The following is a 532,699-nucleotide window of genomic DNA, read 5'->3' on the forward strand; positions in this document are numbered from 1 at the left end:
AGTGAAAGAGGAGGTGGGTGAGGAACTAGTTGGGCTAATTTTGATAAAGAGAAAAGCTATGTTTACTTAACAGATGATAAATCACTAGGACCACATCAGATGCACCAGAAGATGCAGAGGGAAACAAGGTCAGAAATTACAGAGGCACTTGCCATAATTTTCCAATCCTCCTTAGATACAGGGTTGGTGCCCAAGAACTGGAGAATTGCAGATGTTACACTCATTTTTCAAAAAAGGCGGTAAAGATAAATGTAGCAGCTACAGGCTAGTCAGATTAACATTAGTGATGGGAAAGCTTGTAGAAACAATAATTTGGGACAAAATCAACAGTCTCTTGGGCAAGAGTGGATTAAATAAGGAAAGCCAGCATTGATTTGTTAAAGGCAAGTATAACTCACTTGACTGAATTTTTTGATGAGGTAACAGAGGGTTAATGAATTTGATGTGTTGTACATAAACTTCCAAAAGATGTTTTATAAAATGTCACATAAGCAGCTTATCCACAAAGATGAGGCCCATGGAATAAAAGGGACAGTGGCATCATGGATATGAAATTGGCTGACTGAAAGCAAACAGAGAGTAGTAGTAAATGGTTGTTTTACAGGCTTAAGGAAGATATGGTGTTCCCCAGAGCTGAGTACCAGGATCACTGCTTTTCTTGATATATATTAATGACCTAGACTTGGGACAATAATTTCAAAATTTATAGATTACAAAAAACTTGGAAATATTGTGAACTGTGAGGATAGTGATAGACGACAAGAGGGCATAGGCATGTTCGTGAAATAGTTGGATGCATGGCAGATGAAATTTAACGCAGAGAAGTACAACGTGATACATTTTGGTATGAATAACAAGGAGAAAAGATTTACAAGAATAGTTCCAGGGATGATGGACTTCAGTTATGAGGGTTGATTGGAGAAGCTGGGGTTGCTCTCCTTAGATAAGGTAGAGGGGAGATTTAATAGAGGCGTTCAAAATCATGAGGTATCTGGATGGGGTAGATAGAGAGAAACTGTTCCCTTTAGCAGAGGGGTCAACAACCCGAGTACACATATTTTAAGGTGATTGCAAAAAAAGTCAATGGTGACATGAGAAAACATTTTTTAAATGCAGTGAGCATTTAAGTTCTGGAATGCATCAGAGGCAGATTCAATTGTGGCTTTCATAGGGAAATGGATAATCCCCTGGAGAAGGCGAAAAGACAGAGGAGTGGGGTTAGCTGTGCTGCTGTAGCAGAGACTGGCACAAACGCAAAGGTTGAATGGCCTCTTCCTGTGCTATAACCATCCTATGATTCTCCCATTGAGCCAAGGTCTTGGGATTGTGTGAGAACAGAGTATAGGAGTGATGTGATGCTCTGGAAGCCCATCTCAACACTAACTTTAAGATGGCAGCGGCATGATCTGCCATGGAAGCTGCCAGACCTGTCAGCAGAGGCTCCATCATGCTGGGCGCCACTGTCATGCTCTGTGAGCTGACTACATGCTACACGTGAAGCCCCGACATGAGCTAGAACTAGACTCCTTGTGTGCAATCATGCTACTCAGTACACCTAGCATTATGTGGTGTATGCTCACCAGACTACTTCAATAGATTGCAACTTTAAAATCAGCATCCAAATCCTCTGTAGAAGAACTGGTACATGATCTCCCCCTCCACAGCATGCAAGCACCTGTAGCATCTAATCTACCTCCTGCCCCTAGTGCTGGTGGCTGGTGATTTACCTAGCATTCTCACCAACCCTCTAAAGTGTGCCTGGTACCAGCCTCAGAGTTGGTGTTCAGTAGGGTCAGGTTGAGTGATGCTGCATCTTCAGAAAGCCTGGCCTCCTATTTCAGAAATGGACATGGGCCTTGACATTTTCTCTATCCAAAATAAAAGGGGCAAAGATTACTTTTTATCCTGAATGTAGTGCAGAGAGAAAAAAACGAGTGGCTGCTGAGGGCAGCTGTAATTTGTCACGCTAAGTGTTTAGGCTGATGAGGAAGAGAGAAAAGAGGAAGAAGAGGATAAAGTCTGAAGGAAGGCTGCATGTTGTTATCTCCTCTGGCACTGCCATGACTCTCCCCCTGCTTGTGACAACTGTCATATCTTCCGCCTGAGAAGAATAAGTGTGCAGGTAAACTCTACCTCCTGCCACATTTTGTGTAACTTTTCCTGAAAGAAAGAAGGATCTGTCTTTGTAACAATTTCTAACTATTTAGAGCATGTGCTAGCCATGGCTGAACAGGGATGTTTTGTGCAAAATGTGAAGTGTGTGACTGTGAGGGTTACAACAATGGTGGGAGTAGGAAGTGCAGAGTGTGAGAGTGGAAGAATATTGAGTGAAGTGTGGTACAATGATTGTAGGAAAGTAAAGGGAAGCAGGAAAGGGATGCATTGACTAATGAAGTAGAAGTGGTGCAAATATGATGACAGAGTAATTGTGAGTGGAGGCAGGATTCTTATCTTGGCAATTTTATAAAGGTCATGAAATATATTTTTGGCATTGGAGCCATGTCCTGGAAGTTAAGCTGCTGGCATTGGCATCATTTACAACCTCTTCCCATTGGTGGTAGTGCTGGCTTGTGGCTTGATCCCATCCTGTCACCCCCAAGGAGAACAGGATCTCCGACCTCCTTGTCACGATCTCAGTGGAAACCAGTAACTTTTAAAACAAAATTCAAACTCCCAGTTATTAGCTATAAGAATTATGTTACAAGGTTTCACATTTTAAACAAAAACCTTTACCGTATAAGAGTTAAACAAAGCAAGTGCTACTAACTTAACGCTATGGGTGGACTTTTCCGAGCCCGCTGGCGATGATCGTTATAGGTGGCATGCATGGAAAACATGGCAGAATCCAATTCACGACAGCGTGAAGGCAGGTCGTGATCACCAGCTCAGCCCGCCAATGGCAGGCTGCGTTTCCTGCCATTGGTCGGCAGGGAGCTAATTGTAATATATTAGCATATAATTAAAAGGCCATCCTGCCAGGCTCTTGGAAACCCGCCGTATCGTCCGTCCACATCAGCGGGAAAGCACGCCGACGTGTTTCACAACAGCACACAGGCAACGTGCACTTGGCAGCCTTCACTTTGGGGGAACTGAGGTGAGGGAGCAGCAGCGTTCTCCACAGCTCACCTGTTATTTACAGGCCTCAGGGCACTGCAGGCGGCGAGGGGGTGGGGGAAACTGATGCCTGGCCCCACAGGTTACTGCTGAGGGGTGGGGGGTGTCTGGGGGCAAGTGCTGGCCAGCCTCGGAGGTGACTGCTGCGGGTGGCGGTGGGAGGGGTCAAGTGTTGCCCTGACACTGCATCCCGTGCACAGACAATCGAGGTGGGGGCAGGGTAAGCGAGGGAAGTGGCCACTCATTACTCTGTCACTACACTCAGTGGACTTCATCAACTTCAAAGGCTTCCACTCACTGAATGTGCAGCTGATGTGCGACCTGTATAAGCTGACCATGCCTCTGCAACTGAGACAGATCAGACGCATCCATGGTGATATGATTGGGGTCAGGCTCCTAGCCTGCCCGACCATGTAAACAATGTGGAGGCACCAAAGGGCCACCATGCGCTCCATACCTTACACCCCCCCTGCACTCCACCCCATCCCCCACCCTGGCACATACTTCGAGTCTGCCACCACTTTATTGGACCACAGAGCAGTTGGACTGCACACATTGTACAATCTTCTCACCAACCCTGGCCATGTAGCAGTCACTGCTGGAGGCGCTCACAGCCCCTTGCAATCTCAGCATCCCAGTTTGGACCAGTGTCCCCCATGTCGCAGATTGACAGGGCAGCCATGCAGCACACTCATCTCACAGATGCCATCTTCTCCATGGCACACAACTTTGTGCACTTTGCCCGGGACCAGGACAACCAGGATACAAGGACCATTGGATTCACCCTGATCTCGGGATTCCCACAGGTGCAGGGTGCGAGTGACTGCACTCATGTGGCACTCAGGTCTCTGTCACTACACTCAGTGGACTTCATCAGCTTCAAAGGCTTCCACTCACTGAATGTGCAGCTGGTAAGCGACCACCAGAAACGCATCCTGCAGGTTTGCGCACGGTTTCCAGGGAGTGTGCACAATGCCCACATCCTCAGTCGGTCACAGATCCCTCCAGACTTCCAGGGTCCACAGAGGCTGCAGGGTTGGCTCCTCAGGGGCAAGGGCCACCTGCAGAGGCCGTGGCTGATGACACCCATGTGGCAGCCTCAGACTGCAGCAGAGCGACGCTATAATGAGGCTCATGCTGCAGCTCACAACTTGTTGGAGTAGACCATTGGGATGCTGAAGATGCGGTTCCGGTGCCTGGACCAGTCTGGTCCTGCAGTTCAGTCCGCAGAGGGTGTCACGCATCATTGTCGTCTGCTGCGCCCTTTACAACCTGACGCTGCAACGGGGTGAGGAACTGGCTGAGGAGGAGATGAAGGAGCTGCATGTCTCCTCCGATGAGGAGGATGCCGACAGAGATGAGGGTGAGGGGGTCCTCAGTGGTGACGACGATGGGGATGAGGCTCTCGCACTGGCTAGACAAGGCAGACGCATTCAGGAGGCCATCATAGCTGCCAGATTTGTGGGGGATGATGAAGAAATGCAGTGAGGTGACCCCATAGATCCTTACATTGCAGTTGTGAACGTTTGACTCCAGTCTGGCTTATCGCAGCACCAATACCCTCTGTGAGAATGCTCCTGTCATGGCGAAGCAGTGGAGGCCCTAATAGTCGCTCGATCACAGGAGGATGATGTCAACATACAATGAGGACACTCCATAGATCTTCACATAGCCTCTGAGAGTGTCTAAATCCTGTCTGGACGAGGGCAGCTTACTTGTGCTCTATATCTCAAACTTTATAAACCTAAAAATCTCAACAGAAGACTTCCCATTCTACTTTCATTTCCAGCCAATAATTCCCTTAAACTTTACAGGATCTTGAGCATTCTTTCACCTCTCCTGGGACCAAACCAAGGTGTCATCTGTTCTGAAGATCGCAGCTATAGGGTTGGGTTCTTTTTAAAATTTGTCAGCGACACATGGAGAGTTAAAAAAAAAACAGCGGACTGAGTTCAGAACTTGCAAGCTGGAGAGATGGACACACACACATACACACTTTGCTTCTTCAGCGTCTCAGTTGCTTGTCCTCGTTTGCAGAGAAAACAGGTGCTTAAACACACAAAGGGTTAGCTGGTTTGTCACATGATTTCCTCTCTCCAAATGCTCAGTTACCCCTAACATGGTTATAGTGTACAGAATTCCAGATGCATGTTTTATATGATTATATGATGCCTGGACAAATTCCTTTCACCGCCAGAGTCCCATTGTCCAAGTGATTATGTCTAATGTTTTGACTCAGTTGAGTGCTCAGGTGATTGTCTGGATGCTTTGCCCATCAGGATGAAGATGGCCCCTATTCATACTTCAAGGCAATTGTTCATGGTGAGGATTTGAAGACAGGTTGTCTCCCATACAATGGCTTTGGAATGGAGAAGGTAGAATGATGCAAACGTACAGCCATCTAACTGTGATTTCAAGTCATTGCATTTTTTACAAGACCAAAGCCGCTTTCCAATTAGTCGTTGTCAGCCAATAAATTAATGAAGTATTTTTTTAATGAAGCATGGCACTAGCATCCAGCTAAGTGAACAATCCAACTCTCTTTCAACACCTCATGATTGTGGACTCCCCAGCTCAAGCATGGGCCTCACTGCATTCTTGCTTAGTAATTCTAAATCAGAAAACACCCTTTGTTTCTGATAACCCTCTGTTCCTGGTTCCAGCTGCTTTACAGCTCCTGGCAAATTCTCTCTCTGCCTGTCTCAAAGCTGCTCCCAGGCTGACTGCCCAGATTTCAATGTCTTGTTTCTCAGTGAGAAATCATACAGAAAAATTTCAAAAGCAAAAAGATAAAACTCTCCCTACAATCGATCCCTGCAACAATGTGGCAAAGCTGGGATGTCCCAGATAGATATTTAAACTAACTATCACCAATTCCCAAACCTCTTTGATCTGGGAAAGATATGAATAACATAAATCCCTTATTGAGATATCGCAAGGCATCCAGTCACAACAAGAAGCCGAGAGGGAGCCCTTTGTTTTGTTTCTAATACTCCCCACTATGACTTTACAAAAATAAACACAAGCCGCCCTTTGATTTCCAACTACTTTAGCTCTGTTTAGCAGCTTCTCAAACCAGGTGTTTTCATTTATCTTGCAGTTAAAAATTTCCATTCCTAAACTAAAAGTTATAGTCCGAAAACATATTAATTGTAAAATGAGATATTTGTAACATTATGCCTGCCACCTGGTAGTAGACTGCCAGCACTGCAACAGAGAACCTATGGGTTCACTTTGTACATCTTGCAGCCATATCTTCACTTGCAAAGTTTCTCTGCTCTCTGCAGCCAGCGTGTGCCTCATCTTTTAAGATGTGCTTTTAAGGTGTCTTTAAGCGACAGTGGACACAAACAGGTATGCAGCCAATAAGCAGCATGGTAACACTGGCAGTACACCTGATCTATTATAAGGAGCTGCCTATATTTCGCGTGATCCTTTCAGCCTCTTGGACAGGCACATGTAATGCACGTTCCAACTCCTGCACACCTATTTTCAGGTGTGGTTGTGTCCTTGCACATGAAACAAAGTTAACATGGAGTTGCAGCAAGGAATTATGAAAACTTATGGTAAATTGGCATTACATCAAGGAGTTTGGAGTAAGGAAGAGCAAAGAGGTCTTGCTGCATTTGTGAGACCACACCTGGAGTAATGTGTGCAGTTTTGGTCTCTGAATCTAAGGAAGGATATACTTTCCAGAGAAGGTGTAAAGAATGTTCACTAGATTGATTCCTGGGATGACAGGGTTGTCCTCTGAGAAGAGATTGAGTAAAATGAAGCAAAACTCTGTGGAGTTTAGAAGAAAAGAAGATGATCTTATTGAAATACAAGATTCTGAGAGGGCTTGACTGGCTAAATGCTGTTTTCCCTGCTCAAGAGATTACAACCAAAGGGATTGGCCATGTGGGGCTGAAGTAAAGAGAAATTCCGTCACTAAGAGGATTGTGAATCTTTTGAATTCTCTGCCCCCGAGTGCTTTGGATACTCAATTGAGAATATTCAAGAATGAAAATTGATAGATGTTGGGCACCAAGGATAGCAAGAGATTATGGTGATCAGTGGGAAAGTGAGTGAAGTTGAAGATCAGGCATGAAGAGTCATATGGCCTACTCCTGCTCGTATTTCTTATGCAATGTTCTAAATTTTTATGTTGAAATAGCAGATCACTTAAGATATCAATTCCAGCAAAAATCTATCTGTACAAGTAGCAAATTGTTATAATATCAAAAGATATAAACAAATGGATTCCTGCACCTGCCTAACAAGCACAAGAGCTATTAACACAGCCTCACACAACTAGAGAAAATGTGTTATGGAGAAATCTCAGTTGAGTGCAAGATGGTTGACTCTTTGCTGATTTTTAGAAATTACCATTGAACTTATAAGAGTTGCTTCTGGTGCAAGAGGTCCAATTTCTACCCCATAAAGTAGAAACGTTTTGGGTGGAATTTTAGCAAAAATAAACCAACTCACAGAAGAGTTCAGGGCAGCAGTCGGTCAGAGACCTGTTTTTCAATGAAGCAGGCTTTTCCATGACTCTAACTCAGCCATGGCATTAGGATCCTACTTACAGGTTTCCTGATCCATCACACCATACAGGCAGGATGACAAATGGACTCTGTCAAAGGAAAGATTTCTAATTAGTTAAAAGGATTCCAGCAGGGGTCATCGTGGCCTGCAGGGGTCATTGCTTCCTGGGGCTTTTTCAGCTGGAAAGGAGAACTTTGAAGGCTGCTCGCCAGGTCTCTGATTCTTCGCTGGAGGACCTGCTGTGGAATCAGAGAGATTCAATTGAAATGCTGTTTCCTATATAAGGGAGTGGAAGGTCAGTCAGTCTCACAAAACAAGTGGGAATGGATGGAAATGGCCAAGGAAGTGAATAGCAAAAGTGTGGTCCCTGGAACCTGGATATAGTGCTTTAACAGGTTCAATGACCTCATCCAGACAGGAAAGTTGAGCGACATCCCCATTTTCAGGTACCAACCCCCACCCTGACTGTCCCAGAATTCTCTTGCACAGCACTCATTAGATCAATATATTTGCAGCTTCTCTCAGTCCAGGCATCTCATCACATCCCCACCTGCACCTCTCACAACTCATCTGAGCAATCAACACTCACCCTCGCATTGTTGCCATTTCACACCCATGCCTCACAGTCATCTTTCACAAATGTTACCATTCTCTTCTCTCCATACAATCCATTTCTCACACTCATAACTCTCTGCTTTCTCTTCTAGCAGGAGAAGGGAGAGACAAAGAACCAGGGAGGATGGGGTGGCCCTCTAGTCGTCCTTGACAGCCACTGGCAATGTATGCCCACTGGGTCCACTGAGAAGGAGGCCTTACTCCAAGAGGTTGCAGATATCAATAATGATCTGCCAGGAAAGCCTGAGCTTCTTAAGGTGCTGTGTAAAAAGATGTCAAGAAAGATGATGCTCTGCTTGTAGGCCGTGCGTTGGGGGATATCACTTCCTTAGAACTGGATCACCTTATCCATCCTCACTGCCCTGCGGTGTAGCATGTAGCTGAGAAGGCAGTTAACACAGCTCCACTTGTCCCTCAGAGGTCCAAGGTAGAGCTGCATTTAACTGCTCATATGTTGCAGTGAAGATTGACTGCAGGGAAGTGCAGCTTAGGGGGAGTAAAGTGCAAAGTGGGTGAAATGACTTCCAAAAAGTTGAAAATCACCATTAAAGCAATGAAACCTGACTCTCTGAACAAGGTGCTGTGAGCACAAGCCTTTCACATAGGCAACCCAGCAGCTCTGCAGTTTCACTGTTTAAAGGATTTGAAATCTGTCAGTTTCATTATCAATGGATCCACAGTATCTTCACAATGACACAGTATCTTTACAGTGCAGAAGGAGGCCGTTCAACCCATCGAGCCTGCACTGGCTCTCTGAAAGAGCATTCCACCTAATCCCACTCCCCTGCCTTATCTCCATAACCTTGCACATTCTCTTTTCAGGTAGAAATCCAATTCCCTTTTGAATACATTGATCGAACCTGCTTCCACCATCCTTTCAGGAAGTTTGTTCCAGCCTCCAACCACCCTCTGAGTGAAAAAATTTTCCCTCACATCACATTTACTCCTTTTGCCTATTATTTTGAATCTGAGCTCTCTAGCTCTCGATGTTCTCTAGAGTGGGAACAGTTTCTCACTATTTACCCTGTCCATACCTCTCAGAGTCTTGAATACCTCTATCAAATCTCCCTTCAGCCTTCTTTTCTCCAAGGAAAACAGTCTCAACCTCTCCAACTATCCTCGTAGCTACAGTTCTTTATGCCTGGAATCATTCTTGTGAATCTCCTCTGTACTATCTTCAATGCCTTCACATCTTTCCTCAGGTATGGTGTCCAGAACTGGACACAGTACTCCAGGTGAGGCCTAACTAGTGTCTTATACAAGTTAAACATTACCTCCTTACTCTTGTACTCAATGCCCCTAATAATAAAGCCTAACATAATACATGCTTTATTAACTGCTCTCTCAACATGCCCTGCCATCTTCAATGGCCTATGCATGTATATGCCGAGGACCCTCTGTTCCTGCTCCTTCTTTAGAGGCTCTCCCTTTATTTTATACTGTCTCACCGTTTCTTTCCTGCCACAAGGAATCACCTCACACTTCTCTCCATTAAACTTCATCTGCCACTTGTCTGCCCAATCCACCAACATGTCTATGTCCTTTTGAAGTTCAAGATTATCCCCATCACAGTTGACAACATTTCCAATCTTCATATCATCTGCAAATTTTGAAATCATGCCCTGCACACCACAGTCTAGGTCATTACTTTATATCAGGATGAGTAAGCGCCCCAACACTGACCCCTGAGGAACTCCACCACAAACTTTCCTCCAATCTGAACAACCATTTATCACTACTCTGTTTCCTGTCACTCAGCCAATTATCTAATTGCCTACTTTCCCATTTATTCCATAACCTAGAATTTTGCTCACAAGTCTGTTGTGTGGCAATGTATCAAATTACTTTTGAAAATTCATATACACTACATCAACAGCATTTCCCTTATCAACCTTCTCTGTTACCTCCTCAAAAAATTCCACCAAGTTGGTTAAACATGATTTTCCTTTGATGAATTCATGCTGGCTCTCCTTAATTATCCTACACTTGTTTAGTGACTATTGATTTTATCCCATACTATAGTTTCCAGAATTTTCCCTACCACTGAGGTCAAACTGACTGTTTGTTGTTGCCAGCTTTATCCTTGCATACCTTTATGAACAAGGGTGTAACATTCACAATTCTCCAGTCCTCTGGCACCTCCCCTGTGTCTGAGGAGGACTGAAAGATTATCACTAATGCCTCTGCAATTTCCACCCTCCCTTCGCTTAGTGCCCTTGAATGCATCTCATCTGGTCCTGGTATCTTACCTATGTTATGGCCCACCCCCAGGTGAGTCTCCCTAAAGTAGTTGATCGAGGTGAGACCCTTCAATTTGTCACCATCAGGCTGGGACACCCTCAAATTATTATTTCCCAGGTGAGGAGGGATGAAGTGGCTCCCTGTCTTTATTCAGCCCTCTCTCCCTTCTGTTGGTCCTTTTGATCTAAAAAGGATCCCTTTCATCGATACCTTTTTCCCAGACCCAATCATTCTGGTTTTGAAGGAACCAATTTGATCAGACTTTCTTGAGTTAAAGCTAAGAGTAAGTTCATTAACTACTAAAGGCAAGAAAGGATAAAACACATGCATATACAGTCCAACAGGTTAAAAGTAAGAATTTAGCTTGAAGCAAGTGAAAATATATTAAAAAAAAATTATATGGAACAGTTCTTGACTCATGGGGAGTAGGTGATTGAGCTTTGCAGCTGTTGCGATTCGAGGTTCCAGTAGAGTTGACACCGATTGATAAATAGTCGGTTTCGGGATTCCAGTAGAGTTGAATTTGGTAGAGACGATGAGAGATCGGGATACCTGCAAAATGGATGATTTGCAGGGGTACTGTGTGTAGCTGTTACTCCTGAGTCAAACTTCCAGCACTCTCTCTCAGAATTCCCACCAACAGACAGACACTGGCAGCTTTTCCTCTCATTTTTAACCCCTTTTTTGTATATTCCAAGTGGGAAGTAAATTCACAAACCTGTCTGAGCATAGCTCACAGGATTTCTTGATGAGGTGATACTCATCTCCCGTTATGTCCCATTGTCTCTACTAAATGGAGCAATTAGTTTCTGGATGTCTTAAGCAGTGCCTTATCTGGCAACAGGGTGGGATTCCAGTACCTCTTAGGGAATCAGCATGCAGCATTCCAGCCAGTGGCTTCTGAGCATTTTTAAAAACTCAGGTCTTATTTTTAAAGTTCAACATTTCCGGATGCAATTCGGAGTTTTTTTTTCATTATCATGACACTATTTTATGTAAAGGTTGCCTTTACAACACCTTCTTCCTCTCAATTGTAAGTTCTTCTCGTGTACCAGTTACCTCCTCTCTCACCTCAGCCTGGGTAGGATCCTCTTCCTTTATAAAGACATATGCAAAATATTTATTCAACACCTGTGCTATTTCTCCAGCCTCCACATTCAAGTCTCCTTTTCTGTCCTTAATCTGCCCTACTCTTTCTTTTACCACCCTTTTATTATTTACGTGCTTATAGAAGACCTTGGGAATCCCCTTTATGTTTGCTGCCAGCCTCTTTTCATGCTCTCTCCTTGCTTTTCTTATTAGTTTCTTTCCTCCCCCACTGGTCCTTCTATATACAGCTTGATTCTCCATTGTATTTTCCATCTGACATCTGTCATACGCGCACTCCTTCCTTTTCATTTTTACCCCCTATCGCTTTCGTCATCCAGGGCGCTCTGGGTTTATTAGTCCAATCTTTTCCGTTCAAGGGAATATACCTTGACCTTTGCCTGCAATACTTTTCCTTTGAAGGTGGCTCATTGTTTAGCCACCATCTTTTCTGCCCTGCTGTACTCTCACCTTGTTAGCTCTGGGGAGTTTCACACAGCTGGGGAAACCTGATCATTGACTGTTAAAGCCAGAACCCTGGGTTAAATCCATAATAATTGACTTTTTAAAAATTATTGGCTTGATAAATGAGGGGTCCCACAAATGCAGTCCAGTTAAACCTGGAAGTGAGCAGGATCATGTCAGGTTTCCAACCCACCTACATTTCTTTTAAACCCCTGTCCACCTCATAGGCAATTATAATTCTGCCCTTACAAGGGTGACTTTGGAACTGTAGCAGTACAGAATTCCTAAGCCCCTTCAAATTTTGGTGGATTCCAGGGAGATGGTAAAAGTTTTTCATATGAGCTGATCAAACAATACATCTCTAACATTCATCATGTAACTGTGCACTTCTGGTTGAGAGATTTCACAGATATTTCTTGCTGCTTCTTTGAAGGACCACAAACTTAAAATATGCAAAGCAGTGCTTATGGTGGCAGCACTGGCTGGGTTGTCCATACCCTGAAAGTGGGTTCAAGGTATTAATGCCAGGCACTGCAAATGTTCAGGGCTTGCTTGGCTGGTTTCGTGAAGGCCAATCCACCAATATGGCTTAGTGGCAGCAAAAGGATAGTTCAATGTACAAACTCACCTGGTCCTCTTCCTCAGGGGAGCTGGATGATCAAAGGGATTCCCAAGGCTTTTATGCATTAACAGCTTGCATTTATATAGTACCCAGTATTTTTATTTCAATTGTGCTTCATGTTCAGAACTGACAAATACAACTCTTTGCAGTATGCAATTTCAAAGTCAGCTGCAAACAAGAATAATGAACCTAAACCTCGTAAAGAGAAAGAGAATCCAAACATTGACAATTATCTGCAAAACCAGCTGATGCACAGAGCAAAATGAAAAAAGATGTAATTAAAACAGACATGAAGAAACCCAGGGGATAATACATTTAACAAAATTACCCCCAAGACAAAATATCTTTAAAAAATGAAATTAACGTGAGTTGACATCTTTCTGAATCTTGATTGAGCAAACTGGATCTGGAAACTTGTGTCCAGTTTTTATGGAAATCTGCAGGGTGTTGTCTCACCCATAGTCACAAGATTTTTGGTAGGTTTATTTAAATGAAGCTGCTTATGCCAGGAGAATTGGACTTGCAAAATCAGGGATTTCCTGTGGTAAACTAACCAATTGCTCACTCCTTATGGGGAGCCAATGTTCACATGGTAAAGGGATTGGGGAAGCCATTGTTCACATGGCAAAGGGATTGGGGAAGCCAATGTTCACATGGTAAAGGGATTGGGGGAGCCAATGTCCACATGGTAAAGGGATTGGGGGAGCCAATGTTCACATGGTAAAGGAATTGGAACTAGAACTACGACATTGTAGTCCCAAGACTCAAACCCAAACACGTTTTGAATATGGCTGAAAAATGAAGTGTTGCAGTCAACCCACTGCAAAAAGAAAAGGTGGACAAGTAAAAAATGGGGAGGAAGATCTTGTTTGGGCCTTGAAAAAGCTAGCAAAAAGGTGTTAAACGGGACAGGTTTTTTTTCAAGGGTTACTGTCATTCAACGGCAAACTCAAATAATGCACAGATTTGGTACCAATGTTGAAAAATTATTTTTTTAATTTGATAATATCCTCGAAGGCTTTAGCAACTCTGCAAAGGTGAAGCTTGATAGCAAAACTGCTTAAACAAAGGTCATCGAGCTGAAATGTTAACTGTTTCCCTCTCCATAGATGTTACCAGATCTGTGCAGCATTTTCTATTTTTATTTACTCAACTTGCTTAATTTTTATTCACTTAACTTAGTGACAGATGTCTTCTACTGCATTCTGGCTATGCGTTTAACAGGAAATAGGATGATTCCTGTGCTCATATACCTAAAAACAAATATTTCAAATAAAGGCATCCTCCAGAGGACTACAGGCAGGAAACATTAGGACATTGAAGCCAATCTCATTTTTTGAGGATGGATCTTTGCAGCCTTAAAATATATGATCTTGTCTATAAAAATTTTTTGATGATATTATTCGTTCCAGACATGTGGCATTATGAATATATGAAAACACAGTCTTAGTGAAGGTTGTGACAATGTTTAAACTGGATTTGTAACCTTTGCATTGGTAGAGGGAACTTACAGCATCAGGTTTATTGCCACTGAAGGTTTCATTTTTATATCACTTTCTAACTAATGATGAGTTGAAATGAAACAAAAAGAGAACCATTGACAAACACTTGGGATTCCACATTGTTAAATATAGGACCGTAACCAGAGTGGGCGGCTAGCTCCTTTTGTTATTGACTACACTGAATCTTCAGGAACGTCTCAGAAGAAACCCATGTACTCTACTTTGTGCTTAATATAGTTTACTTTAATACCTTCTGTAATAAGCTTGATGTACCGGACAGGTTTCTTACTTGAAACAGATAACTTTATTACAAAGCTTGCTTAGAAGCTACATGCTTGAACCAGATCCTTGTCTAAAAAGCTCTGCCCCTAAGATTGCCCATGTTTAGGGCTCATTCTTCAGTACTATCACGTACCCTAAAGGCAGTAGGAAAGATTTTACCTACAATCACTACATTTCCTCCCCTTTTAGATTTTTTTACATTTCTTATTTTCAAGGAATATCTTAATCCACAACATATACATATACACAGGTCATGCGATTAAAGATGAAGTCTCTGAGGTGGTTTTCTAATTCATTTAGATCGGTGTAGCTCTACCACTTGAGATTCTCCCACTGGATCAACATGATCAGGAATCACAGCATCAGGGACATCCTTATACAATGGCAGCTCAGGATTAGGTAATTCAACAGCACATCAGGTATGTCTATTCTAGGTCAATCTGTCACCTCAGGGTGACTAAAGATTTGACATCAATTACAAGCGGAGTAGCTAGATGTTGGAATGTCTGTTTGCTCCTTGGATGATCCACATGTTTTCGAACAATCCGGCTTGCCACTTGGAAAGACAAGGGTCCAGTTTCAAAGACAGTTATACCATGAAACCAATTAGGACCATTTGCAAAATTCTGCAAAAAACTATACCTCCTACACTAAATCTTCAAGCTTTACTATGAATACCGTGATTCATTTTCTGACCACTTTGGTTCTTCTCTACCTTCCCCTCTTAAGTTTGGAAATTCCAGAGTTAACTTTGTATGAAGGCAACATTTCATCAGTAATTCAGATGATGTTGAACCCATAGTTTATGCTGTGTGGCACGCAAGTACTCCTGTGTTATAGCTTCACCAGGTTGACACCTCATTTTTAGGTATGCCTGGTGCTTTTCCTGGCATGCTCTCCTGCACTCTTCATTGAACTAGGGTTGATCACCTGGCTTGGTGGTAATGGTAGAGTGGGGGATATGCCAGGTCATAAGGTTACAGATGGTGTTTGTTACAATTTTGCTGCTGCTGATGGCCACAGTGCCTCATGGATGCCCAGTCTTGAGTTGCTAGATCAGTTCAAAATCTATCCCATTTAGCACGGTGGTCGTGCCACACAACATGATGGAGGGTATCCTCAATGTGAAGGCGAGATTTCGGTGGTCACTCCTACCAATGTTGTCATGGACAGATGCATCTGCGGCAGGCAGGCTGGTGAGGATGAGGTCAAGTATGTTTTTCCCTCTTGTTGGTTCCCTCACCACCTGCCGCAGACCCAGTCTAGCAGCTATGTCATTTAGGACTCAGCCAGCTCGGTCAATAGTGGTGCTACTGAGCCACTCTTGGTGATGGACATTGAAGTCCCCCACCCAGAGTATATTCTGCACCATTGCAACCCTCTGTGCTTCCTCCAAGTGGTGTTCAACATGGAGGGGCACAGATTCATAAGCAGAGGGAGGGTGGTACATGAAAATCAGCAGGAGGTTTCCTTGCCCATGTTTGACCTGATGCCTTGAGACTTCATGGGGTCTAGAGTTGATGTTGAGGGCTCCCAGGGCAACTCCCTCCTGACTGTATATCATTGTGCTGCCACCTCTGCTGGGTCTGTCCTGCCAGTGGGACAGGACATACCCAGGGATAGTGATGGTGTCTGGGGCATTATCTGTAAGATGCGATTCCATAAGGATGATTATGTCAGGCTGTTGCTTGACTATTCTATGAGACAGCTCTCCCAATTTTGGCAATAGCTCCCAGATTTTAGTGAAGAGGACTTTGCAGGGTCGACAGGGCTAAGAGTGCTGTTGTTGTTTCCGGTGCCTAAGTCGGTGTCGAGTGGTCCATCCAGTTTCATTCCTTTTTTGAGGCTTTATTAGTGGTTTGATGCAACTGAGTAGCTTGCAAGGCCAGTTCAGAGGGCATTTAAGAGTCAACCACACTGCCATGGGTCTGGAGTCACATGTAGGTTAGACTAGGTGAGGGCAGCAGATTTCCTTCCCAATAGAATCTAACCTTCGCACCTTGACGTTCAATGCCATTACCATCACTGAATCCTCCACCATCAACATCCTAGGGGTTACCATTGACCAGAAACTGAACTGGTCTAACCATATAAATACTGTGGCTACAAGAGCATGTCAGAGGCCAGGAATCCTGCGATGAGTCTCACTAACTTGATCGAGTTTTTTGAGGAAGTGACAAAGATGATGGAGGGGCAGTGGATGTTATATACATGGATTTCAGTAAGGCCTTTGACAAGGTCCCTCATGGCAGACTGGTACAGAAGGTAAAGTCGCACGGGATCAGAGGTGAGCTGGCAGGATGGATACAGAATTGGCTTGGTCACAGAAGACAGAGGATAGCAGTGGAAGGGTACTTTTCTGAATGGAGAGCTGTGACTAGTGGCGTTCCACAGGGATCAGTGCTGGGACCTTGCTGTTTGTGGTATACATAAATGATTTGGAGGAAAATGTAACTGGGCTAATTAGTAAGTTTGCAGACGACACCAAGGTTGGAGGAGTTGCAGATAGTGAAGAGGATTGTCAAAGGATACAACGGGATATAGATTGGTTGGAGACTTGGGCGGAGAAATGGCAGATGCAGTTTAATCTGGACAAATGCAAGGTAATGCATTTTGGAAGATCTAATACAGGCAGGAATTACACAGTAAATGGCAGAACTCTTAAGTGCATTGATGGGCAGAGGGATCTGGGTGTACAGGTCCACAGGTCACTGAAAGTGGCAACGCAGGTGGATAAGGTAGTCAGGAAGGCATATGGCATGCTTGTCTTCATTGGCAGGGGTATTGAGTATAAAAGCTAGGAAGTCATGCTGCAGCTGTATAGAACCTTGGTTAGGCCACACTTGGAATATTGTGTGCAATTCTGGTCACCACATTACCAGAAGGATATGGAGGCATTGGAGAGGGGGCAGAGGAGGTTTACCAGGATGCTGCCTGGTGTGGAGTTTATTAGCTATGAGGAGAGGTTGGAGAAACTTGGATTTTTCTCACTAGAGCAACGGAGATTGAGGGGCGACTTGATAGAAGTTTACAAAATTATGAGTGTCATGGACAGAGTAGATAGTCAGAAGCTTTTTCCCAGGGTGGAAGAGTCAATTACTAGGGGACAAAGATTTAAGATGAGAGGAGAAAACTATAAAGGTGATGTGTGGGGCAAGGTTTTTACGCAGATGGTAGTGAGTGTCTGGAATTCACTGCCAGAGGAGGTGGTGGAAACAGGTATGATAGTGGTGTTTAAGAGGCAGCTTGACAAATACATGAATAGGACGGAAATAGAAGGATACGACCTCGGAAGTGCAAAATGTGTTAGTTAATGGGCAATATGATCGGTGCAGGCTTGGAGGGCCTGTTCCTGTGCTGTACTTTTCTTTGTTCTTTGTTCTTTGAGTAACTCACCTCCTGACTCCTCAAAGACTGTCCACCATCTACAAGGCACAAGTCAGGAATGTGATGGAGTACTCCCCACTTGCCTGGATGAGTGCAGCTCCCACAACACTTAAGAAGCTTGACACCATCCAGGCCAAAGCAGACTACTTGATTGGCACCACATCCACATACATTCACTCCTTCCACCATTGAGGCACAGTAGCAGCAGTGTGTACCATCTACAAGATGCACTGCAAGAATTCACCAAGGGTCCTTAGACAGCACCTTCCAAACCCACAACCACTGCCATCTAGAAGGACAAGCAGATAGTTGGGAACACCACCACCTGGAAGTTCCCTTTCAAGTCACTCACCATCCTGACTTGGAAATATATCGCTGTTCCTTCACTGTCACTGGGTCAAAAACCTGGAACTCCCTCCCTAACAGCACTGTGGGTGTACCTACACCACATGGACTGCAGAGGTTCAAGGCTGCAGCTCACCTCCACCTCGTCAAGGGCAATTAGTGATGGGCAATAAATGCTGGCCCAGCCAGCGAACCCCACATCCCATGAATAAATTTTTTAAAACCCATTGTTGCATGAGGAGTCGTACAATAGTTGAGAAAAAACTGTGAAATTCAAGTTTCTAATGTACCTTTGGATAACTTCTTCATTCCTGATTTGAAAGTTTGTACTGCTCTTTCTGCTAACCGAGTTGATGAGGAATGATATGGTGCTGTTTTAATATTTTTAATTCCATTTAAACTCATGAATCTCTGGAATTCCGTACTAGTAAAGGCAGTACCGTTATCTGAAACAACGACTTCTGGTAGGCCATGTATACTAAAACATTGGCGCAGCTTTTCAATAGTTGCACATGATACCGGTAATCTAATTTCATACACCTCCATTCAATTAGAATGCGCATTGATGATCATTAAAAACACGGTACCTAAAAATGGACCTCCATAGTCTATATAAAGTCTAATCCAGGGTCGATCAAGCCATTTGCACAAATGCAGTGGAGCTGCGGGCAACTTTTGCTGTTGCTGACAAAGGAGACAGCGCTTGACCATTCTTTCCATGTCACTGTCTATACCAGGCCACCAGGCACAGCTTCATGCAAGCATCTTCATCCTCGAAATGCCTGTATGCGCACTGTGAAGGTCTGTTAAGAGCAGTTCTCTTCCCTAACTCTTGATCCCCACAACACGATTCCATCTTGACAACTTAACTCAGTTTTATGGGCATGAAATGGTCTCATCTCTTCAGACACTGATGAATTCGACCATTCTTGCAATGCCTGGTCTCGGACTTTTGACAAAATTGGGTCCTGGTTAGTCCAATTACTTATTTGCTACACGCAGACCAGCAATGAGTCCAAGAAATTCAACACAAGTACAACTTTTTGCGGCACTTGGAGCATGAATAAGGTTATCTGGTAACAGAGGATGACTGAGTGCATCTGCATTTGTAATATGCACACCAGGACGGTGCATAAAACGTATACTCATACGTCGATAAAATCAAAGCCCAACGTTGAATTATGGCTGATGCTGTTGGCAGAATGACTTTATCTTCACTAAATAAACCCATTAATGGTTTATGATCCCGCACTATAGTGAAATTTTGACCATGCAGATACTGGTGGAATTTTTTCACTCCAAATATTACTGCTAAACATTCCTTTTCAAGTTGTGAATGATCCTTCTCGGCTGCAGACAGGGTTCTGGAGACATAGCTTATTGGCCTTTCAGAACCATCTTCCAGCCTGTGTGACAACACAGCTCCCACCCTGTAAGGGGATGCATCACAAGTTAATATTAATTCCTTTGATGGGTCATAATGTTCTAGTCGACATGATGAGTGTAATAGCTTCTTGACCTTTATGAAGGTTTCTTCTGTTGCGAATTCCATGGCCAACAATGATCCTTTTTCAAAAATAAGTGTAAAGGTGCTAACACTGTTGACAAGTTTGGCAAGAAGTGACCATAATAATTTATCATGCCTAAAAAAGACGAGTTCAGTGACACTGGTAGGAGAGGGTGCCTCCTTGATTGCCCTGACTTTGTCCTCTACTGTATGCAAACCCTGGGTATCCACTCGATGACCCAAGAAAGTGATTTCAGTCACTTGAAAAGTATACTTCTCTTTCTTCAATTGTACACCATCTTCCAAAAATCTCCTTAAAACACCTTCTAGGTTGGCCAAATGTTTGGCTTACATAGAATATGAGAGTAAACTTGCAAGGAACATAAAAACTGGCTGTTAAATCTCTTATAAATATGTGAAGAGAAAAAGATTAGCGAAGACAAATGTAGGCCCCTTACAGTCAGAAACAGGAAATTCTAATGGGGAACAAAGAAACGGCAGAAGAATTGAACACATATTTTGGTCTGTCCCAAGGGTCTGGTGAGAGGAAGGAATTGAATAAAATCAGTATTAGTAAATTAATGGTGCTAGAGGAGTTAAAGGAGTTAAAGGCTGAAAAATCCCCAGGGCCTGATAACCTACATCTCAGAGTACTAAAGGAAGTGACCCTGGAAATATTGGATGCATTGGTGGTCATCTTCCAACAATCTATAGACTCTGGAGCAGTTTCTACAAATTGGAGGGTGGCAAATGTAACCCCAATATTTAAAAAAGGAGGGAGAGAAAAAACAGAGAATTATAGACCAGTTAGCCTAACATCAGTACTGGGGGAAGTGCTGGAGTCTATATATAAAAGACATGGTAACACAACACTTGGAAAGCATTAACAGGATTAGACAAAGTCAGCATGGGTTTATGAAAGGGAAATCATGCTTAACTAATTTGCTGGAGTGTTTTGAGGCTGTAACTAGTAGAATAGATAAGGGAGAACCAGTGGATGTGGGGTAATTGGATTTCAAGAAGGCTTTTGATAAGGTCCCACATAAGAGGCTAGTGGGCAAAATTAAAGCACGTGGGATTGCAGGTAATATATTGGCTTGGATTGAGAATTGGTTGACAGATCGCAAACAGAATGGGAATAAATGGGTCTTTTTCCAGGTGGCAGGTGGTGACTAGTGTTATACCACAGGGATCAGTGCTTGGGCCCCAGCTATTCACAGTAAATATAAATAACTTGGATGAGGGAACCAAATGCATTATTTCCAAGTTTGCTGATGCCACAAAACTAGGTGAGGTTGTGAGTTCTGAGGAGGATTTAGGGAGGCTTCAGGGCGATTTAGACAAGTTGTGTGTGTGAGCAAACACATGGCAGATGCAGTATAATGTAGATAAATGTGAAGTTATACGCTTCGATGTGAAAAACATAAAGGCAGAATATTAGTTAAGTGGTGATATATTGGGAAATGTGGATGTACACAGGGTTCTGGATGTCTTTGTACACCAGTCAAAGAAAGTAAACAGGTAAGTGCAGCAAGCAATTAGGAGAGCAAATGCCATGTTGGCCTTCATTCCAAGAGGATTTGAGTTCAGAAGTAGGGATGTTTTCCTGCAGTTATACAGGGCCTTGGTGAGACCACACCTGGGAGTATTGAGCGCAGTTTTGGTCTCCCTACCTAAGAAAGGATATACTTGCCATAGAGGGAGTGCAGCAATGGTTCCACTAGGCTGATACCGGGGATGGCAGGACTGTCATATAAGGAGAGATTGGTTTGACTGGGCCTGTATTCACCAGAGTTTAGAAGAATGAGAGGGGATCTGATTGAAACGTATAAAATTATAACAGGTCTGGACAGACTGGATGCAGGGAAGATGTTTCCCCTGGTTGAGGAATCTAGTACCAGGGGCCACAATCTCAGGATACGGGGCAGGCCATTTAGGACTGAGATGAGGAAACATTTCTTCACTCAGAGGCTGGTCAACCTGTAGAGTTCTCTACTACAGAAGTCTGTGGAGGCCGGGTCCCTGAGTATATTCAAGAAAGAAATTGATACATTTTTGGATATTAGGCGCATCAAGGGACATGGAGAGAGAGTGTGAATATGGCGGTGAGATAGAGGATCAGCCATGATCATAATGAATGGTGGAGCAGGCTCGAAGGGCCGAATGGCCCACTCCTGCTTCTAGTTTCTATGTTTCTATCCTGTGTTCAGAATGTCATCCAGGTACACTACTAGGGAAGCCCTTGCAATAGGTTTTCCATAGTCCTTTGGAAGATTGCACAGGTGGATGATACAGCAAAGGGTAGGTGTGTATATTGGTACAGGCCCTTATGCGTGTTGATGGTTACATACCCTCTAGATGTGCTGTCAAGCTCCAGCTGTTAGTATGCATGGCTCACGTCCAGTTTGGTGTAGGATTTTCCTTCAGCAAGCTTAGCATACAAATCTTCAATCCTCGGGGTAGGATATTTATCTAGTTTAGCAGCCTTTCTCACAGTTAATTTATAGTCTCCGCAAATACGAATAGTTTGATCTGGTTTCATCACGGGGACTAGGGAGCAGCCCATCCTGAAAACTGAACTGGCTGGGTGATGCCTAACTTCTCTAAGTGGCACAATTCTGCATCTATCTTCTCCTTTAGGGCGTAAGGCACAGGTCTGGCCTTAAAGAACTGGGGTATCACCTCTGAATCTACATATATTTTTGTTTGTAAGCCTTTTATCTTTCCCAATGCTTCATGAAATATGCTGTTGCACTTCCTCACCAACTCAGGAATTCCTCGTGTTCTCACTTGAAATATTTCTGGCCAGTTGAGCTAAATCTTTTGTAAACAATCACAGCCCAGAAGACTAGGTCCTTCACCTGTCACTATGATCACTGGAAGCTGGGCTGTCTGTTGCCCATAGGACACAGATACTGTGGTGAAGCCCTTTACCTGTATTGACTCTCCAGTGTATGCCTGCAGCTGAGCCATGGTTTGCTCCAGATTCAGTGGCTGGGTACCTTCATTTAGGTATTTAAATGTCTGTTCTCCCACCGCTGTTGTCTATGCTCCTGTGTCAACCTCCAGGACTAGAGGCTTCCCATTCACTTGAAGGGTGACAGTGATTGGTTCAGTTTTTACTGCTTTGACATTGCATAGGGAATAGATATCAGTATCAGCAGCTTCTGGATCAGTTATATTGTGCCCTTCAATCATCTTAGTCTGCTGTCCAATTGGCTGTCTTGATTTCACCCTGCATTGCTTTATAACGTGTCCTTTTTTGTGTAAGTAGTGACATTCTGCCTCTTTAAATCTGCAGATTTCCATTACAAGGTTACACTCACATCGGTAACAGATCGCTGGTGAGATGCTTCCAATCTGCCTTTTCATTTTTCGAGCAGTAGAGATTGTCTCCCGCTTCGCGGTTGTCTCTCTGGTTTTTGCACTACGCCCGGCAGTGTGTTCCCGCTCCAACTGAAGAATGGTGCCATATTGCACACTCTGTAAAGCCTGTGAGTCCGTCTCAGCACTCGCCATTGCTAGCGCTATTTCCATGGTGCACTTCAGCTCAATATTAACTTCTGCAGGTAAATGGCACTGGGTGGTGTCATCATGTACGCCGCAAACCAAACGATCTCGCAACATGTCATTGAGAGTATCGCCAAAGTCGCAGTACTCAGTCAATTGTCTTAACATGGTGATATAAGTTGTGATGGACTCACAGGGCCATTACCCTGGAATTAAACTTAAATCTCTGCATAATCACTGAAAGCTTTGAATGAAAATGTGTCTTCACGAGGTCTAGCAGCTCATTAAAAGATTTGGAATTGGACACGTTCAGGGCCGTCAGACTATAGATGAAGTTATATGCCTTGCTACCACAGACACTTAAAAGAATTGCTTCCTACCTCTCCTCTGTTGTTATTTCATTTGCCACGAAATAAAAGCCTAGGCCCTCTACCAGCTCCAGTCTTTCATGGATGAGTCATAAGGCTCAATTCTGCTGAAGAGTGGCATGACTGGTGAGTACACTTTTCTATTTTTCCTTAAGAATTGTGTACTCACATTCACAAGGTGAGGTGCAGCATCGGAGCTCTTTATCCACATCACCAATTGTGATAAACTTGGTGTACCCCCAGATAGTTTTCTCACTTGAAAAAATAACTTTATTACAGAGCTCGTTTAGAAGCTTCATGCTTGGACCAGGTCCACGACTAGAAAACTCCACTCCTAGGAAACCCGCTCTTAGGGTTCATTTCTCAGTACAATCGCATGACTTCTAAAAGTAGTAGGAAAGGTTTTATCCACAATCACACCTTCCTTGTGTAATACAAATTTAATGAACTTGAGCTTTATGTGTCTATCAAAAGAGGACTTTTCAGCAAAGCTTCAGATTTATTCTTATGATGCAAAAAAGGTACATGCTTCAAATGTCATTCCTCATTAGGAAATATTACAGAGGCACATTTATCTTATCACCGGGACACCAAAAACCAATAGCTTATTGATTGCTAGTTTGTATCATGTAAGATTTAAGGTATTTGGCAAAAAAGTATAGATGACAGTTTTTTTTTCACGCAGTGTGTGGTTAGGATGTGGAATGCACTGCCTTGGAGTGTGAGGAGGAGTAAATCAAAATCTTCAAAAGAGAATTGAATATGATGCAAAATACATTGCAGGGTTACAGGGAAAAGGTGGGGCACTGGGACTTGATGAATTGCTTTTCCAGAAAGCCAGCACCAACATGATGTGCCGAATGGTCTCCTTCTATGCTGTAGGCATTCTATGATTCTATGTAAAATTAATAATGAAGATGAATTTGACATTTATTGCCAGTCAGGTGAAACATTTTGAATATAACCCTATTTAGATAAAGTCATATTTATATTTGAGAGCTGTGGCTTGTTCCTTCGAGCTATTTGGATTTGAAACAACCTGTAACATTCTTGTTCTGAATATCTTTCTAAATATTAATCAAAACTTACATGCATCGATCTTCAGAGTTCTATTCATTTTGGTAAGAACTAACTTCTTGGCCTTTTTTTTAACAGAACTTAAACGCCCATCCAAGGAGGCCAACTCAGGAGCTTTGTGTGGGTAATTTTTGTACCATATATCATGATGCAGACAATACAGATAACACTGTAAGCAAATGTGTGCACAATATCCCTACAGCAAATTGCGAGTTAACATAAGCATAATGTCAAATTATAGTTCTAAAGAGCCTAATGTGTTTGCTAGTCCACCCTGGAAACACCAGAGCAGATAATTAGATTTGATTAATTCCCCCGCCACACCAAGATTTATTTTATTAAAAACTAGTTTGTGCAATCTAAACATTCTCTCATGTTAACCAATTTAATTTCTGCTGCTATAAAAGCAAAGAACTGCGGATGCTGGAAATCCAAAACAAAAACAGAATGTTCTGTTGAAGGGTCATGAGGACTCGAAACGTCAACTGTGCTCTTCTCCGCCTATGCTGCCAGACCTGCTGAGTTTTTCCAGGTATTTATGTTTTTGTTTTAATTTCTGCTGCAATTTTTAAATTGCCTCATTTCTTGAACATGAAGTAAAATATTTCTTTACACTTTTGGCTTCAGATACTGCTAAGTTTTATTTAAAAAATGATAATCCAAATAGAATGCGTTCTTCGAAACTGCTTTTTGGGTCAGTTTTGTTATTCTTCAGCTGATATGGCCTGAGTTCATTCGTGTGTGTGAATTTATACAATCCTAGATTCCCAAGTGCTTAAACACAGGTTAATCAGAGCCAAACTTTGGGGATTCTTAAGTTTGGCCTAGGGGTGCTACTAGCATTTAATCATCAAAGATCGCAGACCATATCACCACAGTATATTATATGCTCAATACGCCATCCTGCCAGGAAACATCTATCATGGTTACCGGAAACGACATAGGAAAACCCCGGCTCCCAGTGACAACTCTATCACTTCACCAATGAGCTGTTCTGTATGGTTAGTGCCCCGAATTCGGGAAACAATTGTGACATAATGAAAAATCTTAAAACGCTTCATAGGCTCATTATTCAGCAGTGTTCAAACATAGCATTAACTGAAAAATCAGACATTTTTAAAAATCACCAAAGTTAAAGCTGGTGCATAAATTGAATTTGCTGTTTTTTTTAAAAAATGTTGAGTTTATTGGGATATTTTTGTTAATTACTCGAATGCCAAACGTAAGAGTTAAATTATGCAAAACGGCAGTTTGTGGGGCGGTGCAGAAAGGAATGTTCATTATCCAGGGTGCAAACGTTGCTTAAAACGCTGTCCATATTGCAAGGGAATGGAGAATCGCTAGTCTTTGCAATCGTCCTACAATTTTCTTTATTAGAGACTGTATCATAATTACAGCGATATTTCCGACAAAGAATTGTGATTATAAATGTCATCACACTGAAGTATCCTTTCATTCTCTGCAAAGAGATGCTAAAGTAACGGGAGAACAGAATACAGAAACCTCCGCAAAATAAGTTTTAAAATGCAGTGCCTCCAATTGCACCTTCGGTGTAACTTTGCATATACAAATTTGCCGTAGCAGCTCATGGGCTTTACGCCACACAAAATATTACAATAAAGCCACACACTTCCCATTCTCACTGTGATGAAAGAAATCCAAATCAACTGTGTTCAGTTTCATTTTAACAATTCTTGAGGATGAAAATATGATGCATAATCATACAGCGATTAAGCCACGGAGTAGTGGTGCTGATGTTACTCGAGAGCGGATCCACCTGCAGTGAACATTCTCCTCCAGAATGAATCGTATAAAACTTACACGAAAGCGGATTCATTCAGCAAGCCTTCGACATTAGGTCAATTAGATTACAAATGATCAAATTATACATTTTAAAAAACCAAGAACAACTTTGGAAAACCGCGACACAACGCAAATTGCTGCGAATTATCCACTTTAATAAACTAAGTGATCGGCTTTATTTGCCACTGTCGTTTGCTGAAATCACACCAGATTTTTCTCCACGCAAATGATTTCTCATGAAGCTTGCTTTAAGACAGAATATCACGATTCTGCACCAGTTCCCCAGTCCCGGCTGGTCTTCCTTATTCGAGTACACGGGATATGTAAGCTGCGCGCTTAAGCACAAGTCGCACGAGACACCCCCCGCCGCCGCCACCAAAACCAGAAAGTTTCCGATTTCAATTGCTGCTTTGCAGGGAGTTCGATCGATCAAACGGGACGGGACTACTATTGTCCTTACTACTCCCGGGCAAGGAGAGAAAAAGTTGGTTGGTTAAGTATACTTGTAATTAACATTCAAAATACCCTGATCCGACAGTCCCCAGCAGGACGGCTGATCTAGTTAACTGGAGTGGAGTTGTTAAAGAGATCTCACCATCCTTCAAAAATCCACCTCCAGGGTTTTTAAATAAACGTTTCTGTGTGGCTGCAAATTGCCTAGATCGCTTGTATATGAGGATTTACCACGGTGATGTTTTATTGTGATTAAAATATACCCACAAGACCTCACAGATAAAAACTGGACAGGTACAGATCGCTTTCTGCAAATTCCGTAACATATTTGCCAGAGAAGGCACAGCCTTTTAAAATACTGTTAACTGTGGAACAAACCAGTTCTAGTTAACAGTGTTGATTATATAAATAATCGTTTCTTTTCTTCAGAATTGTTTGAACCTCGGTTCTGTTTCCAATAGAGAGTAGTCTGCCCTGAATAAACTGCAGATCTATCTTTTCTCTTCACACCTTAATGGTAAGCAATCAAAAGCATCGTTACATCTCTACACCAAGCAATTCTTGGATTAAATTTGTGCAAAACATTGACTTTTTTTTAAAACCAGAAGCAGATGTAAAGCTGCTGAGCGAGAAAGCAAGCGTAACAACTGACCAGCAGGACGCAAATAGTAATTGTATAAAAACAGACACAAAAAAAAGGTCAGCAAAAGTCACATGAGGGGTAAAGTCCAGTGGATTCCAGCCTCCGGCGGTAGAGTCTGAAGCAGCTTCACTTCGGCGGAGAGCAGCAGTTGACTGCGGATACAGTTGGAGATCGACACCGGCAGCAACTTCTTCCCGCCCGGGACTCCAGTTCACCTGACCCCGCAACTCAGCTCGGCCTGGCGGCTGATGGCGGGCAGCTGGAGGAGATTTTCAGGCGCAGTTTGTGGGGTAAACTCCTTATCCAGGCCGGTTGGCTGCCGCCCCCTGGCACAGAGCCCGCTCCGTCCCCCGGCACAGAGCCCGCTCTGCTTCCCGGGCCCGGCTGCTCGTCTCCCTGAGTGTGGACAACGCCCCCCCGGGCAGCCGGAGAGACGGGCGGCGACGGCGGGCTGTCCGGGAGGCGCAGCGCCAGCAGGTGAGCCCGGAGCCGGCAGTTCTCCTCTAGCAGCTCCAGCAGCCGCCGCTCCAGCACCAACTCCCTGAAGCGTCGCTTCTGCCGCGACCTCCGCGCCGCCTCGTTGTTCCGGCGCCGCCGTTCCCAGTAAACGGAATCTTTCAGCTCCTCCGGGGTGAACTCGCGGCTCCGCCGGGGCGCAGGAACCTCCAGCAGCCGCTCGGAGCCTCGCACCAACAGGCAGGGGGAGCCGCTCAAAGCCGCGGCCACACCGTCCATCACCAGCGCCAGAGGCCCACCTTTCGCCGCACTTGTAGTGGCCGCGGCCACCCTCAGCTCCGCCTCTGCTCCGGATCCAACCACCTCCGGAGACATCTCATTGGCTTCAGGAGTGAGCCCAGCTAACCCAGCCCCAAACTTCAACCGAGTCTCCCCCCGCGGCCGTTAGACCGCCGCTGTTTACGGCGAATACCGTGTGCTCCCCTTTGCACAAACTCTGGATGCAAGAAGTGACTTCAAAACCATGAGGACACATCCTGGTGTGGTGAACAGCCACTGGTATTAGGCGGAGGTACCTGGCATGGTGCGGGGACCCCAGATACCCTGGGACATTGAGAGACACAGCTTCAGTTCTTGGAGAAACCATCTTTAATAAAGTAATACAAAAACAAAAATAAAAATACCTGGAAAAACTCAGCAGGTCTGACAGCACCTACGGAGATGAGCACAGTTAACGTTTTGAGTCCGTATGGCTCTTCAACGGAACTAAATAAAAATAGAAGAGAGGTGAAATATAAGCTGGTTTGGGGTTTGGGGTTTGGGGGGGGGGTGCGCTGGTGGGGTGAGGCGGTTGGAAAGGTAGAGGTGGATAGAGGGCCAGTGATAGGTGGAGATTGCCAAAAGATGTCATAGACAAAATGACAAAGGTATTGACTGTGGTGATATTAACTAAGAAATGTGCTAATAGGTGACATTAAGGGTAGAAAGGATGAGCAAGAGACAGATAGCCCTAGTTGGGGTTGGGGGCTAGGGATGGAAATAGGTTAAAAGGTAGAGATAAAACAATGGATGGAAATACCTTTAAAAATAATGAAAATAGGTGGGAAAAGAAAAATCTATATAAATTATTAAAAAAGGGAATCGGAAAGGGGGTGGGGATGGAGGAGGGAGTTCATGATCTAAAATTTGTTGAACTCAATATTCAGTCCAAAAGGCTGTAAAGTGCCTATTCGGAAGATGAGGTGCTATTCCTCCAGTTTGAGCTTCACTGGAACATTGCAGCAGGCTAAGGATAGACATGTGGGCATGAGAGCAGGGGGGTGGGGGGTAGGAGGGTTTGCGGAGGAGGAGAGGAAAAGTGTTTTCCTGCTCAGGAACCCATTTCCACTTGAGCCCCATGATATAATTGGTAGAGTTCCACAGGGCAATGTCATAGGCCAAACCATCTTCAGCTGCTTCACCAATGATTTTCCCTCTGAAAAAAGGTCAGAAGTAAGAATGCTTGCAGTGTTCATTCAATTTGCAATTCCTCAAATAATGAAGCAGGCCATGCCTGCATGCAGTAAGACCTGGACAACATTCAGACTTTGAGTGACTATTAGCAAGTAACATTTGCACCATACAAGTGCCAGATAATGACCACTTCCTATTGACGAATGGCACTCACATTTTCAAATCCATCACGGTCAACATCCTAGGGGGTTACCATTGATTAGAAACTTAACTAGAACAGCCACATAAATACTGTGACTACAAGAGCAAGTCAGAGGCTGGGAATTCTTTGACCAGTGTTTCGCCGTGTATGAGGTACAAACAAGTGTGTTGTGGAATACTCTCCACTGGCCTGGATGATGTCTGTCCAAGAGCATTAAAAAAGTTCGACATCATCCAGGACAAATCAGTTTGCTTGATTGGTGCCCCATCCAACACCTTAAACATTAAATCCCTCCATCAATAGCACAATGTATACCATAGACAAGATGCACTGCAGCAACTTGCCAAGGCTTCTTCGACAGCACCTTCCAAATTCATGACCTCTACCATTTAGAAGGATAACGGCAGCAGGTGCATGGGAGCATAACCACCTCCAAGGCACACACCACCCTGACTTGGAAATATAGCAATAGCCAGTCCTTCTTCATTGCTAAGTCAAAATCCTCGAACTCACTACCTAACAGCACCAGGGGCTACTTTCATTGTAGTAGTTCAAGAAGGCAGCTCACTGCCACCTCAAAGGCAATTATGATTGAAAAATAAATGCTTGAGTTGCCAATGACATCCACATCCTAAGAATCAATTAAAAAATCAGTCTCAAAAAGTTTCCCCAATGCCAATCTTAGGCTGACTGGCCTGTAGTTGCCAAGTTTATCCCCTCTCACTTTTTCTTTTAATAGGGGTTGTAGCATTTGTTATCTACCAGATCTCTTGCACCATTTCCATATCTATGGAGAATTGGAAGATTTTGGCCAGAATCCCTTTTGCAATTTCTACACTTGCTTCCCTCAGCAACCTCGGATGCATCCAGACCAGGTGACTTCCTACTTTTGAGCACTGTCAACCTTTTAAGTATCTTGTCCTTTTCCATTTTATCTTATTCAATTTCTCTACCACCCCTTCCTTTATTGCGGCATTGACAGCATCCTCTTCTTAACTGAAGACAGATGAAAAGTACTCATTTAGAACCTCAGCCATGCCCTCTACCTCCATAAGAACTTCTTTTTGGTCCAAATTTCCTTTCACTAACCTTTTACTATTTTTATGTTTATAAAAGACTTTTGAATTCCTAGTTATGTTACCTAGTAATCTATTTCAATACACTCTGCCACTTACTTCCTCTTCCGTTCTGCCTTGTACGCTTTGTATTCTGCTTGGATTCTCTACTGAATTATAAACCTACTGTTTATAATTAACTTCCGTTTACTGTTCCATTTCAACCTCTATACATTTAGCTTTGAATGCCCTTCCTTTCCTGCTTGTGTGAATGTTTCGAGTCTCTACCCACATTATCTCCTCTTTGAAGACTCTACATTGCTCATTTACTGTTATACCTGACAATGTTTGATTCGAATCCAGCTGGGACAGATTCCTTTTCAATTCACTGAAATTAGCCCTTCTGCAGTTGAATATTTCCATATTTGATTGTCACTTGTTCTTTTCCATTACTACACTAATCCAAATGATATTGTGAACACTGTTTCCCAAATGCTGTCCCACGGAAACATGTTCCATTTTTCCCACTTTCTTTTCCGAACTAAATGCTTCCTATTGGTTTGGAAATATATCGGTCAAGAAAATTCTCGTGCATTTTTTAAGGAATTCCTCTCCTTCTTTGCTCTTTACTTTGTTACTATTCCTGTCTATGTTGGGATAATTTAAGTCCTCCATTATCACTGAAGTTTTATGCATCATTCAGCAATTTTCCTAAAATGTTTCTTTTTTTAATCTCCATCCCACTATTTACTTGTCTTTGGTATAGATACAGCAGTGTAATAGCTTCTCTATTGTCCTTAATTCTAGCTAAATAGATTTTATCCTTGAACCCTCAAATATGTTATCCATTTCTAATGTTGCTGCCCCTTTTTTTCCTTTACTATATTTCCCGAATACACTGTAGTCAGGAATATTAAGTACCTATTCTTCCCCTTGTTTGAACCTGTTGTACATCATTATCATAGTCTCATGTAACGACTTGTGTCTGTAGCTCATCAACCTTATTTACTACACTCCAGGAATTTATCTGCATGCACTCCGAACCCATGTTAGTTGCCTCCCCTGTCTGATCTCTCCTATTTCTGAACTACCCTTTATTGTAATTTTTTTGACTCTCTCAGTCCTCTGTGCAGCTTATATGGAGAGATGATAGAGATGGCTCTCACTTTTTTCCATCTCTTGACTGACTGAAGACTGTTTCAAAAAAGCATTTTAACCACTGCTGCAATTCACAGGAACAGACAAATGACAGATTTTCTTGTAAGTTTTAAAAGAAAAATAAATGTTTATTATTCAACACGCGAATATATACGCAAACATACCCACTCGCACATTCGTACAGATGTACATACATTCGGAAAGATGGTGATTACAGAAGTAGCATGCATTTAGGTTTTAAGGTTCAGTAGTTCTTTGTCACATTTACTTTTCCCCAGGGTGAAGTCTTGAAATGATGCGGGCCTGTAATCCTTTACAGAAGAAAAGGATCTGCAGGTTTTAGGAAGATGCTTTGGCTGTTTATTGTTTGTGGTAGCAGATTTCTCTTGTTTCATTCCAGTCAACGTGCAGTATTGAAGCTCTGTAGCGAAACCCTGGTCCGGCTCCTCAGGTAGAGAGGTCAAGGCCAACCTGAATCTCTGCCTACTGGTGTTTCTTAGGCAGGGTCTTGTTCCTTTAGTGGTCTGGATGTTTCTCCACCTTGGCTCCAAAAACATGCCTCATTAAATCTTCTTGTCAGTAACCTAGTTTCTGTCATGTGACCACCGCATCTCTTTTCATTGTCCTCAAAAATAGTTTCTGATGGCTAGGCCATTAGCAAATATAAAGTCCGAGTATCACCCATTCATATAGCATCCTGATAAAATAGGGCTTTGCACACCCATTCTCTGGAATTCAACTTTGGAGTTGAAGAGTCTGCAAACAGTATTGTGAAACCAGATTTTTTAAGTGAGCTGGAAAAGTGCAGCCAAAAACTACAGGAAGGGTCATTTGCAGTTTAATGACTTTGTCAAGACTTGTCCAGACATGAGGGTTAGTTTATGGGATCTTGCAGTTCCAGGTGTATTGGCAGGAAATTGAACGCTCGACTCCATCTTTCTTTAAAGGAAAGAGTCAATTTTGGTTTTATACTTCAAAAGTCCAAATGCTTCGGTGCTTCTCCTCCTGCCAGATGCATTTAAAATCTCCCCCCCAGGACTGGTTAACCACCTCAAAAGGAGGTGGGTTCCAGTCCTGTTAAGGTGTAATTTATCTACATTGTATATGTTTCTCCTGCCTCTGGGAAATCTATGTAATATGGGAATGAAGTGGCAATATTTGAACCTTTTTTTAGGCCACTATTCCCAGCCACGATATGCCCATATTTTTGTTCATCTCCATTCAAAAAACATGCTGCAAAGTCCAAGGTGAGTTAGCATAGCACGTTTCTCAGTGGGTGAGGGTCCCAGGGAGGGAATTAGAGGATGTATTGTGTATCCATGATTAAGCTCTCGGCAAAACTTGGTCCGAGCGTGGTTAAGTCAGCCTAAGCTTTTACTGAGTGTTCCAGCTGTTCAACTTACTGCCAGTGGTGATGTGCTGTCCTTTATCAGTGTTAGGCAAGGCTTGGATCAGGGAAGGCATATATTTTCCTTCCACAGCTTCCAACCTCATAGTCTCCCAACCTTGGATGGCCCGCTTCTACCTCCTACCCACAAATCAAATCCACAAACAGGACTGTCCCGGCAGACCGATCATGTCAGCCTGTTCCTGCCCCACAGAACTCATTTCTTGCTATCTTGACTCCATTCTCTCTCCCCTCGTCCAGTCTCTTCAAACCTACATCCATGATTCCTCTGACACCCTACATCATATCAACAATTTCCAGTTCCCTGGCCCCAACCGCCTCCTCTTCACCATGGACATCCAATAATCCCTCTATACCTCCATTCCCCCACCGGGATGGTCTGATAGCTCTCCGTTTCTTCCTCGAACAGAGGCCCGAACAAACCCCATCCACCACTACGCTCCTCCGTCTGGCTGAACTTGTTCCCACACTGAACAATTTCTCCCTAAACTCCTCTCACTTCCTCCAAATAAAAGGTGTGGCTATGGGAACCCGCATGGGCCCCAGTTATGCCTGTCTCTTTATGAGGTATGTGGAACATTCCTTGTTCCAGTCCTACTCCGGCTCCCTCCCACAACACTTTCTCCAGTACATCGATGATTGCTTCAGTGCTGCTTCATGCTCTCATTTAGACCTGGAAAAATTTATTAATTTTGCTTCCAATTTCCACCCCTCCTTCATTTTCACATGGTCCATCTCTGACACTTCCCTTCCCTTCCTTGATCTCTCTGTCTCAATTTCAGGTGATAGACTGTCCATCAATATTCACTACAAGCCTACCAACTCCCACAGCTACCTCGGCTACAGCTCCTCACACCCTACTTTCTGTAAGGAGTCCATCCTTTTCTCTCTCAGTTTCTTCATCTCCGTCGCATCTGTTCTGATGATGCCACTTTCAAAAACAGTTTCTCTGGCATGTCTTCCTTCTTCCTTAACCGAGGTTTTCCGCCCACGGTGGTTGACAGGGCCCTCAACCGTGTCCAGCCCATCTCCCGCGCATCCGCCCTCACACCTTCCTCTCCCTCCCAGAACCATGATAGGGTCCCCCTTCTCCTCACTTATCACCCCACCAGCCTTCACATTCAAAGGATCATCCTCCCCATTTCTGCCAACTCCAGCATGATGCCACCATTGGAAACTGGAAGCAAAACACTTCTTCCCTTCAGCCCCCCGGTGGCATTCCATAGGGATCGTTCCCTCCGGGACACCCTGCTCCACTCCTCCATCACCCCCTACACCTCAACCCAATTTTGAGAATATCGTCAAGTTTGATATCCATCAGGTCATATTGTAGATCAAAGGATATATCTTCTGTTTTAGATTGGTTAAGCAAACTGCTAAGTGTATCCAATGTGACTATCAAGGTACCTGCTTGTGTCTAATCTCACAGTTGTAATCTTGAATCTTTATCAAGAGACATTGCAATCTTAGCAGAGCACTGGTCAGTGGTTTCTGCCAAATCAACTACAGTGGTTTCTGGTCAGTGTCTACCACAAATCATTTCCCAAATAGATAGGTATGAAAATACATGATTCCAAACACCAAAGCTAATATTTCCCACTCAATGTTGGAGTGGTTGAATTATATTACAGACAGATTTTGAAGCAAATGCAATCAATTTGCCTTTTTGTAGTATGCACGCTTTCAGGTCTTCCTGTGAGACATCTATCTCCAGGGTAGTTGTCTCCCTAGGATCATAAAATTGCAATGTTGATGCTTCTGATATTGATTGTTTCAATGCTTTGAAGAGGTATTGGTGGTCTTTATGCCATAGGAAAGGCACATCCTTTCGCAACAATTTCCTTAGCGAGGATGATCTTTGAGCAAAATTGGGAATTTATGGAGACAAGAAATTAAACAGACCCAGTAATCTTTAAAAATCACCCTTACCTTGAGGAATTGGCATGACCTTTATATCCTCAATTTTACTTGGATTGGAACATATGCCAGGACTAGAATAAATAGTACTGAAGAAATTGATCTTCTGCATCTTGATGGCACATACAGACCATTTAACACCAATCCCTCATTATGTGCTGCATGCATCAATAAGTGCAAATTATGGTCATGTTCTTGCTTTGTTCTTCCCACAACAGCAATGTCATTAATGATACAGATGCATCCTGGCAGTGCATGTAATGTGGCCCACTTAAGCTTGAAAAAGATCCTGGCTAACTGATAGCCTGAAAGGAAGACATTGAAAACAGTATAATCCAAATGGGGTACAGAGTGTAGTAAACTCTTGGGACTTCTCCGCCAGGGATACTGAGTAGTCATCATGCTTTTGCATCAAGCTTCAAGAGAATTTTGCATATGAAAATCTAAGATTTAACTCTTCTAATGTGGATAATTTGCAAGGACAATGTTTCAAAGCTGCATTTAAATGTCATGGATTGAGGCATACTCTCAATGACCTGTCCATCTTGTAATTGAGCTGCACCAATCTGTGTACGCTTGTGCTCTTCTGATAATTCAATTTTTCTCCATTTTGTCTAGTTTGACCTTCAATTTATCTTGTATGTGGATGCTGCAGTTACATGGTGGATCAATTGATGGACTTGCATTCTCCTGCAAGTGTATTGTTGCAGCTCCCTTGAAACTGCTATTTTGTCAAAACATTCTGAATATTTTGATGTTAGGTCGTGAACTGAGGTGATAGTAGTTTCTGAGTTTGATCTGCCATTTAAGGTCTGACTAATTCCATGGATTGTCACTGGTGCGAGGTCATGGCATGCCGGTAGACCTGCGATCACTGGGTCTTTAGTCTCCATGATGTAGAACATCTATGGCACTGAGGAGGATTGATTGTACTTGCACTCCAGGACTATGGGTCCTGTGCATGGAATTAGTGAACCTTTGTATGCTAGAACTTGCATAGTAGTGATCTCACCATGGCCTTCCATATCTATGGATACATGTCTTTTAGAATTTGCAGGGGTAGAATGTTGGCACTTTCCCGTGTTAATCTTGGCCAATAATGAATCATGACCAACTTTCTTAGGACAGATAATTTGAATCTTGGCAAACACTTTGGATGGCGTGATGGTATGTTTTCCATGAGATTGATGATGTGAAACCTGTATTCACTACTCTTTATCTTGTTGTGCACATCATCATTTTCTGGTTTGGCAATCACTTCACGTGTTTTTTATAGGATTCAGATGGTCTTTCTTATTGCTTGAGGATACCCATTGTGCGTGGTCTATTTGGATCAGTGCATGGCTCTTTGTAGCTGCATCAGCCTTTGATGTATAGTGCACTGCTGCTACCAATGGCCCTTTCTGCCACATGATTTTGCAGAAATGATGTAAAGCTGGGCATTTTCTTGGGGCGTGCAGAAGGACACAACTTCCACATGTCTTGCTAGGTTTAAGTGTTCTAGTGAGTCAGTCAACAATTGGAGTTTACTTAGGACCTGTAAGCTTCATTGACCTGCAAGGATCACTTCGTACTTAAGTCCATCCTTAAGTAATTGGTCAATGCTATACATTTTGGGCTGTCTAGCAGATATTTCTAGAATGGCTCCATGGGAGTGGATGCGATCACCAACTCAACAATTCTGTCTGCTAGCTCTGCATTTGAAAAATCTGCTGATTGAAGTAGTTTATGGATTCTGTAGGCTGTTGTCGAAATGACATGAGCTCTAGTTGTTGAGTTTAACCTGACACAGAACTGGTCTTCCAATATAGTCCATATCTTTTGGGGATCTTTTATCTCTTCTTCTGTTAATCGTGAAGTGTTTAGCCTGTGTAGACCTTCATTCCCTGTTACTAGGTGAATCTTCATGGCTTGCTTGTCTGGTTTGGACTCACCTGGATCAAGAAACCAAAGCTCTGTACAGTGTTTAAAGATTTTAAATTTGTATAGGTGGTCAGATGCATCTCAATTCAAACTGGGGAATTTTGTGGACATTTTGACCATATTCCTTTGATCTTCCTCCTTGTTTTATTCAATTTATTTTTTCAGCAACTCCCTTAGCCCCCTATTATAATTGCAACCTTTTCTGGCCTGATTTTTATGATGGCTGTGTTTGTTTTCTTTGTTTGACTCTTCCTAGCAGACTATCAATCCAGCCCATGCCCTGATCACTCGCCTTTTCCAACTGCACTAACCCAGTGCTGGTCTGCTCGATGCACTGTCCCACTCAATGAACTGACAGGCTATGCACTGCAATATCATTACGAGAGATCAGTCTGCTTACCAGCTCTTTATTTGAGCACTACCTCTGCACCATGTCTTCAAAGCTTTTCTGTGCAATAACCACGCTACGATTTCAACACTTCTGGTGCTGCGGCTTTATTGCAGTCTGATTAAAACGTTGAAAGTCATCTCAAGTCATGTAGCATGATCTAAGGCTGTTCACCATGATGTACCTGTACTTCATCTTGCTGCCAGGCTGTTTGACCACTGCTGAACACTTTGTTGTGCTTTTATCATGTTATAATGGCACCAATCACTCATAAGAAATTAGGTAAACGTGTTGTGGGTTCATTTATTTAGACTGGACACACAAGAACATTTATACAAAAGGTAGAATGCTTGAAGACATCAACAGTAGAGCTGTGTGTGCTGTGTTCTGCTCACAGTCCAAAGTTAAACTGAGACTGGGTCACATTTCACACTTCTGATAGCATGCCGCATCCCTTAAAGGCACATTACAACACTTCTAAGAAAATAAGTTGGTGGGCAAAAATGGCTAATTGGCATTTCTACCTGAATGCAAGGTTGAGTTCATGTCATGGGCAAGTGGGCAGAGGAAACCATTTTTGACATCATGCTATAGACTTCTCTACAAGTCAGTGAATATCAAAGACAGTAGTCCTGTGTGGTCAGCAGACAGAAGAGGCTGTTCGGCTTTGCGAGCTACCACAACTGGATACAGAAGGGAGATGTTCCCTGGTCGACAATACACATCCCGCAGCCTTCTGCAGATTCTGAAAGATGAAGAAGAATCAGCAGAACACGTTTTACTGCTGGTGGTGAATTTCAGGAACTCTCCGAAAACTGAGGAAGGTCCCTGGAGGCGGTCTCTCAGAGTTATTATATGGCGAAGTGGGAATACAGGAACCCATTGGAGGTGTGTGGGGGAGGGGGGCAGAGTGGGAAATCAGTGGGCTCTTTGCTGTAAGGACTGTAATTCCACGGAGAGTGTGATGTGTGATAAGTATAAAAGAGAAAGATTCCTCTCTGTAACTTAAAGTTTAAGTTGCTTACAAAAAGTATTTAGTCAATAGTGCTTTTAGTCATTTGTTACAGTCAAAGTTTTAAAACACGAAATCTTGCTGTGTCATTCTTTCAGCTAATAACTGGAAGTTTGAACCTCTTTTTAAAAATTATCAGTCTAGCCAGAGATCGTAACACCATAAACAGTCCCTAGGCTTTGAATCTGGTTTAACGATGTATGGTTCCTTGTAATACTGTAGAAAATAAGTATATGCAGAGGGTAAGAGAAGAAAAGTTGTGCAAGCTCCATCAAGTCTGCATAGCCATCCAAACTGCTAGGAGTGTGTATTTTTTCAATAACTGCCACTTGGTGTAGAAGGTTGAGGTGTAATATCAGTAGCAGTGTTTTATGTGTACCTTTTATTTTAAACAGTAAACAAGTTACTGTTTCTTGCGAATCCTGCAGTTTAGTCACAACAAAACAAGGAAAATCTGTAGTTTAAATTCACTGGGACAGTTGGTCATGGTTCTCACATAATAAAGGTGGAATGAGCTCTGTTTAGTTACTGTAGTTTGGGACGCTTATTGATCTTTGTTATCAGTTCTTAAGAATAAAGCACAACAGACTAGAAACATAAAATAAAGCTGAATTTTGGAGACTTCTAAAATCAGGAAAAAAGCCTATGTAAAATTGGATTATTGAAGGAAGTCAGAATTGCATGAAAACAAATCAGTAAAAACATTTTGCTTAAACTTATGTCATAAGATGTTCATTTGAAGGTGTAGAAGTCACCTGTGCCACATGTAGTGTAGCTTATTACCAAAAACAATCTTTAGCAAGAAACTGCATATGTCTGATGTTTAATCACTTTATTTGAAATGCTATGTGGTTTGGTTTACAAAATATATAAACAGTGCGCTCATTACAGTAATGCAAATCTTCTGGTGTGTTTAGCAATAACCTCCATATAAACTAAACAGGAAATTTAAAGGTCATTCAATAAAGAGGAAATCAAACTAAGTGGAATAAGTATTTACTTAGTAAGTTTCCAGTTAAATTATAAAATCAAACTTTTGTTTCATTGCAGGTATATGTCAAAAAACGTCATGAAACATAAATTACAATTAAAGCCTTGAGGTTATTAAAATGCAAAGGTCTTTTTCTGTACAGCATATTTCTTTTAAAAAGGTAACAAAAGGAAAGAATGGACCCAATATGCAAAATAGTTTTAATAGAATGTCAGTTTAAGAAATAATAGGATTTTTGTTAAAAAGTGAGTATTCATGTTTTTTGTATTTACAAAGAATATTTCACTTAATGTGGAAAAGTGGAAACTTTTAATCAATTAATTGACATTTTACATGTAAAATATAGAACAAGGCAGTTAAACAGTCATTTGGTGGTTAATATGAAACAATAATAATGTAGTTTGGTTTATCATATCTGCTCCTTCTCAGTGTTGCTGTTGGATGCCACACAGTAGCTACCTGTACACCAGTTCTCTTTCGTAAAATGGTAGGATATTTTGGAATCCTCATTCATTCTCCTTTTTTTCCATGTACATTTCTTCAGGTTATTTACAGCCCAGCCTGCATCACTTCAGTTATGAATTGATTGACTGCTGGGAGCCAGAAGACTGCTGGTATGGGTTGACAATACTGTTGGAGTTATCAGAATGTCCTTTCTTTGCATTCTACTAAAATGTTTATAAAATGACTATGAATAACACCATTCAAGTGTACAAATATGTACAATGAAAGTACCTCCATTGAAAATTGGAGGATAGTTGTTGCTAGTTTTCCCCATGCATCAGCTTTTACTTCATAAAGTGTGTTTAATACAGTTCAATGTGTCAGCATATAGGTTATTGTGTTATATAAATATGAGGTATTGCTCGACAATGTAAAGTTGCACAGCAACAGTAGAAAATCGAAACTGCTTATTCAGTCGAGTCACGCACCTCCAGAACACTCTTCGGTTCAAATCTGCCTTTGCGGATGCATGCATTCCACTGAACAGTGAATATAAATTGCAATGATCAGGGCTTTCTTACTGTGCCAGCTGCAAATGACAAATTTGAGGGCAGCCTAATACAAAAAGACAGGGCACAGATAGATTGAACCTGTGTCATTAATGAACCGAGATGTTCTTTTTAAAGAAAAATAATAGGTTTAATACTTTTGCTATTTCACATTCTTTTTTATTATCACTAATGTGTTAGTAATGATTGTGGCCTCATCGTTTTCTGGAAAAAATAGTTCATGCTTCTGTATCCACTTCCGCATCAGCTGTTTGTGGTATGTCAGCATCACCGAGTAATTCAGTTTCTGGTACCAACATTTCATCATCTTGGAGATTCTCAGACGCAGGTACTTCATCTACAACAGTGGGTTCATTTGGCTCATCTTCTGTGCCATTTGACTGGTCGGGGATCAAAGCAATGCGATCTGTACCGGATGCATTTGAGGGCGCTGTTGTTACATAACCCGTGCTTGTGGAGCCACTTCCACTGTTATGGGAACCCGTCTTTGGTACTATTTGTGGGGGTAACTGCTGAGGCATCTGCATCTGGATTTGCATTGGGTAATAATTTGGCAAATAGGCACCATAGGTTGGCATTGGCTGGTAGCCATTTACTGGAATGTACAATTGAGGTGGTGGAACCATCGGCCGTATCTGTCCTTTTACAGGTATGAATTGAGGTGGTGGAAAATGTGTTTTTTGCTTTGGTCCCACATATCTTGCATTACTAACATTACTGACTGGACTAGTGCTGAGGGAGCTAGTCTGTGTGGCATTGCTGCCCCCAGAAGGAGGAGCTGAGCTGTTATAGTTGGACAGATTTTCCCACGTTCGGAGTCTTGTGTGGATGTCTTTAAACCGTGGCCTTCTTGATGGAAATTCATTCCAACACTCCAGCATCAGACTGTATACCCAGGCTGGGCAGTCATCTGGACAGGGCAACACATGACGATTTCTTATCATTTCTATGACGTCTTGATTGGAATACCCACAATATGGTTGCAGGCCGTAGCCAAATATTTCCCATGCCACTACCCCAAAAGACCATACGTCAGAATCAACAGAAAATTTGCCATATACGATAGCTTCAGGTGGCATCCAGCGAATCGGTAGAAGTGAATTTCCCATCAACTTGTAGTAATCTGCGGAGTAAACCTCTCTGAAAATGCCCAAATCGGATATTTTTACATGGAGCTTATCACAGACCAAGACATTCCTAGTGGCCAAATCCTTGTGCACGACATGGTGGCCGGATAGGTATTCCATGCCTGCTGCTATCTGAGTCACAATGTGCAGAAAGTCAGCTGGCTCCAGGGCAGACTTCACTGTCCTATCATCATCGCTACTTCCAACATCTGAATGTGGTGACCGCATTACTAGGAATTCATGGAGGTCACTCTGGGAAGGGTAACTAAAGATCATGCTCATGGGTTGCTCTTTGGTTACTATGCCAAGCAGACAAACAATATTTGGATGCTGCAGCCGAGATCGCATCAAAGCTTCATGTTTGAATTCTTCTCTGAGTGACACTTCGGTTTTGTCCTTCATGGTTTTAATAGCTATAACTTGTGCTTGTTCACCAGGGCCTGTGCTGTACAGATGTCCCTTGTACACTTTCCCAAATCGATCCTCTCCAAGTTCTTCCATGAATCGCACTGCAGATAGACAGATATCTTTCAATTTCCCCTAGAAGGACAATCCAAAAGAAATTGGTTAACAAAAATATCAGGGGTAGAGTTTCCCCATTGCACAATGCGCTTGAAATTGGGCTGGTCAGATCACAATAAAAGTTTCCAATTAAATTAATTTGCGCAGTTACAAACTTAAAATCTTCAATAAGCCAGTGGAATTGGACAGTGTGATGAAACGTAATAATTTATTTTTGTTTCTTTCTTGCTGTTTTTAAGAGCGCTAACTGGTCCGTTTTTGTTAATACATCTAGAATAGGTTTATCAGGGAAAAATAAGCATTTTTAACAAGTGTGTAGTCCACTAGCTGTGGGTAACCCAACTTAAAATAATTAAAAATGGTTTTAAACTATGCTGACTCATTTAACAGTTTCATTGTACACTAGTCAGTTTCTTGGGAAACTAAATACTTTTGATATTAAAAAAAACATCTAAAATGTAGCTATTAAGACTCATGCACTGAAGCAAATGAACGCAGATTGAATTTCCCAAACCAAGCATTATGGGTGGAATCTTGCAATGTCAACCTGGAATATGTTTTTTGAGCGGGGCCTGATTTGGTCAAATTGAATCTTAAGCCAGGGGGAAAGATTGTAGAAAAAACAAACGTATAACTGTGTAACTCACTCTCGTTTAAAATTTCCTGATTTGTTGTGCTGATTCAGTCGATATTGCCTGGATTACACTGATATCACTAGTTTTAACAAGTGGAAACCTGATCCTCAATATTTCATGCAACTTAAAAACAAAATCATTTTCCTGTTTTTTGACAACATATTAATCTTTTAAAATTACTGCCTATTTTTCCCAAAATAAACCTTAGACTAATCCCATAAGCAAAAACCACTTTTATCTAATGGACAGGTGGACAACATATTTAACATTTATCTTTATATACTGAAAGCTGAACAAATACACAGCACACTAAATTATGTAATTGAAGAATAAGTTAATTTGAATTTATTAAAAGGATGAACTATGAGTTTTTCCCCCCAAATTATTGATCTTGACTGAGTTGTGAGGATGGTGAGGATGAAATAGTGGATGAAATGCACCAGGTCTTTCTTACATTTAAACTGTTGTTGTCATGCTTGAGGCATTCTGTGACCAGTGGGCATGAAGAGGTTAGAGTACATAGCTGACACATTGATTTGGTTTTCTATAATTAACTATAATTCTCAGTTTGTTGATGGTGCCAGTTTAAAAAGGGACACATTTTAACAATACTCAGCCTAATTGGAAATATCCATAAAAAGAGTTTTCCATGTATTTAATGAGAATTGAGTTTTAGAGGAGGTCAACTGACAAGTTTTTCAGCAAAGGTGTTGTGGCAGATAACTCCTGAGAAAAGGATGAAAATAAACAAATCAAACAGTATATATGATTTTTAAATTCCCATAACATAATTACGCATAACAATTTGGTTGAAATCATAGAGTAGTACAGCACAGAGGGATGACATTTGGCCCACCAAGTCTGTGCCACTCCCTGGCTTTCTCCATATCACTGCAAGTGTTTATCTAATTCGCTTATGAAAGTTATTATTGAATCTGCTCTAACCACCCAAAAGGCAATGCATTCCAAATCCTAGTCATTCCTTACGTAAACAATTTTTTAAACTGATGTTGCCTTTGTATTTTTTTGCCAATCACTTAAATCTGTGCACTCTTGTTTTTTACTCTTTAGCCTTCAGAAAAACAATCTCTTTATTTATTCCATCTAAACCCTTAATAATTTTAAACACCTTTATTAAATCACCTATTTGCTTTCTCTGCTCCAAGGAGAACAACTCCAACTGCTGCAGTCTATTCACATAAACTTAATTTGTTATCCCTGGAATCATTATAGTAAATCTCTTCTGCACCTTCTTCAAAGCTTCAAATTCTTCCTAAAGTGTGATGATCAGAAGTGGACACGCTACTCCTGCTGGGATAATAACAATAAATAATAAACACTTAATTAACCAAAACTTCCTAGGTTTTGTACTCTTTGCCTCAATTTCTGAAACCCAGGATTCCATATGCATTATTAACCGTGTTGCTAATCAGTCCAGCCACCTTCAAAGATTTGCGCACAAGCTCCCAGTTGCCTGTTCTTGCAGCCCTGTTAAAATTGGACTTTTCTTTAATGTTTGGTCTCTCTTCTTTCTTCCTAATAAAATGTATCATCTCACACTTCTCTGCATTGAATTTCATCTGCCACATGTTTGCCCATGCCAACAGCCTACCTATGTCTTCTTGAAGTTTATTATCTCCTTCACTGTATACTTACGCTTCCAAGTTTCATGTCATCTTCAGTTATAGAAATTGTATCCAATACCCTCAAGTCCAAGCCATTAATGACATCAAAGACAGTAGTTGTCCTAGTACTGATCCTTGGGAAAAACTTCATTTTATGCCTCCCTCCAGTCAAAAAACCAGCCACTCGGCACAACTCTGTTTTCTATCCCCATTTCATTTTGTATGCATGTTGTACAATCCCTTTTATCCCGAGGGTTTCAATTTTCCAAACAACCCTAGTATGTGGTATATCATAACTTTTGAAAGTTCACAGAAACATCAACTGCACTGCCCTTATCTACCCTTTCTGCACTCCTTTATTAGTCCATGCTTGTCCAAGTGGTTTTACTACTATGACAAGAACCTCGCATCAGATTGTTATTATACAATATTAAAGCAAAGCAGTTCTCTCCACAGCTCGTTGAGTAAATGCAGTGTATGTCAATTACTGCCCACAAACACTTGGAAGATCCATCTCAGCCTTAATCTGTACTGAATTAGATGAACTTGGTTCGAGCAGCAGCAGATGTACTATTGGTTTGAGAGGCGCTTCCACTTTTGTTTACTGTCACATGTCACCTGCTAAAAAATGAGGTGTGGATATGGGGGCAGTGTGTAAGGATTGAGTTCAGTTGTGATGTACCATAGCTTGCCAATAAGCATTATAAAGTTTCATAAATTAAAAAAGCTTCATTGGGTGATATATGGATGAATAGAGCGCAGGTGGGAGGAAAAAGGACACGGAAGTACCTATACTTTTTGAATTAGAATCCAGCGTAAGACAAAAGGGCGAAAAAATGATTGTTCTGGACAAAACTGTATTTGGGCTTTGACTGCTATATAAACTGGAAAGCTTTAATACATATTTTGTTGTGCATTTGTGGGATATGGGCATCATTGGCAAGGACAGCATATAATTACCCTCGAAGGTGGTGGTGAGTCACCTTCTTGAACTGCTGTAGTCTGTGTGGTGCACATATCTCCACAGCGCTTTTAGAGAGGGGTTCCAGCTCTGGCTACATTCAGGCAAGGACTGCTTCAGTAACTGAGGAGCGTGAGTGGTACTGAACACTGCAATCATCAGCAAACATCCTCACTTTTGATGTGATGATAGAGGGAAAGTCATTGATGAAGCCTCTGAAGATGGTGGTGCTGAGGACACTGGACTGAGGAACAACCACAGGATTATTCTCGGGCTGAGATGAGTGCCTTCCAATAAATACAATCATCTCCCTTTTGCTAGGTATGACTCCAGCCAGTGGAGAGTTTCCCTCCCTGATTCCCATTGACTTCAATTTTACAATCGATCCTTAATGCTATACTTTGTCAAATGTCAAGGGCAGTCACTCCTAGTCACTCACATCTGGAATTCAGATCTTTTGTTCATGTTTGGACCAAGGCTGCAATAAGTGATGGAGCCAAATGATCTGGTGGAACCCAAACCAGGTATCAGTTAGCAGGTTGTTGTTGTATAAATGCTGCTTGATAGCACTGGTGACAAAACCTTCCATACTTTGCTGACGATTGGGAGTATTGGCTGGATTGGATTTGTCCTATGTGTGGAAAGGTCATACCCGGGCAACTTTCCACTTTGTCAGGTAGATGGCAGTATTGTAGCTGTCCTGGAACAGCTTGGTCAGTTTTGGAGCACAAGATTTCAGCACTGCAGCCAAGATGTTGTCAGGACCTATAGCCTCTGCTGTATACAGTATACTCAGCCATTTCTTGATATCACATGGAGTGAAGTGAATTGGCTGAAGTCTGGATAATCCACTCGGCACTTTTGGCTGAAGGTGGTTGCAAATGATTCAGCCTGGTCTTTTGTCCTCACATGCTGGTCTCTGCCATCATAGAGGCTGGGGGGGGCGGTACAGGGAGCTTCCTCCTCCACTTTATTTGCCATTTATGGCTTGATGTCATAGGAATGGTGGTGGTGTGTGTGTGGAGCTGGAGGACGTGGGTGGGGTTCTGGGTGGGAGCTTTGTGTCGGTGTTCACGGGTGAAGGGGACAGCGTGGGTATGGAAATCAGGCAGAGGGACTGTGATATAATGAAAGAAATTAGCATAGAAAGGGAAGAGATTCTAAGTGGCCTGGCAGGCTTAAAAGTAGATAAATCTCCAGGCCCGGATGAAATGTATCCCAGGCTGTGTAGTGAGGCAAGGGAGGAGATAGCAGGGGTGCTGGTAATAATTTTCAAAACCCCTCTGGCCACAGGAGAGGTGCCAGAGGACTGGAGGACAGCCAATGTGGTATCGTTATTCAAGAAGGGAGGAAAGGATAAACCAGGGAACTACAGGCCAGTCAGTCTAACCTCAGTGGTGGGGAAACTATTGGAAGCATTTCTGGGGGACAGAATTAATCTACACTTGAAAAGACAAGGATTAATCAAGGACAGTCAGCATGGTTTTGTTAAGGAGAGGTCATGTCTGACTAATTTGACTGAATTTTTCGAAGAGGTGACCAGGTGTGTAGATGAGGGCAATGTATTAGATGTAGTCTACTTAGACTTCAGCAAGGCTTTTGATAGGGTCCCACATGGGACACTGATAACGGAGATAAGAGCCCATGGGATCCAAGGCATTTTGGCAATTTGGACCCAGAATAGGCTGAGTGCCAGGAAGCAGAGGGCGATGGTGAAGGGGTGTTTTTGTGTCTGGATGCCGGTGTCCAGTGGGGTTCCACAGGGATCCTTGTTGGGTCCCTTGCTGTTTGTGGTATATATAAACAATTTAGACTTGAATGTAGAAGGGTTGATCAGTAAGTTCGTGGATTACACGAAAATTGGTGGGATGGTAAATAGTGAAGAGGATAGCCTTAGATTACAGGAGGATATAGATGGGCTGGTCAGGTGGGCTGATCAGTGGCAAATGGAATTTAATCCAGATAAGTGTAAGGTGATGCACTTGGGCAGGACAAACAAGGCATGGGAATATATAATGAATGGTAGGATCCTGGGAAGTACCGAGGATCAGAGGGACCTTGGTGTGCATGTCCACCGGTCCCTTATGGTAGCGTGACAGGTAAATTAGATGGTTAAGAAGGCATATGGGATATTTGCCTTTATTAGCCGAGGCGTAGAATATAAGAGCAAAGAGGTTATGCTGGAACTCTACAAAACGCTGGTTAGGCCACAGCTAGAGTATTGCGTGCAGTTCTGGAATCCGCATTATAGGAAGGATATTATTGCACTAGAGAGAGTTCAAAGGAGATTTACCAGGATGTAAACTTGGGCTGGAGAGTTTTAGTTATGAGGAGAGATTGGATAGACTGAGGTTATTTTCTTTGGAGCAGAGGAGATTGAGGGGGGATGTGATTGAGGTGTGTAAAATTATGAGGGGCATAGGTACACTAGACAGGAAGGAACTTTTCCCCTTGCTGGAGGGATCAATAACCAGGGGGCATAGATTTAAGGTAAGGGGCAGGAGGTTTAGAGGGGATGTGAGGAATAATTTTTTCCCCCAGAGGGTGGTGGGAATCTGGAACTCCCTGCCTGAAAGGGTGGCAGAGGCAGAACCCTTCATAACATTTAAGAAGTATTTGGATGTGCACTTGCAATGGCATGGCATACAGGGCTATGGGCCTAGTACTGAAAAATGGGATCAGAATAATTAGGTACTTGTTTGACAGGCGCAGACTTGATGGGCCAAAGGGCCTTTTTCTGTGCTGTAGACCTCCGCGATTATGAATGCAGAGCTTTGATCTGATCTGTTGTTTATGGGATTGCTTAGCTCCATCTATAGGGATGCTGCTTCCACTCTTTAGCATGCATGCAAGTGTTATAGCTTCAACAGGTTGTGATTTCATTTTCAAGTATGCCTAATTCTGCTGCTGGTATTTCATCTACACTCCTCATTTATCCAGGGTTAGTTGCCTGATTTGATTATAATGGTAGCATAAGGGACATGCTTGGCCACAAGGTCACAGATTGTCGTTGAATTGTTGTGATCCTGTTGTGGACGATTCATGTTTAAAGAAGTAGTCCGAACACCCAACAATTAACCAACAGAACCACGCCACAGGATTTCACATTGTTTAACAAAAACAAACATTGTATATATAGAGAAATTAAACAAAGCAAGCATCACTAACTTAACAATACAGCTCATAAAGACTTATGCTATTAACCCAGTCCTTCTTTTTGCATGCCCCCAATGGTTCCCTGATCTTATGACGTCTTGACGGTTCATTCACTTTTCCTGGGACCAACCCAAAGGTATGCCACAGCCCACTGAAATTCACTTTAATTCTCCCCAGTGTTCCAGCTACCCTTTGAGGTAAGATTCTATGGGGATCCTTCCATTAGCATTTGGCTAAGTGATCCACCAATTTTCTTTAATGACTTCACGACCGTGGACTCCTCAGCTCCTTGTCCTGGCTTTGGACTTTAACCCGCAGGTTCTGTACAGCTCTTTCTAAGCTAACTATTCAAGCTGACTGCTTTCTGTCACAAGTCTCTGTGAGGACCACTGTAGATTTCTTCCTCTAGCTTCAAACAAGGCAAATCTTCCAGCTGCTCTACTCCTCACGAAATCCAAACTGAGCTGGAACCCCCACCCGCATTCCATGTGGTGAACAATAAAGTTAGTTTTTTCTCTTGGGCCTGACTAACAGTTATTCCTTTGGCTTTCCCAGGGATGACTAGTTACTATTGGTTTGGCAAATTTCAAACTCTTTTTTTGGTGTAGTGCAATGGGATCTTGAATGCTCTTTAATGGCAGGACCTCAGTCTAACAGCCCTCCACATAGACAGCATCTTCAATAATGGAAGACCCTTTCATCACTGCACTGAAGGGTTGGTCTAGATGATGCACTCAAACACATCGCCTTGAGCTCAGAGATGACAATGCTGCCAATACGTTAAGTTGACATGTGAACTGACAATCATGAAACAAGTTAAATTATGACACTAGCATAAAATTACCTGTTTGTGAGGGCTGATGAGTGGCATCTCCATGTCCTGACTGGGCGATGCCATCAGCTGGCGCCGCTGTGGAGAAGGTGTAGATGCTTTGTGTTTGTTTCGACACATACATATTAGGAAAAATAACAAAGCAATGACCAGTGGAATGGCAATGCTGGGGACAAGTATGTAGAGGATCTCCATTTTGCTATTTTCACGTGGATCTGTAGAAATAAATAGATACTGTTGGTATTGCTCAAACTTGTTCAGTGTCTTAGTCAAGCAATCCTTATATATATTATATATATATATATATATATCTATATCTATCTCGAAAGAACCATAAATATTGTTTCAGTTATTTATAAGCTTTTGTTGTTTTAATAATATATTTGAAAGGACAGTTGAAGAAGTGATTTTTAAGTTAAGAACTCTTGAGGAAGCTAATTCAGTTTCACTGCAGAGGAACAACCATTATAATGTTTACTCATCTTTATAATATCTACTTCAGCATCTGATCTAACCCAATTTTTTCATTCAGGTTATCGGACTCTACTTACATAACATTTTGTCTTTCAATAAAGGTGAAAAGAAATAAAAGGAAGTTAACTTCATAACTTAATTTTCAGAGAACCTCAATGATGGTAGTGTAACAGTGTGCAAATCACAAGTTACAGTAGCTGTCAACAACAATTTAGTGCATGTATGAAGTTTCTAGTCAGATGGTAAAATAATATTTTTACAAAAAAGCAAGTTGAGGAGCAAAAATGCAAGAGAGCAAGAAATGCTGCTCATCGAATCATAGAATGGTTACTGCACAAAAGGAGGCCATTGGCTCATCTTGTCTGTGCTGAATCTTTGAAGGAGCAATTCACCTAATGGAACTCTCCCATCATTTTCCCATATCCCTTTAAATTCTTCCATTTCAGATAATAATTGAATTCCCTCAAGTAGCTCAATTGAATCTGCCTCCTCCACACCCTAGGGCGGTGCATTCCAGGTCCTAACCACTTGCTGTATCAAAACGTTCTTGCCATTGCTTCTTTTCCGAATTACATTAAATTTGTGCTCTCTGGTTGTTGATCCTTCCATCAATGGGAACAGTTTCTCCCTATCTGCTCTGTCCAGACCCCTCATGATTTTGAATACCTCTATCAAATCTCCTCTCAACCTTCTCCCTTCCAAGAAAAAACAGCCTCAACTTCTCTAATCTACGTAACTGAAGTTCTTCATCCTTGGAACCATTCTCATTAATCATTTCTGCACTCTCTCTAATGCATTCACATCCTTCCTAAGGTATAGTGCCCAGAACTGGATGCAATACTCCCTGGATGCAGTACTCCAGTTGAGGTCAAACCAGTGTTTCACACAGGTTTAACATAACTTCCTTGCTTTTGTACTCTATGCCCTTATTAAAAAAGCCTAGGCTGCTGTATGATTTATTAACTGCTCTCTCAATCTGTCCTGCCACCTTCAATGACTTATGCATATATACACACACAGGTCCATTTGCTCTTCATCCCCTTTAGAATCTCACCCTTTATTTTATATTTTCTCTCCATGTTCTTCCTCCCAAAATGAATTACTTCACAAATCTTTGCATTAAATTTCATCTGCCACTTGTCTGTCTATTTCACCAACCTATCTATGTCCTTTTGAAGTTCTACACTATTTCCTCACAATACTTCCAAATTTTTAAATTGTGCCCTGTATACCAAGGTCTTGGTCACTGATACATACCAGGAAGAGCAAAGGTCTTAACATCCTGGGGAATTCTACTATAAACCTTCCTCCAGTCCAGAAAACAACCATTAACCATTGCTCTCTGTTTCCTGCCACTCAGCCAATTTCGTATCTATATTGCTATTGTCCCTTTTATTCCATGAGCTCTAACTTTTAAAAATTCATTCACAGGATGTGGGCTTCACTGGCTGGGCCAGCATTTATTGCCATCCCTAGTTTCCCGTGAGAAGGTGATGGCGAGCTGCACTCTTGAACCAACACAGTCCATATGGTGTAGGTACACCCACAGTGTTGTAAGGAAAGGAGTTCCAGGATTTTGACCCAGCTACAGTGAAGGAACAGTGATATATTTCCAAGTCAGGATGGTGAGAGACTTACAGAGGGAAATCTTCCAGATGGTGGTTTCCCATCTATCTGCTGCCTTTGTCCTTCTAGAATGTAGTGGGTTGGTCGTGGGTTTGGAAGGCGCTATCTAAGGAGCCTTGGTGAATTTTCTCACAAGTCCGACATGTGGCACTGTATCAAATACCTTTCAGATGTCCATGTGCACCACATCAACAACAATACCCTCATCTTCCCTCTCTTTTACCTCATCAAAAAACTTAAGCAAAGGAGTTAAACACGATTTGCTTTTAACAAATCTGTGCTGCCTTTCCTTAATTAACCCACGTTTGTCCAAGTGACTATTAATTTTATCCTGAATTATTGTTTCTAGAAGCTTGCCCACCACCGAGGTTAAACAGACTGACCTATAGTTGATGGGCTTATCTTAACGCCCTTTTGAGAACAAGGCAATTCTCCATTCATTTGACACCACCCAAGTCTAAGGAAGCTTAGAAAATTATGGCCAGTGCCTCTAAAATTTCCACTCTCACATCCTTGGATGAATCTCATCCAGTCTTGGTGCCTTATCAACTTTAAATAGACAGCTTTTCCCATACCATCTCCTTATCAATTTTAAACCTTTCAAGTGTCTGAACCAATTCCTCTTTTATCATGAACATGCTATTGAAGTGACTGCTATTAAAATAACAGTTTAATTTCAGCCATTTCTATTCACCAATCATATATCAGCATTACAAGGCCCGAAACTTACTTTTTTGGGAACTTAACTAAATTCTTTACATACGAATTAGGATCAAGGGTAGGCCACTCGGCCCCTTGAGCCTACACCACCATTCAATAAGATCATGGCTGATCAAAATGTAACCTCAATCCCATACTCCTGCCTACCCCTGATAACCTTTCACCCCCTTGTTAATCAAGGAGCTACCTGGCTCTGCCTTATAAATGTTCAAAGAGTGCTTTTACTGCTTTTTGAGGAAGTGAGTTCCAAAGACTCTCAACCCTCGGGAGAGAAAAATTTCTCCTCATTTGTCTTAAATGAGCAACCCCTTATTTTTAAACAGTGACCCCCTAGTTCTAGATTGTCCCACAAGAGGAAACATCCTCTCCAATTCCGCCCTGTCAAGACCCCTCAGGATCTTAAAGGTTTCAATTAAGTCACCTCTTACTCTTCTAAATTCCAGCAGATACAAGCCTAACCTGTCCAGCCTTTCCTCATAAGACAACCACCCATTCCTGATATTAGTCTAGTAAATCTTCTCTAAACTGCTTCTAATGCATTTACATCATTCTTTATATAAGGAGACCAGTACTGTACACAATACGTGGCACTTGCCTTCAAATGCCTTTTGGAAATCTAGGTACACCAATGCCCTGTACAACTGAAACATAACCTCCCTACTTTTGTAATCAATTCCCCTCACAATAAATGATAACATTCCATTAGCTTTCTTAATTACTTGCTGTACCTGCATACTAACCTTTTGTGATTCATGCATTAGGATACCCAAATCCCTTTGAATCTCAGAGCTCCTCAATCTCTCCCCATTTAGATCATATGCTTCTTTTTTATTCTTCCTGCCAAAATGAATGATTTCATATTTGTCCACGTTATACTTGATTTGCCAGGTCTTTACCTACTCACTTAACCTATGTCACTTTGTAGCCTCCTTACATCCTCTTCACAATTTACTTTCCTACCTATCTTTGTGTCATCAGCAAATTTAGCAACCATTCTATCAGTCCCTTAATCTAAGTCATTTATATAAATTGTAAGAAGTTGAGGCCCTAGCACTGATCCCTCTAGCACACCACTCATCACATCCTGCCGACTAGAAAAAGACCTATTTATGCCAACTCTTTACTCCCTGTTAGCTAGCCAATCTTCTCTCCATGCCAATATTTTACTCCCTACACTATGAGCTTTTACTTCCTGCAATAACCTTGAACTTTATCAAATGCCTTCTGGAAATCTAGGTACAGTACATCTACTGGTTCCCCTTATCCACAGCATATGTGATTCCTACAAAGAACCCCAATAAATTGGTTAAACATAATTTCCCTTTTACAAAACCATGTTGACTCTGCCTGATTGCCTTGATTTTTTCTAAGTGCCCTGCTATAAAATCTTTAACAATAACTTTCAACATTTTCCCTATGACAGATGTTAGGCTAACTGGCCTATAATTTCCTGCTTTCTATCTCCCTCACTTTTTGAATTAAGGAGTTATATTTGCTATTTTCCAATCTATTGGAACCGTCCCCAAATCTAGAAAATTTTGGAAGATTAAAACCAGTGCATCAACTCTCTCACTAACCACTTCTTTCAAGACCTTAGGGTGAAGTCCATCTGGACCTGGGCATTTGTCAGCCTGCAGCCCCAACGATTTGCTCGATACCGCTTTCCTAGTGACTGTAATTTTCCCAAGTCCCTCCCTCCCTTCCATTTCCTGATTTACAGCTATTTCCGGGATGTTACTTGTGTCGTCTATAGTGAAGATCGAAGCAAAATACCTGTTTAATTCATCTGCCATCTCCCTACTTTCCATTATCAATTCCCCAGATGCACTCTCTATAGGACCAATGCTCATTTTGTTAACTCTTTCCTTATTTAAATATCTATAGAAACTCTTACTATCCGTCTTTAATTACTAGCTAGCTTTCTCTCACACTCTGATTTCCCCCCCTTATTAATCTTTTTGTCATCCTTTGTTGTTCTTTATATCCTTTCCAATCTTCTGACCTGCCACCTATCTTCGTATAATTATATGCTTTTTCTTTAAGTCTGATACTGTCTTTAACTTTTTTAGTTAACCATGGATGGTGGGCCCTCCCCTTGGAATTTTTGTTTCTCATTGGAGTGTATATACTCTGTGTATTCTGAAATATCCCTTTAAATGTCTGCCACCGAACTTCTATTGCCCTACCCCTTAACCTCATTTGCCAGTTCACTTTAGCTAACTCTGCTTTCATGCCCTCATAATTGCTCTTATTTAAGTTTAAAATGCTAGTTTCTCCCTCAAAATGAATGTGAAATTAAATCATATGATTATTGCTACTACCTAGGGGTGTCTTCATCAGGAGGTTATCAATTAATCCTATCGTGTTGCTCAATACCAGGTCTAGTATAGCCTGCTCTCTGGTTGGCTCTAAGAAACTATCCTGAAAATATTCTATGAACTCCTCCACCTACCTTTGTCCATCTGATTTTTCCAGTCTATACGTAGATTAAAATCCCCCATGATTATTGCTGTACCTTTCTGCCAAGCTCCCATTATCTCTTCTTTTATACTCTGTCCTACTATGTAGTTACAATTTGCGGGCCTGTACACCATTCCCACCGGTGACTTCTTGCCTTTATCATTCCTAATCTCAACCAAACTGCTTATACATCCTAGTTTCCTGAGCTTAGGTCATCCCTTGCTAATGTGCTAATACCATCATTAATTAACAGAGCCACCCCTCTACCTTTTCCTAACTTCCTGTCCTTCCTAAATGTCACATACCCTTTGATATTTAAGCCCCACTCTGTCATCCTGTAGCCATATCTCTGTAATGGATATCAGATCGTACTTATCCATTACAGAGACATGACTACAAATATCAGATTGTACTTAATTATTTGCACTATCAGTTAATCTATTTTGTTTCAGTAACAGTTACTGATTCTGTTAGATATCATACTGTTAGCTTCCATGCCTTTTTTAAAATATTAAATAAAGGTTTGCATCTTACATATAGTTTCACAGATATATTAGCTTGGTCATATGAACAATTTGAGAAAATGTAAGCATTTAAAACATTACTTCAAGAAATGCTTTCAAATCACATTTAAATCTTACTTTCTCTGTTTATTAGTACACTTTATCTGACATCAAGCCATGCGTGAACCAAATCTTTTTTCCAGCGGGCCATTGAGAAAACTGAAGTCATCTCATTTGGTGCTTGACAAAAACTCCATCCCCTTATCCTTATCAGCATCTCTGTCCCCTTCCTAAGCAGATGATGCAAACTCTTGGTGTCCTGATAGGCCCAGAGTTCCAAACTCATCATTTGGACCACATACTTTGAAACATTGCCTGTTTCTACCCCCATTTTACTCCCATCATTACTGAAACTCAAACCCACACTTTCATTACCTTGATTCACCTCCCTGGCTCCTCCCTAAACAAACTCCATATTATCTAACATTCTATCATCTGCCTCCCCTCCTACCTTAACACACGCTTGCTAATCACCTCTATCCTTTCAATCTCCACCTGTTTCCCCTCTTCCAATACACAAAATTCAAAATCTTTATCCCGAATTTACAAATCCATCCCATCCCATCTCTGTATCATAGCCTGCACCCTCTAATTGTCAGTTTCTCATTTGGTGACTGTAGTAATTAGAGTTCTGATAAATGTAGGACAGCAGCTTTAAGAATAATCTCATATTGTAAGATCACATGATCTGTGTAAACCAATCAGCAGCATGGGGAACCTCTAGGAGAGGGTTCTTCTTTAGTTATAGAGTTAGATGCACACATGTACCTGCTGCTACTGTCTTGTAAATAAAGTTCAATGTTTCCACCAAGAAAAGTTACCTGGAAAATCAACTCTATAACAAACTGGTGATGAGGATGGCATAGCCTTTTCCTTGCTAAATGAGACCCAAAAGTGGTTTGTGGTCTGATACTGTTGTGAAGTGTCACCCATGCTCGCATTGGTTGAATTTTTTTTTACACCAATAATAATCAACAGACCTTCCCTTTCGATCTGAGAATATCTTTTCTCAGCTGTGTAAGTGTCCTGGATACATAGCCTATTGGCCTCTCTGTGAGTCGTCCATCTTGTGAGATAGTACTGCTCCCATTCTACAGGAGGACACATCGCAAGTTAGCACCAATTCCTTTGTCGGCTTGTGGTGCACCAACAAATTTGAAGAGTGCAAGAGCTGTTTTACTTTCACAAAGACTTCTTCTTGGGTGACTTCCAAACCCAAGGTTTTTCTTTAGCAGTGAATGTAGAGGGGCTAAAATCATTGATAAAATTGGTAGAAATTGGCCATAATAATTTACCATCCTTAAAAATGATTTAAGTTCAGAGACATTCTTGGGTGCAGATGCCTCTGATTGCTTTAACCTTCTCTTCAACAGGGTGTAACCCTTGGAACATCTACCCTGCTGCCTGAAAAGTACATTTTTCCTTCTTTAGACATACTCCTTCTAAAGATCGTTTCAGGACTTTCTCTAGATTAGCCAAGTGTTCGTTTCTGTGAATCCAGTTATTAGTACATCGTCCAGGTAGACCACAACTTGAGGTAATCCTTGTAGCAAGCTCTCCATCGTCCTCTGAAAAATGGCACAGGCCCAAGAAACACCGAAGGGCAGGCGTGTGTATTGATATAACCTTTTGAGTGTTTACGGTCTCAAATTCTCGGGAGGCATCATCCAGTTCCAGCTGCTGATATGCGTGACTCATGTCAAGCTTTGTATATGTTGTTCCTCCTGCTAGTTTGGCACAGAGGTCTTCAATCTTGGAAATAGGATACTTGCCCACTTTGGCTGCCTTTGTTGACTATTAGTGCATCATCCACAGATCTGGACAGTCTGATCCGGTTTTAGGACAGGACTGCCCACTCATGAGAGCTGAACCACTTTGATGACACCCAGCCTTTCTAGCTGGTTCAACTCAGCGTCAACCTTCTCTCTCAGGATGTATGGCACTGACCTTGCTTTCAAGAAGTGAGGAGTTACTTCTGGGTCCAAGTAAATCTTGGCCTGTAGGCCTTTGATTTTTCCCAGTTTAGCCTTGAAGACTGTTTCATTTTTTTTAAGCAGCTCTGGCAGCCCTCCTGCTTGCAACTGGAAGATTTCAGACCAGTTTAATTTAATCTCTTTTAACCAATCATGCCCGAGAAGGCTTGATCCTTCACCTTCTACCACCATCGCTGGTTGTTGTGCTGTTTGGTGTCTATAATAAACAGGTATACTGGTGATACCTTTTACCTGGATTTGTTCGCCTACATACATTTTCAAAAGTTTGTTCCAAATTTAATTGTTGAGCACCTTTACTTAAATATCTGAAAGTGTGGTCCTCCTACTACAGTGGTAGAAGCACCAGTGTCTACTTCCATTTTTAAGGGTTTACCTTTCACCTGTAAAGTGACAGTGATTGGTTCTGTCTTCTCAACTTTCATGTTGAATAAGGGATAAATGTCAGAATGGGTTGTTTCTGGCTCTTTCATGCTTTATACTTCATTGGACTTCGTTTGTTATCTAGAAGCCTGTTTTAGTCTTGCTTTGCAATGTTTCAATATGGGCCTACTTTTGTGACAAAAATAACGCTCCACCATTTTAAGTTGCCAATTGTTAGGAGTATGATTGTTTCCATGTTGATAAAAGTTAAGTTTTTGAATTTACTGCTGAGCCATCTCCTCTAAATTTGCAGATAGCGGGAGCTTAGTAGAGTTAATTCTAGTAACTCTTAGTAAAGTCACACAGTGCCTATCTGGGAATATCAAGAATGAAGATGATTGTGCAAAGTTATCTTTGGTGGCCGGGAATGGATGGTGTTAGACAGACCTGTTACACACCATCGGGAACTGCCTTCTTCTGTGTCGTACTCCAATCTTTAAAGAGCTTTCTGACCTGGTTTGTGGTCAGTTCTAAATATCCTACTCCCGCTCTCATTCTCAAAGCACTTTGGCTCATTTTATTAAAAGTAAAGGCGACATACAAATAAAGGAAGTCTTTGCTTAACGTCACCCTCACAACATAATTTCACATTGTCACTCTCTAATTAGAACCCTGTATTCGCATTGCATTGCTACTGTTTCACGTTAATGTCGTGGTACACTTGGACATTCCCATATAAGTTCCATGTTCAGCTTGCGAGAGCTGGGTCTCGGGTAAGGTTAGGAACAGGCAATCGAGGGAGGGGATTATGAGCCTCAGCAGACGTTTTTGCAGAACGTCGTGTTTTCCAGGAACCAATTAACAATGTTAAGCGAAGACTTCCTTCCAAAGACATGGAGAACAATGGGATTTACAAATCAATGAAGGAAAATATATTTGGCTTGGCCTAAATAGCCAAGTGGTTATGGTACTGGGTTTGTAACCCCAAGATCAAGAGTTCAAATCTCACAATGGCACACTATGAAACAATATAACTTCATCTGAAACAGATGGAAACGGGTTTGTACTCGAAAGAGTTACAGTTGTAATGTCTTACTTACTTTCCTTAGCTCTGCTGGTGCCCCCCAGTGGTCAATTCAGTATTGTGGCAGGCCGCATTTGCTGCAAACACAGTGCATGTACAGTTGTACTGTTTAGTCCGTGATGTCTTTGGGAGCAATGGAGTATAAACTAGTCTATGGAACCCATTTATATTCTGATTTCTTATCTGTATGACTGCAGTCCTCCACTCATTTCATTGATCATGCCACATCAATTTACAATGGTATTTTATAATTTAAAAATAGCCCCTGACAAAACCCAAGTTCTGAAGGACAAAATCTATCAATGCTTTTCTGCACATGTACAGACAAGTGTGCATGCACAGGTGTGCATTGGCAGCCATCTTTGTGGCCATCTTGCATTGGCAGGAGATACAGTGATTGTAGCACAAATCAAGATTACATAAGCCATGCTCTGCTACATTGTCAATATTTTACAATTAAGCAACATTCTTTTTTCAGTGATCCAATTGTAGTCATTTTCTTACACATTAATATCATGGGATGATACTAAAGGAGGCCATTTGGTCCATTGTGATTGTTCTTTGGTAGGGGTATTCAATTAGCCCCACTTTCCTGCTCATTCCCCATAGCCCTCTAATTTTCTTCCTCTCTCAAGTTTTTGCCCAATTCCTGATTGAAAGTCATTACTGAATCTGCTTTTACCATCCCTTCAGGCAATGTATTCCATAACAATTCACTGTGTTAAATTTCTTTTCCCCTTTCATGGTCTCTGGTTCTTTTGATAATCACTTTAAATCTGGGTCCCCTGATATCCACCCTTCTAGCACCAGAAACAGTTTCCTTTTATTTGCTCCAGAGTTTGAACAGCTATCAAATCTCCCCTTAAAATTCTCTGTTTTAAGGATAACAATGCAAGTTTCTCAGGGCTCTCTGTGTGATTGGAGTCTTTCATCGCTGCCACCATTCCAATAAATCTTCTCTGCACCTTCCAAGGTCTTCATATCCTTCCTGAAGTCTGGTGCCCATTGAACATAATATTCTATCTGAAAGCCAGCATGGATTTGTTAAAGGAAAATTGTGCTTGACTGGTTTGATTGAGTTGTTTGATGAACGAATGTGGATTGTTGATGAGGGGGAGTGAAGTTGATGTTGTTCAGGTAGAATTTCACAAGATGTTTGATAAAATTCCACATAAGGGACGTGTTAGCAGATTTAAAGCTGGCCTAACCAATGTTTTATATCAGTTTAGCATAACTTCCTTACTTTTGTATTTTATGGCTTTATTAATAAAGTCAAGGATCCGATGTGCCTTTTTAACAGCCTTCTCAACTTGTCCTGCCACCTTTAAAGATTTGTGTAAGTACAACCCTAAATCTGTGTCTTCACTTGCTTTAAAACTTTACCACTTTGTTTACAATGCTTCTCATCGTTCTACTAAAATGTATTGCTTCATGTTTCTCTGCCTTAAATTTCATCTGCCATATATCTGCCCACTTTACCTGTCTATTGATGTTTGCCTGAAATCCATTATTTTCCTCCTCACTGTTTACCACATTTCTGAATTTCACATCATCTGCAAGCTTTGAAATTAGGTCCTGTCTATTCAGGTCAAGGTTATTAATATATAAAAAGAGCAAAATACCTCAAACTTAAAAAAAAACACCACCTTCTGCTCCTTAGCCAATTTTATATCCATGCAGCCTTTAATCCTATTAGCTTTAAGGCTGCTAACAAGTCCATTATGTGGAACTTCTATACAATATCAACTTCATTTCCCGATCAACCCTCTCTACTTCATCAAAGAACTCAATCACGTTAGTCAAACACAATTTGCCTTTAGCAAATCCATCCAATGAATTCTGTCCCAGATTATTATTACTAAAAAATTGGGGCCAGAGCCTCTACAATTTCTACCATTACTTTCCTGAGTAACCTAGAATGCAACCATCTGGACTAGATGACCTTTCTACTTTTGAGTACTGTCATTCTTTAAAGTAACCCTCTTCATCTATTTTTATTCCATACAACATAATTTCTACCTTCTCCTGTACCACTGATCCATTGACAGCATCCTCTTCTCACCTGAAGATAGATGCAAAGTACTCAGCCATGCCTTCTGTCACCATAAAATTATCTTTTTGGTCCCTAACTGGCTCCACGTTTCATTTGACTATCCCTTTAACATTTGTGTGTTGTATTCTTTTCTATGTTATGTTTTCTCTTTGTCCCTTTCTTAATATCTCTTCTATATTTCTATATTCGGCTTGTTTATCTATTGCATTATGAACATTATATTTGTCACAAGCTATCTTTTTCTTTCTCATTTTAATTTTGACATTGAATCATCTAGGAAGCTTTAGCTTTGGATGCACTTCCTTTTTCACTCATGAGAATCTGTCTAATCTGTACTTCAAGCAGCTCATCTTTGAAGGTCTGTTATTGTTCAATTACTGTATTGCCGACCAATTTTTGATTTCAGTCCACCTGGGCCAGATCTCTTTTCAACACACAGAAACAGGTTTACCTGCAGTTAAACATTTTCATGATTGATTGCACCTTGTTCTTTCCCATAGCATCATCAGGTTTAGAATAGTTATGATTATTATTTCCCAAATGCTCTCCAAAGTAACATGCTTCCCCTCTTCCCCGGAACCAGATCCAGCACTGCTTCCTTCTTCATTGGGCTGAAAACACAGTGATTGAGATAGTTCTCTTGTACGCATTTCAGGAATCTACTCCCTACCCCTGCCCCCAACACATTCTTTGCCCTTTAAACTGTTACCATCCCAGTCTATATTAAAAGATAATTGTAGTCCCCCATTATCACTATGCTATAGTTCTTGCACCTTTCTGCAATTTGTCTGCAAATTTTCTCCTTTATTTCATTTGCAGTATTTAGTGGCCTACAGTCTACACCCAGTAAAGTAACATAACTGCTCTTTTTTGTTGTTGCTTAATTCTAACTAAACAGATTCTATCTTTCACCATTTAATTACATTGTCACCCAATCAGAAGGTTCTTGGTTCAAGTTCCAAGCTTGAGATTTCAGCACAAAAATTTAGGTTGACACTACAGTGCAGTGCTGAGGGAGTGTTTCACTGTTGATGGTGCCATCTGTGATTGAGATGTTGGACCTGTCTGCTTTCTCAAATGGACATAAAAGCTACCATGGCACCATTTTGAAGAGGAGCAAATGAGTTATTCTTAGTGTCCTGGCCAATATTTATCAACATCATTGAACCAGAATAATCTGGTCATTATTACATTATTGTTTTGGGAACTTGCTGCGTACAAATCAGCTGCTGCATTTCCTACAACAGTGACAACACTTCAAAAGTAATTCATTTGCTGTAAAGAGCTTTAGGACATTGAATTTGTGAAAGGTGCTATATAAACTTCAGTCATTTTTTCAGTTCTATAATAGTTACTTTGATCAATACTACAACAGCCCTGGTATTATTCCTTCCCCATCTTTTCTGAATACTTTATAGCCAGGGATAAAGCTCCCAAACCTCCCATACCTTAAGCCAGTTCACTATTATTGCTACTAATTTCCAATCTCACATGGTGATCTTCATCTGAAGTTCACCAACCTTATGTGCCATTCTATGCACACTTATGCACATGTGCTCCAAATCTATCTTAAACTGCCTCAACTTTCGCTCCCCATCTCACCCCTCCTAATCCTGAAGTATTCTTTTACACTATTGCTAACTATTTCTTCCAGTCCTCTTATGCACCTTGCTTCTCTTTAATATTTCGCCCTTACGCTCAGCCCTTTGCCAAATTTGTTTATATCCTCTCCAAAGAACTAGTTAATCTCCTCATGAATTGGTTCAAATGTCTCAGGAATCTGCAGCCCTCCTTCCTGCATCAATTCTCCAACCATATGTTGGTCATATCCTACTAATCCTATACTCACTAGCCCATGACACTGGGAGTAATCTAACCTTTGAGGCCCCACTTTTTAAACTTTCTCCTGAGCTCCTTAAACTCTGTTTGCAGAACCTCAACCCTTTCCCTGGTTCCTGGTGTCAGGCTAACTGGCCTGTAGTTACCTGTTTTGCCTCTTCCTTCTTTCTTGAATAGTGGTGTCACATTTGCTAACTTCCAATTAACTGGCACTGTTCCAGATTCTCGGGAATTTTAAAAAACTATAGCCAGAGCATCCATTATCTCTGCAGCTATCTCTTTTAGAACCCTAGGGTGTAGCTCATTGGGGAATTGTCAAATTTGAGTCCCTTATGTTTCTCAGTACTTTTTCTCCGCTGATATCAATTTCCTAATTTTCTTACTCAATTTAGCACCTATTTCTCTATTTCTGCTATGTAACTTCCGAATTCCACTGTGAAGACAGACACAAAATATTTGTTCAATGTCTCTGTTATTTCCTCATTCCCCATAATTTGTCCTGTCTCTGCTTCTAAGAGATCAACATTTACTTTAGCTATTCCTTCCTTTTTATATACTTGGAGGATGACTGTAGCACATCTTCTGTTTAAGTTTTGTTATGATTGGTACAGAATTATGTACAGATTCCATACTGAAGAAACTAAACGTTAAGCAACCTACAAGTGCTGCCCCCAACTAGTCGTCAGGATATGTACAAAGCAGCTCAGGGTGATTTTTTCCCTTGCACTTCCTTATTTCTGTGGGGGTAAAAACGACAAAACTCTTCACCCAAGAGCATGTTGAACTCAGCAGAGGCATATTAGCACTAAGAAATAGAAAGCTTTTTCAATTTCAGGTGCCCAGAGTTTTGCATCAAGCAATGATAGATGAAGAATAGCATGATCTAGATGCAGAATAAGACTCCCTCCACTCAGTCCAGGACTCAGAATAGTACTTCCTACTACACTATTCATTCCCCTTCACTAATCTTTCATGTGACTTCCTGAATGAGATTGTCAATTATAGCCAGCTGTGTGTTCCATGCTTACTTCAATCCATCACCCAGGTTGGGATCAAAGCAAGTGCAAGCGTTGAGAGGGGTAGTATGATAGACCAGTCCACCAGCTTGTCACTGATGAATGGATAGTTTGTCTTTCATTTATATTGTTTATGTTCAAATTACACGCAATTAATTTAAGATGAATTCACTATTACAATGCAAAATGTTTAACGTACAGTACCACATAATCAAAACACCAACATACAGCTTTATGGCACAGGTAATGTTATTATGAAATAAGCTGCTAAAGCTTACGGCAGGCAGGAATATCACAGAGTTCAAGGCGAGCATCGCTCTGTGTGTAGCACCACGGTCCGTCCATTTGTCCACCTGGATTGCGACAGTAAGCGTGGCCACCTCCAAGTTCTGGATATTCCAAGCTGCTGAACTGATGAGTGTGAGGATATTGGGAATTCCACGACTGGCACTTATATCCTGATTTTGTCACGCTGACAATTCCTCTGTAATCTGCTCCACTGCCATTGTAGCATTTATGATCTGTATGGCCAACTTAAACAAAGATACACTTAGCATATAGGGCACACTAGACTGAATAAAGTATGTTTCATTCAAAGCACAGAACCTCAATCCTGTTTATTCCTGTAATTTATGCTGGTTCTTCTGCTATACATTCTTCAATCACACCTACAATCACATCTAATCTTTACTTTTGCTTTGCTTTCAGTGCCAACTTAATTAATTATCTCTGATGGTTAGCCCAATAATAAAATCTACACGATTGTAGTGCTCAAAGTGGCTACAATGTCTTGATGTTAAGTTTTGAAATATTTCTGGTTCCTCAATGTGTTTCATTATAACAAGTTATCCAATAATCTATTTTTAAATGCAACTAACCCAAAAATGAATATCTAGGCTGATGAGTTTTGCTACATATGCAAACTATGTAGATAAAGTTTGACTCAGCTCTCGTATTGCTCGTCTTTGTCCATTTCCTTCTATTTATTGAAATCAGTTATGAATGTCATGATTGATAGAAAAGGTAAACAACAAAAGCAATTTTAATGAAAAATATTAATGTCACAGGAACATTGCAATTTACAAATACATCGGCAAATTAGCCTTAGGAGAGTCATCTTTAATCTGATGGCTAGTTATAAAAGCAGATATATGGAACCAGAAGGATTATTTCCACAAAAAAAGTGTTAAATGTCATACATATGTTGTCTAATTTGGGTGGCGCTGGTTTCATCCAGAGCATTGGTAGTGCTGTATAATGGGTTTTTACCACTTGCTAACATTCTGGTTGCTGCACAATGACATGGGTTTGAAGAATGTACTAAGGAATGTTTTTACCCATCAGTTAAACAAAGCCATGTTGCACAGCCAATCAGGAAGATATAATCTTGTTAATTATACCAGACTTCTGTAAGGAGGTGGGCCTACCCACAGTAGAAATTTGAGATGCTCTAAAGTACTAAATTATTCTAGTCACAACACCATCTATGGAGTTATCTTGCTCTATGTAATATTCACTGCAAAGTTTAATGCCCAAGCCCCACTTTCACCAGGCTATTAAGACCTATGAATTGGGTCAGGAGAAGGTGACTTCTGCATGGACATTTACCACTCATTGGGTGGAATTTTACGCTGGCAGGATTTTATTGTTCCACCTAAGTCAATGGACTTTTGAACAGCTAGTCGCATTTTATGGCCAAGCCCCCACCCCCACCACGATGGGCCATAAAATTCTGCCCATTATTATCAGAGTTATGCAACTTTGATACCTTTTTTCTTAATTATAAAAAAAGTGGAATAAAATAGAAAACTCAATTAATTTTCTATTTGGAAGGAATATTTGGATCACTTTACAAATATATTCCCGATATGATGTTCATGATAGTAAATTCAACCTGCTTCAAGATGTCAGACTTTAATTTTTTAAAAACATTATTTCAGTTCTCATTATCTTCACTCTTTTTCATTTATGAATTGCAACTTCCCAAACCTTTGAGTGCATCAATCTATACCTTAAGTTTTTAAACTTTCAATAACACACCCAGGTAAATGAACAGCACACTCTGCTAACTCCTGTTAAATAATGCACCATCTTTTGCCAGATAATTAATTAATATCAAAACAAAATCCTTTCTAGACCTTATAAATATAAATTCTCAAAACTCAGTACTGCATTTTGTTTTATTCTCAACTTAAAAAATGTCTTTTCTCCAGTCATTCAGGCTTTTAAGTTTAATTTAAAGCAGAAAACCCAAATGTTTTTAAAATGCCTCCAGGATTAGCATGTAAAAAATATTTCATGATCATTTATACATCACATTGAGGAAGGAACAGAGAGTCACGTATCCAAGTAGGCTAATAACACCAAGTTAAATGGTGTAGTAAATACTTTGAATGGGAGCAGAAAGTTGCCAGGCAATTTTGATAGATAAGGCGAGTAGGCAAAACCGTGGCATGTGGAAACGCAAGGTCATCCATTTTGAACCTAAGAAAGTTAGATCAGAGTGCTTTTTAAATGGAGGGAGAGAGAGAGATTTAGGATTCCAAGTAAAGAAAGCAGCAAAAACTAGTGGACAGGTTCAAAAAATAATTTCAAAGGCTAATGGGATGCTGACCATTACCTCAAGAGAACTTAAATATAACCGGGTGAAAGTTATGTTACAGTTACATAAAACTCTGGTTTTATGGTATTTAGGGTAATTGTTCAATTTGGGGCACCACACCTTGAGGACAGGTTGTATGGACAATTACAGAAAATGCTGGAAAATTCAGAGGTCTAACAGCACATGTGGAGAGAAAAACTTGGTTAACGTTTCAAGTCCATTTGACTCTTCTTCAGAGCTGTTTCAGATTTTCAGCATCCGCAGTATTTTGCTTGTATGGACAATACTTGTATTAACTTCAGTATAGAAAATTGAGGGGTGATATAATTGAGGTGTTTTAAGATGATGGAGAGAAACCATTTCTTCTGGTGGGGGAGTCCAGAACATGGGCACATTTATTAAAATTTTAGCATGGTTGTTCATGGATGGTGCCAGAAAGCATTTCTTTACGTAATGCTGATTGAAATCTGGGACACTCTCACAAAAAGATGTCGAGGCTGGGTTAATTGAAAATTTATAGAAAGAGATTAATGGGTTTTTTGTTAGGCAACTGTATTAAGGGTTATGGTACGAAGGCTGTTAGATGGCGTTAAAGTAAAGATTAGCCAAGATCTAAATGAATGATGAAACAGACTCGAGTGGCTGAATGGTCTACAGCTGTCCTTATGTTCCTTTGTCCAGCAGCTTGCAGTCAAATTTATGCGTTATATTTCCAAAAACATATAACCACAGATATTTGACAAAGAGCCAGAATGTCTAAAAACTGAATGACTATCAAACGCACTCATAAAAAAATCAGTCTCCTGACATTGTGTATGAATTACAGTTAAATTCTGAATTAACTAATTTAGTTAATTCTATTGATTATTTAATAGCAGCTAAAAATTGTGCTCTTAAAGGAACAAAGAAGAAGAAAGAAAGAAATGCTACCTGGCTAGGCAGATTTGTGCATTGTTATTATATGGTATAATGTTTCTCTCTTCAGACTGTTGACATGGTCTAAATTAACCTTAGAGTAATTGACTAGTTATGTGCTTCAGCAGAAAATGAAAAGCATTAGTGTGGTTGGGGTGGAGGGCAGGTAGTGTGGTGGTTTGATGGTGGAGCTGTCAGGAATTTTTGCTCCTCTGAATTGCTAAAAAATTCTGTTTCCTGACATTTGAAAATGTCGCTTATTATATTCCATTAGTCTGTGGGCTGAACATGTGATTTTCACTTGAGATCCATACAAGTGCTCAAACAGTCTAAATATTTTAATTACTGAACAACAATATTTTCATCAGAGAACAACAGGAGAATGGAACACATCAATGATTGATAGGATTAGTTAAGACAAACCAAATCTTTTTCATACTTACATCTGTTAATCCTATCCACAGGAATTCCGATTCTCATGCAGCTTGCTGCCTCGGGGCTTTCCGGCAGTGGCAGATCCTCACAGTTTGGCAACTGAAGCTGCATAAGAATGAGTGGGTTTGACCTTGCAATGACGTATTCTGTTCTACACAGATCGTTTTCCAGAACTTCACACTCATCTCGGCATAATTCCCGTGGTTTGGGATTACGGGAATTATCATCACAGAGAGGGAACACAAAGTGACAGAAAGATGGAATGGCAAATTGCGAACATTGATCCGAGAGATGGGTGGAAGTACCAATCATAGTAAATGCAGCTGAAATGAGAAGCACAATATTTGATTTATAAAGTAGTGCTATATGTAACCTATAATTATCAAACACATCATTACAATAAATCACTTGGCCCAGTTTTATATATTATATGTTTTGTTTGATTAAAATCAACTTAAATTTAGACAGGTTTTAGCTAGAAGTAAGTTAAAATAATTCATGCACATAATGTTAATCTTCAGATTGGAGTTAGCATTTAGCACACACATGCATATACAGGATTTGATTTTTAAATGATTCAACAAAATTACTGTTTAGTATGGGCTCCACCCAATGGCATCCTTACTTCAAACAAAAATAATTGCTTTTAAATCAAACACAAAATTGGTTGAACATAACTATCTGTTTACCAAATTGTGATATTTTGTTAATGCTAGAAAATTTGATAACTTTAACACTGGTGACCTGAAACTGTAATTGGTCAGCTTTAAATAAACCATAGATTTTGTCTTGATCCTGGTATATAGTGTAAAAATAACATGTTACACATATAATTCTTATGCTTTCAAGTTTCAGAAAGTAGAGCAGTAGTTATTCTTGAAAGTTGAATACTCCTTTGTTTAAGTATAGGAATACTCAGTACCAGCCAGGATGCCCATTTTGGTTCCCATCTTCAAATCAGTATGAAACCTCAAGGGAACTATTTTAACCAATTCCCTACCAAGCCACAATAATTGATAGTACCAGTATTAGCAGTGGTATCTTCATTGCCAAGCTGCAAAGTAGCACTGAAGTTTTATTTATCCTTGTTGAAGAATGAGGCATTGCATGGTGGATGCCTACTACACCTGATACCAATTCTAAGAAATGTATTGCAGAAAAACACAACACTGACACCCAAGAAATTCAGTAGCTTCATGCTTAACAACTACATGGCTCTCTGAAATTGTGTAAGTAAATTCCTGTAATTCTTGGGTTGAGCATTATTTGATTGTCACAAGCAACTCAAATACCTGCAGGACAGGAATTGCTCCACTTTACCACATGGTGTCTCTATAATTCAGGAAGTAAATGTGCAACTCCACAGTCATATTTGGCACAGTTCTGGTTGCGAGTTTGAAAATCCTATATTTTTGTACGTTTCAAATACAGGAAATTGCATAGTTCAAGTAAACAACATCTTTGCAAAATTTATTTAAGCAAAATTAATCTGAAGACACTGAAAATACTCAGCAGGTCAGGAACCATCTGTGGAGAGAGTAACAGAGTTAACACTTAAGATTGATGGATGACCAGATTTCCAGCATTTGCATTATTTGGGTTTTGCAAAGTTAATCTAATAAGCAGGAGGAAGGTGGTGGATGAGCCAAATGACTCAGTAAAGAATTGGCTGGGAATCCCACCTTGTTGCACATATTCTAAACATATTTATTTGGTATTTTCTCAGTTAATGTGACAAATAAAGTTCTGAATCTTTGTTAAGTACAGCATCTACAATGAGAACAGTGTCAGCTGCAGTGATGACACAGTGTTATTAATAACATGCTCATGCAAGATCGGCAGACTGGTGAGAAGGGAACAAGGTGCAGGTAGGGAAGGGGAAGTACAGTAAAATAGAGAATGAAAGAAGGAAAAGAAAGTAGAGCAAGACAATTACATGTTGATTATTAATTTTATAAAGGGAGCTGTGGAATAACAGAAACAAATGAAAAGCTGAGTTGAAGCAAAAATGACATCTCCTCATAGGTCAGAATATCTGACTTGGGTAGGGATCCTGTAATGTTATTAACTTCAAAGCTAAAATCAGAACTCCTAGGACTCCTCCATTTCCAAATATGTATTGGCCGCAAATAGCAATCATATTTTTCCTGCATTTTGATGCTTAAAAGTGATGTGACAGCCATACATATAATGGTATCTTTTTTCTGTCAGTATGCCGCAGCAACCATTTCATTTGCAATAAAAAACAAAACAGGGTGACATCTGACTTTGGCGGTTGGGCAAAACACAGAGATTGGCAGTCCATTTACCATTGGCTTCAATGGAAAATAAAAATAAGCTGCCAATATGCTTTTGTCCAATTTATGCCTCCTGCATAGTTTCCTGTTGCAGCATACATAAACCTGTACATTACAAATACAGGCATCAATATTTTGGTCACTGAAAATGGAAGCTATGCATAGTCATTGCTGAAGAATAAAAAGATGGAGCTCTTGATCAAAATCCTGGCAGACAGAAAGTCAAATCCAGACACAGATAATATCACAAGGAGATAGCATATACGACAACAAGAGGCATACAAACAGGTAAACACAAATTCTGCTTGTGGTTTTGTATTAACTTCCAAAATGTGCAAAGGATCAAAATTTAAAGGAGCTTTTATTTTAAAAATTGGTACCAATGAAGGTAAATTACCTATTGTTTTAAACTAGATAACTCAAGACAACAACCCCACATCATTAAACAGCACTTAAAAATAGTAAGTACAGCAGCTACCAAAAGTACCAGCTGTTTAGTACTTGATTTGCGGAAGTGCCACTGAAAAAATGTTGACCCTTTGAACATTTGGAAAATCAGTTTGTACAGCACGCATAATGGTATAAATATACTTCTAAAATGTAAAAACAAACAATATGTCTAGACATATTTAAATGAGGCTTAATGAAGAGGTTGACGTGCAACCTCAGATAGGAAAATAAAATGGAAGATAATGCTTCCTCTTCAGTGGGCTGAAGCACAAAGGGCAATTGCTCTGCTGCTTACCAGTAATTCGATTTTCAATTTCTCCCTGCATCTGGAGGGAATCCACATAAATGCTTTGGTTTCCAATGAATCGAGCACATGCAATCCCCCTGTACGGTTGACAGAATCCATCTTCAGTGTCTTCATCACTGCAAAAGCATAAATACATTTTGTTGCAGTTAATAACTACTTTGTTAGGTTTATGAAGATGATAAAGTGTTTCTTGCTCTTGCTAATTCTTTTAGCCCTGTTGGGTACTGCATAACCACTGAGCTTTCAGGGTTGCAATGGACTTTCCACTTGAATTACAGCAAGTTGATAACATGAAATGTTGCACTTACTAAATTAATTATTTAATTTGCAGTTTCTTCCATGGTGATGTTAGTGGGCATTCACAGTTTCAAAAAAAAGATTGTTGGGAACTATTTGTTCACTCAGATTGTGCAATACTGTTGCCCTCAGAAATATACAGGAACGGTAGCATAGTGATAATGTTACTGAGCTAGTAATCCAGAAGCCTGGACTAATGGTCCAAAATGAGTTCAAATCCCACCACAACAGCAGGGGAATTCAGGTCTACAGGATGCACGGCAGCGACTCGCCAAGACTCCTTCTGCAGCATCTTCCAAACTCATGACCTCTACCAGTTCGAAGAACAGCAATAGCAGGCACATGGGAACACTATGATCTCCAAGTTCCCCTCCAAGTCACGCACCATCCTGTCTTGGAATATATATCACTGTTCCTTCGTTGCTGCTGGGTCAAAATCCTGGAACTCCCACCCTAACAGCATTGTGGGTGAACATATAAATCAGGAGCAGGAGCAGGGGTACGTGATTTGGCCCCTCAAACTGCTCCATCATTCAATAAGATCATGGCTGATTTTTTTTTTCATTCATGGGATGTGGGCTTCGCTGCCTGGGCCAGCATTTATTGCCCATTCCTAGTTGCCCTTGAGGACCTGGTGGTGATCTGCCTTCTTGAACCACTGCACTCCATGTGGTGTAGGTACACCCAGAGTGCTGTTAGGAAGTGAGTTCCAGGATTTTGACCCAGCAACAGTGAAGGAACGGCAATATATTTCCAAGTCAGGATGGAGAGTGACTTGGAGGGGAACTTACAGGTGCTGGTGCTCCCATTTATCTGCTGCCCTTGTCCTTCTAGATGGTTGTGGTCATGAGTTTGGAAGGTGCTGTCTAAGGAGCCTTGGTGAATTTTTGCAGTGTATCTTGTAGATGGTACACACTCCTGCTACTGTGCATCGGTGGTGAAGGGAGTGAATGTTTGTGGATGTGGTGCCAGTCAAGCGGGTTGCTTTGTCCTGGATGGTGTCAAGCTTCTTGAGTGTTGTGGGAGCTGCACTCATCCAGGCAAGTGGGGAGTATTCCATCACACTCTTAACTTGTGCCTTGTAGATGGTGGACAGGCTTTGGGGAGTCAGGACGTGAGTTACTCGTCGCAGGATTCCTAGCTTCTGACCTGCTCTTGGAGCCAAGTATTTATATGGCTAGTCTAGTTCAGTTTCTGGTCAATGGTAACCCCTAGAAGGTTGATTGTGGGGAGATTCAGTGATGGTAATGCCATTAAACATCAGGGGGCGATAATTGGGTTCTCTCTTGTTGGAGATGGTCATTGCCTGACACTTGTGTGGCATGAATGTTACTTGCCACTTGTCAGCCCAAGCCTGGATATTGTCCAGGTCTTGCTGCATTTGGACATGGACTGCTTCAGTATCTGAGGAGTCATGAATGGTGCTGAACATTCATCAGCGAACATCCCCACTTCTGACCTTATGATGGAAGGCGGGTCATTGATGAAGCAGCTGAAGATCATTGGGCTGAGGACACTACCCTGAGGAACACCTGCAGTGGTGTCCTGGAGCTGAGATGACTGACATCCAACAACCACAAACATCTTCCTTTGTGCTAGGTATGACTCCAACCAGTGGAGAGTTTTCCCCAATTCCCATTGAGTCCAGTTTTGTTAGGGCTCCTTGATGCCACACTCAATCAAATGCAGCTTGACTTCAAGGGCAGTCACTCTTACCTCACCTTAGGAAATCAACTCTTTTGTCCATGTTTGAACCAAGGCTGTAATGAGGTCAGGAGCTGAGTGCCCTGGTGGAAACCAAACTGGGCGTCAGTGAGCAGGTTATTGCTAAGCAAGTGATGCTTGATTCCACTGTTGATGACCCTTTCCATTGCTTTACTGATGATCAAGAGTAGACTGATGGGGTGGTTATTGGCTGGGTTGAATTTGTCCTGCTTTTTGTGTACAGGACATACCTGGGCAATTTTCCACATAGCTGGGTAGATGCGAGTGTTGTAGCTGTACTGGGACATGCTGGGACCAGTGTCCTGGCGAATCACATAACTAGGGTCGTAGATAGGGCTTTAAACTAAATAGTAAGGGGGAGGGTTCAGTTGCATGGAAATATAAAAAATCAAAGTTTAAGGAGAGGGTAAGAGTGCAGGTTAGTGATGAGGCTGATTGCTATCAAAAAGTGAAAGGAAAGGACAGAGTATGTGAATGCCATATTGCACCAAAGAATCATATAAGAGTAAGGAAAATTGACAATAGGGCAAACTTAAAGGTTTTGCATCTGAATGCACATAGCATTCGGAATAAAACTAATGAGTTAACAGCACAAATAGAGATAAATAGGTATGATTTGGTGGTGATTACTGAGATGTGGTTACAGGGAGAACAGGTTTAGGAGTTGAATATACAAGGGTACTCAGTGTTTCGGAAGGATAGGCAGGAAAGAAAAGGAGGTGGTGTAGCTTTGTTAGTAAAGGAAGAGATCAGTGCTGCAGTGAGGAATGATATAAGCACTGGAAAGCAAGACATAGAGTCAGTTTGAATAGAAATAAGAAATAGCAAAGGAAAGAAGTCCCCAATGGGAGTAATCTATAGGTCCCCAAACAGTAGTTTAGCAGTAGGGCACAGTATAAATCAGGAAATACTGGGAGAATGTAAGAAAGGCACGGCAATAATCGTGGGTAATTTTCATTTGCATATAGACTGGACTAATCGAATTGGCAAGGGTAGCCTCGAGAGAGAGTTCATAGAGTGTATTAGAGATTGTTTCTTGGAGCAATATGTTGTGGAACCAACCACGGAGCAGGCTATTCTGGATTTGGTTTTGTGAATTGAGATGGGATTAATTAATGCTCTCAAAGTAAAGAATCCTCTAAGGAAGAGTGATCATAGCATGATTGAATTTCAAGTTCAGTTTGAGAGCGAGAAACTTGAGTCCCACACTGGTATTCTGGAGTTAAACAAAGGTAACTATATAGGTATGAGGGCAGATTTGGCCCTAGTGGACTGGTCAGGAAGATTACCAGGTAGGACAGTTGATGAACAGTGGCAGATATTGAAGGAATATTCAATTCCTCCAAAGTAAAATATATCCCAATGAGGAAGAAAGATGGTAAGAGAGGAAAAAAGCATCCATGGCTAAACAAGGAAGTTAAAATTAACTTAAAGGCAAAAACTAGGGCATTCCAAATTGCAAAGTTCAGTGGCAGGCTGGAAGATTGGGAAACTTAAAGATCAACAAAGGGTTACTTAAAAAAAAATAAAAAGAGCAAAGGTAACTTATGAATGAAAATTAGCGCAAAGTGTAAAAACTGATAGCAAAAGCTTCTACAGGTATATAAAAGGAAAGAGACTAGCTAAAGTGAATGTTGGTCCCTTGGAGGACTGGACTGGGGAGTTAATAGTGGGGAACGCAGAAATGGCAGAGACGTTTAATCAATATTTTGCCTCAGTTTTCACAGTGGAGGACACTAGTACCGCCCCAATAGCAGCAGGTAGTGCAGAGGATATAGAGGAGGAACTTAGAACAATCACCATCACTAGAGAAAAAGTATTGAGCAAACAAACTATTGAGATTAAAGGGTGACAAGTCCCCAGGGCCTGATGGCCTACATCCCAGAGTCTTAAAGGAAGTGGCAGCGGAGATAGTGGATGCATTGGCTATAATATTCCAAAATTCCGGAAAGGTTCCTGTGGATTGGAAAAATGCTAATATTATGCTTATTCAAAAAGCGGGGGGAGGCAGAAGGTAGCAAACTATAGACCAGTTAGTTTAATGTCTGTCATTGAGAAATTGTTGGAATCCATTTTTAAGGAAGTAGTAATGGGACATTTGGAAAGTCAAAATGCTACCAAACAGCGTCAGCATGGTTTTATGAAGAGTAAATCATGTTTGACTAATTGCTAGCGCTCTTTGAAGATGTGACAAGCAAAGTAGATAATGGGGATCCTGTAGATGTAGTATATTTGGACTTCCAGAGGGCCTTTGATAAGGTGCCGCACAAAAGATTAATAAACAAGATAAGATCACAAGGAGTTAGGGGTAATATATTAGCTTGGATAGAAGATTGGCTAACCAACAGAAAGCAGAAAGTCGGGATAAATGGGTCTTTTTCTGGATAGCAAGTTGTAACCAATGGGGTGCCACAGAGTTAGGTCCTTGGGCCCCAACTATTTACAATCTATATTAATGACCTGGATTCAGGGATAGAAGGTACTATAGCTACATTTGCAGATGACACCAAAATAAGTGGGAAAGTAAGTTGCAAGGAAGAAATAAGACATTTACAAATGGATATGGACAGGTTAGGTGAATGGGCCAAAATTTGGCAGATGGAGTTTAACGTGGATAAGTGTGAGGTTATCCATTTTGGTCGGAGGAATAAAAAGGCGACTTATTATTTAAATGGAGAGAAACTTCAGAATGCTTCAGTGCAGAGGGATCTGGGTGTCCTCGTGCATGAAACGCTGAAAGCTAATATGCAGGTACAGCAGGTAATAACAAAGGCAAATGGAATTTTGGCATTTATTGCTAAAGGAATAGAGTATAAAAATAGGGAAATGTTGTTGCAACTGTACAAGGCATTGGTGAGACCACACCTGGAGCACTGTGCACAGTTTTGGTCCCCTTACTTGAGGAAGGATGTAGTTGCACTGGAGGCGGTTCAGAGGAGGTTCACCAGATTGACTCCAGAGATGCGGGGCTTGTCTTATGAGGAGAGATTGAGCAGTTTAGGCCTATATTCGCTAGAGTTTAGAAGGATGAGAGGAAATCTAGTTGAGGTATATAAGACACTAAAGAGGATAGAGAAAGTAGATGTGGAGATGTTTCCCCTTCTGGGGCATTCTCGAACTAGAGGCCATAATTTTAGGCTAAGGGGTGGTAGATTTAAATCAGAGATGAGGAGGAATTACTTTTCTCAAAGGGACGTGAATCTGTGGAATTCACTACCTCAGAGTGCAGTGGATGCCGGGACGCTGAATAAATGGAGGAGACAGATTTTTAATTAGTAACGGGTTGAAAGGTTATGGGGAGAGGTCAGGAAATTGGAGTTGAGACCAAAATGAGATCAGTCATGATGGTAATGAATGAAGGGGCAGGCTCGAGGGGCTGAATTGCCTACTCTTGCTCTTAGTTCTTATGTTGTTCTTGTGACAGCTTAGTTACGAGTGCTGCAAGTTCTGGAGCACAAGTTACTATTGCCGGAATATTGTCGGGGCCCATAGCCTTTGCAGCATCCAGTGCCTTCAGCTATTTCTTGATATCATGTGGAGTGAATCGAATTGGCTGAAGACCGGCATCTGTGATGCTGGGAACTTCTGGAGAAGGCAGAGATGGATCATCCGCTGGGCAATTTTGGCTGAAGCTTGTTTCAAATGCTTCAGCCTTATCTTTTGCACTGATGTGCTAGGTTCCTCCATCATTGAGGATGGGGATATTTGTGGAGCTGCCTCCTCCAGTGAGTTGTTTAATTGTCTCCCAACATTCACAACTAGATGTGGCAGGACTGCAGAGCTTAGATCTGATCCGTTGGTTGTGGGTCGCTTAGCTCAGTCTAGCTTATGCTGTTTGTCACGCAAGTAGTCCTGTGTTATGGCTTCACCAGGCTGACACCTCATTTTTAGGTATGCCTGCTGCTGCTCCTGGCATTCCCTCCTGCACTCTTCATTGAACCAGGGTTGGTCCCCTGGCTTGATGGGAATGGTAGAGTGGGGATATGCCAGGTCACGAGTTTACAGATTGTGTTTGAGTACAATTCTGCTGCTGCTGATGATGGCCCACGGTGTCCCATAGATGCCCAATCTTGATTTGCTAGATCTGTTCAAAATCTATCGCATTTAGCATGGTGGTTGTGCCACACAACACAATGGAGGGTATCCTCAATGTGAAGGCAGGACTTTGTCTCCATGACTGTGCGGTGGTCACTCCTCCCGATACTGTCATGAACAGATGGCATCTGCAGCAGGCAGGTTGGTGAGGATGAGGTCAAGTATGTTTTTCCCTCTTGTTGGTTCCCTCACCACCTGCCGCAGACCCAGTCCAGCAGCTATGTCATTTAGGACTCGGCCAGCTCGGTTAGTAGTGGTGCTACCGAGCCACTCTCAGTGATGGACATTGAAGTCCCCACCCAGAGTACATTCTGCACCCTTACCACTCTCAGTGCTTCCTTCAAGTGGTGTTCAACATGGAGGGGCACTGATTCATCAGCTGAGGGAGGACAGTAACTGGTATTCGGCAGGAGGATTCCTTGACCATATTTGATCTGATGTCACGAGACTTTACGGGGTCCGGAGTCAATGTTGAGGACTGCCAGGGTAACTCCTTCCCGAATGTATACCACTTGCTGCCACCTCTGCTGTGTCCGTCCTGCCGAGGGGACAAGACATACCCAGGGATGGTGATGGTGGTGTCTGGGACATTATCTGAAAGATATGATTCTGTGAGGATGAGTCAGGCTGTTGCTTGACTAGTCTGTGAGACAGCTCTCTCAGCTTTGCTCCTAGCCCCCAGATGTTAGTAAGGAGGACTTTACAGGGTCGACAGGGCTGAGATTGCTGTCGTCGTTTCCGGTGCTTAGGTAGATCCGTCTGTTTCATTCCTTTTTTGTAACTTTGTAGCAGTTTGATACAACTGAGCGGCTTGCTGGGCATTTGACAGAGGGCATTTAAGAGTCAACCACATTGCTGTGGGTCTGGAGTCACATGTAGGCCAGGCCAGGTAAGGACGACAGATTTCCTTCCCTAAAGGACATTCGTGAACCAGATATGTTTTTTTTTCCTAAAATCGATAATGGTTTCATGGTCATCATTTGACTTTAATTCCAGATTTTTACTGTATTCAAATTCCACCATCTGCCATGGCAGGATTTGAACCTGGGTCCCCAGAACATTACCCTGAGTCTTTTGATTACTAATCCAGCGACAATATCACTACGCCATCGTTTCCCCTATTGATTGTGGCCTCATCTCCACATTCTGCCCACCGCCGATAACCTTTGATTCCCTTGTTAGTCAAGAATCTATCTACGCATACCTTAGAAATATTCAATGACCCTGTCTCCACCGCTCTCTGGGGAAGATAGTTCTAAAGATTCATGATGCTCTGAGGAAAAGAACAATCTTCTCATCTTCTTCTTAATTGGGAGAACCTTTATTTTTAAACTCTGTCCCCTAGTTCTAGTTTCTCTCACAAGAGGAAACATCCTTTCAGCAGCCCCCCTGTCAGGTCCCCTCAGGATCTTATATGTTTCAATAAGATCAGCTCTCGTTCTTCTAAACTCCAGGCCCAACTTGTCCAACCACTCCTCAGAAGATAACCCCCCTCCCATCAGTCGAGTGAACCTTCTCTGTAGATTCTAACACATTTATATCCTTTAAATAAAGAGCCAAAAACTGTACATAGTACTGCAGATATGGTCTCACCACTGCCCTGTACAACTGCAGCAAAATATCCCATCCATTCTATTGCAATAAATGACAATATTCCATTTGCCTTCCTAATCACTTGCTATACCTACACACTAACTTTTTGTGAGTCATGTATCAGGACACCCAATCCCTCGAGACCTCAGAGTTCTGCAATCTCTCTCCATTTAAATAATAAACTGCTTTTCTATTCTTCCTGCCAAAGTGGACAATTTCACATTTTTCCACATTATACTCCACCTGCCAAATTTTTGCCTACTCACTTAACCTATCTCTCCCTTTGCAGGCTCCTTATATCCTCTTCACAGCTTACTTTCCTACCTAGCTTTGTGTCATCAGTGAAGTTAGCAACCATATTTTCAGTCCCTTCAGGTTATCACTATAAATTACAAATATTTGAGGCCCATTACTGGCACTCCACTTACCACATCTTGCCAACGTGAAAATGACCCACTTATGGCTACTCTGTTTCCTGTTATCTAACCAATTGTCTATCCATGCTAATATGTTACCACCTACACCGTGAGCTCTTATTTTGCGTTGTTTGATAGCACCTTGTCAAATACCTTCTGGAAATGTAAGTACAGCAAATCCACAGGTTCCCCTTTATCCATGTTGCTTGTTACTTCCTCAAAAAAACTGCAATAAATTAGTCAAACAAGACTTCCCTTTCATAAAACTATGTTGAATGTGCCTGATTGCATTGATATTTTCTAAGTGCCCCATTACAATCTCCTTAATAATATATTCCAACAATTTCCCTATGACAGATGCTAAGCTAATTGGTTTGTAGTTTCCAACTTTCTGTCTCTCTCCTCTCTTGAATAGAGGAGCCACATTCATTATTTTCCAATCTAATGGGACCTTTCCAGAAGCTGGGGAATTTTGGAAAATTAAAACCAATGCCTCAACTATCTCAGCAGGCACTTATTTTAAGACTCTAGGATGAAGTCCATCAGAACCTGGGGACTTGTCAGCTTTTAGTTCTAATAATTTTCTTTTCCTGGTGATTGTAATTGTTTGAAGTTCCTCCCTCCCTTTCACCTCGTTTCGCAAATATTTCTGGGATGTCATTTGTACCCTCTTCAGCCAAGACGGATGCAAAATATTTGTTCAATTCATCTGCCATTTCCTTAGTTTGCATTATTAATTCCCCAGACTCACTCTCTGGAGGAGTGAGGATTGGATCTAAGACTTGTATTTTAAATTTAAATAAGGGCATGAAGACAGAGCTGGCTAAAGTGAACAGGGAAATTAGGTTAAGGGATAGGTCAGTTGAAGTGGCAGACATTCTAGGTGAAAATTTACTTTTTTCCTTTTTAAATACTGAATACTCTTATTATCCGTTTTTATATTTCTAACTAGCTTTCATTCATACTCTAACTTTTCTTCCTCCTTATTAATCTTTTCGTCATTCTTTGCTGTTCTTTACATTCTGTCCAATCTTCTGACCTGCCACTCATCATTGCAGAATTATACAATGTTTCTTTCAATTTGATACTCTAACTTCCTTAGTTAGCCAGTGATGGTGCAACCTTCCCTTATAAGTTTTCATTTCTCACTGGAATGTATCTTTTCTGAGTGTTCTGAAATATCTCCTCAAATGTCTGCTACTGCATCTAATTTCCCAGTTCACTTCAGCCAGTTGTCTTCATGGCCTCATAATTGACCTTATTTAAGTTTAAAATACAAGTCTCAGATCCACTCCTCTCTACCTCAAATTGAATGTGAAATTCAATCATATTATGATCACTAATACCTAGGGGTGCCTTTACTATGAGGTCATTAATTCATCCTGTTTCATTGCACATTAACAAATCTTATATAGCTGGCTCTCTGTTTGGTGCTAGAACATGCTTCTCTAAGAAACTGTCAGAAAACACTCTATGAACTCATTATTCAGGCTACCTTTGCCAATCTGATTCATCCAATCTATATGTAGATAATCGCAGTACCTTTCTCACAAGCCCCTATTATTTCTTCCTGTATACCCCGTCCTACAGTGTGGTTATGGCTAAGGGGGCCTATAAACTACTCCCACAAGTGACTTCTTACCTTTACTCTTTCTCATCTCTACCCAAACTGATTCTATATCTTCATCTCCAAACTAAGGTCATCTTTCTCTATTGTATCTATGTCATCTCTATCTTTTCCTAGCTTCCTGTCCTTCCTAAATGTCATGTTCCCTTGAATATTCAGGTCCCAGTCTTTGGCATCATGCAGTGTCGAAAATGGGTTATAATATACATATCTATTTCACCTGCCCCTTCACTTCCTCTCTCCTCACCGTCCAAGGGCCCAAACACTCCTTTCAAGTGAAGCAACATTTCACTTGCATTTCCCCCAACTTAGTCTACTGCATTCGTTGCTCCCAATGCGGTCTCCTCTACATTGGAGAGACCAAACGTAAACTGGGCGACCGCTTTGCAGAACACCTGCGGTCTGTCTGCAAGAATGACCCAAACCTCCCTGTCGCTTGCCATTTCAACACTCCACCCTGCTGTCTTGCCCACATGTCTGGCCTTGGCTTGCTGCATTGTTCCAGTGAAGCCCAACGCAAACTGGAGGAACAACACCTCCTCTTCCAACTAGGCACTTTACAGCCTTCCGGACTGAATATTGAATTCAACAACTTTAGATCTTGACCTCCCTCCTCCATCCCCACCCCCTTTCTGTTTCTTTCCCCCTTCCTTTTGTTTTTTTTTTCAATAAATTATATAGATTTTTCTTTTTCCCACTTATTTCCATTATTTTTAAATATTTTAAAATCTTTTATGCTCCCCCACCCCCACTAGAGCTATACCTTGAGTGCCCTACCATCCATTCTTAATTAGCACATTCGTTTAGATATATATCACCAACTTCAACACCTATGTGTTCTTTTGTTCTGTTGTCTGTGACATCTTTTGATGATCTGCTTCTATCACTGCTTGCTTGTCCCTCCAACCACACCCCCCCCTCCACTTCTCTCCCCCTCCCCCCCCCATCCCTACCCCCACACACACACACCTTAAACCAGCTTATATTTCACCCCTTCCTTGGATTCACCTAGTTCTGTCGAAGGGTCATGAGGACTCGAAACGTCAACTCTTTTCTTCTCTGCCGATGCTGCCAGACCTGCTGAGTTTTTCCAGGTAATTCTGTTTTTGTTTTGGATTTCCAGCATCCGCAGTTTTTTGTTTTTATTTTTATTTTTGTTTTTATGTCTATTTCTATTTGTGCTGTTAATTAATCTGTTTTGTTATGAATGCTATGTGCATTCAGATAGAGCCTTTAGTTCTGTCTTTTTACTATTTTTGTGACATCTAGCCTTATCTGTTGGTGTACTCTTAGGTTTCTACACTCTGAGCCTTCCTGTCACGCTCTGATCATCATTTCCCTTATTTCTACCTTGCTCTTTAGCCTTGTCTTCTGCATTTTTCACACCTTCCCAATCTTGATCCTTTGCCCCCACTATTTAGTTTAAAGCTCTCTCTACCTCCCTAGTTAAACAACTCGCCAGAACACTGGTCCCAGCAGGGTTCAGGTAAAGACCGTCCCAATGGTACAGCTCCCACTCTCCCCTGTACTGGTGCCAGTGCCCCATGAATCAAAACCCATTTCTCCCACACCAATCTTTGAGCCATGAATTTAACTCTCTAATCTGATTTACCCTATTTGCTTATAGCCAATTTGCTCATGGATCAGGTAGCAATCCAGAAATTATTACCTTTGAGTTTCTGCTTTTAATTTAGCCCCTAGCTGCTCATACTCCCTTAGCTTAACCTATATCATTGGTAACTACCTGAGTCACAACCACTGGATCTTCCCTCTCCGACTGCAAGTTCCTCTGTAGCCCAGAGTGGATGTCCTGAACCCTGGCATTGGGCTGGTAACACGGCTTTCTGGGGTCTTGCTCTCAGCTGCAGAAAATTGTGTCTATACCGCTGACTATACTGTCCCCTATTACCACCATATTCCTATTAACTCCCGCTGCTTGAATACCTTCCTGTACCTTGGTGCCATGGTCAGTTTTCTCAGCCACCCAGCAGCCACCACTTTCATCCAAACAGATTGCAAGAACCTTGAACCTGTTGGACAATTGCAAAGACTGAGGGTCCTCCACTTTTACCTTCTGGGTCCCCATACCTACCTCACTTGCAATCACCCACTCCTGTTCCTGACTATTGACTAAATCAGAAGGTCCTATGCTGGTACAAAATGCCCAGGTAACTTTCCCCCTCCTTACATAGCATGGACTGCAGCAGTTCAAGGCGGTGGCATCTTCTCAATGGCAATTCGGAATGGGCAACAAATGCTGGCCTAGTTAGCAACACCCTCACCCCAAGACCAAATTTTAAGAAATCACTATTTCAAAACATTTTTTTTGTCTGTAAAGCAGGCTGACATTACCCGCTACCCAGCATAAGCAAATCTTTTATATATTCAACGATGATCTAAAGTATTGTAAGATTCACTATTTGTGTAAACATGTACAAACGGTTAGGATTTGGTTTAATCGCTTAAATAAAAAGAAAACCAAAACCTTAAATCAATTTGTGAATTTGTATCGTATCTAGAAATAATGAGATGATTAAATAGTTCATGCCCAGGATTCTATAGCATTTAATTTATCAGTATACAGCTGCAGGATGTGTTTTGTGCCTTTTTTTTGATGAAAAATTTTGTTAATGAATTTTGAAATAATGAGCTCTGGATGGTAAACAAGTCGGCATCTGGTGTTTTGACAGAAACTATTTTATGTCTGGGCATCTTGATTATTCTGTTATCAGGACGTATGAACTATCTAGGAGAATCTGTGTGTCTTGAGGCCTGTAAACATTTTGAGCTTTCATTCACAATTTGTACAGAAAGTCAGGATCTAAAGGATCACCCAAGGTATGTCTCCACCTAGAGAGGAACAGAGTAATATTGTTTATTCCTTTGTATGGCTATTGCTTAGAGACATCAGGCCCAATTTTAACTCTGTGTTAAGTGGATTAATTTTAAATGAGTTACAATCTTGCCCATAGGTCGAGCATAATATAAAGCCAGTTCCGAAGAAGATTCATACTGGACTCGAAACTTTAATTCTGTTTCTCTCTCTACAGATGCTGCCAGACCTGCTTGAGTTTTTCCAGCATTTTCTGTTTTTGTTTCAGATTTCCAGCATCGCCAGTATTTTGCTTTTGTTATATTATAAAGGTTTATGCAACAATCATATTTGGTGTCAAATGCAAATTCTGTCAGTGTATTTGAAAGTTCAATTTCACAGTTTATTCATGCATTAACAAAAGCCACTTTTATACTGCTGCTGTCTTTATTTAGAAGCTGCCATTAGCCAGCTTCTTTTATCACAGTTGTAGACTCAGGAAAAACGAATATGTTGCTGGAATAAGGAAGCTGAATTAAAGTTGTTTTTACATTATGCAAGACCAGTTCTGTGTTCTGGTTCTCAATGCAAGGGTCTTGTGAAGCCAGCTACAATCAGAGAGCAAATCCATTTTTTACCGAGGCTTACTAGGAGTCAGTACTTTTTAGCAAATATGGTAAGTTTACCTTCAGGCTGCACTGTCAGTGTAAGACCCCAGTGGTGCAGGCACAGGTCTTGCAGAGATTAAAAGCAACTAGTGAGTGCTAGAGTCCACCTAAAACACCACTACTTTAAAGTGACCTTTAAAGTGTCACACCTAACAGAGTACATAGCTTCTCCCCTTGAAGCTTTCTGAACCTCAGCCATTTATGAGGTCAGTGTAAATTTGTTTTGACAGATGGAGGAAAAATTAGAAGTGTCAAGTTAGTTGCAGATCTGGACATTTCCAAGAGCTAACTGCTCAACCATGGAAAGGGAAAGGGAAACATTAAAAAAATCAACTGTATAATCCTGTGGCCCATAGTACTATAAAACATCACAGAAAAATATTTCACACTTGGTAGAAGGAACCTTTGAAAAATTCAAGATCAATACTGAGGCACACAAACAGAAATAAAAAATGCGGAAAATTCCATAGCATGTCATCTGAAAACAGCCTTCATTTCTTTCCAAATACCGACAAACCTACCGTTCATTTCTAACATTTTCTGTTTTTGTATCAGATGTCTGGATTTTTGTGGAGTCAGAAGGACTCCAGAACCATTTAAAATGGCAGGCAGGGCCCAATTGGACGATTCCAATTATAAGGTTATAATTATTTTCCTGTGATCTCTTTTGTCAATGCCTCATGTTTATTTGCACAAGGTTAAGAGGTGTCAAGTGCTTAAAGCTTCTGTTATTGATACTTAATGGTCTTTTTGATTGACACTTTTATAGAGTTGTAGGAATGCCAGTTTATTTTCAAAAAATTAGAAATGGGTGTTTTTCTAAGCCATTTCACACATGCCATTGTTAATGTAGGGTTAATTGCTTCTGTAGCATATACTGGATGAATTGGTGTACAAGGGTCATGAGCGGATGTGGGCATGGGAGCTACAAGGGGCCATGAGACTGGGTGGGAGAGTCATAGAGGTGGCATGTAGATTGGGTGGGGTGATGCAGAGGTGAGGACTAGATGGCCTAAAATGTAACCAAACAACTGTCATGAAGTTTGAGAACTGAGGCATCAAGAAACTGCAGGATCAGTATCCTGAGGTTTTCTACCTAATACCATAGTAACAGCACCATCACCACAAGGATTGCAGATGGCTATCAGGGAATAGAGAATTAAGTGTGTCTTGATAGCTTCCTCATAACCTGTAAGAAAAAGAATGAGAAAAACAAACTTCAAATACTAGGGGTTGGATTTTCGCTGCTCAGGTGGATAATTTGACTACTCAGCTTCCTCTAATCTGCTTCTGGAGCTGGCAGGCTGACCATCTCATCACCATCTCCTTGGAGTGAAAATGGCACATAAAGGAAGACGTTATGCTGAAGAGGGACTGCTAAATTGGGAAATTGGATGGGAGTTGTACATAGGGGAGGTGGTGGTGTAGTGGAATTATCACTGGACTGGTAATCCAGAGACCCAGGGTAATGTTTCTGGAATCCGGGTTTGAATTCCACCACAGCAGATGGCACCGATCTAGGCACTGGAAACAACAATGGCAAACCCAGTCCTGTTGACTCCCTCCTTAATAACATCTGGGGGCTTGTGCCAAAATTAGGAGAGCTGTCTCACAAACTAGTCAAGCAACACCCTGACATAGTCATACCTTATAGGTAACGTCCCAGACGCCACCATCACTATCCCTGGGTATGTCCTGTCCCAACGGCAGGACAGACCCAGCAAAGGTGGCAGCACAGTGATATACAGTTGGGAGGGAGTTCCCCTGGGAGTCCTCAACATCTGGTCCTCATGATGTCTCATGGCATCAGGCTAAAAATTGGGTAAGGAAATCTGCTGATTACCACCAACCGCTACCCCCCACTTCAGCTGATGAATCAGTACTCCTACATTTTGAACATCACATGAGGAAGGACTGAGGGTGGCAAGAGTGCAGAATGTACTCCTGGTGGAAACTTTAATGTCCATCACCAAGAATGGCTTGGTAGCACCACCACAGACCAAGTTGGCAGAATCCTAAAGGACATAGCTGCTAGACTGGGTCTGTGGCAGGTGGTGAGGAAACCAACAAGAGGGAAAAAAAACTTGACCTCATCCTCACCAACCTATCTGCCACAGATGCATCTGTCCATGACAGTACCGATAGGAGTGACCACTGCACAGGCCTTGTGAAGACAAAGTCCTGTCTTCACACTGAGCATACCCTCTATCATGTTGTGTGGCACTACCACCGTGCTAAATGGGATAGATTTCAAACAGATCCAGCAACACAAGGCAGGGCATCCATGAGGCACTGTGGGCCATCAGCAGCAGGATTGTACTCAAATACAACCTATAACCTCATGGCCCAGCATATCCCGCACTCCACCATTACCACCAAGCCAGGTGATCAACCCTGGTTCAATGAAGAAGGAGGGGAGGGCATGCCAAGAGCAGCACCAGGCAAACCTAAAAATGAGGTGTCAATCCGGTGAAGCTACAACACAGGACTACTTGCATGCCAAACAGCATAAGCACCAAGTGATAGACAGAGCTAAGCGATTCCACAACCAATGGATCAGATCTAAGCTCTGTAGCTCTGCCACATCCAGTCGTAATAGTGGTGGATAACTAAACAATTCACTGGAGGAGGAGGCTCCACAGATATCCCCATCCTCAGTGATGGAGTAGCCCAGAACATCAGTGCAAAGCAGATGGCTGAAGCATTCGCAACAATCTACAGCCAGAATTGCCTAGTGGATGATCCATCTTGGCCTCTTCCAGAAGACCCCAGCATCACAGAGCCAATTCAATTCACTCCACATGATATCAAAAAATGGCTGAAGGCACTGGATAGTGCATAGGCTATGGGCCCTGACAATATTCCGGCAATAGTACTGAAGACTTGTTCTCCAGAACTTGCCGCACCTCTAACCAAGCCATTCCAGTACAGCTACAACACTGGCATCTATTCAGCTATGTTGAAAATTGCCCAGATATGTCCAGTACACACAAAGCAGGACAAATCCAACCCAGGCAATTACCGTCCCATCAGTCTACTCTTGATCATCAGTAAAGTGATGGAAGGGTTCACCAATAGGGCAATTTCACTTGCATAGCAGTAGCCTGCTCACTGATGCTCAGTTTGGATTCCACCAGAGTCACTCAGCTTCTGACCTCATTATAGCCCTGATTCAAACATGGAAAAAATAGCTAAACTCACAAGGTGAGGTAAGAGTGACTGCCCTTGACATCAAGGCAACATTTGACTGAGTGTGGCATCAAGGAGTCCTAGTAAAACTGGAGTCAGTGAGAATCGGGGAGAAACTTGAGGCTGGTTAGAGTTATTCCTAGCACAAAAGAAGATGGTTGTGGTTGTTGGAGGTCAGTCATCTCAGTTCCAGGACATCACTGTGGGAGTTCCTCATGGTAGTGTCCTAGGCCCAACCATCTTCAGCTGCTTCCTCAATGACCTTCCTTCAATCATAAGGTCAGAAGTGAGGATGTTCGCTGATGATTGCATAATGTTCAGCCCATTCATGACTCCTCAGATACTGAGACAGCCCATGTCCAAATGCAGCAAGACTTAGACAATATCCAGGCTTGGGCTGACAAGTGGCAAGTAGCATTCACGGCACACAAGTGTCATGCAATGACCATCTCCAACAAGTGAGCATCTAACTATCACCCCTTGACATTCAATGGCATTACAATTGCTGAATCCCTCACTAATAACATCCTGGGGATTACCATTGACCAGAAACTGAACTGGGCTAGCCACATAAATACTGTGACACAAGAACAGGACATAGGTTAGGAATCTTGTGGCAAGTAACTCACCTCCTGACTCCCCGAAGCCTATCCACCATCTGCAAGGCACAAGTCAGAAGTCTGATAGACTTGCCTGGATGAGTGCAGTTCCAACAACACTCAGAAAGCTTGACACCATTCAGAACAAAGCAGTCCACTTGATTTGCACCCCTTCCACCAACATTCACACCCTCCACTGCCAGTGGCAGCAGTGTGTACCATCTACAAGATGCACTGCAGAAACTCACAAAGGCTCCTTAGACTGCACCTTCCAAGCCCAGGACTGCTATCATCTAGAATGACAAGGGCAGCAGAAATATAGGAACACCACCACCTGCAAATTCGTCTCCAAGCCACTCACCATTCTGACTTGGAAACACATTGCTGTTCTTTCACTGTTGCTGGGTCAAAACCCTGGAATTCCCTCCCTAACAGCACAGTGGATGTACCTACACCACATGGACTGCAACAGTTCAAGAAGCCAGCTCCCTACCACCTGCTCAAGGGCAATTAGGGATGGGCAATAAATACTGGCCTAGCCAGCAAAGCCCAAATCACAAAAATCTTCAAATGCACATGCGGTTTTCCAAATTTTAGCTAACTACAATTAGACATAGGATTAATATTGGCTTTTCATGTAGATTATATCTGCAATTTAGTACTGTTCATATCAAATGTGAGGATAAAAACTATCACACAGAAAGAAAAGCTGATTATGCAGATTCCAATCTGCACAATCACTGAGGTCATTGAAACGACTCAGTCCTGATCTCATCCCTTCCTATGCCAGTAACACAAAAAGAATCTGATTCCTACAGTAAACCTCAATATCCCACAATACATGATGCTGTAGATACTGTGCTTTCTTCTTTTTTCCATATAAATCGCACAGTTAATGAAACAAAAGTATGTATGCTTAGCCCTACAGAAACAGACAAAAGCAGAGATTTAGCAGCCAATCTTCCTCTCATATTGCTCTTTGGCAGGAATTAGTGCAAAGGACACCTGAAATGTGCTCAGTGAAGAGCTTGCCTTGGGGAATCTCAGGTGACATAGTTAATGCTCTGCACAGTCATCAACAACAACTTGCATTTATATGGTGCCTTTAATGGAGTAAAACATTCCAGAAACAGGAACAAAACACTGAAGAACCACTAATGGTACCTTTGCAAAATCCTCCAAATCAGGTGGCAAGGCAGATAGACCAATAGCAGCATCCTCTTCCAAGCTAATATGCCCAGCATCGAGGCACTAATCACCCAAAAGCAGCTTCGCTGAGTGGGGCATATCATTTGTATGCCTGACATCCAGAAGAAACTGCTCTACTCAGAACTTAGTCGAGGCAGGAGACTCCCTGGAGGACAGTGAAAACATTTTAGGAATGTCCTCAAAGTATCCCTGAAGAGATAAAACATACCCAATTCATGGGAAATCATGGCTTGTCTCTGGCCAAAACAGAGAAGGGTCATTTGGGAAGGCACCAAACACATCAAAAGACTTGAGAATGTGCAGAGGTGAAGTCAAGGCATCAGAGTGCACAAGCCTCCAAACAACCCATCTATCCAACCCTTCGAGCACCACCTGCCCTGCTTGCAGCATAATCTGCAGATTGTTAACTGAACTTATCAGTCCTTTAAGAATCCATCGAATTGGACTGGTAGCAAGTCTCCTTGATCCTGAGCGACTGCCTAAGAAGTAGAAGAAAACGTTCCAAAGTGCTTTACAGGAACATGTGATCAAGGACGTTGTCGGAGGTACATTTTAAGGAGCATCTAAAAGGAGGCGAGGTGGAGAGATTTAGTGAAAGAATCCTGGAGCTTAGGGCCCAGGTAGCTGAAGGCATGCCTACTAATGGTGGAACAATTAAAATTGGAGATACAGAAATAGGGAGGAGCATTGCAGAACGTGGAAACAAGAATGAGAATTTTAAAACTGACAGGAGCCAATGTAGGTCAGTGAGCACAGCGGTAATGAGTAAATTGGTGCAAGTTGAGGCACAGGCAGTGTTTTGGAGGAGCTCAGGTTTCTGGAAGTTGGAAGATGGGAATCGCCTAGGATGCATTGGAATAGGCAAGCCTAGAAGTAACAAAGGCATGGATGAAGGGTTCAGCAACAGGTGAGCTGAGGCATGAGTGGTGACAGGCAATGTTACAGTGGTAGAAGTAAGTGGTCTTGGCGATGGTGCAGATATGCCCCTGAAAGGCCAACTGTGAGTAAAGAAGTTTTTCCTCATCTTGCCTTCAGTTCTTTTCAAATTCATCTTAAATTGGTGTCCACAAGCTCTCAACCTTTCCACCAATGGGAACAGTTTCTCTGCATCTACTTCGTTTAGACCCCTCATGAGTTTGAACACCTCTATCAAATCTCCTCTGATCCTTCTCTTCAGCTTCTCCAAACTATCCAAACAACTGGAGTCTGTCATCCCTGGAACCATTCATTGGAACCGTAAATCTTTTCTGCACCCTCTCTAATGCCTTCACAAGCTTCCTAAAGTGTGGTGCCCAGAATTGGACACAATACTCCAGTTGAGGCCGATCCTGTATTCTATAAGATTTCCTTGTTTTTATGCTATGCCTTTATTGATAAAGTCCAGAGTACCATACGCTTTTTTAAATGACTTTCTCAACCTGCCCTGCCACCATCAACAATGTGTGCACATACACCCTCTGAGTCCCTCTGCTCCTGCACTCCTTTTAGAATTGTACCCTTTATTTTATATTGCCTCTTTTTGTTCTTCTTATCAAGATGTTTCACTTCATACTTCTCTGCATTATCTTTGATCTGCCACATGTCCACCCATTCTACCAGCCGCCCATGTCCTCTTGAACATGGGAACATAAGAAATAGGAGGAGTAGGGCATTCCGCCCCCTGAGCCTGCTCCACCATTCAAAAATCATGGCTAATCAAATTGTGACCTAACTTCACTTTCCTGCCTATCCCCACCCCACCAAAACCCTCGACTCCCTTCTAGATCAAAATTCTGTCGAACTCAGCCTTGAATATATTCAATGACCCAGCCTCCACTGCTCTCTGGGATAGAGAATTCCAAAAACTAATGACCCTCAGAGAAGAAATTCCTCCTCAAATCTGTCTTAAATGGGAGACCACTTTATTATGAAACCATGCTCCCTCATTCTTGGGTCCCCGAGAGGAAATATGCCTTCTGCATCTACCCTGTCAAGCTCTCTTAAAGTTTTATATGTTTCAATAAGATCACCTCTCATTCTGCTAAACTCCAATAAATATGGGCCCAACCTGTTCAACCTTTCCTCATAAGACAACTCCTTCATCCCAGGGATCAACCTTGTCTTTGAATTGCTTCCAATGCAAATATATTCCTCCTTAAAATAAGGAGACCAAAAATGTACACAGTACTCTACATGTGATCTCATCAGTTCCCTGTACAGTTACAGCAAGGCTTCCCTACTCCACCTCACTTTCAGTAAAGGCCAACGTCCTAATTACATGCTTTACCTGCAAGCTAATACTTTGTGATTCATTTAAGAACACCCAAATCCCTCTATACCACAGCATTCTGCAGTCTCTCTCCATTTAAATAATATCTCATTTTTCTATTCTTCCCACCAAATTGGATCTCACATTTTCCCACATTATACTCCACCTGCCAATTTTTTGCTCACTCCCTTATCCTATCTATATCCCTTTGCAGTCTTCATGTTCTCCTAAAAACTACCTATCTTTGTAACGTCAGCAAATTTATCTACAATATCCTTCATCCAAATCATTTTTATAGATTGTAAATAATTGAGGCCCCAGCACTGATCAGTGACACTCAACCAGTTACCGTATGCCAATCTGAAAATTATTTATCCCCACTTTCTGTTAGTTAGCTAATCCTCTATCCATGTTAAGATATTACCCTCAACACCACGAACTCTTAACTTGTGTGGTAACCATATATGTGGCACCTTATTGAATGCCTTTTGGAAGTTCAAATACACTACATCTACTGGTTCCCCTTTATCCACGCTGCTTGTTACATCCTCAAAGGAGTCTAATAAATTTGTCAAACATGATTTCCCTTTCATAAAACTATGTTGACTCTCCTTGAATGTATTATGGTGTTCTAAATGCCCTGCAGACACTACTTCCTTAATGATGGATTCCAGCATTTTCTCCAATGATGGATGTTAGGCTAACTGGTCAATAGTTTCCTGCTTTCTGTTTCCCCCCTTTCTTGAATACTTTTGTTACATTTGTGTTTCCAGTCCGCGAGAACCTATCCAGAATCTAGGGAATTTTGGGAGATTACAACCAATGTATCCACTATCGCTTTGAAGTCCGTCTCTATACACAGCACAGTTCACTTCGACCAAGTTTTGTGTCATCTGAAAATTCTGAAATTGTGTCCTGAACATCCAAGTTTAGGTAGTTAATGTAGATTAAGAAAAGCAGTGATCCGAGTACCAACCCTCCCCAGAACCCCAGCTTTCTCCAATCCTAAAAACAGTTCACCAGTTTGCTGTCAGTCAACCAACTATATCCATATTGCCACTGTCCCTTTTATTCCATGGGCTTTAACTTTACTGACAAGGCACTTCAAACACCTTTTGGAAGTCCATATATGCCACATCAATGGCGTTATCCTCATCAGTGAACTCAATCAAGTTAGTTAAGCACGGCTTGCCTTTAGCAAATTTGTGCTGGCTTTCCTTAATTAATCCACATTTGCCCAAGTGGCTGTTAATTTTGTCCCAGATTATCATTTCTAAAAGCTTTCCCACCACTAAGGCAAAATGACTGGCCCGTATTTGCTGGGCTTATCCTTATATCCTTTTTTAAACAAGGGTGTAGCATTTGCAATTCTCCAGTCCTCTGGCACCACCCCTGTATCAAAAGGATTGGAAAGTTATGGCCAGTGCCTTTATAGTTTCCATCCTTACCTCAGTACTCTCAGATGCAACTCATCTAGTCCTGTTGACCTATCAGCTTTAAGCACAGCCAGGCTTTCTGATGCCTCCTCTTTACTATTTTTTTTTAGCTCATTCAGTATCTCAACTGCCTCCTCTTTCACTATGATTAAGCAGCATCCTTTTTCAGTAAATACAAATGCAATTTAGTACCTCAACCATACCCTCTGCCCTGTGTACAAAATTCCATTTTGGTTCTGAATAGGCTACACCTCTCCTTCTCTACCCTTTATGCTGATAGAAAACTTTTGGATTCCTTTTTAATGTTAGCTGCCAGTCTCTTCTTATACTCTCTCTTTGCTTTACTCATTAATTTTTTCACTTGCCTTATGAACTTAATGAACTATAAATGTAACCCAACTAACTGGTTGAATATATACATTGAAGCAAGAGAGTCAAAATGGTACAGGCATTTTATCAAATGCTTTCTGAAAATCTACAACTTCAACAGCCTTCCTTATATTTCTTTCAGCGATTTTCTTGCTATTACTTAAATAATTCAAAGAATTAGTCAAGCACACGATGCCTTTTAGAAATCCTCACCAACTACTCCTGCTTAGCTGATGCATTTAGAAGAGTTTGCTAATTTCATTTCATATCATGGACTCGAGAAATGTGTCTACAACTAAGGCAACACTAATTAGCAGAGAATTTTCTGCCTTTTTTTCCCAGAAAATAACAGGAGCAAAACATATACCAGTCTCCAGATTTTTTGCATAATTCCCACTCCCAAAGAATTTTGGAAAATGATGTCTCTACCATGGCTTCATTAACTTACTTAAACATTCTGGGATATGGGCTTACAAGGGTATTTTGAAGGATTAGACTTTGCAAGAAGTTAAATGGCCATAAGCTTGTTAGCACAGCTATTCTGCATCCTGTTCTGTGCTTGACCACAGAATTGCTGTGCCAGTGATTGGAGGTATTTTTTGCAGTGCCAGTTTTTGAGGTACAACTGAGGAGGTTTGGCTCATTCTCAGTGTAGAAGAGCCAGGAAGGATACCAATCAGAAATATATGTGTATGTGAATAGAAGGAATGGCAAATGGGCCATGTTTTCTACCCAAAAGACAGTAATGGGTAATATAATTCTCAATTGTTCTTTGTGAACTGCTGCTCGAACATTGTAATGTGATGCAAAAATAAAAACATAACTTATCAATCTGGAGTCTTCAAACTATTGAACACAAGGTACTTCAAATCTATTACAATACACAATATTTAGTTTTTGGCAGATTGGACAGCCCTATAGTTCAACATAATAAAGGTTACATTAGCCCAAGATACTCTTTGGTATTTATGCGAACAGCAAGACTACCAGAAATATTCTTCAGCTCAGAGGCTTTCTGCATGACACATTAGCTAGTGATTGTCATTCTATATATTTCTACCACATCTTTTCAAGTTCAGAAAGGATAAGGATGATGCAGTAGCTTCATTTTTTTTCAACTGAAACTCCTTACCTTTCAACGTTCAAATGTAATACACATGAAAAGGTGCGACAGCACAGGAAGGGATGAATTACCTAGGGAACAGAGAGCATCCCAGCAAGAAAAAACATGGGGTGTGGAAGAGGGGTATACAATAATGTTGCAGCGCTAGGTTAAATTGATTGTTCCATTATAATTATGGCAATATCATCGGGGAGCAGTTATTTTTATAATTGTTCACTAAAGCGTGTTTCTACCATCAAATCATGAAATGAATTATTTAGAAAAGCCAAATGTAAAATTTAATTTGTTGATTCTTTTGTACTGTAGATGAGTCAGGAGTTTAATGTATTTAAGTCTAAAAGATAAAAATAATTGAATTTGTCTCAGTTTTGTAGTGTTTGTGGCAACAATAACTGGAAAATTTGTTGAAGTTAATAACAAGCTACGCATGCATTGTAACTGGAAAGTAACACATTTTTGGTTGAAGTTATATTACTGATTAGATGTAGCCACATGCTATTTATATTAGCCGTAAACATGAGCCAACATATGGTTATTGATTAGAAGATTCTCCATATCAGTTTGACAATTGGTAAATGATGAGTCAGCCCACGTATATCAATATATATGGGCTACATAAACCATCTACGACATTACTATTGTCTACACAAGCATAAATCAGATTATTGCAATTACCACAAATAATTTGATCAATAATATCGATAAACATTACCAAAACTGCCACTACATCTGTAGTTACGAGAATTGATATTTTCTCAAATTTATTAAAAACTTGTAATGTTACAATGCAACATATAAGCCAGAGATCTCTTATGGGAATTTATACAATTTTCTAAAACATCACATTATTTAAATGAACAGAATAGCCCAACTCTGATACATGTGGCTGGAATCCTGCGCAGGAGATTGTGATCTCCCATATGTACGCCTGTGCCAGCAATTCATTATAATCTCTTGCTAGAAAATGAGAAAGAGCAAGATATTATTATGAAGGCAAAGCTATCCCACATAATGGCCTGAATTTTCCCATCGGCGGTTTGGGGGCGGGGCCCGCTCACCGACGGGAAAATGACACGGAATGATGTCGGAAGGAACCCCCGACGTCATCCTGGTCCCTTTGAAATTTTAGGAAGGTGGGCGGACAGCGAAATCAGCTGTCCTCCCGCCAACCTGTCAATGGCCAATTGAGGCCATTTACAGAGAAATTAAGATAATTAAAGACCTGCCCGTCCAACCTTAAGGCTGGCGGGCAGGCCAGGAGCTCCAGCAGGCTTCTGATAATACATGAAACCTCATCCACTGGCGGGATGAGATTTCATGTCTTTTTTTTTAAAACTTTAATACATTTTATGTGATATTTATTAACACGCCCCATCTCGTGTGACATTGTCACATGAGGGGGACATGTTAATAATTTTCTAATTTTTCTATTATTAAAGTTTTTTTAGACTTTTAGTAATCTCCCTGACACAGCACTTAGTCTCAGGGAGCTGTGCACACTTTGACAGTTGGGGATTCCCCACCGCCTCCACACCACACAGGAAGCACATAACGCTTCTCGTCGGGTGGCCCGCCCATTTAAAATGGCGGCAGGCCCCGTTTCGGTGGCTGGGATCGGCTGACCGCCCGCTGCCAAGCCAATGTGGCCTGCACACCCACCAAGGGCAAAATTCTGCCCAATGTTACAATCCCCCAACTTTTCCTTGTGAAAGATTTTCACTGCCTCAGCAAGTGCTTGAAGCTGTTTTCCAGAAATGGACTGGCAAAGGGGAAAAAAAGGAATGCTACGAGGAAGAGGAAAAATAGAAAAAAGTTTGGAAATGGAAAGGATACATTAAGCCACTTGGCCACCCATCATGACCCATGTGACAGATACAGCTTCCTCTGGTAATATTCTTTATGTATTTCTGACGCACAACAATACAATCAGTGTTTCATTACAGACTAATGCTGGGATTTTCCTGTCCCCTTCCCGCCCGGAGACAATGGACCTTTGGCTGGAACATTACATTTTCAGCCCCATCCATGATAATTCCTGCCACAGGATGTACCGCAAAATCCTGGTCTAAATCTCTCCAGGAGGTATGAATGAGATTACAATCAATTAAACTAAAACAGTTAAGTTAATAAAGGTGTACTGAAAGTGAAACCTGTATTAATTACTTACAGCTTAAAGTCTTTTCAGGAGGCTAGGCAGACCTTAACATATGAAAACATAGGCTTGTATTTTCAGTCCTGGGTTGGGAGCACAGAATCAGGACATTTCCCGCTCTGCAAACCAGACCCAGGAGAAAGTACCTGGAAGTTCCAGGGTGGTGGGGTTCTCTGGCAGTCATGACAGGCGACCCAGGAATGGGTGTGAAGGATACCAGAGTGAACCACCACTTGCAAGTTCCCTCCAGGTCGCACTCCACCAAGACTTTGACCTGTTGTTTCTTCATCATTGCTGGGTCACAATTCTGCAACTCCCTCCCTGAAAATTGACCTTTGGTTTACACCACTTCCAGTACTTTTCTACTCTGAGCAACACACATTGATCTCAGCACTTTGTTTCCAGTTTGTCAATCAACTTTCTATTCATGCTGCCACATTTCATACTGTATCAAATGCCTAAACTTCTAATAAGCCTAATTTGAGACACGATCCTGAGAATCATGTAAAAAAAAACCCACTGACACTGCGTCCACTGCACTCTATTTATTTAGCTAATTGGTCACTTATTCAAAACAAAAATCACTATTAAATTTGTCAAACATATCTTGCACTTAACAAATCAATGCTGATAATCCTTCATTAATCCATACATTTTAAATGCTCACTAATTTTGAAATATGGGACAGGATTTTACGTTTGGGGTTGGGACCCTGACGTTGGTATCATCCCCAGATCCCAGCCCCACTCAAAGGAGGAAGCACTCACTGGTTGCAATTTTCCCAGAGGTCAGCCCTGATTGGTTATAGAATGGCGTTGGTGGTCAATTAGAAGCTGCAGGTGCAGAGAGGAGTTGGGAGGCAGAAGGGCAGGCCGATTTAAAGGGCTGATAGCCATTATTGTGGCAGCCATCTTGCAACACAATGGCAAGCAGAAATGAAGAGGAGGAGAGGCAGAGGCCAGGCACCTGTGGCAGGGCTGCCCCAAGGTTTAGCGATGCTGCCCTTGTGGTGATGCTGAAGGTGGTGCAAAAAAGGCATGGTGTCTTGTTTCCACAGGGTAGCGGGAGAAGATCATCCAGCCAAATCAAGCAGGCCTGTCTGGAGATGGTAGAGCATGTGCGTAAGCAGTCATAGTGTCTTCAGTAGGACCTGGGTGCAGTGCCGTAAGAGGTTCAATGACCTTCATTCTGGCAAGGTGAGGGCAATGCGACACCAGATGACAGGCCTCCAGGACTGCAGTTAGCAGCAGACGCATCAGCTGAGCAAACTGAGGGTTGCATGGTGCTCCTGAACATAGAAGAAGTGTGTGCCCAGGATAATTACTGACACAGCAGCAAAACTCAAATCGCTAGCACTACCGAGGTGCTGGCAGCAGTGATGAATACAGCACCTTTTTTAAATGAGTTGCTGGAATAAGTGAGAGGCTCTAGTACTGCCTTATCTTTCTCTGTCTTTTGTTCTTGCTGGAGAAGAGAGCACAAAATGCTGAGAAGAGGGCTCACACAAGAGGAGTGTCCTAGCTCCTTATTAGATTGGAGAAGGCAGCACTTGACATCGTGAGGGTAGTGCCACATGAGGAAGTGGGCGATGGAGAGGCGGGAACACACATAGGAGATGTTGAAAAGATATTGAAACCTGTAGATGAAGGGGATGAAGTGCACTACTCCTCACATGATAGCATGCCAGAACACCAGTTGCACTCGGAAACCTCAACTCTGCAGAGACATTTGGGCCTGGATTTTCACTTCTGAGGCAGGTGTACAGTTAGAAAATCTCTCTGTTTGCTGCATCCACCTCAGGGAAAAGTGCCCCTTCGTTCTGAGGCTGGCAGGTGTGGAATAGAGTTGGATCCTCCAGCCCTGGACACAGGTGGGAGGCAGCCAGAGGGATTGCTGAGTGCTGAGATGGGCTGGTTAAAGGCCTAACTTAGTTCTCTGGGACTTTTGCCAGTTGTTTTGTTAAATATTAGGCCCTCTAGGGTTCACCCCTCAACCACCCCACCCACTCCCCATGCCCATACATGCCAGCGCCCACCCACCCTCATGGCCCCTTATAGCCCTATGCCAACTTAGTGCCAACTCATGCCACCTTATGAAGCCCCACCCAACCTCATGGTCTTTTACAGTCCCCATGCTAACTTGGTGCCAGCCTGTGCTAATTTGTGAATGCTCACTCAATTGCTTGGCCCCTTATAGATCACTGCCAACTCATGAACCCTCATTTGCCACCCTTTGCCCTCAAATCCTCCTTGCCAAATCATCCAGTATCCACCATGGGCAGGCTTCAGGAACCATGCTAAAATGAAATAAAATAAAGTTCTAAATATCTATTACACAATTCATTATATAAGCAAAACACTTTCATTCATGAAAACCCATTCAATATATTTAAATCCTCTCAAATAATTAATCCCTTATTAAAACGAACATTTGTATTCATAATCCCACATCAAAGACAGCTTAATCCTTTAATTACCTATTGGACCTGACAGTCAAATTGTGAATTTACAGCACCACCCACCTTCCCACTGAGATGATGGTAGGTTGTGGAAAGCAGTCAAGCAGTAATGATGCTATAATGATAGCACGGAGGGAACATCAACAAATCACTACTGAAACCGCAAACATGGATATTTTTCAAATCACAGACATAGGCAGGCTTTTTTTCAATTTTTGAAAGGCAGGCTATTTAAATAATTTGACAGCTTGGCAGTTCTAACAGACCCTTATCAGTCCTTTAGGAACTTTTATTTCTACTTTAAAAGTTTGTAATTCACAGTGCGGGGTAAGGCCTTCACACCATTGCAAATGGGGTCTGTTTGAACTCAGTGCCAAGTTCAAATGGCACTGATGAGTTCAGGTTTTATGAATCACGTTCCACCCCTGATCCCCTACCGGTGAAATTAGGATCTGTTGGAAGCGAGGGTGAGGTTTCTGGATTAGGATCCCTAGCACCATTTTGGATTAGCCGCAGAATGTCCACAACTCTGCAAAACATCTAGGCCCTGCTGTCAGAAATAAGTTCTCATAATTTCCTTCTTATGACCCCCACAGTACCAGTTGTGATGGGGGAGCATGCCAGTGCCACAGCAACATCACCAGAGTCCTCACACAGGTTAGAAGCCACAGAACCAGCACCATTACATCATTGAAGCCCACCCTCCATCAGCACAGATACACTCAAATCAGTGGGTCCTCATGCATGATTAGAAAGGCTTGCAATGGGTGAAGAACATGTCATGTCTGAGCAGGAGAAGGTGAGAGAGGAAGAGACAACTGTGCGCAGACTCCTCGGAGAATGGAGGACACACACAGCTACATTCAGCTATGCGCTGATATAGAACATTGGGAGTCACAAGCAAGGCACCTCTACTTTGACCAGCAGCGCGAAATGTGTTCCCACATTCCCTGAGGGGAGCTGTGCAGTCATGGGCTGAGAAAACAGAAGTCCATTCAACTTGCATACCACCATGGCTCAGAGTTTGAATACATGAGTTCCTCCATTGAGAGACTGGCCAACCTTTTGGAGAGCTTTATCGATGCAGGAAAAACACACTGACCTGTATAAAATGCATGCAACATTCTATAGCATTGACTGGTCAGTGGCAGTGATGGTGCAGAGATGCATCAAGTGGATTCCAGTTGCGCCCTAAGCTGATGGTCTGCTCTAGCAATCCAGAGCACATTCCAATGGGTGAGGCAGTCATTGATGATATGAGGGTGCACTCCTCAATGCCCCTATTATCTTCATCAGTCTCCCTGGCCCCACTATATATCAGGGTCTTAATATGGATGCTGCCTCTGCATTGATGCTGGTGCAATAGCCTCTGGAGGTGCTCCCATGTGAATACCTCCACCACGGCATCTCAGCCGTCAGCAAACGTACATGAGCACGTTGCCTCCGCTTCATCTGAGGCCTCGAGGGAAGCACTGTGTAGAAGTGGCTCAGAGCAAAGGCCAGCGTGTCATTCATTGCACAGAGTGATTCACTTGTGATTGCACAAATGGTTATTCAGCTATACTGGAGTCGTTGAACCAGAATCCCAGATGAGAGAGATTCCATTTTTTAAATGGCAAAACTGGAAAGGGGGGGGAAGAAGCAATGGTCTTTGAACTGGGGGCACTGACACCAATGGAGAGATGAGTGCCATGCATTGTCAGTAAGAATGAAACTATTCAAAGTTGACTGTTTAATGGACATATTCTCAGTCAGAGCAAAGCGAGTGCCAAAACCTGCAGATCTGCTGGAAGAGTAGTGCTCAGGTGTAACATGCCTGGATGAGATATGTCCTGATGTTCACCCTATGCTGATGAGTACTTGGACTTCTGAGACTGTCCATGCCAACTCTCTGCACAGCATGAGCACAGTTCTGGTCTGCATCTTCCTCCTCCTCCTCCTCTGATGAATTATTTCAATTTGAACTTCACCCTCTTCAAGGTCCAAACCTCTCTGGAGGACCATTTTATGATGTGCGCAGCAGATCACAATAACATGCGAGACCCTTGCAGGAGTGCACTGGTGCAGTCACCAGAACCACATTTTCAGAAGCCTAATGGCCTTTCCTGTGGTGGTCCTTTCGAGCAGATAGCTTCGGTTGTTGTGCCTCTCTGCTCCATCTGAAGGTCACATAAAAGGGTGAGCAGCCATCATTTCAAGGGATATCCCTTGTTCTCTAGAAGCTATCCATTCAGGGATGACATGAAGAGCTGCACCATCCTGCCACAGGATGAAGGTGTCATGGTAGCTACCAGGAGAGTGAGTGAACAAGTGCATAAAACACTTGTGGTGGTTGTATACCAATTGAATTTGTAGGGAGAAGAAGCATTTCCTATTGATGAATCTCATTGGCTGCTTACTCAGCACACTCATGGCCACATAAGTGTGATCGATGATGTCCTGCACCTGTGGGAATCCAGTGATGGAAGCAAATCCATTGCCCTTTGTATCTGAGGTCCCAGCTGTGTGAAATGAAATGTACTGCTCAGTTTTCACAAATAGGGTATCAGTGACCTGCCTTATGCAATGTTATGCTGCTGCTTGTAAAACACCAAAGTCTACTGCTGATCCTTGGGAGTTGCCAGAAGTGAAGAAGTTCAAGGCCACAGTGAGTTTAACAGCTACTGACAGGGCATGGTGAGCATTACCACAAGGTTTGAAGTCTTCTTCAACAAGGGTACAAACTTCAGATACCAGCAGCCAAGCTAGGTGCAGTCTCCTGACACTGAATCCCTGGCATTTCCAGGTAGCTTCCTCTTCAGTGGTGCACTTGATGTTGAGGGTGTGGCCTTCATTGCCTGCCTGCACCTCAATCCTCTCCTCTGTCCTCCTCCTTCCCAGGGCTCTGCATCTGCCCCTAAGGAAGCTGATCCTCAATGCTACTCATCCCCATCTCAGAGTACCTTAATCCCATATCCAGCTGTTGCCTTGCTTGATCTCAGTTGCACTTACAATGCTTACTGTTCTGCCCTCTTAAAGCTCCACAATCCCTGAGGGTCCTTCAACTGACCTTTAGCCTGCCTCCAGATGTGGCAGGCCCGACTTCATCCTGCCCCACTCCCCCAGAATGAAAACATGGTGGGCAGGGACCTCCTTAATGGAGATGGGTTTGCGGAGTCAGGAATTTTCTTGACTTATGATTCCCGCCGTCTTCATGAAAATCTGGCCCACTGTCTCAAAATAACATTTCTTCTCTTATTTTGTGCCTCCCTATCCTTCCTGAAATTTTATGCCAGGGACTTCCAGTCCAGTTGGTCGAATGTTGTTGTGCAAGGGCTCCAAAACCACCTTACAGTATAAACATGGAAAACTTAGGAAATATATGCAGCCAAACTCAAGGATTCCTCAACGCAAATGGAGCAATGAATTATGTTCCACGAGTCACAAGTCCACACCACAAGACTGATGCCATTCCACCTCCATCCAGTAAGTTTAAAGAACTAAACACTGAAAAATGTATTAATATAATAAAGTTAATTTTGGCAAGTACTATGAATACATTTTATTCCATCTTTCCTAGTGGAGCTGAATTACATGTGAATAAAATGAAGCCTTTGTTTCATCCTTAGCCCACTGCCGTTGCAATGTTCACTGATTTGAAAGCTGCCAAAACCAACAAATAACCATTTGGCAGTTTGAGGGCACCAGGTGCACTGGACAAGGTCTGTGTACTAAAAGAATTAACCCAACACTTTGAAGTAAAGAAAACTAAACAACATTCAAAGATTGAGGATTTGTTTCAGAATATTTTTGTTAAAAAGCAATGACTATTACATCAAATTGAAGCTCCTGTTTGAAAGGAGTCAGCCCAGTGGGATATTTCAAAACAAAATAAAACCAGTACAGCAATCTTATAATTAGAGTTGATACAAGTTAATAACTACAAGATAAAAACCATACCGTATTGTTACTTCCTCAAAATCATTTAGAAACTTTACCTTTAAAATACAATTTCTAGAATATTAAAGGTGAGTAATTTTGGTTGAAAGATATGTGAACTTATATTGTGTTGTTTATTGATACTAAACACTGCACTATAGGTGCAAATATTTTAATTTGGTTGGGGGTGGTGGCAGTGCGGAGGGAAAATAACGTGGAATAGAAGACAAGCAGCGCATTTTGTAGGAACAGCAGCCTACTGCATCTGTAATTCCTTGCCACGATGAATTCACAAACTGAATTTTACCACCTTGGAAATGTGTCACTGGATAGGAGAGATGATTCCCCACTTCTAAAAAATAATGCATTTTCATTCTATGTCTGCACATCCCCGTCCTATACATTACAGCAATTTTGGAATCATCGTGAAAGAAAATTTTGTTCTGAAAATAATGAATTCTACAAAATGTACTGACATAATCTGAAGGTATAAAAAAAGCTTTTTTTAAATATATATACACACACACACCAAGTTTGACTCATCAGCCTTACTTACTGTGAGCTGTAATGTGGACTGTGAGTTGGAGACTGACCTAGAAAAAAACAAACAGAACAAAATTAATGCCTGATGTGTTAAAATATTTGACAACTTAGTCTAAAAACATACTGTTAAAGGATGTTTGATCCATTCTACTTCTTAAACAATTTTATCTCAAGATATTTACCTTCCAGATAATTCCCTGAAGGTATTGCCCTGAAGATTTTGCAGTCAGCAGTGAACATTGCACTTACCCAGAGAATTTGTGTGTTCTTGGACAGCACCTCACAGTAATTAGAGTAGCACTTACCTTTGCTGCGACCCACTTGCTACCTCCCTCTTGCTTGCTGCCTCTCTCCTGCTCGCCATCGACCTTCCTGTTCACCACTGACTCTCCCACTCATTGGGGGGGAAGGTTGGTGATCAGGAGGGTCAGGAAGTGGGAGGGTCAGGGAGCTGAGAGGTGGTGAGCGGATGGGTGGCAAGCGGGACATAAATAGAAAGAATTAGTAATTTATTAAACACGTTAGTAACTGTACACTGGTGTACTGTGTACAGTTAATGTGTTTATCTTTTATAATTTTTTTTAGCTGTTTTATGTACCAAAATACCTTTTGAACAAATAAATTGCAATGAATCTATAAGTACTTTTAAAATTCTACTTGTGGCATGATTAAAATTTTCCAATATTCCCTCATTATTTTTCTAGTGAATACCTCTGAATTAGAGCCAAAACAGCAAGGTAAAAGGGTAAAGGACAAGGCCAGCAAACACAAGGGAACACCACCACCTGGAAGTTCCCCTCCAAGCCACTCACCACCCTGACTTGGAAATATATTGCTGTTCCTTCACTGCTGCTGGGTCAAAATTCAGGAACTCCCTCCCTAACAAATACACATGGACTGCAGGTTCAAGAAGGCAGCTCAACACCACCTTCTCAAGGGCAATTAGGGAGGGCAATAAATTTTGGCTTAGCTAGTGACGCCCACATCTCAAGAATGAATTTAAAAAAAGCAGTGTCCTTTACAGGAGATCTGGAAACTGAGAGAACGTGGAAAGCAATGATATGTCTCCTCAACAAATAAGATTGAAAAATCCTTACTGAGACATGCAGTTTAAACCAGGAAGTATAAATTAGAATAATTAATTCAATGCTAATTCACGTACAGAAAGTGCAAAACGGGATGATTGGATTGAGGAAAAATAAGATAAAAGAGACAAAGTAAAATAATTTTTTTTATTTTTTTTACTTTCTTTAAAATCTCCAACAATAATTAAGATCTGAAGCAACGAGACGTTACATTTTAAAATTAAATTATCAGTGTCAAGAGAGGTAGTTAAGTGGCAGTAATTAAGACCCACCACTATTAAAAATTCATTTACACTTGCATGGACAAGCACCAAAGAGGTGGTTTTGAGCTGCCTTTTACTAATGTGTTTAGTGAGTATCTTGTGGCTATGTACTACTACTCTCCATGCCCTTCATGTATGTGAATGGAGTTCCTTGCTGAGCTACCAGTGTTGTGAAGCTTCTGGAGGAGCAGGCCAACTCGGAAAACAATTGCCTAATATCTACATATACACAAGTGTGGACAACAGAAAAAAGTACGATTTGCACTTATAAAGTGCCTTTCACAACCCAAGAATGTTCCAAGGGCTTACAACCAATTAAGCATTTTTGAAGTGAAGGCAAAAATAGCAAGGGTTTGGATAAAGTGGAGGATTATAAGCCTGAGGATTTGAAGAGTTTCAGAAAACTGCAAAGGGCAACCAAGAAGTCCATAAAAAGGGGAGAAAATAGAATGATAGTATACTGGCCAGGAATATAAAAACAGAATGCAAGAGCTTTTATAATTGTATTAAAAAAAAGTAGCTGAAGTAAATATTCGTCCTTTAGAGGCAGAGAGAGGTGCAATTATCATGGAGAATGAGGAAATGGTCGAGATGTTGAATAAATAGGTTGTATCTTCTCAGTAGAAGACACAAATTACTTACCAGAAACAAAGCGTGATCAAGGGGTCTATAAGAGTGAGGAACTTATGGCAATTAATATCAGCAGGGAAAAAGTATTGGAAAAACTTAGGGATTAAAATCAAACTAATCAACAAGACTTTATGGTCTACATCCTAGGGTTCTAAAAGAGGCGGCTGCAGACAATGGATGGGACAGGGGTGGTGCACACGATGCAAAACACTGCGGCCAGTATTCCTATCTTCAAGTGGACATAAGGAAGGCACAATGAAGACAACACGTACGAGCCTGATAAAGAGACGGTATTGTGATGCATGGCCGCCCGAGTCTGCACAAGTTTGAGGTATGCCATTTCCAACTAGGCAGTGCGAGACGCCTGTTAACCTGTCAGCTCAGAGGAGGCGGGAAATGGTGGTGGTATGTTGGCAACAAGGACTACAGCAGAGAGGCTAGAGTCTGAGAGTATATCAATGAGGGAAAGCTGAGAAGAAAAGACCCGGCAAATTATTCTTCAGTCCAAAAGCGTTCCATTTGGGCTGCTTTCGTATTTAAATTTTAAATTTAATTTAATTTAGCATTATAATGCTATAACATTAGGATTGACATCTATCCCAGTGACCCGTTCTCCTGATTTTACGACATCTAGAGACTACCCAGAGTCAGATACATATTCCGACAGACACCCACAGCAATCAGGGTGCATCTTAGAAGGCCACCACATCAAAGGAAGCAGAAGAAGCAGCCCAACAACTCTTTCCGCTTATGGGGCCACCAACGACAAATGTATTTTTTTTATTAGCAGGTCCTTAACTGGATTGTATTCTTGTTTGGGTTGATGGATGGCAGTGGGGAATCCAGGCTAAAATATTTCAGAAATCCATGAGGTTGACTTACGTTGGTGCATGCTTCATGCCAAGTGTTCACCAGATCCCAGGTCGAGGTGAGGAAACTCCCAGTCTCAGTGTCCTCCCCCCTCCATGGCCATGCAAGCTTTGCACAGCACAGATTTCCACTGGCTTATCGTAATAAATGAACTCAAGGTACTTGGAAATCCAAACAATTGAAAGCAGTATCAAGCCATTTGACTGCTGAAATCCAGCTCAGACCAAACTCCCTGTACTCACTCAGCTTCCTTTATGGCTTTATTTTAATGAGTCCTGGCTTTTCCTTCAAGCCTGCAACCTTAAAGGCAACCAAAACAATGCCACAATATTTGTACTAAGTGAGGCTGAGGGATCTTCAATTATCTAATTTTTAACACTACATTATTGTAACTGAATTAAAGAATGATCACTGTAGAGTAAAGAGTTAATGTTATGTTAATAAGGCATTGACGGCAAGGATGATGTAGGCATGACATCAGAGTCAAATGACCAAGACGCAGAGCAGTTTGTGTCCAGGAACATGTGCTTACCATGAGGTCTTTGAAAATAGTTCTAAATAATTAGTTTCCAAAAAAACTATATACTATCTCAAGTCAGAATAATAGAATAAGCAAAACCTCGTCACGCCATGGTAAGACATTAAAAAATCTACAAAAATAAAACAAGTCAAAATAGTTAATTTTTCCTACCAATTCCCCTAGTAATTCAGAATATCTAATTGTACTTTGAAAAAACCCAATTCTTTAGCGTAAATTAATCTGTTTGCTAGACTTCCATTTGCCACTCTTAAAGATATGTGATCTTAACCTGTGTTTTCTTTAGATTTGCTTTTAGTTAATTTCTATTTTATGTCCTCTAATTCTTCTTTCTCAGCATGTACCTTAGTAACAATCTGGCTACACCTCATCTACAGTAATTAATATTTTACATACTTCAACGAGACATTCATTTGAATCTTTTCTTTCTAGACTGCAAAACAAACATTTTTGCTCTTTCCTCAATAGCTTATTCGCTCTGAGTTGGTCCATCAATGGGTGAGCATAGCCTTCATAAAGGGGTTGTGATGAGGGCAGTGGACTTGCTAAAGAATTCTCACTCTTTTGTCAGTTTTCCCTAGTCATCAATTTGCTCCAGCAAAGATTGTTAAGAGTGCGATTATGGTAAATAATGAAATACAAATATAATTTTTTTTTAAAAGTAAGCAATGTGATGGCAGGCAAGGGCTGGGGAGTTAGACAGTGGCAGGAGGCAGCGGGGGCAGAGAGGCGGGGTGTGAGGAGGGCCTCAAAGACTGCACCACCAGCTTTCATCACTAATAAACTTTCTGCTCGCCGATGATCCAGACCTAAAACCCACCCCAATTCCCAGCCTCTGCGCCTGTGGAGCATGGAGGCCAAGGCCCTGTGCCATCCACTGGCCTTAATGTGTTGGGAGTACCTGAACAAATTCAGAGAGGCCTCCCCCTTTAAAAATGAATGGAAAATTTATTTACATCCCTTTCTTTAAATAACATGAAAGGCAGCATTTAAGAGTTTGTCTGATCGCTGGGAGAAGGAAGGGCTTTTTCTGAGTATAAAGTGTTGGTGCAAAGTTGTGTGTGGAAAAATAAGTTATCTTATTTTTCTTACCATTATTATCTGAAGTGCATTTGACGCAGGTTTTACTAGAATTGGGGATGGTGAGGCGGAGGGGGGTGGGAGGTTAAGGTTTGGGTTGGGGGGGGGGGGGGGGGGGGGGGGGGGGCGTGGTATAAGGGGTCCAGAAATAGTAGAAGCACCAGGGCCCATGATTTCTCTCCCTGGTCCTGGCTGCAGAGATAATGGATGCACTAGTTATGATTTTCCAAATCTCCTTAGATTCTAGAATGGTCTCAGCAGATTGCAAGTTAGCAAATGTAACACTGCTATTCAAGAACTGAGGGAAAGAGGAAACAGGAAATTAAAGGCCAGTTGGACTTGCATCAGTGATTGGGAAAATCCTGGAATCTATAATTAAGAAAGGCTTAACATTGCACTTAGAAAATCCGAAAAGGAAATCAGATTTGACAAATTTATTAGAGTCTTTTTGAGGATATAATTAATAGGGCGATAGAGAAGCCAACAGATGTCGTATACTTGGATTTCCAAATGGCATTTGATATGGTCCCAAATGAAAGGTTAGCAAAGGCTCATAGGGCTAGAGGTAATCTATTAGCATGGATGGAGGATTGGTTAATGGACATGAAGCTGAGAGTAGGGAGAAATGGGGCATTTTAAAGTGGCAGCCTGTAACTTGTGGAGTGTCACAAGGATCAGTGCTGGGGCCTCAACTACTTGCAATCTATATCAATGACTTAAGAGTGGAATTTCACAGTCCCCCTGTGGTGGGTTTAATGGTGGGCAAGAGCGGGAAAATGCAGCAGAACCTGAAAATCGGGTTTCCTGTCGGCATAAAATGATGGTGGGAATGTGTGCTTCCTCCCATCATGGTGGGTCGCCATTCCCATCAGAGACTAGCGTGAAACTGTTTTGCATCCCTTTAATTGGATGCAGGTGAAGGCCTAACCTGAACTGTCTCCCCTTGTCCGATTATCTGCGCCGCCAATGGGATATCACGCCTGTCCAGAACACATCCAGACCAATGTGATGTACATACTTTGGATTTAGCTGCAAGAACGCCTGGGGCAGCCCGCGGAAGTCGGGATGGAGGCCTCCAGCAACGGACCCTGGACCACCATGTGAAACAGTGGGTGGGTGGAGCATCTATAATGTGGATTTTCTAACTCCAGGACCTTCCAGGAGGTGGATCTTCCAATTTCAACGGTGGGTAAGTTGATGTCTGGACACCCTTTAAATATGGCAGCCAGATATGAAGGCGCACCATCCAGCCCGCCTTGCTGCGCAAAATGTTGGGAAACCTCTGACTTCATAATTAATTAGGCCAGCATCGCACAATACAGCTTAAACTCCCACTAGCCTCCCGGCGGGAAACACTCCCTGTTCTGCCCAACACCACGGGACTTAGTCCCAGAATGGAAAATTCTGCCCTTAGATAGAGATCAAGAGTAATATGTCCAAATTTGCCAACAATTAAATTAACAAAACTCAAAATAAAACTGGAAACATTAATTACATGCAGATTTGCTCAGGCTCTGGTGATGCCAGGACCCTATGTCTGTCCAGGAGGCTGAGATGGGGTTGAGCTGTCACTGGCACTGAACATCTCCTAATGTGAGGATATTCACTTTAGTAATAAGAATAGAAAAGCAGAATAATTTTTAGAAGATGTGAAACTTCAAAATATTGATGTTGAGAGGGGCTTGGGTGCACTTGTACAAGAATCTCAGAAAGTTAGCATGCAGGTATGGCAATAAATTAGGAAGGCAAATGACATATTGGCTTCTATTGTAAAGGGACTGGAGTACAAAAATAAGTCTTGTCATATTTGTATAGGGCCTTTGGTGAGACAACACCTGGAATACTGAGTGCAGTCTTTTCTCCATATCTATTGAAGGATATACTTGCCTTGAAGGCTGTATAGCGAAGGTTCATTAGATTGGTCCCTGGGATGAGAGTTGTCCTATAATGAGAGGCTAAGTAAACTGAGCCAATATACTCTCTGGAGTTTAGAAGAATGAGATTTGATCTCTTTGAAGCATACACAATTCAGAAAGCCCTTCACAGGGTAGGCACAGACATTGTTAACCCTGACTGGGGAATCTAGAACACAGCAGCACAACCTCAGAATAAGGGGTCAATCATTTAAGATTGAGATAAAGATAATTTCTTCACTCAGTGGGTTGTGAATTGTTGGAATTCTCTGCCCCAAAGAGTATTGAATGCTTCATAACTGAATATATTTATGACTGGAATAGATAGATTTTTGATCTCTTAGGGAATCAAGAGATATGTGGAGCAGGCAGGAAAGTGGAGCTGAAGTAGATGATCAACCATGACTGTCCTGAATGGCAGATCAGGCTTGAGGACTATATGATCTATTCTTGGTCCTATTTCTTATGCTTTTCGTAAAGAAAGCAAATAAAGCATTAGAATAATCAAATCTGGAAGTGGAAAATACATTTATAAAGAAAACTGCCTCAGACAGGCTGCCGCAGGGCAATATTACAGAGGCAAAATTTGGTGGACTGTGCAGCGAATGTGGGGTTGGAAACTCAACTGAGTGTCGAACATGGTGGCAAGAACACAAACTGTCTAATTCAGCCAAAGATAGTGGTTGGGAAGGAGATGGAATCAGTGACAAAAGAACTAAGATTTTGGCGAGGATGATAGATGACGGTTTGATTTTAAAATGCTGAGCTATGGGGGGCTTGGGAGTCGAGACACATTCAAAGCTGGATGTCAAACAAGCAATCTGACAGTACAGAGGCAATAGAGGAAGTGAAAGAGTGGAAAGGTAGAACTGGGCATCACCAATGTGCACATTTGCAGATGATGTCACTGACAGTTAACAAATGGGTAAGATGAAGAGAGGGTCATGGATAATTTCTGCAGGACTCCAAAAGTGGTGGTGCGACAATAAGAAGGGAAACTAGTGGTGGACTGGATCTACCCATGTTCAAATAGCTAACACTACTTGATTACTCGAACCAAGTGATGGCAGTGACATAAAGTTGGACAATGGAGGAGAGAATGGCGCAGGATAGTGAGGGGATATTTTTTATTTGTTCTTGAGATCTGGGCATCACAGGGAAGGTCAGCATTTATTGTTTATCCCAAACTGCCCACTGCAGTCTGTGTCGTGTAAGTACACCCACAGTGCTGTTAGGGAGGGAATTTCAAGATTTTGTTCAGGTGAGAGTGAAGAAATGGCAATATATTTCCAAATCTAATAGTGTGTGACTTAGAAGGGAACTTGCAGGTGATAGTGTTTACTTGTGCCTGCTGCCCTTGTTCTTCTAGATGGTTAATGTCAGGAATTGGAAGGTGCTGTTGAAAGAGGTGAGAGAGTTGCTGCAGTGCAGTATATAATACTGCCACTATATGTCAGTGATGGAGGGGAGGAATAGTAAATGGTAGAAAGGGTATCGGCCAATCAAACTGCTTTGTCCTGAATGGTGTCAAGCTCATTGAGTGTTGTTGGAGCTGCACTCATCCAGGCAAGTGGAGAATATTCCATCATATTCCTGACTTGTGCCTTGTAGATGGTGGACAGGTTTTGGGGAGTCCAGAGGTGAATTACATGTCGCAGAATTCCCAGTCTCTGACCTGCTCTTGTAGCCACAGTATTTATATGGCTGGTCCCAGTTCAGTTTCTGGTTAATGGCAACCCCCCAGAATGTTGATGGTGGGGAATTCAGTGATGGCAATGCTGTTGATTGTCAAGAAGAGATAATTAGATTCTTTCTTGTTAGAAATGGTCATTTCCTGGCACTTGCATGATGTGAATGATACTTGCCACATATCAACCTAAGCCTGAACATTATCCAGATCTTGCTGCATGTTGGCTTGGACTGCTTCTTCATCTGCAACATCATCAATCTTCACGGAAGCGAGGAAAGGGAATTGAGTAGTCTGAGCCCAGTTCATGGACTGTATTGAACATCTGTTGCACATCCCTAGGCAAAGGGCTCTCAGGTGCAAATCATCTCAGATAAGAGCAGATGCAGACATGCTGGATCAGTGATATGCTGCACCCATGAACATGATGAAAAGACTAAGTGCCAAGGAGAGGCTAAATGTCAATACCTTTTACCTTTAGCTTTGTCCCTCCTAGTATCAGCTTTGGTGCAAACTGCTTTTGCAAATTAACTCAGACCCTGATATTATTTGCAAATTCATTGACTAACTGACTCAGACCAAGAATCCTAAAAAGAAACAAGAAACTGGGCCTTTTTTGGGGAATAGAACAAGTTAATATTCTAAAGCCTGTATAATATAACCTAGTTTTACAAATAGGTTTAAGACAGTATCCAAGTTTGACAAAGCAGGTTTGATGCAAAGGGCCTCAAAGATGACTATTTGGCGCCCTTCCTAACTGATAATGACATTTTTAGGTAGGGGTATAACATGCAGCTTGCTCACAAGCACTCAAACTGGGCTTTACTGTGTGGAAGTGTGTGGTACTGTGTTTAACAAAAAGGAATGTGGTACGTTCTCACTCCATCTAATAAAAGTGTATCTGCATCCAAAGCTAATACATGGGTACCCATAGCCCAAAGCTTCTGACAACAAAGGAACCAGAGATATATAATTGGCTTAAAAGAGGTGAAGTGAAGGGCTGACATCATTTATTTTTCCACTGTTCTATTCTATCAAGTATTGAACCACTAATTCATTACAGGCCAAGAGCACCAGTCATAATGTTCCTCTAACCTTGGCAATCCTAGCTAGAGAGCAGAGCACAAAAGGTAGCGTTTTAGGTCCTGGTTTTGGATTTTTGACTAGTTCAATCACTATTGTCATCAGCAGTAAAAAGAAGAGCTTTAAATCAGCAGTGGACTGATAAATCAGCTTTTCCTGAACCAGCTGATCATACTGGTAATAATAGAACAACAGAACAATGTATTGCTGCGGAGGACTAAGGCGCGTGGGAGGAATATAAAGCAATGACAGCAGCAATTAACAATGTAATCAGTGAAATTCTTATTCACTAATTTATATTATCCAAAAGTCAGGCAAGAAGAATGCAGACTGTCAATTAGTCAAGATTCTACTGTTTCTGTGTGTATATTTCATACAAATAATTTTTAATATGTATTACTTTAGAAGTACATACCAAGTTTCACATATAGCACCCCAGTAGCTGTAATGGTTTTATTGCCATTAGATGCGACACACTGGTAGTACCCCGTGTCTGTCGTATCCAGGTCTTGAATTCGAAGTCGAGAACCGTATTCTGTTTTTCTTATTGTGATCCGTCTTGCTTCTTGAAAAACCGGTGCATCATTTTTCAGCCATCTTATGTTTGGAAGTGGATTGCCTGCAACTTTGCAGTACAGAGTCGCTGTCTGTCCTTGTACTATAGTGATATTGTTCACAGGTGCCAGAAAGGTCAGAAAATAACCTGAAGGCAAAAGGTCAGAAATGGACAGTAATTAACATATAGGTTACGTTCCAAACACTCAAATACAAGTTGCATACAGAGAGTCAATTTTTTAAAATTTCACTGTATCCAATTCATTTTTGAAAAAACACAAATACATCAGGATGCATTGTTAATTGGCTTTAATTTTAGACTAAAACTATGCTTTCAAAGTCACATGACACAAGGAAAGAGTCACTAAAACTCGACAGCAACCTCAAAATACTGATTTAAATTAATTTAAAATTGGTAAGGAGATTTAACTGTACATTAGAATATGTCGGTCTAGTATTGATCAACACAGAAGAGTATAGACCCATGGAAATGACAATCCCTCTCTAACAGGCTGAATATAGTACCAAAGTTACTTGAAATAAAGACAAAGTGCTGGGAAAACGCAGCTGGTCTGGCAGGATCTGTGGAGATAGAAATAGAGTTAATGTTTCGAGTCCAATATGATTCTTCTTCAGAACGGAGGAGGGGTAGAAATGTGATGGGTTTTTGTGTTGTTGAAAAAGTGGAAGAGGATCAAGTGGAACAAAAGGGAAGGTCAGGGATGGGTTAGAGGGCAGGGGATCAAGTACAGACATTTGCTAAATAATCCCCAGTGTGCTAAGAATTAAGATGACAACCAGTTTAAGATGGTTAGTCGGGCTTGCATTTATGTGTACTGGAAGCTACATTTATTAATACACAGGGCCCTGTTCTTTGCAGACAGAAAGAACATGTACACACATTGTGCCTGTTTCAGCTAAACAAAATAAGTGACCGGCGTTTGCTGGTTCATCCCCCAGGGCAATGTCTTGACCAATCAATCAAGCTGCCTGATTTAAACTTCAAACAATGCTTGGCAATTAGTTGTCAGCCAAAATCAACTGGTTCATTCTCCATGGTGATGCCTCTACCAATCAGAGTCCATTTGCCAACTAATCAGCACTCTCTTCTCATATGGTATGAGTATGTTGTTTTCCCTGACTTTGGATTTTTTTTGCAAACTGTCCTGATGAGTCCTTGATGACAAAAAGCTTCAACAAAAAAACTTTTTTCAGCAATACCCAAGTTCTGTACTATCAAACTACTATTTAATAAAGTTCCTTGTTAACATTTACCAAGGGCTATTATTACAGCTGATGTCATTATGAATGCTTGGCTGAGTTTCAAAAGGTCCAAAGCCACTTATCTCACCAAAGGGGCTGGGTTAACACTTTATTTAACAGTTTTAACAGGCTATTAAAGGATTAACTGTCTTTGATGTGGCTACTGAATATAACTTTGTTTTTATAATAGATTGGACACTTGAGGGAATTTAAAATCTTTGAATGGGTTTCATGAATGGGAGATTTTTTTCCCAGTATGAAGTTTGCATGAGTGAGAGCTCTGTCAGATCATTAGAAGTTTAATTCTTTTTATCTCCACATGATTCCCGAGGCCTGTCCATGGTGGATACTGGGTGAGTGGCTATGGAGGTCTCATGCAGGTATGAGGTGACATGAAGGGGACATGTGGAGCGGGTGGGGGAAAAGCGATGTTAGGGTTTGGGCTACAGGCCTAACAGCTTCTAAAACAAGTGAACAAAGTCCCAGGGAACTGAGATAGGCCTTCGAACCAGCCCACCTCAGCAGTAGTCCATCTCCATGGCTGCCTATGTTCTGCTTCCAGGCTGACGGGCCCAACTCCATTCCACCATCCACTCCACCACCCTCCCACCATCCGAGTGAAAATTTGAGTGTATTAGGACCCTGTAAACCAAGGTGGGTCAGCCGAATTGGGAAATTTCTCAACTTGAGCTACCTACCTTGGTAGCAAAAATCCAGCCCTTGGAGTTATTTTCTTTTGGTGTCCAAAGGAGAAAAGGCAGGGGGGTGGGGGAAACAAAGGAGATATTTTGAAGTAATATGACACAGGGAAAATATCAAAAGAGTGAAATGAGATGTAGTTCTGTTGAATTGTTGGAAAAAGGAGAGAAACTCATAGGCTAAAAATGGAAAAAAAAACAAAACCCAAAACAATGATGTTGAAATGTATCTGTGTTAATGCTAAGAGTGTTACAAAGAAGGTTGACGAGTTACAGGTAAAAGTTGCCATATGGGGTTATGATAGTGGTTGTAATGGACTTAGTTTAAATATGGGTAGGAATAGGAACTACACACTCTTGAATGCAATATATTCAAAAGGAACAGAGAGAAAAAGGAGATGGGATAGAGGGTGGGGTTCGGAGGAATGATAGATGGTAGCTGGCAATACAGACAAAACATATTCCAATGAGGAGGAAAGATGAATCGTCCAGAGTAAGAGCTCTCTTGGCAACAAACAAAAATAAATGTTAAAATAAAACAGAAAAAGGAGGCTTATGACAAATGTCAGGTACAGAATACAATTGAAAACCAGCCAGAATACAGAGAACACAGGAAAATTAAAGAAGGGTACAAGGACAAGGAGAGGGTATGAGAAAAGATTAGTGGGTAACATAAAAGTGAACTCACATACCTTTATAAAAACTAAAATGATAGCTTAAAGAATGGTACGGTAGGGACAAACAAGGGAATCTTCTTTTCGAGGCAAACAGCATGACTGAGGTACCAAATCAACACTTGCCATTGTTTTCACTAGAGAAGAGGATAGCTGCCAATATAGCAGTTAAGGAGGATGCAAGAGGGATATTAGGTGGGATAATAATAGGTAAAAAGTGTGTACGTAAAAGATTGGCAGTACTCAAAAATAGAGATATCACCCAGTCTAGATGGGATTCATTTCAAGTTACTCAGCAAAGTAACTGTGGAAATTGCAAAGCTCTGGCTACAATCTTCCAATCCTCATTATATGTGGAAGTGGTAACAGAGGACTAGAGAATTTCAAATATTGTACCCTGTTCAAAACATGGGGAGGGGAATAAACCTGGTAACTACAGGCCAGCCACCAAACGTCAGTGGTGGGAAAATTATTAGAGGCCATTGCCAAGGTCCAAATTAAATCTCACTTGGAGAAGCTGGAGTTAATAAAGGGATAGGCAGCATGGATTTGTTAAAGGCAATGAACTACAGCCCAGAAACTGAAGTGTTGGTGATAATTTGGTTATAGAATTGGCTAAGGGATAGGTTTCAGTGTAGTGGTGAATGGATGTTTTACTGACTGGAGACCAGTGTGAAGTGGGGCTTGGGTATAGGGAACACAATTTCAAAGTTTGTAGCTGATACAACATGTGGCAAAATAGTAAGCAGTAGATCTGAAACACACTAACTGAAAGGGTGGTGGAATCAGATTCCATAGGAACAACGGGCTGGATTTTACACACCCCCACTGGCAGGTCTGAAGTTGGAGGGATGGGGGGCATGTGCAATCCAGCAGGTGGTCTTCCCACTGCCTAGCTACCCACCAGCTTGGCTGAAATTTTACAGGGTGAAGGGAAGGTGTCCTGCCTGTCCTTAGGCCATTAATAGCCACTTAAGAGCCACAACCCGCTGCCACCGGTATTTTATCCACGGGGGGGTGGGGTGCGGAGTCCACGCCATGCTGGAAGCCTGGCAGATTTAGCTGCATGGGCTGGTGTTGGGCAAGGGTGGCCCTTTGAGGGAACCTCCATCCCCAGGTCATCCCACCCCCTTTAACCTTCCCCTTGGCTTCTTGAACCCAGCCCTTCACCAACCCCCTTGCCACCACTGACTCCCATTACCAACACCCCGATCCCCATGCCTGTCAGTCCAGGCTCGTCAGCATTGGGAACTGCCTGCATTCCCAGCAGTGTCTCCCGGCGGAGCTCCGGACTACACAGTTGCCAGTCAATCTCATTGGCCAGCAGCTCTCTAAGGCAGGGCTTACTCCTGATAAAGGAATGGCAATCTCGCCTTAAAGCAACTAATGCTGCTTCTAGCATTAAATTAGGGCAGGGCTGCCACTAGGAACATGGGTGGTCACCCCAGCTTTTTAGCGAAGAGTGAGGGGGGCAGGGGGATGGTAGGGAAGGGAGGACCACGGCGCCCCATAAGATTCAACCCTATGAAAGGTCAATAGGACATGTACTCTAATATGTAGGGTCATGAAGCAAAATCTGAGGTGAGGGACTAAATTGAGGTGAGGGACTCAAATGCCAAATGAATTCTTTCTGTGCTGTAAGATTCTAAGATTCTAAAAGGTGCATGGGAGATAGAAGTTCAGAAATGTGTGGTTGAGAGAGAGATATGGACATGGTGATTGATAATAAGGCAAATTTTGGGACAGTGAAAGATAGACGTACAGGTAGTTACAAGAAATAGAGCAGTACAAAGGCTACAGGGCTGAGTGAAAAGATCACACAGGTGGGGATAAAAACAAATAACACTTTAAACACATACTGGGCAGAGTTAATCTGTCCTTCATAACACAATCCTAAACAAAATGGCCTGGATTTTGTGTTTAGAAAAATTGAGGCCAACAGCACTCACCATTATTCAGTGTAAATAAGAAAGCAACTCCAGTGGCTGCACATGCACAATTCAATGCAGAAATCAAGAGTTGCTGTTCTAAGTTTCCCTGCTCCTCCACAAGCTTTGTTTGAACAGTATTTCTCAGAAAGACTTGGCATTAAAATAGTGTGAAGTTTCTGGAGTTAACATGATACATACACACTGAGCTCACTAGAAAAACGGGCTTTTCATTTCAACGTAAGTAACATTTTAACAGCTTGATAGACCTTAATTACTGTTGAAAAGGCTCGCTGATACTGGAAATTTAGGTTTACAAGTGTGGAATCTTATTCCTTTAGATTTTAACTGTTGACGGAGATTAAAAAATGTATTTTCTTTCTCCCATCTCTCCTTATCTGTTAATTCCATCTTTCTTTCCCTCTCTTTATTTCACTTTCTGTACTTGCTTTAGTATTGAATTAACTATACTAATTGACACTTCCTGGTTCATAACCTATATTGACCATTTATGATTTTTTAAATCTGATTGGTTAAGAACATGTATGCTGTGCCCTGTTCAAACGGGTCCCAAATTCTCTTTAGAATTTTCAGTTGTGCTAAAATGATTTTCTGACCAAAGCAGGTTCCAGTGCAAAATCCCATTGAAAATCCATGGGCAAGTCTAAACGTAATGAACAGTTGGTGCCACTCATTCGCTGCTGAGAGCACAACCCAGCCAATTTTATCTATCGTAGTTTTGTTCCAACAATCCCCAGGGAATATTTGATCTTCCAGAGGCATAATGGCCCCGTCAGGCGACTACTAAGGAAACAGGGGAGCAGGAATAAAGATGATTTTAAACTTTTACTTAAAATTAACAGAGATGAATATTTTGCTGCTGCACACAATATATTCCTGACATGTCTTTTGTCTCACAATTTAGATTCAGGCTTTGATTAGCTCTCTGAGCTTAACAGCCAAATCAGAATTTGATAAGTGCACATAGCAAAAAAGATTTAATCCACTTCTACTTTAGATCCTAACTTCAACAAATTCCTAAATGATAAAACAAAACTCTATTTGGATAAGAAGTTGGGCTTGTCGAGAGTTTTGGATGCATTCAAAACCTTTTATCAGAAAGTGAATATCATATATGCATAAAAAGTTAAGGATCTAGCAATACAATTCAAGCAGCTGGCAGGCCAGTTTGAGATTCCAGGCTGTGAGGAAGAGCCAAAAAAAAATCACTTCACTTAAATAGGCTCAGTTTCTACGAGAGAAGGGATAAAAGAGGTAAAGTCCTAGCAAATTCAATGAAGAAGCAAAAAATCAAATCTTGAGCATGAAACTAGATATTTCAATGATACATTTCTTCCCTTCAGTCTAGGCAGTTAAAATGAGTAGTTTGCTTTCAAGTTGTTTACATATGAATGTAATGCAAATAGCTAGTAGTTTGAGATTTATCAAGGGGAGTATGTTGGCATTACAGATTGCAATTCACAGGAGGATAACAGAAGAAAGACAAGCTGAAATTATTCTCCCTGGCTTTCAGAGAACCACTGAAGAAGGGGAACAACACCTCATCTTCCGACTAAGCACTTTACAGCCTTCCGGACTGAATATTGAATTCAACAACTTTAGGTCGTGAGCTCCCTCCCTCATCCCCACCCCCTTTCTGTTTCCCCCTTCCTTTTTTTTCTCCAATAAATTATAAAGATTTTCCTTTTCCCACCTATTTCCATTACTTTTTTTTAAAAAAACACCCCCACTAGAGCTATACCTTGAGTGCCCTACCATCCATTCTTAATTAGCACATTCGTTTAGATAATATCACCAACTTTAACACCTATGTGTTCTTTTGTACTATTGTTGTTGACATCTTTTGATGATCTGCTTCTATCACTGCTTGTTTGTCCCTACAACCACACCCCCCCTCCACCTCTCTCTCTCTCTCTCTCTCCGCCCCCCACACACACACCTTAAACCAGCTTATATTTCAACTCTTTCTTGGACTCGAACTCAAGTTCTGTCGAAGGGTCATGAGGACTCAAAACGTCAACTCTTTTCTTCTCCGCCGATGCTGCCAGACCTGCTGAGTTTTTCCAGGTAATTCTGTTTTTGTTTTTGTTTTGGATTTCCAGCATCCGCAGTTTTTTTGTTTTTATCACTGAAGAAGGGTGCTATTTCGTACAATGTACTGCATACCCCGATTCCTAAAGCAGGTTGTGAAATCTTTGTTTGTGCCATCAGCCAACCTTCCTCATAAAAATAGATTGCAAAATCCTGGCCAAAATACTGATAATACTGGACAGAACACATGTTAAGCTGATATATGCAGATATGTTTTATTTAGTTCAAGAAGAACTTACAGCCATAATGCCAGAGACTTCTGTGATGTAATTTACAACCACTAAGCTTCCATTCCTTGTTGTAGTATTGCCTCTCAGAAACATTTTTGAAACAAGAGTGATTTGTTCCACACACTCGTGGTAGAATGAATATTCAACTGGTATTAGGGCTGGAATCATATCTCAGCTGCTCAGCTATTCAGACTCACTTAATTACAATGCCTATTCACCCATTATTGGAATATCTTTTTCAGAGAGTTGGCACAGATGTGACTGGCCAAATTCATTTCTGTGCTGTAAAATTTTATGATTCACCCTGGCATTTAAACTACAATCTGAAGTGATTTAGAGAACTAAAAATCAGGAAATATCATGCAATTATGGTAATTCACCATCTGTAGAAAGCTTAAATGACTAACTTCAGCTCTGCAGTGTTCATACTCATACAACTGACTGATTCCCTCTAGGCTTCATACAGAATCAGGACAGATGCCACTGAATCATCACTCCTTGGGGTTCATCTACTTAATTACCCTTTAGTCTGGAAAATAAGATCCTTACCAGAAATGTATAATGAAACAAACTGGCAGGCAATCACAACATGCTGAAAATCATGTCGTTGACAGGGCCCTCAACCGTATCTGGCCCATCTCCCGCGCTTCCGCCCTCACGCCTTCTCCTCCCTCCCAGAAACATGATAAGGTCCCCCTTGTCCTCACTTATCACCCTAACAGCCTCCGCATTCCAAAGATCATCCTCCGCCATTTCCGCCAACTCCCGCATGATGCCACCACCAAACACATCTTCCCTTCACCCCCCCTGTCGGCATTCCGTAGGGATTGTTCCCTCCAGGACACCCTGGTCCACTCCTCCATCACCCCCTACTCCTCAACCTCCACCTATGGCACCTACTCATGACCAGGCAAAAGATGCAACACCTACCCCTTTACTTCCTCTCTCCTCACCGTCCAAGGGCCCAAACACTCCTTTCAAGTGAAGCAGCGTTTCACTTGCATTTTTCCCAACTTAGTCTACTGCATTCATTGCTCCCAAGGCGATCTCCTCTACATTGGTGGGACCAAACGTAAACTGGACGACCGCTTTGCAGAACACCTGCGGTCTGTCCGCAAGAATGACCCAAACCTCCCTATCGCTTGCCATTTTAACACTCCACCTTGCTCTCTTGCCCACATGTCTGTCCTTGGCTTGCTGCATTGTTCCAGTGAAGCCCAAAGCAAACTGGAGGAACAGCATCTCATCTTCCGACTGGGCACTTTACAGCCTTCTGGACTGAATATTGAATTCAACAACTTTAGATCTTGAACTCCCTCCTCCATCCCCACCCCCTTTCTGTTTCTTCCCCCTTCCTTTTGTTTTTCCCAATAATTTATATAGATTTTTCTTTTCCCACCTATTTCCATTATTTTTAAATCTTTTATGCCCTGCTAGTCTTTCTACCCCACCCCCACTAGAGCTGTACCTTGAGTGCCCTACCATCCATTCTTAATTAGCACATTCATTTAGATAATATCACCACCTTCAACATCTCTGTGACATCTTTTGATTATCTGCTCCTATCACTGCTTGTTTGTCCCTACAACCACACCAGCCCCCCACTTTTCCACCCACCCCCCCAACCTTAAACCAGCTTATATTTCACTCCTCTCCTTATATTCACTCAGTTCTGTGGAAGGGTCATGAGGACTCAAAACGTCAACTCTTTTCTTCTCCGCAGATGCTGCCAGACCTGCTGAGTTTTTCCATATAATTCTGTTTTTGTTTTGAATTTCCAGCGTCCGCAGTTTTTTGTTTTTATGCTGAAAATCATGTTACGAATGTGATGCTTTAAAGGTGATTATGTTTTGGACTGTCTCTTTTATTCAAGATAAAATGATGTAATGGAAAGTATACATGTGATTTGCTGCTTGTTTTGCTCAGCAATAAGGCGATGTGACTTGATGACCATGGGGACAGGGGGAACCAGGTTAGACATTATTGAAATCCACATACCAGGTTTAACACTTGAAGACAAAGGACAAGGTATCTGGCTGTGCAATGGGTAAACTTACAGGTTTTACAGGAAGTTTGCTTTGTGTAGACTTACAGATTTCCAGGCAGCTTTTATTTTTAAAAATTCTGGACACAGAGGGTGAGGGGTTAACAGGAAAGCAGACACTGTTGTGAGCAACAAAGATAAAGCTGTTCTCTGCTAGCTACCAGGCAGAATGCTTGTGAAAGCTCTTCCTCTGGATAAAAGAGGAACCTGAAGAGATTTAGGAGTCAAACATTCACCCTGGTATGCACAGTTGCAGCAGTGTATACCATCTACAAAGTGCATTGCAGGAACTCACCAAGGGTCCTTATGTCAGCACCTTCCAAACCCACGACCACTACCATCTAGAAGGGCAAGGGCAGCAGATACATGGGAACACCACCATCTGGAAGTTCCCCTCCAAGCCACTCTCCATCCTGACTTGGAAATATATCACTGTTCCTTCACTGTCATTGGGTCAAAATCCTGGAACTCCCTCGCTAACAGCACTGTGCGTGTACCTACATCACAGGGATTGCAACAGTTCAAAAAGCCTGCCCAGCACCGTTTTCTCAAGGGCAATTAGGGATGGGTAATAAATGCTGACCTAGCCAGCGATGCCCACATCCCATAAATGAATTTTTAAAAATTGTTCACTGCAAAATGAATATATACTGCCCTGCATGAGCAAATGTTTAATTTAAAAGACAAATTCATTACTTGTGCCAAATTTTCCATTTCATGGCTGAAGTGAAATAATGTTGAATCATTCACACTTTCTGTTCCTCCAAAGTAACAGCTCATCTTTTCCAAAACCGTAGTCGCTTGCCTCCCAAGTTCCATACTAAAAACCCCAGCTCAACCAATCCTCTGCTGCCCATAAGTTACCAAACATTCAGTCCAACTCACCTCTCAGCAGAATCTTTCCAATCTCTATTGGTTTCCCATCCCTGAGTGCATCAATTTCATAAATTCTCATTCTGATTTTTACAGTTACTTAAATATTTCTCTAAAATTATTATTTTGGCGAACAGTGTTTAAATGATCAACACAAATAAAAACACAGCCAAAGCTGTACTTACAAGAATAGTCCTGTTCGTCATCCAGTGATTATAAAGCATGACATCCTCATTGGTAAATCAGTTCATAGTTTTGTCACGGAATTGAAATACCTGTCAGCTGATCATTGAATGCTTGAGCAAGGAGTTGAAAAGCCAGACAGAAAGCACTAGGCCATTGTTTTGAAATGGTAAAAGGTCAACTGGAGGAATTTTGTGGTGAGACAACTTTCTTTTGGAAATAATACTTTGATTCATCAAAGATTTTGAAAATTGATTTAGATAATAGCCCAACAAAAATGTTGCAGTATAATTGAAAGAAGCATTTCAGAAATTAATTAATTATGGGTGAAAAATTCAACTTTCTTCCAAAATATAAAACTAGAATGGTACCATTGACTAGACTGCCCTCTAATTTTGCTCGCCGCTTTGTAGCATCTTGAATCTTAGTGCATACTATTAGAAGATACCGCAATAATACAAAAGGTATTGCTACCGATACACCAATGACCTGCTTCAAAAGGTTGCCTTCTTGCAGTGATCAGCAATCAGAAAAACAGAAACATTGTGACTTGCCTATTATACGGATTTTCACATCACATCCCAGCAATTGCTCCAAACTTGATTGCTTCCAATACCAACTCAATAATAATGCTACATTATTTGATTCTAAGAACACACAGAGACTATGACCCTATGAAGCTATGACTACATTAATCACTACCGCATTTAGATTTAGGGTTTGGCAGGAGTCTGGTCCCTGAGATCAACAGATAATGCACAGGTAAATGCATTAATTTTGTACATTAGTGTTTCAGGTTCCTCTTAAACTTAAAGCATTGTAAACACATTCAGAAGCACACAGATGCATGATACAGCACATCTGTATCTCTGCATACATGATGCTACTGCAAATTTCAGGAGGGTTGAGGTTTGAGTGCACAATGTCAGTATAAACTGTGACACACTGATCAATATTGCCCATATAAATTGGGACCTGCATAAATTACACTAGCATTAAACATTTTTCATTGCATTTATTGGTCCCATTTGCACCAATCAATAAAAAACTTCGACAAATGGTGGTAGTGAGACCTGCAAATATGGTGAAGAAATGTCACATATGGTACTAATTTCTCACACAGCAGGACTACTGTTCAGCAAAAATATTTTCAGCAATCAAACGTTTCTTACCCTCAGTTCTAAAATCCATGCAATGATTCATTATGTAATTCAAACTAATACTCCCCCACTGGTTCATCTGTCTGTTCCTCTAGCATTACTACATGAAGCACTTAATAACCTTTAACCAAAAGCCTAACATGTTTATCTGTCTACTAAGCAAACTGTCACAATTATGTAAAATAAAATAGAGAAAAGGGTTATTTTAGAAGTAACTAAATGTTTTATGCAATCTCTTTAGTTTCCTGCATTGTTTTAATGAAGCTGAAACTACGAACAATTAAAGGTTTGTGGTTATGCCTGCGGACAACATTTTACAGCCCTACCAGTTAGTCAAAGGGGGTGTGGATATAATTGCGAACCATTCCTGGAATACTTTTTAACCAAAAAAGGACACAGAACTTTAGCAAACATTGATTCACATGTACCCAGAACACACAGCCATGCAAACATAATGAGCAGTGGAGCTCCTGCAAACTTTACAGCATTGTACATTCCCTAAGGTTACAAAATCAACAATTCATACAAATCAGGAGACACATTAATGAGTAATATTTCTGAATAAGGGAGGGAGAAGGAAGATGTCAAATATTCTGGGCGGAATTTTCCAAGCGCACTGGCGGCAGGCCTAATAGGTGGCGTGCACGTAAAATATGGCGGGACCCACTTCACGACTCTTGGAACCCCGCCATATTGTCCGTCCACGTCGGTGGGAAAGCACGCCAACGTGTTTCACAACAGCACGCAGGCAACGTGCACTTGACGGCCTTCACTTTGGGGGAACTGAGGTGAGGGAGCAGCAGTGTTCTCCACAGCTCGCCCGTTGTTTACAGGCCTCAGGGGTGCCGGGAGGTGGGGTAAACTGATGATGCCTGGACTCGCAGGCAATTGCTGAGGGGTGGGGGTTGTCTGGGGGCAAGTGCTGGCCAGCCTTGGAGGCGACTGCTGGGGAAGGGGTGGTGGTCATGCTGTCCTGGTGCTGCATCCCACCACACAGGCAATCGAGGTGGGGGTCAGGGTAAGCAAGGGAAGTGGCCGCACATTATGGACACCTGTATAAACTGACCATGCCTCTGCAACAAAGACAGACTAAGCGCAACCACAGTGATATAATTGAGGTCAGGGTCCTAGCCTGCCTGCCCATGCAAACATCACTAAGGCACTAAAGGGCCACCAAGCACTCCATACTTTAAACCCCATCCCCTGCCCCGTCCCCAGGCACAGGCTTTGAGTCCGCCACCACTTTATTGGACCACAGAGCTGTTGGATTGCACATGTTGTACAATCTCCTCGCCAGTGCTGGCTATGTAGCAGTCACTGCTGGATGCACTCAGCCCCTTGTAATCTCAGCATCCTGGTTTGGATCATTGGCCCCCATGACGCAGGTTAACAGGAAAACCATGCAGCGCACCCATCTCTGGCCATCCGAGGGGTGACCAGCACTCTCAGGGAAGCATTAAGGGGTGATCACACGGGGCCAGGAAAGGTGCTAAGTACAGCCATGATAACCATGTCTCTCTCTCTCTTACATGCTGGAGCAGCACATCAAAATCATGGATCCTGATGACCTGGTTGTATGCCTAATGGCCTACAGAGACTGTAGAAGATGGAGGAGAGGGCAACGGAGGCACCTGGCAGCACAAAGGCAGAAGCAGCCACCTCATGAAGAAGGGGCAGCAGGGGCTGCTGCACATGCTGCCCAGGAGTGACAGTGAGCCTTGGCTGGTCGGCACCTAGCAACACCCAGGGTATATAGATGCTGCCTGCCATTCCTGCAGATGACTGACAGCCAGTGTCACCGACGACTGCGCATGTCTAGCGACCTGGTGGCTCACATCTGCCACTTACTGCAGGGCTTGGCACCAAGGGGACATGGAGGGCATCCACTGTCAGTGGCTGTGAAAGTGACCGCAACGCTCAATTTCTATGCCAGTGGCTCCTTTCAGGGCTCCACAGGTGACCCCTGTGGGATTTCACAATCTGCCATCCAAAAATGCATCCATGAGGTCAAGGATGCCATCTCCTCTGTAGCACAAAACTTTGTGCATTTCGCCCGGGACCGGGACAGTCATTGGATTCACCATGATCTCAGGATTCCCACAGGTGTGGGGTGTGATTGACTGCACTCATGTGGTGCTCAGGTCTCCATCACTACACTCAGTGGACTTCATCAACCACAAGGGCTTTGACTCACTGAACATGCAGCTGGTGTGCGACCACCAGAAATTCACCCTGCAGGTGTGAGCACGGTTTCCAGGTGAGTTGCTCACAGATCCCTGCAGTCTTCCAAGGTCTACAGAGGCTGCAGGGCTGGCTCCTTGGGGACAAGGGCTACCTGTAGAGTCCGTGGCTGATGACACCCATGCAGTGGCCTCAAACTGCAGCACAGCAGTGCTAAAATGAGGCTCATGCAGCAACTCGCAACTTGGTGGGGCAGACCATCGGGATGCTGAAGATGTGGTTCCGGTGCCTGGACCGGTCTGGTGGAGCCCTGCAATACAGTCCACAGAGGGTGTTACACATCGTTGTCATCTGTTGCACCCTTTACAACCTGGCGCTGAAATGGGGTGAGGAGCTGGCTGAGGAAATGGAGGAGCTGCATGTCTCCTCCGATGAGGAGGACACCGAGGGGGATGAGGGTGAGGGGGTCCTTGGTGGTGACGAGAATGAGGATCTCGCACTGGATAGACGAGGCAGGCGCACTCGGGAGGCCGTCATAGCTGCCAGATTTGTGGAAGATGATGATGACATGCAGTGAGGTGTCCTCATAGATCCTCACATCGCAGTTGTGAACATTTGACTGAGAGACTGCTCCTATCATGGATATGCAGTGGAGGCCGTAATAGTGGCCCGAATGCAGGAGAATGATGACAACATGCAGTGAGGACATTCCATGGATCTTCACATGGCCTCTGAGAATGTCTGACTCCTGTCTGGCCGAGGGCAGACCGCTTGCGCTCTATGATCAGGGCCATCTCAGAGACGCAGCCATGAAACTTTAGACGCATCTGATGCTGTGTTTGCCTTCAGCACCTCGGCCCTTCAACAGCTGATGCACAGCATCACTGGTCACAAATGCTAGTGTGATGCCATCTTAAAGGTGCAGAGAGCACACAGAGAGTATGAGAGAACTCTGTGGCACCTGCCCACTACATTCTGGCAGCAATGAGCAGTACTGCTGAGGTGCAGGCATCAGTAATGTTTCCAGGGAGTGTGAGGCTGGACCATCACTGTGGTCTGAAGGCTGCACAGAGCATAGGGAAGAAGCCCTGGACTGAGACACCTTCCTTTCATTGTGTAGAAAGGTTTCACATCTGAGTGACAAGAACACTGCTCATCAGAACAAGGAGTCACAAGGCAGGATGACATTAAGAGTTTATTGACAATAGTGAGCAGTATGTACAAGTGATCAATACCCGTGGCCAGGCTGTGCAGCGACTTTTACCTAGCTTTCCTAAGTCTGTTGCTACGTCTTGGTGCTCCCTGTATATCAATGGCAGAGGTGGAGGCAGCCTGCTGATTGTGATGCCCTGGCTGTGATGACTTTGGCGGGCGTCCTCTGGAGGGCTGAGACTTGGAGGGCCCTGGCCTGCTTTCGGGGTCCTGCTGTGTGGCAGTGGCACCCTCCTCGACCTGTGAAGCTGGATCTGTGCAGGTCACAGGAAGAGGGGAGTCAGATAGGCTGGTCACTCCCAGAGTCACCTGGGTTAATGGCCCTGGAGCATGCACTTGCTGATCCTCCTCCCTATGGGTGCCCGAGGGCTGCTGGCTGACTGAGCGGAAGGGGTAGCTGGAGTGAGATCAAGCTGCCCAGCACGCTGCTTGCGTACACACTCTTGGAGACCAACCATGGCATCAACGATAGAGTTAAGCCCCCTGCGAAAGCAAGGGGAGAAAATTAGTGCATGGCAGTGGCCTGTGAAAGAGGACATATCACTCCCGGCATGGTTCTCTGATGGATGCTGCACTGCTGGCTCCTGACTTGGTAGAGCAGCGTTGACCTCACCGTCAGCACAGGGTGCCGGTCATCACCGGCCAGCTGGATGGCTGTTTTTGAATTCTGTCAGAACTTTGAATTCCTGCATCCCTCCACCTGTCTGCGACCTTTCCCTCCTGTTGTGAGCCAGTTTGTCCTGCATGGATAGAAATGGGGAGTGTATATCAGGATACCTGCCAGGCCAGATGATAAGTATGCCTGGCCTGTGTTGGTGGGGAGTGGTCCCAGGGATGGGATGAGGACAATGACGGTGTGTGTGAAAGAGTGGCTGGTGATGTCCCTTGCACTGGCAGTGAGTGAGGGCTCTGTGGATGTGTGATGGGTTTGTGAGTGAGAGATTTGGGAGTGATGAAAAGAGTGACTTACCCTGGCGGAATGGAGATCATTCATTATTTTGAGGCACTGGGTGGCTGTCCTCCTCTGCAGGGCGTTCGCGCTGACCACTGCCTTCCAAACTGGGTTGGTGACACTGCTACCCATCCTGTGGCCAGAGTGGGGGTAGGGCACATCCCGGCGGCCTCCACAGCATCCAGCAGTCGCTCAAGGGACCCGTCATTGAAACGGGCAGCTGCAGTCTTTTTCCCTTTGCTGACCATGTCTTCCAGGCAGTGGTGGTGAGCTGGTGCCGATGAGCGCTTTGCTGGCGGCTGACTTTAAAGATGGTGGCAGGCATGATGCAACAGCGGGGTGATGGCGAACGGGCAAATGACAGCCCGCCTGCCATGGAAATGGCATGTTTCGCAGGAGTAAATAGATAATGAAGCAGGCTCGGGAAGAAACGGCGTGAAAACCCGCAATTTTCATCTGCGGGTAGGGCTCCATTTTACCTGCCCGCTACAGCATTTAGTGCAATTCTGAGAAAATTCCACCCTCTATATAAAGTCAACATCTAATTCTCCCTCCCTGTAACATTCAAGGGCAAATCCTACACTGCTGCCATTCAGGCAGCCCACCACTTTTACCTCCCACAACTGCATTCCAAACCTGGGTATGGTTGTTTTAATAGGAGCGGGTGCCCATGCCTATAACAATGCAACAGAAACATCCAACCAAAAGAGATGGGAGGAATCAAGGGTTCTTATCAGGATAAAGAAAAATACTATCTACAAATTCTATCTCCTCTTAGGGAGCAGAGACCAGTCTATAAATTATCGATTGCTCTAAGAGCCTTCATGATTTGATTCTTCTTCCAGGGGCTCCAAAACAGACACATGTCCCACCAGGCCTACTGGGAATTACTAGTCATATTGCTGGGTAAAGTACCCAGAGTACTTGGAAGAAAACTTTACATGTATAAACCATAAGTAGAGCGGGCAGAAGCGGTTCGACATTCTGACCCTCACCCAGCCAGTGTAATCACAGAATTACACAAAAATGTTTGTGCAATTTCTGGACTGTATACTTCTTATTTAAGACTTACATGTGAAAAGCATTATGCTGCATAAAAGCTTTAAATTTGCAAAATGACTTAAATTACAGGCTGTATAGAATGTAAAAGCTGAGAACAAATTTGATGACTCTTGAGTAAATACATTACATTTTAAAGTACTAAGCAACACCAACCATGAACATTCCACATCAACTTGAAACATTCCATGTTCTGTCCATGGTGAGAGTTCTGATTTAAAGTAGGGTAACAAATGCAGGTTTGGTTGTGACTGGAATTGTCATGTATTTCCAACTGAATAACCCATTTGGACCTAAAAATAGAGTGGAGTCTTGGTTGGTTATTGAAGAAAGCTGGTGCTTGTGGTGCTAAAGCAGCACTCTTCATATGATCAGCAGGAAAAGGAGGCAGAAAAAGAAATAAACTGAAAATCATTTGATATTTTCAAAGCTTCCTGGCATGTTAGATCTTACAAAGAAAAGACAAAAATCTTAGATAACCAAGGGATGACAAGGAAAAGGACTTATATATAGATTTCACTCAGGCAGTGGTAATTTTTTTTTTTAACTTTTGCAAATTCTTCCCAGGAAACAATCAATTTATTTGCATACACTCCATAACCTCCTGATCATTGCTAAAGTACTTCTCCATTTATCCTGCTTTCCCCAAAAAATTTAAAACTGTACCAGTCATGATATGAAATCCTTTGAAAATGGACACCATTTTCTATTGGAAAAGATGTACTATGCAGATGATGATTATGTCTCAATATGATTTAAGTAATGCTGCTGATTTGTAAGTAAAAATGTTGCACAAACACGGAGGAAGACAGTACCTAGAGCTTTTACAATGGCAGATGATGGATTTTAAAAAATCTTTTATATTCTAAGGAACCAACTGAACAGTAGCCTGTACCAAACCACCATTATCCTCCTCCCCCCAGCTGAGCTTGTTCTCACTCTGGACAACTTCTCTTTCAACTGCACTACCCCGAGAGTCCTCAACATCGACTCCAGACCCCATGAAGTCACATGGCATCAGGTCAAACATGGGCAAGGAAACCTCCTGATTACCACGTACTGCCCTCCCTCAGCCGATGAAACAGTGCTCCTCCGTGTTGAACATCACTTGGAGGAAGCACTGAGGATGGCACGGACGCAGAATACACACTGGATGGGGAACATCAATGTCCATCACCAAGACTGACTCAGTAGCACCACTACTGACTGAGCTGGCCAGTCCTAAATGACATAGCTACTAGACTGGGACTGCAGCAGGTAGTGAGGGAACCAACAAGAGGGAAAAACATACTGAACTCATCCTCACCAACCTGCCGGCGCAGGTGCATCTATCCATGACAATGTCGGTAGGAGTGACCACCGCACAGTCGTTGTAGAGACCACGTCCCACCTTCACATTGGGGATATCTTACATCATGTTTTGTGGCACTACCACTGTGCTAAATGGGATAGATATCAAATAAATATAGCAACTCAAGACTGGGCATCCATGAGGCGCTGTGGGCCATCAGCAGCAGAATTGTACTCTAACACAATCTGTAACCTCATGGCCCAGCATATCCCCCACTCTACCATTACCATCAAGCCAGGGGATCAACCCTGGTTCAAAGAAGAGTGCAGGAGGGCATGCCAGGAGCAACACCAGGCATATCTAAAAATGAGGTGTCAACCTGGTGAAGCTATAACACAGGATTACTTGTATGCCAAAAAGCATAAGCAGCAAGTGACAGACGGGGCTAAACAATCCCACAACCAACGGATTAGATCTAAGCTCTGCAGTCCTGGCACATCCAGTTGTGAATGGTGGTGGGTAATTAAACAACTCACTGGAGGCGGGCGGCTCCACAAATGTCCCCATCCTCAATGATGGAGGAGCCCAGCACATCAGTGTAAAAGACAAGGCTGAAGCATTTGCTACAATCTTCAGCCTGAACTCGAGTGGAGGAGCAATCTCGGCATCCTCTGGAAGTCCCCAGCATCACAGACACCAGTCTTCAGCCAATTTGATTCATTCCACGTGATATCAAGAAACGACTGAAGTCATTGGATACTGCAAAGGTATGGGCCCTGATAAAATTTTGGCAACAGTACTGAAGACTCGTGTTCCAGAACTTGCCATGCCCCTAGCTAAGCTGTTCCAGTACAGCTACGACATTGCCATCTACCCAGCTGTGTGGAAAATTGCTTAGGTATGTCCTGTACACAAAAAGGACAAATTCAACCCGGCCAATTAATGCCCTATCAGTCTAGTCTCGATCATCAGTAAAGTAATGGAAGGGGTCATCAATAGAGCTATCAAGCGGCACTTGCTTAGCAACAACCTGCTCACTGACGCCCAGCTTGGGTTCTGCCAAGGCCACTCAGCTCCTGACCTCATTACAGCCTTGGTTCAAACATATTCTAAAGAGTTGAACTACAGAGATGAGGTGAGAGTGACTGCCCTTAGCATCAAGGCAGCATTGGACCGAGTGAGGCATCAAGGAGCCCTAGCAAAACTGGAGTCAATGGGAATCAGGGGGAAAACTCTCCTCTGGTTGGAGTCATACCTAGAACAAAGGAAGATGGTTGTGGTTGTTGGAGGTCAGTCATCTCAGTTCCAGGACATCACTGCAGGAGTTCCTTAGGGTAGTGTCCTCAGCCTACCATCTTCAGCTGCTTCATCAATGACCTTCCTTCCATCATAAGGTCACAAGTGGGGATGTTTGCTGATGATTGCACAATGCTCAGCACCATTTGTGACAACCCCAATACTGAAGCAATCCATGTCCAAATGCTGCAAGAACTGGACAATATCCAGGTTTCGGCTGACAAGTGGCAAGGAACATTCGCGCTGCACAAGTGTCAACAAATGACTATTTCCAACAAGAGAGAATCCAGCCATTACCTCCTCATGTTCAATGGCATTACCATCATTGAATCCCCCACTCATCAACATCCTGGGGGTTACCATTGACCAGAAACTGAACTGAACTAGCCATATAAATACTATGGCTACAAGAGCAGGTCAGAGGCTAGGAATCCTGTGACAAGTAACTCATCTCCTGACTCTCCAAAACCATCTACAAGGCACAAGTCAGGAGTGTGATGGAGTACTCCCCACTTGCCTGGATGAGTGCAGTTCCCACAACACTCAAGAAGCTTGACACTGTCCAGGACAAAGCAGTCCACTCGATTGGCACCACATCCACAAACATTTACTCCCTCCATCATAGATGCACAGTAGACACAGTACACACCATCTACAAGATGCACTGCAGGAATTCACCAAGGCTCCTTAGACAGCACTTTCCAAACCCACGACCACTACCATCCAGAAGGATAAGGGCAGCAGATAGATGGGAATACCACCAACTGCAAGTTCCCCTCCAAGTCACTCACCAGCCTGACTTGGAAATGTGTCGCCGTTCCTTCACTGTCACTGGGTCAAAATCCTGGAACTCCCTTCCTAACAGCCCTGTGGGTGTACCTACACCACATGGACTGCAGCAGGTCAAGAAGGCAGCTCACCACCGACTTTCAAGGGCAACTAGGGATGGACAATAAATGCTGGCACAGCCAGTGAAGCCCACATCCCGTGACTGAATAAAAAAAATTTCCTCCAGATAAAAGATCTTGCTATGGATAACCACATGGGCCCCAGTTATGCATGACCTCTTGTGGGACATTCATTATTCCAGTCCTAGTCAGGCCCCCTTCCTCATCTCTTTTGCCAGTAAACTGATGACTGCATTGGTGCTGCCTTCTGCTCTTGCCATAAACTAGAAAATTTCAATGACTTCATTTTCAATTTCCACCCTTCACCAGGTCCGTTTCTGTCTCTTCCTTTCCCTTCCTCAACTTCACTGTTGCCATTTCTGAAGATAGACTAGCTACTAATATTCACTACAAACCCCTGGACTCCCACAGCTACCTTGACTACATCTCCTCACACCCTGCTTCCTGTAAGGGGTCCATTCCATTCTCCCAATTTCTACAGGTGGGATTTTCCATCCCTGCCCACTGCCAGGATTGTCCGGTCCCACTGAAAGTCAATAGACTTTTGGCTGGGTCGCTGAATCCCGCCACAATGGGGTCAGAAAATCACTGCCTGTGTCTCCATTGCATTTGTTCTGATGATGCAACCTTCTAAACCAGCACTCCCAATGTGTCTTCCTTTTTCCTCAATTGAAGATTCTTATGTCCCCAGTGGGGGTCCAATAGCCTGGTGGGATGGCCTATTAATGATATGCCAATGTATTTATGAGCTCACTGCCGACCGTTAGTGGGAAACATGGTCCGCCGTTGGCGGGCTAAGCGAACGATCGTGACCTGCCTTCCCGTTGTCGATAACCAGATCGTGCCATATTGTGCGTGCTCATTACCTATCAAGCCCCCTGCCAGCAGACATGGAAAATTCCACCCTAGGTGTGGCTTACCTAAGGTTCAATACAAGTTTGGCCTAGCTTCTCTACTTTTTGAAATTATACATAGGAAATAAATCTTTTGTTTGTTTTTTTTAAAAATTGGTGTTAGTAGTGGTGCCACAGGTTATTTATTTGTACCCCCAGAATCCTTTGTTCCTCTACCTCATTTGGAATCACATATTCTAAGTAATATGTGACTTCCTTATTTCCCTTGCTGAAATATAATAGTCCACATTTATCTATGTGGGTAATAAGCTCTGCCTCCATCCTTTTTTCTTCTTTTTTTTTGTTTTGCTGGGTTGGTCTTCTCATTCTTTTTTATCTTTTCACATTACAATCTGATGGTTTTTATGTAGCCATTCAGGCCTCATTTCGGTACAACCTTTGTTTCTTTACTAAACCTATTACCAAACTCTTTGGCTGTTGCATCAAGAAAACTTTTATTATTTAATTTCCTCTGGCCTCCACCCTATCACAGACCTTCTCCATTGTTCTTCTTGCCTGCCCCCCCACCTCCCTCCCCACTCTCCTAATGGCTTAAAAACTCTTACAGTTCCATCTTTCTTCAGCTTTGATGAAAGGTCATCGATCTGAAACGTTAGCGCTGTTTCTCTCCACAGATGCTGCCTGATCTGTTGAGTTTTTCCCAGCATTTTTTGTTTTTTTAAATATATTATATTGAACAGTAGCCTATGTTCTTGGTCATTACTATGCAATTATTTGAAATCCACCCTCCAGAAAAATACATTGAAGAGGTCCAAAAGAAATCCGATCTGAAAAACCCAGACCTATCTCACCAAATCTCTCACTGCAGGCAATTCAAAAGACTCGATGCAATGCTTGAGGAAGCAGATGCAAAGAAAATAGAATAATACTGAAAAATGGGCAACAGCAGAAAATATGCTCATTTAATACATATTGTCTGTTGGTTTGAAACAATTCAGGGTACACAGAGGCTCATAAATAAAATAACCCTTGAAATTATGTGGATGACCAAATATTAACAATACATTTTTAATTTAATTGAGTTACCAAGTTCCGAATTTTAACTTTATGTTCTAATAGTGACCCACATAACTAAAACTTCATCTCAGATCAGTGGTTGATTGGCATATCTCTGTCCTCAACAAATTCTTCATCCACGTTAAGCGGATTTTCAAAACATTAGCCATAATATTGCAAAATTCATCAAAAAACTGGATGTAAAAATAGAAATTAAGATTTAAGTTCATAAATTAATATACAGTGGAATCTTGATCAAAAGACAACTGGATAAATACTTGAAGGGTAAAAAAATACATGCTAATGGATAAAGAGCAGAGAAGTAGGATTAATTAGATAGCTCCACCAAAGAGCTGGTGAAGGTATGATGGGCCAAATGGCCTCTTTCAGCATTGTATCATGGAATTACAGAGAACATACAGTACAGAAACTGGCCATTCAACCCAACCAGTTCGTGCCAGTGATTATGCTCCATTCCAGCCTCCTCCCATCCTTCCTTATCTAACTCTATCAGATTAAGCCTCTATTCTCCCTTATATGCTTAACCAGATTTCCCTTATTGTACTATTCACCTCAACTGCTCCATGAAGTAGTAGGTTCCACATTCTCACCACTCTGTGGTAAAGGAGTTTCTTATGGAATTCCCTACTTCATAGAATAGTACAGCAAAAAGCAATCCATTTGTCTGTGCCGAAATAAAAACAGAAAATGCTGGAAAAACTCAGCAGGTCTGACAACATCTGTGGAGAGAGAAACAAGGGTTAACCATTTCAAATCCATATGACTTCTTCTATATCAATTTTTTCAAAGAACAGACAATCCATCCCACTCCACTGCTCTTTCCCACATAATTGCTGTAATTTTTTCCTCGTCTGAGTGTTTATCCAATCCCTTTTGAAGGCTACAATTGAATCTATACCCACCATCTTACCAGTGCATTCCAAATCCTAACCACTTGTTGCATAATATAAGTTTCTTCTCATGTCACCTCCGATTATTTTGCCAATCACCTTAGGACTGGGCTCTTTGTTATCAACACTTCAGCCATTGGAAGCACTTTCTCTTTAATTATTCTACTTAAACCCTTCATGATCTTTACCATCTCTATCAAATCTCCTCTTAGCCTCCTCTGATCTGAAGAAGCTTGGGTTGGTTGTTTCCCTTATTCTATCCACATAACTGTGATTTCTCATCAATATTCTAGTAAATCTCTTCTATATCCTCTCCAGATTCCTCATGTCCTTCCTAAATTATGGTGCCCAGAATTAGACAGAATATTTGGTGATTATTCGATATCCACACCCTCTAGTTTTGCTCTTCCCCACCAGTGAAGCATTATCCACTCTTCCAAAACTTTTCAGAATTTTAAAGACATCTATTAGGTCTCCACTCAGCCTTCTCTTTTCAAGAGAGAAGAAAAATAGCCTGTTTAACCTTTCCTGCTAGTCATAACCTCACAGGTCTGGTATTATCCTTGTAACTCTTATGCACTCTTGCCAATTCCCCTATCTCCACTTTATAATATGTCAACCAGAATTGCACGAATTATTATAGGGGCAGAATTTTCCCACATTTGCATTAAGTGTGGTAGCGGGCAGGTAAAATTATGTTTTACCCTCCTGCCGTGATGGCAGGTTTTCACACCATATCGTCTCAAACCCACTGCATTATATTATGCATTCCCAGGAAACACGCCATTTCCATAGTGGGCGGGCTCTCATTCACCCTCCCGCCATCACCCCGCCAATGCATTACACCAGCCGCCATGTTTAAAAGGCAGCCACCAGCTCACCACCGCTGCCTGGGAGACATGGCCAGCAAAGGAAAAAAGACCGCAGCCCCCTGGTTAAATGACAGATCCCTCAAGCAACTGCTGGATGCTGTGGAGGCCTGCTGGGATGTCCTGTACGCCCTCTCTGGCCACAGAATGGGCGGCAATGTGACCAATTTGACTTGGGAGGCGGTAGTCAGCGCCAACACCATTCAGAAAAGGACAGTCACCCAGTGCCACAAGGAGGTGAATGATCTCCTTTGTTCCGCCAGGTGTAGGTCACTCTTTTTATCACTCTCAACTCACATTCACAAACCCAGAACAAATCTACAGGGCCCTCATTCACTGCCAGTTCAAGGGACATCATTCACTCTCTCTCACATGCCTTCATTGTCCTCAGTTCGTCCATGGGACCACTCACCACCCGCATAGGCCAGGCATACCTAGCATCCTGCTTACACTTTCTCCATCTCTATCTATGCAGGACAAGCTGGCACACAACAAAAGAGAGAGAGGTCACAGACAAGTGGCAGAATGCCTTAAATCAAGGTCCTTACAGACTTTGAAAACAGCCATCCAGCTGGCCGGCCATGATCTGGACCTGTCCTGTGCTAGTGGTGAGATCGGCACTGCTTTACCAAGGGAGGATTCAACAGTGCAACGTCCTTCAGACAACCGTGCTGTGAGTGGTGTGTCCTCTTTCACAGGCCACTGCCATGCACTAATTATCTCTCCATGCTTTCGCAGGCACATCTGCCAAACAGCTGACAGAGTCCATGACCCAGGGCCTGCAATCAAGCTTCGGAGAAACCTCCAAAAGGGAATCTGAAGGCACCCTCCTCGAAGTTCCATTACAGCGCTCATCCACACACTCCACCAGTGCAGAGACACACACCTCGGTGGGACCCAGCTCTAGAATAGGCATGGGATCACATACTGGTGAGCACAGTGCACAACCTGATCCACAGCAGGTGGTGGCAGGGACTTCCCAGGTCCCTGGCATTCGGAGGGCTGCTGGACACCAGAAACCTATTGAGTCCGAGTCAGAGGACAAGCCTCTGAACTCGGTCATGTCACAGTTGCTGGAGCTGCAAAGGCAAGCTAGGGAACATCAGGAAGGGATGTCCGCCGCATTCCTCAGATTGCAAGGCATGATGGAAGGTTGATCCGTGTTCAGGCTGAGGTGATGGTGCTGGCATTGCAATGCACCAAGGTCAACACTGGCAGGATGGCAGCCGCCATGGATGTCGCTCCTGCACTGCTGCGTGGTCCAGTCAAGTGGTTGCACCCCCACAGTCTGTGCTTTGGCGGTGAGGGGTAAGGTCCGGAGGGCTTGGTGGCACATTGTTGCCTCTGCATTGCTTGCATGATAGGCAGGCTAGGAGCCCAACCCCAATCATATCACTGTGGCTGTGACTGAACTGTATCAATGGCAGAAGGATGGTCAGTTTATACAGGTGCCCCTACTGTTTGGTCCCTCATCTACCCTGTCCGCCACCTCAATTATTTGTGGGCAGGATCCAACGCCAGGGCAGCAGTTGCCCCCTGGATACCACCCCACCCTGAAAACCTCCATGGCAGAGCTACACTTCATCCTGGCCCCCGGTGCCCCGAAGCCTGCAAAGCAACAGACGACCCTGGCAAACTGTGGAAACCGATGCTGTTCACTCACCTCAGTCCCCCAAAGTGAAGGCCGCCATTTGCACATCACCTGTGTGCTGTTGTGAAGCACGTTGATATGCTTTCCCGCCGAGGTGGATGGACAATCCAGTGGGGGTCCAATAGCCTGGTGGGATGGCCTTTTAATGATATGCCGATGTATTTATGAGCTCCCCGCCGACCATTAGCGGGAAACATGGCCCGCCATTGGCAGGCTGAGCGGACAAACACGACCTGCCTTCCAGTTGTCGCTAACCAGAATGCGCCATATTGTTCGTGCTCGCCACCTATCATGCCCCCTGTCAGCAGGCATGGAAAATTCCACCCTAGGTGTGGCTTACCTAAGGTTCAATACAAGTTTGACCTAGCTTCTATACTTTTTAAAATTATACATTGGAAATAAATCTTTTGTTTTTTTTTAAAAATGGTGTTAGTAGTGGTGCCACAGGTTATTTATTTGTACTCCCAGAATCCTTTGTTCCTCTACCTCATCTGGAATGACATATTCTAAATAATATGTGACTTCCTTATTTCCCTTGCTGAAATATAATACTCCACATTTATCTATGTTGAACTTCATTTGTCAGTTATCTGACCATTCTGCAAGTTTATTAACATCTTTTAACGTGTTCCAATTTTCCTCAGTATTGACTATGTCATCCAACTTGGTGTTATCTACAAATTTCAAATTTATGTTTTTGATTCCAAAGTCTAAACCATAAATATAAATTGTGAGCAATGGTATCCTTATGGGACAATACTTCCCTGTTGCCATTCTGAATATCTACCCTTTACCTACTCTGATTTCTATCTTACAGCCAGCTAGCTATCCATTCTGCTATTTGTCCCCTGAACTCCACTTACTCTGCCCTTATTCACTAGATATTATGCGGTATCAAAGGCTTTGGAAATCTAGATGAATTATATCGGGGGTTGGAGGGGTCAGGGAGATAAAAGAGGGGGAGGTCAGGGTGGCAGAAGAGGAGGAAGCGGAAAGTGGGCAAAAGGAGAAGGCAAGAAGGAATGGAAAGGAGCTGGTAGCGAGAAGGTGGTAGGGAGAGGAAGAGGGGGTGATAGAATGAGGAGGAGAAAGTGGGGTTTTGGAAGGAGGGGGAGGTGAATGGAAAGGAGGAGGAGGAAGTGGGGGAAAGGGGGAAATGAGATTGGGGTGAAATGAGATGATAGGGGAGAAGAGGAGATGATATGGGAAGGAGGGAAAAGGAGAAGATGGAGGAAAAAAAGAAGAGGGACATCAACTCATATTGTTTATTCCAACATTTAGCTGTGTCAGCATGGCTCAGTTGGTAGCACACTTGCCTCTGAATCACAAAGTTCCAGGTTCAAGTCTCATTCCAGAGCTTGAGCTCAAAATAAATTCAAGGCCGACACTCCAATGCAGTACTTAGGGATTGCTGCACTGTCAGAGATGCTGTGTTTCAGATGCAATGGTGCTGTATTTCAGATGAAACATTAAACCGAGGCCTGATCGGGTGGATTTAAAATTCTCATGGCACATTTTTGAAGATGAGCAGAGGAGTTATCCTGTGTCCTGGCCAATGTATATCCCTCAAACAACATCACAAAATACAGATTGGTATTTTCTGATTATTACATTACTGTTTGTAGGATTTTGCTGAGTTCCAATTAGCTGCCATGTTTCTTACATTACAACAGTGACTACACTTCAAAAAGCACTTCATTGTCTGTAATGTGCTTTCAGATGTCTGGTGGCCATGAAAAGAGCTTTATAAACGCAAGTCTTTTTTTCTATTCCATTATCAGTACGCTTGAGTGTGAAGAGCAGAAAACTGGTGAAGTGAGGGTAAAGAATGGGCAATAATTGGACCAGGGCAAACATAATTCGATACATTTTTAATTCAGTACACATTTTAAAGTCATACGTCCTGTCCTTATTTTAATATTTCCACTATGAGTTGCTGTGTCTTTATTTATAACTGGGGTTTGGGAAACTTCAGCCATATTGTAAAAACCTGAATTAATGCACTGTCTTGAGTGACAAGAGAGAATGTTTTGTTTAACATAAAGTCATGTGGAGGGCCAGAACTTTTAGTGGGACATGAGAGAAAAGATAGAAGAAGGCTGAAAGTGCTTAACAACTTGAAGGACCTGTGACAACCATCCAACTAGGGGCCAATGGAAAGGGTGGATATTTGGCAGTTTTGCCCAAGAGGATGATTGGAAGAGCACTTAAGAACCGGGTGTCAATTGAGGAAATGGGTCAGCTGTGGTGATCCAGAGGCCAACCAACAGAGGCTGACAGTATGAAGAATTGGGCAGCAATGGTGGCCAGAGACAGGAGAGAGAGAGTAACAGGACAGGCCAGAATCGGAGCCTTGTCAACACACTAAGACACCAGGGGGTTATACAAAATCCTACAGGAAATAAATAATTAAGGTGCATATTTTTAAAACCAAAAAAAGTTGTGACCAAATTGTGTACTTGTTTCTGACTGCATAACAAGTTTGCAAATGAATTTTGCAAATCAAATACAGTCATATGAAATCATAATAAAAAGCTGACACAAAAGGAAGTCAAAGATAGGACTGCATTTCAAAACCAAATTAATTGTAAAGCGTTTCAGGATGTCCTGTGGACATGAAATACGCTAACTAATTGCAAGCTGTGGTTTTCTTTGACCTTTTAAACAAAAGACTATGGGGCTTATGCAATGTGAATTGCTTATATTTATTGGAAAAATGATTGTACAACCAGCCAGTAGTTTTGTGCAAAACCTGCAAGGCTATACTGAATTTCCAAGTTTCCTGCTCTCAATTTGGGAATGTACTGCATGGAGAACCTGAACTTCTACCTCCCCACGGCAGAATTCTAATTTACTAACTTTGCAACAAGAAAAAACAGCACTAACCTTTAGCTGTTGGCAAAGGACTGTGCTGGTCTCCTCCAGGTCCAATGGAGCCAAGTGGATCAGACTGATGAGCTTCATCTAGAAGTAAAATTATTGATCATAAAATATCTACCATTATTCTACTATAAAGATCAAAGTCTAGTGGTTCTCCCAATGGTTCAGCACACACACTGAATATCGCCAACAGGGATGTCACATTCAATTGGGATCACAATCTAGTCATCCTTGTTGGAATGAAATCACATGTGGATGGTGGGTGAGAATATGATCAGGCTTGCATGTGATGCCCACCGCATCCCCCATCCCCCACCCCGTTGTCGATATTCACTGTCAAGGTTCATACTTGAATAAAAGCAATTTGGAATGAGGTACAGTAAAATCATAATGCACCATGGGGGAGTGAATTCATCAGGCCTGCTATCATTAAAATGTACAAGCACACAAGAAATAACACAATGATGATGTATTTCTTTTTTCTATGATAGTGATATAAAAAAATTACTTGAATACACAATATAAAAATTACAGGCAAGTCAGAAAAACATGCTTTTGAATTTGCAATCACACAATAATATACTAGCATATAATTTTTACATTTAGCTTCAAAGGTTGGCAATAATTATGGCAGTCCACCCATTGGTATCTGCACAGTGGAAAAGATGCCAACAGCTGAACTTCTTCAAAATTAATTTCATCTTAGAGGAGTATGAAAAATATTATAATAGTATTTGTTTCCTCATGCAAAATGCCTTCTCTCCAAATGTTTTACATCTCCTCTGAGCTTTTCAACCACAGCTGTAGTTTATCAGTAATACTGAAATGTTTATGAACATAACTACAAACTGCAGGGTTCCTACTGCATGAAATTTATTATACAAGGCATATGATTTATGAATAGCAACCATTCCTTACTTCAAATTATTCTCTACTATACATATATTTGTGATTTTGATGCAAATTCAATGTAGTTTCCTTATTTTAATTAAAAGTATAAATAAATTTTAAAATCTTCACTTTCAGCTCTATTTCTATGCCTGTCTGTCTAGTCATAGAGAGATCTGAGACTGAGGCCATCAACCACTGTAATCGTTCATTAAGTCTCCATTCCACTCTATTTCAATTTATTAACACGAAGACAATTGTTGGGCTACTTTTCCACAAGTGCCAGTCATCCTCTGGTACCTCGCCAACATGGTCATTCTTCAGACAACAACCTTCACAGTGGGTGCTGACAGGTTATTTGGTGACAGAGAGCACTACAGAAAACCTGCAACTCTGTGTCTTTGTCGCTTCCTTTGATTCGACAAATATCACTGTGCTGTCCAACGTTTAACTCCAGGTTTAAAAACTTCCTTCAATTCAACTTCAGCAGAATTTAATCCTATTCTGCTTTGACCAGAAATGCTCTGCCAATTCCGTCTCCATCCAAGACTGTATAATTCTTTTGTTCACAAACTCACTATACTTTTCAATGCCGAGCTAAGCTTAACAAAACTAAATTCAATCATGTCCAGACTAACTTCTTCCACCTCTGGATCATCCATCTTTGCCTTTCTTTCTCCTGCTCCAGGTGCCCCCTTCAGCTCTATTCCACAAACACTGACTAAACCAAAACTCTGCAACTTATCCCTCTTTTCAACATACTTTTTGTCCTGGCCTCACTAGCTTTCAAAGTGCTGATCCTCATGTCTAAACTACCTCCTGCAATCTTTTCTAGCACTGTGTCCTAACTTGCACTTTCTGCTTTTTTGACTCAACAGCAACAGCTTATATTTATATAGCGCCTTTAACATAATGAAATGACCCAATCCGCTTCACAGGAGCATTATAAAACAAAATATGCCACTGAGCCACGGTCAGATGATCAAAAACTTGATTAAATAAGTAGGTTTTAAGGAGTATCTTAAATAAGGAAAGTGAGGTAGATAGGTGGAAAGGTGCAGGGAACTTAGTTTCAGCCCACGGTTCTTCATATCCTTTAATATTTCTTATATGAAGCAATTATTTAACTTACTTAAAAATAAAGTATGGACTTTACTACAATGATGATCAGTAGCAATGAATTCCACACTGTAACCATCACTGTCTATAGGAATAGTTTTGGCATCCCCCTACATCTTTTTGTAGCCTTTTTAATAATGTGCCCCCTTGTTATAATCATGTCAGATACAGGAACAGGTGTAGGCCATGAGGCCACTCGAGCCTGTCGCACATTTAAGTGCAGCATGGTTGATCTCCATCTTGGCTCCATTTACTCACATTTGATACATTTCCCATGCCATCCTTACCTCACAAAAATTTATTGATCTCACATGAAAATTTCAAATGATCCTGCATCCCATAGCCTTTTATGAAAGCGAGTTCCAAATTCTCACTAGTCTTTGGGCTGAATTTTCCCCAGAATTGCACTGAGTGTGGTAGCGGGCGGGTAAAATAGAATCCTAACCGCCGATGAAAATGGCAGGTTTTCATGCCGTATCTTCCTGAGCCCACCGCATTATATATTCACTCCAGTGAAACTTGCCGTTTCCATGGTGGCCGGGTGCTCATTCGCTCGCTCACCATCACCATGCTGTTGCATCACGCTGGCCGCCATCTTTAAAAGGCAGCCGCCAGCAAAGCTCATTACTGCTGCCTGGAAGACATGGCCTGCAAAGACAAAAAGGCTGCAGCCCACCACTTCAACGATGGGTCCCTTGAGCGACTGCTGAATGCTGTGGAGGCCGCTGGGATGAACTCTACCCCCACTCTGGCTGCAGGATGGGTAGCAATGTCACCAACCCAGCTTGGGAGGCGGTGGCAATGGTGGTCAATGCCAACGTCCTTCAGAAGAGGACAGCCATCCAGTGCCACAAATGGATGAATGATCTCCTCCGTTCTGCCAGGTTAATTCACTTTTTCATCACTCTCAACTCTCGCACTCACAAACCCATCACACACCCACAGGACCCTCACTCACTGCCAATTCAAGGGTCATCACCATTCACTCTTTCACACACACACCATCAGTGTCCTCATCCCATCCATGGGACCACTCGCCATCCACAAAGCCCAGGAATACTTATTATCTGGCCAGGCAGGCATCCTGATACACTCTGCCCATCTCTTTCCATGCAGGACAAACTGGCTCACAACAGGAGGGAAAGGTCTCAGAGAGGTGAAGGGGTGCCAGAATTCAAAGTTCTGACAGAATTTGAAAACAGAGCCATCCAGCTGCCGGCGATGTCCTGGACCGGTCCTGTGCTGACGGTGAGGTCGGCGCTGCTCTACCAAGTGAGGATCCAGCAGTGCAACATCCATCAGACAACCATGCTGAGAGTGATGTGTCCTTTTTCACAGGCCACCGCCATGCACTAATTATCTACACTTGCTTTCGCAGGCACATCTGCCAAAAAGCTGACGGAGTCCACAACCCAGGGCCTCCAAGCAATCTCTGAAGAAACCTCTGAAGAGGAATCTGAAGTCACCCTCCCTGAAGTCCCGTCACAGCACTCACCCACATCCTCCACCAGTGCAGAGACACACACCTCGGTGGGACCTAGCTTTAGAGTAGCCTCGGGATCACAATCTGGTGAGCACATCACACTTCCTGATCCACAGCAGGTGGAATCAGGACTTCCCAGGTCCCTGACACTCGGAGGACTGCTGGAGGCCAGAATGTTGCTGAGTTCGATTCAGATGACGAGCCTCTGGACTCGGTCATGTCTCAGTTGCTGCAGCTGCAAAGGCAAGCTCGGGAACATGAGGAAGGGATGTCGGCTGTACTCCTCAAATTGCAAGGCACGATGGAGGAGTCTGTCCGTCTTCAGGGTGAGGTGGTGGCACCTGCAAGACGTAGTGGCAGGGTTAGGACAGTTAAGGAGAATTAGTGGACAAGGGTGTTAATCACTTGTACATAATGTTCACTATTATCAATAAACGCCCAAGAATGTCTCCCTGCCTATGGCTCCTTGTTCTGATGAGCAGTGTTCTTGTCACTCAGATGTGAAACCTTTCTGCACAAGATAAAAGGCAGGTGTCTCAGTCCAGGGCCTCTTCACTGTTCTCTGTGCTGCCTTCAGGCCACAGTGATGATCCAGCTTCACACTCCCTGGAAACATTACTGATGCCTGCACCTCAGCAGTGCTGGTCATTGCTGCCAGAATGTAATGGGCAGGTACCACAGAGTTCTCTCACTGTGTGTGTGCTCTCATCACCTTTATGATGGGGCTGGCCCCCATCACACGAGCATCTGCAACCAGTGATGCTGTGCACCAGCTCCTCAAGGGCTGAGGTGCTGAAGGCGGACTCAGCATCAGATGTGTCTAAAGTTTCATGGCTGTGACTCTGAGATCGCCCTGATCATGGAGCACAAGCTATTGACCAGACAGGAGTCAGACATTCTCAAAGGCTGTGTGAAGATTTATGCAGTGCCCTCACTGCATGTTGTCATCATCTTCCTGTAACTGAGCGACTTTTAGGACCTCCACTGTATCTCCATGACAGAAGCATTCTCACAGAGGGTATTGTCACCGAGATAGGCTAGACTGGAATCAATAGTTCAAAACTGTGGTGTGAGGATCCACAGGGAGACCTCACGGCATGTCATCATCATCCTCGACAAACCTGGCAGCTATGAGGGCCTCTCGAGCATGCCTGCCTCGTCTAGCCAGCGTGAGAGCCTCATCCCCGTCGTCACCATCACCACGGAGTAACCCCTCACCCTCATCCCTGTCAGCGTCCTCCTCATCAGAGGAGACCTCCAGCTCCTCCATCTCTTCACAACGTTTCAGCGTCAGGTTGTAAAGGGCACAGCAGGTGACGACAATATATGACACCCTCTGCGGACTGTATTGCACAGCTCCACCAGACTGGTCCAGGCACTAGAACCGCATCTTGAGCAGCCCAATGGTCTACTCCACCAAGTTGTGAATGCTGCATGAACCTCATTATAGCATCGCTCTGCTGCAGTCTGAGGCCACCGCACGGGTGTCATCAGCCACAGCCTCTGATGGTAGCCCTTGTCCCCAAGGAGCCAACCCTGCAGCTTCTGTGGACCCTGGAAGACTGCACGGATCTGTGAGTGATTCAGGATGTAGGCACCGTGTACACTCCCCGGAAACTGTGCACATGCCTGCAGGATGTGTTTTTGGTGGTCACATACCAGCTGCATGTTCAGTGGGTGGAAGCCCTTGTAGTTGATGAAGTCCACTGAGTGTAGCGATGGAAACTTGAGTGCCACATGAGTGCAGTCAATCGTGCACTACACCTGTGGGAATCCCAAGATCAGGGCAAATCCAATGGCCCTTGCTGAACTGGTCCTGGGCGAAATGCACAAAGTTGTGTGCCATGGAGAAGATGGCATCCATGACCTCATGAATGCATTTGGAAAATCCCACAGAGGTCACCTGTGGAGCCCTCAAAAGGAGCCACTGATGTAGAAATTGAGCACCGTGGTCACTTTCAAAGCCACTGGCAGTGGATGCCCTCCATGTCTCCTTGGCACCAAGTTCTGCAGTAAGTAGCAGATGTCAGCCACCTAGTTCCTAGACATGCGCAGTTGTCGGCGACAATGTTTCTCAGTCATCTGCAGGAATGGCAGGCGGCCTCTATAGACCCTGGGTGTCACTAGGCGCCAACCAGCCACGGCTCGCTGTCAATCCTGGGCAGCATGAGCGGGAGCCCCTGCTGCTCCTTCTTCATGAGGTTGCTGCTCCTGCCTTTGCGCAGCCAGGAGCCTCAGTCGCTCTCTCCTCCGTCTTCTACGGTCTCTGTAGGCCATCAGGCATACAGGTAGGTCACCAGGATCCATGATACTGATGTGGTCCTCCTGCAGCGTGAAAGAGAGAGACGTGGTTATCATGGGTGTACTTAGCACCTTTCCTGGCCCTATGTGACCACCCCTTAACACTTCCTGGAGAGTGCTGGTCACCCCTTGGATGGCCAGAGATGAGTGTCAACCTGCGACATGGAGGACACTGGTCCAAACTAGGAAGCTGAGATTGCAAGGGGCTGTGAGCACCTCCAACAATGACTGCTACATGGCCAGCGTTAGTGAGAAGATTGTACAATGTGTGCAGTCCAACTGGTCCGTGGTCCAAAAGAGTGGTGGAGGACTTGAAGTTTGTACCAGAGGGGTGGGAGGGGGTTGGTGGGTGGGGGCAGGGGTGTGTAAGATCTGGAGCGCTCGGTGGCCCTTTGGTGCCTCCGCATTGCTTGCATGGGTGGACAGGCTAGGAAACTGACCTCAATCATATCACTGTGGCTGCGCCTGATCTGTCTTAGTTGCAGAGGCATGGTCAGTTTATACAGGTGTCCCTACAGCGCGGACACTTCCCTCACTTACCCTCACCCCCCACCTCGATTGCCTGTGTGCGAGTTGCAGCGCCAGAGCAGCACCTGACCCCGCCCCCCCGCCTCTGTCCCTCAGCTGCTCACCACCTCAGTTCCCCCAAAGTGAAGGCCACCAAGTGCACGTCGCCTGTGTACTGTTGTGAAACACGTCGGTGCTCTCTTCCCCGACGTGGACGGATGATATGGTGGGGTTCCAAGAGCTGGTGGGATGGCCTTTTAATTATATGCTAATATATTACAATTAACTCCCCACTGGCTGATGGCGGGAAATATGGCCCACCGTTGGCGGGCTGAGCGGAAAATTGCGACCTGCCTTCCCGCTGGGTCCCGCCATATTTTCCGCGCACCCCACCTATCATGCTCACTACCAGCAGGCTCGGAAAATCCACGCTTTATACGAAAAGGTGCTTCCTGATTTCACTTCAGTGAATGAAATCTACTATAATTTAGCCCTCCATTGTCTTGAAGACTTCTACCAGGTTACCCCTTAACCTTTTTAGCCACAGCATTTAAATAAGTAAATTATATTTCATGTATAAAATATATATAGTATACACATATATAATATATATAATGTATAATATATATATATATATATATATATATATATATATATATACACACACACACACACATACACAACAGGAACTGAAGTGGCATTTTAAACAAATTAATTAATACCTCTCTCCTCCTTTAAAAGACTCTCAAGACAATTTTTTGGCTGTGCCTTCAATCACTTGCCCCAACTTATCACCACCTGCTACTCCACCTGGAAAGTGCCTTGGGATGTCTTAGGACACGAAAGGCACCCTATAAAGGTAAGCTGTAGCTGCTATCTACACAGGCACACTTCCAGCAGGTGTTGTTGGATCGTGATCAGGACCAGTGATTCAAGCTAATTCCCCGCTCCTTGTTTGAGTTAATTGTAGGCAAATTGCAGCGCCCGAACCAACATCTTTATTTGACAAGCCAAATCACTAGGAACAAGGGATTCAGAACATGGGACCTTTCTACATGGTGCAAGTTACTCACCATCTCAGCCACTATAATTGAGTCATTGGAGAGTTTCTACATCACCATCATTATTTGGCACCATTAATACCTAAAGAAAGTTCTCAGCAATTTCACAGGCAGACTTATAGAAAATGGATATTGATCCAGGAAAGAATAGGTTAGGACTACCTGTGAGTGAGCTTCAGCAGGAATGGAGGTAATTACCTTCCAACTAGCCAATATGATGGTCACCATCCAGAACTCCTTGAACTGTTTTTTTTAACCAAATTGCTGCCTACATAGTCAGTCCTATCACTCCAACCCTTCCCCAGCAAAAGTCATAGCACATTCAAACTGTGCTGTTTAGTGCTCGATTCTGGATCCCAAGGAATTGAAAGTATTCCAACAACACTGGTATTTTTGAAGGTTTGCAATTAGTTTCTGCTCCTTGTTACCAATGTTTTTAGCCTCTTCAGCTAATGAGCCTTTGAGTGAAACAAAAATGTTTTTGTGCTTCATTACAAAGTCAGTTGAGTCTTACCTGAAAATGGGGAGCAAAAGCAAATGCCAAACTGTTTTTGATTTAAGAATAATATAACACTGACCACAAAGTGAAGCTTTATTTGTCAGTGGCTGCTAAATTACTCCAGTGAAAATATACTGTTTAACAAAAATAAAGACAGTTATATTCATGTGGAATGCATGATGGGGATCATTGGCTCCCCAGGAAATAAGTGGATCCAAAAATCCAGCCAAGCTGACTAGCCAGGCATCAGTCTATAAACATACCAGTTTAAAAATACAAGCCTAGCTCATTGGGTTATTTTTCATAACTCCCTGCTTCCAGATCTGTACATAATCTGTAGCAATTCTTAACTCTAATATACCTTTGATGTTAAGCTGAACCGCACTAAAATATAACACACTCGTGCTACATTTATACAATCACTTTTATGTGCAGATAAGTTTGGATGCACACCAACAGTGGTAGAATAACTCAAAAGACAATGACATGTAATAAAACTTAGAGAAGCTGTGACACCCCCTCTCAGAGGCCTTCACAAACCAGTTTGAGTTTCTAAAGAATGCAGTAGAAAGGCAGCCTAGCAGAAAGTTTAAATTTGGTGTATTAATACTGTTGTGCTTATTCTCTGTCTTGTTTTCAGTCCATTCCAGGCTGTTATCCATTGTACCTCATGGGAGTTTATATCCCACTTCCAGATTTTTCCTCTCTTGAAGATATACGTTGGGCCACAATCCCATAGGCACTAGCTTTCCTCTAGGATTTCTTGTCCATGTAAGCCTTGCACCATGGCGAGGCTGGGTCAGCTGGCTATTTTCATAACTAAGCCCCATGTGCATTTTCCAGCTTCAATGAATGGAAAATAGAGTGGGAATGCTGGCTGATTTCCATCCTATCAACACCCTCTCCCTGCACACCCCCCGAGCCCCTTACAGCTTGGGCATCAAGATCAAGATTTTGCACCCCTCCAACTACTAACTAAAACCATATTAACGAATGGAAAATAGAAATAAAACATGGCTGAGAGGCAAGGCACGGTAGGAAGCAGAAGAGGAAGTGGGAGTTGTGAAAGGCATTTAAATTAAAAAGGCTTCCTAATTTAGTACATAAATGTTTGGGGAATTACACCTCAAACTAGTAAAGACACTAGTTAGCCAACTTAAGACTGATTCCTTGGGTCGAATTTTCACTCCTGAAAATTCCCGACTCCCTAAACCTGAATTGGGAGAAACTTCCCCGAAGGTTTGGATTTTTGCTCCACATGGCTAACTGGAATGGGGCCTCTGGACACAGTGTGGAGACAACCACATGGGCTGCTGTGTGCTGAGGCAGGCTGTTTAAAAGACCCACCTCAATGGCTATAATAAAACCAGTAAGCCCTCTAGCCCTCACCCCTCTCACACTCCCCATGCATTATCCATGTCAACTCATGCCACCACATGCCCCTCTACTTATCCCATGGCTCCTTATACTCTCCATGTTAATGTCATATCCCTCATACTCTCCATGCCAACTTAGCACCGATTCATATCAACCTATACCTCCATTCATCATCCACTGCCCTTACACCCTCCATGCCAACTCACCCCATCCACCATAGGCAGACCTCAGGGCCATGCTGAGGTGAAATAAAATATAGTTCCAAGTATCTATTACAGACTTCGTTAAAAAAAAACTCATTGATAACAGCCTATTCAATAAATTTAAATTGCTTCAAATACTTAATCATTATAAAAATAAATATTTGTATTCGTAGCTCTACATCGAAGACAGATTTCTCTTTATATCCACTTGGATCTGTCAATCAAACTAGGAACTTACAGGTGGTGGTCCCCCCCACCCCTGCTAACGGAATGCTACATGGAAGCAGTCAAGCTGTTTTAATCCAGTGATAATAGCCCTCAGGCTTATCAGCAAACATCTATTGAAATTGCACTCACTGATTTTTTTCAACTGAGAGTCACAACAGGCTTTCAAGCTTTAAATGGCAGGGTATTTAAATTGCTTGACAGTTCCACAGACCTTATCCACATTTTATGCACATTCGTGTCGGCTGTTAACGATCCCAAAGGGGTACTTCAACCTCTCCAAAAAAGGTGCCCAACCTCTCCAAAGGTAGGCTTAGACCTTTACCTCAAATCTGTGAAGCCCACAAGTCGTGTTTCAGAAACATGGGTGATGAAAGTTGCTTCTAATTGAAGGCATTTGCACTTTTAAATGTGGCTCTGCCGCCATGAACTGCAGATGTGTGAAATAGTGTCCCGTTCACCTCACTGCCCAGAGAAAATGGTGGGTACCAGGTTCGTGAGTGGGGCTTCTGGAATCAGGGCTGTGGAGCTCTCTTGGCTGAGGCACAAAGCCCTTCCAACTGTACAGGAATTCAGGCCCTAGTCATAACAGGGATATAGTTTTGCTTTACCATGGAAATGGAGTTAATTGGGCTGCCAGCATCCTGGTGCTGTCATGGGATGAGAGTGTCACTGCAAAGGCCATAATTGCCCAATCCTCATGGCCCTTGAGAAGGTGGTGGTGAGCCCCCTTCTTGAATCACTGCAGTTTGTGTAGTGGAAGTGCACTCTCTGTGTTGGTCAGGGAGTTTGTTCCAAGACTTTGAACGAACAACAGTGAAGCAATGGTAATATAGTTGTAAGTCAGGATGGTGAGAGATTTGGAGGGAACTTGGAGGTGGTGCTATTCCCATTTATCTGCTGCCCCTGTCCTTCTAGTTGGAAGTCAGAGCTTTGGAAGGTGCTGTCAAAGGAGGCTTGGTGAGTTGCTGCAGCCCATCTTGTAGATGGTACACACTGCTGCCACTGTGATTCAATGGTCGAGGGAGTGAATGTTTATGGATGGCGTGCCAATCAAGCGGGACTGCTTTGTCCTGGATGGTGTTGAGCTCCTGGAGTGTTGTTGGAACTACACTCATCCAGGCTAGTGCAGAGTATTGCATCACCCTCCTGATTTGAACCTTGTAAATGATGGACAGGTTTTGGGGTCAGGAGGTGAGTGACTTATTATAGAATTCCAGTCTCTGACTGCTCTTGCAGCTACTCTATTTACATGGCTTGTGCAGTTTAGTTTCTGGTCAATTATGGATCCAAAAATGGTAATGTTTTTGAATGTCAGGGAGATGGTTGGGTCAGTTTTTTTGGAGATAGTCATTGCCTGGCACTTCAGTGATAATTTAGCATTCATGCCACACATCAGCCCAAGCATGAATGTTGTCCAGTTCTTGCTGCAGATGGTCACAGACTGCTTCAGTATATGAGGAGTTGAGAGTGGTACTGAACACTGCAATCATTAGCAAACATCCCCACTCTGACCTTAGGATGGAGACACGATCATTGATGAAGCAGCTGAAGATGGTTGGTCCTGAGGAACTCTTGCAGCAATGAGATGATTGGCCTTTAGCAATTACAACCATCTGGTTGCAAGGTATTACTCCAACCGTGGAGAGTTTTTTCTGATTCCCCTCGAGTTCAATTTTGTTAAGGCTCCTTGATGCCACACTGAAATTCGACTGTTTTGTCCAAGTTTGGACAAGGGCTGTATAAGGTCTGGAGCCAAGGGGGCCTGGTAAGTCACCAACTGAGCAATATCGAGCAGGTTACTGGTAAGTGGCACCTGATAGCACTATCAACGGCACCTTCCATCACTTTGCTGATGATTGTGAGTATATTGATGGGGTGGTAATTGGTCAGATGGATTTGTCCTGCTTCTAGTGGACAAGGCATTCCTGGGCAATTTTCCACATTGATGGATAAATGCCAGTGTTGTAGCTATACCAGAATAGCATGGCTAGGGGTATGGCTAGGTCTGAAGCACAAATCTTCAGTATGGTTGTAATGTTGGCAAAACTGTCAATGTTCATTGTCATTCATCTGTGAAACTGACAACTTCTGGCATCTACACATAAGATCAAGTGTAGTATCTGTTCTTATCAGTTTAATATCTGATATGTCCCTTATCTGGGGACCATATATTAAATTGATTTTTGGAGCAGGGAGATGGAATAGAGGCTTGCTCCGTCCACTCCACGCATCGACCTGGTATTACAGTATCTCTGGGAACGGTGCACCAGGCTTGGCTTAAATAGCCAAGTGGTTATGGTACTGGGCTTGTAACCCCAAGATCAAGAGTTCAAATCTCACAATGGCAAACTACGAAACAATGTAACTTAATCTGAAACAGATGGAAATGGGTTTGTACTCAAAAAAGTTACACATATGCAGTTAAATGCGAAGGTCCGGATGTTGCTATCAGTGGTTCCCTGCTCCTATCTTGAGAATGCTGAAGTTACCACAGAAAGCTATCTGTAGAAAGCTCTGAATTGACAGGAATTGACCCAGCATATACCTCACTCGACTATCAATCCTTTTTCAAAGAATAGTGCAGGAGAGCATGCCAGGAGCAGCACCAGACATACCTAAAAACGAAGTGTCAACCTGGAGAAGCTACAACACAGGACTACTTGCATGCTAAATGGAGGAATCAGAATGCGATAGACATAGCTAAGCGATCCCACAACAAATCAAAGTTCTACAGTCCTACCGCACCTAGTCATGAATGGTGGCAGGCAATTAAATAACGGAGAAAAACCTACAAATATCTCCATCCTCAATGATGGGGGAGCCCAGCACGTCAGTACAAAAGACAAGACTGAAGCATTTGCAACAATCTTCAGCCAGAAGTGCCAAGTGGATGATACATCTCGGACTCCTCCTGAGGTCCCCAGCATCACAGATGCCAGTCTTCAGTAAATGCGATTCACCCCACGTTAGTCATGAAATGGCTGAAGGCACTGGATACTGCAAAGGCTGTGGGCTCTGACAACATTCCAGCAGTTGTACTGAAGACTTGTGCTCCAGACCTAGCTGCGCCCTCGCCAACTGTTCCAGTACAGTTACAACACTGGAATTAACCTATATGGAACATTGCCCAAGTATGTCCTGGACACAAAAAGCGGGACAAATGCAATCTGGCCAATTACCCCCTATCAGTCTATTTTCCATCATCAATAAAGTGATGGAAGGTGTTTTCAACAGTGCCATCAAGCAGCATTTACACAGCAATAAACTGCTCGCTGATGCTCAGTTTGGGTTCTGCCAGGGCCACTCAGCTCCTGAACTCATTACAGCCTTGGTCCAAACATAGACAAAAGAGCTGAATGTCAGAGGTGAGATGAGCCCAATGCCCTTGACATCAAGGCAGCATTTGACTGAGTATGGCATCAAGGAGCCTGAGTAAACCTGAAGTGAAGGGAATCAGCTGGAAAACTCTCCACAGGTTGGAGTCATAACAAGCACAAAGGCAGATGGTTGTGGTTGCTGGAGGTCAATCTCTCACTCCCAGGATACTGCTGCAGGAGTTCCTCACGGTAGTGTCAGGCTTGCTCCCCTGCTCGTCTTCAAATAGTGACATGGAATGTTTTATGACTACTTGAAGCAGCAGACAGGTGGCTCAGCTCAATGTCTCATCCGAATGTATTGCTCCCGAAGTATTACATTGGATAATGTGCTGACGTCTCTGGAGTTGGACATAAACCTACAACCTTCTGAATCAGAGTCAAAAGTGTTACCACTGACTGGAGGCTGGCACTTTATTTAATACTGATGTCACGCCCAGTATACGCATGAAGATATTACAAATTTTAAAGCTATATTTTAAGAAGTGAACACTAAAGTCGTTAAGCATGCATGTGACTTTTGGCATTTGAACTGTAGACAGTCAGGTCTGCGGCCACCACCTGATTAAATATGGACCTGAGTGAAGGAACTTCACAGCCACTTGTGAAATTCACACACCTCATTACTTAAGGATGGACCAAAACCTATAGACAATGGGGTTTGCAGACAATTCATCGCCATGTTTCATCAGGGCCAAAAGAGACATCAAAACTCAATGGGTGATAAATGGATTACCATCGAACTTTCATTGTATTTTGATAGCCGCTCATCCACAAACTCTCAAGGTGTGAAAAGCCACAACACAGCATGTTTATTGGTCTAACACACCAACTTATTTGGAGGATGATTCTGTACTTGCAAGAAGTCACATGGGTAAGACACCCATGCTTGTAGCCTGTTCTGAGGGAGAGACACCATCTGAAAGCCATCGAACCACCTGCAAAACAACTATGCAGCCAAGATAATAACAGCTATACCTTGAAAGTGGGGGAACGACTCTCCCCGACCTCTTCCAACTTAGAGTTCACCTAAGAATCAGCCTCCTGGAAATTCAACTACAAGAAGCCTTGTAGCTTATTGAGAAATCGCTGCTTTAAAGGCCTTCACTCCAGCCACGGCATCAACTCATCTAAAAGTTAAGAGGCCTGCCATGAAAGAGAGACTGAAACAATTTTAATGTGCAACTGTATTGTTTTTACCTTTGTTTGTATCTATTTTTTGTGTGTGAGAGACTGTGCGCGAGTTGAGTGAGACATCATGTTTTTAAACCTCCGGGCCAAGTGTGGGTTAAAACTCACCAAAAAGCTTGCTGCTGGAATGATTTAAATTAGGGCAACCATTCTGAGGTTAAGAAAATGCACACACCTCACATACAAAAACTCTGATCATAGATAATAGTAAAACACACAAATTCTGTCTGAGACGCTAAATGTGGCTGAACAGATGGTGTAGGAGGGAGGGTTTCTGATATCTGGATCATTGGGATCTCTTCCGGGGCAGGTGGGACCTGTACAAGAAGGATGGATTGCATCTAAATTGGAGGGGCACCAATATCCTGGCTGCGAGCTTTGCTAGTGTCACTCAGGAGGGTTTAAACTAGTATGGCAGGGGGGTGGCAACCAGAGCAATAGGTCAGCAGGTGAAATAAATGACAGGGAACCAGTGAATATGGCCAGTAGGACTAAGCGGAAGGGCAGGCAGGGAGAAATTACTGAACACAGTGGGACTGGGGGTCTGAAATGCATTTGTTTCAATGTGAGAAGTATAACAGGCAAGGCAGATCAACTTAGAGCTTGGATTAGTACTTGGGGCTATGATGTTATTGCTATTACAGAGACTTGGTTGAAGGATGGACAGGACTGGCAGATAAACATTCCGGGATTTAGATGTTTCAGGCAGGATAGAGAGGGATGTAGAAGAGGTGGGGGAGTTGCATTGCTGGTTAAGGGGAATATCACAGCTGTACGACAGGAGGACACCTCGGTGGGCTCATGCAGCGAGGCAATATGGGTAGAGCTCCGGAATAGAAAGGGTGCAGTCACAATGTTGGGGGTTTACTATAGGCCTCCCAATTGCCAGCGGGAGATTGAGGAACAGTTATGTAAGCAGATTTTGGAAAGATGTAAAAGCAATACATTTGTTGTAATGGGTGATTTTAACTTTCCCTATATTGACTGGGAATCACTTAGTGCTAGGGGTTTGGATGGTGCAGAATTTGTAAGGTGCATTCAGGAGAGCTTCCTGAGACAATATGTAGATAGTCCAACTAGAGAAGGGGCAATACTGGACCTGGTATTAGGGAATGAACCCGGCCAGGTGGTCGAAGTTTCAGTAGGGGAGCATTTTGGGAAAAATGACCATAATTCAGTAAGTTTCAAGGTATTGGTGGATAAGGATAACAGGAGTCCTCGGGTTAAGGTGCTTAATTGGGGGAAGGCTAATTATAACAATATTAGGCAGGAACTGAAGAATCTAGACTGGAGGCGGATGTTTGAGGGCAAATCAACAACTGACATGTGGGGGGGGCTTTCAAACGTCAATTGATAAGAATTCAGGACCAGCATGTTCCTGCTAGGATGAAGGATAAGCATGGCAAGTTTCAGTAACAATGGATAACGAAGGATATTGTGAGATTAGTCAAAAAGAAAAGGAAAGACTGGGAACAGATGAAGCCCATGGAGAATATAAAGAAAGTAGGAAGAAACTTAAGCAAGGAGTCAGGAGGGCTAAAAGGGGTCATGAAAAGTCACCGGCAACCAGGATTAAGGAAAATCCCAAGGCCTTTTATACATATGTAAAAAGCAAGAGGGTAGACAGGGAAAGGGTAGGCCCACTCAGGGACAGAGGTGGGAATGTGTGTGTGGAGCCAGAAGAAATGGGAGAGATACTAAATGAATACTTCTCATCAGTATTCACCAAATAGAAGGACTTAGCGGTCGATTTGTCTAGAGAAGAGTGTGTAGATAGCCTGGATCATGTTGAGATCAAAAAAGAGGTATTAGGCGTCTTGAAGAATATTAAGGTAGATAAGTCCCCAGGGCCAGATGGGATCTACTCCAGGGAGGCAAGGGAGGAGATTGCTGGGGCCTTGACAGAAATCTTTGTATCCTCTCTGGCTACGGGTGAGGTCCCAGAGGACTGGAGAATGGCCAATGTTGTTCCATTGTTTAAGAAGGGTAGCAGGGATAATCCAGGAACTCACAGGCCGGTGGGCATTACATCAGTGGTAGGGAAATTATTGGAGAAGATTCTTCATGACAGGATTTACTACCATTTGGAAGCAAATAGGCGTATTAATGAGAGGCAGCATGGTTTTGTGAAGGGGAGGTCGTGACTCACTAACTTGATCGAGTTTTTCGAGGAAGTGACAAAGATGATCAACGATGGAAGGGCAGTGGATGTTATATACATGGATTTCAGTAAGGCCTTTGACAAGATCCCTCATGGCAGACTGGTACAGAAGGTAAAGTCGCACGGGATCAGAGGTGAGCTAGCAAGATGGAAACAGAATTGGCTTGGTCATAGAAGGTGTGGGTAGCAGTGGAAGGGTGCTTTTCTGAATGGAGAGCTGTGACTAGTGGAGTTCCGCAGGAATCAGTGGTGGGACCTTTGCTGTTTGTAGTATACATAAATGATTTGGAGGAAAATGTAACTGGGCTAATTAGTAAGTTTGCAGATGACACTAAGGTTGAAGGGGTTGCAGATAGTGAAGAGGATTGTCAAAGGATACAACGGGATATAGATTGGTTGGAGACTTGGGCGGAGAAATGGCAGATGCAGTTGAATCCGGACAAATGCGCGGTAATACATTTTGGAAGGTCTAATACAGGCAGGAATTATACAGTAAATGGCAGAACCCTTTAGTGCATTGACGGGCAGAGGGATCTGGGTGTACAGGTCCTCAGGGAACTGAAAGTGGCAACGTAGGTGGATAAAGGTAGTCAGGAAGGCATATGGCATGCTTGCCTTCATTGGCAGGGTTATTGAGTATAAAAGCTGGGAAGTCATGCTGCAGCTGTATAGAACCTTGGTTAGGCCACACTTGGAATATTGCGTGCAATTCTGGTCACCACATTACCAGAAGGATATGGAGGAGTTGGAGAGGGTGCAGAGGAGATTTACCAGGATGCTGCCTGGTCTAGAGGTTATTCGCTATGAGGAGAGGTTGGAGAAACTCGGATTGTTCTCACTAGAGCGACGGAGATTGAGGGGCGACTTGATAGAAGTTTACAAAATTATGAGTGGCATGGACAGAGTAGATAGTCAGAAGCTTTTTTCTAGGGTGGAAGAGTCAATTACTAGGGGACATAGATTTAAGGTGAGAGGAGGAAACTATAGAGGAGATGTGCGGGGCAAGTTTTTTTACGCAGAGGGTAGTGAGTGTCTGGAATTCGCTGCCAGGGGAGGTGGTGGAAGCAGGTACGATAGTGGTGTTTAAGAGGGAGCTTGACAAATACATGAATAGGATGGGAATGGAGGGATACAGACCCCGGAAGTGCAAAATGTTTTAGTTGACGGGCAATATGATCGGCGCAGGCTTGGAGGGCCGAAGGGCCTGTTCCTTTGCTGTACTTTTCTTTGTTCTTTGTTCTGTGTAAACTTTAATTAAACACTACTCAAAAATAAGCTGTTTCCAAGTAACTTATTTTCCTAAAGCTACATGTTAAAGAAAGATTAAAACTTATCGTTAACTCTTCCACAAGAATTGCTATTTTTAACCAAATTGAGGAAATTATTTATTGGACATTTATAAATAAATATTATGTTCACACTATCTAAACATGGGAGGAAGGGGAAAACTTTTCACATAAAGCACCACTTAAATCAGCACTACATCGACTACATCAATTCCGAGGGAAGCTGTGGGGGATATTAGTGCAGCTTTCCTCATTGATATCCATTTTGAAAGCCACATGGGTCATATAGAAACAGTCTGTGGTGTGGCTGCCCCTGGGGAATTGATGCAGCTTATGGAGTGCAGCTTTAAATGCCTCTGATTTTTTCCCCCAGGAAATATTAGAAATCAATTTAAGGGACCAGTAATCTCAGTTGGCCAGAAGCATGGAGCAGAATAATGCCAAAAGCATAGGTTCAACCCCCATACTGGCTGAGATAGTTCTTGGCATCTACTTCCTTGCCTCAGTGATACCATGGCACAAGCCATGGTTAGTAACCCTCGGTAGACTGCAGCAAAGGGTAAAAGCAGAGAAACACCCTGTACCAGCCATCCACTGCAGCTGCCAAGTTACACAGACATCTTTGATCCTCCTTGCCTCTGGGATCAAGCCGAGAGGATGGGGTGGCAGCGCACACCTTTCCTCCAATATAATCAAAATCCTTAAGATAGGTTAAGATGCAAAAAGTGTGACCTTTGAAATCACTTACAGCTTGGATATACTCAAACAATGAGGGGTCAACCACTATTACAGCTACTATCAGTTTGCTTGTTCCAGCATTAAAAAATATAAAAATAACTTTCATGCAGAAAGAAAGATGCTTTCAAACAATTTTAGCAGAATCAAACAAATAAAGCTAGCAATTTAGAATCTGTGTTACCTGGTACTACCAACACTCTGACATATAATCCCGCTAACCAGATTTCTTACTTCATAGATAGTGAGTCTTTGCTAAAACTGCTGTAATTTCTAAGCAATCCGAACAATTCATACACAATTCCCATGATTGAGTGTACATCCATTTTAAATGAAAGTAACTGTTGTGCAGAATTCTATGTGGTAATAAGGATAAACAAATATTTGTATTTTTATTTCAAGCAATGTGTAAATACAATATTTGAAAATAAAATATTTACAGAACATAAATCTCAGAAATTAGAAAAAGTCATTCAGTCCATTACAACTAATTTCTCTAATATTCAACTTTTCCACCCTAGCATCCATCTCTATTTTGTGGTGATTTGCCTGATAACTTAATGCATTTGGAATAAGCTAATATTATTTTTCTAATTTGTGTTTCACATTTATTTTCACCAATTTAAAAACATGGCATTTGGTCATTCTAGTCTGACTTACCTTGAAGTGATACTGAGTTCATGTTCTCTGTCTATACTATTTCATATTTTATAAATAGTATATAAATAGTTGAAGCTGTCTGGTTATGTCATGAACAATAGATAGTTCCTTTAGTATTTCTCCACAATTATTGGAGGATGCACGATCAGCAAACAGGTAGGTATGGATTTATCCAATCTACAAACTTACAGAATGATAGAGTTATGAGCTAATAAATTAAGTCTGCTGCTGGATAATATCAGGTGGGTGCCAGCCACATTTTCCATTTACACAATGGAGATAAACAAAGCATAGTTAAAAGGTCTTAAAATGTCAGAAATCCATACTAAAGCAGTGTATAAATAAAGTCGTGCCAGATTAACTAATGGATTAACGCGATGAAAAGTACTATGAAACCATATGATTATTCACTGGTAGTTGTCAACTTATTTGTTCCAAAGCACACAATTCTCTATGGCATGTGGTTGCTTTCCAAAGAGTTCTAACTCAGTAGTACAATCCTGCATGCCCATATATAGGAAAAAAAAAGCCCGTTGAAAATATTTTCATGATGTCAACAATATAACCCATGGAATCAGGCTTTTATAGTGAAGTGCTGTATAGCCAGTTCACATATTCACATTGAAAATTATACATATGCAGGATTTCTCACATATTGTATGTTGACTTTTAACATAAAACTCCCATAATGTTAATAATGCAGCAATACCATTTAATTATACACTGCACTGCACTTTGATTTGATCAAAATCAACACTACTCTCTACCTTTGAGCATCTTGTGTTTACATACCTGATCTGGTCACGTGCCTCCCCACATCTTGCATTTGACAGTAGGTTTCCCTATCACAGCTGAACGTTTCCAATATTTTAATTAGGCATATACGATAGATATTAGGGAATTAGAAGGTACAGCTGTATTAATCAATACCTGTGTTACATATGCCATAATAGAAAGGCAACGATGGCAAACAGACTGTAGCTTACTAATGCGGATCTGATAACATCAGTAACACTTACATCAGGCATTTTTAATCTATATAATTATGTACTAAAACAAAAACAAAAATACCTGGAAAAACTCATCAGGTCTGGCAGCATCTGTGGAGAAGAGCACAGTTAATGTTTTGAGTCCGCATGACTCTTCAAGAGAACTAAGGAAAAATAGAAAAGGGTGAAATATAAGCTGGTTTAAGGGTGGGTGGGACAAGAAGAGCTGAATAGATCTTCTTGTCCCCCCTCCCCCCCCCCTTAAGCTTATATTTCATCCCTTTTCTATTTTTCCTTAGTTCTGTTGAAGAGTCATGCGGACTCGAGACATTAACTGTGCTCCTCTCCACAGATGCTGCTAGACCTGATGAGATTTTCCAGGTATTTTTGTTTTTGTTTTGGATTTCTAGCATCCGAAGTTTTTTGCTTTTATAATTATGTACTAATGTGCCTTTTCTCTTTTCTTGGTATTGTTCAATCCCTGGAGCGTAAGGTTCACAAATAATGTAGACATTGAGAGTCATAATAAAGCCATGTGGTATTTAAGGTCCACCTCCCCTTCATTTATAGCCCTCAGCAGACAATGTTCCATGTGCCTCTGAGCTTCCATTTGTAACCTCACCCGTGTGTGGAACATCACCCGCAATGGGTTGAATGATGTTTCTTTAGTCTCTGGTAGAAGTAAATAAGGGAATAGTATTAGGATTAAAGATTCAGGGCTAGCTTCCACAGAGAAAGTGAGAGTGGCTTTTAAAATGACATTATTTAATAAAACTTGTCCCTAGTATTTTTTTCCAGTTCCTTTGTTTGGCTGTTGACAGCAGCAGAACTGAGAAGCTTTCCCCGTGTGGAATGATAGGGATAAACCTGTGTTGCAGAAGTGTGATGCAGGATTCCTGCGTCACCCTTGTACAATTCACTGTTTAAAACAGTGTTCAATAAAAGAAGAACAACAATAACATTTCAGCTGCAAAATACCATGACCACACTATAGGAATGCTGCTGTATGGTAACAAAATACAGGAAAATGTAGATAGAATTATTTGTAGAACAGTAGACAATGAATTTCAGAAATTTGAGTAAATAATATGTATTTTCCTCAGTTTCTAAATAACATATTACTTACATAAACTAAAAAATTCCAGACTAAGGATCCAAGACCAAATTTAAATTTTACAGAATATATTAATACTACTCATAAAAGCAAGCAAGGAACATTAAAACACTTTCCCTAAATATTGGGTGAACTATCTTTATAGCATTTTCTCACCCTCCTTATAAAAAAAGCCACTTAAGTGTCATAAAATGAACTTTTCCAGACAATTTATCCAGACAAGATTATTTTAAAGATTTTTGCCTCTATTTGAAGAAGAACAGGAGCTCTCTAAGTCTGTCTGCTGAAGACTAACCATGTAGAGATTTGCAGAAAGAGCCTCAGGGATTGTGGTGGTACTTCCTTGTATTTTGTTTCAGGTCATCTCCCCTGTAAGAATGTGGAGAGAGTGGAAATAGCCTGCATGCCATCATGGGAATACAACTCAGGTTTCAGAAAGCATTCATGGAGGGTGGGGGGCTGACAGCAGATGCTGGAGCAAAATATCCAGTGTATGGATTTTCCACTGATTCCTTCCTCCTACTTACACCATGAATCTTTAAGGTCCAACATCATCAAACCTACTGAAAGGGGTGATGGTGGTGCTTTTTTCAGGCAAACCAACAGTTAACTGTCAAGCATTGTTTGAAATTTAAAACAGGCAGCTTGACCCTGATTGGTCAATGCCAGCCAGTCACGTCATTGGTGCATAGTCCATGGCAACACCTCTGGTTGACAAGTGGACTCTGATTGACAATCAGCACTCTCTTCACATACAGTATAAATTGTTGTTTTCCCCTTATATTGGAATTCTTGCAGTGTCCTGATGAGTGCAAGGCAAAAAGCTTAGACATGTCTATTTTCTCAGCAATACTCAAGAGTCCAAACTCTTCTACCTCCTCCTGGGCCATGATCCCACCATCAAACATCAAATCATTGTCTTCAGAACTGTCACTGACGTTACCTCCTTTGAAAATCTTCCCTTCATGGCCTGGAACTCATATTTAGACCCCCAATCCTGAAGAGCCCACTTCTACCTCCTTCCCAAAATCCACAAGCAGGGCTTGTAGATCGATGGTTTCAGTTTGCCCTTGCCCCACTGAACTGATTTCTTCCCATCTTGACTCTTTATCCCCCCCTTGTCCAATTTCTTCCCGCCTACGTCCATGATTATTCCAATGCCTTCTATCACTTACCAGTGTCCAGCTTCCTCTCCTTAGCCATTTCCTTTTCACCATGGACACGCAATCTCTCTACACTTCCATCTCCCACCAAGACAGCCCGAGGGCTCTCTGCTTCTTCCATGAAAAGAGACCCAACCAGTCCTCTTTCACTCCCATTCTCCTCTGGCAGCTAATCTTGTTCTCACATTAAACAACAACTCCTCCAACTCCATTCACTTCCTCCAAAAAAAATTGTTTTACAATGCGTTTACAATGGTGACTGGAAAATCACTAATGTAACCCCCCCTGTTTAAGAAGGGAGTGAGGCAAAAGACGGGAAATTACAGGCCAATTAGCCTGACCTCAGTCATTGGTAAGACTTTAGAGTCCATTATTAAGGATGAGATTTCAGAATACTTGGAAATGCATGGTAAAATCGGGCAAAGTCAGCATGGTTTCATTAAGGGGAGGTCATGCCTGACAAATCTGTTAGAATTCTTTGAGGAAGTAACGAGTAGGTTAGACAAAGGAGAGCCAATGGATGTTATCTACTTGGACTTCCAGAAGGCCTTTGACAAGGTGCCGCACAGGAGGCTGCTCAGTAAGATAAGAGCCTATGGTGTTAGAGGCAAGGTACTAGCATGGATAGAAGATTGGCTGTCTGGCAGGAGGCAGAGAGTGGGGATAAGGGGGTCCTTCTCAGGATGGCGGCCGGTGACTAGTGGAGTTCCGCAGGGGTCAGTGTTGGGACCACAACTTTTCACTTTATACATTAATGACCTAGATGAAGGAACTAAGGGCATCCTGGCTAAGTTTGCAGATGATACAAAAATAGGTGGAGGGACAGGTAGTATTGAGGAGGCAGGGAGGCTGCAGAAGGATTTGGACAGGTTAGGAGAATGGGCAAAAAAGTGGCAGATGGAATACAATGTGGGGAAGTGTGAGGTCATGCACTTTGGTAAGAAGATTAGAGGCATAGACTATTTTCTAAATGGGGAGAAAATTCAGAAATCTAGAGTGCAAAGGGACTTGAGAGTCCTAGTCCAGGATTCTCTTAAGGTTAACTTGCAGGTTGAGTCAGTAGTTAGGAAGGCAAATGCGATGTTGGCATTTAGAGAGGACAAGAATATAAAAGCAGGGATGAGCTGCTGAGGCTTTATAAGGCTCTGGTCAGACCACATTTAGAATATTGTGAGCAATTTTGGGCCCCGTATCTCGGGAAGGATGTGCTGGCCCTGGAGAGGGTCCAGAGGAGGTCCACGAGAACGATCCCAGGAATGAAAGACTTAACATATGAGGAACTTTTGAGGACTCTGGGGTCTATACTCGATGGAGTTTAGAAAGATGAGGGGGGATCTGATTGAAACTTACAGAATACTGAAAGGCCTGGATAGAGTGGACGTGGCGAAGATGTTTCCATTAGTAGGAGAGACTAGGACCCGAGGGCACAGCCTTAGAATAAAGGGAAGACCTTTTAGAACAGAGATGAGGAGAAAATTCTTTAACCAGAGAGTGGTGAATCTATGGAATTCATTGCCACAGAAGGTTGTGGAGGCCAGGTCATTGAGTGTATTTAAGACCGAGATAGATAGTTTCTTGATTGGTAAGGGGATCAAAGGTTACAGGAAGAAGGCGGGAGAATGGGGTTGAGAAACTTATCAGCCACGATTGAATGGTGGAGCAGATTCGATGGGCCGAATGGCCTAATTTCTGCTCCTATGTCTTATGGGTACCCGCATGGGTTCTCGCTATACTTCTGGTATATGTGGAACATTTCTTATTCATTTCCAACTCACGTCCCCTTTCTCAACACAGAGGGTGATGATGGTCTGGATTGCACCGCCTGGGAGGGTGATGGAGGCAGGTTGCCTCACATTCTTTAAAAAGTACCTGGATTAGCCCTTGGCACGTCAAAACATTCAAGGCTATGGGCCAAGTGCTGGTAAGTGGGATTAGGTAGGTAGGTTAGGTAGGTGGGTCAGGTTTTTCTCACATGTAAATTTATGGTAAATTTATGACTTTATCAGTGCCACTTTCTGCTTTTGCCCTAAACTGGAAAATTTCATCAACTTGGTTTATAATTTCCACCCTTTCCACTATCACAGAATCAGAATCACAGTGCAGAAGAGGCCCTTCGAGTCTGCACCGACATGTGAGAAACACCTGACCCACCTACCTAACCTACCTACCTAATTCCATTTACCAGCGCTTGGCCCATAGCCTTGAATGTTTTGATGTGCCAAGTGCTCATCCAGGTACTTTTTAAAGGATGTGAGGCAACCTGCCTCCACCACCCTCCCAGGCGGTGCAATCCAGACCATCATCACCCTCTGAGTAAAAAAGCTTTTCCTCACATCCCCTAAACCTCCTGCCCCTCACCTTGAACTTATACCCCCTTGTGACTGACCCTTCAACTAAGGGGAACAGCTGCTCCATATCCACCCTGTCCATGCCCCTCATAATCTTGTACACCTCGATCAGGTCGCCCCTCAGTCTTCTCTGCTCCAATGAAAACAACCCAAGACTATCCAACGAAATTGGTTCTCACTTCACATGGTGCAACTCCGACTCTTCTCTTCCTAGACTTCTCTGTCACCATTTCTGGGGACAGGCTAGCAATGAATATTCATTATAACCCCACTGACTCCCACAGCTACCTTGATTACACTACCTTACACCCCACTTTCTGTAACAACTCCATTCCATTCTCTCAGTTTCTCCATCGCACCTGTTCTGATGATGCAGTTTTTACCATACCAGCATTGCTGTTATGTTTTCCTTTTTCCTCCTCCGAGGATTTCCCACCACTGCAGTCCAACAGGGTCCACAACCATATTCATTCCGTTTCCCAAACTTCTGCTCTCACTCTTCTATCTTCTCCCTCCCAGAAACATGAAAAATTTCCCTTGTCCTCACCTTACATCTCACTAGCCCTCGTATTCAACAGTTCATTCTCCACCATTCCTACCACCATTAAACACCTCTTCCCCTCCCTCTTCAGTATTCTGATAGGGAATATTCCCTCCTAAAACTCTGATCCACTCCTCAATCACCCTCATCAACCTCTCCCCTTCCCACAGCACCTTTCCACGCAACCTCAGGGGATACGATGCCTGCTTTCTTACCTCTCGTGCCTCACTGTCCAACACCACACACTCTTTCAAAGAGAAAAAGCAATTTACATTGTAAAGAACATATATTTTTATTTCTGTTGGACTGTGGATTAAAATTACAATGCAGTTTGAAAGACATGTCTACTGGAACAGTGTGAGGGATATATACAATGTTGCTGTCCTGGGACAGTGTGCGCCATGAAAGACAGGATGGTGCCGAGGAGGAGCCTGGTCTAATGGGGTACTGCCTAGAACAATGTTTTAATTGGCATCTGATCAGGTGACCAGGTTTGTGAGAAAGTAGTGCAAAAGAAAGATCCCTAGCCTGAAAAAAGAAAAGACCTAAAACCTCTTTCTCCTGTGTGTATAAGATTCCAGTAATTCTATAATAATAGCTGGCTGTTTTTTTCCCCCTCATCGGTCTATAACCTGCTCTTTCTGAAAAACCTGTCGAGAGGAAAAGGGGAAATCACCATTAGAGACATTGAAAAGCAAGTGCTCAACCAGTGAACTAAAGGCTAAAAGTTCTGGGTAAGTCACCTCACGTCATCAACAAAGAACTGAAAGGAATTTGGAAGACATCGGTCAAAATCAACCCATTGAATCCCATACTCTGGAATTGGTGCTATTGAACTGTTTTATCCCACCATTAAATTCTATGTTTTTGTGTGTCTTGTGTCTTGTATGTGTATGGAAAAGGATTTAAGAAGGGGTAGAGTTTAGGTTATAGAGTTAGAAATTAGCAACTCATATTTTTTCCTTTGGCCACTGGCTAAAGACAATTTGTTCAAGAAACAGTTATTGACTTACTAAGTTTACAAACCTGGTGCTCGTATTCTGTTAACCTAAATTAAACAATTTAAATTAAACAAGGTTTGATCAAACTTTTCACATTTGTTGCGGCTTAGGGAGTAGTGGGGCTTGATATTGCAGCGCACTATCTCCAGTGATTCATGATAAAGTTTGGGGGCTTGTCCCGGGATATTTTGGAACCAAAGTCAAAGAAGATTTGGGTGTAAATTTAGTTATGTAATAAAAGCTAAAAGCAAAAATAAGATGGCATTGGAAACTGCTAAAGCTTTCCTGCAAGTGGAAGTGACGTCCCTGATGATTTTACCAAGGGATCCCACAAGCCAGGTTAATCAAATTGACAAGTAAATTAAGAACAGGATTCCCTGCCAAAGCTAGGAAGGAGAGATAATCGAAGAGATAGGACAGCATTTAAAACCGGAAGGAGTACCTGACAGATCGAGTTCCTGAAGGGCGATTCATTGGAATGGGCTCAAATTCAGTTGCAAAAAAAAATTGAACTAGAGGCAGCAGAACAGGAAAGAGAAAGGGCATTCCAAATGGAACAGATAGAAAGGCAGGAGAGAGAAAGAAAACAGGAAGGGGAATTAGAAATGGTAAGGTTAGAAAAGGAGGAAAGAGAAAATGAGAGACACACAGAATTCCAGCTTAGAATGCTGGCAGTTAAAAAAAGAGACACCAGTAGGTGAGGCAGGACTTATTTCCAGATCAGAACCCAGTGGGGAGATGTTTAAATTTGTACAAACTCTTTCAAAGTTTGAGGAAAGGGATGTTGAAGCATTCTTTATTTCATTTGAGAAGACAACTAAACAGATGAGCTGGCCAAAGGAAAACTGGACATTGCTCATGCAGTGCAAATTGACAGGTAGAGCACAGGAAATTTATGCTTTACTGTCAGAGAAGGTTTCTAGGGGTTATGATGTGGTGAAAAGGGCCATTTTGAATGCATATGAGTTGGTCCCTAAAGCATACAGACAAAAGTTTTGAAATTTAAGGAAACAGCCTGGGCAAACTTACATTGAATTTGAAAGGGTTAAGCAAATTAGTTTTGACAAGTAGATATGAGTATTAAGCGTTGAAACTACCTATGAAGTTCTCAGAAAGACCATTCTCTTGGAAGAATTTAAAAGCTCCCTAACTTCTGTAATGGAAACCCATGTTGAAGACCAAAGGGTTGCAACTGCTAGACAGGCAGCAGTAATGACTGATGATTATGAGCTGATCCATAAAGCTAAACCATTTTTCTATCACTCCCATAAGGTTGAAAAGGGTAGAAAATGTGAGTGAAAGGAAGGCAAGTAGCCAGGGTAAAGAATAGATAGCTGGGAATACCTTGAGATCTCCTCTTCAGATCAGGAAGGAAGGTCCTGAGGGTGGAGGTGAAACTCGAAGGCCTAAGTGTTTCCATTATAATAAAGTGGGGCTCATTTGTTCATAATGCTGGAAGTTGCAAGGGAAGCCCACGGGACTTATTGGAGTTCATACGAGTGACTCCAAAAAAGAACTCAAAAAGAAAATGCCACCGATCAAATTGTAGCTTTAACTACAAATAAGGGTCTGGAGGAAATATTGCTGTGAATTTAGGTGAAGTGAATAAGGTAGATATAAAGGGTTTTTGTCTAAAGGAAAGATAACCCTTTTTTCACCAAATGATGCAGCTAAACCCATAACTACGTTAAGGGAAACAGGAGCTACTCAAACTCTTTTATTGGAGAAGGACCTGGTTTTCCCTTCAGAGAGTTCAATGAAAGCTAAAGTATTGGTAAACAGGATGAGTGGAGAGTATATCCCACTTCCATTGTACAAAGTGCAGGTGGAGTGTGATTTGTAGTCTGGATCGGTGATTGGAGGAGTGGTTAAGAAATTACCCATGGATGGATTTGATTTACTCCTGGGGAATGATTTGGCAGGAGTAAAGGTTTTAGCTTTGCCCATAATTATGGAAAGTTCGAGAGAGGCTAAAGAGATGGAACAGCTACAAGAACAAGTTCCTGGCATTTTTCCATCATGTGTGGTGACCAAAGCAATGGCTAAACAAAGTCCATCACCAGATGTCAAAGGAATACCATGAGCAGATGTCAGAGTAGCCAAAACTTTATTTAAGGATGAGGATAATTTAAAGGAAGTGTTTGGCAGGTTTTTATTAATTGAGGCTCAGAAAGCAGATCCGGAGTTAAACAAGTTAGCACAGTCAATTCATATTGAAGCTGAGGCAGAAGGCATTCCGGAGTGCTATTATATTATAAACGGAGTTCTGATGAGGAAGTGGAGACATCCTCACAGACCTGCGGAATAAGGAATGGACAGTTGTTCATCAAATAGTGGTATCACCCAAATACCGTAAGGAGATATTGCGAGTAGCACATGAAATTCCCACAGCAGAATATGTTGGAGCATGGAAAACCCAAACATCGATAAACAGACATTTTTTCTGGCTAAGACTTCATGAGGGCACAGTGCAATTTTGTAAAACGTGTCATACATGTCAGGTAGTAGGTAAACTTCAACATATAATCAAACCAACACCTTTAATACCTGTACCAGTTTTGAAGAACCATTCAGTCAGATATTAATAGATTGTGTAGGACCATTACCCAAAACGAAAGCAGGGCATCAGTAAACCCTTACAATCATGGATGTGACAACCCAATTTCCAGAAGCTATTCCTTTAAGGACAATTACAGCTAAGGTGGTAGTGGAAAAGTTAACTCAGCTTTTCACTTGTTATGGCCTACCAATTGAAATACAATCTGACCAAGGTTCTAACTTCATGTCTAGAATTTTCCAGGACATAATCAGCAATTTGGGTATCCAAACAACTGAAGTCTATAATCCATGGACTTGGGGAGCTTTAAAGAGATACCATCAGACTCTCAAAACCATGTTTAAGGCCTATTGCCATGAATACCCAAATGACTGGGACAAAGGATTAAATTTCTTACTATTTGCTACCAGGCATTCTCCAAATGAATCTACTGGATTTAGTCCATTTGAATTGATCTAAAGTCATGAAAGAAGAGGATCTGTTTAAGCAATCACAGTTGGCTGGCTGTCATAAATCTGGCCTGAAGCGAATTTGCAAAAGCAAGGGTAATGTACCTAGGTCATATTGTAGGACAAGGACAAGTGTTGCCAAAGTGAACACTCTAACAGAATTCCCCATTTCCTATAATTGTGAGAAATCATGAGATTTTTGGGAATGTGTGGGTTTTATCGGGAGTGTGTGCCTAACTTCAGCACAACAGCTATACCTCTCACCAATTTGTTAAGAAAACAGGCAAAAGTATTATGGTCAGTAGAATGCCAAGCAGCCTTTGAAAAGCTGAAGGCAATCTTAATAAATGAACCAGCGTTGGCCGCTGCTGACTTTACTTAATCTTTTAAAATGGCAATTGATCCTAGTGACTTAGGGGTTGGTGTAGTCCTATTAGAAGCTGATCAATTAGGGATAGAGAAGCCAGTGGGGTACTTTTCCAAGAAATTAAATCCATATCAGAGGAAGTACTTTGCAGTGAAAAAAGGCTAGCATTGTTGTTGTCCCTTCAACAATTTGAAGTTCATGTCCAACACAACAACAAAGAAACACTAATTTACACTGACCACAATCCGCTGGCATTCATTGATAAGTTTAAACTTGAAATGCAATACTGTTTAGGTGGAGTCTATTGTTTCAATCTTTCAATGTAAAGATTGTTCACATTGCCGGCAAAGATAATGTGATTACAGATGCATTGTCCCGGGTGTAAAATACTGAAATAAGTTAAAGGGGTAAGAAATGCTAAAGATTGTATAAGGGGGAGGAAGGATGAATGGAAGTAAGTCTTGTGTTTTGCTGTCCATGTGCCACATAACTTGTAATGAAACACTTCTGAAATGGTGTTTCCTCTCTTTCAAGGGTGGAGGAATGTAAAGAACATATCTTTTTTATTTCTGTTGGGCTGTGGATTAAAATTACAATGGCTGCAGCTTTAAAGACATGTCTACTGGAACAGTGTGAGGGATATATACAATGTTGCTGTCCTGGAACAGTGTGCGCCATGAAAGACAGGATGGTGCTGAGGAGGAATCTGGTCTTACAGGGAACTGCCTAGCAACAAGATTTTAATTGGCTCCTGATCAGGTGACCAGGTTTGTGAGAGAGCAGTGCAAAAGAAAAGCTCCTAGCCTGTGTGTATAAAATTCCAGTAATTCTACAATAATAGCTGGCTGTTTCTTTCCCCTCATATCTCCACAGCCTGCTCTATCTCCGATAAACCCCTATCGAGAGGAAAAAGGGAAAATCACCATTAGAGACATTGAAAAGCAAGTGCTCAACCAGTGAACTAAAGGCTGAAAGAGCTTGGGAAGACCACCTCACGTCGTCAACAAAGAACTGAAAGGACTTTGGAAGACATCGGTCGAAATCAACCAATCGAATCCTGTATTCTGGAATTGGTGCTATTGAACATTTTATCCCACCCTTAAAATCTATGTTTTTGTGTATCTTATGCATCTTATATGTGTGTGTATAGGGATTTAAGAAAGGGTAGGTTATAGAGTTAGAAATTAGCAGCTCATGTTTCTTCCTTTTGCCACTGGTTAAAGACAATTTATTCAATAAATGGTTATTTGCTTATTAAGTTTACAAACCTGGTGCTCGTATGCTGTTAACCTAAATTAAACAATTAGGCGGTTTGGTCAAAATTATCACATTAGTTGGGCTTGGGGAGCAGTGCAGCTTGAAATTGAAGTGCACCATTCCCAGTGAGTCATGACAACGTGAACTTACTTCAATTTGGTAAAGTGTATTCACTGCTCACAATGCAGTCTGCTCACTGGGGAGGCTTAAATGCAGATTGGGTCACCGCTTTAAGGAACACCTTATTCAGTCCATAATTATGACCCAGAGTTTCTTGTTGCTTGCCACTTTAATTTTATGACCTCAGCCTCTTAGTGTTCCAGTGAAGCTCAACTCAAACTTGAGGAACAGCACCTCATCTTTTGATTAGGCACTTCACAGCCTTTTGGATTCAACATTGAGTTTAACAATTAAAGAACATAATCTCCGCCCCCATTTTATTCCCTTTCTCATCGCTGCTTTTGGATTTCCTCTCATTTTTCTCATTTTGTTTTCTGAGGGCAGCTCCACATCGTTCTGCTATTCACACCACCTCTAGACACACTTTTTGCTTCTTTACTTGTCCATTGGCTCTGTCCTACCAATATATTTGATCATATAATCTCTCCTGTTTGCAACCTATCATTGACCTTCCCTTTTGCTCATTTTCCCAAACCCCAGCCCCTTTTACTTACTGAAAGCCTATCACATCTTTAACTTTTCTCAAATCTGATGAAATCTCAGCCATCTGAAACTTAACTCTGTTTCTCTCTTCACAGATGCTGCCTGACCCGTTAAGTATTTGCAGCATTTTCTGTTTGCATTTCATATTTCCAGCAATTTTAAAAATTAATTCATGGGACGTGGGCTTCACTGGCTGGGCCAGTATTTATTGCCGATCCCTAGTTGCCCTTGAGAAGCTGGTGGTGTGCTGCCTTCTTGAACCACTGCAGTCCATGTGCTGTAGATATACCCACAGTGCTGTTAGGAAGGGAGTTCCAGGATTTTGACCCAGCAACAATGAAGGAATGGTGATTATATTTCCAAGACAGGATAGTGAGTGACTTGGAAGGGAACTTCCAAGTGGTGGTGTTCCTATCTATCTGCTGCTCTTGTCCTTCTAGATGGTAGTGGTCGTGGGTTTAGAAGGTGCTGTCTAAGGAGCCTTGGTGAAATACTGCAGTGCATCTTGTAGATGGGACACACCGCTGCTACTGTGTGTCGGTGGTGGAGGGAGTGAATGTTTGTGGCTGTGGTGCCAATCAAGTGGACTGCTTTGTCCTGGATGGTGTCAAGTTTCTTTAGTGTTGTGGGAGCTGCACTCATTCTGGAAAATGGGAAGCATTCGATCACACTCCTAACTTGTGCCTTGTAGATGGTGAACAGGATTTGGGGAGTCAGGTGGTGAGTTATTTGTCGCTGTATTCGTAGCCTTGGACCTGCTTTTGTAGCCACAGTATTTATATGGCTTGTCTAGTTCAGTTTCTGGTCAATGGTAACCCCAGGATGTTAATAGTGGGGGATTCAGTGATGGTAATGCCATTGAATGTCAAGGGGCGATGGTTAGATCCTCTCTGGTTGGAGATGGTCATTACCTGCACTTGTGTAGCACGAATGTTACTTGACACTTGTCAGCCCGAGCCTGGATATTGTCCAGGTCTTGCTGCATTTGGATATGGACTGCTTCAGTAACTGAAGAGTCGCGAATGCATTTGCAATATTTTGCTTTAGTGTTGTCTTGACTTATTATGAATGTTGCCCTTATGAATGGAAGTGTTGCTCCTGTGTTCTTTTAGCAGTAAGTCATCCAAGGAAGAAAAGCAAACTCCGAATCAGAGATTTGATCCTACCTTTTGGTACTACATGCTGACACTAGTCCTGTCAGGCAAAGTCAAATCAAGTTACTTGGAAGTATCGAAAACAACAAAGCAGCTGGAACTATTTCAAATCTCTGCCTCCAATTAGCATAGTTTAGACTGAAGGCTCAACAGTATCAATCTCGTTTAAAGTTGCAGGTTAAATCACAATTTACAACTTCAGTATACACAAAGATCATGTCACATAAACGTACGCCATACTCCATGAGGGCAGATCTTTTAAATCCTGCTGCCAGATTAACCCAACTATCATGCAGCTCCTGGGGAAACATCACAGATATTGGGTGGGGAGTGGGTGAAGGGGAAACATGCAGCTATATATTACAAACCAGCCACATTTAATCTAGCGGCCATAGGAAGATTGCTGAGATACTACTCCAGTGGTTTATAATTTAGGGTGGAAAAGATTGACAGTTTATTGGCAGTATAATTGTATTAATTAAATTGCTATTTAATACTGTCAATTAAGACATACGATCTTTTAAAATCATACTTTAGGAATTGGCAACATCCTCGAAGTACTTTTACACAAAAAAGCAATGATTTTAAACTCACAATGATTGCTTCCTTTTACCATCTCCATTTTTACTAAGTTAACAACTTATATTCACATAGCACATTTTACGTAATGAAACGCCCCCAAGGCGCTTCAGAGGAGCATTATAAAACAAGTACAACACCGAGCCACATAAGGAGATAATGTATTAGATCATGTGACCAAAAAAACATCCCTTTGATCAAGCTTAGGTAGTGCTTTAATGGAGAAAAGTGAAACAGAGAGAGGCAGAAAGATACAGGGAAGATATTCCAGAGTTTAGGGCCTACGCAAATAAAGGCAGGGCCAGCAATGGTGATGCAATTAACATGGGGAATGCACAAAAGGCCAGAATTAGAGGAGCACAGATATCTCGGAGAGTTGTAGGGCTGGAGTAGATCATGGAGATAGGAATTGGCAAGGCATGGAGGGATTTGAAAACAAGAAGAAGAATTTTAAAATCAAGTAATTGATTGACTGGGAGCTAAGATAGGTCGGTGACCACAGGGGTAACTGTGGGACGTGCTCCAAGCTAAGACAAAAACAGTGCAGTTTTGGATGTCCACAAGTTTATCATGGGTGGAATGTGGGGGGCCAGAAAAAAAGTGCATTGGCATAGTTGAGTCTAGAGATCGTGAAGGCCTGAATAAGGGTTTCAGCAGCAGATGAGCTGAGACAGAGGCAAAGCCAGGTGATGGAACCTTGGAAGTAAACAGTCTTAGTGACGACACAAATGAGGTTGGTGGCTCCCCTCAGGATCAAACGTGGCACCAAGGCTGAGAAACAGACTAGCATAATCTCAGACTGATGCCAGGAAGAGGGATGGAGTTGCCAGCTAGGGAATGGTGTTATGTGTCAGTACTCAGCCTATGTAACTTACCTCTATTACATAGACCAGACATTGAAAGATAAATTCATTTTCCCTGGATAAAATTTGTAGTACAAGAGTCTGACACATACAGAGTTAATGTGGGACTGAGTATAGTACAGCCCACACAGAGATGTAAGAAGGTACATGACCCAGACCCAGACCCAGAGTATGTGTGGTGTTGAGCAGAGATGTGTATAGAACTAAGCATGGAGGCAGCTCCTAGCTTGTACCCTTTACTGTACATGTGTAAATAGTTTTAGCAGTTAATAAAAGCTTACTATTAACCCACAAAACTTACTATTAACCTATACAGAGATTTATTTAAGACCTACCAATCTATAACCAACATCTTCCTAACGTAGTGGCAGCAATGGGACAAAAACCCAGAACCTCACTAAAATGCAGAGACAATCCAGAATCCTAGAAGACTAAGAAAAATTCAACAAAGCATCCTGACCTGAAAAGAAGCTCCTAAAGAAGCAGAGGTGCAGAGAAAAAATCACCAGCAAATGCTCCAGAGAGAGGCCTGGAAGCTGAAGGCAGAGATTTAAAATTCCTTACTACAGTAGCAGGTGCCAGTGAATCTCCTTTGGAACTCTAGCTTCAGGATTCAGCGTCATCAGACAGCAAGGGTGAGCTAACTCTTAAAATTCCAGGCTGCAGCAAGTCCTGAGAACTCCTTTATGTAATTCAATGTCAGAAGTGCTGTCTGAAAGAAACCCTTCGCTTAAACCCAATTCCCAAGCTGTAGCCTGAGCACGAGCTCATCCGGAACAAAAAAGAGATGGAATTAACTAAATATTTTGGGAATTTCATGACTGCCCAGCTCTGTAAAAAGACAAGCAGAAGCTCCAATTTGACTGACTTGACAGTTTACAAAGTGAACTGCTGGACAAAAGAAGTCAGCAGACAGCTGATCCAGGCAGCCATTGTTCATCTTTTTTTCCTCCAAGAAGAGCGCCACTGCCATTTTGCAGAGTCTGCCAAAACCGGCAAGCATGGGTAATCCCTTTGTCGCCAAGTGAATGGCGACGCCATCTTGAAATTTAGACAGCTCTTAAAACTGCACATGCACTTTAAAATTTTTTTTAACATGGATCACAATTCCACACTTCCAAGTCAATTCAGATGAATCCAAGGCACAGGCCAACTGCAAAATTAGAGACTTTAGAAGAAAATATTCTTAAGGTATACATAGCTTCAGGTTTAAATATAAAGTCAGGAGAATGGCAGGTGAACACGCTGCTTTACTCGATAGGCCCGATTGCAGACAACATCATTGTAAGACATCCACAAAATTCAAAGAGGTATTAATACCATTCAACATTTAATTCAATTTAAGAAGCAATACAATACTTGAAAGAGCTAATTTCAATAATAGTCCAACTGCCAAGAGAACCTGTTGTTTAATCCATCAATGATCTGTACAAGATGGCAAAAGGTTGTGAAGATGGAGATTTAAAGTCTGAACTCAGAGACAGAATAGTGGTAGGAATAACAGACGATATCGTCTCTGACTTCCCGCAGGCCAAAGATTATCTAACCCTGGAAAAGGCAATCCAGAGAGTTAGACAGTCAGAACTCCATAAGCAGCACAGGACAATCTTAAGGGGAGAGAATAAAACACAATGCAGAGGCCAACTCTCAGTCCACTTACCAGGTCACAAAGACACAGGGACACTAAGTCAGGGAGAGTAATTCCCGAACTGGCCAGCTGAGCGATCATGCTAGCGCTGTGAAGTGAAGCACTCTCACAGACAAGAGCAATGTCCTGCAAGTGTAGCCCAATGCCTCCAATGCAACAGGATTGGGCAGTATGGCAAACTGTGCGAGGCAAGAATTCTGGAACACAAGGAAGGCCCAAAATGATCCACGAGGCCAAGACCACAAACTCAGAAGACACACAGCCATGTTTCTTGGGTGAGGTCAAAGGTCTTGGTTTCTCATTTTGGAATGCAATAGTTCTGTCAGTGGTCACCTAACAAATTTTAAATTAGATACAGGAGCCAGCGTGACAATCCTGTTCGACAAAGGGCTGTGGCTGAAAGACTTCTGGCTTCGAACAACAGACACCACTTTATGGGCCCAGAGAAATCTGACTTCCAGTCACAGGTATGATCCTGGAACCACTGAAGTATAGTGGCAAACAGATCTTAACTGATGTACATCATCCGTAACCAGCCTTTCTCTCTCCTGAGCAGGGATGCCTGCACTTGGATCTCCTCAATACAGTGGAGGATGTAAAGACAACCACTGTTGTTAACCAAACAGAACTGCACATTTCAAACAAAAAAAAGAGTAACCCGACTGGGACTTCAGCTATGAACTGTTCTCTCTTTTTGCAAAGCAGGTTTGTCCATTCTCATTACTGGTCCCAGAAAACCCTCAATGGTCAAACCAGCCACCACCCAGGAAGTAACCTCGATGCCTCCAGTGGGAGAGGTGAAAGAGGGTGATCAGTAGTCCGAGGAGCCTCTACCTCTGGCCCCAACATAAGGGTCTGGCACATACAGAGTTAGTGCGGGACTGAGAACAGTACTGCCCACACGGTGGTATAAGAAGGTACATGACCCAGACCCAGGGTCAGTGTGTTGTGCAGACATGTGTATAGGCCTAAGCATAGAGACAGCTCCCAGCTTGCACCCTTTACTGTACATGTGTAAATAGATCTAATAGTTAATAAAGACTTACTGTTAATGCATAGAAGACTACAAAGACTTCTTTACGATATACTGATCTGTAACCAATATGCTTCCAACAAAATTCATAACAGTGGTTTAGTTTTAATTTTAGTGAATGGTTTTTGTAATATAATCTTTTGAAACAGTTTTCTGTAATACTTTTAATAGATCTACAACTAATCGCAATAGTATAACACGGGGAAAAATCCTAGAATACTGCATAAAGGCATGATCAAAAAGCAGCATTGAGCCAAAGGAGGATATGTTAGGAGTCATGAGCAAAGGTTTGGTCAGAGGTGTGTTTTAAGAAAGGTCTTAAACAAGAGGTCTTAATGTGAGGTTTTAAAGAGGGAATTCCAGAGTATAGGGTTAAGACTGCTGAAGCCACAGCTGTCAATGGGAAGGCGAAGATTTGTGTCAGAAGGACAAAGAGCTTTGAGGGAGACAGGGGAGCTGTATGTTACACAACCCTGTTTTATGTCAAAAAATGACTTTGTTTATTGAGTGGCTGAAGGCACAGAATAAGTTTTTAAAATACTCAAATGACTTAAGCAGCTGGTCTCAAAATGGCTGAACATTTACATAACTACACCTGATAATTTACAAAGCTATCAGAATAGAGACAGGCTGTCTGGGGATAGCCCAATTAGGGCAATAAGCTTAAATGAGTGTGATTTGCCATCTCATGAACTATTCCAAAGACATTCAGACATAATCTAATTGTTCAGGTGGATGAGGACCAAGCTATTAAACTCAATCACTCTGGAAAATGGACCCCGGCTGAAGGCCTCACCAATCATCTTAATCTAATTACTTTAAACAATAGACTTGAAATGAGATTGTTATGACCATAACTGTGTTCCTATCTGCAGATGCTGCCAGACCTGCTGAGTTTTTCCAGGTAGTTTTATTTTTGTTTTGGATTTCCAGCATCTGCAGTTTTTTAATTTTATCTTTGTTATGACCATGTTTGGTAAGTGGCTAGTTTGTAAAGGAAAGTCATGAAACAGCAAGCTAGCCCTTTGTGTACAAAGGCACTGATTTCCAGAATCAGTGGGCAGAGACACCATGGCCAGGATATTCCAGCCCTGTCATGGCAGGACTTGCTGCAGGAGATTCAGCAGCTCAACCAAAAGTCCACTGACTTTCAGCGGGACCTGGCAATCCCAGCAGCGAGCGGGGCCAGAAATTCCTGTCCATGTGTGATTAATAGCAGAAAGACGGCTCGTGACCCCCCGTTCTCTCTCTCCAACCATTCTGCAAGCATGCCTTGCCTGTATTGTGACCGGTTAAAACACTACAGGCAGCATCTTTAACATAAACCAAGCAGCTGCTGACTCCAGAAGAGACAGGGATTGCCCATCCCATTTTAAATCATCTTGATACAGAATCCAGAAAGATCACTGAACCTGGCCTGAGACCCATCTAAGTCATCAATCAACAGAAACCATATATAATTGACTCTCTCTTGGGACTCTTAAACCACTTACTTACCCTCCGTCTTTGTAACTTATGTGAGTAACAGAGTGTGTGTGTGTGTGTGTGCGCGCGTGTGTGTGCACGTGCCCGCGAGTATGTGTGTGTGTGTACATGCGTGTACCTCTTGAATGCATGAGAGAGATAGAGAGAGTTGGAGCACTTTTTTATATTATCTTTACATTTTGAGTGCTAAGTACAATAAATACAACTTCTTTTTCTCTTAAAACTTAGAACAACACCTGTCTGTGTGTGCCTTTTACAGTCACAGAACTGAAACAGTTAAACATTCACTGAATTGGTTAGCAAATTCTCTTCTAAAACACCTGTTGCTTTCATGGAGAAGATATTACAAATGTGAGACTTTACAAGGCAGTTATGTTTTAAACTGTCTCCTTTAAGTTAAGGTAAAACAGAATGTCCTGGAATGGGGGATGGTGACTTCATACTAAACTCTGCTGGGAGACTGACCCATGAGATATGGTTGCCATAGGGTAAGTGATACTGTCCGAAGCCTATCGAGGATCAAGTGCCAATTTTCACAGTTTGAGACAGTGGGTGGGAGGGGTGTGTTGGTGGATAGAAGCTGGTCTTTCTGGATACAGGCTCTCAGACTCTGAGACAGAGACTATTTAGTGTTAGCCACTGAGTGAAGAGATGGAACTGGTGGAGATTTAAGGACAAAGGAGTTGCTGGAGTGAGCCTGGCTGCTAGAAGTCAGTTCAGGGATACTCAGAAGGCTAAGTGAAGTCACTTTCAAAGGACACTGGAAGGCTCACATCCATAGTGGCAGAGGGAAGAGAGCTTGTTCAAAGGCCGGGAAGAGTGTGGAATTATTCTGCAAGGCTACATTTCTGCTGAGAGCATGGCGTAACGTATAAGCTGGTCGTGAAGTATTTTTGGTTTAGTTGATTCATTCACGGCGAAGTAAGTTTTCTGTAGTTTGGTATATTAGTTGCTTTTTAAGCGATGCTTGGTCAATTTTTATTTTAGTTTGGTTGTTTCAGCAGAAGTCTTGAAATGCGAAATCCTGTGCAAATCTTTTCCTCAGTCGTTGGTAAACTCCTTTTAAAAGCTATTGATCTTTATATGTATCCTAACAGAGATTACAGAGCTAGAAGAGGGGTGTCATGAGGGGGTAAGAACTTTAAATTTGAGGTACTGTCAGAATATGAAGCCAATATAGATCATCAAGGATTAGGGTGATGGGTGAGTGAGACTTGTGGGGTAGGATGGGGTCAGCAGAGTTTTGGCTGAGTTTGGGCCTTAACTTCTGAGCTCCCCAGCATCAGAAGTTCACAGGTAATGTTTAAACAGCAATTGCCCAGAAGCGCAAACTTCCCCTGAACAATTGCCCTGCACTGGGAACTATCTGAAAATGCAATTTAAATCAGAAACCATGGATGGTTCTGACTGGGTTGCACCAATAGTTATCCAGAAAAAGTTAGTAGAATTAAAATTGCTTTTAACTTCTGGGTAACTATTTTACAGACCCAGACTGACACCACCCCCCCCCTCCCCCCAACCATGGGATTCCCCCCAACTACACACCCCCTCCCATAGGACTCCCCCATCATCCCAGGCATCTCCCACTACAGGGTTGCCCCCCACGGCACTCCCACCCCGCACAGGATTTCCCCCCATTTGTACGGGACTCCTACCCCTACCCCCTTGAGGCCCTCCCTCCACCTCAAGCCTGACACCCTCCACCCCACTTCACCCGTAGGCCTGACCTAACTTGAGGCCTGACCACTTGCGCCCCCCACCCACCCCCCACAAACTGGCTTTGTGCAGGCCCAGCCCAACCTGACCTGGACCTCCAACCCCCATCCCCAGGACCCTCCAACACCACCCGGACCTCCGATCCACACACGCCTTCCCCACCCCCAGACCTCCGAACCCCTCCATCTCTAAAATCCTATCTACTTACCTTAAGTACTTAGCATTCCCCTGGCCTGTCAAGGAACTTTAAACTCACCTGGTTTACGCCAACTAGTGCCATAAAAAACAGGGTGTGACCTCCTTCCCTTCACTGCTCCTGGACTTTGACACTGGGCCCTGGGGACGCGCTGCACTCCCAGGACCTTGCCTGGCCTGATTTGGAAGGTCAGGCAAGATAGGATTGAAAAAAGGTTGACGTTAAGTAATTGAGCATGAAGTGGCAATCAGTGTCTGGGGAAGTTCAGGCCCTTTAAGTTAGAGGCTGAGGACTGGAGGTCAATCAGAATAACATTGGAATCTTCAAGAGTGGGAGTGTGTGAATGTGTGATAGAGAGAGAGACAGTGGGAAAAATAATGTGGATGAGGGTTTCTGTCACGGATGGGTTGAAATAGGAGAGGCGGGTGATATTATCAAGATAGGAATAGGTGTGCTTTGTGACGTAGAGAATAGGGAGTTGGAAGTTCAGCTCAGAGTCAAATAGGATGCAGGAGTTTATACCAATTTAGTGTGTTCCATGCATCTGAACTGACTTAAATGCAAACAATTACAATGACATAAAACTTTCACACAAACCATATGAGCCCTAACACTATAAAAAAATGTCAATTTTATATTAAATTCTCTACTGGACAGTATTACAACAAGAAGTTAAAACTAGAGCCCAGTTTCTGAATCCAAACAACCATGTGAGTTAAAGTAGAAACAGTGTACTTTGAATATATAATGCAAATAATGCTATTTCTAAGCAGACATTTATACTTTTCTGGCAAAATAAGCATAATAAACATCTGCTTTGGATTTTATTCTTCACATCCTTCTCTCAGCCTCAAATTACATCAGGCAATTTAATTTATCTCCTGCCTCCTCTCCTAAAGACAGTGACTCATGCTGGGTTATTATTCCACAGGCATCAGCAATCCTTATAATCCCAAACTCTAATGATCATTCTTCATATTACAACAAAAAATTGTACGTACCTATTTCGTATACTATTAAAAATTTCCAAGACACTTCACAAATAGATGCAAGGAAAACATATGCCAGAAAAGGAGAGAAAAGTTGCAATGATGGAAAGCTTAACTGAAGATTAAATGACAGCTTTGACCACCAACATCACTGAGGTATTCCAATATTTCAGTGGGGTGAGGTGGGGGGGAGGAAGCCGAGAATCACAGCTGTGTCCAATCCTAATATTCATACACATGCACTTTCCAGCAGAATCTCCGAATTACTTTCAGATGCAGGATTCTGATCTGCTTTATTCCCCCATCCTTGCCATAGTCCTCACTGAAAAACCTGAAATCAAAAGTCTTAAATATGACCATTGTTGACTGTCGTAAAAACCGATCTGGTTCACTAACGTTTAGGGAAGGGAATTTGCCATCCTCACTTGGTCTGGCCTACATGTGACTCCTGATCCGCAGTAATGTGGTTGACTCTTAAATGCCCCATGAAATGGCCTAATAAGATACTCAGCTGTGTCAAACTGCTAAAAAGTCAATGAGAAGGGTAGAAACCTGACAGACCACTGAAACCAGACAATAAAAAAGAATCAACTGTTTATTATGGTTCAGTGTATTGATAACTCGGGTGATTAATCTGGCTGAATTGTCACTCACTGCCTCAGTATGTGGATATCTTTTTACAAAAAAAAGACTGGTGTGAATGTTTCACCATTTTGTTTTTATAGCAACCTTTTCAACGAAATAAAAATCAAGAGATATTTCTCCTCAAAAGATCTAAGACAGCCTCATGATAAAGGGAATGAGGGCATTGCTGGGAGGGGGGTGATATACCTGCAAATAAACATAACGAACAATAATTAACCAACAGCTGTAAAAAATGCTGATGAAACATCCAAAGGCTCGCAACTCAAGAACCGCCTTGACATATGAAAGTAAGTAATAATTCCAATTTAATTAATACGTACACACAATATTTTATCACGTGTATTAGGCAGGGGAGAAACAGTACTTGCTTTTGAGGAAATATTATGCTTAAAAGGTTACTAGTCTTTCTAATAAAGAGATATAACAAAGTAACATTTACATTTGGGAGAGGCGGTGGCATAGTGGTACTGTCACTGGAATGGTAATCCAGAGATCCAAGGTTCAATAAAAACCTGAAATCAAAAGTCTTAAATATGACCATTGTTGACTGTCGTAAAAACCGATCTGGTTCACTAACGTTTAGGGAAGGGAATTTGCCATCCTCACTTGGTCTGGCCTACATGTGACTCCTGATCCGCAGTAATGTGGTTGACTCTTAAATGCCCCATGAAATGGCCTAATAAGATACTCAGCTGTGTCAAACTGCTAAAAAGTCAATGAGAAGGGTAGAAACCTGACAGACCACCTGCTACTGACAAAGGTAAACCCAGCCCTGTCAGCCCTGCAAAGTCCACCTTAGTAATATCTGGGGGCTTGTGCCAAAATTGGGAGAGCTGTCTCACAGACCAGTCAAGCAACAGACTGACAGTCATACTCACGGAATGTCCCAGACACCACCATCACCATCCCTGGGTATGTCCTGTCCCACCAGCAGCACATACCCAGCAGAGATGGCAGCACAGTGGTATACAGTCGGGAGGGAGTTGCCCTGGGAGCCCTCAGCATCGACTCCAGACCTCATCAAGTTTCATGGTATCAGGTCAAACACGGACAAGGAAACTTCCTGTTGATTACCACGTACCACCCTCACTCAGCTGATGAATCAGTACTCTCCATGTTGAACATCACTTGGAGGAAACACTGAGGGTGGCAAGGGCACAGCATGTACTCTGGGTGGGGGACTTCAATGTCCATCACCAAGAGTGGCTCTGTAGCATCACTACTGCCTGAGCTGGCCAAGTCCTAAAAGACACAGCTGCTGGACTGAGTCTGCGCCAGGTGGTGGGGGAACCAACAAGAGGGAAAAACATGCTTGACCTCATCCTCACCAACCTGCCTGCTGCAGATGCAACCGTCCATAACAATATCGGTAGAAGTGACCATACACAGTCATTGTGGAGACAAAGTCCCAGCTTCACATTGAGGATACCCTCCATCATCAAAAACAGAATTACCTGAAAAAACTCAGCAGGTCTGGCAGCATCGGCGGAGAAGAAAAGAGTTGACGTTTCGAGTCCTCATGACCCTTCAACAGAACTGTTTTGTTGAAGGGTCATGAGGACTCGAAACGTCAACTCTTTTCTTCTCCACCGATGCTGCCAGACTTTGAGTTTTTCCAGGTAATTCTGTTTTTGTTTTGGATTTCCAGCATCCGCAGTTTTTTGTTTTTATACGCTCCATCATGTTGTGTGGCACTACCACTATGTTAAATGGGATAGATTTTAAACAGATTTAGCAACTCAAGACTGGGCATCCATGCAATGCTGTGGGCTATCGGCAGCAGCAGAATTGTACTCAAACATAGTCTGTAATCTCATGGCCTGGCATATCCCCCACTCTACTATTACCGCCAAGCCAGGGAATCAACCCTAGTTCAATGAAGAGTGCAGGAGGGCATGCCAGGAGCAGCACCAGGCATACCTAAAAATGAAGTGTCACCCTGGTGAAGCTATAACACAGGACTATTTGTGTGCCAAACAGCACAAGCAGCAAGTGATAGACGGAGCTGAGCGATCCCACAACCAACGGATCAGATCTAAGCTCTGCAGTCCTGCCACATCCAGTAGTGAATGGCAGTGGACAATTAAACAACTTACGGGAGGTGGCGGCTCCACAGATATACCCATCCTCAATGATGGAGGAGCCCAGCACATCAGTGCAAAAGATAAGGCTGAAGCATTTGCTACAATCTTCAGCCAGAAGTGTCAAGTGGATGATCCACCTTGGTCTCCTCCAGAGGTCCCCAGCATCACAGATGCCAGTCTCCAGCCAATTCAATTCACTCCATGTGATATCAAGAAACGGCTGAAGGCCCTGGATACTGTAAAGGCTATGGGCCCCAAGAATATTCCGGCAATAGTACTGCAGATTTGTGCTCCAGAACTTGACGTGCTCTGAGCCAAGTTGTTACAGTACAGCTACAACACTGGCATCTACCCAACAATGTGGGAAATTGCCCAGGTATGTCCTGTACACAAAAAGCAGGACAAATCCAAACTGGCCAATTACTGCCCCATCAGTCTACTCTCGATCATTAGTAAATTAATGAAGGGGTCATGAGCAGTGCTACCAAGCAACAGTTGCTTAGCAATAGCCTGCTCACTGACGCTCAGTTTGGGTTCCAGCAGGGACACTCAGCTTCTGACCTTTACAGCCTTAGTTCAAACGTGGACAAAAGAGCTGAACTCCTGAAGTGAGGTGAGAGTGACTGCCCTTGACATCAAGGCAGCATTTGACTGAGTGTGGCATCAAAGAGCCCAAGCAAAACTGGAGTCAGTGGGATTCTCCGTTGGTTGGAGTCATACCAAGCACAAAGGAAGATGGTTGTGTTTGTTGGAGGTCAATCATCTCAGTTTCAGGACATCACTGCAGCAGTTCCTCAGAGTTTAGTCCTAGGCCTAACCATCTTCAGCTGCTTCATCAATGATCTTCCTTCCATCCCTCTTAGAAATGGGAATATTTGCTGATGATTGCACAATGTTCCACACCATTCAAGACTCCTCAGATACTGAAGCAGTCCATGTCCAAATGCAGCAAGACCTGGACAGTATCTAGGCTTGGGCTGATAAGTGGCAAGTAACAAAAGTGGCAGACAATGACCATCCCCAACAAGAGAGAATCTAACCATTGCCCATTGACATTCAATGGCATTACCATCGCTAAATCCCCACTATCAACATCCTGGGGGTTACCATTGTCCAGAAAGTGAATTGGACTAGCCATATAAATACTGTGTCTACAAGAGCAGGTCAGAGGCTAGGAATCCTACAGCAAGTAACTCACCTCCTGACTCCCCAAAGCCTGTCCACTATCTACAAGGCACAAGTCAGGAATGTGATGAAACACTCTCCACTTGCCTGGATGAGTGCAGCTCCATAACAGTCAAGAAGCTTAACACCATCCAGAACAAAGCAGCCTGCTTGATTGGCACCCCTTCCACAAACATTCACTCCCTTCACCACCAATGCACAGAATCAGCAATGTGTAACATCTACATGAAGCACTACAGAAATTCACCAAGGCACCTTAAGCAGCAGCTTCCAAACCCACGAACACTACCATCTAGAAGAGCAAGGGCAGCAGATACATGGGAACACGACCATCTGTAAGTTCCCCTCCAAGCCCATACCATCCTGACTTGGAATATTGCCGTTCCTTCACTGTTGCTGGGTCAAATCCTGCAACTCCCTCCTTAACAGCACTGTGGGTGTACCTACACCTGTGGGCTGCAGCGGTTCAAGGCAGCAGCTCACCACCACCTTCTCAAGGGCAACTAGAAATGGGCAACAAATGCTGGCATAGCCAGCGATGCCACATCCCATAAATGAATAAAAAATATTTGCCAACCACTTACTTCAATATCTACTGTCCAACATCCAATCCGTTCCACTTGTTCATGACCCTGCTGACAGGACATTGTAAACCATTCAATTACCACCCTATTCCCTCTCCTTGAAACTTATTTACAATGGAACTCTTCTCCCTCACTTGTCAGCTCACTCACTGACTCTTCACTACTCCAAATTATGCACTGGTTGGAAAGCACTTTGGAACATCATGTTTAGTCTGGTGCTATATTAATGCAGGTTTTTATTTTAATTATTCCATTACTACTCCAGATCAAGCTTATTCCTTCCCATTTCCTTGGAATTAATGCTGGAATTTTCTTTTCTCCTTCACCCCAATGTTCTGCTTCCAGCCTCCTCCCCACTCCTCTCAACAAGACAATTCTCCTAGGTTCTTTCCTTTTCCTTCATTTCCTCCTTTGATTGCCATCAACTCCACCCTTTCGCTACATCCAATCTATCCCACTTCCGTCTTGCGTTGACTGGATCGCTAAAATGTTGACTCACCGAAATACTGACATTTGGTAAAACACATGTATGGCCCTCCTACCACTACCCAGATCTCTTTATATTTCATTGCAAAAGAATACCCAAAATATACATTCAGAATTTTGAAAAACAATTGGTTGGTTATTATTTTTAAGCATTTGAAAATATATTTATATTAATCTGATTAAGTCCTTAAACAAAAAAATGATTTTAATGTTTCATATCTGTCTACAGGTTGCCAACCATAACATATTATTTCATTTAAAAATGCTTTCCACCATGATATTTAAATGTTCATTTAAAACAACAGTTATTGCCAATTACTCAAGACGAATCAGAAATACCTCTACATAAACCAATTCTGGTTAAAGTATTCATTTTTAATCTTCAAAGCTTGGTCAAGTTTCAGCCCAAAATTGACCACACAGAGTAAGTGGGAAGCTTCTAAAGTCCAAAACTTTACTCTATGTTAACCATGATGACCCATGGTTCAATCCTCATTCAACAGTTCAAAACCCTAAAATTAACTTCCAGGGCAACATCAATTCACATTATTTATTTTCCTCAAGATTAATTTATGGGAATTGCCTCGGAAATTTACGCACAAAGGTTGCACCATAAACTTGGATTTGACAGCCTGTGAAGTAATCTGATTGGCTATTTCATTCACAATTAATACCTTTCCCCAGAACCCTGCTTTTAATATCGAAGCCTCTGGCAATCAGTTTAACTAAATTTAAACAAGTTATTTAAATGAGTATGAATATATTCTTCCCAAATTCTTCTAAAACAAAATGGTAAACCAAGTGAAAGACTCAAGATCATACTCCTGGATATAAATATTGTTTAGGCATGACAACAACAAAAAATTCTAGCAATGGATACAAATTGATACAAATTTAAAAAAATAGATACAGGATCTTGTAGTTTGTAAATAGGGGTGCAGAATACAAAAGCAAGCAAGTTATGATAAATCCATATAAAACACTGGTTCGTTCAGCCTCAACTGGAGTATTGCTTCCAGTCTTGGGCACAGTTTAGGAATTAGGGTGCAGAAAAGATTCACGAGAATAGTTCCAGGGATGAGAAACTTCAGCTATGTTGATAGATTGGAGAAGGTGTGGCTATTATAATGGAGAAGTTTGAGAGGAGACTTGATAGAAGTATTCAAAATCATGAGGGGTGTGGACACACTAGATAGGGAAAAACTGTTCCCATAGGTGAAAGAATCGAGAACAAGAGGACGCAGGTTTAAGAAAATTGGAAAAAGAATTAATGCCGACATAAAGAAGAAATCTTTTCACGCAGTTGCTGGGATCTGGAACGGGCTGCCTGAGAGTGTGATGAAGGCAGATTCAATCATGGCATTCAAAAGAGAACTGGATCATTACCTGAAGAAGAAAGACTTGCAGGATTATGGTGAAAAGGCTGGGGAGTGGCACTAGGGTGAATTGCTCTTGTAGAGCCAGAACAGAGGTGACCGGCCGAATGGCCTCCTTCTGTACTGTAACCATTCTAAGATTCTAAAAGCAAAATAGTGCAAACGCTGGAAATCTGAAAATAAACAGAAAATGCTCAGCAAATTTGACAGGATCTGTGAAGACAGAAAAGTTTCAGCTCGCTGACCTTTCATTGGAACTGGAAAAAATTGGATTTAAGCAGGTGAAAGGCAGCTGGATGGGAAAAAGAACAAAAGGGAAGGCCTTGTGATAGGATGGCAGGCAGAAGAGATTAAATGGCAAATTGTTGATCACGCAAGGCCAAAAGGTGTCGTATTGGGGCAGTAAAGGAACAAAAGATGTGTCTAGTGGACATGAGAATGGCAGAATCATGAACAGCTGCCATCTAAATGCAAAAAAATGAGAAAAACAAGAGAAAAACTAAAACCAATAAAGGAAATGAAAACAAAATGGGGGCAAAGGTTACAATTTGAAATAGCGGAACTCAATATTGAGTCTGGACAGAAGTAAAGTTCCTAATCAAATGATGAGGTGCTGTTCCTCGAGTTTATGTTGAGCTTAATTGGATTTGGGAGAGGCCAAGGATAGAGTGATCAGCAAGGGAGCAAGGAGGAGAATTGAAATGCCAGGCGACCAGACGCTCGGGTCATGCTTGCAGAGGCAACGTTAGTGTTCCATAAAGCAATCACCCAATCTGCATTTGGTCTCTCCAGTTTAGAGCAGACTGCATCATAAGCATCAAAGGCAGTGTACTAAATTGAAAGAAATACAAGTAAGTTGGTGTTTTATCTGGAAAGATTATTTGGGGCCTTGGACAGGGAGAAGGGGGAGGGAGAAGGGCAGGTGGTGCATCTCCTTTGCTTGCACGGAAAGGTGCTGTGGGAAAGGGAGGGGGCATTGGGAGTGATTGAGGAGCGAACTAGGGTATCACGGAGGGTGAGGTCCCTTCAGAATGTTACAAGGGGAAAGAGGTGCCTGATGGTGGCATCATGTCAGAGGTGGCAGAAACGGCAGAGGATATCCATTGAATACATCTTATGGATGGCACGCCTTGCTGCCACTGTGTGTCAGTGATTGTGTGTCAGTGATGGACGGAGTGAATATTTAAAGTGGTGGATGGGGTGCCAATCAAATGGACTGGACTGCCCTGAATGGTATTCAGCTTCATGAGTGTTGTTGGAGCCACAATCAAGTGGCGAGTATTCCTTCACTCTCCTGACTTGTGGCTTGTTCTGCAGTTGTGGATATGCTTAGGCATGTCAGGGGATGCATTACTCACTGCAGAATTTCCAGCCTCTAACCTGCTCTTGTAGCCACAGTATTTATATGACTGGTCCAGTTAAGTTTCTGGTCAAGAGGAACACCCAGGACTTTGATGGTGGGGAAATTAGCAATCATGATGCTGTTGAACACCAAGAGGAGATGGTTAGATTCTCTCTTGTTGGACATTGTCTGGCACTTATTTTTTTTTACATGAATTACATGACACCCAATGAGTCAACAATATCCGGCCCTTGAGCATCCTGCGCAGTATCACCTTGATGCTGCCCCAGGTACTGATGTGCTTCTGTCAGCCATGAGTCTGTATCCTCTTGATAGTCTTTGGCTGGCACTCAGTGCTATGCTTCTTCCTCCAGACTTGCACTGGCTCCAAGGGAAAAGCTGGGAGCTAAGGCCACTGGTTTCTGCCCGCCCAGCTGAGGAGCTCGGGATCAGGAGGTCACTGTACATGACAGTAGGGAGCTGCAGAACTTGCACAGGCAAGAGCTTAAAAGCACAAGAGCTGCGTTGGCTGCCACCTGCAGCCCCACACTGCTGCCCTCAGGAAGCTCATCCTCACACTTATGTGGCACCAATGTTACTTACCACCTGTTGTTCAAGCCTAAATGTTATCCAGCTGCTGCTGCATGCTCTCATTATTTGATAAGTCGTGAATGGTACTGAACACAGTGCAATAATCAGTGAACATCCCCAGTTCTGATCTTACAATGGGGGGGATGGTGAAGCAGCAGCAGATGGTTGGGCCTAGGACACGACTCTGAGGAACTCCTCCAGTGATGTTCTGGGACTGTGATGATTGACCTCCAACAGCAAGTGTCTTCATTTATGGCATGACGCCAAGCACTGGAGAGTTTTCCCCTCAATTCCCAATGGCTTCAATTTTACTAGGGCTCTTGATGCCACATGTGGTCAAATACTGCCTTGATGGCAAGGACAGTCACTCATCTCACCTCTTGCATTCACCTCTTTTGTCCTTGCTTGAACTAAGGTTGTAATGATGTCTGGAGCTGAGTGGGCCTGGTGGAACCAAACTGAGCATCAGTGAGCAAGCTATTGCTGAGTATGTGCTGTCTTAAAGCACTCTCGACAGCACTATCCATCACTTTGCTGATGATTGATAGTGGAGATGAGGTGATAATTGCAGATTGGATTTGTCCTGCTTTTTGTGGCAATTTTGGCAATTAGGCAATTTCCACATTGTTGGGCAGTTGCCAGTGTTGTAGCCATACTGCAACAGCTTGAGCACAGGCACAGCTAGTTCTGGAGCACAGGTCTTTAGTACTAGTACTGGGATGTTGTCTGGCCCTTAGCCTTTGCTGTAACCAGTGCATTCAGCCATTTCTTGACATCACATGCAGTGAATTGAATTGGCTTCAGGTTAGCAGCCAGAATACTATGAACCTCAGAAAGAGGCTGAGATGAATCATCCCCTTGACACTTCTTGCTGAAGATGATTGCAAATGCTTCAGCCTTGTCTTTTGTACTGACATTCTGGGCTCCTTCTCAATGAGAACGGAGATGTTTGTGGAGTCTCCTCCTCCGGTTAGTTGTTTAATTGTCCACCACCATTTGCGACGGGATGTGCAGGATTGCAGACATTTGGCCTGATCTGTTGGCTCAGGGATTACTTAGCTTTATCTATAGCATGCTGCTTCTGCTGTTTAGCATGAATGTAGTCCTATGTTGTAGCTTCACCAGGTTGGCATTCATTTTTAGCTATGTCTGGTGCTGCTTTTGGGCATGCACCCCTATGCTCTTCATTGAACCAGGGTTGATACCCTTGTTTGATGGTAATGATAACAGGAGGGATATGCTGGGCAATGAGGTTACAGATTGCGGTTGAATAGATTTCTATTGCTGCCGATGGCTGACAGGGCCTCATGGATACCAAGTTTTTGAGCTGCTAGATCTGTTCTGAGTCTATTTAATTTAGCATGGTGACAGTGCCATGCAACATAATGGAGGATGTTATCAGTGTGAAGACCAGACTTCATCTCCACAAGAACTGTCTGGTGGTTTCTCTTACCAACACTATGATGGGCTGATGCATCTGCAATAAGTAGGTTGGTTAGCGTGAGGTCAAGAAAATTTTTCCTTTGTATTGGTTCTCTCACCACCTGCCGCAAGCAGATATGGCCTTCAGGATTAGGCCAGCTCAGTCAGTAGTGGTGCTACAGAGCCACTCTTGGTGATGGACATTTAAGACCCCCACTCAGAGTACAATATGTGCCTTTGCTACCCTCGGCACTTTTTCCAAATGGTGTTCAACATGAAGGAGCACCAATACATCAGTTGAAGGAGAGTAGTAGGCGGCAATCAGCAGGAGGTTTCCTTGTCTATGTTTGACTTGATGTCATGAGACTTCCTGGGTTTGGAATTAATGGTGAGGACTCTCAGGGCATATGACTATGTTGCCATCTCTAGTGAGTCTGTCACATCAGTGGGACAGAGCGTACCCAGAGATAGTGTTGGAAAGTTATTCCTAGTGCAAAATGATTTTCTGCTCAGACTTTGAGGATGTTGGTGATCAAAACGGTTGACTTACTTCCTTGAAAGTCATCAGTGATTCTAGATGGGTTTTTACAACCATCTAATAAAAACAAAAAACTGCAGATGCTGGAAATCCAACAATCTAGTAGTTTCATGATCATCATTACTGGGACTAGCTGTTTATTCCAGATATATTAATCAATTGAATTTAAATTCCCCCAGCTGCCATGGTGGGATTTGAACTCATGACTCTTTAGCACTGGTCTGGGTGTCTGAATTCCTAGCCTGTATAGTGAATATTGGTTGATAAGTCTATACCCCAGAAACTGAAACAGAGAAAATAGGAGTAGATCATTCAGCCCTTCACGCCTGATCCAATATGATTGTGGCTGATCTTCTGTCTCAACGCCGAACTCCTGCGCTCTCCCCATGTCCTTGATGCCTTTAGAGTCCTGAAATCTATTTCCTTCTTAAATATATTCAGTAACTTGGCCTCCACAGCCTTCTGTGGTAGAAAATTCCACCTCGAGTGAAGACGTTACTCCTCATCTCAGTCCTAAATGGCCTATCCTGTATCCCGAGAGTGTGACCCCTTGTTCTAGACTCCTCCCAGACAGAGGGAATTTCATCCCTGCATCCAGTCTGTCTAGCCGTGTCAAGAATTTTATACATTTCAATTAGATCCTCTCTCATTCTTCTAAACTCCAGTGAATACAGGCCTCATAAAACAATCCTGCCATCACAGGAATCAGTCTGGTGAACATTCACTGCACTCCCTCAATGGCAAGTATATCCTTTCTTAGGAAAGGAGACCAAACCTGCACATAATACTCCAGGTGTGGTCTCACCAAGGCCCTGTACAGCTGCATAAGACTTCTTTGCTCCTGTACTCAAGCCCTCTCCCAATGAAGGTCAACATAGCATTTGCCTCTTAACTGCTTGCTGCACCTGCATGTTTGCTTTCAGTGATTGGTGTACAAGGACACCCAAGTCTCTTTGTACATCAATATTTCCCAGTCTATCACCATTTAAATAATACTCCGCCATTCTGTTTTTCCTACCAAAGTGGATAACTTCACGTTTATCCACATTATACTTGATCTGTCATGTATTTGCCCAATCACCTTGAGGTTTACGAGAATGGTTCCAGGGATGAGACACTTCAGTCATGAGGAAAAATTGGAGAAGTTGGGGCTGTTTTCCTTGGACAGGAGAAGGCTAAGAGGAGGCTTGATAGAAGATTTCAAAGTCATGAGGGGTCTGGACAGAGTAGATAGGGAGAAACTGTTACCGCTCGTAAACGGATCGAGAACCAGAGGGCACAGTTTTAAAATGTTTTGCAAATGAAGCAAATGTGAGGCGAGAACATTTTTTTTCCACACAGTAAGCAGTTAGGGTTTGGAATGCACTGCCTGGAAGCGTGGTGGAGGCAGGTTCAATTGAGGCATTCAAGAGGGCATTGGATGATTATTTAAATAGATGTGTATTTAAAAAGATTAAATAGGTTCAGGGTTATGGGGAAAAGGCAGGAAATTGGTACTAAGTTAAAATGCTCAGAGAGCCAGTGCAGATACGATAGGCCAAATAACCTCCATCTACACTGTAACAATTCTGTGACTGTGTGGTCTATTCTGCTATTTATGTCCTCAAAGAACTCCAGTTGGTTTGTCATTCATAAATCCATGATGACTTTGTCTAATCCCATTGATATTTTCTAAATGTCCTGTTATCACATCCTTTATAATAGTCTCTAGCATTTTCCCTACTACTGAGGTTAGGCTAACCTGTCTGTAATTTGCTATTTTCTCCCTTCCTCTTTTTTTAAATAGTGGGATTGCATTTGCCGCCCTCCAACCTGCAGGGACTGTTCCAGAATCTACAGAATTTTGGAAGATGACAACCAATGCATCCATTATTTCGACGGCCACCTCCTTTAGTACCCTGGACGTAGATTATCGGGTCCTGCGGATTTATTGGCTTTCAGTCCCATTAATTTCTCCAGCACTATTGTTTAAGTAATATCAATTTCCTTCAATTCCTCCTTCTCTCTAGATCCTTGGTTCTCTTCTATTTCTGGGAAGTTATTTGTGTCTTCCTCCATGAAGACAGAACTAAAGTAGTTGTTTAATTGCTCTGCCATTACCTTGTTTTCTATTATAAATTCTCCCATTTCAGACTGTAAGAGGCCAACATTTGCCTTCACTCATTTTTTTTTTTACATACTTATAGAAAATTTTACAGTCTGCTTTTATGTTCCTTGCAAGTTTACTCTCATACTCTATTTTTTCCCTCTTAATCAATCTCTTGGTCCTCCTTTGCTGAATTCTAAACTGCTCCCAATCCTCAGGCTTGCTACTTTTTCTAGCACCTTTACATGGCTCCTCTTTGGATCTAATACTATCCTTAATTTCTTTTGTTAGCCATGGTTGGGCCACTTTCCCTGTTGTGTTTTTGCACCAGAAAGGAATGTATAACTATTGCAAAGCATACGTTCCTTCCTTAAATATTAGCAATTGCCTATCCACCATCAAGCCTTTTAACGAGTTTCCCCTATCTATCTTAGCCAACTCATGCCTCATACCTTCATAGTTTCCTTTGTTAAGATTTAGGATCCTCGTTTCAGATCAAATTACTTCACTTTCCATCCTAATGAAGAATTCTATCATGTTATGGTCACTGTTCCCTAAAGTACACCGCACAAGATTATTAATTAAACTCTTCTCATTGCACAACACCAAATCTAAGATAGCCTGTTCCCTTGTTGATGTACTGGTCTAAAAAAACATCTTGTACACACTCCAGGAATTCATTCGCCACTGCACTATTGCTAATTTGGTTTGCCCGGTCTGTATGTAGATTAAAATCACCCATGATTACTGTAGCACTCTTGTTGCATGCATGTCTTATTTCCTGTTTAATGTTGTCCCCTACCTTACCACTACTGTTTGGAGGCCTATAGACAACTCCCACTAATGTTTTCTGCCCTTTGTTGCTTCTTAGATCCACCCACCCAGACTGATTCTACATCTACATTTTCTGAGCGAATTTTCTCTCTCACTATCGTATTGATTTCATCATTGATTAACAATGCCACCTCCTTTTCCTTTTTGCCTGTCCATCCTAAATATCGAGTACCCTTGGATATTCAGTTCCCAACCTTGGTCACCCTAGTCATGTCTCCATAATCGCAATCACATACTACCCGTTAACATCTATTTGCGCTGTTAATTCATCTGCCTTATTTGAATGCTCCAGGCATTCAGATACAGTGCCTTTGGATTTGTCCTTTTAACATTTTTCCACATTTTCTTTGTACTAAGGCCCTATTTTGCCGTTAACCCTCATTTCCTCTGCCTTCCACTTTTGCTTTCTACTTTTCTGTCTTTCATTCCTATCTCTGTTTCTGTCTCGAGTCCCTCCGCTCAGGTTTCCATCCCCTTGCCCATCTAGTTTAAACCATCCCCCACAGTATTAACCAATACCCTTGTGAGGATATTGGCCCTAGTCCTGCTGGGGTGCAACCTGTCTAGCTTGTGCAGGTTCCATCTTCCCCAGAATTGGTCCCAATGTCTCAGGAATCGAAATCCCTCCCTCCTAAACCATCACTCCAGCGACGCATTCATCTGATCTAGTCTCCTATTCCTGATCTTGCTAGCACGTGGCACCAGGAGTAATTCTGAGATTACTAGCTTTGAGGTCCTGCTTTTTAATTTACTTCCTAGCTCCCTATATTCTGTTTTCAGGACCTCATCTCTCTTTTTATCTCTGTCATTGGTACCAATATGCGCCACCACCTCTGGCTGTTCACCCTCCCCCTAACAGAATGCCTGCAGCCACTCAGTGATATCCTCGACTCTGACACCAGAGGGGCAACATACCATCCTGGTGTCACATCTGCAGCCGCAGAAACATCTGCCTGTTCTCCTTACAATAGAATTCCCAATCACTATTGCTCTCCCACTCTCTTTTGCCCCACTCTATGCAGCTGTGCCATTCGTTGGGCCACGAACTTGTCTCTTGCTCCATTCCCCTAAGAAACTATCTCCCCCAGCAGTATCCAAAACAGAAAATCTATTGGAGAAGAAGATGGACCCAGGGGACTCCTGCACTATCTGCTTAGTGCCTTTACTTGGTCTGGCAGTCACCCATTTCTACCTGTGCACTTACACCTCACTGTACATGCTATCCACGAAGATCTCATTCTTGCAGATGCTCCACAGTGACTCCAGGCTCAGCCCCAACTTTGAAACACGGATTTTGAGTAGCTGCAGCTGGAGACACTTGCTGTACACATGATCACCCTGGACACTGGAAATGTCCCTGACTGCCCACATTGCACAAGAGGAGCATTCCACTTGATCAAGCTGCCCTGCCATGACTTACCCTTAAATTACTCCGTTTACTTTTATTTCTTCTAATTTAGAGAATATTAAGGACTGAGGAAATACTTACCAGGTCCCACTTAGCAAGGCCGCTGCTCTTCTTACTGAGGAAAGATAGAAAATGAAAGGATCACCTCCTTCCCTCTTCACTGAACTGGACTAAAATTCATCTTCGCCCAAACGAAAGAGCAACTTTTAGTTAGTTGCTAAATTAAAGATTAGACTAAAGGGAAATTAACACTTAAAAGAGCCTCTCTCACCAGACTCCAACTGAAGCACTCTAATGCAGCCCAAAGCAGCATTCCAGTGCAGAAACAAATAAGGTGAGGGAAATGTGCCATGTGAAAGTGGGTGAAAGGATGAAAATTGGAGACAAAATTGATAAAATTTTCCAGTTCAGGGTGAGAGCAGAAAATACATTGATACAGTCATCAATGCTCCAGGAAAGGTGGTGAGAGAGGGATCCTGATAGGCTGGAAGAAAAAATGTTCCACATATCCCACAAAAAGGCAGACATAATTAGGACCAATGAGGGATCTCATAGTGACACCTTTTATTTTCCATTCTCTCCCTCCCTTTGGCTTTACAACGTCAACCCTTTATTATTTAATCTCCCCAGCTATCACAGACTTTCATTTTTTGTTCTTTATGCCACCCTGTTCCCTTTCACTCACTTAAAACTATTACACTTTTAATAGGGGGAAGCTAGCATAGTGGTAATGTTACTGGACTAGTAACACAGAGGCCCAGACTAGTGCTCTGCAGATGTGAGTTCAAATCCCACTGCAGCATGAGAAATTGAAACTTAATCAATCTGGAGTAAAAAAAAAGTCTTATTTCTTTATCAGCATGGAACTACCGAATTGTCATAAAAACCCATCGAGTTCACTGCTGTCCTTGCCCGGTCTGGCCTACATGTGACTCCAGACCCACAATGTGTTGACTCTTAACTGGCATTTGAAATGGTCCAGCAGGTCACTCAGTTGTGAGTAACTCACCACCACCTACTCAAGGGCAATTAGAGAGAACCAATAAAGGCTGCCTTATCCAGCAATGCTCACATCCCAAGAAGGATTAAAAGTAATAGTGTATCTACTTTCTCCAGTCCTGATGAAAGGTCATCATTTTGCAACATTAATTCTGTCTGTCTCTTTCTCTCCACAGTTGCTGCCAGATCAGCTGAGCATTTTCTGTTTTTACTTTAGTTCTTGAAAATGCTTTACTTGATGTTAAAGTTATTATAAGTCAGTTATTTTCTACTTCACACAGTTAGTTTCCACATGGAATGCATCCATTTTACTCTGCTTTAGTTGCCTGTTCTTTTCAGTTTCTCAAACCAGCTCAGCAACAGCATCTCTAACAGTTTAGTACAGTTAAAACTAACATTGTTGTGGTGTTGTATTTTATTCTCTTCCAATCACCATCAAACAAAAATCAAGAATGTTCTGAAATTACATGAACACATACATGTCTTAAAAGATCCCTGTACGTCTCAGACAGCAGCCAATGCTGTTTGTGCCCCAATTGGGCAAAAGGCAGAATGAATAGCAAGCTTAGTATCTTGGCGGGACCACATTTAGGAGTACTGTGCATAGCTCTGATCTCTACATTATACAAAGTGTACAGAGTCACTGATGAAGGTGCAAAAAATTTACGAGAATAATGCCAGAATCAATAGAGTATACCTCTCAAAAAATAAGCTGCTGCTATTTTCTTTAGAAAAGTAAAGGGGAATGGTGACCTGATAAAAGATATTTACGATTATGAAAGCCGTTTGTAGGGTGGAATTTTCCGTGCCTGGTGTCGGGTGTTTGGCGGCATGAGCAGACAACATGGCGAGAAGGCCAAAAATTGTTTTCACAACATCGTGAAACCGGATTGCAATAGTTTGTTCTGCCCATCGATAGGGGGCTGCGTTTCCTGCCATCGGACTTCCGAAACCTCATTGTAATACATCTGCATATCATTATAAGCCCAGCCCATGTGAATCATCCTCCCATGCTGATGTGTTTCACAACAGCATATATAAGGCGTGTACTTGGCAGACTGCACGTCGAAGGGAATTCGGAAGCGAGAGTAATGTAATGTTGCGCAGCAATCACCAGGGCTGCCTGTTAGACTTCAAGGTTGAGTCATTCAGGTGAGGGCACAGGCAAGTTGCTTTTTCCTGGCTGGCTGACATGCGGTTGAGGCACTTGTGGGCAGGGCAAGGGGGCGTGGTCGAGGGGCTGCCCTGTGGTTGAGGTGACTTGGCGGGGGGGGAGAGAACAAGTCCTGCCCTGTGGTTGAGGCAACTTAGGGAATGGGCAAGGGCTGCCACAAGCACCATGTGGGATGATCAGGAGGGAAGCGGCCAGGCATTAGGGAAGCCTTGTAAAAAGTGACCATTCCTCCAAAGCTCAGACAGTTCAGATGCAGCTACATTGACATGCTTGGAGTCGGGCCTCTAGCTTATCTGCCCACTCAGGCAACACAGGCATGAAATTGACACCATACATTCCTGAAGTTTTCACCCCTCGGGCACAGACTTCTAACTAATGAGCATTTCAGTGGACTCCAGGACAGTTGCATGACTGAGCACATTGTACAATCTCCTTGCAAAAGCTGGCCATGGAGCAGTCACTGGGGGAAGTGCTCACATCCCGGTTTGGACCAGTGTCCTCTATAGTTCAAACTAGCAGTGCAGCCTTGAGCCGAGAGCAGAGCATGCAGTCCAGTGGGCGAAGCTGACGCCTATCCGTCAAGTGGAGTGGGGTGGTTGTGGGTGGGGTCTCAGGCAGTCATCCAGTGCACTAAATTCTGGCCATCCAACTGGTGGCCAGCACTCTCCAGGATGCATTAGGGGCTTTCAGGCTTAACCAAGAGAGGTTTTTAGAACACCCAAGCCAACCCACATGTCTCTCTCTTTCATCCTGCAGGGGGAGTGCATCAGGAGCATGGAGACTGGTGAACTAGCTATATGCCTCATGGCGGAGATGTAGGAGAAGAGAGTGACGGAGGAGCCTGGCTGGGCAGAGGGAGGCGCAGCTTGGGCTCCCACACACGCCACTGAAGAGCCACAGTGAGCCAAAGCTGTTCGGCATCGAGTTGGACCCAGGGTCCATAGACACCGCCTTTCATTCCTGCAGATGACCGATAACTAGTGTCGCTGAAGACTGCGCGTCTAGGGAACTGGTGCATGGGGATATTGAGGGCATTCACTGCCCATGGCCGTGAAAATGACCACAGTGCTGAATTTAAGGGCTCCACAGGTGACCTCTGAGGTATTGCAAGCCTCCACCCACAAATGCATCCATGAGTTCATGGATGCCATCTTCGCAAAGGCACATAACTTTGTGCATTTTACCTGGGGCCAGGAAAGCCAGGATGCTAGAGCGCTGGGATTTGCCCAGATTTCAGATTTCCCCAGGTGCAGGGTGCCACCGATTGTGTTCACGTGGCACTCAGATCTCCGTCACAACAAGCGGTCAACTATATCAATTGCAAGGGCTTCCACTCACTGAATGTTCAGCTGGCATGTGACCACCACAAACTCATCCTGCAGGTTGGCGCATGATTCCCAAGCAGTGTCCATGACTCATACATTCTCAGTCAGTGTCAGGTCCCTGAGCTCTTGCAGGGTCCACAGAAGCTGCAAGTTTGGCTCCTCGGGGACAAGGGCTACCTGCAGAGGACTGGCTGATGACACCCGTGTGGCAGCCTCAGACTGCAGCAGAGAGAAGGTATAACGAGACTCATTCTGCAACCCACACCTTGGTGGAGCAAGCCATCGGGAAGTTGAAAAACGAGGTTCTGGTTCCTGGACCGGTCCGGTGGAGCACCTGCAATGTAGTCCACAGAAGGTACCATTCATCGTCATTGCCTGCTACGCATTTTACAACCTGACGCTGCAACGTGGATGAGGGTGAGGAGGTCCTTGAAGGTGACGATGATGACGATGAGGCCATCATACTGGACAGATGAGGCAGGAGTGCTCAAAGGGCCCTCATAGCTGCTAGATTTGTGGAGAATGATGTCAACATGCAGTGAGCAGACGTCCTAGATCCTCATATTGCATCTGTGAACATTTGACTCCAGTATGGCTGATGGGAGGGCACATACCCTCTGTGATAAGGCGCCCATCATGGAGACACAGCTGAGGCCCTAATAGTCCAGGAGGACTATTCCAGGAGGATGATGACAACATGCAGTGAAGACACTCCTAGATCTTCACATAGCCTCCGTGAATGTCTGACTCCTACCTGGCCTAGGACAGCTTGCTTGCGCTCTGATCAGGCTCATGAGATGCAGCTGTAAAACTTTAAACGCATCTGATCCTTTGTCAGCCTTCAGCACCTGACCTCTTCAGGAGCACAGCATCACTGGTCACTGGTGAACCAAAAACTATCAAAATTTAATCAAGCAGGAAGACAAAACCTGACTGAAACTGTTAAAACGGTATGAAAAATCAAGTGTAAATTTATGCTTTCCTCTCTTCTGTGTTTGTGGAATTATTATTATACTGCTAAATAGATAGCCCTTAAAGGTGCTGAGAGCACACAGGGAGAGTGATGGAACTCGGTGACAGCTGCCCACAACATTCTGGCAGTAATGACAAGCACCATCGAGGTGCAGGCATCAGTAATGTGTCCAGTGAGTGTGAGGTCGGCCATCGCTTTGGTCTGAAGATTGCAGAATGCACAGGGAAGAGGCTCTAGACTGAGATATCTGCCTTTAATCTTGTGCAGAGACCAAGGTGTCACATCTGAGTGACATGAACACTGCTCATCAGAATAAGGGGCCATAGGCAGGGAGACATTGTTGGGAGTTTATTTACAATAGTGAACATTATGTACAAGTGATTAACACCCATGCCCCAGCTGTACAGCTAATAGCCAAGTGGTTATGGTACTGGGCTTGTAACCCCAAGATCAAAAGTTCAAATCTCACAATGGCAAACTATGAAACAATGTTACTTCATCTGAAACAGATGGAAACAGGTTTACTCAAAAGAGTATCAAGAGGTCAAAGCTCACAATGGCAAACTATGAAACAATGTAACTTCATCTGAATAGGAACAGATGGAAACGTGTTTGTACTCGAAAGAGTTACATCTTCTTAACGTTCCTAACCCTGCCGCCACATCTTGGTGCTCCCACGACATCCACAGCAGAGATAATGTAGCTGACAGCTATGCACTGTGATGACCTTGGCGCACATCCTCTGGAGGACCAAGACCTGGAGAGCCCTTGCCTGTTTTCAGGGTCCTGCTGTGTGGCAGTAGCACCATTGGCCTGTGAAGCTGGAGCTGCTGGGGCCACAGTAAGAAGGGATTCGGATGATCCGGACACTGTAGGAGTCAGCTGGGTGGATGGCCCCAGGGTGAGCACCTGCAGATCCTCCTCCCTAGGAGTGCCCGAGGGCCCCGACTGACTCTTTGAGAAGAGGTAGCTGAAGTGAGATCAAGCTGCCCCACACCCCTTTCACATACACCCTGTTGGAGGCCAAGTACAGTGCCAGCGATTGCGTTCAGCCTGCGCAGCACCACAGGACCAATGTCCTGAACCAAAGCGGCCATCACCCTACCAGTGTTGACCTTAGAGTATTGGCATGCCGGCGCTATCACCTCATCCTGAAGGTGGACAGACTCCTCCATCATGCTGTGCAATCTGAGTACAGCGGACATCCCTTCCTGATATTCCCGAGCTTGCCTTTGCAGCTCCAGCAACTGAGACACGATCGACTCCAGAGGCTCGTCTTCTGACTCAGGCTCAGCAGATTTCTCCTGGTGCCGAACACCAGGGAAATCCTTACCGCTGCCTGCCGCGGATCAGACAATGCAATGTGCTCACCAGATTGTGATCCCCAGGCTATTCTAAATTGGTCCCAACGAGGTGTGTCACTTTGCACTTATAGAGGGTGTGGGTGAGCGCTATGACAGGTCTTCAATGAAGGTGCCTTCAGATTCCACTTCAGAGGTTTCTTCAGGGCTTGACTGGAGGCCCTGGGTCGTGGACTCCAGCAGCTGTTTCCCAGTTGTGTCTGCGAAAGCAAGGAGAGATAATTAGTGCACGGCAAGGGACTGCGAAACAGGACACATCACTCATGGCTCATGGTTATCTGATGGATGTTGCACTGCTGGATCCTCACTTGATAGAGAAGCGCCGACCTCAACGTCAGCACAGGAACGGTCCAGATCCTCTCCAGCTAGCTGGGTGGCTTTATTTTCAAAGTCCATGTGGACTTTGATTTCAGCACTCCTCCACTGGTCTGTGACCTCTCCCCTGTTGTCGTGGGCCAGCTTGCCCTGCATGAATAGAGATGGAGAGAGAGTGTAAGCAGAACATCTACCAGGCCAGATGATAAGTATGACTGGCATGTGTGGGTCGTGAGTGGTCCCAAGGGCGGGTGAGGACAATGAAGGTGTGTGAGAGGGAAAGAGGATGGTGATGTCCCTTCAACTGGCAATGCGTGGATCTCTGTGAATGTGTCATGGGTTTGAGAGTGAGAGTTGTGAGTGATGAGAAGAGTGACATACCCTGGCGGGACAGGGATCATCATTCCTCCTTCCTCGGATTGGGACGATATGGCAGGAAAAGCCGCTATTCCAGCTGGCGAATAAAATGTCCTTTGTCCCGCCCACTACTGCACATGGTGCAAATCTAGGGTGAATCTGTCCATAGAGATGTTTCCACTTCCAGGTAAGACCAAAATGAGGCTCCATAAATATAAGATTGTCACTAATAAATCCAATAAGGAATTCATGAAAAACTTCTTTACACAAAGAATTAGGTATTAGGGCAATTAAGAATAGGCCGTAAATGCTGGCCTAGCCAGCGACGTCCACATCCAGTGAATAAAAAATAATGGAACTTACTCCCCTAATCAATAGTTGAGGTGAATAGCATAGGCACATTGAAGGAGAAGCTAGATAAACATGAAGAGAAAAGAACAAAAGGTTTTGCAGATATGATCAAAGAGGAGTGGGAAGCGATTTGTGTAAAGCATAAACCAATTGGCTCAAATTGTCTGTTTCTGTGCTGTACATTCTACGCTTTAATGTATGTATATACATAGAAATCCTTGGAGAGGAGAACAAGATGGTAACTGTTGTGTTGTTGCTGGGTGTAATGAGTGAATGAGACCAAAATCATGGCTATGTATAAATATGCCCCGCCACTTGCCATCACTATTTTACTGTTTCAACTGAAAAATATGGCAAGGTCACATGATACTAATGAATGAGGAAGGCTATTCAGCTCATGCTAATTTGTCCATCAAGAACAACCCTACAACTCCTCCCACTGCAGCATCTCATTGTTTCTTAAATAGTTCTGCCTTCAACACTCTGCCCAGAAGTTCATTACTCACTCTGCATGAAACATTTAATTTTAATTTAAGGAGCCTACTTGATCAAGTCAGGTCCCAACATTCCCTATTTATTAAGCTTAACTGGGCAGGCAGCCCACAGTGGGTGCAGCATCTCCCATGGTCACAAGATGCAGGAATGAAATCCTATTTTAATATAGCCACATTAATAATGCACACATATACTTGTAACATGACCTCATTTCTTTAGTTCACTTTGGATGCTCGAAATAGCAGAGCTCAGAAAATCAGAGCTGTCAGGGCATTGAAAAAATTACTATTTCTTCAGAGACTATTTTAAAGCTGCAACTGGCCAGTTCCTCTATACCAGTCCTCTATTCAATAATTTAATAAACATTAACATTTAAGAGTCACAACGCTATTACAATAGCTAGATTTATGAACTTTTAATAACATGATAAACACTTTGTTTTCTTTATTCTTCCATGTGATGTGGGCAGGGCCAGCATTTGTTACCCATCCCCAATTGCCCTTGAACTGAAGGGCTTGCTAGACCATTTCAGAGAGCAGTTAAGGGTCAACCACATTGCTGTTGGGAGTCACATGTAGACTAGACAAGGTCAGGATTTCGTTCCCTAAAGGACGTTAGTGAACTAGATGGGTTTTTACAACAGCTGATGATAGTTGTCTTGGTCATCATGACTGACTAGTTTTACATTCCAGATTTATCCAGCTGCCAATGTGGGATTTATACCAATGTTCCCAAAAGCATTATCTTGGGCCTCTGGATTACTAGTCCAGTGACATTACCATTACTTCACTGTCTCCCCTATATTCAGATAATTGCTATGGATGAGTGTCAAACATTTTTTAAATCTGAAGCCCAACTCAAAGTGGGTTAATTAAAATATAACTAGTGCATATGATTTTGAACATCAGGTTGTTTTGCCCTTAAGAAAATGGTGACATACACGCATAGGTGAAGAAAATGTTCCTCTCAGTGCATATCCCGCCATCAGTTCAACAGTTGCTGATCCATTGGACATCAATCCTTATCTCCTGATAACGTAGACCAAATGCATGTTGTTGGTCTGTTCTCCAGCAGCAAAGTGGTAGTTATACACCGAAATCCCAGGTCACCTACAGGGAATATGGTCTTTGATCAGGAGAGGGGAAGGTGGTGCGTCTGGGGTGGGTTTGGATTCTTCAAAGAATAGTGCTTACACCCATTTGCTGTTGTTGACACCAAAGGCAGAGAGGGATGATCTAAGGCGAAGACTGCACTAATGTTTTGTTGTAAAGTGGCATGATTAGCAATATTTCAGGAAGAGAGAATGCATCCACATTTGCTGATTTTTCAGAGAAAACAGCTGGATTGGATCTTTGACTATGCAAGTATAAGCATTCAAGTCCTTTGAAGCTAAATCTGATGGAAGAAAACTCGTTCTGATCCATTATACATCACTCTTAACTGACGTGAAACACTGCAAATATTAGTGCCCACTTAGTCGTGAATGTGAAGCAGATGATAACAGATGCAAACATGGAAAAAGAAATCCTATTTCTTCCGTAAACACAAACCCATCCCATTGAAGACCCTGTTCCACTGATGCGTAGTTCTGTGAGAATGTTTGGCATAAGTGCATGACAGGGAGTTCATACTTAAAGTGGTGGTTGTAATCCTGAAATTCGCCACTTTAAATAAAACCCCTTTAAGTGAAGCATGGCTTCCCATAGGAATCAACGTTAAAGCCAGAGTTAGGTTCCTGAGAACAATTTTTGCCGAGAAAAATAAATGCAAAAATTGAAACACTGTACCATACATATGCAGCGCTGTGCATTCCTAGCTGAAATAACTTGCAAAATAAAATCACTAAATATAACAGAGATACTGTGTAAATTTAAACACAAGCACTGTACATTACAAAGCAGGACCTCTGTAGAGCAAAGAATTTTTTTTAAAAACAGAAGTCCAAAGCAGTTCCTCAAGCTCGTACTGTGTAAACAGCAGAGAAATTTGAAAAACAAAGTTTACGGTACAGTATCAGCACAGTACAGCAGAGAATTCTTTCAAAAAACAAGTCCACAGTGTTCAACAAGTATAGAGTATAGTAAAAAAAAAGTTGAAAAATGAAGTTTAATTTAGTACAGGGAGGGGTACCTGAAAATGCAGCAAAAATACAATGTTCATCTAATGTACGTTAAGGACAAAGTGGCACCAATACAATCACATCCAGACTCTATTCACGGAACCACTGGGCCTGGACACACAATGACCTCAACAAGCTGCAGGCTTGTTGATGTCATCATATCAGGCACATGATGGTGTCATCACACTGCTCACACCCATTAAAACGGGGAACGCTGTACTTTAAATGGAACACAGACATGAAAAATAAAGCTCTTTAAAATGAAACCACTTTAAAAGGGAGCACCCTCTACTTACCCCATCATTCCCACCACAGCACCTCCTCACCCCCACCCTACACACAAATCGAGCCAGAAACATCACGGTATCTTGTGGTGAATTTTATCTGTTCAGTTTACAGCTATCTCTATAGATTCCCATTTCCCACCAAATATTCATCCAGCTCATTTTTGAGGAAGTCGCATGACAATTTTTTTTTGAGATGTTGGGAGAAGAGAGTAACATGCAACATATCCAATATGCTATAGGTAAAACAAATAACACAAGTTTAAATTTCCAGTCTTACTTGAAGCTTATATTGACTTTAAACCAGTGTTTCCTAGTTGTAAGCTTCTAGCTGTTCCACTCAAAAGAACTTGATTACATCAAACACAATTTGCACTTGCATATATTGGGGATACCACAGCTGAGATGCAAGTAGCATATTGTGGCCATACTTTTTCACATTCCCTTGCTTGCTGAAAGTATAACCTAAAGCATCAATAAAGGAATCAAATGAAATCTGGTTCGGGGAGGAAAAAAAACTAGTGGCATAAAGGGAATAGCTCTTGAAGTGCACCTTAATCTTGATATATTCATTTAGTATGAGACAATGAGTCAGTCCACTTCCCATAGAGCTGTCACCACCTGGAAAAATCACTCTTTCATTAAATGTCAGCACCTGGAGCTCGTAAGTGTGATATATGCTTAGCAGACACTAATTAAATCAATAACTCTCTTGATGCTTGAAATAAATCTGCTTTATGACATGAAAGTACAAGGCTTTTCTACTTATTAAGTGTTTTAAAGTAATAATCCATCTCAACTGTTTGAAGAATTTTCAGTTTCGCTAACATCTGTTTTTATCTGCAAAAGGTGGGAATGTTATCCAGCACACAAATTGCTTACTAACTTCAAAAAGCACCAGTACAAAAATCAAGAATTAAACACCTACTCTTGATAAATGTTACAGATAGTCAGGCAGTGTGTAATGAAATAAAGATATAAAGGATTCTGAAGGAATTGCTCATATTCCCCAATGAGAAGCATTTGAAAATTGGAGTACAAATCAATATGGACTGGTTTTACTATACAACAGCATTGGCAGGGGCTCGAAAAGAGGCCTATATCATTCTCAGCTAAAGACTGAATATCAGTCAAATCGAGATATAAGAGTGTATAGCAAGGCATAATACATTACAAAAAGAAAAAAATGAAATGAATTCATCAATTGGCGCTTTTTCCTTTGTGCAGTGTCAATGTTTTTAAGGCTGAGCAAATGAAAATTGAATCTAAATGGTTACCTTCTAAAGGACAGTCTTGCTTAAATGTTATATCTGATGATTCCCACCAATGTATGGTACTAGACTACAAAGTGTTAGGTCATCAGAAGAGATGATTGTATGCAATATCTGGGAAAAGGATATAAAGGCATTTATTATAATCAGTATTTAGAATTGGCCTGTGCTTCTGTGTCCCTGGGTTGGAGGTGTTGGCGGGCGGAGGGGTTGGTTTATCAACCATGATATTAACATGGCTGGAAAGTGGGTCTGTGTGAACGTTGAAAGGGAACGTGATTGGGCTTATCTTTGATACCACCATGGCTAAGACAATCGTTGCTAGGGGCACACAAAAAACGATCTCTTAGACAAGGTGCCCAAAGATGACCAGCATTTCTGCAATCAAACCTCAGCAAGAATCAGCATCCTCAGGGAGGGAGGGAGGACGAGAAAATTCGGTTATATTTTGAACTAACAGCAGCACATGTGCAAAATGTATATATGTGTGCAGCACAACTTAGTTTTCAATTTGTCATTTTAGATGGAAGCTCAATCCTAAAGATCAGATTTCACATTCCACATTCCTGCTCATATCCTTCAACAGCTATGTCTGCCAGAACTTTATCCATCACTTCTCTGAAATTTGTAACATCCTCTACCTCCCTGGGTATGCTATTCCAATATATGTGAAATTGTGTTTTAACCATATATAATTCCAGTAAGTTAACATTGAGCTATGGCATCAACACAGACTTCACATGCTGCTACCCCATTTTGAGTTGGGTTGTGCTGGTATCTTGTTTCAGAACCAAGCAGCCATCTGACAGCTGCCCTTCAATGTCAACACAACCAGACTCTCTTCCATTTCTAAGATGAGGGACCTATTAAAAGATGTTTAAAAAACAATGCAACAGATAGATGCTGTCAGCAAATGCAGTAGTCCATATAAATAATGATTTTTATACCTGTTGCAAAACAATGGCCAAGATTTTATGGCCCCATTGTGGTGTCTATCCCCGGCGGATGCCATTTAAATCTCCATTCAGTTTGGCAGGACTATAATATCCTGCCGAGCAAGAGGAGCTTTAAAATCCTGGCCAATGTTTCATAATGAGGCATGGTAGAGATGTTCATTGCTCAATATCTCATGTGAAACAGGTTCAAATGTCCTTATATTATATGCAGCAGTGAAATAGCCATATGGAAATGGAAAAATTTCCCGAGTGCCCCATGAATAGTTCCACAATGCTGTATTATCGCTTTCCTCCCTCTGTCTTTATGCATGAATCACAAAAAATCCTGTACCTTTTCAGAGGAGCTGTCCACCCTTGACTGTACACTGAACAACCTTAACACAAATGTTATAAAAAAAATGGAGAATTCTAAAATGCCAATGTCTAGTAAACCCTGGTTATTGGACATATACAAGAATAGTGAAAATATCTTCCATAATAAAAACAGAAAGTGATGGAAATACTCAAACTCTAACAGCATCTGTGGAGAGAGAATAAGAGTTAACATTGTCCAGACCCCAAACGCCTTGCCTAATTCCACCCCTCCGCCAGCGATATAGACCAATCTCTTATACTCAGGATCCAATCCCCCACAATCTCTTGCTCCCTCACTACACCTGCCTGAACTCATAGGCTTTAGCACTGTGAAGCAGGCTTCCCGACTGAAAGGCCTCTAAGCCTGTTAATCAGGATGCATGTGGGCGGGAGCCCTACTTAAAGGAGCCCTGCAGTGAAATGCTGCAGGATAGTCAGGAAACCTGTTCTTCTGGGTTTCTTGACCTCTCAACAACTAACCACTGCCCCACTCATCCTGCACTTGCCTCCAGGTCAAAATCCAAGTCAAGAAGTCTGCTGAAAACAGTTTAACCTCTACATCGGTGATATTATTGTGATTGTGATCAACAATCACAAAAGCATTCACAAGCCTACATTAAAGGGCAAAAATATTCAAACATATTAACCTCCCTTAGACTTCACTGCTTTCTGGAATCTTTCACATGGTTTACAAAAAACTTGATCATGGACAAGGTTTACTTAAAAACTTTGTTGCCAATGCTGTTTCATTGCAATGACATTAAGTTTTGCATGATTGAAAATTATAAATTTGTATTAATTCAGGATTAGAATGTGAAAAGATGCCAGAAATACAAAAGGTTAAAGTCAGACAAGTACAACTTTGCCAGTAAGAGAGATAGTCATTAATATGCTTCCGGCTGCAACTCATTCAACGTCACTTTCCCATGCCTTTCAGTGAGCGACTTCATTTTGATTTCTCAACAGTCACATTGCTCAAAATCCATGCTACATTTATGATTTGCCACATTTATACCACAGCTCTGGCCTCCATGAATAGCATCTGAGATTCCTCCAGCATGTAATCACAGCATGTGTGAAACGTCAGGCCCAGAATTCATATTTACAGAAGTAGAACTACAACTGTAGCATCAGTGCAAAATTGAAATCACGTGGCATCAGTATGTCACTTATTATTTAAATGCGGCTGTAATCTATCCTGCACTCATTCAACTGTATGAGAAGCCTTCTCTTTAATTTAGTATTTGCTACCTGTGTGGATGAGAACAAGGACAGCAGGGTCGATGGACAAACTGATCATAGCACCATGGTGCATGAGGCCCATTCAAGTGGCAGGAGTTGGGGGACAGAAAAAGGAGTGTGGCAGCGGCAGGGGACAGCATAATAAGCGAAATGAATGCTGTTCTCTGCAGCCACTTTCAGGAATTCTAAAAGCTGTGTTGCCTGGCTGGTGCCAGGATTAAAATGTATCGCCTCGTGGCTGGAGGGAACTTTTAAGTAGAAGAGGGAGGATCCTGTTGTCGTCGTCCACATAGGAACTGCCAACATGGGTAGACCCGGATTGATGTTCTGCTGACAGAGTTGAGGAGTCCAAATTAAAAAGCAGAGTTTCAAAAGTAATAATCTCTGGTTTATTACCTGAACTATCTGCCAATTGGCATAGGGACAAACAGATTAGAACGTCAAATGCATGGCTGAAGGAGTGATGTGGGAACAGGGGGTTTGCTTCATGGGTCACTGGCAGCAATACAAGGGAAAGAGGGAGCTGTTTTTTTGGGATAGGCTTCACTTAAAATAAGCTGACACCATTGTCTTGGTGAACTGAATAACTAGGGCAATAGACAAGGCTTTAAACTTATAAAGCAAGTGTGGGAGCATTCAAGAAAGGGCAAATTCAAATGCAGCAAGGAAAATGCTAAAAGTATAGAGCAGAGCAGTGTCTTGGGGAACAAAACGCAGAGTGAGTCAGGAAGGGACAGGGAAAGTAACAAAGGCAATAGGATATTAGTGATGAAGGCAACACCATGGAAAATGAGAAAGAAGTCAAATCCAAAGGCATTACATCTAAATGTGTAAAGCATTCACAATAAATTGGAAAATAGTAGCACAGATTGAAATTAATTAGTTGGATCTAATAGCTTTTATGGAGATATAGGTGCAAAGTGACTAAGGTTGGGAATTAAATATTCCACGTACTTTTAATTAAAAGGGATAGGCAAAATGCAAAGGAGGATGGATAGCTCTGATCATAAAGGATTAGATAAAGGGAAAAGAGAGAAAGGACCTTGGCCTAGAAAATGAAGAAGCAGAATCAATTTGGGTGGAGCTAAGGAACAAAGAGCAGAAAATAATGGTGGGACTTGTTTATAGGCCCCTTAACAATAGTTGTAGCATAGGACAGAGTATAAATCAGGAAAATAATAAGGGGAATACAGCTAAGGAGGATTTTAATCTTCATATACGCTAGGCAAACCAAATTTACAGTAATAGTTTGGAGAATGAGTTTGTGGAAAATATACAAGATGACTTTCTAGATCAGAATACCGTGGAATCAAGTAGTTTGGAAATGATTTAGTTGAGTCAGAAAATAGGATCTTAAATCTAAAAAACAGCAAACTATGGCCGGAATTTTCTAGCTCCTTTGGCATCGGGCGTCATGGCGGGTGGGGTGCACAATATGGTGAGAAGGCAAAAAACTGGTTTCACGCCTTCGTGAAACCAGTTTCTGATTGTCCGCTCCACCTATCAATCGCGGGCCGCGTTTCCTGCCCCTACATGTCAGAAACCTAATTTCAATACTTTAGCATCTCATTATCAGCCCTGTTTGCCGGAATCATCCCCCAGTGTCAAATATTTCGCTCATGTCAGTGTGACTGCAGAACAGTGTGCTTCACGACTGCCTTTAAATGGTGTGCACCTGGCAACCTGAATTTTGAGGGGTTCTTGGAGATGAGTGCACACAACCTTGTGCAGCACTTATAAACTCGCCTGTAGGGCATCAAGGAAAAGGCACAATGCAGTCGCAGGAGGCACAGGCAAGTCACATTTCCATGGCTGGCTTTCAGTGTGTTGCCAGGGCATTGGCAACTGACCTGCCCACGTAAAATGGCAGCACGCAGCCGATCGCGGGCAACGACTGGCTCTGTGCCCACCCCTGCCCAGCCCACCCGACATAGTAAGATGCTGCCCCAAGTAAATGAGCATATTGGGAGCAATGATCAGATTATAAGGTTCAAGATTCAACTAGAAAAAGGAAAAAAATCAGTTCATTTTGGATTATGACAGATTTTTAGAAAGGGGAGCACATTTTGCTGCAGTAAAGTAAAAGGAGAGCTTGGCACACAGGACTACAGAGCAACAGTGAGACAATTTCTTAAAAAGTGATTGCAAATGTACAGAATAGCTACATTCCATTCCAAAAAAAGTTTAGTAGGATGCCACCGATAAATAAAATGGTTAGAAGCTATTTCAAATTGAAAAGGGCATATGACAAGAATAATAATAATAAAAAAACTAAAGGAAAATGAGATAAAAGATGAAAAAGCTTTAAGTGAGGCATTAAGAAAGTTGAGGGAATATGAGGAAAAGAAAATTTACAAACCAAAAGGAGTTGTAAAGTATTTTGTAAATAAAGTGGTACAAAAAGAATTGTGCAAAAGCAAGGTGGGACCCCTTAAAGGAGAGGATTGTCAATTTTGTTTTTTATTCATTCATGTGATGCGGGCATCACTGGCAAGGCCAGCATCATTGCTCATTCGATTTGCCCTTAAGGTGGTGGTGAGTCACACCTTGAATTGCTACAGTCCATGTGGTACATGTGCATCTTTTTAGATGGGCAGTTTCAAGATTTTCACCCAGCACCTATTAAGGGATGGCAATATACTGCCAAGACAGAATGCTGCCTGACTTGGAGGGGAACTTGAAGATGATGATGTTCCCAAACACCTGCTGCCCTTGTCCTCTAGGTGGTAGAGTCACTGTTTTGGCAGGAGCAGCCAAAGTCTTGATGAATTGCCGTAGTGCATCCTGTACAAGATATTCAAAAACAGCAGAATAATATTGGAGAGGAGGCATTTAAAAAAATTCTTTCATGGGATGCAGATGTTGCTGAGTAGACCAGCATTTATTGCCCATTCCTAACTGCCCGAGAGGTGGTGATGGTTAGCCACCTTCTTGAACCATTGCAGTACATGTACTGTCAGTAGACACACAGGGAGTTCCAGGATTTTGACCTAGCAACAATGAAGGATTAGCGATATAGTTCCAAGTCAGTATGGCATGTGGCTTGGAAGAGAATTAATTCCCAGCCTCTGACCTACTAAGTAGCCACATATGGCTAGTCCAGCTCAGCTTCTGGTCAATGGTAATCCCCCAGGATGTGATAGTGGGGATCTCAGTGATGGTAATGTTATTGAAGGTCAAAGGGATTCTTATTGGAATTGATCATTGCCTCACACTTGTGTGGTGCGAATGTTACTTGCCATTTGTTAGCCCAAGCCTGAATGTTGTCCAGGTCTTGCTGTATGTGGACACAGACTGCTTCTGTACCTGAGGAATTGTGAATGGTGCTGAATATTGTGCAATCATCAGCGAACATCTCCATTCCTGACCTTACAATGCAGGGAAGGTCATTGATGAAGCAGCTGATGATGGTCGGGCTTAGGACACTACCCTGAGGTGCTCCTGCAGTGATGTCCCAGGAGATAATTGACTTCCAACAATCAGAACCATCTTCTTTTGTGCTAGATAGGACTCAAAACAGTGGAGAGCTTTCCCCTGATTCCCATTGACAGCAGTTTTGCTAGGGCTTCTTGATGCCACACTTGGTCAAATGCTGCGTTGATGTCAAGGGCAATCATTGTTGATTCTAGAGTCCAGCTCTTCTGTCCATATTTGGACCAAAGGCTGTAATGAAGTCAAGAGCTGAATGGTCCTGAAGTGTGAGAGCAAAATAAGTGATATTGTGATGGATAAAAGGAAAAGCTTAGATATGTTACCTAAGCTAATGAAGGCAAAGTGTCAGGGTCCACAGGACACATTGTAGAATCCTGAAGGAGTTGATAGAGGAAATTGCAGAGGTTTTAGATATCTGTTTCAAGGAGCTAGTAGGCATGAATGCATGAGAGAAGATTGGAACGTAGCCAATTTAGTGCATTTTAAAAAAAAAGGGAGATAGAGCTAATACAGGCTGTAAAGAGCCAATCAGATTTTAGAATCTTTAATTGAGGATTAAACTACCACACATGTAGATAAAGAGAAAATATTTAGAAGTAGCTACAGTGGATTTCAAGGGAGACAAATATCAATTTTTTGAGGAGGTACAGACATGGTAGATGGAGGGCTGTAGTTTACGTAAGGATAAATGAGTATGCAATTAGGGCAAGGGTAGCAAACTGGATTAAAAATTGCTCCAGTGTTGGCATTGAGTAGTAGTGTCCTACAGAGTTCAGTCAAAAACTACTTCTATTCACTGTGTTTATCAATGATTTGAATATAGACCTAGAGGCAGTGGTGTCAAAATCTGTAGACTTTACCAAAATAGGAGTTACATAATGAAAGTATGTTCGATGCTGTAAAAGAGCAGAGGGTTTTGGCGTTAGAAGCTCACAGAATATTAAAGACAGCACCTCAGGTTGACAAGACCTGAAAAAAAACTCCAAATTCAGTTCCACAGACAATAGAGCTGACGAGGCACTGCAAAGCTATTAGACATTACCTTTGTGCGATTTGAAGGAACAGGTGTGATCTTCCATGCGCCCTCAAAATAACCAGGGTGACTTCCACACTGATAACTGCCTTTGTTCACCACCCACTGTAATCGTGACACCCTCCTCCCCACTGCCAAACTTAAACTTGCTGGTGCGCTGAGTGACCTGATATTGCCCAGGGTCACTTGATATTGCTGAACCTTAATTTAATAAACTGCACCAATACACCAGTATTAGCACCCTGAAGCTTGCTGGTCTGGTGCAAATAATGCCAGAGCCTTGTAAATGTGGTTGCCTCTTCGCTGCTGAGATAGATGGTTTACTGGCACGCTGTTGCAATTGGTTGCCAAAAGTCAATATCGACTCTGAACGAAAAACCTCATTTATCCTGATAGAATTGTGTCTGCAGCAAATAGATGAAAACTCATTAGTTTTTGGAACAAACAATTAAAACCCAATGACACAATGCCAAGTTTCTGGCATGATTTATTGACTAAACCAACATTTATTAGATTTAAACCCTGATCCAAATAATTCTTAAGACAACAAACCAATGTGATCTTTCAAAACAGGAAACACATAAAAATAAATTACTGTTGTGCAAACTTTAGATGAAGTATTTATTATTCTGATCACAAAACCATATCCTATCCTCAAAATATATTCATCTGATCAGTGTGTTATGATCCCAGCTGAGGTTACCCGTGGGCAAGCCTGATCCCAGGGTGGAACCCAGCTTGGTAGATCCTATCTTTTATTTGTTTGTTTAGATACATGGAGAGTGGCTACTGAAGAGTCACCAGAGTCAGCTAATGAACTTTTAACAAAAGAATAAAACATTTATTTAACTAGAAAAGATGAACTATATTCCAATACTCCCTCACCCACAACTATACCTTTACGGATATATACAGGTGTAAGGCTAAAACAAGTTACAAAAGCTATCTTACACTCTAATGTCCACCGTAAGTACACAGTCCATGTAAACCAATAGGCACCCTGTGGTCAGATATACCACACTGAAACCAAGTGACAAATGCAACCTCAACCAGATGCTTTGGATCTCTCCTCAGCTCCCCCCAGACACTTGTCACACCGTTAGCCAACTGGTCTCACTGAATTCCATCGTTCACATGAGGGTTTCCCATCTCCACTCTCCAAGAACTCGCTTCGGAATTTTCTCCCAAACTGACGCTCTCAAATGCCTTCTGCCTCCAGGTTTTTGAACTCTCCTTCTGATATTCCTCTTCCCTGGGTCACCACATGCATTCAAGCTGCTTTCCACAGACTCTCTCTCACCGACTCAGCTGTCAACAGTACACCACTGCTTCACATGCCCATAGCAAAGAGTTACAGATCTTAAGTTGTCCCTTTGGAACTTCTGACTTCTCACAAGCCTTTATGTCATTTTGACTCTGCTTTCAGCAGCTTTCATCTCTTAAAGCTTGAAGCCTTTCTCTGTTCCTCACTCTCAATTTCATTTAACAAGACCTGTTCCAGATTCCTTTCCTTCCTTTGAAGTTTCTCCTGTTCTACTCCCCTGGATTCTTGGGGACTTTCTTCTTTAGCTTGGAACTGGCTATCACATTTGCTTTCCCTGGCAGCTACTTTCAACCAACTTTAGCTTGTAACTGGCTGAGCCTTCTAGGCTGCTTCTGCCTAGCAGCTGTCTTCAAAACTTCTGTTTCTGTGTTTATATATATGTGTGTGTGTGTGTGTGTGTGTGTGTGTGTGTGTGTGTGTGTGTGTGTGTGTGTGTGTATATGGATGTTTGTGGGTGGGAGGGACCTGCCTCTCTGGACCCCTGTTGCTAGGCAACAGCCCAATTTTTCTACTCTTACATTTGCTTAACTTCTCTTACAGTCATAAACTCTCATTAGAAATGCAGGCAATTTTTAAAGTGAAATTAAAACTCAACTTGACTTTTTCTTAACACAGATACAGAAATACAAAACAAACTGAAATATTAAAGCAAAAACTCATTCCTATCACCCACAAACACCAATATAACTTACTTAAACTCTCTCTATTTCTTAACAAGTGGAAAATCAAAAACTGAACTCCATTAATAAAGTCGTTTTCAAGCACAGATAAAATTCACCTAAAAAGGGACCCATTTAAAACTGATCTGAGGTATGTACAATGTGCACATATGATTTCTTATACAAACAGGAAATACTTGGGAATTTTAATAATAACTTTATCTTCGAAAAAGAAATAAACCAATTTTTGATTTGTTATTTTACATTCACTTTTTGTTTCCAAGTTTTTATGGGCAACATTTCAGATATATGACTAATTTCTCAGAGGGTTGAGATGTATTTCACCACCAGTACTGGCAGCTCCTCAGACAGACCACTCTTCTCAGTTATAAATCATTACTTCCCATTTTTTCTGGTATGTTTTATGCTCGACTAAAACCTTATGCAGTGGAAATGTGTTTCTCAATGTGCAATTGTTCTTATAAAGAGTTTAGAAGTTAAATTTAATTGGACTGCACAAATATTAATCTTACAAAATTTAGTTACATTAGGGAAGAGAACCCCTGCTGATTACAGAGCATAAAACTGCAGTGTCTTCTATTTTAAAAAATCAGAAGTATCCAATATATATTTGATTTGCAAATATTAATTTCTATGCGTAAGGTAACCAAAGGCCAACTTATGTATAGTTTTTAAACTTTAAAAATACACAAGTCATAGACTTATTATTTATTGTGTTATACATTATAATTAAATTTCAGTTTTACTCAAATAGTATGAATTTAAATAAGCGTGACATAGATTTTAAATTGACACATTGTATGCATGGATTTTGCAACTTTTTGGAATCTGACTCCCTATCGATGGACCCCGTTAGTAAAAGTCAGGCAAAGTGGCCTCAACTGCAGTATTAGAACTTCATAAAAAGATCCGCTGATTCCTTCTTCTGAAAATCATGAACCACAATCAACACCTGAGTGGTCAAAGATTTCATCGCCAAAATGAAGAGAAAAATTAAATAGAAACAACACAACTTCACTTCCCCATTGCCATTGCAGAACAGTCATCAGCCCGCACAAAAGTTCCATTAATCCCAGCTGAAACTACATTGACAGAGAATTTTACAATCATTCAAATCAGTCCAGCTACAGTAATAACCTAGTTCTTTGAGATTTAAGCCTGAGATGGCAATTTTAAACCAGGTTTATGTCTCAATAACTTTAGACATGTACCATAATCTGCCATTTAAGCACAATGCTTAAGGCTTTTTGTCGGATTGAAAACAGAAAAATCTTTCCAAGGAGGCTTCACACACCTGATTCACAAAGACACCATTATATAGAATTTAATGATTCCTCCCCTGATTTAGCAAGGTTGATCCTGCCAACAAAAACTTTTAAATAAAGTAGATACTAGCACTCATCATATATTTTAGACTTCCAGAAAGCTTCTGACAGGGTTCTACATGAAAGGTTGCAGAAGGACATAAATAGGCTAGCAGAATGAGCAGATGTAATTCAGCCCAGAGAAATATAAAGCTAGTTAATTTGGAAGATTAGGAGCAGGAGGTACATGTGAAATGGTAAGACTTTAAATAGATTGGAGCAGCAGAGGGAAATGTGTGTGAAGATATACAAGCTATCAAAAGGCAACAGCGCAAGCAGATAAAACCATAGCAAAGGCAAATACAATCCTTGGCTTGGTATGTAATAGAATAATTGATTTTTGTTAGCAAGGATATCATGGGATATGGATCAAATGTGGGTTAAATGGAGTTGAGGCACAGGACACCCATGATCTACTTGAATGCAAAATAGGCTGCAGGGGCTGAAAGACTACTGCGTAAACTAGTAAATTTTATGAAGCATAAGGTTCACTTTTACATTTGTATAAATGAAGTTGTTCACAGGGCACTGATGATTTTAGACAGATGGGGGTGGGGTGGGGGGAGTCCATATGTGGGTACCAAACCCACAAGGGCGGGCAGTGGAACCATAGCAGCAATTTTCCCTGAGGAAACCATGCCAATCAGAGCAGAGATGCATCTTTGGTGCTACAGGGTTGGCCTGCCCTGGCTGTCACCACATCGGGGTATTGGGCCACTGGATCCAAAGCCCAACCCTGTTCCCACACCCTGGGAAACAACGGGAGGTTGCTTCCCTAAAGCTGATGGCCTCCTCACATTGCAGGGGGTGGGGTGGGCGCTGGTCCACTGCAGACAAAACGGCAACAGCCCAGGAAAATATCAGTTAATTGTGCTTTCAATTATTTAGATTGGCTGTCTGCCTCAGTGGGTGGACAGGCATTCTAGCGCACAGCCAGTGCTGGGAAACTTCCTCAGCGGCGTGACAGCATCAGGGAGCCATCTCAATGCAGTTCCCCAGCATTTTACCAGCCCTCTGAGTCCTTTACCCCTTGGCACGTATAATCCCAGCTCACATAGTTAGAAACATAGAAAATAGGAGCAGGAGTAGGCCATTTGGCCCTTCAAGCCTGCTCCGCCATTCATTATGATCATGGCTGATCATCTAACTCAATATCTTCTCCCCACATCCTTTGATCCCTTTCGCCCCAAGAGCTATATCTAACTCCTTCTTGAAAACATACAATGTTTTGGCCTCAACTACTTTCTTTGGTAGCAAATTCCACAGGCTCACCACTCTCTGGGTGAAGAAATTTCTCCTCACCTCAGTCCTAAATGGTCTACCCCGTATCCTCAGACTGTGACCCCCTGGTTCTGGACTCCCCATGATCAGGAACATCCCTCCTACATCTAACCTATCTAGTCCTGTTAGAATTTTATAGATTTCTATGAGATCCCACCTCATTCTTCTGAACTCCAGTGAATATAATCCTAACCGACTCAATCTCTCCTCATATATCAGTCCTGCCATCCCAGGAATCAGTCTGGTAAGCCTTCGCTGCACTCCCTCTATAGCAAGGACATCCTTCCTCAGATAAGGAGACCGAAACTGCACACAATATTCCAGGTGTGGTCTCACCAAGGCCCTGTATAATTGCAGTGAGACATCCCTGCTCCTGTACTCAAATCCTCTCGCTATGAAGGCTAACATATCATTTGCCTTCTTTACTGCCTGCTGCACCTGCATGCTTACCTTCAGCGACTGGTGTATAAGGACACCCAGGTCTTGTTGCACGTTACCCTCTCTCAATTTATAACCATTCAGATAATAATCTGCCTTCCTGTTTTTGCTATCAAAGTGGATAACCTCACATTTATCCACATTATACTGCATCTGCCATGCATTTGCCCATTCACTCAGCTTGTCCAAATCATACTGAAGCATTTCTGCATCCTCCTCACAGCTCACCCTCCCACCCAGCTTTGTGTCATCTGCAAATTTGGAGATATTACATTTAGTTCCCTCATTTAAATCATAAATATATTGTGAATAGCTGGGGTCCCAGCACCGATCCCTGCAGTACCCCACTAGTCACTGCCTGCCATTCGGAAAAAGACCAGTTTATTCTTACTCTTTGTTTCCTGTCTGCCAAACAGTTTTCTATCCATCTCAATACACTACCCTCAACCCTATGCACTTCAATTTTACACGCTAATCTCTTATGTGGGACTTTATCGAAAACCTTCTGAAAGTCCAAATAAACCACATCCACTGGCTCCCCCTCATCAACTCTACTAGTCACATCATCCACTTGTGTTCTAAATTGTTTTCTGAGAAATTTCAAGTTGCAGTAACAGCTACCAACGTGACTAACAGTCGGCTCTCCCAGCTTTTCTCTCACTTCTTGATCAAGTGCCCAACAGACACTATAAAACTCCTTGGGATTTCTTATTAAATGAAATGTACTACTTTGCTACATGACAGCATAGGTGAACAGACTTCAACCACAAAGCTATCAGGATACATCAGCAATTCATCATATTTTGTCATTATACAAGAGCGTATTGAAAGTAATAATATTTATATATTGCTGACATGTTTTGAAGAAAAAACACACTTCCCTTCAACAAACTTAACATTTTGAAACACATTTTCTTATTGTCATAATTTTTAGTCATGCTTTGTGTTGACATTTTCCTTTACACATTGCTATCTGAATATTTTCCATTCAATTTTGCTATGTGAACTGTCACAACATAGTGGTAGGCTGTGGTCAGTGGAACAATCTTTTCTTGTGTCTCTTTCTCAATATCATTATAACCCCGCTTTAGAAAAAAGTTATCAACTGACTGGACAATGCCACAGGCAATTTTATAGTGCTCTGTATATTTAATATTGCCACAAGGTACAGATAGATTTGGTGCTCAATTACTAAAACTTTGGTTTGGAGCAGGTGTAGAAACCACAAATGGGTTGCATATGAACAAAAATGTGGAATGACAGGTGCCTAGGTGGAAAGTAGAAACAGATCAGAGGTAGGAAGCGATTGAAGGAAAAACATTTTATGGAATAAAATTAATTACTGTTTGAAGACCTTGCAAGGCAACTGGCCAACGGGGAAGAAAGTGTTCCTATTTTGCCATGAGGCTGAGGCTCTTTCGCATCCATAGTGAATCACAATAAACATACCAAGAAACGAACTACAAATTTTGGTTTCCCTTAATAAAAATAGGGTGGAATTGTCCCAGACTTGCACTAAGTGCGGTAGCAGGTAGGTAAAATGACGTTTTAACCACTGGCTGCGTAATGGCTTTTTGCGCTGTATCGTCCCAAACTCATCACATTAATTATGCATTCCCGGAAAACACGCCATTTCCATGGCGAGCGGGCAGGCTCTCATTCGCCTGCCACGCCATCACCTTGCCGCTTCACTGCTCAGGCGCCAGATTTAAAGTCCAGCCGTACGCACACCTCTCAGTGCTTCCAGCCCATGGCTGCTGCCAAGGAGACATGGCCCTGAAAGGCAAAAAGACTGCAGCTCCCAGGTTCAATGATGTGTCCCTCCAGTGCATTTTGGACACAGTGGAGGCTTGCTGTGATGTCCTCCACCCCCAATCTGGCCACAGGATGGGCAGCAACCTCGTTAATCCAGCTTAGTGGCAGCGGTAGTCAGCGTTAATGCCCTGCAAAAGAGGATAGCCAACCAGTGCCACTACAGGATGAATGATCTCATCCATTGTGCCAAGCTACTTCACTCTTCTCATCATTCTCAACTCTCTCACTCACAAACCCATCACACATCCACAGGGATCTCACACCTCAAGGGACAACACCAATAACTCACACACACCCTCACACCTCCACCAAGCTCATACCCTCTCAAGCTCGTGCCCTCGTCCTGTCCATGGCTCCACTCACTACACAAGCATTCCGTGCAGTGCCATGAGTCCTGCTCACGCACTCTCGATCTGCTTTCATGCAGGAGAAGCCTGCTCACATGAGCAGGGGGAGGTCCCAGACCCAGGGTGGAGCAGCCCACATTAAGCCCTTCACTCACATTGAGGAGTGTGCCATCGAACTGACTGGTGAGGACAAGGACCAAGCCTGCGATGTTGGTGAGGTTGGCGGCGAAAACCCTCTTAAGGATCTTGCACCACATCATCTCCCTCTCAATGCAAATGTGAGTGCTCTCTCTCCTGCTTTTGACTCTGCTGGCATGCACTAATTATCTCTACCTTGGTTCACAGGGAGCTCTGCCAAGCGACCAACACCCTCAGCCAGCCATTCCCTCAGCTCCATCCATGTCCCCACCTCCAGCCAAGTGGACACCACCTCCATTGAAGAGCTGAAAATAAGCAGCCTGGAAGGCCCATCAAAGTGCTTACCCACACCCTGCACCATAGCAGAGGCACACACCTCAGTGGAACCTAGATCGAGGGCAGGCTCCAGTTCACAATTTGGGGGTCACTGCATGGACACATGCCCGCAGCAGCAGGTTCATGTGAGCTACCCTGCACTCGGAGAACTGCTGAGGATCAGGTATTTGCGAGGACCAAATCAGATGACAAGCCTCTACATTTGGCCTTCTAACCCATCCTGGAGAGTCAGCAGAAGGCGTGGGAAGGCAGAGCTGTTGGAAGCTCTCAGCAGAGTGGCACACAAGTCGGAGTGCATCCACCTGCTCTCTGACCTAGTGCCCACATGTGCGTGTATAGAGGCCTCCAAGGGGAGGATGGCAGACGTCATGGAGATGCAGAACGTGGAGATGTGTACAGACCTGCAATCCATTATGGGGGCCATGGGTGACTTCCTGCAGTGGCAACGCAAGGGGGAAATGGAGCACCTCTACTTCACTCCAGGTGTTCCTTCCCCTCGAGTCAGGCTGGGGCCCCCAGGCACCCAAAGGGAGGGGAATCAGCAGCTAGTCACCCCGGGTCATCCACTCAGGAATCTCAGAGGCTGTCCTCTTCCTCAGAGTCCCCTTCGCCTGTGACCCCTTCGACCTCGTCCTCTTTCACTGCAGAGGGAGCAGCTGGCCAACGAGTGGTTCTGAAGGGAGAAGTGTGGGTATGGCAGGACCTTTCAGAACCTCGTGCAAGCACTCTCCCATGCATCCAGATCGTTCACGTATCACACTCACCTCAAAATCCTGAGCATTTTGAATGCTGTCTGCCGGGGTTTGCTTTCAATTGTCCACCTGAGCTGACCTGCATCTCCACCCACCCAATGATCACATTCCCATGTAGCACCCGATCTCACTCACCATGACTATCATTTCACTTAGACAGCATGGTCTGGATTCAGTTTCTTATGCACTCCCCGATCTTTTCCCCTCCCCCGGTCACTCATTTCCTTTCCCCCATCACAGTTAACCCCTGCCATCACCTTCCACCTCCCCTCCACGACCTACCTGCCACAATCCTTTTCCTTCGGGAGATATCCAGGTTAACACGCAAGTTCCCTTCCTTCCCGAAAATCCCACCTCCCTGACCTCCTCCTTCCCATCCCCAGGGTCCGTGTCTGCCTCCAAGTCCCCATCAACCACCCTTGCCGTCCCTTCTACCACTACTGTCGAACCCTCACTCTCTCACCCTACCACCTCACTCTGCCCTCGGTCATTCTCACACATTCTCTCATACTACACCCACCCTCAGTTCGCTCCCCAGGAGGCAGTCATGGACCCGTCAGACCCCATCCTTGCACATTCACCAGGATTTCACTCCCCCGAACCTCTCCCCACTCCTTCGTCACTCCTCTTCTTGACTTCCTCAGCTACCCTTACTTCTTCCACCATGCTTAGTCCTTCCCCCTTCCCGCCTCATTCCTTCCTCCAGCTTTACTCCTTCCCCTTCCGGACTTCCTTCCTCCACCCTTACTTCTTCCTCCATTCTTACTCCCTTCCCTCTCTACACTCCTTAATGCACCCAAACTCCCTCCCCTCTCCTCTCTGCACTCCTCCTTCCCACCCAGACTCCCTCCCTTCTCTGCACCCCTTCCTCCCCTGGGCTCCATCCCCTCTCCACACTCCTACCCGCTCTGAACTCCTTTTCTTGCACCTACCTCCCCAGTTTCCATCTTCTCCCCTATTATCCTATCCTCCTCCTACTCCACCCCCCTTCCCAATCTCAACCCTGACACCTTCATTCCCCCCCTCCCAACACCTTCATTCCCAACCTCACCATCCCCGCACCCAATACCTTCATTCTCAATCTCACCCCTTCGACACCTTCATTCCCCCCTCCCAACCTCATCACCCCCAACACCTCTTCCTCTCCCAGTTGATCCTAGGTCTTCCTCTCCCACCCCCTGGACCATCATCCACTGTGAGCATCAACGGTGACTTTACAACTTCCATGAGCTGCTTCGCAGCAGAGCCTTGTCCATGAGAATCCACCCAGCATGCCATAAATGTTCTTCCAGGATCCATTGCTGTCAGGCTCCAGCATTTTCTGCTCTTTGGGTGTCCACAATGTGGGCAGGGCTCTGGCACTAGGTTCCAATTTCTGCACATCACAGTTAAGACGTCAAGATGTATCCTGCACCGGTGTGTTTTCCCACCGACGTGGGCAGGCTATCCAGCGAGCTGACAGGGGGTGGGGATGAGTCCAGTGGGCTGGCCTTATAATAATACGCTAATGTATCACAATGAGGTTCCCAATGTCCAATGGTGGGTAACATGGCCCACCATCGAAGGGCTGAGTGGACAATCGCAAACTGGTTTCACGACATCGGGAAACTGATTTTTGGCCTTTTCACCACATTATCCACTCACACCACCAAACACGCCTGATGCCAGCGGGCCCGGAAAATCTCAGCCATAAAGTTAGACACAACCTTTCATGCCCCAAAATGACCAAATTTCCAGTTTTGCTGTCAAAAAATTTGGGATGTGTTCTGGCTACTGCAATTTGTAAAATAAATTCCTCTTTTGGATCTGCACATCATTTCGGAACTTTATTTTTAAATAAGAGAGTAACAAGAACTGTGAAATCAACTCAGCAAGAAGGACAAGCATGAATAAAAAAACTGTCCGGAAGGAAAATCTTGCTTTGCCTGAATAAATTCATTACAAAACTGTTATCAATGGTTTAGGCTTCAGCAGAAACTGGCTTAAAACCAGGAAGGCAAAAAGTTATTATTCTGAAACGCAAGCTCAACATAACAATTTCTTACTAAAAATTTTAGTGGGTTCGGTAAGTGCTTTCATCGTGTTTTGGTTTTAAATGAAGTTTAACATGACAGTTAAAGCATAAGGAAAGTCCATTATGTCACAGAAGTTAGATCCTGTTCTGACCTCCATAAAAAAGTGTCATTGAGAGTCTTATACAATTTATTTTCAGATAATTTCTGACATGTTTTTTTCTACTAAAGAGAGGGTGGGCAAGAGAGGGGACAGCAGACATGCGCAAATACAATCCAAAGGGAGACCCCTAGAAACCAATCACAGCACACTGAAATCAATGTTTGCAGATATATCTTTGAAAAACTTACAAATCAGTGGTGCAAGATCCATAACATATGCACCCTGCTGTGGTTAAGATCATGCCCTTCCCTCTTTTCCTCATTGCTGACTGACAGCAGGTACATATACTGAAAACTAAACAACCAAACAGCCTGCATAGGGCCTTTAATGCTATAAAACGTTTCAAGGCACTGCACAGGAGCATTACAAAACAAAATACAACACCGAGACACATAGAGATATTGGCTCAGATGATCAAAAGTTTGGTTTAAGGAATGTCTCAAAGGAGGAATGAGAAGCTAGAGAAGCAGAGACATATGGGGAAGGAATTCCAAAACTTTAGTGCCAAGGTTGTTGAATGCAATAGAGGAGTGATTAAAATTGTGCAAGAACAAGTGTCCAGATGAATGCAGATATTTCGGATTGGGGGGCTAGAGGAGATTACAGAGATAGGAAGGGGCAAGCACATGGAGGGATTTGAAAACAAGGACAAGAATGGTAAAATCAGGAAGTTACATGACTGGAAACAAATATTAGTCAGCGAGCAGAGGGATATACACAGGGATTTCCTGATTTATGCACATGATCTAGATCTTGGGTGTGCAGGGAACAATTTCAAATTTTGCGGATGACACAAAACTTGGGAGCATTGTAAACTGTGAAGAGGACAGTGTAGAACTTCAAATGGACACTGACACATTGGTGGAGTGGGCAGATAGGTGGCAGATGAAGTTCAATGCGGAGAAGTGTGAGGTATTACACCTTGGTACAAAGAACATGGAAAGAGAGTGTAAAATAAAGGACACTATTCTAAAGGGTGTGCAGGAGCAGACACCTGGGTGTATATGTACATAAGTCATTAGAGGTGGCAAGGCAGGTACGGAGAGCTCTTTCTAAAGCACACAGCATTCTAGGCTTCATTAATAGGGGCATAGAGTACAACAGCAGGGAGGTTAGGATGAACTTATATAGGACACTGGTTGGACCTCAGCTGGAGTAGTGTGTACAGTTCTGGGCGCCACACTATAGGAAGGATGTGAATGCATTGGAGAAAGTACAGAAGAAGTTAACAAGAATGGTTCCAGGGATGAGACACTTCAGTTATGAGGAAAGATTGGAAAAGTTGGGACTGTTTTCCATGGAGAGGAGAAGGCTAGGAGGAGACTTGATAGAAGATTTCAAAATCATGAAGAGTCTGGACAGAGTAGATAGGGAGAGACTGTGCCCACGAGAACCAGAGGATACAGTTTTGAAGTGTTTTGCAAATGATGCAAATGCGAGGTGAAGAAAAACATTTTTACACAGCGAGTGGTTAGGGTTTGGAATGTACTGCATGGAAGTGTGGTGGAGGCAGGTTCAATTGAGGCATTCAAGAGAGCATTAGAATATTATTTAAATAGAAATATTATTTAAATAGGTTGCAGGGAAAAGGCAGGAGATTGGCACTAAATTAAAATGCTCAGAGAGCCGGTGCAGACACGATGGGCAGAATGGCCTCTTTTTACACTGTAACAATTCTGTGATTCTGTTAGGTGAATGGGTCTTGGTGTGAGTGAAAGCATGGGCAGCGGAGTTTTGGATGACCTCAGGGGTAAAATGTTAGAGACCAACAGCCAGGAGTGTATTGCAATAGTTGTGGCAGGAGGTAGCAACTGCATGTATGAGCATTTCAGCAACAGATAAGCTGAGATGGGGCAAAGACAGGCGATGTTACAGAGGTGGAAATGGGCAGTCTCAGCAACAGCGTGAATACGTGGTTGGAATTGACATCAAGATTGCAAACCAACTGGTTAGTCTCAGACTGCTGCAAAGGAGAAGGGTGGAATTGGTAGCTGGGGAATGGAGTTTGGAGTAGGGACTGAAACCAATCACTTCAGTTTTCTCAATATTTAATTGGGAGAAATTTCTGTTCATCTAGTGCTGGATGTCAGAGAAACAGTCTGACAATTTATCAACAGTGGAGAAATAGAGAGAGGTGGTGGTGCGGTCGAGCCGGGCGTCATCAGCATACATCTGAAAATTGAGGCTATGGTTTTGGATGATGTAACCGAGGGGCAGCTTGTAGATGAGAAATGGGAGGGGCCAAGGATAGATCCTGGGGGAATACCAGAGGTTAACGGTGTAGGAGTGGTAAGGGGGGCCATTGCAAACATTAGGTACGAATGGAATCTGGTGAGAGGGGTCCCACTGAGCTGGACGACAGTGGAGGGGCATTGGAGGAGGATGGTGTGATCAACTGTGTCAAAGGTGGCAGATCAGTCGAGAAGGATAAGAAGGGATAGTTTACCTTTATCAGAGTAACATTGGATATTATTTGTGGCTTTGATAACCGGTTCTGCCAATGCAGAAGTTTCACCTCCCCCCGTTCTGTCAAAATACCAGACAGATTCTACCTCCAGAGCAACAGTCAAATCAAAGGAACCTCTCGTACATGTAATCAAACCGCAGCACTCCTGCTGCATTGTTGCAAAATTCCTGGACCATAACTCGAGGCATCCTCCAATGCTAGCTTGCATTGTTTTACCTCCATGAAGAGACATTGTTTTACCAACATGAAGAGACATATGCACATTTTACAGGCTGATTCTAATCTGCTTGCATTTGTGGCACCATTAATTTAATTGGGTGCATCATTGTTGCATGAGCAAATTCAGAGAAGAATCTATGATTCAGCTAAAAAAATGTGCAATAATGTGTTTGATAGGAAAATTTTATAATCGGACTGTTGTACCTGGTATGCATCATCAGGGATTATTTTGCCGAATAATAAAAATACCAAACAGCTGTGAAATGCTGGGGTAATTCCCTATCAAAAGGAACAGTTGATTAAAATTACAGGTAATTGAGCTCCCTTATTATAGAATATCAATAATTCAACGTTTCTCTGCATGATGCAGTTCCAAACATCTGAGATAAGGGCAGAATTTAAAAATAAAACGTCAAGGTTCTGCATTGTAAATTATTGAAATGACAAGGTAACTTAAACTTACTTAATAGCTACAAAGCCTGCCCTTAGCAGTAGATATACATATTTTTCCACAGTAAGCAATTATGATGATAATCACACACAATAACTAGCTATAGCTGAAGAGCTGCCTTGGATCTTTGTTTCAAATTCTTTGGTTATAAACTGATTTAAAATCATGCTTCTGTATGTGTTGCACAAGTTTTCAGGTCAGATGATCTAAATTGTTTTTGCCAGGCATTTTGATACCAATTTATATGACATTAAATTATCAAAGGTAAGTAAAGTTTTTTTCAGTAGGATCAATGATCAAAAATAGTAAACTTTCATCGAATTATCTTTATCTACATAACGTACAACAGTTTTCTAACAGAATTTACCAACAGGATAGTAATGTACATTCTATTTCCACATGTAAAACTCAAAATGGCACATACAGCATTTCACTTTGGGTGCCATGGTACCAATCTGCTTGTCCTTCATTGTTTTGCTTTGATATTTATAAAACAGCTACAAATCAGCACTAAAAATAAATACTGTATATACGGCCAAGCAAAAGTGAAGTGGGATAAGCTGCTAGTAAAGATCTATTCCTGGCATATGACAAGCATGAGCAGTGAGCAAATATTACTAATACAATAAAGATGCTGAATCAATCAAATTGCTCCATGTTTCTCAAAGTTGCTTTGAGGCACCATTTTGAAATTTTTATCAGGTCAAAGATTTACAGGTAAAGGAACATTTATAACAAAAACACCCAAAAATGTTTTACTATTTGTTAATAAAATGCTTATTATTCATATTATTTTGTAAATTCCTGGAAAATGGCTTCTTCTTCGGTCATGTGCCTAAAGCACAATTCAGGGCTTACCAGCTGCTGGGTCAACACTTTGAAATTCTAGGGAGCGCTGTAGTTCAAAGAAAGACACACTACCACCACCATAACAACTGGGTTTGGGAAATAGCTACTGCCTTACCAGCATCGTCCATACCCCAAGGATCAAAAATAAACTTAAAAAAACTTGTTTCCAAACATATGTGCTTTCAAAGCACTTAAACTTTAATGTGACAACTATAATTTTGAGTAGTTGATGTTTGTAATTGATGAAGGGCAGATTTGCTTTAACGGTATTCCAACAATGAAATAATTAGGAGAAAAGTGGACAACTGCTTGGACAAGTATGGACCAATAAACGAGAGCCAACACGGGTTTTTTTTTGAGGGAAAATTGTGTTTGAGTAGCTGGACATAATTTTTTTTATGTGGGGACAGAAATGGTGGATCAGAAGAGTAAAGTTAATATTATGTATGGTCTTTCAAACGATGTTCAATAAGGTACTACGTAATAGGCCTGTTAGCTAAATTAAAGGCCATGGGATAAAAGGGCAGCAACAGCAACCACGCAAAATTAACTAAGGGATAGAAAAAGAGTTGTGCTAACTGGCAGTTTTTCTGGCTAGACAGAGTCGAGTTCCACAAAGTCCAGTACTGCTGTTTTTGATATACCAGCACCTTAATGACTTGGATTTTAGTGTAGGAAGCACAATTTTGAAGTTTATAGATGAGGCAAAACGTGGAAATACAGTAAACTGCAAGGAAGACAGAGGATATATTCAGGCTGATTGAATATGGCAGATGAAATTAGATGTGATAAAGTGTGAGGTAATATATTTGGGTAGAATTAATGATGAGAGACAACACAAGTTCAATTTTAAAGTGTGTGCAAAAACAGGGGCACTTGGGAATGTTTGGTGGTGGCGGCAGGAGAGATTAGAAAAGCAGTTTATAAAACACATGGGATGCTGGGTTTTTCCAATTGAGGCTAAAAGTATAAAAGCCAGGTAACAGGGACACCTATAACAGAAAGATACCCATAAATGTTTTAATATCTTTTAGCATAAGATGTATTAGACTAAAACTACATAGCTAAACCTACATAAAAAACTGGTTCAGCCCCATATTGCGTTCAATTCAAGGCAGCACACTTTAGAAGGATTTGAAGGCTATCGAGAGGATACAGAAGTTCTTACTAGAATGGTTCCAGGAATGAAGGATTACAATTACTTGGATAAGCTGGAGAAGCTGAGGTTGTTCTCTTTAGAACAGGCTAAGCTGCTAACAGAAGACTTGATCGGAATATTTAAAACCATGAAGGATTTGAAATAAGAAAGAAAAATTGTTTCCAATGGCTGAAGGGTCAATATAACCAAAGGGCACAGGTTTAGGTGATTGTCAAAAGAACCAGAGGGAACATAAGGATTTTTTTTTTTTACACAAATGGTTTGGATTTGGAATGCCCCGCCTTATAAAGTGTTAGAAACCGATTCAATAGTAGCTTTCAAAAGGGAATCAGACAAACATTTGAAGGAGGAAAAAAATGCAAATTTATGGGGAAAGAGCTCGCACAGTGGGATTTACCAGATTGCTCTTTGAAATAGCTAGCAGAGACTTGATGGGGCAAATGGCCTTCACTTGTATTGTATTCTTCTAAGAACAGGGACATTAGATAGTAAGCATTGTTACAATGCACTTAAGATTTACGGTAACTGCAATAAAAGCTAGATTCTTTAGATCAAAAATACCTAGATACTGTACCAACAAACAATTACTCTATAAACCACTACAATAGACAGTTTATGTACTCTCTTGGGACAAAAACTATTGAATTCTCTTTTGGACATTACATGATCAATACTAACAGCTATTAACATTTACCTCACACCATCGTCTCAAGTGGCACAGTCAAGTTTTATTGTTACTTCAGCGATGTACTTTACACAGATTATTAAAACCAAATACCAGATTGCTTTTAATGAAGTAAAGGCTGTAATTTAATGCCAGGATTCTGCTGATATTTAAAGTACTTAGACCCCTGCTTATGTGGTTTATGATGTCATCAAAAGCTTTATTATAACCCTGTAACACCTACCATAGCTCTGTCACATTAGTAATCATCGAAATGATGACTGCACACTCAGAACTTTTAAGTTTAATGGGTGTTCTTCATATGGCACACTTTCATCTCATGCTGAATGATCATTTACAACCTTTCAGATTGATATGCCAATTTTACTTTTCCCACAGATATTATATGCCATTTGCCTAGTTAGTAAACTGGTAAAAATATAAGCATGTGTTTTATTTGTGTAATGTCAAGAATAGTCTGATGAAAAGTGTCTGAACCAAGTATGAGTACAATAGCCATAAAGTACACGCAACAAACCAATTTTATCTAACTTGCATTTTGTGGAAAATTACAACTAACTGCTGTACTCAAGCATTTTTTACAACTACTGAAAATAAGGCATATAAATTTAATAAGGCCAGCCAAAAAAATGTGAGGGGAGGGGGGGGAAAAAGAGTGTTGTTTCTTTAATAACACTTTGTTAAAGGGCAAGTAGCACACCTTTAAAGACATAATGTTAAGAATACAGGATAAATGATGCATACCTAGCATTAGCAAGCATAAAGGTGCTCTCAAAGCGTAAACTCACAACATGAGGAGGAAAAGGCCTCTTCCCAGAGAAAGAAAGTTAAAGGGGTTCAATGGGAAGAATACAAGGACAAACAGAAACAAAGTAAATGACTGGCCAAAAATAGAAATTCCACAGAAAAGCATAAATGCAGATTCAAATATTAACACTACGAAATTATTTCAGTACTATTACAGGAACCCTAAAAAATGCAAAACAGAGAATGAACATAATATACTTCAGATATTGAAACGGTTGCTTGCTCCTTCCTTTGAATATTGCCTAAGGAAGACATAAGTAACTTCCTAAATAATCCAAATATTAATGAATACACTCAAAGAGGAACAAACACTACCGATATGTAACTAGTCCGGGCAAGTTAAATTGCATCCATTCCTGGGAATGAGAGTATGTGGTTCTGCATTCTAATTGATCACTAGCTGTTCAATTCTCACCATCGCATTTTGGGGGTGGGCAGGGGGGATGACTAATCATATTAAAAATAGTCACCATGACCGTGTCCTCTCACCCCAAAAAAGAGCCTTCTGGTTTGTAAATATGTTATCTTTGAATGCTGATATATTTCTTGTAATTAGATATATATATAAAAACTCTGCAAGTGGCTTAATCTCCAGCTATTTCAGTCCCCCACAACCATATAATAAATCAGTAATGGTAAACCAAAGCCTCCACACACAAAGTTATGTCCAGGATGTTTTTTTCCTCCCAAAATGGCCAACAGAACTGAAACAGAGCCTTTATATACACAAAGGAATTACTTCAGTTATCAAGTTATCATGCATAGCAAATTTTGCCTGCTAACATGAGGTGTTCACATGGTGCTAAACCAATTTGGACTGGAGTTGAACAATAGCTCAGAAGTACAAGTTGGATGTCATAATTCTTCTTCAGTAATGCTTTCATAGTACGGTTTCAGACTGCTTCATCTCCACCACTGGCTTGAGGGTATCTTAGTGAGCAAATCCATGCTACGTCAGGAACTCATTAAAGAATTCATTGGTAAACTATGGTCCACTGTCTGAGATTACAAGGTCTGGGATTGCATGTGTTGCAAATAGCTCCTTGAGCAATGTAATTACTGCTTCAGAAATGTGACCCTGCAGTTGCACAACTTCTAGCCATCTGGAGTAATAGTCTACTATGATCAAGAACGTCACACCTCTCTGTTCAAAGAGGACCATCCAAGATGTTCCCATGGCCTTGATGGAAGGAAAGATGACATCAATGGTTCTCTTGACTTTGGACAATGGATAGCACAGGCAATGCAGTTCAATATCATCTCTTCACAAGCAGAATATCTCGCTTTGACTCAATACTTTATGATGCCCGAATGCCTTGGTGCAATCATTGTAGTATGTTGAGTCTTAGAACTCTCGGAATGATCACTGTCATCATAAATGAGTAAATCATCAATTACAATGAAGTGTCTTCTATGTTTATAGTACTGCCTGAGAATGGGATTGTGTGGAATGTATGCTGACCATCCTTTGATATGTTATTCTCTGATCTGAACACATTCTTCATCAAATTTCTGTGCATCGGATTTCATTTAGTCGCCAAATTGTTGCTGGTAGAGCTACAGTTGTTGTTGGTGCAAAGGTTTCTCTCTCTTCAACAAGGGCTACATCACCTTTTTCAGGTTTTGCCACAGGATACAGGACAAAGCATTGCTGTAGTCTGTTTATCCGGAACATACTCTGTCTTTGCCTCAAACCTCATCACTCTCAGTCTGAATTGTTGTACTTGTGGAGACATGTTCGCTAACTCCTTAGAATTTAAGAATGTCACTATGGGTTTGTGGTCTTCCAATATCTTGAAGTGGAAGCCAAGAACATAACCTGCACACTTTTCACAAGCCCTTGAAGCAGCTAATGCTTCTTTGTTACTGCATATTTCTGTTCAATCTCTGTCAGTAAATGGGATGCATCGTAAACTGGTTGATGTTTTCCATCCATCTATATGAAAGAATACAGCTCCCAATCTGTAGAAGATGCATCAATGAAAGTGGGTTCTGGGACACGGTGAGCTAAAATAACAGGTGATATCAGCATCGCTTTATTTTCTCAAAAGTTCTCTGTTGTGCTTCCTCCCAGCACTATGCATTGTCTTGGTCATAACAGAAGACCTCATTGACAACAGCTAGATTGGGCAAGAACTTTCCAACTTGGTTTTCTGTTACGATAGGAGGGAGGTTTAATTTAAACAACCCTGATATCTCCTCTTACAACCCATCCATAAGCAGAAAAGTATTTTGGTTTTGATTTCCCCCTTTATATATGGTGGCATATTTCCCAATCCCTTGGTTTTGGTGTGATCCAATTTCGAATAATAACTCCACAGCAAACTTGAGATTGGGTGAACTTAGAGGGTTAGTTTACTTGTACACACAAATCACTACTTAGCCCCCTGTGCATTCATACAATAAATCAGGGATAGAGAAAGGAAGATTTACAGGGCAGAGACCACTGAGAGGTCCTGGGAACAAAGAATTAACGTTTCACGTGAGTCCAGAATCAAAAGTCTAATGGTGAAATCCTTCAGAGGTCGGCAGGCTGAGCTGATGCTGGATAACTCACTTTTCCAATAGAGTTGGCTTCCACTATAAGATAGGCAAGCAGAAGTGATTTAGTCTTGTAGGCAATAGTATAGAAGTTCAGAAGCCCCAGTCAGAACAGTGTAGGTGGAGGAGGCCAGGCATTCAAACCTGGACAGAGCTCTTGTTCTGTGCTTCTGCTTGGTAGTGTAACTGGTTCTCCCACCCTGGCGGGCAGGGGAGGGGGGGGGGGGGGGGCAGCAGTGGGGTCATGTCATGTGACTCCTACCTCTCCACTTTGGCTTTGGCAAAGTGTATATTATTCTTTGCCTGGGTTCCTGAGATTGTTAATATTCCAACCATTAAGAGTTTCAAAGGAAGGTTGCAGGGTTTTTTGTACTAGCAGACACCATTGGTCAGACCTGGCTTATGAAATGTAGATGGACTTTGTATAATTCCCGTTGAATTTGGTGTCTGCAGCCTATAGGGGTTGTTAGCATTTCTTCAGAGATAACGAGGCATAAGGTGCTGTGACACTGCCAAATAGCTCTTATTGTTCAAGAGTCACAGACAGGCTTAGCTTCGGTCATTTTAAATGGTCATTGTCCAGTTTTAAAATTTTAGCAAGTAGCTATGAGGATATAGCTATATAATAAAAATAGAGTGTGGGGTTGTAGCCTGTTACATCACCAATGAATTTCTAGAGCTCAGTCATAGTCTGAGGAACTGGAAATGACTTGATTGTTCATCTTCTGTGGATCGACTGACACTGGATGCATCCGCAATATGCCCAAGGAACTTGTGAAAATTCGCACCTATTGTTGAGTGTAAGTCCTGTTTCCTGTCGGCATTGTAACACAGCTCGCACTCTAGTGTCAGGTTCTGTCTGTGTGGATCCATGGATCAGTATATCTTCCATATGACATATGACTCCATCCAGTTCTTCTAGGATACTTGACATTGTCCTCTGAAAGATTTCTGGCACTGATGTGATGTGGAAGGGTAATCTGTTGAAACAAGACCTCCCAAATGGTGAAATGCAGGTTATGAACAACTTAGACTCTTCATCGAGGGACAGATGTGAAAAACCACTATTTGCATCTAGCTTCACGAAGACCGAACTCTTTCCCAATTTTGCTAAGCTCTCGTCCACAGACAACATAGGATGAACTTCACATTCAACTGCTTTGTTCAGCTGCGTAAGATCGACACAAATTGTGATAACTCGATTGGGTTTTGGCACTGGGACCATCCCCGAGCACCAGTTTGTTGGTTCTGTCATACGTGAAATAACCCCTTGCTTCAAACAGAGTCAATTTCCTTCTTCACCTTTGGCAAGAAAGGATGAGGAACTTTTCTAGGTGTAAACAGACAAATTGGCTTTGCTTCAGGGTGTAGAGTTACGTGTTATACTGCCTTCAGCTTTCCTTATCCTGTGAACAGCTGTGGAAATTCAGCTCAAACATATTTTACCTGATTTTCTTGGCTTTCCAGTTCCCCTACTCTACAAATCATATGCAAATCAGTACAGACTTTCCTTCAAGAGTGAACAGCTGTGGTTCAGAATCACATACAAGGTTTCAGTGGTTCTTCTCTCTCTATATTGAAGGGTTGGATTCAGGTGTCCTTGAGTTCTATACATCCTGGCCTCTGTAGTTCTTTTGCATGATGGCTGAAGAGAACTTTTCTCCAACCATGGTTCAGCATCAGAAAGAACTGAGCCTGCTGCACTGTCTAACTTAGAGCATGTCTCGCTTCCATCCACTAGGATATCAGCACTAAAGTTGCTTCCACTTGGTTCCTGGATCTTTCCAATGAAAGGCATCTCCATTTCATTGACTTCTTATACTTCATGGATCTTGCCACTTCTCAAGGGCTTTTCTTTTTGCTTATTCTGCACAGGCTTCTTGCTGTGGCACACAGCTTGGAAGTGCTCCTTCTTTCTGCACAAACGGCAATCAACCTCTTTGACAAGACAACATTTATGCCTGTGTTTTTTGCTGCCACACCAATTACAGTAGCTGGGACAGCTGATGGGCACTCAACCTGCCTCCCCTGCTATTTTATGGCCACATCTCTACTTTTAAATTGAACATGCTCCACTGATTTTTAGATATGGTTCTCCCTGTCACCCAGAATTACTGATCAACTTTGCTTCCTGACCTTAGCTTGTCTGCTCAGTTGAACTGTCTTTGTTAAGGTTAAATCATCTCTTTACTGCAAGTGGCCAGAGACAGTGCTTCATCCAAGACTCCGACAACAATTCCACCTCTGATTTGTTCACCTTTTAAACTACCATATTCTTCCTTCTCTGCAGGTCTATACAGATCGTTGATAAATGTGTCAATATTTCCCCCTCGTTTTTTTGGGTATATTTGTTAAACTTAGCCCACTTGGCAATCATATTCTTCCACAGATTGAAGGAGGCATCAAGTGCTTTTTTTACTTCATCATACATAGCTTTTGCTTTGTCAGTCTGACCTGCTCACTGCTCGGCTTTGCAGCGAGGCCTGATACGATGCAATATCTGGCACATCTGAGGCGTCAATTCAGCCGCCCTTCTGCTTGGTTGAGATCTGCGACCTGCTCAAAGCTTCCTGCAAATGGCAGAAACTTTCTTTCACTCGTTGCCATCATATAATATTCTTGGTCTAGTTGTGCTAACAGAATATTCAGAGTCTGCTGAGGTAAGGAAAGTATCAACTTTATGAAGAAACAGCTTACTGTGGCTTCATCTTGCCATGGGATTCAACAAGAGAACAAGATCATGAGACACTGCATCACATCCTGTGATAAGGTATACTGTTTCATTAGTATGTCACACAGTTACAATTAACCCCTTACACTACAGTTCTTAGCAATGTTTATTCTGAGTTTGAGTCATGCACAATTTCCTTCTTCAAATTAAGTTTCTTATAATCATAACCTCCGTAGGAAAACAGCTGCACTTAAATGCCCCAGGTATCATGCATTTTCACATCAGCAAATAGGTTATTCAAAGTATCGTTTTAAGATACATGAATAAAATGAGGAATTTTTGTAAAAACATCCACTTAAAACTACTTTATACTTTACTTTCCAAGTAGAGATAAACACCAAGTAGCAAGAATAACTCAATGTTGGAAATTTGAAATAGAAAGAAAATATTGGAAATGCACAGCAGATCTTTCATCAGAATTGACTACGGGGAGATAATTGTTCCTTCAGGTGCTCATCAACAGGCAACATTTTTTGTTAATAAAGAGAATTCTCTTCGGAGGATGACCAGAGTTCAGATATTTTAAGAATCAGAATTTGGCTTACAGTGCATTCATGTTGCAAGTTTAGCATCACTGTGAAGCAGTTTCAACTTCACACTTTATCCATCTTTAACCCTCTTTAACATATCAGGAATAATTTTCCAGACCTGTCCAAACCTAAGCCACATCTCCATTATAGCTAATGTGGAATATCCCTCAATAGTTATTAATACTTTTAACACTCCAATTGCTTTTGAGGGCTTTGTGTGCTCACACATACCACTTAATCCCAACTTTTTCTTGGGAATCTTTCATGATTTCTCATTTTGTTTTTATGATATCCCAAACCCCTGTAAGAACACTTTTACATCTTCTCACTTCATAGCTTCTTTCCTCCCCTTTTTTCTCTGTGGCAATATTTTCCCACTATTACAAGAAAGCCTTCCACTTCTGTTGTATCAGCTTTATTATTCTTGCTCTCCCCTGGTCTCAACCTTGATTTTCCCTAACTGTCTGCTGTATCTGTTTAAATTGTCCCCCACTGCTCTATTTATCCTCCATGCAAGGAAATTGATACCATCTATGTCCAGGTGAAGGTGAGAATTCATATAGATTATAACTCCAAAACTCTAGATGCTTTTACACTGGTTTCCTACCATGCCTGTGTTGCTTGTCCTTGGTGTATGGGTCACACACAGCCAGCAGCATCACAAAGTAATCTTGCTAGGTTTGTTAAGGTCAGCCATTGGGGTGACATCATTCCAAGCAGCTGTTCTTAACAATGTTTACTCTGGATTTGACAAAAGCCATGTGGTAGAATACAGCAGCAAGGGCACATCTCAAAGCTAAAATAAAAGCAGCTTCTGTAAGGAGTGCTAAAGCTACACCAAGTCACTGAAGTTGCTTTACATTTGAGGGGGATTTGTGTCATTAGCAGTGGCTGCTCCCAGCATGCAAAGCTTATCACAATTTAAAAACAGTCTAAAATGAATAATAGAATGCAAGGGTTCACTGTGCAGCGCTTACAGAGGCAAGCAATTTTAAAAATACAACAAGGTAGCAAATGAGATTGATCAAAATGTGATGGGTTATTTCGGGCTAATCGGTCTTCTATTGTTCATAAAGCTATATTCAACTCACTTCACTATTTCATCATGCTTGCAATAAAGTTTTTTAAAATTCTTGAACTCTCTTGTTCCCACAAAAAAGATTAAAAGACCTTATGATGGTGGACGAACTCAGCACATAGCCCTCTGTCCATCAAAAATGCTTCGGTCAATATTAGGCCACATGCAGAATTTGTTTACATTCTGTTCTGCAAGTCACCTGATTTTGTGTCTAAAGCTTTGTTACCTTGCCAACAGTGTGACTCTGAGCATGGAGGCAATTTACTTATAACAACTAACTTCCATAAATACTTATTTTATTCTGTTATTATCCATTAACCCTTAGAGCACAATGCTCAACAAGGTACAATTCTAAAGACCATGCAGGAATAGAAAGACTGGAGGGCTCACATAAATCTTTGAAGGTGTCAGGACAAATTCAGAAGGCTGTTTAAAAAAAAACACATGGAATTCTTAGCTTTATAAATAGAAGCACAGAACATAAACAGTGCAAGTGATGGTAAACCTTAATAAAACATTGGTTGGGCATCAGCTAGAGTATTGTGTCTAATTCTGGGTACCACACTTGAGAAAGAATGTGAATGCTTTGTTGAGAGCGCAGAGGAGATTTAACAGAATGGTATCTGGGAGGGGTGGATTCAATTATGTGGAGACACAAGAAAAGCTGGGATTGTTTTGAACACACCCTGAATCTCCCTTTAAGCTTCTTTTGCTCTAAGGAGAACAATGCCAGCTTTTTCTGAAAAGAAGCTTAAAGGGAAATTCAGGGTGTGTTCAAAATTATGAGGGGATTTGATAGAGTAGATAAGGAGAAATGGTTTTCACAGGCTGGAGGGTTGATAATCAGTGAATGCAGATTTAAGATACTTGACAAAACAAATCGAGGGGGAAGAGAAAATGAAGATTTTTTAAAAAATCTGTTCTGGAATGCATTGGCTGAAAGGATGTTGGAAGTGTATTCAATAACAACTTTCAAAAAGGGAAATAGATAACACATATGAACATACATAGAAATAGAAAGAAAAAGATTGAAAGGCTACTGGGAAAGAGCATGGGAGTGGGACTAACTGGCTTGCTCTTCCAGGGAGCTAAATAAACTAAATGACTTTCTTGTGTGCTGTTATGCCCAGTAAAGATATCAAATGCCTAACTTTCAAGATAGGGACTTTGTTCAATGTGGACTTTTCAAAATTTACTTTAAAAAGTGGACAATGTGCTACAAAGGTGGCCACTGAGGATCAGGTAATCTTTTGTGATTTCTGCACAAATAATTAACTCAGGTGTCTGGAAAGTTTTTAAAATGTAAATGACTGTGGATGGGATGACCTCCATTGGATAGGCATATTGGATACAATGCCAATTGCGAATTTACAACTCCTATTGTCTGTGTTTTTACCAAAACTCAAAATCAATAGCCCCCCCCCCAACCCCCGGACTCAGTGCCTGCGAGCTTAAAACTTAAAAAAAAGTGTGGAGAAACCAGTTTATTACATGCAGGTGTGAACAGCCACCATTCATCTCCCACTGTGTAGCAATAGCTTCTAACTCTGAATCATTTGTGTAGACAATAGTAATATTGATCATGTAGTCACATAATCAAAGCTCAAAACTGACTTCAGAAAAATCTTATTACTTCAAGAACCAGCCAGAGACATGTCAGTCTGGAGACCAACAGGCGGGATCACACTCCAACCAGAAGAAAAGAATCCTGCCTCATACAACCAGTCAAGCCAGGCAAAAAGAGAGAATGAGAGCGCACGAGCAGGAGAGAGAGAGAGGGGGGCTAATTTGTCTTCACCTGCAAAGATTTGTCTCTGCAGAAATATGGCCACTATTTCTTCTGGAAACCCAGAGACTTCTAACTCCATTTATCTCCAAAGAACCACGGGGGAGAGCCCATCCAGGCCTACAGTGCGTGCATCTTAAAGGATTAATTTAAACATGTGATTTGCTTCTTGTTATTCTGTTAATAACCATTATTCCATAAATCTGTTATTCTAATAACATCTAGGAGAGATGATGGCAGTGTTAATGTCACTGGACTAGTAATCCAGAGGCCCAGACTAATGCTTTGGGGACATAGGTTCAAAACCCACCATGGCAGCTGGTGGAATTTGAATTCAATTAATAAATCTGACATATAAAGCTGGTCTCAGTAATGGTGACCATGAAACTATCATTGAACGTCATAAAAATCCATCTGGTTCACTAATGTCCTTTATGGGAAGATATGTGCCATCCTCACCTGGTCTGGCTTACATGTGACTCCAGGCCCACAGCAATGTAGTTGACTCTTAACTGCCCTCTGCAGCAGCCTAGTGAGCCACTCAGTTCAAGGGCAATTAAGGATGGGCAACAAATGCTGAACTTGCCAGCAATGCCCACATCCCATGAAAGAATAAAAATAGAAAAAAATCCAAATGCATGATTCATCTCTGGAATTCATATTTACTTTTTTTGTATGTGTGTCTGTGCGCTTAAGGGAGTGTTTTTCATTGCGTTTACATTCTGGGGTGTTGAGTGAATAAACATTTATCTTTTCTTCTGATTTACATCTACCTAAAATCCTATCTCGTCTCTATTTTTAAAAGTCGCAACACCCAAAAGGGGTTTTAAAAACACTCCCTCTAAAAAGATACATCTTATTATGAACAACTGAGAGATGAGGAAACAAAGAGAAAATTATCTCAGTACCACCTCTTCCCATCCATAACAGTGATGTGTGTTTCTATGGGAAGCTTATTATCAACCATAAACCCCACCTTCTTTCCTCTCAAAATCAGTTTGTAGCAGAAAAGCAAAGTTTTTCTGGGGTGGGCAGATGTGGAGGGGGCCTGGTTAGGGTGGTGGAGGCTATGAAAATAATACTTTTTGGTACACAGAAATATTACATGTGAACAGATCATTCAACTGCTTACTGCTCACACAAATAACCAAGTTTATATTCCATATCTGTCATCAATCACATACTGACAGTATTCCTCGATTCTTTCCCTTCGGCCAATAATTTCTAGTCATCGATACCAGGAATATCTTCACTATGGCAAGGCTTCTTATTTGAGAAACTGAAACAAACCATACTGACAACTTGGTTTAAAAAAATAGGGCTAGGCTATTCTAATCAACACGATGGGTGAAATTTAATACCCTCCCCTGTGGTGAGTTTGGTGCTGGGGGTGCACTTAATCAGGCACGAGGGTGATGGATGGGGACTCCACCACTGTCACAATTAAGTCCATGTTGGAAAGACCCATGGATGATCTTCCCAGCCCATAGTCAATTGAGGCCCTCAAGTAGGTAAAAGATGCCTACTTAAGGGTCTCAATCCACCGCCATTGGTAGTCATCCAGTGTTGGGTGGGAGGAACTCACCATGCAGGAAGTTGGTGTCTGAAAAACAAACCCTGGCAGGGTTGCTTATGGGCTTCTGGTGCAGGTACATTCCCAGTGCTGTTAGGAAGGGAGCTTCAGGATTTTGATCCAGCAACAGTGAAGGAATGTCGATATATTTCCAAGTCAGAATGGTGAGTGATTTGGAGGGGAACTTCCAGGTGGTGGTGGTGTTCCCATCTATCTGCTGCCCTTGTCCTTCTAGGTGGTAGTGGTCGTGGGTTTGGAGGGTTCCAACAATGAAGGCTCATTATAAAACTGATGACACAACAACATTAATCAGGTTAGGATTATTGCACGATGTAATGCTAGAAATAGCTAGGTTATATTATAAACAATTTTGGTTTTAATTTTTCCAGGATTTATTTTAAGCAATCTTCTTAAATTGCTGGTTCAATGAAGAGTGCAGGAGGACAGGCCAGGTGCAGCACCAGGCATATCTAAAAATAAGGTGTCAACCTGGTGAAACTAGAACACAGGACTACTTGCATGCCCAACAGTGGAAGCAGCATGCGACAAATGGAGCTAAGCAATTCCACAACCAACGGACCCAATCTAAGCTCTGCAGTCTTGCCACATTCAGTCATGAAATGTGGCGGACAATTGAACAACTAACCGGAGGAGGTTGCACAAACATTCCCATCCTCAATGATGGAGGAGCCCAGCACATCAGTGCAAAAGACAAGGCTAAAGCATTTGCAACCATCTTCAGCCATGTGCTGAGTGAATAATCCATCTCAGCCTCTTCCTAAGGGTCCCAGCCTCATAGATGCCATTCTTCAGCTAATTTGATTCACTCCATGTGATATCAAGAAATGCCTAAGGGCACTGGACACTGCAAAGGCTATGGGCACTGACAACATTCTAGAAATAGTACTGAAAACTTGTGCTCCAGAACTAGCCATACTCCTAGCCAAGTTGTTCCAGCAGACCTACAACACTGGCATCTAGCCAACAAAGTGGAAAATTTCCCAAGTATGTCCTGTCCACAAAAAGCAGGACAAATCCAGCCAATTACTGACTCATCAGTACACTCTCGATCATTAGCAAAATGATGGAAAGTGTCATCAACAGAGCTCTCAAGTGGCACTTATTCGGTAATAAGGTGCTCACTGATACTCAGTTTTGGTTCTGCCAGGGCAACTCAGCTCCTGAACTCATTATAGCCTTGGTCCAAAATGGACAAAACAGCTGAACACAAGAGGTGAGATGAAAGTGCTTGCCCTTGACATCAAGGCAGCATTTGATTTGAGTGTGGCATCAAGGTGCCATACAAAACTGGAGTCAAGGGGAGTAAGTGGGAAAACCTCTCCACTGGTTGGAGTCATGTCTAGGAAGATGGTTGTGATTGTTGGAGGTCAATCATCTCAGCTCTAAGACATCATTGCAGGAATACCTCAGGGTAGTGCCCTAGGCCCAACCGTCTTCAGCTGCTTCATCAATGACCTTCCTCCCATCATAAAGTCAGAATTGGGGATGTTCACTGATGATTGCACAATGTTCAGCACCATTCGCGACTCCTCACATGCTGAAGCAGTCCAAGTGCAGCAAGACCTGGGCAATATCCAGGCTTTGGTTTATAAGTGGCAAGTTACATTCATGCCACACAAGTGCCAGGCAATGACCATCTCCAACAAGGGAGAATCGAACCATCGCCCCTTGACATCACCATTGCCAAATCTGCCACTATCAACCTTCTGGGGTTAGGCATCGACCTGAAACTGAACTGACCAGCCATATAAATACTGTAGCTACAGGGGCAGGTCAGAAGCTGGGAATTCCGTGATGAGGAACTCGCCTCCTGACGCCCCAATGCCCGCCCATCATCTACAGAGCACAAGTCAGGTGTGCGATGGAATACTCTCCACTTGCCTGGATGAGTGCCACTCCAACAACACTCAAGAAGCTTGACACCACCTAAAACAAAACAGTCAGCTTGATTGGCACCCCTTCCACAAACATTCACTCCCTCCACAACTGACACACAGTGGCAACAGTGTGTAGCATCTATAAGATGCACTGCAGCTACTCATCAGGGCTCCTTCCAAACCCTCTACCACCTAGAAGGACAAGGGCAGCAGGTGCATGAGAACATCACCTGGAAGTTCCCCTCCAAGCCACTCACCATCCTGATTTGGAACTATATCGCCATCCCTTCACTGTTGCTGGGTCAAAATCCTGGAACTCCTTTTCGAACAGCACTGTGGATGTACCTTCACCGCAGAGTCTGCAGCAGTTTAAGACGACAGCTGACCACCACTTTCTCAAAGGCAATTAGGGATGGACAATAAATGCTGGCCTAGCCAGTGACACCCACATTCTGTGAGGGAATAAATAAATTAAAGCAAGAGAGATTTTGCCATAGATATGACAACAAACCCTTCACTGGTACAACTAACAGCAATATTGACCAGATGTACAATTGCCAATGCAACAAAGTATATTAGTTCTTGGAGTAGTTCCTATGGTATTTCTACTTGTAGCCATCAAAATATAGGGAACCGCAACACAATGATCAATCAAATCTGCCAGAACACAGCTCAACAAAAAGAAAATGAGTAATCCAAAAATGAACAAAAATGATAAACCATCTGAGAAATCTACATAAACAATTTTAACAATGGCTTACAGCACCTTTAATATTAAAAATGGGCCAGAGCACAAAATCCACAGGCACTGAAATTGGGGAGATAATATCCAGTCAGGGTCTCACCTGACTCCAGGGGGCAGCAGAGTGAATATGTAACCTTCGTAGCTTCAGCATGAGGTGCTGACTCAGATTAACACTATAGTTTGAGCACTGACATGCACCAACTTTGCAGTTCATAAAAATCTGCAGGAGGCAAGATCACTGCACCACATTTGAGCTCACACTTTTGGTCCTGAAAACAGTTTTTTTTCCCATAATGCAAGTGTAAAAGGAACAACACTACCTCTGATATTTATTTTTGCACAATACTAATGATTTAGAGTAAAGTTAATTCTATTACTCTGCAAGTTGAATGCAGTCTGCCTTGATCACTATCACTGAACATTCCTAGAGCAGCATCAAAACTTGTCATTCTCCATGCCAACCAACAGCAGTTAACACCTTTTTTTTTGTTTGTAGTTTAATTTCCTTAGGCCACACAAGCTCTTCAAAGGAGGAGCGAACAAATTGGCTGGCTGCATCAACTTCTATCATTGTTAGAATCCGGAGGCTTCTTACTCTCACAATTAGGATGCGTGAGGACAATATCCACCTGGTACTTTGTCTGGAATGTGAGCTTTTATTTATAGTCATTTAAATTCTGTGCAATACATAATTTAATCCATTCATTGCCAGGCAAGCTACAGATTTCAAGGAAGGCACAATGCCAACATTGCCTCATTCAGAGGAGACGCAGTGCCAACATTACCCTGTTCAAAAAAAGCAGAGTTTCAAAACTACAGAGTTCAGGGAATGCAGAGTAGCAACACTATTGAGTTCAGAGAACAGGTTGAACAGAAAAGCTAATTCAGACTTTTAAGGGTTTAAGATTGATAAAGAGGAGGTATGGGATAGGCTGTCTGTACTTAGAGTTGATAAGCCTTGCATCCAAGGATACAGAGCGAAGTGAGACTGAAAATTACGAAGGCACTCGCCATTATTTTCCAGTCTTCCTTAAGCTCACGGGTGATAGCAGGGAGAGCAGCAAATGGCACACCCTTGTTCAAAAAAAAGAGTGCAAAGATAAGCTCAGCAACTACAGGCCAGTCAGTTTAATCTTGATGGTGGGGAAGTTTCTAAGAATAATAATTTAGGACAAAATTAATAGTCACTTAGACAACTGTGATTTAATTAAGGAAAGTTGGCATGGATTTGTTAAGGGCAAATTGTATTTAACTCATCTGAAGTTTTTTTGATGAGGTAACAGAGAAGGTTGATGAGAGTAAAATTCTTGATGTTTTGAACATGGATTCCCAGAAAGTATTTGATAAAAGTGCCGCACAACAGACTTGTAACCAAGTTGTAGCTCATGGAATAAATGGGACAGCAATAACATAGATACAAAATTGACTGAGTGACAGGAAACAGAGAGTACTGATTAATGGGTGTTTTTCAGACTGGAGGAAGGTTTGTAGTAAAGTTCACCAGGGGTCGATGTTGGGAACCTTGCTCCTCTTGCTATTTATTAATGATATAGGCCTTGGTGTATAGGGCACAATTTTGAAATTTGTGGATGATACAGAGCTTGGAAGCATTGGGAACTGTGAGGAGGATAGTATAGAACCTCAAAAGGACATAGACATGGAATGGGCAGGCAAGTGGCAGATGAAATTTAATGTACACAACAAGTGTGAAGTGGTTCATTTTGGTAGAAAGAACATGAAGGGACAATAAAAAATAAAAGAGCACAATTCCAAAGGGTGTAGCAGGAGCCGAGAGCCCTGGGTGTATTCATGCATTGAAAATGGCAGGACAGGTTGAGAGAGTGGTTATTAAAGCACATAGCATCCTGGTTTTATTAATAGGGGCAGAGAGAATATAAACAAACAAGTTATGTTAAACTTGTGTCGAACATTGGTTCGGCATCTTTGGGGTATTGTGTCTAGTTCTGGGTGCAACACTTTAGGAAGGAAGTGAAGACATTATACAGTGCACAGGAAATATTCATGAGAATGGCCCCAGGGATGAGGAACTTCAGTTATGTAGATAGATTGGAGAAGTGGTACTGTTTTCCTTAGAGCAGAGAAGTTTGAGAGGAGATTTGATAGAGATATTCAAAAATCATGTGTTTTCTGGACAGAATACACAGGGAAAATTGTTCCCACTGGTGAAAGGATCAAGAATAAGAGGGTGCAGATTTAAGGTAATTGGCAAAAGGAGCAATGGCGACATGAGAAAAAGCTTTTTCACGCAGCGAGTGGTTAGGATCAGGAATGCACTGCTTGAGAGCGAGATGGAGGCAGATTCAATTGAGGCATTCAAGAGGGAATTGTATTGTTATCTGAAAAAGAAGAATGTGACAGGGTGAAGGCGGGAGAGTAGCACTAGCTTATCTGCTCCTACGGAGAGCCGGTGCAGACACAACGAGCTGAATGACCTTTTTCTGTGTTGAAACAATTCTGTGATTCCATGAACTGACAGCGCTAAAAAATTACAAGTTTGGAGAAATGTAACTCTAAAGTTTATCATGTGGAAACTGCAGTTCCTGAGTAGTCAAGGCTACTTTTTGTATTGCCATTTGTTGAAGCAGTAAATGTTGCCTCTACAGAAGTATAAACAGCTCTTATACCCTCCTCCTAAAGTATGGCTGGCCACCACATTAATTTCCTGGACTGCCACAGTCACCAGGAGCTTCCTCACATCATGTACTGTCTCCTTCACTGCCTTGCAGTTGCAGCTTCTGGATACTTTTGTTTATCTTGTTATCAACACCATGAAAGGACTGTTTTCACTACCTGCACAAAGCCAGTACAACTGAATCATTGATCATTTAACAGTCACGGCTCCTGACATCTTGGTTTCGGGACTCTTAGCTGAGGCCTCAAGCTAAAGTCATCTCTGGAGAGAGACAGATGTCTCTTTAAAAATTAACTGCCAGTTCCTCCTGCATTAATATCGATACTGTGTCAGTAATACTACTTTCCTGAATGGGTGTATGGCAAGCCATTGCTTGAGTAAACAAAATTCCATGACAGAATGGGTGGATCAAGTGCAGGAAGGGTCCGTCTGGAGACACCAGTCTGCTTAGGTGTTTCTTTCTCTAAGCATTCAGCACTTTGAGGGACGTAAAGTTGTGCTGCTCTTTAGCACTGCATGGTTATTCTACACCTCATTGGGAGATGTTTGTGAAGCTTTTACACAGCCAGCAATGATTCTCATAAAATTTTGGCTCTTTTTGAAATGTTATACACCAAGGTACTAAGAGGCATCAATGAAGAAGTACAAGCCTGGTCCTGTGGCCAGACACAAGGGCAACACACTAGATCCTTCCTCCATTTAGACGTACATTTCAGAATGGTCAAGCTCCCAGACTAGTAACTCAGAGGCCTGGACTAATGATCCAGTGACATGAGCTCAAAATCCCACCAAGGCAGCTAGGAAATTAAATTCAGTTAGTTAAACATTTTAAAACTCTGGAATAAAAAGCTAGTAGCAGTAATGGTACTCAAGAGATCTTTTCTAGAGAGTAAAGTGGAGGGCAGCAGGAAGAGGGGTTTATCTGGTTGACTGACGGGCATCATAGAGCGGTTGCATACGAGCTACAGTAGATGTGCGATGATAGCACAAGACAGATGAACTTGACACACCATGACAGCAGATCTCCTAATAGGAGTAGCTACGAGCAGCAGTAAATTCAATAATGATGATCTTGAAACACCTGATTGTTAAAAAAACACATTTAGTTCACTAATGTTCTTTAAGGAATAAAATCTGGTCTACCTGTGACCCCAGACCCACAGCAATGTGGTTGACTGCCCTCTGAAATGGCCCAGCAAGCCACTCAGTTGCATTCAAGAATATGGCTCACCACTTCCTTCTCCAGAGCAATCAGGATGGGGCACTAAATGTTGGCCTTGACATCAATGCCCATATCCCACAAATGAATAGGACTGCCCAGTCTGGCAAACCAAGTTCTCTTCTACAGAGGGCTGCATGGCATCAATTTGTAACAGCCACTGTAAACCCAGAGTCACAGATGGCACACTATCTGCATGATTTGTAGATTCCCACTAAAACTCACATCAGTGGCGAGTGATTCCTCACACATCACTATGAATCTGAAAACCTTCCATATCAGATCAACCCAGCAATCAACTTGTGGGCTACTTCAGATATATGACTCGATGAATGGGTGCTGCAAGATCATAGAGTTAAGTCTGTTTTGCTGAACCTAAATTTGACAAATCCCCAACAATGACTATTTTACATAATTTGAGGTATCTAGCTGGAATAGTGAGATGCACACTAATGAGAATAAGTGAGGGTGACATCACCAATACAGCAGTAGCATTTTTGCATGCACTGAACGTGACATCATCAGGTGGCTCGTGCATGCACATTAAAATTCCGAGCTTCTGCTGAATTAATAATAAACTAATGGAGATGTAGCATGCAACATTTTTTTAATGCTACTTTTTTTTTCATCATGGGATGCGGGCATTGCTGGCTGGGCCAGCATTTATTCCCCATCCCTAATTGCCCATGAGAAGGTGGTGGTGAGCTGCCTTCTTGAACAGCACCCACAGTGCTGTTTGGGAGGGAGTTCAAGGCTCTTGACCCAGCAACTGTGAAGGAACGGCGATATATTTTCACATCAGGATGGTGAGTGGTTTGGAGGGGAATTTCCAGGTGATGGTGTTCCCATCTATCTGCTACCCTTGTCCATCTAAATGGTAGTGATCACGAGTTTGGAAGGTCCTGTCTAAAGAGGCGTGGTGAGTTATTGCAGTGCATCTTGTACATACTGCTACCACTGTTTGTCATGGTGGAGGGAGTGATTATTAATGGTGGGGTGCCAATCAAGCAGGCTGGTTTATCCTGGACGCTGTCGAGCTTCCTGAGTGTTGCTGGAGCTGCACTCATCCAGGCAAGTGGGGAATATTCCATCACTCCTGAATTTTGCCTTATAAATGGTGGACAGGCTTTCAGGAATCAGGAGGTGAGTTACTCAGAGCAGGGTTCCTAGCCTCTGACTCACTCTTGTGGCCACAGTATTTATTTGGCTAATCCAGTTCAGTTTCTGGTCATTTGTTACCCCTAGCATGTTAATAGTGTGTGATTCAGCGATTTGATGCCATTGAATGCCAAGGGAGCGTCGAGTAGATTCTCTCTTGTTGGAGGTGCTCGTTATCTGGCACTTGTGTGGTGCGAATGTTACTTGGCACTTGTCAGTCCAAGCCTGGATATTGTCCAAGCCTTGGATGTATTTGGATATGGACTGCTTCAGAATCTGAGTTGCCACGAATGGTGCTAAGTATTGTGCAAACATCAGCGAACATCCCCACTTCTGACCTTATGATGGAAGGAAGGTCAGAGATGAATTGGCTGAAGATGTTTGGGCCTAGGGCACTACCCTGAGGAACTCCTGCAGCGATGTCCCGCAGCTGAGGTCATCGACATCCAACAACCACAGCCACCTTCCTCTGTGCTAGGCATGACTCCAACCAGTGGAGAATTTTACCGACCCCCCCCGCCCCCTCCCACCCCCCACCACCCCTCCCGCCCCCTTCCGCCCCACCCTGCCTCCACCCCTCGTCCCCCCAACCCCCCTTCCTCCTCCCCAACTCCCCCCTCCCCAACTCCCCCGAATCCCCCCTCCCCCCCCCGAATCCCCCCTCCCCCCCCCAACTCCCCCCTCCAACTCCCCCGAATCCCCCCTCCCCCCCCAACTCCCCCGAATCCCCCCTCCCCCCCCAACTCCCCCGAATCCCCCCTCCCCCCCCAACTCCCCCGAATCCCCCCTCCCCCCCCAACTCCCCCGAATCCCCCCTCCCCCCCGAATCCCCCCTCCCCCCCGAATCCCCCCTCCCCCCCGAATCCCCCCTCCCCCAACTCCCCCCGAATCCCCCCTCCCCCAACTCCCCCCGAATCCCCCCTCCCCCAACTCCCCCCCCCACCCCCGAACCCCCCCTCACTCCCCCAAACCACACCCCGCCCCCCCCCACAACCAAAGACTCCAGAGCATTACCCTGGGTATCTGGATTACTAGTCCAGTGACAATACCACTATACCAACCCTCTCCCTTCTACCCCTTCTCTCTTTAAGAAGTATTTTACTAATTTCCCATTGTTCAGTGAGAAACTTTTAGGTGCTTCTTGGAGTACTGGAAAGTCTTTGAAAGGTAAAAGTGTATTTTCTCAATTGCAAACAAATCTGCTTTGCAGGAAATGTGTGAGTGTGTGTATGCGCTTGTATGTGTGTGTGTGTGTGTGTGTGTGTGTGTGTGTGTGTGTGTGTGTGTGTGTGTGTATAAAAATAAATATCTGCACCTCAGATAACGCCTGTAGCTTATGAGAGACAAACTGTCCAGCAGCGTGCTTGCTGCTTTAAAAGTGAAACTTGTTCAGCTCATGTTAAAATAATTGAGCTAAACAGACAACAAAAATAAACATGCCTTGTGCCAGAAGAAAGGCACAATATATTTCAGAACTCCTCGTTTTGGTTAAGTAGGAAATGCTTAACGAATTTCAGAATGATTCGAAGATCATTCTTTGAGCCTTAGCAGATTCTTATTATCAGGAGCAGCTGTGTGGAATGGTAGTTGTCATTCCAGGTCACTAAAAGTTAAGACCCCCTCAGGCTTGTTGCTATACCGTCTGGTACAAATTAGTGTTTTACTTCCTTGCTGGAACACCATGCCCTTATTAGGTATTTAAACTCAAGTTTTTGCTTCAAAGTGAACTTGTTTTAAAAAAGAAACTAAAAGCTAGAATTTTAGTAATGCTGTTGAATTCTATGATTCACGAGTTTTATGTTTTGAAATAAACTATAAAAATTATCTTCATTGCTGGTTTCAATTAAAAACAAATACTTGACTTTTCATTAACTTCAAATAAGCCCACATTTAATTTATTTTTTTAAATGGGACTCATAACAGGAAATACAAAATGTACTTGCTGAAACCACCAAACTAATGAAAATTGTTTTACAAGTTCATGAGGTTGATGCAGAATTAATAAAAAGGCTTGCATTTATAGAACGCCTTTAATGACCACTGGACATCTCAAAGTGCTTCGCAGTCAATGAAGTACTTTTGAAGTATAGTTACTGTTGTTATGTAGGAAACACAGCAGCCAATTTGCGCACAATAAGCGTCTACAAACATCAACGTGATAATGATCAGATAATCTGTTTTTGTGTTGTTGATTGAAGGATAAATATTGGCCAGAGATAAAACTCTTGCTCTTATTATAAATAGTGCTAAGGAATCATTTACATCCACCTGAGAGCACAGCTGGGGCCTCAGTTTAACATTTCATCTGAAAGACAGTGCAGCACCCCCTCAGTACAGCACTGGAATGTCTGCCTAGATTTTTTGTGCTAGAGTGGAACTTGAACCCACAACCATCTGAATCAGAGGTGAGAGTACTCCCAAATAAACAATAGCCGGCTCTACCGCAAAAGGAATAAAAGTGTTTTAATTTTTTCTAAACTTTAAGTTATTAAACAGATGAAAATAAATATTTTCATAAATATTTGAAAGGGAAATATGAAAGGCATACAACTCCTTCTGGTTTACAAGGGTTTCTGCATGAATAGGTGACATTACTACAGGACCAATGATGTTTTAGGAACCTACTAGATTTATAATAAAAATGTGTAAATCATGTACTAATTGGGAAAAAAATCATTTTATTTGAGCTCTTTCTGTAATCAACAGGTGAGTCTTTTAGTTTTACAGTAAACTGTTTATCTGACAAATGCCAGATTTTATCGGTTGGCTTCCTTTAAAAAGGAATTAAGCGGTAAGATATTGAGTTCTGATGAGGTTCTGCTTGCAGCTAAAACTAGTTAATTAGATAACTGGATTAATCAGGTTTTCAGAGACTAGGTTGAGAGAGCATAAAAGTAGGCAATCTTATAGTGCTGACTTAGTCTGCATTAGAGTGCTTCATTTGGAATTTGGTAACTGAGGGAGGAGGTGCTCCTTTCCTTTTCTACCTTTGCTCAAAGAAGAGTGGTGGCACTGGTAAGTAGGAACTGGTGAGTAAATTAGAAAAGTGTAATAGTTTTAAAGTTCCTATACTTGGATTTAACTGTGAAGTGCCAAGAATAAGGGAAACTTAGGGCCAATATAATAAAGTAATATAAATAATCCAAAGTAGAATAAAGTTAACGTAAGGGAAGTAGAGTTAAGACATGGCAGGGCAGCTTAGTCAGGTGGAATACGTGTCCTGTAATATGTGTGAAGTCATGGACGCTACTGCTCTCCTAGCTGACCACATGTGCATGAAGTGCCGTCAATAGCAGAAACTTGAACTCTTAAGTTTCAGAGCTCGAGCAGCAGCTGGAGTCACTGTGGCGCATCCGTGAGACTGAGAGCTACGTGGATAGCGTGCTTAGAGAGGTGGTCACACCACAGCTTAAGAGCCTGAAGACAGAGAAGGAATGGGTGACCACCAGTCTGTCCAAGAGGAGTAGGCAGGTAGTACAGGAGTCCCCTGGGGTCCCGCTCACAAATTGGTTTTCTGTTTTGGAAGCTGGTGAGGCTGCTGGTTCCTCAGAGGAGCGCAGTCAGAGCCAAGTTTGTGGCACCATGAGTGGCTCGGCTACACAGGAGGGGAGGAAGGAGAAAGGAAGAGCTATAGTGATAGGGGGTTCATTGGTCAGGGGAACAAGCAGGCATTTCTGTGGCCATAGACGTGACTCCAGGATGGTATGTTGTCTCCCTGGTGCCAGGGTCAAGGATGCCATGGAGCAGCTGCAGGACATTCTTCTGGGGGAGGGTGATCAGCCAGTGGTTGTGGTCCACATTGGTACCAATGACTTAGGGAGGAAGGGGGATGTGGTCCTGTAATCAGAATTTAGGGAGCTGGGTAGAAAATTAGCAAGCCGGACCTCTAATGTAGTAATCTCCGGATTACCCGCAGTGTCACATGCCAGTCAGTACAGAAATAGGAGGATAAGGCAGGTGAATGTGTGGCTGGAAAGATGGTGCAGGAGGATAGTTTTGGATTCCTGGGACACTGGGGCTGGCTCTAGTGTAGGTGGCACCTGTACAAATCATATGGGTTGCGCCTGAAAAGAGTTGGGACTGAGTTCCTTGTGGGATGTTTTGCTAGTGCTGTTGGGAGGGCTTTAAACTAACTTGGCAGGGGTGTGGGAACCAAGAAAAAATATTAGAGGAATACCAGGGTGCACAAAATACTGGTAGAGACAGACAGCACTACTATAAAGAATAATAAGTTAATGGGTAAAGTCGGAGTGAGGAAGAAAGTCGGGGTAAGGGAGAAACTAAAAAAAATCTAAATCAGGGTTACTATGCATGTATGTGAATGCACGGAGTATAGTAAATAAGACTGGTGAGTCACAGGCGCAGATTGCCAAGTGGAAATATGATGTTGTGGTGATAACAGAGACCTGACTCAAAGAACGGTAGAACTGGGTGTTAAATATTCCCGGGTACAAGGTGTTCAGAAGAGATAGGAAAGGAGGGGTGGCGGTATTGGTTAAAGAGAGCATTGCAGTGCTGAAGAAAGAGGATGTCCAGGAGGGTTCAAGGACAGAATCAATTTGGCTAGAGCTAAGGAACAAAATGGATGCAATTACGTTGCCCAGTGTAGTCTATAGACCACCAAATATTGAGAAGGATGTAGAAGGACAAATCTGCAGGGAAATTACAGAGACACAGCATTACAGAGTAGTTATAATGGGGGACTTCAACTGCCTTTATGTAGGCTGGGACAGTGGTAATGTAGACTGGGACAGTGGTAGTGTAAAGGGCAGTGAGGGGCAAAAGTTCCTAGATTGTGTTCAGGAGAATTTTCCACAGTATTATGTGTCCAATCCAACATGAAAAGATGCACTGTTGGACATGGTTCTTGGAAATGAGGTGGGCTAAGTATCAGTGGGGGAACATTTAGGAAACAGTGATCATTGTATTTTATGTTTTAGGATGATAGAAAAGGACGATAGGCAATCCAGACTAAAAATAATTAACTGGGCAAGAACAGAGCTGAGCCAGATAAACTGGAACAAAAGACTGACAGGAAAAACTGTAGCTGAACAATGTGCTACCTTCAAAAAAAAAAATTGGTTCAAGCACAGTCAAGGTTTATTCCATCGAAAGGGAAAGGTAGGACAAACAAATCCAGAGCTCCCTGGATGAAAAAAAGAGATCGAAATTAAGATTAAGAAGAAAAAGTGCACTTATGACAGGTGTCAGGTAGAAAATACAGCTGAGATCCATGGGGAGTACAGAAGGTTCAGAGGAAAGGTGAAAAAGTATATTAAAGGAGCGAAGAGAGATTATGAGAAAAAACTGGCAGCCAACATTAAGAGGGATGCCAAAGTCGTCTTTCGGCATATAAATAGTAAAAGGGTAGTAAAAGGAGCAGTAGGCCAACGAGGGACCTAAAAGATAATTTGCACATGGACGAAGGGGCAATTGCTGAGATATTAAATGAATACTTGGCATTCGTCTTTACCAAGGAGGTAGATGCTACCCAGGCCATGGTGACAGAAACTCTGTCACGAGAAGGGTTCAAAATTGATAAGGAGGAAGTGCTGAATAGACTGTCGGTACTTAAAGTTGCCAAGGCACCGGGACCACATGAGATGCATCCAAAGATATTTAAGGAAGTGAGGGTAGAAATTGCAGGGGCAGTGGCCATAATCTTTGTCTTCCATATACTCAGGGGTAGTGCCAGAAGATTGGAGAATTGCAAACTTTACGCCCTTGTTCAAAAAAAGGTTGTAAGGATAAGCCCAGTAATTACAAACCAGTCAGTTTAATTTCAGTGGTGGGCAAGATTCTGGATAGAATTAGTAGTCATATGTAAAAATATGGGTTGATAAGGAAGACCCAGCATAGATTACTAAAGGGGAAATTGTGTTTAACTAACTTGGAGTTTTTTTGAAGAGGTAACAGAAAAGGTCGATGAGGGTAATACTGTTGATGTGGTGTACATGGGCTTTGAAAAGGCATTTGACAGAGTGCCACACAAAGTTATTGGTCATGGAATAAAAGGGGCAGTGGCAATGTGGATGCAAAACTGGCTGAAAGATAGGAAGCAGAAAGTAATGGTCAATGGATATTTTTCAGGCAAGAGAAAGGTTTGTGGTGGAGTTACCCAGGGGTCGGTATTGGGACCCTTGCTTTTCTTGATATATATTAATGATCTAGATTGTGTTGTGCAGGGAACAATTTCAAAGTCTGCGGATGATAGAAAGCTTGGGAGTGTTGTGAACTACGAGGACGACGGTGTGGAACTTCAAAAGGATATAGACAAGTTGGTGAAGTGGGCAGATGGGTGGCAGATGAAATTCAATGCGGAGAAGTGTGAGGTGATGCATTTTGGTAGGAAGAACATGGACAGATAATAAAAAATAAGGGGGGGGTGAAATTTTGAAGGGGGTGCAGGAGCAGAAAGACTTGGGTGTATATGTGCATAGATCATTGAAGGTGGCAGGACAGGTGGAGAGAGCAGTTAATAAAGCATATAATATCCTGGGCTTTATTAATAAGGGCATAGAGTACAAGAGCAAGGAGATTATGCTGAATTTATATAAGACACTCGTTAGACCTCAGCTGGAATTTTGTGTACAGTTCTGGGCACCATATTATAGGAAGGATGTGAACATATTGGAGAGAGTGCAGAAGTGGTTTACAAGAATGGTTCCAGGGATGAGAAACTTCAGCTATGAGGGTAGATTGGAGAGGTTGGGACTGTTCTCCTTAGAGAGAAGGCGGTTGAGAAGAGATTTGATAGAGATGCTCAAAATCATGAGGGGGCTGGACAGAGCAGATGGGGAGAAGCTGTTCCCACTCGTAAAACGATAAAGAATGAGGGGGCACAGATGTAAGGTGACTTGCAAAAGAAGCAAGTGTGACGTGAGGAAAAAACTTTTTCAACAAGTGGTTCAGGTCTGTAATGCATTGCCTGGAAGTATGGTGGAGGAAAGTTCAATTGAAGCATTCAAAAGATTAGATGATTATTTGAAAAGAAACAACATGCAAGGGTACAGGGAAAAGGCAGGGCAATGGTACTAGGTCATAATCTTATTTAGAGAGCCGGTGCAGCCATGATGGGCCGATTGGCCTCTGTCTGTGCCATTAAGATTCTGTGAAAGGTTATCTACTCAATGTTAACTCTGTTTCTCCCTTCACAGATGTTGCCTGGCCTGCTGGGTGTTTCCAGCATTTTGTTTTTTTTAAATAGATAGGTCCAGAACTTCTGTTCCCCAGCAGGTCGTGCCTCGGATTCCCCAGATGATACTCTCGTGCGTCCCCTGGAATCCTCAGGCAAGGACAGCATGGGAGGTTTAAATTTCCACTGGACGATTACTCTGCATTGGAACCATCTGATACTCCATTTACTTCAGATGGCTCTGATTATCTTAGCAGAATAGTTACTCAGGAAACACTGGAAGGATTATAACCACTTTTAACTCCTGAGTAACTACACTGATGACCCTCCTGACTCCCCACTGGACCCTGACTACCCTTCCTACCTGCCAACTACCCCACCACCTCAAACGCCCAAAACCCCCTACTGATCACTTTTTAAGGTCCCTTGAAATGGTCTGCCACTTGTCCAAACAGGACACTTAAAAGTCCTGTGTTCTATTTGTGGCACTTTGGCTACCTAATAGTTAAATTTAATTGTCCTCTTTTGGTTCTCGTTGAGGGAGCAACCTCCACACACCCCACATTCTGACTAGTCCCCCAAAACCACTCTCCCGATCCCACGGCCACTCCTGGCCCCTCCCCCCCCAACTACCCAGTGAATTACTGACTACAATCCCACTCCCAATACCCTCCTGACTATTCCCCTATCCTCAACCCTCCAACTATCACCTCACCCTGAATCCCTATCCAACCACAACCCCATCCACCAATTACCTCCTGACCAACTAACGACTCCCTTACCCCCAACTACTTCACACCCTCCCACCACTGAATACCCTCACAAACTACACCTCCCCCCCAACCCCACCCCGACAACCTTTCCACCCACTTAGCTTGGCCAATTACCTTCTCCCTGGCTTCTCAAAGTGGTTGGGACGTGTACTCCCACCCAACACACCACACCACCCCACCCCCACCAACCCCACTCACCACGATGCTGCTGCCCTGCTTTGAAAGAACTCCAGGAGCTGCTGCACTCCACGTTTCTCACCAGGCTTGGGTCTGAAGATCGGGCAGGAAATGTAATGCTCCATCCAGACTTGGGTAAGTAAAAAGGAGCAGAGTGGCAATCTAACCCTGGCTGCCACTCTACAGAAGTTCTGAGCCATAGTTTCTCGAATGTGTTAAAATAAAATCTGGGATCACTTTTTAAGATCCCTTGAAACGGTCTACCACTTGTCCAAACAGGACACTTAAAAGTCCTGTGTTCTATTTGTGGCACTTTGGTTACCTTATAATTAAATTTAATTGTCCTCTTTTGGTTCTAGTTGAGGGAGCAACCTCCACACATCACTCTCCATGTTTGTACTGCAACTGGTTCTGGCTCCAAGGACATTACACCACATTCTAACTGTAGACTCCATATTTTGGGATTCCTTTCTTGTCCATGTGTCTCTCCTCCTTTAAAAGCATCAAGAATCATTTCTATTTCCAAGTTTTTGGTCACCCTTCCTATTCTCCCCCATTTTTTGCTTTCATTTTTTTCCCATACCTCTGGAGCATCTTTGGGTTTTTATTCATGTTAAAGGTAGAGTATTACCATAGGTTTAAACCATCAGTCAGCTCCACCTCAAGAAAAACCACCTTTGAGTGCTCTGTCAACTATCACCCCATCTCTAACTTCACTTTCCTTTAAGTCTTTTCTTATTGCGGTGTTGCCATCTACCTATGTGCCCATCTCTGCTGCAACTCCATTTCAATCTCCAATCCATTTGCTCCCTTTCTTGCAGCAGCTGAAACATGTTTAACCAAAAGACACAAATTATATATATCCTTTGTAAATGTACTACATCATCCTTTTTGTCTTGGCCTCTCTACAATATTCAGCAAGATTGACCATGCCACTTTCCTCCAATATCTCCTCTCCGTTGTATACCTGGACAGGATTACCCTCATAGTTCCATTCCTATCTATCCAAATACATCCAGCGTATTTTCTGTCATGCATACTCCTTACAGTGCATTTTAATTGTAATATCTCTAATCAAGGGAGCAACCTCCACATCACTCTCCGAATTTATGCTGCTACCTGCTTCTGGTCTCTGCACAATTCTCCATGTAATTCTGTTTGGGTTCTGGATCTGGGTCCAAAAACATTGCATCACAATTTGACTGTAGACCCTATACTCTGGAATTCTCTCGCTATACATAAAATGCATCTTAAAGATGATGAGAAGTATGAATCATTTCCTCGTCTAAAGCTTTTGGTCAACCTTCCTGATTTCTGCTAATTCCATGCATCGATTTTTTTTTAATACCTCTGAAGCATCTTTCATTCTATGTTAAGAAAGCAAAGGATAATGGCTGACGGGTTTCTTTGTGACTGGATGGCTGTTTCAGTGGGGTATTGAATTTATACCTTAACTAGTTAAACTACACTTTTCAGGATCCCAATATTTATTGCATATTCCTTTGCCTTGTTGCTCTCTCCAAATGTATTACCTCTCACCTCTGGACTGAATTCCATTTACCACTTATCTGCCAATCTGACCAGTTCAGTGAAATCTTTGCACAGTCTACAGCTTACTTAGTTTTTAGTGTCTCAACATTACTAAAATATTTTAATTTGTCCCTAACCTCACTCTTTTGCACACTGAGCTCCACTAGTCACACTTTTGCAAACTCAATTAATCTGCCTAAATCCCTCTGTTCCTATTCTCAGTCATTTCCAGTTTGTAGCCAGGTATCAGTAACAGCTTCTAAATTACGTCAGTTGACGTTAAGTATGTACAGCTGGAGGTTAATGATCGGGTGGTTACTTGAGCACATATAAAGAGACACTCATTGACGAAGAGAGTGGAGTCAGAAGATACATACATACATACAATAATGCACTTCTGTAAAATAAATCTATTCCAAGTAAAGACTGGCTCTGTTTTCTTTCACCAATTAAATATCAGGATTATAAAAATATACCCATTTAACTGAATTTATGCTTCTAATTCACTTGCTTTATTCCTTATGTTACATCAATGTGTATACAGAATGCTTATTTGAGTAACTATCCCACAGTGCCCAGTCGTTTTCTCCCTTACATTTTTTTAAGCTCACTGTAGAGGAAAGCGGAGTACTAGTGCTGGGTTAAAATTGGAATTAAGGGGTCAAACAACCCAAAAGGTGAAGTAATGAAATGTGGAGTGATTGGGTGACAAGGAGAGATAAGAGAAGTGCCCCAAAACAAAGAAATAATGAGCACGAGTCTGGAGCGGCAGCCAAGATTCACATGCGTAATGCCAGAGATTTCAGGTTATGTTTGCCTCGCACTGACTAGAGTAGACATGTCCTGGTCATTAACAGAGGACAGAGAAGACACAATATGAAAGAGTCCAAAGTTAATGTACAAAACCCTTGTAGTGGAATGCAGTTCTCTTGTATACAGGATATAGTCAACTTGCAAACATCATAAATTAATCAGCAAGACTTATGGAGAGGCACCAGATCACAGCAGCAATATAAGGGGTGGATGTTAATTGTTAAACTATTAAAAAAAATGAACTAGTTATGGTTATACTACATTTGGCGCAAAGCGACAGACTTAGATAGAAGACGGTGACTCTGAAGACGAGTCATACAGACTTGAAACATTTATTCTGTTCCTCTCTCCACAGATGCTGAAGGACCTGCTAAGTTTTTCCAGCTTTTTCTAAGTCTATTTTAGATAGAATGCTACTTTCTCAAGGCACTCACCCATACTTTAGAGAACTAAATCTAGTCAAATTATACTGCACAGCTTGTTTTTATCCAAAGCCAAAACTGACTTTCCATCAATTCATTTGGAAACTGTGTAGTATCACTGCCCTGTCTGAGTGTTATGGATAGGCATAGGAAAAGGGATCATTTAACAAAAACCTTTGCATTTATTAGTTTATTTGTTTTTTTAAAACAGATTATGCTTTGATTGATAGAGGAATTGTGGAACAAGTTTTGAAAACCATAATAAAAGAATGACCAGAAATTTTAAATGTTAAGTCATTAACCAATGCTGCAACCAGGTCAGACAATAAAAATGGTTTTGATATAAATATGCAGGCAATCAAACCTACACTTTGAATGGCTTTATCACACATTTGAAAGGTATCATTCAATGAAAAGTTGAACAACATTTGGTCCAAGAGCTCCACTTAATGCCATGGACAGGGTTAATACTATTACTTCCTTAAAGTATATGCACAAAATCTCAAAAGATATAACCATTGTGATTTTAGCAGCAAATCTAATTAATCGCTTTATTACATTACACTATCCTCTACTAACAACAGTAAAATATCATTTCATATAATTGCTCAGATGAAAATGTCCCTTTAAAAAATTCAGGATTTACAGATAAGCATCCTTGCCAATAAGATGCACTTAAATTCAGGTCAGAATTATTTTAGTTCTTTAAATTAATCCAGCATGTGCTCAGTCAACTCCCAAGAATTCAAGGATAACACTAATGTGATATTTTAGCTCTTTCATACGCAACACTTTCCAGAGTTTCAGATCAAATAATCCAAAAAGTTGGCTGTTTCTCATGGTATCTTTCCCTAAACCTCTGCACATGTGTTATAAGTTTGTGGGTTCCAGTAGGAAAGACGGATTTGGCAGAACATCATGTGGAGCCAACTTTCTATTGCTTTTACAGAATCACATTTAACTTTCTTGGTCAACTGCAACAGACAGTAGTATTTAAAAAGAAAATCAAGCAAACCATGATTTCACTAGAAATTCCTCTACTGTGTTACTCAAGGAGAAGTGGTGTTAGCCACTTTTTAAAAAATTCACCTTTCATCCAGTGCATTTACAATGCTAAATTTGGCTTCCTTTTACACAGCAGCAGAAAGGTAGTATAATGTTACCGCCATGTGGCCCAGACTAATGTTCTGGAGACATGAGTTCAAATCCCACCACTGCAGCTTGGGAATTTAAATTCAATTAATTCATGAATCTGGAATAAAAAGTTAGTCTCAGTGATGATGATTGTAAAACAACCAGATTGTTGTAAAAACCCATCTAGTTTACTAACAGCTATCAGGGAAGGAAATCCACCATCCATACCCAGTTTGGTCGACAATACGGTTCACTCTTAACCGCCCTCTGAAATGCCTAGCAAGCCGGTTGAATCAAACTGCTACAGAAAAGCCAAATAAGAATAAAATGAGGTGAGCCATCTGGTGTCAACCTACACACCAGAAATGAAAAACACACATCCTGCATGGTTGTCCCTGCAAACTCCTCCCCATTACTGCTGGGATTTGTGCCAAAACTGGGACAGCTATCCCACAAACGAGTCAAGCAACAGTGTGACATAACCATTACTTACAGCCAAAGTTCCAGACTCCATCATCCCCATTCCAATAGGACTGTGCATATCCCACAGAGGTGGCAGCTTTGTGGTATACAATTAGGAGGAATTAGCCCTGGGATTCCCCAACATCGACTCCGAAACTTATGAAGTGTTATGGCATTAGGTACTGCAGATCACCTAAGGCCCTCCTTCAACTGATGAAACAATGCTCCTCCATGTTGAGCATCACTTGGAAGAAGCACTAAGGTTGGCAAGGGCACAGAATGTACTCTGGGTGGTACTTCAGTGTATCAAGAGTGGCTCGGTAGCACCACTATTGACCAAGCTGGCTGGATCCTGAAGGACATATCTGCCAGACTGGACCTGCAACAGATGGAGAACAAACCAATATAAGGGAAAAACTTACCTCATCGATTTACTTGCAGCAGATGCACCTGTCAATGAGAGTATGGGAGAACAGGTCCAGCAGCTAAAAAAATAGGCCTCCAAGAGGCATTGTGGACAATTAGCTGCAGAATTCTACTCAACCGCAATCTGTAACCTCATGGTCTGGCATTTTCCTCAGCCTATCATTACCATCAAACCAACCCTGGTTCAATGAGGAATGTTGGAAAGACTGTCAAAAGCAGCACCAGGCGCACCTAAAAATGAGGTGACCTGGTGAAGCTACAACACAGGACAACATGCGAGCTTAAGATTAAGCATGCAATAGGCAGAGCTAAGTGGTCCGACAACAAACGGGTAAGATCAAAACTCTACAGTCCTGCCAAATGAGTCAGGAATGGTAATGGACAATTAAATAACTAACTGAAGGGGGAGGTATCACAAACATCCCCATCCTCAATTATGGGAGAACTCCGCACATTAGTGCAAAAGGCAAGACTGAGGCATTTGCAACCATCTTCAGCCAAATGTGCCGAGTGGGTGATCAAGCTTGGCCTTCTCCTGAGGTCCTCAAAATCACAGATGCCAACCTTCTGTCAATTCAATTCACTCCATATGACATCACAATGGCTGAATACACCGGATTCAGCAAAGGCTCTGACAACATCTTAGCTGTCGTACTGAAGGCTTATTCTCCAAAACTTGCCACAGCCCTAGCCAAGCTGCTCCAATACAGCTACAAAACTGGCACCCACTAGAGGATGTGAAAAATTGCTCAACAATTTTCTGTCCACAAAATACAGGACAAATCCAATCCAGCCAATTACTGCCCCATCAGCCTATTCTCAATCATCCGCAAAGTGATGGAAGGTGTTGTCAACAGTGCTTTTAAGCCACACTTACTCAGCAATAATCTGCTCCCTGATACTCAGTCTGGGGTCCATCAGGGCTATTCAGTTCTACCTCTTATTACAGCCTTGATCCAAACCTGGACAGAAGAGCTAAATTCAAGAAGTGAGGTGAGAGCATTTGCCCTTGACATCATGGCAACATTTAATCTAGTGTGGCATCAAGGATCCCAAACACATTTGAAATTAATGGGAATATGAACATAGAAATTAGGAGGAGTAGGCCATTCGGCCCCTCGAACATGCTTTGCCATTCAATAAAATCATGGCTGATCCAATTGTGGCCTCAACTCCACATTCCACCTACCCCTAATAACCTTTCATTCCCTTATTAGTCAAGAATCTATCTACTTCTACCTTCAAAATATTCAATAACACTGTCTCCGCCACTCCCTGGGGAAGAAAGTTCCAAAGATTCACGACCCTCAGAGAAAAGATTTCTTCTCAACTTGGTCTTAAGTGGGAGACCCTTTAATTTTAAACTGTGTCCCTGAGTTCTAGTCTCTCCCAAAAGGGTAATCATCATTTTAGCATCCCCCCTGTCAAACCTCCTCAGGATCTTAAATGTTTCAGTATGATACCTCTCAATCTTTTAAACTCCAATAGATACAGGCCCAGCCTGTCGAACCTTCCCTCAAGGTAACCGCCCCACAAACCCACACACCACCCCCCCCCCCCCCCCCCCCCCCGCCCCCCCAACCCCCCCAACACAATCCCAGTTATCAGTCAAACAAACCTTCTCTGAACTGTTTCTAATGAATTTATATCCATTCTTAAATAAAGAGACCAAAACTGTACACTATTCTCTAGATGTGGTCTCACCAACACCCTCTGCAATTGTACCAAAACATCCCTTTTACATTCCACTCCCCTTGCAATAAATGCCAACATTCCATTTGCCTTCCTAATCACTTGCTGTACCTGCATACCTTTGCTGCTTCATGTACCAGGACACCAAGATCCCTCTATACCAGAGTTCTGCAATCTCTCTCTGTTTAAATAATATGCTGCTTTTCTGTTCTTGCTGCCAAAGTGGACAAGTTCACATTTTCCCATGTTATACTCCATCTGTCAATTTTCTGCCCACTCACTTAATCTATGTCCCTTTGCAGGCTCCTTATACCCTCTTCATAACTTACTTTCCTACCTAGCTCTTATTTTGCATAGTAACCTTTGATGTTGCATCTTTTCAAATGCCTTTTAGAAATCTAAGTACAGCACATCCACCGGCCCCCCTTTATCTTAAGTTGCTTGTTACTTCCTCAAAGAACTTCAATAAATTAGTCAATCATGGTTTCTCTTTCACAAAACCATGTTCACTCTGCTTGTTGCATTGAGATTTTCTAAGTGCCCCACTATAACTTCCTTAATAAGATTCAAGCAACTTCCTTACAACAGATGTTAAGTTAACATAGAAGCTAGGAGCAGGAGAAGGCCATTCGGCCCTTCGAGCCTGCTCCGCCATTCATTATGATCATGGCTGATCATCCAACTCAATAGCCTGCTCCTGCTTTCTCCCCATACCCTTTGATCCCTTTCGCTCCAAGAGCTACATCTAACTCCTTCTTGAAAACATACAGTGTTTTGCTCTCAACTACTTTCTGTGGTGACGAATTCCACAGGCTCACCACTCTGTGGGTGAAGAAATTTTTCCTCATCTCGGTCTACCCCGTATCCTCAGACTGTGACCTCCGGTTCTGGACTCCCCCACCATCGGGAACATCTTTCCTGCATCTACCCTGTCCAGTCCTGTTAGAATTTTATAGGTTTCTATGAGATCCTCCCTCATTCTTCTGAACTCTAGCAAATATAATCCTAATCGACTCAATCTCTCCTCATGTCAGTCCCGCCATCCCAGGAATCAGTCGGGTAAACCTTCGCTGCACTCCCTCTATAGCATGTCTGGGCTGTAGTTTTCTGCTTTCTGTCTCCTCCCTTTCTCAAATAGAAGAGTCATATTCACTATTTTCCAATCTGACGGGATCTTTCCAGAATCTAGGGAACTTCTTTATTAAGCACGAGTCTCTTTTTTTGGAATGTACCTTTTGAGTATTCTGAAATATCTCTTTAGGGAGAATCAGGGGGAAAACTCTCCACTGGTTGGAGTCATAACTAGCACAAAGGAGGACTACTGTGATTGCTGGATGCCAATCAAGCCAACCTCAGGACATCGCTGGAGTTCCTCGGGATAATGTCCTAGGTCTAATCATCTTCAGCTTCATCAATGGCCTTCCCTCCAGCGCATGGTCAAAAATAGGGATGTTCGCAGAAGATTACACAGTGGTCAGTACCATTTGCAACTCTTCAAATACTGAAGTGGCCTGTGCTCACATGCAGCAAGACCTGGGCTTGGCCTAAATAAGTGGCAAATAACATTGTGCTCCAAGGCACACCCCATCCTGACTTGAGACAATATTAATGTTTCTTCACTGTTTCTAGGTCAAAGTCCTGGAACTTCCTCCCTAACAAATCTGCGGGTATGTACACCACATAGACTGTAGGGTTCAAGAAGGCATTTTACCACCGCTTCCTCAAGGGTAATTAGGGATGGGCAACAGATGGTGGCCAGCCAGGAACATTCAAAACCCATGAACAAATTAATAAAAGCAGACTCTCACCAAGATATTATGCAGGTCCACAGGTGTATCACCAGACTAAGCAAATTGGATTTGGTCTTGTAAACGCTGGGAGCTCACTGGACTCCCCGGCTCAAAATTAAAGAAAAATAAAACATAAAAGCACCTTTATGTCTTTATGTTACTATCACAATAAGACTTGTAAGAACACTGTATAGACACTGTAGCAATACAATTTCAGAAACAGTAAATTAAGCACAGCAAATATAATTTCTGTTGTTGCATTGACAGCTTGATGCAAAGGTATTAGTGCAAATTCAAAATTGATGTTTATTACAACAGATCACCAAGACCGTTTTGCCAACCACAAGTAGACATAGTTAAATAGCACTACAGATTGGCATAAACCAGTCGCACCAAATATTAAACTGCCAAAAAACTTAGTTAATGGAACATTATGATGATCAAGAAAGAAATTAAGCTATCTACCAAATTGGTAAGACACAGAATCTGGAATGAGTATAAACATAAGATCAGCATTTACAGGTAAGCTGAAAAACAATGAAAACATGCAGACCGATGCACAATTCATGTACCAATGTTTGGAACTCATGAATAACAGCATCCCAAACCTTTTACAAGATTATCTATGTTTTGTGCTTCTTTCCCCACGTGAATACTTTTTCCTGTTTTTTCTTGGTGAACACCATTGTCTACCATCCTCCAATCTGTCCTTTAGCCAATTTTTTATCCAAGCAATGACCTTTCAATTCCACGGGCCGCAATTTTCCTAACTAGTCTTTATGTGGTGCTTTTTGGAAGGCTTTCTTAAAATCAATAGAGACAACATCCATTGTGTTTCCTTCATCAACCCTCATTAAAAATTCCATTAACTTAATCAAGGTAATCGAGAGTAACTAGACAATGTTGCAAGTTTAGGGCTAGGACAGGAGGGATCTTCAGGGGGAGTTGGCCAGATGGGCTAAGGGACAGGAGAGAAGCAGCAGAGGTAGCTAATCAGATGGTCTCAACCTTGTGACAAAGTAGTCTATGGGTTCCAGTTGGAGGTGGGAGTGATAGTGATAGTGGTGGAAAGAAATTAAGAATTGAGTATTATATGAGAAGCAAATCACAACAGTATAGCAAGTGGGTTTAGATGTAATTTTTTGCCATAATAATTTGGTATCAACAGGTTGAACAGGGCTGGAGTCAAAAAAGCAGCAGATGAGACTTCAATACATCATCTGCAGAAGGGGATCCAACAGTAACAAGGATGACATGACTTCTGCAGATGGGGGTGACGTAAGAAGGTGCTACATAATAGTAATAGCAGCCCAAACAGGAAAGATGCATCAGGTCCACAATTACCTATGGACATACCTGAGTAACAATCATCTTCAGAGAAAAAGAGATGCAGAAAAATAGAGTCATAGGGGTCTACAGCACAGAAAAAGGCCCATCGAGTCTGCGCCAGTCAAACAAGTACCTAACAATTCTAATCCCATAACCTTGTATGCCATGGCATCGCAAGTAAAATAAGAAATAAGGAAGGAAGAACACAATTATGGAATAAAAGTGAAACACAAACAAGGTCTAACACTGAAGACAATATACATGATGATAATGTCCCTGTATGATGATAACTTGCATGCATGCAACAGCTTTTGGCAAGGTGCACAACAGCACAAGAAAAATAGGCACTTAACTGAAGGAGGAAAAATTAGAAGGGATGTATTTTATGAATTTTAAAATCTAGCAGGAGGTGTTTTGAGATAAAGGGTGTTAGGAGTGAACTGGCGCAGTGGTAATGTCAATGGACTAGTATTCCAGAGACCCAGCTAATGCTCTGGGGACATAGGTTCAAATCCCACCATGGCAGCTAGTGGAATTTAAATTCAACTAATAAAATCTGGAATTAAAAGCTGAACCCATCTGGTTCACTAATGTCCTTAAGGGAAGGGAAATCTGCCATTCTTACCTGGTCTGGCCTATGAGTCTCAAAATCCACAGCAATGTGGTTGACTCTTAACTGCCCTCTGAAATGGCCTAGCAAGTGGCTCAGTTCAAGGACAATTAGGGATGGACAAAAATTGCTGCCCTTCAGCAATGCCACATCCTATTTAAAAAATCAAGGTAGTTGAAGACACAAATGCCAATGGTTAGGTAGGGGAATGCACAAAATGGATTCATGGGGTGGGGCTGTAAGAGGTTAGAGGATAACAGCCTGGATTTTCAACAAATCAGGATGACTCAAAAGCCCTTTAACAACTATGGCCAGGACCAGATTCCAGGATTCCTTACCCCATTCCCAGGGTTTCCGATGTTAGGGAGTGCCTTTTAAGGGTGAGAGTTAGTTCGGGTCAAAAGCCCACGTTCTGCACTCCCAATCTAGCCGGCATCATTGCATGGATAAGTCTATTCCTCCACAATTTTCATGAAGTTGGGCCAGATTTCAGTAAGTCATCGTTCACAGCACCACAGAGGTGTCATGAACCACCGTCTATGTGAGGGAACCTTTAAAAAAAATTGTTTAAAAGATCCTCCTCATGGCCCCCATACTCAGGTATGTCCCCCCACCTACCCACCTATGGGCCCTCATGCCAGGGTATGCCCCCAAACAACCCCTTTGGCTCCCTCATGGCTATCTCCCCATGCAAAGGAATGTCCTTCCACCCACTGCTAAGGGCTCTCATGCCCCCATGCCAAGGTGGTGCACCGCCATGCCAATTGGTTCTATATGGAGCATAGTGGGCCAATGAACCCCATAGTGACAATAGGATGTACAAACAAAGTTTTAAAATAATCATTCATTCATAACTTGCCAGTATGTTAACAAAAAATCCTTGAACAACACAATAAAACTGTTGAATTTCCAGACCTCTTAAAAGTATGAATAACAAACTGAAAGTGCTTGAAACTTCTTAACCCTGTGTAAACACACATTGTGCAATTGACAGCAGACATCAGAGTGCCAAAGCTGTCAATCAAACAATGTTTTCTCTGGGGCTCAAGTGTGTCAACAGACTAATGGATTTCTGGGTTCTCAGCCATGCCTCATTATGTATTGTTGGCTGATAGTCGAGACATCCATTCGAGGGCTAAAACACCTGAGCCCCAGCTCTTCGGCCAATTTCACAATGTTTATATGCACAAGATAAAGAGTTTTCAAGTGCTTGAAGTTTCAGCTATTGAAACGTTAAAGGGTCAGGATGGTTGGCACTTTTATTGGGCTGTGGTTAAAAAAAAAAGCTTTTTATTTTAAAAAGTGAAATGTTATCAATGAGTTTTTTGCACCCCCTACTTTCACTATAGGGTTCACTGTTTCTATGCAGTGTATAGTGGGTGAATGGGCATGGAAGTGCTATAGCTTGGCGTGGGGAACATATGGGGCCATGGGGGTTGTTTGGCAGGGTATACACTGGCATGGGGGCCTTAGTAGTAAAGGATATGCAAGACTATATGGCATGACTGGGGGTCATAGCTTGGCATGGGGAATGCGTACCCATAGAGGTTGTTTGGGGAGCCTATCTTAGCATGGGGCATGAGGGGTGGGTTGGGGGCATGAGTTCGCATGAGGAGTGTTGGGGGTTGTGAGGGGGTGTGAGGGGTGATGGCTGAAGGGCCTATTTTTATTTTAACTGGGACAAGTCTGACAGCACTGAGGCGGGCCTTTTAAACCACCCGCCTCAATGTTGTCAGACTTGCAGTGCCTGGCAGTGCACGTGGCTGCCTCTGAGCTTTTTACCGGGTCAGCTGGCCTGACTGCCGTCCATACCTACCTTACCACATCACCCCCCTCCCGACTCCCCACAATAAAAATCCTGTCCTTGGGGATTCTGCTGAGGCGGGCAGGCCTAGCTATGAATTTTCCTGACTGCCACTACCTGCCTCCAGGATGAAAATCCAGGCCAATATGTAAAGATCTTGAAGAGGAAAGGTGAGGTTAGGGATGAAGCAATAGTTGGAGGGATTTTTTTTTATATAAAAGTGCTTGGTGATGACAGCAATTTTGAAAAGGTGAAATATGGAGGCCAGGAAAAAAGCTGGATGGTCAAAAGTTAAGTTAGAATAGATTCAAGGGAGGAAGTTGATCAGTCACTCTCATTGGAAAGGATAGGCTGCCAGGAAGTCGCAGGGGAAGCTGGGAGAAGATGATGTGGGAAGAAACCTGAAGGTTCTGCTAAAATGAGGTGAGGACTGAGGATCAGGGTTAACTTACTGACTAAACAGCAGAGACAGAGAAACAGCAACAACAGCTGATCTGATAGTCTCTATCTTTGTGATTAACATATCATAAAACACACCCTCCTTCTACCCCCAAAACAATGACAAACATTATGGTTCTAGTAACAAGGGATCCTTCAGCAAGCAAAGCCTCTTGCAGTGCCTGAATATCAAAGTCAAACACCAGAATCTCAGGAATGAAAGGCAACAAACAAGGACATTCAGCCACCTGCAACCCACAGTTCACCGTGCTTTTAATTTACTTGTCAGTAGTTGACTCTCACCAGTAGCTGATTTTGAAACTACCATCATAAATACAAGACAGTTGTAACAAAGCAGACAAAACCAGTCACCCAAATAAAGCTTGCACAAAAGTGTTTTTCTGGTGTTTATGAAAGCATTCTCCCAACCTCACATGCCATGAGGTTTAAAAACAAACACATCTAACACCAGCAAATGGGAAGAGCAAAATACAGCAAGATCATTTTGTATTTTAATATATTTAAATTAATGATATCAATATCAGCCACACGGTTTGTGCTTCATCCACTTTTCTTGAGTTTTTTTTGGTGATTGAAACACTCAAGATATTTGCCTCAGGGGTTTAAAAGGGCACCTATCAATTAGCTTTAAAAAGATTGATTTATTTTCAAATTCAAATAAGATGTAAATATCCTGGCCAGGTCAGTTTTTGGCGGGGGTGGGGGGGGGGGGGGGGTTGGTGGTGGTGGGGGGTCTGCTTGCCGACGCATAAAATGACGCAGGATGACGTTGGGCGTAATTCCCGACGTCACCCCGCATCATTTCAATTTTCAGGTCGGCAGAGGGCAACCAAATCAGCTGTGCACCCACCAACCTGTCAACAGCCTATTGAGGCCATTGACAAAGTCATTAACCTCATTAATAGACCTGCCCATCCAACCTTAGGGTTAGCGGGCAAGCCGGGAGCCCTGGCGGGCTTCAGAAAAAGCATGAAACCTCATCCATGGCGGGATGATGTTTCATGAGGGTTTTTAAAAATTTAATAAACGTTTGATTTAAAGTGATGGACATGTCCCAACTCATGTGACACTGCCAGGGAAATTTTGCTTTTGTATCTTTACCATTTTTATATTTTGGAGCCGATCTCCCTGAGGCAGCACTTGGCCTCAGGGAGCTGAGTGCACTCTTTTGCGTGCATGCGTGAAAGTGCGCACTCCCGGCTGAGAGAATCCTCCCTGCTGGCGCTGGGAGCGCATAGCACTTCCTGGCAGACATCACTCTGGGCGGGCTTTAATTCGCCCACCCACGTAAAATGGTGGAGTGCCCCCAATTGGGGGCGCCAATCTGAGGCGCGCCTGCCCGAGCGCACTCCTGCACTAACCACCAAACCCCATTCCCGCCCCCCCCCCCCCCAAAACGGGGGAATAATTCTTCCGCCTGTGTATTTTTCCACATCATCATCACATTTACCACATTTGGTGGTAAACTAGAAATAATCTGTGTGTAGGGGTAGTTCTGAAACCAATTGAACACCATTTCTAAACTTGAAAATTTACAATTGTCTCATACAGGAATGCAAATTTAGGTTCTCTGGTGATTCATGATGCTTATGAGAATACTGGTCATGTTACTGGACTGGTGATCCAGAGGCCTCGACTAATTATCCAATGACATAAGTTCAAATCGCATCATGGCACCTGGGGAATTTAAATTGAGTCAACTAAATAAATTTTGATTAAAAGGGCTAATGTCAGTTATGATAACCATGAAACTACTGGATTATCATAAAAGCACATTTGGTTCACTATTTCCTCAAGGGAAGAAAATCTGCTGTCCTTTCGCAATCTGGCCTGTATGCAATTCCAGACTCACAGCAATGGGGTCGACTCTTAACCACCCTCTGAAATGATCCAGCAAGCCTTTCAGTTCTATTCAAAAGGCAGTTCATCACCACCTTCAAGGGCAATTAATGTTGACCTTATCAATGATTCCCAAATTCCATGAATTAAATAAAAGAATGAAAATTCAGTTTCATAGCTGGTTTGCAAGTAATTCTAGGCTGTCTTTTCCATCAAACCAACAGCCTCAGCCACACCACTAGCATAAATGCTTGCACATATAAATTGCTAAGGATTGAAATCCAACCCCTGAGAAAACAAAAGTGGTCAGGGGAACAGGAAGGCTGGACTCTAGTAGCCATGGGATGCGATAGTCCTGAGGTGTTTAACAGAACTGGAGTACAGATCTTAAAGTGTGCCAAATTGCAGTAGAAGTTGATAAACTTTAATTTGTTCAAAAGTAGGTTCCAAAATGCTTTTCCTAGATTTCCCCTTGGACACAGTGCTGCAATAGTTCAAATGTTTTCCGTTCAACAGTACAAACAAGCAAAATACTGATGCTTAGATTGAGCTAGCATTTGTGAAATATTTACAGGAAAAGCTTTCAGAATTTGATTCCAGTTAATTTTTCTGTTTGAAACACTGAGAAGAATAAATTAAAATAAAATAATTACTCATCAATTATTGCTTTCAATTTCCATGTTTTTAAACTATAAAAATAATCCTATCAAAATGAAACAAGTTGGCTGACTTCACATACTCATAAATTGACTATGCAGGCTAATGAAAGTCATTTTAGATTTTCAATTTAGGGAAAATACCTAATTCAAGTGACTCCAGGAAATCACTTCTAGCAAAATGTCATAGAAACATTGAAAATTTATGGCATGGAAGGAGACTGTGCAGCTAATTGTGTCTGTGCCTGCTGAAAAAGTGCACTCCAGACAAATGCCACATTTTAGCTCTTGGTCTGTAGCCCTGTGTAGGTTATAGCACTGCAATACATATCTAAGTCTTTTTTTTAAATGCAATAAGGATATCTGCCTCTAACACCATTCGGACCCCTACCACCTTTTGAGTGAAATAAATTCTCACCCCCCCCCCCCCCAATCCTTCTGCCCCTGGTTATTGGTCTCTTTGTTAAGGAAAATAGGTCCGTGCCAATTAATTTTACCTGGTTCTCTCTCAATTTTATACACCTCAATTCAATCTCCCCTCAGCCTCTGCTCTTCCAAAGAAAAAACCCCAATCTATCAAATCTTTCTTTACAGCCAAAATTCTCCATTCCTGGCAACATCCTCATAAATCTTCTCTGTAGTCTCTCCAGTGCAATCACTTTCTTCATGTAATATGGTGGTCAGAACTGTGTGCCCTACTCAATGACCTAACTAATGTTTCATACAGTTTTACCATAACCTTAATTCTCTTACATTCTATGCCTTGGCTAATAAAGTACCCACCTCCATTCTTAGCCACTTCAGCTACCAATAACTTTCTACCTTCAGGCATCTGTGGACATGCTGTCTAGTGTTTCTTTGTTTCTCTACATTTCTCAGTATCCTAACATTTATTGTATATTCCCTTATCTTGTTTTCCCTTCCTAAATGGTTGAATCCCATTTGCCACTTATCTGTCAAGCGGACTAATCCATTGATATATTCCCGCAGTCTTCAGCTTTCTTCCTCATTAGCAGCTGCATGGCCAACTTTTGTATCATCTGCAAACTTTTTAATCGTGCCCCCTATATTTAATTCTGGGAACAACTTTCCAATCACAAAATACAGCTTTTGATCATTATCCTTTGCTTCCTGCCACTGAGTCAATTCTGGTTCCAACTTATGGGATCCCATGAGATTGTATTTTTACAATCAATCTACCAAATAGGATCTTGTCAAGAATCTTGCTAAAATTCACACAAAAATGTCAACTTTTCCCCCATCAAGCCTCCTTCTTACACCCTCAAAAAATTCAATCTATTTAGTCAGATATGACTTTCCCTCAACAAACCCATGCTGTCCTTGATTAATCAATGCCTTTCTAAACGCCGATTATACTATCACTCAGTTTTCCCCCCAATAATTTGTCCACCACTTAGGTTGACTGATCTGTAATTACTATCTCTTCCTCCATTTTAAAACAATGGTACAGTGTTAGGAGTCCTCCAGAACCAGTCATTTAGCATGAGGGATTTGGAAAATGATGGTCTATTATTTCCTCCCTTTCTTCTCTTAACCGCCTGGGATAAATTTCTGTCTGGAAATTTATCGACGTTTAAATATGCTAAACTCCTTAATATTTCCTCTCTCCCTTTGTTCATACCAATCAATATTTCACAAACCCCCTCCTTAACAATATCTGCATTCCCCTTCTCTTTTGTGAAGATAGACACAAAGGCCTGAATTTTCTTCTTGGGTTCCAGCAATCTAATAGAGCTGCCATTCAAATACACTCCATATTGAAAAAGATTTTCATTCATTAAAGCCGTACAAAAGAATTTAAATTACCTTTTGTGACCATTCTGTTGTAAAACAATACATATTCACTTAACACATCAAAGACAGAAATCCTTCAATAACCTCTTAAAAATGGCAAACCGTGAACACAGCCCTCTGTTAAAATAAGTGGTTCTGGGGCTTTTGAAACTCAGTCAAGCATTCATAATAGCCCCAGCTATCAAAGCAAACCCTGGGAAATGTAAATGATGGAGTCTATTAAAACTGAATAAATGATCTATCCTTTGTCTAATCCACATCAGATGTCCTGTCAATCAAAGCAGCCCAGGATCAGGTGGCTGTTTTTTATTCTCAAGTGAAAGCTGCTGAATGTTTTTTTCCCCCAATTTAAAAGGGCTCTGGGCATTTAAATCACTTTAGATTATTACATTAGAGATCTCAAGCATATTTTCTTCAGTTTTGAATACATAAAAGCACTTTTCCCAATGGGCAAAAGACTCTAATCCATCTCAACACTTAAAACAATGCTGGTCAATGCAATGGTCAGTTTACTTTTTCAGGACAGAGCTCTATGATGAATCACCACAGTTAAAACACATCTACACAATAATAAAACATCTACTAGTGACATTTGAAGTTGTCAAAACATTTAATATTTACCTGTCAGAATATTCCCAACACCTCAACAGGCCTCCCACAGTGGTCATGGAGTCTCCAATGAGGCATGTGTAAGCAACATAGCTTTTTATTTCTGGACTTTTGTAAAGAATACATTTTATTTATTTTCTGTTGGACATGGTAAAATTGCAATGGCTGCAGTTGAAAGACATGTCCACTGGAACAGGATGAGAGATATAAGCAATGTTGCAGTCCTGGAACAGAGTGTACCACGAAAGGCAGGATGGTGCCGGAAAGGAGTCCTAAAACAAGGGAGCTGCCTGGCAACAATGTTTTAATTAGCTCCTGACGAAGTGACCAGCTTTTGTGTGAGTGCAGCAGAATAGCTCCTAGCCTGAAAGGAAAAAGACCTAAAACCTCTTTCTCCTATGTGTGGAAGATTCTAGCAATTCCACAATAATAGCTAGCTGTTTCTTATCTCCTCACATCTCTATAACCTGCTCTTTCTTTGAAAACCATTGTTAGAGACATTGAAAGGCAAGTACTCAACCAGTGAACTACAGACTGAAAGTGCTGTAAGACCAACCTCATGTCAACAACAAGAACTGAAGAGAATTTGGAAGACATTGATCAAAATCAACCCATCGAATCCTGTTCTCCGGGATTGGTGCTATTGAACTGTTTTATCCCACCCTTAAAATCCTTGTTTTTGTGGGTCTTGTATGTGCATGTCTGCGAATTTAAGAAGGGGATATAGTTTAAGTTATAGTGTTAGAAATTAGCGGTTGATTTCTTTCTTTTGTCACTGGTTAGTGACAGTTTGTTCAATAAACAGTTATTTACTTATTAAGTTTACAAACCTGGTGCTCATATTATGTTAACCTAAATTAAACAGTTACGTAGAATTAGGGCAATCTGATGGTTTGATCAAACTATTTCACATTTGTCATGGCTCAGGGGACAGTGGGCTTGATATTACAGCACACTATCCCTAGTGAGTCATGACACATGGTTTTTATTTTAGGGCTACCAAAATTCACACCAGCACATGAAAATAGCAAGGGGATTCATAATTTCCTATAAGACTCACAATGTCAATCCAGATCACAAAAGAACAATGCAGGGTTGCATCCCAAGGCCTTCCCAATCAGGGGAAAGGCTACACAAAAATACTGCAGGGATGGGATGGGATGGGATGGCACTGTAAATTTGTAATTAGTGCAAAAAATTAGAAGTTTTTGTCATTCCCGATCTCATTCCCGCCTCCATCACCAAAAGAAAATCTAGCCCAAAGTATTCAGTAAAAGTGATATCCATGTCTTCCACCTCTATGCACAAGTTACATTTTTGATCTCCAATCAGCCCTACTTTCCCTTTAGTTACTCTTTTATTGTATATTTATTTGTAAAACTTTGGGTTCTCTTTGATTTTACTTGTCAACATTTTTCATGCACTCTCTTTGCTTTCCTAATTTCCTTTTTAATTTCACCCCTAAACTTTCTATATTTCACTGGGTTTTCTGCAGTATTGAGCTTTCGGTATCTGAAATATGCTTTTTTTTGCCTTATCTTCTCCACATGCTTTTTAGCATCTGGGGGATCTGGATTTGAGGGTCCTACCCCTTTTTCTTTCTGGAAACATTTATTCTGAACCCTCTGTCTCCTCCTTGAATCCCACTGCTCTGATACTTCAAGTAGATGTTTCCAGTCCACTTTTGTCAAATTATCTCTCAACTTGGCAAAACTGCCCTTTCCCCAATTTAAAACTTTTAGCCTTGATATTCATTGCCCTTTTCCATAATTATTCTAAAACTAACGGAATTATGAGCACTAACACCATAATGCTGTTCCCATAGATCCTCCTTCCATCTGCCCAGTTTCAACTCCAAAAATTCAAATCATCACTGGCCCTTCTTTTGTTGGGCTTGCTATGTACTGGCAAAAAAAGTTCTCCTGAATGCATTAAGATGTTGGCCCCCACCAAAGCTTTAAACTGATTTTACCCAAGTAACATTAACACGGTTGAAATCCCCTACTATTGCTGCCCTGTTGTTTCTGCACTTCTCAGAAATTTGCCTACATGTTTGCTCTTCAATCTCTCTTTGACTATCTGGGGTCTATTGAATACTCCCAGCAGTATGACTGCCCCTTCTTCATTCCTCAAATCAATCTCATTTCATGATCCAGCTCAAACATATCATTCCTCCTCACGGTTGCAGTTTTTTTTTTTAACCACATTGCAACTGCTTCTGCTTTTCCCCTCTCCATCCTGTCTGAAAATTCTGTAAAGAAATGTTGAGCTGCCATTCCTACCCCTCTTTAAGCCATGCTTCAGTAGGAGCTATGATTTCATAATTCCAAATGTCTAACCGTGTCCTCAGCTCATCTGCCTTATTCACTAATCTCCTTGCATTGAAGCATATACCACTAATCATTGAACAATTCCTCAGTCAATTTTCTGGCCTTTGTTTTCTCTGCCTTCTACACTGACTAATTTCCTGCCTTTCATTTCAAGTTTTTATTCTCTCCCTTTTAAATCTATGCCCAGGTTTCCCTCCCCCTGCAAAGTTAGTTTAATTTTAGCCATTTTGCATTTCTTACAATTAGGCTTTGGTAACATCACCATTGGTTAATACTTACAAATGTTTAAAGTCTCATTTGACTGTCACATACCCCATGGGGCTTGCGAACAAAATATTTTGCCTTTGGTGATAATTTCATCTCTCTCCAGGGAAATGAGTTCATGGCATTTTCACCGTAGACTACTTTCTCCATTAGAGATCTAGTGTCGTGACTAATATCTATTCAAGTTTGACCTTCAACTAACAATGTGAAATCACCAAATTCTGTGCTCCAAAACTAGAAGCAGTACTTCAGTACACTTTGGAAGTACATCTCATACTAAGATTAATTAAAGGCATTTTATCAAACACAAATGCTGAATCAGATCAATTTTGTTTCATTTCCCATAAAGGAGATGAAAAAGCTTGCACATATCATTCTGCATTTTAGAAATAAAAAAGTAAACTTCAAAAGAATCCCATCTGGAACTGAACAGCTCATTAGGAGGCCTGTGCACAGTGAGTAAACACATTATGGTATACGGAGACTATTCATGGATCATCAAACAGGGAAAATGCAGGCAAGGACAATCGGAAATCATGCATTTAAGAGCACAGTAGAGCAAATTAAGGGTCAAAGAATAAAATTTTGTCACAGTAATTGCAAATGTCCAATGTCCTGTGACTTTTGCTGCTATGACAACTAGCAATAAACATAAGATGACCGTGTGACCTCAAACTATTTAAAGGCATCAATCAGAATCATTAATCAATCAGAATAGTTAGTTTACAATACACTGAGGTGAAGTGTTTGCATATAACAAACATCAAAGTTAAATTTGGATGCAAATACTTAAATCAGTTAATTCTACTGGGCCAAATAAACATATTTAATTAATATTTTTAGATAGTTTGTAGTGATTCCAAAAGCAATGTTTAAAAAAATAGAATAATTTCCTGAGAATGTACTTAAAAGTAACTGATTTTCTAAAATTTGTAATATCAGAGGTTACCAATTGTTTTGATAAGTCTACATAGTACATATAAATCTGCAAATTCTTACACTGCACATTACAGGAAACCTTCATGATTGTGTTCAATTTTTAAGAGTTCTGGTATTTTACAGAAATCTGAATAATCATAAAATCTGCAACATCGACTCAACAATGTGTGGATTTTTAAGTCATGAAAGCGGGGTAGAGGGTTGTCAGTTAGAGGCACAGAAGTGTGGAAGTGGCAATGTACTTTGTAGCTTTGCTCTGGATAGCATTACATTCCCTTGGTGGGATATGGTTTTCACAGGTGCTTGTTGCCCAAGTACTCATTATTCATATAAGAACATGAAAAAAACAGGAGGAGTGGACAACATGGCCCCTTGAATCTGCTCTGCTATTTAACATGATCTTCAGCCTCAACTCCACTTTCCCACCTGCTCCCCATATCCCTTGATTCCCTGAGGGACCAAAAATCTGTCGACCTCAGCCTTAAATATATTAAATGATAGAGCAGCTACAACACTGTGGGGTAGAGAATATGTAACATTCACAACATTTTGAGTGAAGAAATTATCTTCATTTTCCCCCCACCCTTGTCTTCTAGGTTACCAGCCAGGAAAAACCTTTCAGTATCTACCCTGTCAAGTCCCTTAAAAAATTTGTATATTTCCATGAGACTATCTGTTCTTCTAAACTCCAAAGTATATAGGCCCAATTAACTCAGCCTCTCATAATTAGACAATCCTCATTCCAGGAATGAATCTAATGAAGGTTTACTTTACCACCTCCAAGGCAAGTATATTCACCCTTAAGTATGGAGACCAAAACTGCACACAGTCCTTTAGATGTGGTGTCACCAAAGTCCTGTACAAATGTAGCAAGACTTTCTTACTTTTATTCCTCTTCTTAACATCTGTCATAGGAAAATACTGAAATCTATTACTAGGGAGATTATAGCTAGGCACTTAAAAAAATTCGATGTAATCAAGCAGAGCCAACATTGGTTTGTGAAAGGAAAATTGTGCTTGACCAAGTTATTAAAGTTCTTTGAGGAAGTAACAAGCAACATGGATAAAAGGAAACCTTTGGATATGCTGTATTTGGATTTCCAGAAGATATTTGACAAGGTGTCATGTCAAAGGTTACTACACAAAGTAAGAGATCATGGTGTAGGGGGTAACATATGAACACGAATAGAAGATTGGCTAGCTAACAGGAAACAGAGAATAGGCACAAATGAGTCATTTTCAGTCTGGCAAGATGTGACAAGTGGAGTGCCACAGGGATCAATCAGTGCTGGGGCCTCAAATGTTTATAATCTATATCAATGACTTGGACGAATGTATAGTTGCTACATTTGCTGATGACACAAAGATAGGTAAGAAAGTAAGTTTTGAAGAGAATATAAGGAGCCTGCAAAGGGATATGGGTAGGTTAAGTGAGCGGGCAAAAATCTGGCAGATGGAGTATAGTGTGAGAAAATGTGAACTTGTCCACTTTGGCAGGAAGAATAGAAAAGCAGCATATTATTTAAAAGGGGAGAAATTGCAGAACTCTGAGATACAGAATGATCTCGATGTTCTGGTATGTGAATCACAAAAAGTTAATAGGCAGGTACAGCAGCTGATAGCAAGGAATGATAATGGAATGTTGTTGTTTATTGCAAAGGGAATGGAATATATAAGTAGGGATGTTTTGTTACAGTGCAGGGTATTGGTGAGGCCACATCTAGAGTACTGTATACAGTTTTGGTCTCCTTATTTAAGAAAGGACATAATTGCATTAGGAGGAGTTCAGAGAAGATTCACACAACTGATTCCTGGAATGAGGGAGTTATCCTATGAAGAAAGATTGGATAGGTTGAGCCTGTATTCATTAGAGTTGAGAAGAATGAGAGCTGATCTTATTGAAATATTAAAGATCCTGAAGGTGCTTGTCAGTGGATGCTGAAAGGATGTTTTCCCTTGTGGGGGAGACCAGAACTATGGGAAACAGTGTAAAATTAAGGGCTCTCCCATTTAACAAGGAGATTAGTTAATTTCTTCTCTCAGCGGGCCAAGAGTATGTGGCACTCTCTTCCCCAAAGAGTGGCAGAGACAGGGAAATTGAATATTTTTAGGCAGAGGTAGATAGAATCTTGACCAACAAGGGAATCAAAGGGTATTGGGGATGAGTGGCTTAGCGGCATTAAGGCCACAATCAGATCAGCAATTATCTTATTGAATGGAGCAGGTTCAAAGGGCTGAATGGCCTACTCCTGCTCCTAATTCGTATGTTCATGTTCTTGTATTCCAATCCCTTTGCAATAAAGACCAAAATGCCATTTGCCTTCCTAATTGCTTCCTCTACTCACTTACTAACTTTGTATTCCTTGTACATGTACACCAAAGTCCCTCAAGAGTTCAAATCTCACAATGGCAAACTATGAAACAATGTAACTTCATCTGAAACAGATGGAAACGGGTTTGTACTCGAAAGAGTTACACCAAAGTCCCTCTGAACATCAACATTTACAAATTTCAAGCCTTTTAAAAAAATATATACTGCTTTTTTATTTTACTACTAACTGAATAACCTCACACTTCCCCACATTATACTCTTATCTGCTACTTGTTGCCCACTCACTTAACCTGTCCATATCTTTTTTGAAGCCTGTATCCTCCTCACAGCTTGCAATTCCACCTAGCTTCATATCATCAGCAATTATAGATATATTACTTTCTTTCTCTTCATTTAGTTAGTAGTTTTCACTATGTGGTCCATGGGCTGATCGCCTCCAGCACTGGTCTTTTCTGCAGCCCACACAGCAACCCTCCCAATTGTCTCCTCCCTCCTGCTCGCCAAATCTCCACCTCGCCATCTCCCTCCCCAACACTCCTTTCTCAGCACTTCCCTCCCCAACCCTCCCACTCACTCCCTGACTTGCTTGTCCCCTCTCGCTGCTGTGAGTGAGGGCTCAGGATAAGGAGGGTTAGCGAGGGGGAAGGAGACAATAAGTGGGAGGGTCAGGGAGGGAAGCGGAGAGTGGAAGGGTCGGGCAGGGATCTGGCGAGGAGAATCACCTGAGCAAGAAGGAATTGGTGAATGGGAAGGTCAAAGACGGAAGTGGCAAGTCATGAGAGGTGGCGAGCAGGAAGCAGGAAGCGGCAAGCAAGAGGCACATTGAAAGAATTAGTAAATTAGTATAAGGATTTTTGGGCCAGTTAGGTTCAAGGCAACCAGTAGATTTTTAATGTAAAATTACAGGAACGTAACCTTACTGGTTTTCTTATTGGAAAGTGATTTTTGTTTAGCCCGTTTTACTTTAGAACTCCATTTTTTGGGAACACATTGGTAGTGCTAAATGAGGGATACCTGTATATAGTAGAAATTATGCTTAATGTGTATCAAAAACTTGCCGTACTCTGTACAGTTACTATGTTTATCTTTTATAATCATTTCTATTGCTTTACAAAACAAGATACCTTATTGAAGAAATAAATCACAATCAATCTATAAGTATTTTTTTTAAATTCTACTTGTAGCCCAATTCAGGTTTACCAATATTGCAATTGGCCCTCATTATATTTCTAGTGAATACCACTGTCTAGGTCATGAACATAGGTTATGAATAGCTGAGGCCCCAGCACTGATCCTTGCAGCCCTCTACTAGTCACAGCCTGCCACCGTGAAAATGCACCACATATCCCTACTCTTTGCTTCATGTCCAACATCCAATCCTCTATCCATATCACCCTCAACTCCATGAGTCTTTACCTTACATATCAACCTTTTACAAAAACAAAAATAACTCGAAAAACTCAGCAGGTCTGGCAGCATCTGTGGAGAGGAGCACAGTTAATGTTTCGAGTCTGAATGTTGCTTTATTGTTTTTATTGGAGTATGGGTTCACGTTAATTTTCAAGTGTTAAAATGGTTCACATTGGAAAATAGTTTGAAAAGCACTGATCTAGTACTTCTTTTATCTAGGCTTCTGCATTGATGTTAAAAATCAAATGCGATAATAGACAGCTTTGTCTCACCTCATGCCTGATTACACCTGGTTCAGCTTCACTAAATACTGTCCTATGTTAAGTGAAAGAAGCATAGAATATCAGCAAGAAGTGTACACCTGTTTTGTGGATTATGAAAAAGCTTTCAGTCAGGTGAACTGGCAAAAGCTGTTGAATCTGTTTCACCCTATGCCAGTTAGCACATGGCTCAGGTAACAATCTAGAGATTATTACCTTTGAAGTTGTGTTTTAATTTGGATCCTAAGTCCTCAAAGTCTCTCAGCAGGATATCATTCCTAGTTCTACCTATGTTGTTGGTTTCTATCTGCACCATGATAACTGATCCTCCCTCTCCAAGGGTGTGTCAAGCGGAGATATGTCCTTTATTCTGGCACAAGGCAACATAAACTTAGGAACTCTCTGTCTGAGCTTTGGAGCATTCGCAAGCAATACAAGCCCAATTCTTACTCCTGGTCCACACGTGTTCCAAGTGATGATCAGGGTCAGATTTTCTTGCTGACTTCACCCTCCCCTAACCTGGGAACACTGCAGCAATTGCAACAACCCTCCCAGCTGAGATCAGCTAATTCAACAGGAAAGGTAAAACTTTGGACCTTCAGCATCGGAATGAATTAGATACTCAAAATCAAAATGAACTGAACTATTGGTCAAGTTGTGTTAACATTGATTTTGTCTATGCAAGTGACAGGTGTCACTAATGCATTATTTTTCAAATGGTACAAATAGATTGAGAGTTGAATGCGCCAAGAAGAATCTCCCTTTGAGAAGCAATTCTGAAATGATGCCTAATTCAGCATTGCTATATTTACAAGATCATTTCTAAAAGGAAGAATTTTTCATTGCGGGATATTTTCCATTTAAAAAGTTTAGACACCTCTTAAACTGGAGAACATATAGCCTAGGTGTTCTCGCTTTCCTTTTCTAATGACTTCTCTCAGATAGCCAGTCGCCTACCTCTGGATACCTGCCAAAGCCAGAGGTCCCCTGCATCATAGGTGCCAGTCTTCAGCTAATTCGATTCACTCCACGTGATATCACGAAACAGCTGAAAGCACTGGATACTGCAAAGGCTATGGGCCCTGACAACGTTCCAGCAATAGTACTGAAGACTTGCGCTCCAAAACTTGCTGCACCCCAAGCCAAGCTGTTCCAGTACAGCTACAACACCGGCATCCACCCAGCTATGTGGAAAATCGCCCAGGTATATCCTGTACACAAAAGCAGGACAAAATCCAACCCGGCCAATTACTGCTCTATCAGTCTATTCTCGACCCCTTCCGTTACTTTACTGATGATCATCAGTTCTGCTATCAAGCAGCACTTGCTTAGCAATAACCTTCTCACGGATACCCAGTTTTGGTTCCGCCAGGGCCACTCAGCTCCTGACCTCATTACAGCCTTGGTCCAAACATGGACAAAAAAGCTGAACTCCCGAGGTGAGGTGAGAGTGACTGCCCTTGACATCAAGGCAGCATTTGACCGAGGTGCCGCAGCAAAACTGGAGTCAATGAGAATCGGGGGAAAATTCACCGCTGGTTGGAGTCATACCTAGTGCAAAGGAAGATGGTTGTGGTTGTTGGGGGTCAGTCATCTCAGCTCCAGGACATCGCTGAAGGAGTTCCTCAGGGTAGTGTCCTCGGCCCAACCATCTTCAGCTGCTTCATCAACGACCTTCCTTCCATCATAAAGGTCAGAAGTGGGGATGTTCATTGACGATTGCAATGTTCAGCACTATTCGCGACTCCTCAGATACTGAAACAGTCCATGTCCAAATGCAGCAAGACCTGGACAATATCCAGGCTTGGGCTGACAAGTGGCAAGTAACATTCAAGCCACAAAAGTGTCAGGCAATGACCATCTCCAACAAGAGAGTCTCCAACCATTGCCTCTTGCTGTTCAATGGCATTACCATCACTGAAGCCCCCTAAAAAGAAGTGTTAAGGTGTGGCTGTCCCCTGTGGACCTCAGGGGTGCTAGAGTCTGAGTGCCAACTGTCAATGTCGCCAGAGCTGACCATGGAGGTGAGCCCTGGCTGCTTGGACTGAGTGCCTTATGGCTCATGGCCCACACCTCCGATGTGCCCTACCAGGTGTTTCTCAGCTAGGGTTGGCCAGGCTGCGATGGGGCTGCAGGTACAGAGTGGACGAATCAATGCTCCTCTGTTGTTTCAGGAGAAGATGGCCCACAACAATATCGAAAGGTCGCTGACCGGCAAAGGCCCCCCAAGCCTCCTAATCCTTTTCATATGTCGTGAAGCTATTAATGTATATAACATTTTTGGAAAATATTTTTATTTTAAAATAGAGGTTTAGTCTGTTGGCGTGTCTTAATTGGATTAAAGTCCGCTGATCTGGGTGTTTTGATGTGTACTAGTTTTGATATGTAACAGCGGTAGAATGTATTTGCATTTTTTGAACAGAGCATTCAAGAAGTGGGGTAAAGACTGACATCTATCTATCAGATTCCAAGCAATATGTTTATATTACTAATAAAATTGATACTATGAAAGTGCTTTTATTGTTAAAAGGTAGAGTTCAAAGAGGCTGGTGATAAAATGAAAATTTACATTCAATGGGCGGTGGTAGGTATAACTTCAGCAGTTTTGTGTGTGCAGGGCAGAGGTAATGTGAGATCAAAAGGCAACTGTAAACATCCAACTGTCTCCACAGGAATTAAAGTGAAAAGAATCTCATTTTGAATTCGTGAGATGAAAATGCTTTGCCTGGTATTTGGTTAAGCCTATGAGTTGCTGTTGCCTTAATGGAGATTAGTTTGGGGATTTGTTAAAAGTTATGATAGTAGTAATTTGAAGCCATGTGTATATATATTTTAACCTTTGTAAATTAAGAGTGCAGTGCACAGAGTTGAGACTTTCGGTTTGTGCAACCATTCTAGTGTGCTAGAGAGCCTCGAACCTGGAGTCCCCATTGACCACTGGAAGACGAGGGAACCATGATGCAGATTCTCCATGGTCTCACCAGGCTGCCTGGCATGCTCAGTGATAGTGTGATAACTTTAATTAATGACATGTCCTTGTTTTCTATTTTAGGTTTGCCAGCAGGCATTCGCTCTCCGGAGCCTGAAGGGCCACCCTGACATTGGAGGACCACTGGGCTTCAGCTGTACTGGAGTCACACCTGCTCTCTGAAGCGGGCACCAGTGCAGATACAAGCACCTCGTTAGGCATTAGTTCAGTGGCTAGTATCTCACTGCACATCGGGGCGGGCAATGTCACACTCACTTGAGGTGCAGGAAGAGGCAGAGAGTGCCCAGGGCGCCTGCAGATGGAGGACTGATGGGGACCAGGGCGATGCTTAGTCGAAGGCTGATGAGCCTCTGGAGTCGTCCATTAGGTGGCAGATGCTGGATGTCCAGCAAGATGTGTGGGAGGATCTGGCGGAGATCCATGAGGGTATGCATGCCGTGGTCTCTGTGATGTCCAAGCGGAGCATCAGCACTGTGTTGATCATCATAGCTAGGTGCACTGCATCCTCCATTGAGAGTGTGGTGACTGTCATGGAGAGGCAGCTCCAGGAATAGAATCAAGGGTTCCTGGGGTTGCACTCGGATTTGCACCCCAAGTGGTCAATGTCCATGTGGGAGATGGATAAGGCACCCAGTACTCCAGCTAGGTGCCTGTCCATCAATGATGAGCAAGGAGGTCCAGAGTGACCTCACGTTGGTGCACGAGCTGCCTGTTGTCTCTGCAGGCTCCTCTCAGGGTGCTCTGGACGATGGCAGTAGATCCTTCGCCAGTGACCGTGGCTTCTGATGAAGCTACGAAAACTGGGGAGATATCAGGCGTGGCACTGGCCGCTCCCTCCCGAGCGGGATGAGCACAGGGCTCCACTGGCCAGAGGATGACCGCCAAGGTCATCTAGGCCAACAAGAGTCAGCAGATTGTCTCCAATGCTGGTGCCAGCAAGGGGGGAGCACAAGACTTCGCACTTGCAAACTAAGTTAAAGGCACCAGGAACACAAGAGGGACAGGTCACAGGTGATTTTATGTTCATTTATGTTTACTTATAATTGGGGTTGAAGACCCCAAATATTATCGAAGTAATAATTTCAATTATTGAAAGAGATAAATTGTGCTTTTGTCTCATGGCTTGAGTACGCTACACCTTTTTATTTCATTGGTGCGGGGAACACCAGTATATAATGCTGGACATAGATGGTTCGGAACTTTATTGCACAGGCACTGAGTGTGCTTTGTGTTCAAATGAAAGGGTCCTTTCAGACATCTGGGATGGAGGCGGCAGCCCTGGCATGTGGTTGAAGCTGATCTTTGGTAGCCTAGCTGAAGGCACGTTGCATCAAGGCATCCCTGGTGTCCCTGCCTCCCTGCAGGTTACCGAGGTCTGGCTCCATGCCCTCGGCATTCTGCTCACCGTGCTCCTCTTCTGACTCACTTCTGGGCTCTGTCTGTGGCCTGTGCAGCTGTGTCAAGATCCTTTTCCTCCAATGGGCTCCCCCCTTGCCGGTGTCTGATTGTGGAGGCCACAGCATGCAACCACCATCAGTGACACCGGGCCTGTGGCGCTGGACAGGACTGCTCCGAGTGCTATCTTACCGGGGTCGAGTTCTGGTCATAAACCAGCTGATCGCCGCCATGTTGTGGTATCAACTGGTCACTTTGACCCGTCCCCCGGACTTTGTCACAAGAATCCAGAAATTGTTAGCCGACTTCTTCTGGGACAAAAGATTGCACTGGGTGGCTGCCGAGGTTCTGAGTCTCCCGCTTAGGGAGGGTGGTCAGGCGCTAGTGTGCCTACGCACACAGGTGGCGACTTTCCGCCTTCAGACCCTGCAGCGATACCTCTATGTCGAGCCTCCTCCTAAATGGTGTGCCCTGACGACGTATTTCTTCCGTCAGGTACACGGCCTGAATTATAACGTGCAGCTCCTGTTTATAGAACAGATGGGCCTCGGTGGCTCCTTGCAGGCGTTGCCCGTCTTTTACCAGGACCTGATCAAAGTCTGGAAAGCGGTCGCCTCGCGACGCAGCTCTCCCCCGTCAGGAGTAGCGGCTATCGTCAGAGAGCCGCTGCTTAGGAATCCACCCCTCCGTCCTTTTCAGTGGTTGGCGGAGAGGAGGGCTGTGGCCGCAGGGGTTACCAGGATCGGGGATGTGCTGGGTGGCGGAGGACTGGGCTGGATGCTCCCGCAGGAGTTGGCGCGTCGCGCGTCTGTGAGTGTCCAGGTCGCAGCCGATGCCATCCAAGACCTGAGAACGGTCGTGCTCGGACCCGATGTTATTTTGGGTCTTGAGGTGGCCCAGGTGCGTGGTGGTCTTCCGTCTGAATTAGGGGCTGTGCCTGATTTATCCCAATTTTGTTGATTTAGTTTAATTGGTTTCATTTAAAAGATTATCAGTGACACCGGCTCTAGGAGGTATTGTAGTGCTCCCCTGAATGGTCCAGGCATCGGAAGCGCATCTTGATACAGCCTATTGTCCTCTCTATCACCACCCTTGTGGAGGCATGACTCCTATTGTAATGCTGTTCTTGGTTGGTGGAGAGGCATCATAAGCCACCTCTTCAATGGATAGCCCTTGTCACCCAGCAACCATACATCCAGTTGAGCTGGAGCACTGAAGAACCTCGACACGGGAGAGTCTCTCAGCATCATGGGAGCTGCCAGGGTATCTTGCACAGACTCGCAGAATATGCATCCTGCGGTCACACACACTCAGCACATTCATGGAGTGGAATCCGTTCCTGTTGACAAAGGCACCCGGCTTACCCGCTGGTGCCTTGATGGGCACGCGTGCAGTCAATTGCACCCTTGATGTGGGGGAACCTAGCAATCGCTGCAAAGCCTCTGGCTCGCTTAGCCTGGCTGGCCTTGTCTGTACGGTAAAGAATAAAGGTCAGTACCCACCTGAACAGAGCTTCTGTCGCCAGCTTGATGCAACTGTTGACAGCTGATTGGGAGACTCCACTCCAGATGCCCCACTGAACCCTGGAAAGAGCTGGAGGCATAGAAGTTGAGGGCCACCATGACCTTCAGAGCCATAGGCATGGGGTGTCCACCCACACAGTCGCAGCTGATCTCAGGCCCAAACATCTGACAAATGGAGGTCACCATCTCCCTGGAAAGGCGGGGCTTCCTTTGGCATTGCACCTCAGACATATTGAGGTAGTTGCATTGCTGCCTGTAAATCCTGGCAGGATAGTGGCAACCTCTGCAGCCCCTTCTGTCTTGGATGTCCTGCTGCTCTGTGCCCCTTATGCCTGCGCCACTCCTCCCACAGGTTCCTCCCCTGGAAGCTGCTTTGGGCCACCTGGCCTCCTCTCCCTTCTGGCCCTCTCTTCCTCCTCAGAGGAAGTGCCTCCAGTGGAGACCACAATACCCATTACCATGGTAAGGGAAGGCTGTCAGATACCTGGAAGGGTCCACATAATCTGAATCCTCTGTGAGTCTTGCAGACACCAAGTGATCCTGACATGAAGCCTGGAAATGTTAAGAATGAAGCCCTGAACAGAGATGAAGCTGCCAAATACCAATAAGTCACCAGCAGCAACCATTTATCAAACTCCTTACTACTCACAATGGTAATGCTGCTGACCCTTTTTATCCCACTCTTGGATGAGGTTTTTGAAATTGTGGGCTGCCCATCTGCCCCTTTTGCCTGTGCGATGAGTGCAATATCACACGGGAAACAAAAAAAAAATAGCCGTCGATTGGTTTTTTTAATGGCTTTAAGTAGCCTGTTAATCAATGGCAGGCATGGCTCCAGCACCCACCGACTGAAATATCATGCGAGTGCGCATTTTATGCGTGATTGGGTTGGGCGCATGCCTGCTTATGGGATGTAAAATTCAGCCCCCAGTATCCAGACATGCACATTTAAATATGGAAAACAGAAAATTGCTGACCATGTTGCACTGGTTCTCCAGAAGTTTCGCTCAGTGTCTCACCAAGAGACTCAGCGTTGAAACACACGCAATGATGAGAAGTTGGGGTATTTCTGTGATTGATAACCATTAATTCTGCCATAAATAAATTTAGGGATTGTTCATTCATGCATGAGTGAATTGATATTTATTGCCAAACCACCTCTCTGGAACTGAAAATTAGCTTTTACAAGATTTATCCCTTCGGATTTTAAATTATTGTTGATTTTTTAACAAAAGTTGAAGCATTTAAAAACAACTTTGCTTTTACTGTTTCTTTCTGACTGTTTTATCTTTCTTTCTTAATCCCATATTTCTTGCTATCTCTTTATTTTGCTTCCTGTACACGATTTGGCATTGAATTAAGTATTCTAATTTACACTTCCTGGTTCTTACTCTGAGTGTTTCTCTTACTCCGATTGTTTCTAAGGATTCTTCAATCTGACTGGTTAAGGAGACATACAATTGCTTGCCCTGTTCATATAGGTCCTAAATCCCTCTGGAGCACATTGCATTGTTTTGGATTTCTAATTACTGCAAATTCCTGTAAAAAGACCCATGGAAAGCCTGTGGAAAAGTGTTTGCCTCAAAATCCAGACCAATGTGAACACCATCCATTTAAGTTGGCAATTAGGCCGCCAAATATTTTCATGTGAACATTTTCAAACAGCACTAAATGGCCTCCTGAACTAAAGACAACTGCCTTTTTCAGTTGAGCTCAAAAGAGTAGCTCTGCTTTATGTCTGATGGCTAATTGTCCATTTATGAGTGGGCTGATATCAGAGTATTTTGAAGGCTACGAAAAGGCCCAAGGTAATGTCAACAGATCTGTCACTTAGTGGGGGTAACATCGTATCTGGAGTCACCATGCTTCAACAAACAGATTATGAATTGTGTGGATAAATGAATTTCCCTACCCCCAGATATTTATCCCATGTATCTGAACTTAAGTTTACTGTCCAAATATAATACAATTACATGGAAAATCCTGGGAATGGATACCAAATTACAAACTTTTTTATTCTTTAACATTTGTTAACTCTACATGATTTTAAAAAGAATAATGTTCATGTAGACAAATGTGAAGAAAGTCCAAGTTAAACAGATAATAACAGATGAGGTACTTGTGAATTAGTCTGCTGGAACAAGACCAGTGTTGTGCCAAAATACATTCAAATATCCAACAGATGGAATAGCTGAAGCACCAATAGAATCATTAGCTATCAGAATCGGTCACATTAATCACAATGGTTGGCAGCAAAGCCCTAACAACCAAGTTAGGTCAGCTTGAAAATTAATTTAATCTAATTATTAGTTCATCATGGAGATACATTTTTTGAAGGTAGCAAGATTAAGCTCTAAATTTTACAGAATTTTCAATCCTGTTTCCCAGTGAATGTCACCCAGTAAGATTGTGTGTAAACTAGAACTCTGAAAATGGGTGCTATAATTTTGTTACTATTCTAGTCAGTGCTCTCCAACCACAAAGTGAACACCTAGGGGGAAAAAAAAATCAATAAAAGGAAATTTTATTGGTTAGCATGTACCCATGTCAGGGCCTTTTAACTTTTAGATCTTTTTAGTAATCTTGTTCTTTGTATTTATCTTTTTTTAAAAAGAATATCTCCATTTTGATTTTATCAAGATATTACTGCACGAAACCTCAACCACCCTTTAGCTCTCTTGAATTTGAAAGGACTAATAAAGAACCATGAAACAGGAAGACAATGTATACAAAATAGCATATTGTTAGACATTTACTTGTCTGCATCATGAGATTTTTTTGATTTTCACTGCACCATAGTAAACTAGATGATCATTTAACGCCAGTTAGAACAGCACTATGCTTAGATGGTATAAGGCTGTGTAGTATATCTTCACTTCGAGTAGTGTACTGAATTTTAATCTCTGGGCATGGTGATGGCTAAGCAATGTAGAGAAGAATAACCAAGATTAATGCCAAATCTTTGAGCTTTTATTTATAAGTTCTGAAGGATATTTGTTTTTGAGAAGTGCAGACTTACAAGTTTAATTATTGAAGTTTTTAAAACAATGAACTGATTGCATGCCATCTGACTCAATATGAAAGGCAACTCATCTGGAAATCATGGCTGTATTTTTGTCTCCCAATCGAGGTGCAAATCAGTTCACAAAATGCTGAACTTAAGTTTTTTTTTGCTGGAAAAACAATTTTCCTCTGCCTTCCTCGACCCACACCATTTTCATGTGGCCTTTTCGTGGGTCAGGAAGGGCTTGGGCACAAAATGCAAATGAACCTCTTCCGAGATTGGGGTCCCTACTGTGAAGAAAATTGCACTTCCTCACACGCACAATTTTTGTGGTTTTGGAAGCTCTAAAAAAAAAAAGTACCTCTTTGCAGAGTCTATGACCACTGGGGGAACCTGGCGAAGAAGTCAGGAACATTCTGATTAAAATGTTTTGACAGCATCAAATGTCTACTAGATGCTGTATTGTCATGTAGATATGGTTTTAATGCAGTGATTAGTCATAGGCATCTGTCCTGCCTGCAAGTGATTCATTGTTATAGAAATAACGTGGAGAAACAATATAAAACAAAGGGTACAATTCTAAAGTGGGTGCAGGAGCAAAAGGAGCTGGGTGTATATTTGCATGAATCATTGAAGGTGGCAGGACAGGTTAAAAGAGCGGTTAATAGGATCCTAGGCTTTATTAATAGGGGCACAGAGTACAAAAAGCAAGCAAGTGGTGTTAAACTTGTACAACACATTGGTCAGCTTCAATGGGGTTTTGCATCCAGTCCTGGGCACCACACTTTAGGAAGGATGCGAAGGTATTAGACAGAAAGTAAAAAAGACTCATGAAAATGGTTCCAGGAATGAGGAACTTCAATTATGTAGGCAGAGTGAAAATGTTGGAACTGTTTTCCTTGGAGAAGAGAGGTTTGAGAGGAGATTTGATAAAGGTATTCAAAATCATGAGGAGTCTGGACAGAATAGATTGAGAAAAACTGTCCCCATTGATGAAGAGCCAAGAACCAGAGGGCATAGATTAAAGCTAATTGGCAAAAGGAGCAATGGCCAAGAGGAAAAACTTTTTTATGCAGCAAGTGGTTAGGGCCTGGAATTCATTGTCTGGTAGGTTCAAACAAGGCTTTCAAGAGGGAATTGGATTATTACCTGAAAAGTAAGAATGTGCAGAGCTATGGGGAGAAGTCGGAGGAATGGCACAAGGTGAACTGCTCCTTCAGAGACCCAGCACAGATGCAACAAGCATAATGGTCTTCTTCTGTGCTCTAAACATTCTATGATTCTGCAAAAGTATGTTGACCCTTACATTGACCACCATTACTGTAATGCATGACCACTTATACAACTCTTCCATTAAAGAAAGCACCACAATGCATTAAAAGTGAAAAAAATGTCCTTGTTAGCCTCTGCTGTGATTTAAATTGACTCAGAGCTCTAGCTGTTAAAAGGCTCCTGCTTTTGAAAGTTGAAAAAAATTACTGCAACTGGTCTTCTCCATTGATTGACAACCACTCTGCTTTGAAATGGGAAATGACACACCATTCTGTTCTGCCAGTTTCAGGCCATGTAGCTGGAAGCTCTTGTTGTGACAGCTGTATTATGAATGCTTGGCTGGGTTTCAAAAGCTATTGGCTTCAGCTCAGAAGGTGGTCCACTGAACCAAAAATTATTGACAATTTTAAGCTGTAACAACAGAACGTGTCTCCTGATGACTGTACATAGTGGATACTGGGTGATTGACTATGGAGGGTACGTGAGAGGCATATAAGTGGCATGGGTGTTCTGAGGGGGCATAGGATGGCAGGTGTGATCTGAGTGGTGGGTGCAGTGGTGAGTGGGGTGAGGGGTGAGGTTTAGGAAACCTTTGAACTAGGAGCTGGGCTGCTGTTTTGGAGAACCAAAAAGTGGGCCTTCTAACCTGCCTTCGCATGTGCATTCCTCACGTACTCCATTGCAATTCGCAAAATGTACTGTGAAAGCACAAAAGTACGCAGGTCAGATTTTCCTGAGCCCACAGGAGAATCCAGCCCCATATCTCTAAAGTCAATAGACAAAGTGCTACTTTAGATGCTAGGGCTTCCTATTTACTATTAGGCATCCTGTAGTTATAAAAGGAGCTACATAAATGCACAACTTTCTCTAAGAGAATCATCATTCGCTAGAATAACTGCAAGTGACAAGTCATTATAGTACTTTATTAACAAAATGGCAAATTCCTGCAAGAGAACATTTCTAATTATAGGGGATTTGGTTGTTATGATGATCGAGATGTAGAATCTGTTTGGATAGAACCAAGAAACAACAAAGTGCAGAAAACAATGGTGGGAGCAAGAGGCCCGTCAACACCAATTGTAGTGTTGGTAGAGTACAAATGAGGAAATTAAAGATACATGTAGCAAGAACGATACAGTAATCATTGTGATTTCAATCTTCATATAGACTAGGAAAACTAAATTTTCAGCATGAGTTCATATCACGACTGTATAAGGCTTTGGTGTGACCATACCTGGACTGCTCTGTATAGTTTTTGTCTCTTTATCTCAGGGTATACTTGTCATAAAGGGAGAGCAATGAAGGTCAATTCCTAGGATGAGGTGAATTTCCTTTAAGGAGGAATTGAGTAGACGAGGCCTATATTCCCTGTTGTTTAGAAAACTGAACGGTGATCTAATTAAAATATAAAATGGGACTGACAGAGTAAATGCTGGGAAGATGTTTCCCATAGCTAGGAAGTCTAAAACTAAGGGGTCACAATCTCAGAATAAGTGGGAAGCCATTCAGGACTGAGATGAGGAGAAATTGTTTTCACTCAAAGGATGTGAATCTTTGGAATTCTCTTCTCCAGAAATCTGCGGATGTTCAGATATCAAATATATTCACGTCAGAGCTCAATAGATTTTTGGATACTAAGGAATCAAGAAATGTGGGGATAGTGCAGAAAGGTGTAGCTTAGGTAGGAGATCAGAATGCTCTTACTGAATTGCAGTACTCCTATTTGTTATATATTTTCAGTTCTTATGTTATCAGTAGCTGTAATTTCTTGGAGTTAGCTCAATTGCCTTGGGGTGCAAGAGAGAAAAGTCCAGAATATTTTCCTGAACAGCACGCAGTATTTTTCCTTTGTCCTAATACCTTTCCCAAGAGGCACGAGTGTGATTCAAGGGTAAATGAATGGTGTTTGAGAAACAGGCTAGCCCTCATATCCTATGAAGAGGAACTGTAGCCAGGCTCGGGTATTTACTTAAAACTAGTTTATTTACGACATGTACAAGGTAGGTTACGGAGTAGGCATATCTCCTCTGAGAGTTGCCTGTCTGCTGTAAAGAGTCTCTTTACATGACTACTAATGTCACATGTGTCATAGTCTACATGACTCATTAACATGTCTATTCTATTAACCCTTTACACTACACCTCCTCCCAAGTATACTATCTACTTTTTAATAAGTGTTAACTACTTTCAACTATTTACATCACATTTATTTTTTAAATATTCACATTTCGTTGATTCTTTAAACTATTTATGTTACTTTGGGAGGGAGGGGTTGGGTGGGGGGTGTGGGGGAGGGTTAGAAACAAAGTGTCCGTACCAGAGCCCCCATGTCTAGAGGTCAAGTCTTCATCACTCTTCTAGATATGGGGTGAGCTCTGGGGTGCATCTCTCAAAGCACTTGAAGTATTCTTAGGGTCTTCATTCTACATAGTGTGGCAATCAAAGATTTGCAGTTTGCTGGGTATCAGTGCAATGAGGACTCTCCTGTTTCATTGAAAAGGTACCAGATACTGTCTGGACCAAATAGGAGTGCGAGTTCTCCGTTCTGGTTAGGATGAGGCCTTCTGCCTCGCGGGAATTAATCCATACTCTCTGGCCTAGGGTTAAGCAAGAATCCAGACTGGCATTCAGCCCTGTTGCATTATTGAGCCACGCATCTGGTTAATGGATTCTCTCCAGCTGAACTGCTCATGGACTGATGTCTAAAAACACATGTCCCTCTATTGCCTACGAATCTTCAACCTAATGTTACCCCTGCTGACCACAAGAGGGTGAGAGAGGGAGTTGAGCCTCTGTGGAAAAACAACAGTGGTATGATTTGTGACGCAGGGCCCTGTTGTTTTTACTGTTGCCTTAATGGAGGTGTAACTGGGAGTCGGATTAATCAGGGGAGCTAGCAGTTATTATGGTAGCAACTTGTAGACCTAGGTATGTGCTCAAAATCATTTTTTAAAATAATAAATGTTTAATTTAGTTTTGTAAATAAACCTATAAGACTCTGTGGACTTATTACGACTGAATTCAAGGCATGCATCTCAAAATAAAAATACAAATTGCAAAGACAGTTGTGGCAGCTGTTTCAAGTTTCCCTTTGGGATTTGAGCAGCTCATTATTTACCATCTGCTGTGTCATAACAGTGGCATGCCTTCATTCAGTTTCCATTAGGGCTTTGGATGCAAAATACACTGGTATCCTGTCACATTTCTTCTGCAGTTGGATAAGAATGGCGCTGAGACCAGTGGAGGAAGCACCAACAAATAGCTAATTCCATTAAGTAATTGCATTTAGTTCTGGGACTATCATGTTCCTCCACTTCAGTCTGCAAGAAGGTGGTAGAACAACACAACCACTTTGAAAGTATACTTTGAAGCAGGTTTATTAAATGGATAAGAAAGAAAAATGATGCTTTAACCATATATTTATAGTATTGTTAATTTTATCCAAAGGAATTAGAAGACAAGTACCACTTTAAAAACTAAACTTGCATGGATAACTTAAATATATATTATACATTAAAACCTGTAAATTAGGTACACCAGAGGAACTTTCATTAGGTGACCTTATTTTCAAAATGGTCATTGTAATGTGCAGTAAACCAGGTGAGCCAAATATTCCAGAATTAACAGTATCTTCTTTTTCCACTCTCTCCTGGGACCATACCTAATGTTGGAGCGCTGCTAGCAGGATGTGATTTCAGTTCATTTTCCGTTTGTTGGGTTTCCAAGTTCATTGCCATGATGGACATGAGGGTGCATGAGAGAGAATGGGTGGTGATGTCCCTTGAGTTGGCAAAGAGAGAGATGCCAGTGAATGCGTGATGGGCTTGAGTATGTGAGTTTAGAGTGATGAGATGGTTGCCATATCCTGACTGCACGGAGGAGATCATTCATCCCCTATTGGTGTTGGATGGCCAACCTCTTCTGTGCAGCATTGGCACTGACCACTGCTGCCACGCTGGAATGGTGATGCCACTGCCTGTCCTGCGGCCAAAGTGGGGGTACAGGACATCACGGCAGGCCTCCATAGCGTCCAAATGGCATTCCAGCGACATGTCATTAAACCTGGGGCCTGCAGTCTTTATGCCTTTAGTGGACATCTTCCGTGCAGCAGTCCTGGGCAGGAGGCACTGAGATGTGCGGGTATGGCTGGACTTTAAATATGGCACCCAGCATTATGAAGCGGTGAGGTGATGGCATGGCAGGCGAATGGGAGCCTGGCCACCATGGAAGCGGCGTATTTCCTGAGAATACATAAGTAATGCAGTGGGTCTGGGACACAGCGTGAAAACCCACCATCGTGGCTGATAGGTAAAATGTCATTTCACACACCTGCTACGGTACTAGTGTGATTCTGCCCTTTGTTGTTGCTCCTGCTCTTGGCTGTGCAGAGATGATGATATCCACCACCAGCACCCACCTCAACCCTAATCTCCCACTCCGGGAACCGTTTTCTTTCCCCAGTCTCCTTCTTTTCCTGAGCCCCCGTTCTCATACTCCATCTCTTCCTGCCCCCCCGCCCGCCAATTTCAGAGCCACCATCCCACCCACAATTTCGGAGACCCCCTCAGAATGCTGAGACCAACCCAGATCAAACACCTTCTTGAATGTCAACTCTCATGATTACTGACTCTCTAGGCCCTCCTCAACTGCATGCCACATGTTCGTGGTTCTCTGCAATGGGGGTCAGATGGGCCCACAGAGTGGCACGCAGCAGCATAATGCAATGGAAATTTAATTCAATGATCACCACGTAAATAATCTAAAGTTAGCATCCATGCCCCATTTCGCAATAGCACCAGTCATTCCAGAGGAGTTGCCAACTTTTGTGGAATTGAGTCTTTACCTGCCTTCCACATGGGCAGAGAAGGCCCTCAATCTCTGGGCTACAGCCGTGCAAGCTTATGATTGCAGAGACAGAGCTATATCGCTGCCACTATGGATGCTGGGTAAAGAGCTCCCTACTCTACAAATTTTTTGTCTATCCATTGCTGCCTGGCACTTCCTGTGCAGCCCATGTTTTAAGTTGCAAATTAATTTGGTGCACTGAAGAATGTTGGAAGTTTGTGGCCATCACTTGGTTTCAAGGAACAGTTTGTTTCTATTGCAATGTAAGTTATCTGGGGCTGTCATTTTTTTTGGGAGAGTGTCTGTTGGCACAGGATTTACCTGTAGAAGGAAATTTGTCGACTAGACCAAATTTGAAAGAAATAAATTGCAATAAGGATTATGAAGACTGCAGCAGAACACTGATTAGCTAACTTGTCAGACAGGTGATATATGGATTTAAATCGAGAAAATGTGTACTTGTTTACTGTTGTCTGTCAAAAGCAGATCTTTGTGGCAGCTTTCTTCAAGGTCAGCAATGAGCATTATCACTTTAGCCTGGATTTTGTGGTGAGTAGCAAAGATGGAAAGCACTCAACAGAGGCAGAGAGAATCCAAGTATGCAGCAAACAGGGGGAGAGTAAACTGGCAAATATAGCAAGAAAAAGGGTTTCAACAAATGTGCCATGTGCAGCAAAGAGACAACACAAAGCAGAGAGGCAGCTGAAACACAGCAGAAACAAAACATATGAGACACAACAAAGGACACGTGCATATGGAACAGAACAAGCCTCGCACAAGTTTTTGAAATTGAGAGAGATAGCAATGCGGAAGAAACATTTAGAGAATTTCAAAGAGAAGAACATACATCTGAACATGTGGATGCTGATAGTAGAGTCGGGGGGAGGGGACACGAAGACCAAAGAGCAGCTTGCTATTAAAAGATTAGATGGAAGGGACAATGAGATCATTAGTCTGGGACAGAGAGCAGATGAGCACCAGTGTGGATGAGATGCAGCATTTTTAGGGTGGAAGGAAACCTGATCAAAGGGCATCTGATTGATCACTGCACCCCAGTTATATAACTAGTTTTTCTAAATCAAACTTTACCGAACCCTGGGGACCTGAAAGGCGAAGCCAAGAAAATATACAAATTGATCAGTGCTTCTTCAATTGCAAAAACATGCTTGTATGAATAATTGCCTTGTTGGAAATTTAAGCTTACCTCTTGAGTGAATGTTGGTAAAGATGGTAAATGTTGCGATGCGAGGCGAGCAAACATGGAACTTGCTGACAAGAAAAGCCAAAGGCCTAGGACCGATTATACATAGAAAGAGAGAGAGAGAGAGAGGAGAGAAAGTGTCTGCAGGTAGGAGAGGGAAGCTGACCAGATGCCCACTCGAACATTGATAATGTCAGTCTGTTGGTATAAATTTGTTCAGAGGTGGAGAGAGCAGACTGGAGCCCTACTCTGGTACCAACAGTTTACTGAGGCAAAACAGTAATGACCACACATCTGTTACCTAGGAAACCTGAGAAACATTACAATTTACTGAGATCTCATCACTCGCTGGAAAATCTCAGTGTCACTCAGTAGAAGAACATGAGCTGATATTGTGGTTTCAGGCTGGCCCCGGTTACAATTATTTAAATTAAAATCAAATTAAAACTCAGCTCAAGATCAATGTTTCAACCTCTGACCAAACTGTCTAAGGTTTACTGAAACTTCCCTCCTGATTAAAGCTTGCTGATTATTAAACGAGAATGGGAATGAGTAGGATAAGGCTCTGGGGCTGTCCAGCATCTTCCCCCCAACATCCGATCGTGGTCCAATTTCCAATTCGTTTTTTTGTCTCTCTCTGTGCTGGACATGATGTCTGGAGTGAGTGCCAAGGAATGACTCTGACGATGTGACTATGAAGCCAGCTGATGGGATGTAACCCAGAGCAGTGCCAGGTGAATCTGTCTCTATTTATTTCCTGTCATTGAGTCTAATTTATCATTATTCAGATTAAAAAGCCAGCTGTAAGGACATGTATGGATTACAATTCCGCCTGTCACAGCATGGTGGACTGGTACTTTTAAAACCACCTCTAACCACACAAAAATTTGAAGACTTGCAATTATATAGTGCCTTTCACGACCACCAGAAGTCCCAAAGCTGTACAGCCAACGAAGTAGGAACGTGGGAAACACCATATCCAGTCCACGCCCAGTAAGCTCCCACAAACAACGTGATAATGACTAGAATCTGTTTTGTGTGATGTGGATTGAGGGATAAATATTAGCCAGGCACCAGAGATAACTTAACTGCTCTTCTTCAAAATAGCCTCATGGGATCTTTTACATCCATAGGTGGATCTCTGGCAGGTCAGCACTTCCCTGGAGCGTCTATCTGGACAGGAGTGAGACTTGAACCCACAACCATCTGAATGCTAGCACTGGAGTCACCGCTGGCACCTTTACAGTGGCCTTGGCTATTCATTCAAAAACCAGTGAGTGAGCTCCCAACTTGCATTGGCGATGATGGGCTGAGGGGAGCGGACAGACTTCACTATTATTGGGTAAAGCAAGTTGGCTGACTGTGTGCCCCTAGTGGCCTGCTCTAGGCTTGTTAGACCATAAGGCATAGGGGCAGAAGTAGGCCATTCGGTCCTTCGAGTCTGCTCCACCATTCAATGAGATCATGGCTGACCTGATAATCCTCAACTCCACTTTCCTGCCTTTTCCCCATAACCCTTGATTTCTTTACTGATTAAAAATCTGTCTATCTCAGCCATAAATATACTTAACGACAGCCCTCTGTGGTAAAGAATTCCACAGATTGACTACCCTCTGAGAAGAATTTCCTCCCCATCTCTGCTTTAAATTGCACCCCCCTCCCCCAAACCACCCACTCTGAGATTATGCCCTCTGGTCCTAGACTCTCCCGCAAGGGGAAACAACCTCTCAGCATTTACCCTGTCAAGCCCCCTAAGAATCTTATATGTTTCAATAAGCTCATTCTTCTAAACTCCAATGGTACAGACCCAACCTACTCAACCTCTCCTCAAGAAAATCCCTCCATACCTGGGATCAACCTAGTAAACCTTCTCTGGACTGCCTCCAATGCCAGTATATCTTTCCTTAGATAAGGGGGCCAAAATTGTTCACAGTATTCTAGGTATGGTCTAACTAGTGCTTTGTATAGTTTTAGCAAGACTTCCCTATTTTTATACTCCATTCCCTTTGAAATAAAGGCCAACATTCCATTTGCCTTCCCTATTATCTGCTGAACTTGTATGTTAGATAAAAACAAAAAAACTGCGGATGCTGGAAATCCAAAACAAAAACAGAATTACCTGGAAAAACTCAGCAGGTCTGGCAGCATCGGCGGAGAAGAAAAGAGTTGACGTTTCGAGTCCAAGGGTCATGAGGACTCGAAACGTCAACTCTTTTCTTCTCCGCCGATGCTGCCAGACCTGCTGAGTTTTTCCAGGTAATTCTGTTTTTGTTTTGTATGTTAGATGTTTGGGATTCATGCACAAGGACCCCCAAATTCTTCTCTGCTGCAGCCTTCTACAGTCTTTCTCCTTTTAAATAATATTCAGGTCCTATATTCTTCTTGCCAAAGTGTATAACCTCAAATTTTTCCATATTATATTCCATCTGCCAAGTTTTTGCCCAATCACTTAACTTGTCTATATCCCTCTGTAGACTCCTTGTGTCATCCTCACCACTTGCCTTCCCACCTATTTTTGTGTCATCCGCAAACTTAGTGATAGTACATTCACTTCCCTCATCTAAGTCATTATTACATAATGTAAATAATTGTGGCCCCAGAACTGATCCTCATGGCATTTCACTAGTTACAGGTTGCCATCCCGAAAATGCACCCCTTATCCCAACTCTCTGTCCTCTATTAATTAGCCAATCCTCTATCCATGCCAATGTACTACCCCCACCACCATAGGCTCTTATCTTAAGTAGCCTAATGTACAATAACTTATTGAACGCCTTTTGGAAATCCAAATATATTACATCTACTGGTTCCCCTCTATCTATGCTTGTTACCTCTTCAAGGAATTCTAATAAATTTGTTAGGCATGATTTCCCCTTCATGAAGCCATGCTGACTCTGCTTGATTAGATTATGTATTTCTAAATGCTCTGCTATTACATCCTTTATAGTAGACTTCAACATTTTGCCAATGACAGATGTTAAGTTAACTGCTTTTTGTCTGCCTCCCTTTTTGAATAAGTGACATGCCTTGTATCAGAGAGACAGTGTATGTCGGAGGAGGGAGATTTATCAAAACAAAAAGGGGGGGGAAAATATAATTGCTGTAGCAAGCTGGTTAGAAATGTAGCAATTCCTAGCTCTGTAAATATAATTCCTGAACATTTCAATCTCCTTTCAAACATAAAGCATCGTTTTGGTAGAATAGCAGTCTTATTATTTACCTTGTGAAGGTTTGACAGAGACTGATACAGACTCGCTTTGCAAAGTGATCATTTGCCAGTAAAGCGGGTGCACCTGAAAGGTATTTTCTTCAGGTAGGCTCTTGAAGCTCAACAGAGGCAGAGATGTTGCCAAGACCACTCCAGGTACCTGTCAGTCCCATCACACACGGGACTCGGTCCCAAGCATAACTCAATTACTCAGAGCTTCCCTTTTCAACTTTGCAAATGCAGCATCGGTTTGCACAACAAGCTTGAAAGTTTTGAAACTCATTCACTTTGGGGCCCCCCCTGTTGTTCGGGGGCCTCGTGCCACAGCACAGTGTATTTCATTGTAAACCTGCCCCTCTTAGTGACCATGTAGTGCTCAGAATGTGTTCACTACAGACTCTGTCCTGATGCCACTTTTCTCCCAAAGTCCACAGTGCCCGCTTAATGGTAATTTAATATTTTCAGAGGTACAACATTTCACACTTCTGGTTTCTACTTAAAATTAATCTCTCCCAAACTGTTTGAATGCTTAGAATTACAAATGTCCAGAGGGAAAAAATAAATAAATTCATGGCACTCTCCTGGACTCTGCCTCAATAATTTGCAAAATATTGTTGAGAACGTGCTCTGTGGCTATTGAATCCTACTGCTGTTAAATTAATATGATTTAGTAAAAGACAGGGGCCATAGATAGAGATAAATAAATGAAAGTTGGATCATTCTTGTTACAGAGGACACACTTCTAACAGCATCATCCTAACACTAACTGCAAAGGATGCATGTGTATTTTTAAACAAAAACATATTTTCCTTCTGTACAGTAACATATTTCATTCCACAAACTTTCATTACATTGTTAAGTTGATTAACTATAGAAAGCCGCCACAGCATTTAGGGCAAGCAGTATGGGATACTTTGCTTTGTAAATAAGGGCACCAAATACAAAATTGAGGAATTCATGCTAAACCTTTACAAGTCTGGGCACCGCACTTTACAGGAAAGATGTCAATGTCTTTGACAGGGTACAGTAAAGGTTTATCAAAAAGATAGCAGGGATAAGGAATTTCGGCTATCTGGAGAGACTGGGGAAGTTTGGATTGCTCTTCTTAAAGCAGAAAAGGTTGAGAGGAAACAGAATTTTTAATACTTCAATTCTAACGAGCTTTGATAAAATTAACAGGGAGAAATTGTTTTCTCTGGCAAGTGGGTCAGTAACCTAAAGTCACAGATTTAAAATAATTGGCAAAAGAACCAGAGGAGAATTGGGGAGATGTTTTTCCATACAAAGGCTGTTAAGATCTGGAAGAGAGTGGTGGAAACAGACTCCATAGGAAACTTTCAAAAGGGAATTGAACATGTATTTGGAGAACTAAGTCACAGGGTAATGGGCACAAAACTGGGATATGGGATTAATTTGCACAGCTCTTTTAAAGGCATGAGGGGGCAAATGGCACCCTTCTCTGCTGTCACATTCTATGGCCAGGATTTTACCATTTGTACAACGGTCCCAACGTCAAGAGGAAATTAATTGGCTCAGAGGGCTATCTCAGCAGTGGAAACCGCCCCACCATCAGCAAAATGCCAACGGCATGGTAAAATACTTCTTAAATAGAGACTTAACATATGTAGATAGATTGCCCACTTCCTTGGTCCACTTCCAATCCGGCCATTGGTAAAATGGTCTGATGGCATTGGGGAGCTGGCTCACCATGGTTTTACCAGCCCCCCTCACCAACCTGCCTGGGGGCCGATAAAATTCAGTCCAATGGTTCTATTTAAATCCAGGGATAATTTTTCTACATCCAAATTGTAGGTTTTTAAAATTTTGATGCACGTAACTAAGCACATTAAAAAATTCCACTCTCATGGTCAGAAAACTAAATAAACCAGTGCTAGGCTTCTCATCAGGGTTTGCCTACAGGAAGAAGCAAGCAATTAAATGTAGCCCATTAGTGAAGGATCAAGCCCTTCTTGGCCTTCATCAGAATTGGCGGAAAATGTAAAGGATTCCCCACACCCAGGCTGCAGGCAGAAACAAACAAACAAACAAACAAACATGAGCAGCTGGCCAGCTCCCTATGATGTGCAAGAAGTATAAATACATTAATTGGCTTAAACCTACTCCTTAGCCTTCACAGTTTGAGACTGAGATTTCACAAATATGAAAATGTTTTACCCCTCTTCACAGGTTCCTCTATTTTGTTGCAGACATTGCCTGAAGTGAGAACTCTTAGGAGTGATCGACCTAAGTGATTGATTGTATTGCAAAACCCAAAATCAAACAGATTTCCTTTTTGCTGGCAGTTGCCTCAAATTTCAGGGTAAATGGAGAGATTGGTGATCAGAGAAAAATCTACTCTTACCAATAGATCAACATATGATTATTTATTAATAGGTGGATGCTCAGCGAGAATAATTGAATGGCCACAGCACAGAAGGTGGCCATTCGGCCCGTCATGTCCATGCCAACTCTGCAAGAGCAACTCAGTAAGCCCCATTTTTCCACCTTTACCCTGTTGCCCTGCAAATTTTGTCTCTTCAGACAATTATCACAGACTTTTGAAAGCCACGATTGAATCTGCCGCCTAAACACACTCAGAAAATGCATCCTGGATACTAACCACTCACTGCATAAAAAACTTTTCCTCATGTGCCTTTGTTTCCTGCCATCCACCTTGAAATCAGTGTCCTCTGGTTCCCCACTTTTCCATCAATGGGAACAGTTCCTTGCTATCTAATCTGTCGAGACATTGTGATTTTGAACACTTCTCTCAACCTTCTTTTCTAGAGGAGAACAACCCCAACTTCTCCAAAGTATCCACATAACTGGAGTCTTATATCCCTGAAATCATTCCTGCAAATTTTTTTTCACCCTCTCAAATGTCTTCACATCTTTCCTAAAGTGTGGTGCCCAGGATTGGACACAATCGTCCAGTTGAGGCCAGATGAATGTTTTTATAAAGGTTCACCACAACCTTCTTGTTTTTGTACTCCATGCCTCTATTTATAAAGCCCATGATCCCATATGCCTTATTAACCACTTTCTCAACCTACCCTTCAACCATCAATGATCATATGCACCTGCAGGCACCTCTCTCCCTGCACCTCCTTTCAATTGTATCCTTTATTTTATATTGCCTCTCCACATTCTTCCTACTAAAATATATTACTTCACACTTCTCTGCATTAAATTTAGTCTGCCATGAGTCTGCCCATTCCACCAGCCTGTCTTATGTCCTTTTAAATTCTACCTCTATCCTCTTCACAGTTCACAGTACTTCCAAGTTCTGTGTCATCCTCAAATTTTGAAATTGTGTCCTGCACATTCAGGTCTCATTCATGAATATAGGTCAAGAAAAGCAGGGGTGCTATACATATTCTATATTTTCCTTCAGTCCAAAAACCAACCATTCACCACTACTTTCAGTTTCCTGTCATTCAGCTAACTTCATAACCATGCTGCACTGTCCCTATTATTCAATGTGCTTTAACTTTGCTGACAAGCCTATTATGTGGCACTTCATTGAATGTCTTTTGGAAATCCATGTACACCACAACTCAATCAAGCTAGTCAAACACAATTTTCCCTCAACAAATCCATGTTGGTTCTCCTTGATTAATCCACATCTGTCCAAATGATAGTTAACGTTGTCCCAAATTATTGTTTCTAAAAGTGTTCCCACCACCGAGTTTAAACTGACTGGCCTGTAGTTGTTGGGTTTATCCTTACACCCATTTTTTGAACAGATTGTAACATTTGCAGTTCTTTAGTCCCCTGGCAACACTCCTGTATCCAAGGAAGATTAGAAGATTATGGTTAGGGGCTCCACAATTTCCACCTTTATTTGCCCCATTATCCTTGGATGCATCTGACCTGGTTCTGGGGACCTTTCAACCTAGTGTACAGCCAGCCTTTGGAACACCTCCTTCTTATCAACCTTTAGCCAAGCAGAGTCTCAACTACTACTTCTTTTACTATGGGGCGAATTTTCTCCCTGTCAGGTGGGCCGGTCGGGAGCGGGCGCGGAGCCAATTGCTGTCCATGTTTGGCTGCGCCATTTTACATGGGCGGGCCAATTAAGGCCCACCAAGCATGACGCACACTCGGATGGAGGCAGAAGGAAAGTCGGGGCCTGCACAGAATCTCCGAGACAATTAAATTCAGTTAAAAAAGATTGAAAAAATAAAAAAATAAAATTATTCAGACATGTCCCCTCATGTGACAGTGTCACATGAGCTGGGACATGTTTATGAATTTTCATTAAAAATTTGATTTAATTAATAAACCCATCATGAAACCTCATCCTGCCCGTGGATGAGGTTTCATGAAAAATGCAAAGGCCGCCTGGGCTCTTTGCCTGCCCACCAACATTAAAGGTTGGACAGGCAGCCCTGACAAACCAATTAGTTTATTAATGGCCTTAACATGCTTTTGACAGTTCAGCGGGTACGCAACCAACTCCAGTGCGTGCCCACCAAACGGAAGATCAGAATGACACAGTGACGTCAGGACACATGCCTGACATCACCGCGCATCATTTTATGCATCAGCGTGCGGGGCCCACCACCACACGCCTAACAAGAGATTATACCTATTTTCTTCCTTGGTAAAGACAGATGCAAGTACTCAGACATGCCCTCTGCCTCCATGCGTGAATCTCATTTCTGGTCCATATTCAGCTCCACCCCTCTGAGTACAAGAGACTGATCATCCATGGCAAATTAAACATGTTATGGTCAGGACAGTGAGACTTTGAAACTAATCTCGAAATAAAAATATTGTTATGTATAGGCTATGTGTTCCAGTCAAGTAACATGAAAGGTGTTTGTACTCAGCTACATTTGGACCAGCTATGTATTTTGCCAGCACTTTTATTCCAATAGAATAAGGCAGATTTCAATGTTTAAATAATGACAAGTGCACATTATAAATTAACATTAAATTAAACATTTAACTCAAAAGGCAGATATGCAGACAAGCAAAGGACAATGGCTCAATGCTCCAGAACATGGCTTTGGAACACACCTTGGCATGCAGCTTTTAATTATGAATCAATGACTGTTCAGAACACACATTTCTGCTGCACAATGGCAAGGCCTTTTCTCCACACTGCAAACAAAACTGTTTCTGTTCCTTTTTGAAACTGCTGTAAACCTACAGCATTAAAAAGTATTCTTGATGAGCTCCTCCAGTGGTACGTGGATAAATGACCAATGAGGCACAAAGTCATGTCAGCCTCGGGTTCAAGTTAATTTCAACCAGAACAGCTCAAATTCCTTAGAGTCAAGAAATGCTAAAAAAGATAAATCAGCTGGCTTCCTTACACAGTGACTCTGCAAATGTTTATGCGTGTGATCAGATAGAGTTCAGTTATGATGCATGCCAGAATCAAATAATCCAACTAGGATCTCCAAGGGCTGACAATGTAATCATCCTGGGCATCAACATGATTCAGATGCTCTACGCATCGGCACAAGAATGAGATCAACTCATAAATATTTTTTGGGCACTCTTGGGGCATAGCACTTGATCCACTAAAGGTGTCAGGGAGGAGAAGGCTGGAATTGTTGATGCCAGCACCCAGAGAAGAGACACTAGCTGCACAAGCATTACTCTATTGAAGGGGAAGAGAAAGGGCTGCAGTGCAGTATTTTGGTCATTTCAAGCCAAAATGTGTAGGTTCTCAAACTGTGAAGCCTTAATGAATGTTTAGGACCATGGAGGCAAAAATAAATTCTTTCCTCCAATGGAATGCTACAACCATATTATGGGAAAGCCCCAAATTTATATTCTTGTTTTAATCAATATAAAATTTTCCAAAAGATCCTTGCAAATAGTTCATGTGCAGGCTCCCAATGCTTTTTACAAATACTGGTCACGCTGGGATACATAAATGAGGCAAATCATAGGTCTCAGACCTCCACATGCAACACTATAACTGCAAACCACTGCAATATCAGCTCCTGAATCCACACAAAAATCACAGCTGACCATGAGTTTGTCCATTGTGACTAAGTACATATTCTGTCTAGAAACATAGAAAAATAGAAGCAGGAATAGGTCATCAGGTCTTTTGAGCCATTCAATATGATCAAGGCTGATCCTCTATCTCAACGTCATACTCCCGCTCTCTCCCCATACCTCTTGATGCCTTTAGAGTCTAGAAATCAATCTATTTCCTTCTTAAATATATTCAGTGACTTGGCCTCCACAGCCCTTTGTGGTAGAGAATTCCACAGGTTCACCACCCTCTGAGTAAAGAAGTTTCTCCTCATCTCAGTCCTAAATGGCCTACCCTGTATCCTCAGATTGTGACCCCCTTCTTCTAGACCCCTCCAGTCATAGGAAACATCATCCCTGCATCCAGTCGGTCCAGCCCTGTCAGAATTTTATACATTTCAATGAGATACCCTCTCATTCTTCTAAACTCTAATGAATACTGGCCTAGTTGGCCTAAACTCTCCTCATAAGACAATCCTGCCATCCCAGGAATCAGTCTGGTGAACCTTCACTGTACTCCCTCTATAGCAAGTACATCCTTTCTTAGGTAAGGAGACCAAAACTGCACACAATGCTCCAGGTGTGGTCTCACCAAGGCCCTACACAGACACACCACGGAGTAATGGCTTCTTTACTTTTTATTCTATTTATTATTCAGCAACTCTGAAGTCTCCTGTTATAATTGCAATCTTCTTTGTCGTGATTTTTTTTCATTTTAATTACACAGCTGCAGTAAGGCACCCTTTCTCCTGTACTCAAGTCCTCTCACAATGAAGGCAGACATAACATTTGTCTTCTTAACTGTTTGCTGCACCTGCCTGTTTGCTTTCAGTGATTGGTGTACAAGGACACCCAGGTCCCTTTGTACATCAACATTTAAATAATACGCTGCCATTCTGATGCAGAAAAGATTTAAAAGCATCGTTCCAGAGATGACACGCATCACTTGCGTGGATAAACTGGAGAAACTGGGACTGTCCACCTTAGAGAAAAGCAGGTTGAGAAGAGATTTGATAGAGATGTTCAAAATCATGAGGAGTCTGAATAGATTAGATACGGAGGAACTATTCCCATTGACAGAAGGATCGAGAACCAGAGGGCACCCATTTAAGGTGAATGGCAAAGGAAGCAATGGCAACATGAGGAAAAACTTAATTACGCAACAAGTGGTTAGTATCTGCAATGCACTGCCTGAGAATTTGATGGAGGCAGGTTCAATCATAGCTTTCAGAAGCAAATTGGATAATTATCTGAGAAAAAAATTGGAGGGCAATAGGGAAAAGGTGGGGGAGTGGGAGTTCTTCTTGGAGACTGCTGGCATGGATATGAAGGGTTGAATGGCCTCCTTTGATGCTGTAACCATTCTGTGATTCTATGACTATGAAAAGACTTAATAGGGTAAACCAAGGAGACAATCTTTCCATTTATACATATAGTCATTTGGGAGTACACAACTTGAATATTGCCGACTCATTTCGCATGGCAATGCCTTGACCAATCGGGGTCAAGCTCCCTGGTTTAAATTTCAAAAAAATGCTTGGCAATAACTTTCAGTCATCATCACTGGTGCATTCTCTATGGCAACATCTATACCAATCATAATCCACTTGCAATTAGCACTCTCTTCTCATACAGAATAAGTTGTTGCTTTCCTCTTATATTGGTAGTCTTGCAAAGAGGAAAAGCTTCAACATATCTCTTTAATCATCAATATCTTTCCTCTTGTGACTGAGACTAGAACCAGCGGCTACAAGTGTAACATAGCCATTAATAAATCCAGTAGAGAATTCAGATGTATTTAAGGGGTAGCTATATAAATACAAGAAAGAAAGGAATAGAAGGATGTGTTCAGGGACCTAGATGAAATGGGTAGAGGGTTGCTTGTGTAGAGTACCAACATTGGCGTAGACCTGTTCAGTGCTGTGAATACTGTTGAATGCTTTGTAGTCAGTTCAGCACTGTCATCCACCCAGCAATGTGGAAAATTACCCTGGTATGTCCAGTGAACAAAAAGCAGGACAAATACAACCTGGCCAATTACCACCCCATCAGTCTACACTCAATCATCAGTAAAGTATTGGAAGTGTTCATCAATAGTGCTATCAAGCGACACTTTTTTTTTTAAGCAATAAACTGCTCACTGATGTTCAGCTTGGGTTCCACCATGGTCACTCAGCTCCTGACCTCATCAAAGCCTTGGTTCAAAAATGATTAAAAGAGCTGAACTCCAGAGGTGAGGTGAGAGTGGCTGCCCTTGACATCAAGGCCGCATTTGACATAATATGGCCTGAAGGAGCCCTAGCAAAACTATAGTCAATGGGAATTAGGGGGAAATCTCTCTGCTAGTTGATGTCATACAAAACACAAAGGAAGATGGTTGTGGTGGTTGGAGATCAATCACCTCAGTTCCAGAGCATCTCTGCAGGGAGTTCCTCACGGTCATGTTCTAGGCTGAGCCATCTTCAGCTGCTTCATCAATGACCTTCCTTCCATCATAAGGTCAGAAGTGGGGATATCTGCTGATGATTGCACAATGTTCGCACCATTCATGACTCCTCAGATACTAGCAGTCCATGTCCAAATGCAGCAAGACCTGGACAATATCCAGGCTTGGACTAACAAGTGGCAAGTGACATTTGTGCCATATAACTGCTGGGTAATGACCATCTTCAACAAGAGAGAATCTAACCATTTCCTCTGGACATTCAATAGCGTTACCTTTGCAGTCGACACACTCAACAGCCTGGTTGTTGCCATTGACCAGAAGCTGAACTGGGCTAGCCACATAAATACTTTGGCTACAAAAGCGGGCCAGAGGCTAAGAATCCTGTCACAAATAACTCACCTCCTGGCTCCCCAAAGCCTGTCCACCATTTACAAGGCACAAGTCAGGAGCGTGATGGAATACTCTCCTCTTGCCTGGATGAGTGCAGGTCTCACAACACATAAGAAGCTTGACACCATCCAGGACAAAACAGCCTATTTGATTGGCACCACATCCACAAATATTCCCTCCCTCCACCAGCAACGCACAATAGCAGCAATGTATGCCAACTACAAGACTGCAGGAAGTCACCAAGGCTCCTTAGTCAGCACCTTCCAAACCCACGACCGCTACCATCTAGAAAGACAAGGGTCGCAGACACATGGGAGCACCACCACCTGGAAGTTCCCTTCCAAGCCACTCACCATCCTGACTTGGAAATGTATCGCTGATCCTTCACTGTTGCCGAGTTAAAATCCTGGAAGTACCGCTACCCCCCCCACCCCCAAAACAACGCTGTGGGTTTACCTAAACCACACACGGACTGCAGTGGTTCAAGAAGGCAGCTCACCAGCACCTTGTTGAGGGCAATCAGGGATGGGCAATAAATGCTGGCCTAGCCAGCAATGTCCATATGCAATGAATGAATAAAAAAAAAATTTACATTCCTGCTTAAAAGCATTAAAAAGTAAATTTTTTACTGCTTAAAATTAATAGATGGAAGGAACACGTGTGATTGCACCATTTCCTGATGTGTTCCCAAGTGTGTCAGCAATTTAGATGCTCAACACTTGCTCTTTAGTACATTTGTGGCAAGTTTGCCAACTTATGCATGATTTAATTCATCAATTTCTATAATCTATAGACTTGATGAATATTGAAAAGTTCATCCTTTCTGAAGTTATCTAGTTTTATGCAAGAAATTCATTGTTTCAAAAATTAATTGACTTTGAAAATGAACATACAGCTAAAATAAGAAAAAGAGTGATTAAAAATTATTGCATTCTACAAAGAATCTAACCATCAATGAAGAAACCAAAATCAAAGGTAATCATGCGTTTGAGCAGTTCATAAAGTGCAGCACTTAATGAATTTAAATAATTGCTAGTCTTGTCAGAAATAAAGCTTTAAGAATTTATTATCAATTTACAATCAGTTTTGTGGAAAAAGTAAGCTGATTGACACCATACCACAGGATGACCGGTCGTATCTTTCTACCTTTCAACTCATGTTAAAAGGCAGGTCATATGCTGAAAATTTGTGCAAATTGAACATGCTCAAAATGCATAGATGCGATTGAAATCACTCTCCAATCTATCACAAGGTCTTGAGGTTAAAAACTTCAATTATTTTAAAAAAACACGAGATTAAATGAATACATTTGATCATGCTTTTGTAGAATGTGTAAATATATAGAATCTATTTTAAAACATTTTGACCTTGGAAATTTTAGTCACTGAGCCAAAAGAAAGGTAGTAATTTTGAATGATTTAAATGTTTCAACAACTGTATTGGGAGGTGTGTAGCTGGGTATTAAGTTAAAAGTTGACATGATGATCAGTTTAAATATTATTGGCTAAGGATTTAACATTGGCCAAGTCACAAGAGAATTCCCTTGCTCTTCTTCAAATATTATCCTGGGATTGTGTTCAACTGAGCAGGCAGGCGCGGCCTCGATTTAACGAAAGTTCACATCTACCCTATCAGTAGGTGATTATTTAAGTGCACTTGAGTCATTCCACACATCTGGCCCTTCCATATGCTGTTTGTTGCTTTTTTTTTATGTGGCAACATGACAAATGATGTGCAGTGTACCCTTTCAGAAGTACAATAAGGCAGAACTATAAACTTCAAGTACATTTTGAAAGGACTCTAGCTACAGAATGAAGGAATATATATCACGTACATTAGAAACTATTACCATTCAACAACGTATGCAACAGCTTTGGTTCATTTTTACAAGTATTTTAATGAATAACTGGAGCATAGTCGGTCATGAATACAAGGTTACAAGCTGATCTCCCATAATTTTGCTCATGGTGGACGAGAGAATACGATTAAGATCAACAGGAGGAAAGTGACAGAATAAAGTGGGGCAAGAAGTTCCCCAAATTTAAAGCTCTTTTTGTAAAACTGGACTGAAACTGTAAAAGGATAACAGACAATTGTACTGTCTCAATAATTGGGCTGAATTAACTTTTGATCACGACCAAAAGGAGGTATATAAGTTGAGTAATTAAAATTGTAAAAGTGAATTCTTTGCGAGTTATTGTCTTTGAAATATTACAGGAATTGGGCTAGAAACCATACTTCTGGTAGTTGCGACTAATTAAAAAAAACTAATCTGATCATTCAACTACCTCTCCTGGTTCCCAAGGTGGCTTCAGTTGTTCCTCTCCTTCAAATCTACCAACATCACCCCTCTCTTCAAAAATCAACCCTTGACCCCAAAGTTCTTGAAAACTAATACCGAGTTCCCAATCTCACTTTCCTCTCCAAAGTCCTTGAATATGTTATTACCTCACAAATTGGCATCAATATTTCTCAGAGCTTCTTGTTTCAATCCCTCCAAACAGGTTTCAACTCCTGCCATAAATACTGAAAATGGCTTTTGCCAAAGTCACAAATTACATCCTTCCTTTAGACAAAGGTAAATACCAACCCTCCTTGTCATGTCTACAGCCTTTGACATGGTTGACCACACCATCCTCTCCAACATCTTTCCACTGTCAGCCAGCTGGGAGGGACTACCCTGAACTGGTTCTATTCTTACCTTTTTAATACAGCCAGAGTGTCATTTATAATTGCTCCTCATTCTGCACTCACAACATGATCATTTGAGAGCCCCCACATGATCAAATCCATGCCCTCCCACCATTCTATTTCTCATTTACATGCTGCCCCTCGGCAACCTCATCTGAAAGCACAACATTAGCCTTCACAAGTACAAAAGCTGTTCTACCTTACCACTGCCTCTATCAACACTTCCATTGCTGCTAAATTATCAGGCTCCTTAAGTGACAGCCAGTACTGGATGAGCAGAAATTCCTTACTAAATTTTGGGAAGACTGAAACCAATGTCTTTGATTCCCCACTCCAAACCCCATTCCTATGGTACCAACTCCATTGGTCTCCCTAGCAACTGTCTGAAATTGAGCGAGTCTGTTGCAAGCTTAATACCATATTTCATCCAGACATGTGCTCCCAATCTCACATCCACACTAAGACCACACATCTCCAATACTAACATAGTTGGGTGAAGTGGGGCTAAGCTCATCTGCTGCTGAAATCTGCAATCATTCCTTTGTTACCTTTAGCCTTGGCTAACAAACACACTCCTGGTTAGCCTCCCACATGCTACCCTCTGTAAACTGGAGGTCATCCAAAATCTTGCTGCCCTCATCTTATCTCGCACCGCGTCCTGTTGACCTGTCACCCTTGTGCTCTCTGACCTACAATGGCTCCCCATCAAGCAATGCCTCAAATTTAAAACTTTCATCCTTGTTTCTAATTCCTTTATGGCCTCACCCTTTCCTACCTCTATAATCTCCTCCAGCCCCACAACCCTCCAGGATATCGGCCCTCTCATCTAATTCAAGCCCTCTAGAGCATCCTCGAATTTAATTGTTCTACTATGGTTACAGATCCTTAACTGCCCAGGCTAAGTTCTGGAATTTCCTCCCTAAATCTCTCTTTCTTCCAAAGACACCCCTTAAAACTCTTTGACCAAGCTTTTAGCCCTCTATCCTAATACCATTTTTGTGGCACGGTGTCTAACTCAGCTTTCTGATGTTCTGTGAAGTGTCCAGACATCTTATTGTGTTAAAGGTGTCGTATAAGTTGTTGCTATTAAATGTCAACAACAACAATCTTGCATGGAGGAAATAAAAAATGTCAAGCCTCAATTATGCATTTGCAGTTTTAACACTCATCTTTCTCTAGTTTCTCTCATGTCCTCTCCAAGCTCAATTTGTCCACGAGACCCACCTCCTGTTTGCTGCAGCCTATTCCCACAAAACCTCTGACCACCCAACTTCCCTTCTCAGCCTCCATGTTAACTGAAATTTTAAACTATTCCTTCTTTGAAGTAATATCCCTCCCCTTACAAATCTTTTAGCAATCCCTCCTCAAAAAGTCCTCTGTACTTACAAACTACTGTGACATTAGCAATCTCTCATTCCTCTCCAGGTATCTGAATACTTTGTCACCTTCCAAACGCAGGTCCATCTTTCAAGCAACTCTATGCTTGAACCTTTCCAATCAGGCTTCCACCACCATCACAGCAGTGAAATAGCCCGAATTAGTCACAAATTGCATTCTCTGAGATTGTGATCACTGTGTACTATTTCTCATTATCTTTCTCAGCTTCTCTAAGAGCCTTGATATATACTGAGAGGACGCTTCCCCTGGTAGGGGAAATCTAGACCTAGAGGGCACAGTTTAAAAATAAGGGATCTCCCATTTAAGACAGATGAGGAGGAATTTCTTCTCTCAGGAAGTCGTTAGAATTCTCTTCCAAAGTCAGCAGTGGAAGTTGGGTCATTGGCTATATTAAAGGCAGAGTTAGACAGACACAAAAGAATCAAGGGTTATGGGAGGATGGGCAGGAAAATGGAGTTAAGGCCACAATCAGATCAACCATGATCTTAGTGAATGGCAGAGACTTGAGCTTCTGCTTCACTTATGATTTTGGTGAACACCACCATCCCTTAAAACATCTCTTGCCTATTGTCCAGCTGAGTGGGACTGCCCTCGCTAGGTTCTACTTTTACCAATCTATTTGTAGCTAGAATGTCTTCTTCAAAGGCTTCACTTCCTGCACAGCACCATCACATTTGGAACCTGCACCCCCCCACACCTCCAATCTTCAGGAAATATTCTCGGGCCCCTCCCATTTTTCATCGTTGCCTTGCAACGATTTCATCATTAAACATAACATACCTCAAATCTTTTGACTCAAGTACCTGATGAGTTGCAGGTCCTTCCAATTAAATACAAGGAAGACCAAAGCCATCATCTTCAGCCCCAGTCCCACCACCCAACTCCCCTTCCCCGCCCCACCCCAACCCCCCTACTCCCAGTCTCCATTTCATTATTATGGAATCCGCCCCTCTCTTTGGCCCGTTTCAGGCTGAATCGGATGATTCATAACCTTCAGTTCCCATCTGGCCTTGAGCTGAGCTTCTAACTCCGTGACCTCTCCACCACAAAGACCACTTACTTCCACCTCCATAATTGAAACTGTATCCAACACTGTTTTAGCCCATCTCTGGTGCTGAATCTCTCATCCATGACTTTGCTACGTCAGGATATTCCAACAGGTTGACTGGACCCTCCATAAACTTAAGTTCGGCCAAAACTGCTACCCGCATCCTAACTAATACCAAGTCCTACCTACCCATCCACCCCAAGCTTGCTGACCTACAACAGTGCCCTGCCCAACAATACCTCCATTTTCAAGTTCTCACATTTGTGTTCAAGTCTCTCCATGACCTTTTCCCCTCTACTTCTCTAACCTCCTCCAACACTACAATCCTTCAAGAACTCAATGCTCCTCCAATTCTAGCTTCCTGTGGATTCCCAACTTCATTTTTCCACCACTGATAGTTGTGCCTTTAGCTGTCCAAGCCCTAAGCTCTGAAATTTCCTCTCTAAATCACTCTCCAGGTTTTTGGTTACCTGTCATTGTTACTTTCCCTTTGGCCTGTTGGACGTATTTGTTTTAATACAGATCTGTGAAGCAGCGAGACATTTTTCTGTTAAAGGCACTACATAAATGCAAGTTATTGTTCTTTGTTGTTATATTGCTTCCATTTGTATTATAGTGTGATCTAGGCCAGTATTAATTTTTCAGAACTATTGAGGGAGTTACTGTGCAAGCCAACAATATTGAAGAAGTTTAAAATTATGGCTAATAAGTATGTTTCTGTCACTTGATTAGGATTAGCTTAATCAGGCATTGGCAGAAGCAATTCGGGATACATGTTAGGAAATAGAGATAGTTTAAGTAAGCTATAATGAAATTTGTAGGTGTTAGGAATGAGTTTTAGTTTTAAAGTTTAAGTTTAATTTGTATTTCTATATCTGTGTTAAGAAAGGTCAAGTTGAGTTTAAAAGCAAAAAACTGCAGACGCTGGAAATCCAAAACAAGAACAAAAATACCTGGAAAAACTCAGCAGGTCTGGCAGCATCTGCGGAGAGGAGCACAGTTAACGTTTCAAGTCCGAATGACCCTTCAACAGAACCAAGTAAAAATAGAAGAGAGGTGAAATACAAGCTGGTTTATCCAGCTCTTCTTGTCCCCACTGCCCCCCAACTTAAACCAGTTTATATTTCACCTCTCTTCTATTTTTACTTAGTTCTGTTGAAGGGTCATTCAGACTCGAAACGTTAACTCTGCTCCTCTCCGCAGATGCTGCCAGACCTGCTGAGTTTTTTGAGGTATTTTTGTTTTGATTCAAGTTGAGTTTAAGTTGCACTTTAAAAAGGTGCCTACATTTCTAATGAGTTTTATGACTCCTAAAGAAAAGGTAAACAAACAAGGGTAGAAGAATTGGGCTATTGCCTAGCAAAAGGGGGCCAGAGAGGCAGGTCCCACCCACAGACGTATATAGAAGAGGGTAAACAGCAGTTTTGTTTTGGGAGCTGTTGGAGTTCAGTTGGTATGAAAAGACAGCTATGAAGCAGATGCAACCTACAAGGGGACAGATAGCCAGTTCCAAGCTAAGAAAAACCCCAAAATTCAGGGGAGTGGAAGAGGGGAAAGTCCAAAGCAGATCTTCTAGGCAAAGGAAGGACAGGTACCTGGAAAAAGTCCTGTTAAGTGAAGTTAAGGGCAAGGGCAAAGAAAAGCTTCAAGCTGCTGAAAGCAGATTTGAAGCAAGAACAGCTTGCAAGAGGCAAGAAAGTCCAAAGATCCAAAGACTGAAGGTCTGTAACTCTTTGCTATGGGCATGTGAAGCAGTGGAACTGTTGACAGTTGAGTCGGTGAGAGAGAGAGTGCATGGAAGACAGCTTGAATGCATGTGGTGACTCAGGGAAGAAGAACATCGGAAAGAGAGTTCAAAACCCTAGAGGTGAACCCTTGCAGAAGGCATCTGAGACAAAGCGCCAATTTAGGAGAAGATTCCAAAGTGAAATGTTGGAGAGTGGATTCTGGAAACCTTCTGGTGAAAGGCAGAGTACAGTGGGACTGGTTGGCTCACGGTGTGACAAGCATCTGGGGAGAGCTGAGGAGCGATCCATAGCATCTGGTTGAGGTAGCATCTGTCACTTGGTTTCAGAATGTGATGTGTCTGACCACAGTGTGCCCATTGTTATGTGGACTGTGTACTTACTGTGGACATTGAAGTATAAGATAGCTTTTGTAACTTGTGTTATCCTTACAAATCAGTATATATTTGTAAAAGTATAGTTGTGGGTGAAGGAGTAATGTAATATAGTGCATCTTTTCTTGTTGAATAAATGTTTTATTACTTTCTTAAAAGTTCATCAGCTGACTCCTGTGACTCTGTTCAGTGGCTACTCTCCACATGTATCTAAACAAACAAAAGTTAGGATCTATCAAGCTGGGTTCTGCCCTGGGATTAGGCTTCTCCAGGGGTAGCCTCAGTTGGCAATCGCAACAACAGGACAAAGAGGAAAGAGGGAGGATGAGAAATACATGCTCAGATTAACAAGTTCAAACTCCAAATGCACTGGAACATTGTGATAGAAACAGAAGAGAAAATAGAACACAATAGACTGACCAGGACTGTATAATTTATCTACCTCCAAGGGATGAAGGTAGTCCGATAAAACATTTCTCTATTGAAGTGACTAGCGTTAACTCATTTTCTACTACAAGATGAAATAGAATGAACACAAAAGAACTAATATATACAACCTAAATATGCACTTAATCAAATCATTCCATCATGTTGCTATTAGATTTTCTGATCCTACATTTAAGTAAGTGTCTCCTATTAATATATAAAAATGTTATGAGCCTCATTGTTAAAACTATCTAGCAAAGGATAATGCAAAATGATCTATAGTTATCAGCCTCAAACTAAAAGGTTGTTGATTCAAACCTCCCCAATCTGGACACCTGTGCATAAAATTTAGGCTGACATTTCAGTTCATCACTGAAGGTGGACTGCACTGTCAGAAGTGCTGTTTTTTGTCCTTTAGCTCAGGTGGGTATTAAAGATCTGTCTGCACTATTCGAAGAACAGAGAGTTCTCCTAGTCTCCTGGTCAAAATCTCTCATAATCAACACCATTAAAACCAATTATCTGATCATTGTTCATATTTCTATTTGTAGGACCTTGCTGTGTGCAAATTGACCACCATGTTTGGCCTCAAAGTATTTATTGGCTTTGGAACACTGAGACTACCAGACGACAAAAGGGTTTTCTCTAAATGAAAGCCTTCTTTCTTTCACTGAATTCCAGAGGAATAAGTGCAGCAGTGAAGAGTTAAGTAGTAAAGCTCCCAGTCTCAGGTATGCTGCCATTGAGAGCTTCCAAGCATGGAAGGGTCAACCCCAGGCAATTACAGTTATACCCTAGTGACTGGCACAAAGTAGAACTTGCACATATTGGAAACAGGTTGACGACAGGATCTGTACGAACAGACTACAGTGAAAGTACAAACAGTTCCCCTGCTTTCAAAGTACTTTAATCCACTAACTCAACGATAAATCAGTTGTGCAATTTAAGAACTGTACAAACACCATATCTTAATCCAAGCCCAATGTTTAAATTGTGCTATAACTTGAAATGTTTCCAGTAGAATTCATCAAGCCTGAAACCATGTTCACAACACTGTCCCTTTAACTGAACACCCCTAGTAGAATGTTTTGTATTAACTGGAATGTACAGTCTGTTTTCCTTTAATGCTGTTAATTCAAGTTAACAACTAACTCAATTTTCTTAAATACCAGATTCCACTTTGTTATGTTACTGACATTCTTTAATTCAACATGTTAGAAAATATAACTTTTGCAGTGCAGAATATGACTTTTGAATCATCAGTAATAAGCTCTATTATAATTTTAAAATTAAAATTCAATATAAATACATTAGATATATTCAATATGGGTCAGGGAAAAAGTAACTCACTAAGGCCTGCAAGTCTCAAAGTCAACTCTACCAAATTAGGTTTGTCTAGAGAAAATAGAATCCATTTTCTCCCCTCCCCATTTTTTCCCCCACCACATCTCGAAATGGCAAAGAATCAACACATTGCAGGAGAAGTGCAATACCATATTTGAGTACCCTCACGTGCAAGGCTTCACAGTGACTATCACCAGGTGCATCACAATTGAAGTCTTTTTTTTATTCATTCACAGGATGTGGGTTTCGCTGGCTGGGCCAGCATTATTGCCCATCCCCAGTTGCCCTTGAGAAGGTGGTGCTGAGCTGCCTTCTAGCACCACTGGAATCCCTGTGGTATAGGTACACCCCCAGTGCTGCTCGGGAAGGAGTTCCAGAATTTTGACCCAACAACAGTGAAGGAATAGCGATATATTTCCAAGTCAGGATGGTGAGTGATTTGGAGGGGAACTTCCACGTGGTGGTGTTCCCATCTATCTGCTGCCTTTGTCCTTCTAGATAGTAGTGGTCAGGGGTTTTGAAAATGCTGTCTAAGGAGTCTTGGTGAATTCTTGCAGTACATCTTATACATGGTACACACTGCTGCTACTTTGCATCGGTGATGGAGAGAGTGAATGTTTGTGGATGGGGTGCCAATCAAGTGGGCTGATTTGTCCTGGATGGTGTCAAGCTTCTTGAGTTTTGTGAGAGATGCACTTATCCAGGCAAGCAGGGAGTATTCCATCACACTCCTGGCTTGTGTTTTGTGGACAGGCTTTGGGGAGTCAGGTGGTGAGTTAGTCGTTGCACGATTCCTAGCCTCTGACCTGCATTTGTAGTCACAGTATTTATATGACTAGTCCAGTTCAGCTTCTGGTCAATGATAATCCCCAGGATATTGATAGTGGGAAATTCAGTGATGGTAATGTCATTGAACATCAGGGCATGATGATTAGGTTCACTCTTGTCAGAGATGGTCATTGCCTGACACTTGTGTGGTGCAAATGTTGCTTGCCACTTGTCAGCCTTAGCCTGGACATTGTCCAGGTCTTGCTGCATTTGAACATGGACTGCTTCAGTATCTGAGGAGTTGCGAATGGCGCTGAACATTGTGCGATCATCAGCAAACATCTCCACATCTGACCTTATAGTGGAAGGAAGGTCATTGATGAAGCAGCTGAAGATGGTTGGGCCAAGGACACTATCCTGAGGAACTCCTGCAGTGATGTCCTGGAACTGAGATGACTGACAATCACAATCATCTTCCTTTGTGCTAGGTATGACTCCAACCAGCAGAGAGTTTTCCCCCCAATTCCCACTGACTCCAGTTTTGCTGGGGCTCCTTGATGCCACACTCAATCAAATGCAGCTTGATGCCAAGGGCAGTCACCCTCACTCACCTCTGGAGTTCAGCTCTTTTGTCCATGTTTGAACCAAGGCTGTGATGAGGTCAGGAGTTAAGTGGCCCTGGCGGAACCCAAATTGGGCATTGGTGAGCAGGTTATTGCTAAGCAAGTGCTGCTTGACAGCACTGTTGATGAACCCTTCCATTACTGACGATCAAGAGTAGACTGATGGGTCGTTAATTGGCCGGGTTGGATTTGTCCTGCTTTGTGTGTACAGGACATACCTGGGCAATTTTCCACATAGCCGGGTAGATGCCAGTGTTGTAGCTATACTGGAACAGTTTGGTTAGGAGCGCGGCAAGTTCTGGAGCATGAGTCTTCAGCACTATTGCCGGAATATTGTCAGGGCCCATAGCCTTTGCGGTATTCTGTGCCTTCAGCAGTTTCTTGAAATCACATGAAGTGAATCGAATTGGCTGAAGACTGGCACTTCCAGCTGAAGATTGTTGCAAGTACTTCAGCCTTATCTTTGGAATGAGATGCTGGGCTCCTCCATTGAGGGTGAGGATATTTGTCTAAAACTATCCTTACCTCGCCAAAGGCATGCTTTCCAGTACAGGTCACTGGAAAGCAATCGGAAACAGGAACTTGGGCTGATTTTTTCTCTAGTCTTGCAGTCAAATACGTTTGTAAGGAAAATTTTCAAAGAGCAATAAGCACTAGGATGAAAGCAAAATACTGCGGATGCTGGAAATCTGAAATAAAAACAAAAAAAAAATGCTGGAAAAATTCAGCATGACTGGCAGCATCTGTGGAGAGAGAAACAGAGCTAATATTTCGAGTCCGGATGACTCTTCTTCAGACCTGCTGAGCTTTTCCTACATTTTTTGCTTTCATTCCAAAAGGTAATGTTTGTTTTAATTGGCATAAATCAAATCACTAAAATTGGACTATAGTGACCGAGTCTTGGCTCCTCACACCATGAGGTACTCAGCTGTGAATAATCTTTATCTGATGTCAAAATTTGACATCTGGATTCAGAATTACACGAAACTGTATGAAATCAATCAAGAAAGAACACCTGAAGTCACTTATGTGATATTCATTATGGACAAATTCAAGCACACTGTATTTGAAATAAGAAAAAAGTTTTAGCTCATTATAAAGCTTACTAAAGATTTTACTAGAGTGATAAACAAATGTAAGGTAATCTTTCAGGAAAACAAAGTTACCCTGATATTTTTGGCCATTTCATTAGGTTACATAACTGACTGAACAAATGGGAAAAAATAGCATGAAACAGGTTGCTAGTATCACCACAATATGGCAATAAGCTACTGTAGCTTCATACTCTAGTGAAAATGATCCTTGTTGCCAAAGTGTCAAATAAAAAACTGATTAGATTTGAAAACAGTTTGCAATTTAACATTAGGGCAACTGAATTCAGTGATTTGTATCAAGCGGTATCAGTAGAAAAATTCTTAGAGTTTGTAATCAATGCTAAATATTGCCAAATGCAATTTTGGAAACAACAGTATTTAAATGCTTGGACTGGATAGCCATGAGATATATGCACTCCCTCAGGACGCATATTATCACATTCAAGTGTGGGGGCCCTGCTAGGAATAATATTCAAATCTGAAATTAACACCAAGATCATCTTCAGGACTGAACAGGCCTTCTGGTATTGCCATTCCAAACAGGCAAACTCCCACTTACTTTTTGATCTTTGATGCCTGATCTTTGGTCACTTTTTTTTAAAAAAAGCCTCTAAGTTTCTACTCAGTCCAAAACGTCTTAATAAAGCTTGGTAGATGTTAAAGCATCAATAAAGCATTAGGCATTGATAAGGTCAATACAACACAAATACAATATTCACAAAGAGTATTAAGACCACATTCACAAATATCAGAGAGAAAGGATTTCAGGCATATGTGAAGTATAGGTCAATTCAAAAGGTGAATTTAAAGCAATTAACCTGATTAACACTCGAGAATGGGTAGACCAGAAACGTAGCTGCTTAAATTTTTACTGCTGCACTTATACCAGTGGAATTCAATGTAACAAAGCTTTCATAGTCAGGTAGTCCCAAAATTTCTCAAAGCTAATAAATACTTCTGTTGCCAAACATGGTGGCCAATTTGCATATAGAAAGTCCCATAAATAGCAATGTTAAAATGCCCAGATAATCTGTTTAAGTGGTATTGATTTAGACCAGGAGATGTTAGTCAGAGAAGGACTCTCTGCCTTGAAATAATGCAGTGGAACCTTAAATATCCGCCTGAACTGGTAGACAAAAGACAGCACCCTCTGATGATGTAGCACCCCTTCAGTACTGCACTGAAATGCCTTGCAAGTATCAAAAAGTCAATGGGACAGTATTTAATGGAAGGCAGCAGAGGTCTTGCCCACTGGCTGGACAACCAGCAAGAACACCAGGTTGCCTATTTTCAGGAAGGCCCAGCATGTTAAGTACCATTCAGACCACCTAACTGGACAGTGGCAGGCCTTCCCTGGGACCCTAGGGAAGGAGATCTCACCCACCAAGACCTGCCAGTTACTCAGAGTCAAACAGCTCTATTGAACAGCAGTGCCGCCAGGGAGATGGTGGGAATCCAGGCTACAGGTGAGTGATGGCAGAAAGAGGATTGTAGGGGAGTCATAGGGGAGATGAGACAGCAGCATGGGCATGGAGTTGGCTTTCAGCAGGCCCCCATTTTCTGAATCTAGGTCCCCCAATCAGGCACTGTGTGCCTTCGAACAAGCAAACTCTGCACCACTAACTCCCCTTCCACCAATAGCCGGCAAGCAACCTCACATGGGTTTTCTTGTTGCACTCCTTGCATGGTGAGCCCCCACCCACCTTTGGATTAATACCATTGGTGGCAGGGTAAGGCCTGCAGGTGGGCACTCTGCCACCTTCCTGCCAGAGACTTAATTGGAGTGGAGGCAGGAAGATGGCAGGGTGTTGACCTGCCACCCTCCCACCTGATTAAATGCCCTCGCCACCAAACTCACCAAGGGAGGGGGCATTAAATTCTGCCAATGTGTTCATATTTAATATGTGTTCAATTTAATATTTTTATTCCTTTAATAACATTGTTGTACATAAACCAGAGAAATGTGAAAAACTTAAATTGGAACACAATTCACAATATTTTCTTAGTAATTAATTATGGTTTATAAATGTATACTTTAATGATAAACTATTTTTGTACACTAATAGAACATTAATAAACTATTTGGAACATTACCAATATGGTTGCATTTCCATGATTTTCAGATGTTCCTTAATTAAAAGGCAAAATTTAGGTCAGAGATACAAAACCTCAGTGAAACAGTCCTATTCTTCTAGCTTATAATTAGATCAACATCTACAGCAAATCTGTGCAGTCTTGCTCAGAAGTAAACAGGATGTAAACCTGCTTTCCCTCACAATCTTTCATTAATCCATTTAGTCTAATCTTCTTATGGAGCTATTATGTTAGAAAATTCAGGGAATGCAAAAATGAACAGATCTACAACTATGACATGTAACAATTTAATATTTGCATTCTTTTAGCAGACAAAACTTAATCTCTATCTCCAACTTTTCAAGGATTTAAACCAGAATATTTGAATTAAGTGCTACATAGTGCACCCGAAAGCACTATGTAAGTAAGTAAGAAGCAGTTTTAAGTACGTCAAGGAACAGCGCCTCCAAAATATCAATTTCAGATAGCTGTATACTTATGTCAATAAACAGAAAATGTAAATTGGAATCAGATGTGAGCTAGTGAAGAATGCCTTTGTGAGATGAACGGAAACAGAACTCAAAAAGCATACAATACCAACTAATCAAAACCATACGAATGCTGGATCAGAAAATTTCATATTAGCTGAAATGCTTTTTCTTCAGTGTAATGTTAAACTTCAGAATATTAAGTATAAACTATGCTCCCAAGTAATTCTAACAAGCTCCTCTTTAAAACTTCTGCCTATTCATTATGTTTCGACTATAATTCTATGCTTGTTATATTTCAGCTCCAATTCTGTCTCTCTGCCTTAAGAGTTCTTGCCAATTGTTTCATCTAATCTCTATTGCTATTTTCTTCAACATTTAACCTTCAACATTTCACTTCTAAACTCTAACTATATACCGCCACACGCTGGAATAGGCTTTTCAAACTTAAAACTTGGAAATTTGCACTAATATCTTTACTGCTGTGCAGAGTCTACCAATGTTGCATGTTTTATTTTGAAAGCACACTTTAGATAATGTTTTTAATTAATTTGCTGTCCTTGAGAACTATGTACTATTGTGTTGAATTTATTCAGGAACAAAGGCACCAGACAGGACTGTGGCAAGGGTTGCTGTGTCAATTCATTTTATCAGCCAGCTCCAGGAAATGACATTGTGTGGTGCACAAACTTTTGCTGGTATCCAATCTATTGCCCTGCTACAACTTTTTAAATCATGAATTCCAGCATTTTCCCATTGACAGATGTTAGGCTAACTGGTCTATAGTTTCCTGCTTTGTCTTCCTCCTTTCTTAAATAAAGGTGATAGACTTGTAGTTTTCCAATCCGCTGGAACATTTTCAGAACCTAGGGAATTTTGGAAGTTTGTAACCAATGCTGCATTATCTCTGCAGCCACTTCTTTTAAGACCCTAGGATTCAGGCCATCAGGTCCAGGGGACTTGTCAACCTTTAGTCCCATATTTTTCCTGGTATTTTTTTCTCTGATGATAAATGATTGTTTTAAGTTCCTACTTCATTTTTGCCCCTTAATTTTCTTTTTTTCTTTATTGGGATGCTTTTTGCATCTTCTAATGTGAAGACAAATACTAAATAAATAGTCGTTTGGTAGTACAGGGTTGTGTATTGCTGAAAAGAGACATGTTGAAGCTTTTTGTCTTCCACTCATCAGCATGCTTCACAAGAATACCAATACAAGGGGAAAACAACAATTTATACTATATGAGAAGAGAGTGTTGATCCTGAGGGATAATGGCTACCCTGATCATGTCATTTTGCACTGTATATCACACAAACTCATTAATGGGCCTAAGGCTTTCACTTTTGACCCTGAAAAGTACCCAGCCTACCTCAGATTACCCTGGAAGGCAAGGTATCTCCAAATTTGAGCAACAGGTGAAGCTAGCTGTTTCACACAGCTACTACGCAGTAGCAACACAAGTGGAATTTGCCACCAACAAGATGTTGCCGTTAAGCCAAAATGACATTCTGCCCGTCACACAAATGAATAATGTGGTATATGAATTTCAGTGCCAGTGTGATGCTAGCTATGTAAGCCGTACATTCCAAAGACTGGTGGATCGTATCAAACAGCATGTCCCAGCACTGTTCGCAATGGGCAAGGTACAGACCATATCCAACCAGCCCGTACTTGCAAAACTCAAAACACAGGGTCCAACATTAAATGTGATTTAACGATTGTACAACTTTTGCTAAATAATCCTCAATATGCTAAGAATTACACTGACAACCAGTTTAAGATTTTTAGTCGGGCTTGCAGTGTGATGCATTTGCATGTACTGGAAGCTACATATATTAATCCACAGGGCCCTGTTCTTTGCAGACAGAAAGAACATGTACACACATTGCGCCTGTTTCAGCTAAACAAAATAAGCTACTGCCATTCACTGACTCATTCCTCAGGGCATTGCATTGAGCAATCAGATCAAGCTGCCTGATTGAAATTTCAAACAATTCTTGGCAGCTGTCAGTCACCATCAATTGCTGCATTCTCCATGGCAACGCCTTTACCAATTAGAGTCACTTTCAAACCAATAAGTACTCTCTTCTCATACAGTATAAATTTTCCCTTTGTATTGGTATTCTTGCGAAGCATCCTGATGAGTGTAAGATGAAAAATGTGGATGTCTTTTTTCAGCAATACCCAAATACTAAACACTTGAATAAAGCCTCTGCCATTTCCTAGTTTCCCATTATTAATTCCCCAGTCTCACCGACGAAAGGACCAATACTCACTTCAGCTACTCTCATTTTTATGTACATGTAGAAGCTCTTAGTCTGTTTTTATATTTCTTGCTAGTTTGCTCTCATATATGAATTTCTCTCTCTTTATTAGTTTTTTTAGCCATTCTATGCTGGTTACTAAAATTTTTCCAATTTTCTGGTCTACCACTAATCTTCATAGCATTATAAGACTTTTATTTTAATTTGATACCATCCCTCACTTTCTTAGTTAGCGACAGATGGCATATCGTTCTTAGAGAGGCTTTCTTCTTCAATGGAATATATCTCTGTTGAGAGTTATGAAACATCTCCTTAAATATCTACCACTGCTTCTGTACTGTCTTACCTTTTAACTATTATCCCACAGTCACCATGCCTTTGTAAATACCTTTATTCAAGATTAAAATATGAGTTTTGAACCGAAGTGTCAAACTGAATGTGAATTTCCACTATCCGATGATCACCCTTGCTTAGAGGATCCTTTACTATGAAGTCATTAATTAATCCTGTTACATTCTACATTACCAGGTCTAAAATAGCCTGTTCCCTGCTTGAGTCAGAATGTATTGTTGTAAGAAACTGCCCTGAATACACCCGAAAAACTCATCCTCAAGGCTACCTTTGCCAATTTGATTTGTCCAATCTATAAGATGATTAAAATCACCCATGATTTTTGCAGTTCCTTTCTTATAAGCCCTCATTATTTTTTGATTTTACTCTGCCCTACAGTGTAGCTACTGTTGGGGAGCCTATAAACTGCTCCCACGAGTGATTTTTTTTTCCCTTACTAATTCTTATTTCCACCCAAATTGATCGTGCATCTTGATCTTCCAAGGTAATTTCTCACTACTGCACTGATCTCATCCTTTATTAATAGTTACCCTGACTCCTTTTCCTTTCTTATCTTTCCAAAATGGCAAATACTCTCAAATATTCAGTTCTCAGCCTTAGAAATCTTGCAACCACATTTCTGTAACTGGTACCATATCATACCTATTTATTTCTATTTGTACCATCAATTAATCTACCTTATGAATGCTGCCTTTATTTCTGTCTTTTTACCATTTTTCCATACTCTGATACTGGTGCACACTTATATTTGTACACTCCGTCTCTTCCTGTCACACTCTGGTTATCATTCCCTGTATTGTTGACCTGTCTTATTGCCTTGTCCTTTATTATTAGCTTTCTAACTCTTCCCTACATGAGCCCTCCCATCTCCCCCCACCATTTCAAGCCATTCATTCAGTCATTTTATCTTTAGATCACAGACTCGAGCAATTCGCTGACAACAAACGTTCGGCTAACTGGGCTCTAACCCCCTGGTTTCCCTCATTTTCCAATCTAAAAGAATTTGAAACTTAGATAGAGGTACAGAGAGCCATATATCTAAGTTTGTTGATGACAGTAATTTACGTGGCACAGTATTTAATGCAGATGGGAGCAGAACGTAGCAAAGGGAAATTGATCAAGTGAGCAGGAAAAACCATGGAAAATGAAGCTCATTGAGAGGAAGTGTAAAGTCATCTACTTTGGACACAGAGATAATCAGAGTATTTTTTTAAATAGCAAGAAGTTAGGAAAGTTAGTGGGCAGCCAAAAAATAATACAAAAGGATAATGGAGTGTCAGCCCTTATTTTAAGGGGGCTGGAATGCAATTGGATCAAAGTTATGCTACAGCTGTGTAAAGCTTCAATTAGAGCCCATCTAGTGTACTACATCCAGTTCTGGATACCACACTTCAGGGAAAATGTATTGGGCTTGGAGGCAGAACAACACAGATTTACCAGGACTGAAGATGTTAAATTATGAGTACAGGTTGCATGGACTTCTATTCTCGAGTATAGAAGATTATGGGGTTATCTAATTGAGGTGCTCAAACTTGTTAAATGATTTGATAGGGTACAGAAAAGACAAACTACTTCCTCTGCGTGCATGTGTGTGAGCGTGTGTGTGTGTGCGCGCATGCGGGCGCACACGTTCTCACACAGGAGTCCAAAGAAAGGGGACATAACTTTAAAATTAGAGCTAGACCATTTGGCAGCAGCGTGAGGAAGCACTTCTTCGTACAAAAGATAGTGGAAATCAGTTCACATTGTTCAAAAGGCTTTTGAGACTGGATTAATTATTAAATTAAAAACGCAGACAGTATCATTACCTAACAAAAAATTATCTAAGGGATATGGAGCAAAGATAGATAAAAGGAGTTGCCTGATCCAACTGAATGGCAGAACAGGCTCGAAGGGCTGATTGGTTTACCGTCTCTCTGTTTGACCAAGTGCCCAAGAGGTCCCAGCCAAATTACAAGGGGGATTTGGGGTAGGGAATTAATGCCCTGCAGACACCTATCCAAAATCCCTTCCTTAAGTTTGCTACAGCTACAAATGTTTGAAGTGCCCATGGATGGGTGAGGGATTGTTAGCTGCTCATCAGTACCTGGTGCACTGATGCAGTAGAGTTGCCAGCACTGGTTGGAGATATCCTTGGAGGTTTGATTACATAATGTTCTGACAGGTAACATCCAAAACTGTTATTGGATTTACCTTGTAAAGGTTGTGTAACTTGTAGTTGAACATCTTTATCTGTGGTTTTAGCAGCTGTATTGAGAGAAGTTCCAGGAATCAGGAGGCAACCTGTGCGCTGGCATAAAATGGAAACTGAGCGCGGTGATAAGGAGAAACCGTTCTCTTGACCTCTCCCACCAGCTCTTCACTTTCACTTTCTCCCACTCCCCATTCCTGTTTCCAGCTCTCAACTTGAGACCCCAGAGATTTCAAGATCTTTACATCCCCCCCTCCAACTCAAAAATTTCAAGGCTGCTTTTCTGGAATTGAGTTCCTTGCCCAGCATACAGAGTGGCAGAGAGCAGGAGCATTCTGTCATGGAGATAGAATGCTCTCTCACCATTCTTCAAAAGGTGTAAAGGTGTTATCTTCCCACCTGATGCCACATCATATTAATCTGCCTAACCCATATTTAAACTGCAAACTGGCTTGGTACATTGAACGAAGTTCATATTTTATAAATGTGCTAGTATCCGAGGTTTCAAGGTGCAGCTTCTCTCCATTGCAATGTAAGTTATTCAGGACTGTCAATAAGTTTCAACTTTTTGCAAATGTCCACTTGTAAAACTTCCACTGCATTTCCCTTGTCTTTCTGAAATTGCCAACCTTTCACTTCTTTGCAAATTGTCCTTCAGTTGCTTTCTTTACATTTTTTATACTGTCCCTCTCAAGAAAATTTCCCAACTCCACATTTCTTTATTTTGGAAAGGAGTTATCAGGATTTCCTTGATTTTGAATATATATGTAAACCTCTCAAATTCCAATTGGAATCTTTCATCAAACAGAACAAACCAGAGCCTGTTTATATTGGAAAATCAGTCATTAAGATTCTCTCTCAAGCTTGTCAGCAAGGAGACAAACAATACCAACTTGCAATATCATATCGGGATAAGCCTGATACAAAACTCTAGCTTAACTGACTAAGAAATTTCCAAAGTGCAATGATTGAGTTTAAAGAGATATTCACCTAATCAAAATGTCAGCTATGGCTTTGTGGCAACATTCTCATGAGTTAGAAGGTTGTGTGTCAGTAACTGCAGCACAAATCTAGGCCAACACTCTAGTCCAGTACTGTGGAAGTGCTATACTGTCCAAGGTGCCATCTTTCAAATGAGATATCAGACTGAGCTCATCTGTCATCTTAAGTGGATGTAAAAGATCCCATGGCACTATTTTGAAGATCAGTAGGGAAGTTCTCCCTAGTGTCCTGGCCAACGTTTATCCAAAACACATTGCTGATTATCGCATTGCTGTTTGTGGAGCCTTACTATGTGCAATTTGACTGTCACATCTCCTACATTAAAACAGTGACTACACTTCAAAAGTACTTCATTAGCTGTGAAGCACATTGTGAAGTTTTGAGGTTATAAAAAGCAAGTTCTTTCTTTACTCATAGCATGAGCTTCCAACCTTCAAAAAGGACAATATTCAGAAAAGAGCAAGAAGGAAAATTCCAAAGTGCAAGTAAGATTCCAAGGTACAAGGAAAAGCTCATAGGACTTAACTGATTTGTAGAAAAAGATTGAAAATTGATGTAAACCAGGTCTTTAAAGTACTGACAAGAGAGACATAACATCAGGCTACCAACTTGGACTGTCAACAAGAAAAAGGAGATACAAACAAAAACTTGAAAGTTTCGAACAAAACTAGAGATTAGAAATTCCTTCTGTGGATTTGGGGACACAGGAACAGAAATAATGCAAAGAGCATGCTAATTACTTCAAAAGACAGCTGGAAAGATAACTCAATAGCATGGGAGGCGAAGGTTAGAGACATATGACTCGACAGAAAAGATCAAATACTCCACAGAACACAGTGATTACCATATGATTAGGACTGTAAAAGTATCATTTGGAAAGAGCAAACAGCCAGTTTGTGGTATTCTGTAGATTTACATGATTACATTTGGGGTAGAATTTTTGCGTAAGACTGTCTCAGGTGGTTAAATACAGGAGATAAAATCCATAGTATAGCAAACTATACTTATTCTACCACAGGAATGAATTTAATTGCCTTTGGTCATTTCATGATTCATATTCTTCTACAAGCAAATCTTGATTGCATCATTGTTAATTAATGTTCTCCATTTACCGGTAGACTTTTTTTTACCCCTGGTGCATTAATAGTATAAAAAAGTATTGCCCCAAAGTAATTTTAAAAACAATTTAACTCTGCACCCAATTACAGCAGTTAAAATTTAATACAATAAATTCCTGGACACAGCTCTGAGACTTGAACAGCATATATTATCCAGTGCATTTGGCTCACATTATCCAGAAATGCTTCCCAACAGTCTTGATTGAATGAGTGGGATTAAATTGTTGCTTCTATGAAGTAATTCAATGGGCACAAAATGCTATAGTTATTAGGTCCCCCCACCCCGCAAATACTAATAAGCCTCCACAAGGGACTTTATACAACTGGGCCAAAAGAAAAGCTTGCAACTAGATTATTCACTTTTTTTCTTGCTGATTAATCCCTTGAAAGAAACTGACAGCTTAGTCTACCTCTTATTCTCATTTTAACATAATTTGAGAAATCAGTTTTTCATTGGAGGACTGATTACTTTCTCTGCCAAACTGCGCAGTTAAATAAAACATTTTTTTTCAATTATCATGAAAGTCAGTAATTCAATCAAGCAAAAAGCTGTTCACAAATGGAAATAATAAATAATTTAAATGCACTTTGCTGTCAGTTTTCTTAGCTTCAAAGTTTTACAGTTAAGTATAAAAGAGCAACATATGAAGAATAGAATTGCATCTGTGAAGTTAAACTAGAAAAGGCACTGTATGCACTTAAAACATCTTATTAAAAGAGTTGTATGTATAATTGGCAATAACATTCTTGTTTTTTACTTAAATAGAATTGCACATAAATAAAACCATATGGTTCTGTTCAGTGAGTTATGTACACCTTATTATAACTGGTTATAGGACAATAAATAATTTTTGTCAAATGGGAACTTGGGGCGAAAGGTGGGTTGGGCAGAGAGAAATATTTAAATCCTTCTACTCTTAATAGACCATCTATGCTCGCTTCTTGTCCCTAGCAGGGAACATGTAATGGTTTGCACTATGGATTTTCCACCAGTCACTATTACATTCAAACAGGAGACACCCTTAACATGAGAGAATGGAATCCTCAACAGTTTGCTTCTATTCACTTCCCCCACCTCACCTGCAAAGCTCAGCTGAAGATTTGCATAGCAACAATATGTTATTGAACATATAGTTTAGGTCTGGTTAAGTATTTTGTACTGATAAGTTACCAATTAAATATCTAATAAGGAAAAAGTACCCCACAAATATGCTAAAATGAATTGTAATTCTGCTGATTTTCCTGAGCAGCATAAACTTCACAATTAATTTGCCATTTGGTGACTCTTCTCACTTGTATGGAAGAAATTAGAGTTCTACAGACAGGAAATACAAAGCATTTGCCCAGATTTTTGCCACGATGGAAAGCCTCTCCGTCATGGCGAAAATGGTGTAAGTGGCTAAAAATCCTAAGTCCTGCCCCCAAACATGGCAATTGTCATTTTCAGGAGAGAGGGTGGGGGATAGCCATGTTTCAAGTATGCACATTTTATAGAGGCCATTTAAATTATCAGCTGCCTCTACTCAAGTGGAATTTTGGTAGCTTTGCAGTGTGAAACCCAAAGTTTGCAGATTAAATTTGGTAAGAGCAGATCTGAACTTTGTGGATTCATTTTGGATAGCCAGATTATCTGTTTGAATCTGGTCCTAGGCAGCTTTGGGGGAGGTCAGGTGTCCTTCAGTTCAAAAGTAGGCATAAATGTGCATAGGAAGTGCAGAAACTCATTACTATCAAGTTCGTTGGAATTGTCAACAGACCTGTCAAAATTAACCATCAAAACTATCAGAAGTACTTGTCATCAGGACCTGTCAAAGAAGCGGTTAAAAGTGTCAGAGAATCCATCAAAAGCACCTGCCAAGAGGATCTGTCAAGGCACTTAATAGTCCTGCCCTTTAAATCTTCACAAAAAAATGTCTGGAATGTTGAAAAAAAGATTGCTTGCTATTTCACACTGTCTGTTGACATAAGCAATTACTGATTTTCATTACTAGAACTGCAACAGCTCCAGTGGACTATAACAACTGAATTCACAACCTACCATTTCACCGTTTGTGTGACAGCTACAAGTGGTTATAGGCTCTTTGAAGTGGGACAATGAATTCCAATGTCTGTTTTTATGAGGGGTTATGCACTTGAATGGAATGCTTTTCAGTATAAGGCTTTATTTAGTTGAACAAATATAAATGTAGTAAATGGGTTTATATGATTGAGAATACCTTGTTTCCCCCAAAATAGTGAAGTCTGCAATAGATACTTAGAACTTTATTTTATTTCATTTCTGCATTGGTCCAGAGGCTACCTAAGGGAATCAAATGCAATATTTCTATGCTTGCTGATGACACAAAACTGGGCGGGGTTGTGAGGAGGATTCAAGGAGGCTTCAGGGTGATTTAGACAAGTTGTGTGTGTGGGAAAACACATGGCAGATGCAATATAACGTGGGTAAATGTGAAGTTACATGCTTCAGTGTGAAAAACAGAAAAGCAGAGTATTATTTAAAGGATGATATATTAGGAAATGTGGATTTACAAAGGGATCTGGGTGTGCTTGTACACCAGTCAATGAAAGTATTTAGGCAGGTACAGTAATCAATTAGGAAGGCAAATGGTATGTTGGCCTTCATTGCAAGAGGATTTGAGTTCAGAAGTAGGGATGTCTTCCTGCAGTTATACAGGACCTTGGTAAGAGCAGACCTGGAGTATTGCATGCGGTTTTTGTCTCCCTACCTAAGAAAGGATATACTTGCCACAGAGGGAGTGCAGCAAAAGTTCACTAGGCTGATACCGGGGATAGCAGGACTGTCGTATGAGGAGAGATTGGTTCGACTGGGCCTGTGTTCACTAGAGTTTAGAAGAATGAGAGGGGACCTGATTGAAATGTATAAAATTCTAACAGGGCTAGAGAGACTGGATGCAGGGGGGATGTTTCCCCTGGCTGGGGAATCTAGAACCAGGGGCCACAGTCTCAGGATATGGGGCAGGCCATTTTAGGACTGAGATGAGAAAAAATTCCTTCACTCAGAGGGTGATCATCATGTGGAATTCTCTACCACAGAAGGCTGTGGAGGCCGGCTCACTAAGTATTGTCAAGAAAGAAATTGATACGTTTTTGATATTAAGGGCATCGAGGGGTATGGAGAGAAAGCAGGAATTTGGCGTTGTAATACGGGATCAGCCACGATCATATTGAATGGTGGAGCAGGCTCGAAGGCCTACCCCTGCTCCTAGTTTCTATGATTCTATGGTGGATACTGGGTGTGTTGGCATGGCAGGTGTAACGGCAATGGATGGTGGCTGGAGGGCATGAGTTGGCACTAAGTTGGCATAGGAGCTATAAAGGGCCATGGGGTGGGTGGAGGGGCATAGGTTGACATGGAGTTTATGAGAGGTTATGGGGTGGGGGGGGGACAGCTGGCATGGCTTGGCATGGATAAGGCATGGGGAATGTGGGCTGGAAAGATGTTTCATCTGTAATTCTTTATTTTAAAATTTTGGACACAGCGTTCCACCCAGCCTGACTCCACTTCCTCAGGTTTTACAGTTACCCCCACGCCCCCCCTAACTGAAAATCTGACGTCCTCATAGCCATTTTTAAAGGTCATGTTTGCAAAGCCGGGAATTCTCCCAACCCTGTGCACCCAGCCCAGGTTCGAGAATCTGGGCCCTTATCTCTGCAGGAGACACTGAGCACCTGGGTATTCAGTTTTGATGTACATAACACAGAACAGCCCAGAAGGTAGTCATTTGGTACCTCGAATCTGCATCAATTCTTTTCGAGAGCAATCCAGTTAGTCCTGCTTCCCTGCTCTTTTCCTATATTCCTGAAATTTGTTCTCCTTCAAGTGGTTATCCAATTCCCCTTTGAAGGCTAATACTGACACTGTACCCAGCTCTCTATTAGGCAGTACAAACCAAAACCCACAAAATTGTTGCAAAAAGGGGTTTTATCTCATGTCATCTCTGGTTCATTTGCTAGAGTCTAGGCATTTAAGTGTAGACATTCTTGTAATTGACCCTTCAGCCATCAGAAACAGCTTCTCTTTATTTATTCCATTTAAATCCTTCATGATTTTTATCACCTCTATCAATGCTTCTATCAACCTTCTCTGCTCCAAGGAGAGCAACTCCAGCCTGTCCAAGTAACTATAATCCCTCATCCCTGGAACCATTCTAGTAAATCTCTTCTATGTCCTTCAAACCAGCTCACCTCAGCACTCAACACGCCATCTAGGAGATGCTTCCGGGGTCGGCAGGCCCAAACTCGATCCCACATCCACCCCCAGAGAAAAAATTGCACATATCGGGATACTTTTTACCAAGGCAGATCGAGAGAGTCAGAAAATATCCCGATTCGAGCTACCCACCTTGGTAGCCAAAATTCAACCCCATGTGTTCAAGTAATAACAATAAGGAGGAACCCAAAGCGCATAAAACTTATGTTTCATTTCATCAAAACTCGGTTTAATTCTTGCTGAAGGACCATGAATTTTAAAACTATTCAAAATATTGATCTAAGAAAACAGTTTAAATTTTAATTTGTTTTCATCCATGCTGAACCCTTAGTTTTGAATGATCTTACTTCTTAATACACAAAGTTTTGTAGTTTTCAGACTGAACTAAGTCTAACACGCATGTTATTTTTCCTATGGTCATATTCCATATTACATACGCTGGTGATAAAAGGTTGCATTGTTAGGTGTCCCAATACTCTCAATTACTTGGCACCTAAGTAGTGTTTCAGTTCATAGGAAGTGCATGCTTGCCTATGGCAGCTGATCTGTTTTGTTCAGCATGAATAGGGAGCCCAAATTGTAACAAGCAATTGATTGACTTTTTTGGCCTTGGAACAATATATTTTCTTTCAGTTCAGGTAAGGCAAACGGTGGCTTGTATTTATATTTAACAAAGTGAGGTATGAACACAAGTAAAAGCAGCTCAGATGCCGTTTTCTCTTTCGGACATGCTTGCAACTTCTAAACTCATTTTTGATGCAATAGGTTTTAGGGTGACATTATTCTGCACAACTGAACAGCAGGGACAAATTCACGTCTGGGAAAAGTGCAGTTACATTGTGGGGCACTTTTGGCTACAAACCATACATGTACCACCATGAAGTGTCTCTGCTCTCAGTAGTTAACACAAATAGAAGTGTATATGGTTCCAAAATATTTAAGTTTATAAGTGAGCAACTAATCCCAAAAGCGTTTTTTAAAGCTGACTCAATCTTGACTTTTTTTTAATTCATTCATGTGGGAATAGCTGGCTCGACCAGCATTTGTTGCCCATCCCTAATCGCCCTTGTTCAGAGGGCATTTAAGAGTCAACCACATTGCTGTGGGTCTGGAGCCAGACCAGGTAAGGACAGCAGATTTCCTTCCCTAAAGGACTTTAGTAAACCAGATGGGCTTTTACAACAATCGACAATGGTTTCAAGGTCATCATTAGACTTTTAATTCCAGATTTTTATTGAATTCAAATTCCACCATCTGCCGTGACAGGACTCGAATCTGGGTCCCCAGAGCATTACCCAAGGTCTCTGGATTACTAGTCCAGTGACAATATCAATACGCCATCGCCGCTAGGTTTTGCCAAGTCTAATTAATGAGGCACAGACACCATGAAGGGGTCACTCCAAGAATACAGAAGAATCATTTCAGAGTTTACCCCAGAAAGAAAAGGACTTGCATTTATATAATGTCTTTCATGACCACGTCTCAAAGCACCTTACATCCAATCAAGTACTCTTGAAGCATAGTTACCATTGTAATGTAGGAAATGTGGCAGCCAATTTGCACACAGAAAGCCTCCCAAAAACAGCAAAGTGGTAATGACCAGATAATCTGTTTTTATGATTTGATTGAGGGATAAATATTGGCCTCAGGGGTAGATGTTGGCCAGGACATTGGCAATAACTCCCCTGCTCTTCTTCAGAATAGTGTCATGGGATCTTTTCCATCCACCTGAAAGGGGAGACAGGGCCTCAATTTAGCAACTCATCTGAAAGATGGCACTTCCAACAATACAGCACTCCCTTAATATTACATTGGAATGTCAGCCCTGATTCTTGTGCTCTAGCCTTGGAGTGGGTCATGAACCCACAAACTTGTGACACAGAGGAAACCTTTGGGGTATTTTGGTTTAGAAAAATATGAAGCAATCCATTGTAAGAAATACAGATGTAAATCTTCTTTGAATGTAGTTGGGGCAATGGCCCAAATCTTCCGATGAGGGTTGGAACCCTCGTTTTCGACCCTGGTCAGACAAAAAAACTATCCACCTACCTTCTTTTAATTTTCCTGGCCAATCTTCCAATGGAAGATCCTGCAGAACTTGCTCAGCACAGGAAACCTCAGAGGGGGCAGGGGAGAGAATCTGTGCAGATGTCATGTCCCTTTTTATGACACTAGCTGTCATATTCTCATAAGAGTTTAATTGCCCCAAAGTGTATTCATTAATGAACACAGGGTGAGTGAATGGGTGATTTAATGGGTAAATGTGTGGCTGTGTAAGTGGCTAGGATAGCTGATGCAAGTGGCTAGGACGGCTGAGATCGGGTCGGGGGTGGGTGGGGGGAGCTAGTCAGGTTAGCTTGGGGAGGGTCAGGGAGAGTTGAATGGTGGGTGGTAGTCTGGTCAGGTCGGGGAGGAGTCAGGGGTCAGAGGAGTCAGGGAGGAGGGCAGGGTTGGATGGTAGGGGGTGGTCAGGTCAGGTCAAGAGGGAGAAAAGGGATTGAGGGGTATTTGGGAGCTCAAGAGATAAAATTGACAGGGGAGGGTGAGTTGCATAGTTACTCAGGAATTAGACAATGATTTTTCTGTCTAACATTTCCTGGGTAACTATTCAGGTAAGTAAGTCAGAAGTGTCCGAAGTCTTTCTGGGAAGGTCCCAGGGAGCAGGGGAATTGCCCATGGGAAATTCAAACTCCCCAGACTCCCATGGAGTCACCATGCTGGGACTTCTGAAGGGTTCTATAACGCATCTTGGGGGAGTACATCCAGTCTCTCATGATCCAGAACGCAGGAGATTTGGGCCAATACCTAAACTAAAAGCTAGAATAGAACAATTAATCCTCGAAGAGGGAGAAGATTTAAAGACTTTTCTGACAATGGTCACCAATAACTGATAATGACACAATTACAATGGAGGTGTAGCATATGTAGAAAACTGAAGAAGTTTGTTTTCCACCCACACATAATGCAAAAGCCAAGTCAATTAAATGCATTTATGCTCAGCCCACCCCACAAATTTTCCATGTTTCATACACCTTCCCTTTCAGATTCAACAGAACTCTTTTGACACTCATCAATTAGCCAGATTCTATCAACTTCCACGGCATGGAATGAACAGTAAAGCCCAGTGCCATTTTGCAAAAGTGTACCTCAGTACCAATTCAGAAGAGCTGCCACTAGTATAATATTTTTTTTCTTTTCCCACACTAGTAATCCTGTGAATACTAAGCAACAGTATTAATTCTGTGCCTAATCAAGGGAACTTTGATGATATTGAACTAAATAAGGATGTCTACATTAGGCATACATACATCAGGCAGACTAAACTTCCTGCCCACAATCTGTAACCTCGTGACCTGGCATATTCCACATTCTACCATTAACGTCAAGCCAACAGATCAACCCTCGTTAAATGATGAGTGCAGGAGAGCATGCCAGGAGTAGCACCAGGCATACCTAAAAATGAGATGGCAACCTGTTGAAGATACAACACAGGAATAACTGTGTGCCAAACAGCAAGAAATAGACATAAGTAAATGATTCCACAGCCAACAGATCAGATCAAAGCTCTGTAGTCTTGAATGGTGGAGGACAATGAACCAACTAACTGGGGGACAAAAACTCTACAAATATTCCCATCCTCAATGATGGGGGAGCCCTCCATTTTGGCCTCCTCCTGAGGTCCTTACCATCACAGGTGCCGGTCTTCAGCTAATACAATTTACTCCATGTTATGTTATATCAAGAAACAGCTGACAGCACCAGATGATGCAAAAAGGCTCTGGGTCCTGACAACATCTCTGTAATAGTGCTAAGTACTTGTGCTCCAGAGCTAGCCGCACCCCTAGCCAAGCTGTTTCAGTGCAGCTACAGCATTGGCATCTATAGCGCTGTTCCTTCATTGATGCTGGGTCAAAATCCTGGAACTCCCTCCCGAATAGCACTATGGGTGCACCTACACCACTGAACTGCGGCGGTTCAAGAAGGCAGCTTCTCAAGGGCAATTAGGGATGGGCAATATATGAGGCCTAGCCAGCGATGCCAACATTCCATAAATGAGTTTAAAAAAAATCTACCCAACAATGTGGAAAATTGCCCAGGTATGTCCTGTCCACAAAAAGCAGGACAAACCCAAACTGCCCAATTATCACCCCATCAGTCTACTTTCAATCATCAACAAAGAGATGGAAGATGTCATTGACAGTGCTATCAAGCAGCACTTACATAACAATAATCACTCAATGATGCTGAGTTCGGGCTTTGCCAGAGCCACTCAGCTCCTGACCTCATTACAACCTTCATCCAGGCATGGACAAAAGAGCTTGAACTCAAGAAGGGAGGCAAGAATAAGTGCCCTTGACATTAAGGCAGCATTTGTATGAGTGTGGCATCAAAGGCCCCCTATAGCAAAGCTGGATCAAATGACAATCAGGCAGAATACCCTCCACTGGTTCAAATCATACCTAGCACAAAGGAAGATGGCTGTGGTTGTTGGAGGTTAATCAGCTCAGCCTCAGGACACTGCTGGTGTACCTTAGAGTTGTGTCCTAGGTCCAACCATCTTCAGCTGCTTCAATGACCATCCCTCCATAATAAGGTCAGAAGTGAGGATGTTCATTGATGATTGCACATTGTTAGAGGATTTAACTGTTTCCTCTGGACATTCAATGGCATTACCATCGCAATCAACACATTCAACGTCCTGGGGGTTACCACTGACCAAAAACTGAATTGGACTAGCCATATAAATACCATGGTTACAAGAGCAGGTCAGAGGCTAGGAATTCTGCATTGAGTGACTCACCTCCAGCCTCCCCAAAGTCTGCCACCACTGAATGAGTGCAGCTCCAACAACATTCAAGAAGCTCAACACTATCCAGGACAAAGTACACCATGCACCACCTTAAACATACTTCTCCGCCAATGATGCTGTGGCAACAGTGTATACCATCTACAAGATGCATTGTGGCAACATACCAAGCCTCCTTTGACAACACCTTCCAAACCCATGACCTCTACCACCTAGAAGGACATGGGTAGGCAAACGCAAGGGGATGCCACCATCTGCAAGTTCCCCTCCAAGCCCCACACCATCCTGACATGGAACTATATCACCATTCCTTCACTGTCACTGGATCAAAATCCTGAAATTCCCTTCCTAACAGCACTGTGGATGTACCTGTACCAGATGGAGGGCAGCAGTTCAAGTAGGCAGCACACCACTACCTTCTCAAGAGCTGTTAGGGATAGACAACAACTGCTGGCCTTGCCAGCAACCACCACATCCCATGAAAGAATAAATAAGTCGGGGTCTATTTCAACTCAATTCACCAAGTCCCTTAAAAAATTTAGAACTGAAACTATATATTGCATTGTTTTTATGTCCTTCCCAATCACTTTCCGGAATCTTTACAGAATCTTATACATAACCATAAGGACACAAGAAATAGGAGGAGTACGTCATATAGCCTTTCAAGTCTGCTTTGCCATTCAATAAGATCATGTCTGATCTTCTACTTGAACTCCACCTTCCTTTAATATCCTTTAATACCCAAACAAGTATATTCAAGATACAGGTGAATATAGATAACAGCAGAACATCTATATCTCTTTGGGGTAGAATTCCAATGAGTCACAACCTTTTGAGTGAATAAATGTCCTCTCACCTCAGTCCTGAATGACCAGTTCCTTACTCAGTTTATGACCCCGTGTTCTAGATTTCCCAGTAAAGGGAAACTTTTTCTCACCATTTACCCTCTCAAGTCACTTAAGAATGTTTTAATATTTCAATTAGATCACCTCTCATCCTTCTAAATTCCAGGTAACATAGGCCCAGTCTATTCAATCTCTCTTCATAGGACAATCCTCTCATCTCAGGAAACAGTCTAGTGAACCTTTGCCGGGCTTCTTCTAGGGCAAGTATGTCCTTGCTTAGGAAATAGGCCAAATCTTTGAGATAAGAGGTTTCTATTTTCATTAAAATAAATATAAAACCAACAGAAACACAAACATTAACAATCTGCATGTGACTGGTGTCAACCCCACACAAGGAAAGAGAAGTACAGCACAGCTTTAGGCTGCAAACAATACCCACCCTACACATCACTTGGATCATAAGAACATAAGAACCAGGAGCAGGAGTAGGCAATTCAGCCCCCTTGAGCCTGCCCTGCCATTCAATACAATCATGGCTGATCTAATTTTGGCCTCAACTCCAATTTCCCGCCCTCTCCCCATAATCTTTCAACCCGTTACTAATTAAAAATCTGTCTAGCTCTGCCTTGAATCTGTTCAGCATCCACCGCACTCTGAGGTAGTGAATTCCACAAATTCACGACCCTTTTGAGAAAAGTAGTTCCTAATCTCTGATTTAAATCTACCACCCCTTAGCCTAAAACTATGGCCTCTCGTTCTAGAATGCCCCACAAGGGGAAACATCTGCTCATCTATTTCGTTCATCCCCTTTAGCATCTTATATAGCTCAATCAGATCTCCTCTCATCCTTCTAAACTCTATTGAGCATAGGCCTAAACTGCTCAATCTCTCCTCATAAGACAAGCCCCACAGCGCTGGAATCAATCTAGTGAACCTCCTCTGAACCACCTCCAATGCAACTACATCCTTCCTCAAGTAAGAGGACCAAAACTGTGCACACTACTCCAGGTGCAGTCTCACCAATGCCTTGTACAGTTGCAACAATACTTCCCTATTTTTAAACTCTATTCCTTTAGCAATAAATGCCAAAATTCCATTTGCCTTCCTTACTACCTGCTGCATCCGCATACTAGCTTTCAGCGATTCATGCACAAGGCCACCCAGATCCCTCTGCACTGAAGCATTCTGAAGTTTCTCTCCATTTAAATAAGAAGTCGCTTTTTATTCTTCCGAACAAAATGGATAACCTCACATTAAACTCCATTTGCCAAATTTTGGCCCATTCACCTAAACTGTCCATATACATTTGTAAATTTCTTATTTCTTCATTACAGCTTACTTTCTCACCTATTTTGGTGTCATCTGCAAATTTAGCTATCGTACCTTCTATCCCTGAATCCAAATCATTAAGATAGATTGTAAATAGTTGGGGCCCAAGGACCGAACCCTGTGGCACCCCACTACTTACAGCTTGCCATCTAATAAAAGACCCATTTATCCCAACTTGCTGCTTTCTATATCAAAAATTATTTAAAAAAATCAAAACTTCACACTTTAAGTATATCAATATTTTGCAGTGCAGAGGAAATTTTTTTTGCATTTAACATAACACTCATCTTGCAAGCCAAGGAAACAGAAATTGACTGGCAAAAGGACCAAATATTTAATTAACACACACACAGCAGCAAACTGCAAGCAATGCTTTACATGCCGACAGTAAAAATCAACAGTCCTCCAAAGAGAATATGTGGACCATATGAAGGATGCCTCCCATATAGCAGAATGTTTTGTCTAATACTTGGTATCCAATATGACTCAGGACAGTTCCAGATTATTTCCCATCCAGTATAATGGTAATTTATTCATTTGCGGTTCCACTGATAGCTGGGTTTAAATTCAATGGTTGCCAAACACCCTCCAGTTATTTGCCAAATTCTGTTTTCACCCAATGTCCATGCAAATGCTCTTTCCAATAAAGGTAAAAGGATCTGAAAAGGGAGCACAAACTCTTTCTGATTATTCTACAACTTAAAGTCTGGAGCTGGGAAGCCAATTATAATGCATTCATTACCAACATAACCAAACTCAATAATATAGAACTGTATTCTTACCTGGGAGCTACCTGGTATAGCAGTTTTATAAGGTGCAACATATTTATTAATGATGCCATCAGTGGAGCGCAGTAACACTTTAAATTTTATGGGAATTATAGGTCATAGAAGTTAACAATGTAAAATTAATTACCACAACAGAAATAGATGTAATGTGCTACTTGAAGTAAGTTTATACTAATTTTAGAAAAAATGTCAGCAAGACCACCGTGGGCTAACTAAGCTTTCTTAAATGATAGTTATGCCAGTGGTATTCATTATCTGCAGATTTTACTGGCACACTTTACCGCAGTTAAACTTCAGGGCTTGAGCAGTTTTATTAATTAAAACCTTTGTAAATATTTACTACTGCTTATTTAGGCCATTTTAACTCATACCTTTCAATCATCTGTACATCTCAATGCTGTAAAAAGTCTTATTTATTTGCCATTTTGTCAATGACAAAATTGAAAATGGTTACCAATTAATTCTTCAGGATTGCATTTCAGTGCATTTCAAGGGCAGATAAAACAGCACATTTCCCATTTGGCATATTTTTACTACACTTCAAAATCACATGAACACCCCAAGTTCAATTTTCCTGGAGAGATTTTATTATGCCTGCTCAGTGAAAATTAGACATTTTGTTGCAAAATCTGGAATTCATCTAAACATTTTAATATGCGACACAGACCATATGTTCAGTGAATACACTCGTGTAGAGTTGAGAACTCACTCCTGCCAATCAAGTATAGCAATTTAAACAGCATCCAAATTAATACTAATTAGTGCATATTATTTACCAAATATTACAGCTCCTGCAAATGAGTGACCTATCTCCAATGAACCAAATATTAAATTTGGTAAAGTAACTATTTAACAAGACAAGTGTAGCAGTTGTACAAGTATGCAAATTAAAATGTATTTTACTTCAACTATCAGCACACTTTTTTTTAAAAAGTGCAGGTCAACAAGTGAGATTTGGTAGTCATAAAGTAATGTAGTCACATAATTCAATTCCATTTTGCACACCTATTACATTTCTAAAGCTAACAATTCAAAGAAGATTGTTATGGTCTTCCTGCAATCAGGAGGGAAGATCTGGCAGTGCTACAGGGGGACCACCACTGCAGTACCCAGAGGCAAGAGGTCAAGTTAAAATAAGAGCTCTGGAGATGTCAAGCAACTTTTTAAATGAAGGCCATCAAGCAAGTAGGTTACTGGACTGAAATAAAAGGAAAAATATCCTCGACTAGTCCTCCTATATACAAAACCCGGGGCTATTAACACCATTGGTGCTGACCTACCTCCACCGTACAGCAGGCGGCCACAGGGAAATGAGCTGCAGATCACTTACAAGTAGCAGCAGGGAAGGGGCAGCCAGGAGCAAGAAGGGGAGGAGTTGTTCAGGTCAGGGAGATGGTAATATGCCTAGTTATCCAATTCTGTCCTGTTTTCCATTATTATTCTACCCAATTTTAGGTGGGGTCGTGAAAGAAAATCTCTTACCATCAAGTTGACTGTTGACTTCTGGTCCATTAGTTCACAACTCAATAACTGTTTGATAATGACAATAATAATCCTAATAAAATCACTATTTCAATTAATAGTTGATTCTACAATTGTAGTAGACAAGGACTCCAATACAGGAAAATTCACATTTTTCTGTCTCGAATTCCTTAAATTCATGCATACTAGTTTGGTGCATGAAAAAAATCTCAGCAACATAATTTCTCAAGGAGCATGAAATTTGAAGTGCTAGCGAAAAGGATGTCAATAGACCAATCTAAAAATTGGATATTCTTAATTCATTCAGGGGAATAAGTTATGCAAAACAACAGCAAGTCAACAAAACATTAATAGCCCCATTACAGTGTAGAACTGCATTCATTTTAAGCAGTTTTGTAATATTTTGGGCTCTCAGTTCTATGCAGTTTGCATTGCTTACATTATTTAGTCAATTTCCTAGCACTGACAATAAAGAAATAGAACACACTATTTAAACTTATTTTCTTGCCCCACAGGTTCCTTGATGACTGAGAAAGTTACATATAAGGTAGCAACAAAGAAAACTGCACTGCTGGGCTGAAAGGTTAGGCTGAATGCTCAGTTGGTTAGAAAACAACTTGAGATGATTGCCCATTCCTCTAACAGCTGTAACCACTGATTCATTATTATATCGATGTTGCTAAATTCAAGTGCATCTAACCAACAGTACAACTTTGCATGAAAATCCATTAAGTCAAGGTCACGATAAAAGGATAAACTGCTTTGTGAGCAGAAATGAACAAAACGTGCAAAAACTACAGACTTATTTAATATATAAATGTGCAATGTTCAAAATAAAGTTCAACAGTAAACTTGTTAAATTGCTCAACAACCTAGCATGTATAAATCTATATTAAAACAAGAGCAAAATACTGCAGATGCAGGAAATCTGAAATAAAATCTGAAAATGCTCACCAGGTCAGGCAGCATCTGTGGAGAGAGAAACAGAGTTAATATTTCAGGTTGATTAAATATTTGCAATGGAAAAATCATGGAGAGACTGTGAAATGAATAATATTCTTTGTGCTAAGCCTTCCTGAGAACCTCATTGTAGTCAAACTATAAGAGAAACAGGTTATTAATTTTCAAACAATTTTCCATCTCTCCAGTAAACGATGGCTGCTGATGGGTCCAGCTGACGCATACTTTCCCCAACCCAGTTCTTCCCCCAAGTGGCCATCTGGAGGCACAGTATATCACTTCAGAGCCCGATCTGGTCCTTATGCAGCATCTGAACATGCCTATTTTCCGGCTGGGGTTACTTGTTCCAAGTTAAGTGCATCAGCTAGAGTGGTATTACAAGTGATCCAACCAATCTCCTTGAGCTAGAAGGTGGGGTGGTAGGAAATACTAAGTCAGAGCACCTGATGTTCATCACTATCTAGTGACTTCTGTTAAACATTCTACCTGTGAAAACAGGGCAACTGAGTAGGATTTAAAAAGTTGGCGCTAAAGGTTCATTCTGATAAAACAGCAGAAATACTCCTATTCAATGGGCAAGTACAATGTTCTACTTTGAAAAAAAATGAATTGACATAGAATGCTATCCATTCCTAGTAAAATTAATAAACACTATCAATGTTGCTTTTTATGAAAAATAATTGTAATTTTACATCAGCAATTGCACAAAATAGTGCAAGAAATTTTTCTAGGTGGGGTTGTAAATGGAAAAATTCTGGAATCCAGACCCTAAATATTTCTACCTCCCTCCCCTCCTTAAAACCCATTTCATTGACCAAGCCTTTTTAAACACTCTTCCTAACATCTCCTCCTATGGTTTGCCATTGTTTCTTGTCTGATTACACTTCTATAAAGTGCCTTGGGATGTTTTTCTACAATTATTTATGGTTACTGTTGCAATCATTGGACAGTTAAGTGGTTTTAATGGAACGTGGGTTCCAGGAAAGGGTTAGCGAGATTTGCCAGATGGAACCATCCTTTGCACTCAACTTGTTAAAAAAGAGTCATAAGCCAGCCTATGATAGCATGAAAGGCACAAAAGAAAATCCCATTTGGCAGGATGACTACAACGCAACATAGCAATAACAATTTTTTTTTAAATGAAAAAAGACATGCCGAAGTCTTATTTCTAGCCCCATAAGCAACACTCTATTCAGATTTGAAATTATTGTGTTGAAGTAATTAGTTCAAGACTGGACATATGCATAATCTTAGTACCTGGGCACTTAACAGTCTGCTACCCAGGTCTCCTTGAAAAAGAACACTTTTTCTTCAGCTTAACTAAAAAAAAAAGACAATATGGATGGCAGGATTTTTAACTTCAGTTCAGGAAGTGCAGGTCAGCCATTTCCCAATGCTGTGTTCCCACTCACCTGTTTTTTGGTCTCCAAGTGTTGGGTGCAGGATGAAGTCGGGGGCATCGCCTACCCAGGCAGGCCCGAGGCAGCAACGGAGGCAGGCAGATGGTAAGGCTAGCAGGTTAGAAGGCTTGCCTCCATTTACTGGGACATCTGTCCAGTTCAACTCATGGTTGTTAGGCCCTCTAGCCTGCAACACCACCCACCCCCACTCCCTCCATGCCCCTCATTTTTCTCATGCCCCAATGTCTCCTGTACATCCGCTATCCCTACTCACTCAGCATCCACTAGGAACAGAACCAATGGGCCATATAATAACACTGGCAAGTCTTTGAAATGCTCATGAATTAAGATAAAAAACAATCAGGCATTCAACATTCCCTTTGAAGAAAATTCTCCCTTTTACTTTCTCATAAAACTGTCAAACACAGCCAGTGAAATTTTCATTGAAGGAGCCTTTAACTTTGGCCAAGTAAACATGCAGGCATTGAAAAGCCACTCCAAAGATTAAGACATTATTAGGTAATAACACTGCTAAACAAAATTAGCAATGCCCTTTGTAACTGTGAAAAATACCACTGCTATGCTGAGTCTGTCAGTCAGTCTTGGAGCTCAGTCAAGTATTCACGATGAGGCCATCTGACAAAATAGACACCAGCCTGCTTCTGTTGATACAGTTGCCAGATGTACTCTATATGAATGCCTGAGCTCCAAGAATAACCAATGGACTCACCCCGGCAGAGGTTTGTTTACACAGTTGCCAGGGGACTGCTAGCTTTGTTTGACTGACATATTTATTACCTTTTCATAACAATCTTTGTTGGGTGTTTTTCTCAATGCTTTTGCGTTTATTTGGACAAGTTTAAAGGTTCCTTCAATGGGAATTTCACTGGCAGCGTTTGATTGACAGTGGTATGAGAAAGCAAGAGGGGGAATTTTCTTTAAAGGGAATGCTGAATGTTTTATTTTTAATTTTAATTCACGGGCATTTCAAAGATTTCCCAGTGTTATAATATGATTCATTGGTTCTGTAACTAGTCCATACTCGAAGAGTGCTTCAAAGACACAGAAGATGCCAGGGCATTAAATCAATGTGAAAATCCAAACACTTCATTGAAAACATGCTTAAAGATATCATAAACTATCTTCACGGAGGGTTGGTGGCACTGTGATTAGCACTAACATAACTTACCTGCTAAAACCAAGGCTACAAAGTGCTTCACAGAAGGCAGACATTTGGTCAATCAAGTCGGTGACAGATCTCTGCAAGAGCAACTCAGTCCCACTCCCCTGCCCTGTTCCCTTTGGCCCTGCAATTTTACCTCTTCAAGAACTTATCCAATTCCCTTTTCAAAGCCAAGATTGAATCTGTCTCCACCACACTCTCAGGCAGTGCGTTCCAGATTGTAACCATTTGCTGGGTAAAAATGTTTTTCCTAATTTTGCCTTTGATTCTTTTGCCAATCACCTTAAATCTGTGCCCCCTCTCATGGAGGGATTTAATAGCTTTCTGTATCACAACTGTTGTCTATGAAAAACTTGTTTAAAATCTGTCTGATTAAAAAAAAAGAATCTGGAAAAAAATTTAAAATATTTTTTAAATGATTTTACCACTATATCATTGATTATCTAATTTTAATTGTGCTGTTGTGGAAGTTTAAGGTTGGGATCCTCCTCACGGGTTTGGACAGTAAAATATATCACAAGACCACAGCTTTGTGCCATCTGATCCTTTGGCCAAAAGCAGCATTGGCAGAGGCCTGGATCAAATTGCCCACTCAATCTCAGCTACAGTGAGACAAGCAAGAAGTTTTACTGAGGGAGTATAAGGCAAAATGAGAATTGAAACAAAGACAGCAATTTGTTTTTAAGTTTAAGGTATTTTAATGTTCATTTTTGTTGTTGACCTCCTCCCAATCCAATGCCTAGGACAGTCTTCCACCATGCAGCCAGAATAATCTTGACGAAATCCTGTTTCAACAATTTCAAAGAAGGAATGAGCAACTATACTCAAATGTAACCATTCTTAGGTAATTATAATTTCATGACTTTGCTATAAAAATAAACAGCAAATACCAAACACTCAAAACAAGTGCCAGGGTTACTTTGGACACACTCCATTTCCCATTAAATTCTGTAAGGAACACAGAGCTCTTGTTGGCAGCAGCTCGGTGGTGTAACATTGTCAGACACACTGGTGTTACAGTCCAGACAGCTAAAAAATCCCTACTGGAACTTTTAGCCCAAGATTGATATTACAAAAATGCAGTGTCAGGGTTTGCTGAATTTGTGCACATTTGCTGCAGATGATTTCAATGGATCATGGAAAGGAACAGAACTATCATTTCTGGAAGGACAGCGGCCAACCTTAAGAGGTGTCCATTTTTTATATGTGGGTGGGTTGAACTGTACAAAATAAATTTGAAACTTGTACCGGCTATCAAACTTAATTAAAGCAGGACCAACTTCATTATGCAAAGACAATAGCACAAGAAAAAGAAAGGATGTAGCTCGCAAAATGTTGTACTTGGGGATGGAGATGACCACTCCTCAATAAAGCAGAGTGAAGTTCCTAAGGGGATGGCGTTCAAGGTATTTTTGACCTGTTGGATGACAACAATCTTTCAGTTGAAGCATAACAAATGAGGAAAGATATTTGCTGGATGAAAGACATTAGGACAAGGCATCAGTTGTGCAATTTTGGGCATGTTCCATTGATGAAGAGTGTTACTATAATTCAAAAACACTAATTATTAGTTTAGATATGCCTAACTTTGTTATGGTGGCTTTTAACTAACTGCTGATAGTTGCAGTCCAGAATTTTGTGCACTTCAAAGCCAATTTCTCCAATAAAGTAAAATAGATTTTGTTACACATCTATAAAACCTCTGCAGCACTTAATTTTTGTTCTAAACATCAATAATAAAAAGCAAAAAAAAACTTGTTCACAATCTAAAAGTAAAACAGGGAATACCAGAGGGGAATTCACACCTGAAACATCAACTTATCTGTTCACTATCTAGAGATGCTAACTGACCTCTATTTTTTCCAGGATGCCCTGATTTTATTTGATTTTACATGTTACTTGGAGTGCATTGACACTACTCCAACTGGTCTTGGACCACCAGCTGCTGTTCAGATTCCAGTCAGACTGTTTATGCAGTCGGTTCCTTTCTGGCTGGGGCCACCCTGTTAAGTAGGGAGATCTGTTAGGACCTCAACAGTCATGCAGAGTGTTATTTTCCAAAAGCTAAGACTAGTAAAATCCAAGCCAGGAGGAAATAATCCCAGCTCATTTCCAGACCTAAACGTCAGGACCCCGAATACATCCACAACGAGGTTACCACACCATGGCATTTATGCTCCCATGCAAACCAAAGCAGTTCAAAATTACCCTCCCAGGCACTCAACCTGTGTCCTGACATGACATATGCATTGCTATTTTAACATCAATGTAGAGAAATCATTTCATATCAGTGTCATTTGTGCATTAGGATTGCAGAAATTGTTGTGCATTTGGGTGCAGCAATCATCTAAGGAACATCATCATAGAATGATACGGCATTGAAAAAGGCAATTCACCCCGTTGTATCTGTGCCGGCACTTTGAAGCTATCCAACTAGTCTCACGCCTCAGCTCTTTCCTCATAGCCTTGAGGATTTTTCCATCAAGCATTTATCCAATTTCCTTCGGAAAGTTATTACTCAATCTGTTTCCACCATGCTTTCAGATAATGCATTCCAGATTATAACTCACTGCGTAGGAACTTTTCTCATTTCGCCTCTGGTTCTTTTGCCTATCACCTGAAATTTGTGTCCTTCGGTTACTGATCTTTCAGCCACTGGAAATACATTCTCCTTAAACACTTCATGATTTTGACAACCTCTATCAAATCTCCTTTACCTTTTCCTTCACTGATCCATGGAAGACAACCTACGTTTCTCTAATCTCTTCACTTAACAAAAGTCTCTCATCCATGTTACCATTCTAGTAAATCTACTCTGTCCCCTCTCTAAGGGGTGACATCCTTCCTACAGTGTAGTGCCCAGAATTGGATATGATACTAAAGGTTTACCATAAATTCCCTGTTTTTTGTACTCTATTTCTTTACTTATCAAACCAAAGCTCCTGTATACCTTTTTAGCAGCCGTTATAACTTGTCCTGCCATCTTCAAAGACTTGCTGCATATACCACTAGGGCCAGAATTTTAGGCTCGGCAAGCAGGCTCCGCTCGCCGAGGCGTAAAATGACATAGGGTGACATCAGGCGTGTGTCCCAACATCACTGCGCATGATTTAGATTTTCAGTTCGGCTGCACGCCCGCCAAACTGTCAAAGGCCTATTAAGGCCACTTAGAAACTAATTAAACTAATAAACTGAGCTGCCCGTCCAACCTTAAGGTTGGTGAGCAGGCAAAGAGCCCAGGCGGCTTTCCTATTTTTCATCCACAGGCGGGGTGAGGTTTCATGAAGCGTTTATAAATTGAATAAAAATTTTTATAAAAATTCATTGACATGTCCCAGCTCATGTGACACTGTCACATGACGGGACATGTCTTAAAATTTTTTCTTTTCTTTATTTAGATTTTTAAAACTTAAATTAATATTCCTGAGGCACCTCCGTACCTCAGAGATTTCTGCGCTCTTTTGCCCGACCACACAGGAAGCACTCAGCACTTCCGGGCGCACGTCATGCTGGGTGGGCTTTAATTGGCCTGCCCACATAAAATGGCGGTGCGGACCCGATTGAGAGCACCAATCGGGTCCGGGTCTGCACCCACCCCTGCCCCCACAAAACCGCCCCAATGGTGGGGGGGAGAAATTCTCCCCTAGGTGTCTGTGCTCCTACACGCCCTTTAAAATTGCACCATTTAGTTTATGTTGCCTTTTCTCAATCTTCCTATCAAAATGATTCACTTCACACTTCTCTGCATTAAACTTCATCTGCCACATGTCTGCCCATTTCAGCAATCCGTGTACTCTGCACGTTTGCTGCTATCCTCTTCACTGCTTACTATGTTTCTGAGTTTGTTATTAACAAACAGATGTCCCTAAATTGCTAGCCCATTATTTTGATTAGTTTCTATTATCTTTGGCTACATTGATGAATTTTGAGTATTTTTGCTGCTAAAGGTGGAACTTTCAGGATTCCACATACACAGTGCTTTTCATGCACATGAAGATGGAAAAATGCATCTATACAGAGGCTTATTTCACACTGATGAAGAATTATTTTGAAGTGCAGTCAGTATCGTTACGTCGGAAAACTCTGCAGTCAGTCGTTTGTGAAGAGCAAAATCCCACAAGAACCGATGCGAGATAATTGACATGTTAAGATGTTTCTGTGATGCACGTTGAGTGATAAATGTTTGTCAGGACAACCCCTTGCTCTTCAAATAGTGCCCTGGAATCTTTCTGGTCTAAGTCAAGGAGACATAGCCTCATTTTACTGTTCATCCAGAAAAATGTGCCTCTTACAAGGCAGCACTACTTTATTACTGCACTGAAGTGCCAGGTAGAAGAAAGGCAGTGAAGGCAATAAAAAAGAAAACCGATGAACTGTACTAAACCTTAAAAGTTTATGGAGCATTGTAGTTTTAAAGTTTAAACTAATTTTGAATTAATCTGCAAACAGATTACTAATACTATGAAATAAACCAAATATGAAACACAAGGCGAGTACAAGAGTACATGCAGTGGTACAGAAAACATTATTTAAAACAAAACCGTATTGCTTATATAGCCAATATATTAATCAAGTTAATGATAAGCATTTCAGGTACAAAGGAAAATCTTTATAAACGTTATTTGCAGTAATCAAGAACTCTCAAGATTTTTTTCAATATAAATTCAGTCATTGATAATACCATTGCACAACTTAGAAGATTTCATCAATTACTTCATAGGAAATCTGATTTTAGGTCAGCTTTCTCCAAATCGTGCCCGATAATAATTGTAATTCTCCATATGTACTTCAGGTTAAGTGTTAGAAAGGGTGGTTCAACACTTTCATCAAACTAATGACTATTGGGAATGAACAGCAACACAAAAATGAATTGTATGAATGCTATCATTCACTGATGCAAATCACAAGGCATCCATGGTATGCATCTTTTGACTGCTGCAATCAGAAAACCCAAATTCACACACCTAGTTTCCACTATGACCCAGCAGGTCATGCATCATTGCAGCCTTGGTTCAAACATAGACAAAAGAACTGAATTCCAGAAGTGAGGCAAGAGAGACTGCCCTGAACATCAAGGCAGAATTTGACTGAGTGCGGCATCAAGGAGCCAGAGCAAAACTGGAGTCAATGGGAATCAGGGGGATAACTCTCCATTGGTTGGAGTCATATCTAGCACAAAGGAAAGTGATTGTGGTTGTTGGAGGTTAATCATCTCAGTTCCAGGTTATCACTGCTGCAGAAGTTCCTCAGGGTAGTGTCTAAGCCCAACCATCTTCAACTGCTACATTAATGACCTTCCTTCCATCATGAAGGTCAGAAGTGGGATGTTGGCTGATGATTGCACAACGTTCAACACCATTCACGACTCCTCAGAGTACTGAAGCAGTCCATGTCCAAATGCAGCAAGACCTGGACAATACCCAGGCTTGGGTTGACAAGTGACAAGTAACAGTCACTCCACACAGTGCCAGGCACTGACCATCTCCAACAAGAGAGAATATAACCATTTCCCCATGACATTCAATGGCATTACCATCACTGAATCCTCTTCCATCAACATCCTGGGGGTTACTATTGACCAGAAACTGAACTGGACTGGCCATATAAGAACTGTGGCTACAAAAGCAGGTCAGGAGCTAGGAATCTTGCAGCGAGTAACTCACCTCCTTACTCCCCAGAGCCTGTCCACCATCTACAGGGCACAAGTCAGGAATGTGATGGAATACTCTCCGCTTACCTGAAGGAATGCAGCTCCCACAACACTCAAGAAGCTTAACACCATCCAAGTCAAAGCAGCCTGCTTGATTGGCACCTCATCCACAAACATTCACTCCCTCCACCACCAATGCATAGTAGCAGCAGTGTGTACCATCTACAAGATGCACTGCAGGAATTCACCAAGACTCCTTTAACAGCACCTTCCAAACCCACAACCACTACCATCTAGAAGTTCCCCTCCAAGCCACTCACCATCCTGACTTTGAAGTATATCATTGTTCCTTCACTGTTGCTGGGTCAAAATCCTGAAACTCCCGCCCTAACAGCACTGTGGGTGTACCTACGCCACTTGGGCTGCTGTGGTTCTAGAAGCGAGCTCATCACCACCTTCTCAAGGGCAATTAAGGATGGGCAATAAATGCTAGCATAGCCAGCGACACCCACATCCCCTCAATGAATAAGAAACAAATGTAACTTCATGATAAAGCAGCATTTCCAATGGCTAAGATGTGCCTTCCCATTTTTCTTTTCTCTATTAAAGTCAAAAGTCAACATTTAGACTCATCGTTTGAAAAATTCTGATCCTGTAAACCAAGCTTCCTACGCTCCCCACCATCCCTTCCCAAGAGGATGGGAGTTGTGATTTATTAGAACAGGTAACATTACACAACACACCAGCAACAGAGCATGCCTCACTCAGTACACAGAGGCCTGGATTCTGTAGTAGATAAATATCAGTGTTGACCTTTATTGAGGAATAAATCAGACAGCAGGTTACATCATCCACATATTTGCAGTTATAACATAGAAATTAGGAAGTTGCCATTCAATTTGCCCAGCTTCAAGCTTCAGTGTGCTGGTAATGGACTGAGAGGCATGGCATTCAAAGACATGAACAGTGTGAAATTGCTATACTTGCCCACTAGATGCCTATTAAGCAGATCAGAAAAATGTTAAGGCTTGTCCATTCAACTTCAAGTGATTTTTTTTTTTAAAAGCATAAGTGTTAATTACTTACAAACCACCTCTCTGGCACTGAAAAGATACTTTTACGAGCATGGAGTGTCATTCCTTCAGATTTAAGTTATTGCAATGTTTTAATTTTTTTAAACATCTCTTATCCAGCTCTCTTAATCCCATCTTTCGCTTCCTGTCTGTTTTGTTTTCTGAATCTGATTAGATAGAGGCAAGTTCTGTTGCCTGAACAACAGCAGTAGACCAGTTGAGTTTTGTGACAGCCCAGTAGTTCTTGAGATGATTTAATCATGCTAATCCACAAATGACAGATTATTGAATTCAGTTTTACAACTTTCCATTGTGAAATGTGAATTCAAGACCTCTGGATTGCTAGTCTATTATCATACCGCTAGGCTTCTACTACTGTTAACAAGAACAAAAATACCTGGAAAAACTCAGCAGGTCTGGCAGCATCTGTGGAAGGGAGCACAGTTAACCTTTCGAGTTCGCATGACTCTTCAACAGAACTAAGAAAAAATAGAAAAGGGGTGAAATATAAGCTGGTTTAAATTCCCCCCCCCTTAAACCAGCTTATATTTCACCCTTTTTCTATTTTTCCTTAGTTCTGTTGAAGAGTCATGCAAACTCGAAAGGTTAACTGTGCTCCCTTCCACAGATGCTGCCAGACCTGCTGAGTTTTTCCAGGTATTTTTGTTTTTGTTTTCGATTTCTAGCATCCGCATTTTTGTGCTTTTATTCTACTACTGTTAAATAGCTAAATTATTTTCCAGTGGCTTTAAAGGCAAATGACTGTCAAATGTTTACCAACGCCATCTTCTCTCATAGAACTGAAGTCCCTCATCGGTGGTACCATTTAAATCTCCATTGCACTCACTCCTGACATCACCTCACAGAAGAAACGACCTTGCAGAAGGCAAGGAAGAGACTGATGGGAGATAAACTTCAGTGTAACAAAAAATTGAGCTAGTGGTAGAAGCAAATGCATGTATGGCCTCCATCCTTCAAACAAGAATGGATTGATTCATGGAAATAGTGATTTTCTTCCTTCACCCCCAGCAGGTTCCTAGAAGGAGGGAAGATTTGGCCGTGAAGGGGAAGGAATGACAGTGCTTGACCTGGTTAAGCCAGGTCTGAAAATGAATGAGTAGGCTAGTCATTGCCTAGGTGCACTCCAACAAATGGCCATCATATTTAAGGAAAAAGGTAAGAAACATACCAAGCAAGGGAGAAAGTGCACAATTTAATAAGAATGAGAGTATCAAAGGCAAAGACAGACAGAGGTGAGGCAACAGTTGAGCAGGTCAACAACAACAAAAATGTTTATGGAGATGGAAATTGAATTTGTGGAATGGATAGAGAGGGTGGAAGTGAAAGGATGTCTTGATGACATACTATGGCTCACACGGAACGTCAGCTACACAGACACAAGAATTAGCTTTCGCATGCTTTTAACTTGTTCCATCTTACTATAAGCGTAACAAAAACATGGCTATGGGAGAGGGTGTCACATCTCCAACTTTGGTCACACTAAATAAGAGAAGTCAGAAAAATACACACGATATAATCTACTCCGCTATTCGTGAATTCATTCACTATATCAAACTATCAGCTAGTCAGCAAAAATCATGGCATCAGCATATCCCTGAAGATTATTCCTGCAGCACACATCAATAATGTGGGAATATAGGCATGGAGGAGAAGGTTATTCCTTTAACAGCATACTTTCAGAACTTGACTCTTTTACCAGTACTACTACAGCAACAGTGAAGTGCACAAGGTTAAAAAATTCTATCAGTTGACATGCATATATTTACTACTCTTTGAAAAATGATGTGTTCTACTACATTCCATTGAGGAACAATTTCTATATTCCTAACTCTCAAACAAGTAACAGTTTACCTTGAGTAATATTTGGATTTGAACCAAGGTTGTATCAAAAAGGTCGCTTTCTTTGTCTGACATTTGCTTACACGGGTGCTTTGTGTCTATACAAGGCAGTATTAATCTATTAACTGTCTTTGCCAAAGACTGCTACCTCATGTAAGTGGTAATTTAAAAATTTTCAAATTATGCTTCATTAACAGAGTCAACATTACTTTCATGCAAAACTCAAATTCAGTGGAAAAATCTAACCAGATAGCCCGCAGCACTCTATTTTGTATCAAATAACAAAATGGAGCCCAGGACATGAAAACAATTTTTATTTGATATCTCTGCCAGAAACAGAGAGATCTTTCAGTTCCTTCTCTGCATGCCAGGATTTAATTGTGTCCATGAGCTGATTAATCATATTTTAGCCATTTGGTAAAAAGGAAAAATATACTCATCTACCTCCCCATGAATATGACACTAGTATAGGATAAATGTTTTATTCTTGTTCTTTAGAATATTTAACATATAGTCAGTGGACAGCTTTTAGCCACATCCCTCCAACAAAACTTCTCGTGGTCAGAACTCAGTTGGAAGAGATTTAATTGGGTTAAATGCTGACAGAAGAGAAAACGGAGAGTTTGGCCTTAATAGGAACTCAGTGCAGAGACATGGTCGGCCTTAGCTATAAGACCAAGCTGGTAAATGAAAATTAGTTGTAAGCAAATTTTATTTTGGATTCAAAGGATGGCAAAGCCAGCATTTAATTCCTTTATGCCCATCCCTAATTGCCCTGAAGATGGTGGTGGTGAGCACCTTCTTTATGACTATTTAATGGCTTACTTGGCCTTTTCAGAGGGCACTTGAGTCAATCACATTGTTGTGGGTCTGGAATCTCAGAAAGACCGGGTAAGAATGGCAGGTTTCCTTTTCTAAAGGACCTTAGCAAACAAGATCAGTTTTTGTGACAATTCGGTAGTTGCATCATCATCATTACTGACACAAGCCTTTTATTCTGGATTTATTTAATTTTCTGAATTTAAGCTGTCATTATGGGATCTGAACTCATACCTCTGGATCATAAAATCAGATCTCTGGATTACTAGTCCAGTAGCATAACCATTATGTTACCTTCTCAAATAAGTCAAATAAAAATGGTTGATAAACTGTAATTAATAGGTTTAAGTTAAGAGCATGGAAATGGCAGAATCAGAAACTTAGACTAGGGATGTGCGCAACATGCATAATGCCCCTGCATCTGTAAAATTCAAATTCATGAAGTGTCAGTTGTGTTATCCTGGCAGAGGAATGCTGGTTATACTTCATCGCATATGTGGAGAGGGAAGCTTTCCAGTAGATACCCCACAGATGGAGAAGAATAGTGAAGCAGAACAGACGAAACAGATGAATACCCATAGAAAGAGTAAGAGGAACCGGCATAGGGTAAAATAAAACAAGTTCAGGTTTATCCAAAAGATACACAGTACTTCATAACTATGAGGATGGAAAAAAAAAGAGACACAAGGAAGGGTAATCCAGACCACAGCCCTAAATGGAATTCCCCATATATAACAACACTTGCATTTATATAGTGTTTTTCCATGATCTAAGGACGCCCCAATGCTCTTCACAGCCAATTATGTACATTTTAAATGAAGTCACTGTTTTAATGGAAGGAAACAGCAAAGAGAATAAAAACCAGACAATTTGCTTTGATCAAGGGATAAATAATGGGCTAGGGCAGAACTCCCTCACTCCTCCTTCAATAGTGCCGTAGCATCTTTTAGGTTCATCTGAGGTAACCTCCTCATCCAAAAGATGGCACTTCAGACAGTCCCCTAGTATTACACTGAAGTGTAAACCTAGATTATGCATTCAAATCTATGGAGTGGGGCTGAAAACCACAACCTTCTGTCTCAAAGGAGAGTGTGCTACTGATGAGCGCTGGTAGCTGGCTCTGAGTAGAAAGGCAGTATCCTTGAGAAGGGGCAAACATTAGCTGGTCCAAGTTAATTATCAGCAACAACTTAATAATAATGAAAAATCAACAAAGCCAAATAATGCATAGAGCTCCATAGTTTTGGAGCAGCCATCAAAAGTCCCAAATGTATGCTGCATCCTAAGTAAGGAATGTAATACAAAATCCAGAAAACCTCTGGAAGGGAGATCAAGCACATGAAACTGATGCTTCAACTAGGAAACAATGACCTGGGAAACAGTAAATTAAATGGTGTTAAATTTTAGATTAGGTGCAAGTCTTTGAATGTACTGATCTTCAGATTAAAACTATTGCCATGCACTGAATGAGTTATGGAAGTGGAACAAACAGGGTAAGTCAATAAATACAAAAACAGAATTACCTGGAAAAACTCAGCAGGCCTGGCAGCATCGGCAGAGAAGAAAAGAGTTGATGTTTCTTCTCCGCCGGTGCTGCCAGACCTGCTGAGTTTTTCCAGGTAATTCTGTTTTTGTTTTGGATTTCCAGCATCCGCAGTTTTTTGTTTTTATCTATTATATATTTTTAAGTCAATAAATATATGGCTGAAAAGCAAGGAATCGCATTATCAAGAACATGTCTATAACACTAGAAAGGAAATGTCTTAATGACACTGGTGCTCAGAAAAAGTACACCTGGGTTTGATGAGAAATAACAAGAGATCTGTTGCCAAAATGGGAATACATAATAGATCACTGTGTAATGGGAGATAAGATTTATAGGTAATTGCAAGGCTTGAAATAGTATTAATTGTAATAATAGATAGTTTTATTTATCCGGAGAGACTGAAATAAGACAAAATGTTCTCAAAAATGTAGAGTATTTAGAATCTATCCTTAATCAGAATGTTGCATGCCCAAAAAAGAGAAGTACTACAGCTGAATCTAGATGCAAAGCAGAAGAATTAATTGACCTGAAGGTAAGAGAATACTTAAGAAATAATTACCACATCCTAATTAGGCTTACATTGAAAAGTTAAAAATAAAAAGAATCAAATATATTGGAATAGAAATTAAATAACGCACTGGGATCAAAGGGAACCTCATTCATATTAACTGACTGAAAAAAACATCAGGTCAAATATTAGGCCAGCAGTGGGAGCTATTTAAACAGATGATATGAAATTTTCTTCATTGTATACAGAACACAAATTATGTATATTACAACATTCATTCATAACTTTTCCAAGTGCACAATACAATAGTCAACTGCACACACTAAACTTCTCACAAACAGCAAGTGAAATTAATGAGTAATTAATCTGTTATTGGTGGTGTTAGTTGATGGAGCAATCTGGCCAGGATGAAGTACTGGTTAAATATGTTCTGATTAGAAGCAATGGGGTTATGTAAAAGGCTGATGCCCCATAGACAAAAAAAAAATACCTTTAAAGAAAAGAGGTTTAAAAACTAAGCATGAGATAAATGTATGGAGGAGGATAATACAGAAAACTCCTAAGGGAAATACTAAAAGTACAGAAAGGAAACAAAAAGGATGGTTATGAAAACTGAGAGAATAAGGAAGAAGATTAGTTAATATTTAGGTAATCAGCAGAACCTTCTTGTTCTTGAGAAGTGCAAATGCATCTGCTAGTGGATAGTTATAGATATGCCTGGGAACCTGCACACTTTTTTGTATCAGGAACCAGTGACCAAAAAAGCAGATTACTAAATGGGTTTTAAAAGTTATCAAATGCCTGTTTTTTTTAAACTGTTCAAAGCATAATTTGTAACAAAATAGGAGATCTAGGAAGGAGAAAAATCTAATTAATTATGCATCTATGAACACAATTACCTAAAAAGATAAAGTATTTTTTAAAATCTAGATACAGATAAAACATTTAGATGTTTCTTTGTTCAAAATTTCCTCCCCCTCTTTGCAAGTTAATGTTATGGGGGGCGTAGGGGATGAGTTGCTGGAAACAAGTTAATCTCAGAGCTTCTCCACAGGTTCAACAAGCTTATCCAAAGAATAGTTCAGCCATGTAAAGTTGAAGGTTTGATCCCTTTTCTTAATGGAGTGAGCTGAATTTAGCAGAGGGATCAATAAGGTGTACTCACTGCCTCTGGATTAGGAGCACATTCAATCTTCTCTGGGTCCAGATATGGTATTTTAAATGAAGGTAGCACATTCCACCCTTAGGTGAGAAGTAGGACTCATAGGTCATATCTAATGAACTACTGAAGTAAATAGGTGACTGCCTCAGGAAGAGAAACGTCTGGTCATGGTATTCCAGTTGTCTTATTCCCCCATCCTTTATAGGTAAAGTGAGAAAACTCAGATCAGAAATACACATTTTTTCCTCAACTCTGCTCCAAATATGTCCTTTATCTCTAACTTCAAAAAACAGATTTTATCATACTTGTCATCTTTTGAGCTTTACAGACAGTTTAAATTTTGCTAAAATCTGTATAGTTTTATACTATGACCCAACAATCAGTAAGATAAGAATTGAACTTGTCCAAAATCATTCACATAGACACTAGAAATTTCTTCAGGGGCTCTGCTGATGTGCCTCCATAACTTTGTGAAAGATTGGTGCAAGCCCCAGAGACAAGCAAGCAGGATTTCCACCAATCTTCCCTTGAATCATGGCAGCCAAATAGGAGAACTCGCAAGGAAAATGCCTGTGAATATCGTTGCACTGAGCAGAAAGAGACTTTCGTCCCAACAATCTTGGCAAGTTTTAAATGTAGAGTATAAGAACAAAATGCAAGTCAACCTTACCCAGTACTTTTACCACACAAGCACTGCAGGACTCCATCGAGTAAGCACATTTTGCCTTCCTATTTCCTACCTTCATCAGTAACCTAGCAGATGCCATTTTAAAAATATTAATACCATCTATTTTTAAAGCATCTACTGAGAGCAGTAACTATACAAATACATAATTTATATTTAACACAGACAGGGCTAATAAAGCTTTAGCATGATGTCATCCATCAGGCACCACTTCACAGTGGTACCAAGTTCTCTTTAGTAACATTCAAATATGTAAATGGTGATTAAGCAAATCAAATAAGTGACTAAAATGGGTGAAATCCTGCTGGAGGAAACTTAAGCTCAATTTGCTAGTCAGTGGTGTTTTATAAAGAAATCATCGGCAAGTAATCGGCTATTGAAGCTCTTCTAATCAGGATGCAGAACATCTCTCTCTTTCTCATGAATTCAGATCAAAGGTCTTGATGAAGATGGCACAGTCTCTCATAAAGTTCAAGTTTGAAAGCATGTGGTCAGTCTTCCAGTCTTTAAAGATGGAAACTGGGATAGGATCGCAAACTGCTCCCACTTCTTTAGCCAGGTCTTTATTTTCATGACAGAAACATAAGGCCTACTGCACCTCGAAATCCTACAACAATCCAAAGCCTCTGCATACAATGCCAAAACTTCAATGCACTACTGCTCCAGCATGCAGTGCCAACTACTGCTCCAGCATGCAGTGCCATCCTCTGAAACTTTGTAATGCATTAGTTTAAAAAAAAGATTGCAATCACAGCTTTGTTTGGGCACCAAAGCATAAAAAATGAGATGTTAAGTATCTGCTGGATATTCCTGCTGCTTTCAAAGATTCTTGTGCCAGCAACATTTTGCACTTTTAATGTCATATATTGTCCCAAGGCCCACAGGAGAATACAAGCTAGTAAAAGAATTAGGGCAAATGTATTGAAAAGATAGGTTTTAAAGGAAACTTTCAATGATGGGGAGGAAAGTACCAAGGTAGGACCCAAGCAGTTGGAAGTTCTGCCATTAGTTGACAAGTGCTAGAGTCAGAAGACCACAGACACAAGTGTGGATTTGTAAAGAAGGACAAAGACTTTGAAATAGAAACAGAAAATGCTGGAAAAACTCAGCAGGTCTGAAGAGGAGTCATAATAGACTCAAAACATGAATTCTGCTTCTCTCTCCACAGATGCTGCCAGCCCTGAGTTTTTCCAGCACTTCCTGTTTTTATTTCAAATCTCCAGCATCTGCAATATTTAGTTTTTATTATAGTGACAAAGACTTTAAATCTGGTGCACTGGGAAACAGGGAGCCAGTGGACTCCAGCAAAGCCAAGCCTGATAGAGACAGAACAAGGTGGACGTTGTGCTGGTGTTGGAAGTAGCTCAAAAGATCAGTGATGAAGGCTAACAATACAAAATCTCTTTTTTAAAAAAAACATATTTTTGAAGCATTTCTCTCACAAAAAGAGGAAAGAAATTGAAATTGATTTTAAAATAAACTTTTTATTACAAACATTTTTGACAGAATGTCTAGGTCCTATTTTCCAGAGGGAGATTTTTGCATAAGAAATTAAATTAAATGTGATGCCCATAAAGGATGGCAGAGGCTTTGGATCCAGAAACCTAAAACAATCAAAGCCCTAGAGATCACGTAGACACCTTGCCTCAAAGTATAGAACAGCAAAAGGAAAAAAGTTAAATTAAATTATGCTTACCTTTTGTTTTATAAAAACATGCCAAACTTGAGAAAAAGAGTCCCCGTCAGTGCAATGGGGTGCTCAGAGCTTACACAATCAAACTGAAGGCAACCTGCATAGATTCAGAAGTAAAGTACTTCAAGAATCATTGCGCAGAACGTCTCACTCGATCATGACTTATTAAACAAAATGAGGCAAAATCTCATGGTCTCGACACAATGCAGAAAATTGGCAGTGTTTTAACCATCACTTAAAGAAAGGTTCCTGCAGCAAAATTTGGTCAAGGAAAACATTGCCTTTTATGGTTTATTTACATCTTTCTGTGCTCTCAGCAACCAGGTATTAAATAGACATTTATCTGCATCACAGTTCATCTACCTCATAAAGTTAACTAGATTAAAACAAAACTCTTTAACTAGTAAGAAGCGTGATCCAAATAGGGCAAGCCATTAGACTACATTACATTAGACTGTTCCTTGAGATAGAGGACTGTTACGATGCTTTGTGATTTAATTATCTCATTCAACTGACATAAATGAGTCCAAGTGATAGGAAGTCAAGAACAGAACTTGAGAAAATTTTGGCTGAAAGCCATGTTCTGCCACATAAGCTATCTTGAAAGCCCGAAAGTGGTACCAGGAATAGTCTATTGTCAGTTTCCACCACCAGTATTTTCATATTGAAAACGAAATTCATGCCAATGTGGCAATTAGACAATGGATAAAACCAGACTCCACTGATCACAAGGTTATACATACAGACTTCTACTCAAATCCAAGAACTGCATAAGTCTCGCAGTCACACTGGCAGCCACTGAACCTTTATAACAACTGGCATTATGTAGCTCCTTTAAGAAAAAAATTGATGCTTTATAACAGAAATAGCTAAGGAAAGAGATACAGAGCCATGAAAGGTATGGTTATGAGAGGTGACTAAAAAGGTCAATGAAATTGGTTTTGAGTAGACTACTCCTTCCATTACTTTGCAGATGATTGGAAGCAAAATGGTGGGCAGTAATTGGCCGAGTTGAATGTGTCATTCTTTGTTGATGGGGCATACCTGGGCAATTTTCCATACTGTCCATCAGATGCCAGTGCTGTAGTTGCAATGGAGCACCATTAGCTATGCTTCAGTTTGTTATGGAGTACAGTCTTCAGCCCTAAAGCAAAGATATTGTCAGGCTCTGCAACTGATATTGTCCAGTGCACTCAGCTGTTTCTTGATGTCATGTGAAGTAAATTGAATTGGCTAAAAACTGGCATCTGTGGTGGTGAGCACCTCAGGAGAAGGCCAAAAAAGATCATTCTCTTGTTACATCTGGCTGAAATTGATGACTCTGAACATTTTTTTTGTACTGTCATGCTGGGCTCCACCATCACCGAGGATGGGGATGTACACATGAAGTTCTTCCTCCTGTTAGTTGCTTAATTTCCCGCCATCATTCACAATGGGATGTGGCAAGACTGTAGAACTCTGACCTGTTCCGTTTGTTGTGGGATCTCTTACTTTGTTTGTAGCACGCCACTTCTACTGGTTGACATGCATGTAGTCATGTGTTATAGCTTCATTAGTTTGGCACCTCATTTTTAGGTAAACCTGGTGCTGCTCCTGGCGTGCTTCTCTGGACTCAATGAGCCAGTGTCAGTCACTTGTGTTAGGGGTAATGGTAGAATGAAGGATATGCCAGACCTGGAGATTACAGACTGTAGCTGTATTCAGTTCTGCTACTGCTGATGGTCCAAAGCACCTCATGGATGCCTAGTTTTGAGCAGATGATCCATTCTGAATCTATCCCACTTAGCACAGCAGTTGAATCACACAACACAATTAAAGGTATCTTCAGTGTGGAGACTGGCACTAACATGGACTGGCTGCTGGCTGTTCCTACCATTGCTCTCATGAACAAATAGATCTGTGACATCACTTCATGAGAATGAGGTTATTCCCCCACACTGATTCTCTCACCACCTAAGCTAAGCCTAGTCTAAAAGCTAGGTCCTTCAGAACTCTCAGGGTGTTACTGAGCTATTCTTGCCATTGGATACTGATATACTTTGGGTGCGAGACTTCAATGTCCACTGCAGCACATCAATATCTTGGTATGGGGCATAAAGTTAGGGAATTACTCCTGTAAGAATGTGATTCTCTGTAACAAAAGAGTATTGGAAGTGAAGGCCCAAAGCATTCACAATTTTTGTTGAGCCTGCTGGTAACTTCTACTGTATTTAACAAAATTCAAATAAAAACCTTATTTTAACCTGGGCAATCTAACAAGAAAACAAAATCAGCAAACTGGTAAATAAAAGTACACTCGACAAGAGCAAAAACAAGTTCACTTTTCTATTTTAAAAAATCTAGAATGATAGCCTAGGTTATCCGTTATCTGCTTTGGCGCAGTTCATTCCTCTCCTCCAATGCCCTTGATCCAAAGATTGCCACGGTTTCAGCTGCTTTAGTCATTCTTCTGGTGCTATAGGAGGACAAACCGATACTCCCCTACAGCAAGTAGCAGTGCAGAGAAGTTAATGAGTCAGTGGGTACTCTGGACCACCGCCTCACCGGCAAGTTGCTTCCATAAAAGTCAGAAGTAATTGAGAGTGAATTTGTTCAGTCAAAGTATCATGTCCAAGGTGGCAAGTGGATGGTACTTGGTTCTAACAAGAACAGCGTGCAATCCCAAAGGGTGAGGTGATAAATAACGAAAAGTCAGACTGGGAACAGCACCATCTGCCACCCTTACTCAGTTCAGCCTACATGTGATTCCAGATCCACAGTAATGTGGCTGACTCTTAAATGCCCTCTGAAATGGCCTAGCAGGCCACTCAGTTCATGGGCAATTAAGGATGGGCAACAATTGCTAGCCTTGTCAGTGAGACCTCACATCCCATGAAATAATAATTTTTTTAAAAACCTACTGATGTTCATTATGCCCATCAAGCATTTAACATAGGAAATAGGGGGAGTAGGCCATTCGGCCTATGGAGCCTGCCCCACAATTCAAACAGGTCATGGCTGATCATCTATCTCAACACCATTTTCCTCCACTGTTTCTCACTGATTTAATGACATCCTCAATATAGGCTGAGATGAAGCTGAATATATCAATGCCTGTACAATACACATGTATACACACCAAATTATCATTTATAAAAACACCAATTGATAGACAAAGTATTTTACTGGCTCACCTATTTCCTCCTTCATTTGTCTTCAAGCAACGCACTTGTTGAGGGTTAACTTTAGAAGTTTCATTCACACAATGAAGTTTCAGATTTGATTAAAGTTATTAAGTTACAATAGAATGTAGTTTCTACAAACAGATAATTCAGATGCTTCACAAAAGATTGTTATACACTCTCATGCATACACTGTGTAAACACACCCTTTTCACCCTGAAACTTATCAAAGAACACATCTTTGTTTGCATGGTATCACAGAATGGAATCATTAAAATTAAATGAATTTTAATCCCAACATCAAGTATTTATTATGCTGTGTTAATATGAAAGTTTTGCACTCATTTCCATTTCCCAAGCAAATCTGTAACAATTTAAATAAAGCCTCCAAAGCATAATACCCTATTAACTATTATATCTACATCTCATATTGCATGGCACTGAAACCTACATAAATTCTATCTCTCACTTGACCCAGTGCAACAAAATGCCTAGAGGAGGCAGGTCAGCACAAGAAATTGAATTAGTTTGGAAGCTATATACATTTTTTTATTCATTCATGGGATGCGGGCGTCGCTGGCCAGGCCAGCATTATCGTCCATCCTAATTGCCCTTGAGAAGGTGATAATGAGCTGCCTCCTTGAACCGCTCCAGTCCATGTGGTGTAGGTACACCCACAGTGCTGTCATGAGGGAGTTCCAGGATTTTAACCCAGCGACAGTGAAGGAACGGCGATATATTCCCAAGTCAGGAAGGCAAATGACTTGGAGGGGAACTTCCAGGTGGCGGTGTTAAAAGTTTTCAAGCTTTCCTCTCCTTATTTTATCAATGGTCCACACAACCATAGATAAGCAAAGCCAATTAAGCTGTCTAGAATGATTGCTCACAACTTGTAGATGTCAATTGTTTAATACTTTGCTCAAATGGTTGGTCTGGTTGAATACTCTAATAAGAACAACCCACACCAGCTGTGGAGTGTGAAAATCATGCAATAAGTTAACAGTAAACATATACTCAGCCTTCAGAAAAGTCAATCTTTCTTCAGGTTTATTACAACTTTTCCTAAAAGTCAGAAAGCATAACCACTAAAGCAAACCTAACGAATGGCTTCTCCGGCATAAATCAAACCTTTTTAAGGCCTCCTTCCTCCACAAACACACTCAAGACATTCTCAGTTCAACTTGATATCAGATTACAAACTGCAGAAATCACATTGCAAAAGGAGAAAATTAGGTTAGAAATAGGCCAGGTAACTGAGGATTTTGTCCAAATTGTGCATTACAGTGCTCAGTTCCACTGCAACATTTGGAATCCAACAATTTTATCCTCTACGTATAACTAATACTTTAAAAAGCAGTCACATTATACCTTGGTGTAGGCTTGAAATAGAAACCTTCCAAATTGGCTTTTAGAAATGAAATGTGTATTTCTGCTTTACATTCATGTTCCCTCCCAGGCCCATTAATCCAACCTTATAAGTGTGCAAAGGGAGACGCCTGGCTGGAAATTGACTCATGGGAAGTCCAGGTTTCAAGTAACAAAGTTTCACTGTAACATATGTATCATCAATACTCTCTGGCTGCTATCAATAGCACTTTTTGGCAATCTTTGGAAGCTGCACTTCTGACAAAATAAAAATGCTCAGTCATTTCATTTTATTTAAAAGCCATTGAATTCTTGCCTCCTTCATCATTACTGCTTTACCAACTTAACCACAAATGGATTCTATATGGACGTTTGATATTGATTAAACTAATATTAAGAAAATTAAGTGCTCTAAACTGCCAAATAATCTGTCCCAGTTCCGTGCCATCTCAATTTAAAACAATGTTTCATGGAATAAAATAGGTTCTAAATAACTTACCTTTCAATTGTTCCAAATATCCAAAGAATAATGTAGCTTGTTTGCTTTTCTTTTAAAATGAAAACATTTAACTCAACAATTAATGTTTTTGTTTCAAATACTTAGCTTTATTGCATGAGGGTTCCTAACTTTTCTTTTAAAAAAAAGTTTGTTAAATACAGCCCCCCAAAAAATTTTATAGAATGAGATTAATAATTCATATTAATTTAACACTTGTTAATTTAGATAATACAGTACTTTAATCAATTCCATGAATGTAAAAAAAGGATTTTCTTTTCATAACCCATCCCTATACCACACAAGTTTTTTTAGTGATGGAACAGGGAGAGTTAAAGTGAGTATATCTGGGTTTTCAAAAGGCATTTGGCAAAGCAGCACATCATAAACTTGTTAGCCAAATTGAAACCATAGGATTAAAGGAACAGTGGCAGTGTGTATATGAAGGTTAAGGCACAGAAAGCAGAGGGAGTAGTCGTGTTCAATTGATTTTCAGACTGGAAGAAAATGCGGAGTGATATTACCTTGGGGTCAGTATTAGGACGACTGCTCTTTTTGATATGCTGTATATTAATGACCTGGACTTGGATGTACAAGTACAGGATTAAAAATTATGCCATGGCACAAAACCAAAAATATAGAAAACTATGAGGAAGGCATTTACAGACTTCAGATGATCATAGAGTGGTTAAGTGGGCAGACACTTAAATTTAAATTTAACACATGTCATGATGCCTAAATAGCCAAGTGGTTATGGTACTGGGTTTATATACCCCAAGATCAAGAGTTCAAATCTCACAATGGCAAACTATGAAACAACTTAACTTCATCAAGAGTTCAAATCTCACAATGGCAAAAACTATGTAACTTCATCTGAAACAGATAGAAACGGGTTTGTACTCGAAAGAGTTACATTTTAGTTGGGTCAATGAGGACAAGACAATACAAAATAAATTAAACAATTTTAAAGGGAGTACAGGAAGAGTGAGAACTGGAAGACGTATGTACACAAATCTTTGGGAGGTAGCAAAACAAGTTGAGAAGGTGTTAAAAAAGCATGAGACTTTGACTTTATTAACAGCAGAATAAAGTACAAAGGATTGGTGGTCTTGTGGCACAGTGGGTAAGTAACCTGAGCCAAAATTTCTGGGTTCAAGTCCCACCCCAGGACTTGTTAGCCAAGGAAGATGCATTCGTTACACAGCCAAGCAGGTTGAGTATCAACCTGCAAATCCTGCCAGTGGCAGGTGGTAAGAGGGGAAAGATTCCTGGTCAGCCAGGCGATGGAAAGTTGGAGCCTTTACCATCACTATTCATAGCTCCAGGCCACAAAATGCATGTAAAAGTGCATGTTATCACAGAACCTCAAGATTTTCTCAATGAACTGTAACACACCACGACAGAGCACAAAAGGCAGGAAGTTATGCTAAACCTTTAGAAAACACTGCTGAAGTAATGTGTTCAATTCTGGATACCAATTTCAGGATGTCAAGGCCTTAGAGAAGGTCTAGAAGAGCAACTTCAGTTATGTGGAAAGACTGGAGAAGTTGGCATTGTTCACCTTAGAGCAGAGAAGGTAAAGAAGAGATTTGATAAAGATGTTCAAAATATTGAAAAGTTTTGACAGTTTTTTTCCTATTTACTCTGTTTCCTGTGGTTAAAGCATCAGTGACTAGAGGACACAGATTTAAGGTGATTGGCCAAAGAGCCAAGGGCAGCAAGAACCACCTTTATTTTAAGCACAAAGTTGGTGTGAGCTGGACTACATTGCCTGACAAGGTGGTGGATGCAGACTCAATAATAACTTTTAGCGGGGTCTTGGACAAGTACTTGAAGGGGGGAAATTTTCAGAGCTATGGGAAAAGAGCAGGTAATGGGACTATAATAACACAAACTGAAAAAACCAGAAATGCTCAGCAAGTAAGGCAGCAACTGTGGAGAGAAAGAGTTAATTGCCCAGAGTCTCCACAAACCTTTAAAAATGACGGGTGGATCCCAGATCCAAAAGTTCTGCCCCCATTTCTGACAGATCCCATTTTCGTCAGTGGTGGAAAGGGAGTTAGGTATGACTCTTACATGTGGGAAAGTTGAACTCAGCAGGACCATTTGAACTCAGTGCAGAATTCAAACAGACCTAGTTTTCACTGTAGCAAGGGCCTTAGCCTGCAGTGTGGGAGTTACGGACTTTTAGAGCAGTCGGAAAAGCTCCTGAAGGATAGATAAGGTCTGCAGAACTGTCAAGCTGTTAAGTTAATTAAATCTCCAGCCTTTTAAAATTAAAAAAGCCTGTCTGTGCCAGAGAGTTGAAAGAAGTCTAGCACAGCAGTCACAATAGCTGTTTGTTGACATTATCCCAGGGGATATCATTATGGCATTATTAATGCTTGGTTGCTTTTGAAAACCTATCATTATCGCAGTAGGAGATTCCAAATTCAGTTTGATTAACAGCTCAAAATGGTCCATAAAGGATTAGCTGTCTTTGTGGGGTTATGAATATAAGTCTGTTTGTTTTTATAATGGATTTTTACTTATGGGATACAAATGTTTTGAGTGCACTTTCATGAATAGGGGTGTCTTTTATTTATAGGAAGGGAATAGTAAATATTTAGACTTTTATTTTGTTCCATCTCAACATGGCTCCTGAGATCTGGCCATGGTGGATAATGGGTGAGTTTGTATGGGGGCTATACAGGGCATGAGGGTGGCTGGGAGGGCATGGATTGGTATTAGGTTCGCAAGGGAATGGGTGGAGCAGTGATAGAGTGAGGATTGAGGAATAGTAGGTCTCAAATTTAACAAAACAACCAAGATGAAGTTCCAGAGAACCAAGGTGGGCCTTTTAAACATCCCCACTTGGCACTCGGCAGCTCAAGGCTACCTCTGGGGGGGGTGACAAGCCACTCTCTAACCTGCACTCACCCCCTTCCTCCCCCAGAGCAAAGATCCCACCATTTGGGGGAGTTTCTCCCAAATTAGGTGTGATGAGCCAGAATATATCCTGATTCACACTACCTTGGGAGCAAAAATTCAGGCCAAAGTTTTAGGTCAATGACTCTTCATCAAAACTTCTCCCTCTACAGATGCTGCCAGACCTGCTGAATATTTCCAGCATCTTTTTTATTTCAAATTTCCAGCATCTGCAGTATTTTGTTTTTGTGATGAGATAATGGAACCACTTGGGCAGCTCTTCCAAAGATGGGCACAATGGACGGAATAGCCTCCTTCTTTGCTGTTTCATTCTATTATTCAATGAAAACTAATTAAATATCTAAAAATGCATGCACAGCCAGTAAGGGAAAGCAGTACAAAGCCACTCACTGAAGCGTCTACAATTTAAAAATTAGTACGGTAATTCCTTCTTTTCACAGACCAGTTCTTTTCATTCCATATACTCATATTGCTGCGTACAACTGAAAGACAGCTGGCTATTCAATTCACAATGTTCAACTTTTGTCATCAACTTCTAATTAGACGAGTTTTTATGTCTCGATGTATGGGTATGGACATAGCCGTGCGTGATATGATGCATCATGTGCAAAGAGTAATTCTGCCACAATACAGTAATATCTTTATGTCCATTTATGCCTGTTTTGATTACAGCAACCACTTCAATCACTTCTACATAACATAGTGGTCTGTTCAGTCTAGATTGTTTGATTTAGTATAACTCATACTTTGCGCTGCCTTTAATTTCTCATGAATTTAAATGGATCGCGGATATCAATATACAAACTATGTAGTGAAGCACAATTACAGAAACATATACTGCTATATTTCCCAGTGTAATTTTATCAGCTCTCTATCGCTCAAGTTAAGTAAATACTGTTAAGTAATAAAGGAAGAGGGATTTTGAAAACAATTTGCAGGGTTTTCTGAGATGGATGGTTACCACATTGAAGGATTTGAGCTTTTGAAAAATCTCATGTGTCTGTGCTACCTACCTTAATTTAATGTTTAGCTTATTCACACAAGGGTGGCAATTATTTGAAAATGTTTAACTCGCTAAACCATAAAGATTCATCCTATGCAAATCAACATTTTCTTAGAGCTTGCTTGCGTTATGGTCTATTGTTGAAATGACCAAAAATACTTTAGTCAACTGACTCAAATATTAAACCTGATTACTTTAGCATTGTATTTCAACCAGATCAAAGTGTGAAATATATATAGCAATGTAACTGTCTCACTGCTTCATATAACATCAGTCTTCAATGGAACCAACAGCTAAAAAACATTTTGAAGTTTTAAAACCGATTATATTCCATTCAGACATTCCTTCAAGCACACCTAAGATACTTAAATATTGCCAGATGGGATCCATTAAATTAATAAAATCCTTTGCAGCCACGTAATTCTTCATGCCCCTCAAGAAGAGGACAAAAGAATCCATGCCATTACAGGAGTTTCAGCATGATGTATTCGTTTAGATACAAGAGAATAAAAAATCACATTAAATCTGATGATGTGGAACAATACACATCAACAGTACTATTTAGGTATCACTTTCTTCAAATTCAAAACTTCAAAGTAGAGATTTGCTGAGAAGCTTGCCATTTGACTGCCCACCCTTAAATGATAAAAAGTAAGCTTAATTGCTCTGTTTTAAAATTTAAATCCATGTTAGCGAACATTATGCACCTTCAAAATAAGTTGTTCATTTTAAAATTCATAAACAATCAAGCTCAAATGTAATTTCTAATTTCAACTGGTAAAGGCCTCCTCCTGTGAATAGCATGCCTAAATTAAAAGCAGCCATCACCTCCTCCATTCCATCTTTGCCTCCCATCACTGCCAATTCGTCAGCCTATCTCATTACAAATGCATTAAATACAGTCAACAATAATGGATTAATAAGCACTGGTAACAATTGCAACCTCAGAAGCTCATTAACTCCATGTGCTGAATTATAATAATTGTCTTGCGTACCTCATGAATAAAAATACCATAAAATCTTTATAGCGAAGGTAAAAATATAACAAATGCCACAGAAGGCAACCTTTGCACACCATCTAACATATTCCCCCCTGCATTCAGGTTAAACCTAGAACATACAAACCTTTAACGCTTTCAGAACTGGTCATAATTAATGCACAGAACAAGATCGCAATTTTGTTCCTTCATATAAATATAGTTCTTTATGAGCCCTTACAATTTGCATAATCAGTTTTTGAAATTTAGACTTGTATTCTGCAATTATTTATAAATTGTTGGCATTTAATACAGTGTATGTAAGCATCCAATCTATGCAAGTTCCCCTCAATGTCACACACCAGCCTGACTTGGAATTATATCGCTGTTCCTTCATCACTGCTGGGTCAAAATCCTGGAACTCCCTCCCTAACAGGACTATAGATGTACCTATGCCACATGGGCTGCAGTGATTCAAGAAGGCAGCAGCTTCTCAAGGGAAATTAGGGACAGGCAACGAATGCTGACCTAGACAACAACACCCATCCCATAAAGGAATTTAAAAAAAAAAACAGTTCAATTAAATAGATAAGTGAAGGGAGCAGCTTATACTTGACAAACTAGGATGGCTGTGGAATTACCATTTATTGCATTCTTGCACTTTGTCACAATGTCTGTATACATTTGGAACATTTGGCCTGTATTATCATAACTGAGAATTTCTAAAGGCAGGTGGATTTGAGGCCATCTCCCTTGACAGCACCTGAGCTATACAGATACTGCCGGCTTCCCAGCTAGTCAGTGTTAGTAGACCAAAATAAGAACCAGATTTAAAACAATTTCTCTGGTTTAGTCCCAACAAATAGATTATTTATTACAGACTGGGCTATTTTCTACAATGTCTCAATCAATATTAGGACAACCCACATGCCACCTCTTCAGTGGAATGCAACATTAAGCTGTGGAAAAGGGGAAACCCAGTGTGTAGCCATGTGTCTGCCCATCGTGACCATTACAGGAAGGTAGTGTTTTGGATTTGGTTCAATTATGTTCAATAGGTAATCTTTTTGTCACTAGGCTGGATCTCTTTGCACAACCAGAAAAGGTAACACAGCCTGCCAACACATTGCATTTTCTACAACAATTTGCTGAGCATTATGAATCTATTTATGCAGGTCAGAGGAAGTGTGGTATGCACAAAGGTTCATTTACTTTACTTTTCAATGCTACAGGTAGAAAATCTCACAAATGGATTCCTATACATTGTAGGTTAGAGCCTGACTCAAATTGTTCTTCCCTACAATCTCTGCAGTATTCCCATTGACTGACATAGAGACAGCATATCCTTGAGAATATAACTAGGCTTTGACTGAGGAAAGGTTTCTAGGATGATAAGTGCAGTGACTCAAGGTGAGTTAGGTTTAATCGGATTTTTTTTTTTAAATTCTTTCATGGGATGTGGGTTTTGCTAGCCAGGCCAGCATTTATTGCCCATCCCTAGTTGCCCTTGAGGTGGTAGTGGTGGTGAGCTGCCTTCTTGAACCATTGCATGTGATGTAGGTACATCTACAGTGCTTTTAGGGAGAGAGTTCCAGGATTTTGACCCAGCAACAGTGAAGGACCAGTGATATATTTCCAAGTCAGGATGGTGAGTGACTTGGAGGGGAACTTCTAGATGGTAGTGGTTGTGGGTTTGGAAGGTGCTGTTAAAGGAGTCTTGGTGAATTCATGCAGTGCATCTTGTAGATGGTATACACTGCTGCTACTGTGTGTTGGTGGTGGAGGGAGTGAATGTTTGTGGATGTGGTGGCAATCAAGCGGGCTGCTTTGTCCTGGATGGTGTACAGCTTCTTGAGTGTTGTGGGAGCTGCACTCATCCAGGCAAGTGGGGAGTATTTCATCACACTCCTGATTTGTGCTTTGTGGATGATGGACAGGCTTTGAGGAGTTAGGAGGCGAGTTACTCATTGCATGATTCCTAGCCTCTGGGATGTTTGACTTAAAGGGCATTTTGTTTAAGGCAGATATGATGAAAAAAAAACAGAATTTCTTAATTGCTAGAAATTGCCTATTATTAGAGTTACAAAGGATGAGGAAGCTCACTACTGAAACATAAAAGATTCTGAGGGAGCTGGAGAGAGTAGGTGCTGGGAGAACATTTGCCCTCATGGAGGAATCTATTACTAGGGGGCACAGTTTCAAAATAACAGGCCTCACATTTAAAACAGAGGTGGGGTCCAAGAATTTCTACTCTCTGTGGGTCATTAATCATTGGAATTCTTTACCCCAGAGAGCAGTGAAGGCTGGGTCAAAATTCAAGGTTGAGTTCGACAGATTTTTGATATACAAGGGAGTCAAAAGTCATGGGAGGGGCAGCAGAAATGTTGGATTAAGGCCACAATCAGATCAGCCATGATCTTATTGAATGGTACAGCAGGCTCGAGGGGCCAAATGGCCTACTCAACCTCCTATTTCTTATGCTCTTATGTAAAACTAAAACAAGAAATTGAAGCTAAAACACTTATATGTCTAAAAATGATTCCACATCCAATACCTGAAGTATTTTACTGAAAAAGCATTTACCAATGAGAGTTTCACTTCATAAAGACAACTGTGTCATTCAACTTTTTGAAAAGATGGCAAATAAGTATTCATTCTTGGAAGTATAAAAGCTTACATGCTGAAGCACAGCATTACTGAATTTAAAAATTAATCTCATGAACTATTATCTAAATTTATCACTGTATGAAAGGAACAATGAGCTGCCTTACACTGGAACAACAATGGCCTAGATTTTTTGTGGTCAGTGGTGAAGCTACAGCACTCGCTACTAAGCTCTAAGAAAGCAGATTTAACAATCCCTGTTGCGTGGACTTGTCCTTACCTGATGACAGTTAAAATCTGATGCTGTAGAGAGGATTTCCAAGCATACAGCAGCTTCGATATCAGCAAGCAGGGTAAGCAATCACATTAAAGTACTCTCAGACACAAAATCACGAAGCTAAAACCACTAAATCCTTTACTTTCAATTTACAATTGCAGGTAGCAAAATAAATAATTGATGATTGGATTAAGGAAAAAAGCTAACATAAGCTTTTTTTTAAAATGTAAGAATGAGGAAATTTTATTATGGGAAACTTTAACATTCCATAAATACAAGATGAGCTTTTCAGGGCCATTGAGAGTGTTTAGCAGTAATTATGAAGTTTGTACACCGTTACAAACCAAGTTACATCTCATTCAACAAGATTAACTTTTTCAAGGCCTTTTGCAGTAAGAATAATAGCATAAGATTGTAAGCTTTTACCAATTCTTAGATCTCCCATTCATTACAGTCAGGGGAAAATCATGTCAACAGCAGACACTAATATAAAAACAAAGTACTGCGGATGATGGAAATCAGAAAAAAAACCCAAAAATGCTTGAAAAACTCAGCAGGTTTCACAGCATCTGTGGAGAGAGAAACAGCACTAACATTTCAAGCCTGTATGACCCTGAAGAAGGCTCTGAAGAAGGGTCATACAGACTCGAAATGTTAACTCTGTTTCTCTCTCCACAGATGCTGCTAGACCTGCTGGGTTTTTCCAACATTTTCTGTCTGCTGTTGAAACAAAAACATTCTGGATAAGCACTGAATCACTGTTACCAACTTCTGGTTTTGTTATTCCGTGCATGTGCGGACCCTGAAATTACTGTCAGTTTCTGTGGAGTAGGAATGCTGACAGGTTTGCCATCAATACATATGCAAAATCTGGGCCATTAAAAAAATGTTTTAATGCATTATCATTAATCTACTCTACAGGACTTGCTGGAGAAGACACAATGAAATAGAGCTACAGAATAAATAACTGATTTTATATACAAATATTTATATGCACATTGCCAGTTTCAGCCACTTGCTTGGAGGCACTGCCTGTCAAATGGCATATTAGAGTGCAGGAGAGACTTGAGCAAATAGTTAGCATGTTTTCAGGTAAGACAATACAAAGTTCATCATGAGAATAAGGAAGGACCTTGTTTGAACTTCCGCTCATTTTCATACCTATAAATTAATATTAATCTTCAGCACATTGTTGGATAGTTGTTCTATGGTGCAATTATCACCTAGAAATAATTTATCAAAATGCTAATACTGTGGCAATATGATACCAAAGGGATTAAAAATAAACATTAAAAACTTAACTGAAGACGTTAATTGATCCCACAGATGCTGCCTGATCTGCATTATTGACACATTCTCTGCGTCTCCAATCATTGGCTTTTAGTTCATAAAAAATAAATATATTTCAGTGAAAGCTAACACACATCTACACTTCTCAAACTACTGCAGTAATTATCCCCTTATGCACGTAGTTCAGAATCACTGGTGGGCACTTCAGTATTTGATCTCTTCTCGCATGCCTTCCATCCCAAGAAATGGTGACCCTTATCACGCATTATCTTCGTACATTCAAAAGGGGATAATAAAAGCCAAATGAAAATAAATTCCATCGAAATTGTACTAACTTGAGAGCTTTTGGCTCCCCCACCCCCATCAGTGGTACCAAATGGCAGAACCCAACTTGCCTTTGAACAACAGGAAACCTAAGCATCTGTCACCTCCCGTTGAGAAGAAAAATGGATTAGAGGGACCGACAAAGAATTCGCCAGGAAGGGTTCCCCCTCAATATGCAATTGATTAACACATGCAGTTTAATCTGCAACATCATGACTCTCCCCTACAGTCAGCTGCTGGGCAGAAGCAATGCGGTTTAATTGAATAGTTATCGTTATCTGACAACAAAAGTGAACATACAGAGACGTCCAATTAAATTAGTTTACTTTCATCCTGTTTTCCAATACATACAAAAATATTGTACCAAAAAAAATTTCTTCAAGTTTGGAAATTTGTTACTGGCCAGCAATAGTTTATTTGATACCCAGAACTGAGATCCTCAAACATCACAGCACACAGACGCAACGTTGCTCTCAAACATTAAGGAACTGTGTACTTTTTCCCCCCTTTCTAAACCTCTGGTCGCAATGTCCCTTCAACGTCTGCATAGTTAAATAAAATACAGGAAATCACTACCAAAATTAGCCTCAAATGAATGCAATCACTTCATCCCTAGGGTACTAAAAACTTTAGCAACCAAATTGAAAAAGGAATACATCAGAAGCCTGTTCTTGCAGTACAAAATGGAAATCTGGTGAAAATGTAACTCAGAAACAGAGGTCAAATGTTAATCACCGAGTTTAGCAACCTCTAAAAAACAACTGCATTGCTTGTTAACGTGAAGCGTGATGCTTCCTGATTCCAAACATGCATTCGGCAAGGCACACAGGAAATGAGAAGAGTTTATTCAAGTTTACCTTTTCCAGCATTGTTTGCTATGAACTCATAAAAGAGAGAAACCAGAAAAAAATCGTTTCTTTCTCGCTGCAAACATCTTACAAAAAGTTAGCCTTAAGTTTGATGAATGCACCAAAAACTCTGCAATAATTTTGTAACCAAGTTCCAGAGAAGTTAACACTACCAGAGGCACGATGGGCCGAATAGCTAGCTCCCTATGATTCATTGTTCTGCTCGGTAGCTTGGAAGATACAGGCAGAGGTTTCACGTTAAATAATCTATTATTTCCTCCACGCAAGTCACATTCTGTTGTCCGCCTTTACTCTTTTAAAATCCTTCCTTACCTGTTGAAATCTCTCCGAAAAGCGGGCAGCACATGAACAGAAGTAGCACGAAGTTCTTTCCAAAAAGTGTCGACTTTATCCTAGTTTTGTACATCACTCGTTAGTTAAATGCAGACCACGCCAGGTATTTTAAAAAAAAACGACTTGGTCGTGTTCATCCAAAGAGACCGAACGGTCCCCCCAAGGGAGGCACCACAGAACCACGAGAAAGAGCAACAAGAAAGGAACCTCTATACAAAGCCCTTCGTTTGTTCTTCAGAATTCTCTTAGAACGCAGCGATCAAGGATAAAATTCTAAATTGCGACTGAGTTAATAAAATTCTGGTGGCGTCTTCTCAGGAAAGTTTTTTTTGAAACATCTCCTACAGTAATGAGACCCTAAGGTTTGCGGTCCTGCAGACAGTCTTCTTCCACTCAAACTTTGTCTGTGTAACGTGTGCGCGCGGCGCGACGCCATCTCGGTGCGCGCAACATCCCCATGGCGCGCGCCTCTCGTTCGGCTGCCGCTCGAGGCGGGCGACAGCATCCAGGTCTCAGCAAAAGTTAACAGCGCATCCTGGCGGGAGAAAACGTCGCTCCAAAGAACTTCGAAAGGATGCTCGAAATAACTCAAGTGCTTCATATGCAGCAACAAACGACTGCCACCATCTAGAAGATACATGGGAACACCACCACCTGGAAGTTCCTCTCCAAGCCACTCACCATCCTGACTTGGAAATATATCACGGATCCTTCACTTTCTCTGGGTCAAAGTCCTGGAACTCCCTCCCTAATAGCACTGTGGGTGTACCTACATCACATGTACTGCAGCTGTTCAAGAAGGCAGCTCAACACGGCCTTCTGAAGGGCAAATTAGGGATGGGCAAAAAATGCTGGCCTCTCAGTGACACCCACATCCCATCAATTAATAAAAACAAGGAAATGCAAACCAAGTTTTGGATGGACCCTTCACCATCTTCCCCACGTCCACGCTATCCAGGCCGTTCAGTATTCTGTGAGTTTCAATCAAATGCCCCCTCATCCTTCTAAACTCCATCGAGTATAGACCCAGAGTCCTCAAACGTTCCTCATATGTTAAGCCTTTTATTCCTGGGATCATTCTCGTGAACCTCCTCTGGACCTTCTCCAGGGCCAGAACATCCTTCCTGAGATACGGGGCCCAAAATTGCTTACAATATTCTAAATGTGATCTGACCAGAGCCTTATAAAGCCTCAGCAGCACATCCCTGCTTTTATATTCTAGTCCTCTTGAAATAAATGCCAACATCGCATTTGCCTTCTTAACTACCAACTCAACCTGCAAGTTAACCTTAAGAGAATCCCATTTGAACAAGAACATAACTGAACATATAAATACTGTGGCTACATGGGGCAGGATTTTCCCCTCATCAGGTGGGCACGGTGGGCAGGCCCAGGAACAGCAGCGAAATGGACCACTGCCCACTAGCAGGCTCCGACCATGGCATCGTTTGCACTTGCTTCACACCCACTCTCTGAAGCAGGCACCAGTGCAGATACCAGCACCTCAGTGGGCATTAGAGTGGTGGAAAGTATCGCGGTGCACATTGGTGAGGGTACTTCACAATCGCTTGAGGTGCAGGCGGAGGCAGGGAGTGCCCAGGGTGTTGGCAGTTGGAGGACCGCTGGGGACCAGGATGATGTGCGGTGGAAGGCTGATGGTGAGCCACTGGAGTCATCCATTAGGCGGCAAATGCTGGATGTCCAGCGAGATGTGCGGGAGGATCTGGGGGAGATTCATCAGGGTATGTGTGCCATGGTCTCCATTATGGAGGAGTTCATGCGGAGCATGAGCACTGTGTTGACCATCATGGTCGAGTGCACTGCCTCCTCCATTGAGAGAGTGGTGACTCTCATGGAGAGGCAGCTCCAGGGATAGATTCAGGGTTTTCTGGGGTTGGTCTCAGACCTGCAAGCCCTCACACAGGCAATGACCTCAGGCGGTCAGTGCCAGTGTGGGAGATGAATGAGGCACCCAGTATCCCAGCTAGGTGCCCGTCCATCAATGGGGTACAGGGAGGTCCAGAGTGACCTCATATTGGCACACAAGCTGCCTGTCATCTCTGCGGGCTCTTCTGAGGGTGCTCTGGATGACTGCAGCAGCTCCTCCGCCCCTCTGCCAGCGACCGTGGCATCTGATGAAGATGCAATGACTGGGGAGATGCCAGCTGTGGCACTGGCCACTCCCTCCCAGGCCAGCACAGGCTCAACTGGCCAGAAGATGACCGCCAAGGTCATCAAGGCCAACAAGAAAGCAAAGTCAGCAGGCTGTCTCCAATGCTGGTGCCAGCGAGGGGGGAGCACCAAGACGTAGCATTCATAAATGTAAGTTAAAGGCACCATTGAAGACTAGAGAAGTTTATGTAAATAGTTTGGAATTGTCAAAATTAGATTAATTTTGCTTTTGTTGCCATGGCCAGAGTATGCTTCACCTTTTTATTTTATTGGTGCAGTAAGGGCTCTGAACTTTATTGCACGGGCACTGAGTATTCTTTGTGTTCAAATGAAAGGGTCGTTTCAGACATCCGGGATGGAGGAGGCAGCCATGGCATGCAGTTGAAGCTGATCTTTGGAAGCCTAGCTGAAGGCATCATGAGCCACCTTTTGAGCAGATAGCCCTTGTCACCCAGCAGCCATCCATCCAGTTGGGCTGGAGCACTAAAGAGCCTCGGCACCTGGGAGTGTCTGAGGATGTAAGTGTCATGGGAGCTGCCTGGGTACCTTGCACAGACTTGCAGAATCTGCATCCTGTGGTCACACACTTTCTTCAGGTTCATGGAGTTGAATCCCTTCCTGTTGCTGAAGGCACCGTACTGACCCGCTGGCACCCTGATGGCCACATTTGTGCAGTTGATGGCACCCGCGGGGGAACCCAGCAATCACTGCAAAGCCTCTGGCTCGCTCAGTCTGCCTGGTCTCGTCCATATGGTAAAGAATAAAGGTCAGTACCCGTCTGAACAGAGATTATGTCACCAAGTTGACACAACCTTGGACAGCTGATTGGGAGACTCCACACAGATCCCCCACTGTACCCTGGAAAGAGCTGCAGGCATAGAAGTTGAGGGCCATTGTGACCTTCAGAGCCACAGGCATGGGGTGTCTACCCACACAATTGGAGCTGATCTCAGGCCCAATCATCTGATGAATGGAGATCACACTCCCTCAAGAGGTGGAGACTCCTTCGGCAATGCACCTTGGACATATTAAGGTAGCTGCATCGCTGCATGTAAATCCTGGCAGCAGGATAGTGGCATCTTCTGTGGCCCTTTCTGCCTTGGACTATTTGCTGGCCTTGAACCCCTTGTTCCTACAGCTCTCCTCCCACAGATCCCTCCCCTGTAAGCTGCACAAGGACATGTGGCCTCCTCTTCCCTTCTGCCCCTCTCTTGCTCTTCAGAGGAGGTGCCTCCAGCAGAGACCACAATCCCCATTACCATGGTAAGGGAAGACTGATACCTCGAAGGGTCCACACAGTCCAAATCCTCCAAGGGCCTTGCAGACAGCAGTGAGTCCGAAAATGAAGCCTGGAAAAGCATCGAACAGAGATGAGGCTGCAAAGTACCAATAATCAAACAGCAGCAAACTATCTCCAAATCTCCTCACTACTCACACTGGCAATGCTGCTTATAATACACTTGGATGAGGTTTGTGAAAATGTCAGCTGGCTGCCTACCCGTTTTTCCCGTGCGATGAGCTGGAAATCACATGGGCAAGGAAAAATCACATTCGATTGGACTCTTTAAGGCCTTAAGTGGCTGCTTAATTAATGGCGGGAGCCGCTCCAGCACCCGCGCATGCCTGCTAAGCGAAATATCACACAAAAGCACGATGACGTCAGGACGCTCCTCCGCCGTTATCATGCACCATTTTACTGTTGATCAGGTTGGGCACACTCCCACCTGCAGGACATAAAATTCTGCCCCAAGTCAGAGACTGAGGATTCTGCGGCGAGTAACTCACCTCCTGATTCACCAAAGCCTGTCCACCATCTACAAGGCACAAGTCAGGAACATGATGGAATACTCTCCAGTTGCCAGGATGAGTGCAGCCCCAACAACCATCAAGAAGCTCAGCACCAAGATCAAGGGCACTGTTGTCCTCTTGACTGGCACCCCATCTTAAAACTGACTCCCTCTACCACCTGCACACTGTGGCTCCAGTGTGTACCAGCTATGAGTTGGACTGCAGCAACTCAATAATGTCCTTTGACAGCAAGTTCCAAACCTGCAATCTCTACAGCCTAGAAGAATAAGGACAGTATATGTACAAGAACATTACCAGCTGCAAGTTGCCTTCCAAGTCACATACCATCCTGACTAGGAAATAGATCGCTGTTCCTTCATCGTTACTGTGACAAAATCCTGTAACTCCCTATCTATCAACTCTGCGGGTGCACATTCCTCACAACAGACTGCAACGGTCAATGGACCCTCTAATCATGTTTTGTACTGCGCAGCCTTTAACCTTTCTTCCATGGCCCTGCATAAATGGTAACTTAAAGGGGCTGACTCATGCGCAGCCTGCAGGGAACTTCCAGGTTGCTGCACGGTTGTGTGGCCACTCAATCTCACAGCTGCGCAATGTAGAAGCAACATTGGCAGCTGTTCAAAAAGGCAGCTCACCACTACCTTCTTAAAGGCAAATAGGAATGAGCAGTAAATGCTGGCCTTGCCAGCTATGCCCACATCCCATGAACGAATAAAACAAAAGTGGTCACAATTGCCATGATATCAACCATAGCCAGTCATGAATGATGATAAACAATCAAATAATGAACAGGAGGAGAGGCAATCTCTGACCATTTCCTTGTACCCCTGACCACACACATCCCTTTCCCTCCTCCCCACATCCCCAACTCCACTTCACCCTCCACCTCCCAAACGATTTAGTAGTAATTTCAAGTTCCTAACTAGCCTTGGGCCTCAATTGGCCACAACATTTCTGCAGCCAGTTTTCTGCTCAATCACATCATCACCATCAACTCCAACTTACCTTTATCCCCAAGAAAACACTTACTTTCACTCACCCTCTCACTCATTCTCCATCTCCACTCCCTTAAGTTCAAAGGACACAGACTTGAAATTTCTGGTTTAGTCATTCATCGCTAGATCATAAAGCACTGCCAGATCCTTCTCAACTTGGCCAAACTGCACACTACTCCAAGATCACCCTGGAATGCAAAGATCCTGGCTCCTCTTTGTTACAAACTATCTTCTTAAACCCCTCTTTCTTGTCACATCTGCCCCAGTCTCCAACAAGTGCAAGGATCTCATATAACTTTGCCACTAAGATTGAGACTATCTATTCAGCTGCCTCTGCGTTTGCCCGCCCTTCTCCTAACTTATGAAACCAAACATCCCCCCAAGGATTTTCCCTTGTATTTTTCTGTAATTTCTCTTCTATCTTCCCCATGCCTCTCTGGACTCATCTTGTCCATGAGATCTACCTCCTGCCCCCTCAACCCGATTCCCACTAAACTGCTGATCACCCTACCTCCCTTCCCAAACCCCATGTTAGCAGATGTCAACTCTTTCTCTGCTTACGTACTTTCCCTCCTCTCTTCAGCTCTGCCATCATTGATACCCCTCCTCAAAAAGAAAAACACCCTTGACCCCTCTGCCCTTATTAACTGCAGCTCCATCTCCAAACTTGCTTTTCTTTCAAATTGCTTGAATATGTTGCCAATGGTGAGGCAAAGGAAGTTGGGGCTACACAAATACTTGAATTGAAAGAACTCAGAGTTCTTATAGGTGTGTAAAGCTGGAAGAGGTTACATAGATAAGGAGACACAAGACTACAAAGGTATTTGAACACCAGGATGAGAATTTTAAAATCAAGTCATTCAGGGACTGGGCACCAAAGTATAATGGTGATGGCAGAACAGGTCTTTTTTGCCAGTTAGAATATGGGCAGCGCACTTTTAGATAAGCTTAAGTTTCTGGAAGGTGGAAGATGGAATGCCACCCAGGAGAGCATTGGAATAGTCAAGTCTGGAGGTAACAAAAGCATAGATGAGGATTTCGGGAGCAGATGGGCTGAAGTCAGGATTGAGATGAAGAATATTATAGAGCTGGAATCATGCCGTCTGAGCAATAGAGAGGTTATGGGTCAGAAGCACAGCTCAGGGTCAAATTTGCAAACAGCCTGAGACTGTGGCTAAGTAAGGGATCCATTTGATTCCATATCAGTGGTTAGGGAAGAAAGCTTATGGTTAGGGCTAAAGACAGTGAGTTCGGTGTTTCCACTGTTTCACTGGAGAAAATTTCTACTCATTTTGTACTGCAGCCTGACAACACTGATGCAGTGAAAATGCAGAGAGAGGTGATGCTTATCAATTGAGGCATAGAATTTAAAAGTAGGGAGCTCATGCTGGAGTTGTATAGAACCTTGGTGAGGCCACAGCTGGAGTTCTGTGTGCAGTTCTGGTCTCCACATTATAGGAAGATTGTGATTGCACTGGAGGGGGTGCAGAGGAGATTCACCAGGTTGTTGCCTGGGATGAAACATTTAAGTTATGAAGAGAGGTTGGATAGATTCGGTTGTTTTCGTTGGAGCAGAGAAGACTGAGGGATGACCTGATCGAGGTGTACAAGATTATGAGGAACATGGACAGGGTGGATAAGGAGCAGCTGTTCCCTTTAGTTGAAGGGTCAGTCACAAGGGGGATAAGTTCAAGGTGAGGGACAGGAGGTTTAGGGGGGATGTGAGGAAAAACTTTTTTACCCAGAGGATGGTGACGGTCTGGAATGCGCTGCCTGGGAGGATGGTGGAGGCAGGTTGCCTCATATCCTTTAAAAAGTACCTGGATGAGCACTTGGCACATCATAACATCCAAGGCTATGGGCCAAATGCTGGTAAATGGGATTAGATAGGTAGGCCAGGTGTTTCTCACGTGTCGATGCAGACTCGATGGGCCGAAGGGCCTCTTCTGCACTGTGTGATTCTGTGATTCTGAGGTAGAGCTGGATATCACCAGCATCATGGATCACTGCCCAGAAGAGAAATCATGGGCCCCGATGCCTCTCTTGTTTTCAGGCCCCTTACATCCTGCCACCTTTAACCCTCCCCCTCAATCATGCAAATTGTTTTTTTGAATTGACTCCAATTTATATTTGACATCCCAATCTGAAGCTAATATGTCTAAAAGGTAATTGCATTTTATGTTAAGCCAATTTTGAGAAACTTGGGGATGTGCATTTTTTTTAACAACCACCAGTTTTGCATGTCATTTATAGCATTCTGTTGTAGCATTCATTATCAATGTTTCCTTACAGACTTTGTATTCTGAGTTGAGATACATTGGCACCTCCACCTTCTTGACAACCTTCTCCTGCAGTTATTATTTTGCAGGATACACTGACTGAATTCCATTATATAAAGTTATCTTGCAGATTCTTAACTGTACTTTTTACCTGCTATGTGAACTTTATTGAAATCCTAATTTTTCAATAGATTGTAATACATTAGTTTGAAAAACTCTGCATTAAATTTGAGACTTACATAGTTCCTGATTACATTTTGCATTAATTCAGATACAATAAATTAAATTTATTCTCTTCTTCAGTTTTAAGGAAGAGTCATATTGGACTCAAAATGTTAACTCTGTTTCTCTCTCCATAGAGGCTACCAGACCAGACCTGCTGAGTTTTTCCAGCACTTTCTATTTTTATTTTAGATTTCCAGCACTAGCAGTATTTTGCTTTTTATTTTAAATTAAATTCATTGTTTTAGTTAAAATACCATGAATATGGTATCTTTTTATTTTCTTACCAAAATGAAATGGACAATATCATTAAACAATCATCAAGTGCATCTTTACAATGTTTTATCATCATTTATTTTATCTGCATTTAAATTGTTATGTGTGTGTGAGAAAATTCAGCAAATCTTCGCATAAATGAGTGTGTCTGGGTTACAAATAATCCCAATATCCAAATTTAAATCCTTTACTGTTACCTCTCAATATGAGCTGGCTGATGGGAAATTCATGACAGAGCTGTTAATGTAAAAGTTTTTCATTTAATTACTCAACAGATCAGACAGTTAACAGTTATACTGAGGTCTTGCACCTTATTATAATGTTTATCAACAAGAAGCCAAAGGTTCTTATTTTGCTCTCCCTTCAATTGAAATCTATTTTTTTGGACATATTTATTTGCCTTACCTTACAGATCAGGATGCTTGCACTGAGGGAGAAATTGCATTAATAGTAGAAGCCTCACTCACTGAAAGTCCAGGCTGGACCTCTGAAACTCATTGGACCATCCCACTCATATTGGACCACCATTGGAGTGGAGACTCATGGAATTCTGGGAATTGTAGTCAATTCTTCACCGCCTTGATCCGTTTGGATCAAAGCCCTCAAAAATCCATTTGATGGGCAGATAGCTTGCTGCTCCAGCATTCAGGAAATTATGGAGCTGCCTGAGTCATGAATCAATTAGATGCATGGAAAATATTTGCTGGAGCTCAGGCTCCCATAGGGCACAGGCCCCGGTAATTTGCATTTTATGTACCCACCTCTTTCAGGCTCTGACCAGCATAAATGCAGTATTGTATTTTAGGTTGAATATAGATAAAAGATCCTTGGAGAATGCCTGAGCTAATGGTGTGGGAGCCGGAAGATATGCAATTTCAGGAGATTCTCTGGCTACAATAAGAATAAAACCAGGCAGGGGGTGTCCCACTCAGTTGGGCATTGGAGGAGTGATGTTGGAAGAGGATGTCCTGCTCAGCTGTGTCAATGACTGCAGACAGATTGAGAAGAATGAGGATGAACCGTGCACCATGGCTGCAATGACATAGGATGACATGGAACAGTTTGGCAGGGGAGAGCAGGATGCAATAGTGCTTAATGTGGTCCAAGCAGTTGTCCACTATAAATACTCAAATCTGCATCCTGTGGATCAAGGGAGTGAAGTTGGGGGTTGTACCAAGAGCAATGGTCAGAGTGGGAGAGGTAAAGGATTTTCTGGGGACAAAACCATCAAAGGGGGAGTTGAGCATTTCAAAAACAGATTTACAACTGAGGCGTCGTAGTGATTGATGGACCACATGTTAGACAGTTTGGAATTTGAAAGGGACTTGGGGAAGAGGTTGTCCAGGAGTGGACTTGGAAGGGATTACGAGGGGGAAACTGAATAAAGAATATAAGAAGATGATAAGAATATCATGATGGCAAGATACCTTATCTGTGATTCATTTTTTCTCTCACTGACAATGTCACCTGATAATGAATGAATGTTTATTTGCTGAGAGAGGCCACATGAGATTGCAAGATCAAGAGGGTGGAAGGAAAGGATAGAGGGGCAGTGAACTCAGAAGAGAGGGGGTTTTGAGTTGATATGAAGGTTGAATTCACTGAGATGAGAAGTAACTCAGTCCAGAGGCTGAGGGAGAAAAGCAGTGAGGATATCTCAGTGAGAAACTGGCATGGGGCATAGATGGACGGTAGAGAACAAGAATTTTAAACAAGAAGTGAGAGGGATGGAATGGGAGATCATAATAGAAGAAAAAATGTGAGAGGATTAGGGAATAAATCAAAGTGAGATCTCATTATTAGGACTACATCACCACTAAAATTGTGGTTGATGTGGCAGATGGTGGAAGTTATAGCCAGGTGGGAAGATTTCAGTAGGGGGGGAATGAATTCCTCCATAAATTCAATCAGGACCCCCATTAATTATAGCAGAAATAATCTGAAGGAAGTAAACATTTATTCATGTTAAAGAGATAATGCCATGCCATTGAGAGAAAAAATGAAAAATCAACAAAATTAGGTGAGCAGATTCAATCCTCCAGCTCCCTAAGTAGTGCAGAAACTGGGTGATGGTTAAGAAGATATGCTCCAGAGTTATTAGTGATGTAAGGTTGGAACGACAGAATGACAAGCTTACTGAGGGGATATTGCCATTTATAATGGATTGACACAAAATCTGACAAAAACATGAAAAGAAGTCAAGTGGTACAAATAGGAAGTATGCACAGATATAAGATTTTTAATAAAGTGTAGTTATATAATAAATTGTTAGGAAAGCTACATTTCTTTTATATATCTGTACCTGAAACAGAACTCAAATGCAACCAACAGAAAAAGATGAATATTGACAGATGGACACATTAGGTGTTAACCATGGCTCAGGTTGTAGAATTCCCACCTCTGAGTTAGAAAACTGTGGGTTCAAGTCCCATTCCAGTGACTGAGATTGAAATGAACTTTGAACCACATCCTATCCATCATCAAGACCATAAACTTTTACCTCACAATATTTCCAGTCACTTTGTAGTACAGAACTTGGATATTGATGAAAAAAGAGAAATGTTGCCGAAGCTTTTAATCTTACACTCATCAGGACAAAAGCAAGCGTGCCAAATTTGAAACAATCATAATTCATACAACAGGAGAAAAGGATGCTGTCTGGACCAATCAGCACCCTTTTTTGCTGTAGTAAAGATTTTTCTGACCGTTTGAAATTTGGCATTTTTGCATTTGTCGTGATGAGAGTAAGATGAAAATATTCAGCAACATGTCTTTCTTTTCATCAATAATCACAATATTTTTCATCTCCTCCCTATCTTAACAACTGCTGAGACCATTTATCTTTCTTTGTCACCTCCAAGCTTGACCACTCAAACAATCTCATTGCTGGCCTCACATCCTGGGCTATCCATGAACTCTAACTTGTCCAAAACTCAGCTGATCATATCGTATCACACACTACAAAATGCTTATCCATCGCCCACTTCCTTGCTGATCCATGTCTCCCAACAAAAATCCTTGTCCTTGTCTATTAATCCATTCATGACCTTCCCCTTACTAATCTTTGCAATTCCCTCAAACACTGTATTCGATGCAGAACAGTCTGTTCCTCTGACTCCAGCCTTCTGGGCGTCACCTGTCTCTTTGTCCAACCATTGATGAGAGAGGCTTCAGTCACCCTCTCCTACTCTTTGGAATCCCCCTCAGGAACACTCACTAACTGTCTATCTATTCCTCCATCTTTATAACCTTATTCATCATGCAAGCTATAGGTCTACCTGCTTAATTTCAACAAAAACAGAAAATTATGAAAACACTCAGCAAGTCAACACAGAACAATGGGGTTAAAGGCAATTACTCAGATCGGTGGGAATTGTGGTCCATAGCAATTGCTGCTGGGACCACTGTTGTTCACAATTTAAATAAACAATATGTACTCAGGAAACAGAAATACAATTTCAAAACTTGCAAATGACAGCAAATTGGGGGTTATAATTAGTATTGAGGAACATTGCAATAAATTTGAAATGTTTATAAACACACATTCGGTGTGTAAATGGTAAAGAAATTTCAATATAGATAAATGAGATGGTGCATTTTGTTAGGAGAAATAAGGAGACCCCATACTCCACAAAATATGAGTCCAATTGGAATTGAGGAACAAAGGGATTTAGGGATATATATTCAGAAATCAGTATTGAAAGTTAACAAGACTAAAAGTTTCAAACAAAGCAGTGGGTGCATTCATAGATATACAGAATTGAAAAGCAAGGAAATTTGTTAAATATTCTGGAAAAAAAGAAATGTTGCCAAAACTTTTCGTCTTGCAGGACAAATGCAAGAATGATAAATTTCAAACTATCACAGCAATTTATATTGTAGGAGAAAAGTGGGCTGATTGGTTGACAAGCTGACTCTGATTGGCTGAGGCATTGCCATAGAGAGCAATGGAGAACTATAGGCTTCCCAAGTTCCTGGATAATTCAAAAAAGACATAAGGCTCGAACATATTTCTTTTGTTTGCAGAGAACAGGTACAGGTTCCTGTGTATGAATGTCACTTCTAGCAAGTATAAATGAGCCACGTAATGAGAACAACTGATTATCTTAAATTGGTTGTTAATGTAGCTATCTGTTAGTGCAGAATTGTCTTGCTAGCCTTTTATCCTGTAGTATAAATCATTGTGATCGTTTGAAATTTGGTATTCTTGCATTTGTCCTGATGAGTGCAAGATGAAAGGTTTAGCAATATCTTTCTCTCTTTTACAGCATTATTCATGTTCTGTCATACCAAGTGACTCTAAGTTAGTTAAAATTATATGGAGCCTTGGTTAAACCACATAGTCTATTGAGCATAGTTCTGGTCTCCTTATTATAAAAAAGGGAAAGAGACATTGGAGAAGGTGCAACACAGATTTACAAAGACTGAAAACAGAAAAGTTATAGCTATCTGGAACGATTGAACAAGCTCTTTTCCCAGGAACAAAAAAATATGAGGGAATGACCTAATAGAGATCTTTCAAAGTATGAAAGGGTTTGATAAGGTAGACTTGGAGAGGATGTTTCCACCTGTGGGTGAGTCTAGGGGTCATAAATGTGAGATAGTTACTAATAAATCTAATAAAGAATTCAGAAGAAACTTCTTTACCCAGAGAGTGGTTGGAATGTGGAACTTGCCAGCACATGGAATAGTTAAGGCAAATAGCACAGATGGCTTGAAGAAGAAACTAGATAAATGCATCAGGAAGACATGAATAGAAAGGTATGCATTCATAGATGGGAGAAAGTTTGTATGGAGTGGATACACCAGCAAGAATTGATAGGCTGAAACTCTCTGCTGTAAATTCAATGGCCCAGAACTTCTGGTCCCAAAAGGGTCATATCCCAGAGGTACCCCAGAAGATGCACAGCACCCCCCCCCCCACCCCCACCCACCCCCCCCCCCCCCCCACACCACCACCACCACCCACGGAAGGACTGCAAGGCAAATTGCCTGAGAAGTTTAAACTTCCAATGGACAATTACCCTGCACTGGGAACCATCAAAAAGTCTGATTTAAATCTGAAACTAAGGATGGTGCTGACTCCCTTGGCAGAAGAGTTACCCAGGAAAAGTTAAAAGGATTAAAACCACTTCTAGCTCCTGCATAACCATACTGCTGATCATGCCCCCAACTCCCACTGGACCCTCCAACTACTCCCACACCCAGCTACCTCCCTCTTGACTAACCCGTCACCCCCAGCTACCCTTCTGACGCCCTGACTATCATCCTGACACCCTGGCTACCCTCCCAACGCCCTGACTACCATCATCCTCCCAAACCCACTATCCCTCAACTATCTTGCCAACATGCACAAACCACCCCCATCCCCGACTATCCTGGTGGCACCCCTGACTACCCCCCACCCCCAAACCCCCCACCACCTGACTATCCACACAATTCCCCCTGACCAGGCTATACTAGACCTGGTATTGTGTAATAAGATGGGATTAGTTAATGATCTCATAGTGAAAGTACTCCTAGGTAGCAGCAACCATAATATGTTTGAGTTTACATTCTGTTTGAGGGAGAGAGGAGTGGGTTCGAGACTATGCTATTAAACTTATATAAGGCCAATTATGTGTGCATGAAAGCAGAGCTGGCTAAAGTGAATTGGCAAATTAGGTTAAGGCATAGGTCAATAGAGATGCAGTGGCAAACATTTAAGGGGATATTTCAGAATACACAGAATAGATACTACGAGTGAGAAAAATTCGAAGGGACAGACACACCATCCGTAATTAACTAGAAATGTTAATGATAGTGTCAAACTTAAAGAAAAAGCATGTAATTGTGCAAAGATGGGTGGAAGGTCAGGAGATTTGACAGAATATAAGGAACAGCAAAGGATGACAAAAAGATTAATGAGGGAAAAATTAGAGTATGAGAGAAAGCTATCCAGAAATATAAAAACAGATAGTAAAAGTTTCTATAAATATTTTAAAAAGAAATAAGTTAACAAAGTGAGCATTGGTCCAAAAGAAACTGAGTCTGGAGAATTGATAATGGAAAACAAGGAAATGGCAGATCCATTGAACAGGTATATTGCATCAGTCTGCACTATAGGGGATACAAGTAACATCCCAGAAGCAGCTATAATTCAGGAAATGGAAGGAAGGGAGGAACTCAGGAAAATTACGATCACCAGAGAAGTGGTGCTGAGTAAATTGTTGGAGCTGCAGGCTGACAGGTGCCCAGGTCCTGATGGACTTCATCCTTGGGTCTTAAAAGAAGTGGCTAGTGAGATAGTTGATGCATTGGTTTTAATGTTCCAAAGCCTAGATTCGGGGAAGGTCTTATTATATTGGAAAATAGTAAATGTAACTCCATTATTCAGAAAGGGAGTGAGACAGAAAGCAGGAAACTACAGGCCAGGTAGCTTAACACCTGTCATAGGGGAAATGTTAGAAGTTATTATCAAAGAAGCTATAGCAAGGCATTTGGATAAGTAATCAGACAGAGTCAACATGGTTTTGTGAAAAGGAAATCATGTTTAACCAGCTTATTGAAGTTCTTTGAGGAAGTAACATGTGCTATAGATAAAGGGAACCATTGGATGTACTGTACTTAGATTTCCAGAAGGCATTGATAAAGTGCCACATCAAAGCTTATGGAGGAAAATAAAAATTCAAGGTAAAGGGGGTAATATATTGGCATGGCTGGCTAACAGGAAACAGAGAGTAGGCATAAATGGATCTTTTTCAGGTTGGCAAGATGTAACAAGTGGTGTGCTACAGGAATCATTGCTAGGACCTCAACTGCTTACAATTTGTACAAATGACTTGGATGAATGAATAGATGGCATGGTTGCCAAATTTGCTGATGACACAAAGAAAGGTAGGAAAGTAAGTTGTGAAGAGGGCATAAGGAGCCTACAAAAAGATATAGATAGGTTAAGTGAGTGGGCAAAGATCTGGCATATGGAGTATAATGTGGGAAAATGTGAAATTTTCCATTTTGGCAGGAAGAGTAAAAGAGAAACATATTATCTAAATGGTGAAAGATTGCAGAGCTCTGAGATGCAGAGGGATCTGGGTATCTTAGTGCATGAATCACAAAAGGCTAGTGTGCAGGTACGGCAAGTAATTAGGAAAGATAATAGAATGTTATCATTTCTTGCAAGGGGAATTGAATGTAGGAAGGTTATACTTCAGTTATACAGGGCACTAGTGAGACCACATCTGGAGTACTGTGTACAGTATTGGTCACCTTACTTAAGGAAGGATGTAAATGCATTGGAAGCAGTTCAGAGAAGATTTACCAGACTAATACCTGGAATGGGCGGATTGTCTTTTGAGGAAAGGTTGGACAGATTAGGCTTGCATCCACTGGAGTTTAGAAGAATAAGAGGCGAGTTGATTGAAACATATAAGATCCTGAGAGGTCTTGACAGGGTGGATGTGGAGAGGATATTTCTTCCTGTAGGAGAATCAAGAACTAGGGGTCACTGTTTAAAAATAAGGGGTTGCCCATTCAAAACAGAGACAAAGTGAATTTTTTTCTCTCAGAGGGTCGTGAGTCTTTGGAACTCTCTTCCTGAAGCAGGGTTTTGAATACTTTTAAGGCAGAAGTGGATGGATTCTTGGTAAGCAAGGGGGTGATAGGTTATCGGGGGTAAGCAGGATGCAGATTTAAGGCTACTATCAGATCAGCCATGATCATATTAAGTGGCAGAGCGGGCTCTAGGGGCTATTTGTATGTTCATATGACCACCAACACCGCACCCCCCCCACCCCCTGCCACCGGCCACCTGACCCCCAAATCCCTGCCAACCTGACCCCCTCACTCTCCACCAACTAACCGACCCCCTCTTCCCCATGACCACCTGCCCCTCCCCCAAACTGCTTGAGCCCCACACCCCCCACCCCTCCCAACCACCCAACCACCCTAACCCTTCACCCACTCACCTACACACTTACTTCTTCCTGGCTTCTCAAAGTGGCTGGGACTTTTAAACTTACCAGTTAACGGCAGTTAGTGCTGTAAAAAAAAGTGGCATGGTTTCACTCACCCAGATGCTGCTTCTCTGCAAAGAAAGGATTCTGGAATCAGGTACGCTGCACATTTCACACAAGGCCGGAGTCCAGACTAAGGTAAGTAAAAAGAAGCGGAGTGACTGTGATTGACAGAAACTCTGGCCCAGTGTAATTCTGTGTATAATTAAAGCCTAGATTCTTTGGTCTTTTCTGGAGAAATGCCAGGTAGTTTAGGAGTGAGGGGTCTGTCACTGTCTCTGGGTCATCACTACTTCCTCACTATGCCAGCAAATTCTGAAAATGGGTTGGGGTGGGCTTTTCTTTCATTCAGCAGCCCCACATTTCAGTCACTTTTTGAGGCACATCTGTCAGCATCTGGCATCCTCCAGAAATCCTGGCAAATGTGTTGTGTTGTGACTGGGATAAGGGTGCCTGCTGATAGCCAATGCACTTGCCTCACTGGGCAGTATGTCAATCGGGGATTCAAATAACAATTGATCCAAAAGGGATCAATTGCCATTCGAATTGACAGCATCGGGAAAGCAGGCCCCCAAATGTTCAGCTTAAGTAGTCTGTCTATTGCCCCTGCCCTAATGGACAGGCCTAGTACTGTACCAGGGTTAAGAAAAGGCACATTAATAATGCCGTCATTGTCAAAAGTGTCTGCTTTTAATATGTAGGGAATTTGGGACAGGCAGAAGTCTCACCTTGCCACACTCCAGTGGCACAACCAGAACTTCTATATCCCATTTTACATGGGCTGATAGTTGACTGAAAGCCATTTTGGTACAAATGGTGGAAAGTTGGGTAGAAGGCTAAGACATGAGATTGAACCATAATTATATTAGTAGAAACTACAAACCAGCAGGCACATGTGGTGCCAATACAAAACCTGACCACAAAATTGGAAGGGGTGCAAAACATATTGGATCTCCACCCTTTCTGAGTTGGTTACACCCATTATGCATCTGTTTCTCATCTATCATAGATTGTAAAATCTACTGCAATATCTCTATTACAGTAGGATTTGCTGTAGTCAGACAAGTTTTTATGCCATTTAAATATAAGGATGCAGTTTGTACATTGATGTTATTTTTAGGAATTTCAGCTAAATGGCAGTTGTAAAATAGAATGGCAACTGAAACATTACAATTTAAAGCAGCACTTGAAAGTATTTCAGTTCTTAGGATGTGCTTGGTCTTGGCAAGGCTGCATTTATTGTCCATTTTTCATTGCCTCTGATGCAGTGATGGTGGTTGATCTCTTTGAACAGCTGCAGTTCTTGTGTTGATGGTGCTGCCTTGAAGGATTAAGGTAGGCAGTTCCAGGATATTGACTCAGCAAAGATGCAGAAATTGTGATATGTTCAAGTGGTAACATGTGACTTAGACACAATGCTATTCCCATGACATTACTGCTTTTGTCCTTCTTAGTAGAAGGGATTGCAGGAAAGCGAGATAAAAGCGCTGGACTCGTTCATGCTGTTACTATCTTTCCATTGGGACAGTTGCGTGTTTATCCACCAAAAGAAGGCTTTTGTAGCTTGCTTAATTTCATTGTCAGACTAAAGTTTAACTAATGTGGTAAATGTCACCAGTGATGGCTTGTAAGTTCAGTACTGATGTGACCTTCACAACAAGCATGGCTCTCCCTCTACAAGATCACATCGATACTTCAAGCTCCAGCAGATGGCACAATTCTGCCATAGTCTTCTTCATGAAATGAAAGCTTCTAAAAGATTGTTTTAAATAAGCAGGCAGCATCCAGAGTGGACAAATGAGGAAAGATGGGAAATGTATTACAGGTTTTGGTACAGCTTCAAAAGAATTTACAAATCTTCTGCCGTCAAATTCAGTGCAACACTGACAGTCTGCCTATCTGGCTGTGAGGGAATCCTCCATGAGCCTTAAAATCTTCATAATTACCAACACATTCACTAAAATTCTGCAGCATTCTGCTCAAATTCTTGGATTTAATGTCAGTAGATGTAGTATATTCAACAGTGTTGATTCAACTATCAAGTTCTGCAACATCCAATATGCCCCTCCACATTTTATATCAACACGTAGAAAATAAAAGAAATTTAATTACTTTTAAAAAAACTAAAAAAAAATCTATGCATCAAATCAGTATTACTGCAAATGAAGCCATAATCATAATGTAATATCCACTCTGGTCAGCAGTATAGCAGGTTAATATGATCTATCTTTCAGCTGCTGGCAGTGTGTTATCAGTACACAGGACATTTGACCACATAATCATTTTCTTGAGTTGTTCTTTTTTGCATTTTTTGTTAAACATGTGTTTACTAATTATTAAATAGAGGCCTGTTATCAAGGCTAATTTTTAATGCCTATAAAATGTGATGTATGTGTAAGATGTATTGGGTTTTGGAAGCTGTATTATAATTCATCCAGAAAATAGATTGGCAAAAAACGGACATCTGGATATCCATTTCAGAGCTTCAGTTGTGAAAAGTAACTGTAATAAAGCTTATGTCACTTCCATCTTCTTCTCTGATAAGTTGACTCCACTGTGCTTTGAGAAATAAATACAATGGTGGTCTAAAGCCCACGTTGTGAAAAAAAAACACAGAATTCACAATGACCCTCCTCGATAATAAACTCCAGATGCATCATTATTTGAGAGACTATTCCTTTTGTTAGTTACTTATACATTTAAAAGCTGTCAAAATTAAACTTACAAAGTTGAATATTTCACTCTAGGCCAACTGCCACAAGAGAGTCCATTAAAGTTACAGTTCTCCCCAATTAAAATTTTCCAGTGTGCAGTTGAGATAAAGAACAAATCCCTGTTAAAGTAAATGCTTCTTACTATGGCTATTGTATTTTCTGATATACATATAGGAGTTTAAGTGAACTGCTTGTTAAGAATATTTTCCTAAGTCCCAACTATTAAGAGGATTTTAGATTTATGACATACAAGTCAATTTTCTGTGCTCATATCTCTGATTTCTGCTGAATTTAAATACAGACCCCTGGGGCAAATTGTGACATGAGCATGCAAGCAGTAAATTTCTAAATTAGCCTCTTTTAGATTTCCTCATAATAGATCATACGATGATGAATATTTTTAAGAACTCCTATAATTAGTTACCCAAATCAAAACCAGCTGCTTGGTTCTACAACTTTCATTTTTCTTTTAACATTAGCAGTTGAAAGGTTTGAAGCAGTTACAATAAGCATATTTTGAGTATGCAAACTTACAGTGTGAACAGAATTGGACATGATTGTGATGCTTCCATAGACAACTAGTCTACAAACACACCATCAAGATTCAGATATGAATCATGAACATTCAGGCTAGGCAAATAGTAAATTAGAACCTTACATCGGTGAGGAGTTTGGACTCCCCTTCATATCTAACCATGTGGAGTCCTGGGGAAATGATGCTGTCAATGTGCAAGGCTGAAGTTACTTTATTTGATTGATTGGGGAAGTAATTGCCACTTCTTATTTCAAAAATGGATTTTCTGATTGGCTGCGCCTAATAATTAGGTGAAAAAATGTGTTTATATAATGGGAAAAAGACGTAGAGATCATATTTTTGAACATTGTAGGTATTGGTGGTTAGTTTCCTATTACATTTTTGGGTAAATTAACCCAAAATGTTATGATTTATGCTTACATATTGTTGTGGCACTGCTTTTGTTTTTGAGCATTTATACACTGAGGGCAGAATTTTCCAGTCCTGCAAGTGGCAGGTTTTCTGCTGGGCAGGAGCAGAAAATTCTGAGAGGCCAAGAATTGGAATTCCACTAGCAGGAAATCAGTTCAGAACTTTCACATCACCACTTTCATGGTGGGCTGATGGCGGGTTGCATTTCCCATTGATCCATGTTGGGAACATGCCAATTGCATGTATTACCATGTCATGAATGCTCATTAAAGATGCTACACGCTGGAATTACCCCTCACAATTACGTGCCATGCCAGCAGGAAATTAGCCCAGTCTAAACCACGATCGAAGCGCCCACCCTCACTTTTCTCGTGACTTCAAGGTGGGTGCAACAATTAAAGCCTACCTGCAACAGCACTGCTCCAGTTTCTCAGCAATGCCAGTGAGACACCACATTGGTTGGGGTGTAGGATTGGTCTGCTCACTGGGTTCCTCCGTACTCTGGAAGGTGTATTCTGAGGGTTTCAGGCAGGGCTGAACTCTGGAACGCAGACCAGCATTGCGATGGGGGATGGTGGGGTGGGGGGAGGGGAGGTATGGCGGTGGTGTTGCGGTGGGAGGGATGACGGAGACATGGGGGACAATGGGCTATGATGGGGTTGGAGATGGGAGGGAGACAATGGCAGGCAGCGGGGAGAACAAGGGTGGGGAAACTGCAGCCTGATATGGAAGACTAGAATGTAGACACAGAAGGCGGGGAATGGGAATTGAACTGTATGAATAGGTAGGGATGCACACAGATTCTGGAATACAAGGGGTTGGGGTCTTGTGTTTTGTGGCACAGAAGAAAGTGTTGCACAGAAACATATGGGGCAGGATTTTCACTTTGGCATGTGGGCACACGCCTGACATACACAAGCATGAAATAGCGTGCGATGACTTCGGGCGAGCGTCCTGACGTCATCACGCACTTGCACGATATTTTGGTCAGCGGGCGCACGCGAAAGTCAGCAGTGTGCCCACCAACAATTAAGAGGGTTATTAAGCACATTAATTACTTAACTAAATTGAAATTTTCGCTGCCCTTCCAACCTTACAGTTGGCAGGCAGGCGAATAGGCCAAGCGACATTTGCATTTTTTGTGAAACCTCATCCACAGGCGGGATGAGGTTTCCAGCAATCACTTAAAAAAAAATTTAACTAATTTTTCACATGTCCCTGTTCATGTGACAGAGTCACATGTGGGGACATGTTTTCCCTATTTTTGAAACCTTTATTTTTCAGGTTAAAAATCTTCAGCTCCCTAAGGCAGCTCTGTGCCTTCAGGAAGCTTTCACTGAGCGCACCCCAGTGCATGCGCACACTTCAGCGTTCATGCTCGTCCTACCCACACCCTTGCAGCACTGAGGCTCTCAGCGGTTGTGGTCTGATCACGAGCAATGGACTGTTTCATGGCCGCTCATGGACCCGTCTGCAGTGCCTGCCCAACATGGGGAAAATCCTCCCCATGGAGGTAGGAGAGGGGAAAGGCTTGCACATGAGGGACATGTTACACAGAGACTTATGGTGGGGTGGGCGGTGGGGGGGTGGGGGGGTGTGGGGCAGTTGGAGGGTTGGCCCAGGGCTGGACCAAGAGGCACTTTCGGGGGCACCCTCAAACTGCTTAGCGTCAAAACATTGAAATAGAGGCAGAGCTGAGAGAAAAGAGGAAGTCTTCCTTGACAAGGTGCAATTGGAACCACTGCCTTGGTGCACTTTGATAAGAGACTGCAAGAGTCATCGTCTTCACAATACAGTTGTTCTATTTAAGCTTCAGCAGAGAGGTAATTGAGAATGGAGAATGCAGGCAGCCATTAAGGAAGCACAGCTACTGTATACCTGCCAAATCATCAATGGAAGTCTCTAATGTGCTTTCTCCAATTGCCATATTGATGGGCCAAGGGTCATCCAGTCATTGCTGAAGTGTAAGTTGAGCTTGATCAGTTTACCAGATTAGAGATTGCAGGGGTGCCTTTGATAAGGTGGCACATTTCATGAATGTGTCTAAAACTGTTCCAACCTCTGTGGGATTGAGATGTCATGTGTTAGGGTTGGCAGCTTGGTCACCTAGACCTGTGAGTGTGCACCTCAGCTGCAAGGTTGTATTAACGAAAAGCCATTAGCACAGATGCAGCTCTAGGGCATAACATTGGCTTTCTGTTTCCTATATTTGCCCAGTATTCATCAGTTTGTTGGATCTATCAGTCCACAGGGAAAAGGAGGACTGAATAATGAGCCTGTGCTCAATGCTGCCTTCTTGATGGCAGTGATCCGATTGAGGAGGAGAAAGGCCTGGCGCTGCCTAGTGCAGCTTTGAGAGGAGGCCCATGGTCCAGGGGAGTCCCAGCAAGAACGGAGGATGAGGATGTTAGACTCATCCCACAGAGGCAACACGCACAATCTAGGGTCTGGAGATGAGTGAAAGACAATGCTGCATTCGTCTACAATTGTCAAGAAGATATGGTGGATCATAACTGCCACATTTCTTTAGAGGATCTAATGCCCCATGGACTGGGAGGACATCCCCTGCTAGTGCCACTGAAGGACACTGCCAAGCTTAATTTTTTTGCCTGCGGATCATTCCAGGGATTCACAGGGGACTTATGTGGCTTCTCACGGTTCTCAACACGTAAATGTATTAAGGAGCTGACAGATGGCACTACGGTAAGGCTCATTATTATGTGAATTTCAGGCTCAATGAAGCTAGCCAGGCTGTTAGATTTCTGGGGTTTGCAGCTATCTCAGATTTCCCTAGAGTTCAGGGTGCAATCGATTGCACACATGTGGCACTGAGTGCTCCATGGCAGCAGCTCCTGACGCTCATTAACAGGAACGGGTTCCCCTCCCCGAACATTCAACTGATGTGCGATCATCAGAAGCACATCATGTACGTTTGTGCCAAGTACCCTGGGAATTCCCACATCCCATATATCCTGAGTCACTTCCAGGTGTCTCACATATTCAAAGGGCCTCAGTGATTACAGGGCTGGTTGCTTGGGAATAAGGGATATTCGCTTAAACAATGGCTCATGACACTTGTACGTTGTCCTCAGAGTGCCTTGGAGGAGAGATACAACACAATGCATAGGTCAGCACAATCCATCATCGAGCAGACTATTGGGAACCTGAAGATGCGCTTCCGATGTTTGGACTTCTCAGGTTGGGCTCTGCAAGACTCTCCACAAAGGGTGTCCCGCATAATTGTGGTCTGCTGCACCCTTCACAAGCTGGCGCTTCAAAGGGGGGATCCATTACCAGAGACATGGAGGAGGCTGAGAGCTCCTTGGACGCTGAAGAGCCAGAGGGGCAGGAACCTAAAGCGGGAGATGAGGGCCAAATTCTAACTGAGGAAGACATATGTGTATCACACTGATAGCCATAAGATTCCAGGAAGTGTAAGGTGCAGGCAACAGGACACGGCTACGTTCCTTCTGTCCCTTAGGTGCTATGCCAGTGCAATGAAAGGCCTTTACAATAAGTAACACTGAGAGCAAGCTCAACATTCGAACTTGTGCTTTCAACCCTCATGATCCACCAGGCCCGAATCTTTGGAAAGGTCAGTGACAAACCCTGTATCCATGCACTCTGGGGAGTGAAAGTCGGCACAACAACACAAATGCTGCATCACAGGGCTTGATGTAGTCATTACCACCTTAATGAGAAACTTGTGGCGGACACTGAGATGCACGCATGGTTAGAGAGACCACTATGGATAATAACGCATTTTGCAAACACTTCCAGAAATGAGTTTGACATATTTCCCTGACATAACACAAGGGTGAGTAACTATCATGACTCAGCTACACATCACATGAATGTAAGGCTCACAAACAGAGGTGAACCCTGAGTTGGAGCATGGCTCACACTCGCAATAAGAGGGCACATAGATTCATATGCACAACGCTTTCAAATAATAAGACCATTCTCATGAGCAGCAAATATATTTATAAAGGTGCATGATGTATAGAGTGATGAACACCCATGACCTAGAATTGATGTCAAAGTTCCTTAATTTTTCTAACCCTACCACTACATCTAGGTGCATCCCCAACATCCGCAACAGCAGTGGATGCAGCTTGTTGACTACTAAGCCCTGTTGTCTTTGATGACTTTGGCAGACGTCCTATAGAGGGCCAAGACCTAGAGGGTCCCTGCCCATTTTGGGTCTCCTGTTGTGGGGCAGGTGCACCCTCCTTGGCCTGTACAGCTGGAGGTCAAAGGGTCACAGGCAGAGGGAATTGGGTAAAGGTGGACACTCTCTGAGTCACCTGGGTGGATGTCCTCAGGGTCTCCAGCTGCTGGTCCTCCTCCCTGTGAGTACCCGAGGGCCCCTGTCTGACTCCCAGAGGAGAAAAATCTCTTGGAAGGAGACCATGGTGCCTTGTCCCCTCTTGCCTACCCACTAATGGATCCCACCAATGCCTATAACGATGGAGTGAAGGTTCAAGTGCAAATCCAGCAGGATCTGCTGGACCAAGGTCTCCAAGGCAACTGCCATTCTTCCTATGGGGGCCTCCAGGTGCTCGCATGTCAGGGACACAACATCAGCCAGAATGCGAATGGACTCCTCCATCCTTCACTCTAGTCTGTTGACTGCCTCTTGCAACTCCACCTGATTTTCTGCCACCTATTGTGCCATCTCCAGCATGTTAGAGATGGACACTTGCAGATGCTTATCATCTGACTCAGACTGAGCAGGTACCTGATGTCCAGCAGTCCTCCAAGTGCCAGAGACCTGGACTGCCACTGCCTCCAACTGCTGTGGAGAGCGTCAGTGAGGTGTTCCCCCGAATGTGACCCTGAGCCTAATCTAGATCCATGACCCACTGGGGTGTGTGTCTTTGCGCTGCTGGAAGGTGTGGGTGAATGCAATGATGGTTTCTCCTCTGAGGCATCCTCAGCAACCCCCTCTGAAGTGGCCTGGGATCTGGAGCTTATAGTAGCCCTGGTGGTCTGTCTGGGCCTTTTTTTTATTACTCATCGACAGGATGTGGGCTTTGCTGGCTGGGCCAACATTTATTGCCAATCCTTAGTTGTCCTTGAGAAAGTGGTGGTGAGCTGCCTTCTTGAACCACTGCAGTCCATGTGGTGTAGTACACCCACAGTGCTGTTCGGAAGGGAGTTCCAGGACTTTGTTCCCATAGAACATCAAGGGGCGATGGTTAGATTCTCTCTTGTTGGAAACGGTCATTGCCTGGCACTCGTGTAACATGAATGTTACTTGCCACTTGTCAGCCCAAGCCTGGATATTGTCCAGATCTTGCAGCATTTACACATGGACTGCTTCAGTATCTGGGGTGTCGTGAATGGTGCTGAACATTGTGCAATCATCAGTGAACATCCCCACTTCTGACCTTACGATAGAAGGAAGGTCATTGATGAAACAGCTGAAGATGGTTGGGCCAAGGACATTACCCTCAGGAACTCCTGTAGTGATGTCCTGGGGCTGAGGTGACTGACTTCCAACAACCACAAACATCTTCCTTTGTACTAGTTATGACTCCAACCAGCGGAGAGTTTTCCCCCTGATTCCCATTGACCCCAGTTTTGTCGCACTCGGTCAAATGCAGCTTTGATGTCAAGGGCAGTCACTCTCACCTCACGTCACCTCTAGAGTTCAGCTCTTTTGTCCACGTTTGAACCAAAGCTTTAATGAGGTCAGGAGCTGAGTGGTCCTGGCGGAGCCCAAACTGCTGATGCCTGTAAGAGAGAAGATAGATTTAGTTCATAAGCAGGCTAAATACAACATTGCATATCACACTCTGTGAATGTCAGGATGTGATCAACTAATGGAGGACTCATCCGTACTGGCTTGTTAGGAGAGGCCGATCTCGCCTTCTGTACAAGAGCGATCTCTCTCACCTGCCAACTCGGCAGCATCCTCCTCAAAGTTGGACAGCTCTTAGATGTCTGCTGTCCCTCCTCCCTACTGGGATATGGCCCTGCTGTTCTGAGTGAGTTTGGCCTGCATGAACATATTTGGAATGGAATGTGATGAGAAGAGGTGGAGATGTTGGGAAGCATTCATGCCTGTTGTATGTGCTAAGCCCTCGCCAGTAAGATCATTCATCCTCTTCCTGCACTGGACTCTGTTTCTCGGGTGGGTGCCCAACGAGCTGACCTCCCTTGCAACCGCCTCCCAGGCCTTGCACAATCCCTCGGTTAGAGGACATCCCGGTGCTGGCAGACTCCATGGATGGGAGCCTCCAGGGAGTCATTACTGAACATAGGAGCAGCTTTTTCCCTTGGTGCAGCCATACCAATAAGTTTCCTGACAACCAGCGGGCCTGCTGAGAGTAATGTGTGCTTTTGGGTGGCATTTAAATACGCAGACAGGACCTTTGATCCCAATAGGTAACAGTGGGACAGACGAATCACTGCCTGCGCCGCCATGTGATTCGGGGAGCTACTCACTGTTGCTTGATCAATGAGCTTCTGAGTGTGAAATTGGGCACGATTTCCCACCATGCCACCCAGCAGGAAACACACTGCAAAACCCACCCACCACTGCACTTAATCTCCAGAAAGGTAAATTCTGCCCTGAGTTTCTCCATGGGAATTCTCCTTGTATTCTATGTGGGGAGGGGGAAGAGATCGAATCAGGATATGTCTGACAGGTCAAGCTGCATCTGGCCCCCAGCTGTATGTACCCTCATTTTGGATATACTTTGGATGAAACATACAGCTGAGGCCTTATCTGCTTGTCCAGATGGATATAAGAGATCCAGTAGAATTATTCCATTAAACATAGAGGTTTATAGCACAGAAGAAGCACATTTGCCCCAATATTTCCTTGCTAGCTGTTGTGTTCAACTTAGCGTCGTATTTGGCCTTGAGCTGAGCTTCTGCGCCAATGTCCTCTCATCCAAAACAATGCTTACTTCCATCTCTGTAATGTACCAGTTTCACCCTGTCTCAGCCCATCTGTCGGTCAAACTTCCTTCCATGCCCCTGTCACCTCCAGACTCAATTATTTAAATACACGGCTGCCAACACCCATTTTCTACACTCTGTGAATTTCAACACACACCCTATCCTGCATCAAGTCCCACCTGCTCATTATGCCTGTCCTTGTTGATCTACATTGGCTCCAGTGCATCAAAGATTCAAACTAAAAATTCCCATCTTTGTGTTTAAATCCATTCATGGCCTCCATTAAAAACAATTTAAAAAATCAAGATGTTGTTGGCTGTGCACATACTTGAATCAGAAATGTTTTGATGCTTCCTGAGAATTATAATTGAATATATTTTATGTCATGCCTTTGCCAAAGAAAATGGATATATTGTCACAATTAAGAGATATTTACAATGGGTGTAAATTGGACCAGAGAAGATTAAGGAAGTTTTACATCTGAGCGTGAAGTAACTCCATTCTTGTCTGATAAAAGGGCCATAAAGATTGTTATCATCCGAGATATGGGGTCTGCTCAAAGCTTAATGTTAACAAAATACATGAATTTCTCTCCACAGAGTTTGTTAAATAAAAGCATATTAATAAAGGACATTGATGGAAATTGTTTACCTGTTCCATTGTGTAGAGTGAATTCAAAATATGCTTTAGTCAATGGGTCTGTTATTGATCCTAGTTCTGTAGAAGGGTCATGAGGACTCGAAACGTCTACTCTTTTCTTCTCCGCCGATGCTGCCAGACCTGCTGAGTTTTTCCAGGTAATTCTGTTTTTGTTTTTGTGCCTATTAATAATGTTGACTTCATACTAGGAAATTATCTTGCAAGAGATAGAATATTGCCATCTTCAGGAATGGTAGGCAAGTCCATTGAAATTTGACAATGGACCAGAGAAATCTTGGACTTTTTGTAATCCTGCTGTAGAAAGTAACTGTTTTGCTTAAAGATGTGCCCGAAGAGTCAAAAACTCAGATTTCTGAGTAAAGAACGCTTGAAACCGTAGAAGACAATAAAGGGTTAACAGCAGCTACAATTGAATTGGATCTGTCTCAAATAAACTTGCTTGCAGATTCTAAGCACAGGTGTCAAATCAGAATACAGCAGTCAAATTGCAGGCTAATTGTCACCCTAAGAAAGACAATCCTTTGAAGCAAAAGGACTTGTTTGTAGCTAATCCTAATCCAGTGAATGATAGAATTGTGTTAAAGCTTTGGAGCAGAAAATAAAACTCCAAAGCAAAGATACTGTGGCTCTTGCTCAGAAGGAATTGGACAACTCTTACTGAATTGCAAAACAAAATAGAGTGTAGAAAATTGCGAGAGTTAATTAAAAGGCAATATCAGGATTTATTATAGGATCATAAAAATAATCTAAACAAGATTCTTAAAGCAATGCAAGATAACCATAATCCTGCAGTTAGATAGGAGAAAGAGATTTCAGATGGTTAACTAGCTGAGACATTGTTTTCAAATTTGGCCATTAAGGAATGTACACTTCAGAAAGAAAATGAAGATCAAAAGATAAAATCTGAACAGGGTGATACAAAGACAGAGTTAAAAAGTTGACACTCTGATGTCAATGCAAGATTTGGTTCTAAAGAAGAACCAAAGGAAATACTGAATCCAAGGGGTAAAACATTATGACAGAGAATTTATTCAATTTACACATATACAATTTACACATGCAGGTATTCAAAGATCAGAGGGACTATCAGAAGTCAGCGACATTGTTCTTGACAAAGTTTCCTGGACTGAATCAATTGTGTCATCTTTTAACCAAGAACGTGGAAACAATGTGAACGTTAATCTTAGTCATATGAGATGAAGGTCTTTAAGAATCACCATAAAAAGGACTTTAAATCCTAACTGTTACTTGTATTTGGTTAATACAGGTTAAACATCGTGATGCTACCAAGATGGACTGTTTAGTGACAAAAATGTGACAGCATGAGGGGAGAATGTTTCTTGTACTATACTTCTAAGTTGTTAAAATGTGTAAAGTGTTATAAGGTATATTTTGGATAATGTTTGTGAAAACTCATCACTCTGGTGATGACTTTTCATTCTTTGGGGCAGGCGTTACAATTATGAAGTTTATAGGATTGTTATGTTTTGGAAATGTGTCTTTAATTTAAGGTAAAATGAAGGGTGTCATGTGATCTGTTCTGAAGTTTGGCTGACAACAAGCCTGACTGGTTTGATTGAAAGGGGCCCAGGTTGTTTTACTGGGAAGAAGATGCAAGTTGTTCACAGTTAGAAACAAAGGCAGCAGTTGTTGAGTTCACAATGGGTAGACTGTGAGTTTCCAAAGTCCCAGAAAAGTGTTGAGAATGTGGGGTTGTAAACAGTTGTGCTTAAACTGTCCATTTAATTCCAAGATGGAAGAGAGCCAGACTATAAAGGAAAGCTAATTAATAATTCTACATAGATATGAGACTAATGTGTTTTATGTTGCCATGGGCAAGAGTGCACAGGAAGCCATTTTTGAGATCAGGTTACAGGTTTCCCTACAAATGGCCAGCCAGCATGAAATCGCGTCCGGGGGCCAATCATGGGCGCCGGACCATTTTCCGGCCACTCCCGGGCCCACCTGCTGCACCCACCTGACAACCCGAAAATCCTGCGCTTAAAGTTGCTACTCGGTGAAACAGGGAAACCCACTGGAGCTGTACACTAGCATGGAGTCTCTGCCACATTTGCTGAAGAGTAAAACAGTGAGCTGAGAAGATGCACAATTCGTAGGCCTCCGTTTTCTCTGGGTTCTCTTGGCCAGTGGAGCTTTTCTTTTCTGCTTGCCTCTTGCAATGCCATTCCAAACTGTCAGCCTTCAGAGGTCACAGCTGTCAATGACCATCTCCCGGTTGTCAGTGTTACCATCTCCAATCTTCATATCTCGCCTGCAGGTGTCCTTTTAGTGGAGTTATGGATACCCAGAAGGTCATGGTCCAGATGGCAATTCACCGCACAGGTCTTTGGGTATATGTCCATCATCCAACTGATGAACATGCTGATAGATGGCAGCATAGCAACATCCTGGAACATAACATTTGTTTTCCTGATTCTGATAGCGAAACCAAACTCTTTACAGGCATCAGAAAGTCTGTCCATTTGCTGCTGAAGGTGTTGTGGCCTAACCAGAGCTTTATAAAGGTTCAGTATAATTTCCCTGCTTTTGTACTCAATACTTCTATGAAGCCCAAGATCCCACTGGCCTTGGAAGACATTCTTAAGCATTCATTTGGAACAGATTTAGCAGGGAAGTCATACGGAGACCTTAATGATCTGCTGAGGGCTTACCTGCAAACTCACTGCATGCCTTTATCTGTCACAATGAAGGTAACCACTGCCCTGAACCTCCTTGCTTCTAGAAGTTTTTGGAAGTTATAGCAGCCATGGAACATAAGTCTTATCCTTTAAGATGTACATTTACATCACCATTCCCATGGAGGCCCGATGTAGCAGACACAAGCTGTAAGGTTTGATAAAATGGCTCATTTTTAAAGAAAAAGGAGTGGTCTAAGAGAGCACGGGAGAGACAGTGAGATTTCAGAACTGAAGTTTAAGTAGCAGGTAAGTGATTGGTTGGTAAGCTTTATAATTCCTTTTATTTCTAAAACTGGGGCAGTAATTTAAACTTCTACTGGGGAGATATTAGAACTATAAATTTATATCTTAACTAGTTAATTACTTAATATCACTACAAATTATAGTTAAGCAGTATTTCTAAACTTGAAAGCCTAATTAGTTAAACAAAACATACTAAAGATGGCTGGGAACTGGTGGACAACTGTATAATGTACAGCAACTACAGACCAGATTAACATCTCCAAACGGAGGTGCAAAACAGATCATAAAATGCTGAGCTTTAGTTTTATTATGCAGAAAAATGAATTTCCTGTGCTTTCCCGATCCCAAACCATTTTCATGTGGCCTTTGGCAGGTCGGCACACCGGGGCTGCAAAAGACACAAGGTTGGGGTCCCCATTGCGAGATCCACAGGAAAACTGTATTTCTTCCCAAATGCTATCTTTGTGTGTTGGTGTGGGTTTTGTAAGCTCTAAAAAAAAATACCTCCTTAAAGAGTTTGTGACCACTGAGGGAAGCTTACTGAAGAACCGGGAACATTCTGAAAGGTAAGTGTAAAATATTTGGCACCTTCAAATGTCACTATTGGATGCTATATTGTAATGTAGATGTGTTTTTAATGCAGTGATTCATCATAGGGGATCTGTTCTGCAAAGGTAAGTCAACCCTTACATTAACTAGCACTGTGTAATTGTTGAAATTGTAATTGTAATGTGTATGTTAAGTACTTTGCCAATTGTCAGAAGTGTCATAATGCATTAAAAATGCAAAACATATCCTGTCAGCCTCTGCTGTCATGTTTTGTGTTGTGATTCAAATTGACTGGCAACTCTGGCTGTTAAAAATATTCTGCTTTTGAAAGTTGAAAAGAATGTCTGCAACTGCTACCCTCCTTTGATTGTTTATAGGCACCTTACTTTGAAATGGAAATGGAACTCTTCTGTTCTGACAGTTTCAGGCAATGTAACTAGAAGCTTTTGCTATGACAGCTGCAGGCAACATAAATGCTTGACTGGATTTCAAAAGTGGAAAATGACCTCAGCTCAGCAAGTGGTCTATTGATCAAAGATACATTAAAACTTTTAAGAGGCTGCAATAACATAATATGCCTTTGATGTGACTTCTTGTTGTTTACAAGCATCAAAGGCACTTAAAGGATTACAATTTATTTTCTTTAAAAGCAAAACACTGCGGATGCTGGAAATCTGAAATCTGAAATAAAAATAGGAAATGCTGGAAAAACCCAGCAGGTCAGACAGCATTCTTGGAGAGAGAAACAGAGTTAATGTTTCAAGTCCATTATGACTAAGACCGGGAACTGGATGTTCACGGGTATTTGAAGTTTCAGAAGGATAGGAGGAAAGGAAAAGGAGACAGGGTAGCTCTGTTAGTAAAGGATGAGATCAGTACAGTAGTATGGAATTATCTTGGCTCAGAAAGTCAAGATAAAAAATCAGTATGGATGGAGATAAGAACAGTGACAGAATGAAGTCACTGATAGAGGTATTTATAGACCCCCAAACAGTAGCTACACTGCTGAACAGAGTTTACATCAAGAAGTAATAGGGGCTTGTATGATAGGAACTACAATAACCTTAAGCAATTTTAATCTTTACGTAGATTGGGCGAATCAAATTGAAGGTAGCCTTGAGGATGAGTTCATAGAGTATAATCAGGACAGTTTCTTGGAACAAAATGCTCTGGGAAAACACAGGGAACAGGCTAATTTAGACATGGTAATGTGGAGTTGGACAGGATTAATTGATGATCTCAAAAGATTCTTTAGACAAGAGTGATCAGAACAAGATATTATTTTGCATTCAGTTTGAGGGTAAGAAACATGAATCTAAAACTAATGCCTTAAATTTAAATAAAGGCAACTAGAAAGGAATGAAAACAGAGTTGGCTACAGTGGACTGCAAAAACTGGTTAAACGGAAAGATGCTAGATAAGCAATGGCAGACATTTAAGGAGATATTTCATAACTCTCAACAAAGATATATTCTATATAGAAAGAAAGACTCTCTGAGAAGGATATACCATCCGTGGCTAAGTAAGGAAGTTAAGAATGGTATTAAGATGAAAAAGAGGTGTACAATGGTGCAAAAATAAGCGATAGGCCAGAAAATTCGGACAGTTTTAGAAACCAGCAAAGGATGACTAAAAAACTAATAAAGAGGGAGAAATTAGAATAAGAGAGGAAACCAGCAAGAAGTATAAAACAGACAGTAAGAGCTTCTGCATACATATAAAAAGGAAGAAAGCAGATAAAGTAACCATTTATCCCTTAGAGAATGAGACTGGGGAATTAGTAATGGGAAACAAGAAAATGGCAGAGACTTTGAACAAGTATTTCATATCTGTCTTCAAAATAGAAGATACACAAAGCATCCCAAGAAAAGTAGAAAATCAAGGGTCAGAAGGGAGGGAGGGATGGAGAACAATCGCTATTTCTGGGAAAAAAAAGTACTAGGTAAATTAATGAGACTGAGGATGACAAGTCCCTGGATCTGATGGCCTACATCCTAGAATTTTAAAAGAAGATGCTGCAGAGATCATGGATGCATTGATTGTAATCTTTCAAAATTCCCTAGATTCTGGAAAGGTCCCAGCAGAGTGGAAAACCACAAATGTATCCATTCTATTCAAGAAAGGAGATAGACTGAAAGCAGGAAACAATAGGCCAGTTAGCCTAACAATTGTCATTGGGAAAATGCTGGAATCTAATATTAGGAAAGCAATAGCAGCACATTTAGAAAATCATAATACAATCAAGCAAAGTCAACATTATTTTATGAAAGGGAAATTATGTTTGACAAATGTATAGGACGCAACAATCAAGGTGGATAAAGGGGAACCCGCAGATGTGGTGTTTTTGGATTTCTAACCAGCATTCCAAAAGATGCCAAATAAAAGCTTACCACACTAGATAAGAGCTCTTGGTGTTGGGGTAGTTAGTCCAATCCTCTATCCATTTTAACAGGAAACAGAAAATGGGAATAAATGGATCATTTTTAGATTGGCAAACCGTAAGATGTGCCACAAGAATCAGTACTGGGGCCTCAACTATTCACAAACCATATTAATGACTTGGATTAAAGGGACTGAGTTTATTGTAATTTATTTGCTTACAATAGGTAGGAAAACAAGTTGTGAGGAGGACACAAGAAGACTGTGGAGGTATATAGGTAGGTTAAGTGAGTGTTCAAAAATTTGGCAGATGGAGTATAATATGGGAAAATGTGAGGTTTTATACTTTGGTGGGAAGAACAGAAAAGCAGAATATTATTTAAACGGAGATAGACTGCAGAATGCTGTGATACAGAGAGACTTTGGTGTCCTCGTACATGAATCACAAAAAGTTAGCATGCAAGTATAGCAAATAATTAGGAAGGCAAATGGAATGTTGACCTTTATTACAGGGGAGTGGAATATAAAAGTAGAGAAATCTTGCTACAACTATGCAAGAATTGGTGAGACTGTATTTAGAGTACTGCATACAGCTTTGATTTCCTTATAAAAGAAGGGATATACTTCCTTTTGAGACGGTTCAGAGAAGGTTCACTAGGTTGATTTCTGGGATGAAGGGATTGTCTCATGAGGAAAGGTTGAGCAGATTGGGCCTATACTCATGGAGTTTAGAAGAATGAGAGGTGATCTTATTGAAACATAGATTCTGAGGGAGCTTGAAATAATAGATGCATAGAGGATGATTTTCCTTGTGGGGGAATCTAGAACTAGGGGGCATAGTTTTAAAATAAGACTGTCCCATTTAAGACACAGATGAGGAAGAATTTCTTGTGTCAGAGAGTTAGTGTCCTTTGGAATTCATTACTCCAGAGAGCAGTGTAGACTGGGTCATTAAATATATACAAGACTGAGTTGGACAGATTTTTGAACTCCAAAGGAATCAAAGGTCATGGGAGACAGGCAGGAAAGTGGAGTTAAGGCCACAGTCAGATCAGCCATGATGTTATTGAAGGGAGGAGCAGGCTTGAGGGACCAAATGGTCAACTCCTGCTCCCATTCTTTTTGGTTTTCTTAGGTTCTTATGATAATAGGTAGAATATTTAATACCCTTAATGCCCCTAGAACAAGAGTACCCTGGATCAAATGAGGAAGCTAGTAGAAAGCAGGATTAGGAAGCAGCCAATTATATCAGTACCTGTCAAGCACTCCGGATCTCACAAGCACCAACTCAGAATTGATAGGAGAGCCAGAAGAGAGCACCATGTGAGGCTGTGAATGAAAAAACATGCCCAGGTGAAGAACACCACAACCTCCTTATTCTCAGTGTAATAACAGGTGTTCTATGTGGCTGACATGTTTGAGATAATATGTACTTGGAAGGTGTGACTGGCTGCTCTTACCTTGCTAAACCTGTTAAGCTGTTAACTATTTATGGCAGAGTGCATTAGAAACTTTCTTCCACTGCTGATGTGCTCACCTTCCTTCACTGGACTTCATGAAAAAGTTTCCAGGGCTTTCTCTGTAAAACTTAATGTCTGCCCCTCCTTCAGATATTGCTGGCCTTATGCTTTTCAAGAAAGCTAAATTGTGATTCTATATACAAAAATACTTGTTGCTTTGGACTGATGCAGGTCTTTAAATCCTACAGTCGCAATTTCGTTTTTTTTCTCCCCCAGAAGGGAAGCTTCCAATGACTGAAGTTTCTAACATGAGAATCTTATTATCATTATGATAATTAGTCTGATTCCAGAAACTGTGACATTTTGAGCCCACATTTCATTGGCATTTTCGATTTGGGATTTTACCTGCTCCAAAGAGTTGAATTTCCCGTGAATGTTGGGAACACCGACATTTGGACCACATGCAGGTTCCGATCCCAATGGTGTCCAAGTCTTGCCCATATCTATGATTTTCTCCCAGTCAGCCAATTAACAGGCTGCCTCCAGGAGCCCCAACCAATTTAGGAAATGAAATAAGCTTTGCAGGCAAGAGGCCCAATGGGCAAACCTGAGGTTGTGGGCAGCCAGCAGTCCAATTGTGCAAGGTGAATGCTGATTATGCACGTAGAGAACTGTGAAAACACCTCAAAATGGAGGCGCCCTCTAAAGAAAACTAAATTTTAAAAAAATAACTGAGGCCATAGCTGTTAAGCCATCATTGTGTCCTCCAAGATCCTGCCTCCAGAAAATTTGGAGATAGCAACACATCGGGAACTGGCACGGGCCACATGCCACTCCTGTGCATAATTGCAGGCACATCCACTACCTAACCCATTTTTGCCTCCATGGCAAAATCCAGTTGAAAGTGTCAGAAAACCACTCAATTGCAGGTGTCATCACATCCTTGTCAGATCTTGTGCTCAGCCACACAAGCACTGGCCCAGAACAGATGGTCGTACCCCCCAAAAAGCGCTGAGAGACCCCTTGAAAGTCCTGCACACTGTGCGGAAATTGCCTGGGAAGGTTGGGTCAAAAGGTCGGGCGAGTAATGTGCAGTTTGTGACCTGGGTAAGTAAAAAGGAAGATAGAGGCAATCTGACAGTGACTGCCACTCCATGGAAGCTCTGGGCCCTATGTATTATTTGTAAGAACTTTTTACCACATTAAAACTTAAAGTTAATATAACAATTTTATAATATATAATTACTTTTAAGCAATGTTTATTATTATTAGAGTTTCCTATAGCTTTTGGTCCTTCTGACATTAAACTAACCCTTATATTGAGATTTGGAATGTTATTGCATATTCAGAAGGACATTTTATCTTTGACACTTGCAGAAAATTGACCATTTAGGAGCTTCCCCAATTAACTCTTTTTGGAATTACAAATACAGGCTAGTTAAGCGTATTATATTTCCTGGGTTTTTTTTCTGCTGGTTTTATTTTTAGACAAGTGTTGCCAAGCACTAAGTCTCCTGTGTAGTTAATGTCATGCGCATAAAGCTTAGCTTTTAGGTCTAGTTCTGTTTTTCCTTATGGTCAGGCTGCATTATTACTTTGAATCTCATGTTCAGCATCTTATAGCTACATTTATAGTATATCATATTATTGGTATTGATGTTTTATAACATAAGTACTGATTTGTTTGTATTTCTATGGCTTACATTCCTCAGTACAAACACAGAAAGCAGTTTCACATTATTTTGCCATTATATTTCTAAAGAATTGTAGTAATTGTTCTAAGTTAGTGTTGTCCAATAAAAATCACTGACTGACCCATGTTTTGCCTACATGTTTTAGTCACATGAAAACACCTTCCACACAATACAAGTAAATGCACTTCATGTGTACATTTACTTAAACAGTTGGCACAACTCAGTGCAAAACTTTGCAGTCTTTTTCACCAAAGTTTGGAAAGATTTTAGAAGACATCTTAGTGCAGCTTTTAGGAGGGGTTGTCAATTAATCATTGCCAACTCATAGTTAACGCATCAATTTCTTGTCAATTAATGTTTTTTAACTTATTAATTGAGGAAATTACACTGCAAGAAGGCAGTGGATCAAGAGCAGGAAATGGAGAGGAAAAGCCTGAGAGAGAAGGCCATAAGATGAGGGCAGGAATGGAGTATGGGAGGGGAAAGCCTGACAGATGAGGCCACAAGGCAAGCGCAAGAGCAGAAACAATAAAGCTGAGCCATTTAAAGCAGAGTTCAGGGTCAAGCGGAATTCTATCCTCTCAGTGCCAAACATTCTGCTCAGGAACTCATTACTTTTATCGAAGACTGGAAATAATTTGAAAAGTCACTTTCTATAACTTTTTCTTCAGTTTTCAAATGAGGAATTTTTGAATACTCCTGAATATATTTGTATTATGCCATTAATCCTAAACTACATGACCATTGTATTCATTTATTCATCTTACACCATGCAAATATGCATATTGAGATCACATGCTTAATGATAGTGCCAATTATTCATTTTTATTTACTAATGAAAAATACAATCAGCCTTTCCTAATTAGCCATACCTGGTCAGTGGTTAATGTTTTGTCAACCCTGTTCCAAGTAGTTTTTTTTTTGAGGAGTATGTGTTTGAGAGATTGTAAGATTGCCTATGTTAAAATTTATTTATCAGTGCATCTGGTGCCAATATCAGTTCCAAATCAAAGGGTTATATTTAATTACAGTAAATAATGTGCTGAAGGGCTTACAGTGTTCTTTAATTTTATTCACAACAGTATTATTCCTTATGTTTCAGTTCAGCTTTATCTGGTTAATATTTGACTTGAAATTCTACCAATTTTCTTGAATAACTTTTAATTTACTGTTATTAAAATGCCTTTGATTTTACCTTTTATTTGTTTAGCTTTTAACTTTTGTAGAATAAGGTTTTATGTAGTCTTATATAACTAGACTAATCTTGCCTACATATTGTGTGCACAACAGCAACTTAAACTTAGTCCATGCCAACTTGGACAACATCCAGGTGATGTGATGGGTAACATTGCCAGCACCAAGTGATGGTTATTTTCAACAAAAAAAGCCTGATCATCTCTCATCTACATTCAATGGCACTACCATTTCTTAGTCCCCACCATTAATATCATAAGAGTTAACATTGACTAGGAACTTAACTGGAGCAGCCATATCAACACTGTGGCTACAAAAGTAGAACCGGGAAAGTGATGAGTGGCTCACTTCTCCAAGCCTCTCTGTATGAAGGCAAGCCTGGCAGTAGCCAAATTATGTAAGAGCCTGTTGGCTCAGCTGGAAGCCCACTTGTCTCTGAGCTAGTAAAGCCCAGGGTTCAAATCCCAGTCCAGTACTTATTAGTCACAGAAAGGCTGTTCACATGGTTCAAAGCAGGCTGTTAAACTCCACATCCCATTCTCCAAAGGAGAAAAGAGTGTGAAGACATGCAAAACAAATCAAAATGTGGATTAGGTTTCAGCTGTACTAGGTGCCATGTGACATAATGGCAGAGGCCGTCTTGTTGCTGAGGTAGAAATAAGCAGTCTTAATGATGTAAGTTGGATTTGAAGCTTGCAGCTGAATAGAACACTGAGCTTATGAACTATTGACCTTGATCTAAGGCCTAGTTAGGGAGACAATGGACTCAGGGGCAACTGCATGGAGCCTTTTGTATGCAAAGATGAATAAATTCAGGCAAGGTAAGATTTCCAAGAAGAAAAATCTATGTGAAATATTTTTTGGGTACAATAAGATAACTAAGTGGAAGTACCATCACCAGGCTGACTGCAACAGAGAGAAGGCCACTACCTTCTCAGAGCAACTGGACATCTGCAATAAATATGACCTAGCCAGCAGTGTGAACATTCTGAGAACATACAAAAAAAATGAAGTTAAAAAGTCAAAGGACTGGATTTTTGCAGAGTCATGAAGACTCTGTGAACCTTTGAAATTGGTTGGTGGATCCTGGATGCAGAAGCTCCATCCCCATTTCTGACAGATCCAATTTTTTGTTGGTAGAGGAAAGGTGCCAAGGCATGATTCACACAGGAGGGAAAACCAAACTCAGCAAGGCCATTTGAAGTTGGTACTGAGTTCAAACAGATCACATTGCAGGAGTCTTAAGCCACAGTGTGGGAGACACAAATTGATGCAGTGGACATAAACTCTCTTGAAATGTGGATAAGGTTTGTACAACTGTCATAGTCTGATTTTTTTTAATATGCCCACTCTTCAAAATAGTAGGCTGCATCGGTTGGTGAGATCTTAAAAAAAGTCCTCTGCTGAACTTCTTTGATTTATATGCATAAGTTAGAAAAAAGACATTAACACCTAGCTGTGTAGTTTCAAAAGCGCCCATTCTTGACATTTCCCCAAGGACTATCATTATGCCATTATGAATGCTTGGCCGAGTTTCAAAAGCTACAATTATTTCTGCAGTGGGTTCTGAGTTCACAATTTGAATGACAGTTTAAAGAGCCTATTAAAGGATTAGCTTTCTTTGATGTGAGGTCTGAATAGAAGTAGTTTTGTTTTTGTAAGTGCTTAACTACTTGAGGAGATTCCAAAGCTTTAAAAGCGTTCTATGAATGGGAATTTTTCTCGCTATCAAGTATGTAGGAGTGAGAGCTGCATTAGATTGTTAGAATTGTTTTTCATCTTCAAACATGGCTCCTGAGCTCTGCCGGTGGTGAATTCTGGATGTTTGGCTGTGGAGGTGGCATGGAGGGCATGATGAGCCATGGGAGGTGGGTGGAACGCATGAGTGGGCATTGCGTTTGTCTGGAAGGTGTGAGTGGCCATGAGTGGTGGGGGGGTGGGGGGTGCGGTTGCGGTGAAGAGGTAAGAGTGGTGAGGGCTAGCAGCTTGTTCTTCTTCAATTCTCTGAACAAAGACCCACAGTGCCACAGCCCCCACCACAGTTAGAACAAGGAGGCAGATCCTGATTCCACCCCATCTAATCCGGCACCAATCTGATCCACACTAGCGTCCAGCCAACTGACCCTCACAGGTCTGAATTTCTGTGAAAACATGCACTTTTAGATGCAATACAGGTACTTCATGTGTACATTTACTTAAACAGTTGGCTACTTTTAGATCCAGTCATCCAAAGATATGAATGGTAATGTAGAGGCTCCAATTTTCTTTTAATCATATGGTTGACCAGGAATCTCTCCCACTCTTACCCCCTGCCATTGGCATATGTTGGAAGAATTTACAAACTCAACATGTTTGGCCACGTTAGGAACACACGTTCCTGGACCATCAAGTCCTGGAGTGGTACCTGAGCCTGAAGCTTCTGGCTGAAACAGAACAGTGTCTGAACAGCGTCTAAAACAACTGGAACAAAGTCCCAGAAAGTCCAAGAGAACCGAGGCAGGCCTTCTAATCACCCCTTCTTGGCACTGTCCTGCTCCTGTGCCTCCGAGGCTTTGTTTCTGGGGTTAGCGGACCCAATTCTATTACATACCCCCACCTCCCAGAGTGAAAATTGCACATTTCGGGGTACTTTTTACCAAGGTGGGTCCAGCAAGTCAGGAAATTTCCCAGCTCCAGTTATTCATCTCGGTAGCCAAAACCTGGCCAACAAGTGTACAATTAACAGTATTTAACTCTGAGTGACTGTATTCCACAGATACTGTCTTCACAGTCCCATCAGAACAGAAAATGTAGTATGCCATATTTGATCTTTTACAGTTTTTGATTTTTGGCTCACTTGTTCCTGTATTCTTCTATCTTATTCTTTTTCTTCCATACTTTTTGCTACTTCTTTCCTAAAGGTGCTGATGTATGCTTTGTATAGATCATATCTCATCCAAATATCATTCTTCATCATGAGACTAGACAACACCACCAAAACCCATAGCTATTCTGACAGATCACTGTTATAAGCTACGCAGGAGTCTGCCAGAATAGGCATAAAGCTGACTGAGAACTGGATACACCATGTCATGGTCTTCCAATGCTATTTCCAGACCTTGCACCTGCCCTTACAGGGCCATCAATGTAAGAGGGTATGGGACAGCAATGGAGACATCCTAATTTCCTGCTTTGAGCTCATCCCTCATGCTTGGCGCAGTGTCAATGTGCCAGGTCAGAGCAGGGGTACTTGGCCTAAGGAGAAAGAAATGAGGCTGGTATCAGGGCCCAGATCCATGAAGACAAGTGGGTTCAGTGATTTTTTTAAAGTTTTCAAATGACTCGCTGGCTCAGGGTACTGTTTGAACCATAATCTACAATTATTTGAGAGGCAGCCAGCTTCCTCCCCAATATTCAGAGTTTTTGGCAGGAGTGGAGAGGGTGGCTTAGTTTCCAAACCACCAAAGACCACTCAGACACCTTATCATACCTCGCCAACTTTGGTGGGTCAGCAATGGGTGCATGTAAAAAATGATGCTGAATTGCACTTCCCATGGGATTTTGGGGATGTAATTTTGCACAGAATCACAGAAATGTTACAGCACAAATAGAGGCCATTTGGCCCATCATGTCTGCACCAACTCTTTGAATCAGCAATTCACTTAGTGCCATTCTCTTGCCTTCTCCCTGTAACCCTACAGATTCTTCCTTTTTAGATAACTCTGATTCCCTTTAGAATGCTTCAACTGAACCTGCCTCCAGCACACACACTTAGGCAGTGCATTCCAGACCTTAACCATTTGCTGTGTAATAAAGCTTTTCCTCATGTTGCTTTTGCTCCTTTTACTAATTACTTTAAATCTGTACCTTCTCGTTCTCGATCCTTTCACAAGTGGGAACAACTTCTTCCTATCTAGTCTATCCAGACTCCTCATGATTTTGAACACCTCTGTCAAATCTCCTCTCAGTCTTCTTTTCTCGAAGGAAAATAATCCTAACTTCTCCAATCTATTTACATAATTGAAGTTCCTCATCCCTGGGACCATTCTCATGAATATTTCCTGTATAATCCCTGGAAGTATACTCATGCATCTTTTCTGTCCTCTCTGCAATGCCTTCTCAAGCTTCCTAAAGCATAGTGCCTAGAACTAGTTGCAATATTCCAGCTGAGGCCAAACTAGTGGCCTATACAAGTTCAACATAACCTCCTTGATCTTGTATTCTACGCCCCTATTAAGAAAGACTAGGACTCTGTATGCTTTATTAACCACTCTTTCAATCTTTCCTGACACCTGCAATGACCTCTGCACATATACACCCAGGTCGCTCTGCTTCTGCACCGCTTTAGAATTCTATTCTTTAGTTTATACTGTCTCTCTATGTTCTTCATATCAAAATGAATCATTTCACATTTCTCCACATTGAACTTCATCTGCCACCTGTCTGCCCATTTCACCAACTTGTCTATTTCCTTTTAAAGGTCTACACCATCCTCCTCACAGTTCACAATTCTTCCAAGTTTTGTATCATCTGCAATTTTGAAGTTGTGCCCTGTAAACCAAGTTCCAGGTCATTAATATACATAACAGGGGAAACAAGAGTCCCAATACAACTTTGTTGACTGGTACAGACACGATAGGCCAGATGGCCTCCTTCTGTATTGTAAATGTCTATGAATCTACTTAACCCTGGGGAGCTCCCCTACAAACCTTCCTGCAGTCCAAAAAACATCCAATAACCACAACTGTTTCCTGTCACTCAATTCCATATCCATGTTGCTACTGTCCCTTTTATCCCATTTTTGACAGGCTATTTGAATCTAGATAGCCTCTCAGCCAAGCTCAATCCTATCCTTATATCACATGTGCTCGGCTTGCTTAACAGAGATTAGAAGCTGAAATGTTGATTGAATTCTGTCTTTGACCCTAGTGTATGGAAACCCTTTGTAAATCTCCTGCTCCTATTCCAGCTAACAGCAAATACAGATCAGGAATCAAATGTAGAACCTTTTGTTCTGTATTCTTCAACTTATGCAGCTTTTACCAACTGAGTCAGTGGGGAACTTATATCCTAATTCTTAATCAAATATTCTTCCAGCTCTTTTTTAAAAGGTGTTAGGCATGAAATCCAGATCTGTGGCACAGATGAAGATGGCATCGTGGAAGCCAATTGTGCCCTCTTAGGGTGTCTGCTGTTCCACCAGCTACTTCCAGTGCAGCTCATACAGTGCACCATCTTACCAAGCACCATCCCTTGCACGTTCCTGAAGCAGCTGAACTGGCGATATTATGATGTCACACAGCCCCAGTCATTGATGTAACACACATTTTCAAAATTTGGACCATGCTGGTTTATTCAACGCATTTGCCCATCATGCACAAAGGATCAAAGGGTCAATTGCATTATGTAAAGGGCCAGGCACCCAATTGCAGATAAGGACTGGTGGGATCTTCTGATCCTGCAAAAGTGAATGGACTAATGAATGGCTCACCGCTTATTACAGTCCTGCCCCCACCACAACGGGGCCATAAAATTCTGCCCAAGGTATTTTGAAGAGTTTGGCAGCTGCAAAGTGTCTGAAAGTACTCTGGAGTATTTTTCAATGTTTTGTGGTGATTTCCTGGATTTGGCAGGGAATGTTGCTGCATCCTCACAGAGGGCCCAGAAGAATTGGTAACTTGTCTACATAAAGGTTGCAACAGGTATGGGGGTATCTCTGGGCTTACAACACGGTCGGGAGACAGAGCAGAGGCTGTGGAGAGGGCCTCTGCGCTTGCCCTCTGCCATGTTGGAGCCGGACTCTCCATGCTCCTTAGCAGTGACAGGAGGCTGCCTGACATGTCAATGCATACAGCATCTAGTTGTGCATGCCCATCAGTACTCACCTGTATACTGCATCAAAGAATTCCTCATTTGAGCCTTTTGTCACAGAACTCGTAAGTGACCTTGTACTCTGCTGAGCTGAAGCAACAACCCATTCATTATCCCTAGCTTGGCTGAAGCCCACTCATACACAATGATGCATCATATGCTGATCCCAACTCTATACTAGCCTTTATGGGATATTCAGTGGCAGTAACTGAGTTGGTGGCTGCTAGTGTCAGATCAATTGATGGCCCATTTATTAGTATTATTGTTCTTTCCACTTCTCCTGGGGCTGCTGGGGCTGGGAAGGCAGCAGTTCTTGGGTATCTGAAAACAGAAAATCAGAAGGGGAGGGTTAGAATGAGGTCCGTGGTGAGACCTTCTGCAGCTTACTTATCATGCCAGATAACAGTGTTCGAAGTTGAGAAGGAGCATAAGGCAGGAACATACTGTCATCATCAATGTTCTCAACAATGCTGAATGCCATGGACTCTTCTTACAGCCAGCTGTATGTTGCAGAGAACCAGCTCATTCTTGGGGCTCAGGAAATGGAGATATTCTTGTCCCACATTAGTTCTGCTCTGCTCCTTTCCATTGTGTGCCACCTTGTCCTGCAAGAGAGAGAAAGAAGTAGTTCCATGATTGAGTTGCACTGTATTTGATGATGTGTCTGCCAGAGCTGAATGTGGAGGCAGTAAGAGGGAGATGTGTGAGGGTGTTTTAAAGCACATGGATGTTCTGCATGCGTCCTGAATGGCCAGGAGCTGATGACGGCTGTGTGTTGGGGGTGTGGTACATTGAGCACTATGAGGGGCAGGTAGAGCAGTAGGCAGGAGGTCTGACCTTGACCACTGGCAAGAAATTATTAGACTTCTTGTGCACTACCATTCAGTCCTCAGGTCTGGATGCTGGAAATTGACCTCGCTGGCTACCTGCTCTCAATTCCTGCAGAGATTGCCCTTGAGGGCCTCTTGACCCCCTATGGATCTCTCCTCCTGTCTGCTTCCAATGCCATAAAACCAGTCCCCAGAAGCCCTCCCTCCACCCTGTGTTCCATTTTCCTTGTTTACAATTGCACAATAGTATTCAGCAATAACCTCCTGTAATTCAGTGTAGCTTTCCTTAAAAAGGGAGAGACAGTTTCTAAGAACAGAATGCTGACTGCATATTATGTTATGAGCACACACTGCTCAGCTCCCTTTTGAGTGCAGAGACAGCTAGCAGCGCAACAGATGCTCAGCCCTATGATACAATGAGGTAAATGAGGTGGTAGCCTATATGCAAATTTGTTGTTATCTCCACCGGAAACAGAGCGGACAGATCTCAAATGGCAATCGCCACACTCAAAAAATATTCACACTAATTTTTAACCTTTTAATTCCTTACATCTAGGATTCTGTGATTGAAAATAATTAATCATTTGGTAGTGCTGAACTTGAGTATTGCTGAAAAAAGAGACACGTCTAAGCTTTTCATCTTACACTCATCAGGATACTGCAAGAATACCAAAATAAGGGGAAAACAACAATTTATACAGGATGTGAAGAGAGTGCTGATTAGTTGGCAAGTGGCATTGCCATGGAGAATGCATCAGTGATGGAGACTGACAATTAACTGCCAAGCATTGTTTGAAATTCAAACCAGGCAATTTGACTCTAATTGGTCAAGGCATTTGCCTGAAGAAAGAGCCAGCGAATGGCTGTCACTTATTTTGTTTAGCTGAAACAGGCACAGTATGTGTACATATTCTTTCTGTCTGCAAAGAACAGAGCCCTGTGTATTAATATATGTAGCTTCCAGTACACGCAAATGCTCCCACATTGCGAGTCTGACCTACAATCTTAAATTGGTTGTCAGCGTAATTCTTAGCACATTGAGGATTGTTCCGCAAATGTTGTCCAATTGGGGAATTGGACACTGTTTTGAGTTTTGCAAGCATGTTGGTTGGGTACGGTCTGTACCCTGCCTGTTGTGAACAGCGGCTGGGACATGCTGTTTGATACGATCCGCAAGTCTTTGGGATGTACAGCCTACATACCTAGCATCACATTGGCACTGAAATTCATATACCACATTATTCATTTGTGTGATAGGCAGAATATCTTTTTGGCTTGACAGCAACATCCTGTTACTGGCGAATACCACTCATGTTGCTACTGCATGGTAGCAACATGAGGCTAATTCTTTTATGTTGGTCAGGCAGGTTGGTAGGTGAGGGGGATGGGTTTGGTTGGTTGGGGGAGTGGGGGTTGGGTAGTCAGTGGGGGGTGGTCAGGGGGGTGGTCAGGGGTGTAGTTGCAGGGCATTGGGCGGTTAGTCAGGGGTAGTAGGCAGGGGTTCCTGTGGTGGGGGGTCGGGGGGGTTGCTGGAGGTAATCCAGTGGGGAGGTTGGGTGTTGGTCAGTACTATAGGTAACTGGAGTTAGAAATGATTTTAATTCATCTAACTTGTCATGCAATCCTTACTAGGGGACATGCAGGAGGGCTTCCCCCACATCTTTGAGGTAGCCCTCAGTTACACTGCCTCAGACCTTGGAAGTTACGGGCCATAGGCCTGAACTTCCGCGGAGTGATAATCAGATTCTTTCCTAAATATGGGGACTAAAACTGTGCACAGTACTCCTGGTGTAGCCTCACCAACACCCTGTACAATTGTAACAAGACTTCCTTATTTTTAAACTCTAACCACCTAGCAATACAGGCCAAAATTCCATTTGCCACCTTAATTACTTGCTGCACCTGCATGCTAACTTTTTGTGTTTCATGAACAAGATTGGATTGCCACTCTGCTCCTAGATTCGTACCTGGAAATGCAGCCACCCATTTCTCACCCGACCTTTCAACTCAGGCTGAGAGAACACCTTAGGGCAATTCACTCCTGAGGCCTTCAGCCAAGGGCTGGAGAGTTGGAGGTAAGGAAGCCACGCGTCCTTTTTCACTGCACTAACTGTCATCAGGCAGGTAAGTTTAAAAGTTCAGCCATTTCCTGAAACCAGGGAGAAGATAGTTTTGTAAGGAAAGTGGGTAGGATTGGGAGGTGGCAGGGTGGGTGAGATTGTCAGTCTTGGGGGGGGGGTGGTTTTCTCGGGAGGGGACTAGTTGGGTGGCAGGGGAAGGTGTCAGTTGGTTGGGTAAAGTCGAGTGGCCAGTGGGGAGGTGGTGGTCAGTGGGGGACATCAGTCATTCAGGGGTTGGATCGGATGATCAGTGGGGGTTAGGGGTCGGGTGTCCAGTGCAGGAATGTGGGTCAGTTGGTCAGTTGGGGGGGGTGGGTTTCATGTGGGAGAGTCGATTGGTCAGGGAGGTGGGGTGTTAGGGGGTGTAGTAGGAGGGATCGGGGGTGGTGGTAGTGGGAGTTCCATGGGGGGTTTGGGGGTGGTGGTCAGTAGCATAGTTACCCAGGAGTTAGAAATGGTTTTAATTCTAATTTTTCCTAGGTAACTATCACTGTAATGTAATTGGCACCATCTGAAGTTTGTGATTTAAATCGTACTTTCGTATGGTTCCAATTGCAGGGCAATGTCCCAAGGGAAGTTTGAACTTCCCAGGCAATTGTCATGCAATCCTTACTTGGGAACTTATTAGAACATAAGAACAGAAGAAATAGGAGCATGAGTAGGCCATTCTGCCCCTCAAGCCTGCTCTGCCATTCAATAAGATCATGGCTGATCTGCCTCAGGCCTCAACTCCTCTTTCGGGCCAGCTCCTCATAGCCCTCAACTCTACAATATTTCAAAAATCTATCTACCTCCTCTTGAAATACTTTCAGTGATCTAGCCTCCACAACTCTTTTTTTAAAATTCATTAACAGGATGTGGGCTTCACTGGCTGGGCCAGCATTTATTGCCCATCCCTAGTTGCCCTTGAGAAGGTGGTGGTGAGCTGCCTTCTTAAACCACTGCAGTCAATATTGTGTAGGTACACTCACGGTGCTGTTAGGAAGGGAGTTCCAGGATTTTGACACAGCGACCGTGAAGGAACAGCGATATAGTCCAAGTCAGGATGATGAGTGACTTAGAGGGGAACTTCCAGGTGCTGGTGCTCCCATCTATCTGCTGCCCTTGTCCTTCGAGGTAATAGTGGTCGTGGGTTTGGAAGGTGCTGACTTAGAAGCCTTGGTGAATTCCTGCAGTGCATCTTGTAGATGGTACACACTGCTGCTATTGTGTGTCGGTAGTGGAGGGAGTGAATGTTTGTGGATCTGGTGCCAATCAAGTGGACTGCTTTGTCCTGGACGGTGCCCAGCTTCTTCGGTGTTGTAGGAGCTGCACTCATCCAGGCAAGTGGGGAGTATTCCATCACATTCCTGACTTGTGCCTCGTAGATTGTGGACAGGCTTTGGGGAGTCAGGAGGTGAGTTACTTGTCGCACAATTCCTAGCCTCTGACCTGCTCTTGTAACCACAGTTACATGTGTTCACAAGTCTTCAGTACTATTGCCGGAACGTTATTAGGTTCCATTTCCTTGGCAGAATCCAGTGCCTTCAGCCGTTTCGTGATATCATGTGGAGTGAATCCACATGCGGGATACCTCTCTGGGGTAGAGAATTCCAGACATTCCAGACTACCATCTGAAAGAAGAAACTCCTTTGCATCTCATTTTTAAATGAGTGTCGACTTATTCTGTAACTATGTCCCCAAGTTTGAGATTCCCTCACTAGTGGAAACATCTTCTCAACATCTACCCTGTCAAGCTCCTTCAGAATCTTGCACATTTCAATAAGATTGCCCCTCATTCTTCTAAACTCTAATGAATAAAGGCCTAACCTTTTTAGCCGTTCTTGATAAGTCAACCCCTTCATCCTAGGAATCAGCCTAGTGAATCTCTTTTGAACTGCCTGCAATGACAGTATATCCTTTCTTAAATATGGGGACTAAAACTGTGCACACTACTCTAGATGCGGCCTTACCTACACCCTGTACAGCTGTAACAAGACTTCCCTATTTTTAAACTCTAACCCCCTAGAAATACAGGCCAAAATTCCATTTGCCGACTTAATTACTTGCTGCACCTGCATGCTAACTTTTTGTGTTTCATGCACAAGAACACCTAGATCCTTCTGTGCTGCACTTTTTTGTAGTCTCTCCCCATTTAAATAATAGTCTGCCTTTTGATTCTTTCTACCAAAGTGCATGACCTCACTTTCCTACATTAAACTCCACCTGCTAAGTTTTTGCCCATTCACTCAACCTGTCTATATGTCCTTGCATATTCCTTATGCCCTCATCACAATATGCCCTCCCATCTGTTTTTGTATCGTCAGCAAATTTGGATACATTACATTCTGCCCCCTCCTCCAAGTCATTAATGTAGATAGTAAATAATTGAGGCCCTAGGACTGATCTTTGTGGCACTCCAACCTGAAAAAGACACATTAATCCAACTTTCTGTCATCTGTATTAACCAATCCTCAAACCATGCTAATACACTATCCCCATTGCCGTGAGCTCTTATTTTGCGCAATAACTTTTATGTGGTACCTTATCGAATGCCTTCTGGAAATCCATACACTGCACCTACCGGTTCCCCTTTATCAACTCAGCTGGTTATATCCTCAAAGAACTCTAGCAAATTTGTCAAACATGATTTCCCTTTCACAAAACCATGTTTGATTGCATTAAGCTTTTCTAAATGGCCTGCTATTTCTTCCTTAATAATGGACTCCAGCATTTTCCCAACTACAGATGTTAGGCTGATTGGCCTATAGTTTCCTGTTTTTTGTCTCCTTCCCTTCTTGAACAGGGGCATCACATTAGCGGTTCTTCAATCTGCTGGGGCCCTCCCAGAATCCAGTGAGTTCTGGAATATTTTGACCAATGTCTCACTATCCCCCTGCAACCACTTCCTTTAAAACCCTTGGATGCAGGCCATCAGATCCTGGTGACTTGTCTGTCTTTAATCACATTAGTTTGTCAAATACTTTGTCCCTCGTGATAGAGATTGTTACAAGCTCTTTCCTCCCATTAGCTCCTTGCTCATCTGACATCTTTGGAATGTTTATACTCTCCTCCACTGTGAAGACCAATGTAAACTTTGGTTTCAATTATCTGCCATTTCCCTGTTACCCATTAACAATTCTTCAGTCAAATCCTCCAAGGGTCCCATGCTCACTTTAGCCACTCTCTTTCTTTTTATATACCCGTAGAAACTCTTGTTTTTGTTTTTATATTTCTTGCCAGTTTACTTTCATAATCAATTTTCTCCCTCTTAATTAACATTTTAGTCATCCACTGCTGGTTCCTAAAAAAATTCCCAATCCTCTGGCCTGCCATTAGTTTTCGGCGCTTTGTATGCTTTAGTTTTTGATTGGATGTTCTCCTTTACTGCCTTTGTTAACCATGGGTAGTTCATCTTTCTCATCGAGAAACTTCTTTTTGACTGGGATAAATTTTTGCTGAGTGTTATGAAATATCTGCTTATTTCCACTGACCTTCCCCTTAGTCTATTTCCCCAGCCTGCTTTAGACAACTCTTACTTCAAACTCCTGTAATTGCCCTTATTTAAGTTGAGGAAACTGGTTTGAGATCTGAGTTGCTCGCCCTCAAACTGAATTTGAAATTCTACCATGTTGTGATGCTACCCCCCAGAAGATCCTTAACTATGAGATCTCTTATTAATTCTGTCTCATTCCACATTACTAGATCCAAGATAGCCTGTTCCCGGGTAGGTTCTGCAATGTATTGCTCTAAGAAACAATCCCTGAAGCACTCTACAAATTTGTCTTCCATGTTACCCCCGCCAATCTGATTTGTCCAGTCAAAATGCAGATTAAAATTACCTATGAGAATTGTAACGACCTTCTTACATGCGCCCATTATTTCCCAATTTATACTTTAACCTACAATGAGGCAACTCTTCAGGGGCCTATAGATAACTCCCACTCATGACTTATTTCGCTTGCAATTCCTTAATTCCATCCAAACTGATTCCACATCATGATCAACCCACCTATATCACTACTCACCACCGCACTGATACCTTCCTTTATTAACAAAGCTATCCCAACTCCTTTCCCTTTTTGCCTATTTCTCCGGAACATCGAATACCCTTGAATATTGAGCTCCCAGTCTTGGTCACCCTGCAACCACGTCTCTGTAATAGCTATCAATCATATCCATTTATTTCTATTTGTACCATCAACTCATCTATCTTGTTACAAATGCTGCGTGCATTCAGATAAAGAGCCTTAAGCTTTGATTCTTTCACCATTATTACTCATTCTGGCTCTGATTTCTGCAGACTCTTCTGCTTATATTTTCTGCCCCTTCCTTCACACTTAGATTATTGTTCATCTCTTCGCTACCCTGCACCTCTGCTCTCTTATTTATTTTTGATTTTCTAAACATATCTTTAATTGAAACCTACTCCCCACTAATTAGTTTACAGCCCTATCCACAACCCTAGTTATACAATTTGCCAGACACTGGTCCCAGCATGGTTCAAATGAAGACTGTCTCAACAGAACAGCTCTCTCCTTCACCAGTACTGGTGCCAGTGCCCCATGAATTGGAACCCATTTCTCCCACTCCAATCTCCTGTCTAATCTTATTTACTTTAAACCAATTTGCATGTGGCTCAGGTAGTAATCTGGAGATTATTACCTTTGTGGTTCTGCTTTTTAATTTAGCCCCGAGCTGCTCATAGCCCCTCAGCAGAAATTCTTTCCTATGTTGTTGGTACCTATGTGGACTACGACAACTAGATCCTTCCCCTCCCATTTTAAGTTTCTTCCCCCTGTACGGGTGGCCCCCAGTTACAACACCCCGGGTCCAGAAGTTACAGGTCTATTTGTTCATTGCAATCAGGAATTCTCTCTTCTAAGTCAAACTGCCTGTGTAGACCTCAACCTCAATAAGATAATGGAGGACATTAATCAACAAACATTCAAGGAAGGTATCGAAACTGAACCCTTGAATCTATCCAACTGCACTAAAGATCTGAATTGGCACTTCTGTGCTGATTTTCAATACTCTTCAAAGAGATTGATATTCCAGCCCTTTTCCAGGAAGATGTCCAGGAGATGGCGAGCGAGCTCATTCTTACCGAAGGCACAGTAAACCAATTAGACCAGAGAGTACTTGAGTTTGATAATGATCCTTCATTACTTTGTGGTACTGTTGGGAAAATGGAAGACGAAATTCAAGTGGCGGAATAACTGTTACAATACCACATACATCCAACAGTGGTGACCTTTTATAAAGGACATTTGCACATATCCATTCACCAAAGTGGCAGTCAAGGATGTTAGCAGTCAAACAACTCCACGGGCAAAGTTTTTAGCTCGGCGGGCAGGCGTGCGTCCGACCCAGATGAGCATAAAATGATGTGCGTTGACGTCAGGCGAGCGTCCCATCAACGTGCAGTCGCACGATATTTCGGTTGGCAGGTAGGCGCTGGAGTTGGCAGTATGCCTGCCGACAATTAAAGACCCGTTAAGGCCTTTAACAAGTTAATTAAAAGGAATTTTTCACTGCCCGTCCAACCTTATGGTTGGCGGGCAGGCGGAAAGGCCAAGCTGCCTTTGCACTTTTTAGGAAACCTCATCCATGGGCGAGATGAGGTTTACTAAAGCAAATAAAAATAAAATAAAATTTTCACAACTTAATTGATAACATGTCTCTGCTCATGTGGCTCTGTCACATGAGGGGACATGTTTTATAACATTTTTAATTTCTTTATTTTTTTTTAACTCTTCACCTCCCTGAGGCAGCTCTCTGCCTCTGGGAGATTCTGAAGCGTGCACTCGTGTGTATGTGCAAAGTTCCCATTCGCCCCGCTCACCCTCCTCCTGCTGCTCACACAGGTAGTGCTGAGCACTGCTACTCACGCCTCATGCTGCACGGGCCTTAATTGGCCCGCCAGCATGAAATCGCCTTCCGGCCTCAACCTGACGGCCCCTGCCTGCCCCCTTCAAGCCCGCCCGACAAGGGCAAGATTCTGCCCCAGGACTCGACACAGAACCAAACCATCCAATGTCCACCTCTTCCACATTGAAAGACACTGACCTTAATGTCTGCTGGACTTTGAAGGAAACCAAGATATTGATCAAGAAGCTTTCTCACAGCTTCACATTCTACCTAAACAATTATTTCCAGAGATAGCAGTGCAGGGTTGTCAAAGAGTTCATGAACAAGAGGCTACAAGGAGTCATCACTCCAGAAGTAAAGAATTACAGACAAAACCGTCCAAATAAACCAGGGCAAACTCAACAGTAAAGGATAGGGAGCATGCAAAATGCAAAGATTGGAATAAACGTACAAAATCCAACCAAGAGAGACAACTGATAGAGAGAAATATAAAAACAAAGGGAAAGAAGAGGATCAGGTCTAGATACGGATAAGGCAAAGAAGGTGTAATTGTCCAAAGGGATGACAATCAACAGAGATCAATTATAATTAATCCCAAAATACTGAGCTTTCTTCATGCTGCCATGTATTTTCTGTTTTATATTTTATTCCTGTTCTCACATTCCAATGATTACTTACTCAGAATGTTAAATCTTTCAACAAAGTACTTTTCTACTGACAATATTATTTTCCATTAGGCATTGCTTATTTTCATTACATTTGAACTGTTTATTTAAAATGATGTAGAATCTTCTGCATTCATGGTGTATATCAGTCTAATGGCTCCTTAGATATGTAGTTGATTTTCAGTCTGAAATGTTGGGCAGTTAGAGACAATAGGCTCTCCTTGATCACACAACAGTATGCTAGTCAGCTATCCATTAGTCATGCCATATGTGTCACATTTGTGTAAAATGTTTTCAAATCAGACAGTAAATCTGCAGATTGCCCACTTCAAATAAACTTGCATTCCAATAGATATTCACTGGAGGCACCAAATTGAATGTTTTCCGATGGATTCCAGGATAAGTGTTAACAGCAGGAAAATTATTGTAATAGTAAAAAAGTTGTAAGATATAAGATACTGTGCTTGGATGCTTGAATCATACCTCTTTGGTGTAATGTGCTCAGTCACAGAGAAGCTCATAAAACAGGCTATAAAAAAGCAAAATAAGATTCAGATGCTGGAATCCTGAAACAAAAACAGCAATTCAAGCAACATCTGTAGAGAGAATGGAGGTGTTGACTTTCAGGTATGGATACTTTTGGACAAAGTAACATTTGCGCCACACAAGTATCAAGAGAGAATCTAACTATCTCCTGTTGACATTCAATGGCATTATCATTGCTGAATCCCCCACCATCAGTATCCTGGGGGTTACCATTCACCAGAAACTGAACTGGACTAGCCATATAAATACTGTGGCTACAAGAGCAGGTCAGAGGCTGGGAACAATGCGGTGACCCCAAAGCCTGTTCACCATCTACAAGGCACAAGTCAGGAGTATGATGGATTCTCTCCAATTGCCTGGATGAGTGTAGCTCCAACAACACTCAAGCAGCTTGACATCATCCAGCACAAACCAGCCCACTTGATTGCACCCTATCCACCACCTTAAACATTCACTCCTTCCACCACTGATGCACAGTGACAGCAGTGTGTATCATCTACAAGATGCACTGCAGCAACTCACCAAGGCCCCTTTGACAGCACCTTCCAAACCTGCAATCTCTACCACCTAGAATGACAAGGGCAGCAGATACATGGGAACATCACCTGTTGTTAAATTTTGCCTTCTTTGTGCCATTGGTGCAGGCATAATTTCAATACTGAAATGAACATCCAGTGATGATTTATGTTGTTACAAACGCTTTTTCAAGTTTGACAGTGGCCTAACCAACAGTTCTTGAAGGAGTAAACCAGAAATCCTTGAAGGGATGGCCAGCAGTCCCCGAAGGGACTAACCAGCGGTCCTGAAGGGACTAACCAGTGATACGTGAAGGGACTGCTAGACACAATGGAAGAAGTCTACACTTTATTAACTTATCACAATGATGTTGGGAGGAGTAGGAGTTCTACTCCTGCATGCGCATTAACACTGCAGCCACTGCCAGCACATGCTTGTCTCCATCCTGACCACAACTCCTCACCTTCAGTTGCCTGTGAGTCTCAGCTGGCTGAATTTCAAAGGGCCCAGTCTAGTGGGTTGTTTAGGGGTTTAACTGATTCCCATTGCTCTCTACAATTATGAAGACGCTTGAGGCCTTTTGCTAAGTGTTGCCTGATTTTGGGCAAGATTTTTTTTATTCATTCACAGGATGGGCCAGCACTTATTGCCCATCCCTAGTTGCCCTTGAGAAGGTAGTGGTGCACTGCCTTCTTGAACCGCTGCAGTCCATGTGGTGTAGGTACACCCACAGTGCTGTTAGGAAGGGAGCTCCAGAATTTTGACCCAGCGACAGTGAAGGAAGAGCGATATATTTCCAAGTCAGGATGGTGAATGACTTGGAGGGGAACTTCCAGGTGGTGGTGTTCCCATTTATCTGCTGCTCTTGCCCTTCTGGATGGTAATGGTTGTGGGTTTGGAAGGTGTTGTTGAAGGAGCCTTGGTGAATTCTTGCAGTGCATCTTGTAGATGGTACACACTGCTGTTACTGTGCATCGGTGGTGGAGGAGTGAATGTTTGTGGATGTGTTGCCAATCAAGCGGGTGCTTTGTCCTGGACAGTGTACAGCTTCTTGAGTGTTGTTGGAGCTGCACTCATCCAGGCAAGTGGGAGTATTCCATCACATTTCTGACTTGTGCCTTGCAGATGGTGGACAGGCTTTGGGGAGTCAGGAGGTGAGTTACTTGTCAAACAATTCCTCGTCTCTGACCTGCTCTTGTAGTCACAGTATTTATATGGCTAGTCTAGTTCAGTTTCTGGTCAATGGTAACCCCCAGGATGTTGATAGTGGGGGATTCAGTGATGGTAATGCCATTGAACATCAAGGGGCGTTGATTGGATTCTCTCTTGTTGGAGATGGTCATTGCCTGACACTTGTATGGCGCAAATGCTACTTACCACTTGTCAGCCCAAGCCTGGATATTGTTCAATTCTTGCAGCATTTGGACATGGACTGCTTCAGTATCTGAGGAGTAATGAATGGTGCTGAACATAGTGCAATTATCAGTGAACATCCCCACTTCTGAGCTTATGATGGAAGAAATGTTGTTGATGAAGCAGCTGAAATTGGGCCAAGGACATTACCCTGAGGAACTCCTGCAGTGATGTCCAGGAGCTGAGATGACTGACCTCCAACAACCACAACCATCTTCCTTTGTGCCAGGTATGACTCCAACCAGTGGAGAGTTTTCCTCCTGATTCCCATTGACTCCAGTTTTGCTCGGGCTCCTTGATGCCACACTCGGTCAAATGCAGCCTTGATATCAAGGGCAGTTACTCTCACCTCACCTCACCTTGGGAGTTCAGCTCTTTTGTCCATGTTTGAACCAAGGCTGTAATGAGGTCAGGAGCTGAGTGGCCCTGGTGGAACCCAAACTGAACAGGTTATTGCTAAGCAAGTGCCGCTTGATAGCACTGTTGATGACCCCTTCCATTACTTTACTGATGATCGAGAGTAGACTGATGGGGCTGTAATTGGCCAGGTTGGATTTGTCCTGCTTTTTGTGTACAGGACACACCTGGGCAATTTTCCACATAGCCAGGTAGATGTCAGTGTTGCAGCTGCACTGGAACAACTTGACTGGGGTGCGGCATGTTCTGGACCCTTTTATATCTTGGCCCGTAACTTCCGGATTCCAAGGCATCATAACTGTGGGGTACCCTAAATATGCGCTGGGGAACGCCCACCCCCCAACCCTCCAGCAGACCCCAGGTAAGAATTGTCCGACAATTGCCCATGAAGTTCAAACTTCCATTGGGCAATTGCCCTGCAATTGGAACCATCCAAAAGTCTGAATTAAATTGCAAACTTTTAATATTCTAACTGCCTTACAGTAATTGTTGCCCAGGAAAAGTTAAAAGAATTAAGATCACTTCTAACTCCTGGACTCCTGGGTAGCTGTAGTACTGACCCCACCCCTCCACGGGGCATCCCTCACAAATCCCAACCCTCCACAGGACCCCTCCTGATCACCTTACCCTCCCCACTGACCACCACCTTCACTGACCACCCCCCCAAACACTCGGTACCCACTAACCACCCGACCCCCCCCATAGACTGACCACTCAATTCCCCCACTGACCACTTGACTCCCCAATGACTACTTTGCGTCCACCTCGGAATGACCCCCACCACTGATCACATGACACCTCTGACCAACCATGCTCCGACAACTTGAGCCACCCCAGCCAACCCACCTCCCCGACTGACAACCCCCAATCGATTCATCCAACTGATACCCCCCACTGACCACCTGACCCGCCACTCCCCTGACCAACCCCCAACTAACCAAACCCCCGACCCACACCACCCACTGACAAAGCGAACCCCACTCACCAAGCGACACCCAACCCTCCCCAGACCATCGGAACCTCCCCCCCCCCCCACTCCCCCCCTCCCACCACTCAATCCTGCCCATTTACCTACAATTTACCTTCACCCTAGCTTCTAAAAGTGGTTGGACATTTAAACTTACCTGCTTTATGGTAGCTAGTGAAGGGGACATGGCTTCCTTACCTCCGACTCTCCAGCCCTCCACTAAAGGCCTCAGGAACGCGCTGCCCAACACAGCTCTCGCCCGACCTGAGTCGGAAGATCAGGTGAGAAAGGGGCAGCTTGATTTCCAGGTAGGAAAGTAGGAGTGGAGTGGCAATCCGTTTCTGATTGCAACTCTGCAGCAGTTCAGGCCAATTATGTGTATGTCAAAAGATTTTTTCGGTGCACTATTTATTATATGTGCAAATTAGTTATCTTATCTTGTTATTTTCGGTCAAGATATGTTTGCTAATGTACCCAGTTTCATCCCCATGATCTTCAGCTGATTCCAAGCTTATGGGTACACTCTTCCAGCTGTCTGTTTGGCTTTATGAATGAACCAACATTTCGTCAGCTTTGTGTTGTCCCATGAACCTTTTAAAAAATGTATTCATTCATGGATGTGGGCGTCACTGGCTAGGCTAGCATTTATTGCCCATCACTAATTGCCCTCAGAAGATAGTGGTGATGTGAGTTCTTGAACAGCTTCAGTCCTTGTTTTTGTTTCAGTCCATGTGGTGTAGGTACACCCACAGTGCTGTTAGGAAGGGAGTGCCAGGATTTTGACCCAATGACAGTGAAGGAATGGCGATATATTTCCAAATCAGGATGGTTTGTGACTTGGAGGGAATTGGACATGAGAACTGTCACTATCACATTTGTTCTTGTTGCTACCAATAGTAAAACAGGTGCAACAATGTTGAATTTAGATCTAAGTATATAATCTGGAAAGCCAGTTGGTAAAAGAATGGACTGGAGCCAGTCTGTACTCAGTCATATGTTTATTTACAGAGTTAAAAATTATAAGCTTATATCTCCTAACTTGACCAACCACAGTTTCAGTTCATGCCTCTTTACATGCTCAAATGAAACGGTTAACACCATTACCTCCATACAATTGACCACAATGAGTATACAATTAACAGTAAATACTCCCTCACCCACCTTCTCCACACACAGTGGCTTTGTATTGTAAGCTGAGCTTATGTATTATTATAACTTAATATTGGTATTGTGATGGAAGCCATGGTTTCCATGCTTGTATTTTTTTGAAACAGACCCTAATTGAAAAGTGAAACTGAAAAGGAAAATTGTGAAAAGAAACTGATCCTTTTAGTTTCTAAAGAAACTAAGACTGAAACAGTGATTGGAAACCAAAACTTTTGTGGAGACTGAAACTGGTTGAAACCGTATAAAAAGACACAGATCCATCAGAGCTCAATTGATGATCCCAGTGATATAGTATAGGCAGGCTGAAGAAGATGGAGGCTAGATGCAAAAGCTGAGAATACTCACATATGCAGTTGTTGTGGCTGTTTCTGTACTTTAAGATCACATTGGTGGATCTATGCCATCCAGACCATCATCAGTGGAGTTGAGGAGATCTGCAGAGATATACTATTTTTGGTGAAGACCATGCCCATGAAACTCAAGTTAGTTGTGCACAGCTGGGATCAGACTCAATCCTTGAAGAGGAGCTGAAGCTCTTTGTGAGGAAGTCAGAGTTTTGAAGGACTTTGCAACTGAGATTGACGACATGTATGCTGAGTGCAGTGCTGAGCCAATTCATAAGATCTGTCTTGGTTTTACCTGCCATTTAATGTTTAATTTATCGTTTATGGTTGCAATTTGCCTGTTAATTCATGTTTAACTTATGTTGTGTCATGTCAGTGATGGCATGTCACATTACTAACTTTTAAAATATAAACTTTATTCAATGTGGACTCTTTGAAATTGACTTTTCCTTTAAAAAGTGGACAATATGCTGCAAAGATGGCAACTGAAGGACTGATGACCTGCCCTGTTTATTCAAAAACTGCCTCACTGTCAAACAGAGATGAAAGGGCACATCCCAGATGAAAAGATATTAACTACATACACCCTGATGCCATCAAAAGATATTTCTGAACTGAATGGGTCTTTCTTGAAATGAAGATTATCTTAACCCCCTCAGGATGAATGTCTTCAAACAATAACCAGAATGTGGCTAATCAACCTAAGACCACCACCATTTTTGGTAAAGGGACCACAGTGTGAGGAATCACATGGTGAGGCAGCCTTGCTTGTCCTTTTTAATCTTTAAGTGCTGTCTGCAGAAAGACATAGCAGCAGCTGAAAGGGCCAATAACATCTATGCCCTAAGAGCCTGATGCAGTAACATTGCAAGGCTCCTTTTTGGGCCCGCCAATACAACAAACTGATCACCTGATAACAAGACCATAAGCAACTAACTGTGACCTACAAAAAGTTCATTCCTTTGAGAGAATTCTGAAACAACTTTGGCTTTGACTTTGGCTGTAGAATTCACCCAAACTACCTTTTAGGAGTGAAGACGTCTTTTTCACAGGCATACGATGTGTGTTTTCTGGAACAAGGCAATTACGTGAATTAGGAATTATTCTTTTTGCTTATAAACTGTAAAAGTGCACTATTCTCTTCAATTGTACTTTCCTTAAGTGTCTTTGTGTGTGTGGCTATGTGAGTGAGTGCCATAGCATTAGATTTTGGAGCGAGTGTGTAAATAAACAATCCACTTTATTTAAACCCATGAAAAGCTTGCTGCTGGTTATTCAAATTGTCCACACACTCGGGGTTAAAAACACACACATCTTCATCTCAAAAGCTTACTGATTGTGGGCAGTTAGTAAGGGAAGAGGAATTTCAGCAGATCTTTCTCACTCTCCGTAACAGTTGATTCTGGATTTTAGAGTATAGATGGTTAACCTAGGTAGTATTTAGCATCTGCTTTGGTTGACTCCTGTATAGTAAGAATTCTTTTGTTTAAACTGTAGAATCTTGTGGCTTCATTTTCTTCAGCAAGTAACTGGGGTTTTGGATTTTTTTTCCCAAAAAGTTACTGGTCTCAACTGAGATCTTGGAAGTATCAATATTAAATTAATGATTTAGATTTGATCTGGTATTGGCCCAGCTAATCATCAACAACAGCAATTTTCATTTCTATAGCACCTTTAATGTAGTAAAATATCTCAAGGCACTTCACAAGAGGTTAGCTGGACAAAAATTGACATTGAACCAAATGAAAAAGGAGACATTATGACTGAAAGCTTGGTTAAAGAGACAGGTTTGAGAGAAGAGAGCAAGAGAGATGAAGAGGCAGAGTGGGCAGAAATTCCAGAGCTTAGAACTTAGAGAGACTGAAGTCACAGCTGCCATTGGTATGGAAGTAGGCATTGTGCAATATACCAAAGTCAGAAAAACACTGAGTACGTGGAGGGGTCTATGGCTGGGAAAGGTTAGAGAAATAAGAAAGGGTGAGCCCAAGGAGAGATTTGGATATGTGGATGAGAATTTTGAAATTGAGAAACTGGTGAAGTTAGGTCAGCAAGCACAGGGTTGAGGAGTGAATGGGATGGTGTGAGTTAGTATACAGGCTGTTGAGTTTTGGACGAACTTAAGTTTATGGAGGTTGGAAGCTTGAAAGATTGGGCCAGGTGATCATTCAAATAGTTGAGCCTGGAGGTAATAAAAACATGGTTGAGAGCTTCAACAGCAAATCGGCTGAGGCAGCAGAGGAAACAGGCAATATTATGGGGGTGGGGTATGTGGTTTTTCTGAGGGTGAGGGTATGATGTCAGAAGATCACTAAGTGCCAGATCGTAAACCTATATTGTGAACACTCTGGTTTAGGCTGATGCAGTGAAAGGGAGGGAAATTAATTTGTTGGAAAAAAAATGGAGTTGCAGCAGAGGCCCAAGATATTAGCCCAGATTTTGCTGAAAAAAATAACTGCCTAATGATGCATGCTGTCCTTAATGTGCAAAACAGGCAACAACTTGCAGAAAGGAAGAGATAACCCATGAATTGTGAATTGCCACAAGTTGCTAGCCAATTTGCATTGCTCTGCCATTAGTTTCATGTAAATGGCATCTCATACCTAATCTCTCCATGATTTTCATGAAGTTTCTGCATTTGCACATTAATTGTCCAGTACACTTGCCACAGAATGTTAAATTTAATAATGAACAGCATGAATACCCTTTTAACGATGTGATAATTATTAATGACTACCAATGAACCTCTTTTGCTCCGAAAGTGAACAACTTTAAGGGGAGAATTTTTAGCATCATCGCGCACTAATGCAATATTTCAGTCGGTGGGAACATGCCGGAGTCGGCAATGTGCCCGTCGACAACTGAAAGGCCTATTAAGGCCATTAAAAAGTTAATCAAGAGAAATTTTTCATTGCCTGTCCAACCTTATGGTTGGTGGGCAGGCAAAATGGCTCAGCGGCTTTCACATTTTTTAGGAAACCTCATCCACAGGCGGGATGAGGATTCCAACAGCAAAATAAAAATCAGGATTTAAAAATTTAATTAATAACGTGTCCCTTGGTCTTGTGACAGAGTCACATGCGGGGACATGTTTTATAACATTTCTAAAAACTGTATTTTTTATTTTGAAAAATGTTCATCTCCCTGAGGCAGCTCTGTGCCTCTGGGAGATTTTCAAGCATGCACCCACGCGCATGTGCAATGCTCACACTCACCCTCCTCGCCCCACAACATAGGCAGCACTGAGCGTTGCCGCCTCTGTTTCACACCGGGCAGGTATTAATTAGCCTGCCAGTGTGAAATCGCAGACTGGCCCCGATTGCGGGCAGCAGTCAGTTTCCCGACGGCCCCCGAACACCCCTGCCGAGCCCGCCCGAAGAGGGAAAGATCCTCCCCTAAGTATGGAGTCTCATTCCTTCAAGTTGTGAATTGCTTTCGGAGATTTTAAAAATGTCAATTTAAAATTTTACATTTCTTTTCTTAATTTTCCTTTCTATCTTTTCTCTTTCTCTCTCAATCCAATCTTTCCCTCCCTATGGCCTGGATTTTCCGGTCATCAGGCGGTGGCGAGTGGGAGCAGCCATGAAACGGACCGCCGCCCGTGATCAGGCCCTGACCGTGATTTCATGCAGGCTGGCCAATTAACGTCCAGCCATTGTGAATGGTGCGCTGCAGCACTCAGCATTGCCTGTGTGGAGGGGGGAGGTGGGCAAGCGCGGAAGTTCGTGCATGTGCACGGGTGTGCGCAGTAAAAGCTCCTTGAGGCACAGAGCTGTCATTGCCATTGCCCATTGCAGGGGTTCCATTTATTCTGGGTAATGATATAGCTGGATCGCAAATGTGGGTGATGCCTATGGTAGTTGAGCAGCCTGTAGAAGCGTTTTCAACAGAAATGTTACAAGACGAGCATCCTGGATTGTTTCCAGATTGTGTGATAATGAGATCACAGGCACCAACAGGTTGAGACAAGAAGAACAAGAAGGACAGGCAGTTCAAAGGCAGGAAGAAGGTATTGAAATCCAAACAGCAGGCACTGTGTTTGATAACATTGTTCAGAAAGAGACAGGAGAGGAAAATTCAGCTGAAATATTTAACTCAAGGCAATTAATTATGTTGCAGTAGGAGGATTTGCAATGAAAACAGTTATATCAGAAAGCTTATTTGGAAACAGAAGCAAAATGTATTCCCGAGTGTTTTTACCTTAAGGTGATATTTTAATGAGAAAATGGAGGCCAGATCATGTCTCAGCAGATGAAAGCTGGAGGAAAGTACATCAGATCCTTATCCCATTAGGGTATAGAAATGAGATTCTGAGGATTGCTCATGAAATTCCAATGGGGGAACATTTAGGAATTAGAAAGACCCAGGCAAAAGTACAGAAACATTTTTATTGGCCAGGATTGCAGTGGGATGTAGTCAAATTCTGTAGAATATGTTACACATCAGGTGATAGGGAAACCACAAGCAATGATTAAACCGGGACCTTTAATCCCAACAACAGCATTTGTAGAACCTTTTACTAGGGTCATGATTGATAGTGTAAGACCCCTCCCTAAGACTTAAAGTGGAAATCAGTATTTACTGGCAACAATGGATGATGTTTCCTGAAGCGATACCTTTAAGAAATATTACAACTAAGAAGATTGTGGAAGAGTTAACTACATTTTTTTTACAAGATATGATTTACTAAGGAAATGCAATCCAATCAGGGTTCAAATTTTATGTCACAGCTGTTTAAGGAAGTAATGAACATCTTGGGGACAAAATAGTTTAAGTCAACAGCTTGTCATCCGGAGTCATAAGGCGCTTTGGAAAGATGGCATCAAACTTTAAAACTATGATGAGAGTGTACTGTCAGGATTATCCACAGGATTGGGATACAGGAATTCTATTTTTGTTATTTGCTATTAGAGATGCTCCTAAATCATCAACTGGTTTTAGTCCTTTTGAACTAGTTTATGACCATGAGGTAAGGGACCACTGAAATTGATTTAAGAGAAATTGGTCAGTCAAATTCCAGAAACTACTCTCCTGGATTATGTATCAAACTTCAGAGAGAATGGACAGAGCTTGTGAGTTGGCTAGGGAACATTTAAAGATACCACAGCAAGTGATGAAAGTGAAGGCAGATAAGAAAGCTAAAGCTCGCAGTTTTATTGCTGGAAAGAAAGTATTAGTTTTGTTAGCAGTACTAGATGATTCCTTAAACGCAAGATTTAGTGGGCCTTACAGGATTGAAAAGACATTGAATGAAGTAAATTATTTAATAAATACTCCAGATAGAAGAAAGAAGCAGAGGGTGTGTCATATAAATATGCTAAAAAAGTACTTTGACAGGGAAAAGGAACAAAAAGAGGTATTAGTGATGGTGGATGATGAGAAAGAAGTAGAAATGCAGGATTCTGAAATTGATTTTCCTCTAATTAAATTGGATAATGAGGGGGTACTTGAAAACTTAAATGTAGTTTTGAGTCACCTTCCAGACAAATGTCAAAGTGATTTGGAAAAGCTATTGCAGTCACACAAAGCTATTTGTGGGAATAATTTGGGGAGGACAGACTTAGATATACATGATGACTCTGCAACAGTTTCATCTTCGATAAGCTAACATCCTTATAGATTAAATCCGGCAAAGTTATCACAAGTACAGAAATAAATTGATTTCATGCTTCAAAATGCTATCATTGAGTCTAGAGTACTGAAACCAGATGGAACACAAAGACTGTATGTGGACTATTGAAAGGTGAATGCGGTGACAAAAGCAGATTCATATCCTATACCAAAGTTGGAGGATTGTATTGAGAAAGTGGGACAATCAAAATTTAGCACAAAGATTGACTTGCTAAAAGGATATTGACAAGTACCGTTATCAGACCTAGCAAAGGAGGTAAAGGCTTTTGTGACACCAAATGAACTATATCAGTTTAAAATCATGCCATTTGGTATGAACAATGCATCTCTGATATTTCAAAGACTGACAAAGTAATTGCAGGTCTAAGCAATTGTGCTGTTTATATTGATGACTTAACAGTTTTCAGTCAGACATGGGAAGAACATTTACAATATCTGGAAGAATTATTTGCTTAATTACAAGAAGCTAATTTGGTGATGAACTTGGATAAAAGTGAATTTACAAAAGTGCAAGTTATGTATTTAGGCCATACCATTGGACATGGAAAGGTGGCTCCAAGAGATGTGAAAGTCAAGGCTTTCATGGATTTCCCAGTGCCTACAGCAAAACAAGAATTTTTGAGATTTCTGGGCATGAGTGGGTTTTACTGGAAATTTGTACCAAATTTTAGCAGTGTGTTTGCTCCACTGACTGAACTGTTAAAAAAGAACAGTAAGTTTCAATGGACACTGGAGTGTCAGAATGCATTTGATAATTTAAAAACTATATTAACTACAACTACACCAAGCAAATTAAGTTGGCCGTTGACGCAAGTGATATAGGCATTAAGGCCGTACTGCTACAAGAAGATGACACTGGAATTGAAACTGATAGGGTATTTTTCATGGAAGTTAAATGCACAACAGAGAAGATAGTCAACGAATGAAAAGGAGACATTGGTTGTGATGTTAGCATTACAGCATTTTGACATATATGTGGCAAACAATTCACTAGAAACAATTGTTTATACAGACCACAATCCTTTAAAGTTTCTGGACAAATTTCGAGGCAAAAGTGCAAGGCTATTGAGATGGAGTTTATTACTTCAACCATTTAATCTACAGATTATACATGTCGCCTAGGTGAGAGAATCTGTTTACAGATGCGTTATTAAAGTTTGAAACTTAAAGGAGAAATTGGATATTTTAAAACCTGGACACTGAACTGGAATGATTTCTGCTGATACCAAGGATTTGTATATATATTAATGCAGGCTTCTGGTAATGTAATAGTGTAATAAGTATAGGAGATAGTGTAAGATGGGTTATTAAAAATGAAGCCATCTTTTAAAATTACCATGGTTCATTTTTTGATAAGGAGGGGGATGTCATGACGAGATTACCGTTGATAATGTTATTGGAAATTATTTTTAAAAATAGAGTTTCGTGGTGTGTGTGTCTTACTTGGATTAAAACCAGCTGGTCTAGAGGCTTTGGTGTATAGGACGAAGTAGGTTTGAAATGGTAATAAGATAAACATGGGGAAGTTTAGAAACAAAGGGTTCAAATTGCATTTTTAAATAAACTATTCAAAAGAGTGAGTGAAATCTTGCACCTAGCTAGAAGACGCCAAGCAATGATTATTTTTTTTCAGTTTGCTAATAAAATTGGTGGAATTAAAGAATGTTGTTGTTAGAAGAGATAAAATTAAAAGCCTAGCGATACAATGGAAAATTTACATTCAAATGGAAAGATATGTACAAAGGAGAAAGGAGATAGTGGGTAAGGTAGAGGCATTTTAAGATCCAACAAGTGCGAGAAGCCTCAAGTTGCTATCTGCAAGGACCCAGGGCTGAAATAAACTCATTTTGAATGCAACTGTCCAGGTTGTGCTTTGCCAGGTGTCCCGTTAAATCTATGGACAGAATTTTCGGCTCGGCAAGTGGGGGCGGGGCCCGCTTGCTGATGCGTAAAATGACGTGCAGTGACGTCAGGATTCGTCCCAACGTCACTGGGTGTCATTCTGATTTTCAGATGCCCTGTCACCCTTACTGCGCAGTTATAAGGTCGTGTTTCCAGCAACTTTATGACAAACCTAAATTCATATGAAAAGGTCTAACTTACAGGGCAAGATGGCCCATTCCAGAAAAAAGGCCAATGCCTTCAGTCTTCAAAATGCTTAATTGAAGGAAATTGTAGCTTATCCAGGGTTGAATGTTGAACAAGCAGTTTAATAACACAGAGACAGTATAGGGGTCAGCAGACATGATAGTGAGATAGAGCTGGGTACCATCAAATACATGTGGAACCTGTGGAACAGGACAGCCTGTTGATAAGAAATAGAAGAGGGCCAAGGATAGATCCTTTGTGGACTCCAGAGATAACAGAAGCAATTGCAGGAGATTCTCTAACTATGACTTGATAGTAAAAGTGGAACCAGACAAATGCAGTCTCATTCAGTTGGTGAATGAAGAGGGGAATTATGTGACCAACCATGTTAAAATCTATCAACAAAGCAATAAGGATAAGGAGGAATAATGTACCATGTGTACAATCACATAGGATCTTATTTGTGACTTTGATTACAGTCATTTTAACTGTTGGAGCAGGGGCGAAAATTTAATTGGAGAAGTTCAGACATGAAGTTACAGAAAAGATTGGCACAGATTTGTATAGGACATAGAAGTCAAGGTGGTTCTTTTGACAAAGTGACATATGAAGGTAATTGTGAGGTTATCCACTTTGAACTTAAATATGATAGAACAAGGTACTTTCTGGATGATGAAAAGTTAGAAACTGTGGAGATCCCACAGAGATTTGGGGTCTGGATACAGAGATCAGTAAAATATCATGAACGGGTACAGAAAATAATCAAAATGGCTAATGGAATGCTAGCCTTTATATCTCAAGAACTAGAATAGAAGGGGGTAGAAGTCATCCAACGATTACAAAATAGCCCTGGTTCGACCACATTTGGAGTACTGTGAACAGTTCAGGTTACCACATCTTAGCAAGGATATATTTGGCCTTGGAGGGAGTGCAGCATAGATTTAATAGAATGAACCCTGGGCTCTAAGAAATGAGCTATGAGAAGAGATTGAACAGTCTAGGGTCATAATACCTTGAATTTGGAAATTTAAAGAGTGATTAAATCACAGTTTTCAAGACATTATGAGCAACAAATGGAATAGATTGGAAGCAGCTATTTCTGCTTGTTGGGTAGTCTAGGTCTACAGGGCATAGTCAAAAAATTAGATTCGGACCTTTTTAGGAGTAAAATTAGGAAACATTCCTTCACGCGGAGGATAGTAAAAGTTTGGAATCCTTTTATAGCAAAGCAATTGATGCTAGATCAATTGTTCATTCTAATACTATGATTGCTATATTTTGTTAACGAAAGGTATTAAGGGATATGGGGTTAAGGAGGGTATATGGTTTTAGGTTGCAGGTCAACCATGGTCTGATTGAATGGATGTAAAAGTCAGCAGTTTAGTGATAAACTAGGTAAATATTGGCACATTTCTTTAAGAAAAATTAGTGCAATGTTTCACTGTATTGATTAGTTCATCTATATGAAAATATATGATTTTAGTCCCATCATTTGTACAAATTAATAATATGACTTAATAGGCCTTAACTTGCAAAATCCCCAGCATCAGATTGGCAGTACCCCAAAGATGCACTGGGGAATCCCCTTCAGAAGTTCCCATGTAAGGTTTGCACAGCAATTGCCCAGAAGTGCAAGCTTCTCTTGGGCAATTGTTCTGCACTGGGAACCATCCGAAAAACCAATTTAAATTACAAACTTTCGATGGCTCCAACTGGGTTACCCAGAAAAAGTTAGAAGAATTAAAACCACTTTTAACTTCTGGTTAACTATTGTACAGACCCAGACAGAGTCTCCCATAGGACTCCCCCCACACCCCCACCTACTCTGACCATGGGACCCCTCCACACCCCCAATCCCAAAGGGGACACCATCTATTCCTGACTACATCCCCCCATGTGACTCCCAAGGTCTTCCACCACCCTCCCCCCCAAGGGATTCCCCCACCCACAAAGGACTCTCGCCCCCACCTCACACCCACTCACCCCAGGCCTGACCGGATGCAATACCCATCCCTCCCTCACTGAGGCCTGACACCCTCCTTGCTTCAGGCCCAACCTGACCCAACCCAAGACCTGACACCACCCACCGCACTAAGGCCCAACAACCCCTCCTCCACGGCCCAACAAACCACCCCCCACCACCACCGAGGCCTGACACCCTCAGTCAACACCCCCTGAAGGCGTTTAAACCCTGCCTGAGCCCCAACTCCAAGGTCTGGCACCCTCCCCCCACCCCCCACTGCAGACCTGACTCAAAGGCCCTGCCCCTCAACTTCCACCCACCTCTGACCTCCCCGACCGCTGAACCCTCCCCTGACCTCTGACCCCCCCGACCTCCGACACCTCCCCCCGCCAATCCCCCAATTCCTTTCCACTTACTTTTGACACTTATCTTCTCCCTGGCCTGTCAAGGACCTTTAAACTTCAATGAACCTTAAATCTACCTGGTTTATGGCAGCTAGTGCTGTAAAAAAAAGATGCATGGCCTCCTTCCCTCTGACTCAGCTGCACTTCCACACTAGGCCCTGGAACTGTTGAAGTGTCATGAGGACTCGAAACATCAACTCTTTTCTTCTCTGCCAATGTTGCCAGACCTGCTGAGTTTTTCCAGGTAATTCTGTTTTTGTCCTGGAATTTACTGCATTGCCTGGATCTCTCCCTATCTGAATCGGAAGATTGGGTGAGATAGAATCGAAGGAAAATTTAGGTAAGTAATTGGACACAGTGGCAATCTGACACCGATTTCCAGTTCAAGGAAGTTCAGGTCCATCATGTTTGAAAAGGGATAACTGAATTGATCATTTTTGGGTGCTGAATTGGACTCAGTACCTCTGGGTGCAATTCAGGGGCCATCATGGCGTCAAACATGTGCAGGCATGCACAGATCTGCCATGGAGCATGCCATGTGTCATCTTGGTGAGGGCATTAGTGTGCACATGTCTGCCATGCACCAGAAGTATGCACAGCAGGCAGATCATGGCATCAGTCAATGTGCAGTATTGATTTGACACCAGTGCACCTCTTTGGAGCTGAATGCTAATGTTCCTACTAAGCTACGCATGTATGCAGCCAAGCAACAGTCTGAAAGATACCATGCAGGTCATGCTGCAGGTTAAATACCGTGCATGCACAGCTGCATAAATAAAATTAAAGATACCATGCATTGGAAAAACCAAGTGTACACACAACAAAATTTTACAGGAAAATTGCTCAATACTCCAGTCAATGCCCTTTTTCAGACTTGCACGGCTAAGTATGGTTCAGTATAATCACCAAGGCCCGGCCTTCGGCCAGAGAACTCAAGAAAAAGAAACAGTAAACATGCCCCACCTGTGCTTTTTAAAAAGATCATCAACTACTTTATAGGTTAGTTGCTTGTTAATTTCTTCTGACTATTGCTACAATTCTACAAGTTCTTGGTGCTTTTCACAGCTCTTCCAAGTTGAACAGTCTACAGTATGCTAGGAACTTTTGTAGACCTCAAGGCTTCTGCACAAACCAGTTGCTCCCAGACATTGAGTGTAACACTAGCCATTTACGCTAGAATATAGCGTGACTGGGAGAATGAGCAAAGACCATGCACAGCAGGAGAAGCTACTGAAGGAGGGAGGAAAGTGAGGGAGAGACAGATTCTCAAGAGGGCCATATAAGCACAGGGTATTTATGGAGTAATTCTCCTATTTGATCCTCAGTGAGAAAGACTGTGTAAGACCTATGTGCTTCATGAAAAAGCTAATCACTGAAATCTGTTAATTGCTGTAGACACAACTGCAAACTCAGAGCAGGGCACAGACTGCATTGCCAGAGATGGTCTTTTATGGGTGACTGCTTCTAGGCTGGAGCTGGGAATAATAGTAACATCTCAGATATTGCTATCTTCTGTTGCATAAGGGAAGTCACTGATGCTTTTCATTCAAAAAAATGTTAATAGCATTTCATTCTCTCTTGAGGGAGTGAACATGAGATTTTGCTGGATTGCCATTGACTGCACATACATTGCTTATTGGGTGGCACATGCCAACTCTGCCATATACAGGAACTAAACGGATTCCATTCCCTCACCTCCAGTTAGTGTGTAACCATAGGCAGTAAATCACGCAGGTCAATACCCTGCAGTCAGAGCAGATGTGGCTGTCATGATTGAACAGTGGACAATGTGTGTAATCTATGAGATGTGGGTGTGAGGCTTACAGCAGTGCTAAGTGTGTAAGGATGAGGTGAAGCATATGAATGTAGATGTGAGTTGTGATTGATAGAAATTGGTGGTAGCTGAGTCATGGGAGTGTAATGAATAGAGCAGTTGCTGAAGCTAGTTTTGCAGTTGGTAGGAAACAGCATCTGAAGATGCATTAATTGACCTTGACCACTTGTGTGTGATTATTGAAGTTCTAGCATCCAGGACAAAGCAACCCATTTGATAGGCACCCCATCTACCACCTTTAAATATTCACTCCCTCCATCACTGGTGCACAGTGGCAGTATTGCGTTGCATTTACAAGATGCACTGCACTCACCAAGCCTTCTTCCACAGCATCTTCCAAACCCACAATCTCTACCACCTACAAGAGCAAAGGCAGCAGGTGCACTGGAACACCACCACTTGCAAGTTCCCCGCCAAGTCACACTCCATCCTGTACATCACAAGTACATCACCACACCTTCACCGTCGCTGGGTCAAAAAACTGAAAATCCCTTTCTAACAGCAGTGGATGTACCTACACCACATGGACTGCAGCGATTCAAGAAGGCAGCTCACCATCACCTTCTCAAGAGCTATTTGAGGTAGCCAACAAATGAACTCCCAAGAAGAAATGCAGCTGTGGTTACACTTATTTTTTGCATTTCAATAATTCTTCAGCGGTATCCTCCACAAGGTGGAGGACCCTTGTGTTCTCCTATTTACATCAGCTGTGCCTCCCTCTTAACTACCCCTTGAAGTACCTAGCAAGCCAGTCTCTAGCAAGCCACACTGTTATACCAAACTGCTATCACCATTGTCTTAGGGCAATAAATTCTGGCCTTGCCAGAATTACCCATATAGTCATTTATCTACTAAGATCCACTCCCATAATTAAGATGTTATTGTGCTTGCTGCAACTCTATGACACGCATACTTAAAAGAAGCTTTAATCTTTGGAGTACTGTACATGTTCAAACTTGATTCAAAATGCAGCAGTGCTGTAAGAATTTCCCATGAAGTGCATTGCAATTTATCAGTGATCACATTTAATAACGTGCCACCTGTGGAGCTTTTTAATTTTTGACCTACTGGTAGTAGTAAGAGCAGGATGCTACCAGATCTTTGGCATTCTCTGTCACTAGCACCACTAGCAACACATAGTATCAAGAGCAATACAGTGGATAACTTGCCCGGAGGTTTAGGGAGCAAGTTAATGTGACCTTCTAGTGTTTGCAGGAGCATAGGAACATAGGACATAGGAGCAGCAGTAGGTCAATCAGCCCTTCAAGCCTGCTCTGCCATTCAATAAGATCATGGCTGATCTAGTTGTGGTCTCAACTCCACTTTGCCATCTACTGCCCCCTTCCCTCATCCATAATATTGACCCCATTGTCCATTAAAAATGTCTAACTCTGCCTTGAATAAATTCAATGACCCAGCCCCCACTGCTTTCTGGGGAAGAAAATTCCACACACTACCGACTCTTTGAGAGAAAGAAATTCTATTAATTTCCGTCTTAAACGGTAGACTCTGATTCTTAAACTGCATCCCTTGATTCTAGTCTCTCCCACACATGGAAATATCTAAAACAAGGATTTAGAAACTGGACATATTTTATCTATTACTATGATTATAATAATCATTTTATTGGGCATCTTTGATTGTCCCAATAAAGATATTATGAAATTTCAAGAGTAATAATTCTTAAAGGTTTCTTGATGGACATTAAGCCGGGCCTTGCTCTTTAGCAGCATGCCTTTGGAACTGATTTTTCATCTGTCCATTTGGCTCTGTGCTACCCCCAGCATATTTCTCAGGGTTAATCTTGTTATAATTTTTTTGTTTGTGAGAGGAAAGATGCCTCAGCCTCTTTCACTGTTGTAACCCCAACTTTACTTTAGACTGAAACAAAAACAAAAATACCTGGAAAAACTCAGCAGGTCTGACAGCATCTGCGAAGAGGAATACAGTTAATGTTTCGAGTCCGTACGACTTCAACAGAACAGAACAGGGATCTGTTGAAGAGTCATATGGACTCGAAATGTTAACTGTATTCCTCTCCGCAGCTGCTGTCAGACCTGCTGAGTCTTTTCCGGGTATTTTTGTTTTTGTTTTGGATTTCCAACATCTGCAGTTTTTTGCTTCTTACTTTAGACTGTATTTTTCCACTGAGAGAGAGCTGCACAGAAGCTTTCCACTTTCATCCTTCATCAGCTATCTATATAGAATTGGCTCATTGAGCTACCAGTCAAAACTAAAATCTCTCCCGTTGGCGTGAGGAGTACCTTGCTCATCCTACTTTCTACCCTTAATTAGCACATTCTTTTAGATAATATCACCACCTTCAACGCCTCTTTGTCCTTTTGTCTGTGACATCTTTTGGTTATCTCCACCTATCACTGGCCCGCTATCCAGCTCTTCTTGCCCCAACACCCCCCCTCCAACTCCTTTAAAACAGCTTATATTTCACCCCTTTTCTATTTTTTTTTAGTTCTGTTGAAGAGTCATGCGGACTCGAAACATTAACTGTGCTCCTCTCCACAGATGCTGCCAGACCTGCTGAGTTTTTCCAGGTATTATTGTTTTTGTCATTATATTGTCTGACCAAATAGGCCTCCTGCCGAACTCAATGAATTAAGCCATCATTGGTAAGAATCTCACTAAATGTGCAAATGATTCCCTGAAAAGGTGTTTTGAGTATGCAGCCCTTTTTAAGTTACTTATCTGGTAATCCATTAACCAGTCCAGTCAAAATCCCAGATAGTTTATGTCAGAAATGAAAGTAAAAAAGATATGGAAAAAGGGCCTCCGAAATCAATTCACAACCATATGCCCTTGAAATTTTGTAGGTGAAGTGGGAGCCAGTCAGATCATCTGTTCTAATGTTTGAGGAATAAATGTTGGCCAGAGCCCTTCTGCTTTTTGTGTACAGTATCATATGACATTTTGCATCCACCCAAGAGGGCAGATGGGGCCTCAGTTTAACATTGCATCTAAAATTAACTGAAAATTCCCTTTAGGCTAAGGAGGCAAATTATTGAAAGTTGACACCCAACTCTATTCAACAGCTGCCATCACTTCCAGTAGAAGTTGGGAGAAAATCTAGGCTATAGTAGAATCATATAATTTTTCCTCTTTTTACACATTATATGAGTACAGATCTGTGGCTCTCTTTGCATTAGGTCAGCAGGTGAACTCTAAGTAACTTTATATGGAAGATATACTTTAGAGACTGGTTTATAGAAAATATTGTCCCATAAATGGCATGTACAAGGGTCGTGCTGCTGCTCGTGTTCCAGGTCTAATTTCTATAAAGCCTTGGTCCTTAATGTGGTGTTTGCCATTGTGGATGCATTGTTATATAAATTGACCATTATACAACTATAATTGTTAGTCAGAATTTGGAACTTGTACAGTGATGTCAAGTGGGTAACTACAGTGAGTCTATTTTGTTAATTCCGAGATTTTCTTTTTGGATGCTGAATCTTAGTGCAACTTCCTTCTACTCTCTTCTCTTCTCCCATTGTTACATTTCTTCTTTATCTTCTCTCATTATTCCCCTCCCAAAGTCATAAATCTGCTAGCTCTGCTGTCACCTCCTCTTGACCCAGCCTAGCCTCTTTATTTCTCTCCAATCCTCGTGACCCTAGCAGGAATCATCACTCTTGCCAACATTCTGTCATGCAGTCTAATATTCTCATTCATCGATTGTACATCCTTATTTAAGTGACAAAATTCTTTGTCACATGATACCAATGCTTCATGAAGAAATTTTAGTGATCATTTAATGTAGGCGTAATCCAGCTACTTATCAGCATGGTCTAATCAGCACATGTGTTGCATAACTTACTAATTAATAGTTGGGATTTAGTATTCATTGAATTCGGTTTATTGGCTTTTTTCTACTGCAGTAGACAAATATAACCTTTTTGGGAAAAATAATTATAGTTATTTTTTCAGTATGTTATATTGCAAGCAATTATAGCTTAGTGTTTTGACAAACTAGGTGAAGTTAGAAACTTTCAAAGCTTGATTGGTGAAAACAAAACTCTTCCTGAGTTTAAAAACAGAAAATGTTGGAAACACTCAGCAGGACAGAGAGCACCTGTGGAATGAAAAACAGAGTTCATATGTTTCAGGTCAATATCCAACTTTGATCAGAACTAGAAGGTGTTAAGAGTTGAAGAGCTTTTAAGAAAATACAGATCCCGGGAAAGTGGAGCAGTAAAATAAAAAAAAAGTGAGGTTTGTGATAGAGTGCAGCACAGAAGTGATTAAATGACAAAAGTGATCATGTTGCAAGGCCAAAAGAAGGTGATAATAAGACAAGAATGGGCTGGATTTGGCAGTTAGCAGTGATGCTGCTTGTAACATGCCCTTGCCTATAGAATTTCTATGGGCTTTTATGCTAGAACTTGCTGTGATTAGAAACCCATTTTGGTGCCTGGAAATGTCGATGAGAATAGTGAATTCAATACCAAATCATGTACAGAAAGGAAATAATGAGAAGAAAGATGGGATACAGAGAGAGAGGGATAAAAAAAGGCAAGAAAAGTAAAAAAGTAAAAAACAATAATTAAAACCTGAACAAATGAGACTCCATATTTGATTTTAATTTTCAGTGTCAGGAAGATTGTCTGACAGTAATTAAAACATTATCACTGTTCAAAATTTCCTTACACTGGAAGGGACAAGCTCTAACTTTTCCTGCTAAGTTCAGTGCATGCATTTCCCATAAGTGCAGCAACTTTACACTGTTCATGTGATGCAGTGCCAAGTAGCTTGACAAGATACTTGTACATTGAAGCTTCTGGAAAAGCAGGAAAACTTGGCAATAACTTACTGATTTTCATGCTTACCTGCATGTTCAGAAGGCAGAGATTGCTGTCCAATTTGCACTTTAACAATGTTAAGCGCTGATCGTCTCATCATTATTTCTATTGTAAAGTCCAGGAAAATGGGTTTAACTGCTTGTGTATTATGTCCATTTCTGTCAGTGACAATATGCAAGTATTTTACTTAAACCAGACCAGTGTAATCAATCCAAACTATAGGCATGTAATTTAAGTGTATTAAAACTCTTAGAAAAGCATTTTATTAAAAACTAAAGGGCCTGAACTCCCTCGGAGTGGCAGTCAGCAACGGATTGCCACTCCATTCCCAGTTACTTACCTCAATTTCCCCAGCCTGTCTCAGAGAGATCGTGGGGTGGGGTGGGGGGTGGGGGTTGGGGGGGGGGGGGTGATGCCAGAGGCTGGGGGGTGTGGGGTAGTCGGAGGTTGGGGAATAGGGGATTAGAGGTCGGAGAGTTGGAGGTCAGAGGAGGTCAGGCCTTGGATCAGATCAGGCCCTAGGGTGGGGGGAGGGTGTTGAGCCTGTGCCAGGGAGGACAGAAGTTTCATTCTGGGGGTGGGTGTAAGGTGTGTTGTGGGCTGCAGTTGGGCCAGCTGTTTGGAAAAAAATTCGGATGCAGCCACAAGAGCTGCCAGGTGCAGGAAAAGGGCTGTGTCTGGTAAGTAACAAAAAGAAGGTGGAGGGTGATATCGGGGGAGTCAACTCTCATGGGGCAGAGGAAGTGGGTGACCGGGGAGGGTAAAACTCAGGGGAGCACGCAATGCAGTGAAACCAGACCATGATTGCTAAACCGAAAGTGAAACAAGAGTCATGGTGGGTGAGATCAGGTCCTGCATGGGAGTGTGATCATTGGGTGGACAGAGATGCAGGTCAGTTCAGATGGACAACTGAAAACGAACCCCAGCAGGCAGCACTGAAAATGCTCAGGACATTGAGGTGAGTGTGAAACGTGAAGGATCCTCGTGTGTGGGAGTGTGCTTGCACAAGGCTCCAAAATTTCCTACCTCACACGCACTTTTCCCTCCAGAATCACTCATGGATTAGCTGCTCCCTCTGCGGCAATGGGTCTTCCGGGCTGCTTATTTCCACCTCTTCACTGGAGGAGTCCTCTTGGCTGCAGACGAGGACATGGATGGAGCTGAGGTGCTGACTGGCTAAGGGTGTTGGTCCCTTGGCATAGCTCACAGTGACCCAAAGTAGAGATAAATAGTGCATGACAGCAGAGTCAAAAGCAGGAGAGAGAGAGCACTCACAGTTGCGTTGAGGGAGGGATGATGTGCTGCAGGATCCTTACGTGGGTGTTTGCCGCTGACCTCACCGTTGCCACAGTGAGGGTCCACAACTCACCAATCAGCTTGATGGCACGTTCCTCAAAGTGAGTGAGGGGCCTAACGTGGGCCACTCCATCCCCGGTCTGGGACCTCTCCCTGCTGATGTGAGCAGGCTTCTCCTGCATGAAAACAGATGGAGAGAGTGTGAGCAGGATGCATGGAACTGCATGGAATGTTTGTGTGGTGAGCGGTGCCATGGACGGGATGAGGACGCGAGCTCCAGAGGATATGAGCCTGATGAAGATGTGAGAGTTAGTGGTACTGTCCCTTGAGATGTGAGATCCCTGTGGATGTGTGATGAGTTTGTGAGTTTGTGAGCTGAGAGTGATGAGAACAGTGTGTTACCCTGGCGGAATAGATGCGATCATTCATCCTGTAGCGGTACTGGGTGGCCGTCCTCTTTTATACGGCATTGATGCTGACCACTGCTGCCACCACCTCCCAAGCCTGGTTGGTAATGCCGCTGACCATCCTTCGGCCAGAATGGTGGTAGAGAACATCATGGTGGGCCTCCACGGCATCCAAAAGGCATTCTAGTGGCGCGTCGCTAATCCTGGGGGCTGCAGTCTTCTTGCCTTTCGTGTACATCTTCCCTGCAGTAGTCATGGCCTGGAAGCGCTAGGATGTGTGCGCACGGCTGGAATTTAAATACAATGCCCAGCGTGAAGAAGCGGCGAGGTGATTGCAGGTGGGTGAATGAGAGCCCGCCTGTCATCGAAACGGCACGTTTCCCAGGAATGCATATGTAATGCAGCAGGTTTGGGATGATACAGCTTGAAAAGGCCCGCTCCCACACTTAGTGCCAATCTGGGATGATTCTGCCCTTAGTTTTACTTACAAAGTAAGTAGTATGAAAGGTTATTGAAATACTTTTACCTGTATAATTTCTGAACATTCAAGAGTTTAAGAGCATAAAAGTGCATAAATATTTTGAGTTTCTATCATTCTGGTGACAATATTTCCTCCACCTCACAGAAACCACCTTTTACTTGGTGTTATGACACAGCAGTTGATAAAGGTTGAATTATTTAAAATCCCAGAGGGAAATTTTAAACAACTGTCATAACCTATATTTTCAATTGGTATGTTTTGAATTGCAGCTCTAAATTCAGGAATAAGATCACCGGCTCTCGAGAGCTTTTTATATCAAACTAAATGAAACGTTTATTAATTCACAACAAATTAAACACATACACATGGCTATAAATTACTACTATCATAAATCTTTAACAAATTCACAAATTGATCTCCACTAAGGCAACATTAACCAATAGCTTTAAACAGAGACCAGGCAAAGCATTTTTCACCTTATGAATTCAAAATGAGGTTCCTTTAAATTTGTTCCTTTGCAGACATTTGTAGACTTGCAGGCTCAGATCTTACATGCCTCTGACCTGCACACACAACTCCTTTGTTATATCCAGCCTTTCTCTTTGAATATAAACTCTTATTGTATCACCAAGCTCTTTGAACTCCACCTCTTCTAACAATAAAACCCCCTTCAAAGTATCAATTTTATTAGTAATATAAACACATTGCTTGGTGTCTCCTACTAGGCACAAGATTTCAGCCCCAGTCTTTGAATGGTTCATTCGACAAATTGCAAATGCACCCTTTACCTTACTGTTTACATCTCAACATCAAAGCACCTAGACTAGCTGGCTTTAATCCAATGAACACACACAGATACTAAACCTCTATATTAAAAAAATAATTTCCAATAACATTATATACACTAATGTCTCTTTATGATACTTGGGCCTGAATTTTTCTCTCGTTGGGCACACACAATTGGTGGGCCCAGGAACAGATGGGAAATGGGCCCCCGACTGCAATTTCATGCTGGCTAGCCAATTAATAGCCAGCCAGCATGAAACATGCGCTGAGAAAGGCTCAGCACTGCCAGTGGGGGCAGGAAAAGGGCAGGCGCCGATGTCACCGTGGGTGCTGGTGGGCGCTTCCACTGAGCTCCCTGAAAGTAGACAGATGCCTCAGGGAGCTGCAGACCTCTGCAAAACAACAAAAATGTGCAAATTATGTCCATGCAGCACAATCAAGCATCTGAAAGCATACCCCATAAAAAACCTGTCCCCAAGTATCTCTTTAATTTGTTTCCCCACGGAGATTTCATTCCGCCCTGGATCGAGGTTTGAGCCAAAATGTAAAGGCCGCCTGGCCAATTGGCACGTCCGTCAACCATAAAAGTGAACTGGCCACGTAAAATAGCTTTCAATTGCCTCCTTAATGGGCTTAATTCCCCGCTTAACTATTGGTGGGCGTGCTTCCAACTGCTGCACGTGCCCACCAAGCAAGATAACGCACAAGTGCGCGATGAAGTCAGGACGCTCACCTGACATCATCCCGTGCTATTTCGTGGCTGGATGGGTTGGGAGCGTGCCCGCCCACAGGACATAAAATTCTGGCCTTGAAATAATGGGAATACAAGTGATTTACTTTACCCATCCTTTTTCTCATACCAGTTCTGGAAGTGAACAAATTCCAGTATTCATGTACAATCCTTCCTCTACAAATAACTGTTGGGTTACCTGCTTTTTGGGGGTTTTTGAAAAATAATTTTAAATGGATTATTTTAAGTGGATTAATGGATTTTTAAAATATCAACGCTTAAAAATGGAGAACATTTGAAATAAAGTACTTCTGTTATTCTATTTGGTTCCAACAGAGTTAAATGCATCTCACTTTTTGGTCCTCAAGTTCCTATTCTTACAACAGCCTTTCCAGGTCATCCATATCATTGTGTTTAAAATATTTTATGTTGCTACATGAAGATTGCAAACCTTTTTCAATGACAAAGCATGCAGCTTCATTCCTGTGAAAGAATTTAAACAACCTGAACACAAGTCCTCTTATGAAGGATAAGATGCAGGAAGTTTCACAGTGTGGCTCAGTTGGTAGCACACTCCCTTCTGAATCAAATGTTCTGGGTTCAAGTCCTACCCGGGGACTTAGGCACAAAAATCAGGGCTAACATTCCAGCACAGTACAATGGGAGTGCTGCACAATCAGAGGTGTCATTCGAATGAGAGGTTACATTGAGGCCTTGTCTGCTTTTTGGGTGACCATTGAAGATCCCCTGGCACTACTTTGGAGAAGAGCAGGAGAATTATCCCTGATGTCCTGGCCAAAGTTAGTCCCTCGATAATCATCACAAAAACAGATCTTATCACATTGTCATTTGTGGTCTTGACAGGGTGGATGTGGAGAGGATGTTTCCTCTTGTGGGAGAATCTAGAATGAGGGGTCACTGTTTAAAAATAAAAGGGTTGCTCATTTAAGACAGAGATGAGGGGAAATTTTTTCTCTCAGAGGATTGTGAATCTTTGGAACTCACTTCCTTCCAAATTAACAAATTCTGTCAACTCTATTTTCTACTAATTCTCTCCTAAAGACAAATCATTCATGCGAGTGCTTGGACATTAATCTATCACAGACCAGATGTCTCTGTTCTTCCCCTATGGCCAATTTCTACTAAATCAGGGGTACAAAGACTCCTGCAGTTTCCTCACTGCCACCCTTTTTGAAATCAGGTAACTCTGTACAACTCAAGAATTGAATCTCATGTCTTCATGCTCTGTGTTCTCAATAACTCACTGCAATAACCATTTGAGCTACTGGGGGAGGATTTTCTTTTGAACTTTAATGACATATGAACAAACAAGCAAGGAGCAGGTGCAGGCTACTCGGTCTCTCAAGCCTGCTCCACCATTCAATAAGATCATGGCTGATCCGAATGTAACCTCAACCCCACATCCCTGCCCACTCCCGATAACCTTTCATTCCCTTGTTAATCAAAAATCTATCCAGCTGTGCCTTAAAAATATTCAAAGGCTCTATTTCCACTGCCTTTTGAGGAAGTGAGTTCCAAAGAATCACAATCCTCTGAGAGAAAAAATTTCCCCTCGTCGCTGTCTTAAATGAGCAACCTCTTATTTTTAAACAGTGACCCCTCATTCTAGATTCTCCCACAAGAGGAAATATCCTCTCCAAATCCACCCTGTCAAGACCCTCAGGATCTTAAATGTTTCAATTAAACTACCTCTTACTCTTCTAAATTCCAGTGGATACAAGCCTAATCTGTCCAGCCTTTCCTCATAAGACAACCCGCCCATTCCTGTTATTAGTGTAGTAAACCTTCTATGGACTGCTTCTAATGCATTTACATCTTTCTTTAAATAAGGAGGCCAGTACTGTACACAATACTCCAGATGTGGTCTCACCAATAACCTCCCTACTTCTGTATTCAATTCCCCTCACAATAAATGATAACGTTCTATAAGCTTTGCTAATTATCTGCTGTACCTGCATACTAACCTTTTGTGATTCATGCGCTAGGATACCCAGATCCCTCTGAATTTCAGAGCTCTCTAATGTCTCACCATTTGGATAATATGCTTCTTTTGTATTCTTCCTGCCAAAATGAATGATTTCACATTTGCCCACATGATACTTTATTTGCTAGATCTTTGCCCACTTGCTTAACCTATCTATGTCACTTCATAGCCTCCTTGTGACCTCTTCACAATTTACTTTCCTATCTATCTTTGTGTCATCAGCAAATATAGCAACCATACCTTTGGTCCCCTCATCAAGTAATTTATATAAATTGTAAAAAGTTGAGGCCCCAGCATTGATCCCTCTGGCACACCACTTGTCCCATCCTGCCAACTAGAAAATGACCCATTTATGCCAATTCTCTGCTTCCTGTTAGCTAGCCAATCTTCTATCCATGCCAATATGTAAACCCCCCTACATTATAAGCTTTTATTTTCTGCAATAAGTTTTGATGTGGCACTTTGTCAAATGCCTTCTGGAAATCTAATTACAGTCCATCCACCGGTTCCTCTTTATCCACAGCACATATGAAGGACAAAGAACTTCAATAAATTGATTAGACATGATTTCCCTTTTACAAAACCATGTTGACTCTGCCTGATTGCCTTGAATTTTTCTAAGTGCCCTGCTATAACATCTTTAATAATGGCGTCTAACATTTTCCTTATGACAGATGTTAGGCTAACTGGCCTATAGTTTCCTGCTTTCTGTCTACCTCCCTTTTTGAATAAAGGAGTTATATTTGCTATTTTCCAATCTAATGGAACCTTCTGCGAATCTAGGGAATTTTTGAAAATTAAAATCAGTGTATCAACTATCTCACGAGCTACTTCTTTCAAGATCTTAGGGTGAAGTCCATCTGGACCTGGGGTTTTGTCAGCCCGCAGCCCCAACAATTTGCTCAATACCACTTCCCTAGTGATTGTAATTTTCTCGAGTTCCTCCCCTCCTTCCATTTCCCGATTTACAGCTATCTCCAGGATGTTACTTGTGTGCTCTACAGTGAAGACCAAAGCAAAATACTTGTTTAATTCATCTGCCATCTCCCTGATTTCCATTATCAATTCCCCAGATGCACTCTCCACAGGACCAATGCTCACTTTGTTAACTCTTTCCTTATTTAAATAACAAAGGAACCTCTTACTATCCGTTTTAATTACTAGCTAGATCTTTCTCTTACTCTAATTTTTCCCTCCTCATTTATCTTTTTTTGTCATTCTTTGCTGTTCTTTATATCGTTTCCAATCTTCTGACCTGCCACCCATCTTTGTGTAATTATATGCTTTTTCTTTAAGTTTGATAATGTCTTTAAATTTTTTAGTTAACCACTGATAGTGGGTCTTCCCCTTGGGATTTTTCTTTCTCATTGGAATATATATATTCCGTGTATTCTGAAATATCCCTTTAAATGTCTGCCACTTCTATTGACAAATCCCTTAACCTCATTTGCCAGTTCACTTTAGCTAGCTCTGCTTTGATGCCCTCATAATTGCTCTTACTTAAGTTTCAAATACTAGTCTTGGACGCACTCGTTTCTCCCTCAAAATGAATGTAAAATTTAATCATATTATGATTGCTGCTACCTAGGGGTGCCTTCACTAGAAGGTTATCAATTAATCCTATCTCGTTGCTCAATACCAGGTCTAGTATAGCCTGCTCTCTGGTTGGCTCCAGAATGTGCTGTTCTAAGAAACTATCCCACAAACATTCTGTGAACTTCTCATCTATGCTACCTTTGCTCATCTGATTTTTCCAGTCTATATGGAGATTAAAATCCCCCATGATTATTGCTGTACCTTTCTGGCAAACTCCTATTATCTCTTCTTTTATACTCTGTCCAACTATGTAGTTACAATTAGGGAGCCTGTACGCCACTCCCACAAATGACTTATTGCCTTTATTATTCCTCATCTCAACCCAACTAGTTTCTACATGTTGGTTTCCTGAACTTAGGTCATCTCCCTCTAATGTGCTAATACCATTATTAATTAACAAAGCCACCCCCCCACCTTTTTCCTAACTGCCTGTCCTTCCTAAATGTCGCATTCCCTCCAATATTCAGGTCCCAATCTATGTCATCCTCTAGCCATTTCTCTGTAATAGCTATCACTTCGTATTTATTTATTTCTATTTGTGCTAAAAGTTCATCTGTTTTGTTTCAAATGCTATGTGCATTTAGATACAAAGCCTTTAGTTTTGTCCTTTTATTATTTTTGTTGCAGCTAACCTTATTTGTTAATTTACTCTTAGATTTGTACTCTCAGTCCCTTCCTGTCACAGTCTGTTTATTATTTCCCATATTAATACCTGTCTCTCTTGCCTTGTCCCTACTCTTTGGTTTACCATGCCTTCTCAAATTTGACCCCTTGCCCTCATGATTCAGTTTAAAATCCTCTAGACTTCCCTAATTAAGTGGCTCGCAAGGACACCAGCCCCAGCCTGGTTCAGGTGGAGACTATCCCAACAGTATAAACCCAACATTATGGATAACATCAGAGAGAGAATTGGTTTGGAGAAATTATTGTCATTAAATAAGGGTGCAGCATTAACAAGGCTCCTGAAGTATTCTGGATTAATGACTTGCTTCCAAATGTTGATTCATATTTCTCATATTATTCAGGCTCAAAGTATAGGCTACTCACTCTCCAGGGTCTTATCACTGTTTAAACAAACAGTCCCTTAAAAAATGTATTTAAATGTACGATTGCCAAGGTGCCATTGATAACATACCTCCAGAGGAGTTTCCAAATAAAAAAAAGTGATGTATTCTGTCACTTCCCTACACATTACAGTATTACCACCTATGCTGTATCTAATGTCTATTTAAAGTTAGGAAAATTAAACAAATTAGGAGCATACTTCTTTCCCCATACACTACCCCATTCATCCAGAAATATCATTGACAGGCTGTTATAGGAAGGGACCTGAAATAAAACATTGTGTAAAATGTCTAGCTTTTAAATTGACATTGACAGTATTTTACACTGTTGAGTAATGAAAACTGTTCTACTGGGGTGGATAATGCCACTTAACTCACAAGAACACAGGCCTCAACACAAGCTCCTTAATCCACCACTCTCTGATACGTAGAAGAATACTATAATTTAATATAAACAAAAATTAATATAAACTATACTTCCCTCCACCAGCATAAATTTTATGATTGAAAGACATGCCCAAAACCAAAGAAAATGTTTAGATGAAACAAAAACAAATATAAAGACACACATCCGCAGCTAAGTTTTTTAAGTTATAACTATTTTGCTCTGAAATACTTCTCAAAAAATAAATTCTAGTGGGAGCTCAGTGGAAATATAAACCAGTCTAGCTCTAACTTATGTTATATAAAGACAGTTCATCCTCTTGTGGCACAGAGTCCTCCTTTCTCTATAGATTAGCTCTATCCACCTTAAATAAACCTTATGGGTTTGATAAGACACAGGTCCTGTTATTTCCTCAGTGCTGTTAAGAGATCAAAAGGAGGATTTCCGGATGAGAAACAGTGAAGTACAGTTTCTTGTATGTCATGCTGAATTTATAAATAGGACAGGCTGTCTGCCTGTTGGGTGGGGAAGCAACCAGGGGAGCAGATGGTAGATTATGAGGGAGGTGAGGATAGTCGGCGATTGCCGGCTAGACTTTGGGGTTAACTTGTTGGGCCTGTAAGAAACACCCTTGCTCTATTTGTGCTGTAAATATGCTGACCTCATGGATAAGGTCCTTCCCACCCTCTTTTACCTGCCAAGGTTCCTGAGCATCGGGAAATCTAGCTTCCATGGGTTAAAAATAACTGACCTGTTACAATGGGGGCACACAACCTTTTTAAACGTTCTTACTGACCGATCTGCCTCTGGAGATCTTTTTGACCCTGCCACACCCACTCCCCCCACCACCCCAAACACACCCTCAAACTCACCTTCTTTAAAGCTGGAAGTGAGCACGTTGGAGATGGTCAGATCAGGTTTGAATATTAAAATACGTTTTACTTCCTATCTACCCCCAACTCACCCTTTTTTAGGGTTAAAATTTTTCCCAATGATTCTAAGGCCTACTCGATCAGCATGCCAGAAACATCAAAACATATCATTGTTGGGAAATGGGATATCCGTCAGAGAAGGTTTATAGATCAGGGTTTCATTATATAATTCGCTCAAGTTTTATCATAGAAGGTCGAGATAAATAGCAGCAATATTTTGGTTGTGTTAACTATTGCTCTATTTCTCTCATTAGCAGCAGTTGAGGAAACCTAGCCCACATTAGGTATGAATTAGGCAAGTAAAAGATTTACCCAAACACCAGATCGCCTTTCTTTGTGTATGCTGGAATGGTACCAGCTATTGTAGCCAATCCATATGAATAAGTAATAGTCTCTTATGTTCTCAAACTTGGCCATTCTATCTTTAATCCTAAATGAATATCTGACCAAAAAAGCAAACAGCAAGAATTAAAATATGGGTAAGTTTGCACTTAAATGGCAAACTATGTACAATTCAAACCACACAGAAATCATTTGAAGATGATCCAAAGTCAGAGGTAAACCACAGTTGCTGGCACATCAAAACCACAGTATTGTATGAGCAAATAACAAACAGGACTTGGAGTAAATAGACTCAACAGTGCACTTAGCCTGGCTACACAGTGCAATTATTACAATGAGCAGTCAGCACCAAGTTTGCATTCTGCCTACATTGCAATAGCAGACACAGGTTAATCATCCATTGTGATCCCTGCACCCACATGGGCCTTTTACAATTTTCCCCATACCTTTTAGTGAAATAAATGCCCTCATTAATGAAATATGAATTATATTGTACAACTGTGGACTTGCATTTGGAGCGGCTAACATTTACTTTCATTGCATAATCTACTAACTCTGGGCGGAATCTTCCGAGATTTCCACGAAGTGTGGGAGGGGGCAGGAAAAAGGACGTTTTACCTACCGGTTGCAATGGTAGCTTTTCACGCCTCATCTTCCTAGTTCTGCCTCATTAATGATGCATTCCCAGGAAATATGCTGTTTCAATGGAGAAAGGGCTCTCATTCGCATGCTTCATCATGCCAGGCGCCATATTTAAAGTGCAGCCGTGCGCACACCTCCAGCGCACGATTGTTGCAAAGAAGGCATGACCGTGAAAGGCAAGAAGACTGCAGACCCCCAATTTAACGGCGCGTCCCTCGAGCACCTTTTGGACGCATTGGAGGCCTGCTATGATGTCCTCTACCCCACTCTGGCTGCAGGATGGGCAGCGACTTTTCTAATCGAGCATGGGAGGCAGTGGTAGCTGTGGTCAGCGCCAATGCCCTACAAAAGCGGATGGCCACCCAGTCCGAAAAAGAATGACTGATCTCCTCCATCATTCCAGGGTAAGTCACTCTTCTCATCACTTCCAACGCACACACTCACAAGCCCATCATACGTCCACAGGGATCTCACTCACTGCCTGTTCAAGGGACATCACCCTTCACTCTCTCGCACACAACTTCATTGTCCTCATCCAGTCCATGAGACCACACACATGCCAGGCATACTTATCATCTGGCCTGGTAGGCATCCTGCTTATACAGTCTTCATCTCTATTCATGCAGGTCAAGCTGGCACACAACAAGAGGGAGAGGTTGCAGACAGGTGGAGGAATGCCTGAAATCAAGGTCCTCACAGACTTTGAAAATAGAGCCATCCAGCTGGCCGGCCAGGATCTGGACGATGAAGTCAGCGGTTCTCCACCAAGTGAGGATCCAGCAGTGCAACATCCATCAGACAACCATGCTGAGAGTGATGTGTCCTCTTTCACAGGCCACTGCCATGCACTAATTATCTCTCATTGCTTTCGCAGGCATATCTGGGGAACAGCCAACCGAGTCCACATTCCAGGGCCTCCAATCGAGACCCGAAGAAACCTCTGAAGTGGAATCTGAAGGCACCTTCATTGAAGGCCCATCACAGTGCTCACCCACACCCTCCACCAGCTCAGAGATACACACCTTGGTGGGACCTGGCTTTAGAGTAGCCTCAGGATCACAATCTGGTGAGCACATCGCACTATGGCGGGTGACGGCAGGGACTTCCCAGGTGACCAGCACTCAGAAGACTGCTGGAGGCCAGAAATCTGCTGCGTTAGAGTCAAGACTCTGGACTTGGTCATGTCTCAGTTGCTGGAGCTGCAAAGGCAGGCTCAGGAACATCAGGAAGGCATATCCGCTGCACTCCTCAGATTGTACGGCATGATGGAGGAATCCGTCCAGCTTCAGGCTGAGGTGATAGCACTGGCATGTCAATGCACCGAGGTCAATGCTGGTCGGATGGAAGCTGGCATCGAGACCTTGGTCCAGACCTCTCTCCTGCACTGCTGCGCTGGCTGAACTCCATCGCTGACTTGATAGTTGGCCTCCAAAAGTGTATACACAAGAGGGGTGTGGGCAACTCGATTTTACTCCAGCTACCCCTTCTCCTCAAGGTGTCAGCTAGGCCCTTGGGTACCCATAAGGAGGAGGATCAGCAGGTGCACACCCCGGGGCCACCCACCCCGTGACTCAGGGACTGTCCAGCCCATCCGAATCTCCTCTTCCTGTGACCCCAGCAAATCCAGCTCCACAGGCCAAAAAGGGTGCCACTGCCACACAGCAGGACCCCAAAAGCAGGCCAGCACCCTCCAGGTCTCAGCTTTCCAGTCAATGCCAACCAAAGTCATCACAGTAAGGGCGTCCACCTCTGTTGTGGATGTTGGGAGAGCACCAAGATATAGCAGCAGCTTCAGGAAGATTAAGAAGATGTAGTTGCACAGCCTTGGCATGAGTGTTAATCACTTGCACATAATGTTCACTATTGTCAATAAACTCCCAAGAATGTCTCCTTGCCTATGGCTCCATGTTCTAATGAACAGTGTTCCTGTCACTCAGATGTGATACCTTGGTTCCTGCACAAGATAGAGGCAGGTGTTTCAGTCGAAGGCCTCTCCCTGTGCTTTGTGCAGCCTTCAGACCAAAGTGATGGTTTGGCTTCACACTCCCTGGACACATTACTGATGTCTGCACCTCAATGGTGCTCGTCATTACTGCCAGAATGTAGTGGGCAGGTGTCACAGAGTCTGTCATTCTTTCTATGTGCTCTCAGCACCTTTGAGGTGGGGCTGGCCCCCCTGTCTCTTCAGCATCTGTGACCAGTGATGCTGTGCTCTTGAAGGGGTCAGGTGCTGAAGGCAGACAAAGGATCAGATGCTTTTAATGTTTCATGGCTGCATCTCCATGGTATGACCCTGATCAGAGCACAAGTGAGCTGCCCTCAGCCAGACAGGAGTCAGACATTCACAGAGGCTACGTGAAGATCTATGGAGTGTCCTCATCATCCTCCTGGAGTTGTATGACTATTAGGGCCTCTGCTGTATCTCCATATCTGAAGCCTTATCACAGAGGGTTTGTGCACTGCCATAAGCCAGTTATAAAGTGTGCAGCAGGCGATGATGATGCACACACCCTCTGTGGACTGTATTGCAGGGCTCCACCAGACCAGTCCAGGCAACAGAACCTCATTTTCAACATCCTGATGGTTTGCTCCACCAGGGTATGAGTTGCCGTATGAGCTTCTTCCTATCTTCTCCCTGCTGCAGTGATGACACTGTACATGCGTCATCAGCCACGTCCTCTGTTGTCCCCAGGGAGTCAATCCTGCAGCCTCTGTGGATCCTGGAAGGCATCAGGGATCTGTGACTGACTGAGAGTGTAGGAGTCATGGACACTCCCTGGAAAACGTGTGCAGATCTGCAGGATGTGTTTGTGGTGGTCGTACACCAACTACACATTCAGCGAATGGAATCCCTTGTGATTGTCATAACTGACTGCTTGTTGCTGTAGAGATCTGAGTGCCATGTGAGTGCAGTCAATGGTGCCCTGCACCTGTGGGAAACCTGAGATCTGGGCAAATCTTTCATGGCCACGGACAGTGGATGCTCTCCATGTCCCCGTAGTGCCAAATCCTGAAGTAACTGGCAGATGTGATTAACCAGTTCCCTAGACATGTGCAGTCTTTGGTGACACGTTCTCGGTCATCTGCAGGAATGAAAGGCAGTGTCTATAGGCCCTGAGTCTAGCTAGGCACTGAACAGCGACAGCTCGCTGTGACTCTTCCCCAGTGTGTGCGGGGGCCCAAGCTGTCCTTTCTTCCTGAGGGTACTGCTCCCCCCTCTGCCCAGCCCACTGCTTCCATTGCTCTCTTCTACTTTGTCTCCAATCTTTGTATGCCACGAGGCATACAGCTAGATCACCAGGCTCCATGCTCCTGATGTACTCCTCCTGCAGGATGAAAGAGAGACACGAAGATTAGCTTGGATGTTTTAAGAACCTCTCCTTGTTAAGTCTGAAGGCCCTTTAACACATCCCGGAGAGGGCTGGCCACCACTTGGATGGCCAGATCTTAGTGCACTGCATAGCTGCCCAAAATCCCACCTTCCTCCACTGCACTCCACCTGACCAATTGGAGGCAGCCTTGCCCATTGGACTGCAGGCTGTGCTCTCAGCTCAGACGCAGGCATTCTCCTAACCCACACTGCAAGACTGCATTGTTAGCTTGAACTATCAGGGAGACTGGTCCAAACTGGAATAATGACATTGCAAGCGGCTGTAAGCACCTCCACCAGTGACTGCTCCATGGCCAGCTTTCGCAAAGCGATTGTACAACTGTTCAGTCCACTGAAACGCTTGTTAGTTTGCAGCCTGTGCCCGAGGGGTGAAAAGCTCTGGAGCAATTGGTGGCAATTCCATGCCACTGCATTGCTTGAGTGGGCAGATAAGCTAGAGACCCGACTCCAAGCATATCAATGGAGCTGCATCTGAACTGTCTCAGCTGCGGAGGAATAGTCACTTTATACACGGTTTCTCTAATGTGTGGCTGCTACTGCCACCCCCTCCACCCTGCACGTGCTTGTGCAGTGCCATCAACCACAGTGTAGCCCTTGCTTCCTCCCAACTTGCCTCAACCGCAGTACAGCCCTTGCCACACCCCCAATTCGCCTCAACCACAGGGTAGCCCTTGCTCCCCACCCCCTACCAATGCGCCTCAACTTTGAAGTCCAACTGCACTCACCTCTGAGTTCCCGCCAAGCGCATGTTTTATATATGCTATTGTGAAACATGTCAGTGTACAATCATGCTTAAGTGCTCGGACGATCCAGCATCGGAGGATGATTCTGGCTGGCTGTGCTTACAATAATGTGCAGATGTATTATAATGAGGTTCCCGATGGCAGTATACGCCGCCCGCCACTGATGGGCAGAGCAGATGATTGCAAACAGGCTTCATGGCATCGTGAAATCAATTTTTGGCTTCTCACCATATTGTCCACTGATGCCGCCGAGCACGCCCGACACCAGCAGGCACAGAAAATTTGGCCCTCTGTATAAATGTTATATATACAATACTATAAAAAGGCATCTTTAGGTATTGATGTTGACTTCCTGAACAGGAGAAAGTGAACTATTTAAACATAAGGTAATATGTACCTATGTTATCAATGAAGCAAACAATACAGGTTGGTTCGAGAGACATTTAGATGGGCTGCTGGAGAGAGAGATTCAGAGAAGATTGGGCCATTATCAATTGATAAAGAGGCTTGCTGGAGCAAATAAAGAAGGAAAAGAAAGAACTTGCATTTATTTAGAACCTTCATAACCTCAGAACATCCCAAACTGTTTTATAGCTAATGAAGTACTTTTGAAGTATAGTCGCTGCTGTAATGTTTTAAACATGGCAGGCAAGGCTGCCACAAACAGCAATGAGAGAATGAACAGATAATCTAATGCTGGTTGAGGGATAAATACTAGCCAGGACATTGAAGAGTACTTCCTTTTTCTTCAAGATAGTGTCATGGGATCTTTGATATCCATTTGAGAGGGCAGGCATTTAATGTCTAACCTGAAAGATTGCACCTATGACAGTATAGTTCTCCCTCGCTAATGCACTGGAGCATCAGCCTGGATTTTGTGCTCAAGTCCCTAAATTGGGATTTGATTCCACAACATTCCGACCTTGAGGAGAGAATGATCTGCCTAACATTTGTACATTTTTTATCCTAACCCTGTTCTTCAGGGTTCAACTGTAAGGCTCAATTTAAATCATTGTTTACCCTAGTTTTAAATAATAGGTATTAATTGTTTCCGATTTTCCAATGAATGAAGATGAAATTTAGTAAAAGAATATATCTAAGAATAATGAATAGTCAAATTATTTGTATAACTGTTTCTGATTGTATATATCCTAGATCTCTAGCTGATGAACTTGGCTTTATACTGTGGCTGGATTCAGGAACAATGGATAATTGCACAAATTAATTTCATGCACAAATTAATTTCATGTCAATCTGTCCAGTATCTTTTCTGATGTCAGGGAATGATCAGTACAAGCTGCCAAATTTTAAAATTTCTGGTTCTGCCAGGAGCACTTGGCTCCATATCTTATTGCAGCCTTGGCCCAGACATGGACGAAACAGCTAAATTGCAGAAGTTAGGTGAGAGTGACTGCCTTTGACATCAAGGCAGCATTTGACTGAATATGGCATCAAGGAGCCCAAGCAAAATTTCAGCGAGAATCAAGGGAAAACTCTCTTTTGGCTAGAATCATTATCAAGATATATAAAACATTACTTAACAGGCAATTCATACATTGAACTAAATAAAAGGTACTGTCACATTAACTAACTAATGCAATTGAGATATATCTTACAAACCCTTCCACTGTGTACCGCACTTCTGGTAGATATGTAGCATTACAGGAACAGTTCCAAATTAACTCTCAGCACTCCAGCAAGCTCACTTCTCCCCTTCATGCTAGGTTGAAACTTCCAGTATCCTTCAAAAACCGTTCCACTCAACCCGAGTTTTCTGGATCCAATTTTTACCAGCAAGGCCCAACTCGGCGTCTCTCTGTTCCTTAAAACTCCAAGAGCCTCATCTGCTTTGTACAATCTCTTCTGAATATAATCTGAATGCTCACTTGCATCCTGCTTGGTTATTAACACAAAAACAGTCCTTCTCTGCTTCTCCACAGCAGTATCTTCTTTCTTGCTCTGCTTCTTAAAATGCAGCTGTTGTTTTCCTGTGAAACACTGTGGAAAGGTGTTAAGACAGTTACTTGGCATTTCAATTGGTTTCTCTTTGAGTTTCTCCTCCCATGGCAACCAGATCACATGGGTATGTCTTCAAATTGGTGTTTTTCATGACTCCACCATCCCCCATTTCATAATGTTCTGTTTCAGTCTAGGTTAAAGAGGACATTTTAAAATATAACCATCTTATAAAACTCAGTGCTCATGATAGGTTAGACACAGGAACACAAACGTTTGAAATGCACCTGTGCCAGGTGTCACAGTCAGTCAGATCACCCTTTGCATGTAGTCTGGTTAAATAAAGGGCCATAATCTCTGACTAGCGTTGGAAAGTGCTGGCCTGTGAAAATTAGAAGAAATAAATACCTACTTACCTGGTCTTGAAAATAACATTGACACTTCCGTTCACCGGGGCTACTAGGGGCCTGCATCAAAGAACCCTCGCAGGCCCTAGCGAAGTCTAGACCCAGCATATTCAAGGAGGCCACGTTCCTTTTTTAATGGCACTAGCTGCCGTAAAGCAGTTTAAGTTTAAAGGGCCAGGGAAATTGAGAGGCCAGGGGATGGTAAGTGTCTAAGGTCAGTAGATAGGATTTGGGGATTGGGGGTGCCCGGGGAGGTTGGGGGGTGTCCAGGGTGGTTGGGGTGCCCGGGGGATGTCCAAGGATTTCAGTGTTTGGTCTGCGTTTGGGGCGGGTGGTCTGCAGGTTGGGGGTGTCTGGGGGTTGGGGAGGCAGTGTGGTGGTCCAAGGGGGTAGTCTAGGGGTGTTGGGGGGGTCAGTCGGAGGCCCAAGGGGGTCGCAAGTCCAGGGAGCATGGTGGGATAGGAAGCCCAGTGTTTGTGGGTGTTTCAGAAGTCCGAGGGTGGGGTGGAACGAGATTGAGGGGGAGTCCAAGGTCGGGGGTAGGTCCGTGGTCATGGAAGGTTTGAGGCGTCCAAGGTCAGGTGTCCGAGGTCAGGTGGGAGTCCGAGGTCGGGGTGGGGGTCTGAGATCTGAAGGGGGGTTCTGAGGTCTGGAGGGGGGGTCCGAGGTCAGGGGCGTTGTTGGGGGTTCCAAGGTTGAGGCCGGGCTCCGAGGTCGGGGGGGGCGGTGTTCGAGGTCGGGGACGGTCCGAGGTCAGGGAAGTCCGAGGTCAGGGGAGCTCTGAGGTCAGAGGCAGGTCCGAGGTCGGGGTGAGGGGGACTCTGAGATTGGGTGGGTTGGGGGGTCTGAGGTCAGGGGCAGTGGGAGGTAGGGGGTGTCAGAGATTGGGGGAGTCCCATTCGGGGATCAATCGGGGGATGTGGGGGAGTCCCGTGGGGTCAGTCTGGGTTTTTACAATAGTTACTCAGAAGTTGGAAGAGGTTTTAATTCTTCTAATTTTTTCTGGGTAATTGTTAGTATAACCCTGGCAGAACCATCCCGAAGTTTGTAATTTAAATTGCACTTTTGGACGGTTCCCAGTACAGCGCAATTGTCCAGAGGAATTCTGCACTTCTGGGCAATTGTTGTGCAAACTCTTACCTGGGAATTTCCTAGAGGGGTTCCCCAGAGCATTTTTGGGGTAACCTCAAATCTGATGCTGGGGAGTGTGGAAGCTCTGGGCCATTATCAACTTGTTAAGATTTGAATTCATAGCCCTCTTAGCCTTTGACTATGCTTCATGTTGTTCAATACTGTTTTTTTCCCAATTCGCCACCTACATTATATACTGCTTAAGAAAACTACAAGCTAGGTATAGATAGTCTTAACTTTATAAATTAAAATGTAAGCTCATCACACCCACTCTGACAGGTATCTTGGCTGGAAAAGGACTTCCTCAATCATATTTTTGATTGGCAGTCAATTACCATAACAAAAGTTATATTTATATTATACAATATATTATATTTTTATTATCTTATTTAACTATGGAAGGACCAAAGAACATTTTCCTGACCTCAGCTGTCAATCTTGGCACATAGATAACTCAAAGTTCCCGTGCCAGCTAGGCAACTCAACATTCCATATCTGACGGAAGGCTAACAAATATGAAATATTTAAATTTAATGTCTTGTATCTATGCAAATTAGGACTCTCAAATGCAAGATAAATTCCAATAGTTTTTGGTAGCTTATGTGCTGAGGGTGCAGGAGTCAAGATAAACATTTGCATGAAAAGAATTAGGGATAATAAGCCACAGCAGGAGGAAAGGTTAGGTCACATGTTAAAAGTAGCATTTCAGCAGCAGGTTCAGGAGCCTTTGTCCGTGTTGATATTATCTACAAACTAACTAAAATCACAGTCAGGAACTCTATGAAAGCAGAAGAAAGAAATCAGTCAATAAGGCCCTTTGTTGCAAACCTTGAAAAATAGAAGTGTTTCTAAACTCCAGTCTGTGCATCCCTTGTGACATGGGCTGTTCAAATAAGGCCTGGAAGATCAGCCCAGTTGGGACTTTGCTGGCAGCCTCGTTGCTGTGAATTGGACAGGGAGAAGAAAGGAAAAACCTAATGTGCTTTGGCATGCTTTGAAGAGGTTCTGCTGATTACAGCATGGCTGCAAGGCAGTAGACTTTATTTGGTGGTGGGAAATAAAAATGTATGTGCAGCTCTAGGGACTTGTTTGACAATCGTAAGGTTAAACCCATGACTTAAGAGAAACCTGCTGATGTTTGTAGGCAGTTGTGTGGAGGAGCTGAGCTGCCATTCTTACTGGCTCCTGGAATTTATCTGAATTGTGACTGTGAATATTGTTCTGTTTTCTTCTTAACCAAGCTGGTTTTGTTCTATTTTAAACAAGCTTGTAGAACAGAAAAGCACAGACATATTTTACGCCAGCACTGTAAATTTAGTTTTATTTTGTTATTTCAGTATGTTAATATTGACTTTAGTGAATATGTAGGATTGCCACTAAGTGTATTCAAAATAAAAAAAATGCTCACTGAATGCCCCAGTATCACCAGAAAGACTAAATTTGTTCTGCACCTCCAGCTATCTGGAGATGATGAAGATGGGCCTTCTCCTTGATCTGCTGTATTCCTAGTGCTAATATTGTTCCACAATAGTGTTAGCTGGCGAATTCCAGGATTTTGACGCGGCAACAATGAAAGAACAAGGGTATATTCAGCAGTATATTTCTAAGTCAGCATAACATGTAACTTAGAGAGAACAATGTTCATATGATATTGCTGCTCTTGTTTTTGATGGCAGTATAGACAGCAGAGGTGGCTGTTACTACACTGCAGTTACCCTCAATATGAAGTTGGAACTTTCCCTTCATATGGGATGTGTGGCAGTTGCTGAGAAGATTGGGCTGACATTACTTGAATTTGTTCTTATGGTGGTCTGATTTTTTTTTCTTACTATACTCAACTTTGTAGCAATTGTGTACAAGGTCTAGGCCACTACAGAGAACATTAAGAATCAACCACAATGGCAGGATATTTTGAATGGTGGATTTTCCCTTCCCGCTATTTGAGGAATCGGCAGCAAACACATCCCCACCCACATAAAAGAAAAATACTGCGGATGCTGGAAATCTGAAACAAAAACAGAAAATACTGGAAAATCTCAGCAAGTCTAACAGCGTCTGTGGAGAGAAAAACAGAGTTAACATTTTGAGGTGAGACCTGTACAGGCAAGATGATTTGCACTTGAACAGAGCTGGAACCAATGTCCTCACAATGCATTTTACTAGTGCTACTGGTGAGGGTTTAAACTAACTTGGCAGGGGAATGGGAACCGTGATGTAGCATTATGAAGGATGGGAGAAAGAAATACTATTTGAGTAAGAAATAGTAAGGTAAATAGTGGGGCCAGACAAAGAAGGAACACAATAAGACATAAATTAGGTTTACAGTGCATGTATGTAAACATACAACATGTGGTAAATAAGGCTGGTGAGTTGTGGGTGCAAGTAGCCAGTAGAGGCCTGGCTCAAAAGTGGACAAATTTGGGTATGAAATATTCCTGGATACAAGGTATTCAGGAAAGTTAGGGAAGGAAAGAAAAGTGCTGGAGAGAAAGGATGGCCAAGAGGTTTATGGGCAGAATCCATTTGGTTAGAGCTACAAAACCATAGAGGTGCTATTACACCACTGGATGTATTCTATAGGTCACCAAATAGTGGAGATGACGTAAAATAGATAATTTGCAGGAAAATTACAAGGAGGTGCAAGAACTATAGACTCATCGTCATCATCAATGGTCACTCATCCTCATCAATTGAGGATGACGTCAGTCAGGCTTAGTGAGACAATATAGAGTAACATTGAGTAGTGATAAGGGTGGACTTCAATTATCCTAATTTAGACTGGGATGGTGATAGCATAAAGGGCAGAGAAGGGGAAGAGTTTCTAACTGAATTTTTATAGGGAGCAGGGGAGGCATCCCACCCAACCTTGGGCCCATTGCCCTCAAGTAGCCAATTAATGGCCATTTAAGGTATTTATCCTGTCGCCACCGGTATTTTACCCACGATGGGGAGGAGCCCGGCGCCATGCAGGACGCCTGGCAGCTTTAACTGCGTGGGCTGGTGTCGGACTAGAGAGGAGGGGAGCCTCCTTTGCAGGTCTCCTTGATGCATCAGAGGCATCCCCCCCCCCACCCCCACACTCCCACCCCTCCTCCAAGTCATCCACCTCTTTAACCCTCTCACTTAGTCTCTATCTTGAACCTGGCACCAACACTACCTTTGACCAGACCCCCAACTCCAGACTTGCCTGGGTTGCTTGGCATGGTAGAACTGGCTGTAGCCCCAGCCAATGGTCACCACTTCCAGCTGGCGCTGCTAGTACTACAGAACTGCTGGCCATCTAATTGGCCAACAACTCTCTAAGGTCAGACTTCCTCTTGAGAAAGGGATGGAAGACTTGCCTTCAAGTAATTAACGCTGCTTCAATTGCTGCGGGGCAGCCATTAGGATTGGGGGCAGAGTCCCCTTCAATTTTTTAACTGGGGGGTTCGGGGACCGCAGCACTCTGTAAAATCCAGCCCATGGTATACTGTATTTACAAAAACTTGTCACATGTATAATTCTTATGGTTTCAATTTCAGACAAACAATAATTTACAATTTTGATCTTGACATTACTATTTTGCTGAAGTATAGGGATGCTGCATGACTAGGCAGATTACCCAGCTGGATTCCTACTTTCAAATCCACATGGGAAAACTCACTGGGATCATAATTTACTAATTCCCTAACAAACCATAAGAACTGACAGTTCCAGTATCAACAAAGACACCTTCATCTGCCAACTGCAAAGTACTACTGAGAAAGACGCTGAGATATATCTATGCTTGCTGAAGGATGAAGCATTGCGTGATGGATGCACACAGCACCAGTTCTAAGGAAAGTACAACACAGATACCCAAGAAACTCAGCAACTTCACACTTATCAACTTGAGATCTTCATTCTGTAAAGTCCATGCTTGTAAATAAGTTTCATACATGTTGTTGTAATTCCTGGGTTGAGCATTGCTCAATTATCACTCGTGTCTCAAAACCTGTAGAATAGAAATTACTTCACTTCACCACAGGGTGTCTCTGTACAACAGAAAGTTGATATTCAACTCTGCAGTCACATTGTTGGCACAGTGGTCCCTTATTAAAGCTAATGGACAGCTTTAAAATTCTGCATTACTGTATCTTTCAAACACAGGACATAACAATGTTTCAAGTAAAAACATTTATGCAAATAATACTAAAGTAAATCTAATCTGATTCACAGAAAGCAAAGGCTTGATGAACCAAATGGTTCAGTCGAGAAATGGCTTGAAAACCTACCGCATACTCAAAAGGTGACTGAAATAAAGGGCTGAGTTTTCCCAGAATTGTACTAAGTGCGGTAGCAGGCAGGTAAAATGGAGTCCTACCCGCCGATGAAAATGGCGGGTTTTCATGCCTTATCTTCCCAAGCCTGCCTCATTAATATATTCACTCCCGTGAAACACGCCGTTTCCATGGTGGGCGGGCTCTCATTCGCCCACTCGCCATCACCTCGCTGTTGCATCATGCCGGCCGCCATCTTTAAAGGGCAGCCACCAGCAAAGTGTTCATCACTACCACTGCCCTGGAAACATGGCCAGCAAAGGAAAAAAGACTGCAGCCCACCCCTTCAACGACAGATCCCTTGAGCGACTGCTGGATGCCATGGAGGCCGCTGGGATGTGCTCTACCCCTGCTCTGGCCGTAGAATGGGTAGCAATGTCACCAACCTGGTTTGGAAGGAGGTGGCAGCGGTGGTCAGCACGAATGCCCTGCAGAGGAAGAGTGCCACCCAGTGCCGCAAAAGAATGAATGATCTCCTTCATTCCGCTAGGGTAAGTCACTCTTTTCATCGCTCCCAACTCACACACTCACAAACCCATCACACACCCACAAGGCCCTCACTCACTGCCTGTGCAAGGGACACCACCATTCACTCTTTCATGCACACCATCATTGTCCTTATCCTGTCCATGGGACCACTCACCACCCACATAGACCAGGCATACTTATCATCTGGCCCAGCGGGCATCCTGATACACTCTCCCGATCTTTATCCATGCAGAACAAACTGGCTCACAACAGGAGGGAAAGGTCACAAACAGGTGGAGGGATGCTGGAATTCAAAGTTCCTATGAATTTGAAAACAGAGCCATCCAGCTGACTGGCAATGACCGGGACCGGTCCTGTGCTGACAGTGAGGTCGGCGCTGCTCTACCAAGTGAGGATCCAGCAGTGCAACATCCATCAGACAACCATGTTGTGAGTGATGTGTCCTCTTTCACAGGCCACTGCCATGCACTAATTATCTCTCATTGCTTTCACAGGCACAACTGGGAAACAGCTGACGGAGTCCACGACCCAGAGCCTCCAAGCAAGCCCCGAAGAAACCTCCAAAGAGGAATCTGAAGGCACCCTCCCTGAAGTCCCATCACAGCCTTCAGCCACCTCCTCCACCAGCGCAGAGACACACACCTCAGTGGGACCTAGCTTTAGAGTAGCCTTGGGACCACAATCTGGTGAGCACATCGCATTTTCTGATCCACAGCAGGCAGAGGCAGAGACTTCTCAGGTCCCCAGCACTTGGAGGACTGCTGGAGGCCAGAACGTTGCTGAGTCCGAGTCAGATGACGAGCCTCTGGACTCAGTCATGACACAATTGCTGGAGATGCAAAGGCAAGCTAGGGAACAACAGGAAGGGATGTCCAATACACTCCTCAGATTGCAAGGCACGATGGAGGAGTCCGTCCATCTTTAGGCTGGGGTGATAGCATCAGCATTGCAACGCACCGAGGTCAACACTGGCAGGATGACGGCTGCCATGGAGACCTTGGTCCAGGATATCACTCCTGCACTGCTGCATGGGCTCAACTCCATCGCTGATGCCATAGTTGGCCTCCAACAGTGTGTACACAAGAAGGGTGCTGGGCAGCTCAATCTCATTCCAGCTACCCCTTCTCCTCAAGGAGTCAGCCAGAGGCCCTTGGGCACCCATAGGGAGGAGGGTCAGCAGGGGCACGCTCCAGGGCTATCCACCCAGGTGATTCTGGGAGTGACTGGCCCATCAGACTCCTCACTTCCTGTGACCTCAGCAGCTCCAGCTCCACAGGCCAAGGAGGGTGCCACTGCCACACAGCAGAACCCCGAAAGCAGGCCGGGGTCCTCCAAGTCTCGGCCCTTCAGAGGACGCCTGCCAAAGTCATCACAGATAGGGCGTCACAGCCAGCAGGCTGTCTCCACCTCCGCTGTAGATGTCCAGGGAGCAACAAGACGCAGCGGGCAGAGTTAGGAAAGTTAAGGAGAATTAGTTGCACAGCCTGTTAATCACTTGTACATAATGTTCACTATTGTCAATAAACTCCCAAGAATGTCTCCCTGCCAATGATTCCTTGTTCTGATGAGCAGTGTTCTTGTCACTCAGATGTGAAACTTTTCTGCACAAGATAAAAGGCAGGTGTCTCAGTCCAGGGCCCCTTCCCTGTGCTTTGTGCAGCCTTCAGACCAAAGTGATGGTCCGGTCTCACACTCCCTGGAAACATTACTGATGCTTACACCTCGACAGTGCTGGTCATTGCTGCCAGAATGTAGTGGGCAGGCATCACAGAGTTCCCTCATACTCTCTGTGCTCTCAGCACCGTTAAGGTGGGACTGGCCCCCATCACACCAGCATCTGCGACCAGTGATGCTGAGATAGAGGATTTTGCATTGAAAGGAACCTCAGGTGCAAAAATCATCAACTTCTGGAAAAGACAGTTTACATTTAAAAAAATTGTCTTCGGCAATTGCAGTTTTACATGGGCTTCATCTCCACTGAATTTTCAAGATCACTGTGAACATTTTCAGTCGCAGCTACAGATACCAGCAAGGGACTCATATAAACAATGAACTCTTTTTTTTAAACTTATAGGGTTGAACTTTGATTTGGCTTAGAAAGCAGCTTCCTAATGTATATCTTATAATGCTGCATGCTTGTGTGTGAATGTGTGTCTGTTGCCATGGTAGGACGCAGGTTTGCCTTTTAAAATATTTTTATATCTTTACCTGAGTGGGTTTTTAATTAAAATTAACCTTTTGTTTTAAACTCAAGAAGGCCTGCCATACTGGTTTCTCTGCAATCAGCACATAAATGGTTAAACACAGACAGTGAGTAAATAACTTCATTCTTCTAAATTCACAAAATACCCTGTTACATTCAGAGTTGGACTGGTATGATAGAGCAATCATTTTTTACCCCTCCTCAGGTGGCCTTAACAGAAATTTAGGTGATAATATCTGGAATTTGAATCCACAGACAATGAGAGTAACTGGAAGTGGGAACTAAATTAATCCCTAGACGTAAATTTAAAACGTCCAGTCTGGGCTTTCTTGTGTACAGTACTAACAAAAACATCCACTTTTGATGTCAGTGCCTCTCCAGGACAGATACAAATTACTTTTGAGGATTTAAAGGTTCTGTCCCTTGAGGAGTTAAAAAGTATATCTAAGGAGTTGGAGTTAGAGTTACGCCCAAAAGCCAGAAGATTTGAAATGTTAAAATTTTAAAATGAGTGGCCAGAGAATTGGATTGCAAATCTGAAACAAGTGAAAGAGAAAAAAATAGCTTTGGCAGAAACACAGTGAGAATAGAGACAGATAGACCTGGAACTCCATGCATTGGAAAGAGAGGGAGAAGAAAGAGAAAGGGGGAGAAATGAAAGAGAAATGGAGAGAGAAGAAATGGAAAGGGAGAGAGAGGAAACTTTCCAAAAAAGGCAGCAATAAAGGGAGATAAGACTATGTGAACTACGTAAGGAGGCAGAGGCAGCCGAGGCAGGCTGGAGAATAATGCTACTGAAAAGTCGAGGACAGTCCAGAGAGCCTGAAAAGACTGGAGAAAGCCAGCAGGAATCTGCTGAAGTGCAGGGATCCAAGAGAGGTTCAGAAGCCCTACAGGAGATGATAGAACCTGGGAGGATTAGAGAGGCTAGGGAAGAGCCACTTGAATTTACAAAGGCCGAAGTTAGGCCAGTAGAAGTAAAATGGGTCATGATAGAATCCATGGGAGTTGGAGTGGGGAGGGGAGAGCCACTTGAATTTAAAAAGGCACATCAATGATCACTGAAATGCAATCATAGACTTATAGAATAGTTACAACTTAGAAGGAGGCCATTTGGTCTGTAGTTTCTGAGCAACTCCCTGCGAGTGCAATGCATCTCGTTCCACTCCTCTGCCTTTTCACATAGCCATGAAAATCTTCCTCTTCAGGTAATAATCGAGTCCCTTTTGAAAGCCACCATTGACTCTGCCTCTACCACACTGTCAGGCAGTGTGTTCCAGGTCCTAACAACTCATTGCATAAGTTTTTCCTCATGTCTTTCCACCACTGTCAACAGTTTCTTCCCATCTACCCTATCCAGATCCTTTATGAATTTGAATATCTCCATCAAATCTCCTCTCAACCTTCACTTCTCCAAGGAAAGCAGCACTAGCTTCTCCAAGTTGTGTAACTTACTAAAGTTCCCCATCCCTGGAATAATTTTCGTGAATCTTTTCTGCACCCTCTCTAATGCCTTCATATCCTTCCTAAAGTGTGGTGGCCAGAACTGGGCGCAATCCTCCAGTTGAAGCTGAACCAACGTTATATACAGGTTTATATAACTTCCTTGTTTCAGCACTCACTGCACCTATTTATAAAGTCCACTATCCTGTATGCTTTATTAATTGCTCTCCCAATCTAATCTGCCACCTCCATTTTGCTCAGGTACCTTGAGATCCCTCTGCTCCACACCCCCTTTGGAGTTGTGGGTTTTATTTTATATTACCTTTCCCCATTCTTCCTACCAAAATAAATCATTTCACTGTATTACATTTCATCCGCCACATCCACTTTTTAGCACTATCCTCCTCATAGTTCACAATGCTTTAAAGTTTTGTATTATCCATAAGTTTTGAAATCGTGCCCTGTACTGCAAAGTCTAGGTCATTTACATATATCAGAAAGAGCAGTCGTCCTAACACAGACTTCCACCAGTCTGAAAAAACAATTGTGCACCATCATTCTGTTTGCTGTCATTCAACCAATTTCATATCCATGCTGCTACTGTCCCTTTTATTCCATGAGCTCTAACTTTGCTCACAGGTCCTTTCTGAGTCACTTTATTAAATACCTTTTGGGAGTCCATGTACATCACATCAACCCATTAAGCTCATCTATTCTGTTACCTCATCAAAGAACTGAAACAAGTTAAACACAAATTGCCCTTAACAAATCCATGCTTTCTTTTTTTTTAATTAACTTGCATTTGCCTAAATGACTGTTAATTTTGTCCCAAATTATCATTTCTGAAGACTTCTGACCACCGAAGTTACACTCACTGGTCTGTAGTTGCTGGGCTTATCTTTACACTTTTTTTGAACAAGGGTGTAACATTTGCAATTCTTTAGACCTCTGGCACCATTCCTCTATCTAAGGAAGATTAGAAAATTATGGCCAGTACCTCCACAATTTCCACCCTTAATTCCCTCCGTATCCTTGAATGCATCACACCTGGTCCTGGTGACTTATTAACTTTACGTACAGCGAGCCTATTTAATATCTCTTTATCAATTTTTTAATCCATAAAGTGTCTCAACTGCCTCCTGTTTCACCATGGTTTGGGAAACATCTTCCTGGGTAAGAACAGATGCAAAGTGCTCATTTAGTACCTCAGCCAGGCACTCTGCCTCTATGCGTAAATCCACTTGTTACGATCTGAGCTGATGTTACCCCTGGACAAGCCTGATCCCAGAGTGGAACCCAGCTTGATAGATCCTAACTTTTGTTTGTTTCTTTAGATACATGGAAAGTAGCTATCAAACAGAGTCACAAGAGTCAGATGATGAACTTTTAACAAAAGAATAAAACATTTATTAAACAAGAAAAGATGAACCATATTACAATACGCTTTCACCCACAACAATACCTTTACAGGTATATACAGATTTGTAAGAATAACACAAGTTACAAAAGATTTTATATACTTCAATGTTCACAGGTTTACATGGACTGTATATTTACTAAGGCGGCGTGCGGTCAGACACAGCACATTCTGAAACCAAGTGACAGATGCCACCTCAGCCAGATGCCATGAATCTCTCTTCAACTCCCCCCAGATGCTTGTCACACTGTGAGCCAACCAGTCTCACTGCATGCTGCCTTTCAAACGAGGGTTTCCAAACTTCACTCTCCAAGACTTCGCCTTGGAATCTTCTCCTAAACTGACACTTTCTCTCAGAAGCCTTCCGCAAGGGTTCACCTCCAGGGTTTCGAACTCTCCTTCCGATGTTCCTCTCCCCTGCATCACCATATGCGTTCAAGCTGTCTTCCACACACTCTCTCTCATTGACTCAGCTGTCAACAGTACTACTGCTTCACATGGCCATAGCAAAGAGTTACAGACCTTCAGTCTTTGGACCTTCTTGCTTGTTGCAAGCTGTTCTCGCTTTAAATCTGCTTTCTGCGGCTTTTTCCTCTTTAAATCTGAAGCTTAGAGCCTTCTTCTCTGCCCCTCACTCTTAACTTTACTTAATAGGACATTTTCCAGGTTCCTGTCCTTCCTTTGACTAGAGGGTCCACTTGGGACTTTCCCTTGTTCCACTCCTCTGATTTCTTAGGGTCTTTTCTTTAGCTTGGGCTGGCTATTTGTCCCCTTTGCTCCAGTCTCTCCTGGCAGCTACTTTCAAAACCAACTGAACCCAAACAGCTTCCAAAATCAAACTGCTGTTTCTCTTCTTCTCTGCGTGTGTCTGTGGGATGGACCTGCCTCTCTGGACCCCTGTTGCTAGGCAACCATACTTTTTTTTTCTACTCTTGTTTGCTTAACTTAGCTTACAGTCATAAAACTGTCATTAGAAATGCAAACACCTTCTAAAGTGAAACTAAAACTCAATTTGACCTTTCCTAACACAAATACAGAAATAAAAAGCTAAAACCCATTCCTAACACCCATAAATACCAATATAACTTACTTAAACTATCTCTATTTCCTAACACCTTTAAGGTCCCTAATTGGCCCCACACTTTCTTTTATCACCTTTTTACTGTTTATATGACTATAGGAGACTTTTGGATTCCCTTTTATGTTGGCTGCCAGTCTCTTCTCATACTGTCTCTTTGCTTCTCTAACTTGGTTTTTCAATTCCCTCTGAACTTTCTATACTGAGCCTGATTTTCAGTTGTATTATCCACCTGACATATGTTACTTGTACCTTTTTTCTGCTTCAATCACTCACTATCTCTTTTGTCATCCAGAGAACTCTGAATTTGTGGACCCTATCCTTACCCCTTGTGGGAACGTACCTTCACAGTACCTGAGCTATCTGTGAATTTTTGATTTGCCAGACTGGGAAACCGAGGGAAGTCAAAGTGAATTCTTCAGAGTGTGGCACACCTTGGTTTGGTCCCAGAAGAAAGAACCCTCAGGTTCCTGTAATGTATCAGGAAACTCTTGGGTGGAATTAAAAACAGAACAGGAAGTGATCTGTTAAGATTTTTGGGTTTGAAGAAATTTGTGTTAAATTCGTAGTCCTTACTTTGTTTAATTCTTGTACAGTGAACACTTTTATTAAAAATGTGAAACTTTATGGCATCTTTCTTTCAATTAATGGAGTTCATTATTCAAAACAAAAATTAATGGCCTCCCTTGAGATCATAACATAAAAAATAGCAACAATTTAAGCATTAAACAGGAATGCCACTGAAAAATATTGACCTTTTGAACTTGTAGAGGAACAGTTTGTACAGTATATAGAATGGTACAAATATACTTCTAAAATTTAAAAACACACGATGGGCAGGATTTTGGATTGTTTAAGAGGGCAGGTTAGGGTGCACTCAGGTATTTAAACCTGCTCCCCTGACTGGCCTTCCAGTCTTCCAACACAAGATCGACACGGTCAGATTTAACCAACAGGAGCCGCAAGAGGCAACCCACCCAAACTGCTTAAATGGCCACTTAAGGCTATTAACAAGCTTGTTGTCAGCTTGTTTAAGAGACACTCTTGGATTTTCATTTAAAGGGTCAGATTTGACGCACGATAACAGGGAGGAGGAGGAGGAGGCGGGGAGTGATCTGCAATGATGGGACATACGTAATAGGCAGCATTGAAGAGAAAAGATTGTGAGACAGCCCTCATTTACAGGCAAGAAGTTGTGCTCAGTGATGAGAAATGTGCTTCGCACTTTTGCACTCCTGATAAAAGTTTTTCATTGTAGGGGGGAGGGATTGGGAGTGTAGAGTTTGTGGGTAGTGGAAGTTGGGGGGTTGGGGGGAACATGGGGTCAGAAAAACTACACAGTCCAACGCCAATGAAGGAAGAACATGGGAGGAAATGGGATCAAGCTTCTCCAAGCTCGCTCCAACCAGCGATGAAGAGCATTTGCCAAACAGAGGCAGACCCCTAGGCAATGAAGTACAATGATGAAGAAGGAGGGCCAGGAAAGCTCCAGACTCCCTGCCTTACACAATCTTCACCAGTGCACTCATCACTCTGCCAACCCTCACTTCCTATTCTCTGGAGTTTAGCCAACGTGAAATGAAAACACATGGGCCAGAATTTTTCAGCTGGCGGATGGGCTCGGCAGGAGCAGACAGTGACAGTCGGGAACTCAACTGCCACCCGTGATCGGGTGTGCATCATGATTTTACACGAGCTGGCCAATTAAGGCCCGCCCAGCGTAATTTGCGGCTTCCGAGATAGCAGGAAGGGGTGGACAGTGGCAGGAGGTCAATGTCTGACGGGTCCAATAGTGACCCAGTGGCCTATTTAAAAATGGTGCAAGCAGCTGTCCTAAGGCTGCCACTGATTTCGGTTAGTAGCTATATGATGAAGAACATCTTCGGAGAGAGCAAGCCAGGCGGGAGGACAGGTTGGCGGGGCAGTCGGCCCTGGGGCTCTCCAATGAGTGCCTCGCTGCCCTCCTCGAGGAGGTGGCAGCACGCTGTGAGATCCTGGTCCCAAAAGGCAGAAGGAGGAGGCCCCCGCACCTAATAAAACATGCCTGGGAGGAGGTGGCATCACAGGTCAGCTCCCACAATGTGGTGAGACGCAGCTGGGTGCAGTACTGCAAGCGGTTTAATGACCTCCTGCGATCGGGAAGGGTGAGTACGATGTTGGCATGGGTCACTTAGCACAGCAGTTAGGTTGCCCCCCCCCCCCACCCCCACCCTTCACCACCACTTCAGAATTTTGTTTTTGTATTCATTCATTCATAGCACGTGGTCTTCACTGGGTGGGCCAGCATTTATTGCCTATCCCTAGTTGCCTGTGAGAAGGTGGTGGCCAGCTACCTTCTGGAACCGACGCATGTGGTGCATGCTGTTTGGGGGCGAGTTCCAGAATTTGGATTCAGCAACAGTGAAGGAACTGCGAAACATTTCTAAGTCAGGATGCTGAGTAACTTGGAGGGGCATTTCCAGGTGCTGGTGTTCCCATCTGCTGCCCTTGTGCTTCTAGGTGGTAGTGGTCGTGGGTTTGGAAGTTCTTAGAGTGTGAATGGCAAAAGTCACGGAGGCAGCATCTGGGCAAGGGGGTGAGCCCTGGCTGCTTGAAATGAGTGTATTGCAGCTCCACGGTCATGAATTGGTTGAGCCCTGCAATGTTTCACTCAGGTGGGGTTGGCAAGTCTGCAATGGCAATGCAGGCACAGGGTGGACTAATCAATGCTCCTCTGTCCTCTCAGGAGAAGACAGCCCACAATAATGCTGAGTGGCTGCGGACTGGTGGATACCAGATACAAGCAGGAGGCACTGGAGCTGGAGAGGCGCCATGTGCCAAGGTCAACCAGCCATGGTGACATTGGGGCACCACTGGGAGGTAATAGTGCCGTGCACTGAGGTCACAATGTCTGTCAGTGTAACCACTTCACTGTTGACTGTATATTGAATTCAGCCTCCAACATGGGTTTCTCATTGATAATGGAAGGAGGAGCACATCCTGATCCGGGTGCCAGGCATGCACATTAACAATGTAACAACTTCAACTAATCAAATGTCCTTATTCTTCCTTTCAGCCTCACCAGAGCGTACCCGGACTCTGGAGGCTGAGGGACCGCCACCATCCCCTAAGGGCACAGAAGACAATGACGCACTAGTGTCACACCATATCAGCCAGGCAGGCACCAGATACCAGCACCTCGGTGTGAATAAAATCATCGGCTAGTATCTTGATGTACAGCGGTGAGGGCACTTCACACTCGCTTGAGGTGCAGGCGGAGGCAGAGAGTGCTCAGGGCGCCGGCAGTCGGAGGAATTGTTGGGGACCAGGAACATGCTCAATTGTTGGCTGATGATGTGCCCCTGGAGTCGACCCTGAGGCAGCAGATGCTGGAAGTCCAGCAGGGTGTGCGGGAGGATCTGGCGGAGATACATGAGGGAATGCATGCCATGGTCTCCGTGATGGAGGAGTCCATGTGGAGCATGAGCAATGCAATGACCCTCATGGCTGAGCGTAATGCCTCCTCAGGAGACATGGAGAGGCTCCTCAGGAGAACAATCAGGGCTTCCTGGAGATGCGCTCAGAACTGCAAGCCTTCACACCGGCAATGACCTCAGGTGGTCAGTGTCAGTGTGGGAGATGGATTGGGCACCCAGTATCCCAGCTAGGTGCCCATCAATCAATGGTGAGCTGGGAGATCCAAAGTGATCTCCTGTTAGCATACGAGCTGCACAGGCTGCTCTCAGGGCGATCCGGATGATGGTAGCAGCTCTTTCGCCCCTCTGCCAGTGACTGTGGCATCCGACGAGGCTGAGGCAACTGGGGAGATATCAGCCATACCACTGGCCACTCCCTCCCTGGCAGGGGCAGCACAGGATCCACGGGCCAGAGGACACCCGCCGAGGTAATCAAGGCTAACAGGACAGCAGAGTGAGCAGCCCATCTCCAATGCCAGTGCCAGCGAGGGGGGAGCACCTAGACATTGCACCTGCAAGCATAAATGTAGGCACAACACGGACTTATCACTAAGATAAAAGCAAAGTACTGCGGATGCTGGAAATATGAAACAAAAACAAAAATTGCTGGAGAAACTCAGCAGGTCTGAAGGTATCTGTGGAGAGAAAGACACAGTTAATATTTCGAGTCTTTATGAAGAAGAATCAAATGGACTCAAAACATTAACTCTGTCTTTCTCTCCACAGATGCTGTCAGACCCGCTGAGTTTGTCCAGCAATTTTTGTTTTTGTTACAGGCTTATCACTAGTGGTTTTCTTTTGCCCCATTTTTAAGTTACTGTTAAGTTGGTGTGCAGTTCAACACCTTTTCATTTACTTTGATTTCTGCATGCCAAGCTGAAAATCATTAAATGTGTTGGTTCTCAACAAACCTCTGGGTGTTTTATTAGTTCTGCAGGTGAAAAGGGAACCCATGATGTTATGAGTGGCTTTTTTGTCATTGAGCTTTATTCAAATGGCACATGGTTCATGTTGCTGACCAAGGCATCAAGTATGGAGCCCTGGTATGTGTTGGTGATTCATTTTGGTCAGCTAGCTGAAGGAGTGTTGGATCAAAGCCTCCCAGATGTACCTGTCTCCCTGGAGGTTTCCCAGGTCGGCGTCTATCCCCTCAGCATTCTCCTGAACGTGCTCATCCTCAGACTCACTACTGGGCTGATTGTTTGCTGCCAGAGCAGCTGCTTCAAGATCTTCTTCCTCCACTGCATCACCCCTTTCCAGCGCCAGATTGTGGAGAGCGCAGCACATGATCTGGAGGGTATTGGAGTGTGCCCCCTGAACAGTCCAGGCATCGGAACCTTGAGAATCTTGAGAAGCATCTTCAGAAGACCGATGGCTCTCTCCACCACCACCCTTGTGGAGGCATGGCTCCTATTGTACTGCTGCTTGGCCTCTGTTCTTGGGTGGCGGAGGACTGTCATGAGCCACCTTTTGAAGGGATAGCCCTTGTCACCCACCAGCCATCCATCCAGCCGGGCTGGTGCACTGAACAGCCTCATCACCTGAGAGTTTCTCAGGATGTATGTGGCATGGGAGCTGCTGAGGTACCTTGCACAGACTTGCAGAATCTGCATCTTGTGGTCACATACTATCTGCACATTCATGGAGTGGAAACCCTTCCTGTTGACGAAGGCACCGGGCGCACTTGCTGGCGCCTTGATGGCCACATGTGTGCAGTCGATTGCAGCCTGGATACAGGGGAACCCAGTAATCGTGGCAAAGCCTCTGGCTGGCTCTGCCTGGCTGGCCTCATCCATGCTGTAGTGAATAAAAGTCAATGCACAACTGAACAGAGTGTCTTGACACAACTGTGGACAGCTGATTGGGACACTCTACAAAGATCACCCATTGACCCATGGAAAGAGTTTCCTGTTGGCCCTGTGCCTCTTCTGCCTGCGCCCGTCCTCCCACAGGTGGCTCCCCTGGAGGCTGAATATGGACTCCTGGAGGCAAAGAAATTAAGGGCAACTGTGACCTTCAGCACCACTGGCATGGGGTGTCCCCTCACACAGTTGAAGCTGATCTCAGGGCCGATCATCTGACAAATAGAGGTCACTGTCTCCCTTGAGAGACAGAGCCTCCTTTGGCATTGCACCTCAGACATATTGAGGTAGCTGCATCGCCGTCTGTAAACCCTGGCAGCACGTTAGTGGCATCTTCTGTGGTCCTTTCTGCCTTGGGCTTCCTGTTGACCTTGTGCTCCTTGTGCCTGCGCCTCGCCTCCCACAGGTGGCTCCCCTGGAGGCTGAATATGGACTCCTGGCCTCCTCCCCCTTTTGGTCCTCTCTTCCTCCTCAGAGGAGGTGCCTCCAGTGGAGACCACAATCCCCATTCACAGGGTAAGGGAAGGCTGTCTGATACCTGGAAGGCCCCAAGTGTAATGACTCCTCTGGAGTCCGGAACCGAAGCCTCTTATTTCTGTCAAAGCAGCTCTGAATCGAAATGAAGTTGTCCTCTTTACACAAGCAAGTAATAAACTAAAGTTCTAACAACTCGCGTTAGCGAGCCCACTCACCCCTTTTATCCCACCCGTGGATGAGATTTTTAAAAATGTGACCTACCCAGCTGCCTGTTGCACCCATGCGACGCACTGAAAATCACACGGGCTGCAAAAAGTTATATTCAATTGCTGCCTCAAGGCCTTGACAGGCCTGTTAGTTAATGGCGGGCGCGCATCCAAACTCATAGCTCACCGGCCTTCCGAAATATCGCAATGGCGCGCAGTGATGTCGGGACGCACGCCCTACGTCATCGGACATCATTTTACACGCACGCGTGTCAGGCCTGCCCCTGCACGCCAACTGTGAAATTCTGCCCATAAGTTAGCTTTATTGCTTAACAATTCACTATTTTTGATTATTCATTTACGGGATGTGGGCATCGCTGACTAGGCCAGCATTTATTGCCCATCCCTAATTGCCCTCAAGAAGGTCATGGTGAGCTGCCTTCTTGAACCTCTGCAGTCCATGTGGTGTAGGTACACCCACAGTGCTGTTAGGTAGGGAGTGCCTGGATTTTGACCCAGCGATAGTAAAGGAACGGCGCTACATATCCAAGTCAGGGTGGTGAGTGTCTTGGAGGGGAACTTCTAGGTGGTGGTGCTCCCATGTGTCTGCTGCACTTGTCGTTCTAGATGGCAGTGGTCATAGATTTGGAAGGTGCTACCTAAGGAGCCTTGGTGAGTTTCTGTAGTGCATCTTGTAGATGGTACACACCGCTGCCACTGTTCATCAGTGGTGGAGGGTGCGAATGTTTGTGGAAGGGGTGTCAGTCAAGCAGGCGGTTTTGTCCTGGATGGTGTCAAGCTTCTTGAGTGTTGTTGGAGCTGCACTCAACCAGGCAAGTGGACAGTATTCCATCACACTCCTGACTTGTGCCTTGTAGGTGGTGGACAGGCTTTGGGGAGTCAGGAGGTGAGTTACTCACTGCAGAATTCCTAGCCCCTGACCTGCTCTTGTAGCCATAGTGGTTATATGGCTAGTCCAGTTCAACTTCTGGTCAATGGTAATCCCAGGGTCTTGATATTGAGGGATTCAGCAATGGTGGTGCCATTGAATGTCAAGGGGTGATGGTTAAATTCTCTCTTGTTGGAGATGGTCATTGCCTGGCATTTGTGTAGCATGAATGTTACTCGCCGCTGGTCAGCCCAAGCCTGGATATTGTCAGGTCCTGCTGCATTTGGACATGGACTGCTTCATTTTCTGAGGAGTTGTGAATGGTTCTGAACATTGTGCAAACATCAGCAAATATCCCCACTTCTGACCTTATGATCGAAGGAAGGTCACTGATGAAGCAGCTGAAGATGGTTGGACCTAGGACACTACCCTGAGGAACTCCTTCAGTGATGTCTTGGACTGAGCTGATTGACCTCCAACCACCACAACCATCTTCCTTTGTGTTAGGTATGACTCCAACCAGTGGAGAGTTTTTACCCTGATTCCCATTGACTCCAGTTTTGCTAGGGCTCCTGGATGCCACACTCGGTCAAATGCGGCCTTGATGTCAAGGGCAATCACTCTCACCTCACCTCGCCTCTGGAGTTTAGTACTTTTGACATTATAAACATACAAGTGACCCACAAAGTGACATTATCAACACAGTGGCCTTCGCTGATGGCCACTCCAAATAGGTCCTCCCCCTATGGCAGGCTTCACTCATGTCTATCTGGGGCTGAGATGCCCATGGCAGTCTTCCTCATCATGGAGGTGGTGGGGGTATGGAACACCCATACAGGCATCGTTGTGGGGGCAGCCTCTGTCACAGGGTGTGACTCCACAGATGTTTCATCTGTCGGAGGAGCCATGAAGTTGGATGATGATGTTGGGGCCCGCTGATGGGTGGGCGCCTCATCGCCTTCAGTAACTTCCTCAGCCTTCCTTAAGATTGGCCTCCTGCACATGTCAGTGCACTGTTCTTGGATCTACTCTGAGTCATGTTGCACAGGGCTCTCTGAGGCCATTCTCTCAATAGAGAAGCTCATACAATCAAAGCACTGAACCAAAATGGAGCACATGAGATAAATGGACTCCATCATTCTCATCCCATGCCTCTGCAGAGTCTGAGGTAACTCTCAACATGTGGGCACACATCTCACACTGGTTCACCGGGTAGATTTTTTCAAATTCATTTACGGGATGAGGGCATCACTGGCTGGGCCAGCATTCATTGACCATCCCTAATTGCCCTTGAGTAGGAGGTGGTGAGCTGCCTTCTTGAACCGTTGTAGTCCCTGTGGTGTAGGTACACCCACGCTGCTGTGTGGGAGGGAATTCCAGGATATTTTCACCCGATATTGAATATTGCTGGTCCTCCATCCTCCGAGGAACACTAGCCACAACCAACTCTGCTACACCCAAATCCTTTGTCTCTAAGTAACGTGTGTTTCATCCTTTCCACCATTTCTAATAAGGCACAAGGGCTCAATCTGCTCCTCTTGGGAGAGCACCTAGCTATTCTTAAAATTAAAAGAAAATGCCATTGGCTCATTTTCTATGTGCATAGCACGGTGTCTGCATAACCAAATATTAGAATTGAGTCACTTCTACCTACCAGTTCATAAACTTTAAATGGATATATTGGCCTAATTTGATCAGTTTCAACACCCATTTATGTTTTCAGTGATGACTGTATTCAGGTACCTTTAGTGAATGCATTTATCATTTAAAGCTGTATTTATGCAATGGCCTTTGGGCACTTGTATCTATTTGATATAATCCCTTTCCATCCATTTATAGAGTAGGTGTGCTGGGATTATTTATGTAGCATATCTTGATTTCATGTATAACTGGCACTGCTTTGCCGGAATGGAAAGAAATTGGAGTGTTAATCTCTAGTCAGGACCAGTAGTCAGGTTCAGCAGAGTGAGACTGTAGCCTTCTGAATTCTCTACAGAATCAGGTGCTGGCCTTGAATTAACACTATAACTTGAGCATTGACATGCTTCAACTTTGCAGATCATAGAACCCTGCAGGAAAGTATGATCGCTGCACCACAATGTGTCATGTTTGAGCTCACACTTTCAATCCAGAAACAGTTTCTTCATAATGCAAGTGCAATTGAAACAAAACTGCCTCTAATTTTTATTATTTCACTATATTAAATTTTTAGAATAAGTTTTACTTTTTCTTCAAACTAGAAGTGAATCAAATGCTATTTCCCTTAAGCAATCATTCTTGGCATTGCATCTAACTTATCATTCTCTCTGCATCATACCAAAGCCATACCACAGAGCCGCTTTCTTGTTTGTAGTTGAATTTTGTTAGGCCACACAGGTTCTTCAAAGGAAAAATGAACAAAATTATCAGTTCATCATTTCCAGCACACTGTTAGGGGAAAAATGTCTCTTGTGGTCTCAAAATAGTAAGCTTCTAAATGTTATGAATAAAATAATTTTTTCAATTTGCGACTTAAATAATTTTAATATGGAATCTCTTTGTGGCTCTGTGTCAAATTCTGTTTGAGAACACTCCTGTGAAGCGCTTTGGAATGTTTATTATGTTAAGGTGATATGTATAAATACTGTTATGATATGGTAATTGCCGGGCTGACCAAACCCCGAAGGGAAACTTGGTCAAGCTATCACAATGATTTGCAATTTGTATTTTTATTACAAGAAGGTATGTGCACTGAAGTCAGAAGTAAAGATTCCACTACCACTTTGAGATTTTAAATTTTAAATTAAAACATTTATTAACAGAAGAAAACTTAAACACACATGATTACAGTTACACAGTTAAAGTTAGTCTTACAACATTTCCCAAAACATTTTCTACTTAGCTAGGCTCACAAATAATCACCCTTTTCGAGGCAACAGTCCCCATTGATTCTTAATCTATAAAATATCCAGTAATATTACCGCAAAGCATCCACTATTGCTATAAGGGAGATATTTCAAAAGCTTCTCTCGACAATGGAAATCCAAGGATTGTAACAAAACCTTGCTTTCTGGAACAACCAGACAATTCTACGGGGTGGCTAGAAGCTGCTTTTTCACAGGCATTTGTTTGCATAGCACAGCCTTTAAGATCTCACATGGCCAATCCTCACAGCTTTCAATCTATCCTTAAATATATTTTATCTCCTTTTATCTTTAAATCCATCATTTGTAACCTTATTTGGAAAGATACCTTTCCCAGAATCTAAAAATCTTTCATGTTGTCATCACAGCCACCACTTTCGGGAAAAATAAGCTTAATAACTTTGCTTTATTTATTTATGATCATTGCCAGTTGTAAAACTTCCTTTCTGTCTCTTTGAAATTCAACAGCTAAAAATTCAACTCCTCATTCATCTCCTAATATAAATTCCTATTCATGTTATAGTTAACAGTATCCCATCTTAGCTCATCCATCTCCACTTCAAGATGCCTGCTTTTACACTTAACCTCTTTGATGATTTAAACTTTGCAGTCTGACTTTCTTCAGTTTAATTAAATCAGTCACACACACACACACATACGTTCGCACTCATGTACACATTCCCCACAAGCCTGCTTCACAGTATCCCAAAGTAGTATTGGAAAAAATTGATATTTTCTTTACAATACATGTTGCTGCATATTAAAGTGGATTTCAGTTTAGAGTGACCTATGATCTGTGATTATTAGATCTAGAAGGTTTTTCCAGACTGGTGGAAAAATCAATTCTGCAAAGGTAAATACAAATCAATAAGCTAAAAGAGATATAGCATACAAAGTAATTTGTTGATTTTTAAATGGATAAGTGTGAGGTGATGCACTTGGGCAGGACAAACAAGGCACGGCAATACACGATGAATGGTAGGACCCTGGGAAGTTCCTAGGTTCAAAGGGACATTGGTGTGCATGTCTATCGGTTCCTTAAGGTAGCGGGGCAAGTAGATAAGGTGGTTAAGAAGGCATATGGGATACTTGCCTTAATTAGCTGAGGCATAGAATATAAGAGCAAGGAGTTTATGCTGGAACTGTATAAAACGCTGGTTAGGCCACAGCTAGAGTATTGCATGCAGTTCTGGAATCCACATTATAGGAAGGATGTGATTGCATGAGAGAGAGTGCAGAGGAGATTTACCAGGATGTTGCCTGGGCTGGACAGTTTTAGTTATGAGGAGAGATTGGATAGACTGGAGTTATTTTCCCTGGAGCAAAGGAGATTGAGGGGGGACATGATTGAGGTGTATAAAATTATGAGGGGCATAGATAGGGTAGACAGCAAGGAACTTTTCCCCTTGATGGAGGGATCAATAACCAGGGGGCATAGATTTAAGGTAAGGGCAGGAGGTTTAGAGGGGATGTGAGGAAGAATTTTTTCATCCAGACGCTGGTGGGAATCTGGAACTCTCTGCCTGAAAGCGTGATAGAGGCAGAAACCCTCATAACATTTAAGAAGTATTTGGATGTGCACTTGCAATGCAATTGCATACAAGGCAATGGGCCTAGTGCTGGAAAGTGGGATTAGAACAGTTAGGCACTTGTTTGACTGGCGCAGGCTCGATGGGCCTTTTTCTGTGCTGTAGACCTCGATGACTATAAAAATTTCTCTTGATTCGGTGTGAAAATTATGGGTGCTCTTCTTGGAGCATAATTGTCTTTAAAAGGTAAAATATTTTTAAAATTTAAACTTTTCCTGTAAAATAGGTTTGTTATGTGACAAACAACCCAATGTCTGTTTCTCGAAAAGTTGGACTTAACAACAAAAACAAAAATGTCTTTAAAAATACTTGTGTCAGAAGAAAGGCGCAATGTATTTTTAGGCTTTTCAATTTGGTTTAATAGGAAATACTTAATGAATTTCAGAGTGATTTGATAATATAATTCTTTGACCCCCTTGGCAGATATGTATTATCTGGAAGTTGCCATTTCAGATCACTAAAAGACCTCCTCAGACTTGCTTCTATTCCATCTGGTACAAATTAATGTTTTGCTTCTTTGACAGAACATCATGCCCTCATTAGGCTATTTAAGCTTAGAGTTATATTTCAAAGGAAACTTTAAAAAAAAATGGAAGTAGAAGCTAGAATGTTAGGAATGTTTATGAACTCTATGTTGCCCAAAATTTATGTTTCAACATAAAGCATAGAAATGATTTTCTTTACTGGTTTTCATTTAAAATAAATTATTTGGCTCTTTGATTTCTGATTATATTCAAATAAGCTTATATTTAATTGTGTTTAAAATATCATAAAAGGAAATACGAAACGTACTTGCTGTAGCCAACGACCTAATGAAAATTGTTTGACAAGCTCATAAGAGGTTGTTGCAGAGGGAAAAGCAAGGGGAGTGTTTGTTACCCCATCCATCAAAATAACGTTTGGAAAGTGTTTCATTGGAAACACAGAGATTAGAACCAAACAGATGGTAACAAATATTAATTGGTGAAAGGCAAGGTAAGGTAATTAGCTATAGTCCACAAAAGACCAAAAGTATCGCTCTCTGTTACAGAGAGAAAATACCTATTTAGCTTAAGGAGTGTCAGCCACTTCCCTTATACAACAGTGAATGGCAAACAGGGAGATTTTGCAAGTACTGTCTGCTCCAGGCTGGAATGAGATTTCTGTGAAGAAGTGCATGGCCACATGAGCACATCCGGAATGGGGCACAGCCAGGGTGGGTATTCGGAATTTGGTGCAAAGCGGGAATTCAGTGCATAGGGGACGAGGTGCTCTTTGCATTTTTCCTTGCTATCCAACTGTTTAAATCTTCAGAGCATGCTGCAGCAGGAGAGGCTACAAGGGAAAGGAAACACTGGTAAGTAGTGGGTAAGGTATTTACTACTTTAATCATTTATAATAGGTCTTTTTGTGGTTTACAGTTTGTATACTCTACAGTAACGAAGATCAGGAAAGAAGGGCCCTGGAGTAATTGACTTAAAAGGCTTAATTTAAAGGGATAAGTCATGGCAGGAACGCTCAAAGCCGTGGTGTGCTCCTCATGTTCCATGTGGGAAGCCGGGGACATTTCCAGTACCCGGGACCAGCATGTGTGCAGGAAGTGTGTCTAGCTGCAGCTCCTGGAAGCTTGGGTTTCAGAGCTGGAACGACGGCTGGGGACACTGTGGAGCATCCGCGAATCTGAGAGCATCGTGGATAGCACGTTTACAGAGGTGGTCATACCCCAGATGAAGGGACTTGAGGAAGGAAGGGAATGGTTGACCGCCAGGCAGTCCAAGAGAAACAGGCAGGTAGTTCATGAGTCCCCTGGGGTCCTGCTCTCAAATTGGTATTTCATTTTGGAGGCTGATGAGGGTGCTGGTTCCTCCAGGGAATGTGGACTGAGCCAAGCTTCTGGCACCATAAGCAGCCTGTCTGTACAGGAGGGGAGGAAGGGAGGAAGAGCAATAGTACTAGGGGATTCTATAGTCAGGGGAACAGATAGGTGCCACTGTGTCCATCAACGTGACTCCAGGATGGTATGTTGCCTCACTGGTGCCAGGGTCCGGGATGTTACTGAACAGCTGCAGGGCATCCTGAAGGGGGAGGGTGATAAGGCAGAGGTCATGGTACATTTTGGTACCAATGACGTAAGTAGAAAGAGGGATGAGGTCTTGCATCAAGAATTCAGGGAGTTAGGCAGTTGACTAAAAAGCAAGACCTTGTGGGTTGTAATCTCTAGATTACTCTCAGTGCCACGTGCTAGCGAGCTCAGAAATAGGAGAATAGCACAGATGAATACGTGGCTTAAGAGTTGGTGCAGGAGGGAGGGTTTTAGATTCCTGGATCACTGGGACTGTTTCTGGGGAAGGTGGGACCTGTACAAGCGGGACGGTCTACATCTGAACCAGAGCAGGACTAACAACCTTGCAGGCGGGTTTGCTAGTTCTGTTGGGAGGAGTTTAAACTAATTTGGCAGGGGGAGGTGACATAGAATGTTAGCAGAATAGGGACACATCATAATACAGTAAAACAATCAAGTCAGAGGGAGTACAGCTGCAATAAGCTTCACGGGAGTAAAGGAAGGCTGGATGGCCTCTACTTTAATGCCAGGAGTATTACAGGTAAAATAGATGAGTTAATGGTGAGGATTGACATGTGGAATTTTGATATAGTCGCCATTATTGAGACGTGGTTGAGGGAAGGGCAGGATTGGCAGCTCAACATTCCAGGATATAGAATTTTCAGGCGAGATAGGGGAGGGGCTAAAAGAGGAGGAGGTGTTACGTTATTAGTTAAGGCGTCAGTTACTACAGTAAGGAGAGATGATATCTTGGAGGGGGCATCGAATGAAGCTTGTGGGTAGAGCTTAGGAATAAAAAAGGGGCAACTACATTATTAGGTGCTTATTACAGACCCCCAGATAGTCAGTGGGAAATTGAGGAGCAAATATGTGCACAATTTGTGGAGGTGTGTAAAAACAATAATAGGGTAATTATATTTGGTGATTTCAACTTTCCCAACATTAATTGGGATAATCATAGTGGTAAGGGCTTGGATGGAGTGGATTTCTTGAAATGTGTACAGGAGAACTTCTTAGGTCAATATGTAGAGGGTCCAACAAGGGACGGTGCATTGCTGGACCTAATTCTGGGGAATGAAGCCGGAGAGGTGGCTGAGGTGGTGGTGGGCAAGCATTTTAGCGATAGCGACCACAACATGGTACAATTTAAGTTTGTTATGGACAAAGAAATTGAGAAGTTGCAAAAAAATTTTGGATTTTGGGGGAGAGTGGATTTTAGTAAAATAAGGCAGGATCTGGCCAAGGTAGACTGGGAACAGTTACTTGTGGGGAAATCCACAGAGGAACAGTGGGGAGTGATCAAAAAGGAAACGGGGAGGGTACAGGCTCAACATATTCCCTCCAGGGTGATAGGAAGGAGTAACAAGCCCAGAGAACCATGGATGACCAGAGATATTCAGGTTACAATGAGAAGGAAAAGAGAGGCTTTTAGCAGATACAAGGGAAGCAAATCAGCAATGGCATTAGTGGAGTACAGACAGTGCAGGGTGGAGCTTAAGAAAGCAATTAGGAGAGCAAAGAGGGGTTATGAGAAAGCTCTGACTGGTAAAAGTAGGGAAAATCCCAAGATATTCTATAAGTATATCAATGGGAAGAGGATAACCAGGGAAAGAGTAGGGCCCATAAGGGACCAAGGGTGTAATCTATGGGTGGAGCCAGAGGACATCGCTAGACTGTTAAATGAATACTTCACGTCCGTCTTCACCCAAGAGAATGAAGATGAAGGTATTGAACTCGGGGAGCGAGACTGCAAGGTTCTTAAGCAAATTGATATAGGGAGTGACAAGTATTGGAGGTGTTGGCAAGCTTAAAAGTGGACAAATCTCCAGGTCTGGATGATTTAGTCTGAGGGGCGACCTGATCGAGGTGTACAAGATTATGAGGGGCATGGACAAGGTGGATAAGGAACAGCTGTTCCCCTTAGTTAAAGGGTCAGTCATAAGGGGGCATAAGTTCAAGGTGAGGAGCAGGAGATTTAGGGGTGATGTGAGGAAAAACTTTTTTACCCAGAGGGTGGTGATGGTCTGGAATGCACTGCCTGGGTGGGTGGTGGAGGCGGGTTGCCTCACATCCTTTAAAAAGTACCTGGATGAGCACTTGGCACATCATAACATTCAAGGCTATGGGCCAAGTGCTGGTAAATGGGATTAGGTAGGTAGTTCAGTTGCTTCTCACTTGTTAGTTCAGACTCGATGGGCCGAAGGGCCTCTTCCGCACTGTGATTTTGTGATTACTTTCACAGCCACTGGCATTGCCATTCTTGCCCTCCTTTAAGGTTGGACTTAGCAAAAAATCATTCAGCACTGCCATACTATTCCTGGATGCTTCGTCTTGCCTCATCGATAACCTGGCTTGCAATAATATCGTCTCCTATGACCCCTATTTTGTGGAGTAAGGTACAGACCTCATCCTTCTTATGCAAACCGGAAGCTGTTCTGTATCTAATGCCCCAGTGGTGAGCCTATTGCGAATCTTCAGTGCTTCAGAACGATTCTGGGAGTGGCAATGTAGACTCTATACTTATCCTAAACCCTGAATCTGTTGCTGTTCAGTAGTTTGGCTTGTAGATTGTGATCTGTACTCACTGCTGCCTGGACTCTGGGTCTGTGTCTGTTTGCATCAGCAGCACCCATGATGCTCCGTTCTCAGGTGAGTCTTCAATATTTTTCTTGTCTTTTTTTTCCAAGGATTTGTGGGTCTTTCAGGTCTGCAGTCTTCTCTTGCAGTTTTTCTGGGTCTTTACACCCTCACCGCTGCCACCATGTTTCGTCTTTAGTTCAGGGTCCAGATGGGGTTTCTTTCGGGTTTGTTTGTTGCCCTAAGGATACTACCATAGATTGTTGTTTGTGAAAACCATTCTTGTTTATTTACAGATCTATTACAGTTCAGTAGTCTGCACCAGGTTGTACTTCTGCTTCCCATCAGATCGCCATCTCTTAGTCATGTGACATTGCATAATAGTTACATCAGTATCAGATACTCCAGTTTTTAACCTTTTACTCTACACTGGAGAATTTAGCAAATTTAAATAAGAGAATAAACCACCAAATCCTTGTAAAGTCTCATCAAGAACCAGTGGAAATCAGCAACAAACCTGAAAGTCATTGATGATTCCTTTAAAGAGTGTTGGCAAGGGCCCTTCCTGCTGCTAAACATAGTTTGAGAGAGGGCATTAGCTCAAATGTAGAGCTCCAACATGACACTGCTGTCATCAAATCAGCATTACACACTGATCAACATCACCAACAGCTGACTCATCATATTTCTGGTGCATCTCTGCTAACGACCATTCCCAAAATAACAGCTGATGCAGTCTATGCCATAAGTATGCATGAAGTTTTGGTACAAAAATGGCACCCACAGCATCTAACACATGGACACTATGTAATTTAATGTTGTGGCCACCATGTTTCAGCACATCATTATTTCTATGTGGATAAATCCTATGTACCTGAACTGTCCAAAGATAATACAATTACATGGACCGCTTATAATAGAACAAATCCTAAGAGCGAAAACAACTAACTCCAAACTGCCTTATTTTTTAATGTCTGTTAACTATATGATTTTAAGAAGAATGTTAATGTAGGCAAATATAAAAAAGGTCAAATTAAACAGGCAATACCAGATGAGGTACTTATCCATTAGTGTGTTGGAACATGACTACTGCCAAGACAAAATATTTGCACACATCCAACAGGGGAAAAAGCTAAAAAAACAGCAGAGATGTTAACAATCAGAATCAGTCATATTAAATCATAAGAGGTACGAGCAGAAGTAGGCCATTCGGCTCATCAAGTCTGTTCCGCCATTTGAGATCATGGCTGAACTGATAATCCTCAACTCCGCTTTCCTGCCTTTTCCCCATAACCCTTGATTCCCTTACTGATTAAAAATCTGTCTGTCTCAGCCTTGAATATACTTAATGACCCAACCTCTATAGCTCTCTGCGGTCGAGAGCTCCACAGATTCACTACCCTCTGAGAGAAGAAATTCCTCCTCATCTCTGTCTTAAATGAGTGACCCCTTACTCTGAAATAATGCCCTCTGGTCCTAGACTAGAATCTTATATGTTTCAATAAGGTCACCCTCATTCTCCTAAACTCCAATGAGTACAGGCCCAGCCTACTCAGCCTCTCCTCATAAGAAAATCCCTCCATACCCAGGATCAACCTAGTGAGGCATCTCTGGACTGCCTCCAATGCCAGTATATCTTTCCTTAGATAAGGGGGCCAAAATTGTTCATAGTATTCTAGGTGTGGTCTAACTAGTGCCTTTTTGTATAGTTTTTGCAAGACTTCCCTATTCTTATACTCTATTCTCTTTGAAATAAAGGGCAACATTCCGTTTGCCTTCCCTATTACCTGTTGAGCTTGCATGTTAGCTTTTTGGTATTCATGCACGAGGACTCCCAAATCCCTCTGTGCTGCAGCTTTCTCCATTTAAATAATACTCAGCTCTTCTATCCTTCCTGCCAAAATGCATAACCTCACACTTTCCTACATTATATTCCATCTGCCACGTTTTTGCCCACTCACTTAACTTGTCTATATCCCTTATAGGCTCTTTGTATCAGCCTCACCACTTGCCTTCCCACCTATTTTTGTGTCATCCGCAAACTTGGCGATAGTACATTCACTTCACTCATCTAAGTCATTAATATATATGGTAAATAATTGTGGCCACAGCACTGATTCCTGTGGCACTCCACTAGTTACAGGTTGCCATCCTGAAAATACATCCCCTCCCAACTAAATCCCAGCTGTCTGTCTTCTATTGGTTAGCCAATCCTTTATCCATGCAAATATATTACCCCCAACACCATGGGCTCTTAGCTTACTAAGTAGCGTTATGTGAGGTACCTTATCAAACACCTTATGGAAATCCAAATACATGACATCTACTGGTTCCCCTTTATCTATCCTGCTTGTTACCTCCTGAAACAATTGTAATAAATTTGTCAGGCATGATTTCCCCTTCATGAAGCCATGCTGACTCTGCTTGATTATATTATGCACTTCTAAATGCTCTGCTATTACATTCTTTATAATAGACTCTAACATTTTCCCAATGACGGATGTTAAGCTAACTGACCTATAGTTACCTGTTTTTTGTCTCCCTCCCTTTTTGAATAAGAGGGTTACAATGGCAGTTTTCCAATCTTCTGGGACTTTTCCAGAATCTAAGGATTCTTGGAGGATTACTACCAGTGCATCCACTATTTGTGTAGCTACTTCCTCTAATATCCTAGGATGCAACTCATCAGGTCCAAGGGACTTATCAGCCTTTAGCTCCATTAGTTTCCCTAGTACTTTTTCTCTAGTAGTAGTTATTGTATTTATTTCCTTACCCCTTTTTTCCCCTTGATTATTTAGTATTTTTGGAATGCTATTAGTGTCTTCTACCATGAAGACTGATGCAAAGCATTTAGTCAACTCCTCTGCCATTTTCTGGTTCCCCATAATTATTTCTCCAACCTCATTCCCTAAGGGGTCTAAGTTCACTTTGGCCTCTCGCTTCCTTTTTATATATTTAAAGAAGCTCTTACTGTCTGTTTTTATATTACTTGCTAGTTTACCCTCAAAGTTTATCTTCTCCCTCTTCATTATATTTTTGGTTATCTTTTGTTGGTTTTTAAAACTTTCCCAATTCTCTTGCTTACCACTAAACTTTGCCACATTGTATGTTTTCTTCTTTCAATTTGGTACTATCTTTAACTTCCTTGGTTAGCCACGGTTGGTTTATCTCCTTCCTAGAATCCTTCTTTCTCACCGGGATATACCTTTGTTGTGAGTCACAAACTATTTTCTTAAATGTCTGCCATTGTTCATCAACCGTCTTTTCTGCTAAACTCCTTTCCCAGTCCAACTCTGCCCTTTTTCCTTTGTAATTACCCTTATTTAAGTTTAGCACAGTTGTTTCTGACCCAAGTTTCTCACTCTCAAACTGAATGCTAAATTCTACCATATTATGGTCCCTGTTTCCTAGGGGATCTTTTATTCTGAGATCATTTACTAAACCTGCCTCATTACACATTACCAGATCCAAAATAGCCTGATCCCTGGATCCACAACATATTGTTCTAGGAAACTGTCCCAAATACACTCTATGAATTCTTGCACATGGCTACCTCTGCCAATTTGATTTTCCCAATCTACATGAAGATTAAAGTCACCCATGATTAATGTACTGCCTTTCATTATCTCCTGATTTTTTCTCTGCCCTACTGTATAGCTACTGTTAGGGGGCCTATAGATTACTTCCACCAGTATCTTCTTCCCCTTGTTATTTCTTACCTCCACCCACGTGGATTCTACATCTTCCGATCCAAGATCATTTCTTGCTTTCGTACTTATTTCATCTCATAATAATAAAGCTACCCCAGCACCCTTTCCTTCCTGCCTGTCCTTTCGAAAAGTCACATACCCCTGAATATTTAGTTCCCGGTTTTGATCTCCTTGTAACCACGTCTCCAGAATGGCTATAAGATCAGGCCCATTGACCTCTATTTGTGCCGTTAATTCATTTAATTTGTTCCGAATACTACGTGCATTTAAGTAAAGAGTCACTAATTTTGCCTTTTTATCATTTTTTCCTCCTTTGACCCTATTTGCTATTTTTTTATGTTTGCACACTCTGTCCCGTCCTATCACACTCTGGATATCAATACCTAAATAGCTGCCCTCCAATGCTGCCATATCCTTTTGCTTTGTTAGCCTATGTAGCCCCCTCTCCAGAACCCTCCCCCGTCCCCCATTTAGTTTAAAGCCCTCTCTATAGCCCTAGTTATTCGATATGCTAGGACACTGGTCCCAGCACGGTTCATGTGAAGCCCATGCCACCAGAACAGCTCCCTTCTACCCCAATACTGGTGCCAGTGCCCCATGAACTGAAACCTATTCCTCCCACACTAATCTTTGAGTCATGCATTTAACTCCTTGATTTTATTTATCCTATGCCAGTTTGCCCATGGCTCAGGTAGTAATCCCGAGATTATCACCTTGGAGATTCTGCTTATTAATTTAGCTCCTAACTGTTCAAATTCTTTCAGCAGAACCTCCTTTCTGGTCCTTTCAATGTCATTGGTACCAACGTGGATGACGACAACTGGATCCCTCCCCTCCCACTCCAAGTTCCTCTCCAGCCCTGAGGAGATGTCCTTAACCCTGGCACTGGGCAGGCAGCACAGTCTTTAGGACTCACGCTCACACCTGCAGAGAACAGTATCTATCCCCCTAATTATACTGTCCCCTATCACTACTACATTCCTATTCCCTCCCTGAATCATGGTGCCATGGTCAGTTCGCTCATCCTCCCTGCAGTCCCCACTCTCATCCACACAGCTTGCAAGAACCTCATAACTATTGGACAATTGCAGGGGCCGAGGCTCCTCGAACGCTACCCCTTGTGTCCCCATACCTGCAGTCACACCCTCCTGTCCCTGATCACAGACCAAATTTGAATTGTCTAATCTGAGGGGTGTGACCGCCTCCTGGAGCAAAGTGTCCAGGTAACTCTCCCCCTCCCTGATGTGGCGCAATGTCTGCAGCTCAGACCCAGCTCCTTAACTTGGCTCTGAAGTTCCTCAAGCTGCAAACACTTGGTACAGATGTATTCGCTCTGGATCACCCTTGGTGTCCAGCAGATCCCACATGCTGCAGCAGCAACACATCACACGTCCTGCCATCGCTATTGTATTTTATTTAATTACTTAATTAAATACTCTTGTATCCCTGCTATTTACACTTGAAGAACACCCCCCCATTTACACTTTATTGTATTTTTTACACACCAGTATTGATCTTATTCTTAACAATTTATTTATAAGAAAAAGAGAAAAAAAGATTAGATCTAAGCACGAACTAAAGGCCTTACTTTTAAAGACTAGAAATACTCACCAACCCTACTCACCAAACAGCTGCTCTTCGCACTCTTTAATGGTCTCTCACTCTTCTCGCTGTTAATGGCTGTGCTACTCTCTCGCTCTCTCTCACTGTTAATGGCCCCGCTGCTCCCCTCGCTCTCTCACTGTTAATGGCCATGCTGCTCCTCTTGTTCGCTCACTGCTAATGGCCCAGTTGCTCCTCTCGCACTCTCTCACTGTTAATGGCCCCACTGCTCCTCTCGCTCTCTCACTGTTAGTGGCCATGCTGCTCCTCTTGCTCGCTCACTGCTAATGGCCCTGTTGCTCCTCTCGCACTCTCTCACTGTTAATGGCCCCACTGCTCCTCTCGCTCTCTCACTGTTAGTGGCCATGCTGCTCCTCTCGTTCGCTCACTGTTAATGGCCCCACTGCTTCTCAGACTCTCTCACTGTTAAAGGTAACGCTGTTCCTGTTGCACTCTCTCACTGTTAATGGCCCTGCTACTTCTCACACTCTCTCACTATTAATGGCCCCACTGCTCCTCTCGCTCTCTCACTGTTAAATGCCTCACTGCTCCTCTCACTCACAATGGTTGTCAGCAAAGACCTAACATCAAAGTCAGGCTGACATGAAAATTTATTTAATATAACCAGTAGCTTATTATGGCACCTTACAAAAATTTATCTCCATGATCCAGGTTTAAATTACACAGAACATTCATTCACTAGTTTACCAGTGCATACTAACCAGTAAGGTCAATGGTTAGGTGTTAACCAGAACTCCAGAATGGATGCTGTAACTGTGTTACTGTTCTAGTCCCAAATCACGAATTGGACACAAGCGAAAAAGATCAGTGAAAACAAATTTTATTCGTTATCATGCATGGTATTGATGCCTTTTACTTTAATTTTTAAAAGTTTTCTTTTTATTCGACCTTGTATTTTTTAATATACTAATTTAATTTTATCAAACCATAACTGCATGACACCTTGTTGCATAACTGCCAGCTCAACAGCCCTTTGGCTCTCCTTGATCTCCTTAATAAAAAATCATGCAGTCAGATGGCAATGTATATGAAAAAGCAGGTTGTTTGACATTTACTTGACTGTATCATCGGGTTTTTAAACTCCCACTGCACCTCAGTAAACCAGGTGATCGTTTCATAACACTTAGAACAGTACTATGCTTATACCATCTATGAGACTAGTATATTTGCATTTGATAACTTTTAGTCCCTTCACATGGTGTAGAATATCAAAGCTGTTGAAGGACATGAAGTGTGCATGCTGCCTGCAATGGAAGCATTGGGTGTGGATTAATTACGTATTGCAATACTGGGCAGGATTTTACGTGTCGGTGAGCGGGAGCGGGGCCCGCTTGCCAATGTGTAAAATGATGCGCGGTGACATCGGGGGGAACTCCCGACATCACCGCGCCCCATTTAAATTTTCAGGTAGGCGGGGGTGCAGAGAAATCAGCTGCACACCCACCTATCTGTCAATCACCAATTGGGGCCGTTGACACAGTCAATTAGGTAATTAAAGGACCTGCGGGCAGGCCAGGAGCCCTGGCACGAACTTGAAAAAGCATGAAACCTCATCCACGGGCAGGATGAGGTTTCATGTAGGTTTTTAAAAAATTTGATAAAGTTTTTGTGAAAATTATGGACATGTCCCAACTCATAGAACCATAGAACCATCGAAAAGTTACAGCACAAAAGGAGGCCATTCGGCCCATCTTGTCCATGCCGACCCGAGGACACCAGGTGCCCTTTCTAATCCCACCTTCCTGCACCCGGCCCATAGCCCTGCAGCTTACAGCACTTAAGGTGCAGATCTAGGTACTTTTCCCACCTATTACCATTACTTTTAAATGTATTTCCATCCATTGTTTTATCTCTACCTTTTAGCCTATTTCACCCCACCCCACCCCCACTAGGGCTATCTGTACCTTGCTTGTCCTGCTTTTTACCCTTAATGTCACCTATTAGCACATTTCTTAGCTAATATCACCACCGTCAACACCTCTTTGTCCTTTTGTCAATTACATCTTTTGGTTATCTCCACCTATTACTGGTCCTCTATCCAGCTCTACTTGTCTCCCCACCCCCCCCCCCCCCCCCCCCCCCCCACCCGCTCCCCCCTTAAACCAGTTTATATTTCACCTCTCTTCTATCTTTTCTTAGTTCTGTTGAAGAGTCGTACGGACTCGAAACATTAACTGTATTCCTCTCCACAGATGCTCTTAGACCTGCAGAGTTTTTCCAGGTATTTTTATTTTTGTTTTTGTTTTACTTTTTAAAAGAGTTTAGAGTTTCTGCCTCTACCACCAACTCAGGCAGTGAATTCCAGACACCCACTACCCTCTGCGCAAAAAAGTTCTTCCTCATGTCCCCCCTACACCTCCTGCCACTTATCTTGAATCTATGTCCCCTAGTTCTAGAATTCTCCATCAAGGGAAACAATTTTATCCTGTCCACTCTATCTATTCCCCTCATAATTTTGTACACCTCAATCAAGTCACCTCTCAGCCTTCTTTGTTCTAAGGAAAATGACCCCAACCTATCCAATCTCTCCTCGTAGCTACACTTTTCTAACCCTGGCAACATTCTTGTAAACCTCCCCTGTACTCTCTCCAGAGCTATTACGTCCTTCCTGTAATGTGGTGACCAGAACTGCACACAATACTCCAGTTGTGGCCTCACCAGTGTTTTATACAATTCCAACATTATATCCTTACTTTTATATTCTATACCTCTGCCAATGAAGGAAAGCATTCCATATGCCTTCTTTACAACCTTGTCTACTTGAACTGCTGCCTTCAGGGACCTGTGTACTTGTACGCCAAGGTCTCCCACTTCATCTACCCCTCTTAGTATATTCCCATTTATTGTGTAATCCCTGTAACTGTTTGACCTCCCTAAATGTATGACCTCACACTTCTCTATGTTAAAATCCATGTGACATTGTTACATGAGGGGTGAGGGGAAATGTTAGGGAAATGTTACGTTTCTATTTTTACGTTTTTTACATTTTGAGCTGATCTCCCTGAGGTTGCTCTTAGCTTCAGGGACATGAGTGCGCTCTTTTGTGCTCATGCACGAAAGAGCGCACTCTCGATTTTGGGAATCCCCCGCCCGAACAGGAAGCGCATAGCGCTTCTGTGTGGACGTCATGCTGGGCGGGCCTTAATTGGTCCACCCAGGTAAAATGGCACCGTGTCCCTGATCAGGGGTGCCAATCGGAAGTGCGCCTGTGAGCACTGTCCTTCAACTTCGCCCCCGATGGGGAGGAAAATTCAACCCACTGTCTTTGGGCCTTTTCCAATTTTGCCACCTCTAAAATCTGTGGGCAGTGTTACGTTAAATGCTAGGAAGTATTTATTCTTAGTTCTCCTTGGTGCCTGACCAATATTTTACCCTTAACCAAAATTACTAAAATAGATTATCTGGTCATCCTTATTTTGCTATTTGGGCACCTTGCTGTGTGCAAATTGGCTGCTGCATTTCCTGTGTTGCAACAGTGACTACACTTCAGAAAGTAATTCATTGGCTGTAAGGTGCTTTTGGGCATCATGAAGTGTAAAAGATTCTATATAAATACATGTCTTACTTTCTTTTAGAGAAGTATCACTCACTTGAATAAACTGTTCACATATGGCGATTATGGAGTCATTACAATATTTTAAAAATAAAACATAAGTTTCTCAAAGAGAACATTTTCAGTTAAAGGGGATCAGGTTGCAAATTAGTGTTGGTTGTGATGAGTCAGTGGTTGAAATCTTTTGAAGTTTAATTGATTGCCTTAGGAAGTGAGAGAACAATTTGAGATTTTCCTGAATAGACTGCAAGTGTTTTTCCAATGCCTTATTTTCTTTCCCAGGGGATAGAGAGTAATCAGTCGGTGAAAAAATGGTCCATGAGGTTATGTCACTGACTGGAGAGGGTGGACTTAATTTATTTTCCTATGCTTGTATATCACCAAGCTGCATTGGCCGCATTTGGAGTTGCTCAACAAATTTAGCACATTCTCTTTGATTTGAAAGAAGATACTTTCTATTGAAAGAAATAAGTCACCTAATAAATGTTATCTGGTCACTACCTTCAGGAAAGAATAGAGAAATGTACACAGGTCCATGGATACACGGGATGCGATGGATTAAATTGACTTTTTCTCAACTACTTCTTGGTTACTAGCTACTGTGTGGTTCGTCTACTGCTGGAGTTATACGAGTGTAACACATGCATAAACCAGGGTTCAGTATTCAGTTAGCAACCAAAATATTTCATCAAAATATACATTTTTTAATATAGTTTCTACCACACTAATGTAAATGATCAGTCAAATAAAAAAGAATAATCAGCAACTCAAAGGATTGTTTTGCACATTCATCTCCAAACTCCCAATCCTGCGCTTATTATTTTGTTAATTTATTTCAAGTATACTAGCTAGTTATCTTAAAAAAAAATTGATCTATCTTAACCATATAGGAAATTTTAATTATTCAAATATAGGCTGGAATAGGGTATATGGGCAGGATTTTTCAGTTGGGGTGCGGGGGTGGACCCAACACGCCGATGCGTAAAATGGCGCACGATGATATCAGGCGTGCATCCTGACGTCATCGCGCTGAGTAGCGATGCTTTGTTCGGCGGGCGTGCACCAGAGTCGGCTGCGCACTCGCCATTGTGTAAACGGCCTATTAAGCCCATTAAGGATCTAATTAAGGTTATTATAAATGCTGCGTGTCCAACCTTAAGGCTGGCGGACAAGTGAAAATGCCAAGCAGCCTTCCCACGAGTGGGATGAGGTTTCCTAAAGCTTTTATTAAATAAATTTTTAAAATTTCATTAATATAAAAATATGTCCCATCTCATGTGACGCTGTCACATAAGGGGACATGTTTAAATCAATTCATAAACCTTTTATTCAATAATTTCAGAAGCCCTTCAATCTCCCTGGAGCAGCTCCACGCCTCAGGGAGATTGAAGTGCTTTCTCGTGCGCATGCGCGAAAGAGTGTTGGCCCCGACTTTCCCTCCTTCCCCTGCCTGCACAGGTAGCGCTGAGCGCTACCACTCGCCTCTTACAAAGGGCAGGCCTTAATTAGCCAGCCCGCATAAAATGGCAGCACGAGCTGATCACGGGTGGCAATCAGATCCGCCTGCTCCCGCCGAGCCCACCCGCCAACTGAAAAATTCTGCCCTATGTTTCTTTCCATACCCTCCCAGCATCCCCCTCTTCACCAGTGTGTTCAGATCTTTAAGTCAATGCTGTTACTCCATAACTCAACAATCGCCAATCAACAATCCAGCGACCTGTCCCTTGATGCCAAAATCAGCACCTGGGTTGCCAAGGCCGTAGCTGCCATGTTAAATTTGCAAAGTCAAGTGTGGACTAAAAGCAAAGTAACCAAAAATACAAAGCTCCATGTGTACCAGGCTTGTGTTTTCAGCACCCTCCTTTACAGTGATGAAGCATGGACAACCTATGCAAGACAAGAAGAGTAGCTGAACAGCTTCCACCTCCTCTATATCAGATGAATATTGGACATCTCCTAACACAACGGAGTGGCAACTACATAGTGCAGGGATCCCCATCTTGTTTGCCCTCTTGAGTCAGTGACAACTCCATTGGCTGGAATATGTGTGTCGAACGGAAAATGGCCACATTCCCAAAGACATGCTCTATGGCAAGCATGAGACCAACAAGTCACCCATGCCTGCAATTTAAAGACATCTGCAAGCTAGGCCACAAGTTGAGTGGGATCAGAGTCAATGCATGGGAAGACCTTGTACTGACTGGAGACAAGCAGGCAGGAAAGGTGAGGAAAAGACAAAGGACAAAAGAAATGATCAGATGATGGTAAAGAGATAAAAACAAAAAACTGTGGATGTTAGAAATCCAAAACAAAAACAGAACTACCTGGAAAAACTCAGCAGGTCTGGCAGCATCGGCGGAGAAGAACAAAGTTGACGTTTCGAGTCCTCATTACGCTTCAACAGAACTAAGTAAAAATAGGAGACGGGTGAAATATAAGCTGTTTTAAGGTGGTGGGGGGGTGGGATGATTGTAGGGACAAGCAAGCAGTGTTAGGAGCAGATAACCAAAAGATGTCACAGAAAAAAGAACAAAGAGGTGTTGAAGGTGGTGATATTATCCAAAAGAATGTGCTAATTAAGAATGGATAGCAGGACACGCAAGGTACAGATAACTCTAGTGGGGGTGGGGTGAAATAAGATTGAAAGGGCATAAAAGGTATAGATTTAAAAATAATGGAAATAGGTGGGAAAAGAAAAATCTATATAAATTATTGGAAAAAAACAAAAGGGAGGGGGACGAAACGGAAAGGGGGTGGGGATGGAGGAGGGAGTTCAAGATCTAAAATTGTTAAACTCAATATTCACTCCGGAAGGCTGTAAGTGCCTAGTCGGAAGATGAGGTGATGTTCCTCCATTTTGCGTTGAGCTTCACTGGAACAATGCAGCAAGCCAAGGACAGACATGTGGGCAAGAGAGCAGGGTGGAGTGTTAAAATGGCAAGCGACAGGGAGGTCTGGGTCATTCTTGCGGACAGATGGAAGGTGTTCTGCAAAGCGGTCGCCCAGTCTGCGTTTGGTCTCTCCAATGTAGAGGAAACCGCATTGGGAGCAAGGAATGCAGTAGACTAAGAAATGCAAGTGAAATGCTGCTTCACTTGAAAGGAGTGTTTGGGCCCTTAGACGGTGAGGAGTGAGGAAGCGAAGGGGCAGGTGCTGCATATTTTGCGTATGCATGGGGAGGTGCATAGGTGGGGGTTGGGGAGTAGGGGGTGATGGAGAAGTGGACCAGGGTATCACGGAGGGAACAATCCCTATGGAACGCTACCGGGGGGGGGGGGGGTGTTGGTGGGAGGGGGAGGTGAAGGGAAGATGTGTTTGGTGGTGGCATCATGCTGGAGTTGGCGGAAATGGCGGAGGATGATCCTTTGAATGTGGAGGCTGGTGGGGTGATAAGTAAGTACAAGGGAAACCTATCATGTTTCTGGGAGAAAGGAGAAGGCATGAGGGCAGATGCGCGGGAGATGGGCCGGACATGGTTGAGGGCCCTGTCAACTACCGTGGGTGGAAAACCTCGGTTAAGGAAGAAGGAGAACATGTCGGAGGAACTGTTTTTGAAGGTAGCATCATCAGAACAGATGCGATGGAGGCGAAGGAACTGAGAGAATGGGATGGAGTCCTTACAGGAAGTGGGGTGTGAGGAGCTGTAGTCGAGGTAGCTGTGGGAGTCGGTAGGCTTGTAATGAATATTGGTTGACAGTCTATCACCAGAAATTGGGACAGAGCGGTCAAGGAAGGGAAGGGAAGTGTCAGAGATGGATAATGTGAAAATGATCGAGGGGTGGAGATTGGAAGCAAAATTAATAAATTTTTCCAGGTCCCGACGAGAGCATGAAGCAGCACCGAAGTAATCATCGATGTACCGGAGAAAGAGTTGTGGGAGGGGGCCGGAGTAGGACTGGAACAAGGAATGTTCCACATACCCCATAAAGAGACAGGCATAGCTGGGGCCCATGCGGGTACCCAAAGCCACACCTTTTATTTGGAGGAAGTGAGAGAGTTAAAGAAGAAATTGTTCAGTGTGAGAACAAGTTCATCCAGACGGAGAGTAGTGGTGGATGGGGATTGTTCGGGCCTCTGTTCGAGGAAGAAGCTGAGAGCGTTCAGACCAGTGAATGGAGGTGTAGAGGGATTGGACGTCCATGGTGAAGAGGAGGTGGTTGGGGCGAGGGAACTGGAAATTGTTGACGTGACGTAAGGTGTCAGAGGAATCACGGATGTAGGTGGGAAGGGACTGGACAAGGGGAGAGAGAAGGGAGTCCAGATAATGAGAAATGAGTTCCATGGGGCAGGAACAGGCTGATATGATCAGTCTGCCGAGACAGTCCTGTTTGTGGATTTTGGGTAGGAGGTAGAAGTGGGCCATCCAAGGTTGGGCGACTATCAGATTGGAAGCTGTGGGAAGAAGATCTCCAGAGGAGATTAGGTCAGTGACAGTCCTGGAAACAATGGCTTGATGTTCGGTGGTGGGGTCATGGTCCAGGGAGAGGTAGGAAGAAGTGTCTGTGAGTTGACGCTCAGCCTCCGCGAGGTAGAGGTCAGTGCGCCAGACAACAACAGCACCACCCTTGTCAGCAGGTTTGATGACAATGTTAGGGTTGGACCTGAGAGAACGGAGTGCAGTAAGTTCAGAGAGAGACAGGTTAGAATGGGTGAGAGGAGCAGAGAAATTGAGACGACTAATGTCACACCGACAGTACTCAATGAAAAGATCAAGAGAAGGTAAGAATCCAGAGGGAGGGGCCAGGTGGTGGGAGAATATTGGAGATGGGTAAAAAGATCCATTGAACAGGGAGAGGATTCCTGCCCAAAGAAGTGAGCACGGAGACAAAGGCGGTGGAAGAAGAGTACAGCATCTTGCCAAGCCCGAAATTCATTGAGATGAGGGCGTAAGGGTATGAAACTAAGTCCTTTGCTGAGCACTGAACGTTCAGCGTCGGAGAGGGGAAGGTCAGGGGGTATAGTGAATACATGACCAGGGCTGGGATTGGAAGATGGGGTGGTGACGGAGGGACAGGCAGGGGTGGAGGGTCCTAGATGGGTGTTCATGTCGATGAGTTGTCAGAGCTTGCATTCCTTAGCACTTGAGAGAAAGAGAAAAAGTTTCTTGTTGAGGCGTCAGATGAGACGAAGAATAAAATGAAACTGGGGGCCTGTGCAGCTTTGAAAAAGGATGCGCGGTGCTGCTGGAGGGCGAGGTCGAGTGTGTTCATATGGCTGCGCATGGCACTGAGTGTGGATCTCAGAATGCGACGGAAACAGCAGTCCGAGAAACGTTTTATGTCCCGGAGATACCTGTAATCCTGGGTGGGTTCGAAACATGAGGGATGGAATTTCAGTTGAAATCCACGTGGGGTAAGCCGGAGACGGAGATAGTCACTGAGAAAGGAAATACGGTTGTAAAAGTGGGTTTTAGTAAACCCCTTGTCAAACACCAGGAGAGAAATGGAAAGCAATGAAGGTGAACAAGGCAGGAGAGAGATTCGAAAATCCTGACGGAGGGTAGAACAGAACTTCTTCAAGGTAGGCATTTCTTGAAGAGAAGTGGCAGTCAATTAAACACAGAGATAAAAACAAAAAACTGCAGATGCTGGAAATCCAAAACAAAAGCAGAAATACCTGGTAAAACTCAGCAGGTCTGGCAGCATCAGCGGAGAAGAAAAAGTTGACGTTTCAAGTCCTCATGACCCTTCAACAGAGCTGAGTAAAAATAGGACAGAGGTGAAATATAAGCTGGTTTAAAGTGGGGGGAGAAGTTGGGGGGGTGGGGTAGTGGTGGTTGTAGGGACAAGCAAGCAGCGATAGGAGCAGATAACCGAAAGATGTCACAAAAGAACAATGAGGTGTTGAAGGTGGTGATATTATCTAAAAGAATGTGCTAATTAAGAATGGATAGCAGGACACACAAGGTACAGATAACTCTAGTGGGGGTGGGGTGAAATAAGACTAAAAGGGCATAAAGGTATAGATTTAAAAATAATGGACCTAGGTGGGAAAAGAAAAGGCTATATAAATTATTGGAAAAAACAAAACGAAGGGGGAAGAAATGGAAAGGGGGTGGGGATGGAGGAGGGAGTTCAAGATCTAAAGTTGTTGAACTCAGTATTCACTCCGGAAGGCTGTAAAGTGCCTGGTCGGACGATGAGGTGCTGTTCCTCCAGTTTGCATTGAGCTTCACTGAAACAATGCACCATGCCAAGGACAGACATGTGGGCAAGAGAGCAGGGCGGAGTGTTTATCAAAGCTGCGTGTGCCCCCCAGTTTCATTTTATTCTTCGTCTCACCTGACGCCTCAGCACGAAACTTTTTCTCTTTCTCTCAAGTGCTAAGGAATGCAAGCTGCAACACAACATTGACACCAACACCCATCTTGGACCCTCCACCCCTGCCTATCCCACTATCCCCACCCCATCTTCCAATCCCAGCCCCGGCCGTGTATTCACTATACCCCGTGACCTTCCCCTCTCCGATGCTGAACGAACAGTGCTCAGCAAAGGACTTAGTTTCATACCCTTACGCCCTCATCTCAATGAATTTCGGGCTCGGCAAGATGCTGAACTCTTCTTCCACCGCCTTTGTCTCCGTGCTCACTTCTTTGGGCAGGAGTCCTCTCCCCGTTCAACACATCCTTTTACCCACCTCCAATATTCTCTCTCCACCTGGACCTCTCCCTCTGGATTCTTACCTTCTCTTGATCTTTTCATTGAGTACTGTCGGCGAGACATTAGTCGCCTCAATTTCTCTGCTTCTCTCACCCATTCTAATCTGTCTCTCTCTGAACTTACTGCACTCTGTTCTCTCACGTCCAACCCTAACATTGTCATCAAACCCGCTGATAAGGGTGGTGCTGTTGTTGTCTGGCGCACTGACCTCTACCTCGCAGAGGCTGAGGGTCAACTCACAGACACTTCCTCCTACCTCTCCCTGGACCATGACCCCACCACTGAACATCAAGCCATTATTTCCAGGACTGTCACTGACCTAATCTCCTCTGGAGATCTTCTTCCCACAGCTTCCAATCTGATAGTCGCCCAACCTCGGATGGCGCACTTCTACATCCTACCCAAAATCCACAAACAGGACTGTCCTGGCAGACTGACCGTGTCAGCCTTGTCCTGCCCCATGGAACTCATTTCTCATTATCTGGACTCCCTTCTCTCTCCCCTTGTCCAGTCCCTTCCCACCTACATCCGTGATTCCTCTGACATCTTACATCACATCAACAATTTCCAGTTCCCTGGCCCCCAACCACCTCCCTCTACACCTCCATCTCCCACCTGGATGGTCTGAAGGCTCTCAGCTTCTTCCTCGAACAGAGGCCCGAACAATCCCCATCCACCACTACTCTCCGTCTAGCTGAACTTGTTCTCACACTGAACAATTTCTCCTTTAACTCCTCTCACTTCCTCCAAATAAAAGGTTTGGCTTTGGGTACCCGCATGGGCCCCAGCCATGCCTGTCTCTTTATGGGGTATGTGGAACATTCCTTGTTCCAGTCCTACTCCGGCCCCCTCCCACAACTCTTTCTCCGGTACATCAATGATTACTTCGGTGCTGCTTCATGCTCTCGTCGGGACCTGGAAAAATTTATTAATTTTGCTTCCAATCTCCACCCCTCCATCATTTTCACATGGTCTATCTCTGACACTTCCCTTCCCTTCCTTGACCTCCCTGTCTCAATTTCTGGTGATAGACTGTCAACCAATATCCATTACAAGCCTACCGACTCCCACAGCTACCTCGACTACAGCTCCTCACACCCCGCTTCCTGTAAGGACTCCATCCCATTCTCTCAGTTCCTTCACCTCCATCGCATCTGTTCTGATGATGCTACCTTCAAAAACAGTTGCTCTGACATGTTCTCCTTCTTCCTTAACCGAGGTGTTCCACCCACAGTAGTTGACAGAGCCCTCAACCATGTCCGGCCCATCTCCCGCGCATCCGCCCTCACGCCTTCTCCTTCCTCCCAGAAACATGATAGGGCCCCTCTTGTACTCACTTATCACCCCACCAGCCTCCACATTCAAAGGATCATCCTCCCCCATTTCCGCCAACTCCAGCATGATGCCACCAATAAACACATCTTCCCTTCACCACGCCCCCCCTCTCCCCCGGCAGCACTCCGTAGCGATCATTCCCTCCGTGACACCCTGGTCCACTCCTCCATCACCCCCTACTCCTCAACCCCCACCTACAGCATCTCCCCATGCATTCGCAAAATATGCAACACCTGCTCCTTCGCTTCCTCTCTCCTCACTGTCTAAGGGCCCAAACACTCCTTTCAAGTGAAGCAGCATTTCACTTGCATTTCCCCCAACTTAGTCTACTGCATTCCTTGCTCCCAATGCGGTTTCCTCTACATTGGAGAGACCAAACGCAGACTGGGCGACCACTTTGCAGAACACCTTCCGTCTGTCCGCAAGAATGACCCAGACCTCCCTGTCGCTTGCCATTTTAACACTCCACCCTGCTCTCTTGCCCACGTTTGTCCTTGGCTTGCTGCATTGTTCCAGTGAAGCTCAACGCAAAATGGAGGAACATCACCTCATCTTCCGACGAGGCACTTTACAGTCTTCTGGAGTGAATATTGAGTTTAACAATTTTAGATCTTGACCTCCCTCCTCCATCCCCACCCCCTTTCCGTTTCTTCCCCCTCCCTTTTGTTTTTTTCCAATAATTTATATAGATTTTTCTTTTCCCACCTATTTCCATTATTTTTAAATCTATACCTTTATGCCCTTTTAGTCTTATTTCACCCCACCCCCACTAGAGCTATCTTGCTATCCATTCTTAATTAGCACATTATTTTAGATAATATCACCATCTTTAACACCTCATTGTTCTTTTGTCTGTGACATCTTTTGGTTATCTGCTCCTTTCACTGCTTGCTTGTCCCTACAACCACCCCCCCCAACTACCAACGCCCCCCCACCACCCCCACCTTAAACCAGCTTATATTTCACCCCTCTCCTATTTTTACTTAGTTCTGTTGAAGGGTCATGAGGACTCGAATTGTCAACTTTGTTCTTCTCCACTGATGCTGCCAGACCTGCTGAGTTTTTCCAGGTATTTCTGTTTTTGTGATGGTAAAGAGAGCACGGCGGAATTAAAAAAACATCTGTCAAACTCAGGTCACCTGTGCCAACTGTGGCAGAGATCGTCATTCACGAGTTAGTCTCTACTGCCACACCGATGATGTTCAATCCAGAAGTAACTATACCCTCAGCATAGTCCATCATTCCTGGAGACAGACAGATGTCTACCACTATTACTCTAATAAAGATGTACAACTTCATCGGTCTTGGCAAGTAACCAAAAACTATTAAATCATTTGAGAAACAGTGATCAGGATATAATTAGGTTTAGGTTAATAATAGGAGAGAAAAAAGAGCAAGGATTTTTGATTGAAAAAAAATCAACACCTGTTTCTATGTATTTTACGAAGGTTATGTAAGGTCACTATGAGAGTAAAGATTAGGAAAGCAAGTGAACTATACTGAAATTTTCTGGCTACAAAGAGAGGAACGCAAATTGCAATAGGATTTTAAGTTCATAAGAAACAGGAGCTGGAGTAGGCTATTTGGCCTTTCAAGCCTCCTCCACCATTCAACAAGATCATAGCTGATCAGTAACCTCAACTATACCTTCCTGTGCTAAACCTATATCCCATAATTCCCTTAGTACTGTCATGAAAGTCTAATCATTCTCATAATTTTATTGTGGTTTATTGTAAAAGTAGGTTAATAATGGGATTTGGATAGGTTCTGTGTGTGTGTGTGTTTGTGGGGGGGGGGGGGGGGGGGGTCTAATTGAATTGGACTCAACTGGTCTGGAGGCTTTGACTTATCAAAAGAAGCTAGGTTTGAAATGCTATATATGTAAACATGGCTTAAGTCTTAGAATGTGGGGTGAGGAGAATTTGCAACTTTAGATAAATCAGGTTAGTTTGAATGTCAAAGAGATGGTAGGATGTTACACCTAGCCAGAGAAGCTAGGCCGTGCAGTGTGTTTATTTTTCCCAAACGTTACTGATAATATTAATACCATGAAAAGATTTATATTATGAGAAGGGTAAAGTTCCAAAGACATATGGGAACAATGGGATTTACATTAAAAGGGAGAAACATGAATAAAGGATAAGAGGCTATGTGTCAGGAAAGGCATTGTAAGATTTACCAGAAGTGTGGAAAACCTCCAGTATTTGTGCATCAAGCCTGCTGCCTACAGAAACTGAAGCTGGGAAAAACCACTGAATTTTACTGCCCAGGGTATTGTGTTGACTTGCCTGGATCTATTTAAATCTATTATTCTACCGTTATCTTAATGGGGGTGTAACTGGAAGCCAGATTAACTAGGAGTTTAATATAGTAGTAATTTGTAGACCTGTGTATGTGCTTGAAATCTTTTCTTTTGATAATAAATGCTTAATTTAGTTTTTTAAAAAAAACTCCAAAGTCTTGGTGGACTTATTACCACTGAATTCAGGGCACGCATCGCGGAAAAAATACAAATTGCAAAACCGTTGTGATAACAGGACCGAGTTTCCCCCGTGGATTCGATTCGCCTGGCACACATCATCTGCTGCGTCATAACAGTACACAGAAATCTATTGGCCTTTATTTTGAAGATACTCAATGACTGAGCATCCACAGATCTCTGGGGTAGATAATTCCAAACATTCACAACTTTTTGAGTGAGGAAATTTCTCATTCCAGTGCTGACTGCTTATTTTGATACTGTGATCCCATGTTCTAGGTTTCCCGGCCAGAGGAAACATTTTCTTGGCATCTATGCTTTCAAGTCCCTTAGGAATTTTTACATGTTTTAATTAGGTCACCTCTCATTCTGCTAAACTCCAAGGAATATTGGCTTAGCAAACTCCATCTTTCCTCACAGGACAATCCGCTCATCCCAGGAACCAGTGAACCTTCATTGCAGTCGCTCTAGGGAAAGTGTGTCCTTCCTTAGATAAGGAGACCAAATGTGCGCACAGTGCTCCAGTTGTGGTCCCACTTCAGACTTAACTAAATCACTTTCAACTCAGTAAAAATATTCTTCATATCATGGTCACTCTTTCTGTAAGGCCTCTTTACCACAGGGTTATTAATGAACCCCTTCTCATTGCACAATATTTGATTCAAAAAAGCCTGTTCCTAGTTGGTTCCTTGACGTACTGATCTAGAAAACTATCTTGCATCCATTCCATGAACTTGTCCTCTGCATTATTACTGAAAATTTGGGTTGTCCTGATACATGAAGATTAAAGTCCCTCTATGATTACTGTATTACCCTTATTACATCCAACTCTAATTTCCTGAATCATATTCTGGGGTACACTATAATTACTGTTAGGGGATTATGAAAATAATTCCCAATATTTTCTGCCTCTTGCTAATTCTTAGCTCCACAGAACTGATCCTACTTCTTGATTTTCTGAGCCATGATCCTATCTCTTTACTGTCTTTATCCCATCCTTAATGATCAGGACTACCATTCCTCATTTTCCATATTTGCCTATCAAATGGAATATTTACTTTCAAACAGTGTTCACTTTGCATCATCATAATGGTCATGAGATCAAATTTACTAAATTTCTATCCGTGCTATTAATGCGTCTAGTTTGTAGTGAATCCTCCATACATTAAGATATAGTGACCCAGATTTTCATCTCCGGATTGGGTGCACAAAGTAGGGAGGTTTCCCAGCTTGGCGAGCCAACCTTTAAAAATGTCCACCCTCAGGTTGGATTTTCAGTCGGCAGGGAGGAGGGGAGGTGGGGGGAGGGGTGGGGGGGATGCTGGCTGAAATACAAATTGGAGCCCACAAACCGAGAAGTAGATGGGGTTTGGAGGTGGCCTGGTGCAGATTGGGCAACTTGGGCCATATATAAATCATCCCCTTGGTGTTGTCAGTCCTGGTAAATGCAACATGTCTGGAGACTTGAAGGGAGACATTATGGAGCAGTAAGAGTGAGTGTCAAAGCTGGAAATGTTGTCCAACTGTCAGGTAATCCTTGAACGTATAGTCCATCATGAGCTTTCCCTATGAAGAAACTGTCATTGATGCCTCCTCATGAAAAGTCTGCTGATCTATACCACTGAGTGGATTCCCAAGACACATGGAGATGGCTTTGTCTTGACACCACTACTTGATGCAGATAAGGTGCAGTGAGCTCGTAAGCTGGCTAGACTCAGTGGATGAATGAACAACATCGCTATGCTCATTATCCCATCCATTTGCCCTCCTGCCACTCGTTCTCTAGATGCACCCACACTGTGGACCCTTGATCAGGCCCTTCACATTTACACAGTGTAATGGCATAATAGCCTGAATAAGATGGAGTGAGCTAGTAGGGCTGCATTTGTCCTTGTCACCTTGGAGTTGCAGCCGTAACATACACAGCACCAAGCACATGTACAGAGCTCTTCTCTCAACCACGCCATTAAACATATTCATAGGTGAGATGATATGCATAGTTAGTGCTTGCAAGCACCCAAAAGTGAATCATAGCAATGTATTTTGAGTTGCTCATGACCCTTCTCACCTTACATTTTCACTAATTAACTTATTAATTCATAGAATATTGCTGAAAAAAGACATGTTGAAGTTTTTCATCTTGCACACATCAGGACACTTTGCAAGAACACCAATATAAGGTGAAAACAACAATTTATATTGTATGAGAAGACAATGCTGATTGCTTGGCAAGTGGACTCTGATTGATAAAGGCATTGCCATGCACAATGCATTAATTGATGGTGACAGCTAACTGCCAAGCATTGTTTGAAAATTTAAACTTTTATTCCAGATTTCCAGCTTCCACAGTATTTTGCTCTTACTTTAAACTTATCAAATGGCATAAAGTGTCGTAAAAAGAGTCAGGTCTTCTGCACTCATCCTCTTCGGAGGTCACTGCATGGATTCCTGAACTTATGGAGTCCTTCAGGATGCTGCATCAGAAGTCGCACCCTTTTAAACATAAGACAAAAGCAAAATACTGCAGATGGTGGAAATCTGAAACAAAAACAGAAAATGCTGGAAAAACTTAACAGGTCTAACAACATCTGTGGAGAGAAAAAAACAGAGTTAACGTTTCGAGTCCTTATGACATCTTCAGAGCTAAAGAGAAGCAAAAATGTAATGAAATTTATAATGTTTAAGGGGAGAGGAGCAGGTGAAGCTGAATAGAAGGACACTGATAGGCAGAGGCAAAGGAAAGATTGCCAGAGATGTCATGGACAAAAGGACAAAGGGGTGTTAATGATAATGGCACTGGCTAAAAGAGGTGCTGATGGTGGCATTACGGTCAGAAAGCAGAATGTGATAATAGCAGGACAAGGGTAAGCACTCTGGAAAGAACAACATGAACAAGTGACATAAAAGCAAAAAACTGAGGACGCTGGAGATCCAAAACAAAAATAAAAGTACCTGGAAAAACTCAGCAGGTCTGGCAGCATCTGTGGAGAGGAGCACAGTTAACGTTTCGAGTCCATATGACTCTTCAACAGAACTAAGTAAAGATAGAAAAGAGGTGAAATATAAGCTGGTTTAAAGTGGAGGGGGGTGGGGGGGGGGGGGGGTGCGGTGGTGGGACAAGTAGAGCTGAATAGAGGGCCAGTGGTATGTGGTGATAGCCAAAAGATGTCATAGACAAAAGGACAAAGAGGTGTTGAAGGTGGTGGTATTATCTAAGGAATGTGCTAATTAAGGGTAGAAAGCAGGACAAGCAAGGTACAGATAGCCCGAGTGGAGGTGGGGTGGGGTGAAGGGAAGGGATTGAAATAGGCTAAAAGGTAGAGATAAAACAATGGATGGAAATACTTTTAAAAATAATGGAAATAGGTGGGAAAAGAAAAATCTATATAAATTACTGGGAAAAAAGGGGGATCGGAAAGGGAGTGGGGATGGAGGAGAGAGTTCATGATCTAAAATTGTTGAACTCAACATTCACTCTGGAAGGCTGTAAAATGTCCCCATCCCGTCTTCCAATCCCAGCCCCGGTCGTGTATTCACCATACCTCCTGACCTTCCCCTCTCCGATGCTGAACGTTCAGTGCTCAGCAAAGGACTTAATTTCATACCCTTGCGCCTTCATCTCAATGAATTTCGGGCTCGGCACGATGCTGAACTCTTCTTCCGCTGCCTTCGTCTCACTTCTTTCGGCAGGAGTCCTCTCCCCGTTCAATGGATCCTTTTACCGGCCTCCAATATTCTCCCTCCACCTGGACCCGTCCCTCTGGATTCTTACCTTCTCTTGATCTTTTCATTGAGAGCTGTCAGCGTGACATTAGTCGTCTCAATTTCTCTGCTCCTCTCACCCACTCTAACCTGTCTCTCTCTAAACTTGCTGCACTCCGTTCTCGCAGGTCCAACCCTAACATTGTAATCAAACCCGCTGACAAGGGTGGTGCTGTTGTTGTCTGGCGCACTGACCTCTACCTCGCAGAGGCTGAGCGTCAACTTGCAGACAGATCCTCCTACCTCCCCCTGGACCATGACCCCACCACCGAACGTCAAGCTAATGTTTCCAGGACTGTTACTGACCTCATCTCCTCTGGAGATCTTCCTTCCACAGCTTCCAACTTCATAGTCTCTCAACCTCGGATGGCCCACTTCTACCTCCTACCCAAAATCCACAAACAGGACTGTCCCGGCAGACCGATCCTGTTCCTGCCCCACAGAACTCATTTCTCGGTATCTTGACTCCATTCTCTGTCCCCTTGTCCAGTCCCTTCCTACCTACATCCGTGTTTCCTGACACCCTATATCATATCAACAATTTCCAGTTCCCTGGCCCCAAATGCTTCCTCTTCACCATGGATGTCCAATCCCTTTACACCTCCTTCGCCCACCAGGATGGTCTGAGGGCCCTTAGCTTCTTCCTCGAACAGAGGCCCAAACAATCCCCATCCACCACTACTCTCCTCCATCTGGCTGAACTTGTTCTCACACTGAACAATTTCTCCTTAAACTCAAAGATAAAAGCAAAAAACTGCGGATGCTGGAAACTCAAAACAAAAACAAAAATACCTAGAAAAACTCAGCAGGTCTGGCAGCATCTGCAGAAAGGAACACAGTTAACGTTTCGAGTCCGAATGACCCTTCAACAGAACTTCTTAAACTCCTCTCACTTCCTCCAAATAAAAGGTGTGGCTATGGCCCCAGTTATGCCTGTCTCTTTATGGGGTATGTGGAACATTCCTTGTTCCAGTCCTACTCCGGCCCCCTCCCACAACTCTTTCTCTGGTACATCGATGCTTGCTTTGGTGCTGCTTCATGTATTCGTCTGGACCTGGAAAAATTTATTAATTTTGCTTCCAATTTCCACCCCTCCATCATTTTCACCTGGTCCATCTCTGACACTTCCCTTCCCTTCCTTGACTCTCTGTCTCAATTTCTGGTGATAGACTGTCCACCAATATTCATTATAAGCCTACCGACTCCAACAGCTACCTCGACTACAGCTCCTCACACCCTGCATCCTGAAAGAACTCCATCCCATTCTCTCAGTTCCTTTGCCACCGTCGCATCTGTTCTGATGAAGCCACTTTCAAAAACAGTTCCTCTGACATGCCTTCCTTTTTCCTTAACCGAGGTTTTCCACCCATGGTGGTTGACAGGGCCCTCAACCGTGGCTGGCCCATCTCCTGCGCATCTGCCCTCAGGCCTTCCTCTCCCTCCCAGAACCATGATAGGGTCCCCTTTGTCGTCACTTATCACCCCACTAGCCTCCGCATTCAAAGGATCATCCTCCGCCATTTCCGCCAACTCTAGCATGATGCCATCACCAAACACATCTTCCCTTCACCCCCCCGTTGGCATTCTGCAGGGATTGTTCCCTCCGGGACACCCTGGTCCACTCCTCCATCACCCCCTACACATCAACCCCCTCCCACGGCACCTCCCCATGCAACCGCAGAAGGTGCAACACCTGCCCCTTTACTTCCCCTCTCCTCACCGTCTAAGGGCCCAAACACTCCTTTCAAGTGAAGCAGCATTTCACTTGCATTTCCCCCAACTTAGTCTACTGCATTCCTTGCTCCCAATGCGGTTTCCTCTACATTGGAGAGACCAAACGCAGACTGGGCGACCGCTTTGCAGAACACCTTCCGTCTGTCCGCAAGCATGACCCCGACCTCCCTGTCGCTTGCCATTTCAACACTCCATCCTGCTCTCATGCCCACATGTCCGTCCTTGGCCTGCTGCAATGTTCCAGTGAAGCTCAACGCAAACTGGAGGAACAGCACCTCATCCTCTGACTAGGCACTTTACAACCTTCCGGACTGAATATTCAGTTCAACAATTTCAGATCATGCACTCTCTCCTCTATCCCCAGCCCCTTTCTGGTCCCCCTTTTTTTTCTAATAATTTATATAGGTTTTTCTTTTCCCACCTATTTCCATTATTTTTAAATGTATTTCCATCCATTGTTTTATCTCTACCTTTTAGCCTTTTTCGATCCCTACTATTCACCCCACCCCACCTCCATTAGGGCTCTCTTTACCTTACTTGTCCTGCTTTCTACCCTTAATTAGCACATTCCTTAGATAATATCACCACCTTCAACACCTCTTTGTCCTTTTGTCTATGACATATTTTGGGTATCTCCATCTATCACTGGCCCTCTATCCAGCTCTACCTGTCCCACCCACCCCTCCCCCCCTTAAACCAGCTTATATTTCACCTCTTTTCTATTTTTACTTAGTTCTGTTGAAGAGTCATATGGACTCAAATTGTTAACTGTGTTCCTCTCCACAGATGCTGCCAGACCTGCTGAGTTTATCCAGGTATTTTTATTTTTGTTATGAACAAGTGAGAGATGGCCCTAGTGGGGGTGGGGTCAGGGGAGGGAACGGTGGTGGGAAAAAAGATTGAAAATAGGATAAAATGTGGGAATAAAACAATGAATAAAAATGAAAATAAATAAAAATAAGTGGATAAAAAATAAAAATTAAAAAATTAAAACATGAAAATGAATATTGAAAAAAGGGGATAAAAAGGGGGTGAGTTTGGAGGAGAGAGTTCATGGTCTAAAGTTATTGAACTCAATGTTAAGTCTGGAAGGCTGTAAAGTGCCTAATCGGAAGATGAGATGCAGTTCCTCCAGTTTGCATTGGGCTTCACTGAAACATTGCAGCAGGCCAATGACAGACATGTGAGCATGAGAGCAGGATGGGGTGTTGAAAAGGCAAGCGACAGGAAGGTCTGGATCATGTTTGCAGACAGACCGAAGGTCCCTATGGAATGCCGACAGGGGGAGGGGAAGTGAAGATGTGTTTGGTGGTGGCATCATGCTGGAGTTGGCGGAAATGGCGGAGGATGATCCTTTGAATGCGGAGGCTGGTGAGGTGAAAAGTGAGGACAAGGTGGATTCTATCATGATTCTGGGAGGGAGAGGAAGGTGTGAGGACAGAGACACAGGAGATGGGTGGGACACGGTTCAGGGCCCTGTCAACCACAGTGGGTGGGAAACCTCGGCTAAGGAAGAAGGAAGACATATCAGGAGCACCGTGTTGGAAAGTGGCATCATCGGAACAGATGCAATGGAGGCGAAGGAACTGAGAAAATGAGATGGAGTCCTTACAGGAAGCAGGATGTGAGGAGCTGTACTCAAGGTAGCTGTAGTGAATATTGGTGGACAGTCTATCACCAGAAATTAAGACAGAGAAGTCAAGGAAAGGAAGGGAAGTGTCAGAGATGGACAGGTGAAGGTGATGGAGGAGTGGAAGTTGGAAGCAAAATTGATAAATTTTTCCAGGTCCAGACAAGAGATGAAGCAGCACCAAAACAGTCATCGATGTACTGAAAAAAGAGTTGTGGGAGTGGGCCTCAGTAGGACTGGAACAAGGAATGTTCCACATAACTCATAAAGAGACAGGCATAACTGGAGCCCATGTGGGTACCCATAGCCACACATTTTATTTGGAGGAAGTGAGACAAGTTAAAGGAGATATTATTCAATGAGAGAACAAGTTCAGTCAGACAGTGGAGAGTGGTGGTGGACGGGGATTGTTCGGGATTCTGTTCAAGGAAGAAGTGGCAAGGCCTCAGACCATCCTGGTGGGGATGGAGGTGTAGAGGGATTGGGCGTCCATGGTGAAGAGGAGGCGGGTAGGGCCCTTTTAAACATAACTAGCTAAGAGCGCAGTTTCTGACCGATCAGTATTGGACGCAGAGATTTTGATGCTGATCGGAAGATTTGGGCCAATAATATTTTCTCTTGAGCCTATACATTGTTCAGAATCGTCACTGTCACGTGAAATTTAGTTTTCGATCTCTTCTTGCACCGCCTCCCTGCCCAACAAATTGGATGCACTTTGCAGTTACTGAATTGGCTGCCATGCCTGATATTCATAACTGAATGTCAGCACTGCGTATAAGGGACTAGGCCTGATACCTCCTGTTTTGCGCCATCACCAGAAACAAATTTTTTTCGTGTTTTTCTCACTACAAACATTTTACTAAATTAGCTTGAAGTTTCATGGGTGCACCATAAACTCTGGAACTTTGTTGCAAAATTATTAGCAGCACACCTCAGCACGATCAGAGGCACGATGGGCTGAATGGCCTTCTTTGTTCTGCTGGGTGAGTTATAAGATACAAGAAGTAAATGGTTAGACAGGTTATTCTTTCCTCCACTCAAGTTAAATTCTTTTCTCTTTTAAAATCCATATCTGTTTAAATCCCTCCGAAAAGCAGCTACATAACAAAGTTTGCTTTTCCCAAAAGGTGACAACAACAATCACTCATTCGTTAAATGCAGACAGATATAACCAAGTATTTTAAAAGCCATTTGGTCGTGTTAATCTAAAGAGACCCAAAGGCCGCCCCCTCAACTCCCCCCCCCCCCCAAGGGGGGCACCACAGAACCGAGAAAGAGCAACAAGGAACCTGTATATACCTCTGAATAAGAGTCATATAGACCCCAAACGTTAATTCTTGTCTTTCTCTCCACAGATGCTGTCAGACCTGCTGAGGTTTTCCAGCATTTTTTGTTTTTGTTTCAGATTTCCAGCATCCGCAATATTTTGCCTTTACCTCTGTACAAAGCCCTTCGTTTGTTCTTCAGAATTCTCTAAGAACGCAGCGATCAAGGATAAAATTCTAAATTGCGACTGAGTTAATAAAATTCTGGTGGCGTCTTCTCAGGAAAGTTTTTTTTGAAACATCTCCTACAGTAATGAGACCCTAAGGTTTACGGTCCTGCAGACAGTCTTCTTCCACTCAAACTTTGTCTGTGTAACGTGTGCGCGCAACATCCCCAGGGCGCGCGCCTCTCGTTCGGCTGCCGCTCGAGGCGGGCGACAGCATCCAGGTCTCAGCAAAAATTAACAGCGCATCCTGGCGGGAGAAAACGTCGCTCCAAAGAACTTCGAAAGGATGCTCGAAATAACTCAAGTGCTTCATATGCAGCAACAAACGACAGTTAATGCAAATCAAGTTTCGGAGCCACCATTCTGATGACTACGCATGTAGATCTCTATTGTTTCCACATACACATACATGCCAACCTGGAGAAATTAGCAAAAGCTGACTAAGCCTTTCAAAACATAGGAACATAGGGCTTGGGAGCATTTGAAAAAGAAAACAAAGTCACAAATGGCATCCGATTCAAATGTCTGTGGTTAAGACTAGTATCCCTATCCATAATTCTCCACTTTTCAGTCCTTCAAAGAGTTAATCATACCATCCCTCTCCAATCTTTCCTCACCCACAAGAATGGTTGACTTGGTTCCATTCCTACCCATCAGTACAAAGCTAGTAGATCTGTAATGGCTTCTCTGTGCACACCACAATCTCTGGCGGGCCCTAAAAATCTATATTTGGCCCCCTCCTATTTCTCAGCAACTTCTTGCCCTTGACAACATAATCTGAAAATATGTCAGATCCCACATATACATTGACAACACTCAGCTCTACCTCACCACAAGCTCTTTCGATTCCTCTGCCTTTGATTTATCACGTTGCTCTTCCCACAACCTGTAGTGGATGAGACAAAATTCCTCCAGTTAAATTTCAGGGAGATTGAAGCCATTGTCTTTGGTACTTGACGCAAATTCCACTCCCTAACATCCCTTTCCCTGGGCACTGTGCAAAGCTAAAGAAGGCTCTTCACATCTTGGCCCTCAATTTGATGCTGAGCTATGCTTCTGACCCCATAGACTTTCCATCATCAAGACTAGTTACTTCCACCTCTTTGGCATCTACTGTCTCTGTCCCTGCCTCAGAGTTGTAGAACTCTAACCCTAAACTTGACTATTCCTGTGCTTTCCTAGCTGACCTTCCTTCCAACTTGTATTGCTCTCTCCAGCACTTAAAATTGAGCTGACCCAAAACTCTGCGGCTGTGGCCTAACTCACACCAAGATGTGTTCACCTATTAGCCTGTGCTCTCTGAGCTACATTGGCTCCCCTTCCGACAATGCTTTGAATTTAAAATTCTCAACCTTGTTACCAAATCCCTCTGAGGCCATATGCCTCGCTATCTCTGTAACCTCACACAATCCTTCAACTCTCTGATATTTTTGTGTTTCTCCGATTCTGCCCTGGGCCTGTACTCATTGGAGTTTAGAAGAATGAGAGGCGACCTTATTGAAACATATAAGATTATTAGGGGATTTGACAGGGTAGATGCTGAGAGATTGTTTCCCCTTGTGGGAGAGCCTAAGACCAAAGGGCATAATCTCAGAGTAAGGGGGTGCCCATTTAAAACAGAGATGAGGAGGAATTTCTTCTCTCGGAGGATAGTCAATATGTGAAATTCTTGACCACAGAGGGCTGTAGAGACTGGGTCGTTAAGTATATTCAAGGCTGAGATAGACAGATTTTTATTGAGTAATGGAATCAAGGGTTATGGAGAAGAGGCAGGAAGGTGGAGTTGAGGATTATCAGATCAGCCATGATCTCATTGAATGGCGGAGCAGACTTGATGGGCTGAATGGCTCACTTCTGCTCCTATGTCTTATGGTCTTATTATCCACTATTAATTCCCCACTGTCATTCTCTAGAGGACCAACATTCACTTTACTTACTCTTTTCCTTTTTAGTGGAAACTCCTGCTAACCATTTTTACATTTCTAGCTAGCTTCCTCGCATACTTTAATTTCTTAGTCCTGATTAATCTTTTAGTCATTCTCTGCTGTTCTTTATATTCTGACTAATCATCTGACCTGCCACTCATCTTTGTGCAGTTATATGCTTTTTCCTTAAGTTTGATGCTTTCCTTCACTTCTTTAGTTAAGCATGGATGATGGGTCCTATAGATTTTTTCTTTATAGCAGGAATATACTTATTCTGAGTATTCTGTAATATCCCCTTAAATATCCGTCACTGCTTCTCTATTGATTTATCCCCTAGCCTAGTATCCCAGTTCACTTCAGATAGCTCAGCTTTCATGCCCACATAGTTGCCCTTATTTAAGTTTCAAATACTAGCCTTAGAACCACTCTTCTCCCCTTCAAACTGGATGTAAAATTCAATCATATTGTGATTGCTGCTACCTAAGGCTGCCTTTACTCTGAGGTAATTAATTAATCCTGCCACATTACGCAATACCAAGTCTACTATAACCTGCTCTCTGGTTGGATCCAGAATGTGTTGCTCTAAGAAACGATCTCAAAAGCATTCTAAGAACTCTTCATCCAGGCTACTACAGCCAATCCGATTTTTCCAGTTCATATACAAATTAAAATCACCCATGATAATTGCTGTCCCTTTACCACAAGCACCCAATATTTCTTTTTGTATACTTTTCCCTATATTGTGATTACCGTTAAAGGGCCTGTAGATCACACCCACTAGTGACTTCTTTCCCCCACAATACCTTATCTCCACCCAAACCGATTCTACATCCTGATCCTTAAACCAAGGTCATCTCTAACGTACCAATTGCATCCTTGATCAACAGTGTTACCCCTTCACCTTTTCCAAACTTCCTATTCTTCTTGAATATCATATACCCTGCAACATTCAGGACCCAGTCCTTGTCATCCTGCAGCCACATCTCCATAATGGCTATCAGATCATATTTATTTACTTCAATGTGTGCTATCAATTCATTTACTTTGTTATGAATGCTACGCATAATCAGAGAGAGAGAGAGACTTTAGACTTATCTTTTTGTTATCTTTGTAATATCCAGTCTTGACTGTTGATGTATTCTTAGGTTATATCTCTCTCTCTGTTCCTTCCTGCTATTCTGTGACCCTCATTTCCCAGATTACTATTATGGTCTCCTGCCTTGCATCCACTCCTTGATTTGTCACATCTACCCAAGCTTAATCCCTCACCCCCATGTTCAGTTTAAAGCCCTCTCTACTTTCCTAGTTATGTGATTTGCAAGAACACATATCCCAGCATTGTTCAGGTGTAGACTGCCACACAGTAAGCCCCTAGTTTCCCCAGTACTGGTGCCAGTGCCCCATGAACCCAAACTCACTTCTCCCACACAAGTCTTTGAGCCATGCATTCATCTCTCTAATCTTATAGCCCTATGCTAATTTGCACATTGTGCAGGTAATAATCCAGAGATTATTAGCTTTGAGATTCTGTTTCTTACTTTGGCACCGAGCTTCTCATACTGAATATGCAGAACCTCCTTCCTTGTCCTGCCTATGTTGCTGGTACCTACGTGGACCACGACAACTGCATCCTCCCCCTCCCACTGCAAGTCCCTCTCCAGGCCTGAGAAGGTGTCTCAAACCCTGGCACCGGGCAGGCAACACAGCCATCTGGACTCTTTCTCTTTGCTGCAGAGAACAGTGTCAATCCCCCTCACAATACTCTTCCCTACTACCACTACATTACTGTTTGCTCCCCCTGCTTGAACGGTTTCCTGTACCATGGTGCCATGGCCAGCCTGCTCATCCCACCTTGCAGACCTCGCATTCATCCACACAAGTTATGAACACCTCAAACCTGCTTGACAATTGCAAAGTCTGAGGCTTGCCCACTACTGCCTGCTTAGCCCCATTACCTGCCTCACTCACAGTCACATCCTCCTGTCCCTCAATGCTAACCAAAACACATGACCCTATCCTTAGATGCATGACCTTCTTTTGGAACAAAGTGTCCAGGTATTTCTCCCCCTTCTTTATGTTGCGTAATGTCTGCAGTTCAGCTTCCAGACCAATAATCCTGTTCTGGAATTCTTTGAGCTGCTCACACGTTCTGCAGATGTGTTTGTCATGGATCGCCTTGGCATCCATAAGTCCCACATTCTACAGCTGCAACATAACACATGTCCTGCCATTGTTACATATGTTATTTAGTTAACTTAATTCAGTTGCTCACTTAATTAACTTAGAATAATTCCTCTGTATATCACACCTCTTTCCCCCGTGCGCCAGCTTACCACGTGAACCTAATTCACTACTCACTCAGTCTCCATCTCCCTCCAGCATAGTTGCCAGTCTCCTTGTGTGCCTCTTACTGAAAATAGCAAAATGAATGAGATGTACAGGATGAAAGGAGGTAATTGAATGACTGAAATAGTAATGGTATAAAACATGAATAAACAAGTGAAGGATCTAGCCACTATCTCTGTGTTTAATTGACTGCCACTGCTCTTCAAGAAATGCCTATCTCCTTGAAGAAGTTCTGTTCCTCTCTGCGCATTTCCGTATCTCTCTGTTTTCTTGCTCACCTTCCTTGCTTTCCATTTCCCTCCTAGTGTTTGACAAGGTGTTTACTAAAACCCGCTTTCACAGCCATATCTACTGTACTATTGTCGTTGACATCTTTTGATGATCTGCTTCTATCACTGCTTGTTTGTCCCTACAACCACACCACCCACCCCCCCTCCACCTCTCTCTCTCGCTATGTCTCCGCCCCCCCACACACACACCTTAAACCAGCTTATATTTCAACTCTTTCTTGGACTCGAACTCAAGTTCTGTCGAAGGGTCATGAGGACTCGAAACGTCAACTCTTTTCTTCTCCGCTGATGCTGCCAGACCTGCTGAGTTTTTCCAGGTAATTCTGTTTTTGTTAAGGATCTAGAGGCTGGG

At 42.4% G+C, this 532,699-nt stretch overlaps 2 protein-coding genes and 1 non-coding gene across 5 annotated transcripts; 1 reads left to right on the forward strand and 2 right to left on the reverse strand.

Annotated features, from left to right (window-relative positions):
* Nucleotides 1-25,999: 25,999 nt before the first annotated feature.
* On the reverse strand, nucleotides 26,000-28,606 carry LOC121277290. The gene has a single exon (XM_041186569.1). The coding sequence runs from the start codon at nucleotides 28,376-28,378 to the stop codon at nucleotides 27,776-27,778; it is 603 nt and encodes a 200-aa protein (XP_041042503.1). The 5' UTR covers nucleotides 28,379-28,606; the 3' UTR covers nucleotides 26,000-27,775.
* Nucleotides 28,607-39,335: 10,729 nt separating this feature from the next.
* On the reverse strand, nucleotides 39,336-380,379 carry ror2 (receptor tyrosine kinase-like orphan receptor 2). 3 transcript variants are annotated; one of them, XM_041186821.1, is made up of 9 exons: nucleotides 379,955-380,379; nucleotides 141,048-141,125; nucleotides 112,617-112,904; nucleotides 103,066-103,102; nucleotides 70,564-70,691; nucleotides 67,530-67,844; nucleotides 63,848-64,090; nucleotides 49,393-49,595; nucleotides 39,336-42,189 (listed from the first exon to the last, which is right to left on the reverse strand). In XM_041186821.1, the coding sequence occupies exons 1-9, from the start codon at nucleotides 380,046-380,048 to the stop codon at nucleotides 40,741-40,743; spliced, it is 2,835 nt and encodes a 944-aa protein (XP_041042755.1). In that variant the 5' UTR covers nucleotides 380,049-380,379; the 3' UTR covers nucleotides 39,336-40,740. The 3 variants fall into 3 exon arrangements, with proteins under 3 accessions (XP_041042755.1, XP_041042754.1, XP_041042756.1); XM_041186820.1 differs by having other exon boundaries at nucleotides 63,848-64,102; XM_041186822.1 differs by lacking the exon at nucleotides 141,048-141,125 and having other exon boundaries at nucleotides 63,848-64,102.
* LOC121277560 lies at nucleotides 152,789-152,979 on the forward strand. The gene has a single exon (XR_005942922.1). It is a non-coding gene; the product is annotated as a U2 spliceosomal RNA (small nuclear RNA).
* Nucleotides 380,380-532,699: the final 152,320 nt, after the last annotated feature.

The sequence above is a fragment of the Carcharodon carcharias genome, chromosome 4 (genome assembly GCF_017639515.1).
Source record: "Carcharodon carcharias isolate sCarCar2 chromosome 4, sCarCar2.pri, whole genome shotgun sequence".
Classification (NCBI taxonomy): Eukaryota; Metazoa; Chordata; class Chondrichthyes; order Lamniformes; family Lamnidae; genus Carcharodon; species Carcharodon carcharias.

Coding starts and splice junctions, on each gene's coding strand:
- LOC121277290 (XM_041186569.1), bottom strand. CDS start 28,378: ATGTCTCCGGAGGTGGTTGGATCCGGAGCAGAGGCGGAGCTGAGGGTG.
- ror2 (XM_041186820.1), bottom strand. CDS start 380,048: ATGTACAAAACTAGGATAAAGTCGACACTTTTTGGAAAGAACTTCGTG. Junction 112,905..141,047: donor TCCTTTGCCAACAGCTAAAG/GTTAGTGCTGTT, acceptor TTTTGCCTTCAG/GTTATTTTCTGACCTTTCTG. Junction 64,103..67,529: donor TGTGGATAGGATTAACAGAT/GTAAGTATGAAA, acceptor TCTTTGTTTAAG/TTGGCCATACAGATCATAAA.